This window comes from Acartia tonsa, chromosome 11 (assembly GCF_053477335.1).
Source record: "Acartia tonsa isolate MP-2025a chromosome 11, ASM5347733v1, whole genome shotgun sequence".
In the NCBI taxonomy this organism is placed as follows: domain Eukaryota; kingdom Metazoa; phylum Arthropoda; class Copepoda; order Calanoida; family Acartiidae; genus Acartia; species Acartia tonsa.
Window position 1 is genome coordinate 13,679,013 of NC_137270.1, and position 520,481 is coordinate 14,199,493.

The following is a 520,481-nucleotide window of genomic DNA, read 5'->3' on the forward strand; positions in this document are numbered from 1 at the left end:
TCTAGAGGCCTCTAGTGGCATTTAAATGTTTTAATTTTTTTTATTTTAAATATCTAATTTGAGAAATAATTTGTCTATGTTATCAGCTGTTAAATTCATGTCTCTACGCAGCGCGACTACGCTAGCGACACTATGCGGAGGAAATATTTCATTTTTTTCGATTTTATTGTGATTTCTCTTTGGAGGGTGGTGGTACCCTCCGCCAAAATAGTTATAAACCTTCTGGGACCTATGAGAAGCTACCCTGTTAAGGATAACCCGATCGGTTCAGCGGTTAGCTAGATCCTTTGATACACACAGACACAGAGATACACAGATACACAAACAGACAAACATCCTGTTACTTTAGTATAAGGATGTGATTAGTTGGTTCTAAACTAGTTGTGTCTAAACTTTTCAACCAATTATTTTGATCTAGAGAAGGCATCATTTTGTTTGTCATCTTTAGGAGTGTACAATGTACTTCAATTTATTTGCATTCTGCATAGTCTTATCTCTTAAGATCCCTGGTTGTTTGAGAAAATTGAGAGAGAGAGAGAGAGAGAGAGAGGGAGAGAGAGAGATTAACGGCTAGAAAAGGAGTTATGGTCCGGGAACCAGGGATAGGGATATGACAATGGGTGATGAAATAACACTTACTCCTTTTTTATTAAATTATTGTAGATTTTAATTTGGAATTTTCAAATATATTGGGGAAGGATATAGATTAATTAAACCGACATTGTCACCTCCCTCCCTGAGTGGAGTAAACCTTTTCAGTGTTTTGTACGTGAACAATTGTAGTAATGGTTTATATTGTGCGCTGAACGCACAGAGTTTTTAAAACGCGCATTAAAAATTTAGTTATAACTATGTCAATATAAAGTAAATGTAGTTATAGTTTTAGTCTACTGTCAATATTATGCCAGCCTTTAACAATTTTTATTAAACTAGCAAAAACGACCCTAGCATCTATTGGCTCTATATTGAAAGGGGCAGAAAAGGGCTAGAAAGACTAAAACCTTAAAATGAAATTAAATAGCAGAAAACAATCACAGGACCTATGTGAAGCTACCTAAAATAGAGAACCCAATTTGGTACAGTAACCATTCAGATCTTAAGATTCAGACAAAAAATACCTGAATAATTCATATAATAGGAATTATATTATCAAAAATGTAGAAAGTAGTAAGGTTTTTAAAAAGCTCGAAAAATGCTGGGCTATTCATGGAAGGCTTTGGGTGCTTTTAGGCTATTTTCTTACCCCCTCCTTTATCCGGGCTACCCCGGAGGCTAGGGGCAAAACAACTTGTTTAAAAAGTAGTACTTTATTTTATGTCAGCTTCTACCACATATTATTAAAGCCATGTAGTCGACATAAACCCTTTGAATATGCATATCTATAATACAAAGTAGAATGATGTCTGTCCGTCCGTCCCTAGGCTATTTTCTTGTGGGGGGGGGGGGGGACACCCACAACCCAACCAAAAACTAAAAAATCCCCCTACCATTTTTTTAGGCAGTTATTTTGAAATAAATGGCAGCACCAGAAAGAAATTTTTTTAGAGACTAGGGGCGAAGTCGCTAGTTGACTAAATGTCAACAGTTTTGACAGGGAACATTTGGACAAATATGGACTTTCACTCAAAGTGTAATTTGAAATTTAAGTATTGATTAAATAAATCAACTCCCCATCCCTTTTTTTAAAATAAATTGATTATAATGGTTTTCGAAACCACTTCAGAACCCTGTCTATATAAGAAGCTTGATGTCTGTCCATCTGTCTGAAGCTTAAGATCTCGGAAACAATCTATAATAGAAAGTAGAACGATGTCTTTCCATTTCTATGTCTGTCTTTCCGTATGAAGCTTAAGATCTCAGTAACAGCTGAACCGATTGGGCTCTCCTCTTCAGAGATTATAGCTCCTGGTCCTGACTTGCTTTTAAGCTATTTTCTTGAGAAAAAAATCCCCCCCCCCACACACAGGAAGCTCCACACAGGTGTAGGGTTGGTATTAGGCTATTTTTTTTTAATTTAGGTCATTAGTATGGCTTTGAAACCGATTAATATTCGTTGGATTAGAACCGGTTTTTAGCCATACTGATAATAAAAATCATGCATCGTATCGTATTATAAGCAATTTTACACGAATGTAAAATAAAAATCATAATAGTAATATCTGTTTGTTAGACTTCGGTCCTTCGGGGATAACAAAACTGGAAATAATCACATATTTATTTATTTTGCTAACCGCGGAAAGCTGTCAATAATACGATGCTATAAATAATTGTTCTGTCGTTTACTTTATATAGTAATCCCGTGCACGGTTTCCTGTTCCTAAAACGCGCGCGCGCCAGTTTCACAATATAAATCATATCTCCAAGGATCTTAAGGGATAAGACAATAGACGATAAAATAATGTACACCTACGATTATGATTATCAAAATGATCACTTTTGTAGATTGACATTATTGGCTAATTTGAACGAACCAATTAAGATTGAATTAAAGTCCTCAAAGTTATTAAGCCAACGAATGAGATATCTTGTCTATATAAAACTTTGGTTTGCAAGTATAATTTACAGTCCGATTTCCCCTCCCACCCTGGAGATCTCTCTCTGTGTGCACAAATGATGCTTTTAAATTGTGTTGTACCTTCCCTTCCGCTTATTATCACACCAGCATTTTATATTTATATATTCGCAAAAAGATATAATGGCAAAAAACTAAAAGTGGCTTTTTGATAATGAGAGTAATGCAGAAGGTAAAAAGGAGATTTTTGGTACTAGCGAAGAAAAAAAATATTTTTGGTAAATACAGGGACAAGGGATGGCCCGTCTCGTCAACAGTTCTAGGAAAATCACGAAACCTACCCTGGTAACCATCAGCTGTATATAGCAAAAAGGAAGGTAAATAGCTGATTTCAACATAGATTGACAAAAAAAATATTACGTAAAACTAGAGGCCTTTAGGGGCATAGCCACTAGTAGAATATAATTTGATGTAGATCCCCAATGATAATAAACAACATTACTGCCCTTACAGATGAAAATTATTTGGTAATTTTGAAGGAGAACCATGTCGGTTCATTGGTTAGGGAGAACCTTTAGTACACAGAGATAGAGTGACACCCTGTTAATTTTATTTAAGGATAAGTATGTGTGTACATTTATATGGTACTTAAAAGTTTTTTTGTCATTATGGGGGGATGGGGAGTTAGCGCAACACCGCCCACCGACGAAGCACAATCTGCACCACTTTTTATTCGATGCTGTGAGAATTGGTGCAAAAAATATGACGTAACAAAAAAAATTAGCCAATGAGAGGCCGTTATTGACTAATGGCGGCAATGGTAGTGGCCGCCATTGGTCAATAACGGCCTCTCATTTGGCTAATTATTTTTTTTACGTCATATTTTTTGCACCAATTCTCACAGCATCTTTTTATTCCTGTGACGTCATATAAATGAGGGATTCTCCATCTCTTTTTTAGGGTTTTTCTTTTCCACTTCTCCTCTCACATCCCTCATTTTTATGACGTCACAAGAATCAAAAGAGGTACAAAAGTTGTACAGATTGGGCTTCGTCCCGCCCACCTAACAGAAATATCTTCCCCACACACAAAAACTTTATCTGATACAAATGTGGAAGCGAAGGTACACCTGCTTCTATTTATCTAAAAGGATACTAATTATAATTGCTGGGTGAGTGTGGATATAAACTTCCTTGTGTCTCTTTAAATAACACAGTAACAGTTCAAAAATTGGCTTATCATAAGCCTAATTTCTAATGTAATTTTGATGGTTAGGCAACTATAGAACTGATATTTGATGTGTATGATAAATATAAAAAATATAAATGAATAATCACTTTACTAGACCAATAGAAACATAGAGTAGAAGCAATCTGACCACATGCCAGATGTTCGGACTTTCTGGTAATGATTATAGAGTTGCTACGCTTTCTAAATCGTACCCAACTGTCATAGGAATCATCATACAAAGTTTGAAAAAGATAGGATAATTCTAATATGTCTATTTTAAAGATTATATCCTACAAAAAATGTTGTCAAAAAAAGTTAAAATCAGTAATGGGCGTAAGAATTTTTCTTATTCGTAACTTACTGTTATGAGAATCTTCATTTAAAGTTTGAAATGGATAGGCCAATTCTAACATGCTTAAATTAACGAAAAGAACCAACTGTTATGGACGGACGGACGTTCTAATTATAGAACAACTTCTCTTTTAAAAATGTATTTTCCAAAAATTCCTGCCTAAGTGGGATGGATTATTGAGTCTGATTGGCCATCAAGGGTAATAAATCTATCGTGTGTACGATATTATTAAATGATATTTAACAGGCAGTGCTTCGCAGATTTTTATATTGTTAACATCACAAAGTTAATTTTTTTTCATGTTATGGTTATTTTATTTAGTTTTTACCGTATGAAAAGTAACAGGATGTCTATCTGTCTGTACTGAAGAATTCGCTGAACCGATATGATTTCTTTTTTTACAGTGTAGCTTTTCATGGGTCCTGGCATGGTTTATGAATTTTTGGGGGGAGGATACCACCACCCTCCCATGAAAATTATCCATAAAAAAAAAGAATCCCCCTCCAATGAATATCTATAATACATAGTAGAATGATGTCTGTCCGTCCGTCCGTCCCTTAAGATCTCGGTAACCACTGAACCGATCGGATTCTGGTCTTCAGGGTATATATTGGTCCTGTGGTGGTTTTAAGCTATTTTCTTGGGGGGTGGGACACCCCCAACCCCCCAAAAATGAAAATCCCCCCCCCAAAAAAAATGTTCTTTAGGCAGTTACTTCACAATAAATGGCAGCACCAGAAATACTTAATTTTTTTTAATTACCTCTTGGAGCTAAGCTCCTAGAGGCTAGGGGCGAAGCCGCTAGTAAGATATAAGTCATCGAGTAGTAATACCAAGGAGGGATAAGACAATGGACTTCAAATTATGCTAGTACCCATTAAACCTTGATTTGTTGGTTCAAACTAGCAGTGTTCAAATTTATCAGACAATTATTTAATCTACAGGGTGATTTTGTTTATCATAATTTGGAAATTCATCAATTTAATGTTTAACCCTTATAGATTTTTGGATTTGTCATCTTTGTAAAAAGCAGAACTTTTCTACCTTTCGTTTTTTTTCATCCGTCCATACGTCCGGCTGTCCGTCTGTAACTGAATTCATATATGTTATAATTACACTACCCAATTAAAACTTTTATTTCGAAAGCTTAGCAAATCTATAAGCTTTGCCAAAAAGTAGATATGTCAATTTTAAATTACATAAACGTTTTGTATATTTTGACATAATTTCTATGTAATGTAGTTTCCCTACTACCATTGTACTACCTGTAAAAAAGCGAAGGTTCTCTATAATCATCTCTATAAATATAAGTCCGTCTATCTCAATTATATTTTGTTACAGATTTTGAAATAAAAGTATCTCTATGAGGCCTTTTATAGTGGCTATAAAAATTACTTTATATTGGCCTACCCTTGGTCAATTGAAATTTATACTAGCCTGCCATTGGTTATTTATTCTGTGTATTTGCCTGTAATTAGTCTTTTGTAAGACGTAATTTTTATAGACACTATAATTAGCTTCTTTCTCTATCAACTTTTATGGATATTGTCATCCCAGTTTTTATTGAAAATCTGTTTTATCTATTACAAAACCATACTATTAAAAATTAATCCATTAACACCTTATTGATAAAATTCAGCACAATACATGCTTTTAATTGCTGTACAATTGTGTTTTTATACTTTACACATTTTGTAGTAACAATAAAACAAGGATGACAACATCCATAAAACCGAAGCTCAATAAATCGGGTATAGTCCCTTTTGTGGCAACGCCTCTTAAGGGGCGATTCGTCTTATTTTCACAGTAGCTTTTCTCCCATTTCTAGCCCTTGCGGGGGGCTCTAACCCTGCGGGACCAATTGCCTTAACCTGCGGAGCAATCATCTAACCTAATCTAACCTAAAAAAAAACTTTAAAACGCTACGACGAATCGCTCCTTAAGAGGTGTTGCAACGAAAGAGACTATACCCAATAAATCAGACATATAAAAGAATAAAGAATGTAATATTTTTTTTCAAAATAATATTGTTTCGAAATCTGAGGAAGTATTAAGATGCTTCGCTTATTATATGGTGCATGATTGTCCTATGAATAAAATTTTATAAAACTCAATATATCTAAAATGGAAATACGGACTCTTTTCTGCGGATCATAGAGTTGCTACGCTTTCTAAATTGTACCCAATGGTTACAGGAATTATAAAGTAAAGTTTATGATATAGAGAACAATTCTAACATACCTAAATTAATGATCAGGGCTATCAGTAACATAAATACGGACGTACAGATCGACCCTAATTATAGAAAAGCATGCTGCACATATTTTAATGTTTTTAAAAACACTTAACAATGGTTTTATTGTTTGGTTATTAGACCATACACAAAATAATAATAATAATATCATCTTTTATACTCTTACATTATATTTTAAGTAGTATAGCTACTCTATAAGTAATTCTCTATTTTCGTTTTTCACTAATGTTCATGCACTTTACTAACTTTTGACTTGTCTTAAAATTGTCTTGATTGAAAGTAACTATGCAAAGTGTCTTGAAAATCAGCCACGTGACGTCATAATAATGAGGGATTATCCATCTCTTTTTTAGGGATTTTCTTTCCCACTTTTCTCCTCAGCTCCCTTTTTTTTATGACGTCACATGGCTGATTTTTTTGACATTTTGTAAAGCTACTGATTGAAATGATAATAACTGTAAAAAAACATTTAGAAATTTAACATTTAAAAAATTCCATTTAACTAAAGTTTACATCCGCCCCCTTAATACTTTTATCTTTTATTTTTAAAAACGTTTTGCAATCCCCTGAGTGGAGCTCTAATACCCGTTGAGGCATATCCATGCGGGGCTCTTCATACACCGAAGCACCATTACAAAAATGACGTAATACAATACAAATGACCAATGATAGGCCAGTATACATTCTAATTAACCAATGGTAAAATGTATACTGGCCTATAATTGATCATTTGTATTGTATGGCGTTATTTTTTTTATAGGCACTATAAGCTGATTCCCACTTCTAAACTAAACTAAAATAATTATTACTTTTTTTTAATTCACTTTTAGTTTAAGTTAAATTGCCTTTTATTTGTTTAAATAGACATGTGGACACTGAATAATTTTCTTATTTTTTCCTGCAATTCCAAGTAATTTTTTTTGCATTATTCACACGGATGTCAGGAATAGAACAATGGATATAAATTCTTACTTGTATACCATTATCTTATCAATCTGAAGAAAATTTACCTTTTTTTAGCCGATTTTTAAGCTTTTTTGGGTATGCCAAACGAATGCCGCTATATATTTATTATTCTAGCAGATAAAGCTGACTAAAGTATCGGGTAACCCATGTTATTATGTAGAAAAGGAACTTAAAACAATGGCTTCTAAATAAAGGCGCACAATTTAAATAGGCAAAATATAAATAGCTGTAGATCTAGCTCTAGCTCTATCAGAAGATGAGATAATAGGGAGGAGGGCCAATTCCTAAGGTACATGAAAATTAAGTCTTACTTTCTAAATTCAATTTAGGATTAGGCTAGGTAGAATACATAAAATAAACAAACTATTCATTGTTCTTTGTATTCCTTTATCCATGGTTATTTGTGTTTTCATGACTGTGCATAATAAAAGTATAAAAATTGGATATTTTAATGCAAAACCAGGATGATAACATCCATTAGTCGGGGCGAAGCAAACACTAATCTAACATATTAATAAGTTATATATGACGGGTTCAATCTTATGAGTCTTTTTATAATGCAAAGTAGAACGATGTCTTTCAGTCTGAGAGTCCGTCTGTTAGTCTCGCAATACAAATACATTTTTAGCGAGAAACAGATAAATAAGCAAATAGACAGATTAACAGACAGACAAATAGACAGACAAACATATAGACAAACATACAGATTAACAGACAGACAAACATACAGATTAACAGACCGACAGACAGACAAACAAACCGATATACAAGCAGACAAACAAACAAGGTTATGGCCTGTACAAAAGCTGTCCTAAATATAGACAAGCTGTTAATGAGATAAAAAAAAATAATAATTTTCTTGGGAACACATTAGACCAAGCACCAGTAGTACTTTACTTTTATTTTTTTTAAATTATCTCTTGGGGCAAAGCCCCTAGAGGCTAGGGGCGAAGCCGCTAGTATTCATATAATACACTTACATATAAGCGATTCTGTACATATAGAACACTCTTTGCGTGATAAAAAAAATAATTAATTGCACACACAATCCATCAAAGCAAACATGCATTGATTTGCTTCACTTGGCAATTTCTAATGAATTTGCACTAAACAAATCTGCAAAAAACGCATTAAGTATTTCAAAAATAAGGATGACAACATCCACAAAAGCAAAGATCAAGAAATCAGAAATTTATGTGTCTCAAAACTTATTAAATACATATATTTTATTACTTATTATTGTAACTAATTGTCCTAGGAAGCATTATTACAAAAATCAAGGAAATAAAATAAATATTTGATTTAGAAAAGGTAGCAAAAAAAGTAAAAAAACATCATGTTTGAAATGTATATACTATCTTTCAAAAATGATTGTATAGTTACTACGCTACTAAATTGTATCTTATTGTTACAGGAATCTTTATAAATAGTTGTAAAATGAAAGGAAAATTCTCATATGCCTAGATTTAGCACAATAGCTCTCCGTCACGGACGAACTGACCTTATCATATGTAGAAAAGCTTCGCATTTTTCAACTTAATATTTGTTTTTCACTTGATACATGTATCAAAACTAAATCTACAACATATGATGATCATTACAACAAAGATGACAGCATACATAAAAGCTCTGAAATCAAATGATGGAAAAAAGAACATGTACACTTGTAGAGTGTCAAAACTTGATTTTCAACTACTAGCGGCTGCGCTCTTAGCATCTAGGAGATCTTTATTCGTTGGAGAAGGAAAAGTAGTAAAATAGCCTAAAATCCAATTTAGATATAAAAATTAAATAGCCTAAAACCACCTAAAAGAAGCTTCCTTAAAATGAAGATCTCAATCAGTTCTTTAGTTTTCGAAATATCAAGATCTAACCCAATGGGACCAATTGCCTGACCCCGCGGGGCAATCACCTAACCTAACCTAAAGTAGTCTATCAAAAATAAGAGGTGTTAACACGAAAGGGACTTTACCCCAAAATTGAGTACATTATGTTTTAAATGATATACAGACCATAATTACAGAGAAGCTTCGCTTTTAAAACTAAATAAAGATTAATCTGGATTTACAACTGGAAAATAAGATTAAAATTTCTCTTCAAACTTTTAAACAAGGACAAATATATCCATAAGTAGCGCAGCAATAACAGGCAATCAGAAAAATCTTATTGTATCATTTTATAAAGGTTTCGAAATCAAATGTTTTTCATTGTCATTATTATGAAATAATTTTAATGTATCACTCTTTTTTTTAGTACCGAGGCAACTCTTTAATTCTCTTCGTTAGTCCGTCCGACACGCTATGGGTAACTGGAATTTTCATAGCTGTTATATAAGATAGAAAGCTGAAATGTTTTGGTGAAAATTCCCTAATCCAATAAGCATTAAGTAATAAGTATATAATTTACTTGGTCCGACGGCTTGATGGTCCTGCTTCTAAAGACATGACAACTGAACATCTGCTCTGTAACTCATTTCGTCTGTTTGTCAATATATACCATTTTTTTTCTTAGCTACTCACGGATGATGTCATCCTTTTTTCTCAAATCAAATGTAACTATATATATTCACTAGCGGATACGCCCCTAGAGGCCTCTAGTGGCACTTTAAATGTTTTTTTTTTATTTTTAAAATATGTCTATGTTGCGTTTGACGTTTATTTTTGCGTTGAACTCTCGATTTTTTGTGATTTCTCTTGGAAGGGTGGTGGTACCCTCCCCCAAAATAGTTAAAAACCTTCCTGGGACCTATGAGAATATACCCTGTTAAGAAGATCCCGATCGGTTGAGCGTTTAGCGAGATCCTTCGGTACAGACACACAGACAAACATCCTGTTACTTTAGTATAAGGATTTAAAATCGCAAATTTGAAGTATTGAAAATTATGAGTTGCTTGAACCTAGGAATCCTTTAAAAAAATTTTACATTTAGGATGAGTCCGTCTGTATCTTTAATTAAGGCATGTTAAAATTGTCCTATCGATTTCAAACTTGGAATGGTAATTCTTGTAACAGATAGGTATAATTTTAAAAGTGTATCAACTCTATAGTCATTCTTAGAAATTTAGTAAGTTCTATATACAAATCTTTAAAGCAGAAAGCTAAAATTTTCTAAAAATAAGATAGAGTTTTTTATAAAGCTGTTTTAATTTATGTTTGACTGTAATTGTTTCTATCCATATCTATTGAAGCAAATGACCATGAACCGCGACAATTAATCAATTTTAGCAGGGAGGGAGGGGACATTAGACTGTAAATTACACTGGTACCCAAAGTTTTACAAATATTATTTTATTGAATGGGTACTTTTTGATTGGTTATTTCTAAATTATAGTGTCTAGTAATTCAGTTTATCATAATTGGGGATGTACATAGATTTATTATTTATTGTCTTATTCCTTATAATCCCAGAATTTTAGCTAATATAGGCCGGTTTGTGAGTCATTTTTCCAAGCAGTTCGTGGTAGAAATATTACTGTGATTATTAATTTTGTATTGAATATAAAACCCAGAAGATAAATAATATATCTTCTGGATTATTTGCGCCAAAATTGTCTAATGTAACAAAAAAAAGAGAAAGACTAAACTACATAACTTTTGTGTTACTTTTGAGGAAGACGATCCCCTTTTCTCCCATCGCTTTTAAAGAGATTTTTCTTCCCCCCTTCCCTTTTTCTTTTCTGTCATATGACGTCATATGGAATCGTCTTCCTCAAAAGTGACACTAAAGTTATGTAGTTTAGTCTTTCTCCAAAAAAAAAACATTAAAGGTTGGAATGATCATAGCAGTAATTCTAATGTGATTTTAAATTTGAATTTACTCTAAACCCCAGAAAATAGATAGGATATCAGCTTGATTTTATTGCGCCAAAATTGTCAGGAATACAAAATTATCTAATGTTACAAATTACCTATTTTATTAAAGGATTGGAACGTTCATGGCAGAAATTGGACTGTGATTTTACTTTTAAATTCACTTTAAACCCTAGAAGACAAATAGAATATATCGACTTGATTATTTGCGCTAAACTAGTCTAATCTATAATACAAAATATTACGATGTCTGTCTGTTTGTATGTCTGTCTCGATAGGGCTCTGCTCTTCAGGAAATATATCTACTGGACCTGTAGAGGTTTTAAGCTATTTTCTTCTAAAAAAAATTTACGGCAAGTTGAAAGTTGCAGAATGTTGTAAAATAGTTACATACGTCATTTTAGAAATATCATTTTCAAAATATTATACAAAAAAGAGCTATAAAAATTATTGAGACAAGGTTAAGACAAGGTTTTTATTGTATAGTAAGTAACTTGTCATTTTATGACATTTACTATTTAATATTCCTTGAAAAAAGCTCATGGTTAAGGGATCATTTTTCTAGCGGCTATGCCCTTAGAGGCCTCTAAAGGCACTTGGTGTGATTAGGGGAAGTATAAACCCTCCCTACTCCACCTTTTAACTTTTAACAAAAGTAAAAAAAATTCGGGGGTTGAGGTTTTAATTTCTAGGGGTTATTTTTCTTAGGAGTGTTGTGCTACCCTCCCCGAAAATAAATATAGAACTCAAAGAATCTAAGTAAATTTTCACTATAAAGGATAACTATATCGGTTCAGCAGTTAGAGAGATTCTTCGGTACACAAAGACATATAGACATCCTGATACTTTTATATAAGGTTGATTAATAATTTCAAGCAATTTTTTCTATTCGCTATTTTTTCTATTTTTTCTTCACATGCATTATCCCTGAAAAAAAAACTCAGTCATCCGCACAATTGTAAAGATATTATTTATCATTGTAATTAAGAAAATTGTCCAGTTCTTGTTTGTTAATATTCTCATTTGTAATTATTAAAAGCGAATCTTTTCTACAATTAGGGTCGGTACGTCCGTCCGTCCGTAACGGATAGCTTTTTTCGTTAATTTAGGCATTTTAGAATTGTCCTATTGATTTCAAACTTTGCATGGTGATTCCTGTAGTAGTTAGGTACGAGTTAGAAAGCGTAGCAACTCTATAATCATTACCAGAATGTCCGTACGTCCATTTTAAACATGTTGATTATTTTACATTTTTAACAACAAATTTGTATGTGACCTAATTATCCTATTGGTCTGATTTTGGTATACTGATTCCTGGGACAACAAAGTACAAAATTATAAGCGAAGCAACTCTACAATCAAGTCCTAAAAATGTAAGTATGTCCATAAATATTATCCTGTATCAAGCAGTTTTTCAACAAATTTACTTACAATTTATGGATGTTGTCATCCTTGTAATTTTTATAGCATTATATCAAGGACACTCTTAAGGGAAAAGACAATGGACGATTAAATCTCTCCTTTTTTACTCTCTATCTTAAGCTGTTTTACTAACAGCAAAATTAACATCTTAAATATGCAGTTTAGAACAGTTATTTATCACATCGTATTATAGACTGCTTTCCTTGGATATTAAAATAAAAAATGTAAAATTATTTTTATCATTTTTATATAATATTGGTAAAAAATTGTCTGTAATTCGATGCTCTACATACTTTTCAGTATGTCAGAAACCAGTCCAACTCAAAAAAAGAAACTTTCCAACAGCCAAATCATTTTTTTGCATTAACTCACACATGATTTAATCTTATTTTTGTTTGAGTTAATTTTTCTTAAAATGATTTAAGCTTCCTTACCCAATAATGTAAAGTTATATAAAGATTTATATCAACGTTTTCTTATTAGTTGGCTTAACAACTTTGGGGACTGCAAAAGGAGTATTTTTGTGTATCATCATTGGGGATATGTACATTACTTTTTCGGCTATTGTCTTATCCCTTTAGATTCCTGATATTTATTCTTTTCAGATAATTACAAAATGAGGTTTGAGATCTTCACACTGTGTGTGTTGATGCTGCTTCACTCTGTTAGGTAAAAGGAACATTTTAAAAAGTTTTTCTATATTTAGGCTGGATCTAAGCATCTCTATAATCAAGTCTAAAAAATGTAAGTATGTCCCTAAAAAAGTATCTTCATTTTAAATAGTTTTAAAACAAATTACCTTACATTTTAAAAAAATTTTATACATTTATGGTCTGCTTATTCAGTTATGACACTCTACAAGTGTTAATGTTTGTCCTATCGTTTTAGAGCTTCGCTTTTATGTATGTTGTCATCCTTATTAGTGAAAAAAAACAAGGACAGTAATTATCATAAGTAGCGCAGCATTTAGCATTTTTTGTGGGTTCTTTAGATTTTTATGGAGATTTTTACCAACCCCAAGCTTGGGGGTTAATTTGTTGCATCTTAAAAATCTTTTTTGAGGGGGGAGGGTATTAGTTCAATAATCCACCTCCCCCCCCCCCTTGAACAAATAAGTGTTGATCATACTTTACTCTGTTAGGTAGTGGAAACATTTTTAGTGAAAAAAAAACAAGGATTATTATAATCAAAAGTAGTGCAGCAATTTTTATTGTTTTTCTGTGATTGAGGAAGGGGAGAAATTATTAGTACCCCTAGCACAGAAGTAGATTAATTAGAAGGGGAGTATGGGGTGCCCTATGTGTATCTAAAAATATTTTTGGATGGAAGGGTATTACCCTGTTGATCCCCCAAACCTTTGTAACTTTAAGTGTTGATTCTTATTTACTCTGGAGAAAAATATTAGCAAACAAGGGCAATTATTGCCATAAGTAGTGCAGCAGTTATCATTTTTAGGTGGGTTCCTGATATCTTTTAAGGATCACTACTTCCAATTTGAAAAACCTTTTTGTGATTCCTAATGATTTTTTTAATATCTTAGATGGTATGACAAGAAAAGAAAAATAATTATAAAAAAATGAAATACCACGATTACTTCTTTCAGAGAAAAAAAAGTAAAGTAATAGGAGTTGACTATATAAAATCAATACACTCACTAAATTAAAAATGAACAAGTTTTAATGATTAATAAACTTATTTTTTTTTTCAGGATATTACATAAATGTTTTTTTTCTGATTTTCATTATAAATAACATTAAAATCAACGACGAGTGGAGAAGTGAATAAAATTATAGGCACTTTTTCCACATTTTACAAATACTTACCCCCTACTCCCCAGCCTCAAGTTAATCTATGTGTTGAAAATTACTTAACTTATGAATTAGGTCATAAGCTGTCAATAACATTTTAGTGCTTAGTTAATTTAAAGCACTTTACCCATTAAATGTTCACTGAACTATAAAAAAATTTTTAGCAGATGCATTTAGCCAAAAAAACCGATTAAGGAAAGCCATTTTACAGCATAAGATGCTAACATAATTTCTTTACAGGTACAAATAATCCTATTTGCAACTTTATCATATTATTTGTCTTATCATATTATAGCCGGTTTTTCCCAGATTGTCTGCGATGCGATGCTATACATGATTTTTCAGTATGGCTTAGAACCGGTTCTAATCTAGTGGATATTAATCATTTTCGAAGCCATTATAGACAAATCCTTACCAATCCTAACAAAAGATAAAACATATAGTTTTTTTAAAAGTTCGCCAGGGGTCCATATGAGAAATGAGAGAAATCACCCAGCAGCTTGTATCTATTCTATCTGTAAATATATTCTAGATCTCAGCAAAATGCTTGCAAAAGCGACGCCGATTGTTCTGAAGGATCACCTTGCTGTTCCCAGTAAGTATCATCACTATAATCATCTATAATTTGCAATATTATTGTCTAGATCTCAAATGTGCCAGAGCGCTGCTAATTGCAAAGATTCTAAATATCCGTGTTGCTCAAAGTTGGTATACGCATGATGAATTGCCAATATATGTAAGAATTGAATGATATATATATATATAAATATTTTAAAACAGCATTATTTTAGGGTGGCATAATTTCGTATTTTTAAAATTTTTGAATTTGCCGCTAAAATGAACCAATTATGTATCTCCTGGCCATAATGCCATAATGCCATTGGATATTGTTCTACAAAACGATATGTGATTGGTTCAATTTAGCGGCAAATTTAGCAAATAGAAAATTCTGAATTATGTCATTGTTTATATATATAGTAGCACAGCTACTATTTCTTATTTGATAGTTTGTTTGGTCAATTGAGCTCAATTGATATATAACTGCATGATGCACATTGGCAAAGCCCCCGTTTCCCCTCATAAAAATAAACTCTTTATTTAATTAACCAAAGGAGGCAGATAACATTGGACTGTAAATTATACCAGTACCCAAAGTTTGATAAAATGTTCTTTCACTCGATGAATATTTGTAAATTTTTATTAAATCTTAATTGGTTGATACAAACTAACAGTGTCAACACTTTTCCATTAAAAAAAGAAATTAAATCTTTAGTGAAATCTTTGCCAAATAAGGCCAAATCTAATTTTGAATTTTTGTCATCCCCCCAAAATATAAAAAACTTTGCCAATGTGCGTCCCGCTAATGATGTTAATATTAGTGTGTAAGAAGTAATTTTGTATATTTTGTTGCACCCCCTATTCTCTTGTGTATACCTATTTATATTAAGCTTATTTTCCACCGCTACTTTGCAGAGCGATTGTTCACTATTATATGTTATATAATTATTTGCTATATTTGTATGTATATTATGCTTCGTAGATAAATATAATGTATGTAAGTATGTATGATAATTGTATATAGAAAATTGTATAGAAAAATGTATATAAGAAAAATATGGTAAAAAAGTTGTTAAAATACAATTGTTGGAAAATACAATTCTAAGAGTATCAGGGCACGGCAGTTATAAAGCAAATCATACAAAATGTATATCAAAATGGCAGTTATTTTCCTATTTTGTAATGGTATTTTAGATCTGTCCGTTTATTAAGATCTTTTAACCAATCAAACGGATATGAATTTGCATATTACCAATGGGTATTGAGTTTGTCTTATAACTAAAGGCTAAGCCCCTATGATCCAGGGGCTCTTAATTAGAGAGCGGAGGGAGGGAGGAGGAGTAAAATAGCATAAAACATCTACATGATTTATGTGAAGAATCTTCTTTAAGACGGAGAACTTAGTATAGTGGTAAGCAATATATTAACGAACAAACAAACTAAAACTAAATAGAATAAGATATTTTTAGTAGCGAAGCTACTCTATAATTTGAAATGTCCGTCTGTCCGTCTGTCCGTCTGTCCGTCTGTCCGTATGTCCGTATGTCCGTCTGTCCGTCTTAGTTTGGGGGAAACGTGATTTTCTCGGCTCCTATAAAAGATAAAAGGCTGAAATTTTTTGACAACATTCCCATTATCAAGGAGCACAATTAACTATAAAACATCAATGTCGATAGGACTGCTTTTTAGCAGGTTTTAGGCTATTTTTTGTATTTTTCACATTTTTCTCCATATCTTTGGTGTTTATGGTCCGATTTCCAAAATTTTTTCAGTTATAGAATCAAAATTAAATTTCCTGTCGTTTCAAGAAAACAACTATGACGGTCAGACTGCCTTTAAGCAGGTTTTAGGCTATTTTTTATTTTTCACATTTTTCTCCATACCTTTGGTGTTTATGGCCCAATTTCCAAAGTTTTTCAGTTATAGATATCAAAATTAAATTTCCTTTCGTTTCAAGAACACATCAATGGCGGTCAGACTGCCTTTTTGCAGGTTTTTTGCTATTTTTATATTTTTCACATTTTTCTTCATATCTTTGGTGTTTATGGTCCGTTTTTTTTTAATTTTTGTAGTTAAAAATATCAAAATTAAATTTCCCGTTGTTCTGAGCATCCAGTATGTAATTTACTTTGACCGTCAGTCTGTTAGTCATAGTACTGAAATATAAATAAATATTAAGAAATTAACAAATGTTGAAAAGGTTTCGTGATTTTTTCCTAATATACATGCTTTTGTCAACTAATATATAAATTCTTATTTAATTGTTTATGCTTCGCTACTTATGGATGTTGTCATCCTTGTTAGATTTTAGATAACTTATGATTCATTATCTTATCTTTACAAATTCTAATTGAGTTTTTTTACGCTTTTTAATTAATTAGCGGCCTGGAGGTACTCTCCCTCAAAACAGTTATAAACCTTCCCAGAACCTATGAGAAGCTTCACTGTTTAGCGTTTAGTGAGATACTTTGGAACACACAGAAGGACAGACAGACAGACACACAAACATCCTGTTACTTTTATATAAGAATAACACTATAGAGTAATTAGTCAATTATAAAGACTTTCCATTATGATTTACTTCTAATTAAACCTATCAAAGAATATCACGAAATATTTAAGGAGACTCTGTGATAGAACAATAGAAAATTAATTAATCCTAATATCAATAGTTATTCTGCCTTTGGTAGCTGACAGTTATTGAAGAAATTTATATACATTATTTAGATTATCAGGCGAATTCACCCATAATCATTTGGACCCAGGGATTAAGGGGACATTGGTCTGTTTATTACACTAGTACCCAAAGTTTTATAATAACGTTTTCTTATTCGTTGGCTTCACAACTATGGGGAATTTTATTGAATTGATTTGAGTGTCCAAACGTTTCAACCACTAATTGTAATCTCGGAAGGGGAATTTTTCTTATCTCTTTAACACTGATCTGACCACAAAAAAAAAACATATTTACATATGATGATTTCCTTATGTTAGGTTAGGTTAAGTAAAGGTTAGAGTAACCCTGTGGGGATATGGTCATGTAATATTAGAAGATTAGAGCCTCCCCCACCCTCCCTAACTTTAGAAGGATGTGTATTTAAAAGTAAAAAAAACAAGTGAGTTTGCGTTTTCGGTTGAAAAAAGAATAAATCCTGATATTTTATTTCAGACGGACAGGCCTAAATTGTAGAAAATTGCTTGATAAAAAGATCCAAAAAAAGAAAAGGGTTAAAGAGAGAGGGAAAAAAAGGCAATTAGTATAAATTTTAAAAGGAATCTCTTTTATTTAAAACTATGGGAATAGTCCCTTTCGTGGCAACGCCTCTTAAGGGGCGATTCGTTTTATTATTAAAATGTTTTTTTTTATAAATTATTTTAGGTTAGGTTAGGTTATATTGGGTTAGGTGATTGCCCCACTGGGTTAGGCAATTGGCCCCACAGGGTTAGAGCCCACCGCAGGGGTTAGAAAGAGGAGGAAACCTACTGTGAAAAATACGAAGAATCGCCCCTTAAGGTGAGTTGCCACGAAAGGGACTATACCCAAAATTATTATTATTCAAATAGACACAAGGAGGGAGGAGACATTGGACGGTAAATTTCATTGGTAACCAAAGTTTTATAATCACTTTCTCTAATTCGCTTCCTAAAAATACTTGGATACTTTGAGTTGAAACTGTCAGTGTTTAAACTTTTTCATCGATTATCAATTGTGTAATCCCTTATGGTTTTATTTAAATTTAAGGAAAGGAGCCAACACCATAACTAGAAAATAATAACTAGAAAATTAATCATCCCTCAATTTTTTCTCTTTTTTTACATTGAAAATTGATAGGGGTCGATTTCTTTCCAATCCACCTTCCCCCCTTCCCCCTCAAGTACCCCTAGAGGTCTTAAGGCCGTAAATGAAGAACGATGTCTGCTTATTTGTTCGTTAAGATCTCTGAAGCTGACACCATAATTGTTTAGAGCTTGATCTTTAAATCATTTTGATGGTGCGCCATATCGAGGCGATCCAACTTTCCACCAATGAGAGCACAGCATTGTGTGAAATGCCGCGCTGTGATTGGCGGAAATTTGGCGCGCCCCGATTTAGCGCACCATCAAAATGATTTAAAGATTCAGCTCAGGATTTTTATTATATAGTTATTGCTGCTGCTATGTCTGGCACGTGACACTAAAGGTAAGAGGGGAGAATGCATTTTCTCACAAACAGGCTCAAACTCATTACCATGCAATTGAACAGTTATGACTTCCAAACAAATATGGTACAATAAAAGGGTTGGTTGTCTGGTGAATGTAAGTTTGTGTTAGAGTATCGTATCTCATTACATAGAAACTTATATTCTTTAGATGATATTTCCCCCACGAGGTTATTACCAATGTATTTATAATACTATCGGCTACTCCCATAGAGGCCTTTAGGGGCACATAAACTGTTTTCTTTTCAATCTTTATTAAGATCAGCTGTTTACAACAAAATAATATCCGCTAGGCGGTGCTATTTATTTTTCGAGCCATTTCTCTTAAGAGATTGTTCATACATCTCTACAAATTGCTACTAACCTTCATAGGACCTATAAGAAGCTACACTGTTTAGAAGAACCATATCGGTTCAGCGATTAGCGAGATCCTTTGGTACAGACATACAGACAGAGATCCTTTTACTTTATTATAAGGATTAATTATATCCAGAGTCTACTTTTATGATGACAATATGGTCTCATTACTAACACTTATAAATCAATTCAGATAATTATTATAATACTCTATATAAATAGGACATAAGTTGGCTGCAGTTAGCTTAGGTGGACAATAACAAAATTACTCTTTATGTAGATTAATATTATTGGTTGAAAGGTTTGGATACTGCGAGTTTGAACCAACTAATCAAGTTCAAATAAAAGTATTTAAAGATTTTAAGCCAACTTATTTTGTGAAACTTTGGGAGTTTGTGTAATTTACAGTCCAATGTCCACTCCCTTCCTGGCACTTTACTAAATAAATATCCACACATAACCTTACTAAAATATGGGATCTACTGCAGTTCACGGTAAAATATTGCTGGTAAGCAATATTTTCAAAAATCTATGAATTTTAAAGATTGCTAGCTGCCAAACGGCTGAACGTACAGATCATGCCCGCACACTGTTTTAAGCGGCATAAGAAGGCCTGTAAATAATCTGGAATAGCCATAAATCAATAATGCATAAGGTGCATTATTTGCCAAATGTACCACTTTTCTGCACTACCTCTCCGATTTTGTTAATACTCTATATTTTGGTCCGTTGGGTCATTCAAGGATGCTGGATGGCCAAAAAAAAGTTTCAGAGTCCCTGGATGTCTAGATATCTAGCTATCTATGAAGGTAGGTAACAAAAATGTAAAAAACACCCATTTTTTCACAATTTTAAAAATTAATTTTTTCATCAATCTTACATCCAATCTATACATTTTATACACCAAAATGATCATTTATTCATGTAAAAAGCGCACATAATGCTATTTTGGCCAAAACTCTAATTTTACAGGGTGTCCAACAAAAAGTGTATTTTGGATATCTAGCGTAATACCCAAAATACCTGTCCGAAAAAAATCATTTTTTTTGGCTTAAATCCTGTGTTTTATCTGTGTGCATATGTGGTATATAACGGTTCGGACCACCCGGGACTATAAGGTTGTCAAATTTCACTTTGGGACACCCTGTAAATGTGATTTTTGCGTCTGTAGAGCTAAAACTTGGTCCAAATTGGCTATTTTTTTCAAATTACTCTAATATGTGTCTTAGTATGTTTGGCCATAGTGTTTTCTGACCAGATCAATATTTTCATATTTTTTGGACACCCTGTATTTTCAAAAAAAGAGAAAAAAATTTTTTGTTTTTTTTTAAATTTTTTTTCTATTTTTAAGTTACTTAAAACTGTCGTATAGATACAGATTTTGACTAATAACAATAATATTTGCCTATTTTACAATTTTTTACACTTTTGGGACACCCTGTGCATGTTTTTGAAAAATGATGGTTTTTGCCCATTTTTGGGGGGAAGGAGTCGTTTTAGGGCCATAGACTATTTCTTCATTTTTGTAGAACTTTTCAAGACACATCATTTGTTATTTATGCAAAAACCGCAAAAACCGAACCGTTTTGCCGTTATTCACCGCCAAAGGCGGAATTTTTTTTACGTTTTTGCCGTTCCGGAGGTTGTAATGGGCATTTGTGGTAAGAAAACGTTGATTTATCAAGATTCCTCTTAAATACTTTTATTTAGGTAATTTAATTTACTAAATTTCATATTAAGTAAAATTTTTTTGTGCAGCTAACCGTTTTTCGTCGAGATGGATTTCAATTGTTAAAACAAGAAAATTAAGTGAATATAACATAAATAATTGCTATAACATAAGTGATAAAAGAAACATAAATCATGTGCATTTGAAATTCCTTTTGACAAAAATCGGTTGGATATACAAAAAAATTTACTTCACATGAAATTTAGTAAATTAAAATGCCTAAATAAAAGTATTTCACAGTTATCTTGATAAATCAACGTCTTCTTACCACAAATGCCCATTAGAACCTCGGGAACGGCAAAAAACGTAAAATTTCTGCCTTTGGCGGTGAATAACGGCAAAACGGTTCGGTTTTTGCGGTTTTTGCATAAATAATAAATGATGTGTCTTGAAAAGTTCTACAAAAATGAAGAAATAGTCTATGGCCCTAAAACGACTCCTTCCCCCAAAAAATGGGCAAAAACCATCATTTTTCAAAAACATGCACAGGGTGTCCTAAAAGTGTAAAAAATTGTAAAATAGGCAAATATTATTGTTATTAGTCAAAATCTGTATCTATAGGACAGTTTTAAGTAACTTAAAAATAGAAAAAAAATTTAAAAAAAAACAAAAAATTTTTTTCTCTTTTTTTGAAAATACAGGGTGTCCAAAAAATATGAAAATATTGATCTGGTCAGAAAACACTATGGCCAAACATACTAAGACACATATTAGAGTAATTTGAAAAAAATAGCCAATTTGGACCAAGTTTTAGCTCTACAGACGCAAAAATCACATTTACAGGGTGTCCCAAAGTGAAATTTGACAACCTTATAGTCCCGGGTGGTCCGAACCGTTATATACCACATATGCACACAGATAAAACACAGGATTTAAGCCAAAAAAAATGATTTTTTTCGGACAGGTATTTTGGGTATTACGCTAGATATCCAAAATACACTTTTTGTTGGACACCCTGTAAAATTAGAGTTTTGGCCAAAATAGCATTATGTGCGCTTTTTACATGAATAAATGATCATTTTGGTGTATAAAATGTATAGATTGGATGTAAGATTGATGAAAAAATTAATTTTTAAAATTGTGAAAAAATGGGTGTTTTTTACATTTTTGTTACCTACCTTCATAGATAGCTAGATATCTAGACATCCAGGGACTCTGAAACTTTTTTTTGGCCATCCAGCATCCTTGAATGACCCAACGGACCAAAATATAGAGTATTAACAAAATCGGAGAGGTAGTGCAGAAAAGTGGTACATTTGGCAAATAATGCACCATAATTATCTCGCAGTGTAGAGAAATGCGCGAAAAAGACATATTTTACGCGTTTTTCTTCAGTAAAAAAAAACCAGATTATTTGTAGGCAGAGCTAGCAACATTTAAAATTCATAGATTTTTGGAAATATTGCTAACCAGCAATATTTTACCGTGAACTGCAGTAGATCCAAAATATGAAATTATACTAATTAATGGTTGGCTAGACAGACCACGGGGAGTAATTAAAACAAGAGAATCCAAGGGATAAATCAATTAATGAAAAATTAATCTACATTCCCAATGATGATAAACAAAATTATCAATTATGTACAATGTTATTGGTTAAAAGTTAAAATAAAATAAAATTTATTTTATTAGCCAAGTAAATTGCTAATTATAATTTATAATAAATTCAATAAATAACAATTTTTGTAAAAGCCAATATGTTCTGTTAATTATATCTATTTTATTCGGCTAGCTTTGTTTTGACAAGAAAGCTTTGGGGTGATGTTTATTTAGGGGAGAAGGTGTATCACCTCCCTTTGAAAAAACTATAAAGCTTGGTATGTCCTTTATCTATAATACAAAGTAGCTTGATGTCTGTCCGTCCGTTCCTTAAGATCTCGGTAACCACTGAACCGATCGGATTCTACTCTTCAGGGTATATACCTATTGGTCCTGTGGTGGTTTTAAGCTATTTTCTTGGGGGTGGGAAACCCCCAACCCCCCCAAAAATTAAACTTCCCACCCCCCAAAAAAAAAAAAATATATTTCTGGGGAAACTACTTCACAAAAAATGGCAGCACCTCAAATGCTTGATTTTTTTTAATTACCTCTTGGGGCAAAGCCCTTAGAGGCTAAGGGCGAAGCCGCTAGTTCTATATAAAGTAGTAAGTTTTTTTAAAGATATCAATAACTACTGAACTGATTGGGTTCTCCATTTTAGGTAAGCTTCACATATTTTTCCGTGATGGTTTTAGGCTATTTTATTCTCATATTTAAGTCTTGTAATGGCTTTCTACCCCTGTATGACAGGGACAAAACCGCTAGTTTTCTAAAAAGTAGAGCACAATCGGCCCATCAGTTAAGCTTAATCACTACAGACAGAAGGACGGGCAACGTTATTCTTTGTATTAAAGATTTTTTAAAAATTATGTCTCTATTTCTAATTGGTGAAATTAAATGTCGATATATCATCATTTTTGGACATTGAACTTTTGCCATTTGGAATTAAAATGCTTTCTCATTTCAAGAAAAATATGATTTTTTATTGGCTTTCTTATAACAGATTGTTTGGTTATAAACTCATTAATATAATTCTTAATTTTAGTAGCGAAGCTACTTTATAGCTCACTTTGTCTGTCTGTCTGTAACGCTACAGGATTTTTTTCGTCGGCTATTAAAGATAGAAGACTTAAACTTGTAAAAGAAATTTTCTTTCAGCAATGACTTGGGATGGTTTTAGACTATTTTCTGGATACTCAGCCTATGGATGCTAGGGACAAAGTAACTTGGGATTGTAAAATGATTTACATATTTGTTATAGTTGTTTAAATTTCTTGTAAGAACTTCGTTGAACATTAAGATTTACTTAGAATTTCCATAAATTACTTTCCATCTACATATCTACCTATGGATGTTGTTATTCCTTGTTATTTTAATTGTTTTAATAGACTTGCTAAGACAAAAGAATACAAAGGAATAATTTAAGCTTTTATTTAAGATTATTTACTTTACCTAAAATGAGCTTTAATGATATATTGTTTAAGTTTAAAAGTGCAGCTTCTTAAAAATAACTTGATTGTGTCTGTCTGTCCGTCAGTAATTCCCTCTTAGAAAGTCTTTCGTGAATTTATAATAAATAAACCTAAAGCTCTAAAGAAAAAGAACTATAAATCACACCAATAAAAAAATATGTTATTGTTATATATTCATGGTATTTGGACCAATAAGACAAAATAAACATTTTTCATTATTGAGGAAAGGCACATTACTATCCCCTTGTGGGGGCTACAACCAAGTATGGCTCTCATAACCTTAGCCTAACCTAACCTAAAGTAATTATCAAAAATAGGTTTTTTTTACTTTCTTCTTGATTGGCACATCAAAAAATACAAATTAATAAATAGAATTAAGTTATCATTTCAATGAAAATTTTGCATAGAGATATTGCAAATTTTTATTGTTATTTTTTGCTTTTTTATTCTATTTGCTTTGCTGGTTAAAGATATAACTGTCCTTGTTAATTCAACTTTATTATGTAATTAAATCTTTTCTCATGACAGCACTAAGAATAATTTATAAAATGAGTAATTATTTGTAATCATAAGTTTTAATGCAATTTTACAATAATCATAAAAAGAAACAAGGATGACAACAACCATAAAATGTATAATATATTTAAAATTACAAAGGGGAGTTTCATTGTTCGCAAGGCCCTTTGAATTAGATTTTTATTTTAATGACATCTTAATTTTTTTTCTGCTGATATAATTAGCTACTTTTTTAGTAAGAAAGTATGTCTTTATCTTTAAAGGCAAAAAAGATCTAAAAAATTCACTTTATGACTATAATTTAGAAAAATATATATAAAAATATTTTCTTTAATTTTTCTATTGACTCAAGGGAAATTGTTTTATTACTGTTATTAAGAAATAAAAGTAATCATTAAAACTGTTTTTAATTTTTATTTGAAAGATTTTATTTAAACTTGGAGAGCTGAAATAAACTAATAAATATAAGAATTATAGATTATGATTAATCCTTACAGTGGTTTTATGGTAATACGGCAACAGACGGACGGGCAGTTTACAGAATTGCTACGCAGTGGCTTATCATAACAAGCCTTCTGCACTAATCCCATTATATCACCATTTACCTCATGACCGCCGGTGACCCCGCTGTCCAGCGGTCAAACTGGCCTGGCTAAATATGGGGAGGGGCACGGACACGCAGCTATCACGCGCCCCTCACGCAATTATACAACCGGGAGGCGCTGCCTCCCCTTTTACCACAGCTACCCCCACAGACTGTCTACCGCCGTGGGCTAAGCCCTTGTGTCCCACACCCCCTTCAAACCTAACCTATTGTTATAATCTGTTGTATATATATAGTAAACATCCATTGTAAATATTATTCAGTTAAATATATAATTTCTGTATGACTAAATCCTGCTAGTTTGTTTTGGTAGAATACTTCAAGGCTAGGGCTCGTTGGATTCGAACTCGCAACCGGTGAGCTGAAACGCTTCGGCTTACCACAGTTTAATAGTTACACAGTGTAGGCATAATCCGATTACTATATTGGTTCAAAGTGTTATTACATTTTGGTACAAAAGAGGAGAAAGACCAAATTGCTGCAAAGTTGTGTCAAAAATGATCCAAGTGACGTCATAAAATGAAGGAGATGAGAGGAGTAGTGGGAAAGAAAACCCCTAAAAAAGAGATGGATAATTCCTCATATTTATGACACAATTTTGCAGCAATTTGGTCTTTGTCCAAAAGAGCATTTTTCAATGTTATATTTGATTGGAGAAATCTTATTTCCCAAAAAGTTTGTCGCTCTGATTACAAGATCAAACCTAATATGACTAAATATAAACAAAAATCGGAATATTGTTTCTGATAGAGCTTCTGGGGTAATAATTCTATTCCAACAATTATTTATATTTTTTTAAAGCATCAGTGAATTAATTTTGTGCAATACACTTTGATTTAGATAAATGTTATAATAATTATTCTAAAAACTCAGAGATAACACAATGGTCGATAAATTAATATATATCCCCAATTAATATACCCAAAAATTAACCCTTATTTAGATTCAAATTATTTGTTAAGAGGTTTACACTACTTGTTTGAAAGAATTCAATCAAATTTCATTAAAAGCACCTAAAGTTTTTAAGCGAATAGGATAATGTAGTTATAAAACTTTGGGCACCAGTGTAATTTACAATCCAATGTCCCATCCCTCCTTTAAAAAAAAACTATTGGCAGGATGTCAATGTCCTTATAATCATAAACAATTTAGAGTTTAATGTTTTTCAAACAAATTATAGCGTAAAATTTGAATCATTAAATACAACCAATCATTTAAAAATCATTATAGTTTGTCGAGTCTTTGATAGCAAGCCAAAAATAGTGCAACTCAAAAATCGTCCATAAAAATTTCATCAAAAAAAAAAAAAAATGTCAATATTTGAGGAAGGAAGGGAACATTGGACTGTAAAATAAACTGGTACTCAAAGTTTTATAACCACGTTTTTAAAATCATCTCAACAACTTTGATATTGAATTTTTATTTTGATTGGTTGCAAACTGCCAAGTGTTCAAACTTTTCAACAAATTTAAATTTCTCTCATTTATTGGCTTAAAAACTTTGGATACTTTTATCAAATCACAATTTATTTGTACAAGCCTTTTCCAACAATAGTTTTAATCTAACTAGCGGCTACGCCCCTAGAGGCCTCTAGTGGCATTTAAATGTTTTTTTTTTATTTTAAATATCTAATTTGAGAAATATTTTGTCTATGTTACAATCAGCTGTTTTCATGTCTCTACGCATCGCCACTACGCTAGTAACACTATGCGGCGGGAATATTTCAATTTTTTTCGATTTTATTGTGATTTCTCTTGAGCGGGTGGTGGTACCCTTCACCAAAATAGTTATAAACCTTCCCGGGACCTATGAGAAGCTACTCTGTTAAGGAGAACCGGATCGGTTTAGCGGTTAGCACACAGACACACAAACATCCTGTTACTTTAGTATAAGGATGAAGGGGTAATTTTATTTTATCATCATTGGAGATGTACATTAATTCATTGTTTTTTCCCTTAAGATCCCTACATACTTTAAAGCAAAGTAAATATTGAAATGACAGATTTTTATTTATTGGCGGATTTTCTTTTGAGTTGCACCAAAATATTTGATTTATCAAATTTCATATTTTAAAAACAAAATAGAGCTTTACGTTGGACCAATAATATTTTAATTTGAAAATAATTATTTAATTTCTATGTTGCTTTTTTTACAACGTTAACATTAAGGACATTTGATAAATCATTTGTAATTTTATTTTTAATATTATTTTTTAAGTGAGAAATAGCTTTCTAAATTTTTTTCATGGAGGCTTTTGAAACAAGGATTGCAACATCTATAAACAGCTAAGCTTAGCAAATCAAAGGAACATTACGAAAGTGATTGAGAAGCTTCAAAACGGGATCTTTTGACACAGACAAACAGACACATAAACACATATCCTGATACTTTTATATATTAACAGGACATAGAGGCAGCTTTAACCAGCAACTTAATCAATTTGAAAAAATATCAGCTAATTTTTTCGTGATTTTAGGGGGGGGGGGGCAACGCTTCGCAGTTACGATGAATTTTCTATTTGTCCCTCCAAATATTATTTCAGATTTTTTCACTTGTTGGCTTTACCTTATTCTTGACATAGAGGTCTCTGAAGTGTCATAAAACATTCACAAGTATACTTTTCTAATTTTTTTTTCTCTTCTTAACAATATTTTTTGGATGGTAATCAATTTAAATTATATTGTGACTTCTGAACTACAAATCCATCCCTCGGAAAATAAAAGTAGATGGAAAATGGACAAAGAATCCTTCCTCATTTTTATTTAAAGAAATAGGAGGGGATTGTGTTCACTGATAGGTCTTTGAAGGAAATAGCCAATTTTTGTGATAATCTGTGCCTTTTTCATGATTGTATAATTATAATTAATTATATGACTATCAGAAAAAGGATAAGCTTTTCTAAAAACTAAATTGTAAATCTCAAGGAGGAAGGGGGCATTTGACTTTAATTTGTAGCGGTCCCCAAAGTTTTATAAACATGATATCTAATTTGTTGGCTTAAATTAACACTTTTTGTAGAATAAAAGGTTTCTTGTACTTTCATTGTATTTTTAAAGGTCTTAGTTTGCTCATTTGTTTGAAAGTGAAAATAAATTGCAATTGAATTTTTCTTTGCCAAATCTCCCTCAAAAATAGTCAAAACCATCACAACTAAATAAATAATAATTTAAAGATTCCTATTAAGGAGAACCAAATTGGTGCGGTAATTATAATTACATCTTTAGATTTTTTTGAACAAATTCAAATATTTATTGGGACAAAACAACGTATACATTTAATATCAACATTTATAAATGATAATTACATTGCATTAAGAATTTATTAATAAACTATTTTTTGTACACAATGAATACTATAGGTTAATACAAGTATCCAAGGACAAAAAACGCCTGGGGGCGGTGTTGAGCAGACAGACAGACACACAGACACACAGACATCCTGCTTAATTATATGGGGATAAAATATTTATAATTTGAATCTTTGGGTATAGTCCCTTTCGTAACATCGCACCTTATGGAGCGATTCTTCGTATTTTTCACAGTAGCTTTTCTCCTATTTCTAGCCCTTGCGGGGGGCTCTAACCATGCGGGGCCAATTACCTAACCCTGTGGGGCAATCACCTAACCCAATATAACCTAACCTAACCTAAACTAACCTATAAAAAGCCATTTAAAAAATACGATGAATCGCCCCTTATGGGGCGATGTTACGAAAGGGACTATTCCCGAATCATTTTCTTTGAAAAGAAATATAATTAATTATCCGACTTGACAATTAAGGCACCATATTGCGTATAATCAACACATAACTAAATGGTCAAATAGGCAGGGATAAAGATTCCTAAGACAATTTGGTGTACTAATTATAACTTCAATAATTTAAAACAAAAAAAAGTCAGTAACATTAATTTATTAAATTCATTCCATAGTTTCATAGATAAGTCATCCAATAAGAGTTATTTATCGCATCGTATTATAAACAGCTTTCCGCAGATATTGCAATGAAATTGAAAAGCTTAAACCAATTTTGTTATCCCCGAGGGGCCGAAGGTCCGTGCTATCAAAACTGGTATTAATCTAATGATTTTTATATCAATATTCGTGGAAAATTGTCTGTAATACGATGCTATTTCAGAATGGCTGAGAATCGGTTCAAATCAAGCGGATATTAATCGGTTTCGTAGCCATACTGGAAATTTTTTACTTGTTTTACTGTATAATACTTCAATGTTCCGATAATATTTAATCATCCCAGGAAAATTATTAATAATTTGGAGAGGATTAATTTATCGTTTATTTTCCATTCCCTGCATCAATGATTTTTTTTGTTTTTCTAGTGTGACCTCGAAACCGATTAATATCCGCTGGATTAGAACCGGTTCCTAACCATACTGAAAAATCATGTATCTTATCGTATCATAGACAATTTTCTACGAATAGTAAAATGACAATCATGATATTATTACCAGTTTTGTTAGTCTGGGCCTCTTCAACATCGGCGCTAACAAAACCGGAATTGATATATCGTTTTTCTATCCGCGGAAAGCTGTCTTTAATACGTTGTGATAAATAATTTTTAAGTTTATTTATCTCAATTGCAGACAACGTGACGTATCCATAATTAAATCTTCGCATCTATAATTAAGTGGTTTTAGTTATAATTAATAATCGAATAATTATACATTAATTGATTTATTATTATTTGGATAATACACCAGATTATCATGTACTCTAATAAAGTGAAACTTGTAGCTGACTAAAATAAAAACACCCTCTTTTCACTACCTTTACCCCATACCCTCACCTCCTACTAGATGAACGATATGACCAATCAGTGATGTCCATGTTAGCAACCTAGATGGACAACAATTTTTCTAAATAAACGGCTAAAAAAACTGGTTTTAATCTTATGATTGTACATTTTTATATTCGTAGAAAGCCGTTTATAAAACGATGCTAGACTTAGTTTTTTCGTATGGATGAGAACCGGTTCCTATCCACCGGATTCGAATGAATACGAGAATAGTTATTTCTCGTGTCGTATTATAAACGGCTTTCCGCGGATATAGAATGTACAATTATAAGATTAAAACTAGTTTTTTTAGCCCCGAGGTGCCGGAGGCACCGGCTAAAAAAAACTGGTTTTAATCTTATAATTGTACATTCTATATTCGTAGAAAACTGGATATAATACGATGCTAGACATAGTTTTTTCGTATTCATGAGAACCGGTTCCTATCCACCGGATTCAAATGAATACGAGAAAACACTTTATTTTATAAAAAAAAAATTATAAGACGCACGTCTTATAATGCAACTTTTAGTTAACATTTTCAGAAAAGCAGTTTTCGCAGGGATTTTAAAGTATATATAAGACAATGGACGATAAATTAATAAACGACTCCAATGATGATATACAAAACTTCCCCTTGTCCACTATGAAATTAAAGGTTTAAAAGATTGGACAATGACATTGCTAGTTTAAGCTTTTTTCCTGTAATATAAGTTTCTTCAAAGGTTTAATTACCAAAAATGATAAACAGTTTTTTTTCTTTTTAATTTCTAACCGCTTAGCCATACATTTTATAATTATGTTCAGTATACTACTGAAACAAGAGTGCGAAGCTAATAGAACTGTTAATAGAACTGAATAAGCAGAATATACATGTATTAAAGTCGAAACAAAATTTAATTAAATTTGTTGAAAATACAGATAACAGATTAGTGTTTTTGTTATTTAGGACTTGATTATAGAGATGCTTCGTTTATCACTTTGTTGTCCTAGGAATCAGTATTCCAAAAATCATATCAATCGGATAATTTTATCACATACAAATTTCTTGTTGAAAAGTTAAAAGTCGACATGTTTGTTTAAAGTGGACGAACGGACATTCTGGTAACGATTAAAGAGTTGCTACGCTTTCTAAATCGCATCTAACTGCTACAGGAATCGCCATGCAAAGTTCGAAATCGATAGGACAATTCCAACATGCCTCAATAACGAAAAAAGCTATCCGTTCTGGACGAACGGACCTACCCTGGTTTTTATAAAAGCTTCGTTAATAAAAATATCAGATATATTTCAAAGGAAAAAAGTAGCAAAATAAAATTGAGTTTTAATGAATTTAAACTGCAAAATGTGTTACTAAACAATAAGGCTTATGACATATTAAGTATTATATAATAGGATACACAAGGGATGGAGGGGATATCGAACTGTAAATTTTACCAAAAGTTTTACAAACACATTCTCTGATTCGTTGAAAAGCAGCTTATAGTGCTTAATATAGCCCAGTATACATTGTAATTGACCAATGCAATGGTAAAATTTTATACTGGCCTATCATTGGTCATTTGTATTGTATGAACTCATTTTTATTACTACAAGATGCTTCACTCGGTGACTTTTAGAAATTGGATACTTTTATAAAATCTTGATTGGTTGGTGCAAACTAACATAATCACTTGAACAACTTTACAAACTAGTCATAACTTGGAATTTACATCATTTATCGTACATTGTCTTACCCCTTAAAATCCCTAATATTAGGAAGAGCAAGCATAAGCGACTTTTATGGTCAGACATACGAACGGACGGACGTACTAAACCTAGTTATAAAGTAGCTACGCTACTGATAAATCGGAAAAGAGCAGCAACGCCCAATAACCGCAAAACAAGACAAAAATATCTTTTATTGGTTGTAAATGGAACAAGGATGACAATATACATAAAAGCGAAGCTTTGAAATCAAACGGTAGAAAAAACAAACATAAATACTAGTATGGTATGAAACTTAATAAACGGAATAATAATTTAAAGGTATAATCAAAATTGAATATAAACTTGCTGAAAAATTGCATAAATACTGGATCCTGTTTAAGGACATACTTACATTTTAAGGCCATGATTATAGACATACTTCGCTTAAAACGGTGTACGTTCTTGTCTTAGGAATCAATGTTCTAAAAACAAGATGAATAGGCTACTTCTATCATACAAAAAAGGCTTCTTGGTAACGATTATAAACGATAAGAGAGTTCCTACGCTTTCTAAATTTTACCTTACTGTTACAGAAATCATTTTCCAAAGTTTGAAATCCATAGGACAATTCTAAAAAAATATACGAAAGACCCTAATTGTAGGAAAGCTCCGCTTTTATAAATTTATTGATTTATATTTGTTAGAATTTTTCTAATCGTCATGATGACTCTTGCTACCACAACTGCCTCAAATCTAATCTGTTAAAATAAACTTGATGGGGAAAGCAAAAACTAAATCATACTAAATTTCTTATTGGATAGGCTACTCTTTAATTTTTGGCAACGCCCATAGCATCTAGGGTTTCCTTTAAATATTTAGTGTATATAAAGGAGGCCTGTATTCAAACTGGGAGGGAAAGGGTAGAAAAATAGCCTAAAACCATCAAAAGACTTAATTTTTTAAAATATTAATATCATATATGACACTACATTATTAAGCTTTAATCGGTCCAGCCGTTTTCAAGATCTTAACAAAGATCTTTCAAGTAAGGCTTCAAAACCAATCATTATTTGTTGGATTAGAACCGGCTTTGAACCATAATTAAAAAATTATGTATTGTATCGCACTACAGACAATTTACCACGAACAATAAATAAAAAAATCATAAAATTTAACGTAGAATCTTTAAGTTCACTATCCGCGGAAAATTGTCTATAATACGATGCGATAAATAACTATTATTGACATTTATAATAGGAAATATCTAGTTGTCAATTTGATTTGGTGGTATAACATTTAATTCAGGTGGGGGGGGGGGGGGGGGATAATGGACATTAAATTGATCTTTGACCAAAATACTAATGTGTAAAAGAAAAAGAAAAAAAATATTTGGGGGGAGTGGGCGGGGGGAGAGGGGATAAAAATAAAAAAAAATTCATTTGGGGGTAGGAATCACCCCTTAACCCCCCCCCCCTTGAACGACCCTGCTCCCTTTCTATATGCTAGGAACCTCTCTTTAAATCTTTGTTCTTTCCCCCCAGTGGGATTAGATACAAAAATATTATAATAACTAGAATGACAATATGAAAAACGAACATTTAACAAGGATGACAGCATAAATAAAAGCAAAGCTCTTAAATAAGAAAGAAGGACAATCGAACAATAACTTTTTAGAACATTAATTTGTAAGCCTAAACAAAATTTAACATAAATTTGATGCAAAATTGAGTAATTACAGGAAACTGTACACGGACATTTTTGCATTTAATTATAGAGATGCGTCACTTATGATATTGAACCTTGTTATCCTAGAAATCATCAGTTTAAAAATCAGATGAAAAGGATAATTATATCATACAAAAAGTCAGCACGTTTTAAATGGACCTATGGACTTTTATGTAATAATTATAGAGTTGCTATGCTTCCTAAATCGTACCTAACTGCTATAGGAATCATGATGCAAAGTTTGAAATCGATAAGACAATTTTAACATGTAAAAGGTAACGGAAAACAACTATCTTGAACAGACAGATGGACGAAGGACCGACCCTAAGTATAGAAAAGCTTCTCTTTTATAAAGTTATCAGCTGGACTTTTTTTCTGAGATTTATCTATTTCTATGTCCAATACAAATTGTTAATTATTTTGACATTAAGTTTATTTTACAATGTTTATTAAGATGAATTGGTTGGCAAACCAAACAATAATAGAAATTTGGTCAATTTGTAGATAAGAAAAATTTGTCTCTTGTTACATAACATCACTTTTTAAAAGCGAAGCTTTTCTATAATTAGGGTCGGTCCGTCCGTCCGTCCGTACGTCCGAACGTCCGTAACGGATAGCTTTTTTCGTTAATTTAGGTATGTTAGAATGGTCCTATCGATTTCAAACTTTGCATGGTGATTCCTTTAGTAGTTAGGTACGATTTAGAAAGCGTAGCAACTCTATAATCATTACCAAAATTTCCGTACGTCCATTTTAAACATGTTGATTTTTTTACTTTTTAAACAACAAATTTTTATGTGATCTAATCATCCGATTGATCTGAATTTTGGTATATTGATTCCTGGGACAACAAAGTATAATATTATAAGCGAAGCAACTCTATAATCAAGTCCTAAAAATGTAAGTATGTCCATAAACATTATCCTGTATCAAGCAGTTTTTCAACAAATTTACTTACAATTTTGCTTTGACTCTTATACATTTATATTCTGATTATTCAGTTCTGACACTATACAAGTTTTTCATACCGTTTCAGTGCTTCGCTTTTATGTATGTTGTCATCCTTGTTATTATTTCAAGTTAACAAGAATGGTCGCGTCAAATATTATCGAAGCTGTTTCAAATTAAAGTAAAAGAATAGAGGGTTCATGGGCTGTATGTAACTCTGCCCACATGGCGGGGACTTGTCATGGTTTTGTGTTTGAATTTTGAAATCAGCTAATAGCATCGAAAAAATAAACACAGCCGAGTCCCTACAAAATATCAGAATGCAATTTGCTAGCAGACGAAAAGGGTCTCCACCACTTGAGCCAGGTAGTTGTCTGGATTATATTTAAATAGATGGGGAGAGAGACAAAAAAAAGAAAGAAAAAAATTAGGTCTTTCTTTCAACATCTTTAGTTATGATGCGGTTCAAGGATTCAAGAAAGATCTCAGTAACGGCTTAACTAAAACTTTTAAGGAAATATACATAATAGTCATACCATAGTTTAAAGCTACTTTCTTTGGGTAGGGGGGGGGGGGGAGGGGTGTTGTTAGGGCGAATCCGATAGTAATAGTATTTAAAAAATTTCTAAAGTGTAAACAAACTTCTATAATGACAAGTTCTGGTCTGATAGTTTTACGGTGCTGTCACTGAAAGTTTCTATTGTGCTCTGAACTACCCCTACCCCTTATTTTTAAAATAAATTGAAACTTTTGTATGTGCCTGCGATGCCCCAACCAATTTGGTCTACCCAGTACCTTATATAACCCAAACCAACCCGATATAAGGCATTAGACATGAAAACTGAAAAATAAATCCCACCCTCCCTTTATTTTCAGTTTATTTAAAAATAAGGTAGGTGGGGTTTCTGTGCTCGACTAGGCAATTTGAGGGAAACTGTAAGTTTAACTATAGTGTATAGCATAGAGGCAGTACTATTACATTGGTTGATATTTGAATCTTCCCCCAAATTCTTATGTTCAAGTTATAATACTATGATCAATAATCATGAATTGAAATGGATAGGATGATTCTAACATGCATAAATGAACAAATACGGACAGATCAAACTTAATTATAGAAAAGCTTTGCTTTTGAAAAACAAATAAAATTGTGGATTTCAAAATAGATTTATACTAAATGTACTTATAAAGCAAAAAGTAGAAAGCATTAAGATTATAAGAAGCAGATTTTTTGTCATTGTCATTTTAAAAAAAATAGAATCATTATAAATTTCACGGTAAAATCTTTAAGTTTTCTTTTATGTGTGTAAAATTTTTAACTTTTTTTTGTAATAAGTAGTACGTTACAACTTACAATAATCCTTATAGTAAAGTAAAAGGAAATGTGTGGGGGAGGGTACCACCATCTGCCCAAGAGAAATCACCCCTAGGAAAAAAATTACCCAAAAATATTTTAAACTGCCGCTAGGCGGCGTTACAGTATGACTTACTTGACTTCCCTTCTTTTTAAAACTACAAATCTAAAGGGGTGAACTTCCTCCCCCCTTCAACCTCAATTGCCCCTTAAGGCCTCTATGGGCTAGCTGCTAATAATAAAATAAAATCACAAAAATAAGTTAACACAGAAATTGTGACTTTTTTATGTTAATTTTTAGCAAAAATTTTTCTATATTGTTTCCTTATCCCAAAAAGTAATTATGCCAATAGAGCAACCATCAAAAGTACTCTGTAAGTGGGATATTTGTCAAAACCAACCCTGTGTCTGTCTGTCTTTTTTCAGAGAATATAGCTACTAGGCATAAGATCCAAATTGAAATGGATTTCAAACAAACTTTGTTGGTTTCGAGCTAAATTCTGGGGAGGGGAGGGGGGGTAGGGGGGAGCTCAGAGTAATAATTATGCTACTAATTAAAAAAAAAAAAATAATCATATGATTTGCAATCAAAACTTTTTCTATAGTTTTATCTAATTAATTTAATAACTGTCAAACATGATTGATTAATATCAATAAGTTTGCAATATTTTTATAGATCATAAAATCAGCAAAGCGTAATCAGCAATCAATAATTTTGTTCATTATATTAATTACATAGAAAAATATCATGAATCATAGACTGAAATAAAGTAATGTAGGTATTAAAAATAAAATAAAAAAGTATTTTTTTAGTATACATAGTATTTTTAAAAAAACATACAATCAATAATTTTGTTGATTATTATCATAAAGAAAAAGATTATATTGTTTTTGGTATACATAGTTTTTATTGAAAACCATACAATACAAGTTTTAAGTTTTCTTAAAGAATTTAATAAAATTAAACCTTTCTGTTATACATATTCTATTGATATACTTGTATTTGAGTACCACTTACAGTTAGGGAGTTGAATCCATTTTTATAGAAGCAGAAATATAATCTATGATTATGGTTTGGACCCTCTAAAACTGTAATCTACCCTTCCACTTTCCCCTCTCTTGGTGAAGATATCTTTAACACCGATACGATTTTTGAAATATAAGATTCCACTTTTGTCTCTCTTGTTGAAGATATCTTCACCAAGAGAGGCAAAAGTGGAATCTTAAATTTCAAAAATCGTATCAGTGTTGAAGATATCTTCACCAAGAGAGGGGAAAGTGGAATCTTACATTTCAAAAATCGTATCAGCGTTGAAGATATCTTCACCAAGAGAAGGGAAAGTAGAATGTTACATTTCAAAAATCGTATCGGCGTTGAAGATATCTTCACCAAGAGAGGGGAAAGTGGAAAGGTAGATTACAGTTTTAGAGGGTCCAAACCATAATCATAGATTATATCTCTGCTTCTATAAAAATGGATTCAACTCCCTAACTGACTTAGATTAGATTTTGGCAAATATTATGTCAATGTATTTTCTAAACAATAATAAAAAATAAATAATAAATTTATTTGTATTTGAAATATTAAAGATTTGGATTCTGTGGGAATGGAGAAGGTTTCTGTACGGATGTGGATGACAGGAGGAGAGGGGGAGGGGCTGATACAGCTATTAGTGGGGGCACTAACAGGCCTAGAGTTGTCAATAGGTAACACAGATAAATTCATTTAGAGATAGATAGATAATTAAATATAGATGCATAGTAGGGTAAGTCGATTTTGGACATTTTTTTTCTGAGACCAAAGCGGGGATCTGCAAATGATTTTTATGAGTATAATACACCTCTGGATGATTTAAAATTTATCCTAAGCCTCAAAACCGCTGACGACCAGACATTCAATTGTATAGCTATTTGTAAATGGGTGTCAAAAAATTAATGGATCAGAACTATGGCTTCATGGTGCTCCCAGGAAAGGCATTGAGGAGTAATATCAGGAACTTTTGACCGTTTCAAAAAATCTCATTCCTAGCCTGAGAAAATCTCAAAAAACCTCTACAAATTGGACAATTCTCAATAAACCTTAAAAAAGGTTTTTTTTTAGTCATTTCTAATGCTAGGAACGAGATATTTTTAAATGGACAAAAGTTCCTGATTCTAATCCTCAAGGTCTTTCCTGGGAGCACCATGAAGCCATAGTTCTGATTCAATAATTTTTTACTCTCATTTACAAAAAGCTATTGTATGTCTGGTCTCTAATTCCGATATAAACCCGCCCTAATGCATAGGTAAATAAATAAATAGATACAGCAATCAATAGGGTAACTAATTGAGTTATTAATAGGTAACACGGATAAATTCATTGATAGGTAGATTTAGAGATAGATATATAAATAAAGCAGATATAGATACAAATGGATTCATAGATGAAAAGATACAGCCATTATTAATGCACTAATAGACCCAAAATTGTTAATAGGTAACATGGATAAAATCATTAATAGGTATTCATGCAAGATTTAGATTTAGATAGATAAATAAAGCAGATATAGATACAAATGGATACATAGATGAATAGATACAGCCATTATTAATGCGCTAATAGACCTAAAATTGTTAATATATAACATGGATAAATTCATTGACAGGTACCTTAGGTAGATTTATCGATATATAGATGAATAAAGCAGATATAGATACAAATGGATACATAGATGAATAGATACAGCCATTATTAATGCGCTAATAGACCTAAAATTGTTAATAGATAACAAGGATAAATTCATTGACAGGTACCTTAGGTAGATTTATAGATATATAGATGAATAAAGCAGATATAGATACAAATGGATACACAGATGAATAGATACAGCCATTATTAATGCACTAATAGACCTAAAATTGTTAATAGGTAACACGGATAAATTCATTGTCAGGTATCTAAGGTAGATTTAGAAAGAGATAGATAAATAAAGCAGTTTTTGCCTAGAATTGTTAATAGGTAACACAAACAAATTCATTAATAGGTACCTAAGCAAAATTTAGAAACAGATAGATAAAGAAAGTAGAAATAGATACAGATGTATAGGTTAATGAGGTAAGTAAGGAAGAATTAGAGATAGATAGATAAATAAAGCAAATATATCACAGTGGGATCTTTTGCCTAAAAACGGGACATTAAGAGTAGACAAAAGTAAACTTCAATAAATATGCTTGTATTTGAGGAAATGATGTAATTTTTTTTTGCTTTAGCTAGGAAATAACTTAAATTTTGCTCCTGTTGACTTCTCATGTGCATTTGGTAAGTACGTCTGTCGGTATTGGAGGAGCGAAGCTACCCTATTTTTAAAAAATCTATAAAACTTCATAACTTTAGTTAGGATAGGAATATTTTAACAAAATCAACGTCTATGTAAATATTTTTTCAATGCAAACAATGTTTGTGAACAAGAATATAGCGTCAGGTGCACCCAGTTCGAGTCCCGGCATTTTTAGGTAGGTCCAGTATAAGTAAAATAGGACACTTATAAGGCATGTTTTCAAATATTTTTTTTACAGATATAAACAACAATAACATAATTTTCAAAACACTTTTGATTTTGTGTTAATACCTTTATTCTAAGTCAAGCTATCTTCATTTAAAGTTGGTATAAGAATATAAACATAATTACCTATATTATATTCTCTCTCAAACGTATATTTCTCTCTCTCTCTCTGATGCGTATATAATGTTTTTGCAATATTATAATTAATACCAAAATTTGAATTTCTGCTGGACCAAAACCAGTTAGAATTACAAATTTTTTTAGAACACATGAAATTTAGCAAATTTAATTGCTAAAATAAAAGTATTTATAAGTCATCTTTATTTAACGACTCCTTTATCCCTTAATTGTCCATTAAAACCGCGAGAACGGCAAAAATCGTTTAAAATCACGCCAACGGCGGCAAATAACGGCGAAACAGTTCGCCAGAGGCAAATGATGCATAAGTCAAGAAAGATCCGTCTTAAAAAGTTTGAAAATATTGCAGAGATGACTTTGGGCTCTAAAATGACTCCTTCCCCCTCTAACGAAGGAAAATTTGAAATTAACAAGAACGAAATTGTTCAAACCATGCAATGTAAAATGCTCAATTACTCAAAAACGGACAAGAGGCCCCAGGTTGTGAAAACTGTTTTATACACAATACATGTTGTATATTGATATTATTATTGCAAAACCCGGGGCCTTCTGTCCGTTTTTGGGTAAAATGGAGAAAACTGATTTTTTGGGGTTAAAAATATTAATATTTTTGGTGAAATTTTCTCACAAAATGTCAATTTACACCACCAACAATTTTTTCTTTAATTAGACATTGGTACAGGTATCTGAAAAGTACCTCAGTAAATTTTTTTTTTCATAAGATGAACATAAATGTATTTTTTGTTGCTTTGAAAAAATTGTGTAAAAAAATCTGGAAAATCATCAAAACTGAAAAGAAATTTTTCACTACCTTTTTTAAAAATGGCATAAACCCGCCAAAAATTAATATTTTTTAAAAATTTCTTTTCTAGCTGTCTACTTACAGCCATTATTAGGTCCTAGGATAGATAAAAGTCGATTTTAGATTTTTTGGATGTCCCGATTTTTTTCAAAAGATCCCACTGTGTATATTTACATTAAAAAGAAGCATTAATAGACATAGAGCTGTTAATATTTCACTGTAATTAATTTATTTATACCCAAGTAAAATTTAGAGATTGATATATAAATAAAAAAGATATAGATACAGCCATTGATAATACATTAGATGTGTTAATGTGTAAAATTTAGTTTGCATAAAGATTATTTTATGTCAGGTCTGGTAGTGGGTGTACAGAGGATGATGTAGAATATGTTGGTGGAGATCTGTTGCCCCTAGAGGTTAGTTACATCATATTTTATATTAACTGTGTTCTATAAAGCTTAGAATCTTGCAATATAGCACTGATTAATACAGAGTTGGGCCATAGTCAGACTTTGTCAGCCCTTCAGTGAGTATGTCTGTATGCATGTGTTTTATCAGCTCATACCAATAATGAAATTAATTTGGAAAAAAATCACGAAACCTATAAGTATTTTTCAGCTGTCGTTGGGGGGCAACACATCATAAAATTGACGACCTCTCCATTTGCCCCCCATATATTATTTTAGATTTAATTCCCTTGTTGGTTATACCTTATTCCTGGTGTTTTATATTGTTAATATTCCTTCTATTTGTGAGTTTCATTTGCAAAGTCAGATGAAATATCATTAACAGACAACCACCCCAAAATTTAGTGATAGAATGATCCTATTCCTCGCACAAATACCCTAATTAAACTTAGAGACCTAATATAAAATACTTGATACTTTATTCTATTGGGGAAAAAATATTCATTCCTAATAATAATAGTGATTATAAAAAATACATTCCATTCCAGCATTCATTAATATGAAAATAGGATATATAACTATTATGAAACTTATTACTAGGGAGGTGGAGGTGTTGACATTGATGATAGGAGATCTGGTTCTGGAGCCGTCAGATCTTACAACAGCAGCAGAGAGTGCTTCCTCAGATGTGAAGAAACTTTCAGGTATCCATCTGTGTAATTCTTTTGTTCAATTATTATATTAACATAAAAATGATCTATCCTTATTTAAAAGTAACAGAGTGTGTGTCTGTCTGTGTGTACTAAAGGATCTTGCTAACTGCTGAAACAATATGATTCCCCTTTATTTGGGTCAGGGTAGGTTTATAACTATTTTGGGGGAAGGTACCACCACCAGCTCCTAGAAAAAATATCCCCAATAGGGGAATAGACGGTGGTATACCTATACCTAAGTCAAAAAGAAGTTGGATTTTAGAAACAGTTAAAACTGTATGTGATGATAATGACAAAATAACAATTCTAAACATAAGAATTATCACAGCAAAAATTACAAAATAAGATTTTTGCAAATGAGGTGTTTTTTGTTGGCAAAAAAACTACTTTTGTCTGTTGCCTACTTGTTAGGTACCTTACTTCTCTGAATTTTCGAAAATTGTTTATATAGATCCTAAAGTTGTTTAATAATTGGGGTCAGTCAGCCAGTACGTCCGTAACGGATAGCTCTGGTTGTTAATTTAGGAGTATTAGAATCGTCTCATCGATTTCAAATTTTTCAAGATGATATTTTTAAGATTTAGTCATACCAGAAAGTGTAGCAAATCTACAAACATCTCGAGGAAGTCTTATTTTGACATCAATTTTATATAATTTTTTTGCGATGCAACTATATATATTTTGTTCTTGGTAGGTTTAATTCATTGTGCCTAGTTTCTTTTTATTGATCCTTGTTTATTAACTATCATAAAAATTTTCAGATGCAAATATTTCACCTATGACGAGAGAGAAGGCCTCTGCTATTTGATCATCAATTTTATATAATTTTTCAGCGCTGCAACTATATGTATTTTGTTCTTGGTAGGTTTAATTCATTGTGCCTAGTTTTTTTTTTATTGATGTCATCCTTGTTTATTAACTATTATAATAATTTTTAGATGCAAATACTTTACCTATGACGAGAGGGAAGGCCTCTGCTACTTGAAGAGATTTAGGTAAGTAACCATGGGGGATCTGCACTAATTTATGTTTTTAGATTGTAATAGCTGAAATATTAATACCGAAAGAGGAAACGCTATGACAATGTATATTTATAATCCACAATGATTTAGAGTCTGTCTACATAGCAATATCTAAAGAGACATTAATTTATTTACAGATGCGCGCAAAATGAAACTTGTGAGCGACCTAAGGCTAAATAATAAATATGCCGCGAAAAATTATAAAGTTTTTGTTAGTTGGCTTTCAAACTTTGAGGGACTATTATTGATTTTTTATTGATTGGTTTATAAGAGATCTCCACAAACTTTTCCACCAATAATTTTAATCTACAGAATAATTTTGTTTATCATGATTGGGTTATAAAGTAAATATAATAAGAAATATTGTTCAGGGGCTATGCCAGAAAGCGCAGGGATGGATTTGTATCTGGTTCAATAGACAGAGATGGTTGTGATGATCCAGAATGCCGTCCTCCTTATGCCTACTACGATTACCAGGTACAGCCATACAGGGAAATATTGATATAAAATGTTTTCCATAACTGGGAGCGATGATCTAGAATGATGTCCTCCATAAGCCTACTACGATAACCAGGTACAGTAATAGACATCTGTGGTATTCTGGAATGTCGTTCTCCTTATACCTTTGCTACTCTTACCAGGTACAGGAAGAAACAGGTGTGATGGTCCAGAAGGTCGTCCTCCTTATACCTGTACTACTCTATTCTGTTAGAAAAGTGTGATGGTGTGATGTTAGAGGGTATGAAACGTTACGCGTTTTTTTTTTACAATAAGGTTAGTTTAGGTCAGGTTACAGGCTAGGAGGCCAAGAGCCTGTGGCTAGGGTGCCGAGCAACCTCTAATATCACACCATCATACTTTTCTAATAGAAATAGACAGCTGTGGTTATCTGGAATGTCGTCCTCTTATGCCTACTACGATTATCAGGTACAGCCATTACGGGGAGTGATGATGCAGAATGTCGTCCTTCTTATGACTACTATGATTACCAGTTACAGAAATAGACAGATGTGGTAATATGGAATGTCGTCCTCTCATGCCTACTACGATTATCAGGTACAGCCCTAATGGGTAGTGTTGATCTGGAATGTCGTCAATCTTATACCTGTACTACACTTACTAGGTACAGAAATAGAAAGCTGTGGTAATCTGGAATGTCGTCCTCCATATGCATACTTCTCTTACCAACTACAGCCATATGGGGAGTGATGATCCAGAATGTCGTCCTCCTTATACCTGTACTACTTGTACCAGGTACAGACTTAAACGGGTGTGATATTAAGGAATTTCGTCTTTCCCATGCCAACTACTCTTATCAGGTACAGGAATAAATGCCTCGTGCCTTGTGACCCTAATTCCGAAAAAATCTAATTTTCATTTTTAAATAATTTTCAGTGTATGTATTTCTATGAGCCTTCAGTGAAGTATGGAATTTCCTTGGCTGATGTTAGACGAAACTTTAATCACAGCAGAGTAAGAAATTTTTTAATAGCTAAGCTCCTCTTTAATTTGAAATGTCAATGTGTTCAGAAATATTTGAAGAGAAACAGCTCATGTTTTTTGAAAATGATTATCTTGCATACAATTTACATGGTCCTTTGGTCTGGCCATAGTAAAAAATCTAAAAATATAATCAAAAATTTTCCCTTTATTTTTCGCCCCCTCGTTTTTCCATCGATAATTTCTTATAGTTTGCTACTTATCAGTGATGTCATCATTGTTCTTATTATTTCTATGGGCAAATGTATAATAAATTGAATTGTAGCAATTATTATCCAATGAGTGGATAAATTAATTATATGTCAATTATAATGCTATATTGAAAAGAATAATACTCTAAACTCAAATTTTAAAATCTAGTATCTAAGCATACAAAATTTATTATCTTGTATTATCATACTCATGGCTTGATATAAAGTTTTGTATTGTATAATAAAAAGAAATTTTTAATTAAAGAGATGGATCCATAAAAATTTATGTAATGTCCATTTTGTAATATTAATTGATTCCATGAAAGGATATAAATGTTTAGTATTAGGTTTTCAACATATTCTTTACACTTTTGGAATGTGTTTATACTAAAATTACAAAAACAGTTCTAACTAAAAGTGAATTATTTATTACATTTTTAATGCAAAACAAGATATTTTTTCTGAATATAATAAATTAATTTTCTTATTTAGAAAAGATTTCAATAATCTGAAAGAATGAAATTTAAAATCCATTACAAATTCCAGTAAAATTAAAATGAATTATTATTCAGCCAATCCAATGAGAGTGAAGATATTAAAGTAGGGTGTCAGTAAGTAAAAGACAGTGAATACTAAATAGACTAAGGGAATGACAACTCTAATGATCAGATACAACATTGCATGCAACTTCCTGTTTCCTGCAAAAACTGTTCCAATAACCTAGAAAGTTGACACATTAAAGTTATGGAATAGCAAAACAAAGAGTTATTCGCATTATGTTTTGATGTAGTAATATCAACATATTTAATAAAATAATTAATTGCTGAATAAATCAATATCAAGCCATATTAAAAAGTAGTAAATTGCATATTGAATGACCAAACTAATATTGTTGAAATAATTTTGGGTATGCAATGCAGCCACTTTGGTAAAAAATGTGCCTAATTTCTTATTTAAGTAACTACCTGAATCAAAATCATAGAGAAAGGATAGATAAAATTGATAGTAACCCAGAGTTCAAAGCTAGTCAACTTTGCTGAAGGTGGCACTAATCCAGTGATTGAGGTGAAGAATGATGACAAAGCTACAAAAATTGTTGCATTTACAGAGAGAGCAGTCTCATAAAATCTTTCAAGATCCATGTAGGCAGTCAACTGGGACACCATTACCAGAACAAACAGTGGTAGATACCAGTTCAACATGGGGTACTTAGTAGCTATTTGAAATGAAATTTCAATGCTGAACAGTTTTCTGCCCTTTTCTGTGGTTACTGTTTTCTTAATTCCCCCTGCAAGTTCATATTGGCCAAATTCTGTAAAATTATCCCAATAATTTACTTTGCTATTTTCACTAATATTTATAAAGTCGGGTTTCATACCTCCAATTAATAGATTCATTGAACATGTTTGTGGTAAATATGGAAATCCATGGGTTGAAAACTGACAGTGCAAATTGACTGAATATAGACTGGATTGTTTAAGACGATTGACTCTTCCTGAGTACTTTCTATTCCTGATCAGTTCTCTCGGATCATCCGTCAGGGCATCTGACATTCGTTGCATTTCTACATTCTGATAATTTTCAATAACACTAGATTTTGATTTATCATCATTCTCATATGAGATTTCTGGCACCCAAATTGTCTTTAATTCAGTGTCCCTTATTTTGTTGTCAAAGTCCTCTTTTAGAAGATTCATTAGTGTCAAACCGGGATCACTCCAAAATATTTCCATTTCATAAATTACTTTAAAAACATTATCTTTCAAATTTTCAACAAATAAATCTACAATAATAATGTTAATGGTGATATTTATTGTATCATTCTTTGAGTCAACATTGGGAACCAGACTGTTGTAACCATCCTTGGTGATGAAACTGAAACAATTCTTTTCATCTGATGCATCTTGACATTCAGCAACTAGATTACATCTATCCTCCAAAGGAACACATTGATGGCCATTGCTACATGGAAACTCATGAATTAAGCAAGGATGAAACATTAGATCCATGTCTTTGTGTATTTCTTCAAAAGAAACATTCCAAGTGTGTGTTCCAGTTATATTTGTCTTCATCTTAAGAGTTGCAACTGACTCATTCCTTAGCTTAATAACCCAATCATACTTATCATCTTTAATGAGTTCTCCTTGTACACTGATATCTGAGTTGTCATTTGCAATTGCTGTTATGTTATCATCTAGAAAAGTGAATGTAGCATGAGATTGAAGATTTTTAAGTATATCAGGACCATAACCTCTTAGACTGAGACTGTTAGCATTTGATCTTGACATAAACATCAAACTTATGACAAGTACAAGTTTTAAATTCATTGTTTAGCTTGTTAAAGAAACAGGCAAACTAAAACTTCATTTCATGCAATCATTTTATTTAATACATATAATGACATTTGTAAACATTCTCTGTTTGCTTAACTATAGGTATAACCATTTTTTTCCATAAAATATAAATATATGATTTTTACCATTATCAGCAAAGCCGATTGAAAAAGATTTATTTAAAAAATTTATATGAATATCAATACTTTTATGTTAAAAAAAAGGATATTTATAATATGGAAACATAAGAAAATATCTAAAAGAATAGATTATAGATTGAAACAATATGATAGTTACAAAAAGGGTAAATCTTTAAAGATTCATTAATTTAACAAATTATGAAACACTTTTTAATGTAACATAAATATGAGCTGTATATTTCCTGTAATTCACCTGTAACATTACAAATGAACTGATGGACTGAGAGATAGACAAAGTGAGTTAAAAGGTGGCTTACAAGCTTGGCTTGAATAACTAGTATAGACTAGTAAGAGTTACTTTGTGAGCTATACTTCTGAAACGTAATTCATAGTCATTAATTTCCATTTTCCAAGTTGCATTTAATATGTATTACACACAGGGATAAGGGATAGGAAACCTGGCCATTAATTAGGTCCCGGCCTAGATTCTAAAGGGATATTGCAACTATTACAAATTCCTATCAAACTGGCGGACGCTCCCAAGTAGCTATTGCTCTAAACCAATAAGAATCGGCCTTTTTTGTATCAACTAATCACCAATTGGCGAAAATTTTAGACGCAGACAATTCTAGAAAAAATGATGATTTGTCTGCTACTAAAAAATAAATATAAATGGTGTTAGATCACATTAGCTTAATTATTAAATCTGCTTAGAGTTAAACATTAAAAAGGGCCATATAGAAAAAACAAAAAATAATGGGATTATTTTTTGGAAAGAAGGTAGCTACGAATTTTCATTTGGTAGTTTATAAATTAGATGTTGTATTTTGAATTTTAAAAATTTAATACGGAATTGATACAACACCTTAACCCTAATATTTGTACAATACAACACAGTACAAATCTATCATTACATAATAGTATCCAAAGAACTTGATAGAATGTTACCCAAGTGCATATTAATTTATTTATTTTGAATTTTAATTAGCAATGAAATTTTCAAATAAAATTTTTACTCATTAATAAAAATGCAAATAATACAAACTAAAATCTGTCTGAGGGAAACCCAATGATAGCTTTCTGACAGTTCAAATTACCAAAGTAAACGAGAAAAAAAATTTGGGAGAGAAAAAACTTCATTTTAACAAAAGCCATTAATATATAGGTTTATAAAAAGTTATGTTTTTTACTTTAAACTAGCTACCTGAATTTGATTCTATACTTTATCTACACACACACAGCTTTTTCATTAGCGTTTATAACAAACCACTGCGCCATCCCAAAACTGGTTTATTAGGCCTAGGCTTGAAATAGGCCTGAAATAATTTTTTCCTACGTTTCCCATCCCTTATCCCTGATTACACATGAAAAATCATTGTGTCATGTTAAAAAAAAAATTTTATTTGTCTAAATTTAAATCTTTAGTGCAGTTTATACTTAGTTTTTCACTAATTAATTTTAAAGTTTTCTGATACACCTTATTTTCTTTTGTGCCTTTTGATAATAGATTAGGCTTTTTGCCATTGTAATTATATTTTGTTGCAATTTTTGTAGATTAATTGTTAAACTAAGTTGAATAAGTTGGCTTGGTAAAGATTTTTTTAAAAATCTATATTAACCTTGAAATGTTATCTTCTCATATTGAAAATATAAGTTAGAACCCCATGACACTACAGACAAACAGACTGCAAGAAGGGCAGACACAAACAATCTAATTACCTTTGAAACTAGACTTCTGATTTTTCTTGTCTGTTTTCCCTCAAAAAACCCAGATATTATTTTTGCAACATTTCTGCTAAATTCATACAAGATAATTCCACTTTATTGATTAGCATCTATTCTACATGTTATATTCTTAATATTTTAATGTTTTGCTACTCATATTATCCTTGATTATTTTCAATTCATTAAAAAAACGAAGTTTCATTCATAATTATTCTTGTTAAAATAAATATTTCATTGTAAACTTAATATAGCAATTTATAATTTCATGTTATTATTGGACTGGCGCTGTTCTTTGTAAATATTAATGTTAATAATAAGAATTGTTTTTGAAATTACTACATATTCTTTAAAGTTTTAACTTCAAATTAAAAGTGAATAATTTATTTCATTTTTAGTGCAAACATCATATTTTTCCTAAACTAGATAGTAAACTATAAAATAATTTAAAATACAGTAACTAAAAATTTTGTTTTAATTTTGCAATATTGTATGAATTTCTATTCAGTCAAACTATTCAGTCAAACCAATAAGATTGAAGATATCAAAGTAGGGTGTCAAGAAGTAAAAGACATTAAATACAATATAGACCAAGGGAATGCCAACTCTAATAATCAGATACAACATTGTACGCAACTTTTTGTTTCCTGCAAAAACTGCTCCAATAACCTAAAAGATTCATATTGAATGTTCCAATTAAAATATGTTCGAATATTTACAAATTAAAACTAAATAATTAATTTCTTGGTAACTATAAAAACATTTTTAATAGAAAATTTGCATTTGGATTGAATACCTGAATCAAAATCATGGAGAAAGGATAGATAAAAGTGATAATAACCCAAAGTTCAAAGCCAGTCAACCTTGCTGAAGGAGGCACTAATTCAGTGATTGAGGTGAAGAATGATGACACAGCTACAAAAATTGTTGCATTTACAGAGAGAGCAGTCTCATAAAATTTTTCAAGATCCATGTAGGCAGTCAACTGGGACACCATTACCAGAACATACAGTGGCAGATACCAGTTCAACATGGGGTACTTAGAAGCTATTTTAAATGAAAATTCAATACTGAACAGTTTTCTGCCTTTATCTGTGGTGATTTTTTTCTTAAAGTCTCCAACAAGTTCATGTTGGCCAAAGGTTTTAAAATCGGAATTCACTGTGCTGTTTTCATTTATTGTAGTAAATTCAGGTTTCATACCTCCAAATGTTAAGTTCATGTGACATGTTTGTGGTAGATGTGGAAATCCATGGATTGAAAATGGGCAGTGGAACTTTACTGAATACTCATTAGATTTTTTCATTAGATTGTCTTTTCCTGAGTACTTTCTATTCTTGATCAGTTCTCTTGGGTCATCCTTCAGGGCATCTGACATTCGTCTCATTTCTACATTCTGATTATTTTCAATAACACCAGATGTTGACTTGTCTTTGATATTCTGATAAATGACATCTGGCATCCAAATATGTTTCATTTCAGTGACTCTTACTTTGTTGTTAAAGTCCTCTTTTAGAAGATTCATTAGTGTCAGGCCAGGATCACTCCAGCATATATCCATACTATAAATTGCTTGAAATCCATTATCTTTTATATTTTCAACATATAAATCTACAATAAAAATGTTAATTGTAACATTTATGGGGTCATTCTTTGTATCAACATTGGGAACAAGACTGTTGTAACCATCCTTGGTGATGAAACTTGAACAATTCTTTTCATCTGATGCATCTTGACAGGCAGCAACTAGATTACATCTTTCATCCATGGAAACACATTGATGGCCATTTCTACATGGGAACTCATCAATTGAGCAGGGATGAAACATTAGATCCATGTCTTTGTGTATTCCATGAAAAATTACATTCCAAGTGTGTGTTCCAGTTATATTTGTCTTCATCTTAAGAGTTGCAACTGACTCATTCCTGAGCTTGATAAACCAATCATACTTATCATCTTTAATGAGTTCTCCCCGTATACTGATATCTGAGTTGTCATTTGCAATTGCTGTTATGTTATCATCTAGAAAAGTGAATGTAGCATGAGACTGAAGATTTTTAAGTATATCAGGACCATAACCTCTTAGACTGAGACTGTTAGCATTTGATCTTGATAAAAACATCAAACTTATGACAAGCACAAGTTTGATATTCATTGTTTAGCCTTTTAAAGAAATAAAGAGACTAAAATTTTATTTAGAACACTTACAGTGTTTAAGACTTTAGTAAATATTCTCTGTTTGCTTTAGCATTCACCTCAAATGAAAAAGAAACAAGGATGATCATATCTATTATCAGCAAACCAAATTGAATAGATAAAAAAATACTATGCTAAAGGAAACATAAGACATGACTGACAGACCTGTGGATTCTCTGAGTTATATTATGAATGCTGATTGGTGAGGAGAATTTTCACAAAAAAATTTCAATCTTTCATATAGAGATAGAAGTTGAATAATTAATATTTTCCCTATAGCATTATAGCTAATTGACAAAGTGAAAGAAAAAATGAGTTAAGAGTTGCTCACAAGCTTCACAGTAATAACTTGAAGAGACTTGAGACATATAACAAAAGTTAATTTCCAATTCATTTTAAAACTAACAGGATGTTTTGGAATATGCCTGTTTGTACTGATGCATCTTGGTAACTGCTGAACTGATATGGTTCTCCTTTAGATTGTAGCTACTTATGGGTTCTGGGAAGGTTCATTACTATTTTGGGGGAGGGTACCAACACCCTCCTAAGAGAAATAACCCATAAAAAATTACCCACTCTTAATTTTTTTCATTTAACTAATATTAAAAAATGGTGGGTGGTCGACTCAGCCCCCTCGCCCAATTCACTTCAAGTTTCACTAGAGGCCCCTAGCCTTCTTATAATAGAGCCTAAAATGCACTTTCTTTGAAAGCACTGTAATCAATTTTCCAATAATTAAGTTTTGAGTTTTCAGATATTGGTAAACATAATCTGTTTTCTATAATGCCTTTTTGATTTATTAAGTTACAATTTTTATAAAATTAATTGTATAAGATATGACATAGGTAATATATATAAGTTTTTAGTAATATATATAAGATAATATTTAGTCAGGGGAATCTTCACAAACAAATAAACTATTTGTATTTAATAGCTACCAAGTAAATTGTGTTTGTTAAAATCTTTTCAGAAGGACAGGCAGACATTTGGCATTTAGAACATTGATGTTAAAAATAATCACATTGAAATATAATAAAAAGTAAGTACTAGCGGATAAGCCCCTAGCATATAGAAGCTCTGAATCTAAAGAGACAGAAATGGGGCTAGAAAAATAGTATAAAACAATCCTAAGACTTAAATCTGAAATAAAAAAACATTAAACCACCACAGGACCTATGTGAAGCTTACCTTAAAAAGAGAACCCAATTGGTTTAGTAGTTATTGAGATCTTAAGCTTCAGACAAAAAATTCTTACTACTTTATATAATAGGATTGATTTTTGGGTTCTTTGAAGAAAGGTAAAGAAATTTTACTCTATGTGTAAATAAGTCTCAGCAACCATAGTTTTATCCCTAGGGGTAACTAACCCTGTGGGCAATCTTAACCATTACTTTGCCTAATGTGAATTAAGGAATCAAAGTATTGTCTCTGGTCCTTTTTATTTGGATAAAGTACCATAGCACTATTTATAGTATTCGTCCTAAGTGTTTGAATTTATAATTTTTATTATTTTTTGCCTAGGCAAGGGGCTGTCCTTAACAAATTGTGATGATTTCCCTTTCAAGCACTAAGAACTACCCCCTCACCTTATTTTCAATGTAAATTAAAAGTAGGGAAAGTTTTTTTTCTCCTATTCCTAACACCTACGGCGCCCAATTTTAAACTAACCTAATCTGACCTAAAGTAATAAAGAAACAAACTAAAAATACACCACCCCCCCTCTTACTGATTTTTAATTTATTTAGGAGGTATGTAAAGAGACTGGTGGATTTTTGCCCTATGATTTCCAGGAGTCGGCCTACGGTGCTTATGGCAATGACTGGCATTGGGTTGGTTATCCAGGTATGCTGTTTAGTAGGATCTCTGTAACGGCTTGGTTATTATAATGATGTAACGTTTAACTGAAACAGTTAATTATAATCTATTTAGAAATTTTTGTAAAAACCTTATCTTTGATGTTTCTAGTAGCAAAGCTACTCTATAATTTGTTTTGTTTGAACGTCCGTCTGTCCGTAATGCTGTGATGGAAATGCAATTATCTCGAATGCTATCTAAGATAAATTGCTAATTCTCCTTACCAAAGAGCATTCAGTATACAACTTACTTTGTCAGTCGATCGGTCATGCTACAAAGCATATTTTTATAGTAATATGTAAAGGTTTAGTTTTGATCTTTTTTTATTTTATTATATCCTTTTAACAAGAGAAATAGTACCCAATAAAACCTAACCTAACCTGAAGTAATAAACAAACAAATGAACAACTACCACTTTCCTAATAATTGTAGGGAAGTTCTTTATAGTTCCTATAAAAAAATGACGCCATACAATACAAATGACCAATAAACGGACTAAATTACCAATGGCAGGCCAGTATTCATTTTAATTAACCAATGGTCGGCCAGTATGACGTCCTTTTTTATATGTACTATAAACAGCTTAATTGCAGGACAAGGAAACCAATGCTGGGCTGGAATTCCTTCTCAATGGTCAAGAGGTAACATACAGGGTTTTTTTTTTTAATAGGACAAAAGTATTGCTTAATATAACATACTTGCCATTGACAGAAATTAATAATCTATATCTTAATTTCTTCATTGGGTTGGGGCAATTTGTATAAGAAAAAAATACTTGGCGATTTTCAACATTATGCCTTAAGTACCTATTTTTGGAAGATTTTTGGATCATGACCAATTTAAAGGGTGTGCTAAAATGATTGCATTTTTAAAGATCAAATTGCGCGGCTTGTGTTAATAGTAGAAAAATGTTACGCCTACCGTTAGAATTGTCATAAACTCTAAATTTTTGAAATATATGTATTATATTCATGCTATTTGTAGTATAGAAGCTACGTTGGAAAATGTGAGAAAGGTTGAAAAGTTTTAAGTAAGTTGAGACATTTATCACGTAGCTCCAAAACTGTACGTAGCACAAGAATATTTCTTCTAACGATATGCATAACATTTTTCTACTATTGACACAAGCCGCGCAATTTGAATTTTAAAAATATACGCATTTTAGCACACCCTTTAAATTGGTCATGATCCAAAAATCTTCCAAAAATAGGTACTTTAGAAAAACCGGTTTTTAAGGCATAATTTGTTGAAAATCACCAAGTATTTTTTTCTTATTCAAATTGCCCCAACCCAATGAAGAAATTAAGATATAGATTATTAATTTCTGTCAATGGCAAGTATGTTATATTAAGCAATACTTTTGTCCTACACCAGGTATATAAAGAAAACGAAGTAGCGGGGTTCGTTGAATTTTCACAGTAGCTTTTCTCCTATTCCTAGACCCTACTGTGGGCTCTAACCAATTAAAAGCTACTGTGAAAATATGACAGTTTCCTAGATCCTATATTTGAGTATTATTTCCTTGCGATAAGCTAGGTTTCATTGTAGAACCGGCAAGTTTTTCAATATGTTTGCCCTATCCCCTTCTTACCAAATTAAAAGACAAGCTTTTCAATGTTCAAATATAGTATTTTTAAAAATTATCTTCTTTCCGGTAAGCTTCTAGAAATTTTTCAATCCCTATAAAAAAAAGTTACCGGATGTCTATCTTTACTGAAGGATCTCGATAACCACTGAACCAATATGGTTCTCCTTTTCAGTTTAGCTTCGCATAGGCCATGGGAAGGTTTATAATTATTATGGGAGATGGTTTTTTTTCTTTTTAAAACTAAAATTTTAAAAATCCCCACCTCAAGGACCCTATGAGGCCTCTAGGAGCATAGTCGCTAGTATTCATAAATTCAATTTTGATTTCTTCATGATTGATTTAAATTTGTTAATTGTTTAGGTGTGAGATCGTTTCCTTGTGATACCAATCTAAACTTTGCCTGCGAGAGAGAAGGTAAATTATTGCATAAAAACCGCGGGGTTGGTGTAAATAATGGCGTGCTTGGTTGCTATTGGGGTCGTGTCGGGTTAAGCCTAGACCACATTGTGTCATACGAAAGACATTAAAAATGTTTAATTGTTGTTGATATATCTAGCGCATGAGACTAATAGTGGTAATGTCTTGGCTCTTTAAGGGTTTGTTGATTGTTAATAAATCTATTTGTCTTTAGTTAGTGTTAATAGTGTCGTAGTGGATAATGCTTTGGGATATCTAGATGATGTCTTGAAGTCGAATTTAGGGGAACCCCTCCCAAAAATCTACACGAAAAAAACATAATTCTAATTACAATTTGTAAAGTTTGACTTTATCAACGCATTTGACACTATTTATTGTTGTGATATTTTAATAATAAAACTAATATCTATCTAAAATACAAAGTAGAATGATGTCTGTCCGTCCCTTAAGATCTCGGTAACCACTGAACCGATCGGATTCTACTCTTTAGGGAATATACCTACTGGCCCTGTGGTGGTTTTAGGCTATTTTCTTGGCGTGTGTTTTCCTTTAAGATTTCCTTGGTCCTTTTACGAATTTCGCCAAAATTTTTTTTGATCACCTCTTTGGGCAAAGCCACTAGAGGCTAGGGGCGAAGCCGCTAGTATAAAATATCCCAACAATAATAGTGTCAAATGCGTTGATAAAGTCAAACTATACAAATTGTAATTAGAATTATGTTTTTTTTCGTGTAGATAAAAATATATATGGGATCTTAAAGGATAAGACAATAGACGTTAAATGGATGTATATCCCCAATGATGGTTAATAAAGTTACCCTTCCTATGGATTTAGATTATTAGTCGAAAAGTTTGGACGCTCCATCTATAAAAATTATATAAAAGTACCCAAAACTTTTGAGCCTACAAATAATTTAAATTGGTTTAAAAACTTTGAGTACCAGTGTATTATATTATAGTGTATATATTAAGGATTGTACCCAGTGCCTGTGCCCCCCCGCCCCCAAATCTACAGAGATGTTGTGCCCCAAACTGTTGTACAAGATGTGAGGCCTAGCATTCTAAGAACAATACCAACAGTAAGATTTTATATTTATGTGCGGCTAGAAGCCTCTAGGGGCCTTTGAGGTGGGGACGTCGACTTTAGTTAAAAAAGAGGTGGTATAAAAAAATTAGGGACGTGGGTAGGGAAATTTTATTTCGAGATTTCTCTTGGGATGGTGGTGGTAACCTCCCACAAACTTTCCAAGCGCCTATAAGAAGCTACAATGTAAAGGAGAACCATATCGGTCCAGCGGTTAGTTAGATCGCTAAAGATAGACATACATCTAAGGAATCGTAAAGATTTGATTCATTTTATAACTTTAACAAGGTAAAAACATCCATAAAAGTAAAGCTTAGCAAAAATCTTGAATGCAGGATGCTTATTTCAGACATATTAACAATTTAAGACTTGATTATACAGATGTTTTGCATTTAACATGGTAAATATCGTCCTTGGATTATTATTAGAAAATGGACGTACCCCTACCGAATTTCTGGCATTGATTATAGATTTGCATCGCTTTGAGAATAGTTCCTAACTGATAGAGCAATCTTTATTCCAAGTTTAAATCGATATAACAATGTTAAATTTCTCAAATTAACGGTAAGACCTTAATCTTTTTAATTTTAATGTCAACACAACATAATCTAATTTTATTTTAGTCGCAGCGGAGACTGTATCGTGTTCGCGTCCCCATCCGGAGATATTACATCCGTAGAAGATTAGTTTAGTCCAACACTGTTATTGTATCGCGCTTACCATTATATGATTGTGTACAAAAATGTATAAATAATCTTTGCTTTCAAGTTGTAGTTTTGGTATATAAATTTTGTATTGTAGTATACATAAGTTTATAATAAAAATATGAAAACAATTGCATTTATCACTAAAAGACGATTTTAAAGTCTTGATATTTTCAAAACTACGTGGTAGAAAATTGAAATTCTTTCAAATATATGCCATATAAATATAGTTTAACCCATTAACTAGCAAAAAATATGCGGTTCACTAAATTAAGTTCAAATGCACTTCGTGAAACTACCCCTTTTAAATTGAAAAACAAATTTTTTCAGAAAGTATTTTTATTTGATTTTTAAACATTTTTATGATATTATTTACAATAATGAATGTATGATTAATATATTGATTACATAAATTGGGAAAAATCAAATTAATTTTAAATAGTAACATCAAAAAATGTCAAAGCATTAAAAAATCCTTTTATAACACATTATAACTCTACATTTCAAAAACTTTGGAAAAATCAACCTTGTTTTACTTCAATTTTAATATAGGCGTAAATAGACAAAAAAGCACAATACTAATTTTTATATCTTATCTTACTTTTTATCACAAAAATAATTAATTTTACATATTCTTAATTTTTAAATTTTTTTTATAGATTTTTTAGTTTTCAATTATCAGCTAAAAAATTATTACAAAACTAAATATAGAAGTAATTTTCTAATTGGAGGCGAAAATGAGGGAAAAAAACAAATATTTGCCCATTCAATAACAAAAGACCAATATTTTTTGTGCGTTTTATGGTATTTCTAAAAATTAATAATACATTTAATATAACTTATTGCATGAATATTTTAAACCTTAAATGATAATATTATTAAGGGGGGGGGGGGGGGGTAATGCAACCATCTCGTAATCAATGTATAAATGGGACTTATAATTCGAATTTTGATCTGAAATTTTGCATGAGTAAACCTTGGTAGGTCTATTTTTCCTAAATCGAACAAAAAGTTGAAAAAGTCGCGGCTAACGGCTCAGCCGTTTTTTGGCTATTTTTAGGGCAAATCTGTCATCAATTACGTAGGAATCAACTTTTTGAAACATATTTTTGCTTGAAATCATATGAAATGATACAAAAAAAAACATTTTTTTTTTAGATTTCTAGTACCAGCAACTACCGGCTAGAACCGTTTGAAAACGTTTTGGAAATGGTAAAGGGTATTATGTGGAGATAGGTTTCGTGATTGATATGTCTTAAAAATAAGCCGCCAGCCGTTAGACAATACTTTTCCAACTTTTTGTTCGATTTATGGAAAATAGACCTACTAAGGATTACTCATGCAAAATTTCAGATCGAAATTCGATTTCTAAGTGCCATTTATACATTGATTACGAGATGGTTGCATTACCCCCCCGCCCCCCCCCCCCCCTTTATATTAAATTAATTATTTTAATTAAATTTCAGACGGTTCGAAACCCTTTAACTCTTCAAGAGAAAGTAAAATGGACGATAAAATGATGATAATACCCAATTATTATAAACAAAATAACACCTTCTGTCAGCGTTTCGGAGCCGGAGCAGCAACATTTTTGGTGGAGCCGGAGCCGTATTTTTTCGTTAAAAGCGGCTCCGGCTCCAGATTAGCTAAAAATGATTTTTTAAAAAGTAATATTATAATTTGGCAACGGTCTATTTCCATATAATAAAACTATTGTTACTTAACAAATAGACACACATCCTTCTACTTTTATATAGCTTTAATCAAATAAAAGCAAAATATTTTATATTATTTATTTTATTTTATCAAATTCAATATTGAACAAAAATTGATATCTTAATTTTAAGGTAGGAGCCGGAGCCGCATCAAAATTAAACGGCTCCGAAACGCTGCCTTCTGTAGATTACGAATTTACTTTGACAGAGCTAATAAAGATTAAATAACAGTCCCCAAAAAGTGAATCTACGAATAGGAGATCGTGTTTATAAAACTTAGGGGTACAAGCATCATTTATAGCCCCATTTCCCTTCCCTTCCTGTAACAACTTAATTGCTAAAACTGAAGGGTTCCTTTAAAAATATTCATACTTATGTGTTTTACATCTTCATTAATCCTTTGCATACGTTGTTTGTTTCTTTTATTTGGGCGATTTTTTTCAAAAGCTTCAAAGATTTTTTTTCATTTCAAAAAAGGCGTTTTAAGAGTAAGCAGGAATCAATAGGGATAAGAAATGGACGATACATATAAGTCAAAAATCTTAGTAAGTACTACCTGATCATAATTGGGGTGTACTACATAAATTTATCGTTCTTGTCTTATCACTTAGGATCCCTGACAAAAAAGAAAATTGCATCTTGAAATATGGACCCAAATAAAACAGTAGCATAGAGGCGTAGGAAAGTGTCATGTGTGACGTCATAAAAATACGTCTGAATCTATCTCTTTTTTTAGGGGCTTCTTATCCCATTTCTTCTCTCATCCCTCCTTTATAGACGTATTTTTATGACGTCACACGTGACACTTTCCAACGCTTCTTAACTGGGTTTAATCAACATCAAGGACCTGAGTAGTGGGCGGAGGAGAATCCTCGTTACCAGAAACATGTTCTTCCTGAAATATAAATTGTAGAGTAGATTTGCTCCAGAAGAAAAACAAGAACAACAACATTAATAAAAGCGAAGCTCACTGGACTTTTCCCTCTCAGTGCCTCGAGAACAGAAACCTTACTTTCTTATTTTTAAAAAATAAAGTAAGAAGTAATGATTGTAGGGGTTACAAGGCTTTCTAAAGTGTAGCCAACTGTTACAGGAATCACAATGCAAAGCGGAAAATTCTGGCAAGAATTACACAAAACATAATATAATTCGGAGAGTCTTTTGAAGAAAAGCCTTCGAATTATTTATTATGTACTTGAAAACTAAAAAGTACATTTCTATTATTATTAATTACATGTGTCAAGAAAAAAACATGAATAATGTAGTTTTTAGTCAAATATTTATTTAAGGTTAAGGTTATTTAATAAATATACCAAGTTTAGATGATCAATTCACTTAATTAGTCCCAATAGTATCGTCCACATTATTAGTTATAAATTGTATTGTACATTTTGGAATGGATTTATCATTACTCTTGAATCCTACACCAAATTTTCATGTTCTCAAATAAAGTGAAACTTGTGGCTGGCTATAATAACAATCCCTACCATCTATGTTGTGTACTTTCTACAACCATTCATTTGAGTCATAAGGGGCGTTTCGTCGCATTTTCACAGTAGTTTTTGACAGGGGCTAGAACTAGAAGAAAATCTACTGTGAAAATGCGACGAAGGGGCGTTGTCACGAAAGGGACTGTACCCGATTAAATCGTATATAAATGTGACTAATATTCACAAATTTACAAAATGTTTGTCTGCTAAAAATCGTTTTCCATGACGGACGGATTGTTGTGTCTGATTGACCATCTAAGGTGATTCATATATCTATTGTTAATGCGCAATAAAAAGGTTAAATATGCTGGTTGGAATGTTTATTTTCATAAGGAATTCTGAGGACTTTACTAAAATCTAAATTTGGACTACCGGACTCCTCCCCCCCCCCCTTCCTAAATATATAAGAAGGATGCATTTGGTGCATTATTTGCCAAATGTACCACTTTTCTGCACTACCTCTCCGATTTTGTTAATACTCTATATTTTGGTCCGTTGGGTCATTCAAGGATGCTGGATGGCCAAAAAAAAGTTTCAGAGTCCCTGGATGTCTAGATATCTAGCTATCTATGAAGGTAGGTAACAAAAATGTAAAAAACGCCCATTTTTTCACAATTTTAAAAATTAATTTTTTCATCAATCTTACATCCAATCTATACATTTTATACACCAAAATGATCGTTTATTCATGTAAAAAGCGCACATAATGCTATTTTGGCCAAAACTCTAATTTTACAGGGTGTCCAACAAAAAGTGTATTTTGGATATCTAGCGTGATACCCAAAATACCTGTCCGGAAAAAAATCATTTTTTTAGCTTAAATCCTGTGTTTTATCTGTGTGCATATGTGGTATATAACGGTTCGGACCACCCGGGACTATAAGTTTGTCAAATTTCACTTTGGGACACCCTGTAAATGTGATTTTTGCGTCTGTAGAGCTAAAACTTGGTCCAAATTGGCTATTTTTTTCAAATTACTCTAATATGTGTCTTAGTATGTTTGGCCATAGTGTTTTCTGACCAGATCAATATTTTAATATTTTTTGGACACCCTGTATTTTCAAAAAAAGAGAAAATTTTTTTTTGTTTTTTTTTAAATTTTTTTTCTATTTTTAAGTTACTTAAAACTGTCATATAGATACAGATTTTGACTAATAACAATAATATTTGCCTATTTTACAATTTTTTACACTTTTGGGACACCCTGTGCATGTTTTTGAAAAATGATGGTTTTTGCCCATTTTTTGGGAGAAGGAGTCGTTTTAGGGTCATAGACTATTTCTTCATTTTTGTAGAACTTTTCAAGACACATCATTTGTTATTTATACAAAAACCGCAAAAACCGAACCGTTTTGCCGTTATTCAACGCCAAAGGCGGAATTTTTTTACGTTTTTGCCGTTCCGGAGGTTGTAATGGGCATTTGTGGTAAGAAGACGTTGATTTATCAAGATAACTGTGAAATACTTTTATTTAGGCATTTTAATTTACTATATTTCATGTGGAGTAAATTTTTTTGTGTATCCAACCGATTTTTGTCAAAAGGAATTTCAAATGCACATGATTTATGTTTCTTTTATCACTTATGTTATAGCAATTATTTATCATTTTCTTGTTTTAACAATTGAAATCCATCTCGACGAAAAACGGTTAGCTGCACAAAAAATTTTACTTAATATGAAATTTAGTAAATTAAATTACCTAAATAAAAGTATTTAAGAGAGATCTTGATAAATCAACGTTTTCTTACCCCAAATGCCCATTACAACCTCCGGAACGGCAAAAACGTAAAAAATTCCGCCTTTGGCATATTATTGGTACTAGGCATTTAAGTCCAAAGAGGAAGCAAGGGGACGTGGGTAGTATAGACGTACTAACGGCCCTATCCTAAAATAATGATAAGCTTCGCTTATTCCCTAATGCAAAAAATTGTAACAAAACGCATTAGGAAAACTCATTTCAAAATCATTGTTAGAGTTCTATTCTTTACCTAACTGTTTCAGAAATCATCATGAACGTTTGAAAATGTTATATTTTCTCTTGAAGCTAACCGTTACGGACGTACGGACCAAAATAAATTAAATAAAATTTATTTATTGCATCGTGTTATGAACAGCTTTCCGCGGATATCAAAAAGGATAATCATAACATTCAAACCAGGTTTGTTAGACCCGAGGAGCCGAATGCACGGGCCAATAAATTGGTACTAATTTTACTATTCGTTAGAAAAGCGTATATAAACGATACGTTACATGATTTTTAAATGTGGCTGAGAACCTGTTCTAAACCAGCGGATATTTATCGGTTTCAGATCAATACTGGAAAAGCTTGAATTAATTACCTGAGTTATCGGAATAACCGCAGGTGAATCTGGCGGCGAGGTTGAGCCACCAGCAGCTGCGGATCCACCGCTTGCAGACCCCACGCTGCCGGTATCATCGTCCTTGTCAGGTTGGGGTGAGCAGACCGTATCTAGTTGGTGTTGCTTTAACATTGTACATTCTCCACCTTCACCTAGGATAGATAAATAGATAGATTGATAGATATATGAATGGATAGATAGATAAATGTTGAGGTGAACAGACAGTATCTAGTTGGTGTTGCTTTAACATTCTACATTCTCCACCTTCACCTAAGATAGATAGATAGTTAGATATATATATAGATAGATAGATAAAGGTTGGGGTGAGCAGACAGTATCTAGTTGGTGTTGCTTTAACATTGTACATTCTCCACCTTCACCTAGGATAGATAAATAGATAGATTGATAGATATATGGATGGATAGATAGATAAATGTTGAGGTGAACAGACAGTATCTAGTTGGTGTTGCTTTAACATTCTACATTCTCCACCTTCACCTAAGATAGATAGATAGTTAGATATATATATAGATAGATAGATAAAGGTTGAGGGGAGTAAACCGTATCTAGTTGGTGTACCGAAGAATCTCGCTAACCGCTGAACCGATATGGAACTCATTAACAGAGTAACCAATCATAGGTCAAATGAAATTTTATAGATAATTTGTGGAAAGGTACCATCCCAAGAGATATCACCCGTGAAGGCATGGAAATAAAAATTCTTACCTTGAATATGGTAAGCATAGAAATTAGGGTTGGGCCGGATATCCGGTTTGGCCAAATATCCGGCCATTTTCGATATCCGGCCGGTTACCGGATATTGAAACTATCCGGATACCGGATATCAGGCTGATTTATACTGCCGGATATCCGGTTGATTTTTATTGCCGGATATCCGGTTAGCCGGCTGGATATCCGATAATTTGCCGGATATCGAGCGATGGCCAGGTATCCGGCCGGATACCGGATATTGAAACTATCCGGAAACCGGATATCCGGTACCCGGCCAAAAAAGGATCCGTCCCAACCCTAATAGAAATATCCATCTGCAATAGCAAACAACAGATATATAGATATATATTATAAAGTTTCAAGTTGTACCTGGAATATTGTAAACATAGAAATATCCATCAGCACTAGCTAACAACAATCTAAAATACACAAAATTGACATTTCTATAAAGCCATTTGGGCAGGGATCTCAAAGGAAATGGCAACAATAGATGATAATTTGATGCACAGTACATCCTCAAATTCATATAATCAGTGTTTCATAATATATTTTTAATCCCTCCTAGCCTCCCTTTCCTTAGCTAGGGATCCCATGCATAATATAAATACATCTCTGCTTGTATGTTTAGATAAGTTGGTTGCATCCACAAATTTAGAAATACTAGGTACCTAACTAATATATATTATACATATATACCTATACTCAGATTTTCATAATAAACTAGCCCTACGGGGGTCCTATTTTCTTTACCTTGTCTGTTTGGATAGGTTGGTTATAGCGACAATGTTGGGGGTCCCGGGGGAAGGAACTGTGAGCGTGGCATAGGCCCGGAACTGGTTCAATGTGTCGGTCACCTTAAAAAATATGATAATTTAATTCAAAATTATCATTATATAAAAATGGCAGGATGTTTGTCTGTCAGTCTGTACCCAAAGATCTCACAAACCGCTAGACCGATATATAGATTCTTTATTAAAAAGCTTCGTGGATTTTTCTTTAAATCTGTCTATCTATCTATCTATCAATATTTTTTGCATAAGCCTGTGTAGGTAGATATCTAGCACTGACAGACACAACTTTGGACATCCAGCACTCGAATATATTTGTCTGTCTGTCTGTCTATCTATCTATGTAAAAACCTGTGTAGGTAGATAACTTGTCCTGACAGAGACAGCTTTGGACATAGGGTAACCAATCCAGCAATAGAATATATTTGTCTGTCTATCTATCTATGCATAAACCTGTGTAGGCAAATAGCTGGCACTGACGGACACAGCTTTGGACAGGTATCCCATCCAGCTATCATCGCTAGCACCGCCAGAAGCTCCACCAGCCCCCATCAAGGACTAAAAAAATAAAACCTTTAGTTTCTAATCCTGAAACCTTTTAATTAACCACAAAACACCGTCAGCCTTTTTTTAATTGAAAAAAAAAATATTTTTAAAACTATTTCTTCGGGGCCATTATAGTTATCACTTATTTCTTCGGTTTTAAATAAAAAATTACATTTTTCAATTTTGACAAAATTACAACAATGAATTATTACCGGTTGTTGTCTTGCTTGTTCCATTTGTTGGGCCTGGTTCTCCTCTACCCTAAAAACAAATAGGCTTGCTCATTTTTACTTTCAATAGGTTATTAAATGAAAAGAATTTGTAAGGTTGCGAGTTTGTTTTATTGCTTGTCTTCATGCGTGTAATTTAAGATCCCTAAAGTTTAGGCTATTCAAGGGGGGGGGGGGAGTAGTTAACAACAACCCCTCCCCCACCCTAGGCTTTGTTAAAATAGAGAACTCAAGTTAGTATCTTAACGGACCAGCGAAAAAGATCCTTACTACTTTAATAATAAGATAATCATTTAAGTATATAAAAAGAGAATATAATATTTTACTTACTTAAAAATATGAACAGTTTCTGTATTGGAGGACAGGGCCAGGTATTGACTGTCTTGAGAGAAGGAGAGACTATATACATGTGCACACCTCTTTACTCCACGTCTAGAATTGAATAATTTTAATCACAAATTGTCCAATTAATAAATGCAACAAATTGATGGACTGGACATCCCCAATTATGCTAAAACAAAATTACCCATTCTGTAGATTAAAGTTATTGGTAAAGAAGTTTGAAACATTGATAGGTTGTACCATCCAATCAATATTTAAAAATAAGTCCTCAAAGTTATCTAAAAGGTTTGCACTCAATGAGTTAAGAGCAGAGTACACACAAGCAGTGTCCAAACTTCTCAACCAATAAATTTAATCTACAGGAGTAATTTTGAATATTACTTACTATTGGGTGGGATAAACATCATCCATGGTCTAATATTCCAGGTATTATTTCACTGGCCTGAATTCTATAAGCCTGGATCCATCAGTAACATTGAATATCCCAGTTATTATTTCACTGACCTGAATTCTATAAGCCTGGATCCATCAGTAACATTGAATATTCCAGGTATTATTTCACTGACCTGAATTCTATAAGCCTGGATCCATCAGTAACATTGAATATCCCAGGTATTAATTCACTTACCTGAATTCTATAAGCCTGGATCCATCAGTAACATTGAATATCCCAGGTATTAATTCACTGACCTGAATTCTATAAGCCTGGACCCATCAGTAACATTGAATATCCCATTTATTAATTAACTGACCTGAATTCTATAAGCCTGGATCCATCAGTAACATTGAATATTCCAGGTATTATTACACTGACCTGAATTCTATAAGCCTGGATCCATCAGTAACATTGAATATTCCAGGTATTATTACACTTACCTGAATTCTATAAGCCTGGATCCATCAGTAACATTGAATATCCGAATAACTGTCCCTCTCTCTGATGCTGTCGCAATTCTAGTAATTTTACCGACATTTTATTACTATGGTTTACAACTAGCTGTTACGCCCCTAGAGACCTTTAAACCAAGCCCTGTGAAAGGTTATCCTACGCCTTTAATCCCAATGTATGAAGTTGTAAGGTTTTTTGTTTACAACTTAAGATTTCGATAACTTCTAGAATACATATTTCCTTCCCTTCCCCTTTAAAAAACAGAGCCACCCGCTAAGTGCTATGAGAGCAGCCACTAGTTCTTTACAAGGACTTTATAAGGATTAGGAAACATGAGAATACAAGAATAAAATGGTGGTATCTGAGCGTCCCTGGATCCGGATGGGTTGAAGCAAAGGGCGGCGAGTGGGGAGTCGTGAGCTGGGATCATTAATTTGGCCTGAAAAGTAATATTAGGAGTAAAAGTATTTCTAAATGTACATAATAAAATTCCCTTATTAATGTAATGCAAAAATATGAAAAAACCGGCTGTTTAGACTTGATTTAAGAGTTGCTTCGCTCATAACATTGTTAAAACTCATGTTCCGCTGGGATATTTTAGCGTATTTTCTGAAAAAGTAGGTGTTTTACACCTTTAAAACAGGAGTAGAACTCTAAAATTTGACATTTTAATACTATAACTAATCGTATTAGGAATAAACGCTATTAAAACGGCATCAAATGCCAGAATAACAAAACCATTTTTAAGTTTAAGAAATCATGGTGCAATGATTAAAAACAATGCAGACAATTTATAACATGCATAAATTAACAATAGGAGCTATCCATCCCTACGTCTATAAGTATAGATTATAGCTGCTGTACTAATCAAGAATCTTACTTGTAGATTGAATGCATCAAAAAGCTGAACTTCACCAGAAGTTGTGGATCCGGGGTAGGCAAGGTAACAGCTGTAGGAGAGATAAACACTTGCAAATATTCAGGGAGGGAGGGGACACTGGACTGTAAATTAAACTGGTTGGTACCCAAAGTCAATAAACATGATTTCCTATTCAGTGGATCAAATACTTTTCCTCTATTTATTTCAATCTAAAGAAGAGGAGATTTCGTTTACCACAATTTTGGGTGTACATCAATATTATCATCCATTATCTCATTCATTAAGATCCAAACCCCCCCTAGCAAAATTATGGGGGATGGATACACCCTACTTGAAAGAGTCTACATCCGGCCCCCCTAATAAAGCCAAGGGGGTGTAAGGTAAAAAAGGCATACCCCCTAACACCAAAAATACAACCTCTTGTAATACAATATGTGGGATGTCTGAATTTTCAGGTGCGCTTCTCGCACCTCCCTTGCAAAACCCTCTGCACGCCATTACTTCTAGTGAATAGTGATATTTGAATATAAGACATTAAAGTGTTTGTCCCTGTCTGAATTGATACTAAGTGCACAGAGTCCGCGGGGGTTGGGTGGGGTTTCCCTAAATGAAAAAAATTATCAATACTGTAAATAGTAGCGATTAGTACTAAACATATAAATAGGCAAAGTTTATACGTCCGTTTGTATGTAAATCACAGCTTGTACTGAACCTAACAACTTAACCCGACTAGAGAGCATGCAAGCATGTACCCTAAAAGTTTTACCAGGGGCTGCTATTCAGCCAATTAATAGCCGAAAATTAAATATTTTGTTGGCGTTGAGTTTTTATGTAGCTGAAGGGAAGTGGGTAAAAAAAGGGGGGGGGAAATTAGGGAAGAGGGTTGAGGGAAAATTTTCACTTAGAATTGTTTGATTCAATCCCATTCCCTATTCCCTGAGTTTTACATAAGGGTTTTTTTTTAATGCAACCGTCTCGTAATCAATGATTTTAAATGGTTCTTAGAATTCGAATTTTGATCTGAAAGAGGACTATCCACGAACCAGAGCACATGATTCTAAGTACCTTCCAGCATTGACCTTAAGTATTTTCTTTCAGAATATAATAGGTCACCATATATTATTAATATATTGACGAGAAAATTTATGTTTCACCATGTTTTTTTAGGTATTTTAATTGATTTGAAAACTTTTATGAAGCTAATTCTTTTAATAAAATGGATATTTGATGTTACATATGCGAATACTCGTGTTATATAGATTGTAAATTAATTGATATTAGCATTAAATTAAACATACATATGTGATATAGTAAATGTGCTTTGGACTTTTTTTTATTTTTATCATTTGACAATATGGACAATTAAAGACACCCCAAACTCAACAAAACGTTTGATATAATTTTAACAAAAAATGGTGGACATTTTTTTACTTTTCTTCAACTTGAAGTGGTGAAACATAAATTTTCTCGTCAATATATTAATAATATATGGTGACCTATTATATTCTGAAAGAAAATACTCAGGATCAATGCTGGAAGGTACTTAGAATCACGTGCTCTTGTTCGTGGATAGTCCTCTTTTGCATGGATAATCCTTGGTATGGTAGGTCTAGTTTCCCTAAATCGAACAAAAAATTGGAAAAGTAACGGCTAACGGCTGGCGGCTCAGCCATTTTGCCATTTTTTGGGTATCTTAAGAGCAAATAAATCACGAAACCTATCTCCACAGAATACTTTTTGTCGCTCAAAAACCATATCAAACGGTTCCAGCTGGTAGCTGTTGGTACTAGAAATTTAAAAAATGGTTATTGCTATCATTTAACATTAATTAAACCAAAAATATGTTTTAATAAGTTGATTCCTACGTAATTAATGATGAATTTGCCCTGAAAATAGGGAAAAACGGCTAAACGGCTGAGATGCCAGCCGTTACTTTTTCAATTTTTTGTTCGATTTAGGGATAATAGATGATTACGAGATGGTTGCATTAACCCCCCCCCCCTTAAAAAAAGTTGTACCTGATAGTGTGTAGAACCTTCATATCTCTGATATTATGAATATACCTGATAGTGTGTAGAACCTCCATATCTCTGATATTATGAATATACCTGATAGTGTGTAGAACCTTCATATCTCTGATATTGTGAATGTACAAGGATTCTTCCAGACACACAACAAGACGAGCTCTGAAAAAACAGGAATAAACAGGGATAAGACGAAAATCAAATAAAATAATCCATAATATTATAGTTTGAAATAGTTTGTGTAGGTAGTTAAGTACACAAAGATTTTGAACCAGCAAATATGAGAGATCATGTTAATAAAACTTCGAGTACCAGCATAATTAAAAATTCCAATGTCACAGAAAAAACATGTAAACTTTTCAATTTTTGACCTGAAGACTAGGCTTCATAAGGGGTGCGTGGTTGAAAATCGACTAAAACCAAATCAAGACACATGAAAAGCTTTTCTATAATGCAAAAACCAATCTTACCAGCCACTCCAAAGAAAGAATAGATATTTCGATATTTTTCTATATAGGGTAAAGAAGGATGTTTAAATGGACATACTAAAGTTTTATTAGGAATTTAAGATTTTCTGCGCTTTATACCTGTTTAATTTGACTGCTAGAATAGTAATGCTGTAGCTAGCCTGTATTGACATAATTCTATTTCCTACCTGTTTAATTTTACCGCTAGAATAGTATTACTGTAGCTGTATTGACATAATTCTGTTTCCTACCTGTTTAATTTGACCGCTAGAATAGTATTACTGTAGCTGTATTGACATATTTCTGTTCCCTTCTTGAAGTGACAAACCCGCAATCTCCTAGGACTTGATTGAGACACCAGGGCTGAAAAAAAATTAAAATAACCACCTACCTATTATAGTGAGTTTAGTTACTTTTTAACTTGTAATTAAAAGTTTCAGAATTCATACTGCATTGTTTATATTTTAAATCAATAGGCCCATTCTAACATGCTTAAATTAAAACTCAGAGCAAACAATACGGACGGGCGGACAATCGGCTCAGGCGAACAAAACATAAATTATTACTTTTAGTTATATGACTTTTAAGAACCGGTTTTAATCCAGTGGAAATTAATCGGATTCGAAGACTTATTAGAAAAATACTACCTACTAGATGTTGTTATTGTTAATAAGTAAAAACAAGGATGAGAGATTACCTATGAGGGAGGAGGAGAAAAGTCGTTCCACAATAGTGACATCTCTGCAGGGGGATTCATATATCAGGTCCAGTTTGTCAACAGAGTTCAGCGAGAATAATTTATACCCAGTCCTTAACATATGTTAATTTTTAGGTGAACATCCCTAATTATGATATACAAAAGTAATTCTTATGTACCTAAATAAAAATTATTGGTGGCCAAATTTAGAAACTGTTTTTTATCAATAAATTAAGATTTGATTTATGGTATTCAAAGTTTTAAGACAGCAAAAGAAAAAAAAATAATAAAACTTTTAGAACCAGCATAATTTCAGGGCGACCACTCCAAAACCAAAAAAATATAGTATTTTTATAGTATATTTTTTTTATTCATATAGTATATATAGTATATTTTTTTTTACTCATATAGTATGATATAGTATCGTACTTTGAATTATTTAGTAATACATAGTATATACATCATCAATAATAACTCAAAGCAAAGTTGTTATCAAAGCAATTTGGCTATACTCAAAAAACGCCTATCTCAGAAAACGCCTATCTCAAAAAACGCCCATCTCATAAAATGCCTATCTCAAAAAACGCCCATCTCAGAAAACGCCTCTCAAAAAACGCCTTTTTTATAAAATGCCTACTACATTTTTAAAAATTATCTTGTAGTGAAACATGTAAGTCTAAGAAGGTATTGTGAATATTGTACAATATGTACATTATAAATCTTCCTATTGAAATATCTATCCCTGAAATATAATGTCACTCTTGTACATTCCTTAGGCATTTTTTATTTTTTTTAAGCATTTTGAGCAATAACATACTGCTTTTTGAAAATTGATCACAATTGAATAACAAAAACTTTTACAAAGTGAATTCATGTTTTAAGTTTTTTTATTTCATATATCTACTGCAAACAACCCAGTTTACTATGAGCTCTATTAAAACATACTTCTTATTTATTTTCTTTATTATTTGACCTAATATCTTGAATTAACAGAATATTAGGTTGAAATGTTGTAAATATGACTAAACCTAGTAAATTTGTTAAGAGATATTAATAAAGATGTTGAGGAATTTGGGTTGGGTGAAGTTCAAATTAGGTTTGTGAAATTTGGGTAGGATGTAAGGAAGGTATAAATAGTTTGGAAAACACAAAATTTTGTTCTAGTTTATATTATGCTTAAAAGAAATTTTAGATTCATGTTATATAATTATTAACACACACAAATAATATACAAAATATTTATTGAGTATGATATGCTTTAAAATTATCAGAATTATATAGCTGTTCCTAAAAAAAAAACTAGTTTAGAATAAGGGGGGGGGGGGGAAGTTCTGACACATTTGCGTAAACCTGGTGTATAGGCTTTATCTTTGGACTGAGAGGATAGGTTATTAGGGATAAAATCATTCTTATATGATAAATTTCCCCCAGATTTAAGCTTTTTTGGATAGGCCTCCAGGTTCCGGAGCTCCAGGCCTCCAGGTGGTCTCTGTACAGGTAAAAATTAAAAATAAGATTTTTTTTTTGAAGAGTTAGAGGTTAACTTATAAAACAAAATATGCTTCTTTTTGATTGTTATTCACATATTTGAAGAAAAAACATACATATTTTGTCTCATAAGCTGACATCTAACTCTTAAAAAAAATTTTTTTTTTTCATTTTTACCTGTAGAGAGACCACCTGGAGGCCTGGAGCTCCGGAACCTGGAGGCCTTTCCAAAAAATCTTAAATCTGGGGGAAATTCATCATATAAGAATGATTTTATCCCTAATAACCTATCCTCTCAGTCTAAAGATGAAGCCTATACACCAGGTTTACGCAAATGTGTCAGAACTCCCCCCCCCCCCTTATTATAAACTAAAGCAATTTAATATTTTTAATGTCTTATCCCTAAATTCCTTCTTGTTTTTATCAGATTCAAAAATGATTTACTTTTCAATAAGGTTCAATAATTAAACCCTTTATGAGTTCTCCCTTTAATAATTTTCTCCCATCCCCCATTTTCCATTTATTCAAACTATCCCTATTTCTTAATATAGAAGCTACTCTTTAGTTTACCATTCTATCCATCTTTGTACATAGTGTATTGACTGGTTGGATTGGTATTTTATTATTCTATTGAATACTAGTTATAAATTAGACTATTTGTAAAAAATGTAGTGGGCATTTTATGAAAAAGGCGTTTTTTGAGATAGGCGTTTTCTGAGATGGGCGTTTTTTGAGATAGGCGTTTTCTGAGATGGGCGTTTTTTGAGATAGGCGTTTTCTGAGATAGGCGTTTTTTTGAGATGACCCAGCAATTTAACATATAAGGGGGTGGGGGGAAGAGTTTTGCCACTTTCGCTTACTCTGTGATTATTAGGCTAGGTATTTATGTGAGACTATAGGTTATATGGGATAAAAGTTTACTTTTGGGTAGTATTTCACGTATATTTAATCATTTTTGGATAGGTCTCCAGGTTCAGGTGCTGCAGGCTAGCTGGAAGGTGGTTTCTAGACAAGTAAAAAAAAATTCAAATTTCTGTTTGAAGAGTTAGAGATCAACTTACTAAACAGAATATGCATCTTTTTGGATGTTATTAACATATCTGAAGAAAAAATTTAAATAGGCCTCCAAGTTCTGGTCTTGAAGGCCTCCAGACCCACTCTGGACAGGTTATAAAAAAATTTTTTATTTGAAGAGTAAGAGGTCAACTTATAAAGCAGAATATGCATCTTTTTGGATGTTATTAACATTAATGATGAAAAATTAAAATCGACATACAAGTTCTGGTCCTGCAGGCCTCCAGGTCCACTCTGGACAGGTAAAATTCAAATCTCTTTTTCAAGAGTTAGAGGTCAACTCTTTAAACAAATTATGCATCTTTTTGGGTAATTTTTTTACATATTTGAAGAAAAAATGACATTTAGCCTACAGGTTCATGTGCTGCAGACCCTCAGGTGGACTCTGTACAGGTAAAAATCAAACTTCTTATTTGAGCAGTTAATAGTTTATTTGTTAAAAAAAATGAGCATATATTTGGATGTTATTTATATATTTGAAGGAAAAAAATTGGCCTCCAACAGAGGCGTCCAAGCTTATTTTTTTTTTTTTGGGGGGGGGGGGTAATTTAATAATGTAAATAAGTACCTAACTAATAATAAAGTACTAAAAACAATTTCAATCCTATAATGAAAACAAAATACCTAATCAACCCACAAGTGTTGCTAACTGATGAACCAATATGATTCTCCTTTAAAGTGTAGCTTCAAATATGTCCTGGTAAGGTTTATTTAACTAGTTTTGAAGAGGGTATTTGATATTTTGATAATTATTAAAATGTTTGATTGATCTGTTTTATGGAAGGTAGACAATCAATTTTGATTTAAACATTTTTTTCTTAATAATTGAGAAAATGTTACTTCTCTGAAAAGACATTGATAGGACACACCCAGTGCATTGTTTAATTAAAGGGCCATTGCAAACTATAACACGTGTTTGTGCCATGATTAAGAACTGTTTTTATCTGGTGGAACTATTTAGTCTTGATTTTTGGCAGTGGTAAAAATTTTTGAAAATGGAAGTAAAAAAGCGCGCGAAGCGCGCCAGAACTTTTTAGGGATTATTCATTCTGGGTAATTTTTATATGTGGGGGAATAAAATGGAAAAAATTTTGGGGGTGCCAGCACCCCCAAATTCGTTTGGGGGGTGGGGGGTAATCACCACTTTATTCCCCCACCTTGGACGTTCTTGCCCTCCAGGTAGACTCTGGACAGGTATAAAATCAAAATTTTTTATTTAAGAAGTTAAATGTAAGTTTATTAAACAACATAGGCTTAGTTTTAGATGCTATTTATGTATTTAAAGAAAAATGACAATTGAGCTCCAGGTTAAGGTGCTGCAGGCCTCCAGGTGGACTCTGGTAAGGTAAAAATCAAAATTTCTTATAAACATCTTTTTAGATGTTATTTACAATTTTACATATCTGAAGAAAAAATACAATTGCTCTCCAGGTTCAGGTGCTGCAGGCCTCCATGTGGACTCTGTCCAGAGAAGACTTGGAGACCTACAGGACCTAAACTTGATGGCCGATTTTAATTTGTCCTTCAGATATTTTAATATCATCTAAATAGATGCATATTCTGAACTCTAACTATTCAAATAAGAAATTTTAATCTTTTACCTGTAGAGCTTTATGTATTTTTGTCATATCACAATTAACTTTTGATAGGTTATTGAAGGTTAGGTTAGGTAAGATAAAGGTTAATGATTGCCCCGCAGGGGCTAGAAATAGGAGAAAACCTACAGTGAAAATATAAGACAAAACGCACCTTATGAGGCGTTGTCACAAAACTGACAATATTCGTTTTTTGTTATATAAATTTAATATCATATAGTATATATAGTAAATTTTGGTCAAAAAAAGGTAATATTATATAGTATATATAGTAAATTTTTGTCATATAGTATGATATAGTATCCACATTCATCCTATATAGTATAAATAGTATATATAGTATGCAGTGGTCGCCCTGTAATTTACAGTCCATTGTTTCCTCCTTAATAATAATAGAACCTGGAGGTCTTAAAAGTCAATCAATAAAATCTATTCCATTCACCACTCCCTTCCCTCTAGAAAAAATCTCTGAAACGGAAGAAACTAATTATAATATTTTACCTGGTGCCAATAGCAAGGCTTGTGCAGTCTTGATTGAAATTTATAAAGTTCACTTGTAACTCTGGGTCGCGAAAAGTCGCCATCTTGTTTTCCTCTCCTTAGGATTTCCCGCCACAAAAAAAAAACTAGTTGCGCGCCAAAATTATCACAGCAACAACAAATGTTAACAGTTGAAACTTCTTCAGATCACTTTTCTCATATTTTAAGCTCTTTGGGGTATGTAGTTGATTTCTATATAATCAAGTGTAGAACATAGCAAAATAATATCTGAAATACAATAATCATTGAGCCAGGGCGCACCTAGAACATTCAATTTCAACTTTTCAGGGAGACATAAAAAAACAAAAATTAATTAAACAAAGTAAAAGATCAGTTATAAAGATCTTTCAAATATTGATGAAAAAATTTATTAATGAATTAGAGAAATAAAAAGATTGTGATTTTATTAAAACTGGATATCTGACATAATAAAGGATTAACAGCCATAATATGTAAAAGGTAAAAAATAATATGAACCTCTTACAAGAAGAAGAAAAAGCAATGTTTCCTTAGAGGTGCTTTAAAACAAAGACAATCATAAGAAAATTATAAAAAAGTAAAAATTAATGTTGACTTTAAATAACATTGTAGTTAAGTTTTGAATTAAACAAAATTGCATAGTAAAAATTACTAATTTTATTATGAAGACTTGGGACCAAAAAAACCCCTAATTTTCTGTTTTGATCTTATCATATCAGCGAGGGGGACTACTACTACTTACTAGTACAGTCAAATAAAAGTAATGTATGACGCCTGGCTTTGAAACTTCAATTAAAAACTTGTTTTAACAGCAAAGTATACAAAAAATGCTTAACAACTTAAAATAGTTGGTGAAAAAAATGTAGGCTAAATTTAAGTATATTTTACTGATAAATAAGCAAGAAAATGTAGTTGTAACCACACGACCGAAATGTCTGACAGTTTTCAGGTAAAAATGTAGGTTGGACTTTAATAGGTAGGTAGGGAACAGAAATCATTATCAAACAACATTCTTAGAATCAGTTCAAAATTGCATCAGAAAAGAAATAAAATAACAAAGTTGGTACTAAGGAAGGTATAAAACGTAAAAATAATAACAAAAATGAAAAAATCCAGCATTTTTTATTTACAAGAAAAAAATCCGCAAACACATAGGAAGAAATGTTCGAATGGATTGTAAGAATTTTTTCTGAATGCCGCGTAACTTTCTGAAAACTGTCAGACCTCCCGAGGCTTTACTTTTTATTTGCCTTTGCTGGTTTGGCTTCCAGTGGACTTCCGATTCCTTTGCCGCGCAGCTTCAGGCCTGAATACAAATATATCATTGTTTAAGTAAGTACCTACCTAGCCTTAGATAGCTTATAAAGGACGATATTCGCTAAGAGTCAAACGCTCTTGAAGCAACCAAGCCTTTGATTACACATGTAATGGTAATGTATTGAACCTGTTTTGGGCCAAGGCATTACCATTAATCAAACTATTTATGGCTTGCACCTCACGTACCAGCAATAGACATCATATTTAATTTAACGTCTTTAGTAATAAAGCTGTGCTGGGCCGAGATTAAAACCTTAGCACCTTTTCCGACAACGAGCGGATACGCTACGTATTATGCCACAGTTGCGGGTCATTAAAGTAGGTAACATGATGCCTGTAATAAAGGCAAAGTCACCAGTAAGAAAAATGTAAGAATGTTCCAAAATACGTACCCAAAACTCTTTCCATCTTGGCAAGAATTTGCTGATTTGGAATGGCTTTGCCGTTCTCGTACTCGATAACAACCTAGGAATAAATATAGATGAACAATCCTTTTATTGGACCAATAGAAAGACAGGGTAGGAATAATCCAACCTTATAATTGGTTAGAAACATAACACATTGGTACAAACGTGCAGATATTTTTTTCATTTTATTTAGTCAGCTAAGTAATTTTCAATTTGACAATTTATCTGGATAGGTATTCTAGAATGGTCTCTGAGCACTGTTTCTACTCTTCTAGAAAAAATTCTAGAATCACCATAAAGATTTATTTCAGTTGATATCTTTTATCTCTTAAGACAGAGATCTTAAGGGCGAATACATTGGACGATAATTTTATATACTCCCCAATGATGTTTATTTGATAAACAAAAATACCCCTTCTGTAGAACAAAAGTTTTTGTGGCAAAGTTTGAAGACTATTAGTTTGCAACAAATCAATCAAAAAGTAACCACCCAAAGTTTTAGAGCCAAATGGGGTTTTAAAAATGTATTTATACCTGGGGCTTTTCGTTAATTTTTGTAGCCAGATCTTTTTGAGTCAACTCCTTCTGTTGGCGGCCCTTCTGGATAGCCTAGACATACAACAACAATTATATACACAAATGGCGATACAATTCTTATTTCGGAGCCGTTTGATTTTGGTGCGGCTCCGGCTCCAGCTCTGGCTCCGACCTAAAATCAAGAAAATTTCAAGTCTATTTAGACTTTTGAAGGTTTTAAAAGTTCAATTTTTGATAAAAATAGACTTGAAAAACTTAAAAGGGGCATTTGCACATGAAAAAACAGAGTTACCAAATTATAATTTATAAAAAAAATCTCTTTATTTATCTAGTCTGGAGCCGGATCCGTTTTTTAACGAAAATACGTCTCCAGCTCCGGCAAAATATGGCGGCTCCACGGCTCCGAAACACTGCTTACCACCATATTTCTACATTTTTGCCTATTAAACAGTTGCAAGGAAATGTGTGTGTGTGTAGCCATTGTTCTTAATGTTTAGTCATGGAGAAGGACATCCTTGTCCTCACTCTTAAGTAGTACAGGCAACGAATAAGGGAATATGTTTATAAACTTTGGATACTAGTATAATTTACAGCACAATCCAATATCCCCTCCATCCCATCAGAAAAAATTCAATGTTATTTAAACAATGGCCACCCACGATACAGCCACCCCCCCCCCCCCTCTAGGTTTGTTAAAGTCCTGTGGCCGACAGCCAGGAGATTAAGAGTTACCTTGCCAACATTCATGTCGACGGTCTTGTGGCGAAGCTCCTCTGTCTCTTGGTCCAGCTTCATGGTGTTTAAGCTCGTTTGCTAAAATATACAAAATTTAGAATTAAACACTAACAGGGTTGTGCATTAGCTAAAAACTAATCTTTCCCCAAATGTAGTGTATGAATTGTTAAAAACCGGAGGAAGATGTAGCTAAAAAAAACAAACATTTGAGATAAAGTCAGATGGGCAAAGATATATTAGTTTTATTTAAAAGTAAAACTCAGTACCTACCTAAGGTTTTTTAGGTTTTTTTTTACACCAACCCTGTTCTATATCCATAATTTCCTGGATGATAACTATTACCTTCTGAGTGTTACCACCAGCTCCATACTTGGTCTCAGTTTTGATCTCTCCTCCCATGCGTCTGGCAGCATTCACTTGCTGGTTCTACACACACCAACAATAGATATTATACAGGGATCTTAAGGGATAAGACATTGTATAGTTAATTGGTTAATATACCAAAAATAACTCATAAAAGACTCTATACACGAACGAGAGCAAGTGATTTTAAGCACCTTCCATATAAGGTAAATATTAGGGTTGGCAATCCGGATCCGGAATCCGCCCAATTTTAGGGCCAATTTTGGAATCCGAATCCGGAATCCGTTTTTTAATAGCGGATTCCGGATTCTTAATTGGTAGACTAAAATTAGCGTTTTTTCTTTCAACTCCCTCTTTTAGAAGGCAAAGATCACCCCCCCCCACACACACCACCATCCCCCCCCCCACCCCCCATCTCTTTCCACATTAACAGTGAAATTGAGAGATCTCATTGTCCAGCCAACGATCAGGTGATGAGCTTTTGAATCCAAGAGCTCAGATTAGACAGCCAACGATCACGTGATGAGCTTGTTTTCCACTCACCGTCAGCTAAGCCCTCTAATTGGCTGTACAGTGGTCACATGACATCAAAATATATTTATTTTCATTTCACAGCTTTTCATGCTTCATTTTTTTTTTAAAAGGCCCTTTAAAATACTGCTAGAATTCGGAATCCGAATCCGCCACTTTTTTTGACGGATTCTTCTAAGAATCCGGAATCTGAATCCGACACAAAAATTCGACGGATTGCCATCACTAGAAAATATGCAAGGTTTATGCTTCTTATAGTTAAATCGACTTGCGATTAGCAGCATTCACTTGCTAGTTCTAGACACACACAACAACAGACTTTTTTCAGTCAATATCAGGGCAGAGGTGTATATTCTGCACAACATTCATCCCTCCCACATATTTTTCTGTTTTTTTTCCAATGAGGGGGAAATAAAGTTTTTAGTAGTGATGGGAATCCGGATCCGGAATCCGAATCCGGAATCCGCCCAATTTTCGGCCAATTTTGGAATCCGAATCCGGAATCCGTTTTTTATAGCGGATTCCGGATTCTAAATTGGTAGGCTAAAATTACCGTCTTTTTTCTTACAACTCCCTCTGTTTGAAGGCAAAGATCAAAAAAAAATTTTCTACATAACAAATTTTAATAATTACTAATGTGATGTAATGTTTTAGTTATGCTGGAAGTCAACACTTTAAACAAATCAAGGCTTCAACCAAGTAACATAGTGATAAATTAACGAAAAAAGCTATCCCTCTGTGACGGACGGCCTTTTAAAATACTGCTAGAATCCGGAATCCGAATCCGGAATCCGCCAAAAATAAGAATCCGGAATCCGCAAGAATCCGTCACTTTTTTTGACGGATTCCTTCAGAATCCGGAATCCGAATCCGGCCCAAAAATTCGACGGATTCCCATCCCTAGTTTTTAGTAATTTTTTTTTATTCTTGCCCCCCAAACATATTTTTAATTCTTTCACCCTCCCCCCCTTAGCAGGGAATCCCGTGCAGAGTAATACAACCCTGCATCAGGGATCTTATTCTTAAGGGATAAGACAACAAATGATGAATACACCAATTCAAAAGGGAAGTGAGGTGGATAAGACACTGTTTATGTAACCAAACCTAAAACTCAACAAAAAAAAAGTTACAGCACTTAAATTTGGCATGGGAGTTAATTTAATTAGGTACAATATGTAACTGTTAAGAAATGCAAGCGGAAAGCGCTGGTTCTAGACCAAAATTAAAACAAGAAGGAACTGATGCACAAAAAGTTAACTTTCAGTAGTGAAATTTCACCAAAACCGCTTTTTCTTACAAAATTGAGTACAATTTTGAGTCATTTGAGACAAACATAGTAACTCCCAAAATGCTCATATTTTTGCACTAAGAAAATTAAGTTTGTCTTGAATGGTTCAAAATTATGTAATTGGGCGAGAAAAACCGCCATTTCCCCATAAAATGAATAAATATCTATTCCTTGTTAGCGCCGCCCATAGGGCCACGACGGTTGCCGATAACGGTAACGGAATCCCAGTCGTTACTCATTTTTGCAGTTTTTTTTTATCTGAAATTAAACAGTTGGGTGGTTTTAATAAATAAATAAATAGTTTAGAGACGGGTAACCATTGATTTTGAAAAAATATAAAATATATTTTAAGGTAGGTATAAAAATTACATTATTAAACATTTTAGAATAAATATTTTTTTGGCATCTTTTTGAAGAAAGTTGACCGCGGATACTTAAAAAGAAATGTTTCTCAAAATACTTGTCCCTTTCTCTTTTAGAATTGATAAACTCTTTTTTTAAATTAAGCTTTATCAATACATATTTAAAAATAATTTTCAGATCATATAAAACTATACATATTATAAAAAAAGATATTTACTAAAAAGGTAAAAATGCAAATTCATTTTTGTCAAAACTACTTTAGATTCTGTAAAAATAATAACATTAAAAAGGGGGGGGGGGCGAAAGTGACACTTTTTGAAACCAAAACTAAAAGTCAACAAAGGAACTCAACTAAAAAAAGAGTTACAGGTCTGAGATTTTGCATGGCAGTTGCTTTATAGGGGTACAATATGGAACTGTGAAGAAACGGCGGCGCAACCACCGAAAACCGCCGTTTCCCGCCGAATTTTTTTTTGCCTTTTCTCGGCGGTTTTCGGCGGTTGCGCCGCCGTTTCTTCACAGTTCCATATTGTACCCCTATAAAGCAACTGTCATGCAAAATCTCAGACCTGTAACTCTTTTTTTAGTTGAGTTCCTTTGACTTTTAGTTTTGGTTTCAAAAAGTGTCACTTTCGCCCCCCCCCCTTTAAATACATATAATTTCCTTTACTATAAAATACATACATAGGTATAAAAAGGGTAAAACATTAATTTTATTGCTCGTTTCAATATGGAGCAGATTTGCAAAATACAAATTTTCATTAAAAATACTGAAAAACAAGGATAACAAAGTCCATTCTTAGCGCAGTTTGTAAGAAAAAAACGATGACAGTAACCTAATAATCCGAGAATGTACGCAAGAAAAAATATCCACATAAAAAATACTTTTAAAAGTTTCGATTAATATTTGTCTTAAAACTATCTTCATTTCGTACATTTTGAAGAATGAACATCTTAGAAATAAATGTAGAACTCGAGAAATATCATTATTTTTATGTACTGTGCAAAATCGGACTCTAAATTTAACTGCCATCCTATAAATAATTTTATGTCAAAAGAAGTTTCAAAGAAGGAGGGTTAAAATGTATATAGGATACAATGTCTATATTAAAATTGAAGACACAAATCGGCTAAAAAGAAGTTAAGCCTTTCATGTTTGTTTATTAGGAGAATCTACACAAATAGACGGCTTAAAAGCAGCCAAGGAACAGATAGGCTGTCATTGATTATAAATGCTTAAATATGTCCAATATTCAAGGAAGTATAGACCCTAGTTATAAAGTAGTAGCGCTACTAATATTAAATAAATAAATAAAACAAAATAAATTAACAAAATATACATCATATAAAAATAAATAAACTTTCCTCTAATACTTTTTTTTACATCATAGAGGGTTGATTAATTAAAACTAGTAAATAAATAAACAAATAAATATTAGATAGGTAAATGATCATAAAAATTCAACAAAAATAATGAGATTAAAATTTAAAAAATAGCTTTTATTCAAAAATTCTTTGAACTTGAAAAACAAAAAAACTTAAACTTAACCAAATTCTTAACAGCAAATAAAAGTAATAAATAAAAAAAAAATGTTTAGGTACATTTTGACTTGTTAGAATTAAGATATAATAATACATATAGATATTTTACATGTAATTTCAGGACAGGGATAGAACCATTGAAGTTAAGTCAATCTTTTCCCTAATTTTTATGATAAACAAGGAGGAAGGGGAGTTTAAGGCTTACAGAAATCTTATTAGTGTCCTAACTTTTCCCCAAAAATTTAATCTACAGAAGTGGTAGTTTTGTTTACCATATTCAAGATTGCATATCAATTTATCATCCATTGTCCTATCCCTCCAGATACCTGAAAATTACTCAAAACTTGTGTTAACAGTAGTAGCATTACCACCGAAACCATTATTATGATGGTGATGTGTCAGATATGTAATTCCGTGATCATCCTCCAGAACTTGAACCGTTGCACCGCCACCACCGCCGCCAGCTGACCTTGCCGCGTCCTCCAGCAACAGCTGTTGGGCCGCCGTTGTTGTGATAATAGTTGTCTTATACTCATGGATAACATCATCATTTCCCACGTTTATAAATTGCTGCAGTTGTTTGGCATCTATCTGGTGGTGATGTTGATGTTGTGGCAGTAGATCAACAGTTTTGTACTCAATAACCTCTTCATGGTGATGTTGTTGTTGTTGTTGTTGTGTTGGCAGTGACTTGGATGCAATCATAGGTACAGATAACATTGGACTATTAATACTGTTACTATTGTCAGCCTCCACCTCAACAGAGGATTTAGAGGCTAGGATAGGTACTGATAGCATAGGGCTGCTAGTGCCCCCTCCCTCCCCCACGTGGCTTGTATGGATCTCTATGCTTCCTTGGATAGTCTAAATAAGAGATTTATTATCCTAGATGGCCATTCAGACACAAAAATCATAACAGCTTAAAGAACGAAATTTCCCATAGCAAAGCTTTTTTCTTTAAAAAAATCAACAATTTATGAAAATGCAGGTAGAAATAGGATATTACACTATTACCCAAAGTTTTAAAAATTAATATAATATTCCATGGACCTTTGGGTACCTTTATTACCTATATTTGATTGGTTGGTACTAAACCAGCTGTGTCAAAAATTTTCAACCAATAATTTTAATCTACTAAGGGATTATTTTGTTTTCATCATTTGGGATGTTTATCAATTTTTCGTCCATTGTCTTTATCCTTAGGATCCCTTGCCCTTTCGTACCGAAATGTGTACTCTTTCTAACCAATAAATTGGTCAAATTGTTCCTACCTGTATATGATTATTATAATGTGAGGATAGGGATTGTTGTGATCCGGCCAGAAGTTGTGCAGCAAATGTTTGTAGAGGCAGACTAGAGCTTAACAGGTCAAATGGTTCACTCTTCAGTTCAACCTTAATTAAAACAAGGATGACAACATTCATAAAAGGGAAGGTCTGAAATCACTAGAACAAATGAATATGAACGATTAAAGAGTGTCACAACTTAAATTCTGACATGTTTAAATTAACGAAAAAAGCTAACCATTATAGACGGTTTGACGGACGAACCGACCCTAATTATAGAAAAGCCCTGCTTAATATCACTTAGTACGTAGTCAAATTTTCAAACCCCATTTAAAAGTCTTTGTATTTACCTCCATATTATGTGATAATATCTTTTTAGTAGCGAAGCTACTCTATAATTCACTTTGTCTGTCCGTCAGTCAGTCAGTAACGCTATGGGGGAAACGTGATTTTCTCGGCTCCTACTAGAGATAGACAGCTGAAATTTTTAGTGAAGATTACCATGACATGTGCGCATCTAATCTATACATTGTTTTGTCCATCTGTCTAATAATTGGGGTGCTAGATCGATTCCTAGATTTTTACTTTTTTGCAATTTTCTCAATTCCTGTTCAAGATGAATGGCTGGAATTTTCAGGGATTAAATAAATTTAAATTCTACATATTTCCATCAAGTTTTATTAAAATGCATTTAATGGTTGGGGTGCTAGATCGATTCCTAGATTTGTAAGTTTTCATGATTTTTTCGATCCCTATACAATATAGACAGCTGAAAATTTCAGGGATTGAATAAGTTTAAACTCTACATATTTCCAACAAGTTTTATTGCTGTACCCTTAATAGTTGGGGTGCTAGATCCATTCCTAGTTTTTAAAGTTTTTGTGAAAAAGGAATTGAAAAAGGTTTCGTGATTTTTATTATTGAAGTTTTTTATAACATACTCTATAGATCATTTTCCCCAGATGTCTATTCATAATTTTTAAGCTTCGCTACTTATGGATGTTGTAATCCTTGTTTTAAATGTATTTTATTCTTTAATTCATGGTTTCTTGGTGCATACTGCTTAATTTTGTTCTTGATTTTAATAATTAAAATAATACAAAGTAGAACGATGTCTGTCTGTCTGTTTGTTTGTAGCGAAGGATCTCACTAACCGCTAAACCGATCGGGTTTTCCTTTACAGGGTAGCTTCTCATAGGTCCCGGTAAGGATTATAAATATTTTCTTGGGGGTGGGACACCCCTAACCCCCCCAAAAAATAAAAATTACCCCCCAAAAAATTAAAAAAAAACAAAACCAAAGGCTATGGGCGAAGCCGCTAGTAATTAAAATAACAATAAAAATACCTTTTCTTCATGAATCCATTCTCTATTAATTGTACAGGAATCATCATTACTTTGTGCTTCCTCATGTTGTTGTTGTTGTTGTCTCATCCCTAGTCCCTGATGGTGAATACCATTACTATCAGTCACAACAACTATCTCTGTTGGCGGCCCCACAACATTGGCAGCTGTTGTTGTTGTTGTAGCTGTGTCGGCGGCTGTGGTTGAGCAGTTGTTCTGTACAATGTGACGCTGCAGAGCTGTACGGTACAGGGTCTCGAACCCGCAGGCCCCGCATCTGTGAGCTTTCTTGGCCTAGAAAGTTTAGTCAATTTCAAATCAGGGATCTATAAGGATAAATAAGGACAATGAATTTGCAATCCCAATTACAAAATTTCCCCTTATGTAGATCAAAATTATTGTTCCAAAAGTTCGCACGATCTTTTTTATGCCACTTCCTCTATGAGCATACCCCTGTGCTCCAAAACTATAGATTTATTCCCCTAGATCCAATCAGAATGCCTTGGCCCAAAACAGGCGTAACTCATTACAATAGATCTAGGTATAATATAGATGTATATAAAGATTACTACCTCCCACTCTTTTTTAGAGATTTTTTCGTCTGCTAGCAAATTATTTTCTGCTACTTGGCTGCATTATTATTCCCATTACATTGGTTGGTTTTCAAAGACTAAATTGAGAGTCGGCATAATTTCATTGCGATAGGGAAATAAAGTTATACAGCATGACCCTCGAAAAAGTATTTTTAAGCATCTGCAGCCCATATTTCTCAATGAATTATCAAAAAATGTATATGTCCTTGTTCTCTGTAGATTTCCACATAAGTAGATATAAAAATATTTTTTTTACATCAATTAACAGCTGAGATTTTTAGAGCCAAAGTTTTGAAAAAGTGGCTGAGGAAAAAGTAACTTTTCAAGAAAAATGTTTTTTTAAAGTGAAATGACGTGTTTTCCTCATAATTTCAATACTTTTTATAAAACTTATATAAAGATGTTTCCAAGAAATTTATTTCATGCTAAAAGCACTTTTTTCACTTGTTTAAAAGGCATTTTTAGATTAGTGTAAATTGCAAAAACACCCTTACAGAAAGAAATCCTATAAAAAATAGTAGCAAATTGAAAGTTTACATAAACAGAAATCAAACACTTTTTATTTTATCAAAATAAGTTAAAAAACAAAAAAGTTACAGCTACAAACTTTTATTAAACATTTAACAATTTAAATAATTTTTATGTGTCTTAGATTAATTTGATGAGTGGGCGTGAATTTATTGGTAAAGGTGGCGCTAATTCTTCCGGTAATGAGCATAAATTGGGGAGGGGTTTATTTAAGGTCATATTAATAAGTGGGAGATATTATAAGATTTGAGGGAAAATGGTTATAAGAAAAATGTATTCAGTAAAATTTGAAAAGTAGTTTTTTATATGTAAAAGTAACGTTTTTTAATGCAATAAAAAATGTATCAATTTTAAACTTGCTTTTCTTTCTTATTTGTTTTTGAACTGGTTGATAAAAAGTAATATACTAATAAAAAACTAAGAAATATTTAGCAATATCCAATTTCTCAAGCACTTTTTCCAAACTTTGGCTTTAAAAATCTCGGCTGTTAATTGATGTAAAAAAAATATTTTGATATCCTTTGATGTAGAAAATTATAGAGAACAAGTACATATGAATCTTTTAATATTTTATTGAGAAATATAGGCTGCAGATGCTTAAAAATACTTTTTCGAGGGTCATGCTGTATTTATATTTAACTCTGTCACCCTCTAGTGTTTTACTGTAATCTCATCACCATAGACTTCGAGACAAATGAAGTGCAATCAAAGGGAGATGGTTGTCTACAATAGTTGGAAGTTGGTGCCTTGGCACAAACTATATGGTATGGCCCTATGTTGTTATTAACTGTGTCAAGTTGAATTAAAGGTCTATCTAGAGTGTCTATATCTATTACTAGACTATAGTACCTGATGAATTGTGGATATGTGAAGTTTCAGATCACTTTTTCTGTTGGATGAGTAGGTACAAAACTTGCAGGAGTAACTTTTGTTGTCTTGATGTAGGGCCCGTATATGCCTAAAACAGAATCTTCCTATTGATTTTAAACCTTGCATATTAATATATTATAAATAAATACAAAGTAAAGTGCCATGGTGTTGCTAGATGGGTGAAAAAAGCATTTTAAAAATATTAAAGGTCATATTTTCCATATAAAACCCAAAAAATTGATATTTCCCAAACTTCTAATAATTTGATACTTAAAATGCCGATTCCTTGTAGGCATTTTAAGGGATAAGACGATGGCCGATAAATAAATGTACATCCCCAATGTTAATACAAAAAATTCCCCCTTCTGTAGATTACAATTAGTGGTTAGAACGTTTGGACATCAACTCAATAAACCAACCAATCAAAATACATTTAAAGTCCCAAAAGTTGTTAAGCCAAAAAATAAGAAAACCTTATTATAAAACTTTAAGGAAATTAACAACCCATTATCCCCCTCTCTCTGAGGATTCCTTGTATGATTAGGTTTGATGTTAATAATGCTTTACCTGACTAATGAAAACTTATGAACAGTAGAATATTCACATTGGGTACAGAAGAATTCTTTTGCCTAAAAAAATAAAATATTTGATTCAACATTTTTGTAAATTAAGAGTGTATGTCCCAAAAGATCTCTTAAACAGCTAAACCAATTGTTAAAACATTTTCTGGCAAGTTTAGTAGTAGTCAAAGGAAGGTTTTATGCTATTAGAATGTCTCTCCACAGTGGAACTATAACTGGAGGTATAATCATACTATGGAAAATAACTAGAACTACTACATACCTTATGATGAATAGTCTGTATATGTCTCTCCACAGTGGAACTATAGCTGGAGGCATAATCATACTATGGAAAATAACTAGAACTACTACATACCTTATGATGAATAGTCTGTATATGTCTCTCCACAGTGGAACTATAACTAGAGGTATAACCAGACTATGGAAAATAACTAAAACTACATACATTATGATGAACAGTCTATATAAGTCTCTCCACAGTGGAACTATAACTGGAGGTATAATCATACTATGGAAAATAACTAGAACTACTACATACCTTATGATGAATAGTCTGTATATGTCTCTCCACAGTGGAACTATAACTAGAGGTATAATCATACTATGGAAAATAACTAGAACTACATACCTTATGATGAATAGTCTGTATATATCTCTCCACAGTGGAACTATAACTAGAGGTATAATCATACTATGGAAAATAACTAGAACTACATACCTTATGATGAATAGTCTGTATATGTCTCTCCACAGTGGAACTATAACTGGAGGTATAATCATACTATGGAAAATAACTAGAACTACTACATACCTTATGATGAATAGTCTGTATATGTCTCTCCACAGTGGAACTATAACTAGAGGTATAATCATACTATGGAAAATACCTAGAACTACATACCTTATGATGAATAGTCTGTATATGTCTCTCCACAGTGGAACTATAACTAGAGGTATAATCATACTATGGAAAATACCTAGAACTACATACCTTATGATGAATAGTCTGTATATGTCTCTCCACAGTGGAACTATAGCTGGAAGTATAATCACAGAGCGTGCATTTGTTCAGTTTTAGATTATCTTTATCATGTTGTACATCAAAATGCCTAAACAAACAAGGATGTCAAGAATCTTAAATAGTAGCGGAAACTGGTGAGAAGAAATCACTCCCTCCTAATGATTTCTTATTGTTCCAGGATGGAGAGGTACGAGTTCTGCCTTACCGAGAGCCCAAGTTTTATATATTGTAAATATTAATCAGTAATATAAATAACATGTCAGTTTTCCATGTCTATGAAAATATATAACTTAACAATCAATCTTGTTATCATTGCAGATATATATACAGGGTGCGGCACATAAATCCGGACTTTTTCTAATTTTTAAACAAATGAACATAAAATCGTCAATTTTAAAGATTTTATTGAATTTTAAAAACTGAGAGGCAGAATAAGTATTTGACTATTAGGTTATTTAAAAAAATGGCTGCTAGTCTCATTCACCGCCTCTACCCGCTTCCTCAACCGCCGGCAGGCCCAGGTCAAAATGAACCTGTCCAAGCTGGCGAAGTTCTCCTTGATAATGGCAATGAGAGAGGTCTTTGTGATATGGGCACGTGTATTGGTGCATGCTTCAAAGTAGCTGTAGGCCCAAAAGTCCATTGAATTAAGATCAGGCTGCTGGGAGGCCACATTTCCATAGTAGTGTGAGTAACCGCAGGATCCAAATTAACCCAACTTTCGAGCTACCCTTAGACACGGAGGCTCTCATTTGGACCACAGTTGAGCTATAACGACGTTTTTTACCTTTTTAGAATTGGCATGACGATTCAGCTAGGGTTGTCAGCGCAACCCATAGTCTAAAATGAGTTTTTAAGTTCCATATGGGTCCCTGAAATCTAGAACCGAGAAATATTCACAATTTTTCACAGTTTTTGACGTTCTTTACATCTCAAAATCTTCTCCATTTCACTTTGCTGGAGTACTACGGCCAAGCCATTTTAGATAGAGAGCTCTAGTCTTTTCAAGTGTCTTACTTGTGTATCTAACAATATTTCCAGCAAGTTACATAACTCTACCTCACCTACAGATGGGCTGAGGTCAGATTTAGTGGACCCTAGTCGAGAATCAAGATTAAACCACCTGCGCATTTCGAATCTGCCTTGCTGAACATATGCGCGGCCAGCTCGGAATACACGTCCATTTTCGTTCAAAGATTTTTTTGTGCTAAAAGGTCATTACCTAAGCTTTTTATAGTGGGTTTAAACGTCCTGATTGGTCGAGTAGTTTTGACGCTATGGCCGTTTTAAAAAAGTCCGGATTTATGTGCCGCACCCTGTATATGTCATAAAGTAGTTAAGGCTTTGAGTTTGATCTGTACAATCTATTTTCAGTATAGCTATTAAAAATGAGAGTGTACTGCTGCCGTACGTGTATGTGTAGACCGGCCACGTGTCACTAGGTACTATTACTAAAGTTACCTGTTTTATTGGCCCTGGGCCAATTTTATCAATGCTAGCATGAGCGTAGCTTAATTTTTTTTTCAAAAAACAAGAGATCTACGGCCACTGGCGGTCAACACACATAAGTACAAGTTGTACACATCTCAGGACAGCATTTATTATTGCAAATTTAGCCTTCCAAGGCAGTGTAAAGAATCAAAATCCTGCAAGGTGGATTCTATAAAGCTATAGTGTAAGAAAATAGGAAACTAACAACCGCGCAAGGTTGGTTCTATAAAGCTTAGCCTTCATAAATCATACTATTCAAAGTAAAGGATTTTAAAGGAAGGTGGTGTATATTGCTTTAATCAAACTAAGCCTTAACGGTGAGACAAAATGGCACAGGCAACAGAGTTGAAGATAGGTTTGGAGATTCCAAGACTGAACGACTTTGACAGTTATGACGCATACAAAGACGTTGTAGAGCTATGGAAAGTCACTACAGACCATCCAAAGAAAAAGCTCGGTGCATATCTTGTAACAGGGTTGCCAAATAAAAGTAAAACGTTTGGAAATAACATCCAAGAGGGATTATTTGCCAAGCATAGACCCTCAGAACTCGCTAATGACGAGTCGGGGTATGATAAAGTAATAAAATACCTGGATAGTATTTTAAGCAAAACTCCATTATCACAAAGTATTGAGGCCTTTGCAAAGGTACATTTTTTTAGGCATAAATCTGGTCAAAAGATTGCCGAGTATATAAGGGAGTTTGACATAGCGTGTAATAAATGCAAAAATAAAAATGTAGCCATAGATCAAACACAAAAGACTTTCATCCTGTTGCTCGGTGCATCCCTTGAGAATCATCAGTACGAGATGCTCAAGGGATACATGGACGACTGTGATGAAACTGAGATCTATGAAAAGGTAAAAGAAAGAATGATGTTTGTACTTACAAATTCATTAGGTGAAGTATGCGGCCAAGGTAAGGTCGAGTCCCAGCCGCTGGACGAAGCTTTTTTCACAGAACATGAAGAAGCCTTTGCTGCTTGGCAAGCAAAGAAAAACCAACACAAAGGTAAGCAAGGACAATCGTATCCAAGTAGCAATAGATATAATAATAATCATTCCAATAGTTCTCAAAACTATAAGGGCAATTCTAGCAATACAAATAGTTCAAAATACAAAAATGATAGTGATCTAAACCCAAAAGATAAAATGGGGAGAGTGTTAAAGTGTAGAGAGTGTGGGTCATACAAACACTTACAAAGACAATGTCCCTATTACAAAAAAAGGAAGGGGGATCAACAAGTACACATGATGCAAGGACCAAGCTCTGACAGGGGCTCAGTAACAGAGGGAGAGAGTGACGAATACGAGGACGCTCAGGACAACGTACAAAAAGTCCTATTTACAAATGATAAAGCAGAATTAAGCAGATTCACCGCAGAATCACTAAATTGCGCCGCGCTTGATACATGCTGTACAAGTTCCGTAAGTGGGGATAAATGGATGCAAATTTATCTCAAGGCTATTCCTAAGCATTTACAAAATAGAATCAAAGGTCCCTTTTCAACTGGCACTGAATTCACATTTGGTAATAGTCAGTCCTTGAAATCAGGGAAAGCTTACAAAATTCCGATAGTAGTTGCGGGTGATATTCATGAAATTACCGTAGATATTATCCCTAGTGATATTCCATTGCTACTCTCCAAGTCTCACATGAAACAGTTAGGTATCGCTCTAGATATGGTTAACGACACTGCCACCGCTAATGGCAAACCTCTCAAGGTTAACACAACATCAGCAGGTCATTTCATTATCAACTTACTAGGTGAAAATGACAATGATGACACAATCTTACTTGCAGAATGCATGAATATTGACTTGACAGAAGAGACGGCTGAAAGAGTGCACAAACACCTTGACAAGTTGCACAAGCAACTAGGGCACAGACCCCGCAAGGTTTTTATAGACTTTCTGAAGTCTGCAGAGCAATTCAATGACTCTTTCATTCCCATAATAGATAAGATCATAGACGGTTGTGAAGGATGCTTGCTTCGCAAAAGAAGCCCTGATAGACCAGCAGTAGCATTGAATCCTGCTAATGATTTCAATGATATTGTTGCTATGGACTTAAAAATCTGGCAAGGTAAATACATTCTATACATGGTCGATTGCTTCACTAGATACACTCTAGGCACAGTCATTCCCTCCAAGGAGCCACAGGTGGTGATCAAAGCCATTATCAGGCTATGGATCAGAATCTTTGGCAAACCCAAACAATTCTGGTTTGACAATGGTGGTGAATTTAGCAATACCACAATGATGGAAGTGTGTAGCAAGCTTGATATTAAAATACACACTACAGGGAGTTCAAGTCCCTGGCAAAATGGGATGGCTGAGAAACACCATTATGTAGTTGACAATATCCTTGAACAAAATGTTAGGGATTACCCAGAGCTAGATCTAGAAACCAACTTAGCTTGGGCATGTTATGCCAAAAACATTCTGTCAAACATATATGGATTTTCACCATATGAGCTAGTTTTTGGAAGAAAACCTCACATGATTGATATCTTAGAATCACCTCCCACAGCACAAGAAGTCCGTACACACTGCCAAGTGTTTGAGGACAATATGAAAGCTATGATTGCAGCTAAAGCAGCCTTTATAAAGGCACAGAATTGTGAGAAGCTTAAACTAGCACTCAGATCAAAGATCAGAACTGCTGATCACATTTATCATCCAGGAGATTATGTCTATTATAGACGTGAAAAGGATGACAGATGGCTTGGCCCAGGCAAAGTCATGTGGCAAGATAACAAAGTTATCATGGTCAGGCATGGCGGATACTGCACAAGGGTCAGTGCTAACAGGCTTCTACCTGTCAAGGAAGAATTGAGAAAGAAGATTGATGCTGGAGAAATTGCAGGAGCTGACATTGAAAGGGAAGCACTAAAACCCGTTGATGACAGCAGCAACACAACTGCTGAAGACACCCCAGCTAGAACAACAAGAAGGGGCAACATCATGCAGAACACTGAGATTGTCAATGAGACTCTTGGCAACAATGATGCCTCCGGTGACCAGCAAAACAATGCTGTTAACACTCCAACAAACATCAACATTGAAAACAATGTTGAAACACAGGATTCCAATCCTGTTGATGACAATGAAATCTTCCACGAAGCTCAGGATGAGCAACAACAAACAGGGCAGAGAAAAGCTGCAGACAAGCAAAGGACTTCCAAAGCCAAGAATCAAGCAAGTACATGAAAAAGTGCTATTGAAAATCAATGATGAATGGAAACCAGCACTGATTATGAACAGAGCTGGCAAGGCTACCTGTAAAGCCAGTAACACCTGGTACAATGTTGAACTAGATTCTGGAGAAAAATTCTCAGCTGATATGGCTCAGCAAGAATTTAAAAGAATCAACGAACAGCATCAGATTATGCTTACAGTCAGCCAAGAACTATTAGCTGTCTTAGTCCCACAAGACAGACATCAATCAGAAGAATGCATACAAGCCAAATACAATGAGCTTGAAAAGCTGAAAGAGTTCAACACTTACAAAGTAGTTGAAGATCAAGGCCAGGAAAGAATCACAACAACCTGGGTATTAACTGAAAAAGGCACAGAAACAAGAGCCAGACTGACAGCCAGAGGCTTTCAGGAGACAGAAGATATACCAAAAGATTCACCCACATTACACAAATCATCACTAAGACTTGTGTTAACACTGGCTACAGCTTTAGGCTGGATAATACAGACGACAGACATCAGATCAGCTTTCCTACAAGGTAATGATCTTGATAGGATTGTGTATGTCAAGCCACCAAAAGAAGCAGACATGAAAGGTTTCTTATGGCTACTAAACAAATGCCTATATGGACTGAAAGATGCCAGCAAACAATGGTATGGCAAAGTTGAAAACAGGCTACTAAAACTGGGTTTCAAGAAAGCCAATGATGACTATGGACTTTTCTATCTTGTGAAAGATGGAGTCCTTCAAGGCTTCATAGGGCTACATGTGGATGATTTCATCCATGCGGGCACAGATTTTTTTAACAAAGAAATCATGCCTAAAGTTTTGTCAATTTTCAAGGTTGGCAAATCTGAACAAAACAGTTTCATGTACACTGGTTTTCAGCTGAATCAAGAGAGAAATTCTATTACTCTTGACCAGAAGGCTTATGTTGAAAAAGTCAAAATTCCAGTGATTGAAGCCAAAAGACTGCTAGAGCTTGATAGCGACATGACTGAAGATGAGCTTACAATGCTTAGACAAATGGTTGGCTCTTTGAATTGGACAGTCAGGAGCACAAGACCTGATTTAGCCTTCAAGCTGATAAACCTTTCCACAAAATTTAAAGGTGGAAAAGTTGCCGACCTCAAAGCAGCTAAGAAAACTCTTCTCAAGCTAAAAGATGAAGCTTATGTAAAGCTTCCCAGCATCAAGCTAGAAACAGCTGAAATTTTCTTGTTCACAGATGCTTCACATGGCAATCTGAATGAAGCAAAGGACAGCACTGGTGCCTACATCATTTTTCTAGTAGATCCAGCTACAGGTAAAGCAGCTGCTCTAGATTGGAAATCAAATAAGATCAAAAGAGTTGTAAACTCTACTTTAGGTGCCGAAGCCCTTAGCCTTTACAATGGCCTAGACGCAGCCATTGCCACAAGAAATTTGCTGCAAGACATGACAGCTAACAAATATGAGCTCAAACTAAGAGCTATAATCGACAACAAGGACACTTATGATGCCATTCACTCCAGCACAAATGTAGGAGAAAGACGACTTCGTAGAGAGATTGCAGCCATCCAGCAATGCCTGAAGGATGGAGAAGTCAGCAGCGTCATTTGGGTTAAAGGTGAACATCAATTAAGTGATGTTCTCACCAAGAAAGGAGCTGATGGTAACAAGCTTCTAACTGTTCTACAAACAGGCTTTTTGAGCTCCGAGAGCCTAGACGCCATTAGGCGCAACTACTAAACTTGCTAAAGTTTAGTCACACCAAAAACTTTGTAAATAAAATCTTTTTTCATTTGTAAATAATTTTTGGGTAATAAATATGCTATTTTTAATCCAAGTTTTTACAAATTTCATTATAACCAATATACTTATCCCAAAAGTCGTTGTAATCTAAAAGATAAAGTTTTTTGACGCGGCATTCCCCGGTTTAATGCGCATCACAAGCGCCGCACGTTCAGTTCATTTTAAGATTTTCATTGGTCAGCATCAAAACGAGATAATTTACTTTATACAAAAAATATGTGTTTATCTTCAGTTCGTTTTCGTTCTACCAATCCTACAAAGTGTTGTACAAACAGCTTAAACTTTCCAAAAGTAAGTTATTTTTACAAAAATTTATCAAAATATTGTTTTTTTGTCTAATACAAAAGATATAAATGAATTTCAATTCCGCGAAAATGATTTTTATATCCAAACTAATCGTTTCGGCAAATACACACTGTAAAAAGTCATTAAAAGACATTTTTTCTACATAATCAAAAGTTTTTTTTTTTCAATTGCAAATTTAATTTTCAAGATCTTCTAAAAACCAAGTTTAAACATTTCTTACAAGGAATGTTATTTCGCACGTTTACAATGTTGAAAATTGTGATAAATCTACAAATTTTCCTATAAATGTAACCAAGTTATAATGCGAAAAATTTCAAGAATTGTCGCTTTCCACTGCTAAGAAAATTAATTACTCTTTCTTCGAAAATTAAGACAACCACAAAAAGTTTTTTTTGAATAAGTTAAAAATTATGTTATCTCTCATTTTTTCAAAGTTTTTTTAACCACAACAGTTTCTTTTTCTTTCAAAGTGAAAAATTACTAATATCACAAAGATAGTATTTCCTCTGCTAAGAAAATTCATCGTTTCTACTAAAAAGCCATAGCCCTTAACTCTCTAAAAAAGGAATAATTTTGCAATCATCTAAAACTTACAAATTTTTTTAGATGTCTGAAGACAAGACTGCAGCTACAGCCCCAGCGGGAGCCCCGGCCGATATGGAGATGCAGATCGAGCCCTACTTAGCTGAGTTATTTGTGGTTGTGGATTTTCCCCGCCCAGCAGAGAGTGTCTTGGAGGAAAAACACGGCATCACATGGTACAACCTGGCAGGATGTACGTTGGCGGAATTAGAAACCAGAATCAGTCTGATTTTGGAATCCAAGACGCCAGTCCATGTAGTGTCTGTAGCCCATCAGCAACACATCCCCGAGAATCTCCAAGACGACGTGTTCCAGACGGTTGTGAACATGCATGAGAAGGCCCGAAGATCGGGCATGCACAAGTTCACCTGCGGCAGCTGTGTGTTTACGCCGGATTTGTACGCGAGTTGGCAAGACTTTGCTCTTTTCAACAAGCGCCTCCGCCAGTTAGCAATCGAGTCTGGCACCCAGCCCCTGTACTGCCACAAACCGCTTCTTGAACGCCAGAAAAACCAAGGCGTATTATGCGTGAATCCCACATTATACGTGGAATTCCTAGCAGGATCCAGCATGGGGCTGTGTTTAACGAGGGACGGCATGAAGAAGTTCATCAACCCAATAGTCAAGCACCTGCTCATCGGGATGAGATGCACCAACCCCCTGGTGGCGCGGAATGACCCGTCTTCGCTGACCCCAACCCCCCCCGGGTGCACGGCTAAATTTTTAAAATCGCCGTCGGTTGTTGAATATATGAAAAACTGCGGTTTGTTTGTTGCTTCCAACCAGAAGAAGGGAGCCAGGTCCCTGTCAAGGCCGAGGATGTCCGAGGCGAAGCGGCGGTGCCCCTTCCCTACGCCTCCAGAGACAGCTGAACCCCGTTCTTCTGCTGCTTTTCCTCCAGGTCGAGGTCACCTCCCTGCGAGAGTTTCACGCGCTTCCAGCAGCAGCAGCGGCGTTTACAGCGACGACCACCGGCCATCCGGCAGTGGTAGAGCCTCAGGTTCCAGTGACGGTCCGCGGCCATCCGGCAGCGGCAGATCCTCCAGAGTCAGCGGCAGCTCCATATCCTCAGCGAGATCCAGCAGCGAGTCTGGTGCCGCGGTTTTAGCCGCGGAAAGAAGGTCAAATGACCTGCTTGATACCGTGTTTTTAAACGCGGTCAGCGGTCCCGACGATGTGACCAGCCCGGTGGATTTTGGTGGTGACCAGAGGGAGCGGTTCCATCAAATGTGGAATGCTTATGGCAGGCTGTCCACAGAGAATTTTGAGATGCGTCAAGACATCAAGGATCTCAACCTGCAGCTGATCGACCTCCAGAGGTTCAAATTAAATACTTTGAACAAAAAACCCGCAAATGTAGAGAAGGAATTAGATACCTACAAATACCAGCTGACCCGTTCAGAACATCACATAAGAATGCTCAAAAAACAACTCTCAACCGAGAAGAGCGAATGTGATAGAATAATCCAGGATTTCTACAGGATGCGCCAGGAACGCGACGATGCCCGGAAAGAGCTGGAGGAGCTGAGGGACAGCCGTTCCAAATTAGCGAAACTCTACGACAGCTTGCTCGAGGACGTCAACGAGAAGTCCGTTGAAAAGAAGAAAAGGAAGGGCAAGGGAAAGAAACAAGAAAAATAATATTAATGAGAAGAAATCACTCCCTCCTAATGATTTCTTATTGTTCCAGGATGGAGAGGTACGAGTTCTGCCTTACCGAGAGCCCAAGTTTTATATATTGTAAATATTAATCAGTAATATAAATAACATGTCAGTTTTCCATGTCTATGAAAATATATAACTTAACAATCAATCTTGTTATCATTGCTGATATATATATATGTCATAAAGTAGTTAAGGCTTTGAGTTTGATCTGTACAATCTATTTTCAGTATAGCTATTAAAAATGAGAGTGTACTGCTGCCGTACGTGTGTGTGTAGACCGGCCACGTGTCACTAGGTACTATTACTAAAGTTACCTGTTTTATTGGCCCTGGGCCAATTTTATCAACTGGAATTTAAATACTACAACAAAAAGGGACGAAAACAGTTATCTAAGAAATCAAAACTTCTCAAAAATCGCATTGAAAACTTATATCCCCTATTTACGGACGGACAAAATGAATTAAAGAAAAGATGCTGATTGTCTAGGAGATACTATCCTATTGATACTAATAATTTCACTGATCCTAAATAGTTCGTACCATTTCTACTTTTTTATTGTTTGAACGGATGAACAGCCATTGCAAATAAAAGAGAAGCTTAAAGTGTTAAAATCTAGATAGATGACCATAATAACATACACAATGCAAATGCTTTCCAGGGATCTAAAGGTATAAGACAATTTCCGATATATATTGATGTACATTCCCAATGATGATAAACGAAAGTACCCTTTCTGTAGATTACAATTAGTGGTTGAACGTTTGGACACTCAACTTAAGAAACTAACCAATCAAAATTCAGAGAAGTCCCCAAAGTTCTTACGCTAACAAATAAGAAAACGTGGTTATAAAACTGTAGGTACTAGTGTAATATACAACCAATTGTCCCCTCAGTCCCTGAATGATTTTAGTAATGATATTTTACCTTTTCAATGATGATTTGTACTTGGTAGAATAATCACACAGCTGACAACAGAACAGAGCAGACCCCGCCTGGTTGTGGATATTCTGTTTGTGCCTCTTCAGGGCTGTTAAATGACTGGAGGAGAAGTTGCATTCGTCACATGGATATTTCTTCGTTGGGGAGTTTGTTTGCATGTCCTCTTCCTCCTAGGATAAAATGCATATGTTTGCAAAGTTTTTCTACATAAACAAGGATGACAACATCCATAAAACATTAACACTTGTATAGTGTAAGAACTGAATAATCAGAATATATATGTATAAGAGTCGAAGCAAAATTGTAAGTAAATTTGTTGAAAAACTGCTTGATACAGGATAAAAAACCTTACTTTGCCTAGCCTAACATGCAATAAGCATAGAAAAAAAATCTAAAAAGATTCATTGTACAACTAACCTTAGGTATTAGTTTGACTGAACCGATTCTGTTCAGAAGAACATGGGTGCCGACCAAATCTTTCATCTCTACAATATATTATCTAAAACTTGACAATCCTGTTTTCACTACATTGCCGCCATTTTAGTTGTTAATCTGAAACCAAGCCGTTTAATATCACAATATTGTAGACTTTTTTTATAAAAAATAGTAAAAACAAAATATTATTAAAAAAGAAGTAGTAACAAAAACAAAACTGTGAATATTTCATGACAACTTTGGTGAAGAGCAGAATTACAGAATGACAGACCATAATAGTAATTTTTAAATTTCTAATAAATCTAAAAATAGGTATAGAAGACTTTTTTTAGTTGTCAATCTGTAATGTGGGGAAGAGATGAATCAAAGAAAAAAATCTGCCAAAACAAGTTTCACGGATTTTTATCCTAGAAAACATCTCAAAAATTCCAAAATGTAGTTGTTAGGTGTCCAATCAATTCAGCTTAATTTTTTACTTTTTGACATAAATTAAAAAATCTAGGTAAACCTTTGGCCAAATTGACTGCACACCATGCTTATTAAAGCCATAACACCGAATGTGATGAATCCATCGTTTTTTTAAGGCTTCATTGTAAAGCATAGCTTTTTGAAAAATTTAAAAATAATTCTACCTAAGAAATGCAATTTGATTCAGTGATTCCATTTATGGTTTTTCTCCAATAAGTCATAATGTACCAAAAAAAAAACTAAGATTAAAACCATTTTTGGACAATTATGCTTATGAAGATAATAAAGTTATGCTTAGCAGTGAAGCCTTTTTTGAGAAGATATTTGGTTAGAAAGGTCAAGACAAACTTTGTCTTTTTTAAACAACTGATGATTAGAAATTTACCAAAAATGAATGAATTTATAATACAAATCATAGCATCAAAAAAATTCAAATATTAGTAAAATTTGAGAAATCCACCCAAAATAATTCTTAATGCATCAGTTGGTTTTGTGTGATTGGTTGACATCTACTTGTCCTTCTTCTGTCCATCCTTCTGCTTCTTGGCCTTCTTGGTCTCAGCCTCGTCGATGGGGGCGGCGTTGATGAAAGGGATCTCTTCCCTGAATAGTGGATTAAAAATTCAAATATTGATTTTGCCAGCACAGCTACTCTCTATATTAGGGGTTGTCTATCTGCCCATGAAGACTGTGGTGCATATTCTGCATGGAATCCCCTGCTAAGGAGGGGGGATGAATAAAAAATATGTGGGAGGGGGGAAAATAAATAAAATAAAAAGTACTAAAACCATTTTTCCATTTCCCCCCCTCATTGGTGAAAAAAATAAGAAAATATGTAGAAGGGGGAAAAAATTAATTGGCTAACGAAAACTGAAAACATTTTTCCATTTTCCTGTAGGAGGGAAAAAACGAATGGGCCAAGAACTAAAATATTTTGCAGCCGGAGGAAAAAAGAATCTTGTGCAGAATATACAACGCCCATGTATGAAGATGTTCCTTACTGAAATTGAATTGAGAGATCAATGATTATCATGATGATTATCTTAGCTAAAATACCTTCATAATGCTAAAAAGAGGGTTAGTTATTAAGATTTATAAACAAAAACAGTCATCGGATAAATGACCTTAAGGGGTAAGACAATGGAAGAAAAATTTATAGAAATCCCCAATGATGGCAAACAAAATAATTAATAAATTATTTTAGGAAAACATTAAAGATTCGTTAAACCCAACCAAGATTTATTGCAGTTATTCATAAATCTGTTGAGGCCAAAATCATTTACTGTCCAATGCCCCCCCTCCTCTCCTTTAGAAGTACGAGTTAATAAAGAAAAAACTTACTTGTATTTCTCCGGCATGTACTGCTTCAGTGCCTCAGGGACCTTGATACCAGTCTCAGTTTGGTTCATCTCCATGAGAACACAGATAACCCTAAAACATAGTAAAATTGCATGACCGACAGACCTACGGACCAAGTGAGTTGTAAACTAGATGCAGATCATTTAGGTCTATATCAAATAGCGGCAAACTAAGAAAAAATTTCCCCATAGCGTTACAGACCAGGAATCTAAAGGGATAAGACAATGGCCGATAAATTGATGAACATCCACAATGATGACGCACAAAATTATCCCTTCTGTAGATTACAATTTGTGGTTTAAACGTTTGTACACTCTGCCTAATGATTCATCTCATCTCTATAGTTGTTAAGCCAACGAATAAGAAAACGTCTTTTAAATCTTTGGGGTCTAGTAAAATAAACCGTCCATTGTCCCCTCTCTCCCTCTGCGGACATACAAAGATATATATAATTCGCTACTATAAATATAATGCTTCAAAAAAAGTTTAACCTGGTAACGGCACACATTGTAGCGTTGAGCATGTGACAATATTCAGTAGCCTGGTTCATTTTCTTAGTTTGTCCATACCTCACACGCAGTCTACGTGCCTAAATATATTAATACTCAGTGGACTGGTTCATTTTCTTGGTTTGTCCATACCTAACACGCAGTCTACGTGAATAAATATGTTAATACTCAGTAGACTGGTTCATTTTCTTGATTTTTTTCTACACATTCTTCATATCATAATATCATATACTAATACCAGGTATCATCAATGTTAAGACAACTGACGATAAATTGATGTACAACACCAATTAGGATAAACTGAAGGTCTGTTTTAGCAATAAATGTATATTGTATAATCATTTATACATGTATAACCCAGACAACTACCTAGTTTCAGTGGTGGGGACCTTTTTCTTTTGCCAGCAAATTGCTTTCTGCTCTTTTATTGCGACTTGACTATGTTAATTATATTGCTATTAGCTGATATTCGAAGACCCCATTGAAAGTCAGCACAGGGTCTATCCACACCCCGTGAACATACAGTTATTTAACCCCTGTACCCTCTATTCTTTACTTATTTTTGTCTGCAAGAAGTTCCTTTTTTAGTTGTACAGATTATTATCTATCGAAATCAATATATATATTCGTTTACACCTACCTGATAGTCTAAGCAGTTGCTGCATGAAACCAGCTCTCTGAAAGCACCGCTGCCGGGGAACCAGGCCTCCACGTCCAGTTTCTTGGCCGCGGCGTTGTTCAAGGCACCAGAAACGATGCACACCACACGGTAAGGGATGTTCAACAATCTAAAAAGATTAGGTTTTATAAAAGATTATTCCTTTGTGAATAAAAATAATGATAACTATCTTTCGTTAGAAACACAAATACATCCCACTACTTTAACAGACACAACCAATTACTTCATCATTATTATTTGCTTTCGGATACTTTTAGCTAAAAAGATATTGAGAATCCGATGAAATTTGGCTAATACAAACGAACTCATAAAGACCACTGTTTTGGAAGTCCCTAGGGCAATACAAATGACAATGAAGTTATACAATCTATGGATTAATGGAAATGGTAAAACCTATCTATATTTCAACAGTTTGCAATAAATACATTTTATCTCTCCGTTAAGACCTTTATAAGTTATCCCTTTCAAGCTCCAAGCATGTCCAGGTGATAAATAAGGCTATTTTAATGCCAACACCTCCATTAGATGCTAGAGGCGCAGTTGCTGGTGAATAAAACTTACTTGCAGAAAGTTTCAGCGTTATCAATCATCTCATCCATCATTTCCCAGCTGGCATTGTCGTGGGGGGAGGTTATCACAAATTGTTCCACCTTCATAGATTGATAGATAAATAGATAAAGAGTTTGGAGAAAGAGGAAGGCAGGTTGTTCTAAAATTCCGTAAAGGTGTGAGTTTTAAGGCTTTATTGTCGTTCTACTACTGTTTTTAAGCCTTAAAACTTACCCCTTTACAGAATTTTAGAACAACCTATCTCCCCTCTTTATAAACATACAGATTGATACCAATCGCTAATAGAAAAAAATAGATAGAAAGATAGAAAGGACATCTACCAATTTTAAATCATGACATTTTAAGGAAATAATTACAAGATACAGTTAACATTTGATATCAGAAAATGAAAAATGCCCAATTCTTTTCAATGAGTGTATCCAGTGGCGCGCACAGAATTTGGCAACAATTTGACTAACAACATTACATGGTCATTGGTGAATATACGTCCAAGATAGGCGGTAAAGGGGTGTTTACCCTAATAAAACTTTCAATCTCCTTATCTTACCCCCATCAGAATAAAAAGCTTGGCTGTCCTTGCATGGGTGTTTCCAATCCCCACCAAATGCAAGAAACAGTGTATTCAATATTAAAACCAATATAAACCAAGGGGTGTATATTCTGCAAATTTGTCCCTGCTAAAGGAGCATAATATGAATAAAATATAGAGTTCTGAAAATATTTTACCATTTTATTCCTTGGTGGAAAAAAACTAGGGAGGGGAAAAAATATAAAAATTTGCAGCAGGGGAAAAAAATGAATAGTGCAGCTAGAATATACACCCCTGAAATTACCTTTTCAAACTGATGTACTCTAAAGATTCCTCTAGTATCACGACCATGGGATCCAACCTAGATTTAAGAAATGAAAATTTATTGGAACAACTGCAGTTAACGGTAAAATATTTCTTGTAACGAATATTTCCAAAAATCTATGAATTTTAAAGGCTGCTAGCTGCCAAACGGCTGAACGTACAGATCATACCCACACACTGTTTTAAAGGGCATAAGAAGGCCTACAAATTATCTGGAATGCGAGGATGCGAGAAAAAACTATTATTATTTGAAATGTGTATCAATTTATCGTTCAGTTAATTAAAATCTCAGGGATGGATTACCTCTTGTCTGAAGCAGGATGAGATACCGGCATATTTGATGGGGAGGGATTTCTCGTCCACCCATTCATCCCTAAATTCAAACAAGATTAGTGATTAATGAGACCTTAGGCTTTTCAAGAATAAAAAGCAGCGTTGCGTAGCCGGGACCCGTCATATTTTGCTGGAGCCGGAGCCGTAATTTTCGTTAAAAACGGCTCCGGCTCCGTACTAGATAAATAAAGAGATTTTTTTTATAAATTATAATTTGGTAACTCTTTGGGGGGAAAAAATATGTCGAGTCTTTCTTGATTTTAGGTCGGAGCCGGCGGAGCCGCATCAAAATCAAACGGCTCCGAAACACTGTTTGTAAGAATAAGAAAGGGTAAATGTCCTTTCATTTACATACATACAAACCCTATTTGAAAAAAACTGAAAGGTAGCTATGGTAAGTAAAATATTAAAATAAGTACCTGACAAATTTGAACTTAAGAAAAGGTAAAAACGATATGCCTCTATTTAAAAAGGCATAATATAATGTATATATCATAAGATTAGGATTTTATTAGTCATAATATTTGGAAATAATATACCTAATAGAAAATTGAAAGTATTTAATCATATTGCTAATTAACATATTATCATGGTGGTTTCCCTAAAACAAATTTTTAATATATACTTTAGGTTAGGTTAGGTAAGGTTTAAAAGTGCCCTGCAGGAAAGGATAGCCAAAAAATGCTTCTAAAAGTTACCTATGGAAGGCGGCAATAGGTTGTTCAGAGGTAGCAATCAAATACTTTTCATCCACAGTTTTGTCATCCTTGTTTTCACTACCCTTACCAATAACCTTGAAAAAATATCAATATTACATCTAAAATTTTTTTTTCAGAAACTGATGGACGTACAGGCACAGTAAAAAAAAGTAGCTACACTACTCTACAACTAAGCCAACCTAGTAAAGCATAATCAAAGTGAAAATAAACAGATGAACAGACAGAATCAAATATTGCTACACTACTTTATAAAAAAGCCATCTGTCAAAGTTCAGCAACTTATAGAACACACAAAATTGAAACAAATATGCAGACGTACAGACATTGTAAAACGTAAAGTAGCTACGCTACTTAATAATAAAGCTAAGTTCATTACAAAACTGTGAAAGTTCAGCTACTTTTAGAACCCACAAAATTGGAACGAACAGACAATGTAAAACATAAAGTAGCTACGATACTCTACAAATAGTCTAACCTTGTAAAGTTCATCGTCAAACTGTGAAAGTTGAGCAACTTCTTGCATAATCTCTTTTCTCATGAAGAATGGTGTGTACAAGGGGGTGTAGTTCTTCCTGAACAAAAAAAACAGCCATTATTTTTTTACCAGGTACAGTTGAAATAGCACATCTTAAAGCACTATCTATCATCCAAAATATTGTAGACAACCAACCATTTCATAGCACGACCTTAGTCTGGTAATTCTAACTCAGGACATGGTTATGAGTTGCACCTGTTTTTAACCAAGACATTCTCTTTAATCTTAAATTTTATGTCGCACATCTGATAGAACATCGTTAGGTAAATATTTTAACGTCGTAAGTTGTGTCGCGGGGTAGGGTCAAGATTCGAACCTTCCCGACAACGATCAGAAGCGCTACATTCGCAGGCAATGTAATACATACTTGTACAGTGTCTGTAGAGCCAGTTGAATAAGACCCTGTTGTAGGAATACTGCAGGACCCTGTAGATAATATCCTCTGCCCCCGCTGGTCACTGTTCCTCTTTCCAGGTCAGCTCCACCTGTAAAAAAAAGTTTTATTGATAAACCCCTCATGGATTTTAAGGGATTAGACAATGGACTATAACTTGATGTAAATATGATGATTTACCCTTTTTTAGACTAAGTGGTGGAAGTTTATACAAACCTAGTTTGTACAATCATATCAAGATTTAATGTAAAAGCCTTTTGTGTCGCAAATGAATATCAAATTTGATTTGATTTAATAGAAGTACCAAAAGTTTCAAGCTATCAAAGGTGGGAGCATTTTAATAAATCTTTGGGTACCTAATGAATTTTTTAGTCCATTGTCAATTACCCCTCTAATAAAACTTTAAGCTTGCCATACTAAATGAAGTGTAATCCAAATATTCATCGCATTGTCTTAATATTCGATTATGTTAATTACAACGATTTTTAGGTATAATATGATGGTGTAATAAATTTAATAAAAACGTACCTATCATATGAATGAGATCTACATGGCTATATTTAGTTCTATAAGTGATATCTCCCCAAGTTCTTTCTGTTCTGTTATCCGCGTCTTCATCATTACTAAATATAAAATAAGGATGAGAACATCCATGAAAGCAAAGTTCAATAAATGAAATAGACATACGAACATTGCAAACTTATAAATATTAAATTAATAATAGGTATTAACTTAATTATGATGATTCTTTGTTATATAACATTGTGCCTAATTTTGCTAGGAATCAAAAGTATAAAAATCAAGATAATTGGATTAATTTATCCTTATAATATTAAAGTAACAGGATTTTTCTTTTGAACTTCACCTATTTAATAAAAAGGGGGGGGGGGGGGGCGAAAGTGACACTTTTTGAAACCAAAACTAAAAGTCAACAAAGGAACACAACTAAAAAAAGAGTTACAGGTGTGAGATTTTGCATGGCAGTTGCTTTATAGGGGTAAAATATGGAACTGTGAAGAAACGGCGGCGCAACCGCCGAAAACCGCCGTTTCCCGCCGAATTTTTTTTTGCCTTTTCTCGGCGGTTTTCGGCGGTTGCGACGCAGTTTCTTCACAGTTCCATATTGTACCCCTATAAAGCAACTGCCATGCAAAATGTCAGACCTGTAACTCTTTTTTTAGTTGAGTTCCTTTGACTTTTAGTTTTGGTTTCAAAAAGTGTCACTTTCGCCCCCCCCCCCCCCTTTAAAACTAAAATTGAAAGGGGGAAGGTGGGAGACACCAACCATCCCCACTTCAAGTGCTCTCAGAGGCCTTTAGCCTTATAATAAAGCCCTTACCTAATAGGTACACTGGGATGAAGCCAGTTACCGAACTCTTTAAGCAAGTTATCCCTCTCTCCTTCTAGGCTGGTCAAGGTCTTGTTGTTCTCTGCTACAGCCTAATTTAATAAAAATTGAATAATTTGTATAAACTAGCAGTAAGCAAATTTTGATTTACATAAGAGGTAGAAGGTAATAATCTTTTTCATAATTAGGGATGTACATTGTACTTAAATCAAATGTCATATCTCTTAAATCCCTTAATGTCATAAACTAGGGTTGGCAATACGTCCAATTTTTGTTCTGGATTCGGATTTTTACAAAAATCCGCCCAAAAATATGTATAAACTAGCAGTAAGCAAATTTTGATTTACATAAGAGGTAGAAGGTAATAATCTTTTTCATAATTAGGGATGTACATTGTACTTAAATCAAATGTCATATCTCTTAAATCCCTTAATGTCATAAACTAGGGTTGGCAATACGTCCAATTTTTGTTCTGGATTCGGATTTTTACAAAAATCCGCCCAAAAATAAAACGGATTAATCCGTGGATTCCGGATTCTTATTTTTTGACGGATTCCGGATTTTCGGATTCTAGCTATTAAAATAACAAATTCCGGATTCGGATTCTGTATTCCATTTATAGCATACAAAAAAGAATTTCCATATAAAGTATATTTTTCGTATTAAGACTTTTTTTCCCAGGCCAGAACCGGTTTATATCCAGTAAAAAAAGAGTCAGATTGGAAGCCGCATTGAACAAAAGATTACCTCATCAATAAGAACTCTAATTCTTTTCATTTGAGTGACAGTGAGTCCAGAGCAGGTCTCAAGGTTCAGCTCTAAAATAGTATTCATTTAAAAAAAGTTTATAATCCTTCCTAGATTATAAGGTAGATAGTCCTAAGTTTATTTTGTCTGAATCTTAAGATCTTAATTATTTCTGAACTGATAAGTTTCTTTCTTAAAATAAAGCTTTACATAGATCCTGTGATGTTTCTAGACTATATAATTTTCATATTTAAGTCTTGTTTTTTTCTAGCTCCTTTGAAAACAGAGCCCCTAGATGCTAGGGGCGCAGCTGCTTAAAAAAAGAGGGAGGTTTATGCAATGAATCATTCATTAAACAAATCACAAAATTTTGTATCTATCTTTATACTAAATTGAATCTAATAAATCTATCCATTGGTTTATCTACCAAGCTAACTATATCCTTTTTTTCTCATCTTATCTTTATTATCTATCTATCTATCGATATTTCAGCAAGACTGCTGAATCCTCAATGCTGTCAGAATCTCAAACTGGTTCTTTCTTTTTCCTTAATGTCTGCCTGTCTATCCATATATATCCGTCTATCTGTCTGTCTATATAACTATCTATCTATCTATCTATATACCAGCAAGACCGCTGATCACAGAATCCTTAAGGCTGTCAAAATATCCAACTGGTTCTTTCTTCTTCCTTAATGTCTATCTGTCTATCCATCCATATATATGTGTCTCTTTATCTGTCTATATAACTATCTATCTTTCCACATACCAGCAAGACCGCTAATCAAAGAATCCTCAATGCTGCCAGAATCTCAAACTGGTTCTTTCTTCTTCCTTAATGTCTATCTGTCTATAATATGTATCCGTCTATATGTCTGTCTATTTAACTTTCTATCTATCCACATACCAGCAAGACCGCTAATCAAAGAATCCTCCAGGCTGTCAGAATCTCCAACTGGTTCCTTCTTCTTCATTTTCTCCCCAATAGCCTTGCTGACCATGTTCTTCAGCTTGTTCCAGTTATCAGCCTTTACAAACATTTATTTGACTATTTAATCAAGGAAATTTCAAGGAGGGAGGGGACATTGGACTGAAAATGATACTGGTACCCAAAGGTTTGTACCCATATTATATTATTCGTTGGATTAAATAATTTGCCTGTGTGTGGTTTAAAAACTTGTTTTTTCGTTTTTAGAAACGTAAGTCAATCTATCGTCTGATCCATTGATATCCCTGGAAATTTTAAAATGTTGAGAGTGTACATACTCAACTAACATAGAAAAATCTATATTCTAGATGGCCTAAGGCAAACAACTGAAGGGCAATGTAAGTCAACATAAATTGTTTTCTTCCTAAGCAACTCCATGTAAATGTGAAAATAGTTAAAAACATGGATGATGAACTATCTAAATTGTCCATTATTTTTACAAAAGTTATCAAAGAAAGTTTGAAAACGATAGAAAGATATAAACATGTCAAAATTACTAAAGGCTATCCGATACTGACGTACAGACGGACCGAAACCTAAATGTAGTACAGCCTCTAAAAAGAATAATAAAATCTTACCGCAAATCTGCACTCCCTCCATTTGTTATCCAACTCGATAACCTTATCCACGGCTCCAACATCGCAGAACCGGTTCTTCTGGTTCTCCCGGATTTTGTCCGGGTTGCCGCCTTTCTCCGGGCGAAACTGATCAATATCAAGAACCATTTTTATTTGATTTAGATGGTATTTAGGTGACCTTTAAGATTCACACAGCGAAGAGAGGGACTCTGAAAAAATATGATAATTATAATGAGTGATGATCAATGATGAGGTTTTGATGGATTTTTGGTTTTTTTTTTATGATGATAACAATGCGAGTTTTTTCCATGATGAAACATAAAAATAAAATACAAGACAAAAATAATAATAATTACATTTTGACACAAAAATATTTGTATGCCTCTATTAATAGAAATATAAATAACAGTATAGCAATTTACGTTTAGTATAATTTAGATTTTCATGATTAAGAATTTTCAGGGATCTTAAGGGATAAGACAATGGGCGATTAATTGTTGTATACCCACAATTATGATTTACATAATTTCCCTTTTGTAGATCAAAAAAAAAGGTGGAAAGGTTTGTAGAAAGTAATTTAGATTTAATAAAAAGAAACAAAGCTTCTTAGGCCAACGAGTTAAAGAACGTATCTATAAAAAGTTCAGAATATTTTACAGTCAAATGCTCCCTAACGTTGAAAAACTATTTTCTTTAATTTGGTTGATTCAGATTGTTAAGTTAATTTATTATCCATTGTCTTATCCCTTTGAATAAAAAATAATTGCCCACTTGAAGAAAAAATATAATAACAGTTTAATATTTAGACTAAAATATCATTTGAAAAAAAAATAAGTTACACGAAAATCAGTTAAATAAAAGACAAAAAATGCGCAACTTTTATATCCACACAAAATGTGGAAAGCTGCTATTGGAGGTAGATATTAACCAGATAGGTCCTGCTGATCATAAAGATCTTGATCATAAACGCTGGCCTGAACTTTTCTGCCACTGAAAAATCTTCCATTTAAACTTTCTCGTGCAGCCTTTACCTGAAAAAAAAACAAGGATGACCATATCAACACTGTGCGAAATTTAAAAAATAGACGGACAAACGAACACTGACAATTATAAACTGAACGCACTTATAAAAAATTATATTGTCTTAGGAATTACTAACTAATTATAAGGTGAACAACAATTACCTGTTCAAACTTTTCAAATTCAACAAAAATCTTGACAATTATTTCCGAGTCTGGCTGTTCTTCCTTGTAGATGACCACCTGGTCTACCTGAATAATCAATCAATCAATTCTCCATGTAGATGACCACCTGGTCTACCTGAACAATCAATTAATCATACTATTTCCGATTCTGGCTGTTCCTCCTTATAGATTACCACCTGTTCTACCTGAACAATCAATCAATCATATTGTTTATGAATCTAGCTGTTCCACATTGTAGATGACCACCTAGTCTGCCTGAACAATCAATCAATCATATTATATCTGAATCTAGCTGTTCCTCCTTGTAGATGAACACCTGGTCTACCTGAACAATCAATCAATTATATTATTTCCGAATCTGGCTGTTCCTCCTTATAGATTACAACCTGTTCTACCTGAACATTAACAATCAATCAATCATATTATTTCTGAATCTAGCTGTTCCTCCTTGTAGATGACCACCTAGTCTGCCTGAAAAATCAATCAATCATATTATTTATGAATCTGGCTGTTCCTTCTAATAGAAGACCACCTGGTCTACCTGAACAATCAATTAATCATATTATTTCCAAATCTGGCTGTTCCTCCTTATAGATTACCACCTGTTCTACCTGAACAATCAATCAATCATATTATTTATGAATCTAGCTGTTCCACATTGTAGATGACCACCTAGTCTGCCTGAAAAATCAATCAATCATATTATTTCTGAATCTAGCTGTTCCTCCACCATGTAGATGACCACTTGGTATACCTGAGAAAAGGAAGCCAAATCAATCAATAATATTGATTATGGGAGGGGAATAAAAGGGCCTTTGAACACGGACAGATACAAAGACGTTTCCTCATTCGTTGGCCTAAAAACTCAGGGGACTTTCTATTAATCTGTCTACCTTGCTTGTTGTTTGTTTATCTATTTATACCTCTATCTAGCTGTTCATCTATCTACCTATCTTCATACCTTTCCATATTTAGAGCATTCAGTTTCAATTTCTGCCTGTAAATCCTCATCAACGTCGTCCGGTCCAACCATATTTCTATAAAAAACAAGGATAACAACATCCATAAAAGCGAAGCACTGAAACGGTAGGACAAACGGACATTAACACTTGTATAGTGTCATAACTGAATAATCAGAATATAAATGTATAAGAGGCAAAATTGTAAGTAAAATTGTTGAAAAACTGCTTGATACAGAATAATGTTTATGGACATAATTACATTTTAGGACTTGATTATAGAGTTGCTTCGCTTATAATGTTGTACTTTGTTGTCCCAGGAAACATTATTCCAAAAATCAGATCAATCGGAATATTAGATCACATAAAAATTTGTTGTTAAAAAATTAAAAAAATTAACATGTTTAAAATGGACGTACGGAAATTTTGGTATTGATTATAGAGTTGCTACGCTTTCTAAATCGTACCTAACTATTAAAGGAATCACCATGCAAAGTTTGAAATCGATAGGACAATTCTAACATGCCTAAATTAACGAAAAAAGCTATCCGTTACGGACGGACCGACCCTAATAATAGAAAAGCTTCGCTTTTAAAAATACAATTTTTAATAAAAACGTTGTGCCTATATATAGAAATTTTCTTTTTAGAATGGATTGGCTTTTAAAAATAACAATAATGAAATCGAGGATTTATCAATAATATTGACTTACTAATGTTTTGTATTACATAATTATAGAGATGCTTCGCTTATTGTCACACTAGATATATTGTGACTTATCATCTGAGGATACACTATTTCATAATTCATGATAATCATGAATGTACATCTAATAAAAAATATCAATTGTTCAAATTATACCTAACTGTTACAGGAATCATTGAAATTTAAAGCACAAAACTAACAAGTATTAGGTATAAAAGATATTAAACTTACTTCAACAAAAGCACAACACTTTCATTTCTGTTCTTCATAAGCTTCTGCATGACTAGCTGACGAGCCTCTTGTCCCTAAAAAGTTAATAAATCAGATAGATTGATAGATAGTTTCTTTATGAATAATTAGTTCATCCTTAAAAGGAACTGTGATCATCTTTACTATATACAGGGTGCGCCACATAAATCCGGACTTTTTTAAAACGGCCATAGCGCCAAAACTACTTGACCAATTAGGACGTTTGACCCCACTATAAAAAGCTTAGGTAATGACCTTTTTGCCCATGAAAATCTTTGGACGATGGAGGACGTGTACGCCGAGCTGGCCGCGCATATGTTCAACAAGGCAGATTCGAATCGCGCAGATAAATTACCATTGATTTATGACTTGGGCCTACTAAATTTGACCTCAGCCCATCTGTAGGTGGGATGGACTAATGAAACTTGCTGGAGATACTATCAGATACCTAGTGAAAACACTATAAAAGACTAGAGCTCTCTATCCCAGCTGACTGGGCTGTTGTACTCCGACAAAGTGGATCGTGGTAGATTTTAAGATGTCAAAAACGTCAAAATCTTGAAAATTTCTCGGTTCTTGACTTCAGGGGCCCATATGGAACCTTAAAACTCGTTTTAGACTATGTATTGCGCTAATAACCCTATCTTAATCTTCGTGCCATTTTTAAAAAGGTATAAAACGTTGTTCTAGCTTAACTGTGGCCAAAATGAGAGCCGCCGTGTCAAAGGGTAGCTTTAAAGATGGGTTAATTTGGATCTTGCTGTTACTCACTCCTTAAGGAGATGTGGCTTCCCAGCAGCCCCAATCTTAATCCAATGGACTTTTGGGCCTGGAGCGCAGTTAAAGCATGAACCAATAGACGCGCCCATATAAAAAAGACCTCTCTCATTGCTCCTATCATGGAGAACTTCGCCTGCTTGAACAGGGACATGGTGACCAGGGTCGGCGGGCGGTTCAGGGGGCGGGTAGAGGCGGTGATTGAGGCTGGGGGCGATTTTATTAAATAATCTAATAGTCATATACCTAGGTTCCTTCCCAGTTTTTAAAATTCAATAAAATCTTTAAAATTGATGATTTTATGTTTATTTGTTTAAAAATAAGAAAAAGTCCGGATTTATGTGGTGCACCCTGTACATTTACTAGCGGCTGCGCCCCTAGCATCTAGAGGCTCTATATTCGGAGGGCACAAAAAAAAGGATAAAACCATACACAGACTTATTTGAAAAAATTAAATAGCATAAGACCCTCTTAGAGCCTATTAGAGGCTTCACTGTAAAGAAGAAGCATATTGGTTCAGCGGTTAGCGAGATCCTTCGCTATTACTTAGAGGCCTCTGGTGGCACTTTAAATGCTTTTGTTTGTTAAAGTCTCTACTATAATTTTTTACGTACGATACCTGTTTATTTGACGTTAAAGTATCCCATAAACTTTTTAAAATTTCGATTCTTTTGTAATTTCTCTTAGGAGGGTGGTGGTACCCTCCCCCAAAACAGTTATAAACCTTCCCGGGACCTATGAGAAGCTACCCTGTTAGGGAGAACCCGATCGGTTCAGCGGTTAGCGAGATCCTTAAGTACAAACAAACACACAGACACACAGACATCCTGTTTCTTTAGTATAAGGATTACTATTATATAGGATTATTAATTTAAATTAATATCCAACATATTATTACCTTTATACTGCAATTTTCCTGTTGTGAAATGGAAACAGGTTCCTGACCTTCCTGCAGCTTCTTCTGTAGCTCCAGCTGGTGAGCGGCATCAGCTGCAGCCTTTAGGGGATCAACACTGTCACCTAGATTAACAAATATGATAACTTCCATATAAACAGTTAAAAAACATGGTAGGTATGCTTTGTAACTTACTTTATGACATATGATATCCTAGTTATAGAGTAGCTGCGCTACTATACAAAACAAAACTGTATTAGTAACCACAGGAACCGACTGCAAGGCTGCAGGTTTGATATCCTGTTATTTTATTCTTTGTGACGTACAGACGAACAACCCAAGTTAAATTGAGTAGCTGCGCTACAAAAAACAAACAAACCTGTATTAGCAACCGCAGGAACCGGCTGCAAGGTTGCAGGTTTTATATCCTCCTGTTTGACTTCAGTCTTCACCGCACTATCTCTCTTCTTTCTCTCCGCTGATTTAGATCTGGATCTCGACCTCTTCTAGAAAAAAATTACAATTTTAGAAATTATTATCTATTTGTGGACCATCAAAACAAATATCTTAATGATAAATAGTATAACAATAACACAGCTACTGAAAGCATGTTTTTTCATGTTTTTATTGTATGTTAAAAATCACCAATAAAAAATCTTCTTTCTTATGAAGGGAGGGAACATTAATTTGTAATTTATACTGTACATAAGTTTTAAAAATTTTAATTCCAAGAGGATTCTTACCTTAGCATCAGCATCAGCGAATTTGGCAGCATCAACTCCAAGATTTTTAGTCACACTTTCCAACACTGTCATCTTGGCAGTTACTGTGGCTAAAATAAAAAAAAATATAAAAATCTTATCTCCAAAAAAGTTGGCGTTATCTCTAAATGTGCCTTGTTGGCCACCAATGCCCCCCCCCCCTCAACATCTATTTTTTTAATATATCAAAAATAAAATGGGGGGGGGGGAGTAAGTTTATTGTTTATGTACATCTCACCCCCCCTTTATTTTCAATTAATTTTTAAAAGTGAAGAAGTGGAGGGGATCCAGGGCTCGACATGCACTAGGTTAGGAAAGCACCGAAAGTAAAAATAAATCAGGGAGGGAGAGGACATTGAAAAATAAATTACTTATTGGTTCATGTAGTTCATACGCTCTTAATAGTTGCCTTTAAAAACTTTACGAGCTTCTAATTTAATATTTTTTGGTTGGTTCAAACTTGCTATCTTCAGATTGAGTAATCAAATTTTGTTTTTGAATATTTATCCTCCAATGTCTTATTCCTTAAGATCCCCGCGGAATGGATAGTTAAAAATACCTGCTGCCATGGCCGCTGCTTTGGGGAGGGGAGTCGGTCCTTGGGTAGGCATTCCATTGTTCTTTGTCTCGGGGGGTGTCACGGCCCGTCCAACCCTCAGAAACTGACCGCCTAGATCAAACAGGTTCATTGAACTGATGGCGTCCTAAATAGAAGAAAAAGAGCGGGTTAAAAAACAGCTGGCAGTATTTTGGTGGCAGTTTACTCTGAACCTAATATATTTCCTTAAAAATTGAGTCCTAATAAATGTTTGAAAAGAGTAGCAGGATTAATGTAAATATCCCATAAATCCCCGTTTTAATGCATCTATAAAAAGCAAGAAATAAATTATAGCTACGTTTTGCAACTATAATGAAGAATGAACTCAAAATTCGTAACAGTGTTTTGACTTTTCAAAGCGTTTGATTCTAATAAAGATAGATTAATATTCAAAAAAAATTTATATGAATAGGTGTTTTTAAAAGTACAAAACATAAAGTTTGAGGGGATCAGTACATTAACCCAGTTGCCCTAGACATTTCATATTTTTGAGACAATTATACAAAAAGTAAAAATTATCAGAAAAAATATTAAAAACTTGTCCTTTTATACTACTTACTTACCCTTTAGTTAAGAAATCAATTTAACTAAACCCTAATTTTAAGAATTGAACTAAATGTAATGAATGTATTTTGTAGATTTTGTGATTATAAACCGGATTTTATGATTGCAGAGTACAGCTTCGATCTCCAACACCTTAAAATCATTTCTGTTAAACATAAGTTAAACAAACTGAACTAATACTATTATTTTTTTGCATATGAAAATTGCTGATATGGCGTTTTTTCAATCTTGTTTGTTTTTGTAAAATCATTCTAAATTACTCTATTACTAAGTATATGTCCGCCATTTTGCATTTTCCCGCCCAAACAGCAAATATTCCCGCTATTAGCCAAAATAAGCAATTGCTGTCCACCATTTTGTATTTTAAAAATTATAACTTTTTAATTGATATTTTAAAATTAGATCCTATGTCTATTTTATTGCGCTTAAAATAATGTTTTGATATTTACCGTCATGCCCTGTTGGGTGGAGTATTCAATGTATCCGTATCCTTTATGTTTGCCCGGCACCCCAGTGCCCGCCAGGCTCACTGTCTTGATGGGGCCAAAGGCAGAGAACACGGACTTTAAATCATCTTCAGCCAAGTCCTAAAAAGTTTTTGGTGATGAATTTAATGCATTTTTTATGTATTACATCATACTTTTTTTATATAATGAAATAGATTTCAGCAGATAACTTACCTTATGAATAGAAGAGATATATATTCTAAAATAATTCTTGGCTTCCTCCTGAATTTCTTGGATACATTGTTGTGCCTGAGGCATTTGACTTGGTCGCCCAACCTATAATAAAGGATAGGTAAACAATTTATTTTTTTTTAACAAAAAAAAAAAAACACTGAAGAATGAAATATATAATGATCTAAAAAAGTATTTTGAATAGTAAGAAATTTACCCGCCAAAAAGGATATGTAACATCCACCATAATGTTTTTTCTCTCAAAAAAGAACAAGATTATCCGCCAAAAAGAATATGTTACACCCGCCATCATGTTTATCTATTTTCCCGCCAAAACGAACACGTTTAGCAGCCATTTTGTTTATTTATTTTCCGCCAAAATATGATGAATTTTAAGCTACCTTAATATTTCTACCACAAACAAGGACACCATTCATCTGTTCTTCGGCCAGTTGCGCAGCTTCAGGTGTCTCAAACTCAACAAATGCAAAGCCCTTATGTTTCTAGACAGAAAGTTTCATTACTTTTCTTCAATAATGATGAAAGAAGTTCACAACTACTCTATTCTTTCAGAGTAGAGCCAGATTTTTATAAGTAATGATAAATATCCATAATAATAAGGAATTTTAAGGGATAAGACAATAGTAGCTAAATTGACATAAATCCTGCTAGTTTAAACCAGCGAATAAACAATTAAGTACCCAAAGTTTTAATACAACACGAATGAGAGAGAATGACATGTTAATAAATCTGCTTCTCACCTGGGTAATAGGATCCCAAGACATAGTAATGGAACGGATAGGACCAAATGAAGAAAGCCTACCACTTACCTGGGTAATAGTATCCCAAGACATATTAATGGAACAGATAGGACCACATACATAGAAAGCCTACCACTTACCTGGGTAATAGGATCCCATGACATAGTAATGGAACGGATAGGACCAAATGCATAGAAAGCCTGCTTGACAGATTCCTCTTTAGTATCGTAATTTATACAGCCAACATAAATCCTTAAAAAATTAAAGAAATGAGTCGTTAAATAAATCATTTCTTCTCCCTTAGAAATAATAAAAACATCCATAAATATTAAATAATGATATTGGTAAAGAGTAAATGCTAACTGGCCAGAAAAATATTACCTACACATAATTTCAGACGTCTATTCTATATAGTATATAAGATAATAGTCGTCTAAGGATAAATTAATGTCCTTCTAAGCATTTTCTGACAAAAACACGAACAAACATTGGAATCTTAACCAAAATGTCACCAGCAGTCTATATTGAATAGCAGCCGAGAAATAGTTACAGACAAACAGACATTTGAAATCATAGAGTAGCATAGCTACTAAAACTAAAAGTGTAATTCCATGAAATTAATATTTCAGTGATTACTATTTGAATATAAATGTAGTTTTAATCTCCTCCCTTTCTATTGGGTCCCACAATTATTGTTTGTAATACTACCTTGACATGATGGATAATGCCTGTTGTCTCTGGAGTGCCTTGGTCTGTGCTTGCTGATGGGATAAGGTCTGTTTCATCAACACCATCTTTATGCTCACCTCCATGGCATATTTCTTCGCCTTTTGGATCTGGGCAGCCTAGAAAATGATACAAATTACACAAGATTACATACAGAGCAAAATTTTATTTCCTTTAAGTAAAGAGATGCAGAAGAGAAAAATACATTTCTCTTCTGTTAAATTGACGACATTAAGTGCATTACAGACAGACTGACGGACCTAGAAAGTTATAGAGTAGATGCTCATTGGTCAGGAGATTTTAAAATTAATCTGAATTATACTACTAAATATTTACCTCAGATGAAGATGGTTTAACGAGAGCTCTGTGGACACTGTTATCTCCCTTACTACCTGGGTACTACTAAATATTTACCTCAGATGAAGATGGTTTAACCAGAGCTCTGTGGACACTGTTATCTCCCTTACTACCTGGGTACTACTAAATATTTACCTCAGATGAAGATGGTTTAACCAGAGCTCTATGGACACTGTTATCTCCCTTGCTACCTGGGAATACTAAATATTTACCTCAGATGAAGATGGTTTAACCAGAGCTCTATGGATACTGTTATCTACCTTGCTACCTGGGTACTACTAAATATTTACCTCAGATGAAGATGGTTTAACCAGAGCTCTATGGACACTGTTATCTCCCTTGCTACCTGGGAATACTAAATATTTACCTCAGATGAAGATGGTTTAACCAGAGCTCTGTGGACACTGTTATCTCCCTTGCTAACTGGGTACTATTAAATATTTACCTCAGATGAAGATGGTTTAACCAGAGCTCTGTGGACACTGTTATCTCCCTTGCTAACTGGGTACTACTAAATGTTTACCTCAGATGAAGATGGTATAACCAGAGCTCTGTGGACACTGTTATCTCCCTTGCTAACTGGGTACTACTAAATGTTTACCTCAGATGAAGATGGTTTAACCAGAGCTCTGTGGACACTGTTATCTCCCTTGCTAACTGGGTACTACTAAATATTTACCTCAGATGAAGATGGTTTAACCAGAGCTCTGTGGACACTATTATCTCCCTTGCTACCTGGGTACTACTAAATAGTTACCTCAGATGAAGATGGTTTAACCAGAGCTCTGTGGATACTATTATCTCCCTTGCTACCTGGGTACTACTAAATATTTACCTCAGATGAAAATGGTTTAACTAGAGCTCTGTGGACACTATTATCTCCCTTGCTACCTGGGTACTACTAAATATTTACTTCAGATGAAGATGGTTTAACCAGAGCTCTGTGGACACTGTTATCTCTCTTACTACCTGGGTACTACTAAATATTTACCTCAGATGAAGATGGTTTAACCAGAGCTCTGTGGACACTGTTATCTCCCTTGCTAACTGGGTACTACTAAATATTTACCTCAGATGAAGATGGTTTAACCAGAGCTCTGTGGACACTATTATCTCCCTTGCTACCTGGGTACTACTAAATAGTTACCTCAGATGAAGATGGTTTAACCAGAGCTCTGTGGATACTATTATCTCCCTTGCTACCTGGGTACTACTAAATATTTACCTCAGATGAAAATGGTTTAACTAGAGCTCTGTGGACACTATTATCTCCCTTGCTACCTGGGTACTACTAAATATTTACTTCAGATGAAGATGGTTTAACCAGAGCTCTGTGGACACTGTTATCTCTCTTACTACCTGGGTACTACTAAATATTTACCTCAGATGAAGATGGTTTAACCAGAGCTCTGTGGACACTATTATCTCCCTTGCTACCTGGGTACTACTAAATATTTACCTCAGATGAAGATGGTTTAACCAGAGCTCTGTGGACACTATTATCTCCCTTGCTACCTGGGTACTACTAAATATTTACCTCAGATGAAGATGGTTTAACCAGAGCTCTGTGAACACTGTTATCTTCCTTGCTACTTGGTACTACTAAATATTTACCTCAGATGAAGATGGTTTAACCAGAGCTCTGTGGACACTATTATCTCCTTTGCTACCTGGACCATACACCAGTGATCCAGTTTCTTTCAATTCTCCTAAAATAACATATAGATTAACAAGACATTTTAGGGATAAAAAAAAATTGTCCTAATACATATGTATTGATTGATCATTTTAGTACAAGTTAGGGAAGCTTCAAATAGGTCCCAGGATAGTCTTATTTTTAGATTTAAGTCTTGGGATGATTTTGTGCTGTTTTAGTCTCCATCTTACCCATTAGTATTGATGCACATTGGTATGGGGAATCTTTACAAAAAAATCCAGCCACCTGTCATGATCAGCAGACGAGAAAACTCTGAAAATTTAGAGACTGACATTTCAAATTATATAGTAGCATCAGTATAAAAAGCAACTTACTGAACATATCAGGATCAACATAGCCAGTCTCTTCCTTAACAACCATTTTCAGTGTAACAATGCTTGTTCTGAAATTTTATATATGGTAGGTACCTAGGTAATTAGAGGTAGTAAATGACAAAATTATCAATGTATATTGTATAAGTTACAACTTGGCATGAACCTATAAAGACAGGGGTGTATATTAAGAGATATAAGTTTTCCGGAATTTTAATGTAGGGAGTAGATTTGAAATCTGCATCAAATTTTAAGAATTTTTTATAAAATTCGTTTTTTGTAAAATTCTTTATCTAAAAGCGAAAATACATTTTAAGTTAATTAATTTTGACTAATAGGATAGGTAGATTTTAAACTACCTGCGTTCTAATTGGTTGAATGATGTAAGACATCCAATCAGAGCGCAGATTTTTTAAATCCACCAATCACAGATGCCAAAATTAATTAACTTAATTTGTATTTCCGCTTTTAGATAAAGAATTATACAAAAAACGAATTTTATAAAAAATCCTTAAAATTTGATGCAGATTTCAAATCTACTCCCTACATTACAATTCCGGAAAACTTATCTCTTAGTGTATATTCTGCACAAGATTCATTTTTTTCGCCTCCAGTTTTTTTTTCAGCAAGGAAGGGGATAAAATGGAAAATATTTTCGAAACTTTTTATTTTATTCATATTCTTTTTTCACCAAAGAGGGGAGAAAAATGGAAAAGAATGTTTTCATTTCTCTCAATTTATACCCTTTTTCCCCAACCAAATATTTTTTATTTTTACCCCCCCCCCCCCCCCTCAGCCGGGTCAAATTTGCAGAATATACGCCCCTGTATAAAGATCAATTTAGGTGAAATAAACTTAGGAATCATAAGGGATAAGACAATGAAAGTAAATACATCCTTTGATGATTAAAAAATATGCCATTTTTATTTTTTGTAATTTAAATTTTTGGTTGAAAAGTTTGGACTCTGATTGTTTGAACTGAACAATTAAAATCTTAAGTACCAGAAGTTTAAGTCAACTAATAAGAGAACATGTTGTCAAACTTGGGAAACAGAATAATTTACAGTCCAAAGTCCCATACCTTCCTGAATTTTTTAGTGACATGTCAAAAAGTACTATTAAAAGTATAAAATGTAACTAATAGGCATAATATTCATATCAATGGTAATTCTGTCAATAGTAAGTGGGTCAAATTAAGCAATACTTTTTTCTTTTAAAAAAACATACTGTATATATAAGTAAATTGTAACTACCAATACTTGACTGTTAACTGTTGTACAATATTTTGACTGTTTAATAACTTAATAAGCGTAACAAGAGGCAATCTTTAAAAAATGCTTGGATATAAAGAAATTTTTTTACGAGTAATATAAATTTTTATAGTATTAAAAACTCACTAAGGTTAACATAACACTGCAAATTTATGGACGAGACTTTTGTATTAAGACTAAAATATTTTCTGTCTCCAAATGTCTTCTCCCTCCTTGGTTATAATGATCACAGACGATATCACTGATTTGATTAGTTTGAATCACCAAGCAAATCTTCCAGGCTTGTATCGGTATCTGTATCTAGCAAAAAATATTATAATATAGAAAGAGCAAATACCAATTTTGTAAAGGGGGGGGGGGGGGGGGGTTTAATGCAACCATCTCGTAATCAGTGAGCAAATGGCACTTAGAATTCGAATTTCCATCTATAATTTTGCATGAGTAATCCTTGGTAGATCTATTTTCCCTAAATCGAACCAAAAGTTGGAAAAGTAACGGCTAACGGCTCATCTGTTTTGCCATTTGTTTGATATCTATATTGCAAATTAGTCACGAAACCTCTCTCAACATAATACTCTTTTCTACTCCAAAACGCTATTAAACGGTTCTAGACGGTAGCTGTTGGTACTAGAAGTTTTAAAATTGGTTATTGCTATCATTTAACATGAATTAAACCAAAAATATGTTTTAAAAAGTTGATTCCTACGTAATTGATAATGGATTTACCCTGAAAATAGGCAAAAAACGGCTGAACGGCTGAGCCGCTAGCCGTTACTTTTCCAACTTTTTGTTCGATTTAGAGAAAATAGACCTACCAAGGATTACGCATGCAAAAGTTTAGATCAAAATTCGAATTCTAAGTGTCATTTGCTCACTGATTACGAGATGGTTGCATTAACCCCCCCCCCCCTCCCTTAAAGTTATTTACCACTAAAAATTACATTCTAATAACTATTCCTATTTTACGAGTTTCAGATTATTAATATAAATATCGGTTAAAAAAAGGAAGATAATTTAACACAAAGTAACACAAAAAAAAAACGTTTAATTTGTAAGAATTAACATTTCAGAATAAAATTACTCTCAATTATAGGGTAGTTCTACAAATCCTAAAATTACCCGGAATAGTTGCTTTCCCCCTACCCTCTAGGGTAAGACGAAGAGGTTAGGAAAATAGCCATAAACTATATTAAAACATTTATAATGCTTCCCTGAAATGGATAACCCTTTTGGACCAAAAAAATTCCAAGATATTTAGCTTCAGACAAAAAAATCCTAACTTCTTTATATTATAGGATAATGCTAGCATAATACCCTAATGAGAAATGCCCCGTAAATATCTTCAATTACCTTTTGAATTCTCTTCATCAGCTGCACCGTGATTGTTAACAAGCTCTAGTATTACTCTAGGGTTGTCTGAAGGTTGGACGGATAGTACGGCAGGTTCATCTCCTGTATAAAAGTTTATAAGTATAACGGTTATCATTAGTTAATCTTGAGGGGTTGGTAAAAACTTTCAATGTTGAAACTTTTCCACGAATAATTCTATTCATTATTGTGATGTTACTAGATCAATTTGTCGTCTATTGTCCCATTCCTTAAGATCCGGGGATCTAAAGGGAAAGGGCAATGGCCGATAAATTAATATATATTTCCAATTAGTGGTTGAAACGTTTGGCCATTCAACAAAATGAACCAAACAATCAAAATTACCTAAGTAAAGTCCCCAAAGTTATCAAGCCAACGAAAACGAACATGTTATTTTATGACTTTGGGGACAAGTGAAATAAACAGCCCAATGTCCCCTGCCTTACTGTTTAGGATCCCTAATAAGATTTACCTTGTCTTTGTTGTTCGTCACACTCCACCCAAATGGCTTGTCCGTCAACCTCTATTGGCCTTTTCGTCACTTGCTTCCCATTTTCCATGAAAATATATTTTCCGCCGTAGATAATGTTATTATCATGCTTCTTGGGCTGCCCACCACCGACACACTCCACCCAAATGGCTTCTCCGTCAATCTCTATTGGCGTTTTCTTCACTTGCTTTCCATTCTGCATGAAAACATATTCTACGCCGTATTTTATCTGGGGCAGCCCACCTGCACCAGGTACCATGCCTTGTTGCACCACTGAAAACTGTTCATTTTCTGTAGAATAGCAGCTGCTGGAAGTGGATGGTTTAGGCTCGGATGACGGCAATGCTTTTATTCCAGGTACAGAGTCCTGGGAAAATATGGTATACTTTAACATCTACCGGTTGTATATACATTAAGTACAAAAACTCGAATTTAATCCAAATTTGGATTTTGTAGAAAAAATCTCAAAATATAAAGGAACTTAAATTTGATTTTAATCAATTCTTTGCTAAGAATTTCAGGGGTGTATATTCTGCATGGGATCCCCGGCTCAGGGGGGGGGGGGGGAATAAAAATAAGTGGTTGGAGGGAAAAAAATGCAAAAATTAAGAAAACTGAAAACATTTTTTCCATTTCGCCCCCCTCCTTGGTTAAAAAAAAACTAAAAATATGTGTGGTAGGAGGGATAAAATAAATAAAATATAGAGTTCTTTAAATATTTTTCTATTTCCCCCCCTACTTTTTAAGAAAAATCTAGGGGGGAAAAAAATAAAAAATTTTGTAGCAGGGGAAAAAAAATAAATCTTGTGCAGAATATACACCCCTGAAGAATTTACAAAAAAAAAATCTATTCAAAAAGACAATAAGGAAAATTTCGTAGGAGGTTTATTTTACATACCTAATAACATTAACCAGGGAGGAAGGGATGCCCAAAGTTTTTTAAAAAAATAGTGGATACTTTAATTAAATCTTGATTGGTTGGTTCAAACTAGCATTATCCAAGCTTTAGAAAAAAAAAATAATCTACAGAAGAAACATTGTCATTTATGATAATTGGCGATCCTTAACTCATCCCCCATTGTCTTATCCCTTAAGTTCCTTGCATGTATGTATAGCAACATACGAACATTACTAAACTAGTTATTTTCTTCAGTGCTAGATAACACTTAATATTTACCTTTAATTGAAAAGAAGAACTTGACTTTTTATTCTCACATTCTTTGGCTTCGTTATCAGTTATTGGCTCCTCAATATTACTAGCAGAGCTTGCAAGTGTACTGCCAGTACTTGATATAACACTCTCCTCACTTCCCTGGGATGACTTTCTTCCCTAGAAACAAGGTATTATCAAGTCAGCCATCTTGAGGGATAAGACAATGGGTGATTAATGTACATTACATGCCAAAATAATAATAATCTAAATTCTGTGTACTGCCAGTACTTGATATTACACTCTCCTCACTTCCCTGTGATGTCTTCCTTCCCTAGAAACAAGGTATTATCAAGTCAGCCATCTTGGGGGATAAGAAAATGAACGATAAATTGTTGCACTATCCCTGAAATTAACAAAATCACACTTTCTTTAGAAAAATTTACACTGCCAAAGGGTAATACAAGTTTAGAAAACTATGAGTATCAGTATAATCTACAGTCCAATGTTCCCTCCCTTCCTGAGTATCAGGCGAGATTGAATCCAACACGCTACCTTTCTTTTCTGTGGTGAAGATGATATTTTGAAATAACAAGAATGTACTCGAAGAGTTTCTTTGGTCGCGCATTCCATCCCACATTCGCGGCACTGAAACAAGAACAATTATATCCATATGTAGCGCAGCAAAACATGAACATGAAATCTCTTTCACGTGGATGCTCTTCAAGAGGTTAAAAAAGACAATAAATAGAAAGTTAAGCATAGAGATAAATTCTGACACATATTTCTAGTTTAAAACAAGAATAGTTTTAAAATCGACAGAATAAAATGATTATTCATTATATTACTTATTAAAATGTTATAAAAATCCATATAATAAGTTTTAAAAATTGATAGTTCGGTATCATGACGTTCTAGCAATAATTATTAGTACTAGTAGAGTTGCTACGATTTCTAAATTGGACCTATATGTTTCAGTAATCATACCATTAAGTTTAAAATCAATAGAACAATATTAAATGCCTAAATTAACAAAAAGAGCCTTCCGTTACGACGGACCGACCATAATTATAGAAAAACTTCGCTTAAGAACAGCATTTTACCTGAAACGGATTTTTTGAAGGAGTTGTGTTAGAATTACTTGAATATGAATTCTCGTTTTCTGTTCGTAATTTATTTTCAACAATTTTGTTTATTATAAAAACATGTCAGCTAGGTAGGTACTTATTTTTTGGCAATAATGATAGAAATCAAAATATAAATAACTTCAGATTTAATAAATTACCCAAATTTTTGAGCCAGCATATGAGAGAACGTGTTTATAATACTTTGGGTACCAGTGTAATTTTAAGTCCAATGTTCCCTCCCTCTTTCACACTTCTGTTAATAGATTGGTTTGATTATTCTGAATGTTAAGTAGGTACTTTTTTAAAGTTAAAATCACATCAATCACAATTCAATGACATAACAAAATTGTTAAAAATTCCTTGTTCCGAATCAGAATCGTCGTAGGAATATCTTCCAGGAGATGGCAGTGGGGTTCCTGGTCGTCGACCTAATTCAAAATATCTTTAAATAAAATTTTTCGAGGATTTTGTTTGTAAAATAATTTTCCAATTGGTAAAACGAATACAACCCCGCCCCAATCCCCCTTATTTTTTCCCTTTTCTTTTTAAATCTAAAATAAAAAATTGGGTTATAAACTTTAAATCTCCCTACTAAAGTGCCTCTAAAAATGTAAAATTAAAATATTATAAAAACATAGTTGATACAGGAATAAACATGTCAAGTTTGAAATCGATAGGACAATTCTAACATGCCTAAATTAACGACATAAGCTATCAATTAAGAAGGTAAAAATGTCCAACCTGTGGAAGTAGAAGGAAGATTGTCCATGGAATCATAAACCGTCTCTTCATTGTAAAATGTATCATCAAGATTCTCAGGTTCCCTGAAGTAAAACTTACAATAATTCCTTTACAAATGTCAATTTTAAGCTTAAAATTTCGCCAACTGCTGGGCCGATATGGTTTCATCTTTATACATAGTGAAGATTTTTTTATACAGGTAAAGGTAAAGTTCAAAAATAATTTGAAGAAGGGTACCTCCACCCTCCAACTAAAATGGAAAGTTTAAGGTTGACCTACCCTTCGCCCTAACTAAAGCAACCATAAGGGACATAGACGCTTGTATTAAAAAATTAAGTTTACCTAGATCTAGGAGCTTTTAGGTTTGATCCATCAATAAAATGTGACCGAGGTTCTCTAAGTAGACTGAGATTCTCTTTGGCCCATAATTTGGCTTTCTTGTAAATACTTGCATCCTAGAATATTGAATATTATATATTTTTTTGTCTAAAAACCTGTTTTCTTTCAAACCATTCAAGTTGTTGACATTGAAAAAAAAAATTCAAAATGTTGTTTGACCACCTAACTAAAATTTTTGTATGACATTACTTTTTCAATAAATTTTAAAATCAAGTGTGAAAGTTTGAGAATGAAAACATTTAATAATAAGTAATATCAGTGCCTTTAGTCGGTAAAAAAAATTCAGTTTAGCTTCGAAACGAATAATATCCGCTAGATTAGAACCGGTTCCCGACAATTCTGAAAAATCATGCATAGCATCGTAGTAGACAATTTTTGACGATTATTAAAATTAAAATAATAAAATTGACACCAGTTTCAATCTTTTCATTTTAATATCTGCGGAAAGATGAGATAAATAAACATTCTAAAATTTTTTTGAAAATGCATAATAAACTTTCTCGTATTCATTCGAATCCGGTGGATAGGAACCGGTTCTCATCCATACGAAAAAACTATGTCTAGCATCGAATTATAAACGGTTTTCTACGAATATAGAAATGTACAATCATAAGATTAAAACCAGTTTTTTTAGCCGGTACCTTCGGCACCACGGGGCTAAAAAAACTAGTTTTAATCTTATAATTGTACATTCTATATCCGCGGAAAGCCGTTTATAATACGATACGAGAAATAACTATTCTTTCACCTTTAAACAATCATCAACCAAACCATGTTCATTTCCAATATGTTTTAATCTAAAATAAATATGTAGGTTAATTCAAACTGAAGAATTTTTAAAAAATAAATGTAGATTAACTACCTATTATAAAGAATTTTTTGCAATATATGGTTGATCATTTTCTATAACTTTTATAAGAAGTTTTATTAAAGAAATGTTAATTTTATCACTTTTGAGAAATTTTGTTGAAATATTCATACAGAACTCCCCACTTACTTTTTCTGTTAAAATGTAAAATTGAAAGTAGAGGGTCGATATCCCCAATCCATCCTGACCCTGCAGTCCTTGAGGGACGTATCCGCTAGCTCTATATGCCATAATTACCTTGCTTCAATATTTCTAAATGTTCTTTGGCAGCCGAGGTACCCACAAATCAGGACATTTTCACCCTCCTCATTTATAATGCGCACAGGAGCTTCACACCTTAATATTACTAAATATTAGTTTGCAGCCTTGGTAACTACAAATTCGGACTTCAAAATTAAAGTAAAAGAATAGAGGGTGGCATGCTATATGTAACTCTGTACACAGGGCAAGGACCCTCTCCCAATTTTGTAGTCTTAGAAATTAGCTTATAGCGTCGGAAATATAAACACAGCCGAGTACCTACAAAAGAATAGAAAGGGTATAAAAAATTTCAAAATTGATCATCTAGAATAATAAATCTATTACTATACCTTTCATCAATGTGTAACATAAAATGTTTAGAAACAAGATGGTCTCTGAAGTAACTCTCATTGCTAAATCTTGAACACAATTGACTACTTTCTGGTTCTGGTAAATAAATCAACTTTATAATAATAATACAACTAGTGGCTTCCTAGTTCGCCCCCGACATTTAATAGTATGCATTGGAATGAAATGAGGAGGCAGTAAAATAGCCTAAAACTATTTCAAGACTCCAATCTTTAAAAAAAAATTAGCTTAAAACAATCCAAGGGCTTAAGCTTTCTAGAAATGCAAAAAAGTTAAATGGTTTGCAAAAACTTCACGGACAAAAAGAATTTTATTGTTTAAAAATTCTGTTATATAAAGTATTAAGGTTTTTATGTATGAAGCTAAAGTGCTGGGAAAATGCTGGTCCCAATTAGTTGTACAGTTCAGAGAAGCCCTAAATTACTTACTTTTTTTCTGACCTCCCCTTCTGAAGTAACTAGTTATATAAGAACTATAAAGTTGATTTCCTTCATTGTTGAGTGGACAAACTGTGCAGATAAAAATTCCATTTGGATCCACAATCCTGCCAAGAGGCTGGGCAGCTGAAATTATAGAACTCGAGTTCGAATCCCCGCTCTGCCACCTTTGTCTTGACTGAAAATATTTTTAATTTTCAAAAGATAAAAAAAAGTAGGTATTGCTTGATTGGTTGGTTTAAAATAGCAGTAATTATATTATAATAATCATATTCTAATAAATGAGTGTTATCCATTGTCTTATCCCTTGAAATGTATTAAATGCTTGGATTAAGTGATCACTGGGTAAATACTATTCCCCTTCATTCTCAGGTATCTTAATGGATAAGATAATGAACGATAAACTAATATACATCCCTCATTATAATAATAAAAATCTCGAAACCTCTATAAAAAAATATACATGTATATATAAATATGTCTTTTGAAGCATAACCGATAAACCAACGTACAAAGTAGATTATATTCTGAATGATCATTGGTAAAATCACAATCTTAAATAGAATCCAAAAACATCACAATTCCAAATAGTGATCCGGATGGACGGACAAAGTGAATTAGGTATAGAGAAACTTCTGTAAACAATGTTTACCTCCTGAAACTCATTGCTGCTGTTGCTAGCTGCGGCTGAAGTTGACCTAGGCCTCTTTGTTTCACTTATATTTGATCCAGCAGAGGCTGGTCTGGATCCAGCAGAGCCTGGCCTGGGTTCAGATGGATCTCCAGGTAGCTGTCTTGAAGTTCCAGGTACTGGAGCTGTATCCTCTCTTTCGTTACTGGAAAATAAACAAGAGTTTATTGAGGATACAAAACTGTTAAAATCAGATAATTAGAATTAAAAAGATTCACAAACTACTTCTAGTTGTATGTTTAATAAATAACATTAGTTATAGAACAGTGCAAATAAAAATACAAAAAAACTTTTTTAACAAGATTAGGTATTATTCAAGAAAATTGATGTATTTTTAAAATGAAAAATATTAAGTACATTCCTGTAGTGTTAACATAAACCATTTTCGATAGGGATAAGCTCCCCCCGGGTAATTGAAAGGACTGTTTGTCCAGAAGCAGATTTATTTCATTTGTTTTTACAAATTCCGACCCTAAATTTATTAATTTAGAGGTATTTTCGGGTATATAAAATGTCTCTTCAAACAATTTGTCTGAACCCACAAAATTAAATAAAATTGTAGTTTAACATATCCTATAATATCTACAGGTTTTAAATCTACAGAGAGAGCGCTAAGTTTTACAAGTGTTGTAAAAAAATTTGCCGAATGTATCATTTCTTGACAATAATATGTGTCGTTCATAAAGGGTTATTATATTTTAAAAATATAAAAAAAATAGTTATTTTTGATACAAAAAGTGGTAATTTACGTCGTTTATTGTTTATTTATTTAATAGGATTAACTTTCCATTATTTGACGAAATGAAAACTATTTGTTTTTTACGGTAACCACGGGATTGCACCCATACAGAATTCCACCCACGGAATTGCACCCAGCGGGACTCCACCCAATGGAATTGCACCTGAACGGGATTCCACCCACGGAATTTCACCCATACGGGATTCCACCCACGGAATTGCACCCATACGAGATTCCACCCACGGAAATTCACCCATACGGGATTCCACCCACGGAATTGCACCCATACGGGATTCCACCCAAGGAATTGCACCCATACGGGATTCCACCCACGAAATTGCATCCAGCGGGACTCCACCCAATGGAATTTTACCAGAACGGGATTCCACCCACGGAATTGCACCCATACGGGATTCCACCCACGGAATTGCACCCATACAGGATTCCACCCATGGAATTGCACCCATACGGGACTCCACCCACGGAATTGCACCCATACGGGATTCCACCCACGGAATTGCACCCATACGGGACTCCACCCACGGAATTGCACCCATACGGGATTCCACCCACGGAATTGCACCCATACAGGATTCCACCCACGAAATTGCACCCATACAGGATTCCACCCATAGAATGAACAAAAGTTTATTTGTAGGGAGTGGTCAAAATGAAACTTTTGCATTTTAGTTTCTATGCTTTGATTTTCCACGTAAAAAAATCTCAACTGTAAAACCAGGAGAATACTCACGTAATAGATGTATTTTAGATACATCAGCAATGGAGAAAATACAGAGTTCTCGACACACTATTAGAACTAATAAGTATGGAGATATATATAGTCCACATATAATGAACAAAAGTTTATTTGTAGGGAGTGGTCAAAATGAAACTTTTGCATTTTAGTTTCTATGCTTTGATTTTCCACGTAAAAAAATCTCAACTGTAAAACCAGGAGAATACTCACGTAATAGATGTATTTTAGATACATCAGCAATGGAGAAAATACAGAGTTCTCGACACACTATTAGAACTAATAAGTATGGAGATATATATAGTCCACATATAATGAACAAAAGTTTATTTGTAGGGAGTGGTCAAAATGAAACTTTTACATTTTAGTTTCTATGCTTTGATTTTCCACTTAAAAAGATCTCAACTGTAAAACCAGGAGAATACTCACGTAATAGATGTATTTTAGATACATCAGCAATGGAGAAAATACAGAGTTCTCGACACACTATTAGAACTAATAAGTATGGAGATATATATAGTCCACATATAATGAACAAAAGTTTATTTGTAGGGAGTGGTCAAAATGAAACTTTTGCATTTTAGTTTCTATGCTTTGATTTTCCACATAAAAAGATCTCAATTGTAAAACCAGGAGAATACTCACATAATAGATGTATTTTAGATACATCAGCAACGGAGAAAATACAGAGTTCTCGACACACTATTAGAACTAATAAGTATGAAGATATATATAGTCCACATAGAATGAACAAAAGTTTATTTGTAGGGAGTGGTCAAAATGAAACTTTTGCATTTTAGTTTCTATGCTTTGATTTTCCACTTTAAAAGATCTCAACTGTAAAACCAGGAGAATACTCACATAATAGATGTATTTTAGATACATCAGCAATGGAGAAAATACAGAGTTCTTGACACACTATTAGAACTAATAAGTATGGAGATATATATAGTCCACATAGAATGAACAAAAGTTTATTTGTAGGGAGTGGTCAAAATGAAACTTTTGCATTTTAGTTTCTATGCTTTGATTTTCCACATAAAAAGATCTCAATTGTAAAACCAGGAGAATACTCACATAATAGATGTATTTTAGATACCTCAGCTATGGAGAAAATACAGAGTTCTCGACACACTATTAGAACTAATAAGTATGGAGATATATATAGTCCACATAGAATGAACAAAAGTTTATTTGTAGGGAGTGGTCAAAATGAAACTTTTGCATTTTAGTTTCTATGCTTTGATTTTCCTTGTAAAAAGATCTCATAATATATAATGGCGATGTTTTTGCTTTACTTTATATTATGTGCATTGTTCCTGTATATTCAAATTTGATAAAATTTTATAAAGAATATCAAATTAATCTTCAGATTTGTTGATTAGTTTGATATTCAAAAATTAAACTATTTGTTGGATAATTCAGGCAGAATTAGTGTTGTACAGACAGAGTAGCGAGTCTTCTGTTGATTGTTTTCTGGACCAACTTTAATCTGTTTTGGACACACTTACACAGTCAGTCAGGATGGCCCACTTAAGGTAAAAATGGTAGAAATAAAAAAAACCTAAAAAGAACAACGTAAAAAAGGAATTAAGTACCTAGATACTTTTGTTTAGTTAAAGACTCTAGGGGGCTAGGTGTCAATTCAGGTACTAGACCTCTCTCCACGCACCTTGGAACATACATACAATACTTATGATTTCGGTGTAAAGCCTCCAATCACCCATCAGACAACCAACTCTCTGAGATGCACGACCTTTGTCTGAGAAGTCCCAACTGTGCATGGTAGCGAGGTGTGCCTGTTTTGGGCCAAAGCATTCCCCCACTCTAACTATTTACGTCGCACATCTGACATAGTAGCAGTGGGAACCATTTTTAATGTCTTTAGTTATGACGCGGTGTTGGACCAAGATTAGAAGCTATCACCTTCCCGACGACAAGCAGATGCGCTACGTGTTGAGCCACAGTCGTGGGTACTTTTGTTTAGTTAGTCTATCGTCTTATCTGAAAGCATTTTTATTGAATGATAATTCTATAGAGAATTTGGTTTAAAAAAAGACGTTGAAAATATTCCTATTTTCAGCAAATCAACCTTTTTGAGAGCAGCCAACCTCACCTGAAGTCTTTGAACAAAATCAGGTCAATGATTTTGTGTGTTTTAACCATTCTCCACAAATTAGCAAAGAAATTGTCAAATTCTCTTTTAAAATAAACTTAAGTTTTATTCTCAAAGGTTTTTTTTTTCAGTTTCCAATATTTCAAATTTTTCTAAGAGTTGATGATATTGGTTCTAAGGACAGGAAACAATTTTAATTCACAGAAGAAATTTTGCAGTTTTCAAAGACAGGTAACAATTTTAATTCACAGAATAAGTTTAGCAGGTTCCAAGAAAGGGTAATAATATTAATTCACAGAAGAGATTTAGCAGGTTCTAAGAACGGGTAATAATACTAATTCTCAGAAGAAATTTAGCAGATTCCAAGGACGGGTAACAATTCTCAAAAGAAGTTTTAGCAATCCAAGGACAGGTAACAATTCTCAAAAGAAGTTTTAGCAATCCAAGGACAGGTAACAATTTACAAAAGAGGTTTTAGCAATCCAAGGACAGGTAACAATTCACAAAAGAAGTTTTAGTAATATTAACTCATGGATTATGACCAAATAAAAACCGCCTTGTTGGTTCTGGATTTCTATTTTTTAAATTCTCTGAATTAATATCTCTATCTATTATTTCTCTGTAGCACCAATTCTCTTGTTGGTTCTGAATTTATCTCTGGATTAATATCTCTATTACTATTATATCTCTGTAGCACCAATTCTCTTGTTGGTTCTGAATTTATCTCTGATTAATATCTCTATTTCTATTATATCTCTGTAGCACCGATTCTCTTGTTGGTTCTGAATTTATCTCTGGATTAATATGTCTATTTTTATTATATCTCTGTAGCACCGTTTCTCTTGTTGGTTCTGAATTTATCTCTGGATTATTATTAGGGTTGGGCCCGGGGCCGGATATCCGGTGTGGCCGGATATCCGGCCATTTTCAATATCCGGCCGGATACCGGATATAGAAACTATCCGGCCGGATATTAAATAATCTTAAATAAGAGAACAATTTTTTCTGAATATGTTTATCTTTATGTAAATTTTATATTCGAAATCTCAAAAGATAAAATTTGGCGGTGGCAGCAGTACTTGGCAGCTGCCAGCCGCAAACCAAAGGTTGGCAGGTAAACTGCAACGGATTTTATGAAATTGTAATATGTGATGAAGATATATAAAAAAGTTTAAAAGGGGGGGAGGGGGGATGTGGTGACTCGTGCCACGACATACCGCCAATTTTATTTTGGATGCTACTCCCTTAGTTTTAAAGATAAAGAAATGCAATAAAAAAAATTTATTTGGCGGCGACGGAAAATGGCGGTGAACGGCGGTCCCGCTGTAAAAAATCGCTAATAAATGGTAAACAAAATTATATCTTTCTCTTAGTTATATTTTCAATGTTCACATTCAACAGTAACAATCCAACTCATCAAATACAAAAATTAATAATACTAAATCACATTTGACAAGTGTGGTTAAAATTTTAGATTGACGTCATAAAATTATATATTTTGTCCAAATTAAAACAATTTTTCTACAATTTCATTGCTTGAATTTATTTAAATTTTACTTTTTTATCAGAAAAGTGTCACAGTCTGCCCCCACAAAGCTTAAAAATTCATCTAATCAGGAAAAACAAAATTTCAATTAGACTGTTTGATAAAAAAAATTTTCTGAACAAAATTGAATATTTGAATATATAAAAAAAAATTGTACTTTTTAATTGTTTTACTTAAAAATAAAGATTTAAAAACATACTGTAGTTTTGCTTATTTTTTCAAAGAAAAAAGAATAAAAAAAACGAATTACAGCTTTCATTCAGAACTTAGAATAGTAATAATATTTAGACATATTTGGAAAAATTATAATTACAATATTATTCAGGGATTCAGCTTTTAATTATGAAGATGTTCTTGTTTTTGTAGGCACTCCTGGTGGCATCTGTTGTTATATAGTGTTCTATACTTCATCAGCTCCTGATGGTTCCAGTTTCATTGTGTTTATTTCTATTTATTTCCAGGGATGAATGGATATTTCATGGTGCCTCAGCAGATTAATGGATTTTTCTGCTTCCATGGTCGAACTCGCACCCGGATCGACGTTGTTGACTCATCATTGGTCAGGTAACATAAGTGATTTCCCTTTAATTTGCATTTAATAATATTTCCAAACGCTATTAAAAAGAATTTTCTAAAGTTCTAAATTGCTATCAAAAGACAAAAAACATTTTTAATTTGCTATTCATAATATTCAAATGATTAAAAGGAAAAAAAATTTCTTCTGTAAGGCTACAAAAAATTTTATGTTTACTTTTTACTTTTAATAAAATTTTAACTGAAACTTTCCGAGGAGACTTTAACATAATTGTAAAAATTTCTTTAAATAATAAAATTTTCTATTTTTTAAAAAAGGAAATAAAACCACAACTTTTACATTAGAACATTTACAATAAGAGATTAAACATAGAAATCACTTGACTATTCCTTTATCCTGTTTAGTTTGGGTTTCTTGATTTCAGGTTTTTGTTGATACCAGTTTCAACCCAATTTTCTGTAATATATTTAATCATTAGTTTTACCGTTTCCAGTGATCTATATACATCTACTAGAATCTATCATTTTAATCTCTAATTTTTTATTTTTCTTGATAAATTTATTTCAATTATCTTTTAAACTTTCAATAACTTTGTATAGTCTATCATAAATATTCCAAAAAAAGTAATATCTTTTTAATAATTTTTATAGATATTTTCTAAAATGAGTTGTAGTAATACCATTTACCTTCAGTTTAACAAACTTATGTCTGTATTTACCGTGGCACAAGCATTTAAATTTCTACTGAATGAGCCGTTCAGCGCCATTTCGTTTTAATCAGGATCCGTTGACCTATCCTTGGACACCCTAAAAGTAAACAGAATTTTACTTTAATGAATTTTTTCAACTATCATTTAATTCTATACATTTTTAAATTAAATATCTTAAAAATTTTCTTTAGGCATTTTCTATCGTAAATTTTATTTATCTTTTTTTTTTTAAATTTTCTTTAACCATTTTATCTTTCTATTTGAATTATCTTTCTAATATTTTTTCCAGGACTTTTTACCTTCTTGGGTTTTAAATTATCTTATCTTTTTATCTTTTATTTAGGGTAAAACTCAATACCTTGATGAGATGGATCTTCCCACCGTTAATTTCTCCGGCATCGTATTATGGACATCGTTGATTTTCAGCATCCTGCTAAATTTTTTCTTGTTGTGTCTCGCAGGTATTACCTAAAATTAATTTATATATTAGTTAAGGTGCTGTGGGATTAAACTGAATGCGCCTTTGGTTTCTAGCTGGTCTAACCATAGGTCTATTTTCTTCATTTACAACTATCATTTCAATATTATCTCTTTTTTTCTTCTTTTTGCAGCACAATTTAATACATTTTCTCATAATTCTTTTAAATATACTGAGAACTATATATCCTAGAATTAAATTTGCCATGTATAATGAGATCTGAATATATATATTTTCTGAAGCAAATTTTTCAAAAATTGTTTTATCTTCTGTAAAATTATCATTAAAATCTTTGTTTGTCATAAAAGATTGTTCTGTGATTACCCCTTCTTTCCTAAATACACAAGTATTTTCACATTTATATTCCCTATTAAACAAAATAATAGTTTGACCTTTTTTAGCTTTTTTAAATTGACATTTTTCTGTACTTTTTTTCTCCTGTTTACAAGGGATATCTATAATTTCTTTAAAACAATAGTTTTTATCTTCAATTATTTGTCCTTCACATATTCCCTTATTATCTATAACATAATTTTTTGCATCTAGAATAAGACATTTTTTGTTGAAGCAAAATGGCACTGGTATTACTTTATATGCAGGAGATATTTTCTTTTTAAACCCAAAGATTGTATTGTTTGATACACCTGATAACCTCGGGTGAGGTGGTGATCTTCCTGGGCTGCACAGCCAACTTGATGATCACCAAGGCCAGACTCTAGGTCCGTCACCTCATACCTCATCTTCTCCACCTTCCCCGCTCTCTCTCTCTCTCTCTCTCCTCCTCTCTCAATAGAGCTTACAGTATATACAGTATTTACCTAAAATAAGTGTGTATATATATTTACATTATGGTTGCTACTACTTATTCAAAGTAGCTAAATCTTTTGGTTTTCTTGAAGAATTTTACTAAATCCCTCAGATTGAGTTCCCAAAAGTGTTTAGCTAATATAATGTTATTACCGAAGATGTTTACTCTTATTTGATTGTATTTGGGACAATCTCCTAAGATGTGTTCAATAGATTCAATGGGGTCATTGCAATGTTCACATGCTTTTGTGTCAGCAAACCCCATTTCTTTAAGGTGTTTGTTAACACATGCATATCCTGTTAGTATTTGAGTTATGTACATGACATCTCTTCTTGTCCAATTTTGGATAAAATTCCAGGCTTTATTACGTATGCTGGGTAGCATCATTTTTGTCTGCCTGCAGTCTGATTTTTTCTTCCTGGTTCGCCATTTTTTCTGATGTTCTCTGAGTCCCCATTCCTTAATGGTAGAATTAATGTACGTTAGCGACACAGGTAAGTATGGTTCTGGCCTGGTCCTATGGCTGTCGCCTCCATAGGAACCTAGCTTGGCAAGTCTGTCCGCCACCTCGTTGCCAAGGTGGCCGACATGACTTGGTATCCAGTTTACATTAACAATATTATCTTTGCTAAGAATATTAAGAGCTTTCTTTGCATTAAGAACACTCTTGTTTACCACTGTGAAATTACTTACTGCCATAATGGCGGCCTGACTGTCAACAAAAAAGTTGATAGTGTTGTCCGAAATATTGAGTTGAATAAGTTTTGCCGCGGCTTGTTCCAGTGCTGATAATTCAGCTTGGAAAACAGTGGCTAGCTTACCTAGATGATCAAAGTTTTGTGCCTTGATATCTGTTGTGCCTTTACAAATGTAACCATAACCGCTACCTGCTCCTGTTTTGGAACCATCGGTGAATACATTTATTGTATTTGGGGTTCTGGGTTTCATATGAACTTTAATACTTTCCATTTCTGTCCTGGATTTAATGATGGTGTTAAAATCACAGGTCTCCCTCTCTTTAAGAAGAAGTTTGTCCGTTGGCATTGAAATATCTTGTATTTCTTTGCTTAATTCAGTTACAATAACTGAATGATTATACTTACTATGGGTTTCTCCAGGTTTATGTTTCCAGTTTCCATTCCTTACTAACCTGATGTAGCTTTTTAGGGCCACTTCCTTGAGATGAATCTCAATGGGTCTGATGTCTAGGATGGTCTCCATTGATTCTGACCCTGTGGTGCACATTGCACTAAGGGTGAGGCGGCAACCTTGTCTTTGAACTTTTTCAAGTTTACAAAACTTACTTTTTTCTATGGCAACCTTTAGCCATACAACACTTGCATAGGATAATATAGGCCTAATAAGGCTGATATAAATCCATCTACATACCTTAGGTTTAAGTCCCCAATTTCTGCCAATGGTTGACCTGCACATGGCCAGAGTCTTGGTGGCTTTGTTTGTGATGTTCTCAACGTGTTTACACCAGGTCAGTTTACTGTCTAGGGTGACACCTAAATACTTAAAATGTTGTACAACTAAGCTTTTAAAACTTCCCATAATTTTACATTCTGAAAACAATTTTTTATCTAAAACCGCTATTTCTGAATTTTTTAATTTTTCCTCTAGCTCTAAAAGATAATTTATAATTTGAATCAAGGTTTCCATGATACTGTGATTTTTTTTCTCATCCTCTAAAATTTCTTTTAACCCTTCTATATTAAACTGTTTTTTCTGAGATGAAAAGTTATATTTGCTTTTCTCAAAATCAGAGATTTTATTTAGATAATCTTTAAAAGAAATTAATTCGATAATTTCTTCATAGATTTCAGAACTTCCCTTTTTATCATTAAATTGAATTTCACTTATATTGTCCAACATCAGGACTTTTTTAAGTTTATCTTTCATAACTGATATTTGGATACCATCGCTGGTGCATTTATTGGGAGTTGATTGGCATATATCATTCTCAACACTCCTTTCACTAATACTATCATCCCTATTAGTAAAAAAGCTATTATCTATACTATTTAATTGATAAGATTTAAAGGTTAAATTTAGCAATTTTACCATACTTTTTATTGTTTCTACCATTGATAATATCTTGAGGCTTATATTAATTTTAACATTACTATCTTCACCTGTAATTGTATCAAGCTCTTCCAATTTTCTTTTTTCTTCATCACTTAAAGTGCTGATTAGTATGTTAAAGCTACTCTGTAACAACTTGTAAATTTCTTCAAGGCTATCGTTGAATTTATCACCGAAATTATTTGATATATCATTTTTTATTACTGACAACTGTTCATCTATTTTATTAATTAGTTCATTTAGTATTTCCAGCTTTTCCGTTGGCTTCTACATTAATTGAAACCACCATTTTTCTGATGTTGTTATAAAATTGCAGAATGCTTTCTTTGTTTGTATTTTCATTATTGATATCACTATCATTTTCATTTTCATTTTGATTGGAATTTTCATTAGTGATACTATTATCACTGTTATTATTATCACTATTGTTATTTTCATCATTGTTTTCATTATTGTTCGAATTTATACCATTTTCATCATTGTTTTCACCATTCTCATTGTCGAGGTTATCACCATTTTGATTATCTGAGTCATTTTGATCACCAGAGTCAGTATTTCCTTGGTTATTATCATTACTTTCACCATTTTGATCATTTTTTTCACCCTCTTGATCATTGTTTACACCCTCTTGATCATTATTCTCACCATCTTGATCATTAGAGTTTATATTATCGTTTTTATTATCGTTTTCTCCATTTGCAGGTTGCTCTTCTCCATCTTGATCGTTAGAGTTTATATTATCATTATTATTATTATCGTTTTCTCCATTTACAGGTTGCTCTCCTCCATCTTGATCGTTAGAGTTTATATTATCATTATTATTTTTTTTTGAAAGATACCAAAACTTGAGGTATTTAGTGACCCAGCCCAAAAGATTTTACCCAATTATCTCTAAAACTAAGGGAGTTGCACCCAAAATAAAATTGCTGGTATGTCGTGGCACGAGTCACCACATTCCCCCCCCCCTTTGAAATCTTTAAGTAAAAATTTGCGGTCAAAGGAACCGTTTAAAGATTTCTTGAGACCTGGAGGTTCAGGACTTGCAGGATTATACCTGGAACCTGAAATCGACTTGAACACCTATATTACATATGAGGATGTACGACTATAGGATATTTTAGTATTAGATAACATGAAATGCTTTGTTTAAATAAAAAAATATTTTTACTTTTTACCTGAATCAGAATGACCTTACCAGATTTGCTGGCATCCTGTGCCCGCCAGAAAGGAGGTATAAAAAAATTTCAGTTATGTGTCATACCCATATTTCAAAAGTCACACAGTTAAAGCCCTCTACCTTTTATACACAGAAAATGGGATAGAAAAAAACAGAGGGGGGGGGGGGTGGGGGCAGGCATTCAACGCCAATTCCTCGCCCTTTCCCAACCATTAGGGGTTGATATTACAGATTGAGGGTAGTAATAGTTAATTAGATTTATTTGCTAAGAAGAAAGATCATTTAATAGTTACTTAATTTTTAAGTTTTAACCTTAATTTTATCCTATTATATAAAGTAGTAAGCTTTTTTTGTCTGTAGCGAAGGATCTCGCTAACCGCTGAACCGATATGGTTCTCCTTTAGAGTGACGCTTTTTATAGGTCCCAGGGTTGTTTTAGGCTGTTTATTTTTACAAAAAAAGGCGTTGTAAGGTTTTAAGTTCTTTTTCTGCACTTTCATGGCCCTTCTAATATCCCTAGTTTTTAGGGACGCAACCGCTAGTATAATATAAAACACCAGTTTATGAAGAAATTTTTTTGCGGGTATAGTCCCTTTCCTGGCAACGCCCCTTAAGGAGCGATCATTCGTATTTTCACAGTAGCTTTCCTCCTATTTCTAGCCCCTCGCGGGGGACTCTAACCTTGCGGGGTCAATTGCCTAACCCTGCAGGGCAATCACCTAACCAAATATAACCTAAAATAACCTATTAAAAACAAATTTAAAACTACAACGAATCGCCCCTTAAGGTGCGTTGCCACGAAAGGGACTATATCCTTTTTTGATACTTTAATATGCAGTAATTTGGCCGGTTATCCGGCCGGATATCCGGTAATTTGGCCGGATAACCGGATATTTATTTTCATAAATCCTTATACTAAAGTAACAGGATGTCTGTGTGTTTGTGTTTTTGTACCGAAGGATCTCGCTAACCGCTGAACCGATCGTGTTCTCCTTAACTGGGTAGTTTCTCATAGGTCCCGGGAAGGTTTATAACTATTTTGGGGGAGGGTACCACCACCCTCTCAAGAGAAATCACTCCTAGAAAAAAATTGCCCCTCCCGAAAAAGAGACTTGAACGAAACATAAAGCAATTATTTCTCTAATTAGATATTTTAAATAAGAAAAAAACATTCAAAGTGCCACTAGAGGCCTCTAGGGGCGTAGCCGCTAGTTTTACATATTTTGAGAAGAGATTATGTTGAATTAGTCTTGGCTTTATTAAAATTTACACTTTCTTTTTTACTTATGGTTAATAAAATAGGTGATTACAACAAGTAGACAAAACAAAGGTTTAGTTATCCGAGTCTAATAACATATGTTATACAATATATAACCCAAAATAAAACAAACAATTAGAGTCCAATAATTCATATAAAGCGAGAATCAAAATAAAAAAAAACAATACAAAATCCTTAAAATTAGACAAAAGCAACAGTAATCCTGGACAAAAAATAATTCTAAATCTATTCCAACAATCAAGGGTGGCTAAACTACAATGGAAGGGGAGCTAAAAATAAACGATCAAACTGAATACAAAAAAAATTTAACTGAATCTAACTTTATTTAACAGACTAAATATTATAGTGAAAAAAACTTCCCCCATGTTTAATGTTACAAGTATGATCTTTTATTATAAGAATAAATATCTATATATTTATCCATAGATTTTTACTTAATGTACTTAAAAAGTAAGTTCTTCAGTAACCAACACAAAAAAGTCAATTCAAGTTGTGTGTTATATGTTTTCATTGTTTACATGATTCACTTTTTTAACTTCAGTTTTTTCTTCTTATACCTGTTTGTGGAATCCCCATCAGTGCTGACACTTCTTCTCCTCCTCTCTGCCATTACATGCAACTTGTGCTTATTAGGGTAGATCCTCTTAATTAAATTGGAAGTATCTATGAACTTATTGTGCTTCAATGCCTGATACAGCTTTTCATGTTCAATGCCTAAGAAAATAAAATCTTTCTAGAAACCTTAGTGATATATAGTATAAGTCAAGAAAAAAAAAGACACTTAAGATGGTATTTCCCACTTAAATTCCTTTAAGCCCAAAGAATTGCAGACTGATGAATATATTTACAAGTAATATGAAGAAATGTTAATAATATTAAAGGAACCCTGCAAGAAATACCCCGTTTTTACTGCTGAAAGCCTGACACGAGTTGACTCAATACCCAAAATTTGAAGCCTCCAGCTTCAATAACAAAAAAAGTTACAGATATTTCAAAATAGTTATTGATGCTCATGATGGAAATTTCAATATTAAATTACGTTGGCTGGAAGCAAAATTAAAAGCTTATCTGTGTCAGAAACGTAGACTGCCCGTTAAAAGCGTAAAATCATAGCGGGAAAAATTTTAACTAATGTAAGTAATACAGATGCTCAGCTGTGATTGGTTGATCAGCAGACTTAGCGTGGGCTCAGACTTTTGATTGGCTGGAAATCCTAAAGGCTGGCATTCTCACGCTACAGTACTCTCAATACAACGCAAATTAAACTAAATTTTTTTAATGATTTTGACTATAAAGAAGAGTGTTTTTATTGTAAAAATGTTATCAGTTACTGGCATCCTAAGTTTCTGCCAAAAATAAGCTTATAATTTTCTTTCTAGGCAACGTATTTTAATAATGAAAATTCTATTATTAGCAATGAAAAACTTTCAAAATTTTCATTGTACTAAAAATATGATTTTGAAATGTTTTTAAAGCTGGAGGCTTCAAATTTTGGGTATTGGGTCTACTTGTGGCAGTCTTTCAGCAGTTAGAGCGATTTCTTGCATGGTTCCTTTAAGGCAATATTTAAATTTTACCTGTATGAAACAGAATTTCTCTCCAGGATTTCAAAATCTAGAATTAAGAATAAAATTAGAAAATTTCAATGGTTAACCATTACAGTTGACTTAAGTATTACCTAACCTCATAACCTAAGTATTACCTAGCCTTTCTTGATTTATGAAAATTTCAATTAACTTTGTTACCTTTCTGTCATTCTGAGGGCAAATTTTACACTCATACGGAAATTTAAATTTTTGTATTTTAACACTGAAGAATCTATTGCAATGTCCATTCAGGTAATGCAGTTTCAGCTCATTCTCATTCCTAATTGATATATTTAATGTTCAATTGAAAAGGTATGAACACCAAAAGAAAATAGTCTATTTTTCAGATAATATTGATATAACAAAGAAAATAAGCTGACTTTCCGAAGACATTTCTATTTAACGAATGTAATTTCCTGCTGTAACATTCTATTTAATTTTACTCTTAAACCAAAAAAGATTTAGCTTATTTGGGCAAAGCTAATATCACAATAAATTCCAACTCTCTTAACAAGGCCCAGTCAGTAAGTTGAAGATAAAGTTCAGTTGAAGTAACTACTTATCCCAACTACTTATTAATTTTTTAAGTTCATTAAAATTTCCTGAAGCAATCTTTTTCTGCTGTAGGTCTGGTGCACAGGATACAGGTTAGTTTCATCCTTTCCAGCTCTGTTGGTTGGTCCTCCAGCAATCCAATATTTGGATAGCCCAATTCTTTTCTGGAGTCAAAGTAAAGATAACTTTGGATAAGCTTCACATAGGTACTGTGATGGTTTTAGGGGTTTTATTTACAGATTCACGTTTTAAGATTATTATTAGCCCCTATTTGTCACTTTGAAAACAAAGACCCTAGATGCTAGAGTCGTAACCAGTAGTTTTTAAATAATGAAATAATTTTATGGAGTTAGAATTTCAGGTATCTAAACTTTTCCTGCAAGCATGATCTTCACAAACTTCTTCAAGACTGTAATCCTTTATGGTGGGAGACATTGACTTTGCTCTCTGAACTTTCATATACAAATGACACATCTCACATGTTATCTAAATAGAAAAATCTTCTCATAACTTTTATACAACTTTTAATTTTTTTTATTAGGGAGGTAAAAATATAATTAGAACTCACCAAATATTTGTCATTGTTAATCTTCTTGAATTGTAACACGTTATCATGAGGCAGGTTGAAATCTCTCAACTAAAAAAATTATTTATTCATTAACCAACCTTTAAATCCTGTTTTCAGGATTAGATTTTTGAAATTCAAATACAGTAAGACCCACAAAAAGTATTTTTTTAGCATGTTTATAAGCAATTATATAAGAAATTCTTCACTTTCACTGTTTCACATTCAGAAAGGGACAAAAAACAAACGTATGGCCTCTAGAGGCGTAGCTGCTAGTAAATATATATTTTAAGTTTCACCTGACAAAACATATCATTGTTGGATAATTGAAGAAACTTTTCATTTTCTTCCTTCGCTTTCACCTCAACTTTCTCTTTCATTTCTTCTGCTTTGTCCTCAGGATGAAACAGTTTCAACCACTTATGTAAAAAAAAGTTGTAAATTTTAAAATATCAAGAAAACATAAATTCAAAACAGTAAACTTTAAAATAAAGTTAATCATAAACATATACAATTCAATAGGATTAGGGTCAAAATATTAATGCAAAAATCTTACAATATCAAGAGTTGAAAGAAAAAACTCAAGACGCTAATTTTAGCCTACCAATTAAGAATCTGAATCAGCTATGCAAAAACGAATTCCGGATTCCAAAATTGACAAAAAATTGAGCGGATTCCGGATTTGGATTGCCAACCCTAATTTTTATAACTGGCATGACGACTAATTTAGAGATATCTAATTGTTATTTATAGTAATACAAAATTATATATTTTTTATGGTTTACTTATACTTATGCTTGAAATCATTTATCTGAAATGCACTTCATGTAACTATCCCTTTGCTACCTATAGTTTCTAGTATTAACTTTTATATTAAATTTATAGAACTAACCTCTTCTTTTTGAGTTTCAGGATTTGGTATATTGTCATTCTTGTGAACACCCGACATTAAATGCTTAGGAATATTGCCTTTTGTCTAAATAAAAAGCATCATGAGAATTGAAGTGCATTTGATTTTAAATAGGTAATATTTTTCTGATATTGATACTTTTAGTATAACTACAAACTTCCAAGATATTATAAGGGATAATACATTGAGCGAAAAGTTGGTGTACATCCTCAGTTATGGCAAACATAAATAACCCTTCTGTAGATTAAAATTTTTGGTTTAGAAGTTTGGACACTTCTAGTTTGAAAATAATAACTAAGAAAAGTATAACAGAGTAATAAAGCATTTAGTACCAGTAAACTTTTAGTCTATTGTCCCCTCCATCCCTGCCAACCGAACCACCAACACAAAAAAATGAAATTATTCACTTACCCAAAATTTTTGTTGGCACCACTTTACAGGACAGATAAATGGCCAGTTATCTTTTTTCATGTGTGTAAATCTATGCAATTTCAATCCATTATTTGATGCAAATCCTTTATCACACCGGGTACAAAAGAGAGATTTTTTTCCATGGATTTTGTTGAAATGATATTCCAAACTGACTCGCATTTCAAAGCTTTTCTCACACTTTGAACAGCGGTGAACTCCTTTCTCTGAGGATCAAGGTATGTTGTACAATATTTCTTCAGGTCAATGGGAATTAAGTATCAGTTCAATAGGGATTACAACCTTTTAGACCACTTCTAGCCAGTAAAGGTATGGACAGACTTTCAAGATAAATTAAACACGGTTGTCAGAATGTCTGTCGGTTTCAAAGAATCTTTCTTACCGCTTAGGTCAATTCCCCCCCCCCCCTTTATCAAGTAACCTAGGGGCTTGGCTTTTAGTATACCTATTAGGTATACAGTTAGGTACTTGGAAATCATGTTACAACATACATTCCTGCGTCTTGATAGGCAAGTTTTTTCCCAGATTTTACATAGGAAATAGTATGATCGTTTGGGCTGTACTTTCTTACTTCTAAAACAAATAAGGATAATAACATCCATAAGTAGCGAAGCATAAAATAATCATATATGTGACGAAGAATTTTAAAGAGTATTTGTTAAACTGAAGAATAGAAACATATTTGAGAAAAAAAATTATGAAACCTTTCTCAAATATTTTAATATTTGTACTTTAAAGCATGACTGACAGACCGACTGACAAAGTAGATTGGATAATGGATGCTAAATAGTATAGGAAATCTTTTTAAAAAATTCAGCTGTCCATCTTGAATAGCAGCTGAAAAATCACATTTCCCCAATAGCAATACGAACTGACAGACACGTTGTTGAAATGATTTATTCGTTTTTCAGAAATAATCATACATCATATAATAAATAAAATAAGAAGTTAATACAAGGGTAGCTCCACTGCTAAAATTAGAAAGTTACTATAGTTAATCTAAGAAGCAGAGTTTCGAATCCGATTCAAAAAAATGCGGGAAAAATGGAAAAATCCACCTAAAGAGGACTATCCACGAACGAGAGCACATGATTCTAAGTACCTTCCAGCATTGATCCTAACTATTTTCTTTCAGAATATAATAGGTCACCATGTATAATTAATATATTGACGAGAAAATTTATGTTTCACCATGTTTTTTTTAGGTATTTCAATTGATTTTGAAAACTTTTATGAAGCTAATTCTTTTAATAAAATGGATATTTGATGATACATATGCGAATACTCGTGTTATATAGATTGTAAATTAATCCATATCAGCATGAATTTAAACATACATATGAGATATAGTAAATGTGCTTTTGACATTTTTTAATTTTTATCATTTGACAACATGGACAATTAAAGACACCCCGAACTCAACAAAACGTTTGATAGAATTTTAACGAAAAATGGTGGACATTTTTTTACTTTTCTTCAACTGGAAGTGGTGAAACATAAATTTTCTCGTCAATATATTAATTATTGATAGTGACCTATTATATTCTGAAAGAAAATACTCAGGATCAATGCTGGAATGTACTTAGAATCACGTGCTCTTGTTCGTGGATAGTCCTCTTTATATAAAATCTCAGACATTCTCTTGATGAGAGCCAATCTTTAAGGTTTAGGTTCAGACTTGAAAATTAAAAGTATTTTTGACTTCGAATTAAAGAATAATTTTTTTTTGACAAAGGGGGAGGTCATTTTCTAGTAAATTCCGTAAAAGTGTGTAAAGGTGTGTGTGTTATAAGGCCTAAAAATAGTAGTAGAACGATAAGGTGCTCCCTATTGTTCTATTCAATAGGGAATACAAATATATAGAGCACCTTATCGTTCTACTACTATTTTTAGGCCTTATAACACACACACCTTTACGGCATTTACTAGAAAATGACCTCCCCCTTTGGTGATTTTATTTTTATTGTCAAGGATCCGGATCCGGATCCGCACTGACAAAATTTTGAGGATCCGGATCCGCATACAATCAATGCGGATCCGAAACTCTGCTAAGAAGTTTAAAAAGCTTACTTGATCTTGGTGAAAGATCATCATTATTTTCTCTTGGTGATCTTGGACTTTCAACCACTGGATCTGGCACTATAATAAAATACTCCTTATATAAAAGTAACAGTTTATACCGAAGAATCTAACTACCACTGAACCGATAAGATTCTCCTATATAATTTCTCACAGATCCTAGGAAGGTTTAAAATTATTTTGGGAGGGTACCACTATTCTCCCAAAACAAGGGTGTCGAATCCCCCCCCCCCCCCGAGCCCCTAATATAAGTGTCCCTTGAGGCCTCTAGGGTAGTGTGTCAAAAAAAGTACCTATCCCATTATATTAGGTATTTATCTTTAGGACAAATATCTGAATCTAGGCATTAATATCGACTTGACTTAATCAAAATAAAAAGCCCCCCCCCTCTCATATTTTGGGCCAAGGCATTACCCATACACTAACTATTCATGTCACGCACCTAACATAGCAGCAGTAGGAACCATTATTAACGTCATGAGTTATGACACCTATTGGGCTAGGATTTGAACCTTCCCGACAACTACTTACCTGGATAGGGTTCTGTCTCGTCATCGGTGCTGTCAGCATTATGATTACTTCCTTCCTCTCCCTCAACATCTTCATCATCACTTATTATGTACTCGGGACTAGAATTATTCACATTGACCTCCATTGAATCAATCACAGGCTCTTTTCCTTGGTCTACTTCCTCGTCAGAGGAATCTCCAGCATTTTCCAGTGTTATCGAGCACTTCTTTGACTCTTCCTCACCGTTTAATGGATCATCAATAACATTTCCAATAATGCTGGATTCATCAATAACAGGCTTGATATGATGTATCTGGTCTTCATACATACTCCTCTCATTATTCTCTCCGTCAGAGTTACTCCTGGGATTGTAATAGGGACTGCTAGATGTAGGAATATCATCGTTGCAGGAATCATCTTTGATTGGTCCAAGATTTAAAGTTTGTTCATCTTCTTGACAAGATTGAGATGAATCAATATTTTGACCAGTGGCTTTAAGATCGTTCTCTGCTTTAATATCAATTTCTGTGGCAAGATCTGCAAATTCTTTGAGATTGGCTTCTTCAGATAGGACCTCGGATACATTCAGCCTGAATAAGCGAGACAGTTTAAATGCATTGGTCCTGTAAAACTAGGGGTTTTTGTAAATTTTGAAAATATACAAGCTTAGAAAAGCAAGCTAAAAATTCCCATATATATCCTTCATTTAAGTTTAATAAAACCATTTAAAGGTTCCCTAAGTTAGATTACCAAATCGGCTCAGTAGTAAATGTGTAAAACCTTACAACAGAAGTACAAAATTAGACATAACTAAGGGGGGGGGGGGGAGTTCAGTGAAATTAGGCTTTGTCTTTGGAGTGAAAGGATAGGTTATATAATATATAAGGACATTACATGCCAAAAAGTCCCTTTTTATGCAAAATAAGCTATCCTAAAAATCCTATGCCCAGTGTCAAAACTCTCCCCCCCCCCCCAAAAAAAAACTTGTTTTAAAGAAACTTTGCCCCTTACTTAAAAAAACTAACCTGTTTAATAAAGTTAAGAATTTTCTTTTAGCACATAAAGATAAATACTTGGACTTTGCAGGGTTGAGCAAGTGTATTATCATTTCTTTCTTGCTATTAAATTCTGTTAAATGATTGTCTTATAATCGAAATTTGATAAAGTAGAATGTTTGTTTTTATTTATCGGAAATCAAGGTGCCTATTAGTTTCAGAAATTCTTCACTCTAAACTCAAACATTGTCACTTTTATAAAAGCATTAGAAAAGGACTAGGAAATAATCCTTATTATAGAGTAACAGGAATGATCTTTGTGTGTGTGTCTGTACCGAAGGATCTCGCTAACCCTCCTTTGCAATGTAGCCTCTTAGAGGACCTGGGAAGGTTTTTAACTAATTTAAGGGGAGGGTACCACCACCATCCCCAGAGACATCACCCCTAGAAAGAAATGATAAACATTTTTTTACTTAATCTTTTTAGAACTACAGTTGAAAGTAGGAGTTTGGGGGGGGGGGGGGTCGACTTTAAAGGCCTCTAGTAGGGCCATAGTTGCGGATAATAAGAGAATCATTCCTTTAGAACATCTGTCACAATCTTTAGTTGAATCATCATCAAGCTGATTTAATTTTGCGTACATAACTGGATGGGCATCAATTATATGGGCCCGATCCTCCTTTATACTTGCATCACAAATGGGACAAAGGTTTCTAAAGCATACAAAAAATTGGTTCATAGAAAGAAAACAAAGTAGCGGGTTTCGTAGTATTTTCACAGCTTTACTCCTATTTCTAGCCCCTTGGAGGAGCTCTAACCCTGTGGGGCCAATTTCCTAACGCTTCGGGACAATCAATAACATTTTCCTAACCTAAAATAACTCAAAAAGCTATTGTGAAAATACGATGAAACCCGCTACTTTGTTAAAAATTAAGAGATAACAATATAAGGTGAGAATAATTGGTAGAATCGTTTGAACACTCAATTTATGTCATTTAATCAAGATTTGAGTAAAGTACCGAAGATTTTTACCTGTTCGAGTAATATTTGAATAGAAGACTACCATTATCTACTTCGCGCTTCTTGTTTCTATGAGTGTACTTTTCATGAGATTTTGATTCAGTTTCTTTTGTACTTTTATAAGGCTTTGTATTTGGCACTGATTTGTTATTGTTTTCAGACTTGTCAAAAGTTTTCTTGCTATTCTGTGGCTTGTCCTTGTTTTGTACTTTTTTTGGTGGATTTATGTTGACTTGTGGCACCTCTCCAGTTTTTGGTGGATTTTTGTCGGCTTTTGGTACCTCTCCACTCTTTGGTTGATTTTTATTAGTTTGTATCGTTGTATTTTTATCGGTGCTGGAAGAACTGGATGTCCTCCTTCTTTTCTCCGAAACTTCAGGACTGTGCAGCCGTTTTTTGGAATAATCTGCTCCATATGTTTTCTCATCATGCATGGGGCATATCAGTTGATGCGCTGAAAAAAAGAATATTCTCATATTCATTCGAATCCGGTGGATAAGAACCGGTTCTCATCCATATGAAAAAACTATGTCTAGCATCGTATTATATCCAGCTTTCTACGAATATAAAAATGTACAATCATTAGATTAAAACCAGTTTTTTTAGCCCGTGCCTTCGGCACCTCGTGGCTAAAAAAACTTGTTTTATTCTTATAATTGTACATTCTATATCCGCGGAAAGCGGTTTATAATACGATGAAAGGAATAACTATTCTCGTATTCATTCGAAAGTAATTAATGTCCGGTGAATTAAAACCGGCTCTCATCCATACGTAAAAAACTATGTCTAGCATCTTATTACATCCAGTTTACTAAGAATATAAAAATTACAACTAGTTTTTTTAGCCTGTGCCTTCGGCATCTCTGGGCTAAAAAAACCGGTTTTAATTTTATATTTGTACATTTTATATCCGCGGAAAGCTGTTTATGATACGATGCGAGGAATAACTATTATGACAGGGTGAGTTTCAAAAAATTCAAACTTCCCGATTTTTGACAAAGCCATTAAGGATTTAAGTAACAAAGGGGGGGGGGGGGGGGGGCGAAAGTTACACTTTTTTAAACCAAAACTAAAAGTCAAAGGAACTCAACTAAAAAAAAAGAGTTACAGGTCTGAGATTTTGCATGGCAGTTGCTTTATTGGGGTACAATATGGAACTGTGAAGAAACGGCGGCGCAACCGCCGAAAACCAGTTTCATATTGTACCCCTATGAAGCAACTGCCATGCAAATCTCAGACCTGTAACTCTTTTTTTAGTTGAGTTCTTTTGTTGACTTTTAGTTTTGGTTTCAAAAAGTGTCACTTTCGCCCCCCCCCCCCTTTGTAAGTGAGAAATATCTGGTAAAAACTACGTCAAATTTTTCATTTGTATCCAGTCCACTATATAACGGCACATTTTAAGCCTGAAGCTTTACAGTCCAATGTCCCCTCCCTCCCTTAAATGATGTGTATCGTACCTCTGAATGATTGTACAAGTACAAAACTTCTGTCACACTTACAATACCATTTATCCTCTTCATCTGTCATTGTTACTAAATTGCATAGTTTTCTGAAATTTTATCAAATTAATCAATGATTCTATTTAATAGAAAATGGTCATTAATAAATAACAATTAAAGGTTATCAGGGATCTTAGGGGATAAGACAATGGACAATAAATTACTGATCACCCCATCTGTAGATAATAAAATATATTTATTGAAACTAACTTATCAAGAATCATTAAATAGACAATTTTTTTGAGACAACGAATGAGTTATCATATTTATAGAACATTGGGGACCAGCATATTTTACACTTAAAAGTCTACTCCCTTCAGGACGGTCATATTGAATAATAACTATAATATTTACAATTATAAAATGCATTAAAAGGGGGCAATCATTGTTGAAGTTATCTCATAATCAAAGAAAAAATATTTTTGATAAATTATTAGGTATGTGAATTTTTTTTGAATATTATTGCTTTATAAAATGTTAAAAAATTAGAAGATATCTTTTATAATAACCAACCCCTTTTTTTATATTTACTAATAGATGCCAATAAATCAAAAGCTTATTAATGGATTGTTTTCTTATATCACAGTTTTATCATTACAATACATATATTATTGGTTAAAATCACAGAATGTATTTAAGTACAAATATAACAAGGGATCTAAAAGGATATGACAATAGACGAAAACTTGATGTACAAACCCAATAATGATGAACAAAATAACCTCTTTTGTAGATTATAATTATCAAGTTTTAATAAATGTCTCAAAGTTATCTAAGTCAACGAATAAGATAACGTTTATAAAAAATTTGAGTTCCAGTACATTTTAAAGTAATATGTCCCTTCCCTAGTCCCTGAATATTACTTAAAAAGAAATATGGGCTATACTTGGAGTATTAAAAAGTGTAATGTCACAGTCTGACTTTTAGTTTACAGAAAAAAAAGAAAGGGGCGATTGTCACAAAAATTGTCAAAACAACGAAGTGCATATTTAAGTATTAAGTGCTGTATTTAAAGATTCTTAGTCATTGCTAATAATAATAACATTAATAATAAGACAATTTGTAATATAAGCTCACCCCCCTTCCTTTATCTAGGTATTATTTGTTAAAACAAGTTTTTTTCTACAGGGATAGAAGAATCTGAATTAATAGTCATATTGACTTTAAAACCTTATCTCATATCCCTGGTTTAAAAACAAATTAATTCTTAGTTACCCTTGTGAAAAATGCCTCCAAACTGTCAATAACACAAAGACTAGATTTTAGATCAGCAGATATTGCCTTGTCCTGACAGTCCAAGTCCAGGTCACTGCCAGCTTTGCCTGGATTTAGTTTTCCTGTGGCCACTTTCTCCTAAAAAAACGATGAAAAATGATATTAAAAAATTAAAGTAACAGGATGTTCGTCTGTCTTTTTAAAAATACATTTATACGATCTCGTAATCAGTTGAAACGATCGTTCAAAAATTTTCAGAGAGGGGAGGGGGGTTGATTCCCTATATGCAAAATAAAGAAAAATAAAGGGTATTAAAAAGACAATCGGTTACAATTTAAGTACTTAAATCTTAGTTTTTGATGGATCATGTAAAGACCTTTCTATAGACACCTTAACCAGATTTCTAACTCAATCTTTGCCAATTTGGCATCAAAAGAAAGACCAACATTGAGACATGACGACTATGACATGACCATCTCGTAATTCATGATTAAATGGCACTTGGAATTCGAATTTTTATCTGAACTTTTTCATGAGTAATTCTTGGTAGGTCTATTTTCCCTAAATTAAACAAAAAGTTGGAAAAGTAACAGCTGGCGGCTCAGCCATTTAACCGTTTTTTGCCTATTTTCAGGGCAAATTTATTATTAATTAAGTAGGAATCAACTTTTTAAAACATATTTTTAGTTTAATTCATGTTAAATGATAGCAATAACCATTTTTTGAATTTCTAGTACCAACAGCTACCGGCTAGAACTGTTTGATAAGGTTTTTTTAGCGACAAAAAGTATTATGTGGAAATAGGTTTCATGACTAATTTGCTCTTAAGTTAGACGAAAAATGGCAAATCGGCTGAGCCGCCAGCCGTTACTTTTCCAACTTTTCGAAAATAGACCTAACAAGGATTATTCCTGCAACATTTCAGATCGAAATTCTAATTCTAATTGCCATTTAATCATTGATTACGAGATGGTTGCATTAAAAAAACCACCTTTATAAAAAAAAATGCACTTTCGGCGAAGAGCAAATTTCTCTGCAAGGGCTGTCTTGAGCTGTAGCGCTCTGGAGAAGTGAGAAGATTCAAAATTCAATATCGTTTCTTTTGTCATTGCTTGAGTATGAATTGATTTCCTGTTTTTGACCAAAACTGTCAGGTTTATATTGAAAAAAGTGAAGCGATTAGTTTTTTTTTCTCAACACCCTTTACCTACCAGATTAAAATAAAACACTAAAATGCAAATAATACTGGATAAGGTTTTAATTATTTAAAATATTCTAACCTGAAAATGTTCATAAATTGAAACAAATTTTGAGTAATGCAATAATCCGTCAAATCTATTACCACCTAAAATTGAGTAAGGCTGTTATTTTCTGTAAAGATATCGATAACCACTGATATACTTTCCCTTTTTTAGAAAGAAACTTCACTTAGGTCTTAACTCTTAGAATTGATCAAGTATGTTAAGTCTTTTTTTTTTAAAGCCTTGTGATGGATTTAAGCTGTTTTTTTTTATACCCTCTCCCCCAACATACATTTTCTTGAGCATTTGTATTGATGTGCAAGGTTCCGTTGAATAACTTACCCGAAAGTTGTTTGTGCATCTTGGTGAACATTTTCTCAAACTCTGAGGTGTTTTTGATCCTTTCATCTCTCATAATTGTTATATACTTGATCAATGCCGTGTCTAGCTCCTCCTAAATGAGTTGTTAGGTTTTATATAGTGAATATGAGAAACAAATTCATGAGCGAGGGGAAAGGAAAATTGTAAGGATCACGTACCATACATACAAAGAAACATACTTTATGCTATAAAGTAATCTAGGTTTGATCACAAGTTCTCTGTAGTAATCCTCTCATTTTTAACAAACAAGGATAGTTAATGAAAATACTTGGCCTGCCCAAATGTTATGTTGGATAAAAATATAATACATTTATGTTAGCAGCAGTGGCGTGCACAAGGTTTTGTCAGGGGAGTTAAACCTTGGGGTAATATAATAAAATATTAACAAACCTGTGATGGGAATAGCTTCTCGAGTCTGAAGACCCAATGATCAAGGTATATTTTGTCCTAATAATAGATCAATCATTTATTTTCTATAAATTTCTTAAATAAAAATTACCGACATCGGGGGATGGTGGTACTCTCCCCTAAAAATAGTTATGAAATTTCCCAGGCCCTATGTAAAGCTATTTTGTAAAGGAGAATGATATCAGTTCAGCGGTTTGCAATATCCTTCGAAACAGACACAGACATTCTGTTAATTTCATATAAGGATTAAGTGGCTTTGTAAATCAGGATTGGATTGTTCCAAAAAATAGGGCGAAATGATTAATTTCCTGAAGTTGTGGTGAAATCTTGAGCAGGGGTGCAAGCACTAAATTCCTGGCCATGTCCAGGGTGGACAGAAACTCGCCGGGCCTCAGGTTTTGCAGCTGGTAACCGTTGAAGAAACTCTTCTCCTGAAGCCAGAGAAATACCTGGGCCGGATCTATGTTACCCTCAATCTGCAGGCAATTAAAGATTTTATGTTAATGAATGGATAATTCATAATTTTTCTTTAAGATTTCTTATCTAATATTATGTAAAAATAAAATAAAACTGCCCCTAAATGAAGGATAAATCAATGATAATCTATACTTTTTATATCTATATCAAAACAATAAACAAATCTTTACCTTGCATCTGGTGACACTCATCAGATCCAGAGCTTGTCTGGCAACCTCTTCCAAGAGGTCATAGCGGCCACAGTCGTCCTCCAAACTTAGTTGGTCCATCTCCTCCTTCGTACACTGGATGAAAAGTCTGTAGGCTTTGGCCTGGTAAGATTCTGTATCAACAGTACAGTTGACATCACCTAAAAAAACATAGTAAAATAAGATTAAAACTATGTCTAATATCGTATTATATTCAGTTTTCTACGAATATAAAAATGTTTAATTAATAAGATTAAATCCAGTTTATTAGCCCGTACCTTCGGCCTTCGACTACTGTTTAAGAGGTTACAAAAATATTGAGAATCAAATAGTTTTTATCACCTGTTTCATTCAGAAGAATTTCTTTGGACATAATCCCAAAAAACGACTTTCTATCAAGGTAACAAGGGGTCAACTTCGGCTCTTTAGGATCACCATTAACAAACAAGTAGCTGTTCAGCTTTGCAAGCAGTTTATTCTTGTCATCCTGGATCTTGGTGTGGGATATTGCCAGGCCCTGCAGGGTGTCCCGTATGGCTGCCAGAAATATTAAGGTTGTGGTGACCCGCTGCTGACCGTCGATTAGAAGGTAACTATCACTTGACAATGAAGACCTAAAAAATAATAATGCAGGGGTATATATTCTGCATGGGATCCCCTGCTAAAGGGGAGGGGGAAAATATATGGGAGGAGTTGAAAAATTGATAAAATAAAAGTACAAAACAGTTTTCCATTTTTGAGGAAAAAACTAAGGGGAGGGGGGGCTGGATGAAATATTTTGCAGCAGGAAACAAAATGATTCTTGTGCAGAATAATACACCCCTGTAATAATGTAATACGAAAAGATGATAAATCGCTTGATATTATTAGATAATCATATCGAATAATGCAATAAATATAGAAAGTCTAGATGATCACTCATTTAATTGTATAAATGGGAACACGCTGAAACAGATTATTATGTCAAATGACCCATCTATAAAGCATATGATATGTATTCTTGACGTTATAGATTTAAAACATCAATATAAGCTCCTTATAAAGATAAACCAAATTACCACTTCAGTAATTAAAATTAAAATTATTGGTTGAAAAAACTCCCATATTCCCTTCCTCCTTGAATATGTAGACAAAATTAAAAGTCAAATCAACTCGGATATAAAAATTAATTTTACCTAGTAATTATTAAATTGCCAGTATTATGTGACCCCATGGGGTCGCGAGTCCCACGTCGTGTGTCATTGTACCAGCGTTCAACCTAAAACAAAATAGTAATAAAAAACCAATACAAAGATATCACGTAAATAGGAAGCTTAAAGGATAAAATATTAGATTGATGTGATAAACAAAATTACCCCTTTAGTATTTTAAATTATTGGTGAAAAAAGTAGGCACTTCTTTTTATAACCACCATTCAAGATTCCTAAAAAGTACTTGTTTTTCATGTTCTTGAGCCATACAATAATTTTTATTTATTTAGTATACGGAAAAGATAAAACTATATCTTTTTTTACGAATAATAAATCTCAAAGGGTAGGTATTGTTAATAAATCACAAACCTGGTCTTTTTTCCAACAATAGCGACGTTGAAATATTGGTATGGTAAACCTAAACATTTTTTGTTTGTTGATTTTTGATAAATACGATATAAAAATAATATTTGAAATGCCAACTGCCATTTTTGATATATTAAATAGCATACATTATTATATATGTAAAACCAACAAAGCAAAATTCCTTGGATGCCCCACGAGCAATTGGTTGAATGTTGATCTTGAAATATCTTGTGTACTATCTATTCCATTTAATCCTAGAAAATTGGGCAACATCACATGTAATATCAGAAATAATATGGGATTAGAAGACAATCTACTATAAAGGGGGCGGGGGGTAATGCAACAATCTTATAATCAATGCGCAAATGGCAGTTAGAACCCGAATTTCGTTACGAAACTTGGCATGAGTTAGCCTTGGTATTTGTATTTCCCCAGCCGTTTAGCCGTTCTTTGGTTATTTTTAGGGCAAATCTGTCATAAATTACGCAGGAATCAACTGTTTGAAACATATTTTGGCTTTAAATCATGTGAAATGATACCAAAAACCATTTTTTAGATTTCTAGTACCAGCAACTACCGACTAGAACCGTTTGAAAACGTTTTGGAGCGGCGAAGAGTATTATGTGGAGATAGGTTTCGTAACGGGTTTGCCCTGAAAACAGGGTTTCGGATCCGGATCTGGATCCGGATCCGCATATTTTTGAGTCCAAGGATCCGGATCCGCAAAAAAATGCGGATCCGGATCCTTGGACTCCAAAAAATGCGGAAAAAATGGAAAAATCTACCTAAATTTATATAAAATCTCAGACATTCTCTTGATGAGAGCCAATCTTTAAGGTTTAGGTTCAGACTTGAAAATTAAAAGTATTTTTGACTTCGAATTAAAGAATAAAATTTTTTTGAAAAATTTGGTGATTTTATTTTTATTGTCAAAGATCCGGATCCGGATCCGCACTGACCAAATTTTGAGGATCCGGATCCGCATAAAATCAATGCGGATCCGAAACCCTGCCTGAAAATAGCCCAAAAATGGCTAAACGGCTGAGGCACCAGCAGTTACTTTTCCACAGCGTTTCGGAGCCGTTTAATTTTGATGCGGCTCCGGCTCCACCAAAAATGTTGCTGCCAGGGTTTCGGATCCACATTGATTGTATGCGGATCCAAATCCTTGACAATAAATTTAAAATCACCAAAGGGGGAGGTCATTTTCTAGTAAATTCCGTAAAGGTGTGTGTGTTATAAGGCCTAAAAATAGTAGTAGAACGATAAGGTGCTCAATATATTTGTATTCCCTATTGAATAGAACAATAGGGAGCACCTTATCGTTCTACTACTATTTTTAGGCCTTGTAACACACACACCTTTACACACCTTTACGGAATTTACTAGAAAATGACCTCCCCCTTTTTCAAAAAAATTTTATTCTTTAATTCGAAGTCAAAAATACTTTTAATTTTCAAGTCTGAACCTAAACCTTAAAGATTGGCTCTCATCAAGAGAATGCCTGAGATTTTATATAAATTTAGGTAGATTTTTCCATTTTTTCCGCATTTTTTTGAGTCAAAGGATCCAGATCCGCATTTTTTTTGCGGATCCGGATCCTTGGACTCAAAAATATGCGGATCCTTGCGGATCTGGATCCGAAACCCTGGTTGCTGCTCCCGGCTCCAGCTCCAAAACGCTGCTTTTCCAACTTTTTGTTAGATTTTGGGAAAATAGACCTATCAAGGAAAACTCACTCATGCCAAGTTTCATAACGAAATTCGGATTCGAAGGGCCATTTGCGCATTGATTACAAGATGGTTGAATTACCCCCCCCCCCCTTAACGCACACCCCCAATTATAAAATTACTTCTGTAGATTAAAATTAATGGTCGAAAAGTTAGGACACTGAAAGTTAAGAGTCAAAGTTAAATAAAAGTACCCAAGTTTTTTGAGCCAAGGAAAAATACAACTAAGTTATAAAACTTAGGGTAACAGTCTAATTTACAGTCCAATGTCTCGTCTCTCCCTGATATTGAAACATAAACAGTTACCTGGACACGCATAGGAGAAATGTGACAGATTATTTTGAGTAGGTTTAAACAAGTTTTTGTCCACATAGCCATCTTTGTTCAAAGCCATTGGATCTGGGAGCTCGGTGATATCAGTATTATCTTAAAACAATTACGTCACGTTAAGGTAGAAAATAGAACAGCAAGGTTCTTAAGGGATAAGACAATGAACAAAGAATTGATACGCCCCCAATGATGATAAACAAAATTATAAGACTTTGCACTTGGTTGACAAATGCAATTTGTCAGATTATGATCACGCAACCTTTCCTGAGATCTCCTTAGGTTGTAAGGAGGGAGATTAGTAGGAAGTTAGGATTCTACCAATCAAGCAGCTTAAATCATGCTTTCCCTCGTCCATGCTCCTCGTATGAGAGTGCCATTAATTAGGGTGGCTTAATATGGAACACCTGCCAAAACTCTAGGCCAGGGTGATGTAATAATTGAGTAGCTTCCACGAGAATTGCGGGTCAGCTTGTAATGTAACATAGAATACAATCAGCTGTGCGCGAAGCTTACCAATCTAAGATTGGCCAAAGGATTCTAACTTCCAGTCTCCGTGTGCATCTGAGTCCTAACTTCAGATAATCAGGGCTACAACAACAACAACATAAACAAAATTATCCACTCTGATAATTAAAATCATTGGTTGAAAGTTTGGATACTACTAGTATGGAATTAAACAATAAAATTTTTTATCAAAAGTACTCAACGTTTTTAATCCTAACGAACAAGAAAACATTGGGTACCAGTGTAATTTACAGTATAATGTTACAGAGTATAATGAAAGGTTGTATATAAATATCAAGAATTGTACTTACAACTATTTTCCGAGATAGTGCCCAAATTATCCATATCGTTCCTCCTTTTCTTGTTTTGTTGCGGGGGAGGGACATAAGGCTTCACAAAAGAGCCAGAGCTGGACAGCACTCCTCCCCTATCCCCTGCGGGCGGTTTACCAGACATTTTTAACCCTTTATAGAAGAAAAAGAGACAATTATCTCATCTGGAAGCAAAAATATTACATGAAATATTGATTTGGACAACATTGTTACTCAAGTAATGGGTCTATTTATGGTAGAATTTAAAGCACTGCTAAGATTTTTTTTAGGGATCTTAGGGGATAAGACAATTTATGATATTTAATTTACATCTCAAATGATGATTAACAAAATTTAACCCTTTTGAAATATTGGTTGAAAAGTTTGACGCTGCTAGTTTACACCAACTACTTAAAATTGAATTAAAGATCCCAAAGTTTTTGAGTAAAGTTAAAAATAGGGTTGGGCCGGATACTTATTTGGCCGGATACCGGATAGCCGGCTGATTTTTAATGTCGGATATCCGGTTCCGGCCGGATATCTGGCTAACGTTCGATATCCGGCAAATAACCAGATATCCGGCGTCAAAAATTGGCCGGATATCATGTAACCGGATAGTTTTGATATTGAAAATGACCGGATATCCGGCCCAACCCTAAAAAAAAAACCGTTGTCAAAACAGTTTGGGTTCTAATTTAAATTACATCCTATGTCCCCTCTCTCCCTGAACTTAAATTAGAAAAATCCACCAACAAGTTTCATTCTATTTTTTAACCAATTAAAATTGCCCCAAAAAAACCTTAACTGTGCTTTCACATGAATTAAAATGAAAGGTAGAATGATGATAAATTAAAATATTTTGGTACAATATTCATAAAATATTACATTTCATTTGGGATAAAAACAAAAAAATAAACATTTTTAAGGTCAAAAATGAAGGAGTCAATTTATGATAATTATCATTACAGTATGAATAAAATATAGGTTATTTTTAATTTAAAAATAAAATCTGATCATTTATTTAAAGTTAGGTAAGTAAAAAGATTCAAAATTATTCAATTTAAAATCAGTAATTTGAGGACTTTTATAACAATTTAACAAAACCTAAGTACTTGAAACATAGTACATGCTATTACAGTATTATCTTATATATTTAATGAATAAATATATTAAGTTATTTAATAAATTACCACATTGAGTATGATATCAACAAGTGCACATATATTTTTTAATTTTTCTATTTTGTAATTCAGTAAAACATGCATACTTTTATGTAGTTCAATTATACCTATGTTTGTCAAAAATAAAATAAATAAGACGTATTTAATTTGGCATATTATCAATTGTTCAAACTCAATTTATTGCATCCAGTATACATTAATATCATTTAACCAGAGTGTTACCATTCAACGCTGTCCCTTGATGCAATTAAGATTTTAACATGACACCAAAAAATTTTAAAATTTTAAAATAAAAAGGAAGAATTTTCCCCGTATCGCTTGGAAACCCATTAATATCCGGTAGATTAGAACCGTTTCTCAGCCATACGGAAAAACTATGTCTAGCATCATATTATATCAAGTTTTCTACGAATATAAAAATATACAATCATATGAAAACCAGTTTTTCTAACCCGTGCCTTTGGCATGTCGGTGCTAAAAAATCATCTTATAATTGTTCATTTTTATAACCTCGGAAAGCTGTTTATAATACGATGCGAGAAAAAACTAATAAAATTTGAAATTGTGAAATTTTTGAGATTTAAAGCGGATTAAATCGCATTTTGAAAATATTCTTTATATTATACATGATGTCGAACCTTTAACGTAAAGGTTCACATACTTATTGTAACTAAACTGTTCAAATCTTAACGTTCCGTCCGAAAATTGTCAAGATATATTTACCATATAAACATGCGTTACTTACAGGTAGAATGAGGGAACCAAAGCACCTTTAGCAATAATTTTTTATTGGTGTCATATTATCTTTGATCAATAATTGCTTTCTAGGGACCGCGCTCATTATTTTAAGTTATACATTTGGACATATCTTATTTACAACTTTATGATAAAAGAAACACTTATTAGAATATTATGATAGTTAAAGGTACAATTTTTAGACAATCTTTAAGGTAAAAAATTCCAATTAGTGTTACTTTAATCAGCAAGGAAGGAATATATTTTACATTCACCGGTGGGATTTCATAAACTTAAGACAATAAAAATCCACCAATTCTATTTTCCCTAATGTCCTAAAACAGGCACAACAATCATGCCTGGTTTAAAAATTAATTTGCCCTTTTTGTCAAAGAACAATATGAATATTAGAATAGAATCAAAGTTTAGGGATCTTAAGGGATAAACAATTGATGATACATTAATAAACACCCCCAAATCATAATAAACAAAATACCCCTTTCTGTAGATAAAAAACTATGGGTAGAAAAGTTAAGACACTAAAGGTTTAATTATAGTCCCCAAAGTATCTTTACCAACGAATAAGAAATTATGCTTATGAAACTTTGGGTATGTATCAGTATATTTTACAAACCAATATCCCCTCTCCCTTTTTTTATATTTTGACTGCATTTTAGAAAGAGTTGGAATTTTGACATAACTATTCAGTGATCTTAAAAGAATAAAGATTAATACTATTGTTTAATAGTGAATTATACCTTATTATACTTAAAACAAAACATGTTAAACATTGTCAAATATCGCATTGTATTATAGACAATTTTTCGCGGATAGTAAAATGAAAAATAATAGAATAAATCTTTGATTAGTTCTATGATTTTCATTTTACTTTTCGTGGAAAATTGTCTATGATACGCTACAATACACGATTTTACAGTATGGCTCAAAAAGAACTGGTTCTGATCCAGAGAGGAAATGTATTAGATTCTTAGCCATACTGGAATAATAATAATACTAGATATTATAATTGTTACTATCTAAGTTCTAACAAGGATGAGAGAATTCTCGCCAAGGATGAATGAGTTCTAATCGTCGTCACTTCCCTCATGCACCTCACCTTCCTCCTCTCCTTCTCCTTGACAAAATATAGATTAAAAAAGGGAAGCCACCATATAATAATTTCTAAAGCCATTCCATCTGACCGTAAAATTGCAGGGACTTTAGTGATAAGACAATGAACGATAAAATGATGTACTTCCCAAATGTTGATACACAGATTACCCCTTCTGTATTTTATAATTAGTGGTTGAAACGTTTGAACACTCATCTTTATTATACAAACAATCAAAATACAATGTAGTCCTTATTGTTGACCCAACGACTAAGATAACGTTATTATAAAACTTAGGGGACAATGTTTCCTTCCTCCCTGGCAAAATTCTCCCAAATTCCATAAACTAGTTTCTGGAATTGATAATTAAAAAAATATAGGGGTAACTTTTCAAACATCATTTTTAACTATCAAAGGAACTTGGTTAGAATTAGAGGGAAGAATTCCTGTCCTATTCCTGCTATTACCTGTGCTATCAGGCCCGTCTTCACTACCTCTCTGGACACCCTCGCCTTCTACTTCACCGTTGCCACTGGGACTAGGGGATGGAGACCTAAAATTAAATAATAGCAGAGCTAGAAAAACTTAAAAAGTTAATACTTTTTGAAATTTCTCAAAGAAAAAATTAGAATCATAAGACCAAAAAATTAATTTCCTTTTTGCACTTAACCATTTTTTTCAGTATTGACATATGGTTTGAATTATTTTGCAAAATTCCTTTGTTTTTAAGATCCATCCTCGCATGTCCAGTTTTGAAAACACTGTTAAAGAGGACAGAGGGCATCTTAAAACCGGCTTACCTAGAATTCCTCATATTTTCAGTGTTATCGTCTCCATCACCATTTTCAGAAGCAGCTTTTTCAGTCATTTCAACATCCTTATCCTCAATCTACACAGAATTAGAAACATTAAAGCAGAGATGTATTTTTTCCAACCTAGTCGGATTTCTTACCAGTGATTGGGGAGGGGTGGGTTAGGTAAAATAATATATAACAATAAGAAGTGCAACATTCATTATATTATTTAATAAAGTCCACTTAGATTACGCAAACAGTCTAGCAAATTTAGTTCTCCAATTTCGGGAAAATTTACAAAGGTACTCAGGTGTTTTTTTATTTAATTTCACTTTCTTATCAATAATCAGTCCTGCAGTTACCAAGATCTTTTGCTTCACAATAATGGATATCCTATTACTTAAATTTTATTAAGAATTACCTCTCCATTACCCGTAACATTTTCCGCCATTTCCTTCTCCTTGTCCGCGTCATTAGCGGCACCACCGTCCGCATTTTCCTCGCCATTCTCCATCGGCGGATTATTCACCGGACTAGGAGAATCCTCAATCCTGGCCACTTTGGCGGCTGGACTGGGAGACCGGCTGGGGCTGGACCTGACAGAGTTGGCCGCAGACGAATTGGCGGTGGGGGAACGGCTGCGGCTACGCTTGACCTCGGCGGGATCGTCGGGGTTGGCGTCCCCCTTTGTTTGCGGAGATCGGCTTCGACTGCGCGGCTGCACTGGGCTGTTAGTGCGGCTGATAGTACGCTTCTTAGAATCTTTGAACAGATTATCCTGTTGTTTAATGAAAATATTTCTATAATGGCATTTTAGGTGACAAAAATTCCAGAGAATTCAAGGGATAAGACAATGGACGATGTCTTGAAGTGAACCAAAATAACAGTAAGCAAAATTACCATTTCAGTAGATTCATATTATTGGTTTGGTCACAACCCAATTAAGATACAAGAAAAGTTTTAAGGCTAAAAACTAAGTTTTCGCGTTTATAAAACTTGAGGTACAAGTATGATTCATAGTCCAATGCCCCCTCCCTCCCTGATAAAAACAAAAGATTACAGTTAAAAAGTTTATGAATATTTTCATTCCTGTTTAGCTTTCTTCATGGGCAGTCTGCTGTCCTTTCTCAACTTGGAGATTTCATTCTGGAGAGCTCGGATTTTATTACTCAGCTCAGTAACCTAAAACAAAAATATATTAGAATCTAGGTGGGTAATATTCAACAAAGGGATCTTAATGGATAATAAAATAGAAAATAAATTGATGTACGTCACAGATGATGAAAACAAAATTCTGAACACTAAAATTATTGGTGGAAAATTTTACACACTAAAGACTTGTACAACCAAAAAATTGTAATAATGATAATAAATCTTTGGACACCTGAATAATTTACAGTTTATTGTCCCCTCCCTCCCAATTATAAATTGCAAGATTACCTTATTATCATAATGTAAAGACTGCTGTTTCATTTTTTCTCTGATCAACTTCTCCTCATTGAAGACCTTAGCTTTCATTTGTGTGATTTCTTTATCCTAAACAAAAACAATGCGATAGTTACAAGAAAATCATGGTAATAAAAAAGTAAAAGGATCTGTGTCTGTCCCGAAGGCTCTCACTAACCGCTGAGCCGATACGGTTCTCCTTATGAAAACTATACAGTAGAAATTAATCTCTCTTAACTTTCATCTCGTATTGTAAAGAGTACAGTAATGCATTTTCTAGCATGGCTCGAAACCGATGAATATACGATGGATTAGAAAGAACCAGTTCTCAGCCATACAGATAAATCATGTATAGCGTCGAATCACCGACAATTTTCTACGAATTTTAAAGTAACTCATAAAATTAATAACTCTTAGTTGACCCAAGCCTTTGGCTCTTCGGGGCTAAAAAAAACTGGCTTTATCTGGATATTCTTACCTTCGAAATAAGCTGGTTTTCTTTCTGTTTGATTGTCTTTTCCAGGAAAGCAATTTTCTCCTTGAGCTGTGTGATCTCGCCCACGTGGTCTGTATCTCCATCTGGACGTGGCTCCTTCTTCGCTGGCACAGCCTTGAAATCAAGATTCTAAATGGAAGTTGTTAAGACAAACATATATCCAAGTAACGCAGCGTTTTTCCATAAATAACAATCTGATTAGTGTAAAAAATCTACGAAATCCTATAGTATTAAGTAATAAGGTTTTTATTTATCTGAAGCTAAAGATTTCAAAAACTACTGAACTGATGGAGTTTTCTTTTTTAGGGGAGATTCACATAGGTACCGGGATGTTATTGGCTTTTTAGGTTTAATCCTTGGAATGGTTTTAGGCTATTTAAAAAAAATTTACTGCCCCAATCTTAACCCTTTGATTACAGTACCCCTAGATTCTAGTGAAGAATTTTATTATTTTTTTACCCCCTCTCTTAAATGTTCAGGTCATAATGATATTAGGTAAATATCATAAATTTCTGTTTTACTTTTTTTTATACTCACCGACTTGTTAGAAGAATGTGTGTTACTGGTGTGCTCGGCCTCGATCTTGGTAACATCTGGCCTGTTGGGCTTCTTACTGTTCATGTAGCGCTCCCTTTTCTTCAAGATATCCTCTTCAGACAAAGCTTTCTTCTCCTTCTTAAACACTCTGAAAATAGTAACATGAGAATAATCTTCGAAAAATCAAACAAAAATTTCTCATTTTTTCCCCTAGGTACTAAATATTGAAAAACAAAGATGGCAACATCAATAAAGAGGGAAGCATAGAAATATAATAAAATAAAGTAAGAGTCAGATACATTCCCCTATTAAAATCAAGTACCACATAAACATAAACATGTCTATCATTGTCTGTGTAAAATATGTGCTCTATATGCAATAAGATGAATCTTCAAAAAAAACCAGTTCATCTATCTTCCATATCTGGCATGATGACAACGAGTAAATCAAAATTTTCAAATAACAAACGCATATTATTGCATTACTGACGGTTCGACATACAACTAAAATTATAGAATATTGATTTAAGGAATCTTTATAAAAAAAAAACAGCTTTTTTTAATTGGAAGCTAAGTAAGTTTTTTTAAGGCAGTTTATGTTAAGACGGACGGCCATTTCGAATTATAGAGTAGCTCTATTATTTATGTTTACCTTGAGTGTCTAGCAGGATCAGACTGTTTAGTTTTAGCCAAGGCACGCTTGTAGGAACAAGAACATGCCCAACACATAAGCTTACTCTTGTCACCTAAATAGATGAACATGATTACTATTAGTTTACATAAAAACTTAGGTAAGCTTTGAAAATGTTAAAAGGGTCTTTTTTTGTACAGAAAACTTAAAATGATCGGCTAAGATATTCCCAATATGACCATTGACTATCATTCACCCAAAAATTTCATTTTTTAGAAGACTATTGCTTTAAAGGCCTTTTAAGCGATACAAAAGAACTAAGAAGGATGGTTAAGTTTCAGAAAAGGCATATAACGTGTTAAGATACCTTAAATAGTGTTCATTTTAATGTTTTAAACTAGTGGTAGAAAATAGAAATTCTTTCGAATATAAGCCTTATTTGAGTATTATTTAGGTATCATTGAACATGAAAAATATCAAATGCATTTCTTGGAACTACGCCTTTTAAAAAAATACCAACCTTTATCAAAGGCAGACTTTTGTTTGCACTGTTCACAAATCTTTGGTGGACCGTATCTCTTGTAATAGTGGCTGCAGCGCTGGCACTTGCCGCTGACAAAGGCTGCCGGCAGCTGACAGAACTGACACGTGGATGGTTTACCATATTGCGCAACACACTGGTCACACCGTTTGCAGATTGAGCTCGTCTTGTTCTTATTTTCCTAAACAATTTTATGTTGTAGTATTACTTAAAGTCAAAATTATTATTACTGTATTGAAATAACATCAAACAAAGGAAAAAATAATAAGAGAGTATTTTTTCAGTCAGAATCTCAATTACCATTGAACAGAATGATTATAAATAAGCTTCACATAGGACCTGAGATGGTTTCCGGCCGTTTTATTTTAAATTGAGTTATTGGATAGATCTAGGCTATTTTACTGCCCTAATTACTTAAATTGCTAGAGACGGAGTCGCCGCTGGAATTTAATTAAAAAGTGGCTTAGGACAAGAAAATAAAGAAAGATAAGAGTTGTGTGGAGTGTCTGACAGTGTTACGCAAGACCTCAGAAACTGTTTGAATGATTAATATTATTAAGATAATACGTATTGGAAAGCCCAAAAATATTGGAAACGAAAATAGCATTTTAAATGGAGTTGGTCCTAAAAGAATTTATCTATGTAATTACCTTTACTTAAAAAGTACAGCATATATCTTTTAATAAAAAAGCAACCTAGTGTTTTTCTTAAGCGGTAAGACAATTGACGTCAAATTAATGTAAACACTTAATTATGAACAACAAAATTACACTTTCTTTATATATTAAAGTTATTTGGTGGAAAAGTTAGTGCACTTGTATTTGAAACCTACCGACCAAGATTTAATATTATTTCAAACTTCTATTAAATAACGTTTTCATACAAGAATAATTAACGGTACAATATCCCCTTTCTCTTTGAATGCAATCTCACCTGTTGAAATTCTGACCTACAGTAGGTACACTTGACAATAGGAAAGTCGCCACGACACTTCTTACACAACTGTTGGCCCGTGGACAACTCCTCGAAGGGATGCTTTGTGAAGCACTTGCTGCACGCGTACAGGTTCTTCTCTGACCGGCCCATGTCGCCGCCGGTAGAGGACCGGTGGTGAGTCTTTGCGGCCGCCAGCTTGAGTCTTTAAATTTCTAAAATAAATTTAACATTAAATACAAATGAATATTGCATTTTCCCTAAAAGTGCTTAGTCGGACAGAATTCCCCCTATTATGAAATAAATTAAAAATAGGAGGGGACGTGGAGTAATTTTCTTTGGATTATGTTTTACAGGTATAACGATTTGGCTGCGCTCGCAGAGATAATTAACAGCAATGGTTATATATATATGTCTCATTGTTATGTATCTTAAATATATTTAACTTGACGTATAAAACATGAAAATGACAAAAAAGGAGCAGTCTAACTGCCAATCTCATTCAATAGTCAAACACGCCCTATAGAAAATTCAAATTCTATGTCTGAGACTTAATTATTAATTACTATACGGACGGTCCGACCCTAGATAAAGAATAAATAGCTATAGCTTCGCTTAAAAAAAAATTTGATAAATAATACCTTTCGTCAAAACTAAATTCTTAAAATAGTCTAAAATGATTCACTTCACTTCTTTAAAACTTCTTTTAAAACAGTTTTTGTCACAATGATAAAAAAATATTTGTTTTGTTATCTTTGATTTATGTCAGCATATTAATTTGAAGTTAAATCTGAAAAGAAAGTTACAAAGCATGATGACTCATACAATAGTATATAAAATTTGCTCTGGCTATGCATTATTTTCAGGGAAGAAGGGAAGGAACATTGGATCGTCTGTAATTTGTACTAGTCCTCAAAGTTTTGAACTTTGATTTATACTAAATCACCATTAGTAATTTTAGGTTGACGTTTAATAATATTTTATTGAGAACTTCTAAAGTAAGGTACATTTGCTCTAGTCATTTTAAGTGTTTTCAGGAGGGAATAAACATTAAGATGCAAAATTGTTCTAATGCCAGGGTTTTTTGTTGGCTCCATCATAATAATTTGGAGATTTGATTACTGGCTAGTACAAACTTAAAACAAGCGTATTGTATTAATATACAGAAGGGGTACGTTATTGTTATACATGCATCAATTTATCGTCTTATCGCCTCTATGACCCTCTAAAAATATATAAACTTTCGAAATTAAACTACGTAGGAATGTTTTTAAACAAAAACGTTACTATAAAATTTATAACTTAATTATCCTCTCTAAATAATAATTTAACATAAAACTTCAATCAGAAAGGCAATAAAAGATTATTAATACAGCGTTAAAATGATAGAAAATAATCCCAAGGTCGAATCTACACATTTCAAAAATTGAACAGTACGAAGTTTCTTACGAAATTTCCCTTTGCATAGTAAATGTCACTGACACCAAGTTACTAGCCGTTGACAATGCATATTTTTTATTAGGACAGGGATTTTAAAGGGATAAGACAATGGACAAACAATTAATGTTTGTTTTTAATTATTATCAATAGATAAACCCTTCTGCAGATTAAAATTATTAGTGGAAAAGTTTGGGGACTGCTGATTTGTACCATCCAATTATTTGATAAAAGTGCCAATTACTAATAATTGGAATAGGATCCAAAGGGATAAGACAATAGATTTTGACAAATGTATCTTATCACTTATAATAAACATAATTATCCTAACTGTAGAAAAAAATCATTGGTGAAAAAGTTTAGACACTTATAAATTGTCCCAGTACCAATCAAGATAATTTAGAAGTACTCAAAAACTTTAGCCCAATTAATGAGAATAGTATCTATAAAAACTTTGTTTGTCAATTATTCACACTCAACTGACTTCCTTTGCTGGAAAAAAAGGGTAAATTTTCTTATATAAAATGAAAACGCTTTTTATTAGCAGTGTGGAAATTAGTTTGTCAACGCTGTTGCATAGTCGAGTAGTCACTCATACTTCTTTGCGGTATTTTGCGCGCCATAGACGAAATATCTTACAGAAAAATTTTTCCAAATAAATAGAGAAAATCCTCCAAATATAATTTTACTAAAATCTAATAGGATGGTTACAATTCAATCAATTTACATCCCTTGTTTATGAGGGTGGTGCTACTCTTCCCTAAAAAGTAATAAGCCTTTACATTAACCGAGAAGCTATTATATTTTAAATATGAGAACCATGTTGGTTTAGCGATTAGCAAGACCCTTGGGTCAGAGAGACAGAAACAAACACACATTTATAAACATCCTATTACTTTTCGGCTTTTTTAAGTTTTTGGTTGGTTTTCGTCTTCCCTCTCCTTAGAAAATAATGAATAACCCTTTTTATTTCCAACCATCTACTTTTAATCTATGATTTTTTATTACGTCTCAAATCCGCCAATAGGATAATATTATTATCCATATAGACCAATCAGAAGCAGCCTAAGCCTTTATATCAACCAATCATAAATAATTTTGAAAAAACTTTAACCAGTAATAAGAATTAATTATTTAATATCAACCAATCAGCGCAGACTTTTTTAGTGCAAAAAAAACCAATGGGCGATTGATTTTTGTTTCGGCAGAATTAAGTTTTCTTATCTTTGCATTTAAAAAGTGATTTATTTATGTGTTTTTGGTTACAATGGTTGTAAAAAGCAGTTAAGATTATCTTTTTTTACCCATTTAAAGTTTTTAAAATAAAATTATTACTAATTTAGGTTAAAACATTGCTTAGATAATGTATTCTGTTGTACGTAGGACATACTCACATTTTTAGATCTTAAATTATGGAGATACTAGCTTAATTTATTGTACCTTGCTGTCCAAGTCCAAGGCATCATTTTTCCATAAATCAAATTAGTAAGATAATTGTATTATACACAAAAGATCTTATATATCAAACAAATTACCCTCTTTCTATATAATCTATATATATTAAGCTATATAGCTCTAAGTAGATATTACCCTAGATAGCTAGTTTAAATAAAAAAGTTTTGGAGGGAGGGGAAATTGGACTGTAATACAATTTTTACTGTCCTTTATGCACTTTCTATTAATCGTTGGATTAAACAACAAGTTTTGATGCATCATGATTGGTTGGTTCAAACTAGCAATCTGCATGCAAACTCGATCCCAAGTTTTAAACAACCTAAGAGTTAAAATTCTACATCGAAATTAGAAATGTACATCAAATTATCACAACCATTGTCTTATCCCTGAAGATCCCTGAAAAAAAAACCAAATTATTACAATAAAAAAGTTTTTGATCGTTTATATGTTTATGTTTCAGATTTCGACAATGTAAATTTAGATAAAGTACATCGTTGTAGCTCAAAGGAAGATCTATTTTGTAGTGATTTTAAATTTCAGTGATCTCAATATCGATCCTATTTATTATCAGTGCTTTTGTTTCTCATTCCTATACATGAGAACAGTTATATATAAATAAGTTACTAAATCAAAGTTAGTAATAGTATTTGCTCATTTAGTGATTTATTTTGTGTTAAGAGGCCAAATATATATACTGAAAAGCCTATAAAGAGCTTTTGATTTGATAAAGGTAGACAAAAGAACATAAAACACAATCATGAGGTAAGGTTTTATTTTGTATTTAAACGGGTTTAGTCTGAAGGCGCGCTCTATCCCTACAGGGCTCAACACCCATAGGCGCACTTTCCGGGGATGTTCTAACCTATGATTAAACCAATTTAAAATACATTTTTTCCTCTATAAGCCCGCCTGTTGTCCAAAGGCGTTTAAGAGAAACTCCTGTTTCAAACATACTTAATTGATAAATTCTTCTCTACGTCTACATACTTAAAACATTGCACAAGAAATCGTCTTAGTTATCTTGATATTATATCAAAATCAAAACCTTAAATTGGCTTTTATTTACCAAATAGATTTTGTTACATAGGTACGTTGTAAAAATACAACCTGATAAGTATATTTTAAAATGATCATCACTTAACCTTTATTTTCCTCTTTAATAAATATAAATGTTTGTAAACGTTGTTTTAGACTTCTTATATAAAACACTACCTTAGGTTTTTTAACGGATTCATAATTATCGAGACACACCGTACCTGCGTTGCTAATGACAAAATCAACCTGCATAATATACATTAGCTATGATAAACAATGCAACTTGTTATGCTAAAAGAACTATAAATGAACTCATCCAATAAATATTTATTTCAAAGCAAATTTACAAGCAATCTTCAAATAGTTATTAGTGCAGTAGCTATCATTTTTAGTTCATTATACACTTCTTGCATATATGTACAGGCTCTTTATTTTCAGAAAATAACCTTAAGTAATCCAAAGCTTTATTTTTTTTATTCGAAGCTTCTCTGAAATGGAGTACTTTGTAGGGATAGGGCCCCGCAGGGTTAAAACTTACTGCGCAGGGGCTGAAAATATAGTTTTTTTCTTCTAATAAATTCAGATTGCTAGTTGGGTGTCTGTTGGTCCATGAATTGAATTGAGTGAAAGTACCAATTTTCCCTTACAAATGTAAGTAGAGCCAATTACACAACCATATTTTGTACTTTACACTAGCGGTGTACTTTTACGTTTGCATATTTTTCTATCTGCACAAATAAAGAGCAAATAAATCATCTGTATTAAATGAAGCTAAGGGATTAGAGAATTGTGTTGTACAAGTAATATGTGGTCCTTCCAATTTGATCTTTCTTTAAGCGGTATCGATATCACACCTTCAAGTGCTCTAGTGTCTAGTTGATTTTATCGATTTTGTCTTGTAAAATACCCAATGGAATAAACTCTCAACACACTAGTGTTACAATACATAGGGATACAAGCTTTTATAGGGCTTAATATCCTGTTTTAAAAAGTATTAGGATTTTATTGTTCGTTAATTAGGATTTCGCCAACAACTAGACCAATTGAGTTCTCCATGTAAAGGGAAGCTTTATAGTAGTTTTTATAGCTTGGTTGGTTTGAAGCTATATTATGTTTAGATTTGATTCAATTATTGGTTTAATGCCATTTTTCTTTCCCTTCGAATACAGTGCCCCTAGATGTTAGGAACGCATCTACTAGTGTATATACAATATTATACATAAAAGAATGTAATACCTTTATATGATTTCAACATAAACATAGATTTATAAACTTAGAAAATATGAATTGTTATCAATCTTAATAACGTAATTCTTCAAACGTTGCTCTTTTTTTGCAATACCTACTTGAAGTATTAGTATGCATTTGCCTCAGTAAAATGTAATGCATGCAAAAATAACAGAAAAAGGTTGAATATGATATTCCATGATCGGACTAAAGCATATGTAAGATATTTTGCAGAAGTGATAATACACCAACAATTACATATGTATATTTTGCAGGGTTATTTAGGGACAAGGCATTGGATGATAAATAACATCTCCAATAATGTAGATCAAAGTTAATTGTGGAAAAGTTTGGACACTGCTAGTTAATTAGTTAATTTTATGTCACTGAATGTGAGAACTTGCATATTATAGTTGGGCTACCAGTGTAGTTTACAGCCCAATGTCCCCTCCCTCCCTGCTTTTTGCAATATTAACTTGTCAAATTTTGACACAATCTTGTAGGAAACATAATAGGATTAAATGCCTTTTTGCCAATGTACTATTTACTATTTACACGGATTAATTTCATAGGCTAAAAATAGCGCAGCAAGAACAATATTCAGGGTTCTTAGGGATAAGATAATGGACGATATAAATATCACAATCATAATAAACAAATATACATTTTTCAGTAGATTCAAATTATTGGTTGAAAAGTTTTAAACACTGCTAGTTTGAAAGCATGACATCAGGCTTGATTGATATAAACTAGAATGGTTTAAATTTCAATCTACAGAAAATATTACTTCGTTTGTGTACATCAATTTATCATCTGTTGTCTTATCCCTTCAGGTTTTGAACAAACTTAGCTGCCAATAATTTTGAACTTTTCTACTTGAAAATATATATATTGATTAATCAAAATTGGGCGAAAATGTTGAAATAATTTGAAATTGATAGATTTTGTGGGGTAGCGAGCGAAGCAAATTTGTTTTGCCTTCGAGCCAACTGGATTTTTGTTTCAATAGAGATAATGAATCTAAAAATTTTGTTAAATCTTATTTTTTTTTTGGTAAGACAATGGATGTTTAATTAATTTACATGCTTTATGACGATACACAAAATAACCCCTTTTGTAGATCACAACAAAAATCAATCAATTCCTCGTCCTTTGTCTTTTCCCTTCTCATCAACAATTTCCATATTCCTAGATTTTGCAAAAAAAATATTGCAGTGATTTTGCAAATTAATTTCATGCATTTTAAAGGAGCAATAATCTCGGTTTTATTTTTTGCGTAGGGGAGCTATTAGCTAATGTGTGTTAAATAGGCAAATTAATGTGCATTCAGATTATTGGAGGGGAAGTTTTTCTAGAATTATGGTCGGTCCTTCTGTACATAACAGCTAGCTCTGATAATTTAGGCATGTTAGAACTGTCGCATCGATTTTAAACTTTGCATGAGGATTCCTGAAATAGCTAGGTACGATAGCAACTCTATAGCCATAACTAGAATAATTTAGATTTTCAATAATCTGTTTTTTCATACTCAAAAGTAATAGGTATGTTTGTCAATATTAGTTTCTCCATCTTATTTATTGAGCTTCGCTTTTATGGTTGTTGTCATCCTTGCTTGTATTTGTCAATTAACCCCTCCACCCTATTTGACATCACTTTTGAAAATCCTAACCAACCAACCAACCACATTCAACTGAAAAAATCTCACAATCAATAAACTTAGAACCAATAATTTACACTCTTTGATTTCTCTTTAAAAAACTGTTTATCTTTATGTTAGAGGATAGGACAAAGCCTCTGGAAAAAAAATGATAGGAAAGTTTAGCTCATCTACTTTATATCTAGGTCCTTTTTAGGTTTCATAAAAAAACCGGGACTGATTTTCTAGTCGATGGTGAGGTAATGGGTTAAATTTTTGCCCAATCCTCGTCATAAAGGAGGATATTGAGATATTTACTTTTTCTACTATTTTAGACTTTGAAAAGTGAAAAGACTAAAGCCATAAAGGGACTTATTTAAAGCTTCCCTGTAATTGAGAACTCAATCGGTTCATTAGTTACCTAATACCTAGCAATATATTAACAGACATACAAAAACAAACATTACTATACATAAGAGTATTAATCAATTTTCCCTGCTACCGTGCCAAACAAACGGAATTAAACATATTTGACAGCTTACTTAGAAATAACCAGAGTAGTGATACAAAATATTTAAAGGCAATTTTAACGAAATGCATTTGAATTTGAGTTTTCCAAATATCAAGACTTGAAAATCATAATCATGTGATACACTTTTAAATAAGCATTATTTTCTATTTTCATCAAATAGTAAAAGACAATTTTCATTGTCCTATGCTATGCTCATACTTTAAATTCCTGGGTTAGTTTTAGGCTATTTTACAAGAGTCTACGGATGGTTGTAGGCTCTTTTTTTTGCCCCTTTTCTGACCCTCCCGCTGCGAACAGACAAACCAATAGATGTTAGGGTCAGAACCAGTAAAAAGCTCTCATAAACTATAAGTTTCCAAACTTTTCAATAAATTTTACAAGAGTCTACGGATGGTTGTAGGCTCTTTTTTTTGCCCCTTTTCTGACCCTCCCGCTGCGAACAGACAAACCAATAGATGTTAGGGTCAGAACCAGTAAAAAGCTCTCATAAACTATAAGTTTCCAAACTTTTCAATAAATTTTACAAGAGTCTACGGATGGTTGTAGGCTCTTTTTTTTGCCCCTTTTCTGACCCTCCCGCTGCGAACAGACAAACCAATAGATGTTAGGGTCAGAACCAGTAAAAAGCTCTCATAAACTATAAGTTTCCAAACTTTTCAATAAATAATTTTAACAACAGAAATGGGTAATTTTGTTTATCATTAGGAATTGGATGTAAATCAGTTTATCTTCCATTGTCTTATCCCATAAGATCCCTGACTATTAAAGCTAATTTTGTTATGTCAATCTGAAGAACTTCTTACAGTTGAAGGCAAACAATAGCGGATTAACCAAAGAGATAAAAATCTTTCTAGTGTATTTTGTATTGGCAGAGAAAGTGAGTGTGATTGATTTTCTAACCGTTTTTAGTATAATTCCTTGAACCAACGAGTGGTTCATAGAAAATCCCCCTATTATTTGAAACTTTTAGCCCCCATGGAGATGCTTTTTTAGATTAGGTTGGGTTAAATAAAGTTAAGAAGGGTTCGGTGGTTCAAAAATAGGTTTTTGTGAAAGCTCCCCGAACTGACCTTTTGGTTTAAACTATCCCCTGCGGGGGAACCTCTGAACTTACCCTAATACACATCCAATATAGATTTGTTTTTTGATCAACTTTCAGTTTAAGGTAAATGGCGTTTTTTTTTTGGGGGGGGGGGGAGGTAAATATGCAAAGAAAAAGATTGATTGGAAAAAGTTACATAAAATACTGTAGGGACACATTTTAATTAATTATCTTGTCCTTGTGTATAAACAAGGATGACAACATCCTAAAAACCGTAGCTGAACAAAAAGGCTTTACAAATGTTTGTAAAGAAAAAGAAAAAGATAGATGGTTCCTCACATTTTTATTTATGTTTTATTACAGAAGCATACATATTCCCAGTCAGTAACCAAACTTCTCAGATTTCAGAAAATTTTTCATTTAGGTACCCCATAGATATAAGAAACATGAGGGAGGGAACGAAATCTTTGGGTATCTCCTCTAAATAAAAAGAAATATTTGGGGAGGGGTATTTATTTTCCATTGTTCTCTCCCTGTATCCCCGTGGAAAGCCAGGTGTGTAATTTCCTTATCTCTTTACACCCTTCTCCCGACAACTACCCCTGCTGCCTGTATGGCATGGTTTGCGTCATTAGGATAGGGATACATTTTATATTTAAATATATTCTATACTATGGAATTTGGCAATATTAAGGTATTTTAAGAGATAAAACAGTAGACATTAAATTAGGAAATCTCTCAAATTATGATAAACAAAATTACCCTTTCTGTAGATAAAAGTTATTTGATAAAATGTTTGGGCAATACTTGTTTGGAACCAATCAATCAAATTTAATTATAAGTACCCAAAGTTTTGGAGCCAATGAATAAGAAAATTTGATAATAAAACTTTGAGCACCAGTTTAATACACCAGGCTTATTATATAGCACTTAGAAAGCCTTTTTTAACATCCTGAGTATGGCGAGGTTATTGCTAAAAATAAGAAGTATGTTGTTGTAATTTTACTTTTATTGTATCTATTTCGCTTTCCTAGATCACTTTAATCTATCTTCCCTTTTTATTTTGATTAATCTCCCCTTCTTTCAACATGCTAACAACAGCTTCTAAACCTCAACCCCCCCTCCCCCTAAAATACGTTAAGGCAACCGCAAAAAATAACCATATTTTTTCAAGTAGTTTTTTAGAGAAAAGCAAAATGTCGACAATACAAGGATGGCGGAGACATTTTACTGTTATTTCTACTGGTCCTCAAAGTTTCATTAAAACGTCCTGTCATTTGTTGACTTGAAAACTTTGGGGACTTTTATTAAACTGGATTAGGTTGAACAAATATTTTGTATCCAATTTTTTCCACCAATGATTTTTATCTACAGTGGGGTAATTTTAAAAACAATTCCTCACAAATAAGTTTATCGTTCATTGTCTTATCCCTTCAGATCCCTGCATTTTCTATAGCCTCTAAATTTGTCTCTCTTTGGTGACTAATCATGCGATAATCCTTACTTTGGCAGACAAATCTTTCAGGGAATATAGGCATATGACATTTAGTAATCCTATAATATAAAGAAGATAAGTTATTTTTTGTCTGAAGCTAAAGATCATTAATAACTGTACTGATTATTAGGCCATTTTTTCTACCCATTTTCTACCCCTTTGAATACAAAGCCTCTAGATGCTATGGTACAGCCGCTAGTTTGTTTACATAGGATTTAAACAACCTATTTTTTGGTTATAAATTGCAAGTTATTATCACGGTAAATTATAAAAAATTGTAAATTGATGAAAATATTGCTTTTTTTTGGGGTGGGGGGGGGGTGGGGGGAGTGATATATCCCTAATATCCATGCAAATCCTTTCTTCCAATGAAAAGGATTGCTTTTCAAAGCTGCTCTAGTGAAAAAACATCTAATGTTAAAAAATCAAGAAATAAATTGTAGATTTAGGAGCAATAAACTAGCAACATTAATTAAATGCCGGCTTGGCTTTGGATTAGTTGCTTTTTTAAGCTTCGACTTAAAAGAACTCGGATCTAAGGTAGTTATGTCTTGGGGGGGTAAAGGAGTGATTACATCCCCAAACAATCGTTGACTCCTTACTAAAGATGTTTTATTACTAACCTTTCAGAATGCTAATAACAATATTGCAAACATAACTGACCTCTTTATTAGTATTGTAAATACATATGTACCTATACAATTTATTCTACAGATGTGCGAAAAATATTTTAAAATGCTTTGCAGTTTTTTTATATTTTTTTCTCTATCATACTTTTCAAAACACGTTTAACAGATGCAAACTTTTAGGAAGTATGTGTGTTTGTTTGTGTGTGAATATATGTTTTAAAGAGAAGCATTTCTATAATAATGGTGTTGGTCCTTCGTATGTCCGTCCGTACATAATGTATAGCTCTTATCGTTAATTTAGGCATGTTAGAATTGTCCGATTGATTTAAAATTTGCCATGTTGATATAATATTATTAACCTATTGATTTAAAACTGTGCATGATTCCTTTAACAGTTAGGGACATTATAGGAAGCATAGTAACTAGGTATATAATCGTAACCATTTAAAACATTCTGATTTTAATTATACTTACAATTTTGTTTAGACTTTTACAGATATAAATATATTCTGATTATTTAGTTCCGACACTCAACAGATATTAATGTTCGTATGTATTCCAGTTTAGGAGCTTCGCTTTTATGGATGTTGTCATCCTTGTTTTTTGTTAGTTTGAATGTGTAATACTGCATAGAATAATACTTTACATTGCTTGAGTTATAGATAAATATTCTAAAAGATCTTATTTTCGTTGCCTTTCTTCAAATTTAAAGTTTTAAATTTGTTTTTTTTAAATCTTTTAAAACATTAATATTGTAAATATCAACTTCAAGGAATTTATTGTTAATTTTTTAACACAAAATTGCATGATCGAATTTACTAGGTAAAACTATTTAATTTATGACATTTAGTAAAAAAGCATGCATATTTACATAACATGAAATAATCACAAATATATGATAATATTTATCATGATTATTTGCAGTATTATAAAGTATTCACATTTAGGGGTGGCTATCCGAATCCGAAAATCCACAATCCGCCGATTATTTTCGACCCAGAATCCGCAATTTAAAAATAACTAGAATCCGCAATCCAAAATAAACAATCGGCAAAAAAAACAAGAATCCTTTATCCGTGGATTAATCCCCTTTTTTGGCAAATTTTTGTAGATTGCCTCTTCTTTTAAAAATACTGGACATAGTGTAACAAGATTAAATAATCTCTATCTATGTGAAATATATCAGTGTCCTTGGATGCAAGTGCAATTTAAATACTCTGACAAATCTATTTTTCATTGCTAAAGCCGTTAAATCATCTGTCAGATATATAGCTACATATTTGTACAACTAAATAATGATCAGCAAATGTGGTTTCGAACCTGGTTATCTTATTCTGAATTAAAGCAAGTGATTGATAACCATTCACCTGATTGCAGGTTTCATGTGAACGACAGATAAAAATGGTTTAGTTTACAGTTGCAAAAGTGATACAATAAAGCATGATCATAATGCAAAAATTTCAATAATAAATTTAAGATCTTAAGTTGTTTTAGAACTGCAGCTTTATATTTATTAAGAGAAAAAAATAAAATATGAAATAACGAAATAAAAAGAGGTGGATAGAGAGAGGGGGGGTTGTAGTCACCCTTACCTTCCCATAAGGATTGTGGAATGATTGACAGAAGTTGTAAATCACCAGGGATTTTAAGGGATAAGACAATTGACGATAAATTGATGTACATCCCCAATTCTGACCAATCAATCAAGATATGATATTAACAAATGTGAGATTGTTTATAAAAGTTTGGGTACTAGAAGAATATTTTAAATGACTCTCCTCCCTCCCTGTCTATATCTGAATAATGGATATATTGTAACTTGGATCTTACATCAGATTTTCATGTTCTATAATTAAGTGAACTCTGTGGTGGGCTAATTTAACGATCACCCCCATACCCCTCCTTTGCCCCATCCCATTCCCTCCTACTATATAAACGGGCCCAACCAATAAAAGCGAGGGGAAATTTCAACCTAAAATAAAGACAATTTTTCTCCTGTTATAATATTCACGTATATTTTACATTCATTATCAGATAGGATGTGGGTGGGTGGGGTCAACCTATATAATGCACTTTTGTCTCCCTTGTTATGGACAGGGTATGGGAACCTGATTCTTAAAAATTTAGGGATAAGTCAATGGTCGATTAATTGATGATAAGTAAAATTACCCCTTCTGTAGATTACAATTAGTAGTTCAATAAAATTCCCCAAGTTTGTTAAGCCAACGAATATGAAGACGATATTATAAGACTTTGGGGACTATTGCAATAAACTGCCCAATGTCTCCTTCCTCCCTAATAAAATTACTGCAATTTCTAAATAGCAGTATAAATACATTTTACTAGTACTTGAAAGTGTATAAGCACATACATGGTTAAACAAATGCATATCTTCTCTTTATACAAATAGATTCTAACTATGTATCTAAAATATAGGGTGGTTGGAATAAGATTAATTTAATCAATCTACAAAAGTAGTTAATTTGGTTTATCATAATTGAGGGCGAACAATAATGTTACATCTATTGTCTTATCCCTTAATATCCCTGAGTACATTCAAGTGCTATACCTTAATTCTCTCTCTATCTCATTTTTTCGTGCCAAACATTTTTAATTCTGTTTCCTTGCATTTTAACTTTTATTCAGTTTTTGTGTTACAAACCAAAAATTTCTTTTTAAAAGTATTGGAGCTACATTATAATTCAACAAGCGGCTGTATCTATAGTAACAAGTTGTTATGTATTCGAAAAGTGGATTCAGGAGGCAGAAAATAGTCAAAAACAATCCTAGGACCTTTACACAAAATGACTTACCCCTTCTCTAGATAAAACCTTTCCCAAAGTTTTGAAGCTGATAAATAAAAGAACGTTTTTATAATCCTTTGAAACTAGTTACGTCCCCCTTTAGAGGCTATTGTCCTCTCCCTCCTTGCTTAAAACTGTTTTACGTTTTCTCATTTTATGAATCACCACCCCAACATAAAAAAAAACGCCACAAACCCATCAAATGCAAATCTGTCTTTTTAGTTTAAAAGTTTCGTGTTTTTATGAATTTTACCCATGACATTGTCAAATATTCATGTTTGGGATAGGGAAAGTATTAAATAAATACTTGTTGCTTCGCCCCTAATCTCCAAAGGAGGGTGTTGGGGGTCAGAAAAATAGCCTAAAACTACCCCAAACATGTATAAAGCTTCCCGGAAAAGTGCAACTAATTTGGAAACGCATTTTTCGCGATCTTTAGATTCAGACAATAAAACCTTACTACTTTATATGAAATGATATGTAGTAGAAAAATATGCCGGAATCTTAAGGATGAGACAATGTATTAAAATCTTTTGTAGATTAAAATTGTTTGTTAATAAGGTTGATTTGTACAAGTTTGAATTAACAAATCAAGATTGAATATAAAAGTAGCCAGTATTTTTTTTTTACTAATGAATTAGAAATTAAGGACACTGGTATAATTCACAGTACAATGTGCCCCCAACATTTTTAACCTTGTTTTATTATCAAGATCTATGTGTCAAATTTTGTGGTTTTGATAACTGTTTTGTTTTATAAAACAGTATACCTAGCTGACAAATTACAAAAACAGCAATTCATTGAAAATATAAACTTGTTATATTTTATGCGTTTTTGCAAAAATGAAATTTCTTGGCTGAAATGTCTGCGATCCAGATTTAATTCAAGTACCCAAAAATGTTTAGCCAACATCAGAGAAAAAAAGGAGTTCAGAATAATTATCTACAGACCCATGCCCCCTCCCCCCTCCTTTCCTGATTTTTCTAGAATTACAATCGCTGTGTAAATTTTGTTGTAAACATGAATTAATAGTTTGTTTTATTACTCTAAAAAGTTTCCAGGTATCCATAGGGACAAGACATTGGCTGATAAATTGATTTACATCCCACAAGATGATACACAAAATTAATCATTCTGTAGATTACAATCACTACGTGGTTGAAACCTTTGGAAACTCAAATAAATGAACCAGCCAATCAAAATTAATAAAAGTCCCTACGGTTGTTAAGCCAACGAATGAGAAATCCTTATTATAAGACTTTGGGGACTTGTGTAATTAACAGCACTATGTCACTTCCCTCCCAGGAATGAAACAGGGATAGGGCAATTAGTGATATTGACATGTAAAATTATGCCTTTAGTTGAAAGGGGGGGGGGGGGGGAAGCAGGGAGGGAGAGGACATTGGACTTTTTTTTTAGGAAAGTCAAAATAACATCTCATTTGTTGGCTTTAAATCTGTTTAAAAATCTAATTTATCAATTAATCTACAGAAGGGTAATCCAATTAGGAGTGTACTTAATTAATCAATCATTGTATAGTCTTTAAAGATCCCTGGAAGAAAGGGTTATATATTATCAAATCCTTATCCCCTTTCTCCCTGGTTTTCATAGCTAATATATTCATGATATTATGTTAGTTTTTTTCATTAAAGTAAAAGCCTTTAGGTTTACACACATACTTTCATAATATTATAACATTTACATGCTCTATAACTTGGTCTATCTGTTAGTACGTTTGTAGTGCTATAAGAGAACTATCAGGGATCAAAAGGGATAAGACAATGGCCGATGATGAAAAACAAATTACCTCTTCTGTAGATTGATATTCTTTTGAAACAGTTTAGCAGCGTGTCGGAGCCGTTTAATTTTGATGCGGCTCCGGCTCCTACCTTAAAATTAATATATCAATTTTTGTTCATTATTGAATTTGATAAAATAAAATAAATAATATAAAATATTTTGCTTTTATTTGATTAAAGCTATATAAAAGTAGAAGGATGTGTGTCTATTTGTTAAGTAACAATAGTTTTTCAGTTTATTATATGGAAATAGACCGTTGCCAAATTATAATATTTCTTTAAAAAATCATTTTTAGCTAATCTGGAGCCGGAGCCGTTTTTAACGAAAAATACGGCTCCAACTCCACCAAAAATGTTGCGGCTCCGGCTCCGAAACGCTGCAGTTTAGACCTTACTATTTTAACCAGACAATCATGATTCGGTAAAAGTCCCCAAAGTTTTTAGGCCAAAAAATGAGATAACTTTTTCATAACATTAGGAACCAGGATATTTACATATTTCCAATGTCTTCTCCCTCCCTAAGTTTTGTTATGTACGTTTTCAATTTTTTTCTAGTTTTCAAATTTTGTGTTATCGATGTTTTCGTCCTTGTTTTATTTTATAATTTCATGACCTTCCATAAAAAAACAACATAGGCATATTAGGTAGATTAATTTACTATGTGAAATAAAATGTAAAAATGTTACTTTCATTAAAACAAGGATGACAACTTTGTAAAAGCAAAGGTTACCAAATCATAAGGAAAATATAGAGTTTTCATATAGCATATTAATTTAAAAGTCTAAATCTAAACTAAACAAAGTTTAAATATCTTAAAATTACTCTAATAGGTAATACATGATTATCTAGGAATACCAAAAAATACGTTTGTACAGACGGAACGTCCATTAGTATAAAAAAGATTTGCTTAAAAAAATATCTAAATTAAAATTATGCCCTACAACGGCCATGAAAACAGTTTATTAAGACTATAAACAGGTATTTACAAACTACCTTCCTATTTCAAAATTACAATTTGGGTTTTATACCCACAGCTATCCTCAACAGTTTAGCGGATTTATAACCAACACGCTCCAAGCGGTCAATGGATCCTAAAAATAGACATACTTGCTGAATCATACCTGGTTTTACCAAAATTATACCTGCTCCTTCTTCGGGACTATATGCTTTTAAAGATTTTCACTTAAATTACCCTATTATTTGACTTAAAAATAGCGTTCGACAAGACATCCTGTCGAGCTGTTTATACGTTTTATTACCAAAAAGGAATCATTTGCATTTAATATATTGATAAAATTGTTAACAGCGTTTGCTAAAACCATTATTTACAGTGTTTGTTTTTATACAAAATTACCATTCAAATATTAGAATGTTAATTCATACATTCACAAAACTTACTACTTAACATTATAAGATTACTAATTGGTCAACCTGATCCTCTAGGGAAGGTGGGGGAGGAGGAAAATAGCCTAAAATAACTAAAAAAAAAAATTATTGTGCTTTCTTGAAAAGTACAACCTAACAACTTTTCAGATCTTAAGCTTTATAAAACAAACTGGCTAATGTGAAGGAAACAAAGTTGCGGTTTTCGTTATATTTTCACATTAGCTTTTATCCTATTTCTAGCTCCTGCTGGTGCTCTAACCCGGCGGGGCCAATTGCCTAACCTTGCGGGGCAATCGCCTAACCTAACCTAATATAACCTTTCAAAAGCTACTGTTAAAATACGACGAAACCCGCAACTTCGTTTCCTTTACATGACCCAAAAAAACTTACTACTTTATAAAGTAGGATTGGTGACATTATGACTACAGTTTTAAGCTGAAATAGATATCAAAACAAAATATGAAATGTAATTAGTAAATTACAGGGCAGTAAGAAAATAATATCATCAGAAAATGATCTAGTGTACGTTTAATTCTCCAGCTAGTCAAGAATAGCGGTTCCTAAAAAATAATTATATTGCCTAAGATTACAGTATAATATACTAACATGAATTTAGGATCAAATTTTTTTATTGGCACAAATGTAAAATGTATTTTATACTTATTCTATTTTTTAAAGTTTAAAGGTTTTTTGTTTGTTTGTAGCTAGCTTAAGATTTCAATAACTAATGATTTGATTGAATTCTCGAAATAATGTAAAATTTAAATCGGTCTCAGAATGGTTTTAGGCTATTTTTCTGCCTTTTCCTTCCATTTTGAATACAAATCCCCTGGATGTTAAAGGGCAACCATATGTTTATTTATAGTAATAAAAGACATGTAACAATTTATGGAAAACAAAAGTAGCAGCATGTTTATCACAGGGTGATTTTATTTTTTTGATGAATAAAAGTAGTGCTTAGTTTAACCCACTAACCTCTGTTCGCGCGTTTTTTTGTGCTGTGAACTACAATCTAATACATATCTAATATTATTTCATAAATCTAAAGACTGTTGACCTGCTGTTTGTATACTTACTGATAACTGCATCAAATATTTTTGGTATATAACGCCCAACACCAATGATAAGAATAGAAAATTAAATTATGCATTACTTTTTATCATATCAAGAGATAAAAATGATAATTGTGAAACTTGACAAGAAATTTATCTTTTGCATACCGATTTTCAATAGTATGCTATAATTAATAGCAATGAAATTTACAATCATCTAAAAGATTAACTGTATTTTTATCTTGAGGAAAAGTTATAGGCTAGAGTACTAACCTATATATTATAATTGGAGTTTTACTCCAGGCATAATATAAGAAAGTGGATGGTAGAATTATGATCAGCTTATTTGACTTCAAATTAAGTTAGCAGAGTATACTTAACATAAATACATCTATGTGTTTTAAGTTTTTAATAGCGAAAATATTACCTAATTGGGGTGGGTTTATCTTTTAATTTCAAAATCCGCGCGCTTGTCATGGGAGCTCTACCGCCCACTGTTAGATATTCATTTAAGTAACATTCAACAGACAACCAACACTTTGTCTGAGAAGGGAAAGGGGACATTGGGCTGTAGCAAAAGTTTTATAATAGTGTTTTCTTATTTGTTTGCTTACAACTTTGGAGACTTTTATTAAGTTTTGATTGATTGGTATTTAAGTTGAGTTTCCAAGCTTTTTAACCACTAAGTGTTAGCTAAATAAGGGGTAAATTTGTGTATCATAATTGGGGATTTACATCACTTTATAAGTCATTGTCTTATCCCTTTAGATTCCTGTCTCCCTACTCTAACTATTTATGCCGCGCACCTAATATAGTAACAGTAGGAACAATTTTTAACTTCTTTAATTGTACCGCGAACCTATCACATCCCCAACGAAGAGCGGTTGCGCTACATGACGAGCCATAGTTGCGGGTCAGTAGCAGAACTACTTTATAATTCATCTTGTCTGTCAGTCCATAACAATATGGTAAAATTTAATTTTAACCAATATTATTTCAGATAGATAAGTCAATTTTTGTGAAGATATCCCTTAACAAAAAGTAACAGCATACAACGAAATCGGCAGAGGGAACCAATAAAAATTATACTGGTTAAATTTAAATCTAATAAAAGACATTTGGATGGCCTTAAAAGAAAATAATAACATCTTTTTTGTATTAAAACTTATAAACAGCGACAGGATGTCTTGTCGAACGCTATTTTTAAGTCAAATAATAGGGTAATTTAAGTGAAAATCTTTAAAAGCCTATAGTCCCGAAGAAGGAGCAGGTATAATTTAGGTAAAACCAGGTATGATTCAGCAAGTTTGTCTATTTTTAGGATCCATTGACCGCTTGGAGCGTGTTGTTTATAAATCCGCTAAACTGTTGAGGATAGCTGTGTACCTTAATAAACAGGAGACGGTTTCTATAGCTATTGTATCTGTTAAAAACACAGTTCAATTTGAATTATAATTATTCTTGCAACAATGGTGTTATAATAAAGGTTTATTCTGGTTTTAGAAATCTGTTAAAGGATATTAAATGCTCATAAAAACATACTAAAAGGCCTACTTATTAAACTGAACGACAGAACCCATAATGCTATTGCTACTATTTAAAGGATACTAGCAGCGGTCCTGTCACCTATTTTAAACTTCATTAAAAACCGAAAATTATATATAAAAAAATAAGGGGGTGGGTTTTTTTCTGGACGCGATTTCTCTTAGGAGTGTTAAATACATCTAGGAGCTATTAGAAGCTACAGTGTAAAAGACCATTTGATTTCGGTTCATTGTTTTGCGAAATCCTCGGGTACAGACAGACTGACACAGACACAGATCCTTATAAAAGATAATGTTGAAAAAATGCTTTTTGATTAAAACTTTTAAGTTAGGTACATCTTATTATATGCAGTATGGCTTTTCGTGCAGACCTGTCTAATTTATTTTAATTTCATTTACATAGGTCCCGTGATGGTTTAGATTAAAATTTTAGATTCATGTATTGGGATAGTTTTCGTCTCTTATAGCTAGAGGTGCAACCGCTTGTTTTAGTAATTTTGTTACTAAAAAATCATTTTTATGTTAATGAATTTGTTTATTTTAGGTAAGGATGATTAAATAAGTTATTAAGAAGATAATATGCAATGAATAACTTTATCTTTGAAAAGTAAGTATTACTAATAATTGCATAGAAAAATATTATTGCAAGTCTATAGGTAATCACTAAATTGACTAGAAATGTTTTTTTTTAATTTAAAACAAGGGGAGTTGGATGGTCTAAAATATGCTTATGTACAAAAAATAAATGCATAAGTATAGATGTATAATCCAGACAACTACCTAGAAACCCTTTTCGTCTGTTATTTTGTTGTGACTTTATTGTGTTTCTATTTTCAACGCTAACAGCTGATACAAAATCGGGACAGGGTCCCCGCCCTGTGAGCAGAATTACATAAAGCTCATGCCCCCTCTATTCTTTTACTTCATTGCACATATCAAACTTAAAATGTTTAGTTTAATTTATAACCGGTTTTTAACAAGAGAAATTATGATTTTTTTAAAGCTGTTAAGGAAAATATTTCATAAGCATGCAAAAATAATTATAGAATAATTTTTAAATTCGTAAATAATTAAATAAAGTTACATAATAAATGCAATAGTAATTAGAAGATATTTAATTCTTATATGTGATGTCCTGTCAAAAAATTATTATTACAGGGTTAACAAATTTTTAGAAAGGGAACTATCCACGAACGAGAGCAAGTGATTCTAAGCACCTTCCAGCATTGATCTATAGTATTTCTTTTAGTGAATATACTAGGTTTATGTTTAATATTTGGTTTATCGACTAAAAAATAGGTTTTACCATGGTTTAAAATGAAAAAACTTTTAAAGGTAAAGCATTTTTTTGTGCAATATCATCAAATGTTTTGATGAGTTCAAACTGTTTTTTTGAAAGCATCGACACAAAAGAAAATTATTTTGATTAAAAATGTATATTTAGAAAAAAGGGTTGGTAACTTGTAATATTGTAAACAGTTTAATTAAAGTACTTTTGCAATTTACAGCATGTGATGCTTTTCTGCCGTGTTATTTTATTTTGTCCTTTGAACTCAACTAAGCATTTAATGATATTGTATAAAAAACGATTTGCATTTCAAAGTTTTGTTTTTATGTAAAACCATGGTAAAACCCAACTTTTTAGTTAATAAACCAAATATTAAACATAAACCTAGTATATTTAATAACAAAAATAGTATGGATCAATGCTGGAAGGTGCTTAGAATCACTTGCTCTCGTTCGTGGATAGTTCCCTTTCATTCAGAACTATTATATGTATATTGCATTGTAAAGCCATTGATGATTTTCTATGTACCTATCTTATAATGAAAAACGATTTTTAGATTACATAGGTAGTTGCTCCGCTTCCCTCCTATTTATTATTATAGGAATCATTATGCTAGGTTTGAAATTATTTCTAACATGTCTAAATAAACAAAAAAAAGCTTACCCTTACGGACGGACTGGAAAAGGCTTAACGTTGATAAATATTAATAAACTTTTTCATTTTCCATCCTGTTTATCTAAGAAAGTTTATATAAAATGCTAATCTGGCAAGTTAAGCACTGGGCTGAAATTTGATACCAAACATACAAGCATAGGTAGTACTAGGGACACGGCCAGGGATATTGTGCAATAATAACCAGGGAAATTAAGGGATAAAACAATGGGTGATAAAATGATGTATATTCATTGTGATGGAATAGTTATTTCTTTCATCGTATTATCAACGGCTTTCCGCGGATATAGAATGTACAATTATAAGATTAAAACCAGTTTTTTAGCCCCGAGGTGCCGAAGGCACGGGCTAAATAACTGGTTTTAATCTTATGATTGTACATTTTTATATTCGTAGAAAGCTGGATATAATACGATGCTAGACATAGTTTTTTCGTATGGATGAGAACCGGTTCCTATCCACCGGATTCGAATGAATACGAGAATAGTTATTTCTCGTATCGTATTATAAACGGCTTTCCGCGGATATAGAATGTACAATTATAAGATTAAAACTAGTTTTTTTAGCCCCGTGGTGCCGAAGGCACCGGATAAAAAAAACTGGTTTTAATCTTATGATTGTACATTTTTATATTCGTAGAAAGCTGGATATAATACGATGCTAGACATAGTTTTTTCGTATGGATGAGAACCGGTTCCTATCCACCGGATTCGAATGAATACGAGAAAACAAATTACCCCGTTTGTAAATTAAAACTGTTGGTTTGATAACAGTACCCAAAGTTTTTAAGGCAACGAACGAGAGAGCTTGTCAATAAAACTTTGGGTACCGTACCAATGTTGTGTTATTAACAGTCCTATCGCCCCTCACTTACTGAAATTAATATCCAGAAACTTTCTTTAAAATGTGACTTTTTTTCAAACCTATGTGGTCGAATTGTTCCTGCTACATTGTTTCTATTGGTTCAATTAAGAGAACTGTTCTTCTCTCTGTAGAAAATATGAATTTCTCAGCTGTTATTCCAGATAGCCAACTGATTTTTTCTGAATACATGTCAATATTTGTGGAAACAACGCAGAATGCAAAATTATTTTAATGCGCGATACAAAGATATTATGCAATACTTATCAGGAGCGCAGTTTGTTAATTGGATAACAGCAATTACATTAATCTAAAATCCTTTCTAGTTACCCTTAATAAGGGAGGTTTGGACTAATTTATACTGGTACCCAAATCTTTATATAAATACTCATTCTTTGGTCCCAAACTCCTTGTTTAAAACCAGTGGAGTGCATAGCGAATTATCAGAGGTGTGAAAACATGCCGAAATGGAAGGCAGGACTTTTTAAATTCAAATTTTAAGAGGTTGCTAACACCCCACTCCTACACCCCCTTCCGCACGCCTCTGTCAAAACAGAATTATAAACATGAGAATAAGAAGGATGAATATAAATTATAAATTTAAATTTATTTTCCCCTAAAAATATTTTATTCTAGAACTAATATATGAAAGGGAAATAATGATGATATACAAAATTTGCTCCTTTGTAGACTAAAATAATTGGTTGAAAAAGTTGGACATTAATAAGCAATATTATATTAAAGCATCCAAAGTTTTTGGGGCAACTAATATGATTACGTGTTTATTAAACTTTGGTACCAGTGTAATTTAAAAAGTCCCCTCCCTCCCTTTAGATGTAATCAATTAGATTTTCACCTACTGCTGTGCGTGTTTCAGCTAATATATGTAAATTAATATGGATTTCTAACAGGGAGGGAGGGTACTGTAGATTACACTGAAGCCCCAATCTTTTTTTATAAACACGCTATCTTATTCGTTGGCTTGACAACTATCTTTTAATTCCAACTTTTTTGCTACGTTACTAATATTGTTAATTTTCAAAAAATAATTTTAGAATGAGCAATTTTGTTTATCATTATTGGGGATGAACGTGACTATATTGTCCATTGTCTTATTTTGAATGATACCTGGATTTCTATGGTAATGTGTCCAGTTGTTTATTCGTACAATACAAAACAGTTTAAAAGATCTTTGAATGTTTTTAGCAAAACCAACTAATATGTTAAAGTAACAGAATGTTTGTCTGTACGTATGTCAAATCTTTCTTAAAATTAGTTATGCTACGTTTTTGAATTTGCCTTTTACCTACATATCTTATACAAAAAGTAGCTTCGCTACTAAAAACTGATACAATTGCAATGTTAAAAATACGGTTTCTTTGAACAAACACCTCTTTACTTAAAACTTACTAGTAATATACAAGTGCGTTTATAATTGAATTAACGCAACTTTCTAATCTAATATATTGAGATTTCTTGCAAATATACTTTTTGGTAAAATATCATCAGATTGTATAATGTCAAAAACAAAGGTGTTAATAGGCTGTTTATTACAATAGTCCTAAAATTTTATGATAACGTTTTCTTATTCGTTGGCTTCATAACTTTGGGAAATTTTAATGATTTATGATTGGTTGGTTTCTTAAGTTAAGTGTATAAAAACCGTTTTAACCACTAATTGTAATCATCAGAAAGGGTAATATTGTGCATCATCTTGGGGATGTACATTGATTTATCATCCATTGTCTTATCCCTTTAGATCCCTCATTTGATGTAGCAAGGATTTTAGTTTGTCCGTTAAGATCTCGCCAACCACTAAAGTGATGAGTTCTGCATTCTGTGGAAGCTTTCAGGGATATTAAGAGATAAGAAAATGGACGATAAATTGATATACATCACAAATGAACAAAATTATCCCTTTTGTATATCAAAATTATAGAAATGTACACTACTAGTTTTAACCGGCCAACCAATCAAGATTTTATTTAAGCGCCATAGTTTTTAAACCAATGAATAAGAGATACTTTTATATTTTACTGTGTAATATCCCCTTACTCCCTGGGAAAAACTTTGTAATGGGTTTGTAGTAGCAATGGTGTTAATAACTAATCAATCAATCAATGAGTCATAGCAAGACTGCTGAGAAACATTCCTTCAATCTTTTATGCTGTCTTAGTCATCTGGTGTGTATGTGTGTCTGTATTTGTGTATTTGTGTGTTTGTGTATGTTTGTTTTTGAATGTGTATGTTCGTATGTGTGGTATATGCTTGTAAGATCTATGAAACTAATTGGAAAAATTTTCACGGAATCTTGGAGGGAAATTTGGAGGGTGTTACCTACCCCACCTTTCCACATCCCTATATAAATAGATTTGTTATATAATATAACATTTGTAAATTAGGTAGGCTTTATATTTCATTAAAATTAGGATTAATATTGTTAAAAGTAAAACCATATACATACAATAATAAATTTCAAGCTCAATACTTAATAATATTTTGCAAAATACTAATCTTAATACATGGATAAAGTGACATGAAATTTTATAACCAAGTTATCTTATTGTTAAGTCCTAGGTACTTATATTGAACTTTGATTTGTTGTTTCCAAACTTGAGTGTTCAATCTTTTTTGCCAATAATAATCTACAGGAGGCATCAAATTATCGTCCATTTTCTTTTCTCTGAAGATAAAATACGGAGATTACAATAAATACCTACTGTTTTTTAGAGATCTTTTATGAGACATAAAGATTATTATAAATTCTTACTTTTTACTTTTTAATGATTAGGTAAGCTTTAGTAAAATTAATTAGCCCAAAAGAGTAAGTTCCCTCCCTATACTAATTTTAAGGTGTTCTCAAAAAATGCGGGATAAAAAATAGCAACGTAATTAAAGATCTTCAGCCGCCCGATTATGCTATCTAACTTATCATTTTTAAAAATAAGGCCCAACAGCTAACAGCTAAGGCTGCAGCTGCGAATGAATCTTATACTCTCAGCCGTTGTGTGTTCTTTTTGTTTTCATTCCTTGATTAAAAACTGCTGTACCTATTGGTACTATTGAAATATTAAATAAGGATTTTTCTGATCGCGCATTTTTCTTACTCGCGGAATTTAAGTTAATTCTTTAGCACACAGGGAAGGGCTATTAATTACAGAGCTAATGAGTTGATACCCCCTATCTTTCTATCTTAGTCTGGTGACAAATAATTTATAGGTATGTTCAATGTAGACTAATCTAGATTAGCTTTTTAGTAGCAAATCTATTATATAATTTGATAAGTTCGTCTGTATGTCGTAAACTTATTGGAGAAAACAGGATTTTCATCTCTTATTTAATCTAGTCGACTGATTTAGGGATATTGGAATAATACTGATTATGGAAATAATACTGGTACCAAAGATTTATTAACATTTACTTTGGTACTTTCGGATTTAAAAACATTAATCAAAATTGATTGGTTGGTTCAAACTTAAAGTGTCTAAACTTTTTACCCATTATAATAATCTACAGACAGAAGGGGCAATAGTGTACATTATTTGGGATGTACATCAATTTATCGTCCATTGTCTTATCCTTTATGATTCCTGATATACTTTATTGCAGGCAATATTAGTTGCACTAAAAAAATGAAAAGTATCCTAATTTTACCACCCTATAAAACTATTATATAGTAAGTAGTAACTACAATTATTAATGTAGTTTAACCCTTTTTTTCAGTAGAGCCTTTCTATAGTTAAAACTTTCTGTTCGTTCATATGTTACTTTAACTGCATCATATTGTTAAAGGTCTAGTTTTAGCAGTTCAAAAAATACCTTTTTTTTGGTATAATTTTGTTTCTGTCGTGGATTTTTTTTATTATTACGCTACTTGGTATCTTAAGTAAAACATCCAATGATAATACATAGATGATAGACTATGCTATTTTGGAACCAATCAATCATAATTCAATGAAAGAACCCAACGTTTATAAGCAAAAAGAAAACATTGGGTATGTAAGTGTAATTCATAATCCCATGTCCCCTTACTCCCTAAATAATTGTTCTTGTCAATATGTTTTTTAAATTAAATACATTTTACACGTAGTTAAAGGTAATAAAAATCTATTTAAACTAATTGAATTTCGAGAAAAAGTATATATGTCCAACTTTTTAAGTACTTTAATTTGTAAATTAAAAGGGGGGAGGCGGATGTGACACTTTTTGAAACCAAAACTAAAAGTCAAAGGAACTCAACTAAAAAAAGAGTTACAGGTCTGAGATTTTGCATGGCAGTTGCTTAATAGGGGTACAATATGGAACTGTGAAGAAACGGCGACGCAAACGCCGAAAACCGCCGAGAAGAGGCAAAAAAAATTCGACGGGAAACGCCGGTTTTTGGCGGTTGCGCCGCCGTTTCTTCACAGTTCCATATTGTACCCCTATAAAGCAACTGCCATGCAAAATCTCAGACCTGTAACTCTTTTTTTAGATGAGTTCCTTTGTTGACTTTTGGTTTTGGTTTCAAAAAGTGGCACATCCGCCTCCCCCCTTTTAACAATGATGATTATTACCAAAAGTAGAGCAGCATCAAAAAGGTTATAAAAATTAGTAGGGAGGGAGAGTACATTGGTCAGTAGATTACTGTACCCCATAGTTTTATACATATGTTTATTCATTCGTTGGCTTAAAACTTTATAGAAATCGTGAATTGTTATACAAATAAGCAATGTTGAAACTTTTCACCCAAACTTTTAATCTGTAAAAAAGGCAATTGGGGGTGTACTTTAAGGGGGGGGGGATTTTTTTTATTGTATTTCTCGCCGAATTAGGCAATTTGGAATCATTTGAGACCATGTTATTTTTTTCAAAACTTTTTCCCCTTCCAAGCAACCCTCGTTTATCAAGGTATATCTTGAATACAGTACTTATCCTGTGATTTTGAAGATATTGAAACAAAATCTTTTTAGGTTGGTAAGTAAAAAATATTTGAATTAAGAAAACGGCGGCGGGACCGCCGCTCCCGCCGTCCGCCGCCACTGAATTTATCGTCAATTGTCTTATTCCCTCAGATCTCAGAGACTGTTAGCGTTTGTTTGTGTATTCATAGTTTAAAAGGTGTGTTTGCGTACTGGAAAAACAGGACTGTGTTGTAGAGCGTTGTACTAAATAAACTAGCATTTAGCCTTTGGTAAATAATTTAAAAACACGCTACAAGTAAACTTTTTACGGTCAACTATAGGCAGAAAATTAATATCCACAATTATGTTGTGTAAAAAAATTTCAGGGATATCAAGTGATATGGCTATGAACGAGAAATGCACGTACTGCCCTAATTATAATAAACAAAATTAGCTCTTTCTATCCTTATACTAAAGTAACAGGATGTTTGTGTGTCTGTGTGTCTGTACTGAAGGATTTCGCTAACCGCTGAACCGATCGAGTTCTCCTTAACAGGGTAGCTTTTCATAGGTCCCGGGAAGGTTTATAACTATTTTCTTGGAGATTGGGACACCCCCAACCCCCCAAAAATTGAAAAATCCCCCCCCCCCCCCAAAAAAAAATTACATTTTTTAACTAAAATTAAAAATGATGGAAGATTTAAAATCTAAAATAAGAAATTGGGTTATCAAATTCGACTCCCCCCTCCTCAAGTGCTCCTAGAGGCCTCTAGGGGTGTAGTCGCTAGTATTAGAATAAAGTGTGGAAAAGTTGGGACAACTACTATTTTGTAATGTATGTATATCCTATAAATATTTAATTAAAGTCCCCAAAGTTTAAAATATAAGCCAACAAAAACTAGATTAGTATAATTTACAGTCCAATGTTCTCTCTGTTGATTGGTTGGTTTCAAACCAGGAATGTATAAGGATCGATCAAAGATTTATATCTGCAAAAAAAGTGTTTTTGTTAAACATCATTTGGGATGTATATCATTTTATCATTCATTGTCTTATCCCTTAAGATCCCTGAAAAGAAATGCTAAAACTTATTTACTACGCTTTTGACAAATTCAAGGTTATATAAGGTCAGGGGTAAGGACTAATGTGCTTATTAATTATAAATATTTCTTTTAAATCAGGGAGGGGGAGAGTAATGATGATAAAAAAAATGTTAAGATTTTCAGGGATATTTTTTTAGCATTTTAATCAGTCGGTATTACCCATTAATTTCAGGAAGAAAATGGGATATTGGACTGAAAAAAATACAAGTTTTAATTAGTTGGTTTAGACTTGTATTTCCAAAATCATTTTAATCTACCTACAGTAGGGGTAATTTTATTTATCATCATTGTTGATTTATATAAAACTATCGACTATTTAATCGTTTGCTTAAAAAATTTGGGGAGTTTAATAGATTCTGATTTGATGGTTGATTAAGTTAAGTGTCTAAACGTTTTAACCTCTAAATGTAATCTCTATAAGGTGGAATAATGTGTATCACAATTGGCGAATTTACCCACTGTTCGGCTATTGGCTTATCCCTTTATATCTCGGGTAATAACTTCTTTTACTGTCTTATTTCATTGCTTTGCTACTTATGAACTAAACTGTTCTTATTATCAACATTGATCTTTTCCTTGCAACAATAGTCAAGTAATTCTCCATGAAATAGAAACATACTTATTGATAATATCACTATCCCAGGCATCCTAAGGGATAAGACAATGAGCGATAAATTGATTTGCATTTGAATTTTTATCCTGAAAAGTTTGGACACTGAAGGATTGTACAACCCATTCAAGTTTAGTTCTTCAAAGTTTTTAAGCCAACGAATGAGTACCATTATAAATTGCAGTTCAATTTCCCTCACTCATTGACTATCAGAACTCCATTGATTTAGGGATCGGTTAATAGATATTGAATTTTGTTTATCTAGCAAATGAGCCATCTTAGCACGAGATCTTTAGTTGAAGGGGAAAGGTGGGGGATCAAATATGGCCTAAAACCTCTTAGAAACCTGTGATTAGCCTCCGTGAAACAAAGATCCTTAAATTTTGATAAATTTGATCGTTTGATCAACGAATTATAGAAAAGCTTTGCCTTTACTAATATTCATTCTATAGTTGTCGTAATTTTATTTTAATTTTGTTTTGGTTCATCGACTCACACTTCCTTTGCTAACTAGAGTGTTTCATTGAAACAGCGCAATCGTGTTTAAAGCAGTTTTATAATATTTTCCTACATCTTAAAATTACCTATTATAATCTAAAAGTTTTTTTTAAGTGTAAAGGGATTTGTTCTTGAAGTAACCCCATCAAAAAACTCAATGGCCTTAAACCTACCCTAGATTATAAATAAACTCTCTTGAAATTTGTGAAATAATCAGTTTAGACATTGAAAAGATCTTTCGGAACATACCGAATTCTATGTTCTAAACTTATAAAAAAAAATTCTTGCATTTATTGAGTTTATAAATCTATTAATAGAGATACTTATAGCTTTTATAAATTCAAAAAATAAAAGATTCCATAAAATTAATATGTTTTATCGCAGTATTTGTAGCAACATTTACATATAGACAGACTATTTTACTAACTTCAGCCTTTCAAATTAGTTTTAATCCAATTATTTCAGGGATAAGACAATGGACGAAATTTTTTTTACCCCCCCAAACTAATTTACCCCGGGGGTAAAATTTTTGGGGGGGGTAATTTAATTATGTAAAAAAAGCACCTACCTAATCTATTAAGTTAATAAGTACTATCTTATAACATAAAGTAGTAAGTAATGTTTTTTTGACTATAGCTTCAGATTTCATTACTTTTAATACTGAGTTCTCCTTTTTAGGAAAGCTTCACATAGATCCCATGATGGTTCCACACTATAATAAGTCAATCCTTTGAGTGGTTTTAGGCTATTTTTCTCGAGTTCTTAGATGCTAAGGGCGCCACTACTATTCAAATATATAGTAGTATCTCATTCTTTAGAACATAAAAATACAATAATTAACTCACTAATCAATGAACCAATATGATTTTACTTTAAAGTGAAGCGTCTTACAGGTCCTGGTAAGTTTTATAACTAGTTTTGAGACACCCTAACATCCTCCCAAAAGAAATCGCCAATAGAAATTCTTTTTCATTATTTAATGAAATATTTAATTTAGTTTGGGGGTGCCAAATGGCCCATTACCCCCCCCCCCCCCCCCCCTTGGACGCCTATGTTGGTTTAAAATAGCAGTATGTAAACTTTTCAAACAATAATTTTTATCTTTAGAAAGTGTAATTTTATTTATTATTATTGGGGATGTACTTCAATTTATCGTCCATTGTCTTATCCCTAGAGATCTCCTAGTTTCTAATTATTATTAATATTTTCTTTATCTTTATAGGTAAGTTGAAATCACCATTTAACTTGAAAACTGAAAATTGACCGGATTATTTTAAAAACTAATTTGCACCTTTCTGTTAAACCAATATTTATAGAAAACTTTTGTTTTACAAAAAGCCCTTTTCAATAGGAGACTTTTCAATCAATGGAAGGGAAAGCAGTGAAATAGCCTAAAACCAGTCCAAGACTTAAAATCAAATAGAAAATAGCCTAAAATCCTTCCGATACCCATATGAAGGTTCTTCTTTAAAAAAAAGAACTTAATCGGTTTAGTGGTTAGCAAACAAAAAACCTTACAAGAGAAATATTGATATCTTGATAGCTAAGTTAGCAATTTAATATATTTCTCGGATGAGTAAGGAAGTCAATGACTTATTAAACTGTTATGAGTAATTTTCGAAATATATTATATTTACCTCCTTGCAGGGAGGAAGGGGACGTTACGCTGTAAATTACACTGGTACCCAAATTTTTATAGCCCAGGGATAAGGGATAGGAAACCTGGCCATAAATTAGGTCCTGGCCTGGTTTTGAAAGGGATCATGCAACTTTTACCATTTGCCTAATTTAATGACCTTACTGGCAGACGGCTCATATTGGCTACCGCTCTAAACCAATATTGTTCTGTGATTTGGGCTTGTTTTGTATCAAATAATCACCAATTGGCGGAAATTTTAGAAGCAGACAATTCTAGAAAAAATAATGATTTGTCTGCTACGAAAAAATAAATATAAATGGTGTTAGATCACATTAGTTTAATTATTAAATCTGCTTAGAGTTAAACATTAAAAAAGGGCCATATAGAAAAAACAAAAATAACGGGATTAATTTTTTGGAAAGAAGGTAGCTACGAATTTTCATTTGGTAGTTTATAAATTAGATGTTGTATTTTGAATTTTAAAAATTTAATACGGAATTGATACAACACCTTAACCCTAATTTTTGTACAATACAACACAGTACAGATATATCATTACATTATAGTATCCAAAGAACTTGATAGAATGTTACCCAAGTGCATATTTATTTATTTATTTTGAATTTTAATTAGCAATGAAATTTTCAAATAAAATTTTTTCTCATTAATAAAAATGCAAATAATACAAACTAAAATCTGTCTGAGGGAAACCCAACGATAGCTTTCTGACAGTTCAAATTACCAAAGTAAAAGATAAAAAAATTTTGGGAGAGAAAAAACTTCATTTTAACAAAAGCCATTAATATATAGGTTTATAAAAAATTATGTTTTTTACTTTAAACTAGCTACCTGAATTTGATTCTATACTTTATCTACACACACACACACACAGCTTTTTCATTAGCGTTTAGGACGTTTAGGCGTTTATAGCCACGTTATCTTAGTCGTCGGCTCAAAAACTTTGGGTACTTTTATTAAATTCTGATTTGCTGAATCCTAACTAGTAGTGTTTTAACTTTTCAACCATTAAGTTTGATTAACAGAAGAGATAATTTTGTTTATTATAATTGAGGATCAATTTACTTGTCCATTTTCTTATCCCTTAAGATCACTATTTTCTTGTAATTTTCTTTTATGTGAGTCATTTTTGGTCATACAGCAATCTATCCTATTATTTAAAAATTGTAAGCTTTTTGTTTGTCCGTTAGGTCTCCACTAACCACGTTTCTGATTTAGTTAGCTTTATACTTTAGATCTTTTAATGGTTAAATTCAATATTACTGCCCTCCCTCCCCTAAATGCTAGGCACAACCGTAACCTTGGGTTTTTAAGTACAATATAGGTGACGAACCTTGAAATGATTTTATTATTACAATCTTTGTGACTCATATTATTACCTAAGCATCCTATAATCTTAAGATTAGTGTTGCTATAAGGTATTTATTTTAATCTTCATTACGTAAATACTAAAATTAATTCTCTTTAGTAGCGAAGCTACTCGAAGTATAGAAGTATCTGTCCGTCCGTTTGTAATAAACGGAATGGGGAAATGTTAATTTCACATCTGGCATTTAAGATAGTTAAAGCATTAAGTTTATTATTTCTAATTAGTCAATTCTGCCTGCCGATAATCGTTTATAAAGTTTTGATAGTTTTATTTTATACAGACGTATTAACGACAGGACCCTAACTTTTTAAAAGTAAAGCTACGCTTTTAAAAACATAAAGACTAAATTTTAGCAAACCTAATTCCCACCCTTTAAAGGCTTAATTATGATATATTACATATACTTTCTACTTAATGGGTTCAGAATGGGGCTTAAATTAAATTTTTAAAATCAAAACAGCTAAAAATATAGATATTGCTACCATTATTTTTAATTACAGTTAAAATATATTTTAAGATACGAACTACATTTTAATGTATATCATTTTGAAGTCCCATTAATGATTTCAAAATGGCTATTCTCAAGTTCTACTTATCAAAATGTTGTCTTTTCTCTCTCTCTCTCTCTCTCTCTCTCTCTCTCTCTCTCTCTCTCTCTCTCTCTCTCTCTTTCTCTCTCTCCTTCTCTCTCTCTCTCTCTCTCTCTCTCTCTCTCTTCTCTCTCTCTCTCTTCTCTCTCTCTTCTCTCTCTCTCTCTTCTCTCTCTCTCTCTTCTCTCTCTCTCTCTCTCTCTCTCTCTGGGAGGGGACATTGTACTTTAAAACATACTTGCCTCAAAGTTTTTTCATGCGTTAGGTTAAAATATTGATTACTTTTATTACATCTCGATTGGTTGGTTAAAGTTTTTTCCATCGATAATTTTGATATGCTGAAGGGATAATTTTGTTTATCATTGCGATGTACATATATTTATCCTTTATTGTATTATCCCTTTAGATCCCTGGTTGGTGCTATGGCATGGTACTATAGTGCAAAAAGTGTCAAGAGAATCCGGGGGGAAAAAGTTGATCGTGTAAAAAGACACCTTGATGTTTTTACCTTCAATTTTCAATGGATAAAGGGACATGTATTGTATATAAAAACTGGAAAAAAATTTATGCTTTTTTACACAGAAAAAAAGTCCTTTCATTATTCGAGATTCGTAGCATCTTTTATCCCATTTTCTATTTTTATTCTTCTAATTTTATAGGAGGGAGAGTGCAACGAAAATTAAATTAATCCCCCTCATAAATTAATCATATAAATTATGGACATCTATGCATCTTCTGGTTGTTTTCTAAAACCGAAAATGCCCCTTTTTAGTATTTTTGAAATCAAATATTTTCTCAAAGGTACAAATTCTCGCCTGATATTTGGAGAAGTTTATTTTTCTCCTCAATTTTCCTATTCCTGTATCCCGGAGATTAAATATACATGCAGAATTAATTCTTTTCATAACAATATGCTCAGCTGACGCCAAGCATATATGGGTTATAGGTGAGACTTCGTTACCGTGGAAAACTTAAGATTTACTAGCAACATACGTTAATACAGTGCTCTGAAGTAGTGAGGTTTTTTGTTTGAACCTTAAGATTACAGCCGACTGAGTTCTCTATTTAATGGTTGTTTCACATTTGTCCCGGGGTCATTATTTTAGATTCATTACTTGGTAGGGTTTTAGGTTATTTTTTCTGTTCTTATAGAAGGATCATATGATATACTGCTTTTTTAAGGGAAGCTTCCTAGTTTTTTCGTTGGCTTGAAAAATATCTTAATTGGTATTTTGTGTAGGTTTGTGAAAACACTATAGTTTGAAAGGTATGCGCGAAGGTGTAAAAAAGATAGAATGTGTATCAAATCAGGGGTAAAGGATATCGTATTCTCTATCTAAGAAATCAATTGATGTAAACCCCAATGATGATAAACAAAATTACATTTTTTGTATATTAAGGGGGGGGGGGGGAAGTTCTGACACTTGCGTAAACAGTGATTATAGGCTTTGTCTTTGGACTGAGAGGATAGGTTATTAGGGATAAAATCATTCTTATATAATGAATTTCCCCCAGATTTAAGATTTTTTGGATAGGCCTCCAGGTTCCGGAGCTCCAGGCCTCCAGGTTGTCTCTCTACAGGTAAAAATGGGAAATTTTTTTTTTTTAAGAGTTAGATGTCGGCTTATGAGACAAAATATGTATGTTTTTTCTTCAAATATGTGAATAACAATCAAAAAGAAGTATATTTTGTTTTATAAGTTAACTTCTAACTCTTCAAAAAAAAATCTTATTTTTAATTTTTACCTGTACAGAGATCTTTAAAAAAATCTTAAATCTGGGGGAAATTCATCATATAAGAATGATATTATATTTAATAACCTATCCTCTCAGTCCAAAGACAAAGCCTATAATCACTGTTTACGCAAAAGTGTCAGAACTCCCCCCCCCCCTTATTTGTAAAAAATTTCGTTCAAAATGAAAATAAGATTCGATACATAAGAAAATTTTATTTGTATTTTTTCAGGGATTTGACAGTGGGAGATAAATTGATGTACATTTCTCATGATGAGATACAAAATTAACTCCTTCTAGATAATATAATAATTGGTTTAAACGTTTTGATACTGGTAGTTTAGACCAAGAAATAAAGATTAAAGTTTTTTAACCAATTAATGAGGGAAATTGTAATTCATAGTCCAATGTCCATTCCCTCCCAGATATTTCTACAGTATTAAAACAAAAGGAAAGGTTTGAAAAAGATTACTGCAATTTGGATTTGATTATTTTGCCAATACTTTTGTATACAACATTTATTTACTTTTCCTGGTATAGAAAAGTTTTTTTTTAATCTTGTTGTAAATATAAAAACTAATGCCAGATTCTTTTTAAGGTTTAATATTTTTGTGTGTTTGTGTAATACTTTAGATCAGATTAGGTTATTCTGGGCATTTGGTGGCTTCGCATGATTAGGTTACTCTGCAGGTATAGGCCCAGCAGCCCCTTCCTTATTATCAATTTATTAAATAAAAAAGGGTTGATTGAGGGTTTCAGTGCTCAATAGATTGGGTCGTACAAAGTAGCAATATCAAAACTTTTCCACAATTTGTTTAAATCTACAAAGCAGGATGGCGATGGTACATTAATTTATAGTTTATTGTCTCATCCCTTATTTTATTTTCCCATTATATTATTTGATTCTTTTAATCATACGTCTATTAGTATATATAAATATTCAGCTATAAACAAACTAAACATATTTAGAAGTAAGGGAAAATAATCTAAAATTTGTACATAAAGAATATTCTACACTCTCAATTATGATAAACAAAATTACTCCTTTTATGAATTGAAATTACTACTGTAAAAGATTGGACACTGCTATTTTGAACTAAGCAATCAAAAAGTACCCAAAGTTTTTATTTTAAGTTTGACAAGTAAAATACTAAAGCAAAATTTGAATATGTAAAGTAAGGGGGTGGGGGGGTTAATGCAACCATCTCGTAATCAGTGAGCAAATGGCACTTAGAATTCGAATTTTGATCTGGAATTTTGCATGAGTAATCCTTGGTAGGTCTATTTTCCCTAAATTGAACAAAAAGTTGGAAAAGTAACGGCTAACGGCTGGCGGCTCAGCAGTTTAGCCATTTTTAAAACTTTTTTCAAGGGAAATCATCACGAAACCTATCTCTTCATAATACTCTATGCTGCTCCAAAAAGTTTTCAAACGGTTCTAGCCGCTAGTTGCTGGTACTAGAAATCTAAAAATGTTTTTTTTGTATCATTTCACATGATTTAAAGCAAAAATATGTTTCAAAAAGTTGATTCCTACATAATTTATGGCAGATTTGCCCTAAAAATAGCCAAAAAACGACTAAACGGCTGAGCCGTTAGCCGTTACTTTTTCAACTTTTTGTTCGATTTAGGGAATATAGACCTACCAGGGATTACTCATGCAAAATTTCAGATCTAAATTCGAATTGTAAGTGCCATTTGCTCACTGATTACGAGATGGTTGCATTAAACCCCCCCCCCTTTTATTTGAACTACGCACATAAATAATATAGTACAAAAAAACTAAATGATTTTATAAATAATAAATGCCTTAAATTGCGTTTTTTCTGATAGTAACATTTGACTCAGGAACGAAGGAGACTTTGGACTCTAAATTATAATAGTACCCAAAATTTTAGAAACACTTGTTTGGTTACTTAGATTAAATCTTGATTGGTTGTTTCAAAGGCGTCCAAATTTTACCATTTTTGTTTTTATGATCATTGGGGATGTACATCAATTTATTGTACATTGTCTTATCCCTTCATATCCCTGCTACCGGCGTTTTTCTGCAATATTTACACACACACACACAGAAGAAAGGGCTTTCTTTTTTCCACAGAGGGGAATGTCCTTCCACCCCCCTTGTTAATAGTTGGGGATGGGGTGAGGGGGGGGAATGCTGTTCAGATCTTTGCAAAGAGAGATTTAAAGGTGTGTGTTTTAGACGGAGAGAGAGAGAGAGTAAGAGGGTATGTGTGAGTGTGTGTGTGTGTGTGTAAGTGAGGGAGTCAAAATGAGGGAGAAAGCAAGAGAGAGAGAGGGAGGGAGAGAGATATTAATATTGAGTTTAGTTATCACAGAGAACCAAGACCGTCGACTTATTTGTAGATCAAAAATGAAATACTTTATTTTTAGTGTTTTAATACCTATATAAATGTTATATAATAATCCCTTTATATAAAAGTGAATTATTAGTTTAATTTTAATACGAAGTGAAAATATATTACAAATGTGCTTTTTAATATATTCTATTTAAGTGTTCTAAATAAATATATATTTATTATATAAGTGAAAAGTGTCGAAATGTTCATAACCATATTATTTATGTAATTTATATGTGTTCTTATAGCTTAAATTTTTAAAAGTAATATCATAGAAATTTTTAATGATTAGTAAATAATACTAATATATCATTAAGATAGCAAGCAAATTGGATAGAACTTGTGGTTGGCATTAAAAAAAACAGCTAGAAAATATAATACTTAATAAATCGTGTTTTTTTTTGTATGTTCATTGAACCGATAAAGTTCTTTATTTTAAGGAATCTCCACATAAGTCCCGATAAGGTTTTAGACCTTTCTGTTTTATATATAAGTTATAGGATGGTTTTAGGCTATTTTATTGTCCTTTCTTCTCAAGAGGTTGAGTAGACATTTGGTAAACAAGTAGAAAAAATGGATAGCTAGGAAGAAAAGAAGATACATAGATATCTAGAAAAAATAATAAATATCTTGATTTATAAAGCAGTAAGAATTTTATCTGAATCCTAAGAACTCTCAAAAATTGTCCGAATTGGTATTACTTTAAGGGTAAGCTTTATAAATGACTTGGCCCAAATCAACTAGTCTAAATATAAAGAAGATATCTAAAAAGATAGATAGATATCTTGAAAGATAGATAGATATCCAGAAACAAAGAAGATAGATAGATATCTAGAAAATATTAATTGATCTTGTTGGCAATGTGAAAATAATCAATTAGACAAAGATAATTACTATTGCAGTATAGCATTGGTAGTACTACAAAATATTTATAATATTTTATAAAATTAACTTTCAAAAGCGAAGAATTAAAACCAGTTTGTACATCCGTAACGGATAGCTCTGAAAATTTAGGCTAGGATAATCGAATCATCTTAGTTAAAAATTCAAAATATGAAAGAAAGAAAAATTGCTTTTAGCGACCATTTAATAAACTAACTACCTACTTTTCAAGTTTTTTGAATCACCCCTCAAAATTATACCCTCTTGTAATAAACGTTGTTTTTAGTTCATCTTTCTTTTTAGTAGCAAAGCTACTCTCTAAATTTCTTTGTCTGTACGTCAGTCCGTCCGTAACGATATGGGGGAAATGCTATTTTCTCGGCTGTAATTGAAGATAGACGGCTGAAATATTTGGGGAAGATTCTCTGTATTAATGAGCATCAAGTAAATAATATACTCTGTCCGACAGTCTGTCGGTCAAGCAAAAAAAGTTTAAAATATTTTTTATTAATATTTCAGAAAGTTTCGTGATTTATTGAACATTTATCAACTAAACGTCATTTTATTTTATCTGTTTGTCCTTCTATGAATTTTTAGTGCTTCGCTACTTATGTATGTTGTCATCCTTGTTCTCTGTTAAAGTAGTGAAGATAACAACAGCTAAAAGTTGAATGTCTTGTTAATGATGTCCAATAATTGCTGGTCTTTAAAATCATTTCATTTTCAACTTACTCTTAAAATTACACTAGATATAGAGGAATAACTTATTTTTAAGCCACCCTACAATTCACTTTGTCTGTATTTCCGTCCATTAGTCAGTAACGCTTTAGGGACGATGTAATATTCTTGGCTTCTATTCAAGATAGCCAATAAAAAATTTGTATGATTCCCTATTCAGAAAAAGATTTACTTACTGATCTTCGCTTCAATGGATGTTGTCATCCTTGTTAATATATAAATATTTAGGGAAAAATAAACGATATTTACACATAATACTATTAATAAAAGATAGATATGCGTCTCAGACATATTCGTGTTTTCTAAGACATTCATAGTTGGGTAAAATATTTTTTACCCGCCCTCAAAATATTTACCTCGGGGGTAAAATACCCCCTTCAAAATGGGTGGTGGCGCCTACGGCACCATCAAGGTAAAGGTGAATTTTAAATGGGAGGGTAATCACCCCCTTAACCCCCCCCCCCCCTTGGACGTCCTTGGATGGAACATTATTATAAATTACACTTTTAGTACCCAAAGTTTTCTCGTTCATCAATTTATCGTCAATTGTCTTATCCCTTAGGAGAACTCTTGCTTTTATTAATCAACTAGAGTTGGCTCGATATAATTATCTCCCTATTGGCTAGTTTTCTATATGCATATATATTTCTCAATAAATCTATTTTCCTCACCCGGCATTACTATTTAAACGGAAGTAAATATTTAATAATTTAAATGATCTTAAAAAGATCTTTTAAATTATATTTTTTTCTTTACATTACCATCACCAAAGGGTTTATTATATGATTACAATTTTAGTTCAATATTTGAACACACAAAGTGTCGCCACAATCGAATTCTTTTAAAACAGAGTTTTCTTAAATTTATTATATCATAAATTTAAATTTTCTTTTTTATGATTAGAAATTAAATACTTCATTTTAATGTAAATAGAATTTGTTTTTAATAAAGTAAAATAATGGGTCTTATCGTTCTGGGCAATGAGAGTTTATTATGGATTATTGGAGCACTATGAGTTTTCAACGAATAGTCCTTGGAAAACTTGAGCTCGTTTATAGACATTTATTTCCTATATAGATCTGACATGGATCTTGAAGCAAATAAGCAGGCCGTTTTGTACAGGTTAAAAATTGGAAGATTTCATTAAATAAAAGTTATCGCAAATATACTTAGTAAATAATGCGACTTGTATACATAAAACCTAAAAAGGTGAAGAATCTATCTCCCAACATATATATAAAGGTAGGTTAGATAGGTCGCTGTGATTAATTATTGCTACGAACATTTTTTCATATAGTCGGCTGTTTCCTGGATATTGTTAGATACGTTGTCACAATACATTTGTTATATTTACGAACTTGTTAACGTGATGTTATATTCTACTTAAATTAATCTTAGAAGTATCCGGAGTATTTCTTCCTTCCTGTGCATTGTAAAAGAATTGTATTGATATGTCTATACTTTTATTAATGCTTGCACATTGCGTAGGTATTTTCAGAAGCGTAGCATTGTCTCCTATTGGTTGGTATGTACGTCGCTTTTTTGAAGAACAAGGATGATTTCATTCATGAAATCCTTATCACAACCAAACAGATTTTACCCAATTATCTCTAAAACTAAAGGAGTAGCACCCAAAATAAAATTGCTGATATGACGTGGCACGAGTCACCACTTCCCCCCCCCCCTCCCTTTAAACAGGGAGGGAGAGGACATTGAATTGTAAATTATTATTATACCAGTTTCCAAAATTCTATTATTCGTTGGTCTAAAACAATGGGGACTTGATTTGATAGGTTAGTATATTACAAACTAGCAATGTCTACATCTTTCAACCAATAATATTAATCTATCAAAGGGGTAATTTTGTAAATCAATTTTTCTCTTCATTTGTTTGTCCTTGTTTAATCATGAACTTAATGTCAAAGGAAATTGTCTTAACTCCAATGGCATAAGAACAGATCTCAATTACTAATGAAACGATGTAAGCTTCACAAAGGTCCTGAGATGGTTTTAGGCTATTCAATTCTTGGGGTGAATTTAAGCTAGGGGCGTATTGCTAGAATTAAATAAGACACCATATGTGTATCTGTATCGATCTTGAGATCTTAAAGGATAAGACAATGGATACACCCCCTATCATGTAAAACAAAATTAAAATTATCCCTGCTATTTTATACCAGTTAATTTGATTGAAAGTTTCAAGCCAACATATGATTTGTTATGTTTAAAACCTTGGGTTCCTATATTATTTACAGTCCAATGTCCACTCCCTCCCTGGCATTGACCCCAAAGTGTTACAGCTTATATTATCGATCCTTTTAATTACAGATAAAAATTTAGTGTTCCTATATTCCTATATATGTTCTATATAGTATCAAAAGAAAATTAAAAGCATATGAGATGATAAGATTGTTGCAGTTCAAAAAGGTCAGACTACATTTTTGGTCTTGACATTTTTAGAAATTCATTTGTTACCTACTCATTAAAATTTACTCTTTTTGTGAAAAATATCATATTTACATTAATTTTCATTTTTTTAGGTAAGGTTCTTTTATGATCGAATTAAGTTACCTACCATAAGCTCTTTATGGATTTAATTTTAATTGTAAAAGAAATTTTGAACAAGCCAGCATATAATGTAGATGTTTTGGGCCAAGGCTTTACTCTATTTTTATTGTTTAAATCATCAAATTTAGTATATGTAAATAACTTTTAGCTTTTTTGATTAAACACCTAAAGAAATTAGGGGAAACCAGGGAGGGAGAGGACATTAGATTTAATCATATTAGGACCCTAAGTTCTAGGATTAAAACTTAACAACATTAACTATTTTAGTATACAAAGGTGTAATTGTGTTTTTCATAATTGTGAGTATACATCAAATTATTGCTCATTGTCTTTTCCCTTAAGATCCCTTGGGAAACTGATATAGTGCAAATATAATAATAATAATATGTACGATAAAGGTTCTCTAAACAAAACAAATCTTAAGATATCAGGATATTTAACTTTGTTAATATAATATGTATTCTTAATTATCTTAGGAATCAATATTCCAGTATGGCTTCAAAACCGATTGATATCCGCTGGATTAAAACTGGTTCTTAGCCATTCTGAAAAATCATGTATATTATCGTATTATAGACAATTTTCCATAAATATCAAAATACTAATATTAAGATTAAAACTACAGCATCTCGGGGCTAACAAACCTGTTTTTACACCTAATTTTTTTTTTTTACTATTCGCGGAAAGTTTAGATATAGCTTTAAAGCAACAGGACAATTCTAACATGTCTAAATTAACGATAATCACAATCCAATATGGTCGTATGGCCGGACCGCTACTTATAACTTTTCCTTTCTTTAACGGATCCTCATTTCTCCATAAAATGATTAATATTGTTTACATTAATATTATAGGTGTGTATTCACATCCGCACATGTTGTTGATCACATTTTAAAATTATTATAACAGCGCAATTTCACCCTTTTCCCTCGTTCATATTTCTTATTCATGGTTCTACCTGCACTAGCATGAAACCATCTCAAGACATTTATTAATTGAAATAGCTTTAAATCAACCCGAGATATATGTGAAGCCCTGTAAAAATGGCGGTAAAGTGGTTATCGAGATCCTAATGGACTAAAAAAATATATTCCTCAATATTTATACAAAAGATGGTGGAGTTAACCTTTCAAAAATAGGTTTAAACCATATATACTCATAAACAGACAGACAAATTTCTTGATACTTTTATATAAGGAAACTTTTTATAAGTGGAGGTGAATAAGTGTTGTTATTATTATCAACAAACATTTCCTTTCACATTATTGCATAATAAATCAGCAAAAATAATATATTATTATAATATGTTGATATATTTGATTTTCTCAGCTACTATTGGGGATAGAGTGCTGATTTAAAAAAAAAAACATTTGACTTTGTCTGTCCACAAAGTAAAGTTAGGGATAAATTGATGTACATTGTAAAACTCCAATAATGATAAACAAAATTATGCCTTGTGCATATTACAACTATTTAGCTTAAGGTTCAAACACTGCTAGTTTGAGCCAGCCAACCAAGATTTTATAAAGGAAGCCATAGTTTTTAAGCTAACACATTTTAAACTTCGGGTACTTTAATTAACAGTTCAATTCCCATCCCTCTCTGTAAAATACGATCTAAAATTTCTGTCATAAGTTCTTAGTAATATAGTATTATGATATTATTGATTATTTTTTATTGAAAAATATTAATGTCAGACACATACGTCTGACTAATGGATATACTATTACTTGGATATTACACCAGATTTTCATGTTCTCTAATAAAGTGAAATGTTTAATTTCCTTTACCCCATCCCATCCCTCCTCCTACAGGATGAACAAACTAATCATTAAAAGAGTTTTATGTTAGCAGCTAAATTGGTGACAATTTTTCCCCTGTCATAATATCCAAGTATATTCTACATCTATTGTCTGACTGTATTATATTAATAGGAAATAAATAAATATAAGATGGTAGACGGATAAGGAGGGAGTTGACAGACAATGGAATGTTAATTATATTGGTACCCAAGGTTTTATTAACATGTTTGTTCTTTAGCTTTTATGAAATCATTATTGGAGTCCAAGCTTATTAACCTTGAATTTTAAGGTACAAAAAAGGTAATTTTGTTTAGTTATAATTGGGGTTGTAAAGTGTACACTGTTCAGTAAATTCGTTGATTTTATTCATTTTAAATTATTTTCTTTCTTTAAATTAAACAAACGAATAAAATATAAAGGATTACGGACATTTATGCTCTAATTATAGAAAAGCTCTTTCAAAATGTATTAATATTTTTGTGCACTGCCTAGCAAAGCATTAAGAAAGGGTATTAGTATTTGATATTTTTTATCAGTATTGACGTAATAAATATTTATAGAGACTAATATATGACAATTTTTTATAAAAAAAAAACCAAAGGAATTATACAATGGATGATAAATTGATATTCATTTCCCAATGATGATAAACAAATTTAAGCTATTGGTTGAAAAGATTGGACACTACTAGATTACAACGTCCTTTTTCTCACAAGTATGTCTCCATGTTATTTCATACGTGGTTATGTAGCAAAAACAGCAATTTTATCGCACATTAAAATAGAGCGATGCAAAAAACAAATCCAACTGGTTTTCCTTTGTGTGATTGATCACTTTTGCCTTTTAATTTTATAGTCTTGTGAACTTATGTTTACAATGAAAAGGGGTTACAAATTTGGAGAGTAAAAAATATCAGGACTTTTAGACAAAGTTCGTGCAATTAAAGGGTCGGTTGTCTGTTTGGTGATTTTCTAAGGCGTACAAGCTTTTGGAATTGTCTGTCTGCTTGTCCTTGGAATAGATTCTAAAAAAAGAGTGGACGGAATAATAGTCTAAAACCATCCCTATAGTAGTAGACTTTAACAATGGATTAGCCTAAAACTGTCCTTGGATCTATCTGCAGCTTTCAAAATGCTGAAATCAATCGCAATATGTACCCAAAGTTTTATAAACTCTCAATCTTTAGCTTTAAAATTTTGGATACTTTTATTAAATCTTGGTTTGTTCAAAATATAAGTGTCCAAACTTATCCACCAATAAATGTAATCCTCAGCAAGTTTTTTGTCTATTATAATTGGGGGTGTACGTACATTAAATAATCGTCCATTGTCTTATCATTTAAGATTTGTGATAAATTCTTGAATAATATTTAATATTCTGAAAATCCTTCCAATCCACTAGAAATCATCCGGGCGTATTTAATATCAAGATCTAAATAAATACACAAATTTTCATCAATTTAGGGATACCAAATAAGATGGAAAAAAATTAAGTACTGTATTACATTTTATTGTTGTAATCTAGGGAGGGATGGGACATTGGATTGTTATTTTTGCTGGTACCCAAGGTTTTATAAACATGGTTTGTGTACATCAACTTATCTTTAATTGTCTTGTACCTTAAAATCTCTAGTTGGCTTTCTATTACTGTACTGTAAACCCAATTGTTTGTTTATTGTGTTTATTGCAAAATTGTAAAAAGTACATTTCTTTCCCCAACTTTTTCTATTTGACTATGGGTTCATAAATAGTCCCTTGATCCCACAAACAGAACTAAACTGGGGGATTAAACTTTAAAGGTCACTCAACAAATCCCCCCCCCCCCCCTCCCCATAAAATCGTGAAAGTTTATTAGAATACAATTTCACTCAGTATATACAGTTTTCATTCGTTATATTTTAAATATAAACAAGGATGACAATATTCGTAGCGAAGCGAAGCTCAAAAATAGAATATTATTATTAAGATTTAAATTTGAACATCTGTTACTTAAATGCAGTACTCTTATTATGTAAATGTTTACATTATTAAGACTTCATTATAGAGAGGATCGCTTAAAAATCACTTTCTGGTAATGGTTATAGAGTTTATAAGCTTTATAAATTGTACCCCATTGTTACAAGAATCATTATTCCAAGTTTGTTCATGATAGGATAGTTCTAACATGCCTCAAATGCGACTGTTAAAACGGACGAACGTTTGTGTATTGATCTTCATTACAGCTGTGCTACTTAACATTAAAGAAAAATCTGTTAATTTTTGGAGATAAAAAAAAAACTTTGAAATTAGCTATGTCTAATTGATTGAAATTAATTAATGTGGATGGATAACGAATAAAATATTTAAAGTCGTTAGAAAGTTTTTTTTCAGAGTTTTACTTTAATTAACTATAGGGATACGACAATTTAATGTACACCCCCAATTTTGATTAACAAAATTAAACCTTATAAAAAAAAAATTGTTGGTTCATAATTTTGGATTCTAAAGGTTTATCAAGATTTTATACAAGTCCTCATCATTTTAATTGACAGTCTAAAGTCATCTTCATCCATGTTAAGTAACAGTTAAATGCAAAATTGTAGAAATTATCTACTAGTATCCTTATACTAAAGTAACAGGATGTCTGTGTGTTTGTACCGAAGGATCTCGCTAACCGCTTAACCGATCTGGTTCTCCTTAACAGGGTAGCTTCTCATAGGTCCCGGGAAGGTTTATAACTATTTTGGGGGAAGGTACTACCACCCTCCCAAGAGAAATCGCCCCTCGAAAAAAATTCCCCCCCTCCCCCCAAAGAAGAATTTTGTTAATTTTTTAAAATTGGGCACCCCTCCAAAAAAATAATTTTAACCCCCCCCCCTAAAATAATAAATTGGGTTATTAAATTTGACTCTCCCCTCTTCAAGTGCACCTAGAGGCTTCTAGGGGCGTAGCCGCTAGTTCATACATATAGTCAGTAATCTATGTATGTACCAAATTACCTTCTCTAGAAATTCTAAAACTTTAAATTTTCTTAAAGAAAGTTAAAATTTTTGTCTCAAAGTTTCTTGGAAATAAACTATACTAAGTTATATCTTTCTCTAAAGTATTAACTTAAGGACATTTATAAATCAGGGAGCTTATGGGATAAGACAATGGACGATATATTGATGTACAGTACATCCCCAACAATAATAAACAAAATCACCCCTTCTAAAGAATAACCTCATTGGTTAAACAGTTTGAACACTACTAGTTTTCTCCAACAAATCTGGATTTAATAGTTTTTTTTGAACCAACGAATAAGTTAACGTGGCTATCAAACTATAGGTGTAAATAATATAATTAAAATGTTACTCAAAAAACCTATGAAGAATAAATATAGAGATTGTAGAATAGCTTAACTACTCTTATATTCAACACTACTCTAAGTATTAAGTTGGTGTACCTATTTACTTTTAATTTGCATATGTTCAAACTTAGCCAAACTAATTTTCATTTAATTAATATTATTAAACATATACTTGGTGAAGTATCTTATTCTTAAGATATTATTGTACTGCTTACTATCGGCTGCATTCCTAGAGGCCTCTAGGGGCCTAGAGGGATTCTCTCTCTTTCCATACACTATATTTCCTACTCACTCTCTCTCTCCATACTCTCTTTCCCACTCTCTCTCTAACTCTCTCTCTAACTCTCTCTTTCTCTCTTATCTAAAAGATATAACGTCTTTAACGTATCATAAACAAACAGACAGCCCTTCATATATTTATGATGTTTCCAAAAACCAGGGTTTTTAGGGACTATGATAATTTTAAAAAATCCTCTGCAGATTCAAATTATTGGCTCAATGTTTTAGCGCCAACAAATATCAGGCATTGTTTATAAAACTTTGGGTACCAGTATAATTTGCTGTCCAATATACCCCTCCCATTCTTGACTAAAAGAGTAAAAGCTTTAGTGTTATCACCCCATAACCTTATATGTTATGTAAAGAATTTACTATTTAATACTTTTCATAGGAAATAATCTTTCCAAAAAACGTAGCTACTATATACCAAGGTTATACACCACTTGGCTAATTGTTAATATTTATTGTCATTCAATCAGTATGTCTTATGATTTTTGTTTATTATTACTGTACATCAATTTATTATTGTTTGTTCTCTTGTTCTGCACATTTTATTAAATTCATTATGTGGCCACCTCATAACCTGATTATAAAAGGTGTTAGCAGTTAGGAAGGGGTGTGCGTGTAATTCTGCACAAGTATTATATTATTGAACCGCTTAATTCTTCTCCAATCAGAGAGGGGATAATGGGATGTTTATTACACTAGTCCTTAAAGTTTTGTAATAATGTTTTCTTTTTCGATGGCTCAACAACTTTGGAGACTTTAACTGAATTTTGATTGGTTGGTTTATAAAGTTGAGTGTTCATATGTTTACACCACTAAATTCAATGTACAGAAGGGGTAATTCAGTGGGTCATCATCGGGGATGTACATCAATTTATCGTCCATTGTGTTATCCTTTTAAATCTCTGATTATATAATAGGATGATATGTTGTGTATGTCGCGCGTTAGCGAATATGAAACTCTATGCGGAAGTGATAATATATAAGTGAATACTCGCAGTTGGAAAGAGGCATAATAAAGATTACTAATACGAGAAAAGGGTTCAGTCAGTTTATATTCAGGGAGGAAGGGGTCTTGTAAATTATACAGAGGTCGATTCTTTAAAAAAAATTGTCCCACTAATCGCTTAGTGGGGCAAAATTGTTTTCGTTAATAACCCTTCTATGATTTTGTTTAATTTTTGTAGATTTTTAATGTGATTTTGGTGGATTATTCACGAAAACAATTTTGCAACACTAAGCGATTAGTTGGGCAATTTTTTTAAAGAATCCACCTCTGGTCTCCAAACACTTTTTTTGTTTGATTATAAACTGGAGACTGATTTTAAATCTTATATGTTGGCATTAACTATCTATGTCAACACTTTTCCACAAATAATATTAATCTTTAAATGGGTTAATATCATAATTTGGAGAAACATTATTTCCATTGACGTATCCCCTAATATCCGTGGATATTGTTAGTTTATCTATACAGATTAAAGGATTTGCCTATGTCTGAGTTCAACACAACATTTTAGCACATTTTCACTTATTGTGTAAGTTGTTAATTTTTGTTTTGATAAGAAAAAGAAGGGACTATAAATTTCACTGATACCCAAAGTTTTATAACCATTTTCTCTTGTTCTTTGTCTAAAAAACTTTGGGTGATTTTATTGACTTTATTGAAGGTCCATTAATGGTCGACATTAAAATAAGGGACTATGCCAAAAATTCTTCTTTTTATCCGGGAAAAAAGGGCTAAAATTAATCCTTATTTTCATCAAAAAAATGTTGAAAAAAGGTTTTGTTTGTGTTGTTAATTGGTTGAAAAGAAAACATTATTATTTACACTCGGATAAAAGAATGAAGTTTCAAGAGGATGCTTTTGTTATAAAAAGACTTTTTTTGTAGTAGCGAAGCTACTTAAGAATGTTTTATTTTTTAACAGATTTTCAATTTATCATACCTAGTTAAAGTATCAGAAAAAAATTTTTCGACGTTTTTATACCTAGATTTGTATGCCTGTACACGAAGGACATAAATCTATTTTTGTTCATTGGTTAGCGAGATCTTAAAGGACAAACAAACAAAAAACCTTACAACTTTATATAGGTACCTACCTATAATCGTATAATATTGTAGTATTTTTTATTCTGGAAAAAATTGTCAGCTTTTTATTGTTGCTCTACTTATGGACATAATTGACCTAACTACCAATTATTTTAATCTACAGTAGGGTTAATTTTTTTGTATCATCAGTGGTGATGTACATCAATTTTTCGGCCATTGTCTTATCCCTTTAGACCCCTGACACATAGCTATCTTTTACTCATAAAATATATTGCACTGCCAATGCAAGACAGTAAATTATTCAACGAGCTAATTAAGTCAAAGGAAACAAATACAAATGACAATGCATCCCCGCAGGGCTAAAAGGGTTTAGATTAGGATTAAAAAACAAAAATGTCTTGGATTTTAAGGGAGAAGACAATTGCTTACCTTATCTTAAAACCTTTGTGAAATATTAGGGGGTGAGCATTGATAAATTTCATCCGTCCATTCTTAAATAGATGCCGAAAATCACGTTTTCCTAATAAAATTGCTTTTCTCCTAAAAAAAGCACTAAAAATAATTTTGTTTCTCAAGGTTTTCGTTCCCTTTCATCTCTGTTAACTAGTTTATTTAGCTGAAAACAGTTATACTTAAAACATGTATATAATGGATAGAGATAAAGTAATGGATGTAGAATATAAATGGATATTGTGACAGGGGGAAAATTGTCTTCAATGCAGGTTGCTATATCCCTAGTCATTTATTGGTCAGGCCATTCATCCATTAGGAGGAAATGCGATGGGAGATCGTTATTGTAGCCTGCTATAAGTTTCACTTCATTAGAGAACATGAAAATCTGGTGTAAGATCCAGCATTAATAAATCCATTGATAAAGGAAAACACGTGTCAAGGATGACAACATCCACAAAACGTATGCGAAACATTTAATTATAAAACGAAATGTGTAATTTTTAGTTAATACCTTAATGTTACATGAATCTTTATGCTCAGTTTGAAATGAATATGATGATTCGAACGTTCAACCTGATTATAGAAAAGCTTGGCTTTTAAAAAGTTTTGTGTATATCAACAACCCCGTTTCACTTAGGGATCTTAAGGGATAAGACAATGGATGATAAATATATGTTTATACCCAATGATAATGAACAAAATTACTCACTCTTTAGATTAAGATTGTTGGTTGATAAGTTTGGACACTTCTAGGTCATAACCAACCCTTATAAATTCAATAAGAGTGCACAGTTTTTGAACCAACGAATAAAAAGCGTGGTAATAAAACTTCAGGTACCACAATAACCTACAGTTCAATGTCCCCACCTTCCCAGATAAAACTAGTGCAATTAAAGACCTTTTATTTTAACCTTCTCTATTTATCCCCTCCTCTCAAAATCTTCAATTAACAAGAACAATTATGCCCGTATTTGGTCTAGTAACAAAAGAAAGATAATTTGACTCGACATTAGCATCTAGAGCCTTGTATTCGTTAACAGTAACCCTAAAAATAGCTTAAAACCATCCCAATAAAGATTAATCCAATATGAGACATATTTGAAGCTTCCCTAAACCGATTCATTGGTAAGAAGAACTTACAGAAAAACAAAAAACCTTACTACTTTGTGTTATAGGATAAGTTAATAAATGTATTTAATTTACTATTTTTTCTTAAAGAGTTACAGTTATTCTTAAGGCATTTTCATTCGTTGGTTTACAAACTTTGGGGACCTTTATAACATGTAATCAGATTCATTGGCTTAAAACTTTGGGTACTTTTTTGTTTGGTATGGATTAGCAAGTTTCAAACTTTTCAACCTATGAATTTATTCAAAAGAAATTTGGTATACTATAATTTTGGTAGTTTTAAGCTTAGATCTTAAGGGATAAGACAATGGACGATAAATTGAGGTAAACCCTAAATTTTTATAAAACTTTGGGGACCAATATAATTACCTCCCTGCTTTAAAGGGTTGTAATATCAAAGCAAAATAATCTGAATTGCAATTAACATTTCCCTATTTCCCTGTATGTTCGTGACAATAAAATTAGACAGAGAGTAGGTGTGGGAGAGATAATCAAACTCTGACAAAAACAAGCTGTACTTTGCACAATACTTTTAACATACTCCATACTTTTTTTTTGGGGGGGGGGGAGGGGTTGAGAGTCGCTTGAAAATCCCCCATTAATAGCCTAAAACCCTCCCTGGACCATTAATAAACATTCCCTAAAATTGTGGTTTAATAAACTAGGTATATATGATAGGATTGGGTTGTAAACAGAGCTGGATCTTTAAATCATTTTAGTGGTGAGCCAGATCGTGGTGAGCCGAATTTCAGCCAATCACAGCGCGGCATTTCATAAAATGCTGTGCTCTCATTGGTGGAAAGTTGGCTCACCCCGATCTGGCTCACCACTAAAATGATTTAAAGATCCAGCTCAGTTCTAGATTATTTGAAAACTATTGCCTCCTCCCTGATTACTAAGTAATGTTATAAGGTATGATAGGGTAGAAAATTTTCCAATATGCTTTTGGTTTAATCTACTTCCTGTAAGGTTTTATAAATGTATGTTTTTACAAAGCATCGTATTATAGACAGTTTTCTACGGATAGTAAAAAAGAATACTAGTTTCAGTTTTGTCGGCCCCGATGGTTATACAAGATTTTCTTTTAAGTAAAAATGACTTTTGCTTATTGCTCTGCTATTTATTGATATAATTTGGTTGGATTGGTTTCAGAAAACCTTTACATTAATATTAATAAAATGTTTAATAAATTTTTTTTATCTTTTAGGTGAGTGGAATTAGAACATGATTTTTTCTGCCATTCATAAATATATTCATTATCTAAACATGTATAAGAATATTTGCTGTCATAATTGGCAGGAATTTTAAGGGATAATACACATTGGTCTATAAATCTATGTAATTATAACAATCTAAATTAAACCTTTTTCTGTAGATTAAAACTTATTAAATTATTTTTATATCACTAATGTAATTTGCAGTTCAACGTTCCTTCCTTTTATGTGATTAATAGGTATGACTCCACCCCTTCCAGAAAAGTCATGGAATTTAGCTGATTTTTAACAACGCCATGTTGAAAAAGTGCTGAGAATTTTTCTGTTCATACACAATTTGCACTTATGACAACCAGGGAGAGAGGGGATATTGGACTGTAAATTACATGTCGTCTCAAAAACTAGTACTTTTATTATTAGTTATACTTTTTGACAAATAATTTTATTCAATGGAAGGGGTAATTTTGTATATCATCAATAGGGATGCACATTAGTTCATTTTCCAATGGCTTATCCCTGTAGATCCCTGATAATAATCCTTTTATAATTACAACTTACAACCAAAATTGCTGTAACGTTTTTTCCGCACCTTTAAAACCCGTTTAGGATATATTTCCTAATTTCATGTTTTATACGTTTTTTATTAAGTAAAATATATTTTAATTTTTTTCCACACCTTTAAAACCTATTTAGGATATATTTTTTAATATCATCTTTTATACGTTTTTTATTTTCTAAAATGAATTTAAATTTTAGCAGTTATAATAAGTATCTAGGGGAGAGAAAGGGTTAGGACAAAACTTTCCCAAGACTTAATTTAGAGATAGAATAACCGGAATCCATTCAAGGACCTTTGTAAAGATTTCCTTAAGTAAAGAGTTTAATCCGGTCATAGGTTAACGGGATCTATTTATTATTAGGGCCCTTACACAAAATATTTTCTAGGAAAAGTTTTCCTATAAGTACCAAAAAGCAAAATACAAGGCCCCAAAATTTTAATTCCCACAAGTTTCAAATGAAATGACACTTTGGTTGATGGTGTGTGTGTGTGTGTGTGTGTGTGTGTGTGTGTGTGTGTGTGTGTGTGTGTTTCTCAGGTGTAAAGTAAAAGGCAGGGAGGGAGAGGACATAGGATTGTAAATAATTATGGTTTTAGGGCTTAATTTGTTGGTACTAACTTTCATTTCAAATCCTTTTTTACACTAATAATGATAATAGAAAGTGTAATTTTGTTTATCATCATTGAGGATAAACATCAAATTATCATCCATTGTCTTATCCCTGAAGATCCCTGAGTGAAAGGTGTGTGTGTAGAGGTCACAGGTGTGGTGGTGAGTTCGTAGCCCCCCCTCAAGCTAGGTGTATCAAAGGCCTAGACAGATGGATGTTGATACATAACAATTTTTGTTTTAATTTATTAGCCATTGACTTTTTTGAGTAATATAAATGGCTGTTTTTAGTGTCTCCAAGTGCTTTGTATAGAAGCTTTTGTATAAAAACCTCTGTTGCAAAATAGCATAAATCATGCCTTTATAAAATATGTAAGCTAACTAATTCAGCTGTTACTATTTATTGGTTGAAATGTATGAACACATTATAGATAGACATAAAATTTTTTAGAGGGGAAGAAATATTTAATACTTTCTAATAACTATTTTACACCTTTAAGACCTGTTAAAGAATTATATATAGAGAACAGCAATACTTAAAAAGTAGTAAAACTTAAAATGATAAGACATAACCCATTAAACTCAATTAAATGCAGGCATAAGACAATGGCGATGAATTGATGATAAACAATATTACCCTTTCTGTAAATAAAATGTTAGATAGAAAAGTTTGGACTCTGTAATAGTTTTAGACTTATAATAGTACCCAAATTTATTATTCAAACGAAAGGAATTATATGTTTCCTCGTATTCATTCGAATCCGGTGGATAAGAACCGGTTCTTATCCATACGAAAAAACTATGTGTAGCATCGTATTATATCCAGCTTTTTACAAATATAAAAAGGTACAATCATAACATTGAAACCAGTTTTTTTAGCCCATGCCTTCGGCACATCGGGGCTAAAAAAAACTAGTTTTAATCTTATAATTGTACATTCTATATCCGCGGAAAGCTGTTTATAATACGATGCGAGAAATAACACGTTTTCTTTGGATACTACAATAATTTTCAATCTTGATATCTCCTTAATCCCTGAAGGGGCTCATATAACCTATTTTTAGCGATGTAACAAACATGTATTTAAAAGTAATTATATTTGAAATATAATAATGTCTTATTTAATCTTGAAATTACCCTAACCTGACTCAATTAACTGCAGGGATCATAAGGGATAAGACAATGGACAATGTGTGTGCATCCACTGAAATGATAATTAAAATAACCCCACCCATTCTTTACATTACAATTATTTGTTGAAGAGTTTCACGCCACTAGTATTAACAATCCAATCAAGTCTTTACAGTTTTTAAACCACAGAATTAGATAACATGTTATAAAACTTTTGGAACTAGAATAATGCTATATCCCCTCCCCCATTCCCGGATAAAGTGTATTTTTTACCTCGTATTAGAAAGAAAGGATGTCAATAGAATTAACCTATTTTTCTCAACTTACACATCAGGGGTACATAAAAAAGAAGTGAGTTGTAAATTCATTCATTTGTTTTTTTTTTGTATACTTTTATTTATGTTTTATGGCCAAGCATGTTGGCTTAACAACTTTGGGTACTTTAATAAAATTTCTAATAGTTGGTCCTAACTTGCAGTGATTAACTTTTTACCTATAATTTTTATCTACAGGAAGGGTAAATTTTTGGGACTTAAAAAGTTATAGCCCATTTTTTTATCCCTTTTTATAAGAAATTACTTATCCTTTGCCCCCATTTTTCACCCTCCTAGTAACAAAAAGTTTTAAAAATGAAAAGATGTTTTTTTTAGGTAAAATGATATGTTATGCAAATTTGTGTACAAATAGAACAGCTTATTAAGCTAATTTTTTGTTAGCGTAGCTGCTTCATAATTAGGGGTGGTCAGTTGTTATATTATCATTATCTAGACGTGGGGGGGGGGGATAGTACATTGGATGATTTAATAGTGTACAGCGCCAATTATGATCAACAAAATGAACCATACTTGCAGATTAAGATCATTGGTGGAAAAGTTTGGAAACTGCAAGTTTGTATCAATAAACCAAATAAGTCAATGAATGTTCAACCATTGAATAATAGTGACCTTGAATTATTTTTGTCTATCCAGAAATTATCTATGCGTCTGATGTCAGTTTATCTTATTAAGTGCGTGTCTATCTAGATGTTTTTCTGTCTATCTAGATTTTTGTCATTCATGTTTATCTGTCAGTCTTGTTAAATTACACTAGCGGCTTTCGCCCCTAGTCTCTAGGGGCTTTGCTTCAAGAGGTGATCAAAAAATTTTTTTTGGCGAAATTCGTAAAAGGACCAAGGAAATCTTCAGCAAAAAAAAGAAAAGCCTAAAACCACCACAGGACCAGTAGGTATATTCCCTGAAGAGTAGAATCCGATCGGTTCAGTGGTTACCGAGATCTTAAGGGACAGACAGACAGACGGACGGACAGACATCCTTCTACTTTGTATTATAGATAGATGTATTTATTACTAGTGGCTTCGCCATTAGCATATAGGGACTCTGTATTCAAAGGGTTATAGAGAGTCCAGAAAATTACCTTAAATCATCCCGGGATCTATGTAAAGCTTCTATGAAATTGAGAACTCAGTCCAATAGTTAACGAGATCTTGAAAAACAAAAACTTAACTTCTATATTTAATAGGATACCTAAATATTACTAGATACTTTTGAGATAAAAAAATGTTTAAAAGAAATTTTTTTTATATATTTTACAATTGCAAAAATGCGCACAGATAAATAGTGTACAATTCTCTAAAACATAGAAATATATTTTGAAAAATAAATGATATAAACAAATATAGTTATAAAAAATGGAATGATGGGAAGGAATTGAATTTTTTTGGGGTAGGAAGGGTCATTGGACTGTAAATTTTACTGGCACCCAAAGTTTAATAACTCATTCTTTGGATACTTTAATAAAATTTTTATATAAACTAACAATATTGGGAATGAACATTTATTTATCATTTATTGTCTTATTCTTTAATGCCACTACGCTGGTTTTATTGTAGCTGCGCTATTTATAAAAAAATTGTGCTTATTTTTTCCAGCATTTTTATTTCTTTTCTTGTAACACACACTAGAAGAACATATAAATATATTCTAACACAAAATGCATTGTAGTTCTCAGGGATGGAGAGGTACAATGTTCACCATAACAAGATTACTTTATCATCCATTATCATATCCTTTCCTGTATGCATTAATACACTTGGTGAGACTGTAAATTACACTGATTCGTTGGCCCAAAAGTTTTTGTTACTTTTTATCGTTTTTTCCCCTGCTTCTTGTGTCCAAAGATGTTACCATAATTTCAATCTACAGAAGTGGTAATTTTGTTTATCACAAATGTATTCCTGTATCTGGCTGTACTACTACATGCTAGAATTGTACATATTATGCAACAGAGAATATTTTTATTCGCAAATATTTTTTGGCCGTTTCCCTTAAACAGATAATCGACCCCCCACCCCAAAAATATTTTTTTGAAAACTATTTTGGATCTTACTACCCATAGGTAGTAAGATAGGATCTTACTACCCATAGGAGAGTTCCTCCTAGAGTAGGGATAGAGCCCCCGCAATGGCTACTACCAGAAAAAGGGGGGGAGGGTGGAGTACTTTTTTTTCCAAATGTCGATTAGAGAAATTATTCATTTTTGACTTAAAATGATAAAAAAAATGCAAAAAGAAATATTTTATTTGAGCCAAGTTTTGTATTTTTTTTGTAACTTTAGATCTGAAGAATTTTAATGTTATTATTTTAACCTCTCCAATCCTTACTTATTCTTTTGTTAAACTCGGACTTTGGTTGCCATAAAATAGTGAGGGAAAAGGTTGGAGTGTAATTTCTTTGTCATTGTCCTTTCCCTTCCTGTTTTATTCTACTATTTTAGAAACTATCTCGTATCTTGTTAACTATCTGTTTGTGTGTATGTATTTATCCAGGGATCTTAAGGGATAAGACAATGGATGATAAATTATACATTATACATACATCCCCAATTTTTATCAACAAAATTAACCCCTCTGTGGCTTAAATTATTTGTTACTTCGTAACAACCTATCAAGATATTTATTAAACGTTTTTTCAGTTAATGAATGAGAGAATTTGTTTATTAAACTTTAGGTAGAAGTATAATTTATATTCCAATATCCCCTCCTTCCCTGTTATTTATCTAACTTTAAACCTGAGTTTAGCGTTGTCATGAAATCTTTAGCTTTTAATATCAACATGTTCATGCGAAACAGCAAATACTTTTAGGAATTAAATTTTTTTGTAAAAATTATGTTGATTTAAGATTACCTTTACTAATTTGTTCGTAAGAACTTAATACTACCTATTATATTTTATTTTCTAAATTTTTTTTCTGCACTTGATAGTATTCCTTATTATTATACTTTGCTAAAAAAAATTAAAAGATTTTTTTTGAAGAAACATATAAAATATCCACTCACTGATTTTCTTTAATTGGTTTTGTCCTGCGTCTTTTTTCCCAATAGATTAATAATCACTAGATACCCATTCAGGCACAATATTCTGTCCATTTCCAGCAGATCAAGATTTTTTTGGATCATGGAAAGAAAAGGAAGTTGCGGGTTTCGTCGTATTTTCACAGTGATCATTAACAGCGACCTACCATAACCTAAAATAACCATCAAAATAAAAATCAAAAGCTACTGTGAAAATAGTCAATACGACAAAACGTAACCCGCTACTTTGTTTTCTTTCCATGATACGATTTTTATAATACGTGATTTAATCCTGAAATGCGAACGACGGAATATTTAAAGTTAAAATTTCCTAAGAAATACCTATACCTATCCTAAGAAATTCAACTATTTATAGCTGTGACTTGAATGAAGCTGCTATTTTGTACCAAAATGGGTACACTTTCTAACCAACAATGTGATAAAATAATGTACATCCCAAATGATGATACACAAAATTACCATTGCTGTAGACTAAAATTAGTGATGGAAACGTTTGAACACTCAACTTTATGAACCAACCAATCAAAATTTACTCAAGTCCCCAAAGTTGTTAAGCCAACGAATAAGAAACGTTATTATAAAACTTTGGTGACTAGTGTAATAAATAGCAAATTCCCCCCCCCCCTCTCTCTCTCTGGTAAAATTATCCTATACTGTTACTGTCAAATTAAGGAATTGGTCATCTAGTCTCTCAATCTTTATTATTTTCTTTCCCTTCCTATTTTCTTCTTTTCTCAATTTACCCTTACCCTACATTTCCCTTATATAAAAAAACTGTTTCTGTCCTATTTAGTTGATTCTATTTTTGGAAAGAAATAAGGATAGGTATTTTCAGTGATGGTTTATGTTTATCTCTAGATTAAGTTATTCTCTTGGTTCATATTAATTAAGATGGACAGCAATATGGAAGAATAGACAAAAAACATGAATTGCAGACTAAATGTGTGAAGGTCATAATATAAAACAGCAGCCTAGTAAAGATTACAATTTAACATAGAATTGTAGATAAAGCTTATTTGTCGGGAAAATTTTTGCATAAAAATTCAGCTGTTTATTTTTATTTTTATTCATTAAAGGATAAAAAGCAAAAAGAATATAATTTATCATCCAATGTCCTATACATCCAACCCTATAAAAAGGAAGGAAGCTGATAATTTGGTTAGTATAGATATTAGATTTAGATTAAAAGAAAAATTTTAACATCCAATTTCCTATCCCTCCAACCTTATAAAATGAGCGAAGCTGATAATTTGGTTAGTATAGATTTTAAATTTAGATTAAAAGAGAAATTTAACATCTAGTGTACTATCCCTACAACCATGGCAAATGAGCGAAGCTGATAATTTGGTTAGTATAGATTTTAGATCTAGATTAAAAGAGAAATTTTGTCATCTCATATCCTATTTGAGACAGGGAGTGGTATTCTCAAGATTTTTATGGGTAGTTATTTATATGAAAACGATTTATGATTCATTCTAATAGTTCATTAAAGATCTCTAGGGGCACTTGGGGTTGTAGGGGGTTGAATTCGACCCCCATATATTTTATTTTAGTTTTAAAAAGAAAAAAGGTTTCAAGAAATAATTTTTTGTGGATATTTTTTTGGAAAAACTGATTCCAATTTGTAATCAGATAAAATCCTGCAGCTATTTTTGGTATTGGGCCTTTAATCTTATAACATTTCTTCAAGATTTATCATCATATTTAACTCGTTAAGAATTTATTTTGTTAGAAATATAAAATAGGTATTTTTAACGCAGTGTATTAAAGAAATTTAACGCGCACTTATCATCTAGAAGAAAATAATAAAGTAGCAAAAACATTCGTTGAATATTTATCTGCTTAAAGCTTCCCAAAAAAAAGAGAACTCAATCGACAGACAACTAAGTAAACTTCTTTATAAGGTAGGGAAATAATTATAGAACGTCAAGAAATTTAATTTTGAAAGTTAGTTGAGGGGGTAAAATATGATATTTAATATATAAGACATAACAAGGGATTTAGATTTCTTCAGGGAAAAAGGGATAAGACAATTTGTTAATCTTCTCCCAATTCTTTAGTGTGTAATACTAATATTGGTATCTTGAAAATACTAGAGGGAAAGGATTGTAGATTATTTTTACCATCATTGCCCCTTTCCCTCCCTGCAATGGAAGGGATTTTGATTTTAAGAATGAAGGGGGAGGGGAGGTATTTGAATTATTAAAGGTGTATTTAATAATGTACAAAGGGATTTGGGGAAAAGTATATATAGAAAGTAGTAGGGTTTTTTTGTTTGTCAGTTATTTCGCTAACTACTGAACTGATTGAGCTTTTTCTTTCTTTACATAGGATTAAGAAGGGTTTTATGCTATTTTTGTGTACTCGTCCCCAATAGATGTTAAAAGATTCATACTTAAATTTCTTACTTAAATAAAGGAATTAAAAGGGTGTAATTTTATTACTTACCCCCTTATCTCCTGTTTAAATCATACAGGGGGATTTAAATACCTTTGATATCTGATTTATATGCCTTATATAAATGTTTTAAGAAAGGAGGAGTGGGGGTATTTCAAGGGTTTTTAAGCGACAAGGCAATGCAAGATAAATTGATGTACATCGCCAAAGATGAAACAAAACTACTCCCCTTTAGTTAATATCCAACTTATCAAGATTTGATAAAAAGTACCCTAAGTCATTGTGGGTAAATCTATTTTTATTACTCTTCAGGAAGGAAGGGTACAATGAAAGATAATTTACAACCTCTTTTTTTCTCCTTAGTAAAGGGAGAAGTTAATAACAGATAAATCTACAACTAAATGCCCTACTCCTGTATTCTTAGCTTCAATTATGTATTACCTAGATATTTAACTTTTCTATAGTTAAAATCAAATATTTATGAATTTATGTAGCGTAGTAATAAAGATTAGAATTTATGGATCATATGAAGGAAATGAAGTCATTCCTAAAAAGGACAGAAATTCCCTTCCAAAAAGGACAGAAATCATCTTCCTTTTTCTCAGATATCTCAAATATGGACAAAAATCACTCTCCTTTTTCTCACATATCTGAAAAAGAGGATAAAAATCACCTTCCTAAATCTCACTTTATCTTCCTAATTCTAAGAAAATTAACCCAATACCTCTAAGTTCTTCCTTATTCTCAGATAGCCTACCTTATTCTAAGAAATTCTTCCTTATTCTAATAAGATCTACCTTATTCTAAGAAATACTTCCTAATTCTATGACAATCTACCTTATTCTAAGACATTCTTCCTTATTCTAAGAAATTCTTCCTAATTCTATGAAAATCTACCTTATTATAAGACATTCTTCCTTATTCTAAGAAAATCTACCTTATTCTAAGACATTCTTCCTTATTCTAAGAAATTCTTAGTTATTCTAATAAGATCTACCTTATTCTAAGAAATACTTCCTAATTCTATAAAAATCTACCATATTATAAGACATTCTTCCTTTTTCTAAGAAAATCTACCTTATTCTAAGACATTCTTCCTAATTCTATGAAAATCTATCTTATTCTAAGACATTCTTCCTTATTCTAAGAAAATCTACCTTATTCTAAGACATTCTTCCTTATTCTAAGAAAATCTACCTTATTCTAAGACATTCTTCCTTATTCTAAGAAAATCTACCTTATTCTAAGACATTTTTCCTTATTCTAAGAAAATCTCTTCCTAAATCTCACTTAATCTTCCTAATTATAAGAAAATTAACCCAATACCTCCTAGTTCTTCCTTATTCTCAGATAGCCTACCTTATTCTAAGAAATTCTTCCTTATTCTAATAAGATCTACCTTATTCTAAGAAATACTTCCTAATTCTATGAAAATCTACCTTATTATAAGACATTCTTCCTTATTCTAAGAAAATCTACATTACTCCCTCAAAGTCTTCCTTCTCATCACATATCCTTCCTTTGTCTCAGATAATTTAGCTAATTCTTGCTAATTAGACCAACCATTCCTGGGATCTTAAGCTTCAGACAGAAAAACCTTACTATTTTCTTCATATTCTACCAGGAGATGATAACAGTGCTGTGTTGCAATAATTTTATGTAGATCAGATTTTTTCATCCAAATAAAAAAGCTAGCTTTTTTTAAGAGTGAAAAATAAGAATGTTTTTAATTTAATGACAAACTAGCCCCTAGAGACCTCTTTAATTTTAGTGGGTTTCTAATTTTTTTTTTTTTTTGGGGGGGGGAGATTTTTCCTAGGGGAGATATCTCTTTAGAATGTGTTAGTACTCTCCCCCAAAATAGCTATAAACCTTCCTTTGTCTTATAAGAAGCTAAACAGTAATGAAGAACCATACTGCTTCTATATATAATATTAAAAAAATATTCTTATAAAAAAGGTAGCTTTTAGAAATTAGAAAAAAAACGTCCGTCAGCTTGGCTAGCATGGACAAGAATTTGACGCAGCACGGCCGCCTACATGGTAAGGGAGGGCGTGTATTTTTCATGAACGAACACAAACCCACCGACATACATTTAAAATAAGACCATAGACTATGTATATTTAGAATTTTAAGAATTTTAATGGATAATCAATTATATTGTTAGTGTTTTATTTCAAACTAGCGGCTACGCTCCTAGAGACACTTTTAGGGGCACTTTAGGTGGTGGGAATTGAATTTAATATCTCCATTTTCTATAGTAGTTTAAAATGAAAAAGTGAAAAAAATGAGGAGAAGGGGGTTAATTTTTTTTGTTTTGGTGGGGGGGGGATCATACTCATCCCCACATTTTTCATTTCTGTTTTTTTTTTATTTTGAATTAAAATTTTTTGTAAAGGAGTAATATTTTTCAGGGTGGGTGGTGGTACCCTTCTCAAAATAGCTATAAACCTTCTCAGGATCTATGAGAAGCTACAGTGTAAAAGTGAACCATATCGGTTCAGCGGTATCTAATTATTTAAAAAAAACTTTTATATTACATATTCTATATTTATAAATTGTCTTTGATATGTTGTCCTTGTCCCATGCTGAAACAGAGAAATCAACCTATAATCAGGAATTAAGAGGGATAGGACAATGGATGATAAATCAATTTACTTAATTAATTAAATAAAAAGTCTCTAAAGTTGTTGAGCCCATAAATAAGAAATTGTTAAAATAAAACTTAGTGTATTGTGTAATAATCCAGGGAGGGAGTGAATATTGAGCTGTTTATTACACTGCACTGGTCCCCAAAGTTTTATAATAACGTTTTCTTATTCAGTGACTTAAAACTTTTATTGAATTTTATTGGTTTGTACATTAAAATGAGTGTCCTGTCCATTAACGATTCAATTCAACCACTAATTATAACTTACAAAAGGGATAATTTTATGTTTAATCAGTGAGGATTTACATCAACTTATCGGCAATTGTCTTATTCCTTGGATCCCTGTTAATAGTAAACGATTTAACCACCAATTATAACTTACAGAAGGGATAATTTTATGTTTAATCATTGAGGATTTACATCAACTTATCGGCAATTGTCTTATCCCTTTAGATCCCTGTTAATAGTATATTTGCGGAATGAATAATAGAACATATGGGTTAGTGAGGGGATGAGTGATGACCAACATCAGAGCCTAAGAATTGTTGATTTTCGGATATTTTTATAATTATAAATATATGTTCAAAAGATATAAAGGATTATGAATTTTCTTAATATTTATATTACTTAATACCAAAAAATAAAATATTTCTTAATGTCAAAACTTTTTGTATTTAGATTTTAGTATTGGTCTTTAAAAGCAACAAATTGGGTCGAGTTGGGTCAATATTTAAAAGGATGGTTCGATTTTTAAAGCTATAAGTACCCTATCTTATTGACATAGAGTTACATAGAAAAGTTGTCGCCAAATTAAGTTGCTAACCTGTTTATTGGTCAGTTTATTCACCATAAAGAAGGAAAAGAGATAGGGTAAAGGGGAGAGGGGATAGATAATGTTTTAACCATCTACAACAATGATATTTTAAGAGGATACAAAATTATGGTTCAACTTCCAATTAATTCTATATTTATTCATGTGGATATTATCACAGGAGAAAATTTTTAGTTCGTTTAGGTTGCAATTTCCCTTCGATTTTATTTGGTGTACCATTTTTCCATTAGGAGGGGAGGGAATAGGGTAAAGAATTGGGTGGGGAAGATCGTTATTTTAGCCCGCAAGAGAGTTCACTCTATTATAGAACATGAAATGTTTCGTGTAAGATCTAAGTAATAATAAATCCATTGTGGTGAATTCAAAATTTAAAAAAAAAATTGAAAATTGACCCACTCTAATTGCCCTTGAATTGATTTCATAATTATCAGCTGTTTTAGTTTACCGACGAAAAGAATAAGTTGCCAACTTTCTAAAGAGTTTGTACCACATAAATAGGATTGTGAAGAAAAAAAACATTACATTGGTTGAGACTAGCAGCTACGCCACTAGAGGCTTCTATGGACACTTTGGGTAATTAATCAAATAAAAATGTCTGACTCTAAGCCTGGGATTTTATTTTTGAAAAGGAAAAGATTTTTTTCTGATAGTTAGGGGGGAAATTTTTTTCTTTAGGCAATTTTTCTTGGGAGCTCAGACAAACATCCTGTTACTTTTATAAAAGGATTGATAATTACATATAGTTATTGAAGAAAATTATCAGTAAAATATACAAAATATTTTAATTTGTTTTGTGAAATTATTACTTTTTTGGTCTTGGTCTAATATTTTATGTGTTGGCTAGAGAAAGATTGTAAAGACTACTTGTCTTTTTCTGTTATCCTGTTATTATTAGGTTTATTTCTCTGCAAAATTATGTTAATATTATTAATAATTTTATGAATAAAAACATAAACACTAAATGTCAAAAGATACAACCAAAAAAAATACTGAATTTTCTATTATTTCTTAAGATAATTTCATACTTCTGACTGGGGTTCCTATTAAAATGTACTTTATGAACATTCCACCAAACAAAGTACAAACAAACATTTCAGGTCAAAAGATACAACTCAAACTTATCCTACACATGTTGTTCTGATATCCCAATAAACATAAGGAAATATATGTGAGAAAAACCAAGATTTTGAGAGAATAAGGAAGGGGAAAAGGCAGAATTTATATATTCTCTATACCTCTATTTCAGTTATGATATCCCAATATAAATTAGGAAAATTATCTGAGAAAAAGGAAGAATTAGGGGAATTAAGGAAGAACTTCTTAGAAAAAGCTAGGTTATCTGAAAATAAGAGAGAATTAGTAAGGAAAAGGAAGAAGTTCTTAGAATAAGCTAGATTTTCTTAGAATAAGGAAGAATGTCTTAGAATAAGGTAGATTTTCTTAGAATAAGGAAGAATGTCTTATAATAAGGTAGATTTTCATAGAATTAGGAAGTATTTCTTAGAATAAGGTAGATCTTATTAGAATAAGAAAGAATTTCTTAGAATAAGGAAGAATGTCTTAGAATAAGGTAGAATTTCTTAGAATAAGGAAGAATGTCTTAGAATAAGGTAGATTTTCTTAGAATAAGGAAGAATGTTTAAGAATAAAGTAGATTTTCATAGAATTAGGAAGTATTTCTTAGAATAAGGTAGATCTTATTAGAATAAGGAAGAATTTCTTAGAATAAGGAAGAATGTCTTAGAATAAGGTAGATTCTCATAGAATTAGGAAGTATTTCTTAGAAAAAGGAAGAATTTGAAGGAATAAGGTAGATTTTCTTAGAATAAGGAAGAATTTCCTAGAATAAGGTAGGTCTTCTTAGAATAAGGGAGAATTTGTTAGGATAAGGTAGATTATCATAGAATTAGGAAGTATTTCTTAGAATAAGGTAGATCTTATTAGAATAAGGAAGATTTTCTTAGAATAAGGAAGAATGTCTTAGAATAAGGTAGATTTTCATAGAATTAGGAAGTATTTCTTAGAATAAGGAAGAATTTGAGGGAATAAGGTAGATTTTCTTAGAATAAGGAAGAATTTCCTTGAATAAGGTAGGTCTTCTTAGAATAAGGGAGAATTTGTCTAATTAAGGTAGAATTTCTGAGAATAAGTAAGAATTTGGGTAAATAAGGTAGATTTATTAAGCATAGTTGTAATAGTGAGGAAAAGGAAGAATTTCTAAGAATTAGGAAGAATTTGTAAGATGGTGGACAGAGGTCACCTTCCTTTAGTGAGAATTTGTAAGATAGTGGACAGAAATCACCTTCCTTACAGAGAATTTGTAAGAAAAAGGAAAGTAAATAGCCTTCCTATACCCAAGGAAGGGAATTTCTGTCCTTTTTAGGAATGACTTCATTTTCTTCATATGATCCGAATTTATTATATTTGTTTTATACTATGTCATTTTTGTTTTTGTAAAATTTAGATTTTAAGCTAGTGGACGTGGTACGTGAGATAAGAGGGGGGTGGGGATAAGTTGAACCTCCACATTCAATTTTAATTTTTAGTCTTAAATAGAAAGGTAGAGCAAAATGGTGGAGAGGGGTGATTTTTGCTTTATTGTAAAGGAGAACCATGTTGGTCCTACTGTTAGCGAGATATTTAGCTACAGACAGACACACATCCTGTTTCTTTCATGTATGGATATAATTTAATATCAGATAAAGCTTTCTCATTTTTTATCAATGGCGGATTTACTAAATGAGAGTTGAAATGAAGATTTGTTTTAATGTTGTTCAAATTGCACAGTCTTGGAAAATTGAATCCTTGTTCCACTTAAAAGTTGATTTGCTAAGGCTGACTTATTTTGTCTTAAATTGCTCCATTTCCACTTGAATTATGCATTAAATAGTGTTCTTATGTTACAACTTAGAAAATATATAGGATCAAGTGAAGAACTAGTAATAAAATCTTCACTAAAATGTTAATATTTAGGTATCTGAAATAGCAGCCGAGTAAAACCCCTTTTTCCCAGGTAGGGAGGGGATATAAGAAAATTATGCTAGTACCCAAAGTTTCAAATCAAATAGATTACTCGGTCTCAGGCTGTTAAAATTTTGATTGGTTGATTCAAACTAGCATGGTTTTGATCTAGGGTAGGGTTAATTTGGTTTCTAGAGGTGTACATTAATATAATGCCCATTGTCTTATCCCTGAAGATCGCAGCTAAATATTGATTTTATACGAACCTTAGATAACTATTTATGTTAATAACTTACAGATATACCATTGTTATAGAGTATTTGCGCTATTTCAAAATATGCTTTATTGTATGAACACTATGTATTTACTGCTACTTTGAAAATGAAATCACGTAGATAATCAGTAGGGAGGAAGGGATTGGACAATGGACATAAATTTATTTTCCCCCACACAATTCAGTTGTGTAGAGATCTACCTTTGGATATTGCAAGGATTAATTGGTTGTAGATTTATCTAACTATCATTGTCCTATCCCTAACTGTAATCAAGACTTCAAAAATATTTTCTGTAAGGGAGGTTTCTTTCTTAAAAATCACGATTTCCTCCTTTACTTGATTTATTTTAATCACATGTTTTTTATTTGAAAATTTGGTTTTACTTCTTTTAAATCTGAAGCCTATTTTATTACTTTCAATTAAATTTTTTTTTCACTATTATAATAGATATATCACATCTTAAAAAGGTTTATTTTTGCAGACGTAAATAGTTGTTTATTGTAAGTAACATTTTAATAATACAAGGGATGAAAGTTTTAGTCGAAAAAATTTCCCGAAACTCAATTATTTAGAGCTGACGTATGGATGAAATGAAAAATAGCTGCTCTTGTATCCCAAATTATGTTCACTTTTTAATCAATTGTATGACTGGATTGTTCCTTTACATGTTCTTATTGGTCTAATTTACTGAGTAGGAATCTAGATGTACTATATTTATTATTATCATCAATGCTGTTATTGCTGCATTACTTATGAACTTAAGCGTTCTTGTCCAATCTTAAAATCGATTTATAAATACTTGGATATTGCACTAGATTTTCCCCTTCTCTAATAAAATGGTAATTTCAGCTGGTTAATTTAACGATAACAAACTCCCATACTACTGCAGGAACGTACTTATTAATAAATAAGAACTTCAGTAGCAATCAAAATTGAAGATAAAATTGTATCCTGTCATAATATCCACGTATATCATATCCATTTATTCGAATTTAAATTGTTGAATTGTAATCGTTAACTTAGATAATAGTGGATACATTTCCGTTAATTATCTATCACTATTTCAGTGTTTATTCCATGTAGCCAATAAAAAATCACCGGATAGTTTTGATAGTGTGTTTAGGCATATTAGAATCATCCTCTTAATATAAAACCTAATTTTATACCAATTTATTTTAGTTTTATCTTTTTAACCTGATTTTTGAAGTGATAAGTCACTGAACTATAATTGAAGCTAGTAAAAGTGGCTGACTCAGATTATGACGTCAAAAAAAATAACCTATGAGAGGCCAGTATACACTGTAATTGACCAATGGTAAAATTAGAGTGGTCTCTCAAAGGTTAATTTTTTTTGACGTCATAATCTGAGTCAGCCACTTTACTAGCTTCCTATAATTGAATCAACTCAATAATTGTATCTTTAAATGTAAGTACGTCTACTATCTATAATACAAAGTAGCTTGATGTCTGTCCGTCTGACCGTCTGTCTGTCCGTCTGAAGCTTAAGATCTCAGTAACCACTGAACCGATTGGGCTCTACTCTTCAGTGATTATACCTACTGGTCCTGTGATGGTTTTAAGCTATTTTCCTGGGGGGTGGGACACCCCCCCCCCCAAAAAAAAAAAACTAAAAAAACCACCCCCCCCCCATAATTTTTTTTTACATTTTTTGTAAAATCTCAGTAACTGCTGAACAAATTGAGCTCTACTCTTCTGGGAATATACCTACTGGTCCTCTGGTGGTTTTAGGCTATTTTCTAGGAGGGTGGGACAACCCAACCCCCCTAAAAATAAAAAATCCCTATTTCCAATTATTTATTTTTTTTAATTTTTGTAAACAAAAACTAGTAATTGGGTTGGGGGATTTTGCACCATGGGGTGAAGCCCCCATGAACCCCCCCCCCCCCAAAAAAAAAAAAAAAATATCACCAAAAATTTTTTTGGGGCTTTTTGTAACTTTTAAAAATTGACATCTTTAAAAAGTTGTTGCAATTATAGGTATTAAATAAAATTTACAGAGGAGAGTTTTCGATTTTTGTGTATATGTGGTCTAATCAGTGGGACTATCAGAGCTTGCGCCGCATACAGGGTACTCGCTTATGCTTACCCCGTACGAGATATAAGGTGAACAACCTGGGTTTAATTTTTACGAATTGAAATTTTTGTGCATACGGTGCACAACCTGGGTTTAATTTTACCAAAGAGTAATTCGGCAAAGAATAACTTTTTTGAAAATATAACTATAAAATTATTCTGGAGGGTTGACTTTCCATTACCTCATAGGGCGAAGCCACTAGTAAGTAATAAAGTATTCTATATTTTTTAGATGTTTGTGAGAAATAAACTATGGCCAAAAATCATGTATATAATCGCATTACAGACAATTTTCTACTAATATTACGAATATATTAAATTAATACCAGTTTTAATAGCCCGGTTATTCGGTCCCTCGAATTTAAAAAAAAAACTGCTATTAATCTTATTTGATATCCGAAGAAACCTATCTATGATACGATTCGATAAATAACTATTATAGTATTATTGATAGCTACTACACAAAGCTGTCTCATGGTAGGAATGTATTAACACCCATATAAAGTTACTCCAGTTTTAATTTACTTTCTATTGTATGCAAGGATCTTGGGGGATTAGACAATGGACGACAAATTTCAAATAATAATAAATAATATTTATACTGCTTTCGACACTTTCAGTTTGAGCCAACCAATTAGGATTTCAAAAAGCTAACAAAAAGAAAAAGTTTTAATTTTTATTTATTTTTTAAGATAACTGATGCATCTAATTTATTTTGTGTCGATCCATTTAACCATACAACACATAAGCAAGTATGTTTGTGTGTGTGTGTATTAATCTGCTCTAACCACATAAAGCATCATCTTTGTTGAAAAATAATAAAAATATATAATATATTTCAGATCATAAAGATAACAAAAATATTATACAAAAGTGAAAAATATAAAAAAATGTGCTAAGTTAAAAAAGTTATAAAATTTTATAGCAAAAAGTGTTTTTAAATGATTGTTAATTACTGATTGATTTTTTAAGAAGGGAGAAGAAAAAAGCTTTCATCATGACAGTGTAAGTTATTTTTTTTTTTATAAATTTTATACCTATAGATCTCGGTATTATGAAATAAATATTCTAAAAGTTAAGCAATATTTAAAGGTACAAAATTATTGCTTTATTTAACCTAATTACCATTGACAGAGTTTATAAACAGTTTCTCATTTCTTCATTGACGTGGGATATTTTGTATTAGAAAAAAATTTTCATGGTCTCTAACAAATGATTAAAGTGCCTTATTTTGGAAGATTAATAGATCATGACCAATTTAAGGGATGTGCAAAAATGTATTTGTATTTAAAATTCAAACTGCGCAACTTGTGGTAATAGAAAAATGGTATGCATAACGCCGTTAGAATTGTCATAAACTCTAATTTTTTTAAATGCAAGAACCATTCTTGTGCAATTTTTTTACTAGCTACGTTGAAAAAAGTGAGAAAGGTTGAAAATTTTTAAGTAAGTTGAAAATTTTGCTTGCTATAAGAATGATGTCCTCAAAACCTCTCTGTATTTATTTAGCAATCAATCAATCAAGTTGTCAAAGATGAATATTAAAAACTAACAACATTTCTGCTAATGACTTTTAACATTAGTGCCTACTAATCTATGTAAAAGTAAAAGGATGTCTAATTGTGTGTGTGTGTGTGTAGCGAAGAATCTCACTCGCCGCATCTACTGATATGGTTCTCTATATTAGTAAAGCTTCTTTTTATTCCAGGTTTATAACTATTTTTCGGAGGGTTCTCCCAAGAGAAATAAGCCCTAAAAAACTACATTTCAAAATAACTTTGTTTTTTTAAAACTAAAAGTAAATGATCGACTCCCTCCCCCTCCTCTTTTGCTTCACTCGAGTGCCCCTAGAGGCCTCTAGGATCGTAGCCGTTAGTACAGAGATAGAACAATAATGGTTATTGGTATGTATTGCCACAATTTCTTATAGTTTTATTCGCTATTTCTTTTCTAAAAATATAATAGTTTTTGGGAAAGTATTTTTTCCCCTTTGTATGTTTAAAATATTGCATTTAGACGGATATATATTGCTGTTAAAAACAGATTTATCTTCGTGCAATGTTTACATAAAGATATTTACAAATTTCTCTTTAACAAACTATTTATAGGTTATGGGCAAAAAGTTGAGCTTCAAATCATTTTTTAAATGAATAAATAAATTTTAAATTTTTTGTATGATTAAAACTTACGAATTATTCAGGGATAAATTGATGCACATCCCCATTAATAATAACATAATTACCCTTCTGTATACTTAATCAATTAATTGGTGGAAATGTTTGAAGGCTTGTACTAAAAGCACCCACAGTTTGTAAGCTAACGAATGAGAGAACTTAGTTAAACTTTTTTCCAAAGATTTTAACTTAGGGTTATGAAAAGTCGATTAGTTGATAATTCGTATTTTGCAAGGGAGGAAGGAACATTGGACTTAAAATTTTTCTTTCATTCTTTGGTTTGATTGGATGGTACTAGTAGTGTCCAAACTTTTACTCAATCAAAAGGGATAATTTTGTTCATCATCATTTGGTAGATACATCATCTTATCATGTATCTTTTTATTAATCTCTAGAAAGTAGCTTGACAATTTAATCTAATAATTTGAATAGTTGTGTAATGAAATAATAGCTTTGGCCTACTTTTACAAGCAGAGGATTCATTTAAAATTCAACAAAATCCTCTGGGAAATCTTAGAATGAAAACTTTTAAATTCACAGAGTTTAGATAAATTGTATTTGAAGTGTTTAGTTTTTTTTTCTATTCTAAATTTTTAATTTGTATTCTAAAATGTTATCATTTTTGGTATTATTAAGTCTTATTAATATAGCTTATCTTACATATACATGGGGTTTGCGGGGATTAAGAGGTGTGTCGACCCTTACACTCCACCTGAAAAATGATTTGAGATAAACTTTCTTTATTTTTCAGCCCAAGACTCACAACCTCTTTGCAATTTCTCTGTGCACTACTGCAAAGAATGTTTTAAAAGTTTGGGTACCTGTAAATTTTTGGATCCATTGTTCTCTCCCTCTTTTGCTGAAATTAAGGGTTATTTATTAAATTATCGGTCATTGCTCTATCCTTTACTGGATCTATCTGGAATGCCAGTTGGCAGTTCAATAAATTCTAATTTTTGCACTGGAAAGTTTTAAATTCATGCTTCAAAACTTATTCCATTTCTTTTAATGGTTGTGAGGACATTTAGATCATGCACAAAGAAGATAAAGTATAGAATAGAATCCAGGTAGAAGATTATGCCTGGCTAGCCTGAAGTAAAATTGGAGTTTTTGAAAGACCAAAACGGCTATAAGGCTGTTAGTAAATAACATGGTTTCAGTAATTATTTAGAAAAAATATTCGAAATAAATTCCTTTTGCAATAATTTACTAACAGCCATGTAGCCAAGAATCCAGATTTCTCTTCCCTATTCACAATGGATTAGAATTGAATTTTATGTGCAAAGCCTTAAAAATTTAATTAAGTAAGAAAATTACTTTTTTTAAAAGTGTCAAAAATATTGGTCTTAGTATTTATATTATAGGTTGCACTCCTATGTTTGTTTTCAAACAGCTGATTATATATACTAGCAACTACATCCATACATGAACTTGAGGTAGGGGAGGGGGGGGGGAGGGGTTGTACCCATTTGGCTGACTTTAAAAAATTATAAATGTGGTCAATCATACTTATCAAAACAAGGTGTACAAATACAAGTAACTTTTCATCTTTGTCTAAAACAACCAAGCATCTAATGCTGGAACCACTTCTGTATGAGATGTGTATCACTGGTTGCCTTCTTAGTATAACACTAATATTTTAAGGGTCAAAGAGTACCTGCTATCCACTAAAATTGATATTGATTTATTCAAAAGACATAGTTTACAAAACACTACATAAAACTAACTTTCAAACAGCATCTATTAGATTTTGATACAAATAAAACTTTTTTAATTTTGTCCAACTTGTCATTGTGATCTGTACTTTAGCATTATTGTCTTTACTGCGCAAGTCAAAGATTCCTTCAAATTTACCAGAAATATTTAGGGTTTTCATTTCTATTCCTCCTTATTCTATGATCATGCACAGGGAAAGAGGTATATGCAACCTTGGGAAAAAAGTGTGCAAAAATGGGTCAGTTTGGGTGGAAGGGCTGGGTAGTATGTAGAGATATAAAACCTGACTGCAAAACCTACATTTGTTGCAATTTAAAAAAATAAAATTAAAGAACGCATTATCAAATTATTCCCCTTTTTACTTTTTTTTATCTTTTTTCGCCACAAACCCACCCCCAACCATACACCTTTATACCAGATATATGGGAAAGACTAAAATTTTATCCATTTACTTATCCCTAGTTGTATAATAGGTTAAACAATTACAATTAGTTTTAGTATTCTTATACAATTGTCATGTTAACATTAAAGATTAATTCACACAGTCTTAGAGATATTTAAGTACAACAACAAAGACAATAGTTTCAGCAACTTAAATTTAACTACTGAACCGATTGAGTTCTCCATTTTGGGAAAGCTTCATGTAGATCCCACCAGAATGGATTTAGTCTATTTATTAGAACCCCATCCATATATTTATAGTTTTCAATGAATAATAAAAGATTATACATTTTAAAGAATATAAGCATATGAGATTATATAAAGCTTATATGAGCATACACTTTTCAATATATTGTATTTATAATCTATATTTGAACCATTCCCCCTTCTATCACTTATTTTCAGGGATATGTTTTAAAGAAAATGGAGAAAAAAAACCTGGAAAAAGTGATCATTACTTATTAAATGATTAGTACCTAGTAAAGTTTTTAGCCAGTTATTGTGATATAAAATCTTTTGATAACACAACTTAGAGTTCAATCCCTCTCCATCCCTGGAATAACTCTTGGCTATGTAAATATTGGGTGTAGAAATGAATGTAGCTTATCCCCTAACTACCTGATAGGGAAACCATTTTTGCTAGAATATTGCCCTGGGCATGTTATTGAATTAAACTTCACTATGTCAACTATTTTCTTTCTTCTTCCCTATCAAAATACCTTTTTTCTCAACATTCTCATAAACCACCCCCCGGGCCCCCCCCCCCCCTTCTTTGTGTTAAAAAATCATGTATTGCATCTTTAAAAGAATAGGTTTTATACAGGGAGGGGTAGTGGATATTGGACTGAAAATTACTCTGGTACCCAACATTTTATCAATATGTTATATTATTTAAACTTTTAGATATTTGTCAGGAATCTAAATGGATAAGCCAATGGCCGATAAATTGATGTACAACCCCTATGAACCCTTGAAAAACTCAACTAATGAATCAACCAACATTAATTCACTTAAGTCCCCAAAGTTGTTAAGCTAACGAATAAGAAAATGTTATTAACAAACTTTGGGGACTAGTGTAAACAGACCATTGTCCCTTCTCGCTCTGGGTATTTGTATTGACTGGTTCCAAAGGGGGGAGGCGGATGTGCCACTTTTTGAAACCAAAACTAAAAGTCAAAGGAACTCAACTAAAAAAAGAGTTACAGGTCTGAGATTTTGCATGGCAGTTGCTTAATAGGGTTACAATATGGAACTGTGAAGAAACGGCGGCGCAACCGCCGAAAACCGCCGAGAAAAGGCAAAAAAAAATTCGGCGGGAAACGCCGGTTTTCGGCGGTTGCGCCGCCGTTTCTTCACAGTTCCATATTGTACCTCTATAAAGCAACTGCCATGCAAAATCTCAGACCTGTAACTCTTTTTTTAGTTGAGTTCCTTTGACTTTTAGTTTTGGTTTCAAAAAGTGGCACATCCGCCTCCCCCCTTTGTAGTAACCAATAATTTGATTGGGAGTGTTTTAAGTGGTCCATTTAAAAAAGGGATTTTCCCTTCTCCTCTCTTCAAGAAAGAACCCTTCTCGCTCTGGGTATTTATAGGATTTTCCCTTCTCCTTTCTTCAAGAAAGAAAGATAAATAACATTCTTTGATTTTTATAACTGTCTTAATATTTTGATAATATGGAATAGCTCTTAGAATTGAATAGGTAGAACCTTAGCTGTTTTGTTTTTACCTATCTAATAAATATTTTTCTATAAAAGAAAACTCTGTGACTTCCATTAAAGTGCCGTAAGAGGTCAGAATCCTCCCACCCCCCTTATTTTTATATAAGTTTAAATACTAGTTGATTTTCTTTAATTGTCAGTATAAATAGGCTGATTAAAAAGTTTAAGGCAGGGAGTATTAAGACCAATACTGGTATAAATATTAGAATATTTAATATACACACATGAAACTTTTCCAGAGTACAAAGTTTTTATTTTTCCTTACGCTCAAGAGTTTTTATATGTTTTTATACAAAAGTTTTATACAACTTTTTGTGTCTGGTTGCCTGTCTGTTTGGTTTAAAGAGCAAAAATATGTAAATATTAATAATAGTTTAATTCCCAATCGGTTCAGTGGTTAACGAGATCTAAACGGACAAAATAAAAAACTTTACTTGTTCATATGATTATATAAAAATCTCATGCTTTCGGCGAAATTGTGTGTATGCTTTTGATACCAGTTTCACAAAAACTGGCCTCAAAACCTTTACAAATTTGCAAATTAAATGTGCTTTCCCACAAAGTGCCTGTCGAACGCTCTAACCTCAATCCCCCTCCCCACCGTAGATTTAAAAAAAAATTTAAATTAAGGAAGGAGCTAAGATTAAATACATGCTTTTGCATACTTATAAATAATGTTTCAAATGATGTATATAATCTAAATTCCCCAATAATTCAGTTCAATTCTAAGTGTAATTTTGTCAAAAATGGTGAGGAATGCCCGCTCTACACCCCATATTAATTTTCTAATGCATTTACTAATAGAAAGATAATGAATTTGGCACATCTTGTATCATAATTAAGTATTCAGAGATATTATAGTTGACTATATTTTTCTTTTCTCTATATAGTCATTCGCGAGATATTCTCCCTTAGGTAGCTTGTAATTTTTTTTGTAGAAATAAGAGTTTTAAATTGAGGAAAATGGCCGAAAAATTTATGTACATCCCCAATAATGATACTTAAAAATAACCCCTTCCGTAGATTATGATTAGTGGTTAAAACGTTTGTACTCTTAACTTAACAAACCAACCAATAAAAAAAGTCCCCAAAGTTGTAGCCAACGAAAAGAAAACTTTGGAGACTCGTGTAACAAACAGCCCAATTTCTCCTCCCTCCCTGTATAATAACATATAATGTCTTGAGAGCGATTATATAAAAATATTTTTGTAATTTGTAGGTAATTATTTATTAGCTAAATATTTGCTTATGTAGGTATGTAATTTTTAAATAATTTTTACTTAAAATATGATAAATATTAATTTTATTATTTTTGTTATAGGTAAGCTTTGTTGATTTTTTGAGAGGAGAAAAATTTAAGTATTATTGACATAAAATATGACAGGAGCTTTAATTTTGACGTAGCTGAGCTACTCTTTAACTTACACTTTTCTTTTGTCCATCCGAATGTTTGTATTGGGGAAATGTTAATTTCTCGGCTGTATTTGTATCGGATACCCCTTACCATTGAGCATAAAGAATAAAGTGTACAACTTCCTATAAAAGAAGCTGCACTTATAATTTGTTCTTCAATGCCCCCCCCCCCCCTCCCCCTTTTAAATAGAACAAATCTCAAATTGTAAATAATTTCATTGATCCAAAATTCCCCTTTCTAGTTTCTAGTGTTTTTTTGGATCTTAAGGGATAAGACAATGGGCGAAAAACAAAATAACTCCTTCGGTAGATTATAATTATAGGTTAAAATATGTAGACATTGCTTGTTGTAAACGAATAAGATAACGTGGTTATAAAACTTTGGATACCAGTGCAGTGTGAATATTATCTTACTTCAATATTCCATTCCCTCCTCTGTAATGTGTAGACAAGGATATATATTTTTATGTCCCCAGATTTGTTAATGGTTTTATCCTGGAATAGAATTATTATCTTAGATGCCCAATCAAACTCAATAATTTTAACAACCTAAAGGAAAAGTTATTTATAATAAAATTTCTCTAAAATCTCTATCCTGAGAAATTCAATTATTTACATCTAATTTGTGTACGTTGTCCAACCAATAATGTTGTCGGTCAAATAGTTTCCTCACTGCTACTATTGGTTCGTTTAAAGAATTGATCATCTAGATCTGTATATTTATTATTTGATCATACGGATTTAGATTCTATTCCACCTGTTTTGTTCACATATACCTATAAGGTTGTTTTTTTTTTTTTTTTTTTTTTTTTAGCATCTTTATAATTATCCGTTTCCCTCACTGACTGACTAAGAAGAGTTGTATTTTATTGGAATAAATTCTATAAGGGTGCCCTAAGCAGGGTTGTTAAAACCCGGTTTTTGTAATCAAAACTTCGACCCAACCCGGGTATCCGCAACAAAAGTGTTTTTTTTTACGTGGGTTAATTAGAAATTTTAAATAATGGGCTTTAAAATAAACTATTTAATGATGAAACCTGATAGTTTTAGACATACAATTATGATCAAAACAGAGGAGAATAAATCTATTTATCTATTTTTTAAAATGTTTCTTTTCTATAAAACTTCCAATTTCCAACTTCTAGTTATATTATTACAAAATTAGATAGCAAATATTCCAATAAATGTAACATAATTGTAGGAATAAAACCCCAAAAAACCTCGGGTTTTTTATAACCTTCCCAAAACCCACAAAAAATTAAACCTGGGTTTGGGTTTTAGGGTTGCGTTTATGGGTTAACAACCCTAGCATTTAAAGTCCAAGTCTTATTTTTCTTCTCGTCTAGGATATTTCCAAATGTGCTAAACTTTTACATTAGTTCCTCTTCCCCTTTGTATTTTCCAAAATGTTTTTTTCTCTTGATTTTAGACTCCTCCCTCATAAACTTATGTTTAAGTTTTACCAGGGATTTAAGAGATAACATAGTGGAACACAATTTAATGTAAATCATCAATGAAGATAATCTTTATTATTAATCACTTCTGTAGATTAAAATTATTGGTTGAGAAGATTGGACACTGCTAGTTTCAACCAGAAGTACCTACAGTTTTTAAGCTAATGTAGAAGATAACGTGGTTATAAAACTTTGTCTACCAGTGTAATTTACACCCCAATGCCCCCTCCCTCCCTGAGTTTAACAACGAAATAGAAAATATTTATATTTAAAGTTTCTGTGCTAGGTAAAAAAAAAACTTTACTATTTTGGAATATTTTATATGTATTATTGTTGAAAACATTTTATAGGATTTAAAATATGGAAATATCTTCAAATTGTATTTTATTTGTTAAAACCTTTAGGCAAAGATTTATAGATACAAAATAGAAAAAAACTTTATTTCTGAAGGGTTAAATAACCTAATCAAGATGTAATGGAAGTTCCCAAAGTTTTTAGTGTGAGAATGTGAGAATATGTTTGTAAAACTTTGGGAACCAGTATGATTTAAAGTCCATTCCCTTTCCCTCCCTGTATGGCTATATGGCGACGCGCATTAGGCGACATTTAGGGTCACGATTTTAACATTAGAGACGTTTTCACCAAACTGCTATTTTTTTATCACTTAATTAGTTGATGACCTCTAACGGGCTAGGTGACGCTTCCGTAAGTTACAAGTCCTCTCCACGCCATCTTGAATATACTGTGTATGGCAATGAATTGCGCTTGTTTTGGGTTAAGTTATTCCCTCTACTCTAACTATTATTATCATGCATTTGACATAGCAGCAGTAGAAACCATTTTAACGTCTTTAGTTATGACTTGAATATGAAAGATTAAAACAAGTTTAGATAGCCCTTTAGAGCTAAAATAGTGTGTTGTATTATTTGAACACTTTATTATTCAGGACTTAGCTGTATATTAACACTTAATATTTATTTAACAAAAGAGAAATTCATCGGGGATCTGAAGGGATAAGCACATCCCCAATAATTATAAACTTCTAACATTGTGGGGAGTTAATCTTTCAGGACATCCCTAATCGGCCTAGCAAGATCTTTAGCTTGTTACAGTTTTTAAAGCTATTGATCCATTTCAACCAAAGGTTACTTTATCAAACTAACATCTTTGTATAGGCCAAAAATACAAATAGACAGACATCTCATTTCACTTTGTTTTTTTAGATAGAGGTTACTAATTGGGTGCAAGAATGCAAATAAATTGCAGCCACCTAATTCTTTATTCCCCCCAAATATTTAGATTTGATTGATGTAACACACAATAGTATGGGTTCCTAAATGATTTAATTTTCAATTTTACAGTCAGTTCTAGCTTTTTATAGTATTGTTACATTTAAGTTACTAAAAGTCTAAGAAAATCCTTTATAACTAAATCCTAAATCGCTATCCTTTGTCAAATATTTGCAATCCGCGACCCTTTTTCTACTAAGGGAGTGAGGGGACATTGCATTGTAAATTAATTGGTACCCAAAGTTTTATAAACACGTTTTATCAATATCTGTGGGTACTGTGGTTATATTTTAACTGGTTGGATCAAAGCAGTTAAATTTTAATCTACAAAATGGGTAACTTTGTTTATTTTTATTGGGAATATACATTACATTTTTCGTCCATTGTCTTATCCTAGAAGATTAAATCTTGATGTGGCTTTGTCATTTTCTTTTACTTATTACCTAACAATTTTATGTTTTAATAGTAAAATACCTATAATTTTCATAATTTCTAGATGGGTTAAAATACTTTTTGTATTCACCCTAATAAAACTTGAAATGCTTTTTTCCTAAAATCTTAATAGTGAATATAGCCTTTTCAATAATGAATGAATTAGTTTAAACCTAAAGAATTTTTGAGTATACTTATTTTCTATTGATAAAACTATATTTTGCAAGATGCACAGTTTTAACTAGGGATTTAGGGACAATACTTTGGAATAGTTATTTATCACATCATATTATAAACAGCTTTCCGCGGATATAAAAATGTACAATTATAAGATTAAAACCAGTTTTTAGCGCTAAGATACCGAAGGCACAGGCTAAAAAATCTGGTTTCAGTCTTATGATTTTACATTTCTATATTCGTAGAAAGCTGGATATAATACGATGCTAGACATAGTTTTTTCGTATGGATGAGAACCGGTTCCTATCCACCGGATTTGAATGCATACGAGAAAATAAATTATTTATATGTCATAAGGGATAACACAATGGACGATAAATTGATGATTATGAACTTCCCCAACGAAAATCACTCGTTCTCTAGATTACATAATTTGTTTAAAAGTTAAGTTACTGCTAGTGTCACCCAACCAATTAAGAAGTATTAAGATAGAAGTACCAAATATTTCTAAAACTTTGGAGACCAGTATAATTTACAGTCCAATTAATAGAATAGTTTCTTATTTGTCCTTAAATTCCTGCGTTTAGCCGTTAGACCTAATAGGCCTTTTAAACAGATGCATTGTCGATTTTTCAATACTTAAATTGCATTTTTAGTAATGAAGCTACTTTTTAATTTACTTGATCTGTCTGTTTGTTTGTACTACTTACAATAAAATTTGTATTTCTTGGCTTATTTATCAGATAGCTTTCCCTATAGTTTGTCCGTCCGTCCGTCTGACCTTCTAGTTTTCTCATCTACTATATAAGATAAGCATCTATTAGTCCACTAACTTAACAATTTCAATTTATTGTCTGTGCTTGATTCTTACTTTAGGATATTGTCATCCTTGTTATTTTTATTTTAATCAATGGATAAAAGTAGTTAATAGTTTTAATTATGTATTGAAAACCCATTGTCCTGATTTATCCTTTTAAAAGGGTAATTATCTTGTGAATGGGTTCTTTTTTAGTAGCGAAGCTACTCTGTAATTAAATATTATAAAGAGCTTTATTATACAGTGTATATTAAAGCTCAAGAAGGGTGGAACATTGGACTGCTAATTATGCTTGTACTCTAAAGTTTTATAATCATTTTTTTCTCATTCGTTTGCATACAATCTTGATTGGTTGGTTTAAACTAGAATCGTTTAAACTTTTCAAATAATAATTTTAATCTAATAAAGGGGTAATTTTGATTAATTGGAGATGTATCTCAACCTAATATTTTAATGTAGATTATTGTTTCTGTAATACACAATTATTATTATTCACTATTCAGGGTAGGAGGGGACATTGGACTGGACTGTAAATTACACTGCAACCCACATTTCCTTATTTGTCAGCTTAACAACTTTGGAGACTTTAATTCAATATTGATTGGGTTTGTACAAACCTTAATTTAAAAAAAAAACTTTTTAATCTTCATAATGGATAATTGGAGTTGTTATCAACCACTGTCTTATCCCTTAAGATCCCTGAGAATATTAGTATGCCATGCCTGGTTTCTGGAAAACATTGAAAACAGAAAAATATAGGTATTTGTTTTCCAGACAATTTGTGCAATATTTCCCTAGTAACACAAGAATCAGGGATCACAAGGGATAAGATCATGGCCGATAAATTGATATACATCCCCAAAGATGATACACCAAATAATCTCTTCTGTAGATTACAATCTCTGGTTGAAACGTTTGGACACTCAACTTAATAAACCAATCGAAATTCAATAGAAGTCCCCAAAGTTGTTAAGCCAACGAATATTATTATAAAACTATGGGGACTATTGTAATAAACTGCCCAATGTCCCCTCCCCCCCCTGCACAAGAATAGATATACAATGTCTAGATGAATATTTTCGTGATTACACCAATTGTAACATAGTGCAGTAACAATCAGTAAAACGGAAAAGTGGAATGTTTTGCTTTTACACGCTCTCGAAAGTTAGATAATTTGTAGTGGAACCATTTAGAACTTTACCGGGGTAAAGTAAGAAGGATACCCCCCCCCCCCCTTTTACATTAAGATAAAACACATGAAAATATATGATTTTAGATTTAGAATCTAAAAAGATAACGCTAATGATTATTAGTAGCTCAGCAATGGTAAGTTAAGATTCTTCATCGATAAAGAAAATTGGTAATTTTCGATCGAAATCATATTTTAAAATCTGCTAACAACGAAAAAGTAGCAGTTGACTCCCTCGGTCAGGCAGCCATACTGACTTTGTGCCAGACCTTAGTTAAAAGAGTAGCTGAGCTACATTAAAGAAAACCTTTACACAGTTTAATTTGTAGATAAGAGCTAAATTACAACAATAGATTAATATAAACTTTGCCTCAAGGAAAGGATGGGATAATGGACGGTAAATAAATCTTATGAGTTGCAGATATTGAAGTGGGGAAGGAGATTTTGTAGATTATTTTTAACGTTTAACTTCTCCAAGATTGTTGAAGAGTTATTTTTCTTTCTTTGTCCTCTCCCTTCCCTGGTTACTAGGCAAAATTTCGTGGATTTCTCAGGGATCACAAGGGAAAAGTCAATGCACGATAAATTACAATGTACATCCCCAATTTTGATAAACAAAATTACCCCTATCTATTCATTATAATTATTAGTTTTTAAGTTTGGTCACTACTAGTTTGAAACTAACAATCAAAATTCAATGGAAATATCCAAAGTTTTTTGAGCCAACCAATAAGTTAACTTGACTATTAAACTTTGGGTACCAGTATAATTTACAGTCCACAGTCCTCTGCCTCCATGGGATTTATATATCATTCCAAAAATTATTTCACTTAGGAAATTCACAATACAATAACAGTCAAAATAGAATAATACTTTGCTGTTTTTCTATGATATAAAAATAAGTATGGAACCTGGTTTTAATTCAATGGGGAGATTCAACTTTGATTCCTTAGAGAGAGATAGCGAGGCAAATGAAAATATCAGGGCTCGGCAGCCGTCTATCTATAAGTTGACTTAGCTGCGGGTTGTTTACTTTTAGACGGTTGCAGCTGAAAAAAAAAGACAGCCGCGTTAAAATATGAAACCAGGCTGTTAGTAAGCGGCTGCTATTGTTTCTTGCTATAGAAAAACAGCTGGTTTAAAGTAAGCTGCAGTTGCGACTGCCAACCCTTTGTTAAGATAGCATGGGTGGATAGATAGATAGATAGCAAGAAGAAGAAATAGAGAAAGACAGGGATCTCAAGGGATAAGACAATAGATTATAACAAAATGTGCATGCTTAATGATGATAAACAAACTTACCCCTTCTGTATATTAAGAATTAAAACACTATGAACTTACCTACTTATTAAGATTTAATAATAAATTTATCAATTTTTAAGCCATTAAATGCGAGAACGTGTTTTTAAAACTTTGCACAGTTATGGAATCTCAACGACAAAGATTTTTTTATCCAATCTTGACAAGTGAGGTATTTTTGGAAAGAGGAATATATATAGAAAACGCCTATGAAAATTAGAAAATCCGCAGAAATCATATTTGCAAGTTATTTGCAAAAATCTGCAATGTTAATTTGCAAAATTAATTTCATGCCTTAAATGACTTATTTAAAAAGAAATCTTTTTATGAAATGTGTTTATCTATAAGTTTAGAACATAATTAAGGCAAAAAAAATTTCTTTAGTGTTACTTTTTTCACCTTATATATGAAAAAAGCAGTTTCTCACATTTTATGATAAAAAAAGGTATAGGAACAAAAAATATGTTTTTTCTTGATGTAAACACAATAATTGGCATAAAATCTATTATCCTAAATGTAAAAACCAGATATAGAATCCTTTTTAGAGCAAAAATAGTGCAAAAAGTAACCAAGACATTTTTGCAAAGTATGAAAATCTGAAGAAAATAGTTCTTTTTGATTTTGATATACATATCAGATAAATGTATATAAAATTAGTGATCAAAAACTATAAAACAAGTTATAACTTTTTCAATCCTATCATTGATTAAAATGCACTTTTAGGTTTACTTATTACCAAAGTAGCACATAAAAACTCTTATTATTAACTTATTAAACAAAATAAATTCAAATCAACAATTAGGCGTTTTTTATAATGCAGTACACCATTTTGTAGTTGGTTTTTTGGCATTTATTTTGTTTAATTACATCATAAAAAGAGTTTTTATGCACTACTTTGGTAATTCTTAAACCTAAAAGTGCAATTTAATCAATGACAGTGTTGAAAAAACTTATAACATGTTTTATAGTTTTTAATCACTAATTTTATATACATTTATCTGATATGTATATCAAAAGCAAAAAGAACTATTTTCTTCAGATTTTCATACTTTGCAAAAATGTCTTGGTTACTTTTTGCACTATATTAGCTCTAAAAAGGATTCTATATCTGATTTTTACATTTAGGATGATAGATTTTATGCCAATTATTGTGTTTACATCAAGAAAAATCATATTTTTTGTTCCTATACCTTTTTTTATCATAAAATGTGAGAAACCGCTTTTTTCTTATATAAGGTGAAAAAAGTAACACTAAAGAAATTTTTTTTGCCCTAAGTATGTTCTAAACTTATAAATAAACACATTTCATAAAAAGATTTTTTCTAAATAAGTCATTTAAGGCATGAAATTAATTTTGCAAATTAGCATTGCAGATTTTTGCAAATAACTTGCAAATATGATTTCTGCGGATTTTCTTATTTTCATAGGCGTTTTCTATATATATTCCTCTTTCCAAAAATACCTCACTTGTCAAGATTGGATAAAAAAATCTTTGTCGTTGAGATTCCATAACTGTGTTTGGGTACCAGTATAATTTACAATCTCCGAAGTATTAACCAATCCCCCACTTCCTGGTAAGGAAATAAATAAGGTTCAACAACTTTGCATAGAAGATGTGAAATAAAACATTTAATAGGAAATAAAATAAATAAAATATTGCACTACACTTGCGCAGAAACATTTTTCCAGTATGGCTTCGAAACCGATTGGTATCCGGAGGATTAGACCGGTTATCAGCCATACTGAAAAATCATGTATAGCATTGTATTACAGAAAATTTTCCAGGAATATTAAAATTTATAAAATTAATACCTGTTTTAATATTATAATTTTTTTTAAATATCCGAGGAAAGCTGTCTATATTACGACTGATAAATAAATATAACTTATTAAGCTTTATAGCTTAGTACATTTATGGTTCGTGCTAATATTTATTTTACTAGTGGCTGCGCCTCTTGCCTATATGGTAGATTTTTTAAAAATTGAGATAAATAAAAAACAAGAAATAAATGTTGATTTTATTCCAATTGTACTATCATGAATTTTTAGCTTTTTGATTCTTTAAAAAATTTTAACTTTGTTTTTAAATATATCTGAAAAAATCCTCCACCCCCCTTAAGCTTGCGAAAATGTGCGAATCTAAGGACTTTGTTGTTTCTTTGTTGTTAAGGCCTACATTCACATGGTGACTAATACCAGGAATTATTGATATGTATATTTCTTACTCATGATTGATAATTATCCTATACAAAGTAGTAAGGTTTTTTTTTACTTTTGAACCTTCTCCATTTTATGGAAGCTCACATAAGTCCCAGGATGGTTTAAGGCTATTGAAATGTTAGGTTTAAGTCCAAGGCTATTTTTCTGCTTTACCTAACCCAACAGAGCTTATAGATGCTAGGGGCGCAGCCGCTAGTTTAAGTTAATTACTAATCCTATACCATAGAGAGAGGGGACATTTTAATAATGCTGGTACCCAAAGTTTTATAAATAGCTCTCTAATTTTCTTGAATTAAAGGTATCATTACAGGGGTTGTATGAACATCAATTTATTGTCCATTGTCTTATCCCTTAAAAAGTTTTCGTATATCATATCCTATCATTTAAAGTAGTAAGAATCTTTTCTCTGTAGCGAAGGATCTCGCTAACTGCTGAAGAAATATAAGTATCTATTACAGTCAAGACACTTAAAGGTCCAAGAAAGGTTTTAAACTATTTTTTTGGAGGGTATCAGCTAGTATCTAAATAAAATGCACGAAGTATAAATTCCCTAAATTTATCTTATGTCTTTGCATTATTTGGTATGAAATGCTTTCATGACTTTAATGTTGTTAGATTTCACTATCATGCTTTCTTCTATTGTTGGATACTGCATGATTTACATGACTCATACATATATACACAAGGAAATACATGGACATTTTATTTTTATTTATGTACTAAGGTACCAGGTAGGGTTGTCTCTAAATTGTACAGGTACCCAATGTTTTTTTCTCATTCGTTAGTTTAAAATCTTTGGGTACTTTTATTAAATCTTGATTGGTTGGCTCAAACTAGCAGTTTCCAAACTTATACACCCATTATTTTGATCTATAGAATTTAAGGGGTAATTTGTTGTCATTATTATATATGTACTGTACAACATTTTATCGTCAATTCTCATACAATCCCTTGTTAGTTCTCGCGGATTTGATGCTCGTAGATAAAATAGCCTAAAGCCTGATTATTCTTACCTACATTTACACATTAGGTGGGAACATTGGATTGCAATTAATACTTGCTTCCAAAGTTGTATATAAACGATCTTTTATTTGTTGGCTTGAATCTAGATTAGGTTATACGAAATGTGAGTTAAATGGTCTAGATATTGAGCTAGACACTTAAAACTTGGTACACAAGCCTAGTCCTGGCAAAAATAATCAATTTTTTTTTATTTTTAGGTTAGGTTAGGTAAGAAAAACCCTGCGGAAATGGGCGAAAATGGGTTTTTTAGGCCTTGTTTGGTCTATTTTGATGTAGAAACTTACCTTTAATTGTTTTTTTATTCGGTTTTCCCTTGAATACACTGTGTCTATACATAAGGACATTATTTAAGATGATTCAGCAAGTCGGGGACCGACCCTAGCGGGCTAGGTGGGTGGCTCACATGAGTAAGGACAGTATTTAAGGAAAAAACAATTAAAAGTGAGTTTTTATATCAAATTACACCAAAAAAATTTCATTTAGATGTAGTATCTATAGGACTAGGCATATGTACCAAGTTTCAAGTGTCTAGCTCAATATTTAGACTATTTTGCTCACGGTTTACGTTTAAATGTCATTACGCGCCCCCCCCCCCTTTTAATCTTATTTTTTTTCTTTAATCTAATAAAACATTCGTTTGAATTTGTTAACATCCTATATTTTTGTTCTAAGGCCAAAAAGTCAATAGATTTTCTCAATATATTTATAATTTGAAATTTGAAAATTCTTCTTTAATTTTCCCATTTAGTCACGATTCTGTAGTTGTGTAATTTTTGAGTCATTTGTTTGGCAATTTTTGGGAATTTGAAAAATTTTCTTGACCTTAAAATGACCAAAGATAAGGATATGTATTCATAATAAATAGAAAAAAATACGTCATATAAGAAGCTCAGCAATAACATAAACAGGGAGGGAAGAGACACACGACTGTAAATTGTAATGGTACCCAAAGTTTTATAATTACCATATATTGTTAGTTGTTGCAAAACTTTGGGTACTTATATTGATTAGTTTGATTTATCGCCCATGGTCTTATCCATTAAGATTATATAGTAAATATTAAGGCATTTTTTTAAGATAAGATAAAAATAACGCGATTTAATTTACTAAAAATTGCTGTTTATTCAAAATAAAGTAAATTATTGAGCAGCTAGCTGAGTTCCTTAAATAAACGTCATATATTTATCAAAGTGCATTTTATCCACGGATGGAAGGATATTGGACTGGTAAATATACTGGTACCCAAAGTTTTTATAGAGTACCAAAGTTCAAACTTTTTTTTATCTATCTAAGGTGTAACCATCTCGTAATCAATGTATAAATGGCATTTAGAATTCGAATTTTGATCTGAAATTTTGCATGAGTAATCCTTGGTAGGTCTATTTTCCCTAAATCGAACAAAAAGTTGAAAAAGTAACGGCTAACGGCTCCGCCGTGATGGATTTCCCTTGAAAATAGCAAAAAAATACTTAAACGGCTGAGCCGCCAGCCGTTAGCCGCTATTTTTGTTCGATTTAGGGAAAATAGACCTACCAAGGATTCCTTATGCAAAATTTCATATCGAAATTCGAATTTTAAGTGCCATTTATACATTGAATACGAGATGGTTGCATAAAATCCCCCCCCCCCTTTTGTTTATAATGGTTTGGGAGCATGTATATAAATTTATCGTGCATTGTCTTATCCCTTAAGATCCCTGAGCTCTGGTATTATCAGACTACAAAGAGCATGCTATGATATTCAGGGATATCAAGACAAGTAAAAATTAAAATTAAATTACTACCCATTTTCCTCCGATTTTATTTATAAGACTTTTTTAAAGAAAACTTATTTGTTATTCTTATTTTAGGTAAGTTGTGTTTTTGATTTTCTAAATCAACAAATCTGACCGTTAATCCTTATAATAAAATACAAGGATGTCTATCTGTACTGAGGGATCTCGCTAATCAGTGAACCGATTACAAGGTACCTTCTCATAGGTCCAGGGAAGGTTTATAACTATTTTGGTGGAGGGTACCGCCATCATCCCAGGAGAAATCGCCTAATACGAAAAACTGTAGAATATCCCCACAGGGCGGTGGTGCCAGTATAACATGAATAAAAAACAGCTGAGGTGGATTCTTAAAAAAAAGTTTGCCCCACTTATCGCTTAGTGGGGCAAAATTGTTTTCGTGATAAATCCACCAAAATCACATTAAAAATCTACAAAAAATAACAAACCGTAGAAGGGTTACGAACATAAGATTTTATTTAATTTTTGTAGATTTTTTATGTGATTTTGGAGGATTTTTCACGAAAACAATTTTGCCCCACTAAGCGATTAGTGGGGCAATTTTTTTTTTAAAGATTCCACCTCTGATCTTAACATAGACAATTTTTTTCCTTCTCAATTTAGATATTAATTTAAAATTTAAAAAGTGCAACTAGAGGCCTCCAGCCGCTAGTTAAAACACATTTCGATAGTTCTATTGGTTTTAAACATTGCATGGGGATCTTAAAAGAAAACTCAATGAATGATAAATTGATGTAGACCCCCAATTATGATAAACAAAGTATTTTGAATTTAAAATTATATTAAGGGGAAAAGTTTGAATACTGGCAGTTGGTTCATCCAAAAAATAAAATGAGAGGTCGTGTTTAAAAAAACAGTTTAATATATAGCTCATCTCTAACATATTTAACGTCCTTTTTTTTCTGTGTTGATATCTTTGTGAAATAAGCAATGTATAGATAGTACTAAAATTACAATTAATTTCATCACGTAACAAAATATTCATTGCAAATTGTAATAGTCAGTTGTTTTTTCTTGACAAAAATCCTCTATGTCATTGATGTGAACAAATGGCGATAAATTGTAATATTTTAACGGTAAAATCCAGAGATATTAAGAGATAAGACAATGGACGATAAATATGTATCCCTAATGATTATATATTAAACTAGCGGCCTCGCCCCTAGCCTCTAGGGGCTTTGCCCCAAGAGGTTTGATCAAACCAATTTTTCGTATTTTAAATTCTAAAAGAAAAAAAAAATTTAAAATTCTTTGGGGGAGGGGAATTTTTTTTTTTTTGGGGGGGGGTATTTTTCATTTTTTGGGGGGTTGGGGGTGTCCCACCCCCCGAGAAATTAGTTATAAACTTTCCTAGGACTTATGAGAAGCTACCCTGTAAAGGAGAACCCGATCGGTTCAGTGGTTAGCGAGATCCTTTGCTACAAACAGACAAACAAATAGACAGACAGACAGACTAACAGACAGACATCGTTCTACTTTGTATTATAGATAATTCCTAACTTATGATTAAAATATTTGTTCGAAAAGTTAAGATACTACTAGTTTAGAAACAATCAATTTAAATTCAATAAAAAAGTATCGGGAACAGTCACTTTCGTGGCAACGCCACTTAAAGGGCGATTCGTCGTATTTTTAAAATGGCTTTTGATAGGTTAGGTTATAATGGGTTAGGTGATTGCCCCACAGGGTTAGGAAATTGGCCCCGCAAGGTTAGTGGACCCCGCAGGAAAAAAGCTACTGTGAAAAAAAAAAATAAGAAACGCCACTTAAAGAGTGTTGCCATGAAAGGGTCTATACACAAAGTATCTAAAGTTTTTAAGTCAACGAATAAGATAACTAGATTATTAAACTTTAGGAACCAGTTTAATTTACAGTCCAATGTACTCTCCCTCCGCTCATTTTAGTTCAAATGCATTATGTTGAATTATCCATTTTTAACAGGAATCTAAAGGTATAAGACAATGGCCGATAAATTGATGTAAATCCCCAATGATACACAAAATACCCCTTCTGTATATTCCTTAACTTAATAAACCAACCAATCAAAATTCAGTTAAAGTCTCCAACGAATACGATACGAAAATGTTATTGTAAAACTTTGGGGACTAGTGTAATGAACAACCCATTTTCCCCTCTGTCACTGCATTTTCAATTATTTTAAGTATCAACTTACCACACAATTTGTTTTGACATAAATTGCACATTATGATTCCCGCCTTTTAAAAAAGTTTTTAATTTAAGTCAAAAAAAAGTTTTCAGTTCTCTTCTAGCTAGGTGTAAATGAAATGGATGAAAACTTTTTTTCTTGTCAAATTTTGAGTTGCTATGAGCTTTTTTGCAAGCTGCTATATACGACCTGCATTTAAGAGCTGGAATAAAGATTCATTAAAACAAATGTGTTTTTATGGGATAAGACAATGGCCTATAAAATGCACAAATTTTTTCTTCTGTTGATTTAAAATGTTGGTTGAAAAGTTTCGACGCTGTACCTGATGTTTGTAAGAAAGTTTTGTAAAACTTTGGGTACCAGTATAATTTACAGTCCAATGTCGCTTCCATCCATTTTATAAGAAGCGTTATTACTCCATAACTTACTTTATCCTTATCCCCACCTCCATCTTTCTTGCAAGCTTGCAAATAGTTGAGCAAAACAATGCAGTTAAAAACTTCTTAGTGCCCAGGATTTCTTGTCAAAAGGTCGGGAAAGGAGTCGAAAAATTAGGACATTCTTGTCCATAGAGAGCGAAAATATCTTAAAATCTTGTTTAATGTCATTTGGTATGAAAATCAATTTTCCCTTCATTGTCTTATCACTGATAAATAACCAAAATAAGCATCTTTCAAGAATATGATATTAAATAAGAGGTTCTTGCTAAATATTTTCTGCAAAAATTTGGCAAAAATATTGCACTTTTAAATTTCTTTTGGCATAAGGATTTATTGGAGGCAATAAATTTTTGTTTAGTTTGGATACAACAACTTTTTATGTAAATATATGGAACGGCCTTCTTTTAAGATATAAATGAAAATATTTAATAAAAAAATGCATATAAAACTTTGGGTTCTTTAATTTTATCGATTTAGTTTGCCAAATAATTTTAATATTATAAGGTTAATTTTGTTTATAATCATTAGGGTTGTACATCAATTTTCTTATATGATAAGATCTTTTCTCGTATTCATTCTAATCCGGTGGATAAGAACCGGTTCACATCCATAAGAAAAAACTATGTCTAGCATCGTATTATATCCAGCTTTCTACGAATATAAAAATGTACAATAATAAGATTAAAACCAGTTTTTAATATCCCGTGACTTCGGCATCTCGGGGCTTATAATTGTACATTCTATATCCGCGGAAAGCTGTTTAAAATACGATGCGAGAAATAACTATTATTTTCTCCAAATAACTATAACTAATAAAAAGCTTCTGGTATAGTAACAAAAATAAAATATGAAGATATGAAAAATTGTATTTATCCGATTAGAAATTGACGTTTTCCATGAAAATTGGATTAACCTTATTTTCTTTTTCTGTCTGATATTTTTCTTTTACTCAATTATATTTAAATGACAGACATTCTAATACTTTTCATTCCTTAGTGACCATAAAAATAGCCTAAATCCATTCCCCGTACAAATGGAAAACTTTACTGACGGTCTTTTTTTTTCATGAGAAATTCTGTTACTTTAGCATATTACAAGTGGCTATGCCCCTAGAGGCCTCTAGTGGCACTTTAAATGTTTTTGTTTGTTAAAGTCTCTACAATAATTTTTATGTTACGGATACCTTTAATGTTACGTTGAAGTCTCCCAGATATTAAGAAAATTTTAAATTTTTTTGTCATTTCTCTTGGGAGGGTAGTGGTACCCTCCACAGAAATAGTTAAAAACCTTTCCAGGACATATGAGAATCTACCCTGTTAAGGAGAACCCGATCGTTTGAGCGGTTAGCGAGATCCTTCGGTACAGACACAGACAAACAAACATCCTGTTACTTTAGTATATTACAAGTGGCTATGCCCTTTGAGTCTTGTTGGGGTACTAGTGAAAGGGAGTAAGTCTAACCCCCCCCCCCCCCCCCCTCCAATTTACTTTTCAATTTTAATTCGAGGGAGGAGGGGTGGTTGAGGGATTGTGATACCCCCCCCCCCCCACCCTAAAATTGTTATAAAACCTATTGGACCTATAAGAAGCTTCACTGTAAAGGAGAACCATATTGGGCCAATGGTTAGCGATAGATTTATAGAATGTCAAATGAAATATTTTGCTTTTCACACATTTTACCTAAAAAATGTCTACATAGCTAAGATAAGATGAATACCAGGAAGGAAGGGAACATTGGACTGTAAATTATTTGGGTTCCCAAAGTTTTACAAATATGTTATTGTAGTCGTTGACTAAAAACTTTGGGTCTTTTACTGAATTTTGATTGGCTGGTTACAAACTACTAGTATCCAAACTTTCCAACCATTGACTTGAATCTGTAGAAAGGGGAATTTCGTTTATTATCAATAGGGATATATATCAATTTATCATTCATTGTCCTATCTCTTGAGATCCCTGAATAAAAAAAACTATTTAACCTCCAAAATTACAAATTTTCAATGTTTCACAATGTTTAGTTAATCCCAAGTATTTGTAGAAAAAGAAAAAAATGTTTTTTTGGCTTCCCCACAACTACAAGCCATACCTATCGGTCCGTTGGCTTGTCATGCAATGGACTGTATGACCTTTGTGGGGTTTTCCCTTAAAGTGCTTTGTTGAGCACTAAAAACCCATTCCTATTTTTAAAATATACATTGAAAATAAGCCTCCACCCTTTTCCAATTTTCTACGAGAGGCCCAAATCCTGCGGGGCATAACCTTTCGGTGCTAAATAAAACCTAACCTGACCTAAAGTAAAAAAAAACGGAAAACACCCCCTAATACCATATCTTCAAATTATTATTTGAAAATTAAGGGGGAGAGGGTATTTAAGGCTTTGCAAGATATTTTCAGGAAATGTGTCTTGTTTTGCTAATATATTTATGGTACACTAATTGCGTTTGTCAAAACAGACGGACCAAATTAGTCATAGAGTTGCTACGCTAAATGAACCTTAGCTTTTACATCAAATTAGACGAATATTCTCTATTTATTCTGCCATGGAATATATTTGTATATGATAAACAGTTTTTGTGTCTATCTAAGTTATGTAAACATTAGCTTTTTAGCAGCGAAGCTACTCTTAAGTCCCAATTGTTCGTCTTAAAAGTATTGTTTTCTATCTGATACAGACGTCGTTTTACTCTACAGTTCATTTTTTATATTTGTTCGTCTTTCATGAGTGAATAAATTTTTTTCTTTGCTTTTACATAGAGATTTTACATTTGTTGCGATGATTTCTTATTTTTTTAATGATTTTTTCATTTGCTAGCGTCTGGACCCCTAGCATAAAATTGAAGGGATGTAAAGAGCAAAACCCATTTAAATTCTTTAATCTAAAACTGAAAGAATAAAAACATCCCAAGACCCTAGAGTCCCCTAAAATAGAGAACTCAATCAGTTTAGTTGTAAGTGTGATATTTAAGGACAAACATGAACTAATGAAAACCTCACTACTCTATATTTTACTAGCTTCTAGGAGCTCTGTAAACGAAGGGACAGGGGGGCCAGATAAGATTTTAATCTGAAAATAGAATAGCGTAAAACAATCACAGGGTCTACATGAAGCTTATTTAAAATAGAGAACCCAATCAGTTTAGTAGTTTTGAGATCTTAAGCTTCATACAAAAAAAAACGTTACTACTTAGATATAAGATAATATTAGATACCTATGGATATATTAATTATTGTTTTACATATTTTTAGTAGCGAAGCTACTCTATAATTCATTTTGTCCGTCCGTCCGTCAGTCCGTAACGCTATGGGGGAAATGGGATTTACTCAGCTCCTATAAAAGATAGAAAGCTGAAATTTTTTGACAACATTCCCATCATTAAGGAGCTCAATTAACTATAAAACATCAATGGCGGTCGGACGGCTTTTTAGCAGGTTTTAGGCTATTTTTTTATTTTCCACATTTTTCCTCATATCTTTGGTGTTTATGGTCCGATTTTCAAAATTTTTTCAGTTAGATATATCAAAATTAAATTTTCCGTCGTTTGAAGAAAACAACAATGACGGTCAGACTGCCTTTTTGCAGGTTTTTGGCTATTTTTATATTTTTTACATTTTCCCCCATATCTTTGGTGTTTATGGTCCGATTTTCAAACTTTTTTTAGTTAAAGATATCAAAATTAAATTTTCCTTCGTTTGAAGAAAACAACAATGACGGTCAGACTGCCTTTTTGCAGGTTTTTGGCTATTTTTATATTTTTTTTTTACATTTTCCCCCATATCTTTGGTGTTTATGGACCGATTTTCAAAATTATTTCAGTTAAAGATATCAAAATTAAATTTCTGCTCATTTGAAGAAATCAACAATGACGGTCAGACTGCCTTTTTGAAGGGTTTTGGCTATTTTTATATTTTTTTACATTTTCCCCCATATCTTTGGTGTTTATTAATCGATTTTCAAAAATTTTTCAGTTAAAGATATCAAAATTAAATTTCCCGTCGTTTTTAGAAAACAACAATGACCGTCAGTCCCATCCACGAAATTTTGTGCTTCGCTACTTATGGATGTTGTCATCCTTGTTTAGATTATATTTCCATAGCAATTTTGTACATAAATATACAAGTACAAAACATAATTTCCGCTAAATTTTGGAATATTCTTTTAACAAGGAAAATTTTTGTATAAGTAGCGCCGCAACTACATCAAGAAAAATAGGGAAATAAAAGTAGATAAATTGATGTACTCCACAAATATCATAGAGAGGTAGGATTGAACTGTACTTTATACTGGTACCCAAAGTTTTAAAAAAGTTCTATTCATTCACTTTTATTGAATATTTATTGATTGGTGCAAAACTTTATTGTTCAAACTTCTCCACCTTTATCTACAGAAGGGGTATTTTTGTTCATCATTATTTGGGATGTAAATCAATTTATCGCCTATTGTCTTATCCCTTAAGATCCATGCATATTACTAAATATAATAATGTAGCTGCACTTGTAAAAGAAAAGTTCAAGTTTTGTGGAACTATTTTCTCATTACCTCAGCCTTAATTTAGAGTTGTTTAACTTTTTATGTATATTTTAGAAATGGGTCATTTCTTTCCCGTATTCCATGGATTATAAAATATCAAGAAAAATACAGAATTTGATAATAGTTATTTATCAAATGGTATTATAGACAGCTTTCCTTGGATATTGAAATAAAAAATATGAGATTGAAACCAGTTTTGTTATGCTTGAGGGGCCGAAGTCCCGGCCTTACAAAACTGGTATTGATTTTATTATTTTTATTTTAATATTTGTGGAAAATACCACGCTTTACATTATTTACAGTATGCCTAAGAACCGGTTCTTATTGGAAAATATGTACATAGATTTCAAATATAAGAGAGTAAAGTCAGCAGGGATCTAGAAGGATAAGGCAATGAACGATAAATTGATGTACACCCTTGATTTTATAATTACTCCTGCTGTAGGACTAGATTGTTGGAAGACAGCTGTTTGTTCATTCCATCCATTAAGATTTGTTAAAAATACCCTAAGTCAACAAATTAGAGATCGTTTTTTTTAATCTTAATCCTAATGTCTACTCCCTTCATGAAGTGATTAAAATTAAAATTATTTAATTGGAATTATCAAGAAATTGACTGAGTCAATTTCCATGACAAATTACTAAATGATACTATACAAAATTTTAATTTTATTTAATCTTTAAAATCATTTCAGGTACTTAAAAATTAATAAACTTTAATAAACTAACTTATGAAACATCTATACTTTTATTCTATGTTAGGTATATAACACAAATATTGTTTTTTAATATCATTAATCTTACTTTCTTTTAAACATTATTCTTCAATTATTCTACGCGTTAAGAATATGGGGGGAGGGGAGGATACAAAATTTTAAAAGAAGGCGTCTTAACTTAGAAAATTGATTTTTTCTAACAATTACTTAACAGAATTAAAAAAGTAAGGTGTCAAATTAAAGATCTTACTATTTTTGTTCATTATGGCTGTTTTTTTCTCTTTTTTTGTTCCGTTTTAGTACCTTTAAACCGACTTAATTATTTAAAAAAAAAACTTAAATTACTTCAAAAATAAGAGGTTTACAAAAAAAAACGATTGCATATCTGAATTCTATGGAAAATTTTACATCTACTACGTACTAAAAGCACCGGCTAGCTATTCTAAATAAAAAGCAAAAAAGTTAAGACGCCTTCTTTCTAATAAATTTAATCCTCCCCCAAATACTTACAATATTTCTGAGGTATTTTGTTCTATTCCTTCAAAAAAATTCCAATTTAAGTCGAAAGGAAGAATGTTTAATTTGTGTATTTTTGACATAAACAACACATTTGATTAAGATATACAAAGTTAACCTTTCTCTAGTTTTAAATATTGGCAGAAGCTTCTGGACATGAATAGTTTAAACCAACCAATCAATATTGATGAAATGTACCAAAGTTTTAAGCCATCAAATGAAAACATGTTTATAAAACTTTGGGTACGAGAGCTGGATCATTAAATCATTTCAATGGTGGGCCAAATCGGGGTGAGCCAACTTTCCGCCAATGAGAGCAAAGCATTTTACGAAATGCCGCGCTGTGATTAGCTGAAATTCGGCGCACCCCGATTTGGCGCACCATTGAAATGATTTAAAGATCCAGCTCAGTATAAATATCCCCTAACTTCTTCTATAATCTTTTCAAATTTTCTTTTTATTTTGTAGTACTATATGTTTTCAGTAATTTTTCAAGTTAATTCCCCCCCCCCCTTCCTTATCTATAATACAAAGTAGAACGATGTCTGTCTGTTTGTTTGTCTGTCTGTTTGTCTGTCTGTATGTTTGTAGCGAAGGATCTCGCTAACCGCTGAACCGATTGGGTTCTCCTTTACAGGGTAGTTTCTCAGGTCCTGGGAAGGTTTATAACTATTTTTTGGGGGGATATGACACCCCCAACCTCCCAAAAAATGAAAAATACCCCCCCCAAAAAAAAAAAAAAAAATTTCCCTCCGAGAAATTTTTTTAAAATTTTTTTATTTTTCTTTTAAATCTGAAATACGAAAAATCGGTTTGATCAAACCTCTTGGGGCAAAGCCCCTAGATGCTAGGGGCGAAGCCGCTAGTGGAATTATAAGTTAATAAAAATTCAACATGCTTAATAAAATTACTATTTTTAATAAAATGTTATATTATCGGATTTTATGATCATTTTTATTAAAGTAAGTTTATATTAATATAAGAAAACATAAGAAATGATTTTTGTTTTTTTAGGGTTTAAAATAATTATCTATTTAAAGGTGCGAAGGGAAGGGCAATGTAAATTACACTGGTACCCAAAGTTAAAGTTAAAACTTTGGGTACCACTTATTCGTTGGTTCAAACAATCTGGGTCCAAACTACTGGTGTATAAACTTTTCAACCAATGATCCCAATCTATACGAGTGGTAATTTTATTTATTATCATTGAGATGTAAATCAATTTAACTTCCATTGTCTTATCCCTTTGGTTCCCTGATTTCAGTTAAGATTTTATCTGACCTCAAAATGTTTGCGGGTAATTTAAATATTTGTTATGCGTATTAAAGTCTTAAAGTCTAGGTTAAGGACATTTTTAAAAAAATGGACAATGATTACAAAAACTAATATAACGAGGGAGGGCTTTTACTCTTGTCCCCAAAGTTTTAAAATAACGTTTGGCTTAATAACTTTAGAGACTTTTTGTAGATTTTAATTTATTGGTTCATTTAAGTTGAGTTTAAAATACACTAATTGTAATCTACAGAAGGGCTACTTTTTTGAATCATCATTGGGGATGTATATTAATTTATCAGCCATTGTCTAATCCCTTTAGAAAACTGATTATGATGCCCTATTGATATTAGGGTTGGGCCGGATACTTTTTTGGCCGGATACCGGATATCCGGCTGATTTTAAATGCCGGATATCCGGCCAACGCCGGATATCCGGCAAATATCCGGTTATCCGGCCAAATTACCGGATATCCGGCCGGATAACCGGCCTAAATACCAGATATTAAAGTAGTAAAAAAAAATTTCTTCAGAAATCTTATATAAATTTACATAAAGTTAAACTTATTCAGAAAAAATGTTCTTCTAGCTTCAATAATAAGAAAATTATAGCCATTTAAGATTTTAAAAAGCAGAGATTTTTGGTGTAAAGTATAAAAAATTATAGAGCCGGATATCCGGCCGGATAGTTTCAATATCCGGTATCCGGCCGGATATTGAAAATGGCCGGATATCCGGACGGATATCCGGCCACACCGGATATCCGGCCCAACCCTAATTGATATAGACATTTTTATCCAGGGACTTTAAGGGATAAGACAATGGACATTAAATTAACTTACATCCCATTACATCACATTACTGAGTCCCAACTTTTCTACCAATAATTTTATTATTAGAAGGGGTAATTATTGTTTATCAATATCTCTGATTATTATTATATTTGTCTCTGCGTCAAATACTTATAAAAAGGTGGCTCTACTATGGAGAAAATTTAGTATGTTAGTGATAGATTTTATGCTAAGTTTCACCAACTTTTTCTGGAGATACATAATCCCCATTGGGTTAATTAGGGCAGATTTTAAAAAAACATTTCAAAGTCTAATGAAAAATCTAAAAATATTCATGAAAAATTTGTGTAAAAATATCAAAATTATAAAAATGTTTACAATGGGTTTCCACTTTCAAGATTATTTATGGAATCGGCAGTTATTAATAGCTAGAACGGTTTCAACATAAATTTTTGACTTACTAACTATCATACGAATTGGCCTTTGATTCAGAAATAGTCTATGACAAAATATAAATTATAAGATTTATTCTTCTATCAAAATTATACAACTTTCCATTTTATTTTCCCTGGAAAAGTGTCTACAACAAGTATACATTTTTAAACAATAATTTTGTCTCTTTATTGATTTTCACCCCACTGTGAATTGTAAAGACAATGTTTTTGCTGGTGGAATTTCAAGATTTAATACCTTTCATGTGTCCTGCCATACTTTACATGTTTCTACAAAAATTTATTTCATCGCCACTTTTTCCTAGAGTTTTTTTTTGTAGCGAAGCTACTCTATAATTCACCTTGTGTGTGTCCATCCAGCTGCCATTTTTAACGCTATTAGAAAACTTTAATAACAGTTTTCCTTGTTTAGATTTGCTTTATAAATCAAAAAGCTATGATTTAATCATTGGAATGTAAATAAAACTGCTATCTAAAGATTTATACACATGTTCTCCCACTCGTTGGCTTTAAAATCAATTTTGAGTTTTTGTTTATTTTAAAGAATAATTCACTCTACTGAAGGGGTAATTTAAATTTTTATAATTGGGTGTAAATATATCTAAAAATTTTACATTTATTTTTTCTTATAAGACGTGTTGAAAAAATCAAGAGAGGGGGCGAAAGAGACACTTTTTTAAACCAAAACTAAAAGTCAAAGGAACTGAACTAAAAAAAGAGTTACAGGTCTGACATTTTGAATGGCAGTTGCTTTATAGGGGTACAATATGGAACTGTGAAGAAACAGCGGCGCAACCGCCGAAAACCGCCGAGAAAAGGCAAAAAAAAATTCGGCGGGAAACGGCGTTTTTCGGCGGTTGCGCCGCCGTTTCTTCACAGACCTGTAACTCTTATTTTAGTTGAGTTCCTTTGTTGACTTTTAGTTTTGGTTTAAAAAAGTGTCACTTTCGCCCCCCCCCCCCCCCCACAGTGGGTTTTTTGGCTTTCTTGGGGATTTTTTAACTTTACCAGTCACAAATGCCAACAAAAGCTTATTTTATCTAAAAATAAAGTTAAAACCTTTCACCTACAGGTTATTGCTTATGTAATATAACATATTACATACATAGTATTGTGATTTTAGATAAGAAAAATGTCCCTAGAACTACTCTACTCATACCGTAAAAAATTCAAAATTTTCGATAAAAAATGTTGTGAAACAAAAATGATTTTTATGCACTGACTTAAGACTTAATTAACACTTATTGAAAGGTTTTAATGTGTATTTTATAGAATAGATTATTAAAAAGCAATATAACTTCCTTCTTTGTTGACTGATTTTAAACAATCAAAAATTGTATTGTTTTGTTTGAAGTTTATCTCAGTTTAAAGTTTTGTTTCATGTTTTTTTTCCATTTACTTTTGGATACTACCATTTCTTTCTAACATCTGTGTCCCAAGCATCTAGGGGCTCAGTATAGTAGGGTCTCTGTACTTGTAATAGTAAAGAGGGGCTATAAAAATAGCCTAAAACTTAAATCTGTAAATCAAAGAAACTAAAACCATCCATTGACCTTATTTGAAGCATACCCAAAAAGAACCCTATCGGTTCAGTAGATATTGAGAAATTAAGCTTCAGACAAAAAATCCTTACTACTTTTATATAATATGATTTAAAAAAAAGTTTCAGTAGGTACTTTCTACAAAAAAAATCTATTTAGTAAAATTCAAACAATTGATTGAAGTATTTTTAAAGAATCAATTTAATGCATGTCAAAATTTTGAAGCAAAAAAATGATATTCTGACTAGATTTTTTCATTTAATCAGGTCTTGCAATTTCGAGGTTTCTAAATTTATTTCTTTGTTAATTTTGCAACTTATTGTAGTGTGTCCAGCTTCATTGCAGCTTTGACACAATGGGCGACCTTTCTACAGCAACTAGCGGATCTAATAATGTTAGTATTAAAGGGTATGGTATAATAACATATATTTAAAATTTTGCAAAACAAATGACATTTTTATAAGAGAAGCTTTGCTATAATTAAAGTCGGTTTGTCTGTCCTTTATCGTGTATTTAAGCAGTTTTGAAACAAATTTACTAACAATTTTGTGTGAATTTTTATATTTATATTCTGCTTATTTCGTTGTGACACTCTACAAGTGTTAATATCCGTTTCAGAGCTTCGCTTTAATGAATGTTGTCATCCTTGTAATAAGTAAATTAATGAAATACAAAGATAGTTTTTAAAATTGATAACTTTTACCTATTAATACATGACATTCCTGAATTAAGCCACAATTTTTTTAGGCAATCTTGAAGATTAGCCCGCTGGTTTGATTTTCTGCTCAGTCTGATCCTAAACTGCCGCAAATTTTTATTGTTGGCTTCCATTCCTTCTTCCGACAAATTTTTTAAACCAATGTTTCCGTTGTTTACAATCATTTCTGTTGAATGAGCTAGGATCTTATGAATGGTTGGAGGTATTGTCATCCAAGAAATTTCGCTGATGATATGTTTATATAGATCTTTGCACAAGGCATCATATTTATCAACGTGTATTGCTCTACCAGAAGACATAGCAGAAAGTATGAGGGATAGTTTTTCTCCCAAATGTACACAGGCTTTTCTGTCTTTCTCATTCTTTATATTTATTTCTTGTAAAAATGTTTCTTAGCTTTTCATCGTGAATAATTTTTCTTGCAATATTCCCTGTTGTTGTAGAGCCACCACATCCACCATCAGGTACATCCCATTTAATACCTGATTCTTTTTCAATTTCTTTTCGAATCTGGTCTTTCATTATCATGTTTTTGCGTCTTTTTGGGTCAAATTTAGATTCTGTCCACACATATGTTCCAGCGGAGGCACTAATACAGGTATTTACTAAAAAATCATGTGACCTTATAGGATGGTTTTAGACTATTTAATTTTTATAAATAAGCCTGGGTATTCAGGGGCGTCCAAGCTTTTTATTTTTTTAAGGGGGGGGTAATTTGGTTTTGGCTGGGGTATAATGGCGCGCCAAGCGCGCCGCAAATTTTTTTTACCCCCCCAAAATTTTTACCCCGGGGGTAAAATTTGCTTGGGGGGGGTAATTACCCCCTCCTGAAATCTGTTGTCAGGGGTAAAATTTGTTTACCCCCCCAAAATTTACCCTTGGGGTAAAATTTTTGGGGGGGTAATTTAAATTTCATCTAAAATTTAGTATCAAAAATGCGCGCGAAGCGCGCAAAAATTTTTTTGTTAGAGATTTTCTATTTTGGGGGGGGCATTTACCCCCCCAAAATTGTTTGGGAGGGGTAAATGGTTGGGGGTGCCTACGGCACTCCCAGGGTAGGGGTAAATTTTAAATGGGGGGGGGGGGGGGTAAAATGAAATAAATTTTGGGGGTCACCCCCAAATTCGTTTGGGGGGCGGGTAATCGCCCCATTACCCCCCCCCCCCCCCTTGGACGTCTATTTGGGTATTGTTTTAAGCTATTTTTCTGCCCTTCTATATCCCTTTGAATACCCTAGATGCTAGGGGCGCATTACCATCAATGAGGTAAATCTTTCCCCGCCCCCCCCCCCAAAAAAAGCTGTCTATCTAAAATTACAGCGTAGCTTTTCTATAATTAGGGTCAGTCCGTACGTCCCTGCGTCCGTAACCTTAGCTTTTTCGTTAACTTAGGCATGCTAGAATTGTTCTATTGATTCCTGTATTAGTTCTGTACGATTTGGAAAGCATATTAACCCAATAATCATTACCAGAATGTCAATACGTTTATGTTGATTTTTAACTTATATTATAACTAAGTACAATATCATAAGCGAAGCATCTCTATAATCAATTCCTAATAATGACCGTTTACCCTTAAACAATATTTTATATTTAAGAACTTTTGCAACAAATTTAGGCAAAATTTTGACAAGACTTATTTATATATATTTTACATATTCACGCTGTTTGTCTGTCACCCCGTTTCAGAGCTTTGCTTTTATGAATTTTGTCATCCTTGTTCAAATATAAATCAACTGGTTGTCAGACCATTACCGATAGACTGAAGGCCTTAGTATGGTAATAAAGTCTTTTAAATAGTAGCCGAGAAATTCACGTTTTCCCTAATAATGTTTCTAACGGACAGATGTACCGACAGACGGACGTATCATTTACAGAATAGCTTCACTATTAAAAACGCAAAGGTAACCTTTAAAGATTAAATACGTGTGTTATTAAATTATATCAATTTTTTGTAGTTTGACTTCATAATGGTATTTAATTTATATTAATACAACTTCACAGTATCTATTTTCTAAGCTTGATTTCTCATTTGGGGCTATGAGGTGCCAAGAGTTATGAACTAATCTTGAATTACGAATACTTGAATTTAATCAGGGCCTAAATAACTTTTGGCACCTCGTAGCCCCAAGTGAGAAAAACCTTTAAACGTAAAAAATACATGTTATTTTAAGATGCAATATTAGGTGTTCTTGGATTTTAAATTACAGATTTATGACAACTTTTCTTATTTTTCTTTGCATTTTAAAGTAGAAACATCTGTATATATCAATGAAATATTGTTACATATCATTTAATCAGATTTTTACACCAATTTATTCTAGGAAAAAGTAGGAAAAGCAATGTATGATGATTTTAATGAAAAAATTCACTTTTTAAAAATATTCCTTTGACCACGTTCAGCAAAACGGCTGTATTTTGCCTAATTTTGTAGTATATAAAAAAATCTGTTGCATGGCAACTATTGAATGGTAATACTAGCCCCTGGGACATTTAACTCAAAATTGAGGAAATTTAAAAAATGACCAAAAATCCCACTGTGCCCCCCCTTTACTTCAACCTTTGTCTGAGAATTTTTCGAATAAGAAATTATAATAAGATTAATGCTAATACTTGCCAGAAAAGAACTTTTTTTGATTCCTTACCATTTTAGTATTGTTCTTTATCTGCTTTTTTGTTATGGATGTTATCATACTTGTTAAACTAATTCCAAGTTGCTGAGCAATGAGGTTCTTTTTATGTTAGAATTTTTAGAATATTTTACTGAGGGGTTTAATTAGAATTATAACATGTTACGAGTATAAATCTTTCTACATTTTGCAAATATTGGGGGCTTATCCAGGGAGAAAAGGTATGTTGGACTGTAAATTATATATGTACCCAAGGTTTTTAAAGCACGTTCTCTCAAGATTTTAGCCTCTTTAAATAAGAAGTATCCAATAATTTTTATCTTTAAAATAGGTTATTTTGTTCATCAAAAATAGGAATGTTGTACATCAATATAGCGTTCATTGTCTTATCCATTTATTTTCTGGGGGCCTATCTGCTAATTTTGGGTTGAATTTAACATTTTAAAATTCATTTTAAAGCATGTAATTCTTATTAATTCAACTATATTACTATTTGCCTAAAAAAAAATTTCCTAAATAAGACTTAATATCGTACTTAGATTAGGATTAACTACTATCAAGGGGCGTTGTATTCGAACGGCGAGTTAAAAATAGTTATTTAAGGATTAAATAGCTTTTTAGGACCCAATTGAAGCTTTCTAAGTGATATTATCAACCGGTTTTTCAGTTTCTCTGGTCTGTCGCCAAGGACCTTGCTAACCGCAGAACCGATATGTTTCTACTTTACAGTGAAGTTTCTTATAGGTTCTGAGATATTTTTAGGTTATTGTTTATAAAATAAGTCTGAGACTGGTTTTAGGCTATTTTTCTGCCCTTCCATATCTCTTCAAAAATAGAGTCCTTAGATGCTAGGAGCGTAGCCGCTATTTTTTTTTTATAAAACAATAATTAAATAATATTATTTTGTTTCAGTGAAAAGCGGCCGGAGCAGAGTATAGCAGCTGCGCGTGCCTCTGTCATGGTGTACGATGATGTCAACAAAAAATGGATTCCCGCTGGTTCTAGTCACGGCCTTAGCAAGGTAGGAACTGTTGTCATATAAATCTAATAACACCCAAGTTGGTGCTTTCCCTTTCAAGTACCGGCGCTTACTGAGCTCTAAACCCCTTTTCTCGTTTTTTTTTTAGATAAATCTAAAATTATGGGAGGGGGGGGGGGAGTTTAATTTTTTTCTTATGCCTAACTCCTGCGTGGCCTACTATTTCTGCTGTTCCCTAACTCTGCTTGTCTAACCAGTACCCGATTTAACTTAACTTAACCTGACCTAATTAAAAAACTAACGAGTAAAGGCTCCTTCCCCCTCATGATTGTAATATATAAAAAATATCATTTCATTTTTACTTATATTTTATTTATCTTTAAATTAAAGTTTCATGCTATTGCAATATTCATAAAGATAATCTGTTAAAAATTCTTTTTTTTTTCATTTCAAAAGGCATAAGTTTTCATGGAAACCAATCTTGTTATTATTTCAGGTTCACATTTACCATCACAATATCAATTTAACATTCAGAGTTGTTGGCAGAAAACTTCAAGACCATGAGGTAACAAAATATTTGTTGTTTTTTTTTTTGGGGGGGGGGGGGTGAAGCTACACTTCAGCTAGGGTCAGTCTGTCAGTCCGTCCGTTTGACACTCATAACTATATCAATATAACATTCAGAGTTGTCGGCAGCTATAGATTCTTTTATTTTTGGGAAGTTAAGCTACTCTATAATAGGGCCAGTCCGTCCGTCCGTCAGAGTCAGTAAACTAAATTAACATTTTCTCAGATTTTAGTGAAGATTTGTGTGTTGTTTTATGTTAATTAATCGACTTATAGGAATATAAGAAATTTAGGTAAAATTTAGAAAGCGTAGAAACTCTATAATCCATTTTGTAAACTCATGATTTTTAGATATTCTGAAATAATTAGACACCTCGCACGTTTGATGGCTTTTTTGCGAGGTTCGTTTTTATGGATGTTTTCATCCTTGTTTTATCTTTTAAAAATGGAAGGTTTGTTAACAAATTACAATTTGTTAATCTGTTAAAATATAGGTTACTCAGATGAAAGGGATATCCATGTATGTTATGTAATATAGTAGAATTAATTATACCAGCTCAGCGAGGGGAATCTTTACTTTAAAAAGATTAATTATGCATACGGAGATTAGGAAAAATATTCAACAAAAAAACGAGGATGACACAATACATAAAAGCGAGAGCTCACATAATTATTATGATTAAATTGGACAAACGGACTTTCTGGTAATGATTATAGAGTTTCTACGCTTTTCAAATTGAACTTAATTGTTACAGGACTCGTCATAATTAGCTTGAAATCGATATTACAATTTTAGTATGCCTTCGCTTTATGGACATTTGTTAACCTTGCTTATTTACAACGTTAGCCTTTATATACTACGATACTTTTGGATATAATCAAACTTGTTTATTAATTTTACAGAATTTTATTCAGTGTTCTTATGCATGGAAATAGGGTGGATATTTATTTATATAAACTATATACATTATCTATATACTAACTTTATTAGATGATAATGAAATGTATATAAATATCTAGATAGATAATTATATACAAGTATCATATCTTATTTTGTTTGTACATTAAGATCTCGCTAATAACTGATGGAGAGCTCCTTTATAGGAAAACCTAACATTGGTTCTGGATGGTTTAAGGCTGTTTTCACTTCGTAGGACCTATGAAAAGCTTCGCTGTAAATTAGAGCCGTATTGGTCCAGCGGTGAGCAAGATCCTTCTTTATACACAGACATTTCATTAAGGGTGTACTGACTAGTACCTACGTTTTTTTCGAATTATACCACATTGTTACAGGAATTCTTTTTCTGTTTAGGTTGTGATAAACTGTGCTATCCTTAAGGGATTAAAATACAATCAGGCCACACCCACATTTCATCAATGGAGGGATAATAAACAGGTTAGTTTGACATTTAGGTGGAAGCCCCGCAGGGGTTAGAGAACCTCATATGGCCTAGATACAAGTTATAGTATAGGAACATCAGAAGGATATGACAATGGACGATAAATTGATGCACACTCTCAATTACAATAATTAGAATTACCCCTTAAGTAGATTAAAATTATTAGTGGAAACTAAGGTTTGAGAAAAGAACTTTTATTAACTCTTGACAAACATCTGATCTTCAATCAACAGAAAGGGTACTTTAGTTTATCGTAATTTGGGTATACATTGAATTATCTTCCACTGCCTTATCCCTTAATTTCCAAGGCAAGCCTTACTTTCCCTAATTTTTCTTGCACTTTTAATTAGAGTTAAGATTAAATTATCTTTCATTGGACCTTTCCTAAATAATATTAAGTTTTAATAAATGTGAATCAAACGTTTTGTCAAAGTTAAGCTGCATTTTTTATTTGGTTTTTATCAATAAGTGTAAAGTATGAATCCAATTAAAGATGAAAATTATAATTTAATTGCTTATAAACTAAGTTGAAATTAATACAAAAATGCTCAATAATATCATAACACTCTCCAAAAGAAAATATTATTTACAGTAATAGAAATAAACTTCTGTTCCCTCGCTACAAATGGACACGATTTTTCTTTTAATTAGTTTTTAGAAATGTTAGTACCTTGAACTTGATACATTGTAATAAAACCATTTCCATTTGATTATCTCATAACTATTAGAGTTATGATTCCCATAAACATATTAAATTTCACAGAGCTTTCCTTCTAAATTCCTAGTCGAGCCCCCAACTCCCTCCCTCTTTTTTTTTGAAAAAAAGTAAGGGAGACGGGGTATGGCTTAGTGTGTTTATATATTTAGTCTAGGTTAGGTTATATTTGGTTCTGGGTAGCCCCATAAAGTTAGAGAATGCGTGATAAAAATTTGTTTCCTCCATCTTCAACTTTTTGCATATTCCAAAATTAAGAGGGGGGATCTTCAGTGCTCGAAAGGCACTTTGATGGAAATCACGTATCAAATTTCACCTTTTTGCACACAAATAATCTTCATACATAATACTTTGTTGCATAACTCTTGTTCTTAACAAAAATTAAGTAATGGGATTAATTTTTATTGCCTTGCTGAACATAATACAGGGATTGTACATCTCCAATGTAATAAACAAAATTACCGCCAAGTTGAAAAGTTTGGACACTGCTAGTTTGAAGCAACCATTCAAGATTTAATTAAAGTATCCAAATTTTTTAAGGCAATGAATGAGATAGCGTGATTATAAAACTTTGGGTACCAGAATAATTTACAGTCAAATATTTCTTTCACAGTTGGACATACCCTAGTAGAATAGAGTAGTTATTTATTTCATTCATTTCTTTTAATTAGAAAGTTAAAACATTGGACTAAATGTAGATTTCATACACAAAAATATTCCTTAAAAATTTAAGTTTTGTTATGATCAGTGAGTGGAAATAATACTTTTTGTTACATGGACTAGTGATAAAGATTCAGAAGTATAACTCTGAATCATATTTCTATGATATTATTAGTAAATATTATGGATGTTAAGCCTTTGGGTTTCATCAGGTATCTTAAGGGATAAGACAATGGAAGTTAAATTTATGTACATTACCAATAATAATAAACAAAATTACCCATTTTGTTTTTAAAAATTGGTTGAAAGGTTTTGACACTGGTACTTAAAGCAACCAATGCCTAAAGATTTTTAAACGTTATTGGTCCATCGTATGAAAGAGGGCTTCTTTAAGACTTTGGGTTCAACGGTAATTTACATTAAAATGTCCCCTCTATCTTTTTTTTCATTGTAGAAATAGGACGTTTAGTTTTATCAATGAAGAATAATATCCCTACCACTTTTTTTTATAACTTCTTAAAATAAAATACCACAACCCTCAACTTCAAGCTCAAGATGCTCAATTCTACAAAAATTATTTAAGAATCTTTGTCTTTGTCCCTGTCTATATTTTGAGAAACTTGAGATTTCTATATGATTTATGATTTCAACAACAACAGGGGGGAGTAGTAGATTATAATAAGCGTAATTGGTGGAATGGTTTATGCACCCACATTGCACTAGTACCCAAAGTTTTATATCCAAAATGTAGGGTTGTTCATTTGAAATTGGATTTGGTTCCCAACCAGTGCAGTGGTGTACACACTTAATTATAATCTGCAGAAGGAGTTTTTGGTTTATCATAACTGGGGATGTATAGTATTCTATCGTCCATTATCTTATGAGTTTATGGCAAAGTATTTCATGATTTTTTCATCTATAAACTAACAAGATAGTAGATTACAGTAGATTCATGGATCTTAAGTGATAAGACAAATTATGATAAACAAAATTACCCTTTACAGGGATAAAGTTATTGGTAACCCTGCTAGTGTTTGAACCAACTAATCAAGTCCCCAAAGTTTTGAAGCCAATGACTGAGGAACAAGTAAGTAGATTTTGGGTACAAATCTAATTTTCAGTCCAATGTCCCCTCAACCAATAAAAAAATCCCCCTATTCAAGTCCTGAATACGCCCCTAGGGCAAAGTACAAATAATATAAAGTCTGAGCAAAAGGAATATTTGATATTTCTTCCAGGGAGGTAGGGGATATTGGACTGTTAATCCTGATTGTACCCAAATTTTTAAAATAAGTTAGTTGTTGGCCTAAAAACTTTGGGGACTTTACTTTTGAAAACTTTCCAGTCTATAATTAAGTATTGGGTGCTTATAGATTCATCTTCTTTATCCCTTAAAATCTCTGTATTATTCTTCCTTTCATCTTATTAAACAGGGCAAAATAACCATCCCAAAAAATGTTGGGGGCTAATTTTTGCTGGTTAGAAGCTAAAGTGTACAAGAGAATTATATCGGTCAGCGATTAGCGAGATCTTAAATAACAGACAGAGACAGACATCCTTTTTATACTTTCATAAAATGATTGTGTCTATTTGAAGAGAATGAAACACTTTGTGGAAGTGATAAAACACCTTACAAGTTTCCGACACTGTATATTTGGGGGTTGATATAATTATGAAAGTTTAAAATAGTTATTTCAGTAACTCTGTCAGGTATTATACAAGGATGGCAACATCCATAAAGGCCTGGAAGGAAGGGAGGGGACATTGGACTGTAAATTATTCTAGTATCCTAGTTTTATAAACATGTTTCCTCATGCTTTGGCTTTAAAAACTTTGGAGACTTTTAGCAACACTTTTATTAATTGTACAACCAGCAGTGACCAATAATTGTATTCTACACATGTGGTAACTTTGTTTATCATATTGGGGGTGTTTAATAGACCACTAGGATATTGTTATTGCTGCGCTATTTACATCATTATCCTGTTTTACGAATATTTATTACTGTTCCTAAATATGTTAGAAAGATGTTTGATGTTCTTAATGTATTTGATATTAACATAAATCCCAAGCATCTACATTCTCCACAAGGGTTGCAGCGATAAGACAATGTATGATGAATTAATCTTCCATCCAATTTTTATTTATTGTTTATGGAGAGAACATTGCACTGGCAATCAGATTTTTATAGACACTTTTTCTTATTCTTTTGGTCTCTAACTAGTACTTTCATTAATTTACTAGGTGCTACGCCCCCTAAAAGCCTCTAGGGGCACTTAAGGTAGGAGGGGGAAAAGTCGACCTCATCCCATTTTAAATTTGAGTTTCAAAAGAGTAAAATAATATTTTTTTGGTGGAGGGGTGTAGACACCCTCCCCAAAAATAGTTTAAAACCTTCCCAGGACCTATAAGAATCTTCACTGTAAAGGAGAACAATATCGGTTCAGCGGTTAGCGAGATCCCTCGGGACAGACAAAAACGTTTACTACTTTATATAATAGGATGATTGTTTGCTTCTAACTAGCAGTGCCTTAATTTTTCTACCAATAGTTAATAGTTAATATTTTATATTATCATTAGCTTCCTAACTTTCGGCACTTTTCTTTAATTTTGATTGGTTGGTTTATTAATTTAAGTGTCCAAATGTTTTAACCAATAATTGTAATCTATAGAAGGAGTACTTTTGTGTATCATCATTGGATATGTGCATCAATTTATCTCTGTTGTCTTATCCCTTTATATCCCTGTTATTTATAAATTTATATTAATACTCTTTTAATTTGTTTTAAATGAAATGAACGTCTATGTTGGTAATAATATTGCAGTATGTCCATGTAAGACTGCTAAAGAGGACTATCCACGAACCAGAGCAGAAGATTCTAAGCATTTTCCAGCATTGATCCAAAGTATTTTTTTTAGTGAATATACTAGGTTTATGTTTAATATTTGCTTTATCGACTAAAAAGTTAGGTTTCACCATGGTTTTATATGAAAAAAACTTTAAAATGTAAATCAATTTTTAAAGCAAAATCATCAAATGCTTTGTTGTGTTCAAAGGACAAAATAATATAACACTGCAGAAAATCTTCAAATGTTGTAAATTGCAAAAGTACATTAATTAAACTGTTTACAAGTTACCAACCCTTTTTCTAGATATACATTTTTAATCACAATAATATACTTTTGTGTCAAAGCTTTTAAACAACAGTTTGAACTCATCAAAACATTCGATGATATTGCACCAAACAATGCTTAACATTTCAAAGTTTTTTCATATAAAACTGTGATGAAACCTAACTTTTTAGTCGATAAAGCAAATATTAAACATAAACCTAGTGTATTTTCTAAAAAAATACTATGGGTCAAGGCTGGAAGATGCTTAGAATCACTTGCTCTTGTTCATGGATAGTCCTCTTTTATATACTACAATTTTTATATGGTTTTATTAATTACATTTTAAAAGTGCCTACAGTTTAAATAAAGCTTCCTATTAAACAGTTATTAGACAGACCAAAAAAATATACAAAGAACTCGCATTTAATAAAAATATATTTGTTAATAGGACGCTTTATATGATTTTTTAGCTGTCAAGTGTGTTTTTAAATGTTCTAAAAGCTTTATATTACTGGATGGACTTCTGTAGATTACAATTAGTGGTTGAAACGTTAGGAAACTCATCTAAATGAACCAACCAATATAAGTCATCAAGGTTGTTGAGCCAACGAATAAGAAAACGCTAAAAGACTTTGGTGACCAGTGTAATAAACAGCCCAATGTCCCCTCCCTCTCTTGGTGATTCTAGCCTTGTTGAATCGTATGCATACTACATTGCATTTTGGTTTTAGCTTTGCATCAATCCAGCCGTTCATTTACCTTCCTCTAGCATATCTTAGGGGAGGGAGGGGTCATTGGATTAGAAATTATACTGGTCCCCAAAGTTTTATAAACATGTTTTCTAATTCGCTGGCAACTAAACTTATTTGTGCATAGTTCAATCTTTATTACCAATTATGGGGGATTGTAATTGTAATTTTCTTGGATAAACATATGAATACTTCAGTTAATATTTCTATAGCCTTTGCACATCTAGTCTATATATTGTTTTATAAGTATGTCTGCCTTTTATGCTCATTTATTATAAAGGCTTCGGGCCTTCCCTACCTTTTTTGACTACTGAACACATCTTCTCATTAACTCACTTCCGTCTGTCCATTCCGTGATTTTCTTATGCTTCGCTGCATGTTTCGTTTTCAAAGATTTAAGTTTTTTGGTTTTTCAGGTTTATGGACTGAATTTCAGCAGTAAAGATGATGCTGATGTTTTTGCCAAGGCCATGCTGCAAGCTTTAGAGGTAAGGAAGAATTTTATTGTGTTAGTTAGAACCTTCAGACAAAGGTTTCAAAAACATTTTTAGATTTCATCTAAAGATTGAATTAAATCAGTATTTAAATATTCAATTGAATCCTATATATAGTATGTATGTGCGTGTGTGTCCTTTAAGATCTAGTAAACGGCTTGACCAATTTAAAAAGATTGAACCAACACAATTAGATTTTTATAGGTAAAAGTACCAAATGTTTTACAGAATTTATGTTTAAAAAACTTTGGTTACCAGTAAAATTTACAGAACAAAGTCCTCCGACCTCCCGAATATTTAGAAATTTATGTTAACTTAAAAAAATTGTCTATAGTTCTTTTCAATAACAAATACACATATTTAGTGAATATTATCGTTCTACTACTATTTTTAAGCCTTAAAACACACACCTTTACGGATTCTACCAGAAACCTACCCCTTTCTTTATCGCCCATTGTCCTATTGGACATTGGACTGTAAATTTTACTGGTACCCAAATTTTTTACACGATCTCTTATTCGTTGGCCCAAAATTTTGGGTACTTTTATTTAATCTTGGTTAAGTTGTACTCCAATTTCAGAAGAAATAATTTTTGTAAACCATCATTGAGGATTTATTTTTAATTGTCTTACCCCGTTAACCCTGAGTAAGGTCATAAACACAGTAAAGCTTTCATTAACAAACAAAAAAAAAAATTTGCGCATCACAACAGCTCAGCGATAGGACAAGAGAAAATAAAATGATCCTACTTAAATTATAATTATAATGTGCTTTAGTAAGTTTTATAAATACGTGCTCTATTATTCGTTTGCTCTTTAAATCTTCATTGGTTAGTACAAACTTCCAGGGTCCAAACTTTTTTACCAATAACTTTTAACATATAGTATCTGATAATTAAACTTTTTATAATGGGTGTGAATTACAGGTTTTCCTTAAACAAGGATAACAAATTCCATAAATGTGATACTCAACAAATTTGACTGTCAGATTAACGAACATGAACAAATTTTAACGTATTTGCAAATCAATTCCGAAGTTACTTAGAAGATGTTTAATATGTACTTTAGTTTTTAGACTTGATTATAGAGATTCTAGCTTTTACATTATGCTCAACAAAAATACAAAAAAAACTTAAATCATCATATTTTTCATGGCCTTTCTAATAACGATAACAGGGTTGCAACGTTTTAAAATTTGTAGATTATTGTTAAAAAAAGATCATCATGCAAAATTAAAATTGTTAGGTAGGTATTCAGTTGGAAATATTTATATGTTTAGCAGATATTGAGAAGATCAGCTGTAATCTTTTTATTTTGTTGCCACCTGTTCTGTTTTATCAGGGATAAGACAATGGATGATAAATTGATTTACATACCCAATTATCCTATAATATAAAGTAATAAGCTTTTTTGACGACTGTAGCGAAGGATCTCACTAACCGCTGAACTGATATGGTTCTTCTTTACAGTGAAGACTCTTATGGGCTCTGAGATGGTTTTAAGCTATTTCCTTTTTTTAAATAAGTCTGGGTATGGTTTTAGGCTATTTTTCTGCCCTTCGAATATAGAGCCCCTAGATGCCAATCAAGATTAAAGCATCTAAGCTTTTTAAACGAACAAAAGAGAGAACATGTATGTAAAACATTGGGTTCCAGTGTAATTTAGAATCTAATGTCCTCCCCCTCCCTGTGTTTTCTAAGGATAATATACTGCAAGCTTTTTACTCAAAAGATTATAAAAGTTAATGGTGTTCGCATGTCTATCACATTATAAAATAGCTAAAAGATAGCACCATCCCTAGACTTATGTAAAGCTTCCCTGACACTGAGAACTTAATCTGTCAAAACAAAAATCGTTACTACTTTATATCATAGGATTTGAGAATAAAGATAAGTTTAATTATGCATTATTTTGGTAGATTCTATATAATGAGATGAGAAGTTTTGCTGTAATTGTATGGACATAGCGGTTTCTTGTTCATTAGCTCTTTATTTCTTTAAATAACAAGAATAGAAGCGTAGCACTAAAATCAAACAGTAGGACAAATGAATATGAAAAATGTTTAAATTTGACATATATGGACTTTCTGGTAATGAAAATAAAGTTGATACGTTTTCTAAGTCATATCTAACTGTTACAGGAATCATCATACCAAGTTTGAAATCTATAGGACAATTCTAACATACTTAAACCATAGATAGGAGCTATCCGTTAGGGATGGAACCACGGACTGACCCTCATTATTGAAAAGCCTTGCTACAAAAAAAGTTTCATTTCTTACAAAACATTTAGATTGACATTGACTCCATTTCTTTATACATGTGGTCTACTTTTGTCAGGAAGGGATGGGACATTGGATTGTAAATTATACATGTCCCCAAAGATTTACTAACACGTTACCTATCTCATTCGTTTTTACATATTGATTGGGGGGTTCAAACTAGAAGTGTCCAAAATCTCCCACCATTATTTTTGACTTGTAGAAGGGGGTAATTATGTTCATCAATATTTTGGGGTGTACATCAAAATATCTTATTACTTAGGCACCCTGAATTTTGTTGTTCTAAAAAACAAGGAGGGAGGAGGAAATTGCAATAATATAAATCTCCAACCCTTTCTTCCCCCCTAATTTTTTTTTTTTTTTTACCAATTTAGTTTCGGTGACTTTTTGTAATAAGTTTTAAATAAAAAAGTTTGTAATGATTGATATTGACATAGTGTCTGTAAACTTTTATATCTTTACAAGTTCAGGAACAAATATTTTTAAAATCAATGCTTTGTTATAATTAGGGTCGGTTTGTACGTCCGGAACTTACAGATTTTTACGTTAATTTGGGCTTGTTATTCCTGTAGTAGTTAGGTACGATTTTGAAAGTGTAGGAACTGTATAATCGTTGCCAGAATGTTTTAAACATGTTGATTTTTAACTTTTTTAACACTAAATCTTAATGTGATATAATTATCCGATTAAATAAATTGAAACAAATTGAAAATGATCTACATATTTTGGTCAAAACCCAAAACACATAGAATACAAGTCTCTAAAGTGTTTTAGCCAACGAATAAACTATCTTGATTATGAAAATTGAGGACAAGTTTAATTTACTCCCTAACTGAAAATATCCTTCTTTGAAACCTTATCAAGATTTTAAGCATTATACAAACATAAATAAGCTGTTATCATTATCAAGAGATAAGAAAAACATTATATTATTTAGTTCAAAATACAGACGCTAGAGGTTGCTCATTATTTACACAAATTTACATAATATTGATCAATATTAATTTTTTATGTTAAGGTTACAATTAATGCTTACGTGTTATTTTCTTCTTTTACTGAAATCAAAAGTAGCTAAATCAGGATGAGATTTTAAAAGAAAATGCGGGAAAAAGCCAAAACCTAACTGATAATTGATCAAGCAAAAGTAAATTCATCAGCAAAATGTAAAGCAGTCCATCCATAATTATTCTTGACATTAATATTTTTAAGGAGTTTAGACTCCTTTTTTTGAAAATGAGATAGTAGTGGCTGCGCCCTTAGCCTCTAGGCTAATAATTTTCGCTAATTTTTCTTTTCTTTTGGCTAAGTAGTTTTTGAGATCTTATGTGTTATAATTAACTAATTGATTTTTTAAATTCCTTTTAAAGTTAACTTTATTCGGATTTAACTATATTTTTCATGAATCTTAGCATACAAAAAAAACTGTGTCTCATTGTTTTCATAGAAAGAGACATTGATGCCACTAAAAAGATATAAAAAGCTGAAGAAAAGATGATTTTTTTACAAGATTGTTTGCTCTTTACTGCTATGCTACCTAAGGATAAAATTGTCTTTTGTTTGTAGGGTTTTTCTTTACGTTTTTTTTTTGTAGCGAAGCTCGTCTATAGTTTAAAAATTTATACGTCCGTCTGTCCGAATATATTTATCTGTCCTAGTATTTATGTTGTATGATCTTTCTCAAGGCCAGTTGCAAATATCATATATTTAATTTGAATTATGCTTTAAATAGATCACATTTGTCATACATGGTGCGAATATTTTACTGCAAAATATTTTTTACTCATGGATATACTAAAGGATGTATTATTAGTTGGATGTTACACCAGATTTTCATGTTCTCTCATAAAGTGAAACTTGCAGCAGCACTATCCACCCCGTTTACGCCATTCCCTCCCCTCCTACTGGAAGGACGAACTGACCAATAAATGAGTACCATGTCAGCAACCTAAACTGAATTTTTCCCCTGACATAATATCCACGTATATTTTATATCCATTTATCATGCTTGCATGGAAACGTTTTTGCACTGCTAGTCTACTCAACCAATTCGAATTTTTTTAAAACGTTCCCAAAGTATTTAATCTAATGAATAAGAGAACTTTGGAAACAAGTATTAGTTACAGTCCAATCAAATGATCCTTTCTTCATCTTAAGAATCCTGTCTTGAAATCCAAATTTTGTTAATTACTTTCGATGATAGATCAAAAGAAGTTTTTACAAGACAAAAAAATTTGCTATTCTATAATATTGGTTGGTTTGTGGTTAATTTTGTCAAATTTATTTAATATTCAAATCAGAGTAGCCAAGTTGAAAATATATTTCATATTTTTAGATCTTAAGAGGAAAAGATATTGGAATATAAATATATGTACAACATCCCCTGTCATGATAAACAAAATTAACTTTAAATAAATTAAAACAAGTTGAAAATAATTTTCATATACTTAGATCTTATGGGATAAGACATTGGACGATAAATTTTTTCCCGTAATAACAAAAAGTATTAAAAATTCTACCAGTATGGAATAGATACCGATTAATATACGCTGGATTATAACCGGTTCCCAGCCATACTGAAAAATCATGTATCCTATCCTATTGTAGACAATTTTCAACCATAGTCAAATGAAAAATCTTAATAACAATACCAGTTTTGTTAGACCGGGATTTTGGCTCCTAAGGGATAGCACACTCATTCGTATCGTTTTCCTATCCGTGGAAACCAGTCTATGCAATAAACAACTATGTAACCAGAATAATTTTTAAAATATCGAAAATTCTAGTTTTTGTAATTTCCTAACTGTTATCAGTTTAATTTTGACAATCTCACAAAAAGTTTACATGCTTTAAAAATTCACAATTCATTCATATTAATCTCATTATATTCAATTTAAATTATTTATGTTTTGGGAGAATTTATTTTAATATTGATTTAGTTCTAGATGGAATGATTTTTAAAAGGTTTTTCACGAAATGTTAATAAATGAATTAGTAGATTTTTTAATTTGTTGCCTTTAAAAGTTTGAGGACTTTTATTTAATCATGATTGGTTGGAACAAACTAGCAATTTTTAATCAACAATTTATATCTATGAAGGTATAATTTTGTGAATCACAATTAGAGGTGTACTATAATTTATTGTCCATTGTCCTATCTCTCAAAATGTTATGAAATAGTACAAAGTTTAATTATATATTTCTATGTTTTAGGTAAGTTAAGTAGTAGCAGTGTGTACAAAAAGTGATTTGTAATACCACGCATAATACCTTTTTAACTGGCTGAAAAGTTTATGGCAATAAGGTCTTCTTTGGGTGTTTATTCTACGCCCTTTTGAAGAGTAGCTAGAAAAATAGCTTGAAACCGTCCAAAGACTTGTATCTAAAATAAATAGCCTTAAACAATCACAGGACCTAAATGAAGCGATAACTCATCTTTTAATAGTTATTGAGATCTTAAGCTTTAGACAAAAATACCCAACCTACTTTTTATAATAGGATAGATAACAACTTTTAAAGAGAAAACTAATTCAAATTCCTTTATACTGTTGTATGAAGTTTGGTTTGTATTATGGTGAAAACTGTTATTTTTTTGATTGAATGACTCAGAACTTTTAAAAAAACAATGATAACTACGTTTCAAAGTAGTGCAGTTAGAAAAAATAATTCAATTAAAAGCTTATGTAGTTATAAATTAAAAAGTAAACTGCAAAATTTGTGTATGTTCGCACTAGTCTATAAAGTTGTGTTTATGATTAAATAGAAGAATGTTATAAATGATCATGCCCAAGTTATTCTTTCGTAGTGATGGACGTACAAACCAATTTTAATTGTAGATAGAGTAGCTACGCTTCTAAAATTACACTTCCATAATGAAAATAATCATCGTAAACAGAATAAATGGAAAAATAGTTTACGAGGCTGTAAAAAATGTTTACGAAAACAATTTTAGGAACTTAAAAATTAATTTAAATCCATTATATAGTCCTCAATTTTGGGATGCGACTTTTATATATGGAATTCTTATATACACTAGCAGGATGTCTGTGGTGATGTCTGTAGCTAAAGACCTCGTTGACCGCTTGACCAATATGGTTCCCCTTTACAGTGAAGTTTCTTTTGGATCCAGGGAAGGTGTAAACAAACGACCAGAAAAACACAAAATAAATTCTTTTTAAAATTGAAATTAAACGTGAAGGTTAAACTTACCCCCCTTTCCTCTCCTCTCCTTCCCTTAATGGCCCCTAGAGGCCTTTAGAGGGCATAGCCGCTATTAACTTTTATAAAGCCATATTTATATTTTGAAAGCAATGAACATAAACTATAGTGGTTGAAACGTTTGGACATTCAACTTATGAACCAACCAATCAAAATTCGATGACAATCCAATAATAAAACTTTATTATAATACTTTGGGGACTAGTGTAATAAATATCCCAATGTCCCCTCCCTCCCTAATATTGTTGGGTCAAGGAACGGTAAATATATATTGCAACACAGAATATAGTGCAAATTTTAAACCACTTCATACAAAATATGACCAACTTGAAGCACTAATTCACTATATAAAAATAACAGGATGTTTGTCTGTGTGTGTGAACCGATGAGGTTCTCCTTTTAATATCTCCTGGGAGGGTTTATAATTTTTTGGGGGGAGGGTACCACCACCGTACTAAAAATTACCCCCCCCCCTCCCCTGCAATAATAAAAGGTTTGATTATCCATAAGCCAATAATCTAAGAAATGGCTGGATCCTTTCAGTTTTGCTTTTCATAGAAGCTTTGTATATAAGCTTAATAAGGTTTTAGTTAGGTTTGCCATCACATGAACGTGTAGAAGAAATCAGTCCTGTAATCAAATTAAACATTAGAATTTCAGTTAAAAATAAACCAAAAATAAAGGACAAGCATTGGTCATTCTTACAAACTACTGCAATGGAATTATTTAACATATACAATATACATTTATACATAAATATTTTACAAAATGTATATTTCCTTGTAAAATGGAATATTTATTGTTATTGCATAAATGTTCCAAAAAGCAATCTTATCTTATAAGCATATTGGTTTTGCTTAAAAACTTTTAGATTTTTATAGAAGTCTTGTATTTCTAAAACTATAAATATTTCTGTAAACAAAATATTTAAAATTTCAGGGAAGCTTAATGTGTTCTTGCAAATTCTAGGCCCGTTAACTCTTTTTTTCCTTATGCCTAATCTTTCGGGGGGGGGGGGGGCTAACCCTGCAGGGTCACCTTGTATCCAATACAACTAGGCTTGACTTAGAATGAAACACAAACAAACTCCCCTCTTACTTTTATTTCAAAAGAAGGGAGAAGGGATTTTCAGTGCTTTACTAGTCAATTTAAGGGAAACCAAAAAAATATGGAAAAATGGTTGTTATTTTTTAAAAAGGCTACCCTTTTATGATATTATTATTAAATATTCGTCTACATAATTTTCTTAGTTTTTCTTTTGATCTCTACCAAATATCTTTCCATCTATTTCCTAAACATATTACATATTTACTTGAAACCAGGGCCGGGAGGGAGAGGACTAAGAGGTTAAAATTTCTACTTTGATCCTGCTGTCTCAGGATGGCACCAGGGATCTAACGGGATAAGACAATGGCCGATAAATTGATGTGCATCCACAATGATGATACACAAAATTTCCCATTCTGTAAATTAAAATTATTGGTTGAAACGTTTGAACACTTAACTTAAAATGAATCAACTAATCAAAATTCAATAAAGTCCCCAAAATTGTTAAGCCAAGGAATAAGAAAACATTATTATAAAACATTGGGGACTAGTGTAAAAAACAGCCCATTGTCTACTATCTCTCTGGATTTTCACATATGAATATGGAATAATAATTTAGTAACAATTATTCTATCCCTGTATTCCCTGACTTACATACAGCAGATGAAAGGAACTGAAGTAACCCTAATGTCCTATCCCTGTATTCCCTGACTTACATACAGCAGATGAAAGGAACTCTAGTAACCCTAATGTCCTATCCCTGTATTCCCTGACTTACATACAGCAGATGAAAGGAACTGAAGTAACCCTAATGTCCTATCCCTGTATTCCCTGACTTACATACAGCAGATGAAAGGAACTCTAGTAACCCTAATGTCCTATCCCTGTATTCCCTGACTTACATACAGCAGATGAAAGGAACTGAAGTAACCCTAATGTCCTATCCCTGTATTCCCTGACTTACATACAGCAGATGAAAGGAACTGAAGTAACCATAATGTCCTATCCCTGAATTCCCTGACTTACATACAGCAGATGAAAGGAACTCTAGTAACCCTAATGTCCTATCCCTGTATTCCCTGACTTACATACAGCAGATGAAAGGAACTCTAGTAACCCTAATGTCCTATCTCTGTATTCCCTGACTTACATACAGCAGATGAAAGGAACTGAAGTAACCCTAATGTCCTATCCCTGTATTCCCTGACTTACATACAGCAGATGAAAGGAACTCTAGTAACCCTAATGTCCTATCCCTGTATTCCCTGACTTACATACAGCAGATGAAAGGAACTCTAGTAACCCTAATGTCCTATCCCTGTATTCCCTGACTTACATACAGCAGATGAAAGGAACTGAAGTAACCCTAATGTCCTATCCCTGTATTCCCTGACTTACATACAGCAGATGAAAGGAACTCTAGTAACCCTAATGTCCTATCCCTGTATTTCCTGACTTACATACAGCAGATGAAAGGAACTCTAGTAACCCTAATGTCCTATCCCTGTATTCCCTGACTTACATACAGCAGATGAAAGGAACTGAAGTAACCCTAATGTCCTATCCCTGTATTCCCTGACTTACATACAGCAGATGAAAGGAACTCTAGTAACCCTAATGTCCTATCCCTGTATTTCCTGACTTACATACAGCAGATGAAAGGAACTCTAGTAACCCTAATGTCCTATCCCTGTATTCCCTGACTTACATACAGCAGATGAAAGGAACTGAAGTAACCCTAATGTCCTATCCCTGTATTCCCTGACTTACATACAGCAGATGAAAGGAACTCTAGTAACCCTAATGTCCTATCCCTGTATTTCCTGACTTACATACAGCAGATGAAAGGAACTGAAGTAACCCTAATGTCCTATCCCTGTATTCCCTGACTTACATACAGCAGATGAAAGGAACTGAAGTAACCCGAGTCTTTCTGTGTCAGTAATGCATCAAAATATATATTTTCCTCACATAGTAGATATATTATCCATGGATAGAGTCTTTCTGTGTCAGTAATGCATCAAAATATATATCATCCTCACATAGTAGATATATTATCCATGGATAGAGTCTTTCTGTGTCAGTAATGCATCAAAATATATATTTCCCTCACATAGTAGATATATTATCCATGGATAGAGTCTTTCTGTGTCAGTAATGCATCAAAATATATATTTCCCTCACATAGTAGATATATTATCCATGGATAGAGTCTTTCTGTGTCAGTAATGCATCAAAATATATATTTCCCTCACATAGTAGATATATTATCCATGGATAGAGTCTTTCTGTGTCAGTAATGCATCAAAATATATATTTTCCCCCACATAGCAGATATATTATCCATGGATAGAGTCTTTCTGTGTCAGTAATGCATCAAAATATATATTTTCCCCCACATAGCAGATATATTATCCATGGATAGAGTCTTTCTGTGTCAGTAATGCATCAAAATAAATATTTTCCCCCAGGAATTTTAAGGGATAGGACATCAGATAATAAATTGAAAGTAATGAAAAATATAATTACCCCACTGTAGATTAACATTATTGGTGGAGCAATTTGGACACTGCCAACCAATTAAGATATGATCAAAGTCAAAACTTTTTAAGCCAATGAATATGTGAAATGTATGGAAACTTTAGGTTTAAATTTCGGTTTAATGCCATTTTCTCCCTGATCAAAATAAGAATAATTCCCCCCGTATAATTGATGTATTGATCATGGATAGAATGTTTGGCCTTTCTGTCCATCCTATTCCGATACATTTGCGAGTGTCTCCAACTTCCTTGTTCATTGATTGAGTTTAAAACTTAAAACAAAACTTTTCTTATGTCTTTTTTTTTGTAAAAATGGATATACAGTGTGTTTTTTTTATGAGAACTTTTTTGAAAGCAATTTTACCCCACTTATAGTTATCAGAATTTAATGATTAATGGCTTATTTTCTTCGTTTTTTAAGGGAAATTATGAAACAACAAAAAAAAATTACAGTTTTTGTTGAAAAAGTACAGTAAAGTTGAAAATTAAAAACTTAGGTGTCGACATATAAAAATGGTTTTAGCGCATTTTTCTTAAAAAAATGGATTTTCTGTAGTCGACTTTGGGGGGCCAGTACTCCCTCCCTGGTTGAGATATGACCTTCAAACTTTGATATGTTCTAGTACATGTCCCTAATAGTATCTGTATACATTTTTAGCTCTATATCTCAACTTTGAAGTGTTTAGCAGCCATTCCTGCAAAAGGTTGATTATTTGAGCATAAGAAAAATGCGCTAAAACCATTTTTAGATGTTGACACCTAAGTTTTTAATTTTCAACTTTACTGTACTTTTTCAACAAAAACTGTAATTTTTTTTGTTGTTTCATAATTTCCCTTAAAAAACGAAGAAAATAAGCCATTAATCATTAAATTCTGATAACTATAAGTGGGGTAAAATTGCTTTTTAAAAAGTTCTCATAAAAAAAACACACTGTAGTTTTATCTTTTCCGAAAATTAGGAACTAATTAAAAATTTCCTTCTCCACTGTTTATTTATCCAATTCTATTTCCTCCTTCCTAGTTTCCTTTTCTTACAATTTGGTCAGAATTTTATTTCCAAGAATAAATAAGGTGTGCATACCTTTCCGCATAAGTTAATAGTTTTTTTTGTAAAGACTAGGTAATTGCAAATAGATACAGACGGATAAAAAATTAGTTGTTTTTTCTTAGGTTTTTTTTATTATTGAAGCAGGAAATAGCTTAAAACAATCCTAAGACTTTAACATACAGATAAAATAGCCTTATACCATTCTGAATGGTATGTGAAGCTAATGGTTAGTGAGATCTTAACAGAAAAAATAGGTTGTTATATTTTAATTATGTGCAGAAGTGAATGCATACCAACAAAGAATTGGGTAAATAAGATGTACATCTCAATAAATTCTGTTAAACTCCCCCTCATTTTGTACTTTAAAACATTTCAAGCCCTTTTTCATATTGGGAGTAAATTTCTTTAGAAAATGTACTCGATACTATGAAGATTTCAGGAAACTTTTTAAAACATTCACTAAGGGAGTTAAGGAAGGGGTTACTATTGAAAATGTTCCGTAATAAAATTGTCTTTATGTTTTGTAGGGATCTAAAGAGATAAGACAATGGCCGATAAATTGATGTACATCCTCAAAACTCCCTCTTTTGTTATTTAAAACGTTTGGACACACAACTTTTTGAACCAACCAATCAAAATTCAAAACAGTCCCCTTCCTTCCGGATGTTTAGACTGTTTAAAATAGCAATTTCTCTATGTACCATTACTTTAAGCCAAGATGATCATATTATATTTCTGTTGAATCTTAGAATCCATTTAAAAAGTAGTCTAGGTTATTTTGTCTATTGATATGGTAGCATCTAATGTTTTATTCATTTATATTTGTGGCAAATTCTCTTGTTTTATTTGTACTATCTGGAAAACATATGATTTTGACATATAGCATCTACACATACATTTTATTAGAATATTCTACACATTGATTAAATTCTTACATCTGAAAAGCAGGTTTTAAATTCTTAACATAAAAATTACTAAATAGCATATAACCATGATAGAATTGGAGAATATATCTCTGAAAAGTAGAACTTACTTTTTATTAAAGATATTCGGTTCGGTTTTCGAAACGGGAGGGAGGAGGCATAGAAATAGCCTGAAACTATACCAAATCATAAATATAGAAATACATTTGCCTAAACCATCTTATGGTTTACATGAAGCTTTCCTAAAATGGAGAACGAAATCGGTTCAGTATTGAGCAAAATCTTAGATCTTAGATAGGATAGGATCTTACATAAAAACGTTTTTTATGATTTTCATCAAATGTTATTTAAAGTAAAATGAGTTTCCGTTCTAATGAAGGCAGTTAATAAACGTCACTAAAAATTTGAGAATATTTTGTAAACATTATGAAAAGAAGTAAGTAAAACTAACAGCCGGAATAATTTAATATAAATTTAAATAATTCCATATTCTCTATGTTCACAAGAATAGTAGATACATATTAGAAAAACTATTTGTAAAGTTAACGGCTACTTCATTTGGAAACTAAATTTACAAATCCATCTAAATCTAAAATCATCTAAAATCAGACAGTAGGACAAACGAACTGACTTGAAGCCGAATATTAATTCCTTAGTCAAAAAAAAACTTGCAATTTGCAATTAAATTACATTTATAGTAATAGAGATTCTTCTTTTATAATATAATACCTTGTTGTCCAGAGAATCTTTGTCAAAAAAATCAGGGGGGAACGAAAAAATTTAAGAAATATCACACCTTTTTTATAATTTTTGTACCTAGCCCTGATGATAAAACTATGCTATAATGTAAAATTTACTATTCATACGACCTACATTATATTTTTATCCTATTTTATGTATGAGGTAAAACTAAATTTATTAAGAATATTTCAGGGAACTTAAGGGGTAAGACTATTGACAATAATTCCTATTACGGTAAATAAAATTACCTTTTCTGTAGAAAGTACCCAAAGTTTTTTTTAAGTCAACGAACAAGGATTTTAAAACTCTTGAAACCATTATAATGAACAGTCTAACATACCCTTATTCCCTGAAAAAAAAATTCATTATGAAATGGCTTTTTAATGTTATGAAAATGAATATTTTGTCAAGGTTGACTTGTGTGTTTGGTGCATTCACACTAAATGCAGGTTGAGCAATTATACACCCCCCCCCCTTATTATTAGAATAAACTGATAATAAGTTTGGGGGGGGATTTTTTCCTGCGGGACTTTGGGGGTAACCAATATAACTAAACAAGAACAAAAATTAACAAACAAACAAAATTATCCCACCCCCTAATTTTTTATTAATTTTAAATTACTGGGGGGGGGGCGGGGGCTTAGTGCTCCCCGTAGTACTTTATGTGAAAGCGCCGCATTTTTATCTGGTGCACAAAATTAAAACCAGCAGCTGCAATAAATTAAATATTGACCCACTTATGCAGTTGGATAGGGTAATAAACACTCTGAAATAAAAGTTGAATATGCAATCAGGTAGGGAGGGGACATTGGGCTACTATTACAATAGGCCATAAAGATTAATAAGAACTTTTTGGCTTAACAACTTTGGGGACTTTAATTATTTTTTATTAGTTGGTACATAATGTTAAGTGTCTAAACGTTTTAACCACTAATAGTAATATACAGAAGGGATAATTTGGTGTATCATCATTGAGGATGTACATCAATTTATCCGCGATTTCTTTAAATCCCTGACAAGTACCTTATGAAATTATTAATAATATTAGTTAAGTAAGTGTTAATGTAAAGGGGTAGTTTCACGAAAGTCATTTGAACTTAATTTAGTGAACCGCATATTTTTTATGGTTAATTGAAAGAATTTATATTTTCTACCACGTAGTTTTTAAAATATCAAGACTTGAAAATCGTCTTTTTAAATTGCATATATCACAAAAAGACGATTTTCAAGTCTTGATATTTTCAAAACTACGTGGTAAAAAATTTAAATTCGTTCAAATATATGCCATATAAATGCAGTTTAACCAATTAACCAGGAAAAAATATGCGATTCACTAAATCAAGTTCAAATGCATTTCGTGAAACTACCCTTTTGTGATCATTTATTAAATCTTGATTGGTCGATACAATATTTTAAAATGGAGAACTCGGTTTAGTGGTTAGCGAGATCTTAAAGGACAAACAAATTAAACTTTACTACTTAATATTATAGTAAAAATATAGCTTGTTATTGCTGCTCTACTCATGGATATAATATAGGGCTCGGCAGCCGAGCGTCAGCTGCGATTAAGCCTCAGATTTTAACTCATTTGGATGTTTTGTATTTTTTAAAAAAAGAGTGATTGTCATATTTGGATTAGGTTTAGACTTCCAGCTGATTTTTAAAATTGTAAAAAAAACTACTTCCCTGAGGCTTACAGGTGGCTGATGAGCGGCTGCCGAGCCCTGGTTTAAAGAATCCTTATCCAATATCCTTGCAGGTATTCATTTCTTTGTTGAAACTCATTTTTTGTGCCATTTTGCAAAAAATTTTGCTCCCTTTTATTTTAAAATCCCCCTCCCAGCCCCATTGTTTTAATACGCTGCAAAAATATATCATATCATTCAATTTTGTGCACTTTTGTTATGCAAGGATAGGGAACTTGAAAAGAAAAGGAAATTCAAATCACGTATTTAAATAAAAAGTTTAAGATAAGGCAAGGGGGACCCACTTATAGAACGCGTAAAACTAAGTACATTATAGGAAGCTCAAGAGGAAATTTTAGCTTTCTAGAATGAATTTAAATTTACTAAATACTTCATTGGAAGATTTTATGTAGAAACCACCCCCCCCCCCCCCCCCCCATATGTTGGTCCAAATTAAAGGTGCTTTTTAATCAACTTTAACTTTTTATTTGCAGCAGCTAAATTTGAGCATTTACTTTCAAACAGATATTATGTAACTTTTTGGACTCCTTTTCCCTGTCTTAAAAGTTTTAGGAGTAGAATTGGGGATTTTTGTATGTTGTGAAAAGGTGTAATTAAATGCAGTTTGTGAATAATGAATATTTTAATTTTTTACATTTTTAAATATCACAGGAATCCAGGGAATAAATTTTTTCTATTAAATTAGGTAAATTTTTAGGTTTATAATAATAAGTGAGAGAGAGGAAATTGGGCTGCAAATGACGAAGCCCAATCTGCCCCACTTTTGAGCAAGACGATTCCCTTTTCTCCCATCTCACCCCCCCCCAAAAAAAAAAAAAAATTTTCCGCCCCCCCCCCCAAATTTTTTTTAAAACTTTTTCTTTAAAAATCTAAAATAAGAAATTGGATTATCAAATTCCACTCTCCTCTTCTCAAGTACCCCTAGAGGCCTCTAGGGGAGTAGCCGCTAGTGACGTCATATAGGAATCGTCTTGCTCAAAAGTGGGACAGATTGGGCTTCGTCTTGTAAATTGGAGTCCCCAAAGTTTTATTTACATTTGTCATGAAAACATATGTAAAACATGTGTCAAAACTTTTCTGCCATTACTTTAAACTTACAGAAGGGTAATTTTTCATCACCAATGGGGATGTACAGTACATCAATTTATAGTCAATTGTCTTATCCCTTAAGATTCCTGCTTGTTATATTGGCCTCATGCAACACCATGAAATTAGCTTATTCATTAATAGTTATTTCTCGTATCGTATTATAAACGGCTTTCCGCGGATAAAGAATGTACAATTATAAGATTAAAACCAGTTTTTTAGCCCCAAGGTGCCGAAGGCACCGGCCAAAAAAACTGTTTTTAATCTTATAATTGTACATTTTTATATTCGTAGAAAGCTGGATATAATACGATGCTAGAAATAGTTTTTTCGTATGGATGAGAACCGGTTCCTATCAACCGGATTCGAATGAATACGAGAAATTAGCTTATTCATTAAAATCCATTAAGATAACAGGTCATGTCATGTTTATTAAGGGATAGGACAATAGATGGTGAATTGATGTACATCCTCAATGATGATGAACTACGTTAACCCTTCTGTAGATTAACAATATTTCTAAAGTTAATAACATGGTAGTTTTAACCAACCAATCAAGTCTTAACATATTTTTCAATAGTTTTAGGCCAACAATTTTAAAAAAAGTGGGGTATAGTTCTTTCGTGACATCGCACCTTAAGGGGCGATTCTTCCTATTTTTCACAGTAGGTTTTCTCCTATTTCTAGCCCCTGCGGGGGGCTCTAACCCTGCGAAGCCAATGACCTAACCCTGTGGGGCAATCACCTAGCCCAATATAACCTAACATAAAATAACCTATGAAAAGCCATTTTAAAGATACGACAAATCGCCCCTTAAGGTACGATGTCACGAAAGGTCTATTCCCAAAAAGTGTTTATAAAACTTGAACATCAGCATTGTTTTCATTCCAATCTCCTATCCCTCCCTGGGTATGCATATAAAGGATTTAAAAGGTTCATTTTAATACATAAGAATTACACAAATAAACTTTTACTTAAAATTAAATTGTCAGGCTAAGGAGATTCATTCGTAAAATGGCCTAAAACCTGCCCTGGACCAATACTAAGCTAGCCCAGGAATTATGGAATCATCATTCCAGCCATTTACGAAATCTTATTGGAAATACAGACAGATGTACAATACATATTTTGAACAAATGAAACTTGATTAAGTTAACTAGTCTAAAAAAAATTTCAAGTCAGACGTTGTAAAATAAAATTAAATCTAACATAATCCTTTACAAAGAAAGTTTTTACACATGGTCCTTGCTTTAGTTAAACCTTTTAAATATCATACATGTAATATAAATATTGAAAAATAGGGGGGGCGGGGGGGGGGGGTACACTAGACTTTAAATTTTGCTGGTACCCAGAGTTTTATGTTAATATTCTTTAACTCGTTGGTTTAAAAACTGTAAGACACCTTACCTTTATTTCATTTTGATAGTTAGTTGAAACTAACGTATTCTAAACTTCATCCACTAATTTAATCTAAAGGGGTAATTTGGTATGCTTTTTCCAATGTACATAATTTATCTTTCATTGTCTTATCCCTTAAGATCCCTGCTTATTTTAGACTTTTAACACTTTACTCCAAATTATAAAGCCCACTTTGAATGAATTTATGCTTGATACATTATATTTTGTTTTGTCTTTATAATTGTTGATCTTTTACTAAACATACAAACACTTTATTTTCTTAACTCTTATCTGAAGGATAGAAATATGTATTTTGAAAGAAATATTAGATTCAAAATAAGTAATTTGTATAATTGCGGTCTTATTGAGGCCTATATTCAAATATGGAGGAAGGGGGAAGAAAATAGCATAAAACCAATTTAAAGACTTAAATTTAGAAGTTAAATTGCTTAAGGGTCTTCATAGAGAGACAAGAAAATCAACTAGTTCATGAAATAGGACTTAAATGCGTACATAAAATTTTTACGCGGATTTAACACCCCCCCACCCCCTCCCCCTGCATAAAGGAAATAAATAATCTTGGTAATATTTTTCTTTTGACTCTCTGTTAATTTCTCTGACATGTAGATTAATTGTATTTAAGGATAATAAAGGAAAGGCCTTGCAATGGAGTATACTAAGATTCATTTTATTAATATATAAAGGGTAATCTAAATTTCAGTTTAGGAGAGGGGTTTGGGCCGGGTTGGTTAATAATAGCTTAAAACTTACTAAGAACCTACATAATACTTTTCTGAAATGATAAACTTAGAATTGATAATTTAAATGAACCCCAATTATGATACCCCAAATTACCCCTTATGTAAATTTAAATTATTTGTAGATGAGTTTGTACTAACCAATGAATATTTCATAAGCTTCCAAAGATTTTAAGCGAACAAATGTTTGGGTAATGGGTAACAGTATAATTTACAGCCCAAGTCTCCACCCCCCCCCCTCCCAGATTTTAAGATTAGTCTATTTCTGTATTTTCTTATGTGTGCAGTGCATCCTAGTTGATGATAGCTAGTCTGGGATACAGGGATGTGTCAATTCATCAGAAATTAATCTACATAAACCATTTCTTTCCCCCAGCAACAAATGGTTATTTTTAAGTGGTGATTTTTTAATCTGTAGTACGAAGCTATGCATGATTTTTCAGTATGGCTAAGTACCGGTTCTAATACAGCGGATATTAATCCGGTTTCGAAGCCATGCTTGGAAAGACTTTTACGCAAATAAGTTGTGGGTAATATTATTTTATTCTCAATTTTCTTATCCCTGATCTGAGATGGAGTTTAGAGGTTTAGAGGAGGAAAATGAAATATTTAGTTAGTTGTGAGGATCAGGTGATGCTGAATTCACCTTCAGCTCAGGGATATTAAGGGATAAGACAATGGACGTTTAATTAATATATATATCCCCAGTTATGATAAACAAAATTACCCAATAAGTAGATAAGATTATTGTTTATTAAGTTTAAACAATATTAGTTTGAAAACCACCAATGAAATTCAATATAGGTACCCAAAGTTTTTAATCATCGTCAAAAAACTTTGGGTACCAGTTTAATGTCCCCTCCCTTCCTTTCATATTGGTTTCCAAAGTTTTATAAACACGCCCTCTTGTTGGCATTAAATCTTGAAGAACTTTTATTGAATCAATTTATCGTCCATTGTCTTATCCCTCAAGGTTTCTGAGTTACCTAGACCTACTGAAAAAGTGAATTATAGTTTTTTTTTTGTGCGTGCTCTCTTACTTCGCAAGATGGGAAGTTGCTCGGTAAATCTATATTTTTTTATAATTAAATATGTATTTCTATATAGTCGATAGGATACGTCTACATTAATTATTCTGTATATCTTCTTTTTAAAGAATTATTCTGTTTATTATGGATGTTGTCATCCTTGTTATTAATGTATATTCATTTATATCAAAGGAAATTATTTCTTTATTTTGGAGGGTAGTACCTATTTTATCAGAGATCTTAAGGGATAAGACAATGGACGAAAAATTGATGTACATATCCCCATTTAAGTACCCGAAGTTTTTAAGCCAACGAATGATAACGTGTTTTAATACTTTGAGTACCAGTATAATCCATAGTCCAATGTCCCCTCCCTCCCTGCTTTCTATAGAATAATGTTGTCACATCAGATTGATTTCTTTCTTTGGATAAGGATAAGGAAATATCTTAGATTCATTTGTAATAGAATATTATAAAGACAAGACTAGCAGCTACGCACATAGCATCTAGAGGCTAAAAAAATAGATTAAAACAAGACCAATACTTAAATCTGAAAGTAAAATAGCCTAAAACCATCACTGGACCTTTGATGCTCACCTGAAATATAGAACTTAATAGGTTCAGCTGACAAAAAACTTACTAATTTATGTTATAGGATTTATGTATGCATTTCAGACAAATAGCTTAAAATCATCTTATTGCTTTAACGAAGCTTCCCTTAAAAGCATATTTCAATATTTCTTAGTACTTGATTTTAAAGAAAGTAGCAGGTAAAATAATTTGAAAAAGATTGTCGATGTTCTATCAGAAGATTCTATGGAAAAGATTCTTTTGAGGATGTATACAATAGATATATTATGTCTAGATAAACAATACATTAGTTAGACCAATAAGAACACAGTGTAGGAACTATTCGAACACATTATTGGTTAAAAGTGATCATATTTTGATACAAAAAGATGGGTTATTTTTCATTTTATTCATATTATAAGTCTGCTCTAGATTTCATAGAATATGAGATTGAATTCATTTTCAAGTTGTACGTATAATTGTGTCTGATTGGCTATCTAAGGTGATAAATCTATTATGTATATTTTGTCATCAAGATTGTATTATCTGCAATGATTTATTGCAAAGAATTATATTATAGGTATACTATACATGTTATATATACACATTGGGCTCAGAAAAGTATTACAGTGAGTTTTTTTGGGGGGGAAAAAGTATTGCTAAATTCAACCCACTTACCAATGGCAGTAACTAATAATCAATATCTTATTTTCTTCATAGGCTTGGGGAGTTTTGTATCAGAGAAAATATTAACCAGTTTTCAACAAATTAAACCTCAAAACCTGTTTTCCCACAGCACAAGATATTAAAAATAGTAATGGACTAAACTAGCACCCAAGCGGCTGGTAGCAAAGTTAGTATACGCATAGCATTAGAACCGGAATTTAAAGAGCTTTAAGAAATTCCTAATAATCAATTACAAAAAAAATGCACCAAAAAGTACACAGCACACTGAAGCGCATTCTGATTTGCGGCGCAAATGCTGTGACTTCTTAGCGCTTAAATGATCCTTGTTTCTTTAAGATCTTTTCATTCTGAAACAAATGATGTGTGTACAGAGACTGTACTGTCAGTCATTTTCAATTAAACTTCTTGGTTGTTTTAAAATTCACTAGAACTTCTCCTTTTTTGTCCCGTTACTTAAGGACTTACACACCAACTCTATTTTTAGAAAAGCAGCAACATACAAGGGGGGGGGGGGGGGAGTTCTGACACATTTGCGTAAACTTAATGTATAGGCTTTATCTTTGGACTGATAGGAAAAATCATTCTTATATGATGAATTTCCCCCAGATTTATGATTTTTGTATAGGCCTCCAGGTTCCGGAGCTCCTGGCCTCCAGGTGGTCTCTGTACAGGTAAAAATGAGATGTCAGCTTATGAGACAAAATATGTATGTTTTTTCTTCAAATATGTGAATAACAATCAAAAAGAAGAATATTTTGTTTTATAGGTTAACCTCTAACTCTTCAAAAAAAATCTTATTTTTAATTTTTACCTGTACAGAGACCACCTTGAGGCCTGGAGCTCCGGAGCCTGGAGGCCTATCCAAAAATCTTAAATCTGGGGGAAATTCATCATATAAGAATGATTTTATCCCTAATAACCTATCTTTTCAGTCCAAAGATAAAGCCTATACACCAGGTTTACGCAAATGTGTCTGAACTCCCCCCCCCCCCCCCTTATATGCATAACAGAAATTATGCTTTGAAAGTTAAGTAATATTTTATAATACAAAGCTTGCATTTATAAACCTACAGAGATTAAGGCATATGCAACATAACTTTCATACAACAATAAATCTGCTTTTTTTAAAATTAGGGTTGTCAACTAAAGTTATACAGGGCGGGGGGTGGGGGTGATGACCCCCTGTAAATAGTTTCCAGCAATATGTTTTACCTTCTCCAATTTGGGTTTGTCACTGAGTGATTTTCGTTTGATTAGAACCCCACTGAAAAATCATGGATAGTATCATAATACAGATAATTTTTCAAGAATATTAAAATAAAAAATTTAAATTAAAACCGTCGGCCATTCCATTCAAGTAGATTTACATGTGATTTTAAAAATTAATTTTCTCATTTTTTTACTTATTTACTTATCCCTGCATTATATAAAAGATCATAAATAAATAACAATGCATAAGTGTAATACAAACTTCAATTTTCAAGGGCATTACATTAATTTGTTATGCAATAATTTTGATACTTTAGTAGCGAAGCTACTCTATTACTCTACTCATGTGTTCATTTTTATAACTGAATGGAAAACGGGATTTTCTTTGGTTATATCAGTGTTATAAGATTTATTTGATTTATGTTAATGGACATACTTACATTTTTCAAAAAAATCAATCGGATAATTATATCACATAAAAATTTGTTTAAAAAGTTAACAATCAAGATGTTTAAAATGGACATACGGACATTCTAGTAACGATAATAGAGTTGCTACGCTTTCTAACATGTATTAACTACTACAGGAATCCCCATGCAAAGTTTGGTATCGATAGTACAATTCTAACATGTCTGAATTATCAAAAAATACTTTCCGTTCAATACGTGCGGACGACCCTAATTATATAAAAGCTTCGCTTTTAATAAATGTTAATTTATTTTCTTCTTAACTTATTTTATAGCTTTGCAAATAATAATAGTTATTTCTCTCATCGTATTATAAACAACTTTCCGCGGATATAGAATGTATAATTATAAGATTAAAACCAGTTTTTTAGCCCCGAGGTGCCGAAGGCACTGGCTAAAAATATTGGTTTTAATCTTATGATTGTACATTTTTATATTCGTAGAAAGCTGGATATAATACGATGCTAGACATAGTTTTTTCGTATGGATGAGAACCGGTTCCTATCCACCGGATTCGAATGAATACGAGAAATGTTATTCTAATTGAAATATCGAAGAAAGTAAACGAATTTTAGCTAGAATGTCTTATTAACATTGAGAATATTTTGGAGAAATTTGATATGTACGGTATGCAAAATCCAGGGAGGAAGGGGGCCTTAGACTGTAAATTACACTGGTACCCAAAGTTTTATAACCCCGTAATCTTATTTTTTGGCTCACAATCTTTAGGAATTATTATTGAATTTGATTGATTCCTTCAAAACATAGTGTCCAAACTCTTTGTCTAAAAATCTTAATCTACAAAGGTGGTAATGTTGTTTATCATCGTGGTATAAAAAAAAAATCGTCTATTTTCTACTATAAGAAAATAAGGAATATGTATTCAATTGAATTTCTTAAAAGTAAGGTTTTCTTTAATGCCGTTAGATTAAACCAATAGACTATTTCAAAGATGTTATGAAGAAATATCTTATTGGATAAGGCATAGAATGATAAAATAATTGTTATTCCCAATGTTGAAAAATAAAATTACTCCTTTTCTTAAAAAGTTATCAGTTTAAAGTTTGGATACTTTAAATGTACTCAATACAGTTAAATATTCCTTCGCACCCTGAGATTTAGAAAGTTAAAGTTAATATATTATTCATTGGTTTATCCTTTTTTCCCTGGGAAAAATCTCAAATTTCTTAGGTAGATTCTAACAATATGATTTGATTATTTAGTCTAGAATAGTTAGTTAACAACAGATATAGATTGATAAGTATGTAAAATACTAGTTTTTATAAACACGCACTCTAGATATTTAGATATTTATTTTATGACACACATAACAAATAATACAGGGTGCGCCACATAAAACCGGACTTTTTCAAATTTGTGAACAAATGAACATAAAATTGTCAATTTTAAAGATTTTATTAAATTTTAAAAACTGGAAAGCTAACTAGGTATATAACTATTAGAAATATATAACTATAAAATCGCCTTCAGGATCAATCACCGCCTCTACCCGCCTCCTCAACCGCCAGCACGCCCAGGTCAAAATGTACCTGTCCAAGCTGGCGAAGTTCTCCTTGATATTGGTAATAAGGGAGGTCTTTGTGGTATGGGCACGTCTATTGGTGCATGCTTCAAAGTAGCTCCAGGCCCAAAAGTCCATTGAATTAAGATCGGGCTGCTGGGAGGCCCCATTCCCTTAGAAAAGTGAGTAACCTCAGGATCCAAATTCACCCAACTTTCAAGCTGCCCTTCAACACGGCGGCTCTTATTTGGGCCACAGTTGAGCTAGAACGACGTTCTATACCTTTTTGGAAATGGCATGAAGATTCAGCCAGGGTTGTCAGCGCAATTCATAGTATAAAATGAGTTTTTATGTTCCATATGGGTCGAGAATCAAGAAATTTTCACGATTTTTGACGTTTTTGACATCTTTAAATCTGCCACGTTTCACTTTGCCGGAGTACTACAGCCAAGCCATTTGAGATAAAGAGCTCTAGTCTTTTTTATTGTCTTACTTATGTATCTAACAGTATCCCCAGCAAGTTACATAACTCTACCTCATCTACAGATGGGCTGAGGGCCGATTTAGTGGGCCATAGTCGAGAATCAAGATTATACCACCAGCGCATTTCGAATCTGCCTTGCTGAACATAAGAGCGGCCAGCTCGGAGTACGAGCCCATCTTCGTCCAAAGATTTTTTTGTGCTATAAAGTCATTACCTAAGCTTTTAATAGTGGGGTCAAACGTCCTGATTGGCAAAGTAGTTTTGACGCTATGGCCGTTTTAAAAAAGTCCGGTTTTATGTGGCGCACCCTGTAATAATAACAGTATTATAATACAGGTATTAAATATTCATTTACAAACAATAAAATTGAATATGAATTAAAATTAAGGACAGTTCAATCAGATAATAATTATGTACAGTGTCAAAGGACTAAACAATCTCGTGAGAGGTAATATTCGTTGGCTTGGAAAACTTTGGGCACTTTTATTAAATCTTCATTTGCCCCTACTAGAAGTGACCAAACTTTTTAAACAATAATTTTGATATACAAAAGGGGTAAATTTGTAAATAGTCATTTTAGATGTGTAACAATTTTTTGTCTTATCCCATAAGATCATTAAAGCTTTAGCTAAGGTTTATTAATACAGGGATGGATGGTTTTAGGCTATTTTCTGCCTTCATCCTTCGAATAATTGATTATTCCTTTCCCTCTGAAAAGACTAGACAAAAGATTTTCTAGGGCATAATTCTTTCAACACAAGCATGTAGTAACAAAGCAATTTCATGCTTTCCCTCAAAGTTCTTAAAGAGCAATTAATCCTTCCACCCATCCTATTATTTTTAAAATACATTATAGTTATTGGGGGGAGTTAGTTTTTTTTTAACTGAATCCAAATTGACCTAAAGTAACAAAGAAACAAAGAAACAAAAATTAAATTATCTGCCCCCCCTCCCATATTTTCAATTACAATATTAAGGGAGAGGGGGGTGGTTCAGTACTCGACAGGGCACTTTGAGGGGAAACTGCTAGCAATTTAGACAGCACATTGTTAATTTTATTTTAGGATTTAAATTAGGTAATTATATGATAACATCCATGAAAGCGCAACTCATAGACATAGACTAACAAAACAACACAATCTGACAAAGTAGTAGGTGCATGCGTATCTTTGCATAAGTTTTCATAAATTTGAAAGAAACCTTTTTTTGTTTGAATAAAGATAAATAGAAAATTTGAATATTTATGAATAAGCAAGAAAGTTTGTATTGGAAATATTAACAATTTATTTTCACATAAAATTGAATAATCCTAGTTTTAATGTATAAAATTGAAAAGTTTTTTTGTCAATATTATTGAGCTCTTCCAGTTCCTTTTCTTAGGAAAGCTTCACATATGTCCCGGGATGGTTTTAAGCTATTTAATTTCCTATTTCTGTGGATGGTATTAGCCTATTTTTCCGCTCTCTTTTTATCCCTTCCAATGCAGGGCCTCTAGAAGCTTTTTTCCATATGTCAGACGGGTGAATAAATGTATAGCCTCATAGTTAAAAAGTAGCTGATAATAAGCAAATACCTAAAACTTAAAAAATTAGGTTGCATGGTATATTGGACTTTAAATTGTAAAATACTGATCCTAAAAGTTCATTCTTTTGCTTGATAACCTTTATGACAATTACTAAATATTTATAAGATTTACAAACAAGCTATCAGTTCAATTTATTGTTTATTGTCTTATATTTTTAGATCCCTAAAAATTCTCCAAAAATCTGCTCTACTCAAAATAAAATTTTAATTCGAAATTGGAAGAATTTTCATATGTGCAAAGTTTGTTACAAGTCAGAGATGGAGGGGACAATGGACTATAATTTACACCCGTACCCAAAGTTTTATAACAAGGTTATCAATAGGCTAGCTAAAAAATTTTGGGTACCTTTCATTTTATGTGTTTGGGTTGTTTCCATATCAGAAGTTATTAACTAATAATTTAGATCTACAGAAGGGATACTTTAGTTTCTTTTCATTGAGGATGTAAATTAATTTATAGTATATTGTCTTATCCCTCAAGATCCCTGGTTGAAATTATTGGAATCTGAACAAAGTTAATTTACATAGGCCTCCGGGCTTTTGTCATTAGAATTAATTGAAAATAAACTTTAAATGTTAATCCTATTGTATAAAGTAGTAAGGTATTTTGTAGGTAGCTTAAGATTTCAATAACTACTGGATGGTTTTAGGCTATTTTTATGCCCTTCCCTTCCGCTGGATGCTATGGGCGCATGTGCTAGTCCTTATACTAAAGTAACAGGATGTTTGTTTGTTTGTCTGTGTGTCTGTTTGTAACGAAGGATCTCGATAAAAATTAAAAAAAATATTATTGGTAAATAGCTAATTTTAACATAGATTGACAAAAACAATTTTACGTGTCCCTAGAGGCCTCTAGGGGCGTAGCCGCTAGTAATTAGATATAGAAGGAATAATGTAAAGATAAACTAATTTCAAGTGTCATTCAAAAACTACCAAAAAAGCTATCGATGGGGGGATCTCAAAGGGCGTGTAAGGTAAACTTAAAAGTTGAGAGGTTTGGTGAATTTTGAGCCTAAAAATATTTGACTAAATTTTCTTTCTCCATTTCAGGTATTAAACTCTGGCGGCCAATTGGTAGCTCCCCCACAGCAGGCCGCGCGCCAGGCGCCGGAACCGCCAGTTGCCAACACCGTGACAACGCCGCGCGGCAGCATCGACAATAACGGCCTGCAGCAGCCGCCAATACAGCAGCAACAGCGTAATGGGAGTGTCAGCAGCGGCGGCGGATCCCAGAGCAATGTTTACCAGCAGCCGCATCAGCACAACGGTCACGGCGGCGGCGTTGGTCATGGGGTTCACGGCGGTCATTATGACGGGTATTCATCGGGCAGACAAGATGACAACAGGTACAATATTAGTAGCCTCCCGCCCAGTAATAGTCAAAAATCTTTCCTGGTCCAATATGAAACTTACCTGTTTGTTAAGGAAAAGTTGGTTACGTAGTTTAAGAGATCTTAGCAAACATATACAGCTGTTTCTTGTAAGGGAGATAAAAAAAGGGGTTTGACAGTTTTGAGGGTGGGGGGGGGGGTATATAATGTATTTTTAAATTTTGAGGGGGTAAACACCCCTTTACCCCTTTTAATTTATTTATTTATGTACTGTTTTATTGCTAAAATGAGAGAATAAGGAAATAATGGAACACCGAAAAGTTATATTACTAAGGTTCCTCCAACCCTATGATGCATTTATGCAAGCCTAATCCTTAAAAAGTTGTATTGAAAGGTTACAACCCTATGATTTATTTATGCAAGCCTAATCCTTAAATAACATTATTCTGTAACTAGGTTGCAGTCTTAAATCAGAGTTTTAGTAGATTTTTTTTATATTATTACCCTGCTATTAATATAACTTTTTGGAGGAAAAGTTACAATTTTAAAGATCAAACTGTATATGGATAGATTTTGCATCCTTAAGTTTAACATATTGGCTATAAACTGCGGACACTTTGAAATAGATGATGCTTAGGGATAGGGCAATGTATGATATTTTAATAATCCCCCAACCTTCCATGCCACCTTCCTCGAGGAAGGGAACGTTTAACTGTCAATTATACTGGTATCCAGAGTTTTATAAACAACTTTTAGCATTAGTTGGCTTAAACTAACCTTTGGGTACTTCCATTCCTGTGTTTTGACACAGCTTTGAAAAATATTTTATAAAATTTAAATTCATAGGCTCGTAGCTTCTCTATAACCTAAATTATATTTTAGTATGTACGACGAATATCAGAAGAGTTCACTGTCAGATCAATATGATATGAGACATCATGATGTAAGTTTTTTTTAATCAAGTGCTTTCCCTCAAAGAACCTATCGAGCGGTGAACCCCCTCCTCCACCCTATTTTTATCATTAAATTAAAAATAGGGTGGTTCTTACAACCCATGCGGGGGAGCCTTAACCCTGCGATGCTACTTACTGCCCAATTTATCCTAACCTAATAAGACTTAAAGTTACTGTTGTTTTCAAAATAACAGGTGATGGGGTTTCTGTGCCCGACTATGTACTTTAAGGAAAACTGCTTTAAATGTTTACCTAATTTAAAGTGCTTTACCATTTCGACATTTGAAAAGATATTAGTAATAAGACTAGTTTAAGGTCAAAATTCACAATTTAACAGACAAAAAGAAAGAACTAACTAAAAACTAATGTAGAATATTGTGAAAAGTTTTTAGCTTATCTGAAAATGTCTAATATCGGATAGGTTAGATATGGATAGTCGGCTTTATCCTTATAATTGTCTTTACATAATGTAGCCCATCCTTCTAAATAGAAGTAAAGGTAAAATAGCCTAAAACTATCTCTGGATCTATGTGAAGCTTTCTTAAAATGGATAACTAAATCGGTTCAGTGGTTAGTGAGATCTTAACGGACAAACCAAAAAGCCTTACAACTTTACATTAATTAAAGCAGTTCTCTTTTAAAGTAGCATACAATATGAGTATGACTAGTGTAGCAGTTCCTAAGATCTTTTGCCACAAACAGACATAGCAATACTTACTATACTACTTCATGATTTCACCCCCTCTGTTAAATGTTAAAAAGATTTCTCGTATTCATTCGAATCCGGTGGATAGGAACCGGTTCTCATCCATACGAAAAAACTATCTCTAGCATCGTATTATATCCAGCTTTCTACGAATATAGAAATGTACAATCATAAGATTAAAACCAGTTTTTTTAGCCGGTGCCTTCGGCACCACGGGGCTAAAAAACTAGTTTTAATCTTATATTTGTACTTTCTATATCCGCGGAAAGCCGTTTATAATACGATGCGAGAAATAACTATTAAAACTACCCCTCCCCCCCCCCCACACTTAAGCCTTAAAGCTTGGCTTTGGCTGTAAGGCTTAACCAAATAGGTCCAGTGGTTAGGGAAAAAACATTCATACACACAGGCATCCTACTGCTTCAATATAAGGGTGCGAAATTCTGTCGGGGCTACCTACTTCATTTCAAAGGACAAAGCCAAAAAATCATTCTTCCCAATACAAAGTTATTTCTAAAGTGTTTTATAAATACTGAATAGTATCATAGAAACTACAAAAAAGAAAATTATTTATCCATAATACAAAATAGGACGATGTATGTCCGTCTGTCTGTCTCAGGCCTGTGGTAGTTTTAGAGCCTTAAAGCAGCATTAATATCTGCATATGTAACATATTATCAGAACTGCATATTATTACAACAGCGCCAGCTGCCTTTCCCTTAACTTCACTCTAATCATAAAAACAGCCCCCTTCATGTGTTTGCTGTTATGTCTTTAAAGTAATGAAGTTACTCTAGTCCGTTAGTCTGCTATGGGGGAAATGTGGCTTTTCGGTTCTATTCAAGATAGACGGATTTTTTCTTGTAATGAGCATCCAGTATATTATTTGCTTTGTCCGTCGGTCTGTCAGTCATGCAGAAATAGAAATTGTAAAACATATTAAAGGTTTCGAGATTTTTTCAATAAATTATTTTATTAATTTCTGCTTTTAATATCTTTCGTCTGTATCTCGTAGTTTTTTTTGAGTGCCTTACTTAATCTTATTGCTATTTCTTGCTTGTTGCAAATATGAAGCACTATGCGTATATGATAATATGCGAAAATTGCGTATATGATAATATGCGAAAGTGTATGCACACCCCAGAGAATTGGTTTCCTATAAATATGCATTTTACAATAATTTATAACCCTTCTGGTTTTCAAAAACACACCTTTTATGATATTTAAAACCTAATATAAGATTTTAACTTAATAGTATTTAGATTTTTATAGCTTTTGGTCCTAACAAGGATATAAAGGTTTAAAATAGCATCACCTATAAAGGATTTAAAGATCAAGCTCGTGACAACTAATGATGATTTAATTAATTAAGGAGAGAATGTACGCCGAGAGACCGAGTAATATGCAACATGTCAATTCTTCACCTAATATGTCAAATGGTAAGTTTTAGTAATATGCAACATGCCAATTCTTCACATAATATGTCAAATGGTAAGTTTTAGTAATATGCAACATGCCAATTCTTCACATAATATGTCAAATGGTAAGTTTTAGTAATATGCAACATGTCAATTCTTCACATAATATGTCAAATGGTAAGTTTAAGTAATATGCAACATGTCAATTCTTCACATAATATGTCAAATGGTAAGTTTTAGTAATATGCAACATGTCAATTCTTCACCTAATATGTCAAATGGTAAGTTTAAGTAATATGCAACATGTCAATTCTTCACATAATATGTCAAATGGTATGTTTTAGTAATATGCAACATGTCAATTCTTCACATAATATGTCAAATTGTAAGTTTTAGTAGTATGCAACATGTCAATTCTTCACATAATATGTCAAATGGTAAGTTTTAGTAATATGTAACATGTCAATTCTTTACCTAATATGTAAAATGGTAAGTTTTAGTAATATGCAACATGTCAATTCTTTACCTAATATGTCAAATGGTAAGTTTGAGTAATATGCAACATATGTCAATTCTTTAACTAATATGTCAAATGGCAAGTTTTAGTATTATACAACATGTCAATTCTTCGCATAATAAGTCAAATGGTAAGTTTTAGTATTATGCAACATGTTAATTCTTCACCTAATATGTCAAATGGTAAGTTTTAGTAATATGCAACATGTCAATTCTTCACACAATAAGTCAAATGGTAAGTTTTAGTAATATGCAACATGTCAATTCTTTACATAATATGTCAAATGTTAAGTTTTAGTAATATGCAACATGTCAATTCTTTACCTAATATGTCAAATGGTAAGTTTGAGTAATATCCAAAATATGTCAATTCTTTACCTAATATGTCAAATGGTAAGTTTTAGTATTATACAACATGTCAATTCTTCGCATAAAAAGTCAAATGGTAAGTTTTAGTATTGTGCAACATGTTAATTCTTCACATAATATGTCAAATGGTAAGTTTTTAAAATCCTAAAGTTAAAGTATCATGATATCTGGCTCTCTGTTTCGTATGAAATGGTTAACAGCCAAGCTGATAAGGTTCTCTTTTACAGTGAAGCTACTTATATGGTATGGCTGAAAACTAATTCTAATCTAGCGGATATTAATTGGTTTGAAGCCATACGAGGATGAGTTTTAAACTTTTGCATAGGCTGCACATCCTAATGTATAAGTTTTTATGAAATAATAGCACATATACTATTGCATAGATTTAATGTGGTGAAATTGAGGCATTTAAATGCAAACTACAACTTTGTATATTCTTTAACAACTTCAATATGCAGTATGCATTGTATATTCTCTATCTTTCTATCTATCTTTAAATTACTATCTTTTTACAATTTACATGCATTCTACAACTTGACATATTCTTTAAATACTTCTATAGGCAGTAGTATGCATTGCTTATTCTCTATCTTTCTAACTATCCTCTAGCTATTAATATAACTAATTTCTAACTATTAATATACATTATACAACTACAACTTAATCTACTTCTAAAGGTAGTAGGCATTCTATATCTTTCTGTCTATAATTTTGTATCTATTTTCTGTGTATTCTCTTTCTCTCTATCTATCTGTCTATCATTTTCTATCCATTTACATGCAACTAAAACTTGCCATATTCTTTAACTATTTCTAGCAATTTATATCTATCTATCATTTTCCTTCTGTCTTATCTATCTAATATATTTATCTATCCTAGTGCCTGGGCACCACCGCACGTACTCAGCCCCTCCGATGCCGGATCAACAACAGTTGCATCACCCACAACAGCCACAACAACAACAGGAAACTTAATTATTCAAATCAAATCCAGGGATTGGAACATGGATCATGGAAATCCCAGGGAGGGAGGGGGCATTGGGTTTATAAATTTAACTGGTACCCAAAGTTTTATATACACTTTTTTTGGGTACTCCAATATTGATTGATTGGTCCAACCTGACAGTATCCAAACTTATTAAAAACAAAATTTTATCTTCAGAAGAGGTAATTTTGTTTATTATTATTTGGGATGTACATCAATTTAACTTCCATTGTCTTATCCCTTAAGACTCGAAACCATAATAAGCTCGCATCGAATTATAAACAGCTTTCCGCGGATATAAAAATGTACTTATATTGTATTAAAACCAGTTTTTTAGCCCCGAGATGCTGAAGACACGGGCTAAAAAACTGGTTTGAATCTTATGATTGTACATTTTTATATTCGTAGAAAACTGAATATAATACTATGCTAGTCATATTTTTTCCGTATGGATGAGAACCAGTTCTTATCCACCGGATTCGAATGAATTCGAGAAAATGCTCTCCTGTCTTTGGTGATTTGAAACAAAAAGATTTTGTATAAATGCAGTTTAGTTGAATATTCATTGAGAGTGTGAGTTATTATATGTTTAAATAAGATCAGTTATTGCATTTGATAGTGTATGCAGGGTGGTATTCTGGTAACCAAAGTTTTAAGAAAGACTTTCTCTAAATTGAGGGCTTGAAAGCATCGGGTACTTAAATTATAAATTAATTTGTTAGTTTAATTTAGCAGTATTTTAAGTATTCAATTAATATAAACTTTTAAGGTTAAAAAGCAACGTGTTTTAAATGGACACACAGACTTTCTGATAACAATTATAGAGTTGCTATGCTTCCTAATTCGTACCTTAAGGTTATAGGAATCATCGTGCAAAGATTGAAATCGATAGAACAATTATAAATTAATGAAAAGATCTAACCGTTTCGGACGAGCCGACCTTTATTATAGAAAAGCTTTGTTTTTAAAAATGAGAAGTGTAACAGACAAATATCCCTTCCCTCTCTGATTAGAACCTAAAGATAAATGTTTATAAATGAAAGATGTTTGAATAATTAATTTGGTATAGTATCAGCAACAAAATCAGCAGTCTCAATACCAACAGTATAACCAACAGGTAAACATGTATAGATGGACAGGTATATAGATGGATGGACATATAGATAGACAGATGGACAGATAGATAGACAGATGGACAGGTAGATAGATGGATGGACAGACAACTATTTCTGTAACCTGATTAATTATAGATTGATTGACCCGACAGATAAATAAAATAACATATGAACAGGTAAATAGATAGAAAAACAGAAAACAAAAAATTTACCTAAGCATTATTAATATTACCTGAAAAGATGATAAAAGTAGCATTACTCAGCTCACCAAAGCAACAGTGTAACCGATCATCAGGTAGACAGGATCAATGTCATTTTAAGCTTATTCTAAAACATATATATATAGAAAAACATCCAGTTTATCTAGATAAATACATAAAATTGCATATTCTCACATTACATAACAGGATTTTTTTCTTAAAAATATAACTGTTAATTCAGACAATTAGGGGAAAGCGGCAAAGCCTGTCCCTCAAATAAAATCTATGGAATAAATAACAACTTACCTAATTTTTATTTCAGTATCAAGCCCCACCACAGCCTCCTATGCCTCCACAACAACCAACACAGGTAGATAGATAGATATATATTTATATAGATAGATAGTATCAAGCCCCACCACAGCCTCCTATGCCTCCACAACAACCAACACGGGTAGATAGATAGATATATATTTATATTAGATAGATAGTATCAAGCCCCACCACAGCCTCCTATGCCTCCACAACAACCAACACAGGTAGATAGATATATATTTATATAGAAGATAGATAGTATCAAGCACCCCCCCCCCCCACAGCCTCCTATGCCTCCACAACAACCAACACAGGTAGATAGATAGATATATATTTATATAGATAGATAGATAGTATCATGCCCCACCACAGCCTCCTATGCCTCCACAACAACCAACGTCCAACACAGGTAGATTGATAGATAGATATTTATATAGGTAGATATACAGGGTGGGGCAAATAAGACCGGACAAATTCTAACTTATAAACAAATGAACATAAAATCGTCAATTTTAAAGATTTTATTGAATTTTAAAACTGGCAAGCAAAATAGGTATATGACTATTAGATTGTTCAATAAAATCGCCGCTAGCCTTAATTACCGCCTCTACCCGCCTCCTCAACCGCCGGCAGGTACAGGTCAAAATGTACCTGTCCAAGCTGGCGTAGTTCTCCTTGATAGTGGCAATGAGGGAGGTCTTTGTGGTATGGGCACGTCTATTGGTGCATGCTTCAAAGTAGCCCCAGGCCCAAAAGTCCATTGAATTAAGATCGGGCTACTGGGAGGCCACATTTCCTTAAGAACGTGAGTAACCGCAGGATCCAAATTTGCCCAACTTTCAAGCTACCCTTATACACGGAGGCTCTTATTCGGACCACAGTTGAGCTAGAACGACGTTCTTTACCTTTTTAGAAATGGCATGAAGTTTCAGCTAGGGTTGTCAGCGCAACCCATAGTCTAAAATGAGTTTTAAAGTTCAATATGTGTCCCTAAAGTCAAGAACTGAGAAATTTTCACGAATTTTCACGATTTTTGACGTTTTTTACATTTCAAAATCTGCCCCGTTTCACTTTGCTGGAGTACTACGGCCAAGCCATTTCAGATAGAGAGCTCTAGTCTTTTTTAGTGTCTTACTTATGTATCTAACAGTATCCCCAGCAAGTTGCATAACTCTACCTCACCTACAGATGGGCTGAGGTCAGATTTAGTGGGCCCTAGTCGAGAATCCAGATTAAAACACCGGCGAATTCGGAATCTGCCTTGTAGAACTTTTGTGCGGCCAGCTCGTTGTACACGTCCATCTACGTCCAAAGATTTTTATTTGCTAAAAGGTCATTACCTAAGCTTTTTACAGTGTGGTCAAACGTCCTGATTGGTCAAGTAGTTTTGTCGCTATGGCCGTTTAAAGTTTGTCCGGTCTTATTTGCCCCACCCTGTATATATATGATAGATAGTCAGTTAGACAGATATAAAGATTAACAGATAAAAACATATAAAGATAGACTCTTAGTCGTATAGTCTGATATTCACATAGACAGATACACAGTTAGACAATCAGTCAGATAACAGACAAATAAGGTAGACATTTAGACAAACAGATAGACAACCTGGTAGAAAGTTTGTTTATACAATAAAATTTCTTATTTCAGTATAACGGTCAACCACAGTACAGTCCCGCGCCTCCTCCCCAACCACCTCCAGCCCCCGCTGCTCCCCCTGCACCCCCCGCCCCTCCTGCCGCCCCACCAGCACCGCCTGCTCCCCCCGCGCCCCCAGCTCCCCCTGCATTAGGTAAGATGATTTCTATCTTTCGCGCCAATTTAAAAAAAAAAAACAGGAAAAGTAAATTGGCAGTTTTTTCAAATGTTTAAATTATTCATGCTTCATTACAGAAATCTTAAGGGATGGGCGAATAATTTGTACAATGCTAACAAATGAAAAAGCGTGTCTATAATATAGTTTAATATTATCTTCATTCCTCTATAATTTTATGAGATCCCTTTTATTAAAAAGGATAAGTTTTGGTTTTCTAATAACTAGGTACTGTATAGAATTTTGAAGAATTCATTTTTGTTTTAGGTGGTGGTGCGCCCCCTCCTCCCCCGCCCCCAATGCCCGCATTAAAGAAGTCAGATTCTGGGGACCCGTTGGGAGGTCTTGCAGGAGCTTTACAGGTCAGACAATTGATTAATTGATTAGCCATAGTTTCTTAGAGTTGGGACCTAAGACTCCTTGAGTAGACTGTGACACTTCAGTGCAGCCACTAGGGCCAGTTCAAGCTCCATGTTCAAGTTTTGTATGTACCCTTGTAATTATATCACCATATAAGTTTTAAGTATGGCAGGTGTCCCAAATTAAGTCCCCGAAATTAATGACACTCTGCTCAAGGAGGCCTGGGATTTAGGGATGTGTTGGTATTATACACTTTAATATTAGGTATCCGGCGCAATACTACCTAACAATCTCCCTTCTTACGCAACATGGGCGAGGTTGCGTGAATACTGATTAACTGTTTGCTTATTTGGGCCATTACACAAATCTATTAAAATAATATACATTTATAATATTTATTAACTATTACAGGGTGTCAAACTGAAGAAGACAAACCGTCAGAACTCGATGTCCGGGCCCCACGAGAATAATACCAACGGGACCGCGGCCAAGTCCGGATTCGGGTCGGTTGGCCGGTCCTCTGGCGGCGGCCTCATGGACGAGATGCAGAAAACTTTGGCACGCAGGAGAGCTAAGGTAATTTGGAATAGTTTTTCACTATAACTTCCAAACCGATTAATATACGTTGGATTAGAACCGGTTCTAAGCAGTACTAAAAATCATATATTGTATCGTATTATATTTAGTATTCTACGAATATAAAATGTACTAATTAGCTTCGGTATCTCAGGGGTAACAAAACTGGTTTTAATCTTAAGTTATAACTGTTCATTTTTATATCTGCGGAAAGATGTCTATAACTATCAACTCTTCAACTGTAAATCTCATTCGTTGGCTTAAAAGTTTTAGGGACTTTTGTATAACCTTTATTGGTTGGTATAAATCAGTTTTTCGGATCCGCATTGATTGTATGCGGATCCGGATCCTCCAAATTTGGTCAGTGCGGATCCGGATCCGGATCCTTGACAATAAAAATAAAATCACCAAATTTTTCAAAAGATATTTAGGGTAAGGGGGGGGAAATTTCGGTATTTTTTCGGTTTTTTTGAAAAAAAAATGGGGTAAATATTAATATTTTCAAATGAAACCAAGACCGGTAGGAAGCTTATGGAAAGGACTATCAGGTCCTAAAAGAACGTTATCCTAGGACTTTTAGAAGTTTGCCGAAATTGACCGCAAAAAAGTTACCGAAAATTCCCCACCAGCGGGGGAATTTTCGGTAATTTTTTTCAACCTAAAAAAAATCGATGAAAAACGGCCAAACGGCCAGTCGAACATAAATAATCATAATTAGTATAGGTTATAGGGATTATCCACAAAAAATTTCATAATGATCGGACTATTCCTTCTATGTTAAAAATGAATTTTTTTGAAAGACGCGAATTTTCGATTTTTTTTTCTCGAAATTTTTTTTAAAAAAAACTTAAAATTGATATAAGAAAAAAACGTATTTTATTACTTTTTAGGCCTGATCCTAAAAAAGCTTACATTGAACTATAGATTTAGACCAAAAAACATGAAAATTGATTAAAAATTGACCTCAATAATCAAATTTGAAGCAAAAGTGTCATCTTTGCAAAAAATCTTGACTACATTTTAACCTTAAAAAAATCGATGAAAAAAGGCCAAACGACCAAACAAGCGTAAAAAATTATAATTGGTATAGGTTATTGGGATTAACCACAAAAAATTCATAAAGATCGGACTATTCCTCCTATGTCAAAAATATTTTTTTTTCAAAGGACCAGAAATTTTGATTTTTTGCTCTCAAAAATTTGCTTCAAAAAATAAAATTAATTTTTTTTTGTTTTTTATCTGTTCTATTCATTTTTAGGCCTAATTCTTAAAAAGTCCATATGGAATAATAGATTTGACAAAAGAAAACATGAAAACATGACCTTAAAAGTTGAATTTTAATTTCTTTTGAAATTACCGAAATTTCCCCCGGCGCCAACTTTGGTCATTTTTGAAAAAAATATTACCCCGATTTTAAAGCTCTCAACGGATTTAGAAAGATCGGGCAATTCTTAGTTCAAAAGGTTTTTACGGATCAGCTCTAGGTCTTACCAATTTTTGTGTACGTCGATCTTTACACACCTACTAAAAAATTTTTGAAAAAAAAAAATTTTTTCGTCCGACTTTGAGACCCAATAAGTATCCTTAATATTCATCTCACAAAAATTCATTTCATACTTTTTTGTAGGCAATTTAATAAGGAACAAATTTACTTTTATGTTTTTTTCTGTCATTTGAAAGGAACATGGAGAAAAAGGTCATTTAATGAAGGTAGGTCGAAATTACCGAAAATAGCCCCTTACCGAAACTTCCCCCGCCTTACCCTATTCTTTAATTCGAAGTCAAAAATACCTTATTTTTCAAGTCTGAACCTAAACCTTAAAGATTGGCTCTCATAAAGAGAATGCCTGAGATTTTTTTTTATAAATTTAGGTAGATTTTTCCATTTTTTCCGAATTTTTTTTAAAGTCCAAGGATCCGAAACTCTGGTATAAACTAGCGATGTCTATGAATGTCTAAATCTATATAAGGTTTAATTTGATAAAGTAACAGGTTAGCTTCCCATAGGTCCCGATAGGCTTCAAGTTTGGGGGGAGGGTACCACAACCCTCCCAAAAGAAATCGCCAGAAATACGAAAAATATTATAGTATTCCCGCAGGGCGGTGAGAAACATAAAAAAAGCTTATCTTAACATTATTTCTTAAATTAAGTATTTAAAATAAAAAAAATATTTAAATTTAAAGTGCCACTAGAGGCTTCTAGGGGGCGTAGCCGCTAATCTTAGAATAAATAAACATTTTATGCTGAAAAATACAATAATTTTAGGCTGAGGCGCCAAGTTCTGACGGCGACAAAAATGGCGGCAGCGGAAGTGACACCAAGGGCTCAGCATCCCCGGGTAAGCCGGGCTCAGAGTCGCCCAAGGGACCCACGGCGGGGTCGGTGAGGGGGCGCAGTGCGGAGTTAGACGGTGCAGGGATGTATATATTGTATGCAATGCATGTTTCGGAAATTTTTGGATAATAATAAACTCTGGTTAATATTGATATGTCTGTAGGTTATTCCCATTGATGGATTGCATTGGACTTTATATGATTGGTTCATATTTTGTAAACATTTACTCTCATTGGTTGGCTTAAAAACTTGGGGGGGGGGGGATTTAAATCTTTAAAGTAAAACATTTTCACGAATAATTTTAATCTTCAGAAGAAGTAAAAATTTCATAGTCTTATCCCTTATGATCCCTGAAACATTTCAATGGGTTGATTTGAAAATTGAACATATTGGGAGGTTTTTTTTTAAATTTTTAATGTGGATTACTTAGGTAGCTTTTCGGTGATGGATTTATTTAGATTTATATAAAAAGCATGATGTATTTTTGGAATATTTAATATAGAAGATTTGTAATATGTGGAATATGGTTATTAAAAATTGTTTAATTAAGCTTAGTTTCATTTTAAAAGATAAATTTATAGGTGACTTAACGATGTTTTTTTTTCTCAAATAAAATCTGATGGGATACTCTCCCCATCATACTTAGACACACGGGGAAAACGAAGTAGCGGGTTTTGTCGTATTTTCACAGTAGCTTTTCTCATATTTCTAGCCCCTGTAGGGGCTCTAACCCTGCAGGGCCAATTTCCTAACCTGAAATAACCTATCAAGAGCTACCGGGAATACACGACGATACCCGCTACTTTGTTTTCTTTTGATCCTAAAATGATCATAAAAACATAATTATGAAAATATTAATTAATTTTAATAATTATACATCCTATACTACTGGTGCAGGTGGTGTAGCTAGCTTGTTAGGCGGAAGATCTGTCACGGACAATTCCAGGGCTGCCAGCTCGGAGCCCAGAGGTGCCAGCTCAGACCTGGACACGGAAGCAATGCACAAGATTGAGAAGAGCGGCTCCGCAGCCGGCGGGGTCAATGGTTTAGGTGGGTGGTTGGATGTGAGGGGGCCCTGTGGCCACCTCCCCAGTGTCAGCTAGTTCTTGGGCATGTGCATTTATAGGGTTGGCCATCTAAAACCAGACTTTTTTCTAATTTCTAAACATAAAATCGTCACTTTTAATAATTTTATTGTATTTTAAAAACTGGGAAACAAACTATCCTAAGTTTTTATGGGGGAAAAGGTCAACCATCCTGATCTGTCATGTAGTTTTGACCGTTAAATTTAAGTCCGGTTTTATATAATGGCCCACCCTGTATTTAATAAGGATTTAAACAAACTAGTTTAAGGGGAGGAGACATTGAACTTTTAATTATATTAGTTCTCAAAGTTTTATAAAAAGAAAACATTGAATATTTTTTGTGTTCAAACTAGAAGTATATAAACTTTTCCAACAATAATCTACTAATTAAAAATCATAATTGGAAGGTAAAAATCAATTTGTTCTTCATTGTCCTATCCTTAAGTAATCCCTAAGTAAAATATCAATTTCATGGATTTCAATCCTAATATAGAAATTCGACAGCTATTTTCGGCATACATTTGCTTTGAACCATAATTTTTTAGCTGCTTCGCTGTAGATTATTTGATATTTTACCTGCCAGTTGCTTAATAATAGCGGCTACGTGATTAGAATACGGCTGCTTTTGAACAAATTATCAACTGTTTGTTTGAATATTTATTGAATCTTTAAATTTTATTTGATTCTTGCTTTACTTTGTTTTGTCTTGTTTTTGTAGTTTAGAATTATTGCTTGCTTTATATAATTTTAATGATTCTTTTTTTAAATATGCATGGTTTTTCATTTGTTTTACAGTTAAATGCTTTACTTGTTAAGTTATACTTTTTTATTTTATTTTTAAGTGGTATAGGATTTTAAAAAATGCTGATCCTAAATGCTGATGGGATATTGGTCTATAGTTTTAGTTGGTTTGAAAACTTTATATTTTATTACATCTGTATTGGTAAGTTTGAACGAGCAGAATTAAGCTCTTCTACGTTGGCTAGAATTTTTCAAAATTAAAAAAGATGCTATAGGTGGGGGGGGGGGGGGTCAGTGGACTTAACTAAGGCTAGAGTGAAAGTCCAAATATAATAGGATGCTCATGGAAATTGCATGGCAATATTTTGTGTATTAAAATGCATATCATTAGGTGGGGTTATAAAGAGCATGATTATTTTGGAAGTAAACATCAGGGCTCGACAGCTGCGCATCAGCAGCCTGTAAGCCTCGGGGAAATCAACCTTTAGAAAATTTCATGAAAGTCTTAACTTTACCTTAATTATGGCAAACATTTTTAGAATTTTTTTCTAGACATTTTAAAGCATTTAAGTAGTATTAATGGATGAATTAAATTTAGTTTTTAGGAGCAAAACCTTTTTCTTTGTAGTTCGACTTGATGCTTCTAAATGTTTTTTTTTTATTTTAGCTCATCACTCTTATTTTCTTTTGCTTACCATCCGTATTTTTAGTAGCGAAGCTACTCTCTAATTAACTTTGTCCGTCAGTCCGTCCGTAACGCTATGGGGGAAATGTCCTATAAAAGTTAGAATGCTGAAATTTTTATCAAAATTAAATTTTCCGTTTGGAGAACCTACAATGACGGTCAGACTGCCTTTTGCAGGTTTTTGGCTTTTGGAAAGAACTAAATTGGTTTAGTGGTTGGCAAGATCTAAATGTGCAAACAAAAACAGGATTGTTTTTCTGTGTCGCTGTAAACCATTTAACCTGCACTAACTAACCAAAGGCGTTTTTGTCACACTTTTTGTATCATTCATTTTTATTCATTTGTTTCAGTTTTCAACTGCGGGTAATTTATGTTTGAGTGGGGAGGGAGGAGAAATAGAACTGAAAATTAAACTGGTCCCCAAAGTTTTAAAACATGTTCTTTGAATTAATCTTGATGTCGAAATGTCCAAACTTTTTCTCCAATGATTTTAATCTACAGATGATATAGTTTTGTGTATGTATATGAATTCATCTTAATTGTCTTATCCCTCTTACTGAATTTGTTATGTTGCATGTTGGTCATGTGTATCAAACGCCCTTTCAAAGTCAAGGTTAGGGGCGGGGATCTAGAGGGATAAGACAATAGACAATACTTCTTTATGTTATGGAAATTTGTTGCAAAGTTTATGCACACACTAGCATGCAAACAATCAATGAAAATACATTAAAAGTACCCAAAGTTTTGTCGTCAACAAATAATAATTTTTCTCGTATTCATTCGAATCCGGTGGATAGGAACCGGTTCTCATCCATACGAAAAACTATGTCTAGCATCGTATTATATCCAGCTATCTACGAATATAGAAATGTACAATCATAAGATTAAAACCAGTTTTTTAGCCGGTGCCTTCGGCACCCCGGGGCTAAAAAAACTAGTTTTAATCTCATAATTGTACATTCTATATCCGCGGAAAGCCGTTTATAATACGATGCGAGAAATAACTATTATTTCACTGTAATTAACAGTCCAATGTCCTCTCCCTCCCTGGTTATATGAGAAAATTAAGTTTTTAATTTCAATAACAAATTAATAGGTTTTTTACTAGTTTTATATCTTTCGTGATTTTTTATGCATGTTTCTTTTTTAAATTTTATATTAATAAGTGGCACAGCTTCTCTATAACTATGTAATGGTCTGTCAAACAAGATATTAATCCTATGATTTTTTTATTGGTGGAGAAATTCCAAGAAGTATAATTGACACTTCAATCCAGCGAAAATTAATTGGATTCGGAGCTATACTAGAACAGTTATTAATCAGAACGTATTATAAACAGTTTTACGCGGATAGTAAGATAAAATATTGTTAAAATATTGTTTAATTATTTTCCAGTGTGGCTCAAAACTAGTTCCAATTCATCTTATAGTAATTTGTTTCCAATCCATAACGAAAATTCTATTTTGCTACAGTATTAGTGCAATATAATTTTTAATTTTTAAGATTTTACAAAAATTGATTAAGAATTGTTGTAGGTGACCGAGTGGACAGTGCAGATTTGGAGGCCATGAAACAAGAAATTTTAAGAGAAATGAGGAAAGAAATTAACAAAGCCAAGCTTGAAATCATTGATGGTAAGTTATTATCCTTGTTCTTTAAGATTCAGGGAACGGTTAAGCTAAACTATCTTCTTACCGCCATCTTGTTAATCGCGCTGAACCGATAGAGTTATCCTTTACATTGAATTTTTTTTTACAGGTCCAGGGAAGGTTATAACTTTTTTTTTATGAGGGTACTTTACAGGCTGCTAGTAATTATGGTTAAAAAGGAAGGAGGAAGTGATATTGGACTGGGAATTATACTGGTACCCAATGTTTTTTTTAACTAACTCTATTCCATTGGCTTTTATTTCCTAAATTATGACTGATTGGTACAAACTTTAATTGTTTAAACTTTTCTACCTATAATTTTGTGATCTACAGAAAGGGCAATTTTGTTTATTATAATGGGTTGTGTTTTGTCCCTTAAGATTTATGTGATAATACCTTTTTTATTAAACACTTTTTCAGCCATAAAACTGGAGCTCTCGAGAAGATAAACCAAAACAAAACAATAAAAAAAGAAGCACCACTAAAAAATCCACAATTACCAAGAAACAAATAACATGTACAAGATTTTGGAATAAAATCTATTTAGTCAGATAAAGTGATAAAGGTGTAATATTATAAATTCCAAGTATTTACGTAAGTTTAAAAAAATGAAAACACCTTGAAATACAATTTTTCCAGTGATATTTAAGGTCTTATTTTGTAAAAAAAAATCATATTTAAAATATTAAAACCAATGAAATTTGAATTTGAAGAGAAAAATCTCCCAAAACCAAATTTTAATAAAAATCAAGTTCTAAGAGACACAAAAAAGTTAAGAGTGAGATGCAAAAAAGGCGCGAAATTATCCCGCCATTTTTTTTGTAATAAAGACGACATTGTTATTTGTCTGGCAAAAATAACGCGGGAAAATAATTGCATTATGTGTTTTTCCAATCAGCTGAGGCCATAACTTATATGAAACACAAAACATGACATCATTTGTACGTTTTTACTTAGAATGTAAAATTTTAAAATCAATATTATGAAAAAATTGAGTAATATACATATAATCAATGATTATTTTATATATACCTATAATGTAATAACTTAGAATTGTAGAACGCAGATTTTTTTTCTTTCATTAAAGCATTGCATGGCCAAAAATTAGACAAGTTTAATTCTTGTTAATTTTGGTCTGTGTTTATGAGTATGAAAAAATGTTCTATAGAGCTTATTTTAGGTGTTTTTCTCCCTGCAAGCTTCCATAGTTATTTATTTATATTTATGCAATATTAACATTAGTTTTATCATATTAGGGACAGAATAATTTTACATTTTAATCATGTCATGTCCAAACTACAGATACAACAGTTAAGACAAATATTCAAAGTTCTCTTAAATTAATCTATCCTTCAAAAGCTCTTATTATTTTGAACGATTAAAATCATAGATTTTTATTTTGATCAGGGACAAGGTACTAGAATTAGGAAATTTCAATTCTTATAAGTTAACAGGGATGGATGGGAAATTGGACTATAAATTAGTCTGATGCCTTAAGTATGAAAACAATGTTAACTGTTTGGTTGTATCAAAATTTATGGGTACTTTTATGAAGTTTTGATTGGTTTGTTCCAATAAGTAAAATATTTTTTACCTACCAACAGAAGGGGTAGTTTTATTTTATCATCCTGGGATATTTATAAAATCTATGGTCCATTAAGATCCCTGGTTAAACTAAATTTTAAATGGTTCATGAAGTTAATGTTTATTGATTATTCTCTAAAGTGCCAAAAATCTACTTCCAAATTTTTTTACTAAGAAAAGATGTTCTTTTTTGTAATTGAAGCTTTTCCCCTTGCTTGGTAATCTAAAAAAAATGATAATAATTTTTATAACTTATATGCATAAAAGCTAACATTCCTTTTATTTGTAAAATCTTGCACAAAAAAAAATATTGATAGGTCATTTAATAATACAGCAAAAAAAATTATTGATTTTAGTTAATATACCCTTACCTTTTTGTTTAATAAATCAATTCTTAAGCTTATTAAAAAGATCTCTCTTATATAGGCAATTTTTATTTAGTTTAATTTAAAATTAATTCTACTAAAATATTGTTTTATTGTGATATTCGCTTCCCATTCTATTTTGGAAAAAAAAACATTATTGAATTGTATTTAGGTATAAAAAAAATTGAGGGGGGGAATGGTATTTGTCAACCAACAGGCCATATTTCTTGAAGAAATCCATCAATATAAAACAAAATTATGAGTTATTTTGGTATGTTGTTAAAATATGCCCCCCCCCCCACTTTAATATTAATTTATTATATCATAAAATGTATAATTTTCAGTGCTTTTTCATTCTTAATAAGACTTAACTTGCCGAATTAATTGTAGATAATATAAAAAAAACCACGTCTATTTTGAATTTAGTTTTTATAACTTGATTTTATTTCAGAAGAGGTGTGTTTTTATTACCAATATAAGTCTAGTCAATTTTCATATTGTGGAGGCTTTCCCTAAAAGTGTACTTCGAGCACTGTCCCCCCTATTGTGGGGTTGATTTTTCTGTGTCTAGCCACTTGGAAATAAATTGAAAATAAGGGGGAGGGGGTAGTTTTTTTTCGACCTATGCCTAGTCCCTGCCGGGGGCTCTAACCCTGCGGGGCTACGCAGTGCACATAATAACCTAACCTAAAGTAATAACAAACTAAACATTACCCCTCTCTTACTTTCATCTTATTTCATAAATAGGAAAAAGTGGGTTTCTGTGCTCAATATGTCATTTTATGGGAATGGCCCTATTTTATTCTCGCGATTTTAATAAATTTTTAATATATGTGCTTTGACATCTAAATGAAAAAATAGATAGGTATCTATCGCATCGTGTTATAAACAGCTTTCCGCGGATATAAATAGAAAAAAATATAAGATTATGACCAGTTTTAGATGCCTCAAGATGCCAAGGCTCGGTGAAAAAACTTGTTTTAATCCTATGATTGTACTTTTTCATATTCGTAAAAACTGTATGTAATACGATGCTATACATAATTTTTCAGTATGGCTGTGAGAACCGGTTCTAATCCACCAGATATTAATCGGTTCCGAAGCGATACTGGAAAGAAGTTTTTTTTTGGATACTTTGAATACCATTTTTATTTTACCATGTTGAGTAAATTATTTCATTATATTCGAATTTTTTTTTTATATATGTGATAATTTACATACCTATTGCATGTTAAAATTATTACATTAAATCGCTCAAGACAGAAAATAGGATATTTGAATGTTTAAAGAAAATGGAGGTGGGAATTTTTTACTAGATTAGCAAATTTGTTCTTTTTATTACAAAAATTTAAAAATCTACTAAATATTTTTTTTCAATAGAGGGAGGTAAAACAATGGACTGTAAATCATACTGGTACCCAAAGTTTTCAATACTTTTATACCTTAGCTGAAAACTTTGGGTACCTTTATTAAATCTTGATTTGTTGGTTTAAACTAGTAATATTGGTACACCGACAAACGTCCTACTACGACAAACGTCCTAATGCGACAAACATCCTAATCCGACAAACCTCCTAATATGACAGCTCTTAAGTAAAACCTTATAAAAACTTTTTTCAAGTGATATCACATTTATTAAAGGTGAGGTAAGGGTCGATTTTTTCAATGCAAAGTTGTATCGGGTTCGAAACCATGCCGATATGGTAGCCAACTCCGACTTTGGGAAAACTGTCGAACAGATTTTTAAATTTCACCCTATGGACAAAGTTATTTAAGAAATAAATTTCAGTTTTGAATTTCGTCCCTGTGTGTTTTATCGCCATATTGGTTTGGATTTTACATTGTTTCACAGTTGGTACATAATGTTTGGAAGATTTAAAAATCAAAATTTTTAAGGAGGTTTTACATAAGATATGTCACATTAGGAGGTTTGTCACATTAGGACGTTTGTCCCTTTAGGAGGTTTGTCCTTTAGGACGTTTGTCGCATTAGGAGGTTTGTCCCTTTGGGCGTTTTAGGACGTTTGTCGCTTTAGGACGTTTGTCGCTTTAGGACGTTTATCCCTTTAGGAGGTTTGTCGGTGTACCGTAATATCTTATCTATTCAAGTAATGATTTTAATTTACTGAAGGTGTAAAAAATCATAATTATGGGGTGTTCATCAATTTATTGTCCATTGTCTTATCCCTTAAGATTCATGTATTGAATCACAAATATAATTCTGACTTAGAATAGTGAAAAATCTCCCCCCTTTCCCCTTCTTTATAGGATACAAAATCAGTTTCATTGTGATTACAAAATAAATGTGTCGACAGTTCTTTTGATAATTTGACAAAACTTTTTAACTTTTAGCTATACATATAATTATATAAAATTATTATAAATTGTAATAAAAATAATGTTTTGTGTTGCTTGTATAATTTTATGTATGGGTAGATTTTTTGTATTATTTTTATTTTACAGCTTATAAAAGACTTAATATTTATAAAAATTTTGTTTTTGAATGCTTGACTATGATAAAAAGAGTTTTTTGAAACTAACAAAATTTATTTAGTTTTATTTTTACTTTTAGGTTAAAAATATTTCTAATTGTTTGTATAATGACCTTCCATTACAAAAAAAGGTGTTGGAAAGAGGGGGGGGGGGATTTTTCCATTTAATTAAATTGCAATTAAAATTCAGATAGAATTGATAATTATTATATGAAATGCAAGCCCTCCCATCCCTAACAAAAAAAACTTCAATATTGGCCATAACTGGTATAATTTACACTTCCTTTATAATGAATACAGGGCCTTATGGGATAAGACAATGGATGATAAATTAATATACATTCCCAATTATGACCAAACTTAATTACCTTTTTGATAGATTAAAATTACTGGTTTAAAAGGTTTGACACTTGTAGTTTGTACCAAAGAAGTTAAGCCAACGAATAAAAAAATGTGTTCAAAAAACTTTTGGTACTAGTATTTTTGTTGGCTAATGTATCCTCCCTCCAAAAGTGACATTTTATCTCAATTTTATGTGTCATTTAATTGCAATGGTGATTTCCAACAATATTGTAAAAATCCCCCCCCCCCCCTTATTTTCATTTTATATTTTGAAAAAGACTATGTCTTTTAGTATTTTGATCCAGTTTTATATCAGTTTTATTGATTTACACATATTAGGGCTAGCAACAGCTTTTTTTATCATATTAGGTGACGACTGCGAATTTATTAAATTTTTCCGGCGGCTGACTGCTTCTGCGAATGTATTTGCCTTTCGAATAGTTTTTAAAGCCAAAATATTATTGAAAATAACTAGTTTTTTTTAAAGAAAGTTTTATTAAAATTATTATTTATTGTGTTTTTTTTTCCAGCTTGTAAATGAGAATTGATAAAGTTCGTATTATTAATTGTGTAATGTGTATTATTATTATTATTATGTAAATATATATTATGCTTAAATACATAAAAAAAAGTGTATTAAAAAGCGAAGCTTTTCTATAATCAGGGTAGGTCCGTACGTCTGTAATGGTGAGCTCTTTTCGTTAGTCCTATCGATTTCAAACTTTGCATAATGATTAATTTTACAATATTAGAAGGTAGCAACTCTATAATCGTTACCAGAAAGTCTATATGTCTTATTAAAAATCTGCCCAATTTAAACTTTATAAAGCAAATATGAAAATAATTATCCTGTTCATCTAATTTGTAATCCTGATTCCTAGGACAACAAGGTACAGCCTTACAAGCGTGGCATCTCTAGAAACATGTCCTAACATTATAATCTGTATTTAATTTTACAATTTTGTTTAGACTTACAAATTATATAATGTTCTGCTTATTAAGTTAAGACACTCCAGAAGGGTTATTGTTCTCTTGAAAAACTTACTAAAGGGTGTGCAAAAAAAATGCGGACTTTTAAAAATTGTAATTGCGCGGCTTGTGTTAATAGTAGAAAAATAGTACGCACACCGTTAGAACCGCCAAGAAGTCTATTTTTAGGAAATATAAAAACTATTCCTGTGCTACGCATAGTTTAGGAGCTACCTATTAAAATGTCCCAACTGACTTAAAACTTTTCTTGCGAGTAAATTTTGGGACATTTTACCATCTGGCTCCTAGATTATTTGTAGCACAGGAACCGTTCTTATATTTCCAAAAAATACAGTTCATAGCGGTTCTAACGGTATGTGTAAATTTTTCTACTATTAACACAAGCCGCGCAATTTGAAATTAAAAAATGTAGGCATCTCTCTGCAAAATATATTCTCTAATTTTTAGCTATATTTCAGAATTTACTCGCAAGTCAAGTTTTACATCAGTTGGGACATTTTAACACGTAGCTCCGTAACTATACGTAGCAGAGGAATCGTTCTTATATTTCCAAAAAATAGACTTCTTAGTGGTTCTAAAGGTATGCGTAACATTTTTTTACTATTAACACAAGCCGCGCAATTTCAATTTTAAAAAGTCCGCATTTTTTTGCACACCCTTTAGTTAATAGCGAGATCGTAATACTAAAATCAAAATACAATTATATAATAATTTAAACACATATATAACTTTTTAATTTATTTTTTATATACATATTACAAATGTTTGATATTTAAAATAAAGTAATTCTTCAAATATTTTGTTTGCCCATTTAATATTTTTAAAGAATATAATATATGATTTATTATTTTTTAAAACTTAAAAAAAATTGATGTAAAATTTTTTTCTTTCGAGATGGGGGGGGGGGGGTTGTTAAAGAAATTTAATTTACTCTGCGGGGGGTGTGCATGGGTTGCCCTGACCGGCATCCGCTATGGCCGCGTCACAGGTCCATCCCTCGGGACACAGCATGGGGTATCCGTTGTTGTACCATCCTGCGGGCTCTCCATCAACACATCCAGTGGGGGTGGTGTCCGACTGAGGTCGCCCGGGAAAGGTGAATGCTAAAATAACAGAATGTTAATAATGAAATTAATATTGTTGAAGCTTTTGTATATTTAGGGTCGGCCCCTCTGTTTGTAGTTCTCCTTATTATATAATGAAGGCATGTTAAAATTGTCTAATCGATTTAAAACTTGAATTATGATATTCGAAACAATCAAAATACAATTTAGGATGCCTGGCAAGAACCTGACATAGCCAGTAGGAACCATTTTTTACGTCTTTTGTATGCCACAATCGCGGGTTAAGAATTATACTTACTAGGTCCTTGATACCATGGACCAGCTAGAGCCAGGTTTAATACCATCAGATAAAGAATTATACTTACTAGGTCTTTGATACCATGGACCAGCTAGAGCCAGGTTTAATACCATCAGGTAAAGAATTATACTTACTAGGTCTTTGATACCATGGACCAGCTAGAGCCAGGTTTAATACCATCAGGTATAGAATTATACTTACTAGGTCATGATACCATGGACCAGCTAGAGCCAGGTTTAATACCATCAGGTAAAGAATTTTACTTACTATGTCCTTGATACCATGGACCAGCTAGAGCCAGGTTTAATACCATCAGGTAAAGAATTATACTTACTAGGTCATGATACCATGGACCAGCTAGAGCCAGGTTTAATACCATCAGATAAAGAATTATACTTACTATGTCCTTGATACCATGGACCAGCTAGAGCCAGGTTTAATACCATCAGGTATAGAATTATACTTAATAGGTCCTTGATACCATGGACCAGCTAGAGCCAGGTTTAATACCATCAGGTAAAGAATTATACTTACTAGGTCATGATACCATGGACCAGCTAGAGCCAGGTTTAATACCATCAGGTAAAGAATTATACTTACTAGGTCCTTGATACCATGGACCAGCTAGAGCCAGGTTTAATACCATCAGATAAAGAATTATACTTACTAGGTCCTTGATACCATGGACCAGCTAGAGCCAGGTTTAATACCATCAGGTAAAGAATTATACTTACCAGGTCCTTGATACCATGGACCAGCTAGAGCCAGGTTTAATACCATCAGATAAAGAATTATACTTACTAGGTCCTTGATACCATGGACCAGCTAGAGCCAGGTTTAATACCATCAGATAAAGAATTATACTTACTAGGTCCTTGATACCATGGACCAGCTAGAGCCAGGTTTAATACCATCAGGTAAAGAATTATACTTACCAGGTCCTTGATACCATGGACCAGCTAGAGCCAGGTTTAATACCATCAGATAAAGAATTATACTTACTAGGTCCTTGATACCATGGACCAGCTAGAGCCGGTTTAATACCATCAGGTAAAGAATTATACTTACTAGGTCCTTGATACCATGGACCAGCTAGAGCCAGGTTTGATACCATCAGGTAAAGAATTATACTTACTAGGTCATGATACCATGGACCAGCTAGAGCCAGGTTTAATACCATCAGATAAAGAATTATACTTACTAGGTCCTTGATACCATGGACCAGCTAGAGCCAGGTTTAATACCATCAGGTAAAGAATTTTACTTACTATGTCCTTGATACCATGGACCAGCTAGAGCCAGGTTTAATACCATCAGGTAAAGAATTATACTTACTAGGTCCTTGATACCATGGACCAGCTAGAGCCAGGTTTAATACCATCAGGTATAGAATTATACTTAATAGGTCCTTGATACCATGGACCAGCTAGAGCCAGGTTTAATACCATCAGGTAAAGAATTATACTTACTAGGTCATGATACCATGGACCAGCTAGAGCCAGGTTTAATACCATCAGGTAAAGAATTATACTTACTAGGTCCTTGATACCATGGACCAGCTAGAGCCAGGTTTAATACCAACAGGTAAAGAATTTTACTTACTATGTCCTTGATACCATGGACCAGCTAGAGCCAGGTTTAATACCATCAGGTAAAGAATTTTACTTACTATGTCCTTGATACCATGGACCAGCTAGAGCCAGGTTTAATACCATCAGGTAAAGAATTATACTTACCAGGTCCTTGATACCATGGACCAGCTAGAGCCGGTTTAATACCATCAGGTAAAGAATTATACTTACCAGGTCCTTGATACCATGGACCAGCTAGAGCCAGGTTTAATACCATCAGGTAAAGAATTATACTTACTAGGTCCTTGATACCATGGACCAGCTAGAGCCAGGTTTAATACCATCAGGTAAAGAATTATACTTACCAGGTCCTTGATACCATGGACCAGCTAGAGCCAGGTTTAATACCATCAGGTAAAGAATTATACTTACTAGGTCCTTGATACCATGGACCAGCTAGAGCCAGGTTTAATACCATCAGGTAAAGAATTATACTTACCAGGTCCTTGATACCATGGACCAGCTAGAGCCGGTTTAATACCATCAGGTATAGAATTATACTTACTATGTCCTTGATACCATGGACCAGCTAGAGCCAGGTTTAATACCATCAGATAAAGAATTATACTTACTAGGTCCTTGATACCATGGACCAGCTAGAGCCAGGTTTAATACCATCAGGTAAAGAATTATACTTACTAGGTCATGATACCATGGACCAGCTAGAGCCAGGTTTAATACCATCAGGTAAAGAATTTTACTTACTATGTCCTTGATACCATGGACCAGCTAGAGCCAGGTTTAATACCATCAGATAAAGAATTATACTTACTAGGTCCTTGATACCATGAACCAGCTAGAGCCAGGTTTAATACCAACAGGTATAGAATTATACTTACTAGGTCCTTGATACCATGGACCAGCTAGAGCAAGGTTTAATACCATCAGGCAGACAAATAGGACTGACAGAAAGCTTCTCATCTGAAACAAATTAAAAATAACTAAATAGAAAGGAATGAAACATTAATGTTTCATCCAATTATGAAAAACACAATTAGCCAATGAATGGATTAAATAATTGGGTGATAAAATTGAACACAGGGCCAAATCCTATAATAGCTATTTATCGCATTGTATTAAAGATAGCTTTCTGTGGATATTTAAAAGAAAAGTATATGATTAAAATTAGTTTTGTTAGCTCCTAATGACCGGGCTAACAAAACTGGTATTGATTTTATGATTTTTATTTTAATATTCGTGGAAAAAGAACGATGAAATACATCTTTTATTGATGTACAGACTTCCGGAAAGACAGGGTCAAGTACAGATAAGCATCTTGTTTAGTAAGAATTTGCCATCAACTATTTTTAAAAGCAAAGCTTTTCTATTAAAAGCGAAGCTTTTCTATAATTAGGGTCCGTACGTCCTAGATAGATAGCTTTTATTTGTTAATTTAGGCATGTTAGAATTGTCCTATCGATTTCAAACTTTGCATGATGATTTCTGTAGTAGTTAGGTACGATTTAGAAAGCGTAGCAACTCTATTATTATTAACAGAATGTCTGTATGTCCATTTTAAACATGTTAATTTTTCTGCTTTTTTAACAACAAATTTTTATGTGATCTAATTATCCGTTTGATCTGATTTTTGTTATATTGATTCCTAGGACAACAAAGAACAATATTATAAGCGAAGCAACTCTATTATCAAGTCTTACAGATGTAAATATGGCCATAAACATATCAAGCAGTTTTTCAACAAATTTACTTAAAATTTTGCTTCGACTCTTATACTTTTATATTCTGATTATTCAGTTTAGACACTATACAAGTGTTAAAGTCCGTTTGTTCTACCGTTTCAGTGCTTCGCTTTTATGGATGTTGTCATCCTTGTTTTAACAATTATCAAGTAAGACGACAATTTTTCTTAACTTTTGGTGTAAAAATCTAAAATAGTTTTCCTTCAAAATTCTTATTTATAATTTAACATTTGAAATGTTATATATGCTTGTATTCTAAGATCCGTTACCTTGTATGTATGTATGTGTATGTGTGAGATCTGTAGAGATACTGAGACAAGAGAAATTTTTATATCCAAGTCGTTGCCTCAAAATTCATATCAACATCGGTGCCACGTTGTTTCATCTATCTACACTTTTTATTTGCTTTTCTAAAATATCAAAATTATTCTTTGTAAGGTTGTAAGATCTCCTTTAAGATCTTGTAAAAAATCGCTATATATTTATTTTTGATTTATGTATATAAATCTTATATCTCTTTTATAGCAACTTGGCTGTGTTAATATTCCCTACGCTATTGGTTGATTTCCAAGGACCCAATTGAAAGTTGGCACATGGTCCTCGGGAATGGGAATGGTGCGGCAAGGGGCCCGACTGTTAAGTGTTAATGTGTTTGGGCCAAATACCCTTTAAAAATTATTTTCCTCTATCCTAAAATGATTTTTTGGGGGGTAAGTTTGTGTAACATTCTAAAAAATCTACAGCCTTTTTGCTTGCTTGGCCGTTGGCTTACAATCTATGTGTTATAATTGTTAACACTTGTTTATTGGTTACTCAACTTTTAATGTTGAGTGTTCATAGTCATCAAAATGAGATAATATAGACATGCTCTCTTAAGCAGCCAATCGTAAAATTGATGACATCTCCATTTGCCCCCCAAATATTATTTTATATTTAATTCGCTTGTTGGTTATACTGTGTAAATTTGTTTCCTAGTATAGCAAGAAATACATAACTAGATCTGTAAAAAGTTATCTGAATTCTTTAGGATAAAGTTAGCTTTCTAGAAATTATTGAAAATTTTTGTCAATTGTAAATTTGAATGCAAAAAATAAACATAGGTGTTTGGAATATGGAATCCCTTTTTAACCCTTAGCAGTCGGGCCCCTTGCCGCCCCTTTATCAATTTTTGCTTTTTTCGCCCTTTTATTTAACAACCTATGTTTTTAGGTACTTTTTTACTTCAAATCTAAAAAAGGTTGTTATTTTCTTATTTTTAAAGCTAGAAATACATTTTTTTTCAGAAAATGTTTATCTTTATGTAAATTTTATATTAGAAATCTTAAAACATAAATTTTGGCATCTGCAGCTATACTTGGCAGATGCCAGCCGCCGCAGTCGGTAAGCAGCGGATCTTTCTGAAATCTTAATATGTTAGGTAGACATGTAAGAATAGCTTAAGTTTAAAGTTTGAAGTCTTTAAGTAAAATATTGTGGTCATGGGAGGCTTTTAAAGATTTATGGATACCTGGAGGATCAGGACTTTCAGGATCATACCTGGAACCTAAAATTGACTGGAACACCTATGTTTTATATAAGGGTTTACTACTATTTTAGTATTTTTGTAAAATAAAATGCTTTGTTTAAGTCAGAGAAAATATTTTTGCTCTTTACTTGGATGTTTGCTAGCATCCTGTGCCCGCCAGGATGGAGATATTCAAAAAATTCCAACTCTCAGTTATGTGTAATACCCATACTTAAAAAGTCACTGAGTTATGGCCCTCTACCTTTCACACACAGAAAATGAGATAGAAAAAAACATTAAGGGTTAAGTTTGACAACTTTTGGGGTCAGATGAACCATCTAGACATATTATATCTATTTGTATTAATAAGAACATTTTCTGCTGAAAATGGATTCCTATTCGAGCCCTAGTTTCATAAAGTGTACAGCAGATAACCCAATTATTGCAAACGCTATTTTCAGCTACCCCGGTCAAAAGGAAAAGTGATATAATGTATAAACGATTCATACATTATACATTCAAAATATTAATTTTTAAAATTTTGATTTTTTTGGGAAGTTAGAAGCTTTTTTAGCTAGTATCAAATTTTGAGATAGGACGCGGACGCTAGGTACACTTTCGGAAACTAAATTTCAGGTCACCTTTTCTCTGTCTTTGAATGTGACTTGGTTTAAACCGAAATTCGGACCCAATACATTTTCTAAAGTCGCGGCTTTCTCCCTTAAAATCAAGTGTTTCTAGATGAAATAATCTGGCATCTGTAAAAAAAAACTAATTCATGTCTGTAAAGTATCAACCATTGATACCCATGGAAAAATTACACTAGGGTGTCACAAAAATATGCATATCCGGGTTTTTTTAAACCAGCCTAAAAATCATTAATTTCTTCCTGTTTTTCCTCCTAGGTTTTATATCATAGCTATTACTGTCATAAAAATGAAAGATATAATTTTCAAAATTTAATTTTTTTTAGATGAGACATGTAAAGAGATGAGCATAAGGCGATGCCTTGCAGTTTTTTCATTTCAACAAATAATTTTTTCATTCCCCAAATAAATATCATTTTTGAAGCGATGGTACTCTATAATTCACTGTGACTGTCCGTCTCGGCTGCTATTGAAGATACAAAGATGTAAATATTCCTGTAATATTAGTCAGCTTGGTGAAACATTTTTTCAGAGTATTCAATTACTATGAAATATCCACGCATTCTATATTCCTATATATCATAAACAAAAGGACGTTATTCTAATAATATTATGACTAATATTTTTACATTTTTATATGGTTACTTCGTTTGGACACCTTACTGCCTGGTTAATCTAAAAAAATTAAGGTGTGGCCTATGTATGTGTGTATGCGTGTGTGTGTGTGTGTGTATGTGTATGTGTGTGTGTGTGTGTTCTTCATAATAGGAACAAAAATCTTTGTATTGGTTTAAAGATATCAAAACAAAAAAAGCAGATCCTTTTTGAGCATCTTGTAAAATATATTTGTTAATATGTAATCAAGGACAAAAACAAAAAAGGTATAAAAACTCCAAAATAATCTTTTTGCATCCCCCACCAAACCCCTGCATTAAATAAGATTGGTGTAATTTTTACCGCCCCTCCCACAAATACATTATCTCAAACAATATTTTTTTTGTAATGGAATAAAAATATCTTTATAAGATAATCAATAATTTATAGGGATAGTTAATCAAGCTCTTTAAAGAGTTAATTTTGATATTTCAGTATGTATTTACCTTTCTGTATTTGGTCAGAAAGCCTATTTATAAGTTCATATCCCCAGAATATAAACTTTAACTAGGATGACAACATCCATAAAAGCTCTGAAACAGTAGGACAAACAAAGATTAAAACTTGTAGAGTGTCAGAACTAAAAAAAAAGATATATGTAAACGAAATTGTAAGTAAATTTGTACAAAAGGGCTTTAATACAGGAAACTGTTTAAGGATATAACTACATTTTTAGGACTTGATTATAGAGAATCTTGACTTATAATATTGGATTTTGTTGTAATACGAATATGTATTCTAAAAATAAGATAAATATCTAAGGTAATTATATTACATAAAAAATTTTAAATGGACGTATGAACTTTCTGATAACAATTATAAAGATGCTATGCTTTTTTAATCATACTATTATAGGAATGATCATGCAAAGTTTAAAATTGATAGGACAATGCTAACATGTCTGAATAAACAAAAAGAGCTAATCCTTCTGGACGTACCGAAGGACCGACTCTAATTATAGAAAGTTTCTGCTTTAAAAAATAATGTTGCGTGGCATACCTAGACTGAGGATGCCTTATTCGATGCACCTCTGTAAATAAACTACTGTCTCCCTAGATACTGTGCGTCAACAGTTAATTTTAATTTATAATTATCATTGGAGATGTACATCAATTTGTCTCCTATTTTCTTATCCCTGAAGATCTCGTGCTATTTTAGAATTTGCAATCATATACCCCCCCCCCCTCACACAGAAGAACTGAATTTAGTTTCCGAAAGTGTGCGTAGCTTCCGCGTCCTATCTCAATATTTGCTACTAGCTAAAAAAGCTTCAAACTTAAAAAAAAATCAAAATTTGAAAAATTAAAATTTTTGAATGTATAATGTATAAATCGTTTATACATTAAATTGCTTTTCCATTTGACCGGAGTCGCTGAAAATAGGGTCTGCAATAATTGGGTTATCTGCTGTACACTTTAGGAAATTAGGGCTCGAATAGGAAATTCATTTCAGCTGATCCTCACACAGTATGATAACCATGTTATTTAGTTTGTATATGGAGTTATGTATGCTGGGAGGGAGGGAGGGGACAGTGGCCTGTTTATTGGGACTAGTCCCCAAAGTCCTATAATAATGTTTTCTTATTCGTTGGCATAACAACCTTGGAGACTTTTATGAAATTTTGATTGGTTGGTTCATTTAGTTGAGTGTCCAAACGTTTCGACCACTAATTCTAATCTACAGAAGCTGTAATTTGGTTTGTGTGCCATTATTGGGGATGTACAAAATTAATTTATCGGCCATTGTCTTATCCCTTTAGATCCTTGGGAGTTACGTATTAGTATTATGCTTCTCAGCAATCTCATTTTAGTATAATACAAATTATAATCAGGTCCGTCGGTCTATCTGTCCTTACGTCTTTGCGTTAGTCTGTCTTTCCGTCAGTCTGTCCGTCCGTCCTTGTCACAAAATTGTTTAGTTTTTAGTAAAACATTAATATGGAGTCAAAATTAGAATATCGTCATGTAAACTATATGGTTCTCCTTTACTTTAAACCTTCTCATAGGTCCAGGGAAGGTTTATTGCTATTTTATGGTAGGGTACCACCACCCTCCTATGAAAAGCGCCGATAGAAAATTTAATATTTTCTTTTAAAACGAAATAAAATAAAAAGTTTAGGGTTGACCACCCTTCAAGTGCAAATATAATCCTCTGGGGGCGTAGCCGCTAATTTTTCGGTAATATCGTAATCTTGCAACATTCATGATTGGTTGGAATTACAAAAAGCCAATAACAACTTTAAAATAAAATTGTATTTCATATTTTACGCTTCACGTGGCTAAAATTTAATAATAAATAGCCTAAAACCATTCTTGTATCTATTTGAAGCTACCCTTAAATGGAGAACTCAATCGGTCAGTGGTTAGCAATTGATCTTCTAAGGAGCCTTACTACTTTGTATAATAAAATAGGATAAATTGAATGGTCAAATAAATATCAGAATATATTATACCTTTTGTAAAGTTTTATTCTTTTGGAATAATAATTACCATACCATAAACGGATTAAAATAGATTGTATAACCTTGCTCATTATGCATGATATTTTCATTTTTGTACTTTCTTCTCGAGTTTTCTTCTTAATCTTATTATTTATAATGTCCATATGAATAGACACAGTATATTAAAAGAAAAAAAAACACCCAAAAAAAAAACAATTAAAAGTAGGTTTCTACAGCAAAATAGACCAAAAAAGGCAAGAATTATAGAGTTGGTATATATGAAAAATATTTTGAGTTTAAATATCTAAAATAATGGGCAGTTTTAAGATTTCAAGTAACAAAGGACCTAATCTAAAACCGAAGGTTGCTATACAATTTTTTGTATATTTTTGTTGTGCGGGGGTTTCAGGGGTGAATTATCTTGGAAGGGTGGAGGTACCCTCCTCAAATAGTCAAAAACTTTCTCTAGACCTACAAAAAGCTTCACTGGAAAGGAGACATATATTGTTATATAAACATTAAATTTATTAATAAAGTAATACATAATCAATACATGGCCGCAGCGCTCGGCCCCCTGGCCTGCCTAGCCGCGGGTGCTCGGCCCCCTTGTCTATAACCTAACCTATGTGTATGAATGTTTAATGTACATTAACTTATTTATAGTTTAGAATTTCGTGGATTTTACAAAAAGTGGGTGGTAGATTTTTTTCTTGAAATTTTTAATATTTTTTTACAATATTTAGGTAACGTTAGGTTAGGTTATAGGCAAGGGAGCCGAGCGCCCGCGGCTAGGCAGGCCAGGGGGCCGAGCGCTGCGGCCATGTATTGATTATGTATTACTTTATTAATAAATTTGATGTTTATATAACAATATATAGGTGTTGGTCTAATGTAGGTGTTGGTCTTTGTAGGTGTTGGTCTTTTGTACAGTTGGTCTTTTGTAGAGTTGGTCTTTTGTAGGCGTTTGTCTTTTGTAGAGTTGGTCTTTTGTATCAAATGGACGTACAGACTTTATGTTAACGATTTAAATCAATAGGACAATTCAAATTAACAAAAAGAGCTAACCATTATATGTGGACGGAGGTACATACCTATCCTAATTATAGAACAGCTTCGCCCGTGGGTGGGAGGATATTAAATTTTTTCTCTTGTCACTATAGAAAGTTTTTTTTATTATTTTATATTCTTGTGAACAGAATGTTTAGAAACGTACCCTATGTGGTATTATCTAAGGTTTTTAAGTATTCAAAATATTGGTTTTATTTTAACTAAGATACAAATATGGAACCTAGTAATAGTGTCTAACTTTTTATCTTCGTGACGTAACAAAAATCCATCTCTTTTTTAGGGGTTTCCTTTCCCACCTCCCCTCTCATCCTTCGATTTTTGTTACGTCACAAAGATAAAAAGTTAGACACTAATACTAGGTTCCAAATATGACCATTAAATAAAAATTATTGGCTGAAAAGTATTGAAAACACATGTCTGAATTAATGAAAAGTGCTATCCGTTCCGGACGGACGGACTGATCCTAGTTATAGAAAAGCTTCGCCTTTAAAAAAAAGTAATAAATCAGGTGTCTAATGGAGAGATAGCAATAGGGGGGAGGGGACGACCATAATTATAGAAAAAGTCTAAACTGTGTGCTTGTGTATAGGTAATTCACACAGTAAAAGCAATAAAACAAAAATGACATTACATTAAACAAGGATGACAACATCCATAAAAGCGAAGCTCTGTAATGGTAGGATAAAAGAACATTAACACTTGTAGAGTGTCAGAACTGAATAATCAGGATATAAATGTTTAGAAGTCGAAACTAAATAGTAAGTAAATTTGTAGAAAAACAGCTTACATGAAGGATAATGTTTAAGGACATACTTCGCAATATTAACTTAAACACTTTTCAGTGTTGTATTACTGTGACGAAGATTCAAGATCTGATATATTACCTGACTAGACGCAGTCCTGCTCAAGATAATCAGGGGATACAAATATAACATGTACATTGTACTTTCTCTTACAAATGTTCATTGTGTACATATATATTTGTATTTCAGATAGATAGTCCACCTCTGGATATATTTACCTCACTCAGTGATAATAGAGTGACTGTGATAAAATGACCATCACCAGAATCAGTAGCTGAATCCTGTCCGCGATCTGACTGTTGTACCTTCTGCGTCTACCATCCTGGCAGAAGGCCAGGTCATCACCCAGTGTTGATCTGACCTGTCATTGCAACACGATCAGGTAGTGACTTTATTTGACGTGGTGGCAGCCTGAAAGAACTCAGCCCCCGACATCATTTAAAAGCACCAACTAAATCTTGTGCAATGGACAGTTCACATCTCAAAGTTCCTTTTCCTAGACAACTGTCTAAGAAGGAAACTTTGGAATCACTTTCCCACTGGAAATCCAGTGTTAGAAATTACTTCCGCCGGTCTACCAACTATTCTATCTTCTTCAGCTGTGGCACCAAATGGAATCATAGCTTACCATGTTATGGTTTCACAGAAGAAAATAAAGAAACTCTTGCTGACAATTTAGAGTGTCTTTTGGATACTATTGCATCCTTCCTACCAAGCCCATACATAACACACAAGATTGTTGAGAACTCAACATCAATACAATCTGTATGGGACATAATCTGGGAACACTATGGAGTAAGACCTACACAACATAGTTTCCTAGACTTCAATAACTTGAAAATTGAACAAGATGAAAGATATATAGATCTATATGACAAAATGATCTATCACACAGTGAACCACCTGTGTCCTGCTGGTACACCTCTAGCAGAGTCAAGCCCCAGTCCATCAAAGTTAGAAAAGACTGACATTCTAACTACCAGCCATAAAAATCTCATCGCATTAAACTGGCTGAATGCTATCAATCCGAAACTAATTGATATTGTAAAATTGGAGTACTCCAAGGACCTCAAGGCAGGTATACCCTTATCCTCCCTTGTCAAAACTATTGCAGAGAATATTGATTCTCTTATGATGAGATTCACTTCCAAAGTGAATAAGATTGACAGTACTGAGAATCCTGATTGTCAAGCTAATGTGTTGAGAATAGCCAATCAACGCTTCCCTGCTTCCTCCAGTTCCAGAGGTGGCAGAGGTCAGGTAAGCAACTACCAACATACAAGAAATCAGAACCAAAACAATTGCAATAGTTGCTATTCTCTAGGAAAGCGCTTATCTCTTTATGTCAATTTTAGACACAATCCCTCCCAGTGCCCACAACGATCCTCAATACGCTCAGTGCAAGAGTGTACTGCTGAAACTATTACAGAGGATCAGGATCAAGAAAAAGATCCTGCTAGTGATGAATCTCCTGAAGAAAATACAGGTAACATTACCATATTACCACCCTCTGATCTGATAAGTAAAATAAGAAATATTGAAACTAGATTAGGTAATACTTCTATTCTAAAAGCTTCTTCTCCATCTTTAAAAGCATATTTTAAAACTAAAAGAACATTTTGTCTAATTGACGAAGGTAGTGAATTATGCTGTATTGATTTTAGATTTGCTAACAGCTCTAACATAAAATTTTCTAGGACAAATGAATCTGCTGTCTCAGCTGGATCACACTCAATGAAACTCATGGGTCAAACTGATGATCCAATTATCATCCAATTGGAACACAACAACAACAAGATCGAATGGAATTTGGGACATTGTATTGTTGTTATGAATCTGGGATGCCCAATTCTCATTGGAGAACCTGGAAAATCTTATAATACTATTTTAACTGATCCTGTTAAAAGAAAAATAACAACTCTTGATGTTAATAAATGTCCTGTTTCCCTCCCCTATATAAATAAAAAACAATTTTATCCGAATGATTTTATTTGCAGAATAAATAAAAATGAGACAGTCTATTCTGGTGAAGAAGTTGAACTTGATGTCCCAGCCCACTTCAAAGAATCAGAACAGGTATTCTTTTCTCCAAGACAACTAACATCAGGCAATTTCTTTTCACACCAAATTTGTTCAGTGAAGAATGGCAAGGTAAGTATTAAGAACAACAACAATACTTCTATTTTTGTCAAAAAGAACAGCCATTTTGGTGATTTAACACCTTCTAGTCCATCATCTTCTTTGCAATTAAGTTCATTGCAACCTTTACAAGCTTCAAATCTACAACTCAGTAATGACTGCTCTACTTTAGCAAAGGTATCTATAGATCCTGACAATATCTTAAAAGACAAGGACAAATGTCTTTTTCAAGAACTTATACATGAATATTCTGACACCATCTCATCTCTTCCTGGTTGTTATAATGGGTATTTTGGAGATGTAGATTGTTCCATCAATTTCATTAAAGATCCACCTGCATCTCTGAAAGCAAGACTACCCAGCTATTCAAATGACAAACTTGTGACTATGGCAAATCTCATGGATGAAATGGAATCCATGGGGGTTTTATCTAAGCCAGAAGATGTTGGAGTGATTCCAAGAAATGTTCACACCAGTTATCTTGTTCCGAAGACAGATGGAACATTTAGATTTGTCACTGACTTCACTAGCTTGTTACCCTTCATAGGAAAGTTGGAAGTGGTTGCACCATCTATTGCTAATGCAAAAAGAATGATATCATCTTTTGCATTTCTTGCTGAACTTGATTTGACCCATTGTTTTTGGCAAGGTAAAATGTCTCCCCAAGACAGTCAATACTTGGCTACTCCACATCCCTTTGGAGGCATCAGAGTTTACACTAGAGAACCTCAAGGTATAAGAAATGCCTCAGAACATAATTCTGAAAGACTTGCCAGAATCTTTGGGGACCTTGAACAACAAGGAAAGATGAGTAGAATGGCAGATGGACTCTATGTTGGAGGATCATCTCCAAAGGATTTGTTAGAAAATCTAAGATCTGTATTTCACAGAGCCAGACTATGTGGTCTCACATTCAAACCTTCAAAGATTGTTATCTGCCCTTTAAAAACAATTTTGTTTGGGTGGGAGAAGAATGGAAATCTATGGTCTCCCACTCCACATGTAGTAACCCCACTATCTCAAGCTCCACGGCCTAAGACTGTCAAACAACTGAGGGGTTTTATTGGAGCTTTCAGACAGCTTAGCTCTACAATTCCCAATTATTCAATGAAATTAGGAAAATTGGAAAAATATACTGGAGGCAAAGGCTCACGTGAATATGTAACTTGGAATCAAGACATGGTTTCTGAGTTTGAAGATGCCAAAGCCTCTTTGAATGACCTGAAAAGCATTGCCATCCCCACACCTGAGGACACATTACATATCTATCCAGATTTTAGTGAAAATGCTAATGCCATAGGTTCACACCTTATAATTCACAAACCTGGTAAGGAAATAACCAGGTTAAATGGTGGTTACTTCTCTGTTAGGTTGGAAGACTGCCAAACTAGATGGACCCCCTGTGAAAAGGAATGCTTAGGTATAAAACTTACCATTCAACATTTCAAGCCATACATTCAAAACTCCAAGAACAGGACCTATATCCATACTGACAACCTTATTTGTGTACAAGCTTGGAACAGACTTAAACAAGGACATATTTCCACATCATCCAAGGTTGCTTCATTTTTGTCGTCTATATCTGAAAACAATATAGAAATAGTACACTTTCCAGGGACCCAGACTAAGGTTGCTGACTTCAGCTCAAGAAATCCATTGCCATGCAACATATCAAGATGCCAGATATGTAATTATGCATTTGAACAGACCTCTATTGGGGACATTGCTTCAATTATGGCTATAACTGTTAACGACATTGAAGATGGAAATTACAAAATTCCACTTACTGAAAAACCAACATGGCTTAAACTACAGAAACAGGATGAAACACACAGGTTACTTTACAGACTCATAACATCAGGAGGACTTCAACCTGAACCTAAACTTAGAGGACACACAGATTTAAAAAGAATGTATAATCTCTACAAAAAAGGTTTATTGTCTATTGATCAATCAGGATTAATAACTGTGAAATACATTGATGGTTCATCAGGAGTGGAATATGATGCTATTTCAGTACCTAAGCAGCTTTATCCAGGCCTTGTTCAAAGTATTCACATTAAACTTTCACATCCATCTAAAAATCAGATGCATAAATTTCTCCACCGCTATTTCTTTTGTATTGGAGTCAATGAAACAGTGGACTCAATACATAATGCCTGTCAAATTTGTTCATCACTAGCAAAACTCCCTAAATTTGAAAACACATATACAACATCACATAGACCAACATTTGGATCATATTTCAGTGCTGATATTTTAGTTGATAATAATCAAAAAATCTTTGTCTGCAGAGAAAATCTTTCTCAATTTACAACAACAAAGATTATTGAGGATGAAACTTCTGTCTCAATCAGAGATGCTATCCTTTCGTGTGTCATGGAGTTCATCCCTCCAACTGGGACTGTGATTAGAGTGGACCCTGCTCCAGCTCACAAACTCCTATCTGTTGTAAAGAATGATGATGTACTCAGAAAATTCAATATTCAATTAGAATTAGGGAGAGTGCATAATCCTAATAAGAATCCGATTGGGGAAAATGCAATTAAGGAGTTTCGTAAGGAACAACTAAAGTTAAACAAGAATGGTGGCCCTATAACTGAATCAGACAGAGCAATTATTACCTACAATATGAACCAAAGAATTAGATATAGAGGATTGTCTGCCAAAGAAATTTTACTAAGAAGGGAACTAATGACTAATGAAACAATACAACTTCAAGATGATGAACTTGCAGAAATACAATTTAAAGCAAGAAAAAGCTATAATGACAAACATAATAGTAAGGTTAATGCAGAAACTAATCTTGACTTTCATATTGGCGACAGAGTTTTTATAAAAAATGACAAGTCCAAATCAAGAGGGAGAGAAGAACATGTGATTACTAAATTATTTGAGAAAGATAACATCAAATGGGCAAAAATTCAAAAAATTGAAAAAGGTCTTAGATCAATTGATTATGATGTTCAATTAAACAACTTAGTACTTGTCTCAAATTGTTTTTCCAACACAGATGTAAAAAATGATGAAATAGATGAAGAAAATGAAATGCATGGATATAGTTCACAGGATATAGGTGTTGATGATAAACTGAAAAATATTATCACCAACCTTGAAAAGGAGATTCCGAAACAAAAAGGAAGACCCCCCAAACCTAAATATCCTGATTATATTGTAGATGATGCTATACCTGGTCCTTCTTGCATCAGAACTTTGAACAGTAAGTTAAAAACTGTTTCTAAACCTCCAACTCATGGCTGGGACCAAGAACAATGGTCCCAAATGCTGGATTTTGAGGATGATTTAGATTATACAGCAGGTATATCATCTATTGTTAATTTTGAATGTGCACATTTAGATCTGTCCTGGGACTTTGAGGAAATGCCCAAATTGGATGATCAGACTATTGCTGATTCAATTTCATTGAAAGACCTGTCAATGATTATTCCTGAATGGCCTACAAAATCTGATATAGATATCCACAGTGCTGCTGTTAAGATTCAACAGTCTTGGAGAAACTATAAGCGCAGGTCATCAACTAATCCTTTTCATCTAGAGACTGATCTTTCTTCAAATTCATCAGAGGATGACATATTTAGCTCCTTACAAAGCACTTTAAATGATCCCGATCTATTTGACTTCATGTCAAGCACTGTTGTTGAATGTGATGATTCTAAAAATGAGTCTCTGCAAATGGCATTTGAGAACCATGAACAAGACATAGTGAATGGTTTCCTAAACAATATTTCTTCTCCTGCATTTCAAGATTACCAATTTCCCACTCACACTAAAATTGATGAGAAAGAACCTACTCATACTAATAATGATGAGAAAGAACAATCTCATACTAATAGTGATGAGAAAGAACAAACTTATACTAATAGTGATGAGAAAGAACAAACTCACACTAATAGTGATGAGAAAGAACAATCTCATACTAATAGTGATACAAAAGAACAAACTTATACTAATAATGATGAGAAAGAACAAACTCATACTAATAGTTATGAGAAAGAACAAACTCATGCTAATAGTTATGAGAAAGAACAAACTCATACTTATAATGATGAGAAAGAACAAACTCATACTAATAGTGATGTAAAAGAACAAACTCATCAACATCTTTCCTTGAATATGTTAAATCAGAACATACAATACAGAAACACAGACTATCTATCCCAAAATACTCATGAGACTGACTGTTCTCATGTGAACCCTTGTAAAAATAGGATTGAAGGAAACCATATATATCCTATTGCCACTATAAATGATCCCAATTCTTCAATCTCTGTCAATGTTGTATGTGATGTCTCACCAGCTCTCAACCAATTAAACTTGCCAACAGACACAAACAAAGTTCAAGATGTTTCCAAAACTCTTGACCTCCTTAATAATTGTCCTAAAAGGAAATCACTTAGGCAAACTCAAAGACCTGATTACTATCACATGAATAAATATGGTAAGCAGGATCCAACAGAGAAAAATTGAAGAGGGAAGAAAGGAGGAACAGGACTGCGCAATATTAACTTAAACACTTTTCAGTGTTGTATTACTGTGACGAAGATTCAAGATCTGATATTTTACCTGACTAGACGCAGTCCTGCTCAAGATAATCAGGGGATACAAATATAACATGTACATTGTACTTTCTCTTACAAATGTTCATTGTGTACATATATATTTGTATTTCAGATAGATAGTCCACCTCTGGATATATTTACCTCACTCAGTGATAATAGAGTGACTGTGATAAAATGACCATCACCAGAATCAGTAGCTGAATCCTGTCCGCGATCTGACTGTTGTACCTTCTGCGTCTACCATCCTGGCAGAAGGCCAGGTCATCACCCAGTGTTGATCTGACCTGTCATTGCAACACGATCAGGTAGTGACTTTATTTGACGCTTACATTCTTAAATTTATTACATTTTTAATTTTAAAGAAAGGATAATGTTTTAGGACTTGATTATAGAAATGTTTTGCTTATAACATTTACTTTGTTGTCATAGGAATCAGTATTCCATAAATCAGATCATTATATTACATAAAAAGTTACAAAAAAAGTTAATAAATAGTTAATAAATCAACAAGTTTAAAATCAACGTACGGACATTCTGGTAATGATTATAGAGTTGCTACGCTTTCTTAATCGTACCTAACTACTACAGCAAACACTAAACAAAGTTTTAAATCGTTAGGACAATTCTAACATGCTTAAATTAACAAAAAAAAACTATCCGTTCCTGACGGACAGACCTATCCCAATTATAGAAAAGCTTCGCCTTGAAAGTAATAAATTAACTTTCTAATGGAGACATAGCACAAGGGGGGGAGGGGGGCAATTTTTAGGTTATGCACCATCAATGTAAAATGTTTTTAGAAACACATAAACAAACAAATATATGACAATTTTATTTATTTTACAAATTTTCCAACTAAACTAATAACAATGATGCCAAGTTGGATTCCAACACCAGAAAGAAAGTTTCAGTAGGTAATTGTATCTAAAAACAGAATTTTACATTTTTGAATAGGGAACCTAAGTTTTGTAAATAAATCCATAATTTAAATTATTTAATTCACAACATGCAGAGTATTCCTAAATCTGGACCCCCCTTGCAAAGATGTAAACAAAAAAATATATCAACAAAGTACAAATAAGAGAAAGATACAAGGTTTTTTTTATCATACAAAATGTTATTTAGTAAATCCAATAAAATTAAACATTATAAATCTTACTTGAATAAAAATGGAAATTCTTCTGCATATAAGCTTTCTCCAGCATAATGTTCAATATAAGGTTTGGAAAGGCAGGTATGATACTCTAAGTTTTGTTCTTCAATTATCCAAAAAACTGGCTAGAGAAATAAAACAGCTATAAGAAATCATTTTTGATTAATTGTTTTAGATATTTAGTCGAAATGTGAACACAGTAAAAGTATCGGACTGATTATGACGCAACCAAAAAAATTAGCCAATGAGAGGCCATTATTGACCAATGGTAAAATTTATAGTGGCCTCTCATCGGCTAATTTTTTTTTTACGTCATAATCAGTCCGACACTTTTACTGTGTTCCAAAATGTTGTCAAATCAAAAAAAATTACCATATAATTGTACAGACATGGGAGCATATACACCTAAGTAAATTAAATATTGGTAATATTAGATACATAAACAACCAATACATGATAGTTTTACACACTTTAAAATATCATAAATAAATACTTTGTTGATCCTAAATTTTTTTGTTACCAATTTAAATCTAACAAGGATGACAACATCCATAAAAGCGAAGCACTGAAACGGTAGGACAAACGGACATTAACACTTGTATAGTATCTGAACTGAAAAATCGGAACATAAATGTATAAATGTCGAATCAAAATTGTAGGTAAATTTGTAGGATAATGTCTATGGACATACTTACATTTTTGGACTTGATTATAGAGTTGCTTCGCTTATAATATTGTTCTTTGTTGTCCCAGGAATCAATATACCAAAAATCAGATCAAACGGATAATTAAAACACTTGAAAATTTGTTGTTAAAAAAGTAGAAAAATCAACATGTTTAAAATGGACGTACGGACATTCTGGTAATGAATATAGAGTTGCTACGCTTTCTAAATCGTACCCAACTACTACAGGAATCATCATGCAAAGTTTGAAATCGATAGAACAATTCTAACATGCCTAAATTAACGAATAAAAGCTATCTATCTCGGACGGACGTACGGACGGACGGACGGACCGACCCTAATTATAGAAAAGCTTCGCTTTTAATAAGATTGCAACTTTTCAAATTAAATATCGTGTTTAAATTTCCTACCTTCTCTGGGTGTTTGTATCTCATCAGGTGATAACCTCCCTAAAAGTAAAATATTTAATTCACATATAAATTTGGCTTTCATAAAACAGAAATCTTGCTTATTTTTATACATTTAATGTTTAAGATTTTATGAGCATTTGATGATATAAGTTATTCTCCCATTATAGCTTTTAAAGTCCTGATTTCTGGACTGATTTGAAGAAGAATAAAGGTCTAGCTGTATAGTTTTAGGACCCAAAAAAACGATTGGAGCAATCCATAATAGCATAGGATTTATCTTAACATGATTAATATATTAAAAATTACATCAAGATTTATGGTGTGCAGAGTTATAAAATTTAATGTTAAATTACTATGGAAGAAATACATTTTCAGATAAATGGCAATTAAAATCCTTATTAGTATTATAAAAGGTAACTACTTCACTATCATTAAAAAGTTTTGTTAATATTAGTGATTATGACTGACCTTATTGTTTAATGCATCAGACAACCAACTGGAACCTTTATTTGAACAAACTTTTCCTGGAAGTCTTTAGTTATTATGTGGTGTCAGGCCAAGATATGATCCTATGACCTTTGCCACAACAAATTGATATGCTATGTGTTTCATGACAGTCATGAGTTTTAATTCACATTTATAAAAGATACAACCCGAAATTTTGATGCCAGACTAGACTGTGTGAACTTATACCTGATCAGTCATTGGGATATAGCCAAACTCTTGTTTCATCTTGTTAAAATATTCTGGAGCAATTATTTCAGGTTGTGCCCGCAGTTTTTCAATATCCAATAACAGTAATCCACCATTTAAAGCCTATAGATAAATATAGTGATGATATTTTTATTACTTCTTGATAAACCCTACTAATGCAAAACATTTTAAGGAAAGCACTAAATGCAGGCAAACCTGGCAGTTTCACCCAGGTAAAGATAATTATTAAACAATTTAAATGATAGTTTTAATATGATTTTTAATGAACAGGCATTGTCTTTTTATTATAGGTTATTAAACTACCTGATAAGGTCCTGTCTGTCCAAAACTTGAAGAACTAACTTTTGCTAGATATTTCAAAGATCTAATGCCGTGGGCTTCACTCCTATCCTTTGCTAAGCCAAATATTTCTTGTCTAAGAATAAAATAAAAATCAATCTTTTGCCTTATAATTCAAGCAATATTGTCAAAAGAATTTTTGTTATTTATTTTAGTCCAAAAACAGATAATTATGAATTCAATATATTCAGTATTGTTTATAATAAATACCTGTTCATTTGATTAAACTGATCATGTAACAAGCCTATATCAACCCTATAAAAATAAATAAAAAAAACTAAAATTTTCCTAATTTTTGTAAGACATAACTTTATATTAAACTTTTTAAAGAATTCCACCAACCTTAAGCGCATATCAATATCAAGACGAATGATTTTCTTTATGAATTTTGGAAATTCATGCATTATCAGGAACTGAATGTAGAAATTATCCTGAAAAAAAAATATTTTAAAATTAATGATTTTATAACAAACATGATACATAAAGCACTTTTTATACTCTGAGCAAAAGACAACATTTTAACATTAAAACCATTTTTTAAGCAAAGATTTTCCATACAATCTGCCCATCTATTTGTCAATAACGGATAGCTCTTAACATTAATCTTTGCATATTTATCTGTTAGTTTCAAAATTTGTGTGATGACAATAAGGTACAATTTAGACATGGTAGCAATTGTTACCAAAAAGCCTGTATCCATTTGATATTTTAAAATAATGATTCCTTGGATTACAAGTTATTATATTATAAGCAAAGCATCTCTAAAATAAAGTCCTAAAAATTTTGGGAAATTTTGCAACAAATTCAAACAAAATTTGTTTAAACTTTGAAATAAATATTTTGCTTTTTAACCCCTTCCCTAATTCTATCTAGGAAACGAGAAGAGATATCAAGATACACTCAAGGTTGTTAAAAGCGAAGCTTTTCTATAATTAGGGTAGGTCCGTCCGTACGTCCGTCCGTCCGTCCGAGATAGATAGCTTTTATTCGTTAATTTAGGCATGTTAGAATTGTCCTATCGATTTCAAACTTTGCATGATGATTCTTGTAGTATTTAGGTACGAATTAGAAAGCGTAGCAACTCTATAATCATTACCAGAATGTCCGTATGTACATTTTAAACATGTTGATTTTTCTACTTTTTTAACAACAAATTTTTATATGATCTAATTATCCGTTTGATCTGATTTTTGGTATATTGATTCCTAGGACAACAAAGAACAATATTATAAGCGAAGCAACTCTATAATTAAGTCCTAAAAATGTTAGTATGTCCATAAACATTATCCTGTATCAAGCAGTTTTTCAACAAATTTACTTACAATTTTGCTTCAACTCTTGTACTTTTATATTCTGATTATTCAGTTTAGACACTATACAAGTGTTAATGTCCGTTTGTCCTACCGTTTCAGTGCTTCGCTTTTATGGATGTTGTCATCCTTGTTTTTTTAAAAATTCATGAAGATTGGAATTAATTTTATGGCACAGTGATTTATCATTAAAAAAGGAGATAACAATAGAAAACCTAAAAATATAAATTATGCTTGAATTTTCTCAATCAATTAGCTTTATGGTAACTTTTGCAATTAAAAAACTTTAATCTTTCACAGAATAAAATTAAATGAACCCTGAATTTTTAGTAATGATTATAAAGATTTCCTCCCTTATAAATTGTGAGTAACTTACAGTGAATCACCATGCAAGTTTGAAATTGACTATTCTAATATGCCTTAATTAACTATAAGAGCTATCCGTTAAGGCAGGATGTAAAGAACAGATGATTCTAATAAATACTTAAAAATTGATTGTGTTTAATTACACTTGCAATTCTTAAATCATTGTTTACAGAGTTAATACTTTTAAAAAATTATTCCTGAGTTTTTAATTAGTGGTTGTATATATAAGTATAGAATAGTAACACCTTCATCACTTTACAAATTAAGATATTATTTTGAGTCTAGATAGATAACAAAATAAAGGAAATAATGTCTTTGTTCATCACCATTGATTGATCCAGGTAGAAAACAAAATGATACCAATTGATATCTTGATGGACATGCCCAAGAGCTTTGAATCCTGAAAATTGTCAAAGGTATCACAGAAAAAAACTGGGTTTAAGGTTTTGGACAAACTAACATTTACACTTTAAGGTTTTAGAACTGGTTGATCAGAATATAAGCAAAATTGTAAATAAAACCTGCTGTGATTGGTTGCTTAGCTGGGCATTTTTATTGTAAAAATATAATTAGTTACTAGAAACCTACAGACACCCTTACTCAAAAATTACTATACATTAAAGTTAATATTAGAAAATTATATATTAGAAAATCTTAGACTTAATAGATTGCCAACTATTGAGAGGGAAAAAGAAAACAACAAGAAAAAAAGAGAAGTGAGTACATATTATTTAGTGAACTTTGCTTGAAACAGCAAAAGAAATTTGAACAGGAAAATTTTTTTTAAATTTAAAAATCATGCTAAAACATGATTTAGAATTCATATCAGAGGCTTAAATAATTGTAATATCGCAAACTTTGTAATCTTTTCACATTTTAACTATAATAATCAAGATTGTAGAAAGAGACATTTCATCTAATATGTATGTACATTATTTATTATATTTTGAATATCTTTAATTCTCACCTTTGCACATTCATAATCTCATTGACTGAAATAGAATTCATATCAATTTAATATTAATACATTATAGTGACTTCTCTCCTATCATCTAAGGATTCCTGTGTCTTTTTGTTTTTACAATTATTTTTAAAATGGTGATGCTACACAAAATAGTGTATAAGTTGTCCAGGCCAATTATTAGACTCCTCTCTAAAACAATTGGCCTCCCTGTTTTCAAGGTCCACACAAACATACATAAACCTTTCTACTTTTTAGGTCTTAAGGTTGCCATATTTTAATATTTTTCTCATGTATAGTTTGGAAATTGATTAATATCTGCTGGATTAGAACCGGTTCCCAGTCATACTTAAAAATCATGAAAAGCTTCCTATTACAGACAATTTTCTTGAATATTAAAATGAAAAGTCATAACATTTATACCAGTATTGTTAACTTGGTTTTTGTTTACCTCATGGCTAACAAAAATTGGTTTTAATGTTATTATTTTCAATTTTGATATCTGCAGAAAACTGAATGTAACCCAAAGTGATAAATAACTAATCTTTCTAATTTTTGCTTAACAACTAAATATGGTTAAAATACTATTCTAAAACAATAATTAAATTGTTTGCTTGTTTTTATGTATATTCAATTCATACCTGTTATATTGCCAAATAAAGTTACAGCTTCATCTATATCAAGAACTTCAACATTTTCTTGAGGACACAAGATTTTGCTGTACAAATCTGATACAATAATAAGTTGGAAATTGCTAGGATGTTTAAGGCTAGGAGTAAAATTAAAATGCTTGGGTTCTAAGATGAAGACATTGGCTGATTTAAAGGCAAAAAAATATCTATGAAATTGTAATGGTAATTAAAAGGAATAAAGAAGGACCAATACCTAATATTTTCCTATACTTTTGTTGAAAAAACTCAATAGAAACATACTGCATCTTAAACCTAAAAAAATCATATGTAAGTGTTTTGTAAATATATCATAACCTTATATATTTTAATAATTGAATTGTCCTTATACAAGAAGAATCATAAATTTAAATATAACCATAACAAAAAAAACTTTATTTTTAAAGATTTTATTTGTATAATTTTACCTAGGAAATCTCCAGTTTTTATTTATAAATTTTCTATCTTTATAAAATAGTTTGTTGTGAAGTACTCTTCCAATAGATTCATTAACTATCTTATTCATAATATCCTGCAATAAAATAAGATGTTGGAATTAATGGTTTAGATGTCATGTAAATAAATGATATCCTTGAAGGAATATAATCATAATTTAGTTTGAATTTACCTTGCTTTTTTCATCTGTTACAAAGATAAAATTTATTGGAGTTCCAGTACTTTCAACAAATATGGAAAACAAAAATCTACCAAGATGTCTTTTCAACCTCCTTAAAATGTTTTTAAATGTCTTTAATGATAATGAAAACTATAAAAGATATTAGTTTTCGTTTTTTTGTTGTTGTTGTAATAGGTATCAAGAAATTAACAAAAATTAACACAAAACTGTAAGTCAATGTAAACTTATTAGAAAAATCCTAAAATGTTAAAATTCTAATAAACTTTAAACAGATAATCAATTAGAGTTAAATCAAAATTATTGTTATTTCTTGCATATTTTTTATTTTTACAATATATCTATCTATGATATATTACAGGGCATTTAATGTCAATTAATTGTTAAAGTAATAAAAAATAAGAATAATTTTGATAAAACTTCCTTATATCTGTTTATAGAAAATGTATTAACATAGTAAATTTCCTTCTTTCTGGCTTACAGCACCAACAACATGTAGCTAATACCAAGCTTAAGCCCCTTTTTAACAATCTAAGGAAAGGGAGAAAGAGCCCCTAGATTAGATTAGATTAGTTACAAAATTTTCATACTTTTCAAATGGTGTAATTATGCAACTTTAATTGGAAAATAAATTTGTATTCATCAAGACATGTACCTTTTTTACATTTTCATGTCCTAGTACTGTAATTGCAATTTGTAAGTGTAATTAAGCAACTTTGTCATTAATTTTGTTTTAATATTTGTTTTGGTTTAGAGATTATTAGAGGCAGTTATATAAGAAACCCCACTTTCAAAATAAGGTTAATAATGATATCTAATATTTTCCTACTTTAACCAAATTCATCAATATCATTAATATAGAATTGATGAAAATATTTACTTTACCTTATTACTTTTTCCTCGTCAGAATTTGGTGAAATGTGAAATAATAAAAGAAGGTGAACAAAATCATCACCAGCATTTTCTATGCTTCCTGGGAAATCAAGTATATCTACAATTGTAAGTATAACATATAATTAATGTTTTTTTTCTGTAGTCTTTTTATAGTATTAAGTGAGAAAAAAACTTTCCTCCTGACCCCGAAAAATAACAAGGGGATCATGGAAAGAAAACAAAACAGTAGGTATTATTATATTTTTGTAGTAGCTTTTCTTCCTATCAAAAACTACATTATAGATAATATTGTTGGGCACACAAATATACAAATAACATACATATTTACCTGTTCCAGCAATAATTTCTGAATTATTTACAATAGAACAATTTTCAGGTAAAGAAAATTCACTCAAGTTTAAAAAAATTAAGGCAAGAAACAGCATTTTAATTTTCATCTGAAATAAAAAGAAAATGGTAGATGAAAACCAAGAATAAGATATTAGAAATGTTTGCTATATAGGATTACTACTGAATTAAACTGAATTAATAACAATGATGCCACGTTGGATCCCAACACCACAAGGACAGTTTTAGTAGGTTCTTGTATCTAAAACAGAATTGATTATAATTGTTGAAGTTCTGGGGCTGGGAAAATGACATTGAATGCCATCTAAGGTATTTGCTATTTTTATTGTGTTTTAGGTACAGACACACAATTTTTTCAACGTGTTCAACGTCCCCCCCCTATTATCTCAGTTCCTATTAGAGCTAGAGGGCTAAAAAATTTTTGTGCAAGTCCACTGTTTGATGATGAATTTCCAACCTTAAAGGGACTGTAAACGAGAAAATTTCTCATCAGATTATCAAACCTTAACATCATCTCAATTATATAATCTCAAAGATAGGGCAAAACTGTCTCTCGTTTCCTTAAAAAAACGATTTTTATTATGGCCAAGATTGGGGAAAAAATTTCCGGACTATATAAATGTGCAGTTAATTGTCTTTTTTTCCTTCTATAGCTAAAACTAAACTTTTTGACATAGTTCTCTATTTTTCCTAACGGTTAAGCTGACTTTTAATATAATCCTTGCTTTAAACAAATGTATAGTTACTTAGAAATTGATAATGTAAGCAAAAATTTTTATTGAAAATCAAATAAAATAACAAAGCTAGAAACAGGTTTTTTTATTAGTATCCAAGTAACTTTAGTTGGCCCATCTCTCGCCCACCTTTAATTACAAAGAAGGCATCTTAACTTTTTTTTATAGCTAGCCGGTTCTTTTAGTAAGTAGTAGATGTAAAATTTTTCATAGAATTCAGATATGCAATTGTTTTTTTTGTAGACCTCTTATTTTTTAAGTAATTTATGTTTTAAAAAAAAAAATTAAGTCGATTTTAATTCAGATATGCAATCGGTTTTTTTGTAGACCTCTTATTTTTTAAGTAATTTAAGTTTTTTTTTTAATTAAGTCGATTTTAAGGTACTAAAACGCAAAAAAAAAGGAAGAAAATGGCCATTATGAACAAAAATAGTAAGATCTTTAATTTGACACCTTACTTTTTGAATTTTGTCAGGTAATTATTGAAAAAATTGATTTTTTTAAACCCACAAGAATAAAAACTTTGAACTTAATTTTATCATTACACAGGTAAAAAAAATATGGGTTCACATATACCTTTAGAATTAGAAAAATATTACGAATCCATTGTAAGCAAAATTGAAAAAAAGTAAAAAAATAAAAAATAAAAAAAATGGCCTATTATATTTTTTTGTACAGGCAACACTTTCTTCATCCCCTAATTACCCCCTCTTTACCCCCTTCTCATTTTTATTCTCAATTCAAGAAATTAGATGGTTGCCTCTATAATATAATATAATATTTTCATATAATTCCTTTTATTGTAGTTTATATACTATAATGTAAACTTTTTATTTAAATGTTGCTTAGAATGGATTTGTAATATTTTTCTCATTCTAACAGTATATATAACGCCTATTTCTTATGCCTGGGTAATGATAAAATTAAGTTCTAAGTTTTTATTCTCGTGGGTTTAAAAAAATCAATTTTTTCAATAATTACCTGACAGAATTGAAAAAGTAAGGTGTCAAATTAAAGATCTTACTATTTTTGTTCATAATGGCCATTTTCTTTCTTTTTTTTGTTGCATTTTAGTACTTTAAAATCGACTTAATTAAAAAAAAAACTTAAATTACTTAAAAAATAAGAGGTCTACAAAAAAACCGATTGCATATCTGAATTCTATGGAAAAATTTACATCTACCACTTACTAAAAGAACCGGCTAGCTATAAAAAAAAGTTAAGACGCCTTCTTTGTAAATAATAAAGGTGCAATATTTCTTTTTAAACAGTCTGATAAAAGTGTAAACTAACTCTCCTAAGGGGGCTATTTATTGTCCAACACAATAAAAAAGGATATAATTATTAAGAGATATAAGTTTTCCAGAATTGTAATGTAGGGAGTAGATTTGAAATCTGCATCAAATTTTAAGGATTTTTTATAAAATTCGTTTTTTGTATAATTCTTTATCTAAAAGCGGAAATACAAAGTAAGTTAATTAATTTTGGCATCCGTGATTGGTGGATTTAAAAAATCTGCGCTCTGATTGGATGTCGTACATCATTCAACCAATTAGAGCGCAGGTAGTTTAAAATCCACCTATCCTATTGGTTAAAATTAATTAACTTAAAATGTATTTCCGCTTTTAGATAAAGAATTTTACAAAAAACGAATTTTATAAAAAATCCTTAAAATTTGATGCAGATTTTAAATCTACTCCCTACATTAAAATTCCGGAAAACTTATATCCCTTAATAATTATTTTAAATAACCTCTGAGATTCAACCCTTTGTAGACAGAGAGGTATTTTTTTGTCAATATTACGAATTTGAAATAGAACTAAATTACCTAATTACTACGTTATTAAAAAACTAATTGGCAATTTCATATCATAGAATAAATCCTTAAGTAAATCATAAGAAACAAAAACGTTCAGATTTTCCCTGTTTTTTCCTTTTTTCCTCCCAAAATACCATAAAATCAAGGCATTATTCCTGCATAGTTTTGTTGATAGGACGTTTTTGGTTGATCAGAGTAATGAAATGTGGTTAGAAAATGTTAAGATTTAAGTAAGTCAAAGTCAATTTTCGGTTCCTTCACCCTTTTATTCAACAACCTTTGTTTTTAGGTCCTTTTTTACTTAAAAATTTTTAACAGCTGTAATTTTCTTATTTTTGAAGCTAGAAGAAAATTTTTTTGCAGAAAATGTTTATCTTTATGTAAATTTTATATTAGAAATATCAAAATATAAATTTTAGCAATTGGCGGTCGGCGGGTAAATGGCAGTGAATCTTTATGAAATTTTAATACGTTATGTAGACATGTAAGAAAAGATTAAGTTTAAAATCTAAAGTCTCTAAGTCAAAAATTGCGGCCACAGGCGCCTATAAAAATTTCTGGAGACCTGGAGAATCAAGAAATGCAGGATCATACCTGGAACGTGAAATCGACTTGAACACCTGTATTAATATGAGGATGTATATATATACAGGATATATTAGTATTTTTTAAAGATAAAATGCTTTGTTTAAGTCCAAACAATATTTTTGCTCTTAACCTGGATGACCCTGCCAGGTTTGCTAGCATCCTGGGCCCGCCAGGATGGAGAAATTCAAAAAATTCCAACTCTCAGTTACGTGTTATACCCATACTTAAAAAGTCTCGCAGTTTGGGCTCTTTAACTTTCACACACAGAAAATGAGATAGAAAAAAACGACCGTTAAGGGTTAATATATTCATAAGGACAGGATAAATGCTTGAAAAGGACTGTCTAAATTAGACTTAGAATTATGAATATCTATTAGATTTTAAGCATAAATTGGCTTCAGCAACCTTAACGAATATATTTGCAATTTTTAACAATTAATTAATTAATTATTACAAATACCAAATTATAGTATTTACTTACCTAACTAGAATAGAGTCTGCAAGTATATTTTCTCCTGCAAAATGTTGAATGTATGGCTTAGAGAGGCAGGTATGATAATCCAAGATATGTGGTTCATACTCTTCACTAGCAAAAACTTCCTAAAGTTATTAGATCTGTTTTATAATCAAGAGAAAAGGACAAAAAAAATTATTTCATAAATTATAAGATATAGATAAAAAACATTTACAATTTCATTTCTAAAATTGTAAAGAAAAAGAAATAAGGTGAATTGAGAAAAATACAAAAATGAGATATATTTACCATATAATTGTATTGACATGGGATCATATACACCTAAATAAGTAAATTAAATATTGGCAATATCATATTAGACACTTTTTGAAGTATAAAATGACAGTTTTAATCATATCTAATTTAGTACTTTTAAATTGATTAAGAAGCTAAGACAGTTCTTATAGTGTCTATGTATATTTCTCAAATATTTTACAGAATTTTGTTTTTCTACTAAGTATTTTGTTTTACCTTCTCAGGATGTTTGTAACTGATCAAGTGATAGCCTCCCTGAAATTAAATATAAAAACAACATTGATAAATAATTAATATACAATGACAATAATATAAAAAAAGATTCTTGTTTGCTCTTGTGGTAGGGCGGGAGCAAATGCATTGTAGAGACGCTCCGCACCCCAAATGATTCTCTAATTGTTATGTACAGTTGTAAGATAGCTAAAAATCAGGGAGTAAGGGAGGGGACAATGGATCGAATATTCAATTTTTAAGGAGTCTCAGACTTTGGGGACTGGCTTAAAGGGAATGTGCACAAATACAGCAGATTCTTACTGATTTTGGGGACTTGCGCATCAATGCCCCGCTAACTAGCTGAGCTAGTTTTGAATATGCAGACAGAAAAGTTTGTTATTTATCGCTGGTTTTAACAAATATTTTTTCCCAAGAAAATGTCTTTTCATGTATAGAAACTCTACTGTGATATTTATGTATTAAATAATCTAAGAACCGCTTGAATTTAGGGGTCAATTATAAATATATCAGAAGGGTTGAGGTAGTTCTAAACAAGATTTTTCTAGTGATTAATTACAGAATGTTTACTACATTGTAATGTGTGGATACTTTAATTTTCAAGTAAATGATTTTTTTCTTAGAACTAATTTTGTTCTAAATTAGGTTACCATGATCCCTTTCCATTTTTGGTAAAAATTTCTTGATAAATCTGGTTTTTATTGCTTTTCAGCGAACCCTCTTAAATTGAATTAATTGCCCATTGTCCCCTCCCTTACTCCCTGGCTAAAAATAGAATGTTGATAACAAACAGTGTCTATTGTTATCACCAGTCAAGCCTACTGAGGGAAGGGGGGATGTCTCCCCCCAACCATCTAAGGAGCCTTTCCCCAGCTTTGACTCTACACCGCCACTGCGACAACCCCGTCCTACCCCCTCATCACCGTGACTACCAGGCTCACCCTGTTAGACTATAATTTGCTTTTTTTTTTTGCTAAAGGTATCATATGTTAAAATTTTTATATTTACTATGAATCCAGAGATGTAATGCAAATGTTCTAATCCAACTTAAACTGTTTTTAACCTATTTTTAAAACATATATCGAAAATATACTATGACACCAGTAGAAATAAACTGCAGAGCCTAAATTTGAATTAAGTCCCCAATAAACTTTTTTGAGGGGATTTAAAAATTAATTTTACTGTTGCTGTGGTCTTTTTTGATCAGAGCAAAAGGTCTTTTTTTATTTGGGTAAAATTCGTAGCTTTTAGAGTGTTTTGCTTCATATATATAGTATTCTGGTATAGAGTAAAATTAGGCCTTTTGATTTCATCTCAATTAATTCATTAAAAACTTAATTCTTTACAATATATCAATGAATTAACTTTATCGTGCTTGTTTTCCATCACTTATTTAAAACACAAAAAAATTGGCTGTAAAGGGTTAAATAGTGAAAGATGACAACAAACGTTTACGCAATACAACAAATTTTTTTTTGTCAAATATACAAATATGATAAAATATAAGATTATTCAAACTTATTTTTTTTAAATATTTTTAAAAAGCATGTATCTTTTATGTGTATAGTTTTCATTCTTTTCATTTTAATTAAATAAAAAATATTTAACTACATTGGAAATAAGTCACTTTGTAAAAACACTCTTTTTTGAATTGTAAAAAACTGAAATGAAACAAGACTTTTAATTGGTTCAGACTTCAGAATAATATGTTTTATTTTAATGTTAAATTTCTTCTATATAAATTATTGTTTTAGAAAAAAATTATTTGCATCGAACAGAGTAGAGTTTTTATTATTGTATTGATATAATCTGAATCACATCAAATTGTTCTGTAAGAAACAATTTAACCCCAAACTAAAAAATGCTTTTGCTTCCATCAAAATGATCACAGCAACATATAAAATTGATTTTTAAATCCCCCAAAAAAAGTTTATTGGGGACTTAATTCAAATTTGGGCTCTGCAGTCTGATTCTACTGGTGTCATAGTATATTTTTGATATATGATAAAAAAATAGGTTAAAAACAGTTTAAACTATATTTATACCTGAACATTCATTGTAATATAGCCAAATTCCTCTTTCAACTTATGCATATATTCTGGAGCAATTATTTCAGGTTGTGATCTTAGTTTTTCAATATCAAACAACGTTACTCCACTGTTTAAAGCCTAATAAGAAAAAAACATCAAAAAAATCATATATGGTTTTGAGTTCAAATCCTAAAATAATGTTATAATTGATTAAACTACCTGATGAGGCCCTGTCTGACCAAAACTTGAAGTATTAGCTTTCGCCAAATAATTCCAAGCTCTAAGTTTGTTGAGACCAATCCAGTCCCCAGGCCAGTCCTTTTGTAAGCCAAATATTTCATTTCTATACATTATAAGTTTAAACAAATATTGCCATATTCAATTTTATATTTATTTCCAAATTTCATTCTTATAAAAATAAAGATTATGAAAAGACTAAACTTAATAAACCTGTTCATTAAATTAAACTGATCATGTAACATTCCTATATCAATCCTAAAACATTTAATAAAAGTAATTATATGATGTCTTTTTCATATTTTGTAAAAGACCTGTTAAAAATTTCTACTAACCTTAAACGTATGTCAATATCAATCCTGATAATTTTTCTTATGAACTTTGGTAATTCATTCACTATTACAAACTGAATGTAAAAAGAATCCTGAAAAAAATGATAAAAAGGATTACATGGTAATGAGTTGGTTTTTAAAAAACAGGATAGAATGTGTCATGATATAGTTTTAAGATATAATGGTAACCTTTATGATTAAAAGGACATTGGGTATTTAAAGAAAAGGTTACTACTTCTTTCAGTTACTTTAGACATGACAAATTTATCTTGATTATTTCTTATAAAAATGCAATTTTAAAATCTTATTATGCATAATATATTCATTGCCAGAAAGTACTTTTGAAAGCATCATCTTGGTGAATAACAATAATAGGCCAATTATTATAAATTTCATTCACATTTGTGTCTTTTATCTAAGAATTTTTTAATAGTTACTGTCAATCTATAATTAGAATCAGGCATATTTGACATAAAACATTTAAAATAAAATTACCTTCCGATATCTTGGTGGACAAAATGAAGAGCTATGAAGTTGAACTCTGTAAATTATAAGTGAATAAAACACATATAAAACATAAAATGACTTTTTGAAATATGAGTAATGATCATTTTTTCAATTAAATTTAAATTAAAGATTTATAAAAAAAAACAGCAGACAAATTTTAACATTTTTTTACTTTTAAAAACTTCTATATTCTATCAACTTTTAATGATGTTTTTTGAGACCTAAAAACAACAAGAAATATTTTAGCCTCCCTCATCCGACATCCCCATTCCTCAATCCTCATAAATATTTAGGGTTAATAAGAAAACCTATAATTCTGGCTCAGGCACTTTTTGAATAGAATTTTAATAATTAGCTCATCAATAAATTTCAAGCTTTCTATAATTAGAATATGTTTGTATTTCCATCTATACATCCAAATTGAATGTATGTATGTATTTCATTAATTTAACTATCGATATACAATTTATGATAATAATATAAGATAAGGTATGAATAGTTTATGGTACACGGATAGTAGAGCTTAGTACACCTCTTTTAGTACATGGCAATACTGGTAGAGGTTTTACTACTAACTCGATTTTGATTAGTATTTAGGGGTGTAAAAACCCCCTGGAGATATGATTGCAAAATTAAATGTGACTTAACTGGTGGTTATCATGTAGTTATATTGAAGTTATAAGTGTAGTTATATTGTAGTTATAAATGTAGTTATATTGAAATTTTGTAAGTAAAAAAATTGTAGAAATAATGAATGTCATTTAGGAGTTCTAAAATGTAAAAATATGCTGATTTGTATGTTTAGAAGAAAATTATGCGGATTGTATCATAAAAAAAGATTTGTATTGGGATATTTAGAAGGAAGCTACTCTATATTTAGATGTCTAAATTGTTTGCAGCTATGGTTTATTAGAATGGATGTGGTGGCCGTTTAGGATACGGTAATTTGGTTTGCAGATGTTTATATTGCTGACATTTTTGTTAAATCATCTATACAATATTGACACCCATCATTCATTAAGCATAATCTAAAGATTAATTTTGGGAGACCTTTGTAATAGAAAATGCTAACCCTACTACCTAGCTAGCAAAATTCTGCCACTAGGCCATTGTTGTCATGTTTGTTACAGAAATGAATAATGTAAGTATAATTTCATAACTAATGTCTAGCAGATTAAGAATTGAACGTGTTGGCCGTTTAGGATACATTATTTTAGGTTTGCAGTTGATATTGGTGACATTTGCTGTTAAATCTACTTAATAAAAAAAACACCTCTGAAAGTTTAAATTATTATATGTAGTCAAAATAGATTCATGCCCCACCCCATTAAGCGTAAATTTAAGGACTAATTTTTTGGAGACCTACATAAAACCTAGAAAAATGCTAACCCACACACTTAGTTAGCAGAATTCTGATGCTAGGCCAATTTTGTTATGTATATTACAGAAGTGAGTGTTGAAAGTATAATTTTACAACTAATGTCTGGCAGATTAAGTTATATTAGAAGATTTGATGGAAGATTATTTTTTGAAGGCTAAGTTGACTATGAAATATTACTTATTTTCTTGGGAATAAGTGGCCGTTTTAGGTAAAATATTTTAAATTTGAAGAATTTTGTTTTTATAAATGAAGACGGAGATGACATAGTAGCGATTTTAATTTATGAGGATTGTGAAATTTTGAAGATGAAGTGTTGAAGTTAGCGATGCCTAAGGGTTCTTAATTCAAAAGAAAGCAGGTAGAATTGGGAAGAGCTTTGACATCTAATGAATAGATATATAAGATCTAGATGGTCTATCTGGCACCAAATTCTGTCATACATATAGAGGTGTAAGACAAACCCTTTTGTTTATTTGTAACTGTATAAGTTTCATTTTGATAATTTCAGCAACAAAATGTTTAGATGATATAAATTTCTGAAATGCTTTTGATTATTTAGACGTATTTGTTTAAATTCAATAATTTGGGCAACAAAATTTTTAGATGATATATTTTTTCCTGATTCTTTAGCTTTAACCCTTAACAGTCGGGCCCCTTGCCGCACCTTAATCAGTCGGGGGGGGGGGGGGGGGGGCGTTCAACGCCCCCCCATATTATCTCAGTTCGTATTAGAGCTAGAGGGCTAAATTTTTTTGTACAAGTCCCCTGTGTTATGATGAATTTCCGACCTTAATTAAGTCAAAGTCAATTTTCGCTTCCTTCGCCCTTTTATTTAACAACCTTTGTTTTTAGGTCCTTTTTTACTTAAAAATTTCAAACGGCTGTAATTTTCTTATTTTTGAAGCTAGAAGAACAATTTTTTTTGCAGAAAATGTTTATCTTTATGTAAATTTTATATTTGAAATGTCAAATTATAAATTTCAGCGGCCGCAGCTGTACTTGGCAGCTGCCAGCCGCCGCAGTCGGCGGTCGGCGGGAAAACGGCGGTGGATCTTTATGAAATTTTAATACGTTATGTAGACATGTAAGAAAAGCTTAAGTTTAAAATTTGAAGTCTCTAAGTCAAAAATTGAGGCCACAGGAGCCTTTTAAAGATTTCTGGAGACCTGGAGGATCAGGACCTGGAGGATCATACCTGGAACCTGAAATTGACTTGAACACCTGTATTTCATAAAAGGATGTACTACTAGAGGATATTTTAGTATTTTGGCAAGATAAAATACTTTGTTTAAGTCAAAAAATATTTTTGCTCTTTACCTGGATGACCCTGCCAGGTTTGCTGGCATCCTGTGCCCGCCAGGATGGAGATATTCAAAAAATTCCAACTCTCAGTTATGTGTCATACCCAAACTTAAAAAGTCATGCAGTTTGGGCTCTTTATCTTTCACACACAGAAAATGAGATAGAAAAAACCGGATGGGGGGGCGTTCAATGCCCCCCCCCCCCAACCGTTAAGGGTTAAATACTCTAGGAAGTAGTCCTATAGCCAAAAACCTGCTAAAAAGCACTCCAATTACCATGGATGTTTCCCTTAGAGCAATAAGAAATTAACCCTTACAGATTGGGGGGGCTAAATTAGCGGCCCCCCTCTAGTTTTTTCAATGTCACTTGCCTTCATTACATCATGACTTTTTAAGTTTAGTAATTATACATTTTTATATAAGCCGGTGCTTTTATTAAGTAGTAGATGTAAAATTTTTCATAGAATTCAGTTATGCAATTTTTAAAATAATTAAGTTTGTTTTTTTTAAATTAAGTCGATCTTAAGGTACCAAAACGCAACAAAAAAAAGGAAGAAAATGGGCATTATGAACAAAAATAGTAAGATCTTTAATTTGACACCTTACTTTTTGAATTTTGTCAGGTAATTATTGAAAAAATTTATTTTTTTAAACCCACGAGAATAAAAACTTTGAACTTAATTTTATCATTACACAGGTATAAAAAATATGGGTTCATATATACCTTTAGAATCAGAAAAATATTACGAATCCATTATAAGCAAAATTGAAAAAAAGTAAAAAAATAAAAAATGGCCTAATATATTATTTTGTAAAAGCAACACTTTCTTCATCCCCTCTTTACCCCCTTCCCATTTTTATTCTCAAAATAAGAAATAAGATGGTTGCCTGTATAATATAACATAATATTTTTATATAATTCCTTTTATTGTAGTTTATATACTATAGTGTAAACTTTTTATTTCAATTTTGCTTAGAATGGATTTGTAATATTTTTCTCATTCTAACAGTATATATAACGCCTATTTCTTATGCCTGGGTAATGATAAAATTAAGTTCAAAGTTTTTATTCTTGTGGGTTTAAAAAAATTGATTTTTTCAATAATTACCTGACAGAATTTAAAAAGTAAGGTGTCAAATTAAAGATTTTACCATTTTTGTTCATAATGGCCATTTTCTTTCTTTTTTTTGTTGCATTTTAGTACCTTAAAATTGACTTAATTTTTAAAAAAAAAACTTACATTACTTTAAAAATAAGAGGTCTACAAAAAAACCGATTGCATATCTGAATTCTATGGAAAAATTTACATCTACTACTTACTAAAAGCACCGGCTAGCTATAAAAATAAAAGTAAATACACCTTCTTTGGTGCCACCTAACCGACTTTGACCGGACGCCATGACCGACACAGACTAGATATCCTTATAAGATCAACTCTTGCCGACATATAATTACTAAACTTAAAAAGTCATGAAGTCACAACTCTCTATCTTACCTACAAAAAAATGAAATTGAAAAAAATAGAGGGAGGGGGGGGGGGTCAATATGACCCCCCCCTGATCTGTAAGGGTTAATAGATAATTATACTTCTTAATATGAGAGTGTTGACAAAAAGTTACTGCTGTATATCTTGAATAGGAGATGAGATAATCATATTCTCTACATTTTTGTCTTTGAAGGACAAACTGACCGATAGACAAACATTTGGATCTAAAGAGTAGCTTCACTACTAAAAATGATTTACCCCTTCATCAAATGTTGGTAAAGATTTTATTGTGAGGGTAATAAAAAAAAAAATTTTTCAAAGCATTTTTAGGAAGATAAACAACCATCCCTCCCCCCCCCTTCCCCACATATTTTGACGTCCTCACTTTTGTACAAAAATCTGCACAATTTTTAACCAATACTATGGCCGAATTATTGCTACATTGTTTTCCTATTGGCTGCATTAGAAAATGTGTATCTAAATGTCCTATATCTATTCAATTAAGGCAGGTTCCTAAAATCTAAAATTTTAAAAATAACAATACTAATAAGATTGGGAACATAAATGTAATTACATAACAAATTTAATTGAGAGAATGCAACTTTGTACTTCTCTTTTTAAAAGCGAAGCTTTTTTATAATAAGGGTAAGTCCGTCCATCTGTATCTGATAGCTCATATTATTAATTTAGGCATATAAGAATTATCCTATCAATTTCAAATAATGTTTCCTGTAATAGTTAGATACGATTTAGCAACTCTATAATCGTTATCCAAATGCCCACATGTTCATTTTAAACATACTGATTTTTAAAACTTTTTTTATAAAAACTTTAATTATTTAGTTATCCTATTCATCTTGATCTTATATTTGAAATAATGATTCCTAAAAAATGTGTGTATGTCATTATCCTGCATTTAATCAATTTTACATTATAATTGTTTACAAATTTAGAGTTTCGCTTTTATTGATGTTGTCATTCTTGTTTAGCAACTCTCTAATAAGAAAGGAAAAATGCAAAGAGTACATCCAATAGACAAATTCATGCAAATAGATTGTTAATTTTTTTCTGTTGTAGTAAAGTTAAATTTAATCTACAATATGTTTTGTTAAAAAAATGTATCAAATTGTCTAGCTAAGAAAGAATTTCATTCATTATTATTTAAATAAAATAAGGAAAGCCTTATTTTTTCTTAGGGTATCCTATCTTTTACAGAAAAGATAGGAAGAGTTTTCATAAATCAGCTAAACAAATGTTAACTTTAAAGTATTAAAAACAAGATTAAGGGAGAAAAGAAATAAAATGCTATCTTTAAAGTAGCAAAAACTAGATTAAGATTAATGGGAAAAAAGGAAAAAAAACGTAAGATACAAATGTACAGCCTCAATCATGATAACTTTTAAACCCAAAATGAAGAACACTAAGGGGGGGGAGGTGGGGGGAGGATTGGCCTAGTGAGTGTTAACACAAAATTAAGGTACACTTATTGGGGGGAATCGGTTGAAAAGGGTAGATATAAACAATTGGGGGGAAAAGAGAAGCAGTAAGTAAAGTAAAAGAGAGAGGGGAAAAATACATTGGTGGTGCAGCCTTATAATGTCATGAGGAAAACTAATAAGAGTTAAGACAACATCTTTTCCAATATTATTTTTAAGCATATTTTCATTTAATGTTGAAATTAAAATGAAGATAAAAGATAAAATAAATTGTTTTCAAATCAATCAGAACCTTTTCTATTAAAAGCAATTGAACCAAAATGGCTTTCTCAAATATTAAATTTCCCATAAATGTTTCAGATGGACAGACATAAATTCATATTATATAGTAACTTTGCTAATAAAAATCTTTTAAATCCACGATATTAGTAGAAAAAGGTTTAAAATATTTTTTTAACAATTTAATATCAAAATTTTATAACAAAAGTTAATTAATCTTCTTTAAATTCTTTTAGTTTGGAAAGAGGTGCAACAACAATATGGTTTAGCACAGCAAAAATGGCCAGGCCTACTGATTTTGTCCATTCTTAAATTCCCTTGATTCCCCTCTTTTACTTTTTTCTCTTTGCCTTTATGAACTTTTAATCATACAAAGAGTTCATTTCTACAATTCTATTCTTACAAATAATGCAAAGAGAACTGTAATTTATTTATGAAATACTTTTTTTTAAATCCACGTTATTTTACATAAACAAATACATAAAGGATAAGTTAAGAAAGATTTTAAAATATTCCTATTTTTTATTGCAAGTTGATGTAATAAGGAAGGTTTAGTACAGGCTTATGTACACTTGTTTATGAGAGGTTTATGTAAGGCTAAAGTATGCCTATCAAAATCTTTACTTAAGCTTGACATTACTAAATTTAAGGGTAGCCTATCTCCCCCAAACTAAAGTAAAGCTTAAGATACCCTTATTTTTAAAGGGTCCCTAATAAACCGTTTGTGATTAGCTCTATTGTCTTGGAAATGTGGTTGACATTGAATTGGGTTTGTAGATATTATCCCTTAGATCCATTTTGGGTTGTAGTTTCTAGAAGTTGTGTCTTGGAATAAATATTTTTATATAACTAAAGTTGATATTTATAAGTTACATTTTTTTGTGTGAAGTTACTCACTTAAGTCACAAGTGAGTTTACTGCAGCTTTCACATTGTGCATGCGACTGTATGACAGGGCATTATGGTAGATCTGTGCATGTTAGAATTAATTGTGTCTTATTATTGCAGACTTAGCATGCTGACTCCTGTAACATTATTGTAATATATAGAAGGTCCAGCAACTCTAATAAACCAACAACTAGAATATCCATATGTTCATTTAAAACATTTCTAATTTAAAACCTATTTTTACAAATATTTTGTGTAATACAATAATCCAATTTATTTGATTTTTGGAAAACAAATTTAAACAATTTATGTACAATTTTATTTTAACTTAAAAATTTGTATTTTGCTAATTAAGTTTTAACATACAGAAAGTGTTAATGTTCATTTGTCCTTATGTCTGATTTTAATCATTTGCTTTTATGAATGTTGCTAACCATGGTTGTTTACAGAATTTATTGATTATTCTAATGGTAATGCTAAATTGTTTAATTATATTATTAACATTTATTTTTCTTACCTTTCTTCTTTCATGCTCTTATTAGCTGAAGTAAAAGAATGATTATTGATTGAATCTTTATTAATACAAGTGTTTTGCTACTATCTTCTGTATTTTTTAATAAGGGTTGTCAGGATATCTGTCTTGGCTGGATATCCTGCAATATAATCTGACAATGCAGCAAAAATTCATGTTAACAAACGGTCACAATCATTATATTGAATTATTGGTATAAGATAAGTAAGCTGGATATTTGTATAGATAAAACAGCATTTTAGGATTAATTTCTCTTTGGGAGTTTAAACAATCCAATCCTTCTGTCAAATAGCCTGTACATGACCACATTAATCTGTACACCAATTACAAAAACTGTCATGTAGGTCAGTTACCTAATCACTTTAAATGTCATAAGCTAGTATGATATCCATCATTAGTAATGATTGAAATAGTTTTTTCCAACCCTTCTGAAATAGAAAATAGACATTGCATCCCCCTTTTGAAAGCAAGAAATTGATGTTTATTATTTTTTGTAAGTGAAATCATACCTGAAAATGTGGTAAGTGTTTTAAGTTCATCAACGTCTATGATTGGGATCTCGACAATTTCTTGTGGACATAAGATTTCACGGTACAAATCTAAAAAATATAGGCCTCATTCTATCAAATTTTCAAGGCTACCATAGGATTTGGATTTTCTTAGACTTTTATAGAAATTAGTCATTATGAGTATTGTGACCCCTTCAGCCATAGGTTTAGAAAGCTTGCAAATACACCTTCATGACCACAAGTGAAGATTTGCTGACTAGTACAATTGGTACAAAGTACAACTGAAGATTTTGCTGACCTATACTATGAACATACAATTGTACATAAATCATATAACTCAATTGGTTTGCTTTAGTAAACAGCTAACTTTTAAAGATAATCAAAACAATACCTAATTTTTTCCTGTATTTTTGTTGAAAAAACACATAAGAAACATACTGTATCTTAAACCTATGAAAATTGAATATTAATATTGTGAATGTTGATTTTGTTGCTTAAAGGGACTGTAAACGAAAAAATTTCTCATCAGATTATCAAACCTTAACAGTATCTTATTCACATTTTTTCAAAGTTAGATCAAAACGGGCTCTCATTTTCTTAAAAAAAACGGCTTTTTCCGCCGATTTTTTCTATGTCCAAATTAGGAATTCCGTACTATATAAATGTGCAGTTAATTGTCTTTTTTTCCTTCTATAGCTAAAACTAAACTTTTTAACATAGTTCTCTATTTTTCCTAACGGTTAAGCCTACTTTTAACATAATCCTTCCTTTATAGTGTATAGTGTATAATGTATAGTTATGTGGTACGGCGGCAGCATACGGACAAGCCTTTCATAGAGTTGCTATGCTTTGGCTTATCAAATCACAACCCAGCGCTAATCCTATTATCACCATTTCACCCGGCCCCTGCGGGGCCTTGCCGACACCTCACAAGCAGCGGTCAAATTGGACATCTCTTATAGTGGGAGGGGCGCGGCCCCTCTACAACCCCAAGCCCCAGTTACCTGTCTTGCCGGGAGATGTCTACCTCCCCCTTGCCGCAGCCGGACCTTCCCCTTTCTCTGCCATCACCTGCCTACCCCAAGGAGGCAGCCTTCCCTCCTACCTTTGCGCCGGTGGACACAGCCCCAGCTCAAAGGAACCCATCACCAGCTACCCCTCATAATCTATTATTATACTTCTATTTGCTATATAAACCTGTATGTCTATTGTAATTAATCAGTTCAAAATATATCCTTTAATCAGTAACTCCTTGTAGTTATTTATTGGTAGAATCTTTAAGGCTAGGGGCTCGTTTGAACCGAACTCGCTCAGTAGGGTTGAACTGCTTCACCTCTTACCACAGTTACATAGAAATTGATAAAATAAGCAATATTTTTTATTGAAAACCAAATACAATAACAAAGCTAGAAACAGGTTTTTTTTATTAGTATCCAAGTAACTCGCCCACCTTAAATTACGAATTTTTAAATAATACAGGTGCAATATTTCTTTTAAACAGTCTGATAAAAGTGTAAACTAATTCTCCAAAGTGGGTTATTTATTGGTAATATAATAAAGGATATTATCATTTCAAATAATCTCTGAGATTCAACCCTTTGTAAACAGTGAGGTATTTTTTTGTCAATAATACGAATTTAAAATAAATCTTTATTACTTAATTTCTACATTATTACAGCATGAATTAAAAATTTTATGCCATAAAATAATTAATAAATGCTTAACAGTAAGTAAATAGTTTAAACTAGTTTAAATATCCCAAGAAACATTTTAATAAAGATTTTCCCTGTTTATCCAGTTTTCCCTCCCAAAATACCGAAAAATCAAGGCTTAAATCCTTGATAGTTTTGTTAATAGGACATTTTTGGTTGATCAGTTTATTAAAAGGTGCTTAGAAAATGTTAAGCTTTGATAATATGATGAGAAATTTTTACCTTTACACTCCCTTTAAATGTCTCCTTTTTTGGAATTAGTATTATCAACAACTTTTTGAACAAATTGATTTTTATCATTTTTTACCTAGGAAATTTCCAATTTTCATTTACAAGTTTTCTTTTATTGTAAAATAGTTTTTTGTGAAGAACTCTTCCAATAGATTCATTAAATGCATTATGCACAATAATCTAAAAAAAAAAGAATGGTAACATCCATAAAAGCAAAGCTCTAAATTCAGACATTATAATGCTTATAAATAATATTATGTATAGTGTTAGAAGAAAAAAATTGTTCATAAATTATTAAATACATGACCCTATATAATGACATACTTACATTTTTAGGCCCTAATTATAGAGAAAGTATGCTTATAATTTTGTTCTTTGTTGTCTTAGAAATTATTAGTATAAAATCAGCATGATTTAATTGGAGACAAAATGTAGACTTTCTAGTAACATATTGCTATATTGTCTAAATTCATCATGTAAAGTTTGAAATCAATAGGACAATTGTAACATGCCTAAATTAACAACAAATTGTATCTGTTACTATCAAATGGATGTACAGGCCTACCCTAAATATAAAAAAGCTTCATATTTAAACAACCCTTTTAGTGCACAAACTTGGTCTGAAAAGTCCTAACTGTGCTTACTAATTAGTTGCCTTGTTTATGGGACAAGGCATTACCCCTACTCCAACTATTTATGTTGTGAACATGACATAGCAGCAGTAGAAACCATTTTTAATGTCTGTAGTTATGACGTGGTGTCTGGCCACCACACCAATGACAAGCGAATGCACTACGTGTTGAGCCATGATCGCAGCTCTTTTAGAAATTATTTTGAACTTACCTTACTCTTTTCATCTGTAACAATGATAAAATTTATAGGAGTTCCAGTACTTTCTACAAATATGGAAAACAAAAATCTATCAAGGTGCCTTTTCAACCTCCTTTAAAATTAATAATAATTATCAAAATTACCTTAAAAACTCATAAAAATGAAAACTCTTCCTGGGCTATCAAAATTAGTATTAATTTTATGATTTTTATTTAAATATTCGTGGAAAATTGTCTGTAATACGAAGATTATTTTTCCTACCTTGTAACGTTTTTTACTTTCTCCTCATCAGAATTTGGTGAAATGTGAAATAAGAAAAGAAGGTGAACAAAATCATCTCCAGGATCTACCAAGCTTCCCGGGTAAATTATATCTACAAACAAATAAATAAGTAATATTTATAGTTTTATACTTAACAATTAATTAGGTTTTGTAATCAAGTTTTTATACAAAATTTCATTAGAACAACTAATAACACAGTTGGATAACATTCTACTGTTTTAGGTAAAGGGTGAGCAAAAAAAAATGCGTAGATTTTTAAAATTCAAATTGCGCGGCTTGTGTTAATTGTAGAAAAATGTTACGCATACCATTAGAACCGATAAGAAGTCTATTTTTTGGAAATATAAGAACGATTCCTCTGCTACGTATAGTTAGGGAGCTACGTGTTAAAATGTCCCAACTGTCTTAAAACTTGAGTTGCGAGTATATCAGTAAATATTAGACAATAATTCTTGCAAAAAGACGTGCGTACATTTTTAAAATTCAAATTGCGCGGCTTGTGTTAATGGTAGAAAAATGGTACGCATATCGTTAGAACCGCTATGAACTGTATTTTTTGGAAATATAAGAACGGTTCCTGTGCTACAAATAATCTAGGAGCTAGGTGGTAAAATGTCCCAAAATTTACTCGTAAGTCAAGTTTTAAGTCAGTTGGGACATTTTAACACGTAGCTCCCTAACTTTATCTAGCAGAGGAATCGTTCTTATATTTCCATAAAAAAGACTTCTTATCGGTTCTAATGGTATGCGTAACATTTTTCTACTATTAACACAAGCCGCGCAATTTAAATTTTAAAAATCTACGCATTTTTTTTGCTCACCCTTTAATAGGAATGTTTTACATGGGATTCTGATCACTAAAGACAGATGGACAATATTCATCTTTTTTTTTGATAATTTACAAAAAAAAACATAGCAAGATATGAAATGAAAAAAAAACCTTCCACTATAGTGAAACAAGCTTAAACCTGCCAGAGAGCAACAGCAGAAATAGAATGATGAATGTAAAAAGTAATAGACAACATACCATATGCAGCTTTATTGAAATTTTACCTGTTTCAGGAATAATTTCTAAATTATTCACTGCAGAATAAGTTTCAGCACTGTAAAAGAAAAAAAATAGTAGAAAAAACTGCATTTTTAGTTTCATCTGAAAAAGAGACAATGGTAGGTTAAAATGAGAATGTGATTTTAGAAATGCTCCCTACAGAAGTGGAGGAATTTGTTTTAAAAATAAGGAGTTGGGGATTTCAAAATTTTGACAGACACTCTGAGAGAAAATACCAAATCTTTTTTTACTCATAATAAAAATAAAGAAAGGTGGATGCACAATAATATTTATTATTTATACATGTACTATTGGCTACGCCCTTAAAGGCCTCTAGACATTAAAATTAAATCCAATTAAATTAAATCCTAATTAAAATTGAACCAATAGCATAACATTTTAATCCAAAATTGGTGAACAAAATCATTTGCTTTTATAAAGTTCTTCATAAAACCACTCCTGAAGCGAGTTAATTAATGGCCATTTTTATCAGTTGCTTTGCTAAGGTCACTGAAATTCAGCCTTGTGTAAATCATATATAGAAGAGAGGTTTTATGAAAGACTTCATAAAAGCAAAGTTGTTCAAAATTTTAAATAATCTTTGCTTTTCCTGTCATGATTATGCTGTAACTCCTAGGGGATAAAAATTGAACTTGAAATTTTTAAATCTAATTTTCTCAAAAAACCCTCGTTAGAATATTTTGAAAATTTCAGGATTTAATCTTGATATCAATGTCTAAAACTTTTGTTTTCTTCTTATAGGGCACACATTTTTTGTTTTCCATTTACACTTCAAGAAAGATGTGTCCCCAAAGTTTTATAATAATGTTTTCTTATTAATTGGCTTATCAATTTTGGGGACTAAAGGCAGACACTAGAAGTAGAGAAGCTGCCCTATTCATATAATTGGCTACACTTATGGATACATATTATGAGAAGCTATCCTGTAAAGGAGAACCATATCGTTTCAACGGTTAGCGAGACCCTTAGTACAAACATACAGTACAATTTTGTTGAAGGGGTTATTTTAAGCAATATTTTCTGTCTTTATATTTTTACAAATTTCTTTATTTTTAATAATCTTTTAAGTTTGTAATTTAGATTAATCCTTAAATTAAAGTTACAGGATGTCTGTTTGTCTGTGTGTTTGTACCGAAGAATCTCGCTAACCGCTGAACCTATCGGGTACTCCTTAACAGGGTAGCTTCTCATAGGTCCCGGAAAGGTTTATAACTATTTTGTGGGAGAGTTAAACCACCCTCACAAGAGAAATCACAAAAAAATATAATTTTTTGCGTATAGAGACTTGAACGCAACATAGATAGGAAACGTTTTATTTAAAAAAAAACATTTAAAGTGCCACTAGAGGCCTCTAGTATGATATATGTCATTTAGACTGCTGTGAATTTATCTTCTAAATTCTAAATGAATTATATATTTAATTTAATGATAAGCACCCTTCTATATCACTAAAACACGATTTTGGTTTTTTCAATTCTAAATTTTCTTTTTATTACCATGACTAAACTTATTCTATATACCTTAATAGTTATTTCTCGCATCGTATTATAAACGGCTTTCCGCGGATATAGAATGTACAATTATAAGATTAAAACTAGTTTTTTTAGCCCCGAGGTGCCGGAGGCACCGGCTAAAAAACTGGTTTAAATCTTATGATTGTACATTTTTATATTCGTAGAAAGCTGGATATAATACGGTGCTAGACATAGTTTTTTCGTATGGATGAGAACCGGTTCCTATCCACCGGATTCGAATGAATACGAGAAAATACAATTATGGTTTCAAATCTAAATTTTCTTTTTTTTATTACCATGACAAGACATATTCTCTACTCAAGAGCTGTAGACATAACAACCAGGGAGGGAGGGGAAATTGGGGTGTTTATTACACTAGTCCCCAAAGTTTTAGAATATTGTTTCTTATTCTTTGGCTTAACAACTTTGGCTTAAGACTTTTATTGAATTTTGATTGGTTGAATGTCCAAACGTTTCAACCACTAAAAGTAATCTACAGAAGGTGTAATTTTGTGTATCATCGTTTGAGATGTACATTAATTTATTGGCCATTGTCTTATCCCGTTAGGTCCCTGCGAACCAACAGATTCATTACACGCAGTATAAAACGTACCATGTATACACTTTTAATTACAGAAAGGGGGATAGGGTCGGGTTGGGGTGTGGTGTAGAGAGGGTATGAACAAATTGTTGTAACGTTTTCATTGATGGTGCATAACCTAAAAATTGCCCCCCTCCCCCCTTGTGCTATGTCTCCATTAGAAAGTTAGTTTATTACTTTCAAGGCAAAGCTTTTCTATAATTGGGATAGGTCTGTCCGTCAGGAACGGATAGCTTTTTTCGTTAATTTAGGTGTGTTTTCTGTAGTAGTTAGGAACGATTAAGAAAGCGTAGCAACTCTATAATCATTACCAGAATGTCGGTACGTTGATTTTAAACTTGTAGATTTATTAACTTTTTATGTAATACACCGGTGTCCTGGATAGGAAACAGGTTTTTTTTGACATACGTCTCACAAGACCTATGTAGTCATGACCGGGAGACAATGACGGTTCAGTACATGACTTTCGTTAAATCACAGCTGATCATTTTTGTGGCTTTTTTTGAAAATTACTTTTATACCCAAATTTTCATAGTTTTCCTTCAAAAATCACAATTTTCTCACATTTGCAGCTTAGTTAACTTAAATTTACACAAGAAAAGTATAACAAATACAGCTGAACTAAAAAACTGCGTTATCATTAATAACAAAATCTTTAAGAATCTTGAATAATCTAAGATTTGTAGTCTAGAAATGAAATAAGAGTTATTTGAAGTAAATATTTGAATTGATGTCTAAACAACTCTTGTAATTAACTTTTTAAAAAATATTTTATTTCCCTGTTGCATGCTTCATGACATATTATATTTTTAAAACACGTTTCCTTGAAATATTAACAAGTTATACTGCTCAATATTGGTTCCTGGCTGATTTGATGTCTCAACATCAAAACAATATCTGCTTGGAGTATAACATATATATCCACAACCACAGTTGCCATGTTTAAAGTCCTATATTATCATATATACCAGGCTACAATTTAATATACAACCAGTCCTTGGTTCAAAAGAGCTTAGTAGAAGGTTAATATTTTTAACAAGTGGGATTATCACTTGTAAGTGTTTGACTTGAACTTGGAATCCGTGTAAAGACCAGTCTATAGCTGGTCTTGATTGAGTCTCTGCCTTTTGTACACACTGCATGTCTTTACTACTGATTAAATGTCATAGTGAGAACCATGGAAGGTTTTACATAGGTGAACCTACAGAATGATTATAGATACATATTGGATTCTAAGCTGGATGAATAATTTGCAAGATAGTGTATTCAAGATAGTGTAAGAGCAGCTAACTGACAGGAAAGCACTTGGCTCATAGCTTGAAGAAAATAATAGTAGCTTATTACTAGAGTGAATGTGAATGCTGGTTACATGATCATAACTGGATTTTATTCAAGTGTGATTTCCAATGGCGACTTTAAAATCCAATTTGAAAATAAACACAGGCAAGTTCTTTGTCCTAAGCAGATCAATACTACCCTTCCTAAAAGCTACCAGTAGTAAAGGAACCTAGGAAGGTGTTGAACAGGAACACCAAAATGTAGGATTAGCAAAGCAAAAATAAAGGGCAGTTTGTCTATCAAGTGGTGTTAAATTTGGAATCATAGACACACCTGACTTTCAATCAGCAGAGTAGGCGGAAACCATGGTGAATTTCTGAGTAATAGAGAATGAGAGGATATGAGCTCTTAGCTGAAGTAACTAAGGCAAGGGAGTCTTAAAGACCATGTAGCTAGATGCATGACAGTCTTGGCTTTCATTCATGGAAAGATCTCTCATGACAGTAGTTGGTTCATAGGAAACCAAAGGAAGTAAAAAGTAAGAATACTTGAAAGTTTATTCTGAATCTTGAGGTTATCCCTTTCTATGGCAAAAGTCAAGCCACAAGTTCAATAGCAAACAAGTGCCATAAAGAAAGAGTCAAAAGTGTGTGAAATTGTTGATTAACAAACAAGGTCAGAATTCTAAACTGACTTCCATCAAGATTTATAGGCTGGGTGAAACATGTCAGCCGGCTAGAATAGAGGTCTGGCTATACCAGGGTGGAGAGAGGTACCCTGTTTAGTGGAAAGTATTATGAGGCATACTTGTTAAAGTTGAAGGACAGGGACGGTAAATTTAATGTCTTTAAACAAGAAGTTTAACATGTGGATTGATAAGAGATAATGTTTTAGTGAAGGAAATTTGAGGGCAATAATTTTATGTTGTGGAGTCAAAGGCAAAGTCAGATAGATTGAATCATGTTAAAGCCAGGTAAAAGCCTATGGAGGCTAGAAGCAGTTCTGACGTGCAAATTTATTGTTGAACATTAATTTAAAATAATTAACTCTTACTCAATTTCTAGACTACAAATCTTATTCCATTGATTCTGAAAGATCTTGTTATAGGTGATAGCACAATCTTCAGTACAGCTGTTACTTATTATACTTTTCTTGCATAAATTTAGACTAACTAAGCAGCAAATGTGAGAAAATTGAGATTTTTTTGGGAAAACATATGAAATTTTGGATAAAAAAGTAATTTTCAAAAAAATCCACAAAAATGATCAGCTGTGATTTAACGAAAGTCATGTACTGAACCGTCATTGTCTCCCGGTCATGACTACATAGGTCTTGTGAGACGTATGTAAAAAAAAACCTGTTTTCTATCCAGGACACCGGTGAATATAATAATCTGATTTATGGAATACTGATTCATATGACAACAAAGTAAAATGTTATAAGTAAAACATTTCTATAATCAAGTCCTAAAACATTATCCTTTCTTTAAAATTAAAAATGTAATAAATTTAAAAATGTAAGTATGTCCTTAAACATTATCCTTCATGTAAGCTTTTTTTCAACAAATTTTCTTACAATTTAGTTTCGACTTTTAAGCATTTATATCCTGATTATTCAGTTCTGACACTCTACAAGTGTTAATGTACTTTTATCCTATCGTTATAGAGGTTTGCTTTTATGGATGTTGTCATTCTTGTTTAATGTAATGTCATTTTTGTTTTATTGCTTTTACTGTGTGAATTACCTATACACAAGCACACAGTTTGGACTTTTTTCTATAATTAGGGTCGTCCCCTCCCCTATTGCTATCTCTCCATTAGACACCTAATTTATTACTTTTTTTTAAAGGCGAAGCTTTTCTATAACTAGGATCGGTCTGTCCGTCCGGAACGAATAGCACTTTTCTTAATTCAGACATGTAAGTATTGTGCTATTGATTTCAAACTTTGCATTATGATTAGGTTAGTAAGCGTAGCAAGTCTATAGCAACCGTTATATTATGGAGCTTTAATTAAAAGCGAAGCTTTTCTATAATTAGGGTCGGTCCCTCCATCCGTACGTCCGTCCGTCCGTCCGTACGTCTGTAACGGATAGCTTTTTTCGTTAATTTTGGCATGTTAGAATTAGAATTTCAAACTTTACATGGTGATTCCTGTAGTAGTTAGGTACGATTTAGAAAGCGTAGCAACTCTATAATCGTTACTAGAATGTCCGTACTTCCATTTTAAACATGTTGATTTTAAACTTTTTTAATAACAAAATTTGTATCAGATAAAATTATCCGATTGACCTGATTTTTTTTAATAAAGATTCCTAGGACAACTAAGTGCAATATTATAGGCGAAGCATCTCTATAATCAAGTCCTAAAAATGTAAGTATGTCCATAAACATTATCCTGTATCTAGCATTAATCAATATACATCTTCTGTTCCCCTCCCCGATGCAGCCCTACTTAATTATCATTTCTAAGCTATAATTTTTGCCATGTAATTATGATTTATATGTATCCCTAACTCCGATTTTGGAAACTTTTTTTCTGAGACCAAAGCGGGGATCTGCAAATGAATTTTATGAGTACAATACACCTCTGGAAGATTTAAAATTTATCCTAAGTCTTAAAACTGCTAACGACCAGGCATTCAATTGTATAGCTATTTGTAAATTGGTGTCAAAAATTTATTGAATCTAACTTTTATGATGATTCCTGTATACCATGATAGTTGGAATCTTTCTTTTTAATGCCAAAGTTTATTGTGAAATAATGATTTCTTGTATGATTTGTTCTTTAATAAAAAGGTTTTTTCTCTGTAGAAATGGATCTCTCTAAACACTGAACAGATATGGGTAAGCTTTACAGTGAAGCTACTTATAGGTCTATGGAATCTTTTAAAATATTTTTTGGGAAGGTACTTTCACCCTTCAAAGATAAATCGCCAATAGAAATTATTCCATATATTTTTTTCGTTTCCCTTTTTAAAATTGAAAATGGGTTTGATTTAAAAAAGTTTAAAATCAACATGTTTTAAAAGGAACTTACGGACTTTCTGGTAACGACTTTAGAGTGGATACGCTTTTTAAATAGTACCTAACTGTTATAGGAATCATAATGCAAATTTAAAATCGATAGGACAATTCTAACATGTCTAAATTAACCAAAAAAGCTAATCGTACGGACGGACGGAGGACCGACTCTATAATAGAAAAGCTTGGCTTATAAAAATAAATACTTGTCCAAGTCAAAGAACATATAATGATTTGTAATCTATAGAGTGTACTAAATTTATTTTTAGTTGAAACGTATCCAAATAGAAAGTGTGTGTGTGTGTGTGTGTAGAATAAGATCTGGCTAACCGCTGTAACGACACCTTATTTAAAGTGAAGCTTTTCATAGGTCAAGTAAAGATTTATACAATTAGGTAGAAAAAGGCGGTTAGATAGATAGAAAAATTGATAGATTGTTTTAAATAGTAACAAGGATGACAACATCCATAAAAGCGAAGCACTGAAACGGTAGGACAAACGGACACTTGTATAGTGTCATAACTGAATAATCATAATATAAATGTATAAGAGTCAAAGCAAAATTGTAAGTAAATTTGTTGAAAAACTGCTTGATTCAGGATAATGTTTATGGACATACTTACATTTTTAGGACTTGATTATAGAGTTGCTTCGCTTATTAAATTATACTTTGTTGTTCCAGGAATTAATATACCAAAAATCAGATCAATCGGATGATTAGATCACATAAAAATTTGTTGTTAAAAAAGTAAAAAAATCAACATGTTTAAAATGGACGTACGGACATTTTGGTGATGATTATAGAGTTGCTACGCTTTCTAAATCGTACCTAACTACTAAAGGAATCACCATGCAAAATTTAAAAACGATAGGACAATTCTAACATGCCAAAATTAACGAAAAAAGCTATCCGTTACGGACGTACGGACGTACGGACTGACGGTCGGACCGACCCTAATTATAGAAAAGCTTCGCTTTTAAAAAGTGGTACCCAAAGTTATGAATGCATATTCTCATCTATGGATATTCAATCTTTTAACCAAAAATTTTTGTTCTAAAGTCATTTTTGTATCTTAGCTAAAACATTTTTAATACTTAAACACTCTTGACGCCACATATGGTACGTTTCTAAACACTCTTTTCACATGGAGAATAAAACAATAAGAAACTTTCTATAGTGACTAGAAGAAAAAAAACATTTAATCTCCCCCACCCCCCAACCAACTCTACATATAAGTAGGACTACTTTATATGTTTTCAAAAGCGAAGCTTTTGTGGTATTAGGATCGGTCCGTCCGTCCGTCCGTTCATAAGGGTTAGCTTTTTTGTTAGTTTAAACAAGTTTGAATTGTCCTATTGATTTCAAACTTTGCATGATGATTCCTGTAACAGGTAGGTTCGATTTAGAAAACGTTGCAACTCTATAATCGTTACCGGAAAGTCCATTTAAAACATGCTGATTTTTAACGTTTTCGACAACTATTTTTTGTATGATATAATTACCTTCTTCATCAGAATTTGTGAATTAAAGATTCATAGGACAAACAATATCCATTATTATAAGCGAAGCATCTCTTTGATTAATTCTTATGTAAATCAAATTTATTAGCAGAAATATTTCAAATATTTTTATGTTTCTCAATGAGTCGCTCTCTTATTTCCTTCGTCCTCTTTTCAAAGAACTTTTTTATTTCAGTTATAAGACACCTATAAACTTTTAAATAAAAAAAAATGGGGAGAGTAGTTTTTTTCTTTTGTCAGTGGTATTAGCCTACTCCAAAATACAGTGTTTTTTTTTATGAGCACTTTTTTGAAAGCAATTTTACCCCACTTATAGTTATCAGAATTTAATGATTAATGGCTTATTTTCTTCGTTTTTTAAGGGAAATTATGAAACAACAAAAAAAATACAGTTTTTGTTGAAAAAGTACAGTAAAGTTGAAAATTAAAAACTTAGGTGTCAACATCTAAAAATGGTTTTAGCGCATTTTTCTTATGCTCAAATAATCAACCTTTTGCAAGAATGGCTGCTAAACAAAGTTGAGATATAGAGCTAAAAATGTATACAGATACTATTAGGGACATGTACTAGAACATATCAAAGTTTGAAGGTCATATCTCAACCAGGGAGGGAGTACTGGCCCCCCAAAGTCGACTACAGAAAATCCATTTTTTAAAGAAAAATGCGCTAAAACCATTTTTATATGTTGACACCTAAGTTTTTAATTTTCAACTTTACTGTACTTTTTCAACAAAAACTGTAATTTTTTTTGTTGTTTCATAATTTCCCTTAAAAAACGAAGAAAATAAGCCATTAATCATTAAATTCTGATAACTATAAGTGGGGTAAAATTGCTTTCAAAAAAGTGCTCATAAATAAAAACACACTGTAGTTATAAACCTGTGTCAGGGCCTGTGAAGAGCTTCATTGTTAAGGGGAACCAGATCGGTTTTTTGGTTATTGAGATCTTAAGCATACAGGTAGGCTAGTAAAAACAATTTGTTTAGATATATTGAATTGTGTAATACTAGCGGCTTCGCCCCTAGCCTCTAGGGGCTTTGCCCCAAGAGGTAATTAAAGAAAAAAAATAATTACCTCTGGAGATGCCCCGCCAAATTTTAAATAATTATAAAAAAATTGAGGGGGGATTTTTTTAATTTTGGGGGGGTTGGGGGTGTCCCAACCCCCAAGAAAATAGCCTAAAACCACCACAGGACCAGTAGGTATATTCCCTGAAGAGTAGAATCCGATCGGTTCAGTGGTAACCAAGATCTTAAGGGACGGACAGACGGACAGATAGACGGACAGACAGACGGACAGACAGACGGACAGACAGACGGACAGACAGACGGACAGACAGACAGACAGACAGACAGACAGACAGACAGACAGACAGACAGACAGACAGACAGACAGACAGACAGACAGACGGACAGACAGACGGACAGACAGACGGACAGACAGACGGACAGACAGACGGACAGACAGACGGACAGACAGACGGACAGACAGACGGACAGACAGACGGACAAACAGACGGACAGACAGACAGACAGACTGACGGACAGACATCATTCTACTTTGTATTATAGATAAAGAAAGACCAGCCAATACCTACAAATATTACTTATTAACAGACCACAATGAATGCCAGAATTCCTACAAAATTAGAACTGAATTTTACAGGTATATCTTTTTTTTGGGGGGTGGGGGGTGGGATGGGCAAGTTAACCCTCTTTAAATAGCATAAGACCTGTCCTTGACCAATATTATCCTTTTCAGAAAATTACGTTGAACTATCGATTTAGCCGTTTATGAGATTTTATTTGTCATACATATTTACCTTATCTGTCCATCCGACAGTCCAAAATTTGTGATTATCTTCGATGCTGAAATCATTTCGCTGATTTTTAAAAAATATTTGTTATTATTAATCTTGAAAAATATATAGAATAACTTTAAGAGGTTTCGTGATAATCATTATAATCATTAAACTAAATAAAAGGGAGGGAGGGGACAATGGACTGTTTAATACACTAGTCCCTAAAAGTTTTATAATAACGTTTTCTTATTCGTTGGATGAACAACTTTGGGAACTTTATTGTACCATGATAGGTTGGTTCATTAAGTTAAGTGTCCAAACGTTTCAACCAATAATTGTAATCTACAGAAAGGGTAATTTAGTGTATTAGGGATGCACATCTATTTATCGTCCATTGTCTTATCCCTTTAGATCCCTGACTAATAATAAGCAATTCCATCTATGATTTTTTTTGCTACACTACTTATTGGTAATCTTTTTTTAGGCTATCAAGAAATGAACCAACAGAAGCCTTAAGAATGAAAGTATTCAATTATCATAACTTCTTCAACTTTGATTATTTAACCCCTTACAGTCGGGCCACTTGCCGCACCTTAATCAGTCGGGGGTGTGGGGGGGGGGCGTTCAACGCCACCCCCCCCATGTTATCTCAGTTCCTATTAGAGCTAGAGCCCTGTGTTATGATGAATTTCCGACCTTAAGTAAGTCAAGGTCAATTTTCGATTCCTTCACCCTTTTATTTAACAACCTTTGTTTTTAGGTCCTTTTTTACTTAAAAATTTTAAACGGCTGTATTTTTTTTATTTTTGAAGCTAGAATAAAATTTTTTTTGCAGAAAATGTTAATCTTTATGTAAATTTTATATTTCAAATATCAAAATAAAAATTTCAGCGGCCGCAGCTGCAAAAATTGCGGCCACAGGAGCCATTTAAAGATTTCTGGAGACCTGGAGGATCAGGACCTGCAGGATCATACCTGGAACCTGAAATTGACTTGAACACCTGTATTTAATATGAGGATGTACTACTAGAGGATATTTTAGTATTTTGGTAGGATTAAATGCTTTTTTTAAGTCAAAAAAATATGTTTGCTCTTTACCTGGATGACCCTACCAGGTTTGCTGGCATCCTGTGCCCGCCAGGATGGAGATATTCAAAAAATTCCAACTCTCGTTTATGTGTCATACCCAAACTTTAAAAGTCACGCAGTTTGGGCTCTTTATCTTTCACACACAGAAAATGAGATAGAAAAAACCGGATGGGGGGGGGGGCGTGTAACGCCCCCCCATCCCCCGACCATTAAGGGTTAATATGTTTTCTCGTATTCATTCGAATCCGGTGGATAGGAACCGGTTCTCATCCATACGAAAAAACTATGTCTAGCATCGTATTTTATACAGCTTTCTACGAATATAAAAATTGTACAATCAAAAGATTATAACCAGTTTTTTTAGCCGGTGCCTTCGGCACCTCGGGGCTAAAAATACTAGTTTTAATCTTTTATTGTACCTTCTATATCCGCGGAAAGCCGTTTATAATACGATGCGAGAAATAACTATTATTGATAGTTTTATTTCACCAATATAAATATATTTTTCAAATTATATTTATTTCATGTTTTATTATTATTCAAGTCCAAATATAATCATAATTTTTTTTCCTTCAGTGATGTCCTGTGTAGTTTTTTCTTCTATTTTACCTCTCGCGTCGCTATATGCCGCCAACGAGATAGGATAATTTTAATTTGTGCCTGTTTAAAGGTTCCAGCAAAAAAGCATCTTTACATGTTTCAACAATGGTCAATTTTAAATTTTGGCAGTTGAATTTGTCACGTTATTTGAACCTAGTGGCCGCCCGGATTGATGGATCAATAATAAAAAAGCTTTCATAGAACATACAAATTCGTATTTTTTTTTATAGAAGTAGAAAATTGAAGATGTAAAAAAGTTTATTTTTCAGAACATACAAAAACATTTGGGGAGGGTGGTTCTTTTCCATATCTTGCGGCATACTTCTGGCGGAAAAACTGATATGCCTAGATATAAAAATGATTAAAAATTAAGTGCAAATAATTATTCAATTAATGGACGTAGAATATACGTGGATGTACAGGAGAAAAATTGTCATCAATTTTGGTTGCAAATTCCTTTTTATTGGTCGGGCCATTTATCCAGTAGGAGTAGAGGGATGGGGTAAAGAAGGGGATATGGGAGATCGTTATTTTAGCCCGCTACAGAGTTCACTTTACTATAGAACATTTGGTGTAAGATTCAAGTAATAATAAATCCATTATCATGTTGTACAAGTTCATAAGTATCATTCAAAATAATTTCTTTTTCTGAAGCTAAGCTGCTCTACATAACTTTTTTTTATATATATATAGCTTTTTCTTTATATATTATCAAGAATCTTGATAATCGCTGAACCAAAATGGGTCTTCTTTACAGTTTAGCTTCTTAAATGTCCAGGGAAAGTGTATAATAATTTTGGGGAAGGTTAAGTTCACCCTCCAAATCTTCCCTAAAAAAATGACCCTCCCCACCCCAAAAAAATTGTTCCTTTCCCTTTTTGAAACTAAAAGTGAAAGCAAAGGGCAGACTTCCCCCATCCCCTATTATCTCAAGTGTCCCATGAGGCCTCTAGGGGCGTAACCGCTAGTTTACAAAAACAAAAAGTTGTTAGAATTAATAAAGCATAGTAAAATAAAATAAACTGTTCACAAAAATCACAAAACCTTGCAAAAGTACATTTATAATACACGGACAGACGAAGACGCCATATTTATGGGTAGCTGCGATGCTAATAAGTATAACTGTAACCTCTTGAGCGGAGCAAAGTTCTTCTCTGACTTTACTTGATGTCCACTTGGCTATTCTCTCATAATCTGCAGGGTCCATTTTAGTTTTACCTATAGAAAGATATTAGTGGCTACGCTCCAAGAGGCATCTAGAGGCACTGACCAATTTCATTTAATTTTAGTTTTTAAAGATTTGGGGGATAGAGGGACACAACCCAATCTTTCCAGATTTTGTATAATTTTTTGAGGAACACGACTCCAGTTACGTCATATTTTTCTTTCCCGAAAAAGGGAAGGGGGGAAGAAAAAAGAGATGGGAGAAAAGGGGGTTTTCCCCATCTCTTTTGAAGAGATTTTCTTCCCCCCTTCCCTTTTTCGGGAAAGAAAAATATGCGTAACTGGAGTCGTGTTCCTCAAAAAATTATACAAAATCTGGAAAGATTGGGTTGTGTCGATAAAGGTCCATTTTTTCTAGGGTTCATTCCTTGGGAGGTTGTTAGTACTCTCCCCAAAAACAGTTATAAACCTCCCCCGAATTCCATTTCGATGCAGCGGTTAGCGAGATCCAAATGTACAGACAGTCAAACGGACATCCTGTTACTTTTACATATAAAATTCAAATAGATATTCCTTTATTTATTCTTTAAAAAATATATTACTAGGCCTCAAGGTTGGCAAGATCTTTAGCTACAGAAAATCAATTATTCTTGTACTTAAAAAAAACAAATTCGGCGAGGTTATTTATTTTCAGGGAAGGTTTACATCTTGATAATGAAAAATATTCCAAGGACCTGATAAATGATTCATTTATACAGACAGACAAAAATCCTACTCTTTTATAAAGGGAAATATAAATAATGTTAACATTTATTTATCGCATTGTATTATAGACATCATTCCGTAGGTATCAATATGAAAAATTATAAACAGTTTTGTTATACCCGAGGGGCCGAAGGTCTGGGCTAACAAATGTTTTATGTTTTTTTTATATTTTATTATTCGCTGAACATTGTCTGTAATACGATGCTATACATGATTTTTTCAGTACCATTATGAACCGATTCTAAACCAGCAAATATTAACCGGTTAAGAAGCTAAAGTGGAAAGAAATTAACTGTTTAGTACCTTTATTTGCTTCTAACTTCAGAGCACTACTTCGTTTTGCCTAAAACATGTTGTTTTAATAGTTATTTCTAGCATCGTATTATTAACGGCTTTCCGCGGATATACAATGTACAATTATAAGATTAAAACCAGTTTTTTAGCCCCGAGGTGACGAAGGCACGGGCTAAAAAAATTTGTTTTAATCTTATGATTGTATATTTTTATATTCGTTGAAAGCTGGATATAATACGATGCTAGACATAGTTTTTTCGTATGGATGAGAACCGGTTCCTATCCACCGGATTCGAATGAATACGAGAAAATATGTTATAGGTTTCTTTTAAGGAATGCGTTTTCTAAGTTTAACAAATTATACTTTATTTAATGACAGGCGTCCTATTTGAAAGATATTTATAGAAAAAGTTAAAGTTTGCTGTTATTCCCAAAAACCCAATTGTGGAACAATTTAATAATGTTATTCTATCTCCATCTGTTCCATTCCTGCGGGGCCATGCAGACTCTTACTTAACCCTACCTTACCTAAATGAAATTTTTAAAAAAATACTTTTTAGTGACTTAAAATTGGATTCAAATTATCAAAATATTTTTAAATAGACAATACCTCTATGTGATGAACTCTTTGGGCTACAAAGTTTGATAACATAATTGCTCCTTCTGAAATTAGAGAATAGTTATTTCTCGCATCGTATTATAAACAGCTTTCCGCAGATATAGAATGTACAATTATGAGATTAAAACCAGTTTTTTAGCCCCGGACTGCTTTTAAGCAGCTTTTTAGCCGCTTCAAATTTAAAAAACTGATTTTCTTGTCTCCTGTAAAGGAGAGAAGGCTGAAACTTCTTGTCAACATTTCCATCAATATGGAGCATAATTATGTATAAAACATCAACAGCGGTTGGACTGCTTTTAAGCAGCTTTTTGGCCGCTTATTTTTCAAAACTGATTTGGTCGGCACCTGTAAAAGAGAGAAGGCTGAAACTTCTTGTCAACAATCTTATTGATATGAAGCATTATTAAGTATAAAACATCAATAGCGGTCAGACTGCTTTTAAGCATCTTTTTAGCCGCTTTTATTTTTCAAAACTGATTTTCTCGGCTCCTGTAAAATATATAAGGCTGAAACTTCTTGTCAACATTCCTATTAATATGGAGCATAATTAAGTATGAAATATCAATAGTGGTCGGACTGCTTTTAAGCAGCTTAGAGCCGCTTTTATTTTTTAAACTGATTTTCTCGGCTCCTGTAAAAGATAGAAAGCTGAAACTTCTTGTCAACATTCCCAACAATATGAAGCATAATTAAGTATTCATCATCAATTGTGGCCAGACTGCTTCTAAACAGCTCTTCAACCGCTTTTATTTTTTGCAACAGATTTTCTAGGTTCCTATCATTGGTAATCTGATTGCTTTTAAGCTGCTTTTCTTTTTAAAACTTTCAGAAACCTTAATTTTTCAAAGTTTAATGATTTTAAGTTTTTGCATATTTATCTCTTTCTTTTCTTTGTTATGATAACAGTTAATCAGCTGTATAAATTACTTTGTCTGTTTGTCTATTTCATTAAAGATTTTGTGCTTCGCTACTTATGGATGTTGTCATCCTTTTTTTTTATGAGGAAAGCTGTTCATAATACGATGCGATAAATTATTTCAGTGTGGCATCGAGACCAATGATATCCGCTGGATTAGAACCCTCATCGGCTAACAAAAGTGGTTTTAATCTTATATTTTTTTGGTAGCGAAGCTACTCTAAAATTTGAAATGTCCGTCTGTATGTCTGAAACGTTTTGGGGGAAACGTGATTTACTCGGCTTCTATAAAAGACAGACAGCTGAAATTATTAGGGATTTTATCATTCTTCATATTTTCACCAAGTTTCATTGAGATATGTCAATTAATTGGGGTGCTAGATCGATTCCTAGACTTTCATGATTTTCATGATTTTCTCTATTGCTATTAAAGATAGAAATCTAAAATTTTCTAGGATCAAATAAATTCGAATTCTGCACACTTCTATAAAGTTTCGGTGAGATTTGCTTATTGGTTGGGGTGCTAGATCGATTCCTAGTTTTTATGTGTTCAAGCTTTTTCCTAGTCCAGATAGATGGCTAAAATTTAGGGATTAAATAAGTTTACATTTTACATAATTACACAAAGTTTCATTAAGATTTACTTATTGGTTGAGGTGCTAGATCGATTCCTAGATTTCCACATTATAAATCATGAAAGGTTTCGTGATTTCACAAATTTTTTTATTTTGTATTTAAATACTCTATAGTTCATTCTGGATGTTCTTCCATGATTTTTAAGCTTCGCTACTTATGGATGTTGTCATCCTTGTTTTTCATTTTGTGTCCCGGAAAGCTGTCTATAATACTTTGCAATAAATAACTATTACCTACACCATTCTCCAGTCCATGAGCTGTACAAATCCCCAATGCGGCTAAAGCCTTTGATGACGTCATAGCCTACACAAAGATATGTTTGATATAGCTGAACTACTCTATAAATCACACATTGTACGTCCGTCCGTCGGTCCATCCGTATTGACGAACCCCAAACTGTCCCACTTTGAGAAAGACGATTCCAGTGACGTCATATACGTTTCGGGAAAGAAAAAGGGAAGGGGGGAAGAAAATATCTTTAAAAGAGATGGGAGAAAAGGGAAGAGATTTTCTTCCCCCTTCCCTAAACATATATGACGTCACTGGAATCGTCTTTCTCAAAGTGGGACAGTTTGGGGTTCGTCTCCGTCGGTCTCTCAGACAAGCTTCAAACGATACAAATATTTTCAAAAGCAAAGCTTTCCTATAATGAGGATCGATCAATCCGTCCGTCCGTCTGGAATGGTTAACTGTTTTTGTTAATTTGAGAATGTTAGAATTGTCCTATCGATTTAAAACTTTGCATGGTGATTCCTGTAGTAGTTAGGTAAGATTTAGATAGCGTAGCAACTCTATAATCTTACAATTTTTTCGACTTTTATACATTTAAATTCTGATTATTCGTATCTGACACTCTACAAGTGTCTTAACCTCTTTTCGAGGAAGCTTTGTGTTTATCAAGTACGAAATTAATTCCTTATCATTAATCCCAGAATTAAGCGCAAATGTCGTCTTTTTTGACTTTCCCTTCATAAAGTGACGCAGCATGGATTGTTTATATGCGCCCACGTTTCACTTTTGAATGAGACATGTGTGTGTGAAGATTTCGGAGAACAAAATTGGGCCTATCATTGGTCTCATAGTGTGTGAACGACCCTAGTATATCAGGGATTTGAAACCATAAGAGCTTCAGGTAGAATTTGTTAATTTGATTAAGAAGTATGGTGTATAGGACGATTATATGTAGTTTTAAAAAAAGGCTTTAGCCAGCTAAGCATGAAACTTAATTATGATTAATATATGTTTTAGTAATTTTTATGTGCCTTATTGTTGCAATTAACAATGATTTATTAAACCAAATAATTTTCCTTTAAAGCCAAAGTTTCCAAAGATTTTTTACCGTAGAGAAAAATGATTTTTAAAAAGCAAATAAGATTACGTGGTTATAAATAACTGGAATTATGAACTAATTGATATTGTAATTTCAGGTCTTTGAAATAATTTCATCAATAAATCTATATTCAAACCTGCTGTTGAAACTTGATGGTTCCTGGTATTGGGGGTTTGTATGTTCGCCAACTGATCTCGTGAACTTCCCGCTAATTCGGAAGTCCAAGCTCAACCAAAGTGTCATGGTTGAGACAATTTCAAAAGACTTGAAGTTTAGGCGTTAGCAAATTTCAAAGTATCTGATGAATAGGCGTTAGCATTCATCAAGAGATCAATAGCATCTAGATTATTGATGCAAAAAAGAAAGAGCTGCACAAGCAATTTCAAATGAATGGAGTTTGAAGGAGCTGCACAAGCGAATTTCAAATAAACTGATGGTTGAAGGCGCTGCACAAGCAATTTCAAATGGTTCTGAAGAATAGGCATTAGCATTCTTCAAAGAATCTGAAGAATAGGCGTTAGCATTCTTCAATAAATCAATAGCATATAGTGTATTGATGCAAAAAAACATTGACAATTTTTCTGTGAAATAATTACCTAGTGAATCAATATGGTGCTCACTAAAAAGCAGAAAATTGAGCGAGCTATCGCTATTGGCAATGAAAGGCTAGAGGTGTTTGACGAACAGATAAAAGTGTTTTATGAAAATCTAAAAGCCTGCCAAAGTTTTAGTTCATGTGAAAATGTGAATTTAAAATCAATTCGTGACATTTTTAGTGAGGTCAAGGACCAATCTGACCTAATAAAAAGTCTAAAATCTGCCGTGGAGACTAGTGAGATGCGCAAGTTCAAGCGTGATTTGTATGAAGCTAGTGAACAGAAAACTGTTGCAGTTAAAGTTTATGCGTCGTTGGAGCAGTGTACGAAAATTCTGCACTGGCTTGACAATGATTCAGACGACGCGAGGTCGAGCACTGTCGCCAGGAACCTCGACGTCGTTGAGAAGGTGAGGATGGACATGGGAGTGCTTAAAATTTCCATGGAGTTGCGCCAAGAAGTACGTGATATATACCGAAGGCTTAGAGAGATGGAACGTCGTTCATCTAACTCGGATAAGCTTGGTGTCTGTGGCACCAATAATTGCGACAGTTATTATAGTCGTAGGTTGCTCCATGAGGCTAGTGCTGGTGTGAATACAGTCTACAAGTCAAGTTCTGCACCCAGCCCCTGTACCTTCTTTGTTGATAATGAACCGGTTGGTACTGCCGTAGCTGTTGATAATGAGCCGGTTGGTACTGCCGTAGCTGTTGATAATGAACCGGTTGGTACTGCCGTAGCTGTTGATAATGAGCCGGTTGGTACTGCCGTAGCTGTTGATAATGAACCGGTTGGTACTGCCGTAGCTGTTGATAATGAGCCGGTTGGTACTGCCGTAGCTGTTGATAATGAACCGGTTGGTACTGCCGTAGCTGTTGATAATGAGCCGGTTGGTACTGCCGTAGCTGTTGATAATGAACCGGTTGGTACTGCCGTAGCTGTTGATAATGAGCCGGTTGGTACTGCCGTAGCTGTTGATAATGAACCGGTTGGTACTGCCGTAGCTGTTGATAATGAGCCGGTTGGTACTGCCGTAGCTGTTGATAATGAACCGGTTGGTACTGCCGTAGCTGTTGATAATGAGCCGGTTGGTACTGCCGTAGCTGTTGATAATGAACCGGTTGGGTCTGCCGTAGCTGTTAATGATGAACCTGTTGGTTCTGCTTGTGATGCTGTTATTGAGAAACCTGTTATTTCTGCAGTTGACGCTGTTGTTTGTGTTGCAGTCAAATCTGATGTTAAAGATACTGCCGTAGCTGTTAATGATGAACCTGTTGGTTCTGCTTGTGATGCTGTTATTGAGAAACCTGTTATTTCTGCAGTTGACGCTGTTGTTTGTGTTGCAGTCAAATCTGATGTTAAAGATACTGCCGTAGCTGTTAATGATGAACCTGTTGGTTCTGCTTGTGATGCTGTTATTGAGAAACCTGTTATTTCTGCAGTTGACGCTGTTGTTTGTGTTGCAGTCAAATCTGATGTTAAAGATACTGCCGTAGCTGTTGGTAACATTGCTACGGCAGGTGAGGCTGTAGCCGTTCACAATGATGATGCTGAAATTGGTTGCGTTGCAGCCGGTTCTGATAATGAGGTTGGTGCTGTTGTGAATCAAGAATCGACCTGGCTGCTGCCAGGCTGGCCGCCCGACACAGGGTAAAGGGCCTGCAATATGGCGGGTGTTGCCGCCAGAAAGTTATTGAAAGTCTGCCAACCCCACACATATCTAATCTACAACATAAACTATTTATGTGAAAATGATCTTTAAAGAAAAAATATTACAAGTTATATATTAAGCTTGTGAAGGGAACCTAAAAAGGTTCTGCAAAGAATATTCATTATTCAACTAATTTTATTGTTCATATTTAAGCACAAAAATTCTACAAAATTGTTTAGACTTTTAAAGCAGATTTTAAAAGATTTTGTTTCTTTAAGTATGATTTTGAAAAGCAAAAGTTTGTGTGTATCAACTACCAAATGATTTTTGCAGATTTTTTTTAGATTGAGAAAAATAGATTTTCAAAATTATTTTTCGAGGTATTTTTTTCATGGTTCACGTTTGCTTAAAAAATGTTATTTCTCAGATTCTCGTATGAGATAATGCATTAAAGTAAAGAACACAACATGTAAAATTATTATGATAATGTTTAAAATATTTCTTATTATTATTTTAAAAAGATTATCGCAAAAAATCAAGATATTTGTTTTAATTTGTAAGCAAATAAAGTTTTTTCTTTCACTCCGGAGGCAAGGATTCCTAATAATCCACGCGTAAAGATTTTTCTTCATTCCGAGAGCAGAGATTCGTAGTAATATATGTACCTAGCGACTTCGGACAAATTTAAACCTTGAGAAAGTATTTATAGCAATTATTTCCTAGGTACGTATATTTTCGTTCATGTCTAAAAATGTAAACTCTCTTTTCTATGAGATAAGCATTTATAATAATGAACACGATGTATGATATTATTAAAATATTGATTATTATTTATATGAATATCACAGAATTAATTTAAGATAAACTATGCATATTTTAAATTAACCTTTCCTTCATTTTTATCGCAGATATTAAAATAAAAGCGGTTATTAAAAAATTATGATTAATAATTGATTCTTATTTTATGGAAATTGAGATTTTTTTTAGTAAAATAGCCACATTTTTCATATGCTATTTTTATGCCTAAAATAAGAATCAATTGAAATGCGATTAAATTTTATTCTATTTCATATGCTCAAATTTAATTTTATTGAGTTCAATTTCTTTTCAAAAGTACAATTCATTTTAAAACTTACCTGAAAAGTTTACCAAAAATGAATAAATGTGTCGAGGTTGCGTGATTCGATATTTATTCTAAGAGAAAAAATCAAGTATTTTTTTTAGCAGATTTTTTAAAAATTATATATGAATTTCAATCAAGTAAACATTTTTATTCAGATCAAGGAATGATTGAAAATTCATATTTAAAGTCTCATATTTTTTTACAAAGAAAAATTGGTATTTTTTTTATAATTTCAATGAAAATTCTAACGAAGATATTATTATTTTGCTATTCTTTAAGTATTAAAAAGTTTTATTGTTGATTGAGATATTACAGTTCTTATTCATTAAGTTTGAAAAACTTTCTGCCCAAGGATTTTGAAAAATTTTTTCTTACTACTCTTTTTGATGCTTAACCAATTTAGTTTTAAGTACCTATAAATCTTAATTTTCTTGTCTAAGATTTATTTCGTTTTACTTTACCATTATTGTTTACATTTCGACCTGATTTCGTAGGTACTTATTGATTTATTAATAATGATTTATTACCTATTGATTATGAAATGATTATTATTTAGTATAAGTTGTTATATTTACAACATCATGATTAATAGGATTATCCATTTTAGGATTTGTGTATGTGATCTTGTGATTGTCATGTGCATGGAATGTTGTATGGTACAAACCAATCCCCATCCTTCTATCCTAAAATGTGAGGTATTATGAGTCCTAGTGAGGAGTATAATATTGTGTATGCATTTCACGGGGTTTCATTTAGTTAGGAGCAGAAATTGTCATGTTTTTCGGGATGTGGCTATTCTCATGTGATTATGGTGAGTTGAGTTTAGTGAGAAATGTTGCTAGTGCTCAGCGCAAAAAAACCTTGAATCTCGTTAAGGAAGTTAATTTGACTTTCAAACGGGGGGTGTGTCTTAACCTCTTTTCGAGGAAGCTTTGTGTTTATCAAGTACGAAATTAATTCCTTATCATTAATCCCAGAATTAAGCGCAAATGTCGTCTTTTTTGACTTTCCCTTCATAAAGTGACGCAGCATGGATTGTTTATATGCGCCCACGTTTCACTTTTGAATGAGACATGTGTGTGTGAAGATTTCGGAGAACAAAATTGGGCCTATCATTGGTCTCATAGTGTGTGAACGACCCTAGTATATCAGGGATTTGAAACCATAAGAGCTTCAGGTAGAATTTGTTAATTTGATTAAGAAGTATGGTGTATAGGACGATTATATGTAGTTTTAAAAAAAGGCTTTAGCCAGCTAAGCATGAAACTTAATTATGATTAATATATGTTTTAGTAATTTTTATGTGCCTTATTGTTGCAATTAACAATGATTTATTAAACCAAATAATTTTCCTTTAAAGCCAAAGTTTCCAAAGATTTTTTACCGTAGAGAAAAATGATTTTTAAAAAGCAAATAAGATTACGTGGTTATAAATAACTGGAATTATGAACTAATTGATATTGTAATTTCAGGTCTTTGAAATAATTTCATCAATAAATCTATATTCAAACCTGCTGTTGAAACTTGATGGTTCCTGGTATTGGGGGTTTGTATGTTCGCCAACTGATCTCGTGAACTTCCCGCTAATTCGGAAGTCCAAGCTCAACCAAAGTGTCATGGTTGAGACAACAAGTGTTCGTTTCCTAGCGTTTTAGAGCTTCGCTTTTATGGATGCTGTCATCCTTGTTTGTAAAGGTTTTCTTATATCTTTTTTTACGACAACTTAAAACCTTCTTTAACACACTCACAATGTGCAAATTGCAAACTCATAACTAAAATGAAAATTGCCCACCAAAGTTTTGGGTATTTTATCTTCTTTTCGTCTTGCGGACGCAGGTATGTAGGGTTTGCTTGGACCTAGCAGCTCTTTCTTTCCTTAAATAATCATTTAATTAGACTGCTGTGATCGCATTAAATCAGGGGTATGAGGCAGGGAGGGAGGAAACATTGGGCTGTTTCATACACTAATCTCCAAAGATTTATAATAACGTTTTCTTATTCGTTGTGCTAATAATTTTGATTATTTCTGTAAGTTGAGTGTTCAAACGTTTCAACCACTAATTGTAATTTAAAAGAGGAATACGTTTGTTTGTTATCATTGGGGGTGTACATCAATTTATCGGTTATTGTCTTATACCTTTAGATCCCCGGGTATGAGGCCATACCTAACATACCCAAAAATTTCACATTTTATTTCTATTTTGGGGGTTGAACTATCCCCAAAATTGGATAAGTATGCTCTGGATGTGTATGAAGTTTTACTACAAGGGTAAATCATAATGGTAATAACTTTAGGATTAAATTAAAGTAGTTTGTAATTATTTAATACTTATATTTGCGGGAACTTTTATTTATTGAAATCTTCCAATTTTTAACATTTACAAAACAGCCTGCTTTATTGCATCAAGATCCATGATAGATCTACATAGGAAATAAATGTCTATATATAAGCTCAAGTTTTCCAAGCAATAAATGTTTAAAACTCATAGTGCTCCAATAATCCGTAATAAACTCTCATTGACCAGAACGACAAGACCCATTATTTTACTGTATAAAGAATAAATTCATTTTTTTTATTTCATGTTGCTATTTGAATTATATTGAAGTATTAAATTTCTATCCATAAAACAGAAAATTTAAATTTATAATATAGTAAATAAAAGAAAACTTAGTTTTAAAATAATTTGATACTAGCAATACGTGCGTAATGTGGTCAGATATTGAACTAAAATTTAACAGTTAACTAAACATATTAACCCTTTCAGGACGATAATTTGAAATAAAAAATATTAAGATCTTAAAACAGTTTAAGAAAGAAATTGTCAGTGAGAAGATAATGGAAGAATAGGGTTGATAGTCAGAATTCAGATAACCAAAAGAAAGTAAATAAAACATTGAATAAACCTAGCCAATAGCGAGATAATTATATCGAGCCCAACTCTAGTAATGAAATAACTCAGCTATCTTTTCTTTTCTAGAAGAATGCATTTAGTGATCTAGCTTTCAACAAGGACGTATATAATACGAAATCTATAAGGTAGCAATGGTGTGCTTTTCTACAAAGTGCCAGATAACCCCCCGTAATCACTGAAGGAGCCCTAACTATGTGGGGCCTCTACCTGCAGTGTCCTAAACCTGCAGTAAGAAATTTAACCTAACCTAACCTGACCTAAAGAAATAATAAAAAAAACGAAAACATCTCAACCCGTACTTTTCAATTAATTTAAAAAAAGGAAGGGGAGAAGGATAACAGTGTTCAAAGGGTGCTTTGTGTGAAAGTGCTGATTATTTCTACCTGATAGATCCATATTCACATCTGCCTAAAATTTAAAACATTAAAAAAAAATTAAATATACACACTTATATATCATTGACTTAAATGTATTTTTAAAAAATACTGCGAAGAAAAATACTTTTGTTTAATTTGAAATCTGCATAAAATTTTAAGGATTTTTTATAAAATTCGTTTTTTATATAATTCTTTATTTAAAGGCGCAAATACGATTTAAGTTAATAAATTTTGACCAATAGGATAGCTGGATTGGAAACTACCTACTCTCTAATTGGTTGAATGATGTACGTCACTTTAGCTTCTCCAATCAGAGCGCAGATAGTTTTCAATCCACCAATCACAGATCTCAAAATTATTTAACTTAATTTGTATTTGCGCCTTTAAATAAAGAATTATATAAAAAACTAATTTTATAAAAAATCCTTAAAATTTTATGCAGATTTCAAATCTATTATATTGATTAAAAATCTTTAAAACTTTTATAGTCTATTATCTAATAAGAGACACACTGCAGACTGAGTATGTATGCAAGTTTAAAAAGTACAAGAAAAAAAACATAACTAAAATAATGCTTCTAATTGTTTAAGTTATACTTGGTTTTAATGATCTCTCGACTCTTAAGTCTTGTATATTTTAGTAAACCTTAATTTTAAAAACAATTTAAAAAGAACGTGTCCTTTTGTGATTGTTTTAAAAATAGCTAGTCGGTGCTCCTTCAAGTGATCATCTAGAGAATCCAGAGCATCATCCGAATGTAATGGGATGCGATACTCTAACACCCAAGGATATTAGGTTAAGCAACAGATAACAGACAACCAACCCTTTGTTTGCACGACCTTTGTTGGAGAAGTCCTAACTGTGCATGGCAATGAGTTGCGCCTGCTTTTGGGCCAAGGCATTTCCCCATACTCTTACTATTTATGTCGCGCACCTGACATGACAGCAGACTTTTCATTTCATCTGTTCAAGACCGCATGGGTTTTAAAAATGAAGCTTACCATATCAAAATATAAACTGTCAGTACTTTTCTGCTTACATAGCAAACAGGCTTTCTAAAACATTATTTGTGTTAATAAGACATATTTTCAATTGTTTAGACTGCAAAGACTGCAATGATAATATTTCAGTATCATATTTCGTAATCCATTGTAAAGTAGGAAAGTTTTTTTTTCTCTGTTAAGATTTTGATAAACTGATTGAGTTCTCCTTTTATGGGAAGAATGGCATAGCTTACAGGTTGGTTTTAGACTATCTTTCATTTATAGAAAGAGAAAACACTAAACTGAAAATAAATCTTACCCCTAAACTGTATCACAATAACATTGAGAATTGTGAAAGAGGGCAATCTAACCAAATAATTTTCCAGGTATTATCCTCTTAGAAATTTTTTTTTCAATATTGAAAATTTGAGTACTCCCCCCCCCCCCCGAACTATGAACTCTGGCCGCAGCGCTCGGCTCCCTAGCCTGCCTAGCCGCAGCGCTCGGCCCCCTTGCCTGCCTAGCCGCAGCGCTCGGCTCCCTAGCCTAAAACCTAACCTAAAATAGTTGTTTGTCGGTAGTCCGGGAAAGGGGGGGGGGGGGGGGGTACAAAATTGAAAAAAATTGAAAAAAAAATTTCCAAGAGGATAACGCCATTTTCCATATTATTTTGATGAACTGTATTTACCAAAAGGTGAATTATATTTTTGTTTATAACAAGGATTAAAACATCCACATAAGCGAAGCTCTAAAATTAAGAGGAAGGACAAACGAACAATAACTCTTGTAGAGCGTCAGAACTACATGCAACACATTAACTTTAAGTCGTGTTGCACAACGGCGTAAATAAAGGATACAGTAAAGAGTTTCAAATCGTCGTAGGGACTTTCTTATAACGATTATAGATTTGCTACGCTTCCTAAAACGTACCCAACTGTTATAGGAATATAATGCAAACTTTGAAATCGATAAAACAGTTTTAACATGTCTAAAATAATTAAAAAAGCTAACCGTTACAAATAGACGGACTGAATGATTTATTGATAATACCTACTGAAATGAATATCTACCTTCATAATTTGTACAAATTTCCATCCTTTGGTTCCCGGAGGCTCGGCACCAAGTTCAATGTCGTCGTCCTCACAAATCTAACAAGAAATAATAGAGTTACTCAAGATACATATTCTCTAAATGTGCCAATAAGAAAATACTGAAGGAACATTGAAGATATCTCGTTAGTTGAAACATTTTACAGATCTTGGTACGTAAGGGCATAATTTTTTCATTTCGTTTGCATTATGAGTCAGCAATAAAATGTCACATATCTTAGAATTAAGCTTTTTTCTGGGTAAATTAATTCGGGTAAAAATAATGTCAAGCATATGACAAAACATAAGATAGTTATGAAATTCGTTTGATAAAGTTAGCTTTTTAAAAGTTATTTAATGAAATAAATTCGTCTCAAATTTCAATATAACAAAATGTAAAGTTTCTGTCTGCAAAAATTCCTCCTTTTGATTTTGATGAAAAATGGGGTCAGTTGGGCCATCTAGATATACTATGTCTATTCAAGAAAGATTGATTAATAGATATAGAAGATCTAGATTGTTAATCGGGTTTTAAAAAAGGTATTCCTATAATATACGTGAATATTATGACAGGAGAAAAATTTTCATCAATTTAGATTGCAATCGCCCCCCCCCCCCCGCATTAATTAATCGGGCTGAGAATGGGGTAAAGGAGGGTGATGTGGGAGATCGTTATTATATTCCGCCACAGAGTTCACTTTATTAAAGAACATTATGATTTGGTGTAAGATAATAATAAATTTATTCTAACAGGAACGATAGATGAATATGTAGATATAAGAATCTAGATGGTTAATCTGACACCAAATTTCGTAGTTATCACATCGTATTATATACAGATTTCCGCAGATATTTAAAAAAGGATATAAAATTATTTTTTTTAGACCTGAGGAGCCGAATATTCGTGGAAAATTGTCTATAATACGATGTATACATGATATTTTAGTATGGCTTATAACCGGGTCTTATTCCAAGGGGTATGAATCAGTTTCGAAGCTATGCTGGAATATTTTACAGTCCGCAGAAACCTGTCTATAATACGATGCCATAAATAAATAAAACAACACCCCCCCCCCCCTACACACACACTGCATTAAAAGGAAAGGTATTAAAAAAAATGTTTTATACCTCTTCTAACTTTGGCTTTCTGTTTTCTTCTTCTGTAATATAAAATACATAATTAAATTAATTGCCAAAATTTAATTTAAAATCAAAGATGACAACATCCATAAAAACGAAGCTCTAAAACGGTAGGACAAACGAACATTAACACTTGTAGGGTGTCAGAACTTAATAAGCAGAATATGAATGCAATAGTTTAAGCAAAATTGTTAGTAAATTTGTTGCAAAACTGCTTAAATTAATAGATGTTTAATTACATACTTACATTTTCAGGACTTGATTATAAAGATGCTTCCCTTTTTTGTCAAAAATGTTAAAAATCAACATGTTATAGGAATCATCATGCAAAATTTGATTTAGATAGGACAATCGTAATATGTCTAAATTGTCCGTTACGGACAGACAGACGGAACGACTCTAATTATAGAAAGTCTTTGATTTTTTTCTCTATGATTTTAATAAACAAGGATTGTTATTTCCTATGCCAATGTCACAAGCATAAACAATCAATTTAGATAGACATTATCTTAATTTAATACAAACTAAGATTTCTTTAATAACATTTAAATTAGAACTTGATAAACTATCTTATAATATTATAAAGTAAGTTTTTTTTGTCCTTAACTTAAGATTTGGATTAAGTTCTCTTTTTAAGGGAAGGTTTATTTAGGTTCTGGGATGGTCTTATACTATTTTCCACCAATAAAGCCCCTTACACCTAGCTTATATAAATATAGACGGACACAAGTTGTAGAGTAGCTTCGCTGATAAGTTTTGTTATGTTTTACCTTGTGCTTTTAACTTCTTTTTGGCCTCCCTCGACTTATAAAAAAATATTTATCAGTACATAAAAATTATTTTTTTTGGCCGCTATTATAGATAGATGGATAAAATTTTTGTGGTAGGTAATTTCTATAAATAATGAGCATTTAGACATAAATGTCTAGTCGGTCTGTCGGTAATGCTATGAGGAATATTCAAACTCTTGGAGATATAGTATTTATACTCTGCTGTAAAAGATGTTTTTCTTTTCTTGTATTTTTTTTTATATTTCATTATATTCACATATGAATATTGTCATCCCAGTTTTAAATTTGTTTAACAATATTGAGCTATAAAATACTAAACCTGTAACTTTAAATCTTCGTCCAAATTGCACTTTCTATAAAATTAATAAAAATAAATAAAAACATATTTCATAAAATTTTATAGAATAATTAGTGTAATAATTTAATCAATTCTCTTCCCCACTTTTTAGGGGTAAAATTTAGTTGTTGCTCTTATTTTAGGTTAGGATTAATATATGGTTATAAGAACCCCGCAGGGATAAGGACTCGCCTTCATTAAGAGCCTAAAATTGAATACTAAAACCAAGGATCCAAAGGACTAAGACAATGGACGATAAATCTCCAACAAAAAGTAACAGAATTACATCTTATGTATATCAAAATAATTGTTTGAAATGTTTTAAGCCTACTAGTTTAAAAACAGTCAAATTTCAATAAAAGTACTCAAAGATTTAGAGGCAATAAATAAGATGAAGTGGTTATAAAACTTTGGGTACCAGTGTAATTTACAGTCCAATATCCTTTCCTCCGAATAATCTATTCAAAGCTTACTTTAGGTTGATTGAAGATATGTTTCTTGGTCTCCATTCTAAAATTATCATTTTAATCAGTTTTTTCTTTTTTGTCTAATTTTATATGCAATTACAGTAAAGCTTATCATTAAGCTTTATTAAATGGGAATATAGAAATGGGCAGAAAAAAAAAGAATTAAACCGCCCTAAGACAATTTTGAATTAAAATAACCCAAAACCATTCTGACATATATGTGAAGCTTCCCTAAAACTGGAGACCCAATCGGTTCAGTGGTTAGCAAGATCTTAACGGTTATATTAAAAGACCCTTTATATCATGACATAAGCCAATATTGAAAGCAAGTAGAGGGGAGGGGTTACAATGTTTTTATCCCCCCCCCCCCCTGACTTCTTCCAAACATGTGGGTCATAGACCTTTAAAATGCCTGTAAGGAAATATAGAAACCCAAAAAAACTGTAATGAAATTCTTAACCTCCACCCCAACCCCAAAAAATAAACAGACAGTTTTTCATATTTAATTCGTAGATTACTAAACAAATTGTATATATTTTTCAGATCATGGAAAGAAAACGAAGAAGCAGATTTCGTCGTATTTTCACAGTAGCTTTTCTCATATTTCTAACCCTGCGGGACAATCATAAACATTTATCTAACCTAACCTAAAATAACTGATCAAAAGCTACTGTGAAACTACGACGAAATCCGCTACTTTATTTCATTTCCATGATTCTATCTTTCTAACCTATAGAATAATAAGGTTTACTAGTTCGGAAAGCTGAAAAGCCACGATCTGACCTAAAATAACACAGTCATTGTTAATATTCAAAATAAATTTGTCATAAAATATAAATAGCTACATCCATAAAAGCATGAAATTCAAAAAGAAATTCTAAAATATAAATAAAAAAGATAAATCTTGAAATTTGATCAAAACACTGAAGAGGAAGGGGTTAAATAACTGTATCTCCCAATCGAAGTAAGCTTGTGCCGACTCTCAAATTAGTTTTGAAAATCAACCAATGGTGTCGGGAATTTTAACACAAGTAGCAGAAAACAATTTGCTAGCAGACGAAAAAAGTCATTGAAAACGAAAGGGAGGTAGTTATCTGGACCAAATTCAAATTGCTGCAAAATTGTGTTAAAAATCATCCATGTAACGTCATAAAAATGAGGGATTATCCATTTTTTTTAGGGGTTTTCTTTCCCACTTCTCCTCTCATCTCCCTCATGTTTATGACGTCACATTGTTGTTATCTGAATATACATCTATACTATGGATTTGTAACCTTGACGATTGATAAAAAAAGCTAACAAACCTTTCTACTCTGCCATTGGTTGTGAAAGATAAATAAATTCCAGAATCTATTGTTCCAAACATTTTTTTACATTATTATTGATATGTCTTAAAAAAGATATGACAATTACAAAGTAGCTTATAGTGCCGTCATACAATACAAATTACCAATGATAGGCCAGAATACATTGTAATTGTCCAATGATAAAATGTATACTGGCCTATCATTAGTCATTTGAATTGTATGACTTATTTTTTTATAAGCACTAAACAATGCTTCGACTATAATATTAAAGATATATGTATATAAGAACAAGAATGACAACGCTCTGGAACAGTAAGACAAACGAACATCAACAGTTGTAGAGTGTTAGAACTGAACAATAAGAGTCTTCAAGCATGACACCCATGAAAAAATTTTAAGGCATGCGCAAGCTGTATGAGTTATGGTTGGTCCAAAAACTCACCCCCTTAAAGGATTTTTAATTTGGTTAAGGTTTTCCAAGGGATATAGATTTTGAAAAATACGTGGTAAAATTAGGTATACATTTGAAAGGTTGCGTGATTTTTTTCAATTTTACATATATAATTTTCTTTTATGAGACATTAGGCGACCACTTTGAATGGGAGAGCTACATCTTTAATAGGTTTTTTCTTGGTCACTCTAGGCTGTTTCAAAAGACATGCAGCCGAAGGCTGTCCAACCAGCCGTTTGGCAGCCAGCCGCCATAAAAGATATCATAAATTGGCCAAAATTGACGTTTCTGAGGATTTTTGTTGGCATGGTGCGGCTAAGCTGTTTGACTGAAAGGTTAGGGTAACATATTTCTGAATTCATTCAGCCATGAAGTTTCATTTGTATTTTGAGAAAATGTTATATCTCTATTTCCCTGGCCATGACAGCCGGTCAAAGTCACTTGTATAAAAATGGCAAAATAAAACAGCTGTTATTGTACTTCAAGTTATAGCTGTTCTGGTAAGATGACAGGCCTAACCAGCACATCAACTGATAGTGTCAGGACATTGAAACTTTTGGGATAGATTAATATTTTGACCCCCTTAATGTTATTTTAACAGGTTTAACTATTCTTTATAATGTTTTACATAAGGATATATCTTATTAAACATAGTAGTTAAGATTTTTTGTCTGTAGCTTAAGATTTTGACAATTACTGAAAAGATGGAGGTCTCCATTATAGGGAAGCTTGACATAGGTCCCACATGATTTTAGTCCATTTTATTTTGGGACTTAAGTATTGGGATAGTTTTAGGCTGGATTTGCCCTTTCTACCTCTTTTTGAGCCCCTATACCTAACACAGCCACTTGATATAATATATATATATATAAAGATTACAACTACAATTAATATAATTACATTGAGGGGGGTCAAAATATTAATTCCCTTTAAAAATATTTAATTTCTGATAGTTTTAATGCTGGACAAGACTGTCGGTTCTTCCGTTACTGACCGTAAAATAATAATTATTTTAAATGTTACTGACCAATTTACACTCAATGACTTTGAACAGCCACTACGGCCAAGGAAATAAAGGTAAAATATTTGCTAAATATGCAAATGAATCTTCATGACCCAATGCACCCACAGATGTGTTACCCATGCCATTCGGTCACATAGCTTTGCCGCACCATGCCGCAAAAAAACTACAAAAATGTCATGCTTGAACACTCTTACTGAACAAGCAGAATATAAATGCATGAGTCTAAACAAAATTGTAAGAAATTTATTTTTTTTAAACTGCGTAAATACAGTATTTGTTTAAGGAGAAACTTACATTTTTAAGACTTGATTTTTTTGACGTTTCGCTTATAACAGTGTACCTTGATATAAAAGGAATCATTATTCCAAAAACCAAAAGATAATTTAACACATAAAAAATTGTTGTTTAAAAGGGTAAAAATCAACATGTTTTAAATGGGCATACGGACTTTCTGGTAACGCTTTTAGAGTTGCTTCTTAAATCGTACCTAACTGTCAAAGGTATCATCATACAAAGTTTGAAATCAATAGGACAATTCTAACATGTCTAAATTAACGAAAAGAGCTAACCGTTCTGGACGGACGGACCGAACCTATTTATAGAAAAGCTTCGCTTTTAAAAACATGTTATGGCAATTACAATAAAACAAGGATGACAACATCCATAAAAGCAAAGCACTAAAACGGTAGGACAAACGGACATTAACACTTGTATAGTGTTAGAACTTAATTATCATAATATAAATTTATAAGAGTCAAAGCAAAATTGTAAGTAAATTTGTTGAAAAACTGCTTGATACATGATAATTTTTATGGACATACTTACATTTTTAGGACTTGATTATAGAGTTGCTTCGCTTATTACATTATACTTTGTTGTCCCAGGAATCAATATACCAAAAATCAGATCAATCGGATGATTCGATCACATAAAAATTTGTTGTTAAAAAAGTAAAAGAAATCAACATGTTGAAAATGGACATACGGACATTTTGGTAATGATTATAGAGTTGCTACGCTTTCTAAATCGTACCTAACTACTAAAGGAATCACCATGCAAAATTTGAAATCGATAGGACAATTCTAACATGCCTAAATTAACGGAAAAAGCTATCCGTTACGGACGGACGGACGGACCGACCCCAATTATAGAAAAGCTTCGCTTTTAAAAATTTTAATTTAAAAAAAAAGAATATATAAAAAAATTCAAAAGTAAACTAAAAATTAACAAGGAGGACAGCATCCATAAGTAGCGAAGCTCAAAAATTATGAATAGATATCGGGAATAAAATTTACTATAGAGAAGTGTCATACAATAAACATTAAACTTGATAAAATAGGGAAATAACAAAACATTTAATAAACGAAAAATCAAAACTCTAGGAATCGATCTAGCACCGCAATTAATGAAACTTGATGAAAATATGTAAAAAAATGGGTATATTCATTCTTTTATATATCAGCCATCAATCCTTAATAGGAATCGACGAATCTAAAAACATAAAAATCTAGGAATCGATCTAGCACCCCAGTTAATTAACAAATCTTAATAAAACTTGGTGAACATATGTAGAATGTAAAATCAATTCATCCCTAAAAATTTCAGTTTCTATCTTAAAAAGGAATTGAGAAAATCACGAAAACTTAAAAATCTAGGAGGAGGGGACTTAAGGCTATAAACTACACTTATACCTACAGTTTTAAACCACGTTTTCTTATTCGTTGGTTTAAAATTCGGAGAATTTTATTGAATTTTGATTGGTTGGTTCCAAAATAATAGTTTCCAAACTTTTCACAACTTTTTTTTGTTTTTGCAAAAGGAGCAATTTTGTTTATCGTCCTTGGGAGTGTATATCAACTTATCGTCCATTGACTTATCCCTTACGACCCTTGCATTTCATAAATCAAGAGTAGTTATTTATCTCATCGAAAGACAGACAGCTTTCCGCGGATATTAAAATGAAAATTTATTTTGTTAGCCCCGAGGAGCTGGAGGCCCTGGCTAACAAAACTGGTGTTTTTCATGATGTTTATTTTATTATTCGTTAAGAATTGTCTGTAATACTATGCTATGTATGATTTTTCAGTATGGCTAAGAACCGGTTCCTATCCTTCAGATATCAATCGTTTTCGAAGCCATACTGGAAAGAAAAAATATAATCACCAACAGAAATAAAAAGAACTAAAAATCACATCTTATAAAGTAGATTCAATAACTATGAATTATTTATTATCACTGCCAAACTACAATATCTATAGTTTAACTATAAATAAATTTGTATTTTGTAGTTTTTCATTTATCACTTAACTTTTTTCTTTGCAACAAAAATTTGTCTTTGTTCATTGACAGGTTCAAATTGACTGCATATTTCTTTTTCTTTCTTGCGTTGGTAAATAGTAGAATAGTATTTGTAAATAAACAAGGATGACAACATCTTTAAAAGCGAAAATCTGTAAGTAGATAAAGAAAGGTTTAAAGTTTATTTTGATATCTTAAAAAAAGATTATGTTTGGAGGAATATACTTCACAAAACACTAGCGGCTTCGCCCTTAGCCTCTAGGGGCTGTGCCCCAGGAGGAATTTTTAAAAAAAACCATGATATGAGTATGCTAATCTATCTTCTAGTACCTACCTTAAAACAAGGATGACAACATCCATAAAAGCGAAGCACTGAAACGGTAGGACAAACGGACATGAACACTTATATAGTGTCAGAACTGAATAATAAGAATATAAATGTAGCAAAATTGTAAGCAAAATTGTAAGTAAATTTGTTGAAAAATTGCTTTATACAGGATAATGTTTATGGACATACTTACATATTTAGGACTTGATTATAGAGTTGCTTCGCTTATAACATTATACTTTGTTGTCCCAGGAATCAATATACCAAAAATCAGATCAATCGGATGATTAGATCACATAAAAATTTGTTGTTAAAAAAGTAAAAAAATCAACATGTTTAAAATGGACGTACGGACATTTTGGTAATGATTATAGAGTTGATACGCTTTCTAAATCGTACCTAACTACTAAAGGAATCACCATGCAAAATGTGAAATCGATAGGACAATTCTAACATGCCTAAATTAACGAAAAAAGCTATCCGTTACGGACGGACGGACGGACGGACCGACCCTAATTATAGAAAAGCTTCGCTTTTAAAAATTGTGAGGAGATTTTTGTGTTTTTTGGGGGGTTGGGGTGTCCTACAAGGGGGTGGTGAATAGCCTGAAACCACCACAGGACCATTAGGTATATTACCTAAAGAGTAGAATCCAATCGATTCAGTGGTTACCGAGATCTTAAGCTTCAGACGGACGGACAGACATCATTCTACTTTGTATCATAGATGACATGAAATTTGTAATATTTGATACAAGACTTTATTAATTTAAAAAACCAACATGTTTCAAATAATTTGGAGCCGTGATGAGACAGTTTACAGTGTGTCTTTGAAATTGTTTAACGTCTGCTGGATTAAACCAATTTTTAGCCATACTAAAAATCATGTTTAGCATCGTATTACAGACAATTTTCCACGGCTATTAAAATATGGATCTTAAAATAAATGTCAGTCTTATTAGTCTGGGCTTTTAGGCCCTCTTGGCTAACAAACCTGGTTTTAATCTTATATTTTAATTTCCGCGGAAAGCTGTATATAAAACAATACTGTAAATAAATAATGTATTATTCGAGTTCTTAAATTATTTTCTTACAAGCTGACCGTTAAAAAAGGAAGATAATGCGAGCTGAAAATAAATCATAACGTAGAAAAGTGTGGGTTTGAAAGTAAATAAAGAAGGGAGGGGATTAAAGGTATAATGTATTTAAAATTGGTAATTTAGGACTTTTTATTTTGAAAAAATTAGTTTGATTTAAAAATTGGTTTACATATTTGACATCGACACATGACACAAACTTTTTAAACTTGAATATACAGATTTGCTTAGCTTATGTAACATGGTATCTAAGTATTTCAGATATCATCATGCTAAGTTTGAAGATAATAAGACAATTCTAACATGTCTAAATAAACAATCAAAAAATTTGTCAAAATCTGTTAAATACTCTTTTTAGTAAGTCCTTCGCGCTATGGGGGAAATTTGATTTTCTTAACTAATATCTAAGATAGAGTGCTAACATAATATAACAATATAATATAAACCAAAGAGCAGTTAGCATACAACTTACTTGGACCGTCGGTCTTTTGGTCATATTTTATACATATTAAGTTTCGTGATTTTTTATATTGAGAATTAGTATATATTCTCTCTCTTTCTTTTTCTTTTTGTATGTCCACTAAACATCTTCTCTGTAACTCATCCGATCCAGTATACAATTTGGGCTGTCAGTCTGACGTTCGTGCTACAAAAAAAATTTGTTGTTTCAGAGGTTTCGGGCAGGGGCGTCCAAGGTTTTTTATTTTTTTGGGGGGGGGGGTTATTTTTTTTTAATGGGGGGTAAAAAGGCCGCAAATTCCCCCCCCCCCCTAATATTTTTTCCCCGGGGATAAAATTGGCTGGGAGGGGTTGTAATCCCCCCTGAAATCTGTTGGCAGGTGAATTTTTTTTTACCTTCCTCAAAATTTACCCCCAGGGTAAAATTTCTTTTTTTTGGGGGGGGGGTAATTTAATAATGTAAAAAGGTTTAGGGGGAGGGTACCCCCTCCTAAATGGTTGGGGTAAATATCAAATATCAAATGGGGGGGGGGGGGTTAAATAAAAAATTCGTCTGGGGGGGTAATCACCACTTTACCCCCCCCCCCTTGGACGTCCTTGGTTTCGGGATTTTCTGTGTTTGATAATCTTATATTCTCTCTCTTTCTTTTTTCTATGACCACTAAACATCCTTTCTATAACTAACTTCTTCCGTCAGTGCATCTATCATTTTTATGTGCTTTACTACTTATGGTTGTTATCATCCTTGTTTTCAGCAACTACTTTTTGAGAACTTCCGGGGACTCTATAGAGCTGGAAACTATTAAGATTCAGTGATCTTAAGGGATAAGACAATGGCTAATAAATTGATGTACATCCCAAAATGATGATACCCTAAATTACTATTTCTTGTTGACCTTACAATGACCCAACCAGTCAAAATTCAATATAAGGTATAAAACTTGGAGTCTAGTGAAACAAACAGGCCAGTGTCCTCTTTCTCACTGATTATGAATCGTCCAAAATGTTCCGAATTGAAATTCTTTAACTTGTTTGAAAGTTACTTAACATTGATGACAGAGTTACTTGCATATTTTTACTAGAAATCCAACAAGCAGAGCTAGGTTTGTCACAAATAAAATATCCTTTCTGCATTGGAACATTTTATTCCAACAACAAATATAATATAAGTCTTAGGTTTGGTTGTTTTATCAAAAAAATATACTTCAAAGTTTTTAAAAACAAGTTCTCTCATTGGTTGATTTATAATTTGGATACTTTTAATAATTCTTGATTGATTGCTTTATACGTTTAGCATCAAAACAATGATTTTTTATCTCCTAATAATTTAGTTTATCATCATTGGAGATCTTGATCAATTTAACGTACATTATTTTATCACTAAGATCCCTGCTATAACTTAAAATTCTTGCTAACAATCAATGTAAGCAACACCCAATTAAATCCACCTGAAGGTTTCAGAAGCTGCAAAATTAGGGATTGCTTGCAGGGATCAAAAGGTATAAGACAATGGCCAATAAATTTATGTACATACATACCAAATAATGATGCACAAAATTTCCTCTTGTGTATATACAAATAGTTGTTGAAACGTTGTTAGTCAAACGAATATGAAAACGATACAATAAAACTTTCCTAAATGGAGGAATAAATCGGTTTACTCTTTGTCGAAATCCTAAGCTACAGACAAAAAAAAACTTTACTACTTTATATATATCTAGTAGCTTTGCCCCTAGTCTCTAGGGGCTTTGCCCCAAGAGGTAATTAAAAAAAAATTAAGTATTTCTGGTGCTGCCATTTTTTTGTGAAGTAGTTTCCCCAGAATTTTTTTTGGGGGGGGTTATCATTCTTTGGGGGGTTGGAGTGTCCCACCTACGAAGAAAATAGCTTAAAACCACCATAGGACCAAAAGGTATATACCCTGAAGAGTAGAATCCGATCGGTGCAGTTGTTACCGAGATCTTAAGGGACGGACGGACAGACAGACAGACAGACAGACGGACAGACATCAAGCTACTTTGTATTATAGATAGGATTAGCTGCCATGTTGATCCCATTTAAGTGCAACCATAAATCAAATAATGCAAATATTGGATGCTATTACCCTTGTTTATTTTGCAAGCAACCCCGAATGCATGCATCAATAAGACGCAAAGACACAAAATTTTCGCTAAAAATAATATTGTAAACCAAGGAAAGTTTAAATGGCAATTATAAACTATCGATGATAAATAAAAACTACATCTATTAACAATAACTTTTTCGCACTATTAACAGTTAACTATATAATTATTGCCATTTTTATGATTTCTTTACCTGATTATCAAGACGTTCGAAACCCGCACCTGTCAAGACAGAAATAACGAACGTGTCCAAATTTTGATCAGGTTGCAGCTGAAAAAATTTCAAGGGCTTGGCAGCCGCGCATCAGCCACCAAAAAGCCTCAGGGAAATGAAAAATGAGCTGGAAGTCTAAACCTGATCCATATAAAGTAATCACTCTTTTCATTTTTTTCAAAGCATCCAAACGGGTTTCAATTTAAGTCTTTCAAACTTTTATATTTATAGTTTAACTTTCCAAATTCGATCAGTTTCTTTTATGATATAACAAATGTAAAAATGGATATAGAATATACGTGGATATTATGACAGGGGAAAAAATTGGTTGCTAACATCATTTGTTGTTTATTTCGTTCATCCCGTGGAAGGGTAGGGGATGGGGTATATGGGTAGGGGTTGGATGAGAGAGGGGGTATAAATATTCTAGCCAGCTACGAGTTTAACTCTATTAGAGAACATGATAATCTAGTGTAAGATCCAAGAAAAAAAAATCCATTGATGTACGTGTGCACCTGTTTTTATTAGTAGCGAAGTTAGTTCGATTCCTACAGTTTTAAGTTTTCATTATTTTCTTTTCTCCTATTTGAGATAGACGGCTGATATTATTAGGGATTAAATAAGTTCACAATTTACATATCCCCACAAAGTTTCATTAAGATTTGCTTATTGGTTGAGGTGCTAGAATGGTTCCTATATTTTCACGTTATATATCGTACAAGGTTTAATGATTTTTTGTTTAATGTTTTTTTATTAAACTGCTCTATAGTTAATTTTTTCTGTATATCCATCCATAATTTTTTACCTTCGCTACTTATGGATGTTGTCATCCTTGTTTTATACCAAACTTATTTAGATAATGAATATGGTAATTTTATATACAGACCGACCCCCAATGCAAGGAAAAACCCCAAGTTCACGATTTATACTTGAAATTTGGCTCCAAAATAGTTACCTTGAAATTGGAAATAAAGCGTTTCCTATTTTCAATAAAATTACTCACAAAAAATTGCATTTCATGGATGCAGGGACAGGGCAAAGAAGGATAAATAACCATCCTTCCAAAAATTCTAATGCGTGAAAATTTGCCTTTGGCAGCTGTTAACTTTGTTATGTTATAAAAATAGTATAGACAATTTTTTTATGCCATTGCCCTTTTCCTCCCGGATTTCAACTATACTTTCTTTCTTTGCACAAGGAAAAATTATTTTTTAAGCTCTATAAACGAGATATTGGCAAAAGAGCTTGTTATTTTTTTGTATTTTTATGTAACCATGCTTCTTTTAGGATCTAATTATTGAGTTAACGTTTTTTTTGGACGATTTCTATATATTCAGATATTTTATGAAGTAACCCCCCCCCCACACCCTCCTTCTATCATACCATGATTTCCGTGTCGAATTTAAAGTTTCGAAGACTAACATTTTTAGATTTCCATTATTAATAACATAGTATATAACAATCTGGCCACATAATTACTTAAAAAGTGCACAGTTTTTTTTTTTTATAAAACCGCAAAACTTTTCGTCATTTAGGGTCAGTCTGACCGTCTGTAACGGAAATAAAAAGTTACCATTGTTGAGATATAATCTAAAAATGGTTGTAGAATATTCGAGAATATTTTGACACGATTGAAAGGGGAAAATAGTTATTTCAGACCGCTTGTGAGGTTCGCTTTATTGGAGGACATGAAAATCTGGTGTAAGATCCATGTAAAAATATATCCATTAATCTAAATAATGACATATACTTATAAGTAAAATAATCTCTGTCTGTCTGTGTGTACTGAAGGATCTCCCTAACCACTGAATTGATAAGGTTCTTCTTTACATGGTAGGTCTAGGAATTTTGGGGGACGGTACCATCACCCTCCAAAGTGAAATCACCCCTGGAAAAAATGAACCCACCCTATTATTTTTTTCTTAAAAAAAAACTACAATTGAAGGTGAGGGGCGGGTTGGCTTCCCCCCTTTCCCGCCATCAAGGGCCCTATAGAGGCCTCTAGGGGTGTAGCCGCTAGTACTTAATATTTTATTATTTATAAATTTTCGGCACAGCATGGGATTGTCAATTAAAAAGGCAATCTTTAATAATCTGCAATATCACTGCAATACAAACAAGTGCGGATAGTTGGTGCAAACTTTTCTGATTATTAAAGGCGAAGCTTTTCTATAATAAGGATCGGCCCATCCGCCCGTCTGTAACATTTGGCCTATCGATATAAAACTTTGAATGGTGATTCAGTAAGGTACGATTTAGAATGCGTAGCAACTCTTTAATCATTACCATATGTCCATAAGTCCACTTAATGCATGCTGATTTCTAACTTTATTTAAGAACAACTATTTGTTGTTTGTATGACATTGACAACAAGGTTCAATATCTTAAACGCAGCATCTCTATAATCAAGTCCTAAAAATGTAAGAATGTAATTAAACAGGATCTTGTATTTACTGCACATAAATTAAGATAGTGCTTATTAAGTTCTGACACTCTACAAGTGTTAATGTTTCTTTAACCTACCATCTGATTTTATGAATGTTGTCATCCTTGTTTAGCATTATCCATTGTTATGCTAATATTTTTTGGCCAACCTTCTTTATTGTTACAAAATAATGGTTCTATTGGAATTAAGCATACACGGGATTCAACCCAAGGAATTCAGCCCACACGTGACTCAACTCATGGAATTCAGCCTGTATGGGATTAAACCCATGGAATTCAGCCCACACGGGAATCAACCCATGAAATTCAGCCCATATGGGATTCAACCTACTGTATTCAGCCCATATGGGATTCAACCCACTGTATTCAGCCCATATGGAATTCAACCCACTGTATTCAGCCCATATGGCCCATATGGAATTCAACCCATGGAATTCAGCCCACACGGGACTGAACATATGGAATTCAGCCCATATATTTAATCGGGTTAGCTGATAGGAACATCTTAACATAAATATAAAAGTTACATGATGGTTGTCCCGAAAAATCTCGCTAAACACTGAACCTATAAGGTTCTCCTTAAGAGAGTGGAGCTACTCATAAGTCCAGGGAAGGTTTATAATTATTTTGAGGGTGGCCTCTTGGGGCGTAATAGCTGGTTATTTGTTTTAAATTCAGGGACTCTAAGTTATATATTTCTATTAAGCAGTAACCTTTTCCATTAATAAATTATACATTGTACCATTCAAAAATATGGAATTATATTCAAGTGTACATACATCATAAATAACTGCGGGGAAAGATATATATTATTTTTAAAAAAATTAAATATAATAATTATTGATTTTTAAAATCAACAAATACCCAATATTTCATATAATAATTTAAAGTTGCCAAAACGTACGACTTTATGCCCGTGTTCTTTATCCGTACGGTAGACCATTTATAAATTAGATCTTAAATATAAAGTTAAATTATTTTAGCTGCGCTACTTATAAACATTATTTTTCAACATTTCCAAGGCGAAGCTTCAATAATAATTAGTTATCGAAATCTTAAGCTGCAGACAAATAAGATCTTACTACTTTATATAATAGGATATACAAAAATAAAATAGAAATAATTCGATGTTGTATTCTTTCAACTTTTATGTAATTTTTTTTGCCAATAATGTAAACTTTCCTATATTGGCTAAAAGTCATAAAAAAATTAAAAAAATTATTAATAATCTTTGTTAAGAATATTTTTACCAGTATGTAACAGGGAGGGAGGGGACATTGGACTGTAAATTACACCGGTACCTAAAGTTTACAAACACTTTCTCTTACTGGATGGCTTTCAAATTATCTACCCCCCCCCCCCCCCCCCTGTTTCCTATTGCTGTATAATATAGTGTACATATATTACTTATATTAAAGACCGCTTGATAAAAAAAATTCTAAGTTTAAACTTAAAAGGCTGTCAACACCGCCCCCAGGCATTTTTCCGTCCTTGGATACTTGGAATTATATTGTTAAACCTATAGTGTTCATTGTTTACTAAAAATAGTTTATTAATAAATTTTAATACACTGTAATTATCATTTATTATTGTTGATATTAAATGTAAATGTTGTTTTGTCCCAATAAATATTTGAATTTAAATTTGATTTGTACCTTTGAGTTCTTTATCAAATCTTGCTTGATACAAAAGTTGTCAGCTCCCAAACTTTTTAACCAATAATTTTAATCTACATTACTTAGGATTTATATCAATTTATCATTTATTGTCTTATCCCTTAAGATCCATGAGTATATAACCTATTCTTCATAAAAGTCTCTTTCATTCAAAAGAGAGACAGAGAAAGAGAGAGGAGTAAAATTAACTGGGGAAATGTCAAACTAGGGAAAATGTTAATAACAAGAATGCCAAAATCCATCTAATTCTCTAAAATCATACGACATTTACACTTGTAGAGTGTCTGAACTTGTCTAACAAATAACTAAAGTCTAAACAAAATTGTATATAAATTTCTTAAATTCGGGATACTTACATTTAAGGATTTTAATTATAGGAGCGAATTGACCTATTTATATTCTGTAATTGAATATAGATTAGCTACGCTTTTAAAGAATTAAAGTGTTACAGGAATCATCATTCCAATTATATTAAAGAGTTGCTTTGTTTATAACATAATTCTTTGTTGTCTTAGGAATCAGTATTCCAAATAAAATATTTATATCACATAAAATACTGTTGTCAAAGAATCTAAAAATGAATATGTTTTAGACAGTTTAAAATCGATAGAACAATTCTAACATGCCTAAATTAATGTTACAAGTTGTCCGTTAGTTACGGATGGACGTACGGACTAACCCTAATTATAGGAAAGCTTCGCTTTCAACAAAACTTTAAGAGAAGCTAGGAGTAGGTAGAGGCCGCGGTGTATGTAATACGTGGAAACACAAACAAACCTGCTAAAATTAATTATAGCAAAAATTACAAAATAATTTCTAAAATATGGATTGATTATCAAATTTTTCCGAAATCTAAAAACAAATTTTGTTTAAAATTGATTAAAGAATAAAAACTTTTATTTGTATTTCTTATAAGAATAATATTTAAGGACATCCTATGATATAAAGTAGTTAGCTAGGGTCGCAGCAATTCCTAATTTTAAACAGTATCAATGAAACACAGAGCAACAGATAAGTTTGACATTAATAATATTTTGCAGCTTTTCATGGACATATTCTAGTGGTTGGGGGTGCAACAGAGAGAGGACACACACACGCACACAATAGAGATTACACACACTGACACCCACAAACACACACACATAGGGAGATGGCACATACTGACAAACACACACACAGTCAAACAGTCGACAACAGGTGGTCATGTCAAAACATTCGTATAAAATGTCATCAAAATTTAATTTAGTTATGGTTATGTTCACAAAAATAGTTAATTTAAAAAAATTTTTAAGTTTTTTTTAAAGAATAATGTTAATAAAATGGGCATACTCATTATATTATAATCTAGTTTAAAAATCTAATATTGCCTACAGCTGTTATGCAAAAGTATTTAAAACTAAGTAAAATTTTCCATACTTTAAATTTAAAAAAAAATCTATCAAATTAAATGTTAAAAATCAACTAATATTAATAAAATAGGGAGTAATATGTTTTTTTTTTACAGTCCTATTAAATTATTAGTGACCTAAGGCTTTTTTATAATAAAAATTGGTCCCTACGTCCGGCCTTAGCTGATTATAATTGTCTAAATTTTAATACTAAAATGGATACAATCTTTTAGTGATGATATATTTTATGTTAGACTTAAAATAGATAATAACTTTTTATAAGTTATGTGATCAGTTGAATAAATGACAAATTTATTGTCTTTAATTTTGTGTAATAGCGTCTGCGCACCTACAATTTAAGGAACCTGTGTTCGAAAGGGGAAAGATGGGGTAGAAAAAATACCCTAAAACCATCCCACTAAAATTTTTTTTTACACGAAAGACATTTTAGAAAGACATAAGTATTTATATTGTTTATATTAAATATTTTATTAATTCAGAGAATTAATGTATTTTAATACCAAAGTAATATAAAAATGATTGAGAGTACAATTTAGAACCATTGAATATAGCTAAAAACTATTTGAACATTTGAAATAAAAAGTGATTTGAAAATGGGAGATTGTTTTGAGGATGACTTTGACGATACTACCATGTTTGAAAACAAATCCGGACTGGCCGAGGTAATTTAAAAAATCTTTGATTGCTCTGTAGTTAATCCTATTACATAAAGTACTAAGGTTAATTTTTCAGAAGCTTAAGATCTCATCAACTTGTCATCAATAAGGAACTGTCATTTTAACTGGCGGAAAAATCCTAGGTTTATTTTTATACTCTTTTTTGTTTGTTTGGGTTCATACAATTACAATATTGTGTTTAATTAATTGTCCTAGAAATCATCATTTCAACATAATAAAATTAAGCTTTCAAAAATTTTTTATAGTTAAATGAATCTCAATCTTTTCGCAAAGTTTAATATGTATAAGAGGATTCTAACACGCTTGAAACTTCAAGTGGAAATCTTTTTAAGTATTTCTATATAATTTTCTTATATATATTAATGAATGAAAATATTGTGTTTACGTCAAACGCTATCTTAAAGTCAAAACTACATTAATTGCAAATACATTCATTATACACCTTGCACTTTTTTAACGTTTTTTATGTATTGCAGCTTTTATAAATTTAGGGTGTGTCCGTATGTTATTCTTTGAAATGTTACATCACTTTCAAACGTGAAAATCCCTACAAACAAAAAACGCAGAAACTTTTTTTTATAACCATTTTTTACATTGTAAAGGAGACCATATTGATTCATCGTAGCAAGATCCTTAGACACAATAAAGACTAACATACAGACACACAGACAGACATCTTGTTGCTTTTCTATATAGATTTATAAAATTGTCTTTAATACTTTTTGATGTTTTATATGAAGAAAAAAAAATTTCTTTCAGGATATGCGATTTTTAGCATCGATGCCGGAACTTTGTGATGTAACCTTTCTGGTTGGAGATACAAGGTAACAAAACTGGTTTTTATCTTATAATTGTACATTTTCATATCCGCGGAAAGCTGTTTATAATACGATAAATAACTATTTTACAAGTAGGGTCTGTCAGTATGTCCTACCTTACGTTGTCTTTACGTCCAGAAGACTGCAACGTAAAGCTCTTTTAGTTAATATAGGAACCCTATGATTGTCCTATCAATGTCTAACTTGGCATACAGATTCATGTAACAGTTTAGTAATTCAATAAGTGTAGTATTTTATTTTTGGAATTATGATTCCTAAGACAACAAGTTGCAATATTTCTATAATCAAGTCCTTAAAATATATTGCAACAAATTTAAACACAATTTTGATTATATTCTGCTTATGATATTAGAACACACTCAAATGCGTTAATGAACGTTTGTCCTACCGTTTTAGAGCTTCGTTTTATAGTTCAACACGGGCGGTTTTATAGTTCAACACGGGCGGTTTCATAGTTCAACACGGGCGGTTTTATAGTTCAACACGGGCGGTTTTCCTCATACAGCAATTGGACAACAAACGAATTTTAAAAGAAAATAGTACTTACTAATTTTAGGGTAGGTTAGAGGATAGGCACCAAACTTCAAAGGGTTATTTGGAGCTAGGAGGAAAGTGGAGGAGGTCGATTAGTGGAAAATAATTAGGTTTGAATGTAAGCAACTCAGAAAGCAAGAGAATACAAAAGTCACACTCATAACTCTATGGATTCAACAGTTAAGATTTTTTGTAGATAAATTTAATTTTAATTTAGAGAACCAGTTTGTGCTGTACGAGCAGTGCTGGCTGCCAGAAGCAAGTAAGTGTATAATTTACCTTAATTAGAACTAGAAAAATGGCCTAAAACCAAGCCAAGAATTTAACACCCTCCTGTCGTCGGCTAAAGCCCCATGCAGCTTGTAACTCTGAAGCCGCGCATTATTTAATTTTGTAATGGTTGATTCGTAAAATAAACGAAGCCCAAACTGTACCAATTTGACGTCATATTCTCCATCTCTTATTTAGGGGTTTTCTTTCCCACTTCTCCTCTCATCTCCCTCACTTTATGACGTCACAGGAATCAAAAGTGGTGCAAAAATGGTACATTTTGGGCTTCGTCGTAAAATAAATACCTAAAGAGTAAAAAATATCTTTTAAAGAAATTTCCGCCTCTAAAAACAAATTAAGTTAATGTTTTTCTCTTACGGTCACTTTCTTTGATTGATAGTGGTGTACTATACATAAATTTTTAATTTCAGTATGGCTTTAAAACCAATTAATATCCGCTGGATTAAAACGGGTTTGAGCTATACTTAAAAATCAATTATCCCCTAATAAATAAAATAAGAAGCATTAAATCAATGCCTACTATATTTGTTGACCTGGATCTTTTGACTCCACGGGGCCAAGTAAACTGGGTTTAATCTTTCAATTTTTTACATTCTATCCGCGGAAAGCTGTCTCTAATACGATGCGATAAGTAACTTACATAGATTAAAATAAAACAATTCTTGGTTTTTATATTACTTTGAAAATATTTTTTTTGTAGTTAAGCAATTATTTAAATTTATGTTTTATTACAAAAAAAATCTGGATAATTTAATAATTTAATTGTATTCTAGCAATATAAAAAATAATATTTTATTTTAGTTTGGAAACGATGGAAAAATTTTCACAAAAATCCTTACTTAAAATTAGTTATGACCTGTATTCAATTCATATTTGTAGAAAAGCAAATTATTATTTTTTTTCTCAGAATTTTGCAGGTATGGGACAATAGACGATGAATTTATAAATCTCGATAATCGATATTACTTCTTTTGAAGATTTATTTTATTTCAGTTGAATAATATGGGGTCTAACCGCAAGGAAAGCTTATGTTTCGCTTTTAGTTTACTGAATATCTTTATTCTTATTTTATTTTAAACAGGATGTTCAAATAGTTGATGATTTTCAATAGAGAAAACACACTATTTTTGCATAATTTTACAGAGTTTACATGTTTTTATTTTATTTTTAATTAAGAAAATCCAATAGAAAACTAAAGGCAATTCATGTTTTTTGCTTAACTTACAGAATTTCATTTTTTTATTTTATCTTTACAGGGTGTTTAAGAAGATGTTGCTATCCAATATGGCGGCTAGTAGGAAACGAGAGGCCATTCACAAAGAAAGCAAATTTAAAGCTTTTATAAAGAGAAGCTCGGAGCCCCTCATGGCTATGCAAACACAACAGGTTAAATTTTGAAATTTGTTAAATATTTTCTACATATATTTTTTGTGAATCAGCTTATAGTTCCTATACAAAAATGACGTCATACAATACAAATGACCAATTATAGGCAGTATACATTTTAATTGAAATAACGTCATTTTGTATAGGCACTATAAGCTGCTTCATTTTTGTTTATATGTTCGTACACTGTAGCATATATGTATATGTCTTTTATATTGCAAACCTTGTATGAATAGCAATAGAAAAATTGGAATTTCTTGGTCCTTAATAATATCTAATTTTGATCTGGTGCAGTTCACGAGAAAATGTTCGTGGGATCGATTATTCCAAAAAACTATAAACTTTAAAAGCTGCTAGCGGCCAAACGGAACCTGTACCTAATCTTTTGATTCATCTTGAGGATTTGAAAGGCTTTTGATAATTTTAAAAAAAAATTAGCAATTGCAAATATTTCTTGTTTTATTATCAACTTTAAAAGAAGAGAAATAATTCTATATAATAAGAATACAAAAACAGAAAGGGAGGAAACAATGGACTGGATTGCAAATTAAAATGCCCAACAACCTCTTTTTTTTTATTTTATAAAAAATAGGTTACAATTGAATCTTCATTTGGATGTAAAAAAATAACTGTATTTACACTTTTCCGTCAATAATTTTAATCTATACTAGCGGCTGCGCTCCTAGCATCTAAGAGCTCTATATTCGAAGGAGTATAGAGAGTAGGATACGGGAAAATAGCATTAAACCAAACTTAGATATAAAGGTTAGATAGCCTAAGATTATCCAGGGAACTATAAGAAGCTTCCATGAAATGGAGAACTCAATAGGTTCAGCAGTTATCAAAATATGAAGCTACAGACAAAGAAAACCTTACTATTTCATATAATAGGACTAGTGGATACGCCCCTAGAAGCCTCTAGGGGCACTTAAGGTAGAAGGGGGGAAAGTGGACCTCATCCCATTTTAAATTTGAGTTTCAAAAGAGTATTAAAAATATTTTTGGGGAGGAGGGGGTGAGACACCCTCCTCTAAAATAGTTTAAAACCTTTCCAGGACCCATCAGCAGATTCACTGTAAAGGAGAACAATATCGGTTCAGCGGTTTGCGAGATCCTTCGGGACAGACAAAAAAACGCTTACTACTTTATATATTAGGATAATGGGTATTTTTTAACACAAATGGGGAGAGGGGGGGGGGGAGTACATTAATTTATCATCCATTGTTTAATCCCTTAAGATCATGAAACACTATACATTTCTCTTCTCAATTTACAATATCAAAAGAAAAGGAAAAAAATGCGATTAGATTAAGAGATACATATTCTTTTTAAAAATAAGTAGCAGAAAAGATGACTTTTAAAAATAAAAATGAAACGTAGGGGTTAGTACTAGTAGTCCTTAACTTAATTCTGCCAGGAATCAATATTCCTAAGTCATTGGATAATTATACAATTGTAGTTTAAAAATATTAGAATAGGATATATAGTTTATATGCTTTGTCAATGGTACCTATGTAATTGTTACAGGACACATTATACTAAGTTCGTAATTGATAGGACAATTCCAACATATCTAAATTAATGGAATAACTTATCAGTTTTAAATGTAGAAAATCTTTTCCTATCCCAACATTCGTATATCTCTCTTTAGTCTAAATGAATAGAACTTCTATGAAATTTTTATTCATTTCTTTTACATTTTTTTAACAAAAGAATATATGGTTGATTCATTAACAAAAATTTTAGTAGCGACGCCACTCTATAACTTGAGCATGTATTTACGTCTGTTGACCTATAACTAAACAAAGCCTATTAGGATAATTGCCTGTAGACTTCTTGTTTAATGACAAATTAAAAGAATAGAAAAGAAAAAAAAATGGTATAACACTTAATTTATCCATATTATGTGGACGAAATTGTTTTTGTTTTTAAACAGGAAGCAGGTAATGAATAGTTTTTAACTGGTGGCCACTCCCCTAGAGGCCTATATTGGCACTATTAAAAATATTTTTTCGCCGCTAGATGCGGTTAGTTCTGTTTTCATTTGCGATTTCTTTTGGAAGGGTGATGGTACCCTCCCCAAAATAGCTATGACCTTCCCAGGACCTATGGGAAGCTACACTGTAAAGGAAAACCATATAGGTTCGGCGGTTAGCAAGATCTTTCGGAACAAACAGACAGAAAAATAGGCAGAGATCCTGTTATTTTATTATAAGGATAGATTAACCCAGCAGCAATAAGAATAACAGAGTATTTTAAAGGGAAAGCTAGCAGTTGTCTGTTTTTAGGGAATATTCTCAAGTAAATTTAGTGTAAATGTATGGGGGTAAATAGGCAATTACAGGGGCCATCCTCTTTTTTAACCCTATGGCAAAACCCTGTGCAAGCCACTTAACAATTACTTCAACCATTTTGTTAATAAATCACCAAATTGCACAGAATTTGGAAAACAAAAATATTTTTTTTTTTAGAAATCTCGAGTGACCTCTCAAATATCTACAGCCGGCCTTCTTCCACCAATAAATGAGGTACATTTATAGATAGATAGATAGATAAATAAATGAAGTACATCGATTGATAGATAAATAAATGGAGTACATAGACAGATAGATACAGAGAAAAATAATAACCCCACTTCCTATATTTCAAAAATAAGGAGAGGGGGTTAGTGCTCAACCAGTAATACCTGACAATATTTTACCGTGCAATAAAACTGTTGTTAGCTTGATATTACTGTGTTGCTTTTATAATTTTTCACTTTATTTATGAATGTCGTAAAAAATAGGATTTGTAAACTCTATCCCCATAGAGGGGTCATTAGAGGTGAAACACTAATATAGCATATTGTTATGACGACCTTTATCAAGGATTATCGATAATACTACATAATAAAAAGAAGTTTTCCAATTTGCATATGAAATAATTTAAACAGGGATGAATTAAAGCAAAGGATTATTTCACTAACATTTTAATTCAACCCAAGTATGACAAGATTTATTGTTTTCTGGTAGTCCTATGATCCTTAATCTTTTCGAAATACCAGAATTGTAGGAAAAAATCCCATACTTAATACATCCCTGTTTAAAGTATTGTAATATCGTCGACAAGACTTGTAGAATAGCAAATATAATAAACAAATATTGAATGATTAACAAAATCTATTATCAAACACAAATTATAAATTAGGAAAAAGACGTTGGTCGATCAACACATCTCCGTCCGCAGCTTCTTCGTCGCCGAACACGAAATGAACGTCCGGGTCAAATACTCTCGGGTTGCGGGTATCCATGATAGTGCTGTGTTGAATGGAAAATGCTTTGGCCAACTTTAACTTGTGGGAATCGCTGACTCGTCTGTAGTGTTGGGCTGACTCGAGGCTGCGCCAGCAGCCCTTGTCGCGGACGTCCGCGTCGGACAATCCGCTGGCAAAGGCCGCGGAAGTACCGCCAATCTTGGCGGACTTCCCGGACACAACCCCGGAGAACCCGATCTTCTTGGCCAAAGCTTTGATATTAGTAACCAACGTGTTCTGAGAAACGGCGTGTCGGCCGTCGGGAATGAGTACCCGGGTGATCTTGGCCATTCTTAATCTCGGAAAAAGGAAATTGAGATCCTCTATTTTATCATCACGAAAATAGTAGGCGTTTCTGGCATAGTAAAGTTTAAATAATGTGTAAGGGCAAGCTGCGCCGCCTTCTTTGATAATGTGAGCCGTACTGCCGATGTGGAGCTGGTCATTTTTCATTGAACGGAAAAGGATCTTGATGGCAGGAATGCCGTCCAGTTCAACTAGTTTTAAATCGCATGCTCTCAGCTTCCTCGCATCGCTTATACGGCTGAGGGTATAGAACTGCAACAGGAGAAGTATAACCGTGCGGAAATCTCGTAGCGGGATTCTGTCCAGTTCTTGCGTGGTTCTGGGCCAGCAGGGAATCACCCATTCAATCATTTGCCTGATGATATAGCCTGGCAACTGTTGGACGCGGGGGCGGCGTTTCCTGCGCGAAGCGGCTAAACGCACGACGCCCTGGTACACGCGGTCCGTTGCTAGAGACCAGACTTCCGCAGACAGTCCCATAGCTGCCAAATAAGCGTATATGGCCCCCTTCACTGCAGATGTATAACCAAAGGGTCGTTCGTCCTGGTATACCTTCATTAAAAAACTCATGACGGCGGCTTCGTCTAAATCAAGCGGTTCCACGCCTTGTTCTGCGATAAACGACGTTAAATCCTTGATGATCCTGTTAGGGCTCTTTCTGGTGCCCTCAGCCCTAGCGGCGCCGGCTAGCCTGAAAACAGAATAGGAGGTAGAATATAATAATTGTAAGTAGCTAGGATCGCCTTATGAATTTGTATTCTCTCATGTAAATAAAAAATTATGCTGTAAATAAAATTAGTTTACGATAAAGAGGTACTTTTGGCCGACATATTATCTGTGAAAGCGAACGTTAGTATAAAATACTGGCCGAAATGTTAGAGCAAAAATAAAAAATGGCCTGTACCTTGCTTGTAATTCTTTCTTTCCGGCCAAGCCTAATTCCTGAAGGGCCGTCATTGTCCGAACCGGTTTCAGAGCGCCTGGAATTTGTGTGTAGCTGGAACCTGAGACTTTTTTCTGGAGCAACCGGGAAAATCTGCCTTTATCAGTGGATGCATTTTTAGTTTTCGCGGCTAGGCCCATTTTCTGAAAAATGAAAATTAAATGTGGATATATGAGTATAAAAAATAACAAAACTGGTAAGACCCGAAAGAAAAAATATTCGTGAAAATAAAACCAAATACTAAATACAGTGAAGAAAAAGTAGGTTATAATAACTAAAAAGAGTTGAAAATACGTGGTAATAAAAAGCTGTATGGAAGCATAATGATTTGACCGACATAAAGTCGTTTGAAAGAAGAATAATAACAACGTAGATATTCGTATAATTCTAATTAGAAATTATAACCAGTATGTTACTAATATTTTTAATATAAAATGAAGGGCCGTAATCGACAAAAAATGCAAGACTTTCAAAAACTACCAAGAGACTCGGATATAATACTATGTAAACATGAAATGGCTGGGTCGGAATAAAACTGTTTAAAGAATATAACAACGACTTAAATATTCATAAAAATATTAGATAGAAATATATAATCTGGTATATAAAAAGTGTCAGTTTCAAAGAAGGGCCATGGGCAGCAAAGCTGTATGGAACGAATGACCTTCGAAAAAGACCATATGGCATGGTAATTAAATAAACTGGTATTTTCAAGAGTAATGTCCTGTACTATAACTGGCATAATATGTGACTATAAAGTTAACACAGACAAAATAGAATCATAGGAAAATAACAAAACTAAACACGCGTAGAAAAAGCTCGTAGTTTAATGAATAGAACAAAAAAAATTTTTTGTGTAGCAAAATATAGGATATAAAGTATTAAAGTATCACAGAAACAATCCAGCGTGAGTTTTCGTTATTTGCCTATGAAATATGTAATACACTAATCCACTATTACTAACATAGCCAAAGTGGCGAATTTAGTGGATCCGTTAAACATACATGATTCTGACTTAGAAGTAAAAGAAGCGTCAAAAATAAAATGAGATTTTATGCAAGGCTTAAACTGGTCTTTCTCCAAAAAATCAGCGAAGAAGGCGTGTGACCTCCAATAAGGGACAACTATTATGGATGTAAGGCCAGGAATTTTAGTTAGCACACGCCAAGCTCTGGAAATACAACTGATAGGGGGACAAACATATAAAATATCACTAGGGTTGATTGTCTGGTTGAAGAAATTGACACCTGCCGTATTAGTTTCAGGTAACTTGCTGAAGTAACGAACGCACTTCGTATTACTTTGTGACGCGAAAGCGTCAAGCGTTGGTGTCAGGCCAAACTTTGACAGAACTCGGGCGTAAGATGCATCGTCCAAGGACCACTCGTCGGTATTAGACTTCTTGGAACCCATGTCCGCGATGGATAAATTGTCGTCGGACCGTTCTGACCAGAAGCAGAAAATCCGTACATCTGAAAAAACACAGACAATTATAAAATTGAAAATTGGGGTTAAATATAACTAAAGAAGGAAAGAAAAAACCCGAATATTATATCTGAATTAGACAAATCTAAATTTATAGAATAGCTTACTTATGTGTGAATGTGAAGACGCAAAAAAGACAAACACAGAAGCGCGCATATAATAAAATGCGAATCTTACCCCATTTGAGTTGGAGCTCAAAGATTTTTAAAACCATTCCTTGGAGCTGGCGCACTCTGGACCCGCGTCTCATGATATGGCACAAGGACAAGGGAGTCCGTTAACCATAGGACTAAACGCCCTTTGTTGTCTCTGAGAAAATCCTCGTTGACGGTAAGCAGCTTGTGTATAGCACTTAACTCGCGTAGAGTCGAGGACGCTTGCGCTTCATTGTCATTGAATGGGAACTCCGCAACAATTTGAAAAGTATCTGCTTGGTAGATGTATGCAGATTTGTCGCTAGCGTCGCTAACCATGGTTATAAGCTCTCTGGTATCGTTGTTAGGTTCCCAGTTCTCTAGCAGGTAAGTCTTATGGGCAGGTTTGACGATGGTGGTGTGTTTGGACTCGTATCTGATAGGTTTACCGTTGTACGAATCCAAGTATACCTTGCACAAGGATAATTTTTCGATCATTCTTGGGGAAACATTCATGAAGGCGTTCCATCCTGACACTATGACGACTTTTCCTAGCTGGTGTTGTGATTCTCTGGAAACAATTTTCAGTATTTCTCCGTGGGATTGTAATAAGTGGGCGTTGGTGCCAAGTAAGCTGGCCGTTTGCCGACACGGAATAGCTGTGCCAGATTGTCCTGCCGAAATAATGTCGTCAATATCGGATAGGAGCTTGGATATCTTACAGGCAGGTGCCCAAATTCTCATGCTGAGAGTATCAATGACAAAGCCTAGGTATCTGACTCTTTGCGAAGGTAGCAATGTCTTGTCTTCGGCAATCTCCCACGCGGTGCATGACATCACGAAAAAGGTGTATTGCAGATATTTCGAGCAACGCCTTAAAAACGTTTCCATTATAAAAAACCGCCGATTTTTCTAGCTAAAATCGTTTTTTCATATGCACTGGATATAATCTAAATAAACATAGCAAAAAATGAACGTCACAAAGGACGTCATAATGGAATAGTCATATTCTTTAATATAACATTTTAACTTAATTTCATAAAAACTGGAATTCGCGATTTAATTGTCGCCGAAAGGCCATATCACTTATAGAGCAGTTATGTGTTCACTAGTTCTTCAAAAATATGACTAAGCGAGTCCGAGAGATGTATGTATGTTAGTGTGCGTGTGTGTATGTATGTGTGTGTGAGTGTCCGTGCGAGAGTATGTGTGTGTTCCCCCCTTCTTTTCTATTGAGTGTCCCGTGGCCTTAAATCACAACCCTCACTCTGTGCTTTCCCGCGGATATATAAATCAGTAAACCGACTCTCTGTGGTGTACGTCTGTCTGTAAAGTATATGTGTGTGTGTATATGTAGCTATGCGTGTGTGTGTATATGTAAGTCTGTGAGTGCTCGCTCCGTCCCCTCGAATGTATTTTCCCCCCGTTCCCTTTGTGCCAAGGTGTGGGGGGAACGCAAAGTAAGTTGCCTTCCCAAAGGGAGAATATGGTGCCTTCCCCAAAGGGGTATAATAGACTCCTCTCACGTTACAAAAAACAGAGAGAGAATATGTCCGGTTTTGTATACGAATGTATTTAATCCAATCTTCGGACTCTCGGACGTTACCGTCCGGAATATATAATGTTTTTACCGAACTGCAGAAAAACTGCGCATCCTCTTAATTAAATAATTGAAGAGGGAAACAATGGACTTAATGAACCTTGTTGTGCCATAGATCAAACTGCGGTATAACCGCGCTTCCTCTAATGATTGTAAGTAGAGGGGATGTCATAACAAATCAGTAATTACTAGCAGCTAAGACTCCAGGGTATGGGGGAAACCTCCCCCTCCCACTTTTATTTTTTTGGGGGGGAGGGATTTTAGGGGCGATTTCTCTTGGAAGGGGTGTGGTACCCTCCAACAAAATAGTTATAAACCATCCCAGGACCTATGAGAAGCTACACGGTAAAGGAGAACCATATCGGTTCAGCGGTTAGCGAGATCCTTCGGTACAAAGAGACAGATAGACATTCTGTTACTTTATTATAATTGTTTTTAGAGCACAGGACAACACCACCAAACTCTGATTGTGGAAGAATTTGAACCTGATGTCTTCAGACAGCTCATTGGTAATACATTTATCTACATTTTTACTTTGTAAAACCCTACGTAACCCAGCAAAGCTACTCTATAATTCACTTTTTGGGTCCCTCCGAAATGCGATTTTCTCGGCTGCAATTTAAGAGAGACAAACCAATTTCCTGTTTTTTTCTCTGTACAATAATTCTTTTTCGCGCATTTACAAGCGGCGCGCTGTGAGATGACTGTGTCTAATAGAGTATTTTTTTTAGAATATATTCATACTGGATGTGTTACCTTGCAACCCAGAACTCTTCTTGGTAAGTTTTTATTCAAGATAGACGTCTGATGTTTGTGTGTGAAGATTTCAAGCATGACATATATTTTATAACTTATAATTACCTTTTCTGTTGATAGTGCTCGTAAAAGATAAAGTTTAATTATCTATTAATAATGTAAAATTTCTTACAATGATGTTCCAAAAGGGTAGGCAGCTGCAGCTAAATACAAGGTGACTGCAGCTGATTTTTCTAATTTTCAACATAGCCTATACTGTGCTATGAAGGACATTGAATTCATAAGAAGTAGAACCTCAAACAAATCAGGGATAAGAGACGAGGATTCATACAAGCAAGTGAAAATTTCCCCACAATCATCTTCCTTCTTTCCTCCCAATTAAAATATCCAAATTTTCAGCAATTTTAAATAAATGAAATTAATTTGCTGAATCAAAACCCCTGGAAATAATAAGCAACTACTTTGTACTTCTATTTGTCCATCTGTTTGCTGTACTTGATATTTCAATGTGTGCTTTTTATAAAAAAAAAGTTTAAATCTTCATTCGACGCGTTTAAAGGTTAACTATAATTAATGATGATATACATAGAGACCCCTTCTGTAGATTAAAGTTTGTAGTTGAAACGTTTGAACACTCAATTTTATGAATCAACCAATTAAAATTTACTAAAGTCCCCAAAGATGTTAAGCCAACTTATGGACTAGTGCAATGCACAGATAATTGTCCCCCCCCCCTCTCTCTCTATGATGGTTAGGCCTTTCATATTTCTGTTTTTTAATTAATTTTCTCGTATTCATTCGAATCCGGTGGATAGGAACCGGTTCTCATCCATACGAAAAAACTATGTCTAGCATCGTTTTATATCCAGCTTTCTACGAATATAAAAATGTACAATCATAAGATTAAAACCAGTTTTTTTAGCCCGTGCCTACGGCACCTAGGGGCTAAAAAACTGGTTTTAATCTTATAATTGTACATTCTATATCCGCGGAAAGCCGTTTATAATACGATGCGAGAAATAACTATTAAATGTCAGGTTTAATGAATGCCGCTGATTATTATGGACTTGACGAATTAAAATATGCATGCAACGGTTTTATTCAGGTGACAATCAAGTTTTTTAAACGCGATTATTTTCTATAACTAGGGTATGTACGTCCGTCCTTACTTAATTAACAGTAGTTAGGCATGTGGCCCTTTGTGGGGATACTAAGTACCCATTATAACAAAAATATTAAACAAAAAACTACCTCCTTTATGTAAAAACGACTAGGCGCTTTAATTGAAACTCGCGGCAGTGGAACTTCTCCCCCTTCTATCATAAATTTTAGTTTTAAAATAAAGTAAAAAATAAGGTTTTTGCGAAAAATTCTCATAGGAGGGTGGTATTAAAATTAGTTATAACCCTTCTCTGGGCCTATAGAAGCTCTACATTGGAAAAGAGAACCATATTGGTTCAGCAGTTAGCGAGGGCGTTCGTTACAGACAGACAAATAGGCAGAAATCATGTTACTTTTATATAAGGATTATCATTTTTTATATTTTAGTGTTGTATTACTGTGGATACAGTGTGTGCCCTGTTGGCTACAGCTGAGAGGTACATACAGTACAAGTGTACCAAGTTTCTAATTCAAAAGGTATGTTGGATACATCTGAGAGGTACATACAGTACAAGTGTACCAAGTTTCTTATTCAAAAGGTATGTTGGCTACAGCTGAGAGGTACATACAGTACAAGTGTACTAAGTTTCTAATTCAAAAGATATGTTAGCTACAGCTGAGAGGTACGTACAGTACAAGTGTACCAAGTTTCTAATTTAAAAGGTATGTTAGTAGCTGATAGGTACAAAAAGTACAAGTGTACCAAATTTCTAATTCAAAAGGTATGTTAGCTTCAGCTGAGAGGTACATACAGTACAAGTGTACCAAGTTTATAATTCAAAAGGTATGGATTTCAGAATAGTTATTTATCGCATCATGTTATAGACAGCTTTCTGTGGATATTAAAATAAAATAAAAATAAGATTTAAACCATTGATAAGGCCAACATATTTAGTATCATTTTATGTTTTTCTTTATATTTATTATCGTAAAATTGTCCAAAATATGATATTACAGTAAAAAGTTTTTTTAGGAACGTAGCCGCTAGTAAAAGTTAAGTTGTTTATCTGCAAAATTTTCTAATTATTAAAATAAATTGATATAATAAATTGGTTAATAAATCTTTAATTAGTCCTATTAAAATGATATCATATCTTATAATAAAAAATATTAATAATTGATTGAAAAACAAAATCTAGATAAACAAATATCAAGCTATTAGAAAATGTTATCATACCTAATTAAAGAAGAAGAAAAAATAAGAGAGCAGAAAATATTTCATTAAAAATTAAAATAAACCTATTCAAGTGTGATTATTGAGATATCAATTTTTGATAAAAATACTAAAAACAGAAAAAAAGGCTTTATTAACTTTTTAATGAACCTATAAAAAGCCTGAAATATAAGTAGCTAATTTGACCGACGGAGTAGCATTCAAGTATTAGTATATGTTAGTATTGGTGGAAATCATAATGAATGAAGTCAAATACCTATACAGTGTGTTTTTTTATGAGAACTTTTTTGAAAGCAATTTTACCCCACTTATAGTCATCAGAATTTAATGATTAATGGCTTATTTTCTTCGTTTTTTAAGGCAATTAATAGAACAACAAAAAAATATTTCAGTTTTTATTTAAAAAGTACAGTAAAATCTAAAATTCAAAACTTAGGTGTCAACATCTAAAAATAGTTTTAGCGCATTTTTCTTATGCTCAAATATTCTACCTTTTGCAAGAATGGATGCTAAACGCTTCAAAGTTGAGATATAGAGCTAAAAATGTATACAGATATTATTGGGGACATATACTAGAAGATATCAAAGTTTGAAGGTCATATCTCAACCAGGGAGGGAGTACTGGCCCCCTAAAGTTGACTACAGAAAATCCAATTTTTTTCTTGCAAAGGGTAGAAGATTTAGGCATAAGAAAAATGCGCTAAAACCATTTTTAGATGTGACACCTAAGTTTTGAATTTTAGATTTTACTGTACTTTTAAAATAAAAACTGAAATATTTTTTTGGTGTTCTATTAATTGCCTTAAAAAACGAAGAAAATAAGCCATTAATCATTAAATTCTGATGACTATAAGTGGGGTAAAATTGCTTTCAAAAAAGTTCTCATAAAAAAAACACACTGTACAAGCTTAAAGGTTTTATTTTCGACCCATCAATAGAACCACTTAAAAAATGCAGCAAATGTAGAGTAATTTAAGCCTTGACCGCTCTTAAAACAGACGAAAAATTCTATTTTAAAATTTGTTTTTTTTTGTCAGGTTTTGGAATATGTGGACGACCATGGAAATGAGGTATAATTTCTAATAGCACAGCTACTCTACAACGTTCATGAGTCGCGTCGGTTGGTCTGTCTTAAATGCTTGTTTGTGAGGAATTTTATTCTGATGTTGCCTGTATAGGAAGTGGTTGTATTAATCTGTTTTTCATAACCATTCATTACATTGACTTTATTCTTTAACAGAATGTCTTAGTGGAACAAAAGATCTCATGACCTATATGGTTCTCCTTTACAGTGAATCTCCTTATATATGATTATTTTGGGAGAGGATACCCTCACCGCCCCTGGAAAAAAAATCCCCCTCTCCAAATAAAATGTTTTAAACTTTTCCTTTTAAAACTATAATGTAAAGATAAGTGTCGATCGATAGCCCCCTTATTCTCTCAATAAATTAGTGCCCGCAAAGGCCTCTAGTAGCGTAGCCGCTGGTAATAGAAATAGAAGAATAGAAGCATATTTTGAACACTTTTTTCGTCAAATCTAAGAAGGAACATTTCTAGCAGACAAAAGTATTGTTTACTTTCGACTCAAGCTGATGTGGATTCTTAAAAAATTATAGACTCGCTACTCGATAGTGAGGCAAAATTATTTTTGTGAAAAATCATCCAAAAGCACATTAAAAATCTACAAAAATTAAACAAAATCATATGTTAATAACCCTTTTAAGATTTTATTTAATTTTTGTACATTTTTTTATTTGATTTTGGATCCATCTCGTTTTGAAGCTTTCAAATTTAAACGAAATTTTTGGGCAATTAACTCTGATTCCGCAAAGCTTTCTACTAAGAAAATATACTGTTTACAGCTGACTTTTATCTATGTATGAAATGAAAAAAAACATGCATTCGTAACAAGATGTGTACAAAATTTCAACCAATGAAATTAAATGTATTTACCGATGCGATTCTCCTATTGGCTCTATCAGACATTCCCTCTCTTTCTTAGTACCTTTATTCCGCTGGTAAAACTACAAAAATATAAAGAAATCCAAAATTTTTAACATCTCAAAAAATGAATTTGTTAAGCAAAAGCTATTTAAACAACATTTACATTAAGCAAAAACATTTGTTTATTAATTATTTTGATAATTTAATTATGATTTAGATTATTTTCTATGAAATATGACAAGAAAAAATAATTAATTATAATCTCTGTATAATTTATGACGAGTACTAATGATAAATTGCGATTTAGTCAAAAACATAAATCCATAATTTTTATTTGATAGAAGCACAGCTATTCTATAACAAGAGTATGTCAGTGATTTCCGGAAAGTGCCTGGCACTGAAATTGACACTATGTGTTAATGATAAATTTAAAAAGGGGGGATTTTCATAAAATACTGTGCTCTCATTGGGGGAAAGTTGGCTCATCCCGATCTGGCTCACCACTAAAATTAATTAAAGATCCAGCTCTGAATATAAAATAACCTAATCTGCTCTAAAGTATTAAATAAACAAACGAAAATAGTTATTTCTCGCATCGTATTATAAACGGCTTTCCGCGGATATAGAAAGTACAATTATAAGATTAAAACCATTTTTTTAGCCCCGAGGTGCCGAAGGCACAGGACAAAAAAACTGGTTTTAATCTTACGATTGTACATTTTATATTCGTAGAAAGCTGGATATAATACGATGCTAGACATAGTTTTTTCGTATGGATGAGAACCGGTTCCTATCCACCGTTTTCGAATGTATACGAGAAAACAATTTCCCCTTTTTATTCAAGACATATAGGAAGGGGATATTTGTGCTCAATTTTAAATCTCAAAATATCCCAAGAAAATAATTTAAAAATATTTTATATTTTTTAGGTTTTAAACTTAGGATCTTTTGCCACGCTACCCCAGCACGTAGTTAGATTGATCATGGCAAGAGAAGAGTTAAAAGCTGATGAATTCTCAAAATTCCAGGTATAAACCAATAGATGCATGGTAGGTTGCATTAAGATTAAAAACAGTAATATGCATTATATATGAAGGGCAAATGCAAACACATAATTAATTTAATATTACGAGCTTTGTTTCAAGAAATAAAAAAAAATCATTATAAAACCCAGTCATTTTAAGTGTAACTGCCAAATCTCAAATTTTGGATTGTGGTATGGGACGTCTATTATGGGACTTACATTTATTTTTATCACTGCCCCCTCTATTCTTTAAATTTATTATAAAGCTTACAATAATTTTATTTTCAGGCAGCCTTGATGTGGAGTAAAAAATATTGCGACAACACCGGATTATCTTTAAAAGAGGTAGGTTAGGTTAAGTAAAGGTTAGAAGGGCCTAATTGGGAGAGGATAGGAGCTAGAAATGACAAAGGGGGTAGGGGGGGGGGGGGGGTTAGTTCGGATATCAACAATTATGCTTGAAGGAAATTTCAATAAAAAATTTTGATGTTTTTTAATCCAGGGAGGGAGGGGACAATGTGCTGTTTATTACACTAGTCCCTAAATTTTGATAATAATGTTTTCTTATAACGTTTAACAAACCTTTCAAAATTTAGTAAAGGTCCCCAAAGGTGAGTGTACAAACGTTTCAACCACTAATTCCACACATTAATTTATCGGTCATTGTCTTATCCCTTTAGATCCCTGTATTTTACAAATGCCTGTCAACATTACAGGTGTTGAACACATTTCTGGAGTATATCAGATTCCATATGATCCCTGCAAACATTCTCATGCAAGAAATTCACCCTCTGGGCCTTGTTCCTAACAGGTAAGTTTACAGGGAATAATAGACATAAGATATCTAGATGGTCCATCTGACCCCATTTTTTGCAGACAAAAACGTTTGTTTACTTTTTGTTATACACGAGATACGGGTGACAATATTTGCGATGAAATTTTTTGACGATATGAGTTAAAGAAAATGCTTCAACCAATGAGATGTCTTCAATGTACCTTTAGTATTCTCCTATTGGTTGACTTAGACAGAAAATCTCTAGATTATCTCTATTTTCTGAATAGAGATAACTTAAGGACACACTCTTCAAATCAGCCAATAGGATAACAGTGGAGGTACATTTCAGACATGCCATTGATTGAAATTGTACAGATTTTGGTTGGAGAAGGGCATACTTTTTTTTTACACGTTTGCAGTATGAGTCAGTTAAAAGGGAATAGAGATAATCTTCGCGGAAAGCTGTCTGTTATACACACTTTCTATTTTTAGCATCATAATGACGGCATTGGCGTATCAAGCAGATCCAACAAGCGTTGTTCTAAAAGTTTCCCCCCAGAAGGCAAAAAAGGTAATACCCACTAATTTTGATATTGCTAAAAATTTGGATATTGTTTAAGGGCAAAATTACATTTTTATTCGCTTAAAATATTGTACCTTGTTGTCCTAAGAATAATTGTTTTTAAAAATCAGATGAATAAGATATTTATATCAAATTAAAATTGTTGTAAAAAAAAGTTAAAAATCATCATGTTTTAGATTACCTACATCTAAAGTTTTAAAACGATGGGACAATTCTTACAATTCTTATCAAAAGACCGTTCCTAACTATGAAATATTAAATTCAAATAATCAAAAAAATATTTTTTTCAGCGAACCATTGGTGTGTATAAAACTTCGTCTATACAGAGCTCAACCATGGATACGTAAGTATTTTTTTAGTAGCGCAGCTACGCTTTTTTAGTTTTGTCTGTTCGTCCATTTTTGGGAACGTTTCAACTCTATTTTTCTAAATTATGTTCGTACTTTTATATGATATGTAACTAAAACTAATTAGCAAATTATTATGAATTTCAAAATTTTGCACTTTCCCTAAACGTGTTTTGTTGAGCATGCCATCCCATTGAAAAGTTTAACATAAGGGAGGGCGGGAGGTAGTTTTTGTATTGTTTGAGCCCCGCAGAGTTAGGACACCTTAGAAATTAGGCCCCCCCCCCCCCTCAGGAGATAGTAATTAAAAAAATCCACTTCATTATCATCAATTTTCTTAGGGGAAAGCACCCAAAATCTCTTTATTTACCTATAAGCAATAGAATAATTTGGTATTAAGACGGTTGAATGGTTTCTTTGAATTAATCAGAGTAAACAAGGAACCATTGTTTACCTAACCAGAATTTACGTCTATTGATCACCATCAATGGATATATTATTACTTGGGTCTAACACCAGATTTTCATGTTCTATGATAATGTTCTATGTTCTATGCTAGGATAACGATCTCCCCAATTCCCCTCCTTTACCCAATTCCCTCCCCTCCTACAAGATAAACGGCCTGACCAATAAAAGCAAAGGATAAATTGCAACCCAAATTGACGACAATTTTTCTCCTGTCTTAATATCCACGTATATTTTACATCCATTTCACCATCTGTCCTTCAATTCAATATATTTATGGTTAGTAAGCATTATAAGTTGTCAATAGATTTTTTTTACAAAAACAATAACTTCCCCTTTTTGATTCATTAGTTAGAGGGAGACTTTAAAAAATCCATAAAACTGGTCTGTAAGTCTGTCTCTATGTCTGTATGTACCGAAGGATATCGCTAACTTCTAAACGGATATGATTTACCTTTACAATTACCTGAAGAAAAAAAATAACCTTCCTGCCATTTTTACTTTTTCTTTTTAAAACTAAAACAAAAATGTGGTGGAACGATTCTCACCACCCTAAATGCCTCTAGAGACCTCTAAGGGGATGGAAAGTTAGTTTTTTAAATAAAGTTCAATGTGTTTACTATTTATAGTAAAAGTAAAAGATTGTGGATTTAGTGGTCTGATTTAGTTCACAAAAAGTACATTGTTGAGTACTTATAACCCACCCTCCACTTATTTTTAAAATAAACTTACATAACGGGGGGGAAGTTTCTTGTTTGTTTGTTTATTTCTTTTGGTTAGGATAGGTTAGGTTATGTTGTGTGCTAGGATGCCTTATAGGGTTGGGGCACCCTGCAAGTAAACATATCATCCCCCCCTTATTTTAAAGATATCGGATGGGCCTTCAGTGCTCAACAGACCATTTGTGTGCAAGTATTTTTCAGGCAAATTTGATGTAGGGGTTTTAGGCTATTATTTAAAAAAATACAACTCTATTTTAGTCGCTACAGTTCGAATACCACGTTATCATCTACCAACTCAACTGGATCTACTGACAGGCCTTCCCATTAATCAATTAAACCAGCAATAAAATTATATATTGTATCCCAGTATGGCTTCGAAACCGATTAATATCCGCTGGATTTTTGGTCTAAAGCTATACTGAAAAGTCATGTATTGTATCGTATTATAGCCAATTTTTTACGAATATAGAAATGTACAATCATAATATAAAAACCAGTTTTGTTATCCCGTACCTTCGGCATCTAACAAAAACAAGATTTAATCTTATATGTAATTGTACATTTTCTATCCGCAGTAAGCTGTTTATAATACGATAAATAACTAATATGTAATATTATTCTAGAATATATAATTATGTTGAATATCTTTTTAATCTAGGCTCGGCAGCCCCACACAAGCCGGTTATTTGGCTGATTTTACAAAATAGATAGATTAACATGTTGGGAAAAGGTTTAAACTTTTTCTAGAGTAATGGTGGCTTATTCGCGGCTGTCGAGCCCTGTTAAAAATCAATGTTATTTTCTGAGTTGATTTTGTAATCTATAATACAAAGTAGAACGATGTCTGTCCGTCCGTCTGTCTGTCTGTCTGTTTGTCTGAAGCTTAAGATCTCGGTAACCGCTGAACGGAATAAGCTCTTTAGGGAATATACCTACTGGTCCTGTGATGGTTTTAGGTTATTTTCCTGGGGGGTGAGACACTCCGAACCCGCCCCAAAAAAGAACCTCCCCCAAATATTTTTTTTCTTTTTTTTTCAAAGAAAAAACAAGTAAGGGGGATGGGAAAACCCCGATCACACCTTAGGGCGAAGCCCCAATGAAAAAATGTTGCTCCCCACCCCCCCAAAAAAAATTAATTAAAAAAAATTTTTGAGCCATTTTGTAATTGTTAAAAATTGACGTTTCTCTGTAACATAAAGTTGTGGCACATATAGGTATTAAATAAATATTACGTAGTAAAAGCTCTCACACTTATATAGGTATTAAATAAATATTACGCAGATTATAACACACAAAACAAAAAAAGGGTTGGGGTTGAACTTCCCATCACATCTTAAGGCGAAGCCTTTAGCGGCTAGGGGCAAAGCCGCTAGTTTATATGAAAATAAGAAAATTTATTTTTTTGTTCTTAAAACTTTCATACCTATTATTATGTGTGATCTCATACTAAGAAAATCTAAGCTAAAAAATAGTATTCGCTTTGTTGATTGCCCTTTTGGGTTATAAAAGGTTCTAAATATGGAAATACTAAACTAAAAGTCACCACGTCTTAAAACATTTAAAAATGCTGGTTTATAAGAAAATGGACAATTTAGAAAGGTTTTTCATACCAATTAAATCATCTTTTAATTTTTTTATAATAAAAAAAATGACTTTAAAACTTTTTTTTTCTCAAATAGGGAATTTTGAGATATAATGCCACTTTAAAAAAACAATGTTATATATTACTTCCAAGTTTTAAAAAGATTCATGAAAACTGCTTTTGTATATTCATAATTTTATCTAAGATAGCACTATAGATTTTCAAAACATAATTATTTTTTTTCTTCAAATCATATTTGTTTTTATTAATGTTATATTATTAGTTGTAATATGTTATCACAACGAAATGCAAAATATTAAATAGCGCTTTTTTCCCTCAAATAAAAAAAACACCTTTTCTTTACTTGATTTATTTTAAGAAACATTTGTTAGTTTTGCTCATAGATGTATTTTAAATGTATGTATAAATGTCTATTTTTAGTTTAAAATGTACACCTATATATTATATAATTAGCAATTACAAAATAAATGTAATTAATGGTAAATTAAGCTTTTACGTATGTTCTTTATTAATTGATTATTAGATTTTTTGCGTCATATAATTAAAAGACCATAAAAATAACAAGGACAACTTTCATAAAAACGTACATTAACAATTGGGTAATACCTAGCCATGGGTTGTTAGTTTTTAAACCTTTCATGCTATTTTTTAAACCAAAAAGTACAATTTTAATGAGAATAATTAGTAATTTTTATTAAACACTTTGTTAAGATCAAACTGACAAAAATTATGCTCTGCGGCGGTGAGAAGCTCTGACTTTGTTTGAAGATTTATATTTGCTTGCAGCTGTTTTTCTGGTCGCATCTGCCAAGTCACAATCCATTATGTCACTCCTAAATAAACACAATTATTATACGATATAAATTCTTTTAAAATCAACAAAAAAAAATCCTTATATAAAAGTAATAGGATCTGCATCTGTATATACAGAAGGATCTCGCTAACTACAGAATTGATTTGGTTCTTCGTTACAGTGTAGCCTCTCATAGGTCCTGAGATGGAAAAAAAACTTAAAGTGAAACTCCTTTCCCCGCCTTGGAGTACTTAAAAATTTTTTTTTTTTTAGATATTTCCGGAATCTTGAGGAATTAGATAATAGACAATAATTTGATACACTTCCCCAATTTATCCCCAATAATGATAAACAAATTTATCCCTTCTGTAGATAAAATTATTTGTTGAAATGTTTGGCCACTACAAATATGTAAATAACCAATATGAATTTAATAAAAGTACTTGATTAAAATAACGTGACTTAGCTTATAACACTTTGGGTACCAGTCTAGTCCAGTGTCCCCTTCCTCCCTGGGTACCAGTCTAGTCCAGTGTCCCCTCCCTCCTTGGGTACCAGTCTAGTCCAGTGTCCCCTCCCTCCCTGGGTACTAGTCTAGTCCAGTGTCCCCTCCCTCCCTGGGTACCAGTCTAGTCCAGTGTCCCCTCCCTCCCTGGGTACCAGTCTAGTCCAGTGTCCCCTCCCTCCTTGGGTACCAGTCTAGTCAAGTGTCCCCTCCCTCCCTGGGTACTAGTCTAGTCCAGTGTCCCCTCCCTCCTTGGGTACCAGTCTAGTCAAGTGTCCCCTCCCTCCCTGGGTACTAGTCTAGTCCAGTGTCCCCTCCCTCCCTGGGTACTAGTCTAGTCCAGTGTCCCCTCCCTCCTTGGGTACCAGTCTAGTCAAGTGTCCCCTCCCTCCCTGGGTACTAGTCTAGTCCAGTGTCCCCTCCCTCCCTGGGTACCAGTCTAGTCCAGTGTCCCCTCCCTCCCTCCCTAAGATTGTATGAAATCAATCACTTGACTGTAAGTGTTTAATAATCAGGAAGGGAGGGGACATTGGACTAGACTAGTACCCAGGGAGGGAGGGGACACTTGAATAGACTGGTACCCAAGGAGGGAGGGACACTGTCTAGTCAAGTGTCCCCTCCCTCCCTGGGTACTAGTCTAGTCCAGTGTCCCCTCCATCCTTGGGTACCAGTCTAGTCAAGTGTCCCCTCCCTCCCTGGGTACTAGTCTAGTCCAGTGTCCCCTCCCTCCCTGGGTACTAGTCTAGTCCAGTGTCCCCTCCCTCCTTGGGTACCAGTCTAGTCAAGTGTCCCCTCCCTCCCTGGGTACTAGTCTAGTCCAGTGTCCCCTTCCTCCTTGGGTACCAGTCTAGTCAAGTGTCCCCTCCCTCCCTGGGTACTAGTCTAGTCCAGTGTCCCCTCCCTCCCTGGGTACTAGTCTAGTCCAGTGTCCCCTCCCTCCTTGGGTACCAGTCTAGTCAAGTGTCCCCTCCCTCCCTGGGTACCAGTCTAGTCCAGTGTCCCCTCCCTCCCTGGGTACTAGTCTAGTCCAGTGTCCCCTCCCTCCCTGGGTAACAGTCTAGTCCAGTGTCCCCTCCCTTCCTGGGTACCAGTCTAGTTCAGTGTCCCCTCCCTCCTTGGGTACCAGTCTAGTCAAGTGTCCCCTCCCTCCCTGGGTACTAGTCTAGTCCAGTGTCCCCTCCCTCCTTGGGTACCAGTCTAGTCAAGTGTCCCCTCCCTCCCTGGGTACTAGTCTAGTCCAGTGTCCCCTCCCTCCCTGGGTACCAGTCTAGTCCAGTGTCCCCTCCCTCCCTGGGTACTAGTCTAGTCCAGTGTCCCCTTCCTCCCTGGGTACCAGTCTAGTCCAGTGTCCCCTCCCTCCCTGGGTACCAGTCTAGTCCAGTGTCCCCTCCCTCCCTGGGTACCAGTCTAGTCCAGTGTCCCCTCCCTCCCTGGGTACTAGTCTAGTCCAGTGTCCCCTCCCTCCTTGGGTACCAGTCTAGTCAAGTGTCCCCTCCCTCCCTGGGTACTAGTCTAGTCCAGTGTCCCCTCCCTCCCTGGGTACCAGTCTAGTCCAGTGTCCCCTCCCTCCCTGGGTACTAGTCTAGTCCAGTGTCCCCTTCCTCCCTGGGTACCAGTCTAGTCCAGTGTCCCCTCCCTCCCTGGGTACCAGTCTAGTCCAGTGTCCCCTCCCTCCCTGGGTACCAGTCTAGTCCAGTGTCCCCTCCCTCCCTGGGTACCAGTCTAGTCCAGTGTCCCCTCCCTCCCTGGGTACCAGTCTAGTCCAGTGTCCCCTCCCTCCCTGGGTACCAGTCTAGTCCAGTGTCCCCTCCCTCCCTGGGTACCAGTCTAGTCCAGTGTCCCCTCCCTCCCTGGGTACCAGTCTAGTCAAGTGTCCCCTCCCTCCTTGGGTACCAGTCTAGTCCAGTGTCCCCTCCCTCCCTGGGTACTAGTCTAGTCCAGTGTCCCCTCCCTCCTTGGGTACCAGTCTAGTCAAGTGTCCCCTCCCTCCCTGGGTACTAGTCTAGTCCAGTGTCCCCTCCCTCCCTGGGTACCAGTATAGTCCAGTGTCCCCTCCCTCCCTGGGTACTAGTCTAGTCCAGTGTCCCCTTCCTCCCTGGGTACCAGTCTAGTCCAGTGTCCCCTCCCTCCCTGGGTACCAGTCTAGTCCAGTGTCCCCTCCCTCCCTGGGTACCAGTCTAGTCCAGTGTCCCCTCCCTCCCTGGGTACCAGTCTAGTCCAGTGTCCCCTCCCTCCCTGGGTACCAGTCTAGTCCAGTGTCCCCTCCCTCCCTGGGTACCAGTCTAGTCCAGTGTCCCCTCCCTCCCTGGGTACCAGTCTAGTCAAGTGTCCCCTCCCTCCTTGGGTACCAGTCTAGTCCAGTGTCCCCTCCCTCCCTGGGTACTAGTCTAGTCCAGTGTCCCCTCCCTCCTTGGGTACCAGTCTAGTCAAGTGTCCCCTCCCTCCCTGGGTACTAGTCTAGTCCAGTGTCCCCTCCCTCCCTGGGTACCAGTCTAGTCCAGTGTCCCCTCCCTCCCTCCCTAAGATAGTATGAAATCAATCACTTGACTGTAAGTGTTTAATAATCAGGAAGGGAGGGGACATTGGACTGTTTTTTATACAGTACCCAAAGTTTTATATTCACTTTATATTATTCGTATGTACAAATACTTTGGATACTTTTGTTAAATTTTGATTGGTTTGTTCCAAACTTGAGGTGTCCAAACTTTTAAACAAATATTTTTTATCTAGAAAAGAAAATTATTTATTATAATTTGGGATTAAGATTAACCTATCGTCCATTGTCTTATCCCTTAATAATAAATTCTTGCCTGCAATCTCTACAGCTGCCTATTTCATTTAGATCTGGATCCAGACCCATAGATTCATAAGGCCTAAAAATAAACAAGTGAGGGGAGAAAATCGGTCAAAAAATCAGCATGTGACGTCATAAAAATGAGGGGTTATCCATTTCTTATTTTGGGGTTTTCTTTCCCACTCCTCATCTCCTTATCTCTCATGGCGTCATAATTTTTCTGTGAGCGACTTTCTCCCCTCACAATAAACCAGGATGACATTATCCATAAATATCCAAAAGTACTAAGTAGCGAAGCACAAAAAAAATCATGATTGACGGACAAAGTGAGTTATAGGGTAGACTTTAAGTTCTCTTAACAAACAGGGACAAGGGAAGGCTATTCTGGCAAACAATGCTTTAGAGCTGATTTCATAGATTTCCAGTTAAAACTAGATGATGAGATTATGCAACTTTTGGCAGAATTTGATAAGAATCTCAAGCATTATTTTATTAGTTTTTGCTCACTTTACTACAAGCCATGCAAAAATGATAGTCAGAGATTAGTTCCATGTTCAGTTTTGAGATGAACGAGATGAATAATGCTTTTTACATATTTTATATATTTTATCTAAATCATAGACTACTCGTAAATTATATGTTTAATAGTGAATAAAATTTATTGAAAATCCCAAAGAGTGGATAGCTGTAATATTTTCAAAAATATTTAAGATTGTTTAGATATTTATCTCATCTAAAAATTTTACATAAAAAAAGTTTTTACGACACCTATCAATAAAATTCTGAACTACATAACTATTCTTTTCCAAATCCTAAATTTTATAATATATGTTGTGGTTTAATTTGGTATTTCTTGACAACTTCTTGCCTCTAATTGTGAAACAAGTTGGAGGGAAGTGGCGAAATGGGTAATGTAAATTAGAAGCTTCCCTGAAATCATGATTTATTATGTACTGCAATACTAAAAACAACTAATCTTCTCCGAATATTAACATTTACAAACTTTTCACAGAATTTAAAATATGGGGAATTTCCCCCATAGTGCCTGGTAGAGCACAGAATCCCCACTTTCCCGACCATTAATTTAAAACAAATTGTAAACGACCAAAGGGGAGGGAGTCTTGGTATAGCAATTAAGAAACCAAAAGATATAATTCAAATAAGGAGGGGGATCAGTGCTTGATAGGCAACTTTGTGGTAAGGCACCAATATATGTTTTTTTTATGATTTATATTAAATTAAGTTGATCGTCAAATAGAATTTAGTTCTTTATGTTTCTAGGTCATTTATTTTTTAAAAGCGAAGCTTTTCTATAATTAGGGTCGGTCCGTAAGTCCGTCCGTACGTCCATCCGTTACAGTTAGCTTTTCTCGTTAATCTAAAAAGGTTAGGATTGTCCTTTCGATTTCAAACTTTATATGCTAATTCCTATAGCAGTTAGGTACAAATTCGAAAGCGCAGCAACTCTATAATCATTACTAGAAAGTCCGTACGTCTATTTAAAAGAAGCTTTTCTATAATTAGGGTCGGTCCGTAAGTCCGTCCGTACGTCTATCTGTTACAGTTAGCTTTTTTCGTTAATCTAAAAAGGTTAGGATTGTCCTTTCGATTTCAAACTACACATGCTAATTCCTATAGCAGTTAGGTACAAAATGATAAGCGCAGCAACTCTATAATTATTACTAGAAAGTCTGTACGTCTATTTAAAACAAGCTGATTTTTTACTTTTTTTACAACAAATTTTTATATATTAAAATTATCCTAGTCATCTGATTTTTTTAATACTGATTCCTATTACAACAAGGTATAGTGTTATAAGCGAAGCTTCTCTATAACTAGTCTTAAAAACGTTAGTATGTCCTTAAACAGTAACATGTATTTTATAAGTTTTGCAACAAATTTACTTACAATTTTGCATAGACATATGTTCAGTTTATTCAGTTCTGTCACTCTATGAGTGTTAATGTTCGATTTCCTTCCAATTCAGAGCTTCGCTTTTATAGATGTTGTCATCCTTGTTTCAATAAGTAATGAGCAAAGGATTTTATTTTTGAGCTTTAAAGTAAGATGTTTTTAAGTTATTGAATCAATTTGAAACTTTTACTTTAACTTGCTCTAAAGGGTTAATTAGGAAGTGTTTGAAAATGAGCCGAAGTAAAAATTTGTCAAAATATTTTGTTTTTCGTCTTTAAACAGTTACAAATTTTATGGGTAGGAAAAATATTTAAAGATTTTATTTTTAGGAAGTATTTAAAAATGGTTTTTAATCTCCCTACTGTGTTTTTTTTTTAAAATCGGTCTGCTAATAACATAAATAATCAGGGTTCGGCAGCCGCGCCTCAGCCTCACTTTTAAACCTGCTTGTGAGCAGAAAAAGAAATTTCAGAAAGAAGGATTGTCTGCTAAAGAGCAGTTTTATACATCCAGCTGAATATTATAGTAATAAAATGACGATATCACTGAGGCTTACACGTGGCTTACGTGCGGCTGCCGATCCCTGTTAATAATCTACAAACTTTTGATGAGGTTTAGTGAATTTAGATTAGCGAATTTATACTCAGACATAATTACTACAAGCCCCTTTTAATAATAGTTGAATCATCGATAATATTACACACTCATAAAGGTTTCGTGATTAGATTGCGTGATTTTAATAGACTTTTTGGTCAGAGAAACCTTCCCTTGTCCCTGATAACAAAGAAAAGAAAGAGAGAAAGAACATTTTTAAGCTCAAAATAAATCACAAAACCTACTAGCATTTTTTTTCTGTTGAAGAATGAATGAGTCCGACAGACAGACGGACAAAACAATGTATAGACTAGATGAGTATATTTACTACAAATCTTCATTAAAATTACAGCTGTCTATCTATAATACCAGCTAGATAGCTACATAGCGGTACAGACTAATTGAAATACAGAGAATTATAGAGTAGCTTTGCAACTAGAAATGTTTCTACGAATTTACTGCTACAAGATGTATAGATATAAACTGTATACGAAGTATTAATGCTATTGCAATTAGCACACAGTGCCTTCGAAGGTGCTTTGACTTTAGTTTCAGAACCTAAATTGGGACATAGTGCATTTCATTACCCTAGGTTAGGTACCTAACTTCATTTCACTTTTCAATAAAATATAAAATGCAGCGGTTTTTGAGAAAATTAGATTTAAAAATTTCAAGTTCAATTTTCACCCACTAGGAGTTACCGCATAATCATGACAAGAAAAGCAAATATTATTTATTTAAAATTTTGAACAACTTTGCTTTTATAAAATCAGTCATAAAACCTCTCTATATATGATTTATTTAAGTCTGAATTTCCGTGACCTTAGCAAAGCAATTGATAAAAATGGCCATTAATTAACTCACTTCAGGAGTGGTTTTATGAAGAACTTTATAAAAGCAAAGTTGTTCAAAATTTTAAATAAATAATCTTTGCTTTTCTTGTCATGATTATGCAGTAACTCCTAGTGGGTGAAAATTGAACTTGAACTTTTCAAATTTAATTTTCTCAAAAACTGCTGCATTTTAGATTTTATTGAAAAGTGAAATGAAGTTACCTAACCTAGGGTAATGAAATGCACTATGTCCCAATTTAGGTTCTGACACTAAAGTCAAAGCACCTTCGAAGTCACTGTGAGCAGTAAAGACATGTATGTAGAGTATCTCTGCTACAAAAAAAACCAAGGGAGAGGTCATTTTCTAGTAAATCCCGTAAAGGTGTGTGTTATAAGGCCTAAAAATAGTAGTAGAACGATAAGGTGCTCTATATATTTGTATTTCCTATTGAATAGAACAATAGGGAAGAAATTTTTTTTTTTTTTTTTTGATAACCGTACCTGGAATATCTGAAATTTCTATCAAACGCTTTGTTTGGCTCAAACTGACACAAATAAAAAAAAATATAATTATAATAAATCAACCTGTAAAGAATGACTTCTTCCTTTGTTTAATGGTATAGATTGTTCTTAACCTTTACCTTGTACCTATAGAAAACATTATTATTATAATTATATTTTTTTTAAATTTTTGTCAGTTTGAGCCAAACAAAGCGTTTGATAGAAATTTCGTATTTTTTTTAGATAATCCAGGTACGGTTATCAAAAAAAAAAAAAAATTTCCCTATTGTTCTATTCAATAGGGAATACATATATCTAGAGCACCTTATCGTTCTACTACTATTTTTAGGCCTTATAACACACACCTTTACGGGATTTACTAGAAAATGACCTCTCCCTTTTTTAGACACCTGCAAGCAAAGCTTTTCCTCATATCTTTAGGTGTGACACCGAAATAATTTTCTCCATTGTCCAGTCCATAATAATACTCAGAATCAAGACAACAAAACTTCACTCCAGGGTCAGAGTTCTTCCTCACCTGGCCACTCATCTGTAATAGTTATTTACCGCATTGCATTATTGACAGCTTTCCACGGATATTAAAATAAAAAATTATAAGATTATAACCAAGTTTGTTAACCCCAAGGGGTTAAAGGACGGGCTAATAAAACTAGGATATCGCTAACTGCTGAACCGATATTATTTTCCTTTACAGTGAAGCTTCTTATAGATCCTGGGAAGGTTTTAAACTATTTTTGGGGAGTATGTCTTCACCTCCCCCCCCCAAAAAAAATAATATATGTTTTTACTCTTTTGAACACAAATTTAAAATGGGATGAGGTTGACTTTTCCCCCTCCTACCTTAAGTGCCCCTAGAGGCTTCTAGGGGGCGTAGCCCCTAGTAAATAAAATAGCAATAAAATGTGATATAGTTCTAACCGAATGAGCGGAAAAATTTGACAAAGTATACTATAATACAGAAATTATAAGGATATATTCAGTAATTAAAACTTTAAAACGTGATTAACTTACCCTAAAGTTATCAGTAGGATTAACACAGTATTCCAAATCGCCTTCGTCCGGACTTTTATGGCTCTACAAATTAATTAGCTAATTATTTAAAATCAAAGCTAAGCGTTCATTGACCTCCCCCTCCCCCTCGGCATTTGGGGTTAAGGAGCATAAAACAAAAATAAATCTTTAAAGAAAAAAGAACGAAAATTTTTACTAATAAAGCATTTTCACAAAAAATTTCAGTCATCGACCTTGAAAAGCTGCAGAATAAATCATATTTCCCCCATAGAATTAAGGAATGGTTATCTGATGGACACACAAAGTAAATTATTGAGTAGCTTTGTTAATAAAACAATAAAGAGAGTGGACATTGGATTGTGATTAATACTGGTCATCAGTTTTTTTTGCAAGAATGTTATGTTTTATGTAGGATTAGAAATGATATGGACTTTTCTTTCATCTTGATTGGGTCTTACAAACAGTAGTCCATAAACATTTACCTTGAGAGTGTTATAGTTTCCATAGGCATCACAATCATCATATGTTAATGCATACCTTGAGAGTATCATAGTTTCCATAGGCATCACAATCATCCTATGTTAATACATACCTTGAGAGTATTATAGTTTCCATAGGCATCACAATCATCATATGTTAATACATACCTTGAGAGAATTATAGTTTCCATAGGCATCACAATCATCATATGTTAATACATACCTTGAGAGTATTATAGTTTCCATAGGCATCACAATCATCATATGCTAATACATACCTTGAGAGTATTATAGTTTCCATAGGCATCACAATCATCATATGTTAATACATACCTTGAGAGTATTATAGTTTCCATAGGCATCACAATCATCATATGTTAATACATACCTTGAGAGTATTATAGCTTCCATAGGCATCGCAATCATCATATGTTAATACATACCTTGAGAGTATTATAGTTTCCATAGGCATCACAATCATCATATGTTAATACATACCTTGAGAGTATTATAGTTTCCATAGGCATCACAATCATCATATGTTAATACATACCTTGAGAGTATTATAGTTTCCATAGGCATTAAAATCATCATATGTTAATACATACCTTGAGAGTATTATAGTTTCCATAGGCATTAAAATCATCATATGTTAATACATACCTTGAGAGTATTATAGTTTCCATAGGCATCACAATCATCATATGTTAGTCCATAAATTTTATCTCTTGCACAACTAAAAGTTTCAATTTTTTATTATAAAAAATTAAAAAATCTTCTCTTTGTAAAAGGAGAATTTAGGCATCTTAAAGGTCGTCCTGGGCAAAGTTTTAATAAACAATATAGGGTGGTTTCTTATTCCGTAAAGGCAGGGCAACAAACGAAGCAATATATATAGTCGATTTAAATGATATAAAAATATAATTTTAAAAATCAGCATACCTAAATGGAAGTCATTAAATTGAATCATCAAGAGAGTTTCATACAGAAGAAAGAGAAAAAATGGAAAGTTATTTCACATTATGTGGTGCAACTTGCTTCTCTCATGGGGTGAAGCCCTTAGAGGCCAGGGGCGAAGCATATAAATTAGAGTAAAGGCGGCACAAGGTTGTGCAAGAACAAAGGATACTTATATCTGCAATATTTCTTTGGTTCGTCATATCCTGCTTAACTCACATCTACAAATTATATCATTGCGGTGCTTTGAGAGTGTTCCTGTTGAGTATTCCGCGTAATTTCTCCTTTTACAGTTGTTTAATGTTTATATGTTGTAGGATAATTAGTAATAAAAATCTAACAACCTAGGCTTGATCGTCATACTCTTATAGAGTCACTTAGCTAATAAAAATATTGCTAGTTTTGATAGTGTTAATAGTTATTTCTTGCATCGTATTATAAACAGATTCCCGCAGATATAAAATGTACAATAATAAGATTAAAACGAGTTTTTTTAACCCAAAATGCCGAAGTCACGGGCTAAAAAAACTGGTTTTAAAATTATGATTCTGCATTTTTATATTCGTAGAAAACTGGATAGGATAAGATGCCAGACATAATTTTTCAGTATGGCTGAGAACTGGTCTAATCCACTGAATATTAATCGGTTTCAAAGCCATATTAGAAACAGTGATAACTTACTTGCATGAGCTTTGTGGATAGTTGGAATTTCTTGCAAATCTGTAAGCGTCAATCAATTTTCCTAGTTTCATATTTGATTGTTAATTATTGAATCGTATTAAAGATAGCTTTCAGTGGATATTAAAATGAAAAATTATAAGATTAAAACCAGTTTTGTTAGACCTGAGAGGATGAAGGCCCGAGCTAACTTAAAATTGGTATTAATTCTATGACTTTTATTTTATGTGAAGCTTACCTGAAAGATAAAACCCTATCGGTTCAGCTATAGGCTTCAAACAAAAATCCTTACTACTTTAATTAATAGGGTTATATTTTAATAATAAAAAACCTACCTCCTTTTGTAACACACTCACAAGTAGACTTGTCACAATACCTAGCAAATTTAAATAGTTATTTATCGCATCATATTTTGGACAGCTTTCCGCTTAAAATTAAAGATAATAGATTAAAACCAGTTTTGTTCGCCCTGTTGGACTGAAGGCATGGGTTAACAAAACTGGTATTGATTTTATTATTCTAATATTTGTGATTTCAAAAGCAGACCAACACATAAGACATCCCACCTTTATTAAGGATTGGTTGAATAGTTTGGACACTTCTGGTTTCGAACCAAAAAATTTACGCATCTTTGAAAGTTCCCAAAGAAGATAACTGGATAAACAACTTTGAGTACCAGTGTAAATTACAGTCCAATGTACTCCTTCCCTGTAAAAATTAAGCACAAAATATCAAAAATTATTTCAAATATTCTTACGTTTTCGTGAAGCCTCCTGTTGGTTCACAATCCTCGTCCGTCTCCATATTAATCCAAGAGGAGCCTCGCTCTCTTAAAGGAAACTAGAATTAGGATAATGCTTTTCAAAGTCTGTATTACGACAACGGATAAAAGCGTCATGGATTTTTAAAACTAAATAAGGATGACAACATCCTTAAAATTGAATCTCTAAAACTACATAAGGTAGGACCAGGGAAAAGGGAATGTGATTCTGACAAACAATTCTGAAGGAAAATTTTCCCACAACCACCTTCCCCTTTTCCTCTCCTTCTTACCCACCCCTCTTCAGTTACATAAAAAAAACAAGATATACCCCCATCTTACTTCCTAAGGTTTCGTGAATTTGTTGTTAGAATAGCTAGGCCTGGGTAGGAAAAACAAACATTAACACTTGTAGAATGTCAGAATAATTATCTAATATAATATTTTAATCAAAATTGTAATTAAATTTATTGCAAAATTGCATAAATACAGGATACTGTTAACGACAAACATACATATTTAGTACTCGTTTATAGAGATGATTTGCTTATAGCATTGTAATGTTACTAAACTTTCTAAATCCTACCTAACTATTACAGGCATCATCATGCAAAGTTAGAAAATCTGGCTTTGATAGCAGCTGAGTAAAACCCAATTCTCCCATAGTGTTAGGACGGACAAACAAAGCGAATTATATACTTGTTTTGCTACTAAAAAGTAATAATTTGAAAAAAATGGTATGATCTTAGTAACCTATCGATTATTCTTATATGGTTTCTACGATTTCAAAATTATTATACCGTATCATGACATGAGTCATTGCATTGGTTTGATTTAAAAAGTTTTCATGTAATCAACAGTTACATGTAAAAATAGGTTCGACAGTTTTCCTAAAGTATCTAGTAGATCACAGATCCCCCCTCACTCTTATTGAAAAATTTGTTCGAGTTGATTCTTTCCTTTTGCTAGTTTAGGTTATGTTATATAGGGTACAAGGTAGCCCCCCCAAATATGAGGAGGAGGTCCTGAATTCTGTGCTCGCTAGTCGCTTTTAGGTAGATCACTAAACCCCCAAAAAAGCATACTGTAAAAATTGTTGTGTCTGATCGATGGCAATTTTTCTACTCTCACACTTTCTGAAATACTTTCCACCAATCATATCCACGTTTCCAATAGTCATACTGAAAAAAATAACAAGATTTCATTAAGGTTTAGTTACTCAACTCCAGCTTATAACAACAACAAAATTAATTTGGGAAAAAATCACGAAACTTATTCGTGATTCCTAAAAAACTAATCTAATCTAAATGTAGGACACCTGTCATAGCAAGGAAGGAATTTCATCAAATTTTCTGGCAAAACTTTTGAGGCAATATTTCCTAAAAATAAATCTATTTTAAAATAATTATGTTATGTTCTATCTATGTATCGCACTGTCTATATCTTTATTTATATATCTATATCAATCTATCGTCTAATCAATAGTTCAATCTATCATTCAATCTATTGTTCAATCTATCGTTCAATCTATTGTTCAATCTATTGTTCAATCTATCGTTTAATCTATCGTTCAATCTATTGTTCAATCTATCGTTCAATCTATTGTTCAATCTATTGTTCAATCTATCGTTCAATCTATCGTTCAATCTATCATTCAATCTATAGTTCAATCTATAGTTCAATCTATCGTTCAATCTATCATTCAATCTATCGTATCTATTTTAAAACAATTATGTTATGTTCTATCTATGTATCGCACTGTCTATATCTTTATTTATATATCTATATCAATCTATCGTCTAATCAATAGTTCAATCTATCATTCAATCTATTGTTCAATCTATCGTTCAATCTATTGTTCAATCTATTGTTCAATCTATCGTTCAATCTATCGTTCAATCTATCGTTCAATCTATCGTTCAATCTATTGTTCAATCTATTGTTCAATCTATTGTTCAATCTATCGTTCAATCTATCATTCAATCTATAGTTCAATCTATAGTTCAATCTATCGTTCAATCTATCATTCAATCTATCGTTCAATCTATCGTTCAATCTATCGTTCAATCTATTGTTCAATCTATCGTTCAATCTATCGTTCAATCTATTGTTCAATCTATCGTTCAATCTATCGTTCAATCTATCTTTGAATCTATCGTTCAATCTATTGTTCAATCTATTGTTCAATCTATCATTCAATCTATCGTTCAATCTATCATTCAATCTATTGTTCAATCTATTGTTCAATCTATCAATCAATCTATTGGTCAATCTATCATTCAATAAATAAATCAATCTATCGCTATATCTATTGATCTATCTACTGTTCAATCTTTCAATTTACCATCAATCAATTTCGTGATCTCTAATGATCAATCCAAACTTTATCCATCAATTAGGACATTTTACCACGTAGCTAAATTATATGTAGCACAGGAATTGTTTTTATATCTCGAAAAACTAGAGCTGATAGCAGTTCTTATTGTATTCATAACATTTTTCTACTATCTATCTTTCCGACCTGTAGCAGAGTTGACTCACCAGCACATATGTTTATCACACTGTAAAGGTTCATAATTAGTATCTATCTATCTATCTTACCTGTAGCAGAGTTGACACACCAGCACATATGTTTATCACACTGTAAAGGTTCATAATTAGTATCTATCTATCTATCTAACCTGTAGCAGAGTTGACACACCAGCATATATGTTTATCACACTGTAAAGGTTCATAATTAGTATCTATCTATCTATCTTACCTGTCGCAGAGTTGACACACCAGCACATATGTTTATCACACTGTAAAGGTTCATAATTAGTATCTATCTATCTTACCAGTAGCAGAGTTGACACACCAGCACATATGTTTATCACACTGTAAAGGTTCATAATTAATATCTATCTATCTATCTAACCTGTAGCAGAGTTGACACACCAGCACATATGTTTATCACACTATAAAGGTTCATAATTATCTTTCTATCTATCTATCTATACATCTAACCTGTAGCAGAGTTGACACACCAGCACATATGTTTATCACACTGTAAAGGTTCATAATTATTATCTATCTATCTATCTATCTTACCTGTAACAGAGTTGACACACCAGCACATATGTTTATCACACTGTAAAGGTTCATAATTAGTATCTATCTATCTATCTATCTATATATCTAACCTGTAGCAGAGTTGACACACCAGCATATATGTTTATCACACTGTAAAGGTTCATAATTAATATCTATCTATCTATCTATCTATATATCTAACCTGTAGCAGAGTTGACACAACAGCACATATGTTTATCACACTGTAAAGGTTCATAATTAATATCTATCTATATATCTAACCTGTAGCAGAGTTGACACACCAGCATATATGTTTATCACACTGTAAAGGTTCATAATTAGTATCTATCTATCTATCTATCTATATATCTAACCTGTAGCAGAGTTGACACAACAGCACATATGTTTATCACACTGTAAAGGTTCATAATTAGTATCTATCTATCTATCTATCTATATATCTAACCTGTAGCAGAGTTGACACAACAGCACATATGTTTATCACACTGTAAAGGTTCATAATTAATATCTATCTATCTATCTAACCTGTAGCAGAGTTGACACACCAGCACATATGTTTATCACACTGTAAAGGTTCATAATTAGTATCTATCTATCTATCTATCTATATATCTAACCTGTAGCAGAGTTGACACAACAGCACATATGTTTATCACACTGTAAAGGTTCATAATTAATATCTATCTATCTATCTAACCTGTAGCAGAGTTGACACACCAGCACATATGTTTATCACACTGTAAAGCTTCATAATTTCCATTCTCCTCACAGTGCAAACTTTTATAATAATAATAGGTTAGGTTACAAAAATTATGTGATTTTGCTAATGTTTGATTTATTCAGATATTCTAAGGGATAAAACAATAGATTAAAATAAATATGAATTTCTGATTGCTAGAAACAAAACTAGTCTTCTTATAGATTTCTGGTAAAAAAATTGAACACTTATGGTTTGTCCCAAAAGTTTTGATTCAACGAATGAGAGATTATGTTGATAAGACTAGTAAGATGAGAAGTAGTATAAACTATTGTAAAAATTTTATGGTAAAAAAGATAGTCCAAGAGGGGAGGATGTAAAGGGATGTTTACCCCCCTCAAACTTTGAAACTATTCATTTTACCCCCCCCCCCCAAAAAAAAAAAGCTTAGATGTCCTTGGTCACAATTAAAATAGGCAATGTAAAATCTTCTTTATTGGCAGATACAAAAGAGTTTTAATAATAAAAATTTGGGATCTACTGCAATTTACGGTAAAATATTGCTGGTAAGCAATATTTCCAAAAAGCTATGAATTTTAAAGGATGCTATCTGCCAAACGACTGAACCTACAGATCATACCCGCACACCATTTTAAGCGGTATAAGAAGGCCTATAAATAATCTGGAATAGCCAAGATTCAATGATGCACAGGGAAAGCTTCACTGAAGAAAAAACGCGTAAAATAGGCCGTTTTCGCGCATTTCTCTGCACTGCGAGATAATTATGCATTATTGACCTATGACTATTCCAGATTATTTGTAGGCCTTCTTATGCCGCTTAAAACAGTGTGCGGGCATGATCTGTAAGTTCAGCCGTTTGGCAGCTAACAGCCTTTAAATTCATATATTTTTGGCAATATTCGTTACCAGCAATATTTTACCGTGAACTGCAGTAGATCCAAAATTTGCTTTGATACAATTATATAAAACTAAAAGTCTTCTTCCATGACTTTCAGACTAAAGGCATAATATTGGTACTTTGTTATTGCTGCGCTTTTTATCGATATGATAAGTTATATTAATAGATATATCATTCTGTGGAAGATAATAACAACAACAATGATTATAGAGTAGCATGACTTCTAAAAAGACATGTTTACCTAACATCATTTCTGAGGTCGATATTTTCCATTTCAGGTTCTAATTCCTAAATAATTGTCATGTTTTCGTTTTTGAATATTTTACAGGCTATCCCATCCCCAAGTACACTTATTAGTGGAAAAGCTACTATTTAATTCACTTTGTCAGCTATTAGTACATCAGTCATTCTTAAAAAGAAATTATTGGTTAAGGTTTCAGGGTTTTCCATCATTTAATGACCACATATTCTCTCCTTTTCTTTTTTATGACCAGTGAACATCTGCACTATCTGTTTGTCCAGTATGGTTTTATTGTCCTTTGCTCCTTATGTATGTTGTCTTCCTTGTTTATATTATATTCAGCTTTCCGCGGATATTAAGATGAAAACTTGCATGATTAATTCTTTATTGTTAGCCCTAGGTAACCGAATAGACAGGGCTAACAATACTGATAAATATTAATATTTTTATTTTATTATTCGTAGAAAGTTGTCTATAATATGATACAATACATATTTTTTTTATTATGGCTCAAAATAGTTCTAATCCAGCGGATATTAATCGGTTTCGAGGCCATACTGAAATTACCTTTTTCTGTGCTAGATCCCAGTGTTTTCTGTTCAACAATTATATTCTTTCTTATTAGCGGTTGCACGCCCCTAGCATCTAGGAACTATGTATTTTAAGGAGTAAGAAAGTAGGAAAATTGACTAAAACAAACTTAGATATAAGAATTAAAAGCCTAAAACCATCCAGGGACCTTAAATAAAATGGATAACTCAATCGGTTCAGTAGTTATTGAAATCTTTAGCTACTGACAAAAAAACCTTACTAAATTTTATAATATGATAGTTATTGAATTACATTGGGAATAGCAAATCTAAATGAACAATCTCTTAATTGGACAATGTAGGAATAATCTGATCACATTATTGGGATAAATTGTATATATTAAGCTACTTATAAACAGAAATCTTTGTCTGCTATAAATTGTGAAGATGGACAGATTACTGTGTCTGATTTACCATTTAGTACAATAAGTCTATTGCAGAGGTAAAAAAAACAGACAACGCTACACGACTATATGTGTGTCTGTTACTTAAGATCTCACTAATCACTCGTCAGATATGGTTCTTCTTTACGGTGAAGCTTCTGTTTATGCCAAGGGAAGGTTTAAGTATTTTTAAAGATGGTTAATCAACTTACAATAAACTATAATGAAAAGTGGATCATCTTACCCCTCAACCACCTTCCCTCATGTGCCACTAGAGACCTCTTTGGGGCGTAAACACTCGTAATAATGAAAGTATTAAAACTAGAAAGGGCAACTCCTAGAAATCACGAATAGGATTCAATTTAAGATAATATATATATAAAAGAATATAATATTTCCTTGAACATTTACAGTTAATAATTGGATAATTCATTGTCGATTTTTCTTCACCAAATATCTTTTCTCCTGAAATATTACACAATTATTCATATATCCTCATATTAAAGTAACACGATGTCTGTCTTACAGAAGAATTTTTGTAACCCACTGAAATAATATGGATTTTTTTACAGTTTAGGTCCTGGAAAAGTTTATAACTATTTTGGAGGGTTCCAGGACAAACGCAGGAGTCCCAAACGTCGGAGTGGACAAACGCAGGAGTGCTAAAATATTAATATAAGTAGGTATTTTTAGGTTAGGTTAGGTTAGGTTAAGCTAAGAATATACAAATAAGCCCCCAAACAGTGGTTAGGTATTTAAAAAGCATAAAATATGGTTTAAAATAGGTTAGGTTAGGTTAGGTGTCCACTCCTGCGTTTGTCCACTCCGACGTTTGGGACTCCTGCGTTTGTCCTAGGACCTTTTGGAGGAGGGCAACAACAACCTAAAAAAGAAATCGTCCTTAGAAAAAACCCCAAAACATGTCTTTACTCTAAAGCCTTGGAGTTGTTTTATCAACATAGTTTTCCTTTTCAGTGAAGCTATTTCTATCTAAAATGACCTACCATTAGGATCTGAACACCAGTAATAGGAATCCGTAGATTTTCTTTGTACAGCATCAAACATACCTAAATTTATATGTGTACAGTAAGATCTATAAAACAGCTCAGAGTATTTAATTATTCTGAAATAGTTATTTCTTTCATCGTATTATAAACCGCTTTCCGCGGATATAGAATGTACAATTATTAGATTAATACCAGTTTTTTTTAGCCCTGAGGTGCCGAAGGCACGGGCTAAAAAATGGTTTTAATCTTATGATTGTACATTTCTATATTCGTAGAAAGCGGTTTATAATACGATGCTAGACATAGTTTTTTCGTATTGATGAGAACCGGTTCCTGTCCACCGTATTCGAATGAATACGAGAAATGAATATAAACAAGGATGACAAGATCCATAAAAGAGAAGCTTTAAAGAAGGTAGTACAAGCAAACATTTTTAGAATAACAGATCTTTTGAACAGGTATTAATTTGTAAGTTTTAAAAAATTCTATAATATTTTTTTGTGCAAAATTAATGAAATGCATAATACAGACTAGCGGACAAAATAAGTTAAATAATGGCAGGTTTTAAAAAGTCAGCAGTTTATCTTAAATAGCATAGCATTGAGGACTGACAGAAGGACAGACAAAGTGACTTATAGAGTAGATATGCTACTAAAAAGGTAATTACCTAGGTATGGCTTACAGTTGGGCTTCCAATAGCTGAAGGTACAGTCCTGAACTGATTCAAACAACCTAGATATTAATTAATTTTGTTCCATATCTATTTATAAAGTATATTTAGTATTCCTCTAACGATTAGGAAGCTCATTTTTACACCTTTTAAAATGAGTTTGTCGCAAGGAAAGGTTTTTTGAAAAATTTAAAAATATTGAATTTCTGGTCAAAAGCATTGGTGAGAAAAAGGAAAATATCAATTTGGGTTCAAAATTTAAAAAAAATTTGAATTATTTTCCAATCTGGATAATGTTTTCAAATGGTCAAAGAAATTAATTACAAATCACTAGGAGTGAAATATTCCAATATTTAAATTTTTATATTTAATTTCCCTATTTAACTTGTAACTAGCTAATGGTAATAAATATGAATCATTACTTGAAGTCACATTCTTGTAAAGCACAGAGCGCATCATCGTTGTCCGATAATGTGCCATATTTATCCTAAATAATAGTTTATTTTTAGATACTTAAAAATAAAACAAGGATGACAACATCCATAAAAGCGAAGCTCTGAAACGATATGACAGACGAACATGAACTTTTGTTGAGTGTCAGAACTGAATATATAAAATATGAAAATATAAGGTTTGACAAAATTATACGTAAATTTGTTGCAAAATTTCTGAAATACAGAATTCTGTTTAAGGACATACTGACATTTTAATACTTGATTCTATAGAGATGCTTCGCTCATAATATTGTACCTTATTGTAATAGGAATCAGTAATAAAAAAATCGGATCAATCGGATGATTTTATCACATAAAAAATTGTTATTAAAAAAGTAAAAAAAATCAACGTACGGACATTCTAGTAACGATTATAGAGTTGCTACACTTTCTAAATCGTACCTAACTACTACAGGAATCACCATGCAAAGTTTGAAATCGATAGGACAATTAAAACATGCCTAAATTAACGAATAAAAACTAACTAATCTCGGAAGGACGGACGGACGTACGGACGGACGGACCGACCCTAATTATAGAAAAGCTTTACTTTTAAAAATATTTATTATGGACAAACAGACTTTCCATGATAATTATTATTGAATTGATGCTTTCTACCAAACTGCTACAGGAATCATAATGCAAGTATTAAAACGATATATCGATTCTTACATGGCTGAATTAATGAAAACCAAAGAAAAGAAGGGGACTATGGGCTGTTTAATTACACTAGTCCCCAAAGTTTTATAATAACTTTTTCTTATTCGTTGTAAACAGATTCAAACAACTGAACAGTATGATGGATATTTAAAGATTACATTTACTGAATAAACCACAATTTTTTTTCTTCTGAAATGCAACTGGTAATTTTATCAAAATGATACTTTAGCTTTCCTTAATGCGATACTTATAGATGTAATTGTCTGTTAAAGTGATCACGAAGCAAACAAATTTTTTTTTTGTTAAGAACAATTGGTATATAAATTCTGCGGTAATAGTCCATTTCGTGGCAAGAGGCGAGAGGGGATTCTTCATATTTTTCACGGTAGCTTTTCTCTTATTTCTAGTCCCTGCAGGGAAGTAAATTTGCGGGGACAATAGCCTAACACTGCGGGGCAATCACCTTACCAAACCTAAAATAACCTATTAAAAACCATTTTGAAAATACGACGAATCGCCCCTAATGAGTGTTGCCACGAAAAGGACTATACCCAATTCTGCTTGTATAGGTTTTGAAAGTTGAAATAAATTCAGAATTTTAACAGATAGAAATGTAGAGTTACCTCATATACAGGTCTCGAACATTTGGCCATTTTGTAATCAAAATAATCAAAGTTTTCTCTTTTAGCGCATCTAAAATAGATTATTATGAAAGAAATTGTTATAGTATTAGTTATTAATAATAAATAAAAAAAAATGTTTGTTTTTATAAACCATAAGATACATGATTTTTAAAGATGGCTGAGAACCAGTTCTAATCCAACGAAAACTAATCAGTTTAGAAGCATATCTATCGCACCGTATTATAGACTGCTTTCCACATATGATAAAAATATTCAAACCATTTTTGTTGGGTTTCACAAAAAAAATACTGTTAATATTACAACATTTGTAGACATCAAGATGCCAACTAAAAATCAATATAATTAGGTACTTTTTTATAATCTACTTTTAAATCCTTCTATCTTTGTTTTCTCATAAATCTTATGAAGATATGAGTACTACTTAATAGAAAAACAAAGGTAAAAGGATTAAAAAGTACATTATAAAAAATGTACTTATTTTGACTTTTAGTTGGCATCTTGATGTTTACAAGTGTTGTAATGTACACGAAATTTTATTTTATAAAAACCCACCTCAGAGAAGATCAATTGGCTCATTTTAGCGGCAAATTCATAAATTCAAAGTTGGAACCCGGTATTAGTGTCTTAGAAATTATCTTAGTGACGTAAAAAAAATAGGATGTGTCGATACTACTAGGATTTTTAAGAATTGTTAATATAGGCCTGAAATCAAGATTTTTTGTGCTTTTAAAAAATATTAAAAATATTTCCAAAAATTCTACATTAGTTTTGCTCACTTTTAAAAAACAAAATCAACTTTTTTTTATTTTTTTTTATAAAATTATCTTTCAAAATTGAAATAAGATCTATCAGCCGATATTGTACTTCTTACATAACTCAAGAGTTGACTTACAATGTGTAAATATTTTATAGATTATTTAGCAAAATAATGAAAAACCTATATGTAATTTCGTGATTAACAATTGGCTTAATCTTACATTAAACATTGAATGATTTTAAATAATTTTCAAATATTTGCTGTTATAATTATACTTATTGTATAAACCCTTCATAAGTTAGCGCAAAATGCTATATATTTTATCACACATGAGCTATTTTTTAAGCCAGCTTTTTAGTCAAAATTTCAAACCAATAACAATTAAATCAAAAGATATTAGGTTAAAACTATATATAAACGAGAGTAAAGAAATAAGATATTGCTATCAACAACAACAAAAAAGGGTTTTGTCTAGTTTTTGGTAAAAATAACGCATATTTATCATTTTAAATTAAAGCTATCTTTTCAAGATTACATCTATAAATTCGTCTGTATTTTATAACTTATACCTGAGGTGGATACTTAAAAACATCAAAAACACTTGAAGACACGTTCGACGACTCAGTCTTCCACGACTCTAGGTTAGATTTTTACCTCTTCTTAAAAACAGCTCAAGACACGTTTGAAGACACGTCAAGTTTTGTGTAGTTTCGCGTAATTTTCCGTTAAAAAATCCTACTGCTTTCCCACCTAGTATCCTGTCAATTATAAGAGTTAACAACTTTTTTTCTTAAGTTTTTTTACATTTTTTCAAAATGAAAATCACAAGCGATTTCTCACCTAGCATTTAGGAACTCCATATTTGAAGGGTAGAAAATAGCATAAAACCATTTATAATTGGATATTGTATTGTATAACAAACAATTTTCAATGAATAATAAAATAAAGCTTCGGTCCCTCGGAAAATAGCAATTGATAATAAACTTATGATATTTAATTTTACTATCCGTGGAAATATTAAATAAATATTTAAATAAAAAAAATTGTAAAAATACTTGTTTGTCACCCTATGACTCCCTACTGAAGGAAAGTGCCTATTTTACAGACTAACATACACACACTGTTCGATGTAAATTGAGAACACTTCGAAGATGTCTTCAACTACCTACTTAAAGACTTGTCTTCAAAGAGTAGCTCTTCAAGAAAAAGTTTTTAAGAATTACTTTTTGCCAAAATACTTGAAGACTGCAAGACTTCAAGACGTCGACAATGTTTTAAGTATCCACCTCTGTTACCATGAAAAATCAATTGATTTTCCATAATAATTTTATTTCTATATTAAATTTAGAGACAGCTAATTTTTCTTTAAATATAATGAGATGTTTATCAGAAATTTTTAATTAAGCATAATAATGTATATATAAAAAAGACAATTACGAATAAAAACAAAACAATCAATTATTAGATTATTTATATCAATAAATTTAACGGAATTTGAACGTAATTGTTAAAAAAGCTAGCTTAAACAGTTTTGCCATTAAAAAATAACCTTCTTTATGAATGGTACATTCTAACAAGGGTAATGATATCCAGTAGAGCAACATATTTAACAAATATGTCTTTAAATAATCAGTCTATTTAATAAATATCTTTTTAAAATGCATAAGTTATATTACCTCTCACAAGATTGTTTAGTCCTTTGACACTGTACATAATTATTATTTGATTGATCTATCCTTAATTTTTATTCATATTCAATTTTATTGTTTGTATATAAATATTTAATACCTGTATTATAATACGGTTATTATTTTTTTTGCTATGTTTTTATAAAATAAATATCTAAGCAAATGTTACCAATTCTTATAATTATCTGGAATTGAAACGAATTACTTTCATTCGGTTGCTAAAAAGAGGAGAAAAAGAAATGTATTGAGTCAGATAGTAGCCTTAACCTGTACAGCTTTACATTTATTTCATAGATAAATTGAAATTGAAATTAGATAAAATTATTAATTGATTTTAGATTATTAAACAAGACATGTTAGAATTATCCTATCAATTTCAAACTCTTCATGATGATTCCTATGACAGTTAGGTATAATTTAGAAAGCAACTCTATCATTGTTAACAGAAAGTCAGTACGTCCATTTAAAACATGCTTTGTGTGTTTTTTGGCTGCTATTGAAGAAAGACAACTGAAATTTTAAGTGAAAAGGTCTTTTAAGAGGTGTTTTAATGTATTTTTTTTTACAGTAGCTTTTGATGGATTATTTTAGGTTAGGTTAGGTGATTGCCCTGCAGGGTTAGGAAAATGGCCCCGCATGGATAGAGCCCCCCCCCCCCCGCAGTGGCTAGAAATAGGATAAAATCTACTGTGAAAATACCAAGAAACGTCCCTTAAGAGGCATTGTCATGAAAGGGACTATACCCAAGATATATGTGCATCTACTTAACGACTTCCAAAATTTGAGGGTGCCCTCAAGTAATCACCCCTTCCCCCCCCCCCCTGCATCTACTCTATACATTATTTTGTCTGTCTGACTGTCGGTCATGCTTAAAAAACCTTATTGTTGGAGAAATGTTATTTTCACGACTGCTTTTTTAGATAGCCAGCTGTAAGTTTTAGTCAAGATACCTTATATTTATTCAGATCTGCTCCATATATTTATTGTCTGTCTGTCTGACAGATATACTTAAAAGGACAATTTAGTTTTAAAAGAAAAAAATTTAAAAAATGTTGGTGGTTTTTTTTCTAAGCGCGTGAGGGTGCAGGTACCCTATCCTAAAATAGTTAAAAACCTTCCCATGACCTATGACCTATGTCCCTGCAAAGGAGAAGCATATTAGTTAGGAAGATCCTTTCATATAAATAGACACACACACACAAACATTCTTTTACTACGCCTTAGAGGCCTCTTGGGGCACTTGAGGAGGAGAGAGTCCAATTTAATAAACCAATTTATTTTTCTAGATTTTAAAAGAAAAAGACAAACAAACAAACAAAGAGACAGACAAACAGACATCCTGTTACTTTATTATATCCTATTATATAAATTAGTAAGCTAAGCTTTTTTTGACTGTAGCAACGGATCTTGTTAACCGCTGAACCTAAAGGGTTCTTCTTTACAGTGAAGCTTATTATAGGTATAGAGAAGTTTATAACTATTTAGGAAGAGGGCTCTCCACTCTCCAAAAAAAATAACACCTAGAAAAAAAGTACCATCTCCGCAATTTTACTTCTTTGTTTTAAAACTTAAATTGAAAATTGGAAGAATGAACTTTCCCCCTTACCACCCTAAAAGCTTCTAGTGATGTTACTGCTAGTGATAATATATTATAGTTTATATCAACATAATATGCGGATTTTAAGAAAAATTTAATCAAATATGCGGACTTTTTTCAACCTTTTTTTGACAACATTTATTAGACATATTAGAATTATACTATTGATTTCAAATTTTGCACGGAAGTATGTCCTTTTACTGTATGCTATATTTACGCAATTTTGCAACAAATTTATGTGCAATTTCATTTAGACTTCAAAATTAATATTCTGCTTATTAAGTTCTGACACTCTAGCTATTGTGCGTTTGTTCTACCTTCTGATTTTTGTGCTTCGTTTTTATGGATGTTGTCATCCTTGTCTAGAAAATACAAATTAATTAATCTATGGTAGAAAGTACAGAGAGTATAAATTATTTCCTACATTTTCTTTATCAATTATCAATTATCAATCACCTCTATTATCCATCTCTTTTTTAGGGGTTACCTTTCCCACCTCCCCTCTAATCCCTCGTTTTTAGTTACGTCACTAAGATAATTTCTAAGACACTAATACCGGGTTCCAAAGTTGACTGCCCCCAAGCTATTTTCAATTAACTAAAAAATCTTATTACCTCCTCTCTATTCTGTGAATGCTAATTTACTTACTTAAGATTTGGTGCACATCTTGTTGATTGTATAACTGGGACTCTCAAATTGGAATTTCTAAGTTTCAAAAAGGTTGATGGATATTTGACTTTTTTAAAAAAAGGCAAGGACTGTTTCTTGATGACCTTTTCTCAAATCATTTCAACAGCACAAACTTAACCTCTATTTCTTAAATTGTAATCGTTATTGTAAACCAGAAAAATCCATCAATGCCTGGTTGATTTGACCCATTCAGCTTTGAAATATCTTTCAGGAAGTGTATGTTTGTTACCATATGTACTTTGGACTATTGTCATCGTTGAGCAGGGCATCTCAAAGGTTTCCCTGAAAAGAACAAACAAAATTAAATATTTCTTTTATCTTTTAATATACAGTTAAGCGTGGAATAAATAATGGAAAAAAATGATATTTCCTTTTAGTTGGACTTATTGAGTCAATCTGAAGGCTTTTGGACTCAAAATTTTTTGGTATAAGACTAACATAATATGATGATATCATAGAGCTGTTCAGTTGTATTGGTATCTCCATCTCATATTAGATAGGTTGCATATTTATGTTTGGTTATCTTTCATACAGGCGCACATGCCGCGTAACCTATCTAATAGGATACAGGGATACAAACACAATGGAGGTTGCATATTTAGTTTGGTTATCTTTCACACAGGCGCACATGCCTGCCGCGTAACCTCTCTAATAGAAAAAAATATGCGGATAAGATTACCATGGAACAGAGGTGGGTTTTATAAAAAGAATGCCGCATTAATGCAGAGAAGGAAAAGGGAGGTGAGGGCAAGGGGAATGAATGGGGGGGGGGGGGGCGTTTATTCTTCATTTTTTTGTCTCATAAACCTGTCTCAGAGCAATTGTCAATAACTAAAAAGTTACTCTATGAATTGATCTGGGTAGTAGGCTCTAAATGTTGATCCAGGTACCACCTCTTCTAGATCTTTTTTGTAGCTACCCCAAGTCTAAACATAAATTGTTTATTTAAGGTGTATAAGCAATTGTAACATAACTAGGAGCTTCATCCATAGTTTCTAGGGTCTGAATATAAAGATGAAAGAAATAAAATAGCATAAGGCCTTTCATTTAAGTATTTAAAGTTTATGTACACTGGAAATGTTGGAATTTAAGCCAATAAGAGATTAACAAAATCTCTTAAAAAGTAATGTTTCATACTGCAGTACATCTAATAATTGATTTCTTGTGAATTCAAATAAATCCTTTAGCTTATGAAATGTTTACTTACCATGTATTGCTTTGTTATGGCAAAAGTGACAGGATCAACTTCCCATCCAATACCAGGACAAGGGTCATCATATTCGAGGTATCTAGATAATTAAATAACTAGTTTCATATGCAGGAATATTACATTTAAAGTATCTACATAAATATATACTCATTAAGATATAAGTTAGAAAGAATTTTATTGTTAGAGGTAGATTTGAAATCAAATTTTAAGGATTTTTTTTATAAAATTCGTTTATTTGTATAATTCTTTATCTAAAAGCAGAAATACAATTTAAGTTAATTAATTTTGACATCCGTGATTGGTGGATTGAAAGCTATCTGCGCTCTGATTGGAGAAGCTTAAGTGTCGTACAGCAATCAACCAATTAGAGCGCAGGTAGTTTTAAATCCACCCATCACGGATGTCAAAATTAATTAACTTAAATTTGATTTGTGCTTTTAAATAAAGAATTATACAAATAACGAATTTTATAAAAAAAATCCTTAAAATTTGATGCAGATTTTAAATCTACCTCTAACATTAAAATTCTTTATAAAATCTTAAAAACTTATATATCTTAATACCCATGGCATCAGTAATGTGTTTGCTGGCTGTCAGGTAGGTATCAGGTTTTAATTTGGACAACACCAGTTCATACTAGAGATGATAAAATTGTGCCTACTGCTGCTATGTCAGGCATGTGACATTAATATAAGAGTATGGGGAATTTCTTGGCCCATAAACAGGCGCAACTTATTACAATGCACAGTTAGGACTTCCAGACAAATGACATTGAATCTAAGGGTTGGTTGTGTATTTGAAAAATGGCCATTTTACACCACACTCATAAGACTGGAGTATGTTTAAAGGTGTGGGGTAAGGTCAAGAACTAAAAGTTACACCATGCCCCATAGATATAGTTTCATATAGGTACCATACTAGGAAATACAATATAATATTTTAGTTAGTGTTTGAAATGCTTCGCTACAATTGGACATAAATATCCTTGAATTATGCAATACTTTAGGCAAGCTGGACAACAGCCGAGCATAACATTTTCTGTCAGGATGGTTCCCTCTGGGCAGTCATTCTGTTCCACCTCTGAACATCTACATAGATAGATAAGGTTTAAATATTTTTGCATATGTTCTTTAAGATATCTTTAACAACTAGTTTCGTGAGTTTATAGCTGTTTACATCCAAAATGTGGGTTTTACCCTTACCGCCCATTCTCCCCACCCCAAAAAAGCTTGGATTTCCTAGCTTCTTGTCTGAGATATCCTTTGCCGTTAGATCTGAACTTACAGCGTCATTGAATACATCCTTAAACCCTTAAATAACAATTACAACAACGTTCATAGGTAGCAAAGCAAATGGTCAAACATGCATTTACTGAAATTTCAACTGTTTAAATAGCAGCCAAAGAAATTTCGTTTTCCCTATTTTGACAGACAACGTTAATTATAGAGTAGCGTCACTCTTTTTTACTCTTTTCTACCTTATTGTAGAACAATCAGGACATTTCTGTTCAGGTGTCAGCAAGAAACTTTCCTAAACAAATTAATTTAAAAATTAAGCTTTTGAAAACTTTGGGCCGTTTAAATAGTCGGTCAATTGAATAATCTTAGAAGAGTCTTATAGATTTCAAATTGGCATGGCAATTCTATAACAGTTAGATACAAAAAAACGTAGCAACTCTTTTGAAAAATGTTTTAAGAACAATTTTTAAGAACAATTTTTGTATGATTTAATTATCCCTTTCTTTATTTTCAAAAGCGAAGCTTTTCTATAATTAGCCGTAACGGGTAGCTTTTTTCGTTCTAGGCATGTTAGAATTGTCCTATCGATTTCAAACATCGATTTGCATGGTGATTCCTTTAGTAGTTATGTACGATTTAGAAAGCGTAGCAACTCTATAATCATAACCAAAATGTCCGTACGTCTATTTTAAACATGTTGATTTTTTACTTTTTTAACAACAAATTTTTATGTGATCTAATCATCCGATTGATCTGAATTTTGGTATATTGATTCCTGGGACAACAAAGTATAATGTTATAAGCGAAGCAACTCTATAATCAAGTCCTAAAAATGTAAGTTTGTCCATAAACATTATCCTGTACCAAGTAGTTTTTTAACGAATTTACTTTGACTCTTATACAATACATTTATATTCTGATTATTCAGTTCTGACACTATACAATGATTACTATTAGGCACCGCGTAAGAAAAGCATCTTAGTTATTTTTATGGATTTTATCATCCTTGTTTCTTTTAAAAGATACTCTATATAGTGCCTAAAAAAATACAATAGGAAGGACCAATCATCAGCCAACCGTGGCTCAACACGTAGCGCATCCGCTCGTCGTCGTGAATGTGATAGGTTCGAATCTTGGTCCGACACCGCGTCATAACTGAAGACGTTAAAATGGTTTCTACTGCTGCTATGTCAGATGCGCGACATAAATAGTTAGAGTAGGGGGAATGCCTTGGCCCAAAACAGGCGCAACTAGTCTCATTACCATGCACAGTTAGGACTTCTCAGACAAAGTTCGTGCAATCAAAGGGTTGGTTTCTGATGGGTGTTGATACCCTAGGCGATTAAGTGCGTTACTCTGTACTTTAAAACGCAGAGTATGTTCAACGGTGACGTGGATAGGACTTGTGCCCGAAGCGTCACCACGCCCCAAAGTCAATAGTCAATCATGACTAAATTATTAATTTCAGGCCAGTATAGTTTTTGATTAACCAATGATAGGCCAGTATTACGTCATTTTTTTATAGGCACTATAAAAAAACTTTCTTTTAAAAAAGATTTTAGTTATTTCAAAGCGGATTTAAAACAGAGTAATAAAAATACCTTTATGAATAAGAGAAATAGAAAAAAAGATAAGTTCATTTTAATTGTTATCACTGCAATGTTAAATCACTCCATATGTGCAGCACAGGCTGTTAATTACTAAAAACTTAAATATTTTATTACTTTGAGATAACAAAATATTTTTGCATTATCTGTAATATTTAAATTGGACAAGTAAAATAACCCAGCTTATACCAATAACGAAATAAATTTATACAAAATTCACGAAACCTATACGTGGTTTTCAGCTGTCGCAACATATAGAAAATTTGACGACCTCTCCATTTGCCCCCCAAATATTATTTAAGATTTATTTCACATGTCGGTTATAACTTATACCTGGAAATAACCGCTTTCTTAGAAGTTTTTAGTTAAAATAATTCTGTTTATTCTTCCTTTTTTGTATGAGCAAAGCTACTATTTAACTGCTGGATGTTCCTACTTCACTAAAAATCGTTATAAAATTTTGAAAGTAATAAATTAAAGAAATTTATTTCCTATAAGTAGAGTGTATAAATAGAATGGACATAGTTATTGGGTAGATTTTCCCGGGATCTAAGAAATAAGACTATGGCCGATAAATTGATGTACATCCCCAATGATGATACACAAAATTACTCTACTCTTTGGACACTCAACTTGATAAACCAACCAATCTAAATTCATTAAAAGTCCCCAAAGTTGTTTAGACAACGAATAAAAAACGTTATTATGAAACTTTAGGAACTAGTGTAATAAACAGTCCAATGTTCCCTCCATCCCTAAAATTTGCTACTAAAATAGGGATAGCCAATTATTGTTTTTGTAAAGGGGGGGGGGGGGGGGGGGGCAACGCATTCTATTCTACGAGTGGGATTTTAATGACTTAATAATTGGAATTTATTTAAATGTTGACAAATCATCTCGAACATTTCTTTTAAAAACTTATAAGAAACCGACGACATTTGACACAGTCAGTTTTTTTTCACTTAAAAAAAGATATCAATGTTTAAAAGCTGAACAATTAGTTAATTTCACATTAAACATTACTATTAATTCTTTACTTCGTGGTTAGAACCGGTATTGATTCAGCGGAAATTAATCTTTTCGAGTGCGTTATGATGCTGTGAGTAATGGTGCAAAAAATATGACGTAACAAAAAAAATTAGCCAATGAGAGGCCGTTATTGACCAATGGTAAAATTTATAGTGGCCTCTCATTGGCTAATTTTTTTTGTTACGTCATATTTTTTGCACCAATACTCACAGCATCGTGCGTTATATGATATTTTCAAAATGATTAACAATGTTCAAATAAATTTCCAACCAATTCTTTCTCAAAAAAGGCACAAAATTGTATTCTACTTAAGGAGAAAGATTAATTTATCTACTATATTGTCTTACTCTTATATCCATTTAAAACCAAATAAAAAAAAAACATATTCTTCAAATGTTTTATTTACATAAGCAATCAATAATACAACAATAAATAATCAATATGCAAAGCGCTGGAAAGCGTCATGTGTGACGTCATAGAAATACGTCTAAAAAGGAGGGATGAGAGGAGAAGTATGAAAAGAAACCTCTATAAAAGAGATGGATTTAGACTATTTTTTGACGTCACACATGACACTTTCCAACGATAATCAATATGCTATAAATATATAATGGAAGACTTAACTTTGGTTTAATACATATTACATTATGGAAAAGAATACAAAATAAAAGCTTAAGAGTATTTGGCTAATTATAAATAACATTTTTTATCACATAAAAATATTTGTTCTATTAATATCTCTGGATTAGAAACAGTTATTAGACATACTGAAAAATCATGTATAGCATCGTATTACAGATAATTTTCAAAAAATATTGAAATAAAAATTATGAAATTAATACCAGTTTTGTTAGCCAGGACCTTCTTCCTTTCAAGGTTAACAAAACTGGTTTAAATCTTATGTTTTATAATTTCAATATCCGCGGGAAGCTGTCTATAATACGATGCGATAAATAAATTTTATATAATTAAAAGGGAGTGTGACGGCGTTTACCGTTTTTTGATTAAAAATATCTTTTTATATTAAAATAGCATTTGTCATGGTACATAAAAATGGTTGAAAAACCAAAGAATTGGCATCTTAACTCGCCTCTAATAACCGCTCATGAAAACCTATGCATTAATTCAACTATTACTAATCCTCATAATTATTGTTGAGATTAATATGAGTGATCAGCTGATCTTCATCCTTGTGTATGAAATTGTTAAGGAAACTGTGTAGTAGTCCTGTATCCACCTCGGGACCAGAGCCGGAGAATCCCTTTGTACGAGAGTAAAATTTTCCTTTAGTCCTACAATATAATAAAATTGATAGATAGATACATAAAATCATATTTAGAAACATAGATGTTTACTAGATATTAGATGATGATAGACGGATAAAAAAAATCCATCTACTTGTCCTTTCATCTTTAGGCTCAAAAACGGAAACAGCTTATAGTTACCTAAAAAAAATGACGTCATACAATACAAATAAAAAATTATAGGCTAGTATACATTGTAATTGAACAAAATATATACTGGCCTATCATTGGTCCGTTGTATTGTATGACGTCATTTTTTATTGGGCACTCTAAGCTGATTCCTTATAACGACTTGAAATTTAATTTTAAAACAGCCAAAGATAAGCGTTAATCAGTTATAAAAGATTCTAACCTACGGACGAGCGAAAAATTGGAATAATAGAGTAGCTTCGCTCCTAATTGGATTAAATATAAGAATATTTCTCGTATTAATTCGAATCCGGTGGATAGGAACCGGTTCTCATCCATACGAAAAAACTATGTCTATCATCGTATTATATCCAGCTTTCTACGAATATAGAAATGTACAATCATAAGATTAAAACCAGGTTTTTTAGCCCGTGCCTTCGGCATCTCGGGGCTAAAAAACTAGTTTTAATCTTAATTGTACATTCTATATCCGCGGAAAGCGGTTTATAATACGACGAAATAAATAACTATTCAATTTCTTACCCTGAGAAAGCATTGAAGTAGGCATAGAATAAAGTGGCAGCAGCTATACCAAGTCCCAATAATATAGGTCCTAAAAATAAAACAAGGATGACAACATCGATAAGTAGCGAAGCTCGAAAATTATGAATGGATATTGGGAAAACATTATTATAGAGCAGTGTCATACAATAAACTTTTAACATGATAAACTAGGTAAAACATGAAACCGTTAAAATCGCTCAACTTTTAAAATCACGAAAACTTAAAAATCTAGGAATCGATCTAGCACCCCAATTAATAGAAAAATCTTAATGAAACTTGATGGTAATATGTATCATATGAGCCTATATAATCCCTGATAATTTAAGCCGTCAATCCTGAAATTAGGTTGTTAACATGGACATAATTTATTGGTCAGTTCGTTTATCCAGCAGGAGGGATGAATATGGGGTATAGGAGGAGGGGGGGGGGGGGGCTTTAATAGTGGGATCGTTTTTTTTATCAGAGTACATTATATTGATAATCTGGTACTATATGAAGTAGTAAGCAGTTAGACAGGCAAACATCATGTTGCAAGTGAATTTTCCAAAAAATCTTAGAAAATCACGAAACTTTTAAAAATAAGTGTTTATATCTTTGGAAGCATGACCGATAAACAACCGGGAAAAAAACAATGTAATAATGCTCATACGATAAGGGGTCTTTGCTGATAAATTTGGCTATGGCTATTTATCTTCAATAGCAGACGAGAAAATAAGAAATTCTTTGCTTTACGGACTGAAACTCAGTCAAATAGAATTATAGAGTATCTTCGCTACTAAAAACGAGAACAGAAAAATGCTGAAATAATTGGTATGCATTATGCAGAGTAGTTGTAATCATTGAGGGAGGGGACATTGGGCTTTTATTATACTAGTCCCCAAGGTTTTATGATCACGTTTTCTTATTCCTTGGCTCTTAAACTTTGGGGACTTTTATTAAATTTTGACTGGTTGGTTCATAAAGTTGAGTTACCAAACGCTTTAACCACTAATTGTAATCTATAGAAGTAGTAATTTTGTGTATCATTATTGGGGGGTGAACATTAATTTGTCGGCCATTGTCCTATCTTTTTAGTTGTAATAATTCCCATTATTATAATAAACCACTGCACAAAAATTGTCTCTAAAGATTCATTTAAAACAGTTATAGAGGGGGGGGGAGGATATGTAATGACATTGTTCGCATATATGCAATTGTCATTACTATAATGTTTTTTTTTTTGAGTAAAGCTTTTCTATGTCAGGGTCTATAGTCTATTTTTCTGTTAGTGGCGGTTAGCTTGTAAAGAAAAATATCAAAAAAAGATATTGAGATGCTATGAAATTCTTAAAATCTTTTAAGTCTTTTATATGCCAGAGTTTTAAGAGCTATATTGATGCATCTCAATCTAAATAACAGATAAAAAAACGCATTTCCCCCATAGTGTTACGGAAAGACAAATAATAGTTATTAAAAACGGCTTTCCGAGGATATAGAATGTACAATTATAAAATTAAAACTAGTTTTTTAGCCCCGAGGTGCCGAAGGCACCGGCTAAAAAAAACGGGTTTTAATCTTATGATTGTACATTTTTATATTCGTAGAAAGCTGGATATAATTCGGTGCTAGACATAGTTTTTTCGTATGGATGAGAACCGGTTCCTATCCACAGGATTCGAATGAATACGAGAATAGTTATTTCTCGTATCGTATTATAAACGGCTTTCCGCGGATATAGAATGTACAATTATAAGATTAAACTAGTTTTTTTAGCCCAGTGGTGCCGAAAATTTAAAAATTCTAAAAATATCTCACTTCTAAGTATAAATATACAATCTCTAAACTCTAAATTTTCTAGTTTATCCGATTTAATTGCATTCTGGAAAAGTAAAGGGGTTGTATTTGACATAATTTGTTTGCAAGAGACTTTCTCCATAATTATGCCATCCATGTATGAACTTAATGACTACCATACAGTTTTATACAAAACAAGGAAAACTTTTGTAGGTGGCGGGGTTGGCTTTTATATTAACAAATCCTTAAAATTTTCTATATTAAATGAATATTCTATCTTTCATGAAAAAATAATTGAATGTTTATTCATTGAAATTGAACTTGGCAATAGAAAAAAACTTCTTGTAGGTAATTTCTATCGTAGCCCAAGTAAAGGAGTAAATAATATAACAGCTTCTATGCAAACTGAAATGTTTCTTGAGCATTTTCAGGGTATTTTAGACTCTATTTCTCAACGCAAATGTAAAGCAATCATTTGTGGGGATTTTAATCTTGATCTTCTTTCCTTTAATTCTCATAATCTCACTGCTGAGTTTATTGATATGTTGTTTTCAGCTGGCTTTTTGCAACTTATTTCTAACCCAACAAGAGTATCCAGCCATAATAATCTTAATTCAGCAACCTTAATTGATCACATTTGGACTAATGATGTTAAAGACCAAATGGTGGCTGGAATAATCACCACCTATTTAAGTGATCATTTCTCAACTTTTCACATTATTAAAACAAACAAATATCAGCCAACCCCAAAAGTAATTTCAAGTCGAGATTTCTCTGAAAATAATATTGCAAATTTCAAAGAAAAATTAACTAACTTACCTTTTACTGAAGTCTATAACCATAATAACCCTACAGATAGCTATGAAACTTTTCAGAAAATATTTAAGGAAGCATTTGATTAAAACTTTCCATTGAAAGAAATTCGTTTTAATAATAACTATCACATGATAGAACCCTGGATGACCAGGGGGATTCTTAGGTCTAGGGCTAGAAAATTTCAGTTACAGTCTCAGCTTTCAAAAAATCCGTCAGAAGTGAATAAAGAATTGTATAGAAAATATAAAAATGCTTACAACAAAGTTTTAAAAACGGCCAAAAAAGTATATTACAGCAATCTTCTTTTAGCTAACCAGGGAAACCTTAAAAAAAATTGGCAGATTATAAAACAAGTCGCTGGGCTTAAGTCAAAAAATAATTTCTCAACTGAAAAACTGGTAATAGATGGTACTGATATTATTGGTGAAAACAACATGGGTCAAGCATTTAATAGGCACTTTTCAAATATTGCACATAATATTAGGCAAACTATCAATCCTACTGACAGGCCACCTGATAGTTATCTTGAAGAATCTGAATTTTTATTTAACATTCCACGTATTACACCAGCTAACATTATTGAAATTGTCAATAATTTTGAAAGTAAGAAGTCTGTTGATTATTTTGGAGTATCCTCCTTCTTGTTAAAACAAATTATTACACCAATTCTAGATCCATTGTGTTTTATTTTCAATCAATCTTTAGAATCTGGAAATGTACCAGATCAATTTAAAATGGCAAAAATAACTGCTGTATTTAAAAATGGCGGTGATATTTTTAATTTAAATGACTATAGGCCAATTTCACTTCTTTTAATCTTTTCTAAAATATTAGAAAAATACATTGCTAACCACTTGCAAGATTATTTGTCTGAAAATAATTTGATTAATGAACTTCAGTTTGGCTTTCAAGCTAAAAATTCTACATTTCATCCTATGATACACTTACTAAATCATGTGAGTAAAGCTATGAATAAAAAAGAATACACAATTGGCATCTTTTGTGACATTAGAAAAGCATTTGATTGACATTAGAAAAGCCTAAACAGACACTTTTAATGAAACTTCGTAAATTTGGTATTCATGGTAATATGCTTAGTTGGTTTGAGTCCTATCTTTCTAATCGAACTCAATTTGTAAGGCTTGGGCTATTTGACTCTGAACCATTAGAAGTAGATAGTGGTGTGCCTCAAGGTAGCATTTTAGGACCAATCTTGTTCTTGATATTTTTTAATGATCTTCCAAAGTCAACATTACTTAAACTTCTCCTTTTTTGTGATGACACAACAATCTTAGCCTCGGGAAAAAACCTTAATGATCTTATTTCGTTTGTTAACACTGAACTTCAAAATATTTCTCAATGGTTCAGAGCCAATCAGATGTGTTTACATCCCAACAAAACCAAATTTACAATATTTTCCCCATCCCCATCCCTTATACCTTGGAATGAAATTAACCTTTACTTTGATGAAAATGATCCCAATACACTGAATCCAAATCCATTACTTAAACATAAAATTGACTTTGTAAACCATGAAAGTGAAATCCCCGCAATCAAGTTTTTGGGCATTTACCTAGATCCAGCCCTAAATTTTAAGTTTCATATAAAAGAATTAAACAAAAAACTATCTAAATCTCTCTTTTGCTTAAGGAAATGTCAAAGCCTTTTAACAGAAAGTGCTATGAAATCTTTGTATTTTTCTATTTTTCACTGCCATTTGGTTTATGGAATTCAAATATATACTTGTGCATCGCCTTCAATTCTTAATGCCATCAAAATAAAGCAAAAAATGGCTGTAAGATGTATAAAACAAGCAACATATTATAGTCACTCTGGTCCGATCTTTAAAAATCTTCAAATTCTACCTTTTGACTCTTTGTGTATCTTTTTTAAACTTAAGCTTATGTATGAATACAAAAACAATCTGTTGCCTAGGTCTTTTAACAACATGTGGCCCCGTAGGGGTGATTTAATTGCCAATTATAATCTTAGAAATGATGATAATCTAACTATACCTGCTTCTCGCATTTCTCTAGTTGAAAGACTACCTTACTGTTCCTTACCAACTCTATGGAATAATTTTAATGATATTGACAACATAAGAAATAGTTTGACTAAAAAGCAATTTATAAGCAAGCTTAAAAAGTGCCTACTAAATAGAATTGTAACCACATGTAATAGAATTTTATGCCGCTCATGTCTTTTGAGAAATTTAAATTAAGTAATAGCTTTAACTCCATACTTCATCTATTATCAATTTTATTTTTAAAAATTATTTTAATATCTATTGTTCTAGTCCTCTCACATACAACCTTCCTCACTCCCTCATTTTCACATTGGAATGAAATATAATCCTTTTAGTTAATTTCTGTTGTTGTTTCATATTCCTATTTTATTTTCTTTAAACTTGTATATCATCTATTGCAAAGGCTATCCAATATTACCTCTCACGAGATTGTTTAGTCCTTTTTCACTGTACATAATTATTATTTGATCTGTCCTTAATATTTTATTCATATTCAATTTTTTTGTTTGTATATGAATATTTAATACCTGTATTATAACACTGTTATTATTTTTACTTGTTATGTGTGTCATAAAATAAATATCTAATCTAATCTAATCTAATCTAAGGCACTGGCTAAAAAAACTAGTTTTAATATTATGATTGTACATTTCTATATTCGTAGAAAAGGGGCTATAGCACTTACACATCCAGCAAATTTACAGTTGATGTATTTTTGGCAAAATGTTTTCTTACTTTTTCTCATGCCATAAATACATCCAACACTGGCATTTACACATCCATACTTTTTCAATTATATGTCATAAATACATCCAACACTGGCATTTACACATCCATACTTTTTCGATGATATGTCATAAATACATCCAACACTGGCAAATACACATCTAGATTAATTTATATGAATATTTATTTACAATTAATTATATTTTGTACAGTATGTATAGGTCTTAAACTTTTTACCCTATTTTAGTTACTCTCCCCCTATTTACTTCCCTGTTTCTCAAGATGCTCCCTACAAAACATCAATACATTTCCGCAAGTGGTCAAATTATTGCTATATAATATTATAATTTAGATATTTATTGTTAGTTCATTGTTTTATTATGGCAGAGCCAGAGGCTATTTTTTTTTGTGACAACAAAAACAACTGGGAACCTTTAGTTGCTGTGAGGCACTTTGTAAGGCCACGATAAGCTGCCGTTATACTTCAAAAGAAGCCGCCCAAGAGACTGATGAAGAACCTCAAATTATTAGGTAAAAGTTTACTACATTTTTATGTTTAATATATATTTGTATATATATAAATATGTAAAATGTATATATCAAAAGAGTTGGGGGTTATAAACAATTACATTAGATCTTGTTATCGATTTAAAATATATAATATTGGGATTAAAATAATTGTAATTTACGTTTTGTATTTTAATTAATATATATATTATATATGTATATATCAAAAGAGTTGGGGGTTATAAACAATTACATTAGATCTTGTTATTTATTTGTAAAATATATATTATTCCTTTGCAAATTGTAAATTGCGTTTTGTTTTTTTAGTATTCCAACTGTGCATATAATGAGTGATGGGAGATTACATCTACCTAGCCCTGCTGAATCAAAAGTCACCGAGACCAAATTTGCCATCCGGGAAGCTATAGTATCCGATCCGCTCTCCTTCATCACCCAAGTTTACGAAGCCTGTGTTGCAACCACACTGAATTCTATCAGAACATCTGGTGAGTATTTTCATTTTATATGTAGCGAAGCTACTTTGTATAAAATAAGAATAAAATATGTAGATATAGAATATATAATCGAGTATTTTCATCATAAATGTATCGACGCTTCTTAAAAAAGAGAATATTTAATTGGTATAAAATAAGGTTTATGGTTTATAATCAAATTCAATAAACAATAAAAACTAATCTTTTTTTTTATTTATTAAGGAGATTTAACAATAGAAGTACAGGGATTCAAGGGACAGGACCTCCAAGACCCCACAATCAATATGGAAGTGGGGATATGTCTGACTTGTTGGTTGATGATTTTGGTAGACCAATATATAGAATTGTGACAAGGTCAAGATCGTCACAACAATCCATCACATAATGTTTTTTTTTTTTATTTTAATCTGACAAATATATTTTAATTTAAATCTTTAAAATGCTTTTTATTTTAACCTGACAAATATATCATAACTCAAATAATATACAAGTGTGTTTTCTTATCATTTTGTGTAAAATTGCTATGGATGTATAAATGCCAGTGTTGGATGTATTTATGACATATAAATGAAAAAGTATGGATGTGTAAATGCCAGTGTTGGATGTATTTTTGACATATGTATAAAAATATGGGATGTGTTTTTGCCAGTGTTGGATGTATTTATGGCATGAGAATCGAATTTACTGTCATTTATACAGTAAAAATTCAGTTTGTCATAAATACATCCAATGCACTGGCATAAACACATCCACTGTAAATTTGCTGGATGTGTAAATGGCAGTCCCCCGTAGAAAACTGGATATAATACGATGCTAGACATAGTTTTTTCGTATTCATGAGAACCGGTTCCTATCCACCGGATTCAAATGAATACGAGAAATTAAATTATATGGAGTAGCTTCGTTATAAGATAATCAAATGAATAGTGTGATATATACAGTAAGATATATAAGTTTTCAGGAATTTTAATGTTAGGGGGAGATTTGAAATCTGCGTCAAATTCTAAGGATTTTTTATAAAATTCGTTTTTTGTATAATTCTTTATCTAAAAGCGGAAATGCATTTTAAGTTAATTAATTTTGACCAATAGGATAGGTGGATTTTAAACTACCTGCGCTCTAATTGGTTGAATGATGTACGACATCCAATCAGAGCGCAGATTTTTTAAATCCACCAATCACAGATGCCAAAATTAATTAACTTAAATGGCATTTCCGCTTTTAGATAAAGAATTATAGAAAAAAATAATTTTATAAAAAATCCTTTAAATTTGATGCAGATTTCAAATCTCCCCCTAACTTTAAAATTCCGGAAAACTTATATATCTTAATATACAGTAGGATATATAATTTGGAAAGAATTTTAATGTTAGAGGGATATTTGAAATCTGCATAAGATTTTCAGGATTTTTTATATAAAATTCGTTTTTTTTGTATAATTCTTTATCTAAAATCGGAAATACAATTTAAGTTAATTAATTTGGACCAATAGGATAGGTGGATTAGAAACTACCTGCGCTCTAATTGGGTGAATGATGTACGACACTTAAGCTTCTCCAATCAGAGCGCAGATAGTTTTCAATCCACCAATCACAGATGTCAAAATTAATTAACTTAAATTGTATTTCAGCTTTTAGATAAAGAATTATACAAAAAACGAATTTTATAAAAAATCCTTAAATTTTTATGCAGATTTCAAATCTCCCCCTAACATTAAAATTCCTTCCAACTTATATATCCTAATATACAGACATAAGACTCACAAACATCTTTATATTTATTGTGATACACACATACAGACCTACTGACATACTGTTACTTTTATAAAAGAACTATTGGAATAAGTATTTGATGCAAGATACACACAGACATACAGACAAATATTCTCACAGACATCGTGTTACTTTTATATAAGGATTATGTGAGTTTATATGTGATGCAAGGAAACCAATATCTATCTGATGACTTATATATCACATACACAGCCAGTCAGGGTTTAAATGAACAATATTGAAGCGCTAAAAAGTGTCATAAAAATATGTCTTAAAAGGAGGGATGAGAGGAACAGTGGGAAAGGAAAAAAGATAGGATTTACACGTATTTTTATTACGTCACACATGACACTTTCTAGCACTTCTAGTACTGTTGCTACTCTATTATTGGGTATGCTTGTAAGTCCATAATACTGCCACTATGTCAACAAATAATTATCAGGGCTTGGCAGCCGCGCGTCAGCCGTTTCACCTCAGGGAAATCAACCTTTTACAATTTTAAAAATCTGCTGGAAGTCTAAACGTGGCGCAAATATGGCGACCCCATCCAAACGGGTTTAAAATTGAGGCTTAGTCTCGGATAACGCGTGGCTGCCGAGTGCTGATTATAACTAATTGATAGAAACTACACAAATTAGTTAAGGTAAATTTTTCATCATACATATTTTTAACCTAACATCCTAAAATTGACGTATTGTGTTACTTACTAGTAGCTTCGCCCATAGCCTCTAGGAACAAAGTATAATATAGCTAAAAGCAAGACACAATAAAGCTTCCCTGAGATATTAAAAAAACTCGATTTGTTTTCAAAATCAAACGGCTACTCTGGGGTTATAATGTTTATCTGTTCTTTTGATAAGTGTATAAGTAAAGATGTATAATCCAGACCACTACCTGGCCCAATTGTTGGAGACCTTTTACGTCTGCTAGCAAATTGCTCTCTGTTCGTTTGTAGGGAACCGGCTGTGTTTATATTTCCGAAACTATTAGCTCATTTTAAAGACCCAATACAAAATCGATTTAAGGTTTCCGCCCTCTGGGCAGAGTTACACCTCTATTCTTTTATTTTTCTGTTCTTTTACCCTTACTATATTTTATAAGTTGCATTCTAGTTGAGACTAGAGATAGATTGAAAAGCCTTAGTAGCTGCAGGCACTTTGCACACACACACACCTAGAGACACACTAACACACTTTTTTAGATAATTTTTTTTATTTAGGAATTAATATTTTTTCATATTTCATTACGAAAGTAACTAAAATGATTTTTTCTTAAAATTACCTAGTGATTTTTCATTAATTTAGAACATATAAAATACAAAGTAGAAGTCTGTGTGTCCGTATGAAGCTTAAGATCTCGCAAACCACTGAACCAATTAGGTTTTGCTTTTCAGGAAATATACCTTCTGGTCCTCTGGTGGTTATATGCTATTTTGCCTTTATTGTCTTTGAAAAGAAAGAATAAGCTAAAAAAAACTCTAAGGAATCACGAAACCTTTGAAATAAGTATTTTTGTCTATTGGAGCATGAACAAACAACGGACAGATGTGCACAGGTCATGGAAATTTTTACTGTATACTATAAATAGTTGCTGTGAAAATCACATTAACTCCATAGCGTCAGGGACTAAATGTCGGAGGAACGAATGGAAGGACATACAAATAAATACCATTATTTAAAGAAAGGTTACCTTTTTGCTTTTAAAATAATGATTAAAATTAAGTAATTAACTAAAAAATTTCTTTTTTTCCCAAAAATCTTCTACAATTAGATGAATCATCGTTTAGAAGATGATTAAGGTCCCTCCACAGATACTGACGTCATACGATAAAATAACCAATGAGAGGCCCGCATAAATTTTACCATTGGTCAATTACAACTTATACTGGCCTCTCATTGGCTATTCTATCGTATGACGTCATAATCTGTGGAGGGACTTTATTCATCTTCCATCGTTTATCCAACTGAGATAGGGGACGCCTCGGCCCAAACTTGGAGCAGCTCATTACCTTGCACAGTTAGGACTTCCAGGCAAAGGTTATGCAATCATTATCAAAGAGTTGGTTGTCTGTTGAGTGTTACTTAACCTAATAACCCGGGTGTTTTGACAGAAAAGGAGAGATAAGCCTCCCTTTAATTATCCTTGTTTGTTGTGTCAAGAACAACAGCCTCGCCGATATGAGGTAATTGAGAAGTAAAGTCTGTCTGTTTTTGAGTCTTTTAGTTTGTCCGTAACGATATGGAGGAAATTTTATTTTCTCGGCTACCTCATGAAATAGTACCCATAGGGGCCTAGCCGATTATTTAAGATATTATCCTTATAACAAAGTAAAGGGTAGCTTCTTATAGGTCTTTGGAAGGTTTATAACTATTTTTGGGAAGGGTACCACCACCCTCCCAAGAGAAATCACAAAAAAAAATCTAGAAAAAAATTTCGCGTAGAGACTTATAAAGTGTCACTAGAGGCTTCTAGTGGCGTAGCCGCTAGTAATGTATATTCTACCTGTAAGATTCAAAGTTGTGTTAAAAATGTAACGTCAAAAAAATGAGGGATTATCCATCTCTTTTTTTTATGGGTTTTCTTTCCCACTTCTCTTCTCATCTACCTCATTTTTATGACGTCACATGTGACAATTTAGGCTTTCTCTTTTACCTGTAAGATTCAAAGTTGTGTTAAAGCTGGTAGATCCGGAGCTGAGCTGTACAAAACCAAGTCTAGGCTCCCCGTCTTTAAATATTTCTTCTTCCTGTAACAAAATAGGTTTATTTTTATATAGCGAAGATACCCGCAATCCTGGCTCAACACGTGTACACAGGTGCACGCCATAAATAGTAAGATTAGGGGGAATACCTTGGCCCATAAACAGGCGCAAATCATTACTATGCACAGTTAGGACTTCTCAGACCAATGTCTTGCAATCAATGGGTTGGTTGTCTGATGGATGTCACTTAACCTAATATCCTTGGGTGGTAGAGTATCGCATTCTATTACACGCGGATGATGCTCTGGACTCTCTAGATGATTAAAGGAGAATCCCGCCCTTACGAGGAAATCGTAATGGTATGTAGCTAGCAACGATACTCTTAATTCAAAATGTCAGTTTGAACAGTAGTCCGAAACATTTAAAGATAAACGCATTTTCTCGGCTCTTATTTAAGATAGATATATGGTTCAAAATGATTTACTTGTCCCGTCGGTCATAGATCAAAAGACATTAAAGACACTTTGTCCGTTTGTCCTACCATAAAATATAATGCTTTCTACTTATTGATGTGGTCATCCTTGTTTTAACATTTGAATAAGGAAAAGTTTAAATTTCAGGGATCGGAAGCCGCGCGTAAGCCGCGTGTAAGCCTCAGTTAAATCTTTATGTTATCAATATAAAATTCAGCTGGATGTATAAAACTGCTCTTTGGCAGACAATCCTTCTTTCTGAAATTTCTTTTTATGCTCACAAGCAGGTTTAAAACTGAGGCTTATGCGCGGCTGAGGCGCGGCTTCCGAACCCTGAGTTTAATATACTTTTAAAGATAATTAGCATATTTTTAATTGTTTTAACCTTAAACTGTTTTAATGGATTATTTTATGTTATATTGTGAAACAGATATTAAAAACGGCAGACAGCAACATATATTCAATTAAAGATATTTCAAAGTGTCCTTGCAATGTGAATGTGCAAAATTAAAAAAAAATTAACAAGGATGACAAAATTTTATAAAAGCGAAGCTCTGAAATCAAAGGTAGAACAAACGAACATTAACACACATAAACAAGTTGTATATAAACTTGTTGCAAAATTGCGAAAATACATATCCTGTTTAAGGACATAATTACATTTTAGGACATGATAATAATATGCTTCGCTTACAGTATAGTATCTTGTTATCCAAGAAATCAGTAATCCAAAAATCAGATGAATAGGATAGGTGCATGTTTTTAAGAAATGTACGGATTAGAGATATCTCTCTTTCTAAATCGTAACTATTCTTACAGGAATCATTCAAAGTTGGTGACAATTTTAACATGCCTAAATTAACGAAAAACACTAACCGTTGCATCCGTTATAATTTGGTAATTATAGGAAAGCTTAGCTTTTTAAAACATATGACAAAAAATCCGGCAAAGATTCATTTTTTTTGCTCGAATAAAGGAACACCGCCATATGAAATGGTAATCCTGAAAAAGAGGTGTAAAAATTGAAATTCTGTAATATCTGCATTTGTGGTAGAATTGATTGTGGTTACACGAAGGATATATAAGTTTTTTTTTGTTTAGAAATAACATTTCTGCAAATATGTGGATAAACAATTTAAATCAGGGCAATAGATTTATTACCCTTGATGGGCAATGAGACTCAATAATCCGTCCAATTTAAAAAAAATAAAATTTCAAGCAGGTAAAGCTTTTTGTTTTGGTCATATTTTACTTAAAATGTACTGTAGAAATCGATCTATTAATACTTGGGTATTGCACCAGATTTTCATTTACGCAGCTGGCTAAAGTAACGATTTGCCATCCCCTCCTTTACACCATCCCCTTCTCGCATACTGGATGAACGAACTGACCAACAAGTGAGGTCCAATAAATTGACGAAAATAGAATCTTAACTAATATACGAGTCCCTTAAAATTAATAAAACAATCAATTTTTGATTATGATAATTTTGTAGCTTCTATTCTAAGTAAACCAGGACAGTAAAATTTTCCACAATATACAGTAAAGATACACTCAAATATTCACTTTTATATAAAAAAATACTAGGATGACAACATCAATAAGTAGCTAAGAACAAAGAATCATGGAAAGGACAAATAATAGTTATTTCTCGCATCGTAATATAAACAGCTTTCAGCGGATATAGAATGTACAAGTATAAGATTAAAACCAGTTTTTTTGCCCCGAGGTGCCGAAGAACAGGTTTTAATTTTATGATTGTACATTTTTATATTCGTAGAAAGCTTGATATAATTCGATGCTAAACATAGTTTTTTTCGTATGGATGAGAACCGGTTCCTATCCACCTGATTCGAATGAATACGATAAAAGAGAGTTATAGAGTAGATGTTTAATTGTAATAACCAAGAAAAGAAAGATAGAGAATAGGTACAAAATCATAGAAAATCACGAAGCTTTAAAAGAAAATTAATTTCTTTGTTGTTGGGGGGGGGGGGGGATTTATATAATCCTTTTATTGAATCATTACATTAAAGGAGAACCAAATCGGAATATCGGTTAGTGAGATTATTCGGTTCAGACAGACACTCAGATAGACAAACATCCGGTTAGTTTTATACATTTATAATACAAAGTAGAACGATGTCTGTCTGTCTATCCGTCTGTCTGTCTGTCTGTCTGTCCGTCTGTCCCTTAAAATCTCGGTAACCACTGAACCGATCAGATTCTACTTTTCAGGTTATATACCTATTGGTCCTGTGGTAGTTTTAAGCTATTATTGAAAATTAGTGGTGGAGTTCATTAATTACCTCTTTGGGGGGGGGGGGGGGAAGCCCCTAGATGCTAGGGGCGAAGCCGCTAGTATGATTAATTTTTCGAAGAGAGAAAAAAAGAAGAGTCTCCCCTTACAAGAAAGATGGGAAAAGGGTTAGATATAGAATATGAAGAGATAGGGATATAAATTAGAAAATTTGATTCAAAATTACAATATCCATAATTAAGTAGTAAATAAATTTATAACTGCATATTCATATTGACGTATAATAACAACACACTATTTTGACAAGGGAGAGCAAGAACATATTGTCAAGCTTTCCCTCGTCCATGCTCATCACTCATGTTAGAGTGGTTTAATATGGAATACCTACCAAAACATTAGGCCATGGTGATGTAATAATTGAGTAGCAACCCGAGCATTGCAATATAGACTTCACATAGCTTTGCGTGAAGCTTACAAATCTTTGCCAAAGGATTCTCACCTCCAATCTCCGTGTACTCCTGAATCCTAACTCCGGAGAATCATGGCTACACACATACAATATATTGTAGGGAGATGCCCCTATCCCATTCAACCTCCTATGTGCAATTTTTAGTAGCGAAGCTACTCTATAATTAGAGTCAGTCCGTCCGTCTGTAATGGATAGCTTTTTTCGTTAATTTATGCATGTTAGAATTGTCCTATCGATTTCAAACTTTGCATGGTGATTCCTCTAGTAGTTAGGTACGTCCATTTTAAACATGTTGATTTTTTACATTTTTAACAACTAATTTTTATGTGATCTAATTATCCGTTTGATCTGATTTTTGGTATACTGATTCCTGGGACAACAAAGAACAATATTATAAGCATAGCAACTCTATAATCAAGTTCTAAAAATGTAAGTATGTCCATAAACATTATCCTGTATCAAGCAGTTTTTCAACAAATTTACTTACAATTTTGCTTCGAATCGATCACAGTAATAGTGTCTAACTGATTATGACGTAACAAAAAAAAAATAGCCAATGAGAGGCCACTATAAATTTTACCATTGGTCAATAACAGCCTCTCATTGGCTAATACTTTTTTGTTACGTCATAATCAGTCAGACACTATTACTGTGTTCTTCGACTCTTATACTTTTATATTCTTATTATTCAGTTCAGACACTATACAAGTGTTAATGTCCGTTTGTCCTACCGTTTCAGTGCTTCGCTTTTATGGATGTTGTCATCCTTGTTTAAAAATAAACATATCTATGTCCCTCCATATGAATGGCACATGTGGCCGGCAATTACAATATTCATAAATATTCAATTTATAACCAATATTTTAACTGGAGAAGCCTTTTTCCAATCATTGGATTCAAATTGGAAAATTGTCAGGGATCTTAAGGTATAAGACATTGGACGATAAATTGGGTACCAGTTGTGATTAACAAAATTAACCCTTTCGTTAAAAAGTTTTGACACTTCTAGTCGGGAAACAACCAATTCCAATTTAATAAAAGTACCCAAACTAATAAGGAAACAAACAGTGTTATAAAACTTTGGGTACCGTTGTAAATTACAGTCTAATGTCCCATTCCTCCCTGAAACAATATATCTACATTCTTGTACAGTTTTGCAAGTAAAGCATCTCTATAATTCATTGTATTTGTTCGGTGGTTATTTTAATTTTACAACATCCATAAAAGCGAAGATCCAAAATCAGAAGGAAGGAAAAACGAACAATAACTCTTAATTAAAAAGTCTTAACAATATTGTACATACTAGTGCTGCAAAATTGCTTAAATACAGTAAAAAGGACAAACTTTCATTTTAGGATTTTATTACAAAAATTCCTCGCTTATTTAGTATTGTACCTTGTTGTCCTAGAATCACTATTCCAAAACTCAGATGAATGAGATGATTATATCATACAAAAATGTCAAAAAGAATAAAAAATCTTTTTTTAAATGAATGTACGAACTTTCTGGTAAAAATTGCTTCGCTTTTAATAGTTTCAGAAAAGCTTCGCTATTTAAAAGATAGAATTTTATACATATACCTGAATCTTTTTCATATTCTGTTTTTAATAATATTTTATTATTGCACGATTGGTATTAGCTAATAAATTTAATTTGCCTTTGAAAACGTGCTAATAAAATTCATTTTCTTTTTCATATCCCACACTCTCCCTCTCTCTCTCTATCTCTCTCTCTCTCTCTCTCTCTCTCTCTCTCTCTCTCTATCTATCTATCTATCTATCTATCTATCTCTCTCTTTCTTTCTGTCTTTCCCTCTCTCTCTCTCTCGCTCTGTCTTTCTCTCTTTATTTCCCTCTATCTATCCATATACCTTTGGTCATGGTCTATTTATTTCTGATTATGAATTTCTATCTTTGACCAAGCAATTATGCACTCACACACACACACACATACACACACTAATATTCACACATACCAACTTACATCTAAGAAAAAACAACCCTTCTATTAAAATCATGTAGAAAATTTTGGATTTTACAAAAAAGACAAATAGATAAGTAATTTTCAAGCGATATTTTTCTACAATATGGTAGGTCCGTACGCCTTGCACCTATAGATATCAATGTTGACAACTAACAAATGCCTTTATAAAATCGGTCAACCTTAAGCTTCTTATGTCTTTTGTGAACTAGGCTTTACATTATATTTGATTTAAAACTCTATAAGCGTTGCCAGAAAGTTTGGTTGTTTATTTTAAACAAATTGAATTGAAATATGTTAAAATACATGTTTAACTTAATCCTGCGTTGCCTTTACTAAAAATGTCATAACCCTGCTACCAATCATTCAATTTAAACTAACCTAACCTGAACAAAAAATACCCTCAACATTTATTTTAAATTTTTCAAAATTAAAAAGGCGGGGTTGTCTGTGCTTAAAGGGAAAACGCCATTTTACCTAATGATCAAGTTTGTTGTAAAAAATACTGGGCCAGGTCCATGAACCTGAACTACTACTCATACCAAGAGGTTTACCTGATCAAAAATACTGTGAAAAATACTAGACCAGTTCCATGAACCTAACCTACTGCCCATAACAAGAGGTTTACCTAATCAAAAATACTGTGAAAAATACTAGACCAGTTCCATGAACATGAACTACTACCCTTACCAAGAGGTTTACCTGATCAAAAATACTGTTAAAAATACTGGACCAGGTCCATGAACCTGAACTACTACTCATACAAAGAGGTTTACCTGATCAAAAATACTGTGCAAAATACTGGACCAGGTCCATGAACCTGAACTATTACCCTTACCAAGAGGTTTACCTGGTCAAAAATACTGTGAAAAATACTGGACCAGGTCCATGAACCTGAACTACTACCCATACCAAGAGGTTTACCTGATCAAAAATACTGTGAAAAATACTGGACCAGGTCCATGAACCTGAACTACTACCCATAGCAAGAGGTTTACCTGATCAAAAATACTGTGAAAAATACTGGACCAGGTCCATGAACCTGAACTACTACTCATACCAAGACTTTACCTGATCAAAAATACTGGACCAGGTCCATGAACCTGAACTAATACTTGAATACCAAGAGGTTTACCTGATCAAAAATACTGTGAAAAATACTGGACCAGGTCCATGAACCTGAACTACTACTTCTACAAAGAAGTTTACCTGATCAAAAATGCTGTTAAAAATACTGGACCAGGTCCATGAATTTGAACTACTGCTGCCCATACCAAGACAATTATCCAAAGAAAATGCAAACATAAATATTTTCAACTGTTCCCGCATTTTTATTTTCTGAAATAAAGGATATAAATGTATAGTTCATTTTGCAGTGAGGGTGGGGACATTGGACTGTAAATTTTTCTGGTACCCAAAGTTTTACTAACACGTTATCCTATTTATGATTCGTTGACTTTAGATAATCTTAATTTGGTTGATTCAAACTAGCAGTGTTCAAACTTTTAAACCTACAATTTATATTAATTTTTTATAAAAATATTATTTTCAATAATACCTAATTCCTGATTATTATCTAGAAGAAATTTTTTTTTTTATAAAAATGACCATGGATACAATTGTCATCATATTCTGCATAGGACATTGATAAATGATTGAAGACAATTACAAAAATAATAGTTCCCAACAAATAAGAAGACGTTATTATAAGACTTTGAGGACTAGTGTAATAAACAGCCAAATGTTCTCTCCCCCTCTGCTAAAGTCCTGTAGAATATCTGTTTATATTTTACAACATAACATATTTTTTTGTTACTTTAAGACATAATTTATGTTGCATTTCTATTTCTTTCATGCGATATATGTATTCATTCTAAGATAACTACTGCATACTATATCTGCAATAACTTTTAAATATTCACTTTCAATTTTTCAACCACAACTTTAGAGAGTTCATCTTATTGCAATTTTTAACGGTGTTCCTACATTTCTGCTAAAACGTCTTTCTTTCAAATTATGTCTGTTTGTCATATTCTCAAAAAAAACCAAAAGAACTAAGATTAGAAATGACATTTAATGATGTAAACAAATTGAGGGAAGATAATGGCTGATAAATTGATGTACTGTACATCCTCAATTATAATACACAAAATTACCCTTTCTGTTGATAACAACTTGTTATTAATTCTTTCGGCACGTATGATCCAACCAATCAAAATTCATTAAAAGTCCCCAAATAACGAATGAGAAAATTACTAGTGTAATAAACAATCCATTGTCCCCATTCTTCCTGATTTATGATGGCTATTAATTAAATTAAACTTTTTACGGAAACAGTTGCACACTGGATTTTGCTAGTTAATATACATTTGCTATTTAATTAATACATTTCATTTGTACTTTTAAAAAAAGAAATAGATTTTTTCCTTCCATCAAAAAATACTTTTTACATACTTTTTCAAAACACTGGATTAGAACCGGTTCTAATCAATACTAAAATATCATGTAACGTATAGTATTGTATTATTAACCAACAAAATAGGAATTAATCTGTCTATAGTACGAAGCGATGAAATGATAAAAGTCATAGTTATACCTAGACCATAGATAAGTATTCCTTCATAACTTTATTGATATGGCTGCTGTATAATTACTAAAGTAAAATAATAGAGGGAGCATTAGCTATATGTAACTCTGATCTTAGTCTTTATTTTGTTTGAAAATCAACCAATAGCGTCGGAAATATAAACACAACTAAGTCCCTTAAAATAACAGAAAGCAATTTGCTAGCAGACGAAAAATGTCTCCACCAAATTGGTCAGGTTTTTTTCTATACATTTATTGAATAGTCTATCAATGTTCCTAACTTTTATTCGTGAGTATATATAGATGTTCATTCCCCTACTTGCAATGCAATGTATCAAGTTCTGCTGTTGATTTTTTAAGGAATTTTTTTATATCCATTGGCATATCTCTCCATGGGCAAAAGTTTATCAGAGTGGAAGATAAGTCATTAGAAACAAAAGGTTGATTTTTTGCTAGTCTGTCATTTTTAACCAGGGAGGGAGGGGACATTGGACGGTAAATTACATTGGTAACCACAGTTTTGTTTACATGGAGCAAAAACTTCGAGTACCTTTATAAAATCTTCAGTGTTTGTAGGAAATTTTCAATGTCAAAACTTACCAAAAAAAGTTTAATCTACAGGTAATTTTGTTTATCATCATTAAGGCTGTACATTAAACTATCAACCATTGTCCTATCCCTTAATATCCCTGCATTTTTACCCAAATTGTGTGAGCTAATGTACCGATAAATTGATCTTTTAACAGACAATTTTACTTTTGGTACTTTGTAACTTCAAAACAAGGATGACAACATCCATAAAAGCGGAGCTCTGAAATCAAACGGCGGAAAAAATGAACATCAACGCTTGTAGAGTGTCAGGACTCAATAAGCAATTATTTCTTAAGTCTAAATAAAATTGTATAATTGAGAAGAAACATTGCATAAATACGGGATACTATTTAAAGATATACTTACATTTTTAGGACTTAAAATATTTGCCTTGTTGTTCTAATAATCAATATTTCAAAATCAGATAAATATATCACACTAAAAATGTTATCGGGTGAATAAAAAGTTACAATAAGAGCTATACGTTGCATACAGATGTAAGAATATACCCTAATTATAGAAACGGTTCACCATAATAACAAGGATGACAACATCCATAAGTAGCGAAGCACAAAAATCATGGATGAGAATAAGTACAAGTAGATTTAAAGTGTATTTATTAAAATCAAGAATAGATTTATTGGAGAAAATAAACACCAAACCTTGTTTTATTAATTGTATGATGACGATTGTCAAAGTAAATTACATAAAAGATGCTCATAACAATGAGAAAAAATATTTTGATACTAATATCCCAAAATTTTGAAAATTGGACTAAAAACACCAAAGATATGGGGAAATATGTTAAATATATAAAAATAGCTAAAAACCTGATAAAAGGCAGTCTGACCGCCATTGTTGTTCTTAAAACGACAGGAAATTTAATTTTCAAATCCTTAACTTAAAAAAATTTGGAAAATTGGACTATATACATCAAAGATATGGAAAAATTTAAAAATAGCCAAAAACCTGCAAAAAGGAAGCCTGACTGTCATGGTTGTTTTCTTTAAACAACAGGAAATTTAATTTTGATATGTATAACTGAAAAAATTTTGGAAATCGTACCATAAACACCAAAGATATGGAGAAAAATGTAAAAAATAAAAAAAATAGCCTAAAACCTGCTGAAAGACAGTCTTACCGTCATAGTTGTTTTCTTAAAAGGACAGAAAATTAATTTTGATATATATAACTAAAAAAAATTTGGAAATCGGACCATAAACACCAAAGTTATGGAGAAAAATGTGAAAAATACAAAAATGGCCTAAAACCTGCTTAAAGGCAGTCTGACCATCATAGTTGGTTTCTTTAAAGGACTGAAAATTTAAATTAGATATCTATAACTGAAAAAACTTTGAAAATCGCACCATAAACATAGAAGATATTGAGAAAAATGTGAAAAATACAAAAATAGCCTAAAACCTGCTAAAAAGCGGTCCTACCGCCATCGATGTTTTATACTTAATTGTGCTCCTTATTGATGGGAATGTTGTCAAAAAATTTCAGCATTCTATCTTTTATAGGAGCTGAGTAAATCCCATTTCCCCCATAGCGTTACGGACTGACGGACGGACAAAGTGAATTATAGAGTAGCTTCGCTACTAAAAACATTGAACGTATAATATTACAGCATGCAGTATAATATAGAAAATAAAAGGAAGATGGCTTACTTGGGAATTCAAGTGGTCTAGGGTGAAACAATTCTTAATAAGAGGGTGATTTCTCTCTCTTGGGATGCGAAAAGAGACGGGAAATGGAAGATTAGGGGAAAGGAGTAAATTAGAAGAGAAGGTTAGGGGAAGAGAAGGGAAGATAAAGTAAAGAGAATAGAATTTGCAGAAAAGTCAAGAGAAAGAGAAGGGAAAGTGAAGGGAAGACAAAGTAAGGTAAGGAGAAGAGAAGGGAATTTAAAGGGAAGGTTTTGGGAAGTGGAAGGAATTTGAAGAGAAGGTGAGGGGAAGAGAAGATAATTTGAAGGGAGGGCAAGTGGAAGAGGAGGGAATTTTAAAGGAAGGTGAGAGGAAGAGATGGGAAGGTGAGGGGAATTGATGGGAATGTGAGGGGAAGAGATGGGAAGGCGAGGGGAAAAGATGGAAAGGTGAGGGGAAGAGAAGGGAATTTGATGAGAAAGCAAGGGGAAGAGGAGGGAGTGTGAAAGGAAAGTGAATCTTCATTAATGGGGAGGAAGTTGAGAGAATCAGCAATGAAAATGAAACAAAGTCTTTTAAATTTGTTGGGGTACATCTTGATGAATTTCTCAATTGGAATGAGCATACAAAAATGGTAAAAAACAAAGTTTCTAGTTCTCTATATGCATTAAATCAAATAAAAAATGTTCTCCCATCAAAAACTTTGAAAACGATTTATTCCTCAATGATTTTGCCTCACTTAAATTATTCTAATATCACATGGGGTCTCTCTAAAAGTAAAGATATTGATCAAATAAGAAAACAACAAAAAAGGGCAATTTGATAACATGTTTAAAGTTCTTTCTTCTCAGAGATCAAAAAAGTTACTGATAAGTATACCTAAAACAAAACATCTTGAATATTTTCCAGCAGTGTCATTTCCAAAACTTTGGAATAACTTGAGAAATGAAATAAGGCTTTCAGACTCTGTAAAGAAATCATTGTCCATGATTAAAAAAGATTATTTTTTTAAATTATAAATCATTTCATTGCAACAAAAGAAAATGCTTTTCCTGTAAGAAATAAAATCTGTACCAACTTCTGTAACTGTAAATAGTCATTTAGTCAACCCACTTAATTATTGATCTATTAAATTTGTGTAAATATCTTTATATAATAAATAATTTTTGTAATTCTCGCTATAAATAAAATAATAAATGAAATCAATTAAAGGGGTAAATTTACGGCCTACTCCAAGGCTTAATTACTCCTTGCTATGCAATTTTTAAAATATGATTTTATATGTATATTTAATAATTTAAATGTATTGCATTAGTTAATAAAATTCTATTCTATTCTAGAAGAGACGGCAAGGGGAAGCGGAGGGAATTATAAATGTTGTGATGGGAAGAGAATTGAATATGAAGGGAAGAAAGGAATTAGAAAAGAGGAAGAAAAGGGAAAGAAAAGGGCAAAAAAGTTGAGAGAAAGAGAAGGGAATTTTAAAGGATAATGAAAGGAAAAAAAGAGAATTTGAAGGAAAGGTGATGCGAAAAGAAGGGTTTATGAAGGACAGGCAGACAGAAGGACAGACACAAACACTTAACTCAAGGCTTTTGTTTGTTACTATAAATTATTTGTTACACCCTACATAAAATCTCGTTAGGGGTAGAAGAAAATGTTAATGGTTTGCAGAATACAGAGAGAAAAATCAGGGATCTTAAGGGATAAGACAATGGGTGATGAATTGATCTACCCCCCAACATGATAAACAACATTACCACTTCGGATATCTATTGGTAGAAAAATTCGGACACTGCTGGTTTCTACAAGACAATCAGGTAATATCCTCTTAGAAATTTTTTTTCTAATTTTGAAACTTTTTATACCCCCCCCCACCCCCCCCCCCCCCCCCAACGACAGATTTATGAAATCTGGCCGCGGCGCTTGGCACCCTTGCCTGCCTAGCCGCAGCGCTCGGCTTCCTAGCATAAAACCTAACCTAACCTAAAATAGTTATTCTGTCGAGGGGGGGGGGGGAGGGTATAAAAATTTTCAAAATTGAAAAAAGAGGACAACGCCGACAATCAAGATTAATAAAAGTTTCAAAATTTTTAAGTTTGAATTTTAAAAGAATCTTTTATAAAACTTTGGGTATCAGTTTAGATTTACATTTAAATGTCCTCCTCATCCCTGAAAAAATTACAGAACAATTTTATGCCAATTAGGCTACACAGTAATATACAATTAAAACAAGATAGGCTTCTGACAAAATAACCAAAGAAATAAATTCGTTATAGTTCGAAAGTTGTCAAACGTTTTTGAGGATCATGGAAAGAAAACGAAGTAGAGGGTTTCATCGTTTCACAGTAGCTTTTAATAGGTTAATTTAGGTTGGACTAGGTAAGTTAAATTTTAATAAATGCCCCGCAGGGTTAGAAAATTGGCCCCACGGGTTTAGAGGCCCAAACCTGGGCTAGAAATAGGAGAAAAGCAACTGTGAGAATACGACGAAACCCACTACTATATTTTCTTTCTATGATCCGTTTTCGATTAAAAGCTATATTTAAAGAAAAAAACATTAATTGCAATTGATAGTCAGTAATGTAATTTAATAAATAAATAACTGTCAAAACGGAAGAGAGATCGTTCAAATGTGGTATCCGCCGAGGATCAATGGCAGACACCGGAGTTCAATTAGATTACGGCAGTGTGACAGACGTGGACACCTTACTATAGAGAAGCTACGCTTCTCTAGCTTTCACTAGATAATGATCAACATCTACTTTCAGTTGTCACTTTATTGAAGGGTTAAGAGATACTGGAGTTATATACAACAAACAATAATTACATGGATAGGAATAAATAATCATAACATAAAAGCATAAATAATACATATACAATGGTCAGTTTGGGCAATAATGATTCCCCCATCCCTGGAAAGGGTGGGGGAGAATTAAGAATACAGTTAACCATAATAAACATGACAGATTCAAATCATTAATTCTAAGCGTAGGGAGGGGGTCACTAGACCCCTTCCCCAGGACTCGGGGGAGGGCCATTGACCCTCCACCGAACCCCAGATCAGGGGTGCCATAGACATGGCTCACGGTTGCCGAATACCACAACTCTCCCCTCGGAAGGCTGGGAGATGGTTTCCCTGCCAGACTTCCGACAGTGGTTGAGGCCTTCGGCCCGCTCCTTAGGGCTAAAATATATACAAACGATAATGATTCAATGGAATCCTAGTGGTGAGTATCTTCTTAGGGTTGATGGGCTCCCAACGTGGGATAGAAGGCAGAGGCTGACTTGGGTTGGAGACGTTGGTCAGCACCGGCAGGTATCAGGTTTGGTGGTGGCACATTTGTTGCTGGAACGGTCAGCAGTGGGACCTGCGGGTTGTTGTTGGCAGCGGCTGGGGCACTGGCTGCCAGGTTGATTGTCTGAGCAGCGGCCTGTCCTCCTGAGGGGCCGCGGGGTCTGCCAGAGGGCGGTCCTGGCCTACCTGGGCGGTCATGCCCGCTGTCCGTTGATTTCATAGACACCATTTCCTCGGCTGCTTCCCTGCCGATGGGAATGGCATCCCAGTCCACTGAAAAGTCCCGGGACTTGGCATGGTTGAGCCTGGCTCTGGCCATCGCCTTCTTATACAAGGCTGGGTGGTACAGGAACACTTGTGATATCGCATTCAGGGCTGCCCGGACTCCTCCTTGTGCTGCTGCCAGAGAAATGATGGTTAGGTCCCCCAGCAGTTTGAGGATCAGCAGCAGCAAGCACAGGATGGCGGCGCCATCTCCCCACTCGTGGATGGCTTGTCTAAATCCTGCCCAGACATCCAGGGCTGCCTCTCCTTCCTCCGCCAGTCGGTCAATGTTGTAGGACACTATCCCATGGTCTCCTGTGGCCGAACAGCTGCCTTGCTGAACGCAGGAGCCATAGGATAGGCCGGTCAGCATGGCACTCTTGTATGCTGGGAACGCCAGCAGTTGTTGCCAGTCGTTCAACTCAGCCTGTGAATACAAACCACCTGAACTGAAGTCATCTAAGGGGTCTGTCAACAACTGCTTAGGCGTATCCAGCGGGGGTGGCCTCTTCTTGGGAGCAGGGGTTAACTCTATCCAGCCTTCCTCCGCGTGCACAGTCAGGGGGTAGGTGGAGGAACAGGGAATCTTGGTGGCGTGCTCACTGTATACCCGCGTCACAGCGTCTACAAAACCTGTGGGCTCCACTGGCACTTTGTCCCAACACTCCTTGTGTTCGCGGACAACATACTTGTGCCTTTGGCAGGTCAGCTGCAGCAGGATGTCTCCCCTCAGTACCGAGAACGTGCTCCCCTGGACACGCACCGGGTGGGCCGGGTCTAGTTGCTGGAGCTTCCAGCAGTTGGCCGCTACTTCTTCTGCTGCAGTGCTTCTCATGCGTGTTTCCAGGGTGAATCCAATATAACCTGCATGGATCTGTGCTTGAAGGGGAACGTCAACATCCCTGGCCGACACTCGGGGCAGCGCAGCCGCGGCTGGGTCAGCTGCCACAAACAACGCTGGATGGTTGGTGGCATGGGCCTCGAAGTCGCAGTTCACAATTGAGGTGGGGCTGGTCATGTTGATGAAAAACTGGGCCTGATGGTCAACCAGATATGCATCCCTCACCAGGCTGGGCTGGAGGCTGCGGATCAGCCTCAAGGGGCAATCTCTTCCCAGGTGGTCCCACACGTAGGTTGCTTCCCCAGTGATACAGGACAGCTCAGAATGGGGACAATCGAGGGTCAGGTGGTCAGACTGGGACTCCACCCGTCCATCCTCCACCACATAGGTCTCCTCCTTGACCAGCAGCCGCCGCTCCTGGAGCACTAATTCATTGCGGTAGAGCTGGCCCTCAAAGTGGACGTCCTCCCCCTCGCAACCCACCCCCTCGGGGCTGTTGACGAGGGCGCCCACCATATCAATGGTGAAGAACAGGGGGTGGTTCAGCTGGAACGTCAGTGGCTGGGTCTTGCCTGGCAACGTGTATACTCGGTTCCTGGCCAGGTCTCGGCACGCTTCTGGGTCTATCTTGGTTGGCCTCATGAGGGTGGGGACCGAGGTCACCTTGAGGTGACCCCATACCCCACACCTGAATGTCCACTGGGACACGGTGAGCTGACAGCTGAACCCAGTGGTTTCCCTCACCTTGACTTGCTGCAGGACGTGGATGTCATGGCCCAGGGGCACCTCCTGGTGTAGGGGCTCCGTGTCACACATCTTTTCTTTATTGTAAGACGTGACATGGGTGGGGTTGGCACAGTCCCACCCCACCAGGACGTAGCTGGTTGTAGGCCACACGGCTGCCAGCAGGAGGCCCCACAGGACCATCCACCAATGGGAGAGGCTTCCAGGTAACCATCTTCCTCGGGCACGCGGCTGGGGATCTCCGGCTCTGGTCACGGCTGCTTCTTGGGACTGGACACGGCTGGGCTGCTCCTGGCTAGACACAAATTTCCATTGAGCGTTATCTGTATGCGGCCGAGGCACCCCGATACCCTCCCCAATGACAGACTGGCAAGCGACTGGCACTTGCCTGGGTGTCGGCTCCCCTAGCCCTAAGTGCTCCCTTCCCTGGTCCAAGGCATGCCCAGTGGCATGGGGCTGAAGTGCATGTGGCACAGGCTCGCCCTTACTCAATGCCCTCCCCTGCCCTAGGAACTCAGGTGCATGTGGCACAGGCAAGTCCTTATTTTCCCAATTTTCAATCTCCCCAGCCTCAAGTGCAGGGGGCACAGGCAAGGCTGGGTGTTTACAAGGTTTTGGATTCAATACATTTAACAAATTCAACTTATCCTGATGGTGAGCCGCTGGGTTCCCTTGGCTGGTAGAGGGCTCTGGATGGCATGTAGCTGGACTCTCCCTGCAGGCTGGTGGCGCTGGCTGGCATGTAGCTGGGCTCTCCCTGCAGGCTGGTGGCGCTGGCTGGCTGGGGGTGACGGGTGTCACCCCTTCCTCTGGGACCGCTGGCTCGTTCCAGGACTCAGGTCTCTCGGTGGCGGCGACGGTTGTCGCCCCAGACATCAGGTTGGAGGCTGGCTCGTTCCAGGATCCAGGTATCTCGGTGGCGGCGACGGTTGTCGCCCCAGGCACACGGTGGGAGGCGCTGGATAGCACCCCCCCATCATCCCAGGTGGCGACGCCGGGTGGCGTCCCATACATCGATGCAGAGGTGCTGGCTAGCACCTCCTGCCTCTCTCGTTCCGCGGCTGCCAGGGCCTCCCCATACACCGTCTCAGGGACGCTGGGCAGCGCCCCTCCACTCTTGCTGGGTAGGCTCAGTCGGGCAGGTTCCATCATGTTGAGGCTGAAAGGCTGGGGCCTCAGCACCTCTGGCTCGGCTATGTTGTTGGGCTGTATCAGCTCTGGCCCCAGATGGTTAAGACTGAAGCCTAGGCCAACCCGGTTGGGCTCAGCCGCGCCGCCCAGTACGTTGATCCTAGCTGGGACAGTCCCGAACTGCGGCATCCCATCGGCTCGGTCCGCAGCTCTGGGGGCGGCTGCTTGCGGTGGTGGTGCTGGGGGCGCGCTCCCTTCCATATGGGCCACTCTGCTGGGCTTCCCTGGAGGGGCACCTTTGTCGGCGGTGCGCCTGCGGCTGGCTACCTGGGCCCAGTCAGCTCTACACTCGGCCGCCGTGTGGCCGTCATAGTGGCAACGCTCACACTTGGCAGAACGGTCACGGCGTGGCTGGGTGCGCCTCTCCTCTAGGCTAACTTCCACAGGCGTTGGACAGTCTCGAGCTCGGTGGCCTCTCCCCTGGCAGCGGTAGCAGCGGCCTGGAACCTTGTCATCTGGAGCGACCTTCCCCATCTGGTGGAGACCCGGAGCCAAGGAGCCAATCTCCATTGGCTCCGACTCGTCATATTGGGGCAACTGGATGCAGGCAGATCCAGTCAGCCCGTCGGTCGAGTCCACTAAGCACACACCTTCCTTCAGCTGCTTAGTAACCATGGTCACGGTGAACATGGCCTTGCGAGTGTACTCAGGTACACTCGCAATTTCATGGTTCATCATGAGGCGTTTTACATTGGCGTTACGAATTCCACGGTTTAATTCGTCCACCAACAATTCAAGATCCTCATGATTGTAGGCGTCCCTATACAAGGCGCACTTTGTTGATATGTACGCCTGTATAGGTTCTGTCGAGTGTTGCTTGTAGTCCCTAAACGCTTGTTTAAGCGTTTGGGACTCAAAAGCAGGGCGAAATAACAATTCACACTCGGTCTTGACCTGTTCGTAGGTCAAAGCTTGGCCTGCCTCGCCAAACAGATGGGACGCCATTTCCGCCGCTTGCCCTACCAATGACAGTAGTAGGGCGTTGCGGCGGTTGAGGGAATCATGAGGTGGCACGCGGTAAGCCGCCCATGACATCTCCAGTCGGCGGATATGTGCCGACCAGGACTGCTTGGGCGGCCCTCTATACTCCGGCAGATTGCTCAGCATCAGCTTGCGGTACTCGGCTGGGGCCGGCTGAGGGTCATCCTGGAGCCATACTGGGGCTTGGTCACCTCCTGGGACTTGATGCTGGTCCATTGGGTCAACGGTGAAACGGCGGGCACAAAGTTATACAGGACTACAATGAATGGGTTGTCACTTGAGGCTTCCTAGCCTAACAGCCAACACTGTTTGTATCACTAGGTTGGGAGTTTTAGTTGCAAAGATATAACTTAGCTGTACTTATCAATAGTTAGGTGTTGAGGTAGATAGATGTTGAGGGTCTGAACTGCTGTCAGGAACTGATTGGGTTTTCCCTTATCACACTAGAGCTAGGAGGAAAGAAACTTGCAATTCTTTATTTGCTAAAAATACCCCTGTTAGATGCTATGGAGTAGCTCTGCTCTGGTGTGAAAGTGTGTGTGTGTGTGTGTGTGTGTGCGTGGAATCTTCTGTCCTTGTAACGCGCGTTCGCGCCGTCAAATCCGCGCACACGGGGAAAACGCGCTCTCACCCCTCAGCTCGCTCCCTCATTGGTCCGCTTCGTCCGTTGGATTTATGATGTTTTCCGCACTTTGTTGCGCTACCCGTGAATGGCGCTCGGTATATCCGATCGCTAGCTCCACACTACAGACGGACTTAGTCTAGTGTGGGTAGGAAGGGGGAAGCGCGTAAGGGGACGGGGGTAACTCCGTCCGTTCCCACTGTGAGGGAGGGGGTAACTGTGTGCTGGTGTAATGGGGCCTCTGCTTCTTAATCTTAGGCTTATCTGTTATATAACCCTGATTGTATTTGTCTTCAAATGGAGAGGGGCCCCCTCCCCTTCCCTTGGAATAAGGGGTGTATTGTTATTGTGCTGTGGGCTTGAGATTGTTTTGATTATATTACATCTAGCTTTTATTGCTGTCCTTATCACAATTGCATAACAGATTTGTTGACCAACTCTGTTCTATTTTTAGCTGTTATCACAATACACAGTAATCCAAGCCTGTTCTATTCTTAGATTTATCACAACACAACAATTTGTTTGCCAAGCTTTGCTCATAAATCTATTGTTTGGCCATCACATTAGGGTGGTAATCCCTGCAAATGTGATATAATATCTGTCTTCTAGATGGGTGGCTGCGTTGTAGCTTCTCAGGATACTCGGGGTTGACGTAGTTTTTCTCTGTTCTGGTGCACTACACCCGTATGTTAGCTCGCAGCTTGCAGCTATGTGGCATGTTTCAGCCTATCGGCGGCAGGGAATGTCCCGTCCTGCTAGCGCCACTGGTTCGGATCCTGCTATTTCTTGCAGTAAAGTTGGCCTATTTTTCAGCCGTCTACACGTATTTGGCTTGTTTCAGCCGGTCCGCAGGCCTGTTTCAGCCCTTTTGGCGCTCAATTCTCCGTTAGATATCAGCGCTGCTCGCGGTTATTCGTCAGATTTCGCTGTTTTGCTTCCACAACTGCCGGATGCAGAGTTAAACTTTGCTGTCCAGGGTGGGTAATTCAGGTTGCTTGCGTCAGTTTTGCCAGATTCACTGCTGGGAGTACCTTAGCCTCAGATGCGCGTCTGCTCTACACTTGTGGTTCGCCGTAATCTCACACAGCTGTCACCAAAGTTGTGGTATCCGCCGAGGATCAATGGCAGACACCGGAGTTCAATTAGATTACGGCAGTGTGACAGACGTGGACACCTTACTATAGAGAAGCTACGCTTCTCTAGCTTTCACTAGATAATGATCAACATCTACTTTCAGTTGTCACTTTATTGAAGGGTTAAGAGATACTGGAGTTATATACAACAAACAATAATTACATGGATAGGAATAAATAATCATAACATAAAAGCATAAATAATACATATACAATGGTCAGTTTGGGCAATAATGATTCCCCCATCCCTGGAAAGGGTGGGGGAGAATTAAGAATACAGTTAACCATAATAAACATGACAGATTCAAATCATTAATTCTAAGCGTAGGGAGGGGGTCACTAGACCCCTTCCCCAGGACTCGGGGGAGGGCCATTGACCCTCCACCGAACCCCAGATCAGGGGTGCCATAGACATGGCTCACGGTTGCCGAATACCACACAAACAGACAAAACAGCCTAGTTACATAGCCATATCTATACTGAGAGGTTTCAATGTTTGACAAATTTGCAAATTTAGCTTCTTTTCAATGGTTAAATTTCCAACCATCTTAATTAATTTTTTTGCGCAAGGACTGCATTTTAGGAGGGTTGCGCTTTTATTATAATATGTATATGTAGTTTTATTACAGCAAATCTACTCAGGTACCTAAAGGGATAAGCCAGTGGCCGATAAATTGATCTACATCCCCAATGCTGTTACACAAAATTACCTCTTCTGTAGATTAAATTTGGAGGTTGAAACGTTTGATCACTCAACTTAATGAGTCAAACAATCAAAAGTCCCCAAAGTTGTTAAGCCAACGAATAAGAAAAACGTTATTATAAAACTTTGGGGACTAGTGTAATAAACACTTCATTGTCCCCTCTCTCTCTGTAATCTACTATGGATTTTTGTTTTTCTATCTTCTGATTATTTGCCATAAAATTAAGACCACTTTCACATCTTGAAGGCAATTGCAACTTTTTGAGTAATGATAATTGAATTGTTGTTCTGATGGATTGATAACCAAAAGACTAAAAACACACTGACAATAAATTTTACAGTTAAAAAGTTTAGAAAAGTTTTACAATAGCAAAAATATGTTCTTTTGTCCCGTTAAAAAGGTATTTAATTATTATTATTTTCTTAGTTAATTGTTAGTACCTATTTAAGTAGACTTTTCCTTATAAATTGGGTTGAGAAAGATTTCTAGCTGAATGCTATTTAATTATAACATTTTTCTTACTTAAAAAAATTGCTGTAAGCAAAGTTTATGATTTATTTTCAAGTTAACTCTTATTACCTTAAAATATTGTTTAATTTGAATTTAAAACCTGAAATCTAAAAAGAGAAAAATAGCCAAAACCTTTATGAAGCCTCTCTAAAAAGTGAAATTCATAGGTTCAGTGGTTAGCAAGATTTTAAACAAATAAAGTTTAAACAAAGTTAACCAGTTTCAACGATCTTATACCTAGCAAGTGAGAGGGGAGGGATCAAATGCGACCCTCCCCCCCCCCCCTACTCGACATCTGTTGCTAATTTTTTCAATTTTGTTTTCCTTTGTGCATAAAGATTTTTCAACTGTTATTGAATCGAAGACTTTTTTTGCTTCTTCAACCCCTTTATTTAACAACAATTAGTCTAAGTCTAAGATCCTTTTTTTTTCAAAAAGGCTCCCCCGGCATCCGGGATGTAGGCGAAACCAACTTTTTTTTTTTTATAGTGCTACAATCTTAGAGTGATCTAGTCTCAATTAAATGTAATTTAGAAATTTATTGTATTTTAGAATTGGGCAACTAAGATGGTGAATCATGTAGTGTATATTCCGCATTTCCGGGCCATTTAACCACTAATTATATTTCCAATAGATAAAATTTAGATACACACTCTCTTAATAAGCCAATAGGATAACAGTGGATGAACAATCCGACCATGTTATTGGTTAGAAAGTGAACAGATTCGGGTACAAAAGGGCAGTTACTTTTTTTATTTCATTCTCAAAAATAGTTGTATTTCTTAGGATAAAGCTTTGCTTGGGTAAATAAAAAGTTTGAAAAATTTCTTCATTCGTAAAATGTAAAGCATATTACAAAACAAATTTTTAGTCTTCTTATGATAAAGTTAGCTTTTGGGAAATCATATTGTCAAAAAATGTCATCGCTAGTATTATTAGACGGAATCGTATATATATAACAATTAATCAACAAAAAGGTTTGTCTACTAAAAATCTTTTAAAGTATGACAGAACATTGGGCCTGTTTGATCATCTAGATCTTTTATATCTATTATATTTTCCAAAACAATGAACATTACTACAACTAGAACACAAATGCAGTTCTTAACGGGAATAAATGGATTTACAAAAAAAAAAAATATTTACATATTACATTTGTTTCTCAAACGATCTATTTATAGCCATTGCATTTTATGTTTAGACTTTTTTGGCGATTTGTCGTATTTTTAAAATGGCTTTTTATAGGTTATTTTAGGTTAGGTTAGGTTATATTGGGTTGGGTGATTGCCCCACAGGTTTAAGTAATTGGCCCCGCAGGGGCTAGAAATAGGAGAAGAAAAGCTACTATGAAAAATACGAAGAATCGCCCCATGCGATGTTACGAAAGGGACTAAATATTTATAGTAAGGTAGAATTATCAATAAAATAGTTAATTAATAAAATGAATATATCATTACTAAGATATATAAGTTTTCCGGAATTTTAAATTTAGGGGGAGATTTGAAATCTGCATCAAATTTTAAGGATTTTTTTTTATAAAATTCGTTTTTTGTATAATTATTTATCTAAATGCGGAAATGCATTTTAAGTTAATTAATTTTGACCAATAGGATAGGTGGATTTTAAACTACCTGCGCTCTAATTGGTTGAATGATGTACGCCATCCAATCAGAGCGCAGATTTTTTAAATCCACCAATCACAGATGCCAAAATTAATTAACTTAAATTGCATTTCCGCTTTTAGATAAAGAATTATAGAAAAAACGAATTTTATAAAAAATCCTCAAAATTTGATGCAGATTTCAATCCCCATCACCATCACCTCTAATTCCCTTCACTTCCCCTTGCTTTCCCCTTCCCTTCACATTCCTTTCACACTCCCTCCTCTTCCCCTTGCTTTCTCTTCAAATTCCCTTCTCTTCCCCTTACCTTCCCATCTCTTTCCCACACCTTCTTATCTCTTCCCCTCACCTTCCAATCTCTTCCTCTCACCTTCCTTTAAAATTCCCTCCTCTTCCCCTTGCCTTCCCTTAAAATTATCTTCTCTTCCCCTCACCTTCTCTTCAAATACCTTCCACTTCCCAAAACCTTCCCTTTAAATTCCCTTCTCTTCTCCTTACCTTTCCTTCAAATTCCCTCCACTCCACTTCCCTTCAGTTTCTCTTTAAATTCCCTTCTCTTCTCCTCCCCTACACTTTAAAATTCCGGAAAACTTATATATCTTAATCATTACAATAGATTTTCATGTTCTCCAATAAAGTGAAACTCACATGGGGCTCCCATCCAACCACTTTTACTCGATCGATCCCTCTCCTCCTAATAAATGAACGAACTGACCAATAAATTAGTTCCATTTTAGCAACCTAAATTGGTGACAATTTTTCCCCTGTCATAATATCTACAAAATCTAAAGGACTAAACCGTCAATTTACAAATTAATTCGGGCTAACATACAAAACTTAGCTATATAACATGGCTATTAAAAATCTTATTCATATTTGATTTTCCCTTAATTTCTGGAAAGTTATTAGTCATGTCTATATTCACATATTAGTAATCTAATTTAATTTCAACAAAGTTAATTATAATTATGTGTTAGTAGGAGGTGAAAGTGAGAAATTATGTTTTAAATATATTTTCCATTATCGCTTCGAAACCGATTAATAACCACTGGATTAGAACTGGTTCTCAGCAATGCGGAAAAATTATGTCTAACAACGAATTACAGTTTTCTTCGAATATAAAAATGTACAATTATAATTCCGCGGGAAGCTGTTTATAATACGAGGCGATAAATAATTATCATAACAATTCTTAAGTAGCGAAGCTTCTCTTTAATTCACATTGTCATTTAGTCCGCCTGTTCGTAACGTTTTTCTCGGCTGCTTTATATCTTACTAGCGGCTACGCCCCCAAAAGCCTCTAGGTGCACTTAAAGTTGGCGGAGGAAAAGTCGACCTCATCCCATTTTAAATTTGAGTTTCAAAAGTGTAAAAATATATTTTTGGGGGGATGGGGTGTTGAAACCCTCCCCAAAAATAGTTATAAACCTTCCCAGGACCTATAAGAAGCTGCACTGTAAATTAGAACAATATCAGTTTAGCAGTTAGCGGGATCCTTCGGGACAGACAAAAAACGCTTACTACTTTATAAAATACTAGTGGCTACGCCCCTAGAAGCCTCTAGGGGCACTGGTAAGAGGGGGAAAAGTTGACCTTATCCCATTTTAAATTTGAGTTTCAAAAGAGTCAAAAAAACATTTTTTTTTTGGGGGGGGGGTTAGAACCCTCCCAAAAATAGTTAAAAACCTTCCCAGAACCTATAAGAAGCTTCACTGTAAAGGAGAACAATATCGGTTCAGCGGTTAGCGAGATCCTTTGGGACAGACAAAAAACGTTTACTACTTTATATAATAGGATTATTATATGTATAAACACATTTAATTTTTTAACTATTTATTGGTGGAATACATATGTTTCTCTATAAAAATAGATCATCAGTTCCAATTAAGATGTATAAAATAAGAGTTAAAAAGATATATGTCCATGCATTTTGAATCCTTTTTAAAGACTAAATGAGAAAGAAGTGTTAGAAAATTGTGCCCCCTGCGGGGTTTTTTACTGCCTATATCCTCTTGGGGTTGGGGGGAATTAGCATCTTTATATAAAAGGGGGAGGTGTTTAAAGGGAATCTTTAATAGGATTGCCCTCTTCATTGTGGCTTCTGGGCATCTGCTCCTTAGCTTACTTTGTCCGTTTGCACATCCATGATTTTTATGCTTTGCTACTTATTTACTAGCTTCGATTCAAAAATTTTAAAATCCATGATTATTTTTAGATCATAAAAATTATTTTTTCAATTCTAACATTAAACATCTTGGATAAATTTAAGGCTTTATTGCAATTATAAAGACAAAGATTCGAGTAAAACAAGGTATAAGCTAAGTATCTTTAACATTCCTACAGTATAAGTAGTATAAAGTATAAGTATATCACTAAACAAATTGCAACAAATTTACATACACTTTTGTTTAGACTCTCTGCTTCTAACACTCTACAAGTTTAAGAGTTGATTTATCTAATGTCTTTTTAGAGATTCGCTTTTATGGATGTTGTCATCCTTGCTTTACGATTTTTCATGTGTTTAAATCATAAGACATAAAATGCATGAAGTGTACTTTAATATTAAAAAGTTGCATTTGTATGGCGGGTGTTATATATCATCATGTAATGGATATATAATTACTTGGATGTTGCACCAGATTTTCATGTACTCTAATAAAGTGATGCACACTGCTGGCTAAAATAACGATAACCCTCATCCACTCACTTAACCCTATCCCCTCCCTTAAAAAATTACTGTCCAATAAAATATTAGCAACCTAATTTAAAGACAAATTTTAATCTGTCAATATATCATCCACATATACTATATCCACACATGTTGCTTGTTGAATTGATGCGTGATGATTTATTACAAGTTATTGCACTAAAAAATTATGGATTATGGATTTAAATTATAAGAACCAAGTACCAGAGACACGAGGAGAAGGCAAATTAGACTGTTCCTAAAATATTTATAAACACGTTCCATTATTCGTTGGCTTATAAACTTTTAAAAATCAAAATCCTAATTTAGTTGTAAAGACAAGCAGTATCAAAACTTTTTCACCAATATTTTTTAGCTATAGAAGAAGTAATTTTGTTTATCATTATTTGGGGTGTAAATCAATATTCCATTGTCTTTTAGCTTACATTTAAATGTAACGGAAAATCTGCCTAAATATTTCCTCCCCCCATTTCTTAAACCACTCAAGGGGGACTGTGGAGTGTAATTTACACTGATACTGAGAGTTTTGATTGGTTGGTTCCAAACTAGTTTTGTCAAAACATTTTAACCAATATTTTTTTTTACACAAAAGGGTAATTTTGTTTATCCTCATTGAAGGTGTATGTAAATTAATCATCGAATGTCTTATCCCCTAAGATCCCTGCTGGCCACTGAATGATAAATGTAAAATAAATATATTTTTTTGCATTTGACATAATAAAGTTCAAAATTTCATGGTCACTGACCAATTTTTCCAGTATGGCTTCGAAACCGATTTATATCCGCTGGATTATGACCGGTTCTCAGCTTTACTGAAAAATTATGTGTAGAATCGAATTACAGAAATTTTCCAAGAATATTAAACTAAAAAAATATGAGATTAATGGCAGTTTTGTCAGCCCGGGTCTTTTGCTTCTCGGGGCTAACAAATCTAGTTTTGATTTTATAATTTTTCTTTTGAATATCCGCGGAAAGCTGTCTATAATACGATACGATAGATAACAGATGCACTTAATCACAAACATACATTTTATTTCCTCAATTTTATATCATATAAATTAAAAATGAAATGGTCAATGCTTATATAAAGCAACAGGATGTCTGTCTGTGTGTTTGTAAGAAAGAATTTCGCTAACCGATTGACCGATATGGTTCTCCTTTACAGTGAAGTTCTAATCCGTACCTAACTTGTCTTTCCGGATTTCTCGTTAAAGGCAAAAATCTTGTCTAAAATTAGGGTCAGTTTAGCCATGTAAGAATCGTCCTATTGATTTCAAACTTAGCATGGTCATCATTTCTATTAGGTACACTTTAGAAAGTGTGGGTCCATTTCAAACATTTTGATTTTAAAACTTTTTGATATTGATGCCTAGGACAACAAAGTACTATAATGTTATTAGCGAAGCGTCTTTATGATCAACAAAAAGCTGAAACATTATAATCCCGTGTTTAAGCAATTTTGCATTTTTTATTTTGTCTTATTAGAGGTTCGCTTTTATGGATGTTGTTTAAAGAAAATGGTGAAAATAAAAAGAAGAACATTAATATGTATAAAGTAAAGGTCTATTTATTTTAGTTTATTCTGTTTTATTTCTTTTATTTTATGCTTAATCCTTACTAATCCAAGGATCTAAATGGATAAGACAATGGCCGATAAATGATGTACATTATCCATCACCAATGATAATAAACAAAATTGCCCCTCCTGTACATTATGTGGATATATCTATCTATCTACTTAATGGTTAAAACGTTTAACCACTCAACCTAATGAACCAAGCAATCAAAATTCAATAAATGTCTATAAAGGAGACGAATAAAAAACGTTATTTTAAAACTTTGGAGAATAGTGTAATAAACAGCCTATTGTCCCCTTCCTTCCTGCTATTAATCACACTTTAAACCCACTTAAATGAAATATTAAATCTAAAAAGTAACAACTAAAATATAACGTTTTATACTTAAGTTACTTGCGGCTGCAACCTAGCATATAGGGACTCCCTACTTGAAAAATAGTCTAAAACCATCCAAAAACTTAAATATAAAAAATAGCATAAATCCATTTCTGGACCTTTGAAATTTAAAACTCAATCGGTTCAGTGGTTATCGAAATCTTCAGACAAAAAAAGCATACTTCTTTATATAATAGGATAAAAATAAGTTACTACAAATAATGATTCACTTACAAAAATAATAATAAAAATTACGTAATTTTTATACATATATATACATATTATTTTGTTTATATTTGAACTCTCACTTTCTTTTTGGTCAATGTAATGGTTTGAACAAGAGTAGCGTGAAAATTAAACTGAATTGAAAAGCGTCATATGGTTGGTCATATAGCATACTTATTAGCTACTCATATAAAACAACTAAAAAATCACCCCTCCCACAAAAAAATCTAAAAAAAAATTAATTTTTTAAAAACAAAATTATTTTTTCTTTCTTTTTTCTTTTTAAATCTTTAATAAAAAAGTGGGTTATGGAATTCAACTCCCCCCACCTCAAGTGTCTCTAGAGGCCTCTAGGGGCGAAGCCGATAGTATATTATATAGCATACTAAACTATGGTACACTTATAATGCATAGCTATTAATTTAGAAGCTTTTGCTAATTAAAAAAATTACTGTTTCAAATGAATACCTACCGTCGTGTTAGACTTATTGCTTATTCTATGGGATGATATCTTGTACAGGGATCTAAAGGGATAAGACAATGGCCGATAAATTAATGTAAATCTCCAATGATGATACAAAAAATTACCCCTTCTGTAGATTACAATTAGTGGTTAAAACGTTTGGACACTAAACTTAATGAACCAACCAATCAAAATTTAATGTAAGTCCCCAAAGTAGTTTTTTGTATTTTAGGTAGAACTATATCACAGGATCTGTTTAATAATAGTTATTTCTCATATAGTATTAAAAACGGCTTTCCGCGGATATAGAATGTGCAATTATAAGATTAAAACCAGTTTTTTGGCCCCGAGGTTTAATTAAATTATTTACAAGTATGTTCACTCCCATTAAAAGTGAGAATAGTTATTCATCGCCTCGTATTATAGACATATAGACTCAAATTTTCAATATTGAAAAAAAATTTCTAAGAGGAAAATACCGTATTTTGTTTATATGTACGATTTATTCCAATAATACGAGCTTTAATTTTTTTAACAATATAATTTCCCAAAAGCTAACTTTATCATAAGAAATTAAACTTTTCATAAGCAGATTTATTCATAGTCGTCCAAGGGGGTGTTTATCCCCCTCAAATTTTAAAACCCTCATATTACCCGCTTAAAATTCGAAAAAAAATTATTAACCGCTTCCCCCAACCTTTCAGACCCATCGGGGCAAACAAAACTGGTTTTGATCTTTAATTTTTCAATACAATATCAGCTGAGAGCTGTCTATAATACGATGCGATAAATAACTATTCCAGTATGTATGGCGTTGAAACCGATTAATATCCGCTGGATTAGAGACGGTTCTCAGTCAGTTTAATCCGCGGAAAGCTGTCTATAATACGATGCGACAAATAACTAAAATTGGCTTCAAGTATAAGAAAAAAAAATTAGTTAAATCAAATTTTAACAACCTTTTTAGAGATTCATTTTTATGAAGTTTCTACATATCTGTAAAAGTGTTTTTCTGTGTGAAGTCAAATTTCAATATTTTCAATAGAAGGATCTTTCAATTTGTATGATTAATGTTTTTGCAGATAAAGTCAGAGGAAAAGGGAATTATTTTTTTTTAACAAAATCAAAATATTTTTTTTTATTTGCGGTCTAATTATGTTAAAAATGGTTCCTACTACTGCTATGTAAGTGTAAGACAAGACATAAAACCCGCGATCGTGGCTCAACGTCCGGAGGAGGTGAAAGGTTCGAATCTTGGACCGACCAGTATCAGAAATAAAGACGTTCAAAATGGTTCCTACTGCTGCTTGGTCAGGTGCGCGACATAAAAAGTTAGAGTAGGTAAAATGCTTTGGCCTATAATCAGGCGCAACTCATTGCTCTGGATTATTTTAAATGAATCATTTGAAAATGGAAGGAAAATTCCGCCTTTACGGCGTAAGGTAAAAAGACATGACATGTCCTGGGACAGATATAGCACCTCAAGACATAGGTCATGAAATTAAAAGTTAAGTTGTCTGTAGAACATTTGTCCCCAGGTCATATATTTCAATAAGAAATGTGCATGGTGATAATTTGGGCCTGTTTTGGGCTAAAACATTCCCATTACTTGTTATCCCTATACATATATGTCGTGTACCTGACATAGCAGCAATAGGAACTATTTTTGACTTATGATGCAGAATTGGCCGAGATTCGAACCCAATTCCTTCTTACTAGATCTAATATTCTTAAGAACTAGGCCATGTTTTAGGCTATTTATCTATCTAAGTATCCCTGTTGGAAAGAAGAGCTGAAATAGATATTTTCACATTTGTCTGAAAGAAAAACATTTCAATATTAAGATGTCAAAAAGTAGAGTTCCTGTTTTTTTCTTCCGTTTTGACCTTTCTATTGGGTTCTAGGTAACAAAGTATTTTTTTTCTTTAGCGAAGCTACTCTATAATTTACTTTGTCTGTCCGTTCGTCAGTCTGTAACGCTGATAGGATTTACTAATCTACTTTTGATTTTTTTGTTAACATTCCCACCATAAAGGGTTAGAGATAAGGTAATGGACTGGTTTATTTCGCATCTAATATTTACTAACATGAACAAAATGTAGAGTAGATGCGCTAATAAATACTTATGCAAAGCAGTTTATATATATTCTGTAGAAATAAGAACCTTAAGCCATGCAATAAGAATCTTTGTCTTAGGAATACTAATTCTTTTATTTTATTTTCAAAGTATTGTTAGAAAGTAGTGTTCCCTAGCCTATAACCTAACCTAACCTAATCATCGTTCTCAGCCTGAGACATAGTTATGGGGGGGGGGGGAGGGAAATGTTAAAAGTTTTCAAAATTGAAAAAAAAATTCTAAGAGGATAACGCTCGATTATTGACTGGGAGGGAGGGGATATTGGGCTGTATTACACTAGTCCCCAAACTTTTACAATATCGATTTTATATTTGTTGGTTCAACACCTTTGAAAAGTTTTATTAAATTTTGATTAGTCGGTTTATTAAGTTCAACATCTAAACGTTTCAACAACTAATATTGTAATATAAAAAAGGGGAAATTTTGTGTATCATCATGGAGATTATATCCCTTTATAACCCTAAATTATTGAGCTACTTTGAAATAGAATCTTTGTGCACCAACAACAATATGCCTACAGATTATTCAGGATAAATAAGGAAAAAAAGTTACTTTATCAAAGAATACTTCTCATAGAATATACAACAACAGCTTTGATTTGATTCTAAAAGACTAGAATAGTTTATAAAAGGACAGACAAACATGTTATTACTTTTATGTAAGTATTTAAGAAATTGTATTAACAAATTTTATTTAACAGCAATATATAATTTGTAATCGTTGTGATCTTTGACTAGTTTTGGTATTATTAGCTACCTGTCCTTTAACCTACGGTTTTCATGAATTCTTAACAACAAATTGCATATTATATGGATTTACATGTAAATATTAGGATTACTTGTTAACAAGGTATATTATCATAAGCGAAGCATCTCTTTGTTAAAGTCCTGAAAAGGTAAGTATGTCCTTAAACTGATAATATACTTAATTAATTTTGATTCAAATTCATAAATTAAGTTTAGAATTAAAATTTTATATATTCTGACAATAAATCTATAAATATAGAAGTATAACCAGACAACTACCTGGATCCCCCTGCTGGGGTTCTATTTCGTCTGCTAGCAAATAGGCTTTTGATCTTTTGTAGCGACTTGGCGGTGGTAATATTCCCGACGCTATTGGTTGATTTTCAAGAACCTAATTGAAAGTCGGAACATACAAGGGGACATACAGTTATTCAACTTCTTCTACCTCTATTGTTTTACTCTAATATTCTGACACTGTACAAGTGTTAATGCCCTACAATTTAATTTTGTCATCCTACAAATTGTACCAGAAATAAAGCGGACCAACGTACAATAATTATATAGAAGTATTGCTAAGTAGCAGGACAAAATGTCTAAAAAAACCAGCCATGTAAGGGAGATGAGATGAGAAATGGCAAAGAAAACCCCTAAAAAAAGATGGATAATTACACATTTTTTATGACGTCAAATGGCTGATTTTTTGAAACACTTTGTCCCGCTACATTGCTAATATAAATTCTGCATTGCAAACCAACAGATAAGCTAACAATAATTGCCAATATTTGATAATAAGCAGGGTTTATCTCACCAATTTTATAGGAATGAATATATAAACCCTAAACCTTTGTAATCTTTTGTTAGCTTGTAAATTAAGTATGTTTTACTTTAATCTTTTTCGTTTTGTATTACACTTATATTCAGTTTTTGCGTGATTTTTAAAAATATTTTTGTTAAACTATAAAATGACTAAAATTTGGCTCTCTAATCACAACCTTTAGTATTAAGTAGAGGCAAAGTAACTTTCAAGAAAAGAAAGTAATTAATTTTTTTTGCAATTAGTTAACCTTCTGTTAATGTATGTGTAAAGACGGTTTATATCTATTTTGGAGAGAATATCGAATCCCCAATAATTTTTATAATAATTGAAAGTGGAAAGGTCGACTTACCCTCCCCACCCACTTTCATCTCTTGGGTCCTGGGATGGTTTTTATCTATTTTAGGGAAGGTTACCACCAACCTGGAGAGAAATCACGCCTGAAATAAATTACAAACACTTTTTTGTTTACTTTTTATTTTTAGAATAAAAAAAAGTGCCCCTAAAGGCCTCTAGGGGGCGTAGCCGCAAGTAAAAAGTATTACATGATTTTATGAACAAAAAAACCTACTGAATAATAAATAAGTTTACTCTTTCTTTCTTCAAAACAATACATTTAAAAATAATGGATTTTAAATAATATAGATACAACACAACTTTTATTTAATAATTCAGCAAAAACAATTTAAACTTTTAAATTCTAAAGTAAAAATTGGCTCTTTACCTCAAAATGGTTGTTTAAGCACTGAAACCCGTTCATTAAAAAAAAGAGTTAGTTTTTTTTCTCATATGCTTATCACCCTCGGAGAGGGGCCTAACCGTCAGTTCTATACATGTGTTGCCCTAACCCTGCAGGGTTACCAAAACACCCTAATATAGCCGAACCTAACCTGACCTAAGGTAATAAACAAACGAAAAATTGAAAGAAAAAATACCTGATGGTAAAATGTGCACAATAAACATTTCCCAATATAGCTAAATTTAATTTTATTTTAATTCTGATCAGTTGAAAAACCAAACCGACTTTTTCTCCTACTCTTATCAGCCAAAAAAGTTTTTCGTATGTCTGGAATATTTTTTTTAATTTTCAGAGGTGTTGGTTAAGATATATAAGTTTTCCGGAATTTTAAAGTTAGGGGGAGATTTGAAATCTGCATCAAATTTCGAGGATTTTTTTTATAAAAATAGTTTTTTCTATAATTCTTTATCTAAAAGCGGAAATGCAATTTAAGTTAATTAATTTTGGCATCTGTGATTGGTTGATTTAGAAAATCTGCGCTCTGATTGGATAGCGTACATCATTCAACCAATTAAAATCCACCTATCCTATTGGTCAAAATTAATTAACTTAAAATGCATTTCCGCTTTTAGATAAAGAATTATACAAAAAACGAATTTTATAATAAATCCTTAAAATTTGATGCAGATTTCAAATCTCCCCCTAACATTAAAATTCCGGAAAACTTATATATCTTAGTGTTGGTGTATAGTATATACTCTTGGTAGTGAAGCCACTCTATAAATTGTACAATTGGTCTGCTCTTAAATTTGGAGAATTCAAATATTAGTACTCGTTTATTTATCACAAGATAAGTTTTTGATTAATATAAAGTTTGTTTAAAATGGATAAGCGGCTTGTTAATGTATTAAAGAAAAATTTATATTTAACAAAAACTTAAAGTAAAAAATAAAATTTCTATAAAAAAACAATAAAAATAACTTCTTTTCAATTATCTTACAAATATCTTTATGAGCAAATTTTTAACTTAATTTGTCTGTATGTCTATCTTCAAGTAGTAGGTAAATTTTTATTTGTTTTTGTGATGGAAATTATGACTACTAGCTTGATATATGATACTAGCGGCTACGCCCCCTAGAAGTCTCTAGGGGTACTAAAGGTTGGAGGGGGGAAAAGTCGACATCATCCCATTTTAAATTTGAGTTTCAAAAGAGTAAAACAATAATTTTTGTGGCGAGGGAGTGAAAACATCCTCCCCTAAAATAGTTTAAAACCTTCCCAGGACCTATAAGATGCTTCACTGAAAAGGAGAACAAAATCGGTTCAGCGGTTAGTGAGATCCTTCGGGACAGACAAAAAACGCTTACTTCTTTATATAATAGGATATGCCTAGGAAAAATTCTAAATATACAAGCACTGTATGCCTGTTTGTATCTCTAAATCTTCTTGAGTAGGTTACCTTTTTCTTACAACATAAAATTTGTAGTAGCGAAGCTACTCTATACTTTTTTACTTTGTCTGTCCGTCGGTATGTCCGTAACTCCATTGGAAAAACGTGATTTTCTCGGCCCCTATTCAAGATAGACAGCTGAAATTTTTAGTGAAGATTTCTATGACATATGCCCCTCTAATCTATACATAGTTTGGTCTGTCTGTCTGTTATTTGGGGTGCTAGATCGATTTCTAGATTTTCAAGTTTTCGAGATTTTTCTCAATTCCTTTTCAAGATAGAAGGCTGAAACTATTAGAGATTAAGTTATTTTAAATTTTAGATATTTGCACCAAGTTATACATATTTTCACCAAGACCTAGGGGTCACAATTTTAACTTCCTATGGATGATATCATCCTTGTCTTAATATTTTTCTTTTCAAACTAATCTTAGGTCACTGACTTATGCAAATATGAGTCTTTTGTCTTGGGTTAAGTTTATGAAAAAACTACTCTTTGATTATGCATAACTCGAAAAGTAAGGGAGTCTTCAGTAATATTTTTGAGGGAGGGGACTTTGATTTGTTTATTATTCTAGTTCCCAAAATTTTATACCATTGTTTTCTTATTCGTTTGCTCAATAACTTTGGTTGGTTCATCAGGTTGAGTGTTGAAACGTTTCATCCAATAATTGTAATCTAAAGGAGGGATAATTTTGTATATCATCATTGGGGATGAACATAAATTTTTCGGCCAGTGTCTTATTCCTTTAGATCTCAGGGAGGTATACACTAGATATAGACACCTACCTAATGGCACTATACCCCCCCCCCCACTTTTATAAAATAAATTGAAAGTAATTGGTGTGGTAGTGTATCGTTTGTATGAATTATTACTTTAGTTTAGGTTAGATTAGGTTAGGTTAGGTACTAAGCTTCCCTGCAAGGCTGAGGATTTTATAATTGTTGTTGGTCGGTTTAAACGTCTGTCCTCGTTTGTAGCGCAGCTTTTCTTAAACCGGTGCAGTGTGTGTCAATTGGTCTTTCTTTAACAAAGTCAGAAAAAAGTCTGTCCTGTTCTCAAAGAAAATCGCTCTATGAACAATATGTGATGTATAGTCCCAGTAACAGGTAACAGGTAACAGTCAAGGAGATGGTGAACCAGGTCGAACCTCTGGAGGAGGAGAGACATGTGATGCTGGACCAGGTCGAATTCCTGGACCAGTTATGCTTGAAGAATGGAGAGATGGTGAACCAGGTCGAACCCCTGGTGAAGGAGAGATATGTGATGGTTAAGAACACCATGTCACCATTCTGTCCATTGAAGGACACCACGACACCATCCTGTCTAGTGAAGGACAACATGTGGGTGGAGGACACCAACATAATGTCCAGGGAAAGATATGTGCCGCCCTGGACATGTACTATGTTGGTGGAGGACACCATGAAAGGGGAAAAGGTGCCGCCCTGGACATTGCAGGACAACATGTGGGTGGAGGACACCAACATAATGTCCAGGGAAAGATATGTGCCGCCCTGGACATGTACTATGTTGGTGGAGGACACCATGAAAGGGGAAAAGGTGCCGCCCTGGACATGTATCAGCAGGGAGAGAAGGATAGACATGTGTTGTTAAAAAATACATCCTTTTATAGTTTGTTTTTACACGGAGACGAGGACAGTTGAGTATTGTTAAAAATTGTTAAAAATGTCTCTCTACAGTTTATTCCATGTCATCCTTTTATAGTTTGTTTTTACAGGGAGACGAGGACAGTTGAGTATTGTTAAAAATTGTTAAAAATGTCTCTCTACAGTTTATTCCTTTCTACAATTTGCAGGGAAGCAAGGATTACATGTATTGTAAACAAGGACAGACGTATATTGTTAGACATGTATTTCTTTCTATAGCTCATTCAGGACAGACGTGTATTGATTAAACGAGTATTTCTTTCTACAATTTGCAGGGAAGAAGGATTTTCTCTACAGTTTTGGATTGTATCAGCAGGATATACATGTACTACGGCGATTTGACGGCGGTGTGGCGGCGATCGATTTTTGTAGTTTTGCAATTAAGATATCTATAATTGAATAAGTTTTGTATCTGATAGATTTGACGGCTTATAAAAATGTATAGAAGTTGTGCTTCTGGAAGTATTTTTATTGAGGAAATAAAACTCATTATTTGTGGAGCAACTTTTTCTATAATGAACGAAAATTTATCTGCTATTGTTATATCCATGTATATTACTGATCTAACTTGGAGATGTTATGTTACAAATCATATAGATTATTTGTGGAGCAACTTTTTCTAGAATGAACGAAAATTTATCTGCTATTGTTATATCCCTGTATATTACTGATCTTACTCGATTTTTTGGGAATGAACGTCAATTTATTTTCCATTGTTGTATCCATTGCTAATCAATGTAGATCTCTGATATTATTCGAATTAGTGGGATAAATGTTAATTTATCTGCCATTGTGGTGTCCATGCACAAGGTTAGAATTTATAACATATAATTTGGAAAGCGCTGACATTGTTTAAATAATAAGGAGAGAAACGAAGCAACTCAATAAAGTTTGTGATGGAAAATAATTTGATTTATGGTAATTATTTGAATTCTGGAAATATAACATTTTGTTAACTATTGAATACGAGTTTATGAGATTATGTTATTATGAAAATCAAAATATATGCATTTATTTTTTTTTTTTTTTGTTTTGTTACACTGGAATTGGATATTTGGATATATTTATTTTTGTTTCAGACTATTGTGGCGTCTAACAGAGATAAGAATAATAAAAAAAAATTGAAGATGGATTAATTTCAACGAAAATAGGAATACAATTTTGTAAAATTGTTAATGGAAGAAAATTGATTTTATTAAATGTTAAAATCGTGATTTTATGAAAATTGGATAAAAATTTGAAATTAGATACTTTAAAAGGTATTAGAATTTTGATGAAAGGCTGTAAATTGTTTTAAAAGTTGAGTCAGTTATTATGGTTCTAAGTATTTAATTTTAAAACAATTATATTGCGGTTTATGTATAAATAAGAGTAAAGCTACTCTTAAGTTTATATGTATGGAAACAAAATATTTTGAATATGGTTAAAATGTGCTATGAATAATAACGATTGTACTTGCGTGAAGATAGATATGTGATCTTTGATCTGTGATATATTATTCATAGTACGAAATTTCTATTATAGATAGAACAGAAATTTTGTTTGTTTTGTTTTTGAATTTACGTTGATTTGGATTGATACATACTTGTCATCATGATCAGTAGAATGTGATATTTGATTGGTGGGCGGAATTTTTGTGGATTTAACTAGATTTATTTTAAACAATTAAATGGCGATTTAAGATTGGAATGCATAACTCAGCAAAAATTTTAAATGAAGCAAAAATTGTTATTCAGTATTTGATTATGATGTGAGAAAGAGAGAGAGAGAGAGAGTGAGTGAGAGATATGTGTGTAGAATTGGATTGTACAATGGACATATTATATGTGGATTAATTATGATATGTGTGCAGAATTGAAATGGACATATTATATATATATGAATAAATTATCGGAAATATTTGTATAGTAGGAAATGAATGTTATTGGAAATATTTGTATGGAGAGAAGAGAAAACTTGTTGATGTGTGTACAATGGATATATTATTTATGGATTTAGAGAAAACTTGTTGATGTGTGTACAATGGATATATTATTTATGGATGTTTGTTGAAAATAAAACTTTGTGCAAGTTTTGACAATAGATCTATTATATATAGGATTGTGTAGGGAAGAGATGTCTATTGTGTATATCTATATCCAATGATGGGTGATGCAATATAGATTAATACTAAATGTGTTGTTTAGACTTGGTGGTTAAATGTGCAAGTTTAGTTTGACTTATATATGACTTCTATTGTAATTGAAACGTTTTCGGATATGATGTATAAAAACAAAGATGACAGCATCCGTAAAAGCGAAGTATTGAATGGTAGGACAAACGAACATCAACACTTGCATAGTGTCAGAACTGAATAATTTTTGTAAAAAACAAGGAAGACAACATTAACAAAAGCGAAGCATTGAATGGTAGGACAAACGAACATCAACACTTGTATAGTGTCAAAACTGAGAAAATAAGTGTATAAGAGTCGATGTAAAATTGTAAGTAAATTTGTTAAAAAAGAACTGATTGATACAGATTGATGTTTTACTTACATTTTATGAACTTGCTTATAGAGTGGCTTCGCTTGTAAACCGCTTAACACGTAGCACATCTACTTGTCGTTGGGTAGGTGATAGGTTTAAATCTCGGTCTGACACTGAGTCATAACTAACAAAGTTAAAAATGGTTCTCACTGCTACTATATCAGATACTTGAAGTAAATGAAGTAAATAGTTAGAAGAAAATAGTTAGAGTGAGGGAATGCCTTGGGCTAAAACAGGCGCAATTCAATACCATGCACAGTTAAAATTTCTCGAAAAAGGTTGTGCATCTCAGAGTGTTGGTTGTCTGAAGGGTGATTGGATGCTTGACACTGTAATCATAAAATATTGTACTTTGTTGTCCCAGAAATCAATATACATCAAAAC

At 32.7% G+C, this 520,481-nt stretch overlaps 18 protein-coding genes and 3 long non-coding RNA genes across 64 annotated transcripts; 4 read left to right on the plus strand and 17 right to left on the minus strand.

Annotated features, from left to right (window-relative positions):
* The first annotated feature begins 13,154 nt into the window (after positions 1-13,154).
* On the plus strand, positions 13,155-56,320 carry LOC145331981 (uncharacterized). 3 transcript variants are annotated; one of them, XM_080176872.1, is made up of 13 exons: positions 13,155-13,214; positions 14,886-14,948; positions 37,425-37,541; positions 40,672-40,735; positions 41,327-41,430; positions 42,378-42,434; positions 42,833-42,938; positions 43,857-43,934; positions 52,289-52,385; positions 52,991-53,038; positions 54,346-54,399; positions 55,374-55,480; positions 56,109-56,320. In XM_080176872.1, exons 1-13 carry the CDS (start codon positions 13,162-13,164, stop codon positions 56,175-56,177), a joined length of 1,017 nt encoding a protein of 338 aa, XP_080032998.1. In that variant the 5' UTR covers positions 13,155-13,161; the 3' UTR covers positions 56,178-56,320. The 3 variants fall into 3 exon arrangements, with proteins under 3 accessions (XP_080032998.1, XP_080033000.1, XP_080033001.1); XM_080176874.1 differs by lacking the exon at positions 14,886-14,948 and adding an exon at positions 14,998-15,057; XM_080176875.1 differs by lacking the exons at positions 13,155-13,214; positions 14,886-14,948 and adding an exon at positions 14,995-15,089.
* LOC145332137 (uncharacterized) lies at positions 44,571-46,502 on the minus strand. The gene has a single exon (XM_080177083.1). The coding sequence runs from the start codon at positions 46,477-46,479 to the stop codon at positions 45,106-45,108; it is 1,374 nt and encodes a 457-aa protein (XP_080033209.1). The 5' UTR covers positions 46,480-46,502; the 3' UTR covers positions 44,571-45,105.
* Positions 48,555-50,532, minus strand: LOC145332127 (uncharacterized). The gene is made up of 2 exons (XM_080177073.1): positions 49,144-50,532; positions 48,555-49,016 (listed from the first exon to the last, which is right to left on the minus strand). Exons 1-2 carry the CDS (start codon positions 50,500-50,502, stop codon positions 48,861-48,863), a joined length of 1,515 nt encoding a protein of 504 aa, XP_080033199.1. The 5' UTR covers positions 50,503-50,532; the 3' UTR covers positions 48,555-48,860.
* A 226-nt stretch (positions 56,321-56,546) lies between the features above and the next one.
* Atg18a (Autophagy-related 18a) lies at positions 56,547-74,150 on the minus strand. Of its 8 annotated transcripts, XM_080176869.1 has the most exons (17): positions 74,008-74,150; positions 69,350-69,462; positions 68,904-69,015; positions 68,270-68,347; positions 66,711-66,764; positions 66,162-66,231; positions 65,653-65,720; positions 65,269-65,346; positions 64,381-64,482; positions 64,033-64,081; positions 63,728-63,832; positions 63,237-63,340; positions 62,856-62,905; positions 61,734-61,906; positions 58,752-58,799; positions 58,290-58,302; positions 56,547-56,999 (listed from the first exon to the last, which is right to left on the minus strand). In XM_080176869.1, exons 1-16 carry the CDS (start codon positions 74,088-74,090, stop codon positions 58,297-58,299), a joined length of 1,293 nt encoding a protein of 430 aa, XP_080032995.1. In that variant the 5' UTR covers positions 74,091-74,150; the 3' UTR covers positions 56,547-56,999; positions 58,290-58,296. The 8 variants fall into 8 exon arrangements, 7 of the variants coding, with proteins under 7 accessions (XP_080032995.1, XP_080032991.1, XP_080032997.1 ...); XM_080176865.1 differs by lacking the exon at positions 58,290-58,302; XM_080176870.1 differs by lacking the exons at positions 56,547-56,999; positions 58,290-58,302 and adding an exon at positions 57,030-57,050.
* Positions 74,151-74,273: 123 nt separating this feature from the next.
* On the minus strand, positions 74,274-79,490 carry mbf1 (multiprotein bridging factor 1). Of its 2 annotated transcripts, XM_080176877.1 has the most exons (7): positions 79,374-79,490; positions 77,364-77,447; positions 77,019-77,099; positions 76,284-76,358; positions 75,735-75,807; positions 75,276-75,331; positions 74,274-74,766 (listed from the first exon to the last, which is right to left on the minus strand). In XM_080176877.1, the coding sequence occupies exons 1-7, from the start codon at positions 79,440-79,442 to the stop codon at positions 74,764-74,766; spliced, it is 441 nt and encodes a 146-aa protein (XP_080033003.1). In that variant the 5' UTR covers positions 79,443-79,490; the 3' UTR covers positions 74,274-74,763. The 2 variants fall into 2 exon arrangements, with proteins under 2 accessions (XP_080033003.1, XP_080033002.1); XM_080176876.1 differs by lacking the exon at positions 74,274-74,766 and having other exon boundaries at positions 74,773-75,331.
* Positions 79,491-81,253: 1,763 nt separating this feature from the next.
* On the minus strand, positions 81,254-97,863 carry LOC145331976 (uncharacterized). Its single transcript, XM_080176863.1, has 8 exons — positions 97,727-97,863; positions 97,295-97,479; positions 87,301-87,418; positions 86,296-86,357; positions 85,708-85,816; positions 83,741-84,031; positions 82,380-82,502; positions 81,254-81,972 (listed from the first exon to the last, which is right to left on the minus strand). The coding sequence occupies exons 1-8, from the start codon at positions 97,790-97,792 to the stop codon at positions 81,442-81,444; spliced, it is 1,485 nt and encodes a 494-aa protein (XP_080032989.1). The 5' UTR covers positions 97,793-97,863; the 3' UTR covers positions 81,254-81,441.
* Positions 97,864-98,414: 551 nt separating this feature from the next.
* SerRS (Seryl-tRNA synthetase) lies at positions 98,415-108,053 on the minus strand. Its single transcript, XM_080176862.1, has 15 exons — positions 107,824-108,053; positions 107,165-107,285; positions 106,259-106,329; positions 105,503-105,603; positions 104,692-104,786; positions 104,137-104,254; positions 103,710-103,806; positions 103,214-103,308; positions 102,486-102,555; positions 102,163-102,219; positions 101,321-101,409; positions 100,721-100,868; positions 100,063-100,160; positions 99,554-99,643; positions 98,415-98,815 (listed from the first exon to the last, which is right to left on the minus strand). Exons 1-15 carry the CDS (start codon positions 107,968-107,970, stop codon positions 98,722-98,724), a joined length of 1,491 nt encoding a protein of 496 aa, XP_080032988.1. The 5' UTR covers positions 107,971-108,053; the 3' UTR covers positions 98,415-98,721.
* On the minus strand, positions 108,032-119,184 carry LOC145331971 (poly(U)-binding-splicing factor PUF60-like). Of its 13 annotated transcripts, none has more exons than XM_080176849.1 (16): positions 119,089-119,169; positions 118,728-118,766; positions 117,348-117,403; positions 116,683-116,819; positions 116,115-116,226; positions 115,615-115,716; positions 115,217-115,318; positions 114,986-115,123; positions 113,934-114,078; positions 113,357-113,445; positions 112,993-113,119; positions 112,617-112,738; positions 110,924-110,997; positions 109,990-110,065; positions 109,008-109,094; positions 108,032-108,854 (listed from the first exon to the last, which is right to left on the minus strand). In XM_080176849.1, exons 1-16 carry the CDS (start codon positions 119,132-119,134, stop codon positions 108,747-108,749), a joined length of 1,560 nt encoding a protein of 519 aa, XP_080032975.1. In that variant the 5' UTR covers positions 119,135-119,169; the 3' UTR covers positions 108,032-108,746. The 13 variants fall into 13 exon arrangements, with proteins under 13 accessions (XP_080032975.1, XP_080032978.1, XP_080032976.1 ...); XM_080176852.1 differs by lacking the exon at positions 117,348-117,403 and adding an exon at positions 118,205-118,260 and having other exon boundaries at positions 119,089-119,166; XM_080176850.1 differs by lacking the exon at positions 117,348-117,403 and adding an exon at positions 117,270-117,325 and having other exon boundaries at positions 119,089-119,160.
* Positions 119,185-119,871: 687 nt separating this feature from the next.
* On the minus strand, positions 119,872-150,660 carry LOC145331970 (uncharacterized). Of its 3 annotated transcripts, XM_080176843.1 has the most exons (31): positions 150,572-150,660; positions 149,127-149,568; positions 148,674-148,807; positions 148,125-148,227; positions 147,121-147,689; positions 146,581-146,649; positions 145,006-145,083; positions 144,493-144,716; positions 144,064-144,147; positions 143,471-143,590; positions 143,175-143,243; positions 142,983-143,092; positions 142,651-142,770; positions 142,211-142,328; positions 142,043-142,079; positions 141,023-141,179; positions 128,198-128,381; positions 127,597-127,723; positions 127,090-127,189; positions 126,737-126,835; positions 126,380-126,428; positions 125,575-125,687; positions 125,233-125,315; positions 124,851-124,919; positions 124,468-124,526; positions 123,920-124,012; positions 123,641-123,698; positions 123,392-123,486; positions 122,197-122,581; positions 121,707-121,808; positions 119,872-120,656 (listed from the first exon to the last, which is right to left on the minus strand). In XM_080176843.1, the coding sequence occupies exons 1-31, from the start codon at positions 150,639-150,641 to the stop codon at positions 120,607-120,609; spliced, it is 4,170 nt and encodes a 1,389-aa protein (XP_080032969.1). In that variant the 5' UTR covers positions 150,642-150,660; the 3' UTR covers positions 119,872-120,606. The 3 variants fall into 3 exon arrangements, with proteins under 3 accessions (XP_080032969.1, XP_080032970.1, XP_080032968.1); XM_080176844.1 differs by lacking the exon at positions 123,641-123,698 and having other exon boundaries at positions 123,392-123,544; positions 127,090-127,186; XM_080176842.1 differs by lacking the exon at positions 123,641-123,698 and having other exon boundaries at positions 123,392-123,544.
* Positions 150,660-159,139, minus strand: LOC145331977 (uncharacterized). The gene is made up of 12 exons (XM_080176864.1): positions 158,955-159,139; positions 158,116-158,235; positions 156,260-156,333; positions 156,083-156,130; positions 155,699-155,781; positions 154,866-155,137; positions 154,506-154,684; positions 154,165-154,334; positions 153,841-153,895; positions 153,412-153,523; positions 153,109-153,173; positions 150,660-151,966 (listed from the first exon to the last, which is right to left on the minus strand). Exons 1-12 carry the CDS (start codon positions 159,097-159,099, stop codon positions 151,814-151,816), a joined length of 1,476 nt encoding a protein of 491 aa, XP_080032990.1. The 5' UTR covers positions 159,100-159,139; the 3' UTR covers positions 150,660-151,813.
* On the minus strand, positions 159,139-168,155 carry LOC145331973 (uncharacterized). Of its 16 annotated transcripts, none has more exons than XR_013883984.1 (14): positions 168,000-168,155; positions 167,359-167,573; positions 166,405-166,606; positions 165,906-165,999; positions 165,255-165,402; positions 164,700-164,846; positions 164,216-164,311; positions 163,863-163,957; positions 163,197-163,551; positions 162,782-162,870; positions 162,449-162,534; positions 161,629-162,005; positions 160,968-161,014; positions 159,139-160,372 (listed from the first exon to the last, which is right to left on the minus strand). XR_013883984.1 is itself a non-coding variant. In XM_080176861.1 (12 exons), the coding sequence occupies exons 2-12, from the start codon at positions 167,509-167,511 to the stop codon at positions 161,956-161,958; spliced, it is 1,500 nt and encodes a 499-aa protein (XP_080032987.1). In that variant the 5' UTR covers positions 167,512-167,573; positions 168,000-168,155; the 3' UTR covers positions 159,139-161,955. The 16 variants fall into 16 exon arrangements, 2 of the variants coding, with proteins under 2 accessions (XP_080032987.1, XP_080032985.1); XR_013883982.1 differs by having other exon boundaries at positions 160,968-161,033; XR_013883987.1 differs by lacking the exon at positions 160,968-161,014 and having other exon boundaries at positions 161,869-162,005.
* Positions 168,156-170,708: 2,553 nt separating this feature from the next.
* On the plus strand, positions 170,709-321,942 carry ena (ENAH actin regulator enabled). 4 transcript variants are annotated; one of them, XM_080176879.1, is made up of 18 exons: positions 170,709-171,012; positions 271,223-271,331; positions 271,786-271,854; positions 273,169-273,252; positions 278,911-278,982; positions 305,331-305,626; positions 306,494-306,554; positions 308,643-308,709; positions 310,453-310,536; positions 311,625-311,674; positions 312,195-312,242; positions 313,838-313,979; positions 314,268-314,362; positions 314,772-314,936; positions 317,203-317,346; positions 318,162-318,321; positions 321,318-321,416; positions 321,852-321,942. In XM_080176879.1, the coding sequence occupies exons 1-18, from the start codon at positions 171,008-171,010 to the stop codon at positions 321,878-321,880; spliced, it is 1,779 nt and encodes a 592-aa protein (XP_080033005.1). In that variant the 5' UTR covers positions 170,709-171,007; the 3' UTR covers positions 321,881-321,942. The 4 variants fall into 4 exon arrangements, with proteins under 4 accessions (XP_080033005.1, XP_080033004.1, XP_080033006.1 ...); XM_080176878.1 differs by lacking the exon at positions 170,709-171,012 and adding an exon at positions 236,228-236,392; XM_080176880.1 differs by lacking the exon at positions 170,709-171,012 and adding an exon at positions 236,228-236,392 and having other exon boundaries at positions 317,203-317,275; positions 318,169-318,321.
* A 5,986-nt stretch (positions 321,943-327,928) lies between these two features.
* LOC145331984 (uncharacterized) lies at positions 327,929-329,345 on the minus strand. The gene is made up of 2 exons (XR_013883989.1): positions 329,300-329,345; positions 327,929-328,306 (listed from the first exon to the last, which is right to left on the minus strand). It is a non-coding gene; the product is annotated as an uncharacterized LOC145331984 (long non-coding RNA).
* Positions 329,346-346,606: 17,261 nt separating this feature from the next.
* LOC145332830 (uncharacterized) lies at positions 346,607-347,287 on the minus strand. Its single transcript, XR_013884335.1, has 3 exons — positions 347,257-347,287; positions 346,891-347,009; positions 346,607-346,655 (listed from the first exon to the last, which is right to left on the minus strand). It is a non-coding gene; the product is annotated as an uncharacterized LOC145332830 (long non-coding RNA).
* Positions 347,288-348,666: 1,379 nt separating this feature from the next.
* On the minus strand, positions 348,667-349,732 carry LOC145331131 (xyloside xylosyltransferase 1-like). The gene is made up of 5 exons (XM_080175759.1): positions 349,715-349,732; positions 349,375-349,463; positions 349,243-349,287; positions 348,997-349,108; positions 348,667-348,795 (listed from the first exon to the last, which is right to left on the minus strand). Exons 1-5 carry the CDS (start codon positions 349,730-349,732, stop codon positions 348,667-348,669), a joined length of 393 nt encoding a protein of 130 aa, XP_080031885.1.
* A 4,606-nt stretch (positions 349,733-354,338) lies between these two features.
* Positions 354,339-361,484, minus strand: LOC145332412 (uncharacterized). Its single transcript, XM_080177410.1, has 8 exons — positions 361,449-361,484; positions 360,835-361,045; positions 360,604-360,727; positions 360,400-360,522; positions 358,340-358,378; positions 358,118-358,150; positions 357,836-357,954; positions 354,339-354,454 (listed from the first exon to the last, which is right to left on the minus strand). The coding sequence occupies exons 2-8, from the start codon at positions 360,864-360,866 to the stop codon at positions 354,391-354,393; spliced, it is 534 nt and encodes a 177-aa protein (XP_080033536.1). The 5' UTR covers positions 360,867-361,045; positions 361,449-361,484; the 3' UTR covers positions 354,339-354,390.
* Positions 361,485-385,064: 23,580 nt separating this feature from the next.
* Positions 385,065-403,436, minus strand: LOC145331986 (uncharacterized). Its single transcript, XM_080176882.1, has 15 exons — positions 403,318-403,436; positions 402,744-402,796; positions 402,020-402,056; positions 401,529-401,562; positions 401,189-401,222; positions 400,407-400,438; positions 399,261-399,338; positions 398,209-398,262; positions 397,214-397,238; positions 395,711-395,793; positions 389,452-389,521; positions 387,658-387,710; positions 387,057-387,096; positions 385,954-386,042; positions 385,065-385,169 (listed from the first exon to the last, which is right to left on the minus strand). Exons 1-15 carry the CDS (start codon positions 403,377-403,379, stop codon positions 385,083-385,085), a joined length of 831 nt encoding a protein of 276 aa, XP_080033008.1. The 5' UTR covers positions 403,380-403,436; the 3' UTR covers positions 385,065-385,082.
* Positions 403,437-416,924: 13,488 nt separating this feature from the next.
* Positions 416,925-439,365, plus strand: gprs (speckle type BTB/POZ protein). 2 transcript variants are annotated; one of them, XM_080176886.1, is made up of 17 exons: positions 416,925-417,505; positions 418,280-418,344; positions 419,111-419,155; positions 420,441-420,570; positions 423,042-423,098; positions 428,770-428,839; positions 429,062-429,109; positions 430,124-430,191; positions 430,635-430,684; positions 430,747-430,786; positions 432,459-432,491; positions 434,295-434,393; positions 434,678-434,734; positions 435,106-435,200; positions 435,657-435,735; positions 436,038-436,090; positions 437,540-439,365. In XM_080176886.1, exons 1-17 carry the CDS (start codon positions 417,437-417,439, stop codon positions 437,607-437,609), a joined length of 1,128 nt encoding a protein of 375 aa, XP_080033012.1. In that variant the 5' UTR covers positions 416,925-417,436; the 3' UTR covers positions 437,610-439,365. The 2 variants fall into 2 exon arrangements, with proteins under 2 accessions (XP_080033012.1, XP_080033010.1); XM_080176884.1 differs by lacking the exon at positions 430,747-430,786 and having other exon boundaries at positions 417,321-417,505; positions 430,635-430,724.
* LOC145331987 (uncharacterized) lies at positions 439,218-469,037 on the minus strand. The gene is made up of 25 exons (XM_080176883.1): positions 468,904-469,037; positions 467,542-467,594; positions 467,066-467,152; positions 466,062-466,143; positions 465,698-465,780; positions 465,026-465,136; positions 464,813-464,869; positions 460,102-460,171; positions 458,747-458,811; positions 458,322-458,386; positions 457,652-457,714; positions 457,046-457,112; positions 456,242-456,269; positions 455,675-455,721; positions 454,515-454,594; positions 452,043-452,103; positions 451,810-451,905; positions 450,722-450,793; positions 450,300-450,340; positions 449,968-450,028; positions 448,993-449,065; positions 447,851-447,913; positions 447,229-447,368; positions 442,993-443,055; positions 439,218-439,717 (listed from the first exon to the last, which is right to left on the minus strand). Exons 1-25 carry the CDS (start codon positions 468,940-468,942, stop codon positions 439,612-439,614), a joined length of 1,773 nt encoding a protein of 590 aa, XP_080033009.1. The 5' UTR covers positions 468,943-469,037; the 3' UTR covers positions 439,218-439,611.
* Positions 469,038-470,329: 1,292 nt separating this feature from the next.
* On the minus strand, positions 470,330-489,266 carry LOC145331989 (uncharacterized). Its single transcript, XM_080176887.1, has 4 exons — positions 489,142-489,266; positions 482,702-482,795; positions 471,915-471,984; positions 470,330-471,230 (listed from the first exon to the last, which is right to left on the minus strand). The coding sequence occupies exons 1-4, from the start codon at positions 489,259-489,261 to the stop codon at positions 471,074-471,076; spliced, it is 441 nt and encodes a 146-aa protein (XP_080033013.1). The 5' UTR covers positions 489,262-489,266; the 3' UTR covers positions 470,330-471,073.
* LOC145331765 (uncharacterized) lies at positions 477,627-478,764 on the plus strand. Its single transcript, XR_013883894.1, has 3 exons — positions 477,627-477,807; positions 478,111-478,289; positions 478,500-478,764. It is a non-coding gene; the product is annotated as an uncharacterized LOC145331765 (long non-coding RNA).
* Positions 489,267-520,481: the final 31,215 nt, after the last annotated feature.

Coding starts and splice junctions, on each gene's coding strand:
- LOC145331981 (XM_080176872.1), top strand. CDS start 13,162: ATGAGGTTTGAGATCTTCACACTGTGTGTGTTGATGCTGCTTCACTCT. Junction 37,542..40,671: donor AGGCCTAGAGTTGTCAATAG/GTAACACAGATA, acceptor ATTTTATGTCAG/GTCTGGTAGTGGGTGTACAG. Junction 54,400..55,373: donor CTTTGCCTGCGAGAGAGAAG/GTAAATTATTGC, acceptor GTATATATTAAG/GATTGTACCCAGTGCCTGTG.
- LOC145332137 (XM_080177083.1), bottom strand. CDS start 46,479: ATGAATTTAAAACTTGTACTTGTCATAAGTTTGATGTTTATGTCAAGA.
- LOC145332127 (XM_080177073.1), bottom strand. CDS start 50,502: ATGAATATCAAACTTGTGCTTGTCATAAGTTTGATGTTTTTATCAAGA. Junction 49,017..49,143: donor TCTCCATGATTTTGATTCAG/GTATTCAATCCA, acceptor TGAATCTTTTAG/GTTATTGGAGCAGTTTTTGC.
- Atg18a (XM_080176865.1), bottom strand. CDS start 74,090: ATGGCGACTTTTCGCGACCCAGAGTTACAAGTGAACTTTATAAATTTC. Junction 63,833..64,032: donor AACAAGCAAGACAACAACCG/GTAATAATTCAT, acceptor TTATTTTTTTAG/TCCTTGATGGGGGCTGGTGG. Junction 61,907..62,855: donor CTATGTTTACAATATTCCAG/GTACAACTTGAA, acceptor TATCTATCCTAG/GTGAAGGTGGAGAATGTACA.
- mbf1 (XM_080176876.1), bottom strand. CDS start 79,442: ATGAGTAACGACTGGGATTCCGTTACCGTTATCGGCAACCGTCGTGGC. Junction 77,100..77,363: donor CTGGTGGTAACACTCAGAAG/GTAATAGTTATC, acceptor TGTATATTTTAG/CAAACGAGCTTAAACACCAT. Junction 75,332..75,734: donor CAAGATGGAAAGAGTTTTGG/GTACGTATTTTG, acceptor ATTTGTATTCAG/GCCTGAAGCTGCGCGGCAAA.
- LOC145331976 (XM_080176863.1), bottom strand. CDS start 97,792: ATGAAAGATTTGGTCGGCACCCATGTTCTTCTGAACAGAATCGGTTCA. Junction 85,817..86,295: donor CATAAGTTTTCATTAGTCAG/GTAAAGCATTAT, acceptor ATTCTGTTTTAG/GCATATACGGGCCCTACATC. Junction 82,503..83,740: donor AATGGATTCATGAAGAAAAG/GTATTTTTATTG, acceptor GTTTTAATTAAG/GTTGAACTGAAGAGTGAACC.
- SerRS (XM_080176862.1), bottom strand. CDS start 107,970: ATGGTTCTTGATATTGATCAGTTTCGCCCGGAGAAAGGCGGCAACCCG. Junction 107,286..107,823: donor GGAGGGAGTGCAGATTTGCG/GTAAGATTTTAT, acceptor ATGTTTGTAAAG/GCTGATAACTGGAACAAGCT. Junction 100,869..101,320: donor AACGCTGAAACTTTCTGCAA/GTAAGTTTTATT, acceptor TAATCTTTTTAG/ATTGTTGAACATCCCTTACC.
- LOC145331971 (XM_080176845.1), bottom strand. CDS start 119,134: ATGGTTGTTAAGGAAGAGACTGGCTATGTTGATCCTGATATGTTCA. Junction 116,820..118,671: donor TTAAACCATCTTCATCTGAG/GTAAATATTTAG, acceptor ATCATTTTCTAG/GCTGCCCAGATCCAAAAGGC. Junction 115,319..115,614: donor TTTGTGGTAGAAATATTAAG/GTAGCTTAAAAT, acceptor CCTTTATTATAG/GTTGGGCGACCAAGTCAAAT.
- LOC145331970 (XM_080176842.1), bottom strand. CDS start 150,641: ATGACAGATGAAGAGGATAAATGGTATTGTAAGTGTGACAGAAGTTTT. Junction 147,690..148,124: donor TTCTTAACTTTATTAAACAG/GTTAGTTTTTTT, acceptor TCGCTTATTCAG/GCTGAATGTATCCGAGGTCC. Junction 120,657..121,706: donor TGATGAAGAGAATTCAAAAG/GTAATTGAAGAT, acceptor ATTTTTTGCTAG/ATACAGATACCGATACAAGC.
- LOC145331977 (XM_080176864.1), bottom strand. CDS start 159,099: ATGTCTGGTAAACCGCCCGCAGGGGATAGGGGAGGAGTGCTGTCCAGC. Junction 156,131..156,259: donor TGCTCGTGGGGCATCCAAGG/AATTTTGCTTTG, acceptor AAAATGTTTAGG/TTTACCATACCAATATTTCA. Junction 153,174..153,411: donor GATGCACAAACAACTTTCGG/GTAAGTTATTCA, acceptor ACTCAATTTTAG/GTGGTAATAGATTTGACGGA.
- LOC145331973 (XM_080176859.1), bottom strand. CDS start 167,511: ATGGGCCGGTCAGAGAAGAACCTGTACGCGTGCAGCAAGTGCTTCACA. Junction 164,847..165,254: donor CACATTCTTCTAACAAGTCG/GTGAGTATAAAA, acceptor ACTTCCATTTAG/AATCTTGATTTCAAGGCTGT. Junction 163,552..163,862: donor ATGAAGAAAGCTAAACAGGA/ATGAAAATATTC, acceptor TAAACAACAGGA/TAATCTGTTCAAAGATTCTA.
- ena (XM_080176878.1), top strand. Junction 306,555..308,642: donor ATGATATGAGACATCATGAT/GTAAGTTTTTTT, acceptor TAATTAATTAAG/GAGAGAATGTACGCCGAGAG. Junction 308,710..310,452: donor TTCACCTAATATGTCAAATG/GTAAGTTTTAGT, acceptor TATCTATCCTAG/TGCCTGGGCACCACCGCACG.
- LOC145331131 (XM_080175759.1), bottom strand. Junction 349,109..349,242: donor CAGTTTAATCAAATGAACAG/GTATTTATTATA, acceptor TTTTATTCTTAG/ACAAGAAATATTTGGCTTAG. Junction 348,796..348,996: donor GACAGACAGGACCTTATCAG/GTAGTTTAATAA, acceptor ATTTATCTATAG/GCTTTAAATGGTGGATTACT.
- LOC145332412 (XM_080177410.1), bottom strand. CDS start 360,866: ATGTTACATGATCAGTTTAATTTAATGAACAG. Junction 360,728..360,834: donor CAGTTTAATTTAATGAACAG/GTTTATTAAGTT, acceptor TATAATGTATAG/AAATGAAATATTTGGCTTAC. Junction 357,955..358,117: donor CATGTCAATACAATTATATG/GTAAATATATCT, acceptor TAATAACTTTAG/GAAGTTTTTGCTAGTGAAGA.
- LOC145331986 (XM_080176882.1), bottom strand. CDS start 403,379: ATGTTTGGAACAATAGATTCTGGAATTTATTTATCTTTCACAACCAAT. Junction 401,223..401,528: donor ACGAAGATTTAAAGTTACAG/GTTTAGTATTTT, acceptor TTTTTTTATAAG/TCGAGGGAGGCCAAAAAGAA. Junction 400,439..401,188: donor AAAGAAGTTAAAAGCACAAG/GTAAAACATAAC, acceptor TTTATATTACAG/AAGAAGAAAACAGAAAGCCA.
- gprs (XM_080176886.1), top strand. CDS start 417,437: ATGGGAGATTGTTTTGAGGATGACTTTGACGATACTACCATGTTTGAA. Junction 418,345..419,110: donor TTTCTGGTTGGAGATACAAG/GTAACAAAACTG, acceptor ATTTTAATTTAG/AGAACCAGTTTGTGCTGTAC. Junction 423,099..428,769: donor TTCTTCCACCAATAAATGAG/GTACATTTATAG, acceptor AATTGTTTTTAG/AGCACAGGACAACACCACCA.
- LOC145331987 (XM_080176883.1), bottom strand. CDS start 468,942: ATGAACTTATCTTTTTTTCTATTTCTCTTATTCATAAAG. Junction 454,595..455,674: donor GACCTCAGAAATGATGTTAG/GTAAACATGTCT, acceptor TTATTATAAAAG/TTTGCACTGTGAGGAGAATG. Junction 451,906..452,042: donor TTCCTTCCTTGCTATGACAG/GTGTCCTACATT, acceptor TATTTTTTTCAG/TATGACTATTGGAAACGTGG.
- LOC145331989 (XM_080176887.1), bottom strand. CDS start 489,261: ATGCGGGAACAGTTGAAAATATTTATGTTTGCATTTTCTTTGGATAAT. Junction 482,796..489,141: donor TTAACAGCATTTTTGATCAG/GTAAACTTCTTT, acceptor ATTTTGTTACAG/GAAGAAGAAATATTTAAAGA. Junction 471,231..471,914: donor TACTTCAATGCTTTCTCAGG/GTAAGAAATTGA, acceptor ATTATATTGTAG/GACTAAAGGAAAATTTTACT.